Source organism: Microcebus murinus, chromosome 11 (assembly GCF_040939455.1).
Source record: "Microcebus murinus isolate Inina chromosome 11, M.murinus_Inina_mat1.0, whole genome shotgun sequence".
NCBI lineage: Eukaryota > Metazoa > Chordata > Mammalia > Primates > Cheirogaleidae > Microcebus > Microcebus murinus.
Window position 1 is genome coordinate 85,367,473 of NC_134114.1, and position 576,716 is coordinate 85,944,188.

The 576,716-nt window shown below is 38.8% G+C and overlaps 2 protein-coding genes, 4 non-coding genes and 2 pseudogenes across 9 annotated transcripts; 4 read left to right on the forward strand and 4 right to left on the reverse strand.

The window, feature by feature from the left end:
* Positions 1 to 4,546: 4,546 nt before the first annotated feature.
* On the reverse strand, positions 4,547 to 151,919 carry LOC142873754 (uncharacterized). 2 transcript variants are annotated; one of them, XM_076008275.1, is made up of 4 exons: positions 151,751 to 151,919; positions 69,561 to 69,805; positions 34,689 to 34,900; positions 4,547 to 5,453 (listed from the first exon to the last, which is right to left on the reverse strand). In XM_076008275.1, the coding sequence occupies exons 1-4, from the start codon at positions 151,906 to 151,908 to the stop codon at positions 5,445 to 5,447; spliced, it is 624 nt and encodes a 207-aa protein (XP_075864390.1). In that variant the 5' UTR covers positions 151,909 to 151,919; the 3' UTR covers positions 4,547 to 5,444. The 2 variants fall into 2 exon arrangements, with proteins under 2 accessions (XP_075864390.1, XP_075864392.1); XM_076008277.1 differs by lacking the exon at positions 4,547 to 5,453 and adding an exon at positions 33,081 to 34,577.
* Positions 151,920 to 173,630: 21,711 nt separating this feature from the next.
* YTHDC2 (YTH N6-methyladenosine RNA binding protein C2) lies at positions 173,631 to 247,342 on the forward strand. Of its 3 annotated transcripts, XM_012763738.3 has the most exons (30): positions 173,631 to 174,056; positions 175,356 to 175,446; positions 183,252 to 183,448; positions 184,859 to 185,058; positions 189,471 to 189,637; positions 190,601 to 190,703; positions 192,124 to 192,280; positions 195,953 to 196,060; positions 197,155 to 197,303; positions 198,143 to 198,278; positions 204,360 to 204,486; positions 204,698 to 204,763; positions 210,621 to 210,799; positions 211,044 to 211,140; positions 211,221 to 211,308; positions 211,396 to 211,476; positions 213,182 to 213,264; positions 218,196 to 218,301; positions 220,507 to 220,626; positions 220,921 to 221,193; positions 223,037 to 223,163; positions 224,599 to 224,804; positions 225,133 to 225,328; positions 231,250 to 231,359; positions 233,140 to 233,432; positions 238,416 to 238,593; positions 243,232 to 243,435; positions 244,206 to 244,388; positions 246,045 to 246,132; positions 246,241 to 247,342. In XM_012763738.3, exons 1-29 carry the CDS (start codon positions 173,849 to 173,851, stop codon positions 246,123 to 246,125), a joined length of 4,314 nt encoding a protein of 1,437 aa, XP_012619192.1. In that variant the 5' UTR covers positions 173,631 to 173,848; the 3' UTR covers positions 246,126 to 246,132; positions 246,241 to 247,342. The 3 variants fall into 3 exon arrangements, with proteins under 3 accessions (XP_012619192.1, XP_012619194.1, XP_012619196.1); XM_012763740.3 differs by lacking the exon at positions 243,232 to 243,435; XM_012763742.2 differs by lacking the exons at positions 173,631 to 174,056; positions 183,252 to 183,448 and having other exon boundaries at positions 175,358 to 175,446.
* A 5,211-nt stretch (positions 247,343 to 252,553) lies between these two features.
* Positions 252,554 to 252,615, reverse strand: LOC142874191 (U7 small nuclear RNA). The gene has a single exon (XR_012922009.1). It is a non-coding gene; the product is annotated as a U7 small nuclear RNA (small nuclear RNA).
* A 95,220-nt stretch (positions 252,616 to 347,835) lies between these two features.
* LOC142874151 (U5 spliceosomal RNA) lies at positions 347,836 to 347,952 on the forward strand. The gene has a single exon (XR_012921975.1). It is a non-coding gene; the product is annotated as a U5 spliceosomal RNA (small nuclear RNA).
* A 106,691-nt stretch (positions 347,953 to 454,643) lies between these two features.
* LOC142874131 (uncharacterized) lies at positions 454,644 to 454,776 on the forward strand (annotated as a pseudogene).
* Positions 454,777 to 505,422: 50,646 nt separating this feature from the next.
* LOC142873691 (histone-lysine N-methyltransferase SETMAR-like) lies at positions 505,423 to 506,491 on the reverse strand (annotated as a pseudogene).
* A 32,465-nt stretch (positions 506,492 to 538,956) lies between these two features.
* Positions 538,957 to 539,093, forward strand: LOC142874147 (U4 spliceosomal RNA). Its single transcript, XR_012921971.1, has one exon. It is a non-coding gene; the product is annotated as a U4 spliceosomal RNA (small nuclear RNA).
* Positions 539,094 to 569,068: 29,975 nt separating this feature from the next.
* LOC142874162 (U6 spliceosomal RNA) lies at positions 569,069 to 569,172 on the reverse strand. The gene has a single exon (XR_012921985.1). It is a non-coding gene; the product is annotated as a U6 spliceosomal RNA (small nuclear RNA).
* Between the last annotated feature and the right edge of the window lie 7,544 nt (positions 569,173 to 576,716).

Here is a 576,716-nt window from a genome sequence, read left to right on the forward strand (position 1 = left end):
GAAAACATTCATTCTTTCACCATTAAGAATGATGTTAGGCTGGGCCCAGTGGCTCACGCCTATAATCCTAGCACTCTGGGAGGCCGAGGCAAGTGGATCATTTGAGCTCAGGAGTTTGAGACCAGCCTGAGCAAGAGCCAGACCCTGTCTCCACTAAAAATACAAAGAAATTAGCTGAACAACTAAAAATATACATAGAAAAAAATTAGCTGGGCATGGTGGTGTGTGCCTGTAGTCCCAGCTACTTGGGAGGCTGAAGCAGGAGGATCACTTGAGCCCAGGAGTTTGAGGTTGCTGTGAGCTAGGCTGACGCCATGGCACTCTAGCCTGGACAACAGAGTGAGACTCTGCCTCAAAAAAAAAAAAAATGATATTATCTGTAGGTTTTTTGTAGATCCCCTTTTATTCTCCAATTTCATCTCTCACTACTTAAATGGAAAACCTTTCTTTACCCAAGGTGATCTTATCCTTACAATTGTCAAGCTCATTCCTACATTAATGTCTTTTCTTCTTGCTCTTTCTCTTGCCCACAGTGTTAGCCCCATTTACCTGTCTAAATTTTTAACAATCCTTTAACTCTTGTCTTGACATTGATCTTTCTGTTCTCTGAAGTCCTTCAGCACTTCTGGCCTTGGCAGCTCCATTAAAAGGTGAGATATAAGATGTTCCCCTCAATTAACTAAAGAGAAAAGCAGGGCTGAGATGGTTGTGTCAGCATGAGAAAATAAAAACAATTCTTATTCACTTGATGCATAAGTATTGCCACAAACCAGAGAGTGCCCACACCCTGACCAGATTGCTCCATCCCCATCCCTAGAAACCTCTAGACCTTTTCACAGTTTTGTGGTCATAAGACTAACATTTTGTACAACTGAGGTCTCCAGAATCTTCTTCCAACTGAGGTCTCCAGAATCCAGCAACAATGGCTAGTCCCCATTGTTAAGTATTTAGAATATCATTCCTCAAGAAAAGAGGTATATCTTAAATGAAGACAGAATCAAAGAATCCAGGAATCGAGAATAAAGAATAAAGAAATTCTTTATTCTTACTGTTCTTTTGTTACTTCTATTCTTCTGTTACTTCCTAACAGAATTTGAGTCAGCATCCCCCAACTCCTTTACCACTCTCTGAATATAAAACCCATTTACTGTTATACATATTTGACAATGCATTTCATTCTCCTTCTCTATCTCTTTCTTTCTTCCCTTTTTTCTTCCTGCTTGTGTTTCATATATCATGGATCTTGTAGAATTTCATGTTCCAGAACATGAAACAGGCTCCAAAGTATTAGGCTTATTTTCCCAGTTAGGAGCATCACTCTATTTGAAAGCACAATCAGCCTCCTCTTGGCCCTTCAGAGCCTGTTATGTGGAAGCCCGTGATGGTCCGAATGATGGCGTCCTCTTCAATATTCATGTTGAAACTGAATCCCCAATGGATCAGTATTAAGAGGCGTGGCCCTTAGGAGGGCTCTGTCCTCATGAATGGGATTCGCACCCTTACAAAAGGGCTCAAGGTTGAGGTGAATGCTCTCTTGCTCTTCTGCTTGCACAACTGAAGCAGACAACAGCCCTCACCAGATTCCAATCCTGCTAGCACCTTGATCTTGGACTTTCCAGAACAGAACTGTGAGAAATAAATTTCTATTCTTTATAAATTACCAAGCCTCTGTTCTTCTGTTATAGCAGCACAAAAGAACTAAGATAAAGCCTGTGGCACATGAGAAAGCTTACCCAGACCTTTGTCCAAACTAAGGAAAACTACCCTTATTTCTCATATCCAAAACATTAAGTTTTTTCCACCCTTCTTTACACAGCTGATGTTTAACTCTTTTCATTTGAAATTATTTTTCAAACACCTTCCACTGCTGGCACAAGTAATAGAGGAGGAAATATATCACATGGGAAATAGAAGTTAACCATGAATTGCAAATAGCTGTTATTTGGGAAAATTTGGAAATTTGAAAGACAAGAAATGGATAACAATTTTGGAATGGTTTTTTTAATCTTAAGGTAGGAACCTCCTTCAAAAGTGAACATTTCTCTAGATTCTTGAGACAACAGCATTAAATTAATGCCTTTTCATATTCAGTCCTTCCTTCACGAAATATTTATCATTCACTATGTGTCAAGCATCCTGCTAAGTACTAGAGATACAATGATGATTTAAAAGAGACACACCATCAGTGTCTTCAACCGAGCTTAGAGTCACATTGTAGCCGAGTACAGAGATGGCACCAGTCTTCACCCTGCCTGTAAACATGTCCTTTGCCTGTGCCTTTACAGTGCCCACCCACTCTGGAAGCCAGCTATGGTCACCACTATACCACCAACACAGTGCCCTCCCATTCTGACTCTGGACTTGTCCACGTGGCTTACTTTGGCCAATATAATAAGCCGGGAGTAATGGTGTGCCTACGCCTCCTCCAGGGACCTTTCATGCTTCCTCTTGTACATCTGCCACTAACAAGAGACTATGTCTAGTTTAGCCTTCAGTAGTCCCAGTCACCTAATCCAAGGCCTAACCAGATCAGCCACCTGCCACCAGCCAGCTTACTTCCAGATATATGGGTGAGTCCAGCCTTTACAGCCAAGAACAGCAGTTGCCCTGACAACCTGCAAATGACTCCAAATGCACGAGCAATAAACACTTATTGCTGGCCGGGCGCGGTGGCTCATGCCTGTAATCCTAGCACTCTGGGAGACTGAGGCGGGTGGATTGCTCGAGGTCAGGAGTTTGAAACCAGCCTGAGCAAGAGCAAGACCCCGTCTCTACTATAAATAGAAAGAAATTAATTGGCCAACTAATATATAGAGAAAAAATGAGCCGGGCATGGTGGCGCATGCCTGTAGTCCCAGCTACTCGGGAGGCTGAGGCAGGAGGATCGCTTGAGTCCAGGAGTTTGAGGTTGCTGTGAGCTAGGCTGACACCACAGCACTCACGTTAGCCTGGGCAACAAAGTGAGACTCTGTCTCAAAAAAACCCACAAAACTCTTATTGCTGAATGTCACTGAGATTTTGTGGTGTTTTATTACACAACATTATTGTGGTAACAAATAACTGACGCACTCTTTAATCATAAAAAATGAACATAACATTGCAAACTGCAATGTGTCCTCTGATGGGCAGGAATACAGAGATATGAGCACATGTAAGAGATAGAATTGATCTAGACCAGGAAGGGAGGGAGGTCAAGGAATATGTCTTTAGGGGAGGGATGTGTGAGCTAAGATCTAAAAGACATACAGAAGTTAACTAGGTGAAGAGTGAGAGAAAGAGTTGCTCAGGCCACAGGAACAGCATGTGCAAAGGCCCTGTAGGGAAGGAGTACAGATGTTGAGTGACTTCTAAGGCCAATGTGGCTAAAGCATGGAGATGAAGGGAAGAATGCAGGGAAATGAGGCTGGAATAACAAGCAGTGACTGGAACAAGTATAAGACCTTGTAAGACCCTGTGAAGGGTTTGGGACCTGATCCCAAGAACTGTGAGAACTACTGAGTGGTTAAGATGGTGATAACAGCTGTTCTTCTCACATGTTTCCCTTGCTATGAAGTATGTACAGAGTTTCTCATACACACACCTTGAAATCTGCCCATGAATTTCTTTTATTTATTTATTTTTTCTTCTTTCCTTTTTTCCTTTGATAACGGAATATAATGCCCGTGAATTTCTCAAGCTAGCTCTAAGACAAAGATATTCGTTCATTCATCCATTTACTCAATGAACATTTATTAAGAGGCTCCGATGTGGAATAAATACATGATTCAGAGATTAAATCTGACAGGCACTGGAGAGACACAAACACAAGACTCCTGCCCTTGATATGCTCATAGTCTAGTAGCGAAGACAGACACAAAAAAGAGGCCTCATTGTTAACCCAGAGAGATACGAACTGTGTGCTTTAAAAGTGTAGAGAAGGAACATCTAATTCTGTGAGGGCCAAACTGCACACACTGGAAGCAAAATGGGCTTGAGGACAGTACAGCTCCTATTCTGGCCTGAGAGTCCCTGTCATATCTGCCCCTGGAGGATGAGTGGGCAGGTGGGTTGCAGACACGCTGGAAATTCGAGGCAGACAGGGAGGAGAGACCCAGGGCACTTTCCGGCAGGGAAGTCCATCTCCTCATCCAGAAGCCATAGTCATATCAGCATTCTGCTATTTTCTTTGGGTTCCTATTTTCTTGGGGTGTTCTTTGTATGTCACTTAGTGAAAGCCACGAAGTCTGAAAAAGATACCTTTAATTCTAAATAGATATTCCAGGTTTTCTCAAAGCTCTCAGGGAGGCTTCTATAAAAACCTGCCATTTTCTAGGCAAAGTGACAGAATAACATCAAAAGATCATGGATGGGACTTCATTTGCCTTTGATTGGCCTTTTATTTTTTTATTTTATTTATTTATTTATTTATTTTTATTTTGGCATCTTATGGGGGTACAGATTTTAAGGTAAAGTCACAGGATAGGCAAATAAAAGCTCATTTTCCCAAAGACAATATGGAAAGAGTTGACAGTGAAGGTTGGATGACTACAACTTTTGGTTTTAAAGATTTCTATGGGTATTCCATTTCTCTGAGGGTCTGGAGTTGTTCAAAAGTAGAAAGGGGGCACGTGAGGGCCGTTGGTGCCAGCAATCTCACCTGAAAGAACTGTTTTGCTCCCCTCCACACGGCGTGCAACCAGACGTTCTGGGAATTGCCGAGTACTCGTGGTGACACGGACCAAGAAAGAGTTTCAGTGGGACCCTGAACTCTCCCCCTTTGGTCCCACTGGGCCCCCATGAGCACTTTGGGAAGTCAGTTTGAAGGTCCAGCAGGACTGGTCTTAGTGCTCTTCCAAGAGTTTTGCTCATTATTCTGGATTCTGGCCTTTCGTTTTCATATTTTCTTGGTTTGTAGAGTTTATCTGCCAAGGAGCTTTGTGTTCCATCAATAAATAAGAAACTGTTTTATAATGAAATGCATTTTAAACTCTATTCAGTATTCATGTTCTTTGCAAATAAAATTTGTGATCCTTATTATGGTTGAGGTGCTTTTAAGGTGAAGATTAGAAGATGTTAAATATAAATCCCAAATTCATCTCTGGTGCTCGATTCTCTTTATCCCCTCATCCCTGCTAGGAAATCCCCAGATTCCTCACAATATCCATGCCAGGGAGCTTTTCTTCAACAACAGTTCCCAAAGGTGTCACTTCTTTTATTATTAGAGCTTGAATACGCTTCATGCACTGAATGCAGTTATATACCTAGTGGGCGCTCAACAAATTATAGGTATTAGACTAAACCATATGAAATTGCTGCTTTTAATAGAACAAAAATAGAAAATACTGATAATTTTAAATAGTTCAATTTAATGCTAAGTTCTGATGCATACAACCAATTTAGAAAGTCAAGTCTGGATTATGTTGTATAAATGATTTCCAGTAGCATCCAGAAGGGTCAAGTGCACTTCAGTAACTCTTTAAGAAAAAACAAAACAAAAACGACAGCAGAAGATTAGGATAATTGGTCATTTCTTCTTGTAAAGTGCCAAGGACACCACTGGGCACAAAGTAGACCCTCAAGAGATGTTTGTTTTATTAAGTAGGAAAATCTATTTATCATTGGTCATATCCACAATTGAAAGTCTATAAACATAACTTGTTAATATTGCTCAAAATCCTTTGCATTGCTAACTGAATTAAATAACAAGAAAAGGGGGGGGGGGGAATAAGTTGCAGGCCTCTGCAAAGCCAGCAAAGCCAACTACCTACGTTTTGACGGACATGAATTCTTGTAAGGGTTGAATATTCTCCTAGAGCTCATTTATATTTCTGTCATGATCCAATAAGTTCCAAGAGCAAGAGAAACTACATTTCACATACCCCACATGAGCCCTGGCACATCTAATCTACAATCTCTACTTTTAATTTATATCTGAAAAATGAATGAATGAGCAAGTACAGGGATATAAAGGCCAGGGTCACATAAACACAATTCATAATTCGATTACACCTGATGCCCAGCTCTGAACAAATAAACTCTATTATATGTGCTGGCTTTGTATCAAAGAGGGTAAACCAAACTGTTCTCCCCCTGGCAGATGTGCAAAATCTGTCAAATAACACAGCATTCAGCCAAAACCACTGATTTGATCATATGTGTGTGTGTGTATACATTTCTAAAACCAACTTTTTATTTTAACAGCATTCCTTTTTAATTTAAGCAGAGCAAAATGGAAATAACACTGAAACAGATGCAAAAGTATAGTGAAAAATGTCTCCTTGGACAAAGCTATTTTAATGAAAGCAACACTCTATGCAGGCTCCCTGATTCCTTTTTAGTATTCAACCACCCAAATTAGATTCACTTGACTGGCTGTCTTCATCAGATTTCACAAAACTAGGAACTCTCCAAAATAAATAAAAGGTGAGGGCTTTCCTTAAGGCAGGATGCTAGGTTTTGAACACAAACATTCAGATTAAGTGAAGGAACTTGATTAAACCCACAATTCAAGATAATGATGAACTGAATGTTGGAACTCAGCTGCCTGACACACTTTAGCATATGAATTAAATTTTCTGTTAGCTAACCCACTTAAAAAAAAAAAAAACAAAAAAAAACCTATATTCAAACATCTCCCTGCAGGGAATTGGCCATATGTGGAATGAACAGACTCTTGAGTTCACATGGGACTTGGCTTATAATTTCTGAGTTTGCTGGAAAAGTGAGTTTACTGCATGATATTAAAATGGACACTGGTAGATTTATTTGTGCATATGACACTGTCATAGGCATGTCTATTTAATCAAATGTGCCATCACTCAAATAAATACAGGTGCACCAGCAGTTGTTTTCCTGAGTGATAATACCAAAAAGGGATGTTTATGGCCAGGTGCTAAATAAAGCACTTCAAACAAGGAGGTGAATCCGTGTGGTGATGATAGGGAAAGAGCTGTCATGATGTATGACATGGAGCTTCCTAAGCACTTTCACAACTCTGGAGCAAAATGTTTTCCATAAAACCTTCATGCCACAAATAGAATTTAAAAATGGGATTGTAGCATATGGCCATGTAAATTGTAAATGCAACCCACATGTCTTCAACAATGCCAGCGTGGATGGGCTAATGGAGATGCGAATAGGGAAAGGTACACTATTCAGCTGGCTACCTCAAAACACCCAGATGGCCCAGAAATTCCACAGCCATTTTGTGAATATCAAAAGGAAAAATGAGATCAGGATATAATTACAGCCTTCATACTTACACAGTCTAAGAGACTTAAGATTTCATGTAGTTTAAATATCACAAGATGCATAGGGAGACCTAAGTGCTTTATGAATCATATAAGAAGGAAAAAAAAAAAAAGGAAGCAAACCAATTAGGAAGAGGTGGAGGTCAGATGATTTCCAATTATTGATATTGCACTGTAGGGAGATGGGTTGGATTCTGTGGTGGAAATGAGATATATAACTAAGCCTTGAAGAGCTTAGTTAGCTGGGGAGGAGCTACAGCTTGATCATATTCATTTTTTTTTTTAAAGCACTGTGCTACAGACTTCACATACATGGTACAACTGTTATTGCCATTTTGAGATGAAAGCAACTAAAGCCCAGAGACATGAAATAATTTCCCCAAAGTCACAAAGCTACTAAGACCCTGAACAGAGATGCAATTCCAAAGTCTAACTGCAAAGCCCGTTCTTTTACTACACAAGAGTTTACCAGAGCAGTCTTTCATGTATCGCCCTTATAACTTTTGCCAGACTAGGTGTCATTTGGGTTCTAATCTACTTAATATTCACCTCTAAATTGATAGGTTTTATACTTAATATATTTATTTATTTAAAATGAAAATTTTATAACATTATTATGAATTTAAAATAATTGTCAGTGGCACAAGCAGAAGGCAACTGTAAAAATAAAGTCTAGCTACATATTGTCACCTACCAAAAAGCTCTGATCCTGGAGCCTGCCTTTTCCTTGAAAACAGAGCTCTGAAAGTTAAGGAGGTATTAGAGACTTTCTTGAACTAAGGTGAGGCTTTTCTTATGATGTAAACAGAAAGACTGAAAGAGAACTCAAAAGGGAATTCTCCTCCTGTTATGTAACAGCATCTTATTTGATGCCATGTGTGTGTGCCACCTGTAATCACTGTGCCTGTCACCTGTGGCATGCTGGCCACACTTCAGGAAACCGTGTGCCATTGGCTGAGCAGTTATTGTGAGCTGGAGCAAGGAAAGACAGAAGGGAACTAATTGAATCTGATCATGTTTTTCAAATTGAAATTTGACTTGAAGGAAACTAGGCCGGGCACCTAGTTACGGGGGTGGCTCACGCCCGTAATCCTAGCACTCTGGGAGGCCAAGGCGGGCGGATTGCTCGAGGTGGTCAGGAGTTCGAAACCAGCCTGACCAAGAGCGAGACTCTGTCTCTACTATAAATAGAAAGAAATTAATTGGCCAACTAATATATATATAGAAAAAATCAGCCGGGCATGGTGGCACATGCCTGTAGTCCCAGCTACTCGGGAGACTGAGGCAGCAGGATCGCTTGAGCCCAGGAGTTTGAGGTTGCTGTGAGCTAGGCTGACGTCACGGCACTCACTCTAGCCTGGGCAACAAAGCGAGACTCTGTCCCCCCCCCCCCCAAAAAAAGGAAACTACATGTCTGTTTCCCAGTATGGCTCAATTAAATTTTATATGTAGCAAATCTGAGACCAAACTTAAAATTCAGCATAGAGTTGAAATCTTACAAGACACTGACGTGTAACAGCCTTCAAGCATGTTGACTCTAGGAACTGCTGAATGTTGTTTGCCATGCTCCCTGGTCAAACTATGGCAGGATGTCACCAAGCAAGCACCACCAGGCCCCTCCCTCTTACAAAGCTTTGCCTTGGAGAAGACAGGTTGGGAGTCTCGAGTGCCTTTCCTACCCCTGGGCAAGGCAGACTCAAAGAGTGGCCACTTGAGGCCCAAAAGTTATTTCTTAGTATAATTTTATCCTGGGCTTCTCCTTGCTTCTATTAAAAAAAAAAAATACAGAATGACAGCCTGGCCATTAGAGTACCGAGATCAAGACCATAAAGTACTAAAACCCAACTACATGTGTCAAACGGAATGACCAAAAGATATTTCTACATCCTTATTTCAAAGGTATTTTATTTCCTAATCTTCTATCATTTGACTCATTAGCATGTTTAACAGTATATATATATACAAACTGCAAAAATGCAAACAATATCTTGGCTTTCTGTATTTTTATATGCATGTACTTTGCCCAGAAAAACCCACATTCATGCATTCAAACCTACTATGCAGTGTACACACACACACACACACACACACACACACACACACGTGCACAAATATACAAACACAAACATACAAACATACAATACATGCTCTAGTTGTTTGTCTTAAAAAACTGAATTTCAGTAGCAGAAAAGGCAATGGATCCCAAGTGGCAAAAACAGAGAAAATGAAAGAAATGCAAATTTAGATTCATTTCAGAAAACAGATTTTCAAAAAGTGATAAAATTGTATACAAGACAGGACTTTAAGAAAATAGACCAGAGTTGCTGCAAAAAAGGAAAAAAGAAAAAAAGCAGTTTAAATGTCATCCAGGAGGAACAGTGTATTAACTGGCATAGCGGCCTGATAACCTTCAAGCCCTCTACATGTTCCAAATATTTATATTTCTGAGGAAATATATGTTTATTTTAGAATTAGGAAAGCATACAGCTTACATCTTAAAATTTTCAAAAGCCAGCAACTAGTTTAATTTTTATTAGCATAGTTCCTTGGCCAAACTATTGCTTCAAAAAAAGATGGTACTCCCACATATTACTCCTTCTTCTTTGTAATCGCAAGGCCTGGCCCAATGACTGGCACATACACATGTTTAATGAAAACAATAATGGGCATATCAGTATAGTTGAGATCTTGATCTTAAATATAATATAATTTGGCCAGATTTTGGAAATGTGGAGAATTGACTTGAATGCCAATCATTTAACCTCTCTCTAGCAGAGTGTCTATAGAACAGTAATGATACTTTCTCAAATATTTTATTTTATTTATTTATTTATTTTGCATCTCACTCCATTGACCAGGCTAGAGTGGCATGGCATCAGTCTAGTTCACAACAACCTCAAACTCCTGGGTTCAAGCAATCCTCCTGCTTCAGCCTCCTGTAGCTGGGACTACAGGCATGTGCCACCACAACCAGCTAATTTTTTCTCTTTGTAGTAGAGACGGGGTCTTGCTCTTGCTCAGGCAGGTCTTGAACTCTGGAGCTCAAGCGATCCTCCTGCCTCAGCCTCCCAGAGTGGTAGGATTACAGGAGTGAGTCGCTGAGCCAGGCCATCTCAAATATTTTAAATATTATATCCTACGCTTTCTTAGTGGTCACAATTATATAAATGGTCTTAGAAAAATTGACTTGTCTACTTTTCTAAAGTTGAAGTTTTAAATTTTTATTTAAAAGGAAAAGCACAGAAATGAAACGATATTTTACCCTACCCTCATGACTCAGAAATCATTTTGCTCTGTTTTGGTGAAATATTTTCAGAACCGAAACTGCTAAATATAAAGGAACGAAAACAGAAACAAGAATGGTAAGCAATTTCTATTTCTACTAAAATCTGAAAATACAGAATTTCTATTTTTAATTTGAAGTCTAGAAATCAAGCTAAAATATATCTTTTTCCATAGTCAAGTTTAAAAACCAAAGTTTCTTTGCAAAATAAAACAAATGAGAAGACATTTTTTAAAAAATAGGGAAAATCATTATTCTCTGGGGCATGCCATTTTAATAAGTCTGACCTCAATTTTCAAATCTTGGTTTTTGGAACTCAAAGCAGCTGGTTCTTTACTGCATTAATTTGAGGAGGGAAAACTGTCAGGAAGGAAATAAAACCCTAAGTCAGAGCTCGGCCTTCTGGAGGTGAGAGGAACTGCACACAGCAGGCCAGCGCAGAGGCCATGTGAGGAAGCTGGAGAACGATGGTGATGTTCTGTAGTTAACACTTAAAACATATTCTCAATTCAAGAACTGAGAAATGTCTATAAAAACATCTTCTCAATTGGAAATGTTTCAGTTACAAGAAGATGCTCTTTTTCGTTCCTGAACTTGACTTCAGGAAAGCAAATGCTTCCTTTTTGACTCAAGTGCAAAAGCCTTCCTTAAATGCAAAACCCCAGGTTGAGTATCAAAGAGCAATGCTTCTCAAACTTTGAAGTGCAATACGAATCACTAGAGAACTTGTTAAAATGCAGGTTTTCGTTCAGTAGGGCTGGGTGATACCCAAGATTTGTAGTTCTAACAAGCTCTCAGGTGATGTGTATACTACTGATTTGTGGGCCACACTTAGTTCAAGGATATATAGATTACACACCTGTGGATTCCCCGACTTTACCATCTAGTGGGGAAAGCCTATAAGAAAATATGTAACCATTGTAGTTTGACTTCGAATCATTCTTACTAATTATCTATAATAATATGGTTATAATACATTTTTGTTTTGATTATTTCTGCATTAAAACTGCTTTTCATCAGTATATTAAAACACGTAATTGTATAAAATTATCCTACAGAAAAAGATAGAAAAGATAAATCTGTTATGAACTGTCTTACTTTAAAAAGAATCTAGGAAATCAATTCTGAGAAAATAGGCTGGGCATAGTGGCTCATGCCTGTAATCCTAGCACTCTGGGAGGCCTAGGCAGGTGGATCGTTCGAGGTCCGGAGTTCGAAACCAGCCTGAGCAAGAGCGAGATCCCATCTCTACTAAAAAAAATAGAAAGAAATTAATTGGCCAACTAAAAATATATAGAAAAAATTAGCCAGGCATGGTGGCGCATGCGTGTAGTCCCAACTCGGGAGGCTGAGGCAGAAGGATTGCTTGAACCCAGGAGTTTGAGGTTGCTGTGAGCTAGGCTGATGTCATGGCACTCTAGCCAGGGCAACAGAGTGAGACTCTGTCTCAAATAAATAAATAAATAAATAAATAAAGTGTATTACAGTTTCTTGACCGAAATAAATGAAAGTGTTTCACTAAATAAAGAGGAAATCAGCTCCTACCAACATCCAATTATTCAATTAAATTTTCTTGGATGAAGTCTACATTAACAAGCAATGTTCGTTCATTTCACACCTATTTCTGCCTCCTGTTTTAAGCAATCAGCTGACTTAGAAGATAAGAGTTTCTTACCTCAACCATAAATATTTATTGTGCATCAACTATGTGTTAAGCACTGGGCTTGGGTACAGAGGGTAGAGAGTAAATGAATGGGGAAGACAAACAATAAACAAGTTAATTGTAAGTAGTTTTCTTCCATTTCCAATTAATCGTTTACCTATATGTGATAGAAGATAGGGAACGAGCTTCCAATATAGCCCACGACGATCCCCACCTCCCAGCATTCATGTCCTTGCATAGATCCCTCCCAAGGTAACCAGGGCTAGCTGTGTATAAGGATAACCATAAATGACCTTCTGAGGCTAGGTCACAAAAGACACTGTAGCTCCGCCTTGCTTTCTCAGCTGTCCTGCTCTGAAGGAAGCTAGCTGCTGTGTCATGACCATACTCCTGCAGCCCCGTGGAGAGAGCCCATGCCGAGGAACTGAGCCTCCGGCCAATATCCAGCACTAGCTTGCCAGGCATGTGAGTGGGCCATGTTGAGGCAGATCCTCTAGTCCTAGTCAAGCCTTCCGATGACTGCAGCCCTGGCTGACAAGTTGACTGCCACCTCATGGGAAACCCTGAGCCAGAACCACCCAGCCAAGCCACGCCTGGATTCCTGATCCACAGACACCATGAGAGGAAGTGTTGTTTTAAGCCACTAAGGTTTGGGGGAATTTGTTGTGCAGCAATAGATAACTAGCACAGCAGAGAACTGGGTGAGAAGGCGAGAACACACCTACTTAAACAGGGTGGTCAGGAAAGGTTTTTTTGAGAAGGAGACATTTAAGCTGAGAATGGATCAAATGGAACTTCATTTTTTTCTATTCTTCCTCCTGCTGCCACTGCCAACTTCAGATGGAAGAAGAGCATTCCCGGACGAGGGAACCAAATGGCAGAGGGAGGTCCTGAGTTGTATGGGGGGCAGTGTGGCCGGAGCACGTTCCAACAGGGAAGTGGGAAAAATGAGGTCACAGAGCTGGGCTTAGCCAATTCAGGTAGGGCAGGGGGTGGGGGGGTGGGGTGGGGGTGAGCTATATACATAACCTTAACATTTGTACCCCCATAATATGCTGAAATAAAAATAAATAAATAAAAATTTTTTAAAAAGTTTAAATTATATTCTTAATGCATTGGTAATCCTTTGATGAGTCTTTAACAGAAAATTAATGTGATCCTCTCTGTTTTAAAAACCTCACTTGGGGACTGAAGCTATAACATTTAGCTGGTGCGGGCTATAGGCAGGGTTAAGGCTAGAAGGAAGCGAAGTAGGGAAGCACAGCTTAGGAGTCTCATGTTGCAGCTCTGCTACCCAGACTTGCACCTGCTCTCTTCCTGTGTGGTGCTTAGGGTTTCTGTAGATTGTGAAAGCGATCTCAGAGTGTTTCCCTCCAAACTTGATAGCTGCCTGCTCTTCTCTCTGGTTGGGGCTGTGGAGGGTGTAGTTATATTTATTGTGTTGTAATATTTTTAACATCCTGTGACTTCATGCTAGATATTTTCTATTGTTTATAGAAACTTTTTGTAGAAACATTAACTCTAAAGCACATCTGCATGTCAGTAAAAATCTCAATTTCATACACAAAAATAAAAAAATAAATAAAAAATAAAAACCTCACTTGGGCCTGGTGTGTAGTCCCAGCCTCAAGAGGCTGAGGCAGGAGGATTGCTTGAGCCCAGGAATTCAAGGCTTATAGTGTGTGCTATGGTTGTGCCTAGGAACAGCCACTGCACTCCAGCCTGGGCAGCACAGTGAGACCCTGTCTTTGAAATATAAATAAATAAATAGATAGATAGATAAAATAAACCAAAACAACTGCAGTTTGGAAGGAACACTAATGCCTGGCCTGCCATATATTCTTCAGTTATTCAGAGGCTCAGAGAAGAATGACCGGGAAAGGTCTGAAAGTATTAGGAATCACACAAATATATCATTACTGTTAGTATTACTATTGCTATTATTCCAGACTCGGGCCTGGTGTGGCCTCCGCAGTGTTGCAGGGGGAGAAACAAATGGAGAGGAGAGAGCTACAAGCATCCCTGCTAGTTTCTGCAAGATCCCAGACCCCTCTCTGAGACCGTCTCTGAACCTCACTCAACCCAATTCCAGACACAGAAGGGAGTTATCTACTTGCTAAGCCTAAAATGTTGATGTAGAACAAACACCAATTAATAGTACAACTATTTACCTTTTGGTGTGGGTGTGATTTTTTAAAACATAAACTTCATTTTTTGTTATGCAGATAATGTTCATCGTAAAAATGCTCATTTATTATGCACATGATGTGCGTTGCAGAAAAATCAAGAAATGCAAATGTTCAAAAGAGAAGCAACTACCGGTCGCCCCAATTATTGCAAGATGAACACTGTCTTCGTGTTGGTGAGTATCCTTCTACTATTTCTATGCTTGTATGTAATACACACTGGTTAAAACTAAGATTTTAAAAAGTTTTTTTCTTCTTTATTATAGAAACCCAAAATTGCTGATTTTAGGCAATTTGGAAGATATGGAAAATATAAAGAAGAAAATCAAGGCACAAATAATACCACCACTTTCTGAGACTAGAAAGGCAGCTTGCAACCCATTCACGCTTGCAGCTGTCACTCTGAGCTGCCATTTTGCAAACATTTATTTCCTTAATTCCAGGTTACCTTCTTACCTCATTAGGAAAGGAAAATAAAAGTTGAGGACTGTTCACTATGTAGAGGGTTTTGGCACCATTTTTATAATTCACCATGAGATGAGTAAGTTAGAGGGGCAGAAAGAGAGGTGTTTTATAATGACTGGGAGAGAATCCCAGTGCTTGATTCTCCCCAGGGACCCTAACCTACAACTTCCCTTTTAAAAATACTATAGGGACAGCACTTGAAGAAACAGGTAAAATTTTGTAATGCACACAATAAGAATGCTCAAACTGGCTGGGTGCAGTGATTTACCTCTGTAATCCTAGCATTTTGGGAGGCCGAGGCGGAGAAGATCACTTGAGGCCATATGTTCAAGACCAGCCTGAGCAACATAGCGAGACCCTATCTCTACAAAAAACAGAAAAATTAGCTGGGCACGGTGGCGCGTGCCTGTAGTCCCAGCTACTCGGGAGGCTGAAGCAGGAGGCTCACCTGAGCCCAGGAGGTTGAGGTTACGGTGAGCTATGCACTCTAGCCACTGCACTCTAGCCCAGGCAGCAGAGTGAGACTCTGTCTAAAAAAAAAAAAAAAAAAAAAGCTCAAACTGAATTTTCAGTCTCAAAACAAATCCTGTCTGGAGAAATGTATTAAACTCTGGTGGTTTTAATTACCTGGGTTTCTCTCAACATATTTTTACTGACCTAAATCTAACCTTCATGTAAAAATTCCTCTCCTCATGGACATTAGTCACTCCTATTTTCATATGGCTCCCTGGATTTCCCTGAAAAGTCTTCTGCTGCTCTTAGGCAATTGGCCAGAATCACAAGTGCAGTGGGCCCGGAGAAACCTACATCTCAGTGATAATCCTGAATATTTTATTGAACAACTGAAAGTCATTTACTTAGTGGAATGTATTATAGCACATGGTGCCATTCCAATCAAGGTTTAATCCATTTGAAGGCAGACTTTCAAGAATGTAAACCTGTATTTTGTTTATAAAAGGAGTCACTCTGCAGTTGAATTTCACAGGAATTTTAAACCATTGATCCACTGCCAACACTGATATGGTTTTACTCCTCTGATACTACAGTTACATTTTTGGATTCATTGGAAACATTTTTAGCCAACAAGGTCTAACAGAGACATGATCTTAATGCACCTGAATTCTGGAAAACTTAAAGCTGGGAATTTGGACCACATTGTAAAAAGGCAACTTGAGATGCTAATGGGTTTGGTGGGGCTGGATGGGGTAGGCAGTGAGCAAATACATGAATTAGGGTTTCATTTACACCTTTGGTTTAAATGAGATGTTTTGTCTAGATTAAAGCCATTAGTGGGCTCAGTAGGAATAATGTGTTTGAATATGATACAGTCTGAATTCCTCACATCTAAGTAGGAATCAAAGCAAGACAAGAATAATATGTGGCACACAGAAGAACCCAGACAAAACCAGAGCTGTCTGCTCAAAGGTTATTTCTGGTTTCATGGTAAAGGAGAAATTAGGACACATAATAGAAATCTCTATAGGCCGGGTGCGGTGGCTTACGCCTGTAATCCTAGCACTCTGGGAGGCCGAGGTGGGAGGATGGTTCAAGGTCAGGAGTTCGAGACCAGCCTGAGCAAGAGCGAGACTAAAAATAGAAAGAAATTAATTGACCAACTAAAAATATATAGGAGCTACTCGGGAGGCTAAGGCAGGAGGATCGCTTGAGCCCAGGACTTTGAGGTTGCTGTGAGCTAAGCTGATGCCACGACACTCTAGCCCGGGCAACAGAAATGAGACTCTGTCCAAAAAAAAGAAAAGAAATCACTATAGATTATTTATGTATAGTTTAGGTGCTGTCTTAGTCCATTTGTGCTGTTGTAACAAAATACCTGAGATTGAGTAATTTATGAAGAACAGAAATTTATTTCTCACAGTTCTGGAGGCTGGGAAGTCCATGATCAAGGCACCAAGATCTTCCAAGATGGTGTCATGTTGCTACATCCTTTGGAGAGGACAGAGGATATGTCCTCACATAGCAGAAGGGACAGAAGGGCAAAGGGGTCTAAGCTAGTTTCCTCCAGCCCTTTTAGAATGAACCCTCATGACTTTAGCACTTCCCAAAAGGCCCTACCTCTTAATATGCCCACAATGCAGATTAAGTTCCAATATGAATTTTGGAGAGGACACATTCAAACCATAGCAGGTGCTATATTAAGTCTATAATGAATGTTCTATAGTTCTCACTGCAGTGTATGAGTTCGGTCATTCTCAACACTCTTTGTTATCTTCGTAATGTTCCATGCTAATAAATCCCTTCAGGTATTACGTTAAACATAAAACATCTGAATCAGGACCGATTACATCAGACAATTTAGAGTTAGGATTCTGTGCACAGTCCCTCATTTCAGAATTCTGTCAATAAGGTCTATTTCTATAATGAAATGAAAATTTTATTCCTCCAGAGTACATCTTAAGAGCAACGCTGCATTTCTTTGCAAGGCATACTTTGATAAGGTGGAAGTATAGGATGCTAAGGTCCTGTTTAGTAACAAAAATGGTTCCTAAATTATAACATACAATATCATGAGAAGAATTTGCACACCTGCTAAGAAGGAGAAGGAAAGAGAAATGAATATGTGATCAAAGGCACTGCTTGGGAAAAGGTTGTAAAGATAGAGAGAAAAACCTCAGATCTGGGATGGAGGAGGATCTCTAGAGGACAGAAGTATCTAATATGGACTCCTAAGCTCTTTGCTTAAAAAGAGAGGAGGGTGTATGTGAGAGAGCGGGGATTTACATGTGATATAAATCTCCACCTCTGTGTATTCATTCCTTATTAAAATATTGCCCCCCACCAATTCCTTTGTGATGACAGATTCCTTGCTAAATTCCAAATCTGGATTGCAACGAGGCAAAAGCAGATGGGATGAATAGAAACTGAAACTGAAGGACAAAAGGCAGTTGACATTTGAGTTATTAGAATAATGGTTATTATTTCTCAGTATAAACATATTAAACTGACCCATATAAATACTGAATAAATCTAACAGCAAATAATTATTCTTCTCAATACAAGTAAAATTGACACTGTAATTCATAGATCTGCCACTCCTTTCCTGCCTTTGTACCTGTCAATGTTTACTTGTTGAACTTATAAAGCCAGTCTTACTAATAACAGTGCCTTAACCCTCCCCGTGTGACAGACACAAATGACACAATAAGTGATAGCTTGGGGAAGTGTGGAGAAGGTCAGGCTTGAAGAGGGGGAAGCCATCTGAGAGTTCAATGAGATGATGCGGGCAAGGCCATCTACCAATACTCCACACATAATAAACACTGAACAAATGTGACCAGTTATTAGTAGGAATAATAGCAGGGACACATAAGTCCTTCTGTCTCTAGGGAAAGGTTTTGCCCTGATCCATAGCACACAACTATTGCCTCAAAGACACAAGGCGGACAGGGCTGGAGAAGAAATTACTTCTTTGCCCCAGAAGAATCTATTAAGAAGTTAAGATGGGGTCCATTCCTCATTACTAACTCTTTTTCTCTCCACTTTTAAGTTCAGCTGAAGAAAGCTTCCAGCATTCCTGGCAAATCAGAGCGAGGTCTCTGGGTTCCAAATGCATCTGTGATGGATGCCTCTAACCACATCACGGTGGCAGGTGCATTTCTCTCAGCATTTAATGCTAATCCTTCCTGTCGTCTAAGGATAAATAACTGCACAATCACATCAGGAGGCCCCAACATGAATTTACCAGGGTTTTTAATTACTCTCCAGTGACAGTGTCTTTTACAAATCAGAGAAGTAAAAATGCAGTCAGTGACTGAGCATGTGTGTGTTTGCATGTACGTGTGTGTCTGTGACATGGCCCAGGCTGTATCCCCAGAACAGTCGGGGCATCGTCTCTCTCCCTATGGAGGAATGAGATAAGGAACCTGTACCCAGTTCAGGGTGTGTGAGACAGCGCTGCGTCCTGTAGGGTGCATCAGAAGGGATGATTTCCCGACGACACTGCCTGTAGCTGCCTCCTTTCCTTGGTGCAGGTAACTGAGTGGCTACAAGTTCAAGCGGTGGAATCAGACAAACCTGGGACCACCCCTCAGCCTGCTACATCCTCACTGTTTCATCCCAGGCAACCTCTATATTCCTCAAATTTCTCATCTGGAAATGGGGATTGTAACTCTATGAATGGCATAGGTTGTTGTGAGGATTAACAAGATAATCTCTACAAAGCACTTAATACAATATGTAGTATACAGTAAATGTTCGATAAATGTTAGCAAAACCAAGAGAAGTGCAGAGGGAGCACAGGTTGCTATGAGGGTCCAGGTGTCCTTCCTCCCACCCAGGCTTCTGGTTGGGTGAATCTGAAGAGCATCTAATCTCCCACCTGTGACTACAAGCAAACACAGTAAGCAAACACTTAAAGCATATATATATATATAATATATATATATATATGTTTTATATATATGTATATGAACACAACTGCTATAGATCTCACAAATTCAAAATGCAAATCCCTGCAACTTCATTCTACATACAACATTTTAAATCCAGGTACCCACATAAACCATTTTCAGAGGGTTATCCCTTCCAAAGAAACAGTCCAACAACCAAAAGTAATTAATAATAAATCACACCGTTTATTTAGGTCCTCATATTCCACCAGAGGCTGACTCATAATTAACACAACATGCTTCTTAATGTCTCTTTGCTTCCTCCTCTTGAAATCCATTAAACTCTTCCACTGCACTGGGACTCCACTACCCCATTCACTCACCCCTAGCCCACTCCTTTAGTACCTAGATCAGCTTAGCCTCTCTTCCAGCAAGCAGGACTCCTTTCTTTAGGAGAGGTAAAACTAAGCGAGCTGAAAAATGGTTCTCTTTAGCGATCTTGGAGAAGGGGGCAGCACTGCAGACTCATGTAAGTGGTTTTCACCTCTGTTAAACTAAATTTGGCCTGAGGATGCCTCGGTCCTTTGAGTCCTTATGTATTGAACTTCAGGCTTAGTAGGTTAACCAACTGAAAGCCTAATTTAGGAGTATACCTTTACAACAACTCGCTGAGTCCCAGCCAATCACAGCAGCCGAGATTCAATCACAGGTGGCCAACCGATCAGGCCATGTTCAAACAAGGCAAATGCCCAGCTGTAACCAGCCAAGTTTCTGTGCCCCACTTCTGGTTTCTGTGTGTAAATGCCTGCCCACGTTGCAGAGCGGAGTTTCTTGAAACTCTTCTGGTTCTGAGAGCTGCCCCATTTGGGAATCATTCTTTGCTCAATTAAAGTCTGTTAAATTTAATTCATCTAAAGTTTTTCTTTTAACTCCTCTGCACATACCTTTCTCCTTCTTCATTCTTAATTCATGACTTTCTTTTCAAATACAAAGATGCAAAAATAGAAAACTTAACTACCCCAAATTAGGATATATGTTTTCAATCTCTCCTTTGGCTTTTCTCTAAAAAAGAAAAAGTCATTAAGATGTTAATAATAATTCTACTATTAAAGTGCAAGTGCACTAAGTCATTGGAAAAAGGATGGAAAAGAAACTACAAGGAATGATATAGACAGGTGTTGCCAAGTAGCTGGTCAGTTTTTATAAAATACTTCAGACATAAATGGCAACTGTATTATGTGGAGGAGGAGACTCTTCCCTACACAAAAGGAAAGGCAGACAAATGCAAAGACAGTGGCAACTGTCAGTAGCTAGATATGAGACCACTGCCCTCTAGTGTACTTAGATTTTTTCAAAATCCCTTTATCAGAGATCTTTCCCCCAAGACAGTAGAAAATAGAAATAAAACAGTTCTCTGTAGAAATATCGAACAGAATCATTTTTTGAAAAAATGTCAATTATTAAAAGAGTGATATGACAGCTTCCCACCATCTCACTATCTGTTGGTACCATTTTTATCAGTCCCTACAAATGGATTCCTTGTTTCAGGCCAGCAGAGTGCCAGAGGGCAGAAGAAATATTAAAAGTATTTCACAACTGGTGTGGCACAGCCACCAGCCTACCAGAACAGATGCCTGAGAGATGCCTGCCGGCAGCGACAATTAACCCCTTAGATGCTGAAGTGTGGGTAGGTCGTGGGTTCCTGGAGAGGGCACAGGTAGCCAAGAGAGTAGGGAACCTGGGACAGAAGAATGTCAATATTTTAACAACTGGTCATGTGTAGTAGGGTGTTCTGTCTGAACATTAACTCTACAAAGGGGATTAGAGGACATAAGAAAAACAGGTCAGGCCGGGCGCGGTGGCTCACGCCTGTAATCCTAGCACTTTGGGAGGCCGAGGCGGGCGGATTGCTCAAGGTCAGGAGTTCGAAACCAGCCTGAGCGAGACCCCGTCTCTACCAAAAATAGAAATAAATTAATAGACCAACTAAAAATATATATACAAAAAATTAGCCGGGCATGGTGGCGCATGCCTGTAGTCCCAGCTACTCGGGAGGCTGAGGCAGTAGGATCGCTGAGCCCCGGAGATTGAGGTTGCTGTGAGCCAGGCTGACGCCACGGCACTCACTCTAGCCTGGGCAACAAAGTGAGACTCTGTCTCAAAAAAAAAAAAAAAAAAAAAGAAAAGAAAAACAGGTCAGTACCCCGCAAAAGAGCAGAAGAGCAACCCAAAGTCCCATAGCAAAGATCCTAAGTAGAAGACACAGGGTCCCACACTTCCTCCCTGCTGCTGTTCCTTTTCTAGCCAATGACCAGGGATATCCCTGTAGTCCAGGACAGGAGTGTGGCGGTATTAGTGGTGGGTGTCAGGAAACCGGCCCTGTAGTCTCGGTTCTCCTACTCCTTCCCATGTGTCCTGAGGTAGTAGGTATTTTGATCTGGGCCTCCATTTCCCTATTTTTAAAATGGAAGGGTTAGACAGAGGTTTTAACCACTTTGGTACCAGCGTCGTCGACTATAGTCGACAGCCACAGATAAACGTGCACAGCCAAGCCTCGACTTTAGCCAACAGCCGTGATATGACTTTTCTAATTTTTCATTTATCAAAATAAAATTGTGAACACTTAAAAATAATGTAATGAAAACATATATGTATTATGCTACCTATTCTGATTTACAAGTAAAGCTGCCTGTAAAGTCAAACAAGCTTTCAGTGCTTTAAAGCTTTCCTCATCACACAAGAGCAAAACGGATTCGTCGTCAATGCACAGCACAAACTATCATGGGGACTACAAGTGCAGGCTGTGGGCAAGGTTTCCGGCAGGTGAGCACCATACTGAAGTGGTTAAAATGGAAAGAAAGGGAAGGGAAGGGGGGGAGGGGAGGGGAGAGGATGGGAAGGGGAGGGGAACCAAAGCTGCAATATCTCTAGGGTTTGCCTATATTCTAACTCTTCATAAAGATTGAGTGATTAAAGTCTGCACAATTACTTTTTAACTTCTAAAATAAATTTGAGGTTGAGTTCTAACGTCCTATTGAAATTACGCTACTCTTTTTGGGAAGAATTCCAATTTAACAAAGGTCTTTCTTAATTTATTTGTGAAAATGAAGAAGAACTTAAAGCATTGTTGTTACTCTTATTGCTACTATTGGTATAAAATCTGCAATACAGGATCTGTGGTTTAAGTTATCAGTTTTTTTTCTGGAGAGGTTTACTGTTCTTTAGTAGCATCTGAGCATAGTCTTACTTTTTTTCCCTCTGTTCTTAACCTAGCTTCTGTTTCCTCCATGTCTTTGTCACAGTTGGAAGGACCGACTAGCTTATATAGTGTCTAGGAAATCCCCTTCTTTCTCTCCCGTGCCTACATCAGACTGTGAAGAGAGAATATGGCTTTGCTCACCCAGAAATTCTCATCAACAAGATGCACAAAAGGCAGGCATGCCGCCCTTCGCAAGCTTTTAACCTTGGGAGTGAACAGCATACCTGCATGGCAAAGGTTCATACTGTTGGAAAGCAGTGGCTCCCAGATACTGCAGTTTTATGAACCAGCAACATTTCCAAAGATTGAGACTTACCAACTTTTTAGATTATCAAAAGTCAAAAGCCAGTCTACCTGCTATCTAATATCACCATCATTTCATAAAAGAAAGGACTTTTTAGCACTAAAGGTAGGTAGATATTTCTAAATAAGTAAATAAATGATAAAACAGAATTAACTTCATGGAAGAACTCAGCTATTCCTGCTTTTCACATTTCTCCACTAATTTATGGGAAGTTCAGCATGGATGAGGTTCTCTAGCAGAGTAACTAAGGATGTGACGTTAGCAACACACACTGTGTTTTAATGTTGGACTTTTAACAAGTCATTTAGTGTCTTTTAGCTTCTGTGTTCTTATAAAATATGAACAAAAATTTCTTCCTCCCATGGTTGTCATGGTAATTAAATGAGATAATGCATATGAAGTGCTTAATACAATACCTCATAAAAGTAGGTGCTCAATAAATAGTAGTGGTTGTTATTTCTGTTTTCCTATCTAATTATCAGAAACAAATCTTAGTAGTTGCTTATAAGTGGACAAATTTGGGGTAGTATTTAGAAACAGAAACTTAAAAAATTCTGAAGAAATGAGATCTCTGAAGAAGATGTCAAGATATTTACTGATCATTTTTATGGGCTAGGGACAGTCTAAAGGTGTTGTCATTAAAAATTATAGTGAATAATATTATATGTAGAATTCATTTAGAAATACCAGATCATGAAAAAAGATAATAATTCCTACTTATTGAAAAGGCCTTGTTCTGGATTAGGTGTTGACTTAAAATTACATTGTGGCTGGTTTGATCTTCTATCAAGATCACAAAAACTTTCTCCATATCAGCAATAAGGCTGTTTTGCTTTCTTTTCTTTTTTTTTTTTTTTTTTTGAGACACAGTCTCACTTTGTTGCCCAGGCTAGAGTGAATGCCGTGGCATCAGCCTAGCTCACAGCAACCTCAAACTCCTGGGCTCAAGCAATCCTGCTGCCTCAGCCTCCCGAGTAGCTGGGACTACAGGCATGCACCACCATGCCCGGCTAATTTTTTCTATATATATTAGTTGGCCAGTTAATTTCTTTCTATTTATAGTAGAGACGGGGTCTCGCTCTTGCTCAGGGTGGTTTTGAACTCCTGACCTGGAGTAATCCGCCCGCCTCTGCCTCCCAGAGTGCTAGGATTACAGGCATGAGCCACCACGCCTGGCTGTTTTGCTTTCTTATTATTTCTGTGTTCACTGGAGAAGCACTTTTAATTTTCTCCAAGAACTTTTCCTTTGCATTCACACCTTGGCTAACTGGTGCAAAATGCCTAGCTTTCTGCCCTATCTCAGCTTCCAACATGCCTTCTTCACTAAGCTTAATCATTTCTAGCTTTTGAATTAAAGTGAGAGACACAGTACTCTTTCATTTGAATAATCAGAGGCCACTGTAAGGTTATTAATTAGCCTAATTTCAATACTATTGTGTCTCAGGGAATATGGAGGCCTAAGGAGAGGGAGAGAGATGGGGAACCAGTCTATGGAGCAGTCAGAACACATACAACATTTAAGTTAACACACATCAATTATTAATAAGTTTGTCAGCTGGGCACGGTGGCTCACGCCTGCAATCCTAGCACTCTGGGAGGCCGAGGTGGGCGGATTGCTCAAGGTCAGGAGTTCAAAACCAGCCTGAGCAGGAATGAGACCCCGTCTCTACTATAAACAGAAATTAATTGGCCAACAAATATATATAGAGAAAAAATTAGCTGGGCATAGTGGGGCATGCCTGTAGTCCCAGCTACTCGGGAGGCTGAGGCAGCAGGATTGCTTGAGTCCAGGAGTTTGAGGTTGCTGTGAGCTAGGCTGACACCACAGCACTCACTCTAGCCTGGGCAACAAAGCGAGACTCTGTCTCAAAAAAAAAAAATAAGTTTGTCGACTTATATAGGTGCAGTTTGTGGTGCTTCAAAATAATTGCAATAGTAGCATTAAATATCACTGGTCATGGATAACCATAACAGATATAATAATGATGAAAAAGTCTGAAATATTGCAATTATCAAAATGCGACTCAGAGACATGATGTGAGTACATAGAGTTGATAGACTTGCTTGACACAGTGTTGCCACAAACCTTTAATTTGTAAAAAACACAATATATGTGAAGTACAATAAAGCAAAGAGCAACAAAACAAGGTATTGCTGTACACCATAATAAACAAGTCTCTGTACAGTTATGAAAATCTCCCAATGGCAAATAAATAGCCAAAAAATATAACTCTTTATCTCTCATGCCTTTTTTTTTTTTTTGGCAACTACTGTATGTTTCATTGCCATGTGCATTACAAAAGTATGAGTTAAAATGATAGATTTGTATTTTCATTCATATTCTCCTTTATACTGACCGAGGATTGAACTAAGGTGACTTGTCTGTAAAACTTGGCAGAGTCTGACACTCCCGGTTCCAAGTTTTCCTGGAAAGGTAATGAATGTTTTTAGAAATAATGAATTATAGGACTCTAGATTTCATATTTCATTCTATTCCCTCATGCAGAACATAAGTAAGAGACACAAGGAACAGGGCTACGCGGGGGGCATTTTTCTCATAAAAGGGAGGGGGGCTCCAGGTGGAGGTAGAGATGGAAGACAAAGGATCATGAAAGGACTTAGAGTCCTATACGTGAAATAGGAGACGGATAGAGTGAGTCAGAGACTGGTTTGATCTAGCCTAATCTAAAGGCAACCACTGTGAGTAATTTACAGTGAAACTAGTAAGTGCTTCCTTTGTTAACTCCTGTTTAGTTCTCTATTTTCACTATCAGTAAACACACAAAAAAACGGGAATGTCAAAGTATAATTGTCAAAAACACACAAAAAATTACTTTCATATAATATCGAATAAACATTTTTGTAAGATTTATTCAATTCATCGAGGAACCTAGCAAGATGATGAAGCTGATTTAAAGAAGAATAGAAGAAACTAGTAAATATGCAGTCAGTAGAAAAAAGGATGCTGCAGTAAGATTGCAAAGTTAGTTACAAAATGGTTACCATCTTACCAAAGCAAATAAAACAGAACCCTTGGGTTATCTTTCCTGCTGGACAAAAGTAGTTTACACCTCAACCAGACAAAATTCATTAATAACTTATCTATCTTCTGCAAAATAACATCCAAATTTATAGTCTAGAAACCCTAAATGTAGCAAATAGTAAGCCAAAGCGATATCTCCTGAAACATCAAAGGACTCTTAGACAGTCCGATATGACTTTGAAAGGGCATCCCACAATCTTTTTGCTTTATTTCCAAATTTTTGATAATTCTTCTTAAGAGTTTCGAAACTCCTTGACTCTCAAACATCAAGGTAGCAGATCTTGACAAGGGGGAGAATAATAAGAATCACAGGAGCTGAAAAGTGTAATAAAACCCCCTCAATGGAGTTTTATTTATAGGTGGAGTGGAAAAAAAAGCAAACAAACCAAAACTAATGTGAAACAGAAGTTGATCAAGCAGTTAAACCAAAAGGAAGATCCCTATCTCGTCATTACTGAATAAACTCTTATTTATTCACACCCTTTTAAAGATGTTTCTGTATTGACTGAAATGTGTGTATTTGAAGTTTTCTCCAAAGTAATATAACCATGAATGCTGTATCAAATAAAGTTCAGTTAATAATGAACTATATTAATAATTATAATCATATAGTAGATTAGCATGATAATAGACATAGCTTTAATTCAACTTCAAATTCACATATGTTAAACTAACCTAAAGAAAAAAAGCTGCTTGGAATTTCTGACTGTTGGATACACAGAGTAGAAAAACTTGCTATGTCAGTTTTTAAATTCACATAATTGTATTTGCAAAACTCATGATTATCTTTTTTCTCCGTTAAAAATGCAAATTCCTTTTGCGAAAAACATTAAGCACAAAATTAAATCTTAAAATGGGCAAAGTTGAAGCCAAATCGTCCAAAGGAACGGAAGATAGGCTTGAGCAGCAGGGTGCAGACTTTACCATGTTCATCTGCAAAGAAATGAGTCTGACTGTGCTCATAACTGCATCATTTGAAATGTTAGGGAAAACCTCCTGAAATAGTGCACTTCTCCATACACAGCTGGTATGTTAGATAACTAACAGCACAAAGCCAAATGTATTTGTCTTTATATGACATATATATATATGTAACATGCATATTTTAAATATATACATATTTTTAAAAATCAGTCTCAATCATTTGGAAGTGACAATTCAAGGTTCTGAATTTTTTTTTATTATCAACCCTATATTCTAGGCTGTTCCTTAATCCTTTTTTCAAAAATCCAATATTTTGTTTGTACTGTCCCAATTCCCTGAACACTTAAAGGGTGACAAGCATGTCCCCTATGCTAAAGAATTTCTTATTCTTTGACTCTGAACAATGCCCAGAAGAGGGTGCTCACAGAACAATCCGCTGTGCTCTAACCTCAAAGCCAGGACATTTCTTCCAGACTGAGGCTTTCGACATGGTAACGCCAATTTGACAAGTACCCTAATGATTACAGAATCTTAAAATTACAGAAGGAGAAATGAAAAGTTCCCTATATTAAAAGCAATTCAGGAACACACACAAAAAATTGGTGAAGACCTTTTAAATGAGGGAAGACTGAGAGACAAAAGATGATAACTTTTACTTTTCATCAACTTTCTGTATTGGTTCAGATACTTTATGTCACGTGCATGGCTCCTTTATAGTACAATTCATTGTAAATATCAATTAATTAATACTTTTATTAATAAAAATAATAAAGCTAAATAAATAATAGTTTAAAATGACAAGTAACCACTGAGCTCAGTGGCTCATGCCCATAATCACAGCTAACCAGGAGGCTGAGGCAGAAGGATAGCTTGAGTCCAGGAGTTCAAGGGTGCAGTGAGCTATGATTGTGCCACCCACCACTGCATTCCAGCCTTGGCAACAGAGTGAGACCCCTAGATCCTGTCTCTTAAAAATAAGCCAACAAAAAACCCCAAAATAGTATAGCTGAAAGAATCTATCCAGAAATTGATATTTTGTTCAGGAATTTATCATTAGTGCTATATCTAGAAAATAAAACTTCAGTTATGTTCTATATTTTAGAAATATTTAAATATGTCACTATTCAGAATCTATAACTTTACAATTTATACTTGTACTGTTCCCTGGTAATACAAATCTTTGGAAAGAAAATGCATTAGTGAACAGGCAGTACCTCTTTCCCATTGCATCCCCTCTTTACCAAACTCCCAAAGTATCTCATATTGCTTTGCTGATAGCTTTTTGAATACAGGTCCGACGGTACTGGCAGTTTTGCTGCTGCTCTGTGGTGGCTGGAACTAAGTCAATTCAGCTAAGCTGGAACCATGTTCCCCAGAGTTCTCTTTCCTGTACGGTTGTGTATGGCCATGAGGAATGGTCTGTGTGAAATCCAGGAGGCAGAAGCAAAGAAGTCACACTTTTTATGCTCTGGAAGTTGGTGCAAGGTGCTGTCTCTGTTTGTGCTGCTATGACAGAATACCTGAGACTGGCTAATTTATTATGAACAGAAATGTATTGGCTCACAGTTCTGGAGGCTGGGAAGTCCAATACCAAGGCGGTGGCATCTGGTGAGGGCCTTCTTTCTGTGTTATGGCACAGTGGCAGAGTGGAAGGGTGGGAAGGCAGAGAGAGAGAGAGAGAGAGAGAGAGAGAGAGAGAGAGAGAGAGAGAGAGAGAGAAAAGAGAGATGAGAGAGAGAGCGAGCACATGCTTGCAAGAGGGTGTTGAACTTGCCCTTTATGCCCTTGCCCAATCTCACCCATGAGGGTGGAGTCCTCATGGTTTGATCACCTAAATTGCAACATGAGTGTTGGAGGGGAAGAACATTCAAACCATTGCAGGTACCTAGCACAGTGGCAGCTTGCACATGTAGTTGTTACTCTGCTGCTTAACTGTTTACCGGGTTTATAGCAACTCTAACTTCTACCAGATTTCCTGCTTCAGCTTCTCTGAGTCCTGGGCCATGTGTGTGCAGCTCTGTGATAAACGGTGCCAGCTTCTCCTGCAGGTCACCCACAGCATTGAGGCTGGATATGGTAAAAGACAAAAGTGGGCTCCAGTTTGTCCTCATGGTTTCACTGGTCCTCATGTGTCCCAGTTTGTCCTTGCTCTCCTAAACACCCGGCTTTCTTTCTTAACTGCTGATCCGACAGATCTACAGTGACTTTAGGCTCAACACTAGATGTAGAATCAGTAGCCTTCATGGCTCCATCACCAGCTCTCACATTTGGATAAGGTCTAGCTAGGCCTTATAATAAATCCCTTATTCTGTATCACGTGTGGCCTTTCTGATTCTTAGATAAAATCATGGCTGCTACAAACCTCTATGTGCAACATCATCGTGTTGTCTTTCCATTTTGAACAGTACATTAAGCCTCAAAGTGATGGTATCCACTGTCTTAGGTAGAAGAAGACAGGTGTTTGGTGGTAGGATAAAAGGAAGAGATGCTTGGAAAGGTAAAAGTCTTGTGCAAGAAGCTCCTAGAAATTTATTAATGCAAAAAATGCCTGTGCCAGTTATCAACTTGATGTCTCTCATCTCCAAATCCCCTTCTCTTTTTTTTTTTTTTTTTTTTTGAGACAGAGTCTCGCTTTGTTGCCCAGGCTAGAGTGAGTGCCGTGGTGTCAGCCTAGCTCACAGCAACCTCAAACTCCTGGGCTCAAGCAATCCTACTGCCTCAGCCTCCTGAGTAGCTGGGACCACAGGCATGCACCACCATGCTGGGGTAATTTTTTCTATATACATTAGTTGGCCAATTAATTTCTTTCTATTTATAGTAGAGACGGGGTCTCGCTCCTGACCTCAAGCAATCCGCCCGCCTCAGCCTCCCAGAGTGCTGGGATTACAGGCGTGAGCCACTGTGCCTGGCCCAAATCCACTTCTCTTTGCCCTATTAATATTTTGTGGTACTGGAACTGGACCCTGTAAACATTTCTCCCTTGTCAACAGAGGGTGCAGGAGGGACACCGGAGGAAGAAGGGAACTTGGCTTGACTGCTGTGCTCTTCCCTGCTGGCTCTTGTGGTAGGGGGAGACATCCAGTGGCTCACACCTAGGAAGTTCCAGTGCCACCCTTTGGGGACTCTGGGTGGGTTTGCCATCTCTCCAGCAGCCAGCACCTTCCCAGTGAATTCCTCTGGCACCTCTGTGGACACCTTGTCAGTGGCGCCCAGTGAGCCTTGCAGACGCCCCCAGTGGGTGGCTTCCCAGCAGGCTTGTTACCTAGGGCAAAGTGCATGCAGGAGGCAGGGCAGGTGATAAGGGGATGTGGTCAAGGGCGGAGGGCTGGGACCAATAAAACAGAGGAAAGAAACCACAACAGCAGGAACGTGAGGTTAGGGACGTTTTAGAACTGGGAGCATGCGCAAAATCTAGGCACTTAGGACTGAAAGTAAACTTTCTCTCCTTAGCACAGTAAAAATCACGCACCTCCTAGGCACCAAGACAGTTCGAGAGCCAGCCATACAAGGACAAAAGTGGGAAGGTACCGATTCCTAGAACTCTCCACCTTTTCTCAGAAAAATCATGACTATTCCACCCCCAGCTTAGCATGCAGTTGGGGAACCAACATAAAAAAGAGAAACTTCATCCTGTTCAGGGTCTCCTCCACACGCGGAGCTGACCTGTTCCTCTCTGGAACATACTTTTGCTTTGTAAAGCTTCCTTCTCTCCTATAATGAAGCTGCTTGTGTGACTTGCTTGTGTGTGGATGTGACTGACCCATCATCAACTTGGTACCAGCATCCACTCTTCGGCGCTGGGGCCCGAGGACCAGGGAACACCAAGACAGACTTGACAGGCTGAGCCGACGCTTCAGAAGTTTCTTCGCCTGCTTGTCAGCCCTGGTCTGCAGCATCTTGAGGAGAATCTGCCATCCAGGAGGCCGCGGACTCCCTTTCAAAGGGGCCTGATCAGCCCTGGGTGAGGGGAGGGCCCTCTTCCAAATTTGTTCCTTCCTTAGGCATCTGCCTCAGCTGTAGAAGTAGTGGCTGCTCTTCATGTGTGCTATTCTTGTATTCACTAGAGTTTTCCCTACCCCTTAGTAGGCAATACTCTGCTACTAGTTAATAATTTTTTTTTATATTAAAGTTTCCCCATGTGAATTACTGTGTGCTTTCTGGATCCCAGCTGGATACTGGAAATGCCTTTTGCTCTTAGTAGCTATTTTTTAAAAAACCCAGAACTTCATTGTATTAGTTCAGGACTTTGCTTCAGAAAGAACATAAATTACTTTTACTGTGATTATGTAAGTAAAGGGATTGCCCAAGTGTGCAGTTTAGAGAGGCTATTTGCTTTCTTTGGCCACCTAGTGGCCACCTATGAGGGGTATGTCTCTCATTTTGGGCTCTATGGACCCTTTTAAACAGACCCTGAGTCAACGGGGGTATGAAACAAACCACCCCAAGCACAATGGGTAAAACAACAATCATTTATTATTTCTCACATGTGTAACAGGAAGACTCCAAAGTTGCACAACAAATCGGGAAGATACGGGAAGGGATGAAGAATTGGGGTCCAAAATGCACTCTACCACAGGGACCAAGAGCATTATAAAGAGTCTATCAGTTCAAATGGTATTTTAAAATTTTTTATTTTCCATTCAGTGAGAAAAATACTGCAATCGCTATCATAGGACTTCAGTGCCTGCATTTGCATTTATGGTCCAGTTTTCATTCCTACTAAGGAATCACCTTAAGTGAGCATGTACAACTTCATTTATTTGTTCATTTGTGGTGTCAATTGTTTGTGGAATTATAGCATTTCTTAAATCTTTTTCAATGTGATTATATGTTTTTCATAATTTTATTTTTTTTTTTCTTTTTGAGACAGGGTCTCTCCCTGTCACAGCCTTGAAGTCCTGGGCTCCAGTGATGATCCTGCCTTGGCTCCTGAGTGGCTGGGACTACAGGCACACGCCACCACACCTGGCTATTTTCTTTTTTGTAAAGACAGGGTCTTGCTCTTATTATCCAGGCTTTATAGAATTTTTTTAAAAAAACTTATTCAATGTGATAATGTGTTTTTAATAGTTTTTTTGTTGTTGTTGTTTTTGTTATTTAGGGATGAGGTCTTGCTATGTTGCCCAGGCTGGCCTTCAACTCCTGGGCTCAAGTGACCCTCCTCAGTAGCTGGGACTACAGGTACCCACCACCGCACCTGGCTTTCGGAGGCTTTTATAGACATATACATCCAGAAAAGTGTGCAAACTGCAAGTGCACAGTTCATGAATGTCCATAAAGTAAACACTCCTGTGTGAGCTGAGTGCTAAACATTTAAGGAAGTGTTTCTCCAGCTGGCCTCTGCAAGAGGCAATGTCACGCAGTGTGCCCTCAGTTCTAAAGCTTAAGCAACAGTACACAAAGAGGGTACAGTAATAGGTAGGAGGTATATAAGAATTCTCTGGGCCTTTATTCTCCTGAACAGTCAACTCAGAGAACCTGGCTGTGGGCAGCCCAGGGGTAGAGCTGGCCTCTGACCAGCAGAGACAGAACAGAAATCAATTCAGGAGGTTACCGGAGAGGCTAAGAACTGAGGAGTTACACAGGGGTAGGAAACAACCAACTCCTACAGTTTCAACAGGTTTGCTGCAGAAAACTAGTGCGCTATGGAACCCTTCAGAGAGGGTACGATCACATTTTTTTTATTTTTATTTTTTGAGACAGTCTCACTCTGTTGCCCGGGCCAGAGTGCCGTGGCATCAGCCTAGCTCACAGCAACCTCAAACTCCTGGGCTCAAGCGATCCTCCTGCCTCAGCCTCCCCAGTAGCTAGCTAGGACTACAGGCATGCACCACCATACCCAGCTAATTTTTTTCTATATATTTTTAGTTGGCCAATTAATTTCTATCTTTAGTAGAGATGGGGTCTCCCTCTTGCTCAGGCTGGTCTGAAACTCCTGACCTTGAGCGATCCTCCCACTTTGGCCTTCCAGAATGGTAGGATTACAGGCGTGAGCCACCTCGCCCGGCCTGATCAAATTTTTGATCCATGTGTGACACTGATTTTTGCTATAAGTCATACTGCTATAGCAATGTCTGTCTTGAGAAAAGGCAGAGCTGATGTAGTATGCAGAAAAGTTCAACTTCCTGCATATTGTTTGTAGCAGGCAAAGCCTATGTCCAGGAGCGTGTCAGAGAGAAAGGACGTATTTACTGATAATTGCCTAGTTTCCTGACCACACAGGAGGCCAGGATTAGCACAGTCACAGTTCTACTCAAACCATACGAGAATGTCCTTGAAGAATGGCCAAGTGACAAGCAGTGCAGTAACTATGGATGCTTTTACAGAGTCTATGAAACATAATCATACTCTAGTAGTGATTGTATGTTTTTAAGCAATTTTTTATTTAATGATAGTTTTAGATTTACAGAAAAGTTGCCAAGAAAGGACAGAGAGTTCTGATTATACCTCAGTTTTCCCTATTTATTGACATTTTACCTTATGATGGTATATTTGTCACAATTCATGAACAAATATTGATATACTATTGTTAACTATTAAGTCCATACTCTATTCAAGCTTCTTTAGTTTTTATTTTATTAATTTTTAACCTAATGTCCTTTTTTTATGATCCATGATCCCATTGAGGGTACATATTATAGTTAGTTGTCATATTTTCTTAGGCTCTTCTTAGGTAAACAGTTTCTCTTTCTCAGACTTTCCTTGTTTTTTTTATAACTTTGACAGTTTCGAGGAATATTGGTTAGGTATTTTATAGAATGTCATTTAGTTGGGATTTGTCTGAAAATTGTATTTCAATTATTACTGGCACATTTAGGAATGTTAGTTCCTTGAAACCTCTCACCAAAAATGTCAGAATTAGCGAACATGTCTCAAACACAGAGTTTGAAAACCACTGGCCTGTATCAGAGCAGACTGTACATATGCAGAAGTCAAAGTTGTTGAGATACTTATTCCACTGTTTGAACTTCAGTTTCAAAAAGCCAGGTAGACTTCTGGACCTTTCCCACAGTGGCTGGACAGCAATCTCAATTTATAAACTGTCCACATGTCACCCCAAATGGCCGGGCCATCAGCCACCTGCCCTCATTATCCAGCTCCGACTTAAAATAGCTCTTCATCCAAAGGTCACCATGGTAATGACTCATCTCGAGGTAAATGGGAAGGTTAAACCAAAAATAATGAAATTCTAAGTTGTCCCATAATGTTTAACAGAAAATACCTTATTTATTTTTAATTTTTTAAATTTTTTTGAGACAGAGTCTGGCTGTGTTGCCCAGGCTGGAGTACAGTAGTGTGATCATATCTCACAGCAACCTCAAACTCCTGGGCTCAAGGGATCCTCCTGCCTCAGCCTCCTGAGTAGCTGGGACTAGAGGTGTGCACCACCAGGCCTGGCTAATTTTTTCTAATTTGGGTAGAGATGAGGATCTCCATTTGCTCAGGATGGTCTCGAACTCCTGGCCTCAAGCGATCCTCCTGCCTCAGTTTCCCAAAGTGCTAAGATTATAAGCATGAGCCACCTTGCCTGGCCCAGAAAATATTTTTAAAGTATAAACATAAATAATAATTAAACTTTCCATGGACTATGTTCCTTTTTGTTTTTCAAAAGGTTAAAGTCCAAATTAGGGAACAGGAAGAAGTATATCCTATTCATTTGTAATGTCTGGCACCATGGAAGTATTCTATTAATAGTTATGGAAAAGCTGTTGTAGTTAATCTAGTAATTAAATCTGTACAAGTTACAGACAGTCAAAACACCTTTTAGGAGTCTGGTCTTAATGATGAGGATGAAGTCCCGAAGTCCCTACGTGCGATCCACTTCGAAGCCACTTCACATCGTTGCCAATGCTGGAAATGGTACAATGTTTAGTTCTACAAAAAAAGACAATACTGGGTATGTCCCCTGGAAGCTCAAAATTAAAATATTTGTATTGGAATACAGACAAGCCTAAAGATGTGTTCTATGAACCAAAAAGTACTCACCGTGTTGGCCAGCTCTAGATAGCTTCCTCCTACGGAGCTGCCAAAATGCGAGGCCTGCGTGAGCAGTTTGTGGAGAGCAGCATGCTGGTGCAGAGAGCTTCCGCCGCACTCGAGCAGCTTCTGTAGGGCCGCCTGACTCTGCAAGTCCGGGCTCTGGAGGTCCCTGGCACCAGAGTCGTATTCCCAGCTCTCCCTGGCTGCTGATAAGGCACCTAAGTCCAGGAGAAGCAGGGTAAATAAAAAGCCATTTCCTTCATTAGCCTGTGGGTGGCCAATAGGCAATGATTTGGAACCTCCTCCGTTCCACGTGCCAGCATCTGAGGACGCATGTGGCGCCCAGGCTGCACGCTAAGCACTTTCCCTTTCAAACTGACACATGGGGAGCCTGGAGATAAAAGCAATTTAGGCAAAGCATTCAAAAATAACTACCCAGTGAATATGTGCCCCCTGAACACAAAGGCTTAGCAGAAAAACACGGGAGAGCCAAGTAAAGGGAGTGCAGATGGGAGTCACATCTGTCTGTGATTTACACAGGGTTTCTCTATTAACCTTAGTACTGTTAATTCTTTTTCCCATCTGAGGGAGAAGGAAGCATGTGAAAGGACAGAAAGGAGAGATATGGTACTTTAACCTGACTTTCTAATGTTGATTTTCTCTTACCTGGAGGAAGCTAGACTGTATTTTCCAGTTAGGAATAGCCATGCAGGGGAGTTCTGGGCAACAGAATATGAACACAGGTGATAAGCATCACTTATGGGCCTTGCTTATAAAGCCCCCCAGTGTGGCAGTTTGTGATTCTCCCAGCCCTTTGCCTTCTGGCTCATTTGGATGGGAATGATGCCTTTGGAAGCCACATGGTGCAGACACAAGGTAGGTAGAAGACACCGGGATCCCCAAATCATCTCTTGCAGGAGAGCTGTCTGCTCATCCTAAGTACCCTGTTCTGATTTTACATGATTAGGAAAGAAACTTCTATTGTATTTGATTCTTCATATATTTTTTGGCTTATTGATTAGAGCAGCTAGTATTACCTTATCTACTACAGCAGATTAGGAGCTAATGAATGGTGCTAATAATTAGAATACAATGGGAAAGTACAGTGAAAAAGTAGACCTAAAGGAAGGGTTTCTAACCCAGCTCACCTGGACAGGGCTGGGGAATGTTCAGAGGAAGATTTCCAAAGGAGAAATCCTGATGCTGCTTCTGTTGCTTCAGCAGTTACCCTTGCTAAAAAATTAGATTTTTTTCTTTTCTTCTTCTTTTTTTTTTTTGAGATGGGATCTCTCTCTGTTGCCCAGACTGGTCTGGAACTCCTGGCCCCAAGTGATCCTCCTGCCTCAGCCTCCTGAGTTACTGGGATTACAAGCATGAGCCACCACACCTGGCTCAAAAAATTAGATTTGCAGTACAGCCTGCTTCCTTGTGTTTTTCACTCCTACACAGAAGTCTCTCGTGGGTGAATCTGGTTGGTGGAGCCTGGGTCACATGCCTCTGTCTTAGCTGCAAGGGAGGCTGGGAAAATTTGTTTTCTGTTCTGCTTTCTACTTTGAGGAGGTAGGATTTGTAAGCTGAGACGTTTCCTAAACAGAGGAAGAGTATTCGAAAGGCCTGGGTGGCCAGAAAACAGGACAAGGGTCTATGCACAGGCACTGTACCAGGTACTGGGGTACCACAGTAAGCATGATAAGTTATAGTCCCTGCCTACAGAGATTTCATTCTGGTAGGTCTTTAATACATGGCTTTTAATTACAGAAAGGGACTCAACATGATTCAGTTTGTACTGTGAAACAAGAACATATACAGCAGGTTACTCTACACTTTACTTGAGTATAATTACATACAGCAGACTGCAGGCTCTGTACCGTGAGCACTGAAGTGAATGTAATCAACGTGAGTATGAGCACGGTCTTCATGTCGTTCCCCCACCCCTCGGGCTCTGCTGATCCCCTCAGTCGGTCGGACCCAACATTCTTTTCATATAGTGCTGTGTGGTTGTGGTTTTTTGTTGTTGTTGTTGTTGTTTATACATAGGGTTTTATTTTGCACTGCTATAACAATTTCATTAGAGACCAAGGGAGAAAAAGAAAAAAAAAGGATAAAACCACCACACTGAGTAAAATTACTAAAGCTTTTCTACTTTTTAACAGGATTTTCCATCTGGTAGATTTACTGTCATATCCCCTTCAAAACATACAAGATGCTTACCAAATTGTAAAGATTATAGAGGTTGCCACTGAAAGAAAAAATTTACACAATCACTGTACATCAAGGTTGAAAAACTGTCCTGCATGAAAAATATACTTGGAAATCATGAAAATCATTTTTATACTTAGAAATCTTACCATCAGCTGCTTTGTATCAAAGCAGGCCATTCTGTCACTATGTTTGCAGGTGTTCCAAGTTTATTTTAATGTTGATGCCTATTGCAAGGGAGGTTTGCTTTCCTTCAACGTAGACTGCAAAATGCCTGCCCTCCCCTGCCCGGCTCTTCTAAAGCTCTCTGTTATCTGTCTAGTTGCCTCAGGGGCTCTGTGGTGGTCCCAGCAAAGTGTGGCAAGAAGCCTGATTAAGGTCAGAGTTGAAAAATAGGGGCCCCCCACGCTGGACTGAATCATGGGCAGCCTTTAATTTTACATGCAAGACAAACAGGCACAAGGCTGGGTCTTGCCTCTGTGTCCGCCACAGCACGCCCAGCACCGCGCCCACGACCTGTGACATATCAGGCGTTTAAAACCATCTGTTGAATGGATTGCTGAATTATTCATGATTATAGTACCCCAGGGTTTTACTTTCTAACCTGGAAAAACAACATGGAAATTACTTTTTAAAATCAAAATAAATTATGCACAAATGTATGCAAACGAGGAGCCTCATTTTCAAATAATAAAACAGTTCTGAGATAAGATGGTCAAAGAAAGCTTCATTTGAAATGTATTATTCCATCTTAACAGACCCAGACCCAGTTTCTGGCAGAATGATATAATCAGGTAGGCCAAGATCCATATTAATCAGCAAGATCAAAAGGCCTTCGTGTTATTACCATAACGATTTTTGCTGAAGTGACACGGAGGAACTCGAACCCTCCGCTAAGGAGCCAAGTCAATCACAATAGTATCCACATAAACGGACCATCTACAGGGAAGCGCATTTTTTAAAATACGGTAGGCTGTTCCCGTTACCCTCTTTTAATCTGTCTTCACATCATACTTTTCTGAATAAAAACCAACATTCCTGAGACAAAAACCAGTCATTTAATTGGAAGGATCTCACTGAAAAACTTCAAAAATGTAGGTAACTGTCTGGTAACCATCTTCCTTCTGTCCTTTGAAGCCTGCTGGCCCCTGACGGTTCTAGGCTCACACTCGGCCGCCTGCCAGCCTCTGTTCACTCCCTTGCTAACCTCAAAGACAATGCTCAAAATCCTCCCTCGTTGCTCTTCCCTCGCTCCCTTACCCCGTCGTCTTCCCACCCCTTCTGCTTGCTGCCCTCCAACAGATTTTGAGAACTAAGTAACACATACTACAAGAGATACTAGAAATACTAATTCAAAGCTAAGACAAAAAGCAGTGCTTTAAAGAGCTCACCATCTGGTGGAAGGCTAGACTTGGTTCTATGACTTTTCTGGAACACTCACAGTATTTCCTTTTTTTTTTTTCTCCCTGCAACAGCACTGGGGGTGGGGGTTGTGGGGAACAGTGGGAGAAAGTGTTCATGAATTTTCTCTTTCAAATCTCACTTTTATGAAATCTCAGGTGAGAGGTGAGGAAGGGGCTCCCTGACCCTCTCCAGGATCTGTACTTGTGTATGACATGCATGCGCTTTCCCTAACGTTCAAGTTATTCTTCAGAAGAAGAAGCTGTGTAAATACACCATCACGTTACAATCCCCCCAACTTCTGCTTGATAGTTCTCTTTTAAGAACATTGTTAAGTGAAAGAAATGTTAAGGATGTGATTTCAATATGATTTGGGTTTTGGTTGCTATCTGTACATTATTAGGTCAGTGGTCTCCTGAGCCCTCTTGGAACACATCTCTCCATATGAAAGCCTGTCCAACCTCAGGGACGCCGTGCTGTTTTGCTGTCCCCCAGCTCATGAGGCTCCGGCCAGGCTGGCCTTCTCTCAGGTCCCCTAACATGACAAGCTCTTCCAAGGTTCAGAGCTTTCACGTGCAATTTTTGTGCTCAAAATGCCGTTCCCTGCGTTCTTTGCCTGGCTCAGGTCTCAGCCTCCCTGAGTTCCCAAAGAAATGGCAAAACCATTGTTATGAGCACTCCTACCTCTCCGCTCTCTCTCCTGCCAGAAACAGGAGGGCCTGCAGCTCACAGACACTAGCTGCAGCTTCCGGCGGCGTTCTGAGTTCGAGTCCCAGGGGTGCAAGAGCAATGAGAGGGGAATGAGAAGGGCGACAGTATTTTACTGCTGAGGGGAGTTGCGAGATATGAAAAAGATAAAGATTACAAAGTTGAAACATCTCTCTATGTGATCCTTCAGTACTGCTCCAATATCAAGATGCCTTTTTGTTCACAGGATTACAAAAATAAATTGCCTAATCATAAGCAAACATAAGTGGTCCCACAGATATACACGGGCATTTAAACCGACACAGAATTGATAACCTGTCCAAGGCTCCTTTAATATTCTATTTGGCCTACAGAGTCACCCCTGGGATTCTTAACACTGGTAAATCTGTACATGGTTAGGGTCCCTATACCTGTCCATACTGGTCACTTAGCAAAGTGCATGAGGAACTTCAGCTACGGTGTGACTTTTTTTTTTTAATTGACCATATAAAAGTATCACCTGACATAGCCACATACACAGGACTGTTTTCTACAATAACTAAAGTGGACAAGTGGAGAATTCTTTTTTTTTTTGAGACAGAGTCTCACTTTGTTGTCCAGGCTAGAGTGAGTGCCATGGCGTCAACCTAGCTCACAGCAACCTCAAACTCCTGGGCTCAAGCAATCCTGCTGCCTCAGCCTCCCGAGTAGCTGGGACTACAGGCATGCGCCACCATGCCTGGCTAATTGTTTCTATATATATTAGTTGGCCAATTAATTTCTTTCTATTTTAGTAGAGACGGGGTCTTGCCTCTTTCTCAGGCTGGTTTCGAACTCCTGACCTCAAGCAATCTGCCCACCTTGGCCTCCCAGAGAGCTAGGATTACAGGCGTGAGCCACCGCGCCTGCCCATAAGAGGAGAATTCTTTAATCATTTTTCTTCCCAGGAATGCTATGAAGACTGACAAAGATCACTTGTTGCTACTAATTCCTTTATAAGCTTACCACTGTTTTACTGTTGGAAGTTAATATCTGCAGTTCAACAATATAATTCTATTGGTGAGGACAAGCTGGATTATGCTGTAGTAACAAAAAGACCCCCCCCCAACACCAAATCTCAGTGGCTTAAAAATAAAAGGTTTATTTCCCCTTCATACTACCATCTGAGGGTCAGCAGAGATCTCTGCCCATGGTAGTCACTCAGGGCCATCAGTTGCTGTCCAGGGGGAAGAGAGTGTTCCGGAGGGTCTCATATTGGCAATGAAATGCTCTGGAACAGAAGTGACTCATGTGGCTCCCAATTCACTGACCAGGTACAGTCACATGGCCCTAACCAACTCCAAGAGGATCCAGGTCATGTAATCTTACTATGTATCCAGAAGGAGAAAAACTGGAAATACTTGGTGAATACAAGAATGGAGTGTCACAGTATAATACTGGTTGGATTTTTGTGTTCTCTCAAATATAATAACATCTGAAGGCTTCTTTTCCTTTTTTTAAGAAAACTTTTTATTGCACTATGACCAACCACATGCCCTGTATATTATTACTGTCCAACATCCAGAATTAACTGCCAGACATTATTTTTGGTCTATTAAAGCAAGACTATGGCAATAGCACTTTGTTCTTTCATAGAAAAATATCCCCCCCAAAAGAAGTCATCTTTTCTATTTGAATACAATATCCTTATTGAGAAATTTCTGCATGCATGTATATATATGTATATATATATTCCAGCTTTTGCATTAATGACTGAAGAAGGAAATACTATGTTAAAGAGATAGTGAAGGTCTCAAGAAAAAAAAAACAACTTATTTGCATTTTGTCTGTATTTTGATAATCAAAAGAATTATAAAAAATAAATGCTGACAAATTTCACCTTAGTAAAGCAACCAGAGAAAGATCAGGCGGGCTAGTCAAAGGAAGTACGGCAGAAGTATCAACTTCAAAAGGTACCAACAAGGACCCTTTACCAAAAGCCAGAGGATTCTCATTTGAGTTCAAGAACTTTCCTTTTTTCACCCTTATTTCTATTATCTTTTTTTTTTTTTTTTTTTTTTTTGAGACAGAGTCTCACTTTGTTGCCCAGGCTAGAGTGAGTGCCGTGGCCTCAGCCTGGCTCACAGCAACCTCAATCTCCGGGGCTCAGCGATCCTACTGCCTCAGCCTCCCGAGTAGCTGGGACTACAGGCATGCACCACCATGCCCGGCTAATTTTTTGTATATATATTTTTAGTTGGTCAATTAATTTATTTCTATTTTTGGTAGAGACGGGGTCTCGCTCAGGCTGGTTTCGAACTCTTGACCTTGAGCAATCCGCCCGCCTCGGCCTCCCAAAGTGCTAGGATTACAGGCGTGAGCCACCACGCCCGGCCTCTATTATCTTTTAAAATTATAATTTAACTTCTCTTCTATCTTGCTATCTCATATGTTATCTCCTAAAGAGCTAAAACAACTTGTCTAACAGAGGGATAATAGACAGGCAGGAGGCTCACTCTCTTCTTTTGCTAGTTTTTCTTAATGGCTCCTCAATGAGGAGATAACCACTGTATTAGTCAACTTGGGCTGCCATAACAAAATACCATAGACTTGGTGGCTTACGCAACAAAAATTTATTTTCTCACACAGTTCTGGAGGCTGGAAGTCCAAGATCGGGTGCCAGCATGCTTGGGTTCTGGTGAGGGCTCTCTCCCTGGCTTGTAGACAGCTACCTTCTTGCTGTGTCCTCACATGGCCAGGAAAGAGGGCATGAACAAGCTCTATGGTGTCTCTTCTTATAAGGGCACTAATCCCAGTATGAGGATCCCACCCTCATGACTTCACCAACTTAATTATCTCCCAAAGGCCCCATCTCCAAACACCATCACAATGGGGATTAGGGTTTCAACATATAAATTTGTCAGGGGACACAAACATTCAGGCCGTGACAATAGCTGCATAGTTGCTCTCTGGGCCAGTAAGGAAACTGACTCCACGCATTCCTGTAGAACCATAGTTCAAAGCACTCCCTGGGCCCAGAGGTCTCTGGACATACAAAATCAGAGCAGGCCATCGCATCTTCCACTACAACTCCTACAGGGCCCTCTGAAGTGAGAGGTAAGGAGTATTTTTTAAAAACAGGAATATTTAGTGTTTGAAGGGAGCAGAGCACAAATTCTAAATGTTTCACTTATCAGAAAAGCACAGGAAACAAGTGGCAATTTGACATGTTTATGAAATACAACACTGGGAAAATCCCACTCTCAGGGAGAATGCTGGAACAGAAAACCTGGCAAACGCTGAGATATTTGCCCTGTTGGGTACTTGGCAGCTACAGGCTAGTACTTTAATCCCATCTTCAAAGTGCCACCCAGGTTCAGCTCCAAGACCTACAATTACTGTGAATCTTTACCAAAGGCACTGTGCCACCTTCCCGGCAGGCCAAGACTCCTGGGAGAATAAGAGAAGCCAGAGCACCTGGAACACCTAAAATTCACCTTAAAGTTAGTAACGATCATGACAGCTGACATTTATTCAAAGCCTACTACACTAAGGACCAAGTGTGTTCTAAGCATTTTACATGTATTATCGTATTTGGTCCTATCAACAACCCATAAACAGCTATAATTATTTTTCCTATTTTTAGAAAAAGACATTTTCTCTCTTGCAGCTTAATTTTGTAGATATTGATCGCTTGCATAGAATTGTGGTTAAGAGCTGGGGTTTTGTAGTCACACTGCTTAGGGTCAAATCAAAATCACCATCACCAGCTATATGACCTTAAGCAAGTTATTTAGCCTCAATTTCTTTGTGTTTAAAGTAGGGATAAAGATGTGTACTTTATTTTTATTTTATTTTATTTTATTTTTGAGACAGAGTCTTGCTTTTTTGCCCAGGCTAGAGTGCCGTGGTGTCAGCCTAGCTCACAGCAACCTCAAACTCCTGGGCTCAAGCGATTCTCCTGCCTCAGCCTCCCCAGTAGCTGGGACTACAGGCATGTGTCACCATGTCTGCCTAATTTTTTTCTGTGTATTTTTAGTTGTCCAGCTAATTTCTTTCTATTTTTAGTAGAAACAGGGTCTTACTCTTGCTCAGGCTGGTCTCAAACTCCTGACCTTGAGCAATCCTCCAGTCTCGGCCTCCCAGAGTGCTAGCATTAGAGGCATGAGCCACCATGCCCAGCCATGATGTTACTTTATAGGGTTGTAGTGAGAAATAAATAAAGTTAAAGTATGTAGAGCACTTAAGACAATCCCTGGAACGTGGTAAATTGATCAAAATTGTCAATCTTACAATTTTATTTGGAATCCATTTTATTTTTATTTATTGATTGATTGATCAAGACAGGATCTTGCTCCGTCTTCCTGGCTAGAGTATAGTGGCATCATCACAGTTCATTGCAACCTCAAGCTCCAGGGCTCAAATAATCCTCTTGCCTCAGCCTCCTGAGCAGCTTGACTACAGGAATGCATCACTACACACAGCTAATTAAAAATTTTTTTTTTGTAGAGACAGAGTCTCTCTATTGCCCAGGCTGGTCTCGAATTCCTGGCCTCAAATGATCCTCCTGCCTTGGCATCCCAAAGTGCTAGGATTATAGGTGTGAACCACCATGCCCTGCCTAGAATCCATTTTACACACCTCTGTAATCCTAGCATGCTGGGAGGCGGGGGCAGGAGGGATGCTTGAGGTCAGGGGTTCGAGACCAGCCTGAGCAAGATCAAGACCCCTGTCTCTATCAAAAATAGAAAAAATCAGTCAGCACAGTGGCACATGCCTGTAGTCCATCTACCTGGGGCGACTGAGACAGGAGGACTGCTTGAATCCAGGAGTTTGAGGTTGCTCTGAGCGATGATGTCAACATTGCACCCTACCCAGGGTGACAGAGTGAGACTCCGTCTCGGAAAAAAAAAAAAACAACAACAAAAACGTAACACAAAGCAAATATACAGGGAAAATGTACACTCTCTCCTTGCTTCTGAAAGGTACCTGTTATGATGACCAGTTCTTACAAAAACAAGAAAATTCTTATAATAGTTTTATACTCAATATTAGCATTATTGCAAAGAAAATGAAAATAGCCAATTATGTCAGGGCCAAAGTTATGTTTCTTTGAGTATGGGATATTCCACTAATAAGTCAGTCTTTGGTTATTGAGTTTGATAAACTTTGCTTCCCTATTCTACTTGGCCAACTCTTTTCTTGAGAAGACATGAGCCTTACCAAAGCTTATAGCCAGCACCACGAGGAGATCTGCATGGCCCAGCAGCAGCGGCAGCTTAGACGTAGTTAGCATGACTTACTCATCAGACCTGTGCTCTGGCCACCACAGCCACCCCTCTGTCTTCTGCCTCTAGCTTCCTTTCCATCCTTCCTTCGAGTGCTGGGCCCTCCCATTACCACATAGGCAATGATAATGTAGAGTGTTTAGGAGATCCCGAGACCTGTATTAATAGCATCTTATGCTACTGTCTGTGTTTAGTGGCCATTTATCTTTTGGTTGTGTAAACTGTTTAGAGAACACTGCCTAATTCATTACCCTCAGTGGTAAGAGAGACGACATTGCTTTCACTACACCAGAAACAGCTACCTTTCTGAATTTAGAACAACCCCATCACCAGAAAGAATCAAGGGAGAATTTGAGCAAAGTGGCTGCCAGGTGTCAGCCTTTCCTGTCACAGCGCATTTACTATTTCTGGATAACACTGACATCAACAGAAGCAGTGGTAAATCGTCCGGTCCACAACAGAATCACCATCTGAGTCTTTAGTTGTTTATTTACGTCAATGCTTGGTGCTAAATTCCGGAGCCTGACCCCCATGAGGGCTCAGCCTCCTCACAGGTCACATTGCAAACACAGGGCAATTATCTTAAAATCTGTGCCTGTGGTCACAAAAAGAATTGGGTGGAAAAGGAAGATAGAGCTTGTCTATCCTTCTCCTGGGGGAAAAAAACAAAAACAAAAAGCAATTCAGAGCACATGTCCTACTAAAGATGGTAAATAATATTAGCTCTCAGGTGATAAAAGTCAGTTCTTTGCCCTTTGGCTATCTTCAGGAAGTGAACCTATTAAGGTCCTATTCTGAATACATATATATGTCACATGTAACCTCTCTAGGGACAATGTACTGAATTTCAATGTAACATTGGAAATAGAGTGGAAGATAAATTTTGAAATGCAACTCCCTCTCCCCTCCCCCCACCCCAGGACTGTTGATAGGTGACAAGAAAGAAAGAAAGGAGAAAATGTACTTTTCTTACTGAAGTGTGCTTATGAACATCATCAGCATTAGTGGATATTTTAAAATGTTCCACTGTGCACAAGTAAGTTCAACAATCCTTGATGTGTTTAAGCACAGGCCTGAGAACACTTAATGGGAGATTAATTTTACAGACAACTAAAGGAGGAGCTAGAATAAATAGGCTTGAAAATTCTTCTCCAGCTTGAGCCTCTGTTGTTCTGTTCTTCACCAAATTTAATATAAAATGCAAAGTGTCTGCCCTTTGGCAGTTAATAATTTAGTTATGAAAGCACAGCTGAGGCAAGCATCTTTGACCTTTTTAAAAAAACAATTAAAAACAGTATCTGGCAGCTGATTATCTCAGCTTGTCTAAACTAGGTGTAGGAAGGAGACGTGCAAGAGGATTGATTCAGGGCTAAAGAGGATTGATTCAGGGCTAAAGAATTCAAAGGAGAATTTAGGGAAAGAGTGTTAAAATGAAGACGCATTAGAGCAAAAAAGTGGTAACTGACTTTCACTTGCAGGAGACAGAGGGCTTGGTCAGTTAGGCCCAGAGGCTTGCTTGGGAGTGGGAGATGACATCCATGGTCCCCATGAGTTTAAGCTTTTTTTTTTTTCTTTTTTTTTTTTAAGACATGTCTCTCTTGGTTAGAAGGTAGAGACCGTATTTTGTATTAATTTATCTTTCTCTTACAAGACATATTAATGGGCCATGTATCCAGTAAGCTCTTGGTAGTCACTAATTTTTAACTACACAAATGGCAGACTGTGAATAGGGATAATGCTAATCTGGGTCTGCTGTGTGATGAGAAGCATCTCGCACACCCTCTGGTTGGCATGCCCATAAGGCTCGTTGAACTTCTTGGCTGAAAATCGGCCTAATGACAAATGGAAAATGCCAGGGGGGAAAAAATGTACAAATAGGAATCCAAAAAATGATTTTGATTCCAGCTTCAAAACAAAAAATAGAATCTTATTATCTTCCTGAAAAGTTGATATTTTTCATTCACGTTTTCTTATTGTGGTGGGTTACATTGATTTTCTAATGTTAAACCAAATTTACATTCCAGAGGCAAACACAACATGTTTAAACTATACGACATACTAACAATCGACAAAGTGAAGAGACAACCCACAGAATGGGAGAAAATATTTGCAAACTACCCATCTGACAAGGGATTAAAAGCAAGGATATATAAAGAGCTCCAACAAGTCAATAGGAAAAACTCAACTAATCCAATTAAAGAAGGCAAAGGGTCTGAATAGATATTTCTCAAAAGAAGACATACAAATGGCCAGCAGGTATATGAAAAAGTGCTCAACCTCATTAGTCATCAGAGAAATGCAAATCAAAACTACAATGAGATATCATGTCATGCTAGTTAAACTGGCTTTTATTAAAAAGACAGGCAATAACAAATGCTCACAAGGATGTGGAGAAAGGGGAACCTTTACGCACTGTTGGTGAGAAGGCAAATTAGTGCAACCACTATAGTAAACAGCATGGACGGTCCTGAAAAAACTAAAAATAGAACTACCATATGACCCAGCTATCCCTGTTAGATATATACCAAAAAGAAAGGAAATCAGTATATCAAAAAGATATCTATACTCCCATGTTTATTGCAACACTATTCACGATAGCCAAGATTTGGAATCAACCTAAGTGTCAATCAATAGATGAATGGATAAAGAACATGTAGCACATATACACAATGGAGTATATTATTCAGCCATAAAAAAGAATTAAATCCTGTCGTTTGCAATAACATGGATGAAACTGGACTGGAGACCATTATATTAAGTGAAATAAGCCAAGCACAGAAAAACAAATCTCACATGCTCTCACTCATATGTGGGAGCTAAACATTAAACTAATTGATCTCATGGTAACAGAGAGTAGAATGATAGTTACCAGACCCTTGGAAGGGTAGCAGGGAGTTGGGGATAAAGTGGGGATGGTTAATGGGTACAAAAATGTAGGTAGTTAGATAGAATGAACAATATTTGATAGCACAAAAAGTGACTATAGTCAACAATAAGTTACGGTATACTTTAAAACAACTAATTGGAATGTTCCTAACACAAAGCAATGATAAATGCTTGAGGTGATGGATACCCCAATTTCCCTGATTTGATTATTATACATTGTATACCTGTATCAAAACATCACAATTTGCCCTTTAAATCTATACATGTACCTATAATAATTAAAAATTTAAAAAATTTTAAAAAATGACATCTTGTTTATACAGGACTTTGATTTGCTGATATTTTATTTAGGATTTTGCATTTCTGTTCAGAAGTAAAATTGGCCTATAACCTTTCTTGTCATGTTTGAGTATTAAGGTTATGTGTGAGTCTGTATGAGACTGAAATTATTTGTTCTTTGAATGTTAGGTTAACCTCACCAATGAAGCTGTCTGCACCTGGAGTTTTCTTTGTGGAAAGATTTTTTAAATTATTGTTTTCATTTCATGTATAGTTACAGAACTACTCAATTTCAATATTCCTTAATGGATCAGTTTTAGTAAGTTATGTTTTCCTGGAAATTTGTCTTTTTCTAAAATTGAAAGTATACTGTCAGAAAGCTGTTTATAATACTTTTTGTTCATATCTGCAGCATCTGTAGCAATGCCACTCCTTTCGCTCTTGATATTAGCTATAATGAATCCTGACTTGGATACCTTGCCTGCCAACAACATTGTAGACTTGACTAGATGACATAACCTTGACTCAGTTGCTACATAGGCAAAGCAGAGGCCCCTGGATGTCCTGTCCTACTCCTGCTGCCTATGTACCATAGCTACATAGCACATGACCTTCAGCCAGCCCAGTGTGTATCCAACCAACAAGCTCAGATACTGCCAGGCAATCAACAGTGTCCAGGGATTTTGCCTTCCTAACATGGGACAGAGACAACTTACAGTATTTTATTTTCTCCCCCAAAACTCAACCTGGAGAGCCTTCCTTGGCTCCATGCCTCACTGGGATGCCTGCTTGGCAGTCAAATTTTTCCACTCAGCAGTCAGTTCTGGCTCTCTAATGGTCTTGATTTTTTTTTTTCTTTAACAGCTATGTGTACCTTCTCTTTTGTACTTTAGCACTCTTGCCAGGAAGTTATCAATGTTATAATCAATCTTTTCAATGAATCATCTTTAGCCTTTGTTGTACCACTATATTTTGTGCTTTTCTATTTTTTTAAGTTTTGTTTTTATCTTTATTATATTCTTTCTTCTATTTTACTTGTGTTTATTTTGCTGTTCTCTTTCAAAATCTTTAGAATGGATGCTCCACTCAGCCCTTTTTTCCTTTGTTTTCTAACATATGCATAAAAGCTATCAAATTTCCTCTAAGTACTGCCTGAGTTGCATTTTCAATTGGAATTTATATAATCTTTCAAATTGAATTGTTTTTTAATATTCATAATTTCTTTGAGCCATGGACTATTTAAGAGTATATTTGTGATAGTTAATTTTATGTGTTAACTTGACTGGGTTAAGGGATACCCAGATAGCTGGCAAAGCATCATTTCTGGATATGTCTGTGAGGGCATTTCTGGAAGAGACTGGAATTTGAATCAGTGGAGTGAGTAAGTAAGATCTGCCCTGGCCTAATATAAGAAGGCACTATCCAATCATCTGAAGTCTCAGAATTTCAGGTTTTCCGACCTTTGGCCTCCTGGACTTATACCAGCAGTCTCCCTGGTTCTCAGACTCACAGGCCTTCAGACTCAGACTAAGCCACACCACCAGCTTTCCTGTTTCTCCAGCTTGCAGATGGCATATCATGGGACTTCTCAGCCTCTATCATCGCATAAGCAGATTCCCATATCAAATCCCATCTTACATATCTATATTTATATCATCTATATTTATAGCTATAGCTATCTCCTATTGTCCACTAAAAATAAAATCCTAAGCTTCTCCCCCCCCCCACTGACTGAACAGAACCCTCTTGGCTAAGGGGACCCCAGGAAAACCTTAACACTGAGGTCCTAGCCATGAAGGGAAGGGAAGTTGGGCACGCCTCCTTATACCCCCTTCCTTTTGGAGTTTAGACAGAACAATTACCAGCATACTGTAATGTTAAAATAGAGTTCATAAGACTAACAAAACAGATTCTTTGTGTCAATGAGATACTAAATTACAAACAGGACCTAAGGCCATGCAAGACAAAGGTTGAGTCACACCTACAGGTCATCAATTTGCCTAACTGATTAGGTATATTGTGGCTCACTCTACGATTAGCAGACTTCCCTATTTCAACTAAAAACATTACTTTCTACTGACTCTGAGCTTTCAGTCAAGCTTTATTCCTTTAACCCATGACAAATCAAAGAATCTCTGAATATATCTGTGACCTATAAGCCTCATCCACCCTCCCTTTGAGGTGTACTATCTTTTTAGGCCAAATTAATGCATACCTTCCATGCACTGATTTATGATTTTATCTGTAATTCCTGTCTCTTTGAGATATATAAACCGAATTGTAATCTGACTGCCTTGGGGCCACTACCTCAAGGTTTCTTGGGTTTGTGTATCACTCATATTAGCTTAGAATTAACCTGTTAAAAATATTTTATAGATGGCCGGGCGCGGTGGCTCACGCCTGTAATCCTAGCACTCTGGGAGGCCGAGGCGGGTGGATTGCTCGAGGTCAGGAGTTCAAAACCAGCCTGAACAAGAGTGAGACCCCGTCTCTACTATAAATAGAAAGAAAATTAATTGGCCAACTAATACATACAGAAAAAATTAGCCGGGCATGGTGGCGCATGCCTGTAGTCCCAGCTACTCGGGAGGCTGAGGCAGTAGGATCGCTTGAGCCCAGGAGTGTGAGGTTGCTGTGAGCTAGGCTGCCGTCATGGCACTCACTCTAGCCTGGGCAACAAAGTGAGACTCTGTCTCAAAAAAAAAAAAAAAAAAAATATTTTATAGAGTTTGGTTTTTCTGTTAGCACGATTGTTTCTGTGTTTCCTGAGAGCCCCAACTAATATTATAGAATGTTCCTTAATTTATTTTTATATGGGGTAAATGTTATGGTATTGGTAATGGTTATGTTATGGTTATTGGTAATGTTGAGTCATATGTTCATTGCATTGTATTCAGAAAACAAAGTCTGTGTTATTTTAATCCTTTAAAATTTATTGAGACTTCTTTTATGGCCTGTACATAATAAAACTGTGTAAATGTTCCATGCACATTTGAAAAGCAAGCATGCCTTATAGTTTGGTAAAATGGGCTTTATATGTCCATTATGCCAAGCTAGTTAACTGGGTTGTTCAAAGCTTACAGATCCTTACTCTTTTTTATTGTTCTGCTTATTCTAGTTGTTAATGAGAAATATGCTAATATATTTTATAATGATTGTGGATTGGTATATTTCTCTATATGGGTGTCAATTTTTGCTTTATGTATTTTGAGGCTATATTATTAGGTAGAGACAAATTTTAAAGTGTTACATCTTTCTGACAAATTTAATCCTTCACCATTTTCAATTTAGCCTATTTCTAATAATGCTTTTTGTGGTATATATATATATATATATAGTATTTGTTTCCTGTTAGTAGCACAAAACTCCTAAAATCTTTGGAATTCCCTGAGACATGAGAGTCTTTTGTATGCTAATGAGATGAAGCCCTTGATCTTCATTAGTCAAAGAGATGGATTTGAGGAAGCTTCTCCCAACAAGATGTCTGTTGTATTAAAAATTCCTTTCCTCCTTGGCAATTCTCCTTATCTCAATAATTGGATCTTTGTGTGATGAGCAACTAGACCTAGGCCAAAACCCCCTTGTAGTTTCAACAACATATCCTTCAGTTTGTAGGAAAATTTCATGGATCATTTTATTGATAATTTCTGACCCTCTGTTTTCTTTGTTTGTTCTTTCTAGAATACCTATTATCTGAATGGTGGACATCCTGCATCAGCCTGCTAATTTTCTTATCTTTTCTTTCCTATATTTTATTTTTGTCTTTTCACTCCTCTTTCTGGAAGATTTTCTCATTTTTATTTCTCGTTCCTTCTCCTAAGTTTATCATTTATGATATTCTGAATATAAGAAAAAAGAAAACCCAAAGTGTTTTTTCTATTCTCTCACTCCACAACAATCAACACAGAAGACTTCTGTGACCAAATGTGTGTGGGATTTCCCCCACCAATAAGCGAGCAATTAATCTGCTGCAGACACCAGATTGGTGTCCTCTAATTCAGTTCAATTCTGACACTATCTACCTGGGATAGTGTCAGATCCCACAGGTTGAGAGCTCAGCTCCCAAGACTGCACTCCCAGATGTCAATCACACACTCCAGATTGTTTTACCTGTGCTCCTGATCGACTGGCTATAAACTGAAGGTCCCATGACCCACTCCTTGTAGGTAATTAATTTGCTAGAGCAGCTCACAGAACTCAGGGAAACATGTTTACCAGTTTATTATAAAGGATATTGCAAAGGGCTGGGCACTGTGTCTCAAGCCTGTAATCCCAGCACTTTGGGAGGCTTAGGTGGGAGTGTCACTTAAGGCCAGGAGATCAAGACCAGCCCTGAACAACACAGTGAGACTCTGTCTCTAATAATAATAATAATAAAAAAATCAGCCTGATGTGGTGGCACATGCCTGTAGTTCTAGCTACTAGGGAAGCTGAGGCAGGAGGATTGCTTGAGCCCAGGAGTTTGAGATTGCAGTGAGCTATGATGATACCACTGTAACAGAGTGAGACCCTGTATCAGAAAAAAAAAAAAAAGGATATTACAAAGCATACAGATGAAGAGACCTATAGGGTATGGGAAGGGGAACAGACCTTCCATGCCTCTTCTGGATAGCTTCCACGTTCAGCTATCCAGAAACTCCTTGAACCCAGTCCTTCTGGACATTTATGGAAGCTTCATTATGTTGGCTCCATTGATTAAATCATTGACCATTAGTGATCAACTTCACCTTGAACCTGTCCTAGTGGAACTGAAAGTCCCAATGCTCTAATCAACATAGGAAACACTGACTAGATCACAATCTGGTTTTTTTGTGTTGTTTTTTTTTTTTGAGACAGAGTCTCGCTTTGTTGCACAGGCTAGAGTGAGTGCTGTGGCATCAGCCTAGCTCACAGCAACCTCAAACTCCTGGGCTCAAGCGATCCTCCTGCCTCAGCCTCCCGAGTAGCTGGGACTACAGGCATGCGCCACCATGCCCGGCTAATTTTTTTTTCCTATGTATATTAGTTAGCTAATTAATTTCTTTCTATTTATAGTAGAGATGGGGTCTTGCTCTTGCTCAGGCTGGTTTCGAACTCCTGACCTGGAGCAATCCACCCGCCTAGGCCTCCCAGAGTGCTAGGATTATAGGTGGGAGCCACCGCGCCCGCCTGGCCTCTCAATGCTCTAATTATACCTTGATCTTTCCAGTGATTTGCTACCCTGCAGTCCCTTTCCCATTCCAGAAAATGCCTAGTGGCTTCCAGCCCTCAGTCAACTCATTAGCATACGAAAGACATTACTTTTGCAGAGTCTAAGGATGTGAGGAGTTGTATGCCAAAAACAATGGGATGAAGACCAAATATATATTTCACAATATCACAAATATATTTTTTCAGGGTTTTAAAAAAAGCCCCTTTTATCTTGTTCTTTTATTATGGATATAATATTTTCTTCTATTTTTCAGAGCATATTAATGAGAGATTACTTGAATATTCTTCCTGCAGAGTCTTTGTTCCCTTTAAATTGGCTTCTATTTGTCTTGGTCTCTATTTTTTATTTTAGAAGAAGTCTTCAGATGTCCGGTGCTCTTTGGTTCCCTCCTCCTTTGGGCCACATAACCTAACTCAGCTCTGAGATCTTAGTTCACCATTCTTGAACTATGGTAGCCTACTGGGCCCAGTGTAGGAACACTGATTTATCTCTTACTGGATGAATGGGAACTTTATCAGACCAGGCCTAGGCAAAAATGAAACAGACAAAATGTGTTTTCATAAGCCCTACCTCCCTCTGCCTTCCTCTGTTTTTTTCCACAACCACAATGCTAATTCTCCCTCATCCTACCTCTGTCCTTCAGGTCTCTCTCTCCCTTGTCTCTTTCCCTCATTAAAGCCATTCAAGTAAAAAAATATAATCATTTTATTAATACATAGTATGTAAGACTAAATATATTATTCTCTAGTATTTGCCTTTTAAAAGAAGGACAAAAGCATTTCTTGGGGATAAACCAAAAGGAATAAACTCTGAGGGTATAACTTAGTCAACATCAAAGTAAATCAACAGATAGGTATAAGAAAAAGGACAACTCCCTTAATAAAAACAAACCTCTTATCCTACAAAGTTGGTAATGAAGGGAGACTCTCCATGTGGATGATGTAGCAGAACCCTCACAATCCCAACTGCTGTACCCTGTGCTTCCCTGTCCCCTTCGGGAATCTTCCTCTAATTATTCCTGCAACCATTCCCAGGCCGGGAAGAGGCAGGATGGTTCCCGTTCTGAGGACCAAGAATGGATGCCTGTTCTCCCTTAATACCCCAAACAGAGCAAAATGACACCATTCATAAAAGCTTTTTATTAATGTCTAAAGAGAACTTAACAGAAATGTCATGAAACTAGATAATGAGGAATATCAGAAGTGACTGACTGACTGTAGGGGACTAGCTCTATCCCATCCTCATTCCCAGCATTCAGGAACGTAAGACTAGATAGTCTGATTCGTCTTATTCTAAAAGGAAGAGATGAAGGCTCAGAAAAAAGCCACCTTCTGCTCTGCTGACTTAAGGCCTTTCCTGACAGAAGCTGCAGATTGGTGGACTATGGAGCGAGAGTCACAGACAGATTTTGTTAGTTCTGCTCTGCTTCAAAGTCATTTTTAAAAGATTTAGTCATCAACATTGACATTGATCTCTCTTTTGGAGAGATCATATTTTAAAAAAGCAAAATCATTTTCTGGGCCGGGCGCGGTGGCTCACGCCTGTAATCCTAGCTCTCTGGGAGGCCGAGGCGGGCAGATTGCTCGAGGTCAGGAGTTCGAAACCAGCCTGAGCAAGAGCAAGACCCCGTCTCTACTACAAATAGAAAGAAATTAATTGGCCAACTAATGTATACAAAAAATTAGCCGGGCATGGTGGCACATGCCTGTAGTCCCAGCTACTTGGGAGGCTGAGGCAGGAGGATCCCTTGAGCCCAGTAGTTTGAGGTTGCTGTGAGCTAGGCTGACGCCACGGCACTCACTCTAGCCTGGGCAACAAAGCGAGACTCTGTCTCAAAAAAAAAAAAAAAGAAAAAGAAATTAATTGGCCAACTAAAAAAATATATATATAAAAAAAATTAGCCGGGCATGGTGGCGCATGCCTGTAGTCCCAGCTACTCGGGAGGCTGAGGCAGAAGGATCGCTCGAGCCCAGGAGTGTGAGGTTGCTGTGAGCTAGGCTGACGCCACGGCACTCACTCTAGCCTGGACAACAAAGCGAGACTCTGTCTCAAAAAAAAAAAAAAAAATCATTTTCTGGCTTTGAACACATATGTAGACACAAACATCCCCCTCCCCCACAATGCACACGACCTAGACACATGTTCCCACAGGGCACTGTTTGGCTGGAGTTGAGCAGTGGCTGCCCCTTTGCAATCTGATACGTGCCCTCCAGTTTGCTGCAGCCTCCATCTGGTCAACTTCACTCATTTATGTTGCCTACCTGCCCTCAGTAAGCATTTGCAACCTTGCTCCTGAGCTGCAGTTCTATGTCTGAGGATCTGTTCTTCCTCCGTATGACAGATTGGGAATTACTATCAGCAATTGCCTGACCCCAATATTCATGCAAGAGGTGTACACTTACAATGGAATAGTTTTGTTATAAGGAGGACTTTTGCCCAAGAGCCAGGACCACCCACCAGCATGTTTGAAGTTGGACAACATATAACTAAGTACTCTGTTGACAGAGATTCTGGGTCTACTTACTGTTATCCACATGAAATATATTATGTGAAAAATTCTTTGAAGCATGCTATTGTCTGGATCTTTGTGTCCACCCCAGCCCACCCCCCCCCATTCATATGGTGAAATCTTTTTTTTTTTTTTTTTTTTTTGAGACAGACAGAGTCTCTCTTTGTTGCCCAGGCTAGAGTGAGTGCCATGGTGTCAGCCTAGCTCACAGCAACCTCAAACTCCTGGGCTCAAGCAATCCTTCTGCCTCAGCCTCCTGAGTAGCTGGGACTACAGGAGGCATGCACCACCATGCCCGGCTAATTTTTTCTATATATATTAGTTGGCCAATTAATTTCTTTCTATTTATAGTAGAGATGGGGTCTCGCTCTTGCTCAGGCTGGTTTTGAACTCCTGACCTTGAGCAATCCGCCCGCCTTGGCCTCCCAGAGTGCTAGGATCACAGGTGTGAGCCACTGCGCCTGGCCATATGGTGAAATCTTAACCCTCAAGATTTAATTATTAGAAGTATCAGAAGGTGGGGCCTTGGGGAGGTGATTAGGTCATGAGGGTAGAGCCTGCATGATACGGATTAGTACCCTTATAAAAGAAACCACAGAGAGCTAGCTAGCCTCTTCTACCATGTATGGATGCAGCAAGAAAGCACCATTTAAGAACCAAGAAACAACATTCGTCAGACACTAAATCCGCTAGCACTTTGATCTTGGACTTCCTGGTCTCCAAAACTGTGAGAAATAAATCTATTTATAAGCTACCTAGTCTATAGTATTTTGTTATAACAACCCAAACCAGACTAAGATAAAGTACATATATTATAAGCTAAGTAAAAAGAAAAGAGCAAAGTGTAAAGGGCTAGAAAAATACAAATATTTTGACTGTATCAGGTGTTGGCATTTAAAGCAACTAAATAGGTGAGACTGGTAACTAAATTTACACTTTAGGAGTCCAGGGTGGCAATTTCACATCTAAATATCTATGTAGGAATTCCTAATAAGAAAAACTATCTCAGATACCTAAATTCTAAGGTTTTGTTAATAACAAAAGAAAAAGAACACAGCAATGTGAATTAGTAGAAAGACAGTTAATCAGGAGCCAGGAGAGTTCCATTCTAGTCCCAGCCCTGATACCAACTAGCTCTGTGACCTTAGAAGTATTATTTAATCCTCAAGGTCTCCATTTCCTCATCTATACTAGACAGAGAGTAAAACTAAAAGATATTTATTAGACCCTCTCAGCTATAATCCTGCAATTGCAAAACTTTATCAAAGTACCCTAAATCTTAAGTCAGATAAACCAAAGAAAACACTATAAATACTAACAAAGAAATCTGACATGGTTATGTTTTTTATGTTAGAATTTATCTAGAACTGAAGAATATGCATCCATAAAACGAAAGCTAAATAAATATACAAGGTACCAGATTAAATTCTGCTTCAACTAGAAGCAAAATGTTTTTCTTATAGACAGTGAATTTAAATGGATCAACTGGAAACCATTCAAAATTCTTCCAAAACAACCATATACATTTAACTGATTTAAGCAGTCATTTACTAATGCCCTTTCATTTATGTTCTCCAATGAATCTGCATTAGTCTTACGAGAGATAAAACAGGAAACAAAATAAGCCTTCCTGAGCTTTCTGTGATTATAATGTTGAGTGACAGATTCTATAGAATGAACAATGGACAATGGAATCGTCTGGCCAAAGTAAACACTTTTTGTGAGCAGACTGAGCCTTTATCTTGGCCAAGTAATCATTTTTATTACATGAAAAAATACCTAAAATCACGCCAAGTTGTATCACTGCCACTGAAATTGGAATGGCTTCAACATCCCATAAAAACAGTGACACTTACTAATGCTGGAGAGAGAAAAGAGATGAACAATTTTATTGTCTTGTGTGTGGTTCAAAAGATATGATCAACACAGGTAATTACTGATTCCCCTCATGCCAGGATTACCACCTGAGATAAGCACACCTGGATTCCTCTAAACTTTTTGGTTTTGCTGACTAAAATGAAGTGATTAATGCCACCAAGAAATAAGCTAAAGAATAAATTCAAAAGGAGCAGCACCAAATAGGTGAAACACACTAATAAAAGACAAAATCAGTAAGGAAGATAGAACCAGTTTTCACTACTTGAGATATCATAAAAAGAATTTAGATCACCATAGAATAATGTATGGTATTAGTATTACACGAGGTACTAATCTACGAAGGTATTCTAAGATATTTAATATCTCAATAAATACTTGTGAATCCAGTGATCTTACACATACTTGCTTAGAAGTTTAAAAAAGAAACTTTTTTTTTCTTATAGTGCTCTTAAGTTTTTCCTTCTGTCTGCAGTGAGTGCAAAATGGAAGCATGATATCCAATATACAATAAATAGAATTTGACATCATAAGTACAATGTAAGTTTACACTAACAAAAGCCAGTTAAAGACAAAGAACTGAAGTTGAAATATACCCAATGCAGAAACATTTCCATTCTGATAAATAACATATATCTGACTCCTGATTATGTCAGCATCATTTATTATCTTTGATTTCATTAACCATTTTGTACTTACATTTTAATATGTGGGTTCAATTATCTGAGACCCCACAACACCTCAAATAACCAATGAGGACATAGCTTGGTGGGGGAGGGGAAGGTTTCCTATTTCCTTCTCTTGTTGAGAAGATCTCTTGGTCTCTCCTCATGGCAGATGACATGACCCTCTCAAGCTAAATCTAAACAGATTCTTTCTTTTTTTAGTGTTTCATGTTTTCCCTGGGTTGGGAAAAAGAAAAATGATTTCTTTTAATGGATGCCACTGATCTGCAGGTTACTAAATCTGTGAAATATATAAAGGACATTGCCATGTTATATCCTTAATTATGTTCATAATTTGAAAGCAAGATTTGCCACACATAAGCTGCCCCTGGATAATCAAGATTTTCCTGTGTTGAGACATTGTCACTGCAGGATCACTTCTCTATATATGCTGAATTGGACTTCTTTTTTTTTTATTTTTAATATCAAAGCCATTGCTATAGCCACTCCAGAGTATGTCTTTGCTGTTGATCTTAATGGTGTTTGCCCATCTTAAATCTTCTTTACCCTTTGACCCTGATGGGCTCTGTAAGTCATTGTCTGGTACCAAAGCAACGGACAGCTCAAATGTCAGAAGCCTCAAACAACACACAAAGACAAACTAGAAGAGAAATAAGCACTGAGGTTTAAGCTTTCAAAGGGATACTTTAACAGGGTGCTTCTTGGTCTTTTCCACCAAAGTACACTGAAGGCAGAGAAGAGTCAAAGAAGTCTGGGGGATAGACTGAATTACCCCTAAGCCAGAGATTTCTCTGAAGGATCCATGTTTTATCTTCAAATACATTTGCATCTTTAATTCTACTCCATATTTGCCTTAAGACAATTTTTAAAAATTTACAAAGTTATGCAACTTTTACTCCAAATAATCTACTACTTGAGAAGCTGCACCATGTTTGTCTCGAGGCTTTTGGTACTTCCACACCCGACCACAGCTATGTACTCCCCAGACATCACATAACCCAGTAGAAGGCACAGGGACATTTAATTTAATTACAGGTTAAATACTTTCCATTGAACTCTTCTCCAACTTATCACTACCTGGGTGTGTTTCCTTATTTCTACAGTGTTCCAATTTTTTCCAGTTCCCCAAGATTGGCTTGGGCTTCATTTCCTCCAAGAGTCTTCTCTGGTTTCTCTGCCCAACAGTGATTCTACTTTTTGCATCTCCTGTATTGTAGCACATCTTGCTTGCTTCACATGTTTTTCACTTGATCATATATAATCCAGTACTAGTTCTATTTATATCATTTGTCTTGATTAATGATAATTTCATCAACTTCTTAAGGGTAATTCTCTATGCGTATCACATTTACTGCTATGTAACAAGCCACCATAAAACTTAGTGCCTTTAAACGCCAACAATTTATTGTTTCTTGTAATTCTGGGGTCTGCAACTTGGGCTGGGCTTAGCTGGGCAGTGCTTTGGTTTGGGGTAGCTTGACTGGGGCTGGAGGGACTAAGATGTCCACACTCACATGCCTGGGGCTTGGTGCTGGCTGTTGGCTGGGCCTATCTGTGTGGTCTTTCGTCACTTGTGAGTCTAGTCCAGACTTCCCTTTCATGGTGGCAGGAGTGTTCCAAGAGGTGAAGGAGGGAGCTATAAGGGACTTTGAGGCATAAGCTCCAGAACTCACCCAATTTCATTTTTGTGGCATTCTATTGGTCAAAGTAAAGCACAAGGCCATCCTAGATTCAAGGGGAGGGGGAACATACTCTCCCTCTTGATAGGAAAATATGCAAAATCTTGCGGCCACATTTTTCAGTCAACCACACCATGCTTTCTTCCTTTGTCAGTTTAGCAGCAAGTATAGCTAAGAGTTAAAGTATGGCCCTAGCCAACAAAATGGACTCCCCATGGTTAACTGAGGAGCTCAAAGTTAAAACAGAACCAGGCAGCCATGGCTGGGTGAGGGAGTGGTCACATACTCCTTGTTCTCAGAAAGTTGTTAAAGTATCAAAGGACCTCCCTTTCTATAATCAAGCCAAACCAGTTCTTGTTCTTGGTGCCAAGATAAACTGTAGCCAAAATCCCCACCCCACCCTCACCTATTTGAAACAAACACCTGACAGAGACTTCTTATTTTGGGCTCGGAAACCAACGAATCAGAGCTCACCTGCCTTGGTCAATCAGGGCTCAGCTGCATTGACCAATCAGAACTTAGCTGTGCCAAACAATCAGAACCAAGTGACTTTGAATCCTTCATTTGCATAAACAGACCTGATTGGGAACCCAGGCAGGAACTTTTGCTATAAACCCCAAACCCTCTCTTTGTTCTCTGGAACACACCTTCACCTTCATTTTACACCAAAGGCTACACCCTCTCAGTTTGTAAACTGTTCACTGGAATAAAGTTTCTTTCCTCCAAATTCCTTTTCAGAGAACTTTTGTTCACAGAAGGCAATTGCTAGATATTGGCTGAAGTGAACTCAGTATTCTGGTGCTTTTATTTCATCCAGCTTCAGACTACAACTTCCAGATAAGAATAGATTTGAAGCAAAAAATTAATCTTGATGATATTGATATATAATTCATTACTTGGACTTATTTCTCAGATCTAAACATGAATGCCTTATTTCAAAGGAATGGCTGTGTCTCAAAGGAAGAGGTCCAGGCTTTGAAGGTTGACAGTAAATCAGCAGATAGTTACTGTACCTGGTACCAGGTACTATGGGTACCAACAGTTCTAACTAGTATAGTAAAGAAAGAAAGAACTCAAGAGTAGGTTTGAGGGGTTCTGTAGGGGTAGATAAGAAGCAAAGAGGCCATGTGGGGGAAGTAATGGGAAACAAAAGGGGATAAAGTAGGATGAGCTCATTGGATGGTAAGGAGTCTTGATATCCAAGGGAGTTCAGAGGTGATACTGCAGAGTCTATTAGGTAGATAAAAGAGAGTACATGCATTGTAACATGAGTCCGCATTAAAAATATAAGAAAATCATGGCAGTCTCAACTGCAATCAGCAGCTTGCAGGCAGAAAGAACAGCTAGGAGAGAACTCTAGTAATTAAGAGGATGAGGGAGGACCCAGATCTGGACTATGGTAGTGCCAATCTGAGCAGTAAGAACAAAAGAATCTATGGGGATTAGGGACTGCTCAAGGGCAGGAGGGAGAAGGACTAATAAAAAGAGATACAAATGGGCCTGGCGCTGTGGCTCACGCCTGTAATCCTAGCTCTTGGGAGGCCGAGGCGGGCGGATTGCTCAAGGTCAGGAGTTCAAAACCAGCCTGAGCAAGAGCGAGACCCCGTCTCTACTATAAATAGAAAGAAATCAATTGGCCAACTGATATATATATAAAAAATTAGCCGGGCATGGTGGCACATGCCTGTAGTCCCAGCTACCAGGGAGGCTGAGGCAGAAGGATCGCTCGAGCCCAGGAGTTTGAGGTTGCTGTGAGCTAGGCTGACGCCACGGCACTCACTCTAGCCTGGGCAACAAAGCGAGACTCTGTCTCAAAAAAAAAAAAAAAAAAAAAAAAGAGATACAAATGGACTAAGTTAATCAAAGAACTGACCAAGTTTACCCAAAGTAAATCTAAAAGAACAATCTATAGACAGACAGTTGCTTGACAGCATTCTCAGTATGGAACTAAAGAATGTAAAACATGTCCACTACTTAGAATAAGACTTTAGAAGCTTATTCTAACTCCCAATAAAAAGGAATAGAATATATTTAATAAACATTGTCCAGCCTTTGAGATAGGGGCTTAGAGTATGTAAAACAAAACTACAACAAAATAGGCCGGGCGCGGTGGCTCACGCCTGTAATCCTAGCACTCTAGGAGGCCGAGGCGGGCGGATTGCTCAAGGTCAGGAGTTCAAAACCAGCCTGAGCGAGACCCCGTCTCTACCATAAAAATAGAAAGAAATTAATTGGCCAACTAATATATATATAAAAATCAGCCGGGCATGGTGGCTCGTGCCTGTAGTCCCAGCTACTCGGGAGGCTGAGGCAGGAGGATCGCTTGAGCCCAGGAGTTTGAGGTTGCTGTGAGCTAGGCTGACGCCACGGCACTCACTCTAGCCTAGGCAAGAAAGCGAGACTCTGTCTCAAAAAAAAAAAAAAAAAAAAAAAAAAAACTACAACAAAATAATAACAAAAAGTAAAAACCCTTAAAACATCCTGAAGCTTCAATTGGGCCTGAAAACTATTGTGACTTTAGTTTTATGCTAGCTGGGCAGTATTTTTAACAATGAATTACTCTCAAGAGTGATTTTACTTAAAAGATTCTGTGTTAATTATTAATTGTTCACCCAAAGCCCAGGGGACTTAAACCACTTTTGATTTTCTTAATTCACCAGGCAGAACCCTCCATAATGCGGCCAATCCAACTGGATTTGAAAAATGCCTTCTTGTCTCCCTTAATTTAACCTGTTTTAAGGATTTATAAAAATATTTACACATTCATTCTGGAAAATTTGATATGTCAGGACTGGATGGGTTTTGTATATATTAAGTAATTGTGGTTTTAATTTTTTTTTTTTAACAAGATACAGAACTAAAATTCCAGAGGTTGCTTATTTGTTTTTTTAAAATCTGTTAAGGAATTAGGGTATCTCCTTACATTTCTTCAGTCTTACGGAGTTTGGAGTCCTTCCTGAGTAAATCATATTCTTTGTTAACTTTTTACTTTGAGTTCCTATTAAGAAGACATTCTATGCTATTAGTTTTTCTGAGAAACTTCAGTACTTTATCTGTTTCTTAAGGACCACAGGGGCACTATCAGAACAGTAAGGAAGGCTGACACAGCGGGTGGGAATCTACCTCAAGGAAGGGCCAGTGAAGAGTCTTTAAAGACATAGGTTATTGGAAACTGTGCCTCGTGTTCTAGTCTTAGCATAAATTAGTTGTACTGTTTAGCAGGTTTTGATACCTGATGTCTTCTACGATGTTTTATAACTATGGGGATTTGATTCAAATAAGTTTCTGGGCTCTCTGAGACCTGACCAAAGGAAGAAAACCACATGCCCCAAAGCTCGCAAAAGCAATAAATGTGACAGCCTCATTAGGCAAACTTGAAAAGGGCTGTTTCAGCTGTCCACGGGCAGTCCCTTGTTTCTTTGGTGGTCGTCACCATGAACCACTCTCTCCTTCACATAATTCACACACTTGACACAAGTGTGTGGAAATCATGTGTAGCGTTTACAGCTTGGATGAAGTAAGAAACTATTTATTCGAAAGGACATGTTGACATAAAGGCTCTGTTGGAACTGCTAACATACATGAACATCTAATAGTAGGATCTTTTTTTTTAACTTGAATCTTTCCTAATCACAAAGAAAAGCACGATTTATAAAATGAAATTTACAAATAATTATAACTAATCTAGAATATTTGTTTTCCACTGGGAAATCGGGGTAGTGTCCAGAACACCTCACAACTGTTTTGACATAACGTACATGTCACTTAGCTGCCAAAGAGATGGCCTTTATCTATCAGGAACTGTCCTCAGACCTTGGGGACCATGTGTCTGTAATTTCTAGGACCGGCCTCTGAATGGCAGGGTTCTTTTCAGTTTGCATTTTGGCCATCAAGACAAAGTTTTCTTTCTAAGTTAAAGTTGCAGGGGACTCAAAACAATCATCTCTTTTCATAGGTAAGTGACTTCTTAGTGTTCACTACTCCTTGCTAACTCTGTGACTTAGAACCTCAGTTTCGCCCCTCTATAGAGGAGAATTCTCTTCTAAACTTGTAAAATAGTTGCAAGGATTAGAGATGATAATGATAATTATAACAATTATAATTTATTGAAAGCCTACTGTGATAGGCACTATGTGGAAGCTTTACATGTTAATATCTCACTAAATCCTTCCAACTACCTATCATGCACCTATTACTACTGTATCTTTAAAGATAAGAAAATTGAAGCTCAGAATAATCAGGAAGCCAGCCTAAATCCCATGGCAACTCAGTGGTAAACCTGGGATCTATCTTTCTAGCATATAATACAAGTGGCTAGCAAATTGCCTTATGCTAGTAAATATTAGTAATTTTTAACTATTTTTATTATTGTTATTGCTGTAACTATTACATTATATAGCTGATGTGTGAAAGACATGAAAATTTAAAAATATTGTTTCTAAGATGACTTAAAATGGATAATAAAAATCTATTATGGCCTAGTTGTTCAGGCACCTTAATTTTCCCTGCTGTATTTCTGCGCAGAGAATGCATGGCCTATGAGAAGCTTTGTGTGTAAAAATTTATGGTCAATTAAGTTTGGAAAATGCTATATATTTTGTTCTTCTTCTGGAGATTCCTGAGAAACATTAGCATATTAAAGGCTCTGAGATGTCTTACAGTAAAGAAAACGATTAATCTAGTTTAACCCAAAGCTTTCAAATGTACTTGACAAAGGAATTCTTCCTTCACGTAATATTTACGACCAGCTCTTGAAATCACTGTTCGGTGGAAAACGCTGGGGAAAAATGAATCTATTGAAATTCCTCTTCCAAGTTGAGCGTGTAATGTTTTGACATGTCTTCTTTTTCTGCCAACTCAACTCCTCCCTGCCGTGGATGTGCTGTGAAATGTCAGGGCTGACAACAAAGTTTTTCTGACACTTCACTGTTAAATCCAAGGTTTTCTTAGGCTTTTCTCACAACAGTTTAACATTCTTTCTTCTCCTCTCCATCTTGCAATCACACGTCTTGCAGTCACTGAAACTCTTGTTCATGGTATTTCTCACCTCTCCTTATAGACCATAGCATCTGCACCCATCGATGGCCTCTAAAGTTTTGTTAACTCTAATTTAAAGCTTAGTACTATTTAATCTGTCATATGCTTATGCATCCATAATTAAAGTCTGAGTCCCTTCATGCCTGGAACGGTGCATTGTGCTTCTGTGTATCCCTAAAAGAGCATGAACGCAGTGCATTGCTCATTCATTCATTCAACAAATATGCATTGAACATCTCCCACATGCCAGGCACTGTTCTAAGCACTGGAGAATATCAATGCCATTGGCATTCTTATGGAACTTTATTTGTACTGGGAGAGATAGATAAGTAAGTGTTCAAGTAGGTACATAAAATAATGTCAGATAAGGATAAGTGGCATGATGCAATATGAGCATGTGAAAGACTGAATGAGGGGAAGCTACGTTAGCTTGGGAAGGCCTCTCTGAAAAGGAAATAGTTAAGTTGAAATCTGAATAAAAGGAAAGAGCAATGAGAAGGTTGGAAAGAAGATGGTTCTAGGCTAGGGGCAGGAGGCAAAGGCAGGGAGGCTGGCTGAATTTACCAAATTAGAGGAACAGCAGGAAGGCCAATGTCACTGCAGCATACATAGTAAGTCAGGGGAACCAAGGTGAGATCAACTTGGAGTGGTGGGTATGGGCCAGACTGTGGTAAGGAATTTGGACTTCATTTTAAGAAGATATGTAAGCGACAGAGCATTTTAGACATGGGAATGAACTATGCATGTTTTTATAACTTCAAAACACCAGTCTGAGGGCCAGGTGCAGTAGCTCACACCTGTAATCCTAGCACTCTGGGAGGCCAAGGTGGGAGGATCACTTGAGCTCAGGAGTTTGAGACCAGGCTGAGCAAAAGCAAGACCCCTGGCTCTACTACAAATAGAAAAATTAGCCATGTATGGTGGTGTGCACCTGTAGTCCCAGCTACAGGAGAAGCTGAGGCAGGAGGATCCCTTGAGCCCAGGAATTTGAGGTTGCAGTGAGCTATGAGGATGGCACCACACTCTAGCCTGAGGGACAGAGCAAGACCCTGTCTCAAAAGCAAAACACACAAACAAGCAAACAAACAAAAAAAACCCAAAAAACAAAACCCTACCATTCTGACTACAGGTTAAAGAATAAAATGTCAGGAGTCAAGGAGGTCAGTTACAGGTTGTTTTAGTGGGCAAAGCAAGATATGATGGTGATTCGAACAAGCTGCTGGCAGGAAAACAAAGGCAGCAGGCAGATTTTGGTTATACTTTGGCACAAGAGACACTAAGACTGGCCAGCTTGAGCAAACAGGTGGACAGTGCTATTTCCTAGATGTGGATATCTGGGAGAGGAATGAGCCTGGCAGGAAGGGAATTAAAGTTCTTTTCGACTGTGTTAAGATCAGGAGCTCTATAAAATATCCAGGAATGTGTGTCAATTTTTACCTGATTCTGGAGCTTATGGGTGAGGGCTGGGCTAGAAATATATATTTGGAAGTCACTGGTACAAAAATAGTATTTAAAACCATGGGGCCACACGAAATCATATAGCAAGAGAATGGAACCCCAAGGCACCTCAAAATTTGAAAGTGGTACAGGGGACAAAGAGGCTGAGAAAGGGAAGCTCAGATGAATGGTAGACAGAAATCCAGGGGAGCATGGCGTCAAGGAGTCTGGGAGAATAAAGTGCAGCTCGTGTGAGGGCGTGGTCAGCTGGGGCAAATGCCGAAGTCACAGAAGAGGGCAGAGAAGGAACCACTGGGCTGGACAATGTGGAGGCAACAAGAGCAGGGTCAGAGAAAGAGCGAGGACTGACAAGCACGCAGTGCAGGCAAACGCTTCAAAAAGCTTTGCTGAGCAGAAGAGTGGGGAAGTAGGACAGTACTTAGGGGGACGTGGAGTCAAGAGAGGGCTTCCCCCACCCCAAGATGGGAGTTTATCTAGAGTCAGAAGGAAAGATGAGTGACATAGAAAAGAGAACTAATTGAACACATACTTCTTTGTCTAATTATTGTCAATTTTGTTTTCTAGTCATGAGATATTTTTATTAATAATCCCTTGTTTGTAACAAAACATTGAGAATTAAAGACAGAATACTTTTAAAAAACACAAAGCTGGCTGGGTGCTATAGCTCATGGCTGTAATCCTAGCACTTTGGGAGACTGAGGTGGGAGGATCGCTTGAGTTCAGGTTCGAGGTTGCAGTGAACTATGAAGACACCACTGCACCCTAGCCCAGGCAACAGATCAAGTTCCTATCTCAAAAAAACAAGCACAATCCCACAAAGCTAAAAGCCCTTATTCCATGACATGATCTAGAGTAACTCAGAAATTTTCACTGTGGGATGTAGGTTATGGACATCTTCATCTTATTTGCAGTGATTGGTTACTTACATTAGGCCAGTTAAAGAGAAACTGAATAATTGTGTGAATGTATTTATGTAACTGACCTTTGAGGCAGTAGCATATGGTCCTGGATAACAATAGAATTTGGAGGAATCAAGAAATTGAGGTGTCTTCATAGATTTCCCCTGAATTCAGAACAAGTATTTGATATTTCAATAAATTTCCTATTTTACACTATATAATCAGGCTTTGATTCTTCCCATTTTTTACTTGTACAAATATTGTCAATTTTTAAATGTAATTGAGTCACATTAGACTGAATAGCAGGGTTGTTTTCCAATATAGGAACTGTAGTTGTGACAATCTCCAGGACTTAAAACTGGGTGGTAATAATAATAACAATATTAGCTTAACACGCAATTATGTGCTGCATATATATATATATATATATATATATATATATATATCTCAGTTTCTTTGTTCCTCCAAATAACAATAATTACCCCTGTTTCCCACTTGAGGAAACTGAGACACAGAGAGGTTAAGTAACTTGTCTAGTGTCATCTGGACAGTAAATGACAGAACCAGGATTCCCACTCAAATAATCTGACTCTGAAGCGTTAATTAACTACCAGGACAAACTGGTAGAAGGTTTCATAGCCGCCGCCGGCACTTCCTCAGTTCATGGCATGTTTTATGATTCACCTCCTCTTTTCCCAAGGGTACAGGTTATGTAGAAAGATGAAAGGGAATTGTTTTTCAATGCTTTTTCTGGTCAGGGCAATCTTAGGACACAGTCAAACCAACTAGATAGATGCTGGCAGGAATTCTTTTTTTTTTTTTTGAGACAGGGTCTCACTATGTAGCCTTGGCTAGAGTGCAGTGGCGTCATCACAGCAACCTCAAACTGCGAGGATCCAGTGCTCCTCTTGCCTCAGTTTCCTGAGTGGCTGGGAGACTGCCCAGCCACGCCCGGCTAATTTTTAAATTTTTGTACAGACAAGGTCTTGTGATGTCACCCAGGGTGGTCTCAAACTGCTGGGCTCAAGCAATCCTCCCAAAGTGCTGAGATTACAGGCATAAACCATCGTGCTTGGCCAGGGGCAATTCTTTCAAACCTGTTCCTTTTAGAATATTTATAAACATCTACTACACTTTAAAAATATTTTTACATTAAACAGTATGGTTTTTCCCACAAAAATATTCCTTCTATATATACATTTTGATGTACATTTATAAGTTATTTTAATGACTACATGATATTCAATTTTAGGGATAGTCCTTAGTTTATTTAACCCTTCAAATATGTATGTATGCATGTGTGTGCTTAAATGTATTTATATAAGAAATTCATGTTCTTGGCAGAAAAATGAAAAGGTACAGTTTAGCAGAAAAAATTCCTTTATTCCTTCATTTAATAAACATTTACTGAGCATCCATTTTGTGTCATGCAAACATTATGATTCTTGCTTTCAAATACTATTTAAGAGCATGAAGAAAATGCAAAGGAAAAACTACAAGATACAAAATGATATAGAAGGTATGGGAAAAAATTAATAAAAAATGAATCTCTCTCTCACACACATATATACAAAGGACAGAGAAGATGGAGGGAGGGAGAGAATGAGACAGAGACAGAGAGATTCCAGAAGTAAATATATCAAATGTAAGCAGTAGTTATTATTTCTGGGTAGTAAGATTAAGGATGATTTTTATTTTCTTCTGCTTGCCTTTTGTTGCCTTATTGTTCTATAATGAACATATATTACTTTAATATTCAGAAAAATGTTATTTCAAAATTAAATATTTCTACATATTATGCTGACAGTACATATTCTACCAGACATCTGATTTGCCACTACAGTGGAATCCATTAAGGTAGTAATGCACATAGTATACACAGACATTTTTATTATTTCCATTACTCAATAACAATGTTCCAAATGATTCCACTGCCAGGAGCATTGTTTAGGATGTGTGTGTGTGTTGTGGGGCACTAATTATATATACTAATTATCCATGCTAATTAGTGTATATATAAAAAACGAATTATGGACAATTAACACTGTGCATTGCTTCTTCCCATTAGATCTACCTACCAGAGAAAGAAACAGAAAAAGAGAGAGAGAGAGAAAAAAAAAAAGAAACAGAAAAAGAGACCCAAGAGACATTTTCAAGGGAAAAAAAATCCCTGAAATATAGGTAGAAATTTCAGATACTTTCCTTTGTCCCTTTATTCAGTCTACCCTTTAAGATGCCTCTTTTCTTTCCTTTTTACTTTTTTATTATGTAAAATCTCAAACATACCAAAAATACATATAGTTGATTACTCAAAAATATGTACAAGAAACCCTATGTTCCCATCATCCAGTTTCAATAATGATCAACACTATTAAACACTTTCTTTTCAATAGCTTATCTTGTCTCAGAAAGAATTAATAATGCTTATGAACAGGAAAATTATCTTTACAGAAAAAAATTTTAACATTAAATAAAAAAGAAATGGCTTTTTAAAAACCTGTGTACTAAGCTTTGAAGAAGTTCCCAAATAGTTTCTAAGGCTTGCTGATTCAGTTTCCTATCCATATGCCCTTGTCACCAATAGTTATCTGAATGCATTATTATGCTTGCAAAATAAAAGAACTACACTAAAGAGAGCAGTAAGCTGGGAAGTGTGAAGCCACAGGACAGAACTGGGGGAAACAGCGAGCACTCACCCAGGGCAATGTGGCCAGGAGGGCACCCCCAGGGCAAGCTGGCCCCAGGCTGGGGAGGCCACTCTCATTTACAGAGAACTGGGCAGGGCCAGTGGAGCATCAGTCAAACTCCCACCTGGTTGTACCTACCCAGACTGTTGTCACTGCTCGTGGGCCAGGAAGCAATTCTATCCCTCAGCTTCTTTTTACAGGAGTTGTCTGACTTCACAGAACGGTCTACTTCTTCCTTCCTGATTTCTCGGACAAGCTGCATGCGGCACCTTGTAAAATCCTGAAAGGAAATCTTCCCGTTTTCATCTGCACCCAATTGGTTCATGATCTCAGCCACAGACTCTTCCATATTCAACTGGCGACAGACCATCAACAAGTCATTTCTACAGAAGGGGGTGAACAGAAGAAAATGTGTTAGGAGAGAGATTTGAGGGAGAGAAAGTGGTTAATGAATAAAAAGGATATTTCTTAAATATATTCATACATAGTAGACCTATTTTCAACTTTCTCATTGCTTTAAGAAAAGGTAGAAAGTGTAGAAAAAAATCTGTTCCATCTGGGTTATTCTAGACAAAAACTCTATTATTATTTAGAATGGGGAGGCAACTTTTAATCCTTTGTTCTCTTTCCCTTCCTGTCTCCACGCCCTCCTCTCCATTTCTTTGTTTTGAAATTGAAGAGTATAAAGTTCTTTCTTTACACCTGAAGAATGTAGCACTGTAATCTCACTGTAAGATAAAGTTTCAGAACATAGAAAAGACACTGTTTCAACTCTTGTCAGAGTTCAAAATCTAGCGAAGTTGTAAAAGAACAACAAAGAATTTAACAAGCCTGATTTTCAGCTTTCTGGACCAATCAGCTAATTTTATTAATAGTATTTGTTTAAAATGTTATTTAATCCCAACTTTCGTGACTCAGTGCTCACCTACCTATGTTTTTTCCTCATTTTCTTTGAGAATTTTCCACCTTCCCACCAGCAATTAGTAAGCCCTAAAAGAGATGTGAAGCTGGGAACAAAATCCCAATGTTTTCCAGGACTACATGTAACGTAAATGTGTGAAGTGGGTGGATCTCAGACAAGAGGGGTTGGCAGGGTCTGTGGCTGGACTAGAAAAGTTATTCAGCCTATAGGACCCCAAATTTTAAAAAGAAAAGGAATAATAATAATAAAGAATAACAAGAATAATAACACTATGCTGGCCATAAAGATTTATCTGGAGGACATAATTTTGATCCCTGACATACAAGCCTTGTTCTTTTCTCTCTACTTAAACTCCTTTGGGAATCATTCTATTTATACTGCTCCAACTATAAGTCTCAATAAAGGTCAAAGGGTTGCAGAATTTAAGAGCTGGAAGAGACAGTAGACACTTGTCTATGGTCACAAACAAAAAGCTAATTAGTGCTTCTGTCTCAACATACCACCAATGTCCAATCATCTTCACAATGCCACCAATTTGATGTTTCTGATACCTGAAACCTAACCATAAAAACTAAGACCAACTCTTCCCTTCCAGTCACCCTTCACAAATTCCCCTCCTGGTCAGCATTACTATACTCTCCCCACATTCCCTAGGCTTGCAGAGTTGCGGACATTTTAAAGATATTCTCATCCCTCCACCTCACCCCTAATTTTCCCCCGGCCATTATCCCCTTTCCCAAGTTCTTAGCATCCAATTTATCATTAAATTTTTTGTTGGTCTGGTCCCTGAAATACTTTTATACTTACTCTTTATTGTGTTTTTCAATAAATACAACAGTCTCTAAGACCTTTTCAATTTACACCAGGCCTATGACACTAGCCTTTTTAGTTGGTCACCCTGTTTCCATGTGCCATCCCATTTTCATGGTCCACAAAGATTTTTTACACATAGCTGGCATGCTTTATCTTGTGTGTTTATGTGTGTCTACATGCATTTGTATATTATATATATGCCTCTGCATACACACTCACACACACACATATATATATATTTGTATATGGTGAGTAGTTGAATAAATAAATATACACATGGAAGCGGGCATAGTAGATTAAATTATTAGTCCTAATTTTTCATGTTCCTATAGTGGTATTATACATCTATACCTTTGCCTTGGCCTCAGGGCCAAGGAAAATCATGGTAGGTGTGTCCGTCCTGGTCCCTTAACTTCAGGCTTGACACCTAACTGGCTTTGGCCCCTGAGACGTTAGGACACACGTGTTTATACAGTTGAGCTTGTCCCCTTCTGCTTCTGCCTTTGTTATGAGAAGAACATATCATGGTAGCTATTCCCCCTCTAGCCTGGGCCCCAAAATAAGCCATGCCAGCCCACACATAGACTCATAGCCTAAGGAGAGCCACTCCAGCTGACCCCAAAATGTATGATCAAGAGTACATTCTTATTATTTATGCCAATTAAAACTAACTGTTAAGGTGAGATTTTATAATTTTTATCAATAGCTCATTGATAAACTAGAATAATTTTTGTTTATTTTTTGAAATATATTCATATGCTTATCTTTTTTTGCCCTTCTCTGTGTACAACCTGCCTGACTTTATCCAAGATTTAGGGACAATCAGGACTGCTAAAGCAGGAATTCAAACAGAAAGAATGGGCCCAGATTTCACTCTGGGCCCAAAGTTCAGATTATACTTTCTAAAATAAATATTTAGTTTTCAGATATTTAGACAATAGTCTTAAAAATTAGGGTTGGTGAGAAATAGAGGTCTTCTGAATTCCAGAAGTTCACATATTAAGATGTTAACATTAATATCCTCTGAAAACTATGAATATGGTGTTTTCATTTTGCCTATCTGTATTTCATAACTTTCTGCAGTATACTATACTATTTTCTTAAATTGATATGTCACTTTAAGTCTTAAAAATAGGGACAACAAGAATACCTATCTTGTAGGGTTGTTCTGAAGATAAACGAGATAATACACATAAAGCACTTAACATAGTTCACAGCACACATTAAGTGCTTAATAAATAGTAGCATATTATGATTATTTTATGCTTATTGATCATAGATCTTTCACAATGTCCCAGTCTCATGATTAAAGCTTTTGTAATGAAGCACCAACTGCTCAGAGGGAAAAATGCATATTGAACTGAACTGACTACCTCACTAAGTGGAACAATCTGCCTGCAGAGGCCAATCCCTCCTCTGTGCTGTGCTTGTGGCCCACTTATGCACATCAGACACCCTGGTGAGAAACTCTGCTCTGCCCAAGCTTGAGAAGTCTCATTCTACAAAAAGCAAGGGGCAGGGGGCGGGGAGTAGAAAAGCCAACTCAGAGTAGAATGTATAACATGCATTTTCATTTTAAAAGTGTGGCCCGGCCAAGTACGGTGGCTCATACCTATAATCCTAGCACTCTGGAAGGCCGAGACAGGAGGATTGCTTAAGCCCAGGAGTTCAAGACCAGCTTGAGCAAGAGCGAGGCCCTTTCTCTACAAAAAATAAGAAAAATTAGCCAGATGTGGTGGCATGTGCCTGTAGTCCCAGTTACTCAGGAGGTTGAGGTAGGAGGATTGCTTAAGCCTAGGAGTTTGATATTGCAGTGAGCCGTGATGATGCCACTGTACTCTGGCCCAGGTGACAAACAAGAGACTTTGTCACCCCCCCAAAAAATAATTATGGCCTGTTGAGAGGCTGACATAAAAGATCAAAGACAAAATATATCGTACTTTAATAAAGTAAGATTGTAATCTTTAAATAAAAGTGCTAGTTTTTAGAAACTAAATTGAAGCTCAATTCTTTCAGTATAGAAATACAAAACTAACAATAATAACTAACAACCTGCAAGGGAAGTACTGTTATCCCCACTTTACGGATTAAGGCTAAAATAGTCACAGAGACAATAATATATGGCAGAGCCAGGAATCTAAATCAAATCAGTCTGATTCCAAAGCCCTTGACCTTTCTATTCTATCACCTGGCATCCCAGGTGCCTGTAACACCTAAATTTTGGCATGATGACACACTTAGGGATAGTACTAATAAGAACAGCTTGATTATCAAAGGTCATTAATTAATAATACTTTTATATTAAGCCAGAAAGATTACATTCATCTATATATGTTATCCTTCTATGTTAAATATAGATGAATATATTAGGTTACATTTTGTTACTAACAAGAGGAGAAAACAAAGTAACAGGAGAGGGAAATAATTACAAAATTCTCCTTTACATCAAGAGCTAAGTCTAGAGAACTTGAACCCGGGGGTTTTTCTATAAGCCACTGTGCTGGGTTGTTAAAAATGGCCCCAAATGAATTACAGCTCCCATGGCAATGTCCCTTTACAGTGTGTCTTTGCAATTCCTCCCATCAATAGGTTCGAGGTTACTTCCTGCCCTTGACTCTGGGCTGCCCTTGAGACTTGCCTTGACCAGTGGAATGTGCTGGATTCTGAGCACACAGGCCTTACCACCCCTTATAACTTCCACTTTCAGCTCAAACCCTTCCATGCATCCACAGTGGTGTCTCTTCCTTCTGATAATACTTAGTACCTGCACCAGTCATTCAGTGACTTTATATCAACTTTGGGATTATACTAAACTCCCATTTCTTTCTCTTTTTTTTTCATTATTCTTATATAGTCAATCCTTATCTTCCCAATCTGACCACGAGCTCCCAGGAGCCGGTGTTGGTCCTGCCTCAATCTCCTTTGAGATGTGCATGGCACCCGGCACATCACGGTCTACACGGCAGACCTCCGGCACATTGGTTTTGATGGATTGATTATTCATAAACTCTCAGAAGTTAAAAATGATCATTATTTTGAAAGAGATTCCCACTTTTTTTTTTTTTTACATTTTCTTACATATACCTCTCTTTGTGTCTTCACCCAGAACACAACAACACATGGGATGCTAAATAAGTATGAATGACCAGTGGGTCCCCTAAAAATACCAACAACCCTGCAGCCTTAGTGATAGAGCAGCAGGACATTTCTCTGCACCAGGAGGAGATATAAAACTGAGATTGTCCAAAACTTAAGTATTACAATAGAACTATTTCAGGAATAATAACATTATCATATGAACCACCTGCCTTTTGCATATTATTTCAGAAAATATTCATTGTAGAAAATGCAGGCAAGCAAAAAGAAGAAAGTATAAATTACATGCAATTCCTTTACCTAGCAATAACCACAGTGAACATTTTGGTGAATTTCATAAAATTTTGAACCTTTTTTCCTCTAAATCATTGTTACAAGTGCTCTAAAAGGTGTTTCATACGTATTCCTATTCATACATATATATCTTATCTTCAGAGGATATCATCACGATGTGAAAAAGGATTCGAATCCAGTTTATAGCAGAGTCAGGTAATATTTAGTTTTTAGAGACTACCATTCACCAGGCAACAGAACTAAAATATTACTTCAGTTGTATTTCAGAAGATCAATGCTTCTGGCTCAAAACTGCATGATTTCACAATGCACAGCTATTATTTTCTATATATAAAAGTCTTCTCTTGTCTTGGTAATTCTTCCTTTAACTTGTAAAGCAATTGAGTAGGAAGTAAAAATTCAATGAAAGTATTTATCAAGGAAATTCACAGCATAACCTCAGGGATACATAATAGGAAGATGGGCTCTGGTCTCTCAGGCATGAGGCCAGAAAAAAGCACTATTATTCCCAACAATGATAATAAATCCCAAGCCCCGCTGGAATGAGGGCTACACAGAGTAATAGGTTACATGCATTTGTTCAAATTCTTAATTAGCAGAGACCCTGGATCTAGTAGGTAGGGCAGAAATAGTTGCTCATGAAAGAACTACAAAAAACATCTAAAAGCTCATTTTGTCCCTAACTGTTCAATTTGAGTCACACAAAAATATAATTTAGAAGACTTTAATTTCAGTTACAGAAATATTCAAAGTGTGAAGAATCATAAATAGGTTATTTAAAAAAACAGGTTTCTGAGCTACAGTTAGTAATTTCCGGGTACAGCTGTTGGATTGAGCAAATGCATTTGCCTTTCATCATGGCTTCTTAGTGAAAAAGTGAAGTACAAAACAAATAAGAAAATAAGCAAACAAACCCATCGTTAAGATAAAAGGAGAAGAGGTTATTAAAGATGAGAGATTTCAACAAATTTCGGAAACATATAAACGAGATGGAAGCATGTTGACGGATGATGCAGGTGCTAGAAATCCTTGCCTAGAATGTGCAGCAAAGGAGCAGCTGGGGCGGTAGAAAACGCTGAGGGTTTGGGTTTGCAATCGGCTGGTGTGATGAACGGTGAGAATGAGACAAAGGGCTGAAAAAAGTGAGGCCGTCCTTTCCTTTCACAGCATGGGATAAAGAGATATTGTTCAAAGTTGGTAAATCAAGATACAGAGGTCTGAGCATGTTATTCAGTGTTGTGGAAAAAAAAAAAAAACGATCAAGAGAACTAGAAGCACAAATGGTAACAAGACAGTGCCTGCAGGGGAGTGGGCATGGCATGAAAAGGAAAGTGGGCAGGAGACTGGTGTTTTGTCACAAACTCTTCTGACCCCTTTTATTATTTTTTTTATTTTTTTTTTTTTACTATGTGCATGAATTGCTTTGTTTGTAAAAGTAATGTTTTCAAATTTAAAAAAATCAAATAGGTCATTAATGTAACCTGAGCTATGGCAGACAAAAGATCAGTATTTAGATATATAAAGAATTCCTACCATGCAATAAGGAAAAGATAACAACCCAATAGACAAATGGACAAAGTGAACAGTCATTAACGGAAAGGAAAACCTGAATGGTCAATAAAGACGTGAAAAGATTCTCGACCTCACTAAATGTAAGGAAAATGAAAATTAAAATAATTGGATAATATTTTAAAACTTATAGGATTGCCAGAAATCTTAGTCTTACAATACCAAGTGCTTGCAAGGAAGCAGAAACTTTCACATGGTGTTGATGGAAGAAAAGCTGGAACTACATTTTTAGAGAGGACTTTATCAACTGAAAAAAAATAGTTAAGCACACCCTTCAACCAGAAATTAAATTTTTAGTTTTCTGTGCTCAAGAAACTTATGCATAGAGAGAGGAGACATGCACCATATCTGTAACGGCAAAGAACTGAAAACAGCTTAATAATAATATTAATAATCATATCAATAATAATACCTAACATTTATTGTATGCCAGGGCCTGAGCTTGTGCTTTATGTTTGTTTGTTTGTTTGTTTATTTATTTTGAGATACAGTCTTACTTTGTTGCCCAGGGTAGAGTGAGTGCTGTGGAGTCAGCCTAGCTCACAGCAACCTCAAACTCCTGGGCTCAAGCGATCCTCCTGCCTCAGCCCCCTGAGTAGCTGGGACTACAGGCATGCGCCACCATGCCTGGCTAATTTTATATATATATATATATATATATATATATATATATATATATACACACACATACATATATTAGTTGGCCAATTAATTTCTTTCTATTTATGTCAGAGACAGGGTCTCGTTCTTGCTCAGACTGGTTTCGAACTCCTGACCTCGAGCGATCCGCCCGCCCAGCCTCCAGAGTGCTAGGATTACAAGTGTGAGCTACCACGCCCAGCCTATATATATATATCGAAATATACATATACTATGTATATTTATTAATATAATCCTTGCAACTATCCCATGGTGTTGGTATTATTATTATCTCCATTTTACAAGTAAGGAAATTAAGGAACAAAGGTGTTAAGTAACCAGTCCAGATACCTATCAACAGAGGGAAAAAAAAAAATATATATATATATATACATACGCATACATATATATTGAAGTGGCTTCAAGTAATGAAATGCCTAGAATGGAATTTTTGAAAGACATACATCTACATGTGTCATCAAAATTATATCTCAAAAACAGTAGTGAGTGAGAACAAGTTGAAAAATAATGTGAACAATATGACAGCATTTAGGCCGGGCGCAGTGGCTCACACCTGTAATCCTAGCACTCTAGGAGGCCGAGGCTGGCGGATTGCTCGAGGTCAGGAGTTCGAAACCAGCCTGAGCAAGAGCAAGACCTCGTCTCTACTATAAATAGAAATTAATTGGCCAACTAATATATATAGAAAAAATTAGCCAGGCATGGTGGCGCATGCCTGTAGTCCCAGCTACTCGGGAGGCTGAGGCAGGAGGATTGTTTGAGCCCAGGAGTTTGAGGTTGCTGTGAGCTAGTCTGACGCCATGGCACTCACTCTAGCCTGGGCAACAAAGTGAGACTCTGTCTCAAAAAAAAAAAAAGAAAAAAAATGACAGCATTTATCTGAAGTTTGCAAATATATAAAACAACACTATAAATTGTATATGGATTTACACATAGACAAGTAATAAAAACAAGGTCAGAAGCATAAATATCAACTGTAAAATGGTGAGAGAGGGGGGTAGGGTAAGATTGGGGAAAGTCACCAAGGGGGATGACATGCATTTGTAAAGTCATATTAAAAAATTATGGACAAATATGGGCTGGGCACAGAGGCTCATGCCCATAATCCCGGCACTTTGGGAAGCCAAGGCAGGAGGATTGCCTTGACACTGGAGTTCAAGACCAGCCTAGTGAGACTCTGTTCCTACAAAAAATTTAAAACATCAGCTAAGTGTAGTGGCATGTGCCTGTAGTCTCAGCTACTCGGGAGGCTGAGGAGGGGAGATCACTTGAGCCCAGGAGTTTGAGGTTGCAGTGAGCTATGATTGGGCCACTTTACCTCAGCCTGGGCAACAGAACAAGACCGTGTTTCTCTTAACATATATAAATAAATAAGGACAAATATGACATAATGTTAAATTTTCTTCCATCTGGGCAATCATACATACGTATTCATTACATACTCTGTAATTTTCAATATTTAAAATATCTCTTAATTTAAAAATCTAACACATGAAAAGTCAACTCAAAACAAATTTGTTTTGAGACCATGGTTGGAGGGGAAAACATTTAAAATGATGGGGCACTTACGGGACATGTCCCTTGGAGTTAATCAAATTAGATGATCCGAAATGTCATTTTGGAACTTTTTTGTTCATCCTTACAGACTACAGTGTATCTAATTGTTTTCCTGGTATGATTTTCTAAAAGTGGAGTTACTCATTGTTAAATAAGCCAATCTCTCGACAGAGTTTTCCTAATGTCCCTTGAGAAACATCTGCCAATTTACAGTCCCACCAGCAGTGTTTGAGCTACCCGCATTTCAGCTACGTTTCTAGAGAGAGTCATCTAATTCTCCACATACAGAGTAGTCTCTGTCTTCACTTTCTTTTCTGCAAAGGCATTTATATTACATAAGCCCAGGGACACATTTCTTCCTCTCTCTTCAGTGCTTAATGCTGGCTGCTTCTCCTTGAAAGTCCTTCCTTCAGCCTGTAAAACTCTGTCTTCTGGTTTCCCCCACCTCTATATGACTCAGAATTCTTGCCCTTAAATATACGTGTTACCTTAGGTCATATCCTTAGTTCTCTGGTTTTTTCACTTTATAGACTCTCTACAGGTAATTTAATTAAATGTATAGCTTTAACTACCACTATATATGGCTGACTGCCAAATGGCCATCTTCAGTTAAGTAGCAATCCATTTCTCCTGGGTAGCTACACTTGAGTACTATATATTTATCTTCAACTCAAAGTCCTATATTGAACTCATCATCTTGCACCTTTTTCCAAATTTACTCCTCCTATCTACATAAATTACACCATCCAGTCACCCATGCTAGAGATTTAGAAGTTATCTAGGATGTTTCTTTTCCCGTTACTCTCACACCCAATCAGTCACTAAAAACTAGAGCTTCTGTTGCATAAATAGCTCTCGTGTCTGTTCCATCCTGATCATCGTTACCATCCTCATCACTTTCTGCCTGGTTCTCCTAATGGGTCTCCTTCTTTCCAACAAGCAGCCCCCACAAGACTTTCAGCTTCATACCTCACGTTTCTCACCCCACAGCCAAAGCCCCTCAGAATATGGCTGGGCCCACCCCTCTAGCCTCATCTTCCTGCTGACTGACGTAGGCAGCCTCCATTCCAGCTCCACTGAATTTCTTGTAGTTTCCATAAGAGGCACTGCCGTTTTACACACTCATGCTTTGCACATGTTTGTCCCTCTGCTTAGAACATCCTTTTATTTCCCTTTCCCCAAACTCCAGCCCATGCTTCATAATTCACTAGAACAGCATCTCCTTCAGAAATCTTCCCTAAGTATCTCACATAGCCCCCAGTCTAATTCGATAGTCCTTCTTTATCTTACCAAAGCACTTGCGTTAGCTTCAATCACTTGCCCCACTCTACTGTAATTATTGATTTATTTTCTCTTTCTTCTATGAGACCAGAAGTTGGCAGCTGAGACCTACAGCCAAATCCAGATCATTGCCTGTTTCTGTAACTCTAGTTTATTGGAATACAGCATGTCCATTTATCTATGTAATGACCATAGCTACTTTTCTGCTACAATAACAGAGTTGAACAGTTGTGACAGAGACCGTATGACTCACAAAACCAAAAATATTTACTATATGACTCTTGGTAAAAAAAAGTTTGCCAATTTGTACTATACTGTAAATTCCTAGAGAACAGGGTTCATTCTGTGTTCATCTTTGAATCTGTAACACCTGGTATATAGTAGGTGCTAAATAAATGCATAATAAATGAATGAGTGGGTAAATAAAATGTTAAACTTGAAGTAAAAGAGGTGGAAAGAGAACTTAGTGAGAAACTTTACTCTTGTTTCTCCTTTCCTTTTTGCACACCCCAATTCGTAATCACAAATTAAAACAGAACAAGTTGATATTATTAGGTTTTTAAATATCTTCTAGAATATATACCGGGCTCCATATCCTTCAAGTCAGTAATCTAAACTTTGTATACTAATGATGCTCAATTCTGGTAGCACATCATAATTGCCTGAGGTGATGAAAACACATTGATTAAAACATATTAGTGCTCATGCCCCATGGCTGGCAAAACTAAATCAAAATGGCAGGGTTGGGGGTGGGAGGGTGGAAGGTGGAGTTGGCGGGGAGAAGTATTTGTTAAGAAGCTTCCTAAGCAATTCAGAGAAGAACTTCTGTTCTATACCCATAGTCCTAAGGAATGAGAGCTTTGAGGCAACTCAAGAATGGCAGTGATCAAAACAAACAAACAAAAACACTAAATTATAGTAATTTATATACTTACAAGATAAAAGAAAATAGATATTTTGGAAAACTCTCTTTAGAAGTAGAAACAGGCTGGGTGTGGTGGCTCACATCTGTAGTCCCACCACTTTGAGAGGCCAAAGTGGGACGATCACTTGAGGCCAGGAGTTCAAGACTAACCTGGGCAATATAGCAAGACCCCCATCTCTACAAAAAATAAGAAAAATTAGCTGGGTGTAGGAGCACACGCCTGTAGTTCTAGCTATTTGGGAGGCTAAGGCAGGAGAATCTCTTGAGTCTAGGAGTTCGAGGTTGCTGTGAGGTAGGCTGATGCCATGGCACTCTAGCCCAGGCAACAGAGCAAGACCCTGTCTCTTAAAATAAATAAATAAATAAATAACTAGAAACGAAAAAGATTCTTCCAGAATTTAAGCTTCAGAGTATGGCGAATTTTGTCTATTTTCTTCACTGTTGTATTCCCTATACCACGAATAGTACTTGGCATAAAATGGATGATCAGTAAATAAATGATAAATGTATAAATAATTTCTTTATTTGTTTTTATCAACCAGAAGCCCTTGATTCCAAATATTCCTGTTAACTGAAATTTTATACATTAAGAAGGCAAATATAGTCTTTAGTTAATCAATAGACAACTTTCTTTAAGGGCATAAACATTACATTCTACAATGTAAAATGGTGTTTTAATGTTAAAAAGAGAAAGCAAAGAGATACTACAATGGATAAATACACCTCGGTCCCTTTTAAAATTTCAGTTTTTATTTTTAAAAGGTCAGTTATAGTCTGAAACTATATACGATAAAAACATGAAAAACCATGAAGGAAAGAGAAAATTAACTCATAACATTACCTAAACAAACAAAATGCCCTACAACATGTATCCTAAGAAATTAACTAAAATCATCTTGTCTTAAGGCACTAACCAAGTCTGCCAAAGTAATTAATGTCTAAGACTGACTTAAAGTTGAGCCTAGGCATTCATTTTCTGTCTCTGTCTTCCTCTGTTTCTTATAAAACATGCTTCAGAAATAATGAACTATTGGTATAATTCTTATATCTGAAAAAATATATTTGGTTGTGGTTATCAACTTGAAAATTATAGAAAAACAAGAAAGACAAAAAAAAGTCAATATTCAAAGAAAGATGAAATACTTTTAAGTTACCTAATTTATATCATAAAGGTTTTTTTTTGAAATGTCAAACCTAATGGAATATTGAGAGATAAACTTTTTGTAAAACCAGAATTTCCAATTATCAACATCCTTAATATTGTCTACTTTGAGACCCATTTCCATTTATTTTCAAATCTACTTTAATCTTGTGAATTAATATTAATATAGTCTTAGACTGCACTGTTCAATAACCACTAGTCATAGGTGGCTATTTTACCAAATTTATATGTAAATTAATTAAAAATTCAGTTCCTCAGTTGTACTAGTTCAGCAGTCACATTTCAACTGCTCAATAGTCACATTTCAAATGCTCAATAGTCACATTTCAAATGCTCATAGGACACATTGGACAGCATAAGTATAGAATATTTTGATCATCACAGAAAGTTCCACTGGCTAGCACTGGGAAAATAGAGTATAATAACTTCAAATAGCCTCAGGCAATAGTATTGCCTGAAATTGTTTAAAATGTTAGTTACTATTCTAGGTAAAGAAGGAATTACAAAACTGGAGGCATTTTTTTCTTGGAATATAGAAAAGCCAGTATGTCATAAATCTGCTAGTTTTCTCTGCAGTTGATTTTCTAATTTTGGATTACTCCTGTTTATAGGACATTATACAAAAAGATCCACTTTTTGATTAGGAAAATCTGATCAGATTCAAAATCATGTCCTAATTATTACCCACTTACGAAAAAACTTTGACTAAAAGATTTATCAGACTGCAGGGGCAAGTGGAGGGACATGTATGTTTCCTGGAGGAAACACCAGCTTTGTCTTCTTAGATTTGAGTTACTGCAATATTAATTCCTTCCGATGTTTAGCCTGAACCTCCTAAGTGTTCACAGAAATAATGAATAGCTAACATCAGCTACTGACATGATGGTTTTTCCTGTCCAGGTGAAGAGTTGCTAAAAGCCAACATTCAAGAAGATAGCATCTGCAAACAAGTAAAGTATTATGTTTACAAATCTTTTCAGAAAATCTTTTATTCCATAATTCTGTTACACTTGGCTGTTTCCTAATACTCTTACTCTTCATTCTTTCGGTAATCTCTTAATTTGGCATTTCCTATAGACACTCCAGTGGAAGAAAATATTTTAATGTGTTTCCCCCTTGGATTATTTCATTAAATCAGTATAATTATCTTTCTATGTTAAGCAAGACTCAGCCTGTCTTTACAACGATTTGTATAATCTTAAAAGCAGTCTTTGTCATTCCTGGGGAAAAACACTCATTCAGAGCACCTGTGTTTTGGCGGCTGTGTGTTTTAGATACATTATTTCATTTAATTCTCACAATAACTTGGATATTATCTTCATTTTACAAGAGTCTATCAGTACCTTGTAAAAGGGACCATGTTCTAAGTTCCTGGCACCATACTTGGTACACAGCAGGTTGACTGATGAATGAATGGACAAAGGGTACCTCTTTGGTAATCTCAGTGACAGACATAGAACCTTTACTAATTGAATACTCTAGCGATAGTGGTCACTATGACATATGAATAAGTGGTTCTTAATATATGAATGTACTTCAAAAAAATCACAAAAAACCTAGCAACAGATCCCAGGTCCAAAAACTATGTAAGACAGTCATGTCTGAAGGATAGAAAGAGAGGATACTAATAGACATAAATTTGGGGGCAATAAACGAATTCTGGAAGTGTACTGCTTTTTAAAACTTAGTTCTAAGTGTATTTGAATAACACTTCCAGAATAATTATCCCTTTAGATCATTTTAGGTCATACATTTATGAGAAAATTACACACATGCACCATCATTACAAAAGGACAATTGCACCCCAATTTTTTCACCCGGGCAAGATTTATATTTTAATATGTATTTAATATATAAAAAATTCACAATGTGCTGTAAATATTAAGCTTACCATTACATTTATTTATCTATTTATTTTTTAAGACAGAGTTTCGCTCTGTCACTTGGGCTAGAGTGCAGTAGAGTCATCATTGCTCACAGCAACCTCAAACTCCTGGGCTCAAGTGATTCTCCTGCCTCAGCCTGCCAAGAAGGTGGGACTATAAGCATGCACAACCATGCCTGGCTAATTTTTCTATTTTTTGTAGACACAGAGTCTCACTCTTGCTCAGATTGGTCTCGAACTCCTGGGCTCAAGCAATCCTCCCACCTCGGCCTCCTGAAGTGCTAGGATTACAGGCATAAGGCACCCCTATAACATCTGTTTATTTTTTCCATTGTAGAAGAGGAATAGCTAGAGATAGTAATAGAAGATAAAGCAAAAGTTTTCATTAAGTTCTACTCAATTGAATAATCAAGGCTAAGAAATTTTTTATGCTAGACTCCAAAGGTGTACTTGACCCCTGGCTCTTTAAAATGGAAGTGGCCCACCCACAGAGCCTGCCCCAGGAGCCTGGAGGCTTTCTGCCCTGCCTACCTACCATCCTTTTCAGTCCTCTGTTCCTTGGTCTCACTGTCTTTGTCATCTAACACCTCTCTCAGTTCTTCTTGTTTCACTAAATCATCTGGATTTGTACCTCCAACCTCCTAATCTCCATCTATTCTGCTCACACCGCAGTTTGGACTGTGAGAATAGATGTTCCCAATATTTATTTTGGTTCCTTGGGTCTTACCTTGGCCTGGACAAAAACCCAAACATTTCCCCTGAGGCTGCCACGGTGATATTTGCAAACTTCCCCAGATTTTATTATTTGTATACTCTCCACAAGCATTTAAAGACTTTAACAAACATTTAGCAAGAAGAGGATTTTTCTCTGAAAAATCATTGCATTAAAAGTCATTGCATTAAAATTCTACTAAATATTTTCCAAAGTATTTTAGTTTTAGAAAATAGCATTAAAGCAAAAATAATATGGGGGAAATGTTATTTATACTTTTCTTGAAGGGTAAAAAAAATTTCAATGTTCTTTTCATGCACAATTTTCTCTCTTATTCTACACATTCTCCTAGTTTCTAATTAAAATACTGCAACATGAAAAGCAGGCAAGGCCTTGTAGTCCAGTTACAGAAATGAGCAGGGGAAAATTTAATCCCGGTAGATGCAGCAGCCGCAGGCAAGAAATTTTGTCATTGTGTCTCATTTCCTCAAGTATTACGTGAGGATATCACACTTGTCATGCTATGCAAACAAGCCAAAGTAAAGGCTTTTATAGCAATGCATCTTCCTTACAAGCTAGAGAGTCACTGAAGCTTAAGGAATTTTCCAGAATATTTTAAAAAGTCGAATCTGTGATGGGTTGATAGTTTGTAGAATAAAATAAAATGAGTTATCAGAAAAAAAGATTTTAAGAAGATATACAAAATACAACCCTAATTTTTAATATTAGGTTCAGTGCTGTCAAATTGGTATAGAGGTTTTTTTTTTTGTTGTTGTTGTTGTTGTTGTTTTTTACCCCACCCGCCCTCAGTATAGAGGTTTAATTGAACACTTATTTCCATTTCCTGTACTTTGTGGCTGATAGACAGGAAAAACACTAGTCTGTGGACCACTCTTTGAATAGTACTATTCTGGATGTCATGAATATGGCTAAAACAAGTCCTTAGTCCATAGATTAGAGACAAATGTGGGAAGGAATGGTACCAAACAGCAACCACGCCAATATCTTAGGTGGCCTGCCACTTTTGTTTTCCTTGACATTATTATTCCAAGGAAAGTAAGTATGCACTGTAGTAACAGTTAAGTCTATGTTCATTATTAGTAAATATTGTATTGGGGAAACAACCCACAGAAATGCTATCAAAGTTTTATATTTATAAATACACTTATTAAGTTAAAGCTAAATCCTTGAAAAAAATAAATCCCTCCACTAACCACAATATCATATATTTAAAGTGAGCACTATGAGCTAGGAGCTCTAGATAACTACACAAAAAGGGCCTTTTTACACTTTAGAAGTTTGGAATACAAACGATAGCACAGACTATAAAATAGCAAGCACAGAGAGGGAGATCTATAGGAACAGAAAGGAAATGGAGCTTGCTCTGGTGTGTGCCTGGACCCGTAGTGTTATGATAGTGTTTTATTACTCCAACAGGAGTTGTTTGGATAAGGAGAGAAAATGAAGGTGAGCAAAAAGAGGAGGGAAAGAAGGAGAGAAGAAGAAGAAGCCAGATAGGGATGACCATGTGAGGTCCAGCTAGTAGAGTGGCTCAGTGGTAAAGTGAGAGCTACTAGGTGCTGCCAATACTTTAGCTTTTTTTTTTTTTTTTTTTTTTGAGACAGAGTCTCACTTTGTTGTCCAGGCTAGAGTGAGTGCCATGGCGTCAGCCTAGCTCACAGCAACCTCAAACTCCTGGGCTCGAGTGATCCTTCTGCCTCAGCCTCCCGAGTAGCTGGGACTACAGGCATGCGCCACCATGCCCGGCTAATTATATATATATATATCAGTTGGCCAATTAATTTCTTTCTATTTATAGTAGAGACGGGGTCTCGCTCTTGCTCAGGCTGGTTTTGAACTCCTGACCTTGAGCAATCCGCCCGCCTCGGCCTCCCAAGAGCTAGGATTACAGGCGTGAAATACTTTAGCTTTTAAAAGGTCAAAACTTCAGTTTGTTTATTTCATTAAGCATGGGAAGATCCCTTCTATGATTTTCAAATCAAGAAAACCTCTCTAATGCCTCTCTGCATTGCCAAAATTCAGGGTTCTGAAACATCAGCACCTCCTTTAATGCCCCCATGTATGAGGAAACATAAATAGAAATAAACCTATTTCCTATAAGCAATGCCCTCAAATAGTTGTGCAAGAATATAGTGGCCAAGAGTATTAGAAAATGAGTCCTGGTCACAGAAAGTCACCAACATAACACAAGTGAGCCCATAGGCTCTAGACTGGGGCCAAGTTCAGAAAAAAAACACCTGCCCATGACAAAGGCCGGGTCTAGGGTGGAAAAGTGCACATCCCAGTCATAGATAGCTGGTGGGAGTATAACTTGCTATAACATTCACTGCAGTTTGGCAGTACTTATTGAAATAAAAAATGCACTTGATTTTCTTTTGGCCCAACAATTCTATTTCTAGAAATGTACCCTACAGATATGCCGATGCAGGCAAAATGATGAATGAACAGAGTTATTCAATGCAGCACTATTTGTATTAGTAAAAATTGGGAAATCATTTAAATATCTACCAGTGGGTGTCTGGTAAATAAATTATGGCCCATCCATACAATGCAATGAATACTAAACAGCCTTTAAAAAGAATGAGGCAGCTCTATATAATGGTGGCACAATCTCTAAAATAGATCAAGTTAAAAAGAAGGCAGGCGCAGATCAATGCATATGTCATTATAACCATATGTACAAAGAAGAAGTAGAATGCGTGTCTATAACACTTGATGTGCACAGACTATCTCTGGAAGGAGACCTAAGGAACTATTACAAGGGACCGACTCTTGGAGAGAGGACCATGTCTGGAGGACAGAGATGTGACAGACTCTTACTGCCATCTACCTTTTTGGAGGAAGTTTTGCATTTTGATTCATGTGCATGTTATAAGGCATTTTTTAGGCCGGGCGCGGTGGCTCACGCCTATAATCCTAGCACTCTGGGAGGCCGAGGCGGGTGGATTGCTCGAGGTCAGGAGTTCGAAACCAGCCTGAGTGAGACCCTGTCTCTACTATAAAGAGAAAGAAATTAATTGGCCAACTAATATATATAGAAAAAATCAGCCGGGCATGGTGGCGCATGCCTGTAGTCCCAGCTACTTGGGAGGCTGAGGCAGTAGGATCGCTTGAGCCCAGGAGTTTAAGGTTGCTGTGAGCTAGGCTGACGCCACGGCACTCACTCTAGCCTGGGCAAAAAAGCGAGACTCTGTCTCAAAAAAAAAAAAGGCATTTTTTAAAAAGCTACATAGCAATTTTATAGTGGCAGTTAGTACCCTGGTATCTAAATAGTAATGTTAGAGAAAAATGAGCCAAAAGCTTTAGCTTTGGCATCTAGTATCCTGGCAAGAGGAAAACCAGATGCCTCCTTATAGTAGATTAGTTTACAGGTTATTCTGGTTATTATCCTGTCAAGATATTTTAGTAGCTTCCAGTTTACACTTGGCCTTTACAATAGTTCAGCTCAGTTGTCCAAAAGGCATAAGTTAATCTTCTGCAGGTAACTTATGTAATAAGAGCACCAGTATATATGATATTTAAACAGTATTTAATTATTTCCTGGTAGGTGGAGAGAATTTGAATTCTTTTTCACTTTCCAAACTTTGTAAAGATTAAAAATAAATGTTTAAAATCTGTAAGGTTTTAAACCCCCCTCCCCAGAAGAAGTGTGTTATAGGCTGAGGCTTCCACAGAAAGTGGGACCTACACCTTTCCCTTTGGGGGCCTGCTGTGGATCCAGGGTGCCTGGTTCAGGAACTCCCAGCACAAAGGTATTTCATGGAGTCACATGCCAGCAGGTTAGACAAGCAGGCTGGACCCTGTGCCCTCTGGACTTGAGCAGGTTGCTGGAGACACAGAGGGGAGGTCTGTGAGTTTGACTTGGGTGGTGAGGAAGCCATTGGGAAAGATCTAAAGATCTGACAGTAGAATACTGTGGGGATCTAAGATACAGCAATCTGGGAGAGGCCCCCTACCCTGCTTCTGGGAAACCACCCTGCTTGATTAGGGCAGATTTTATGGTGAGGAAGAGGGCAACCCCAAGTGCCATAGCAACCAGGTGTGTTTCATTCAGGTGCTGGGGCTACTCTGGAATGAAATCCAATAAAAAATGGAAAACCAACTCAAAGAAACCAGAAAAAAAAATTCAGGATATGAATGAAAAATTCATTAAAAATATGGACATATTAAAGGAAAACCAGATAGAACTTCTGAAAATGAAAAATTCATTTAAGAAAATACAAAACACAGTGGAAAGTTTTAAGAATATGAGACAAGGCAAAAGAAAGAATCTCAGAGCTTGAAGACAACTCTTTTGAATTAAATCAGTTAGCTAAAACTAATGAAAAGAGAATTAAGAAGAATGAACAAAGCCTATAAGAAATAATGGGATTAGCCGGGCGCGGTGGCTCACGCCTGTAATCCTAGCACTCTGGGAGGCCGAGGCGGGCGGATTGCTCAAGGTCAGGAGTTCAAAGCCAGCCTGAGCGAGACCCTGTCTCTACCATAAAAAAAATAAAAAGAAATTAATTGGCCAACTAATATATATATATATAAAATCAGCCGGGCATGGTGGCTCGTGCCTGTAGTCCCAGCTACTCGGGAGGCTGAGGCAGGAGGATCACTTGAGCCCAGGAGTTTGAGGTTGCTGTGAGCTAGGCTGACGCCACGGCACTCACTCTAGCCTTGGCAAGAAAGTGAGACTCTGTCTCAAAAAAAAAAAAAAAAAAAGAAATAATGGGATTACATAAAATGCCCAAACAAAATAATCATAAACATCCCAGAGGGTGATGAAGAAAACACACAAGGGCTAGAAAATCTACTTGAGGGAATAATTGAGGAAAATTTCCCTGGTCTTGCTATTAATAGAAATTTAGACATCCAAGCAAAAGAAGCACAATGAACACCTGGGAACTTCATCACAAAGAGGCAATCACCAAGACACATACTCATCAAACTGGTCAAAGTCAACACTGTGAGCCATAAGGGGAAAACATCAAGTAACTTACAAAGGAAAACTCATCAGGCTAACTGCAGACTTCTCAACTGAGACCTTACAAGTCAGAAGGGATTGGGGCCCCATTTTCAGTCCTCTTAAAACAGAAAAACGGCCAACCTAGAATTTTGTATCTGGCAAAACTAAGTTTCACAAATAAAGGAAAAATAAAGACTTTTCCAGACAAGCAAAAACTGAGGGAATTGTCAAGACCAAACCTGCCCTGGAGGAAATACTCAGACCTACATTATACATGGAGCAACACAATGGTCATCCTCCACTCTAAAACCATCCAAAAGCTAAGGCTCAGAGTTCAAATAAAGCAACAATACAAGAGGTAAAACAAACCAATATGGTATTAACCAACAGGATGAACAGAACAGCATCCTACATATCAATTCTATCAATCAACATAAATGGTTTGAATTTCCCACTCAAGAGACATAGCCTGGCTGAATGGATAAAAAAAGATAAGCCAAGTATTCGTTTTCTCCAGGAAAAACATGTAACCCACTAAGACTCTTACAGACTCAAGATCAGGGGTGGAAAAAAATATTCCATGCAAATGGAAACCAAAGAAATGCAGATGTAGCCATTCTTGTGTGAAATAAAATTGAGTTTAAACCAACAATAGTAAAGAAAGACAAAGATGGTCATTATATAATGCTAAAGGGAGCAATTCAACAAGAAGACATAACAATCCTAAATATTTATACACCTAACACAGGCAGATTCATAAAGCAAATGCTAGCCGACCTAAGTATACAGATAAACAGCAACATTGTAATTGCTGGGGACTTCAACACCCCTACTGACAGAACTGGACAGATCATCCAAGCAGAAAATAAATAAAGAAACGCTGGACTTAAATGGAACTATAGAACAATTGGGCCTAACAGATTTTCATAGAACATTTTACCCCAAAACTACTGAATATACGTTCTACTCATCAGCACATGGAGCATTCTCCAAGATTGACTATATTTTAGGCCACAAAACATGGCTCAACAAACTCAAAAAAATTGAAATCATACCATGATCAGACCACAGCGAAATAAAACTATAGATCAACTTGAAGAAAAACATCAAATTTTACACAAAGACATGGAAATTAAACAACCTGCTGTTGAATGATTATTTGATCAAAGATGAAATTAAGATGGAAATTAATAGATTCCTCAAACTGAATGACAAAGAGGACACAAGCTATTAAAATCTAGGGGATATAGCAAAAGCAGTCCTAAGAGGAAAATTCATAGCCTTAAATGCCTACAACAAAAGACAGAAAGATCACAAATTACCAATTTAATGACACATCTCAAGGAACTAGTACAGAAACAGCAAACCAAGCCCAATGCCAGCAGAAGAAAAGAAATAAGGTCAGAGCAGAACTAAATGAAATAAAAAAGGAGAAAATTATACAGAAGGTTAATGAAACAAAAAGTTGGTTTTTCGAAAAGATAAACAAAATGGATAGACCTCTTGCTAGATTAACCAAGAATAGAAGAGAAAGGACCCAAATAAGCTCAATCAGAATTTTAAAAGGAGATATTACAGCTGATATCACAGAAATACAAAATTTCATTTGTGAATACTATGAAAATCATTATGCAAATAAACTGAAAAATGTAGAGGAAATGAAATGGAAAAAATTCCTGAGAACACAACCTCTCAAAACTCAATTGGGAAGAAATAGAACTCCTAAATAGACCAATAACAAACAATGAGATTGAAGCAGAAATAAAAAAATCTTTCAACAACAAAAGAAGCCACAGACCAGATGGATTCACAGCCAAATTTTACCAGACCTGCACAGAAAAGCTGGTACTCATTCTGCAGAGATTATTCCATAACATAGAGAAAGAGGGAGTCCTTCCCAACACATTCTACTAAGCCAGTATCACTTTGATACCAATGTCAGGAAAGGACACAACAAAAAAAGAAAACTACAGACCAATATCCCTTATGAATATAGATGCAAAAATCCTCATTAAAATACTAGCAAACCAAATCCGACAAATTATCAAAAAAAAACAATCCATCAGGACCAAGTGGGCTTCATCCCAGGGATGCAAGGATGGTTCAACATATGTAAATCAACAAATGTCATTCACCACATAAACAGAAGCAAAAATGAAGATCATCTGATCATCTCAATAGCTGCAGAAAAAGCATTCTATAAAATTCAGCATCCTTTCTTGATAAAAACTCTCCACAAACTAGACATAGAAGGAATATATCTCAAAATTATAAAAGCCATATATGACAAACACACAACCAGCATCATATTGAATGGGGAAAAATTGAAAGCATTCCCACTAAGAATTAGAACAAGACAAGGATGCCCACTGTTGCCATTTCTATTCAACATAGGCTGGAAGTCCTAGCTAGAGCAATCGGGCAAGAGAAGGAAATTAAGGGTATTCAAATCTGGAAAGAGGAGTTCAAACTATCACTTTTTGCAGAGAATATAATCTTATACCTGGAAAACCCCAATGATCCCACAAAGAGACTCCTGGAATTGATAAATAAATTCAGCAAAGTCGCAGGTTACAAAATCAATGTACACAAATCAGTAGCATTCCTACATACCAATAATAGTCAAGCTGGGAGTCAAATCAAAGACTTAATACCATTCACAATTACTAGAAAGAAAATAAAAAACCTAAATCTACACCTAACCAAGGGAGCAAAAGATCTCTACAAAAAGAACTACAAAACACTGAGCAAAGAAATCACAGATAATACAAATGAGTGGAAAAGCATATCATGCTCATGGATTGGTGAAATCAACATTGCTAAAATATCCATAGTACACAAAGTGATTTACAGATTCAATGCAATTCTCATCAAAATACCAATGTTATACTCCATAGATCTAGAAAAAATAATTCTATGCTTTGTGTGGAACTAGAAAAGAGCCTGAATAGCTAAAGCAATCTTAAGCAAAAGGAACAAATCAGGAGGTATCACATTACCTGATTTTAAACTATACTACAAGGATATAGTAACTAAATCAGCATGGTACTGGCACAAAAATAAAGACACAAAGAAAATGGAACAGGCCAGATGCAGGGGCTCACACCTGTAATCCTAGCACTCTGGGAGGCCGAGGCGGGAGGATCACTCAAGGTCAAGAGTTCGAAACCAGCCTGAGCAAGAGCAAGACCCCATCTCTACTATAAATAGCAAGAAATTAATTGGCCAACTAATATATATAGAAAAAATTAGCCAGGCATGGTGGTGCATGCCTGTAGTCCCAGCTACTTGAGAGGCTGAGGGAGCAGCATTGCTTGAGCCCAGGAGTTTGAGGTTGCTGTGAGCTAGGCTGACACCATGACACTCTAGCCCAGGCAACAGAGTAAGACTCTGTGTCAAAAAATAAAAAATAAAAAAAAAAAGAAAATGGAACAGAACAGAAAACTCAGATATAAAACCATTATATCCACCACCTATATAATCCACCACCTATATAACCACCTACATCCAACTGATCTTTGACAAAGCAGACAACAATAGAAAATGGGGACAAAAATAACTATTTAATAAATGGTGCTGGGAAAATTGGATGGTCACATGCAGAAGAATGAAACAGGATCCATAGCTTTCACTAATTACAGAAATTAATTCAAGGTGGACAAAGGACTTAAATGCAAGGCATGAAATCATAAGGATTCTAGAAGAAAATGTTGGAAAAACGCCTCTAGATATTGGCCTAGAGAAAGAATTTATGAAAAAGACCACAATAGCAATCACAGCAACAACAAAAATAAATGGACTTGATTAAATTTAAAAGCTTTTGCACAGCCAAGGAAATAATTAACAAAACAAACAGACAACCTACAGAATGAGAGAAAATATTTGCAAGCTATACATCCTTTAAAGGGCTAATAACCAGAATCTACAAAGAACTCAAGCAAATCAGCAAGAAAAAAATCAAACAACCCTATTAAAAAGTGGACAAAAGCATGAATAGAAGCTTTTCAAAAGAAGATAGACAAATGGCCAATAAACATACAAAAAAATGCTCAATGTCACTAATCGTCAGGGAAATTCAAATTACAACCACAATGAGATATGGCCTTACACCAGTCAGAATGACCTTTATTAAAAAGTCCAAAAACAATAGATGTTGGCGTGGAAGTAGAGAAAAAGGAATGCTTACACCATTGGTGGGACTGCAAATTAGTATAATCTCTATAGAAAACAATATGGAGATTCCTCAAAGAACTAAAAGTTGACCTACCATCTGATCCAGAAAACCCACTACTGGGTATTTACCCAAAGGAAAAGAAGTCATTTTATCAAAAAGACACCTGCATTCAAATGTTTATTGCAACATAACTCATGATTGCAAACATGTGGAAATCAACCCAAATGCCCATGAGTTCATGAGTGGATTAACAAACTGTGGTAGATGTGCACCATGGAATACTACTTGGCCATAAAGAAGGATGACTTAATGCCTTTTGCAACAATTTGGATGGAACTGGAGACCATTATCCTAAGCAAAGTGTCTAAAGCATGGAAAAACAAACACCACATGTACTCACTACTAAATTGAAACTAACCAGTGAGCACATATGTGCATAGAGGGAAGTAAGACTTAATGGAAATCAACAAGGTGGGGAGGGAAGAGGAGGGGATAGGGAAAACTTACCTAATGGGTACAATGGAAAATATTTGGGTGACAGGTGCTCTTATAACCATGATTCAAGCATTATAAAAGTGATTCATATAAACAAAATTATTTGTACCCCATTATATTTTGAAATAAAAATGTTTACTAGGCAAGGTGATTTTGAGAGGAAAAGAGTCATATAAAGTATGCTGTGGTTTCTGTAAAATAAAAATATTTATTAATATTATCTAAAGTATCTAGCATATGTTCATATGATTTTATTTCCCTTTTGAGCATTAATCTATGATTTTCAATGCAGAGCATCATTTTTCTCCTGATGATTCTGAAAATCAAGATACTCTCCAGGCTCCATCCATCATTTTCTAAATAATTAAATCTCAAAAGCTAGACAATTCAAGGGCTAACGACTTCAAACCAATGCATAAATTAAGAGTTCACAGGTTCACCTTAGAAATAACAAGCAGAAAAGAACATTTACACTTGTTAAAAGCCTTACTTCTTGTCTATACTATCTAACGTGCAATTTGTTCATCCTGAAAAATTATGGTGAAGTTAAACACAAACAGTACTTTGTAAGTTAATTACAAACAAAGCTTCCCTGCAATTTACATCTTAGAATTCAGCTCTGTACTATTTTATTTCCTTCCAGCTGAAAGAAAGGAGTTGCTAGCTTAAGATCGTCTTGCATGTGAATATCTGATTTTAATTAAAAAATTGAGGCAGTTACAAATGCTTATGCCATGGAATTACATGGAATTACAATTCCCATTGGTGAGTTATCTAAAATGACTGAAATCAAACACATTCTTCTGGGATATAATCAACTCTTGCCTGTGTGAATGTAATGCAGATTCTCCTCCAGCTGAAACTGTCCTGGTCCTCTGAACTAGCAATAAAAAGAGTTCTCGATAATTCTATTTGTAGTCTACATCTGTACCTTACTAATGAAAACATAATTAAGCCACAATTTTTTCAAATCTATCTAAATATAGCCAGCTATTAGTTAAGAATAATGTTTGAAAATGAATTTTCACTCATAGGAAACCAAATAAGAAACAAATTAAGAAGTAACGGAGATAAACATCTTACATAGAAAATTGAGAGTCACCTATTTCTCTTACCAGCAGGTTCAAGCACAAGGCCCACATGCAGAGAATCTCAGTAAGGTTTGCATGAATCCAGGGGAAGAGCTTTCAAAGTTGGGAGCAAGTGCTATCATTAGGTCCACCCTAAAGGTTTCACACCTTGAGCCTTGCCCATTTGGCTTGATTGTCGCAGAATAGATGAGTAAATAACTATTTATACACTTGGTGAAAACAGATGCAGCCCCTGAATACAAATATGGAGATCTTGGGCAACATAAGAAATGCTTATAATAAACTGTTCAAGAGAAAAAGACACAACAAAAAATTGTATTTACAATAATTGTAACTCCAGAATAAGGAGATACAATTATTATTTATTGAGTGCATACTTGGTGCTCAGCACTTGACATAATACTCTTAATAAACATGCAAAGAGGCTGTTACTATCCCCATTTTGCAGATAAGGAGACTAGGGATCTTGCAGGTTGGGTAAATTGTCAGCTATAAAGCAGCTGAGCTGAGATTTAGTTCAAAATCTACCTGATCTCAAAGGACCCATAAGAAATGCTAAAAAAAAAAAAGAAAGAAAGAAAGAAAGCAGTTTAAGGAGAAGCTGAATGGTAAGTGTATTATGGCAGTGGATAGAGCTGAAAGCATTCTTTATGCTCAGAGAGGTTGAAATCCCACCTTTGCTATTTTCTAGATGTATGACTTTGATTATTGCTGAACCTCTCTCTCAGTCTCTACTATCTCATATGCAAAAACCGAGACTATCCGGGACAATGCTTGAGCCCAGCGTCTCCCTTGCAGCAGGCTCCTTACTCCGTACATTCAGCACCGGCACTGTTCCTGTACCCACTCCACCAAGCATCAGCTGCAGGCTAAAGAATTTCAGAGTCGGGTCAGGTGCTGTGGCTCACACCTGTAATCATAGTACTCTGGGAGGCCGAGGAGGGAGGATTGCTGGAGCTCAGGAGTTTGAGACCAGCCTAAGAGAGAGTGAGACCCCATCTCTACTTAAAATAGAAAAATTAGCGTCATGGTGCACACCTGTAGTCCTGCTACTTGGAAGGCTGAGGCAAGAGGATCACTTGAGCCCCTGAGTTTGAGGCATGAGCCCAGGAAGTTGTGATTGCAGTGAGCTATGATGCCACTGCACTCTGCTCAAGAGCAACAGACCAAGACTCTGTCTCAAAAAAAAAAAAAAAAAAAAAAAAAAATTCAGAGTTGCAAGTGATCTCTGCATTCATCTGGTTATACCCCTTCATTTTCTTAGGAATCTGAGGCCTGGAGACTAAGTTAGTGGTTAGTTAGCATAGTTAGCAGCAGAGCTAGGACTAGAGCTTAGGTCTCCTCAATTCTTTCCACCTCATCAAGAGGTCTAGTGAGAAGAAAGGAACAGAGGAAAAGCAAAGAGAGATATATTGATACAATCTCCTAACATAACCTCAGCAAACAACCTTAAGTCCATCTCAAAGGTATATAACTTTCAAATCCTCGGGACAGGTTAAATTCCCCATCTAATGCTTACTCTAAACACTGTAATTTTTAGAGATCAGTTGGCTTCTCAAAGTAAAAGTTGTATCTTAGGTTTAAGACAGAGAAAGGCAAACTTTGAGAGTAATAAAAATGAATTTAACATGTATAGTTTCGCCCTGATGGTGTCTAAGTTGTTCTGAATTCTATCTCTAGCATACACACGATACTGCTTTCCATGTTTATTCTATTTCAAAAGATAAAAGAGGGAGCGGAAGGGTGTCCTAGGGTCAAATACCAGATCCTTTTCTTAGAGTTACAAAATATACTATATTGTATTAAACACTATAAACTTTAGAAGAAACATGTTTAATTCCTTTTAACCCAGCATTTTCTGATTTTTTACCTGGCAATAAAATTTTCCTCGCTGCCCCAGTGAGTGTGAAACTAAACTCTCACAGAATATAGCCAGGACTGAGGTTCTCAAAATGTGGTCCTCAGACCAGCAGCGTTGGCATCGGCCGGAAACTGGTGAGAAATGTGAATTCCCAGGCCCAAACCCAGACCTAGTGAATTAGAAACTCTTGGGGTGCTTTACCGATGAGAGCTTAGGGTTGATAACCTCTAATGTGGACAAACCATGAAGGTGGTTTTATTAGGAATATTGGTTGTTTTTGGGGCTCTCTTAGGGGCAGTGCTTTCAAATGGCTACTCAGGGCTGAGAGAAGCAACGGGGCAGGAGGGGATGGATGAACATGTGTCAGGCTCCAGGGAAGCTCACCTACCCCAACCCCACCCTGCTTGTCTGTTTCATATATAAGGCTGCAGAGCAAGGCTTTATTTGAAAGAAAAATTTCACCGCTTAAACGGAAGTCTGAAACTCACTGTTTAAAGATTTTTAAGGAGTTCAGGACCTTTTTAAATTTAGTTCTGGACTATCAGTTTTAGTGATGAGACCCAGGCCCAAACCCAGAACTGATCCAGTTTTAGTGATGACTAAAACTGGATCAGTTTTAGTGTCTGCTAATGAGTAATGCCAGCCAACTTATCAGTCAGAGGGTCCTTTGGTGGCTTCAGACTGGAATAGAAGCACTGGGAGGCACCGGAGCAGAGATCGAGATTCCCACTGCACCACTGTGGGGGTGCCTCGAAGGTGCCTCAGCAGCGTCTCAGTGGCGCAACAAGAAAGGAATTTTTCCTCCCCTTTGTGTGAAGTAGGGCGAGGCAATTAGCAGCACACATCTGTTTACAGTTCTACCTTCAGTTATCTCTTGGGTTGTGAAGAATGATGGAAGGGAGGGGGGATGCGCAGGGGTCGTACAGGATACTAAAAAAAATTAATCACTTCAAAGCTCAGCTCATGACCAGCGCGTGATCAGTTTGTGCGTTGCTAGGGCCCTTTGAGATAAAAGGCGCCCCGCAATTCAGGTGGGGGTCCTTGCCTGCGAGAGTGGCCACTGCGTTGGTGCTCTGGGGCTTGGACCCTGGCTAGCCAGAAAATAAACCTCCTCTTGTGTGATTGCATCCTCGATGTCTCTGCTTTTCTGTCCGGTGGGGCTGTGGAAGGTCAGTCCCTAACACCACACTGTATTTATCTCTCTCCTCTGCACCCGAGATTTAAAATGCTTATTTGCACTGGTCTGGAAAGTGGCTATCTAGAAAAGACACTTCTGGACATGTGCTCTGATCTCCATTTCCAAACCTTCTTAAAATAATCTGAAGTCTCATCACAAAAGCCCCATTCTCAGGAATAATGAAATGACAATTTGTATATCAGAATGTGAGGATAAGGATATTGAGTTAGTCTCCGTCCCTTCCCCAACACTTAGACTAGAGTCTCACACATGGAAGATACTTAATATATGTCACTCAAATAAATAAACAAATGACTTTTAACATATTTAATAGTTCTATTTGGTGCTACGGATTCCATATTTATTATGAAGGCCTTCTTTTTTCTCTCCTATTTGATATAGGCTTCAGGTGTGATTTTAGTTTTCAAATATAGCAGGACAAACTAGAATTGAAGAACCACACTTAAACAGACATATGTTCATCTTTCTAAGCAGCGGGAGGCCCCAGCTTAGTGGCACCTTCCTGCTGTTCTGCCAACGTCCAGCCATGTGAAATTTCTTCAATTTAAGCTTTGGTCTAGGCAAGTGAAAAGGAGATTAAAAATATCACTCTCAGAAGTGTCTTTTGAGGGCCGGGCATGGTGGCTCATGCCTGTAATCCTAGCTCTCTGGGAGGCCGGGGCGGGTAGATCGTTTGAGTTCAGGAGTTCGAAACCAACCTAAGCAAGAGCAAGACCCTGTCTCTACTATAAACAGAAAGAAATTAATTGGCCAACTAATATACATAAAAAAAATTAGCCAGGCATGGTGGTACATGCCTGTGGTCCCAGCTACTCAGGAGGCTGAGGCAGAAAGATTGCTTGAGTCCAGGAGTTTGAGGTTGCTGTGAGCTAGGCTGACGCCACGGCACTCACTCTAGCCTGGGCAACAAAGTGAGACTTTGTCTCAAAAAAAAAAAAAAAAAAGAAGAAGTGTATTTTGAGGATGAAATAATAAGTAATGTTTGTAAAGCTTTTAGTATGGAGCCTGGAACCTGGAAAGCACCAAACAAGTGGCAATATCATCACCTTCATCATCACCATCAAAAAGATGAGCACAAGAATGTAGCCATTTAGCAAGGTGAGGGTAGAATAGACATAGGAACTGCACAGGAGTCTACATGCCACAACTACAGGTATGTGGGGGTCTTTAAGTATTTCCTGAAAGGTTGCAGAAAACAAAACCAAACCAAAAGCAAGGAGTTTGCACGCTGCATCAAGTAGCACCTCACTGCAGAGGTGTTGGATTGGATGTGTTGCTTCCTCTTTATTGTCTCTTCCAGAACATTGCAATTGACACAACCGACCACAAAGGGATACATATTTATAGGAGAACTAGGGTATGATTAGGGGTATGTGACTAACAGAAATGAATTCATTGGAAAACAGTTTGGCAGTTCTTGAAAAAGTTAAACAGAATTACTACATGACCTAGTAATTACACTCCTAGGCATACGGATATCGAAGAGAATTGAAAACATACCCGCTAATAGGGATGGGGTTTCTTTTGGGGGGTGAGGAATGTTCTGAAATTAGTGGTTGATGGCTGCATAACATGGTAAATATACTGAAAATCATTGAACTGTACACTTTAAAGTGGTGGATTATGTTATGAGGATTATATCTCAATTGAAAAGAAAAGAAATTCATTCATTGTGTCAAAGATTTTTTTGGCACATTTTTCGGCACATTCATTGTGCCACATATTTAAGAATAGGCAAAGTAATTAAGAAGAATGATTTTATGTCATCCCTGTTAAAAAAAAAAGGAAAAAGAAAATGCAACAACAGCACCAAAAACAAGTTAGACACAAGATAATAGGTAAAATAAAAGGAAAAAAGAAATCTGACAGCACCACTTATGAAAACTTTTGGTATATGAAGATTATACCAAAAAACTCAGGAAAAAAAGTTTTTGCCTTACTCCTTGAGCCATTTTATGAAGTTTCCCAGTTTACTTTAAGGGATAATACTTCAAGCAGGGATCCTCCGCGTTAAGTAAATTTTAATATATAAACCCTGAGAGCAATTCTTCTTCTCTCAAAGACATCACACTAAAAATTCCCCAAACTGGAGTTTTGAACCAAAACTGAGAAGCAACGTAACAGTAGACCCAGAGGTGTGCCTTCCACTGCTCGCCAATGTGCCTATGAATAGGGGAATTACTCTATTCTTGAAATATAAGCCACATACTAGTCTATTTTTCCAAGGATCTCTTAAATCAGGCATATCATTAATCCTATTAACCCAATTTTTTCATGACCATGGTAGTAGCCAGGAGAACAGCAGCACAACTATTTTCTATTTTTACATCCTACATTGATTTTTTTCCCCCTTAATTGCCTTTTTGCTCTTCAGAATCAACTGATTCTAGGCACTAAAGTTAAATCTAATATATTTAAATCTTCTAAAATACTTACTGACTTTACACTGTAAGTCAGTATTTTGAACTTCACAAAGATTCACAACTAGTAGAAATTTTGCAAAAGAATTTTAAATATGATTTTTTCCCCCTGGATTTTCCTGGAATAATTATTTCAACAAACTTCCCCAGACCTATTGCTCAGAGAAAACACAACTCTTTGCCCTAATTTCATAACAGTATTAACTGGTCAGAGAAACAACACATTATATGGGCCAATCATCTCTTATTCACATATATTAAGAATTTCCTAGGCAGCACCATTCTAACTAGGTATCAATAATTTTTTATCCCCATCTGTTGACTATAGAAGCTTCAGCTTTTCCAAGCTCACATGCACAAGATGCTGGGCCAGACTGTCTGCAATAGCAGGAAGGACCCAGATTCCTTTACTGTGTCTCTGTTCTACCAGTCCTCACTTCATTTTCTTCATTATTTCTGCTTAATAAACATCCAAGTAGCTAATGCATATCCTTGGATCTAGCTACTGACTTTTTCCCCATTGCTTTTGTCAATTAATTTCTAATTTTACTCAATTCTGCACTCCATGAGGCTCTGGAGTCCTTGAGATAGTCAATTTCTCAGGCTACAGGGGTGGTTTGCTGTTTACTTCACGTGGCTTCCCAAAGTCCCCCGGGGTATTTCCCACTGCTAATGCCATCGACAATATAAATAAGAATGAGACTGCAGACTTGCTTCTTATGTTTTTGCCACTTTCTCAGCTTTTACTCAGGTGTGTGAAGACCAGAGAAGACAAAATATAAATTAGTGAATCCCTAATGGCAGCAGTAAAACTGTATTTAATTTCAGCCAGTGGTGTGCTGGTGAATGTTTAACAATGGGCTCTCTGGGGAGAAAAAGTCTTGATTTAGAGCATTTGCTGATTTCCATGGTATAAATACTCCTGCCATGGTTGATTTTAAGCTATTATTGTCATGTCACTGAATATGACATTTAGTGAAGACATTGGGAAGAGATATGTAGCAGCACACCATGATATAGTGTTTCTACCATACAGATACAAGAGACATAAAGAGCACAGGTAATAGAGAAATATAGTAAAATAATAAGTGGTGAGTTTGAATATTTATTATATTTATATTATTATATCTGTTATATTTATATATTTAATTATAAGCTTCTATGATTTAATTTTAAATTATTTTTCATTCTTTTAAATTGACAAATAATATGATTTAATTTTTATCAATGGTTATGTTTAACTGTGGCTCACAAAATTCCTGAAAATTTAGCAACTGACTTTTGCAAGCCAGTATGAGACAGCTTCAGCAGATCACTGATTATGGGATATATGAAAGACCTCTACATAACCACTGTATGTTGTGGCGTGATCAGGCATGGCCCGGCTGTGGCAGTGGGCCTGGGTGACTTGAGGAGCCTTGGGGTCTGGGCCTGGATGACCCTGGGGGGCAGCAAAGGACGGAAGAGGCAGAGTGAGCTGAAGGAGCCAGAAGTCTGATGTCATTATAGATAAGTAGGTAGCAGTGGGTCCTACACAAAATGACTAGAATGACAGAGACTTCTAGTTAAATGTGGTAGACTTAATATACTTTATCACCTTCCTTGTTACTTTTCAATACCTGCTGAAACCACCCTAAAAAGATAAAGGAATAAAAAAGGCATAAAACTACACCTCATTCCCATTATTCATGGATTCTGTGTTTGTAAACTTGCCTCCTCACTAAAACTTATTTGTAACCCCCAAAATCAATACAGGTGGTGCTTTCACAATCATTTATGGATATGCTAAGAATGGCAAGAAATTGGAGTTGTCCAAAACACATGTTCCTAGCAGAGTTTGAACAAGGCAACACTCTGCCTTCTTATCTTAGCTCTCCTACCGGAAACTGTGTCCTTTTCACAGTCTATTTAGTGCCATGTTTCTCATACTTTTGTAATTTTTCTTGGTGATTTCACTGTTTAAAGTGGCCCCCAAACATAGTACGGAAGTGCTAGCCAGTTTCCTAACTGCCTTACAGAGAAAACACACGCTTAGATAATGTTCATTCAGGCATTAGTTATAGTGCAATTTGGCCATGAGCTCAATGTTAATCAAGCAACAATATATATCAAATAAGGTGTCTTTGGACAAAAATATATAATACATAATACAATGTTATGTATTGATCCAAAGGTCACAGGAATTTAACCCTGTATCTCCTTTAGAAGCAATAGTTCAGTATTTACTAATTCAGTATTTGCTGTGACTTTATAGAACATAATTACTCTGAATAATGAGAATCAACTGTATAATGACAAAGAGAACAGAAGTGATGATCAAAGCAATTACATTTCAGTACTGACAAGGCAGATGGATGAGTGGACTCAGCTTACCAGAGAAAGCCAGAGTGAAGTAGGGCCTTGGACAGGCCCAGAAACTGGAGAGCCAGCGAATCCAAGTGAAGCTCGGAACAGGAGGATTAGTTGCAGGTAGGTGTAAGAAGCCATTAGATCCCTATTTCCCAACCCCAACTCACCACCCTCAAGTCTTTCCAACCCAGGCAGAAAACTGGAAGCTTATTTTCTTTAGTGGTGGATCCCAAATTGATTCCGGACTCAAGGCGACCGCTCACAGGATAAGGTTAGCGTCCTGAAATTGGAGAATTCAGTGGATTCCATATAGTGAATGGTAAGACCATTGGTCCCTTTTTCCTCACTCAGCTCTGACCACCCTGGCTAGCTTCATACCATCCAGATAGGAGATTAAAAGATGTCCATGTGGGGATGTTGCCTGGGCCAAAAGAAAATGCCTATATATACTGGGCAGGGGAGGGAGGGAGGGATATCCCTATGAAACAGCACCTTCAGATCATCCTAAGGTGAATCTCACTAGTTAAAAAGTCCTCCCCCCACCTCCTTCCCCCACAGAACTTCTAATCAGCTTTGTTGTGCCTCACTCTTAAATATGAGGAGACAACCCAGGACTATGAGTTATTTGAAGAGGGCGTCTAACATAAAAGAGACAAAAACAAACAAAAAAAGGAAAAGGAACTCAGAAGAAACAGAGAAATAATTCTGGAACATTAGATAACTTCCAAAAAACCCACCACAGAGATCAGTATGGAGTTAATGATATAATTTTCACAGAACAGGAAGCTTTAAGAAAGAAAACTCAGAGAATGGTAGTAACATAAAAAGCTTTTAAAAATTAAAAGTATGGAAGTGGAAATTAAAATTATCATATAAGAATTGAAGAGTAAAGTTGAAAAAAATCTCCCAGAAAATAGAACAGCAACACTACGAGTAAAAAAACAAAGAACTGGAAAATACAAAAGAAAGAGCAAAAGAATGAGATCAATTTAGAATATTTGACATTCAAATTACAAGAATTTCAGAAAAAATGACAAAGAAGATGGAGGGGAGGAAACTACCGGTATTATGGATATAATATAAAATATCTCCTAGAACTGAAGGATATCAGTTTCCATAAGAGAGGATCCACAAAGGACCCAGCATAATGCATAAAAAGTAAAAAAGACCTGCATCCACACTAAGGCACATCAACATGCGATTTCAGAACACTGAGCAGGGAGAAGATTCTAAAAGCTTTCAGGAGAGAAAAAGAGAAACAACAACAGGTCTCATACAAAGGACTGGGAATCATTATGGCACCTACCTAACCGGAATACTGAGCAGCAGAAGATATTGGAAACTATCACTTCAAAATTCCAAGAGAAAATAATTTCCAACTTCAAATTCTGTGTGCAAACTATCAGTCAAATAGGGTGGAATTAAGACATTTCTGAAAACATTTGGTTGTCACACACACTTCCTCAGAAAGCTACTTGGGGAGGGGCTCCACCAAAGGAAGGGTGTTCACAAGAAAGACAGAAATGCCGGACATTGGATTTGACTGCATATAATCAATGACCAAGTAAAAGTGGCAGAAACAAGAAAGGATTCTGTTTTTATCTTATGTAACAAGAAGTCTGAATATTGATCTAACCAAAAATTATGATTAGGAGAATGAGTAAAGAGGAAGCATGTGCATATCTGGGGGGAGGCATTAAACCCACACAATCCTTGGTATAAAATCAGTATGTAATATCTATAATTAAAGGAAATTTGAAGAAACAGTAATATAAGCAAGTTATAAATTAGGCAAATATGAGAAGAAACAGCTAAAAGTGTTACACAGAAAAGAGAAGTTGGGAGGGTAGACAGAAAAATGCTGTTTTTCATTACGAATTGTTTCTATCTGATTTTTAAAACCACGTATAACTGATCAAACATGCGTGTGCATGTATGTATATGTGGGGTGGGGGACGGGGGAAGATAGGAAGATGGAGGCCAGGGATCTGGCATCCTGGGAGCTGGGCATCGACTGGTGGCAACAGCAGCAGCAGCAGCAGAACCCCAGCCACCAGGCAGAAGCTCAAAGAGGAGTTCCCTCCCAGTAGGGTGTGACAAAGAGCTAGGCAGGCCAGGCCCTCAAGGGACTGGCAGCTGGTGGGTTTCTAGAGCAGGGAGTCAGACCCAGAAAACAAGGCTAGGTGGGGATTTGGGTTTCAGAACTGAGATACGCCAGGTTGGAGCCTGTCGGGCAGCCAACACGAGCAGATGCGGAGGCCCAGGGTACTTGGGACTCACTTGTCACCTCCCTCTGGCCCGAGCTACGAATCAGGCTCGTGCTGAGCCTGGCAGATGAAGGCCATAAAGGAAGCTAAACTGGAAACCTGGGCAGCTTGACAAACACTAAGTCAGCACTGGATACCAGCCCCGGGAGCAGCAGGTCATTCTCTTTCTTCAAAATGTCTGTTAGTCCCTGACTGGGCGCCATACAAAGCCCATCAACATCTATCCACAGGAAGAGTTAAATTGTGCTATATCCACACAATGTAATAATATGCAGCTAATGAAACAAACATTGAAGGTTGCTGGGAAAGCTTTTCCTTTTTGATATAGGTGCCATCATTGCCTACTGCCTCTTTCTATATTCACTACACCGGAAACATGCACGGTAACTGGAAATGTAGCAACACCTGCCTGGGTACAGCCACCGTGTGACCTTGAGGCAGTAAGCATGAGGACAAGCCCTACATTCAAAGGATGGCAGAGCATAAAGATGATAAAAAGACAAGAAAAAGGATCATTGAAGACATAATTGAGCCACCTATCCCATTCTTGATGCCTCAAATAAAATAATTAAATACATTCCTATCTGATCGGCCTTCCCAATGTGATAGGAATGGGTGTGATTGGAAACTACAACTTCTAATCTTTTTATTATTTCAGAAACTCAAAATTCACTGGTCTATAATCTAATAGGAGTGCAAGATGAGTTTAAAACTCTCCTCCAGGACTCCTGATTGGAGTAATTGCCTCTCTGTACAAACAAAATCCACAAAACTCATTCTTAAATAAAATTGCTTTTGAGGGCTCTGGAGACTCAAAGTGTCTACACTTAATCACATATTGTCTTATCACATCCTAATTGGCATTTCTTTTTCTATTCCTATGGTGCAGATGGGAAAACTGAGGGACACACCCAGGTCCAAACAATTTGTTAGAATAATGAATTACAAAACACATTTATCATCCTCAAAAGTTTGCTAAAAATGATTTTGAATATATTACATAAGGAACATTTACACTAGTTTAAAACTCCTTAGCCAATTTAAATGAATTGCTTACTTTGAAAAAGCTATAATAAGAAGTTTGTGTCATTTCACTAATATGCAATTAAAGCAATTAAAAACATTTCCCAAATGCTTATGTGGACTGCTGCTGATACAAGCTGCTGTTGTTTGGAAGTTGATTGGAAAGTTCCCACTGATTTCTCTACATGGAAGAAACATATTGTTGACATCTTGTAGGAAAATCAAGTTATTCAACTTAATGGATCAGTATGGGAAACAAAACACTGTTTGCCAAGCAGAATATTCTGCTGTGTTTGTGTTTCCTCTGATCTAAATTTGCTAGCTTTGAGTACCGCTTTTAAACTAACGTACACAAATGGCATTTGATATGGTATACTTTATTCATTAAAACAAAGTGAAGATCATTATGGAGTCACTTTGAAAGGTAGTTTTGGCTTTCTTATTTAATTAATCCATTACACTTAACCATCTAATATTTTACTCTCTGAAAGTCTTGCAACCATTATTAACACTACACAAATATGGTTTTCATTATTAAATTTAAGAATTTAATACCCAATAAAATTCTCAGAAGGAATATTGCTATTAAATGAGTTCATTAAACCTAACCACACTAATTAACAGTCAAGTGCTGAGGAACACTTATATTCCATCTTCATAACCCCTCTGCTAATTCCAGCAAATGAACATAAACATTCTCAGGGGAAAAAAAATCCAGGAAGGTGTTATAGAAACCACACATACCTCTGTGGAAATCAGCTCCTCCAAAATAAATGTCCAGGCTTGTCTGAAACTTGCTCCTCATCACATCACCTACCAGTAATTTTCAATTAAGTGCACAACGGGTTCTAGCTCCTCCCTCCCTTATGCCTGTCATGACATGACTGGAAATATAGGGCATTTTAGTTCTGCAATTAATAACTAGTCTCAGCTGGCCACAACCCAGCATTTTTCAGGGGGCCCCTGCATACAAAATCTTCAGCCTCCAGGACAAGGATGATCTCTTACCCACAAGAAAAAAAAAAGTATCCCAAGTAGAGGAATGCCCACAGATTTTAATGTGTAACTATTACCTCCTTGGCCCTCGCCCTTAGCCCCCTGCAGTGGATGCTGGGTTGCAGTACCAGACCCCTCTTTATGGACTGAAGCATGTGTCCTCTCAACTGTCAGGAGCATAGGCTGCTGAAGGTTGATGGCTGAGTCCCTTTCTGGAAATTGCTCTCTGTGAGGGAGCCACCTTGCCCAAAGTTATGCTCCTTCCCCAGGGTCAGTTCTATCCAATGACTAGTTAATAGGAGGGTACAAAGCCTGGTCCTCTTGCCTCAAGTCTTCTATGCTGAAGAACCGTCTTACTTTCAGGTCTTCTCATAAGTTCAGCTGAGACATCTCTGGTAAATGTGTCACATTTGAACTTCTCCCAGTGCCTAATCCTGCGTCTTTCTTTCACTCCCTTACAGGGAGTGTTGATCCCAAGAGTACTCCTTGGGACCCTGACTTAAGACATCACCATCTGAAGAACCCAAAATCAAGGGAAAATTCAAGGGAAATCCCATCTACACAGTTTGGCTCTCTGTAAAGAAGTAAGTTAATTCCAACCAAACGCAACTGAACTTTTTTAGTTTAAGGGTTTTCAATTCTTCATGGTCTAAAACATATTAAGTAAAATTTAGGCACCCCAATAGAAGAACTGCCTTTGAAGCCCCTAGGTTCACTTATCTTAAAATAACAAGATGGTATCAGGCTGAATTGCCTCTAGTTTAGCTAATAACCTAGACCTATTAAGGTAATTATGCTAAGTCAGAATTTATTATATCTCTAATCACACTATATTCTAAGTATCCCACTATCCCTCACCTCTCCTTCACTGAAGCAATGAGAAGGAAGAAAAAACTTTAGGAGTACTTTTTTTTTTTTAGGGGGTATTGCTGTGGACTGAATTGCATCCCCTTCCCAAATTCATATGTTGAAGCCCTACTGGCCAATGTCGCTGTATCTGGAGAGACAGGGTCTGTAGGAGATAGTTAAAGTTAAATAAGGTCATAAGGGTGGGGTTCTAATCTGATAGGACTGTAGCCTTATAAGAAGAGGAAGAGAGAGAGGGAAAGACAGATCATTTTCTCTCTGCCATGTGAAGACGCAAAGAGAAGGTGGCTGTCTGCAAGCCAGGAAGAGAGTCCTCACCAGAAACCAAAGCAACCAGTACATTAATCTTGGACTTCCCAGCCTCCAGAACTGTGAAAAAAATAAAATTTCTATTGTTTAAATCGCCCAGTCTATGCTACTTTGTTATGGCAGCCTGAGCTGACTAATATAGCAGGTGAGGACTATGTAATGCAAGTAAACTAAAGCACTGTATTATTCCCCACAAATGCATCATTTTTCCTCTTTAGCTGTGCGTCTCCCCTTTTCTGCAACTTCTTTTTATATAGCTCCTTTTTTTCTCATTTGGTGACAGTGCTCTTGACTCAAGAGTAGTGTACAGACTTATTTTCAGGCCCTGGCTGGACCAGCTGGTGTTGTTCTGTTTAGAGTTTCAGAGGCTGCTAGGTGGCGTCCTGAAGTCTATTCAGAGAAATTCTGAGGGAGCTCCATGCAGTGAGGAGCCTACAGAATTTGGAGATAAGGTGGCTGACAGCTAAATTAACAAGCATGTAAAAAAATGACTGAACAAAGAAACCATCACAGTGAATGACATTAACGACCTATAGAGGAAATATATCCTGTGAGATAATCCTGTGGGTAGGAAAACACTAAAACCCAATCAAGGTCACATCTTTGTATTTTTAGGCCTGAAATGTAATCATAACAGCCACTGATTTAAGCAACTGCCAGAGAGCTCATGTGTTCACAGATGGAGGGAACCATTAGGATTATCCCACAGATTCCCCTTCTTCTGGATCCAACCAACATTCTGATCAGAACTTGGCTGACTGTGTCTATTTCCCACTTGAGAGTGAAAAAAATATGTGTGACTCTGTTAATACATGTGTTCCATTGCACTTGGCAGTTATTTTTCCAACACTAAATTGGAAAAATGACAATCTAGAAGATATGTCAGTCTTTCCTAAATTTCGTTAACATGAATTAGCTTCACTGAGCCAGGGTCATCCCTGATGCAATGATAAAATCTACTTTCAGAACCTGAAGTCCCCATTAAGGCACAGCACTGAGGAAAGCTCTTTCTACGTGGATGGTTGGACTCCCTTTGTTATTGCAGGTGAGCTGCAGATGTGTTAAAGGGGAGCCTTGAATGCCAAATTTAAGATGAGCCTTTATTCTCTATGCAACAAGGGCCCAGCCCTGCCTAGGCAGTGGCATAAGCCTAATTCCATGTTGAGAAGATGGCTCTGGTAGTGCATGAAAGACAGGCTGGAAGCTAAAGAGAGTAGACAGGAAGGACAGTAAACGGGCTACTGCAGTTGCACAGGATAAAGATTTGAAATGTTCTAGTGGAATCAGAAAGCATTTACGTGAGAGGCACGGCAAAGAAAGAATCCACAGGGCTTGCTGACCTTGTTTGGAGGAGGGCATGGAAAAGAAATTTTTTGGAGTCTTGGTTGACTAAAAAATAGAGATGAGAGAAGCTGGCACAGAGGTCGGATGACACACTGACAGAGCGTGGTCTAGAGTAAGAGACGGCAGGTGGCATTCATCATTGAGCAGTTGCAAATGAGGGGCTTGTGTTCTGGAGAGAAGTGGGGTTACAGAAACAAGCTTCAGACTTGACAGTGCAGGTAAAACTATGGGAATTAATATGAACACTGAAAGGAACACGTGGAGAAGGGAAAGGAGGAGAGGGACCAGGCCTTGGGGAAAGCTAACATGTGTACGGGAGGAAGAGCAAGTCTCAGGAGGAAAGGAGCCAGTGGCAACAGAGAAGAAGGAGGGAGATTGAGGCCTCAGAAGAGGCAGCTGTGGTCCCAGAGGAGTGAAGGTGAGATCATCTGCTGAGGCAGGAAGGCTGGGGAGGAGCTCAAGCTGGTGAAAGGGTTGGGGGCAGGTGTCAGGGGATTAAGAGAGAGAGTTGAGAGGAGGGGAAGAGAAGGCTAACTGAACAGTGGTAAAGGGCCTAGCCAGGTCAGCGTACGGTGGGTGTAGTAGTTTGCTAGGGCTGCCATGACAAAGAACTACAAACTGAGGGGCTTGGACAACAGAAATGTATTGATTTACAGTTCTGAAAGCTTAGAAGGCCCAGGTCGAGGCGCTGGCAGGGCCATGCTCCCTCTGAAGGCCCTAGGGAGGGATCTGCTCCAGGCCTCTCCCCTGCACACCAGTCCTACTGATTAGGGGCCCAGCCCACTCCAGTACGATCTCATCTTAACTAATTACATCTGCACTGACTCTGTTTCCAAATAAGATCACATCTTATTTGAACTTCAACATATGAATGGGAGAGGGGGCACAATTCAACCCCTAACGGTGGGCAGAGACTCTGTTCAGGGACACCTGGGCCCTGACTCTGATTCCCTCCTGCCTCTGCAGCAGGCCATGGCCTTGGAGGGGTACACCTTGAGGCAATAGTTTAGTAGTTAGCAGTGCAGCTGGGAGCTGGAGTGCCCAGGCTTTAAGCTCAGCTCTGCCACTTATTTATCATGTGCCCAGAGGCAAGTGACCTAAACTGACTTTTCCTCAATTTCCTACCCATAAAATGGGAATAACAATCAGCCCTGTCCCATAGGGTTATGAGAACTAAACACATTAATAAATGGCATGCTGGCCGGGCGCGCTGGCTCACGCCTGTAATCCTAGCACTTGGGAGGCCGAGGCGGGCGGATTGCTCGAGGTCAGGAGTTCGAAACCAGCCTGAGCAAGAGTGAGACCCCCCCCATCTCTACTATAAATAGAAAGAAAATTAATTGGCAAACTAATATATAGAGAAAAAAAATTGGCCAAGCATGGTGGCACATGCCTGTAGTCCCAGCTGCTCGGGAGGCTGAGGCAGGAGGATTGCTTGAGCTCAGGAGTTTGAGGTTGCTGTGAGCTAGGCTGACGCCACGGCGCTCACTCTAGCCTGGGTAACAAAGCGAGATTCTGTCTCAAAAAACAACAACAGCAACAACAAAAAATGGCATGCCTAATGAGGTTGGTAGATTATTCTCATTTTATAAATAAAGAAACTAAGATGTATACAGGTTAGCCAACTTGTGCAAGATCATCTAGTAAAAGAGTCATAACCAGTCTATAGAAATCAAAAGTTCACGCTCTTAACCATTACGTTGTATTGCTTCCAGTATTGGCGATTCATTTGCCCATTAATTGGATATAAGCATTTAAATAAAAGTATATGAGGGAAAAAAAAATAGAACCTTTTCTTTAGCCTGTCAGGTTTTCTTCTGGGCGGTGTTGGGGAGTAAATTAGCTATTACATATAGTAGCAATTCAAAGGGAAGGATTAAGAAGATGGAAGAGTTAAAACCAGAAATAAAATTTCCAAGTGCTCTTTTTCAAATACTACCAACACAGAGTTTGGACAAAAGGGAGAGAGATAAGAAAATCAAAATTTAATAAACTAGAAGTTAAGTCTGCTTCTATTTCTTCTTGCCCTTCCTCCCATGTTCTCCAGTTGCGGAGCTACTCCTGGGGATCCACGATAATATTGGAAAAAGCGCCTATGGGGTACAAGATTTCTGGCACTTCTGTCAGCTTAATGCTTTAAAAATATATTTTGAGGCTTCTCTGAACGTTTATCTGTGTTGCTGTCTACAATGACAAATATCCAATGTTGGGTTTACTCTCAGGAATAAAACAGCTAAAAAATCTCATTTGGGGCCCAGTGCTGTTTTCTTTACCGAGTTATCGTACAGAGGAAATAAGGAAAGGGAGGCAGAGGCAAATGTAAAAGAGAGCAGGAAAGACAGCTTCTCGCACGCTGGGCTTTCTCATCCGCGTGTCCCCTGGCTGCCCTCAGGACAGAGCCTCACGCACAGTCACACGCTGAATAAACGCTGGCTGCAGTGACTGGCTGTGGCACACAAAAGGGAAAGAGAAAGAAAACGTTGGTTTCCTTTATTGCCCTTTTCCCCTTTTGTGTTCTGTGCCGTCCAAAGATAAAGACAATAAGGTATGAGGTCTTTATATCAGAATGATAAATGATTATTTATCAGAATGATAAATAATTACCTTGGGATTATGCAGGAACATCACACCTAAAATCCTAAATTGACAGCGTCACTGAATATTTGCATTTCACAAAAATCTGGGCAACAGATGATACACATCCACTCGCACATACGTACGGACACCTGGAGATAAAGCAGAACTAGTGCTGCATCTGGATGATATCTGCTTTGGCTCAAAATTCCCTGAGCCATACTTCCAAAATCTACTCTCAAGTCTCTCCCACCCGCTTTTTGTCCTTTGATTCTTCAAGGGTGCTTTAAATTCAAAAAGCTCCTTACCTACATCCAGGTATTAGACCTATAGAGCTCTTCTAGAACCCCGAGCAAGGCATTTTATTATTGCTTTGGTTGCTCTTGGTTATAGAGGGAGTGGATTTATGCTGTGAAGCAAATTTTGGCAGGAGGGATGAGGGACAGGAGGCCCTCTAGCTCTGCTTTATGCCTTGGCCGAGTGGGATTCTCTTCAGAAACCATTCCATAGATTGGGAAGGTGTCCTAAAATTGACGCTGAAGCTGTTAGTGTCACCAATCTATAGTCTGTAGTGACAGAGCAGGCAGAACTCTGAAGGTCTGGGAAGGAAAACAGTTTTCCTATGTGTAATGCAGAGGAGAACCCTTGCCTGGGCTGAGGGCTCTGACGACTCATTTTGTGACCTTAAGCAAGTGACCTCTGCCCTTTGCCCCTTAGTTTCCTTATTTGTAGAGGGGAAAAAAGGCTTTAACTAGAAATTCTTAAGGTCCTTCCCACACTTAACACTTTGTGATTCTGTATCTGAAGAGATAAGTCCTCAAGGGTTCCAGCCGCCACCCAGTGAGGTGTGGGAGCTGAGGTAGTAAAGAGCACCAGATATGGAGCAGATAAGTCTGGTTTTAAACCCAGTGGCCACCTCTTATTAGCAGTGTGACTTTTGGAAAGCAATTTAACTTCTTCTCTGAGTATCATCTATAAAATAGGTAAGCCGTACACTTGCCTATGACCCAACGCAATCATACGACGATTGTGAGGATTAACATGGTAACTCCTGGCATATTACCTCTTATTACTCTGGGACTGCGTTCCATCATAATGCTCTAAAGCAGAGTCATTCCACTACATTGGACCCAGGTTATGTACAAAATAATATTCAGTATAATGTAGATCTACCTTAGACTATTCTAGAAGGGATCCTGTAAACGAATTATTGCCACCTATCTGTTGAACACTTTTCTTAATGCTATTAAGCACTGTGAGGAAGCTAAAAAATTATGACATGTCCTCATCTTTCAAAAAAATTTTTATTTAGTTGAGGAAATCACCAAAAAATATAGGAATGCCATAATATTAAAATATTAAACTTAAGTAGATGAAAAGTACTAATTTTGTGGTAAATCTCCCAAGTCCTACAGGAGAAAAGAAAGAAATCAGAGGGTTGGGTTGCCCAGGAAGGTATCAGAGCTTCCTCAGGCAGGATTCCGAGCTGGGAGGTGGCCCATGGTAGGGTGTGGGGTGAGTGTCTTCTAAGACCACAGTTCCTGAAACCAAAGAACACACACCAGGAACAGAACCTTTAGGACTGATAAATGTCTACCAAGAACTGCTCTTGGTAGACATTCCACAACGCAGGGCCAAAGTCTGAGCTAAAGAACCAATCAAAAAACCCAGCTGAAAACCCCAAGAGATAAGAAGGAAAAATTTCCATGGATAATTCTAGAAAAGGTATAAAGAGCTGGGTTACTGATCAGTTGGGCAGGCCAAAGCTGCTGGGGGGCGGAGAGAGGGCGGAGCAAGCCTGTGGTAAACGGGCTTGGAGTGAAGTTTCAGCGAAGTCCTCCACCTGGCTGTGAAGGTGTGCTGAGCGCATTTCAAATGGCACAGGGGACAGCTGGAGGGTTTTGTGGAGGTGATGAGGTGTATGAGGCCTTGAAGCAAGGGTAGCAGTTACAAAGGTGGACACAGGCGAGTTAGATAGGAAAGGGAAATAGCATCTGGACAAAACACAAAGAAATGAATGAATATGTCAAAGAACAAACCTTTATTAGATGAAAAATGCCATGGGAGGGAGAGAGAGATGAATGTAACATGACAGGTGCCTTCAGCAGTGTCCCGTCCTGCCTCACAACTGACAGGACCAGGAAGCAAAATGCAACGGTCAGTCACAAATCTTCTGCTGGAGACTCGCGCCACTGATGATAGAGGAGGAGGCAAAGTCCTAGGCTGGGCCACAGTTATTCAACTGATGCAATCTCTTTGAGCCTTAGTTTCCACATTTGTAAAATAGGGACAATAGTAATGTCTTCCTCATAAAACTGTTGCAAGGAACCAAAGGGATAATGGATAATGCTTAGCAAAGGCCAGCACCATACAGTAGCTGCCTGACAAGTGTTAGCTGTTACTATCATAACTAACGGCCCTTTGGTTACATCTGGGCCACTGTAGCTGCTGCTGCCTTAGTGCACAGCCCTGTCTTTTCTCGCCCACTTGCTGTAATGGCACCCTTATTGGTCTCTCTACTTCCGGTCTGGCATTTTTCCTTCTTGCAGCTTCAGTGCTCTTTGTCAAAGACTAACCTGGGTATTTTATTCATCTGCTTCCAATTCCTAAATGGACTCCCACTGCCCTTAGGAAAAAGCAGAGTTCCTTCAGAATCTGAGGCCCTTAGGCACCTGGCTCTTTCTACTCTCCCCTGACTCCCCCAGACACTCTACTTCAACTTCCTTCTCCACGTCTCCCACCTCGGAGCATTTTATGTGTTGACAGTCCACCCTATGTAGCCCTGTCCCCTCTCTTCTGCCTGGTTCCGTCTTTATTTCGACCTTCCCTGACTCCCCTCATCACCCCACCCCCAGACACTTTGATCTCATTTTAACATGGACACAACACTCTATAGTGTAGTTCATTTAATTCCCTGTCTCCCCAACTAAGTGTTTCCATGGCAAATATTGCATCGTATTTGTCCCTGGATTCTCAATCCACAATGCTCTGTAGGTACTCCTACAGTAGTACTGCTCTGTAGAAGTTTGTTTAAAGAAAAGAGGGGAAAATTACAAAGTAAGGAGAAATAGAAGGAAGGAGAGGGGTGGAGAGAGGGGGAATGGAGGAGGAGGAAGGAAGAAAGGGGAAGGAGAAAAGGGGAAGGGAAAAAACCAAGGGGTGAGAAAGAAAAACAAAGAAAGAAAGATGTCTATAACCTTTAAGGGAACAGGTAAGAAACCCATTTTCAGCAGATCTGTTGGCAAATGAAGAAAGAAGAGGAGGAACAGGGAACAAAAAAGAGGGAAGGAGAAGAAATAGGAGATTATATCAGAAGTTTAACAATGCATATAATTACTATGGTTGGTAATTAAAAATACCACCTGATTTTTGATATTGCTTCTGGAATCATAGTGTGGCAGGAACAACAACTGTTAATGTGTAAGTGTTCAGAGCATTTTCTCCTCCTCTCTACCCCATTCCCACTGTGTATTTACAGCTTAGGTTATGTGGAATTAGAAAAAATGCAAATTCTATTTGCAGTAGAGAAAAGAGAATGGTGTAGAACAGGGGGTGGCGAACACTTTCTATAAAGAGGCAGGTAGTATATCTATTGGTCTTTGTGGACCACATGTGGTCTCTGTCACATATTCTTTTTAGCATATTTTTTTTTGTACAACACTTTTAAAATATGAAAGCTTTAGGACTGTACAAAAGCAGGTTGCAGGTCAAATCACTGGCAAGTCATAGTTCCTGGAAAAGGGAGGAGGAAGGAACCACAGAGCCTGAGGCCTGCAAAGAGTTTTAGTTGACAGCTGAAAGTGAGGGATGGGAAGAGAGATATATGAGAGTAGCTACAGGGTGAAAGATATAGAGAGACTGGGATTACTAAAACCATAGTTGTAGGTTCTGAATTGAATCTCCTTTGATGTACTTCAGAAGTTAATGGTTTGGATTCCTTTGAAGGACAAAAGAAGTAAACAAGACTGGGTCATGTGGACTCCAGACTTATCTGGGTGACAACTGTATAGTCCATATCCAGACTACACAACCTAGAGGACAAGCAGGGAAAGGTGGGTGGCCATCTGCATGATATTTGGCCCTCCAACCAATGCCTGCTCCCACTAGGACTCATTGTGCTTTTCTTATTGTTGCTACCGGTTCCAGGCTCTGGTATTTATGCTAATGGAAAAGGCTTCTATTGTTCATCAGTTATTATAGCTCTTTAAGGTTAATTGTTCATTTTGTATTACCGTGCTCTCTAAGGCCTTGAATCCGTTTCTAAACCAATGACCCAATGACAATAATAATAATTTAAAAGTGGGCTTTCCATTGTTTCCTGTCATTTATGCCCACAACAACCTTACAAAGGAAATACTCCTGTAGATGAGGAAACTGAGGCTCAACACATTTTAGTAACTTATCCAAAGGGCAGCGCTAGTAAAGGACAGAGCCGTACGCTAAACTATGACACAACGCAGTCTCTTAAAAACAATATCCTTTGATGATGACAAACCAGTAGCTCAGATGCAGCCCAGACAGCTTCATCTGTCTCCACCTTGGAGCACGGTCCTGGCCTCACTTTCCAACCTCAGTTTCCAGGAAGGCTGGAGTAGCCTTCTTTGTCTGAGTCCTAAATCAGGTTTTGGGCACCAGGCCCAGGGAGGCCTGGGAACATGATATAATTTCTGGTAAGTGGGCCAGACCCCCCCTCACCCTCCTTTCTCCGTCTCTAACTGCCTCTCTGTCCCTGAGCGTTTGCAGGTATCTGTGTGCACTGTGATGCCCCCATTGTAAGGCTGGTGGCGGGCCCCTTCCCTTCCCTAGATCAAAAAAGAAAAGGCTCACCACACCAGACCCGCCAAGGACAAAACTGCCAGGCCCTGCTGAGAGGAACGACACCCAGAAGTCCACCTGGATAAGAACGTTTCCTCTCCTGGATTCCACAAATACCTCCAGCCCCTCCTATTTCTCAATGACCACCCAAGGTCACAATAGAGAATCCCCAGCTCTTCTCATCACAAGTCCCTAGCCCTGCTCAAAGGGTATAAAAGGCCTCAGCTCCTTCAAACAACAGAGACTTCTGGGGTCCCCCTCTCCTGGGGCCCCAGAACCTCATCCAGGAGTGCATAATAAAGCCACGTGGTTTGGCACCCACTCTTTCTCTCTCTGTGTCTGTTTCTTTTCGCCGCTGCCGCTGAAAAACCTTACACCTATGATTTCTCTATAGTTGAATTTAGAACTGGATGAGGTCTTAGAAATGATCTAGCCCAACCACCTCCTTTGACAGATGAGGAAGGCCACATGTTCCATATAAATACATTTTGACCTTCTCTTATAGTTGGCTCATTCCCCAAGGATTTTTAAAAAAGATATATCTTTCTTTTTAAAACCTGAGATACTATTAAACTGGCTAGGATTCAAATAAACACATCCTCCCCACATTCTCTCTCTCCACGTCTGCTCTGGCTCTCAGATGGAAGGCGCTGCCTCTGAGATTGTTCAGCACATGGGGCCTCTGCGTGCATGCCAAGAGTCAAGCAGTATCCGGAACTGTCACAGGGCAGCCCACCGAGGGAGAGCGTTTTGAGACAGAGGTCCAGCTGCCTCATTCCTGGGCAGTCGCTGGAAGCGAGCCAGCAAATAGCTGCAGCTTTGCTGACCTTCAGGAGTCCTACGGCTTGAATCCGGCCATTATTTGGGGAGAGTTGGAGAGGGGCAGGAAAAAGGGAATAGGCAAAGGAGAAAGAAAATGAGAAACTACCTAGGAAACAATAGTATTGAAATGTAGATTAACCACCATAGTAAAGAAAATACAGAACACAGGGCATTACATCTCACAAAGGGATTTTTCTGTCATGTGCCTCCTTTCAGATTCCAAAAGTTTTTAATTATGGTGAGACTTGGAGCCCTTTTTGAAGAAATGAGGCGCCCACAGGGTGTGCGGGCCGCACTGTTAGTGGGGTCAGTTGGTCTCTGTCTCTCCATTCTTCTTCCTTCTGGTACATAACCTCTGAAGGAAGAACATATGTGGAAGAGCTATGAGTCTAGTAAGGATACATGAATTGTGAAAGTATCACGGTTCCAGACACAACTGGCTTCACATCAGAAGAATCTTTCCAGGGTAAACATTTTATTTAAATATTGAACGTAAGTAAAGCCAGATGTAAGAATACAGTCTAAATAGCAAAAAAGGCTGCAATGTCCTTAAGTGAAAGAGAATTAATAAATGCTTCCCCTAGCTGACAGACCTTCCCGACACAGAATGACAGCTGTAGTTACCAATGACCCCTGAAGTCTCTCATTGTTCAGATTTGATGCACTGTCTGCAGCTGTGATACACCACATCCCAGTTTTCTTAAACTTTAGCCTTTGTATTGACAGTAGGAATAAGTACTCTGTTTTCACGCATTAAGATTTTCTTCTCTGATATTTCTTTCCGGCATTACAAAATTGTCACCTTGAAAAAATCATTTCTGTAAAGGCCTTAGATTTCCATGCTAATGGGGAAGGACAAGATGCTTACAAATAAAGGAGGGTTGATCTTTCAAGAAGTCTCCAAAGCAACTCCACAAATGGAGGCATAACGTTTGATTCTGATCTTGTCAATCTTGCATTTGGTTGATTCCTCTCAGTGAAGAAGGCATGCAGTGTGGATTCAATTTTTAATTAATCCATTTTGTGTAATATATATTGCACGTCAGGTGAGTCAGCACTGTTTGTCAGGTGCTCTGATTTACTATTAACCTTCTATCTGTCTTCGGAATTTGCCCAGTTTCTACTGGTCACCAGCAAAATCCTATAGAGGGCCAACTTTCCTGTTACTGGGAATATCATAAAATAGTACAGATGGCTCATGAACTAATCAGGTAACTACTCTCAGGTCAGGGTAGACCCTTCCTGGAAGCCAATCTGATATGCTTCAGCATCAGGGGTCAAAGTGACACAAAAACAATTACTTTTAAAAGCTGGAGAATAGGACCTATGAGGAAAGCTAAAAGGAACAAATTACTTAACCTCAGAAAGATAAGGCAGAATCATGTTCTATTAAAGGTCTTCCCGTATATGTGAAAAGCAGAAAAGGTGGTTAGGGCGAGAAAGAAAGAACAAGGATAAAATAAGGCCAATGTAATGATACAAAGGATTCAACACTGTAACTAGGAGTTGAGAAAGGATCCTTTCACCCATCCATCCATCCATCCATTCACACGCCCAGCAATATACCCAGGCAGGTACTCTCAGCAAGACGCTGCTGGGAGCAGCCTTGGCAGAGGCCAAGTACCCACCTTCCTTTCATGATTTCTGTGAGGTCTTACATAAAGATCAAGGGACAAATTGAGAGTCAGCTTATCTGAAATTCCTTTCTTTCTCAGGGAAGCGAAGCAGGGTAGAGTGGAACAGGAAAAGAGCAGTATTCAAACTTGCAGTGGTCATGGAGAAGGTTCTAAGGTAAAAGTGCCCATGAGTTACAGCTGTTAAACCCCAAGACAGTCTACATGTAGGACTGGGGGGTGGAGGAAGACAAAAAAATAAATAAATAAAATAACCGTGAACTTACCTCTTTTGTCACATTTGTCTAAACTGGTTCTAGTGATATCTTTAGATCACAACATATAAATGATGATTTTAAAGGTATGTTGCCAGATTACAGAAGTTTTTTCAAATTTATAGTTCTGCACAGAACAAAGAAAAGAACACCTTTCCTTGGGTGGGGAGGACTAGCTGGTCTCACATGTAGGTAGAGCATCTGGCTGCATTTGGAGTATGATTTTTTTTCTATTTTAAAAAGTTTACTTTTTCCTTTATAAAAAGACCATGTGCTCATTGTATTTGAAAAATACACTGGAAATATTTTAGTGAGGTTTTTAAAGATGTGATTTTATGGATATTGGCAGGGTTTCTTCCCATATACACCATTCCCCAAGTCCTTTAGAATGAAATTCCTTCGTTAGACTCTTTCCTGGAGTTAGAGTATGAGTTCACAGTTAAAATCAAATACTGAAGCTGGGCATGATGGCACATGCCTATAACCCCAGCTATTTGGGAGGCTGAGGCTGGAGGATCATTTGAGCCCAGGAGTTCAAGTCCAGCCTGGGCAACATAACAAGATCTCATCTCCCCCCTACAAAAAAAAGAAAAGAAAAGAAAAGAAAAGAAAAGAAAAGAAAGAAGAGAAGAGAAGAGAAGAGAAGAGAAGAGAAGAGAAGAGAAGAGAAGAGAAGAGAAGAGAAGAGAAGAGAAGAGAAGAGAAGAGAAGAACAAAGTCAAATACTGGCTTGGGGAGAAATAGCATTAAATATTACCTTGCTATTAGCACCTTACCTTGAATTAATTCATTAATTTAAGCCTAAAGAACATCCCCTAGGAACCTAAGGGGCCCCAGAAAGGCTCAGGCTGCTGAAGAATCTTTGGGAGGAGAACAAAGGTGAACGCCACCGGCTACTATAAACTTAGCTACATGCCTGGCCCTGGTGGAGACCTGGCAGCTTGAGGCAGTTCTTTTGGCAAATATAGCTGTCTTTGACTGATATGGTACCCCAAACCTGGCAGCATCATGAATCGAAATGTGTGCAAACCCCAGGAGTAAAGCATTTTGCATAGGACCATTTGCTCATCATGACCCTTGCGGGACCCAGCATGCTTCTGAAGCTCTGTAACAGATGTTCTCACAGCAGATGCTACATTAGGAAATGCTTGGAAGGTAGTTCAGAATTTCCACTTTGCTCTCTAGAGCTGCTTTTGGATTTCTTTTCATAAGCGTTTTAAAACATGTTCCTCTCGAAACTGCCTCTTCCGTAGTACACATGCACATACGTGCTAGGAAACTGTCGACCTCACAAGGGAGCAGTTCTGTAATGCACCTTCGGCATCTTCAGTAAGGTCGACAGAGAGCAAATTCGTGAAATGTTCTAACAAAGACTGACCCTTTCTATTCTGGAAGAGGTCTCTTAGGCTTCATGTTATTATCAAAATGTATTAACAGAAGGACCTTGTAGGTTGTAATCCATCCTTTCTGAAGACAGTCCTTACACTCCTTTTCAATGTCTTTTTTTTTTCCTCCCCCATTCTGTCTCTGACCCATATCCTTTCTGCTTCCTTTATTCTCATGCATCTTTTATTTTCCATAACTGTATAATTTTTCTTTCCTACTCATGACCTAGGCCAGCACAGTTTGGCCCCTTAAGTGGGATTCAGGGAGTAAAATAAGAATCACTACCTGGTGGCACACTTCTAACTATACCTGATGAGATGCTCCACCCCAGCTTACCCTTTCACCTCTTCTTCAGACCCCTGAGATGAAGCCCACTACACCTGAGCACTTGCAGGTGGTACCTGATCCAGGCTTGGAGGGGAAATGGGGAGGGCTGTGGAGAGAGTATAGAAAGGGGATATGCCTTTATTATAATAACAATAGCTAATACTTATTAAGCACTTACTATGTTCCAGACACTGTTCTACATGTTTTACATTTATGTAGCTTTCAATCTCATTATTAAAAGCAGAGAAGAGACTCCGTGTCCAAACCCTTTTATTTATATGGCCTGCATGAAATAATTTAGAGAAGACCCTCTTCTCAACCAAACATTGAAATATTTCTATATTTATAAATAAACACACACACACACATCAAATGAAAAAGGGCTAAAAGCAGAGGAAAAAATAATGCCAAGAAAAATGTTCACAATACCCTGACTGGTTATATTTCCTTACATGTATACCCACCCTCCCTGAGGCCTTCCTTCCCTCTGTACTATAACAAAAGGCCCTAACGTAAAGCAAGATATTTTTTAGGAGAAGGTGCAGAAAGAATAACAATCCAGCAACTAGCATTTTAAATTCAATTTACAGTTTATCCAGAACATTTACTTATGTTAGCTTACTGGTCACCATGACAACCCTCACTATGACAACACTCATTTGCTTTACCCCTATTTTATAGATTAAGAAAACTGAGGCTTGGAACAGTAACATCTCTTGCCCAAGCCACACACCAACTTTTTCAGTTATCTACTACTTACTGTATAACAAACCACCCTAAAATTTAGTGGCTTAAAAGATCAATTCAATCATGGTACTGTGGGTTAGCTGGGCAGTTCTATGCCACAGAGTGTCCAACTGGGAGTGTGCCTGAGCCTGGAACTATCGAGATGGCCTTGCTCTCATGTTTAGCTGCTGGCTGGAGTCCTTCGGTTCTCCTTCACATGTCCTCTCAGCCTCCAAGAGCTCTTTCTTCATGGTCTCCCCAGTAGGACAGCCATGATTTCTTTATATGACTGGGGTTTCCAAGAGGTTACAAATGGAAACTGCCAGGCCACTTAAAGCCTAGGCCTGGAAGTCACACAGCACTATTTCCACTGTCTTCTATTGGCCAAAGCAGGCCATGAGCCAACCAGATTCCAGGGGGAAGAAATAGAGTCAAGCTCTTGACAAGGAAGCCACATGTATATATAAGAATGGGAACAACTGTGGGCGGCTATATGCTACGGTCTGAATATTTGTGTCCCCCCAAAATTCATATGTTAAAACCTAATCATGTGATGGCAAGAGGAGGTGGGGCCTTTGGGAGGTGATTAGGTCATGATAGTAGAGTCTTCATGAATGGGATTAGTGGCCTTACAAAAGAGGCCCCAGAGAGGTGCCTCGCCTCTTCTACCATGTGAGCACACAGTGAAGGACAGCTAGTCACCTATAAACCAAGAAGCGGGCTCTTACCAGACACTAAATGTCCACACCTTGATCATGGGCTTCTCAGCCTCCAAAACTGTGAGAAAAACTTTGTTTTATATAAGCTACTAAGTTTATGGTATTTTGTTATAGCAGCCCAAATGGACTAAGACACTATATTTGAATTCAATCTACCACACCAGGAGGGACATAGTTGGAACTCAGAAATATCAACGACAATACCACTATTCCACTAATTCTTTAATGTTTAAATCTAGGGTTATGGTTTCATTACAGACACGCACGCAGGTGCAGAAAATTAGTTCCTCATTTGGTCTCAGGTAACGCTGACATCACTGCAATTTTGCCTTTATGTCTCTTTTATTTGGAAGGAAAAGATGAACCTAGACTTGTACACAATTATTGTTAATTTGACTTAATAGTCTGCCTAATGCTAATGTTCTCAGCAAGGACTTTAAGAGCAGGGGATGAGGTGACAAAGTATACCCCAAGGGGTGCTGACACCCCAGCAATTAGCTGAACAATGGGTACTTGCTGATGAATATCAATGGCAAAGAGCCACTTGGTGGCAGAAATAATGCAAAGGAGAATATTTATGTGACTGACTCACAGCGTAATTGAATTTTCCAGCTTGAAGGCATGTTTAGTGGTCCGTCCAATTAAACCCTCTCTTTAGGCAGACACATCGTTTCATGGGAGAGTGTTTAGATATGAAACTCCTCCAATGCCTAACTCATCTAACACATCTACTTGTTTGGGCCTCCAGCCTGCACATACACATACATGTATACACACACACACACACACACACACACACACACAGTCCCACCACTAAAAATGTTGTAGAACAGCTATTTTAAATAATTGAAAATTAAGCCCAAGACTTTGTTTTTTAGATTTTCACAAATCTCTCTCTTTTTTTTTTTTTTTTGAGACAGAGTCTTACTTTTTTGCCCAGGCTAGAGTGAGTGCCATGGCATCAGCCTAGCTCACAGCAACCTCAAACTCCTGGGCTCAAGCGATCCTCCTGCCTCAGCCTCCCGAGTAGCTGGGACTACAGGCATGCGCCACCATGCCCAGCTAATTTTTTCTATATATATTAGTTGGCCAATTAATTTCTTTCTCTTTATAGTAGAGACAGGGTCTCACTCAGGCTGATTTCGAACTACTGACCTAGAGCAATCCTCCCACCTCGGCCTCCCAGAGTGCTAGGATTACTGGTGTGAGCCGCTTCGCGTCAACCGCCGTGCGTGAACCGCAGTGCCCGGCCTTCACAAATCTCTTGAAGTAACCAGAGCCCTCATGGAGTGTCACAGCCTAAGCTGTCATCACTGGGCCTCACAGGCAGTCACCACGGCAGCAGTGGCCGCCACTCCTCTGCCTCCCTCAGCACAGGCAGGCACCATGGCTGCCTTTCTGGCTTTGAACCATCACAAAAGGTGTTTCACTCCCCTGTGAAGACAGGCCTGCTTTATACGGGATTTTACAGCTGCCTTCCAGCTGTTTACATTTCTCCACAGTCAAGCTGGATGGGATAACAAGAAGAAAGTCCCTGGAGTAAGGGGGCAGGGATGAGGTTCAGGGAGGGGACACTGGAAATCCCATCTGGTGTTTAGTCATCCAGGCTTAGTTTAGTTTGGTTGTTTAAAAAATTATTCATCCATGGAGTACTATTCAGCTCTAAGAAACAACGGTGATACAGCACATCTTATATTTTCCTGGTTAGAGCTGGAACCCATACTACTAAGTGAAGTATCCCAAGAATGGAAAAACAAGCACCACATATACTCACCAGCAAACTGGTATTAACTGAGCAGCACCTAAGTGGTCACACAGGTACTACAGTAATAGGGTATTGGGCAGGGGGGAGGGGGGAGAGGGACGGGTATATACATACATAATGAGTGAGATGTGCACCGTCTGGGGGATGGTCATGCTGGAGACTCAGACTTGTGGGGGGAGGGGGGAAAGGGCATTTATTGAAACCTTAAAATCTGTACCCCCATAATATGCCGAAATAAAAAAAATAATAATAAAAAAAGAAAAAATAATAAGTGGTTGAGACTTGTTAGGCTTAAAAAAATTATTCATAATAACTTAACATCATTAAAGTAATAAATGCATATTAAAGAATATTTGAAAAAACCCTAAAATCATTCATATTCCTCCCTATTAAAAAGAAATTGCTTTGTTTTTATACAATTTAGTAAATTTCGGAGCAGAATTAAAGGCCCAAGGCAGATGAGTGGTTTCCTTGATAAAGTTTCACTCTTCTAGTTAAATGTCAGTCATTATAAAACCCTAAGTAAAGCTAACTGGGCTAACAGTTTTAAATATTTTAACCATGTTAGCTGACTTCAAAGGAAGAATCAATAACAAAGATTATAGGAACACATAAAGTCAAAAGCTGTTCCTACATCATCAGCTTTAACTGAAAGTACTTAATATTTGCTCTATAAGAGAGACAGATTTAAATAATTCTACTAGCTATAGAATTTATTAGTTGAAAAACCAGGTGTATATGGAAGGGGGAATCAATTAATACATAATATACATTTTTGAAGTTATTTAAATATTTTGCCTATTCTGTTAAACAGAATATAGCACCAGAAAATATCCATCTGGGAGAGGAAATAGTATGTGCATGCACACCTAGAGACATATATTGAATAATACTAAACAAATAGCAACTCACTGAAATAAATAATTATAGCTCAAGGATTCATGCATACTCAGAGATGTCACTTTCATCTTGCCAGCTGACCCTGGCCTCCAGGGTAAAATCCAAGTGCTTTCTGCAGACTCACCAAGTGCTTCATGTTGCACTCCCTTCCCACCCATTGTCTCATCCTACTGCTTGCCATGAATCCTGTCCTACATGGCCTTGCAGTCTGCAAAGGCACTGACAGCCCACTTTCTTCTTGCCGTTATCATCAACCTGACCCTTCTTCATGCCCATCGCTTGGCTCAGTTGATACTCCATCCAGGCACACTCCAGGCCCTTTCCTGGTCAGTCAAGGCCAGGAAGCCATCTGCCTGGTAGTGCAGATTGCCTCACCTGCACACCTGTCCCTCAGTAGACTAGGGCTTCTTGAGGACAGAGGTGGCACCTTTTATCCTGCCCTCCCGCCACTATCACTACCACCACCACCCCACCCACACTTGGCTCATGGTTGGAATTCAATAAATATGTATTCAATGAATAAGGTCATACCTCAGGGGTCTGTGACAACTGTCAGTTTATCTGATGGGCACTTGCAATAGATTGCCACATTGACTCCTCAAAGCCCCCCTCTGAGGTGGGAAGTACAGGTCCAGAGGCCCTTTCCCACATCTCCTGAGGTTAGATATGCTTAGGGTTTCAGAAATTTTTGTATTTTAGAAAGGCAATATGTTGGCTGGGCGTGGTGGCTCACACTTGTAATCTCAGCACTTTGGGAGGCCATGGTGGAAAGATCGCTTGAGGTCAGGACTTCAAGACCAGCCTGGGCAACATAGTGAGACCTCGACTCAACAAAAATTTTTTAAAAATTAGCCAGGTGTGGAGGCGCATGCCTGTAGTCCTAACTACTCAGGAGGCTGAAGTGAGAGGATTGCCTGAGCTCAGGAATTCGAAGTTGCAGTGAGCTATGACTATATCACTGTACTCCAGGATGGATGACAGAGTGAGACCCTGTTTCAAAAATAAACAATTAAATAAATAAAATGAATAAAGACTATAAACAGACACTGGTCAGTTCAGGTCAAGTTTGTTACCTACTGAGTTTATAGCAAACTATGAAAAAGCTATCAGTTTTACTAATAGAGTTTTTCTGTAGTTCAGAATTGCAAATAAAGATACATGGACTTGCGTGATTATCCCTATATATTTAGAAATGAAGGGACAGAGAAAGGTTAAATAACTTGACCAAGATCATGCACTTAATAAACCAGGATCTGATGCCTGACTGCAGAACTCTCCTCTTAAAAAAAGGTTAAATTATGTAATATTTGATACATACAAATATAGTAATTAAAATAATAAAATAAAAATGAAGCTGCCACCTAGATATATCAACTCTTGATCTTAACTTCCCGGGCATATCACCTCAGGGCAGGCTAAGGCTGAGTTATTTATGGCTGTGTTACATAGGCTGAGTTTTAATGGCTTTGAAATGTCAGCTTCTTAGGTGGGGCCCAGGAGACCACACAGTTAAGACACCAGTTCAGCCTCTAAAACAGGAAAATAAGTCCTTTACATAGGTTGAATATCCCTTACCCAAAATGCATGGGACCAGAAGTGTCTTGGATTTAGGATTTTTTCAGATTTTAGGATATTTGCATTATATGTGCTGGGTGAGCATACGAAATCTGAAAAATCCCAAATCCTCCAACGAATCTTTCCTTTGAGTTTCATGCCAACAACACTCAAAAAGTTTCAGATTTTGGAGCATTTTGGATTTCAGATTTGAGATGCTCAACCTGTATATCAAGGGACCTATGAAGGGGAAAAGGGAAAAATTCATATTGCTTGCAGTTTGAGGTATAAATGAACGAGGGCTCTTTTAAAGGCACCATAGGTAAAAATGTATTAGCATGTAAGACCCAAACAGACTGGTGTGTGCTGCCAGTACAGGTGAGCATAACAAGAGCACCTGAGCTGCTGGGCCAATCAGGAGGAATTAGGAAGGAAGGTTTGATTGGTTACACACAGACAGGGCGCCCAAGGCCCTGATTAGCACGTGTATGGTGTGGTTACTTGTCCATAAGGACAAAACTCAAAGTGGCCTACCTTGTTTAATAAGATCTCACTTTCAGAGCCCTCAAATTGACCAGAGGAATCTTCAATTCACCTAGATCAAAGGTTTAGAAGATGAAAGGGTTTTTATCTCAGCAAAGTGGAACTGATTTTCTAGGGGAGTTATTGATTAATGGCCCTTATCCTGAGATCAAATATTCCCAAACTTCCCAGACAGCTTGCTCAAGGAGATACAGGCAAGCTGAGAGCACCAACCAAGACCAGTGCCTCTTCTTTTCCTGTAAACACCTGGAACCTGGATCCTCTGAATAGCTGATGTGAACAATGAGGTCTGGGGAGGTGTGTGAGAATATCAATGAAAACTCTTTTTCAAATATATCTTTTGAAAAAGTCAGAATTGTGTTCACAGGATCTTGTTTGACCTATTAATATGAACACTGTAATTCTCTGACTGTTGGGTGAGGAACAATCCTGATTTGAAGGACTTATGGGACCAGAAGTAGCCAGTAATCATGTGCAACCTCAGATACCTTGTGATGCTGCTGGCCCATTCTACCTTTAGCTACTCCAAGGTGATCACTGATTTAAAAGTCAAATGGCAGACTAATGCTTCACACAAAACTAGATGACTCAGACATCATTCCCAAAATAATCCCACAATCACTATGGAAACCCCCCCCCCAAATACACATGCACACACATGTATATGTGTGCATACCTTAGTTGTATTCTGTGTAGTCTCCTTTCTTAAAGAGAGGAGGCCAGGTGCAGTGGCTCACACCTGTAATCCTAGCACTTTGGGAGGCCAAGGTGGGAGGATCACTTGAGGTCAGGAGTTTGACACCAGCAAGAGCAAGAGCAAGACCCTGTCTCTACAAAAAATAGAAAAATTAGCTGGGCCTGGTGGCAGGTGCCTGCACTCCTAGCTACTCTGGAGGCTGAAGCAGGAGGATTGTTTGAGGAGTATGAGGTTGCAGACAGCCATGATGATGCCACTACATTCTAGCCTGGGTGACAGAGTAAGATTTTGTCTTACTCTGAGAAAGAAAGAAAAGAAAGAAAGGAAAGAAAGAAAGGAAGGAAGAAAGGAAGGAAGGAAGGAAGGAAGGAAGGAAGGAAGGAAGGAAGGAAGGAAGGAAGGAAGGAAGGAAGGAAGGAAGGAAGGAAGGAAGGAAGGAAGGAAGGAAGGACAACTATACATCCTGGGGCAGGGAACTGAGCTGGAAACTTTTGCTTCCTCCACATGATACTCAGAGAAAGCTGAGAAAAAGGGAAAGTAAACGGAAGCAATATTGAGTACGTAGTTTCCCTAAGAGAGTTTTTTGTATGAAAACAGATGTTTATACCTAAACATATAAATGCTGTCTAAATCATAAAAAATGTTAAAGGAAAAAAACCAAAAACCTTCCAAGTGTTTGTAGCTGAAGTTATATCCAGCTTTTCATTACTGTCCTGGGTGGGTTTGGGGAATATCTCATATAAAGGGAATGTCTTTCCACTGGAAATCCTGACAATCAGTAGAAGCAGAAAAGAGTCATGCCTGGGGCATCTGACACATTCCCTGAGGCACCTTGTTAGTGCTGAGCCCACCACTGAGGAGGTATATGAACTCTCTAATTGGATCTGACCATTTGTTCTTTTATTCAACTAATATTTGGATTAATATCTCTTTTCCTGTGAATTTTCTCAGCGTTCATTTTTCTCAATAGCATTCCCTCTTCTTTTCCTGTAAACACACACCACACGCATACTGATGTCAGCAGCTCACCCCCAGCTGATCAGAGAACTAACTTCCAGCCATCACTTCTCCCTATTTATTAAAAGCTGTGGGGAGACTGTGTGAGCCTGCAGATTGCTCAGGGCTCCCCTAACAGCCCCTCCCGGTACACTGTGTACACTGTGCTCTCAATGCTGCAAAAGAGAGGATCATATTGAACCCTAGTTCTTATAAATGCACCTTGCTTGTCATGTCTGAGCAGAATCTCTGAGACAGCTATAACTTGCTGCCTTATATTTGGCTGCTATTAAAGTGTGGTGCATGGGCCTGTGGCATCTCCAACACCTGAGAGCTTGCTGGGAAAACAGGCTCTCAGGCCCCACAGCAGAACTGCAGAATCAGAATCTGCAATTTAACAATATCCCCAAATGACTGCTATGCACATAAAAGTTTGAGAAATATTGGTTCATCACATTTACTTTATTTAAGAAATACTTACGCCAACTACTATAAGCCAAGCACTCTTAAAAACACATTTTCCAAATAACTCAACTCTTCAAAACAGTCCCATTTTATTTATTTTTATTTGTTTAGACACAGGGTGTTGCTCTGTCCCGCAGTCTGGAATGCACTGGCACGATCATAGCTCACTGCAGCCTCAGGCTCTTGGACTCAAGCAATTCTTCGGCATCAGCCTCCCAAGTAGCTGGATAAATAGGCATGGACCACCATGTCTAGCTAGTTTTTCTATTTTTTGTAGAGACAGGCGTCTCACTACATTGCCCAGGCTGGTCTTGAACTCCTGGCCCCTAGTGATCTTCCTACCTTGGCCTTCCAAAGTGCTGGGATTACAGGCATGATCCACTGTACCCAGCCAGAACAACTTTATTTATAATCTTATGGTCAGTAGAGACTATTAATATTTTGCCTCCATTTTATGGGTGAGGAAACCAAGGCATGAAGGTGTTAAGTACTTGCCTAAGGTCAAACAGCTGCTGTGAAATGGAGTGGAGAATTCATTCTATATGTCACAAATTCATGCTGCCTGCCTCTTAGAGATACACAAGAAATAATGAAGTAGATTTTAAGGATGGATGCTTTGCACCAGAAAAAAATATCCACAGGTATTTACAACAACAACTATTCTGAGAGAGAAAGATTAGAGCCAAGATCCTCTACTCCAAAAGGACTGTTCATTCAGGAAAGGAGGCAAGGAGGGAAAGTTTTTCCCACCGGCCAATCAGGCATCCAATATAAGGGAGTGACAGTTTACTAAATAGAGGACACACTACTAAATAAACAAAAATTATTACACTTTAGTGATACAGTTGGAAATATTTTTAGGACATTCTGAAGTTCAGTCAATGGTAAAGTAGAAAGTTTTAACATGTATGCCTGAGAACCTTAGCCTGGTAATGCCCACACAATGCATTAGAAATGGAGGGGAAAAAATAAGATTTAAAAAAATGGTACTTTTCTTGCCTTCCCTGTCAAATTCAGGTGGAAATACTTTAAAACTAGTTGCAGACCACCCACAGAGCTGGGCCTCTGGCCTTCTGGAACTGTCCATGTGGTGATGTGGCTTTGGCTGACCCAAACATTCACCACTTTCTACTTCTGTTTCTGGGCCTTGCTTCCTGTTAAAACACCTCACACACAGCTCTGATCTCCAGTTTTCCCACAGACTTGGATTTTCTGAGTTGCCTGTTTCAAAGTCCCCATGGCAGAGCTCAACAGAAGCACTGGGAAATAGCACCTCTCAGGCTGTAGTATTTTCCTAAAGCCTCCAGAAAGTGGATTTCCCCCGAAGTCAAAACAACTCCTTTAACACATCGGAAATGTCATTAACAGTATTGTATAGCCTAGAATCTGCACATGTATTCAATCTGGAGTCCGAGCGGAATGCACAAAGGACAGAGGGCAGTTGTATTAAAATCCCACAAAGTAAGAAAAACCCCAACAGCAATTTCTGCTCTAGTAACTCCAGAAAAACCCAGAAACCTCTCAAAAGGGGTATTCTTTATGTCTCTAAAAATAAGTGGCTTATGCAAATTAAAAGGAATTTACTACTATGCCAATTATGAAAAAGTGCAACTTTTTGGTTTTGAAGCAAAAAGATTTCATTGATTTTTTTTCCAAAAATATTTACTGAGTTCTTACAATGTGCCAGGTTATTGTGCTAGGCCTGAAGATTCAATAGTGAACAAACTGGCACACAGAGCTCTCATGGAGAGGCGCTCACAGTTGGGTTAGAAAGGTTGACTTTCTGGTTGGGCCAAAAAGACATTAATCAAAAATTCCCGCAAATAAGCATATCATTACAGATGGAGATAAGCACTCTGAAGGCAAGGAAGATGGGAGGGGCAGAGAAGGCTGAGAAAGTGAGCTGAGTTCAGCAGTTTGAGAATCACTGGATATAAGCAGTGCACAGGACCCAGATGGGGACTGAGGGCAGAACACACAGAAGAAACTGAAATTTACAGAAGACAAGAGTGACTGGTATACAGGCAGCCTGGAGGAGAGAGAGCAAATGAGGCAGGAGAGGAAGTGGGGTGGAACCATGCAGGGCCTTTGCTGGCCAAGTTATGGATTTTGACTTACCTAAGGGGTTTTAAGCAGGGGTGAGGTGAGCAGATTGGCATTTCAAAAAGGCTCTCTCTGGCTACAGAGTGGAGGATCAGGCTGGAGGGGGGCCAAAGGAGATGCAGGAAGTTAGGAGTATTTGCAGTACTGCCAAGTGAGAGAATCAGGGTGGGAGTAATGGAGATGCAAAGAAGCAGACAGATTTGAGAGAGATTTAGAAGGTTAAATAATAGGATTTGGTGATGAAATCAATATAGGAGTTGTGGGGAAAGGGGGTGTCAAGGGTGATGCCAAGACTTGTCCTGGCCTATGTAAGCGGGTGTAGAGTGGTTGCGTTCCCTAAGATAGCAAGACTAGAAGGTTAGATCTTTGTGGGGAGAGATTGTGAATCCAGTATTGAACATGTGCAGTTCGAGATGCTTTAGTAATACCTGATGGGAGATGATTTATAGGCAACTGAGTCAATTATGTTATGCAAGTCTGACACACAGAAAAGAGGTCTGAGACAGATATTTGGTATGGGAGTCATTGGCACACCCAAAGATAACTGAAGCTGAAACACACATGAGGGAGACAAAATGTAAATGCCTAGAGGGAACCATAAGTAGGCAAAAGTTAATGCCTTGAGAAATTTTAACACTCAACAGCTAGGTAGGAAGAGGACAAGCCTGCAACTGAGGTAGACAAGAATGCGCCACCGAGGCGGGAGGACAGCAAGAAGACTGTGGGGTCAAGGGAGCCCAGAAAAGAGGGTGCTTCAAGAGGCAGGCAATGGGCAACACAATTGATGGCTGAAAGGTAATACAGGCAGGGGCTGAAAATACCCAATTTATTTGCTGATTAGCTCACTAGTGACCTGAGCATAGATTCAATGGAGTGATAACAGGGGGCCATGACTGTGATAGACGCCAGAATTGAATGAGTTGAGGAGTTTATGAGAAGTAAGAAAATGGAGAGAGTAAGTATAGAAAATCCAACAGGATCAAGCAGAAAACTCTCTCACTCAGATTAAAAGCCAAAGTCCTTACAATAATCTACAAGGCCGTACACTCTGCCTTCCTCCCTACTGCATCTTCTGCTTCTCTTCCCTTCCTTGTTCCAGCCTCCTTATTCTTTGAATGCACCAGCATCCAGCTCATGGCTTTTGCCTTTGCTGTTCCTTTAGGAACGGTCTTCCTCCACATTAAATAAATGGCTGCTTCCTAACCCTTCAGGTCTTTGCTCAAAAATTGTTTTCTCATTAAGGTTTTCCCTAACTACTTCATTTAACATTAAAATTAACCTGTCATTCCTTTCCCTGCTTTATTTTGTACTTCTTACCATCAGACAGATCACGTTTTGTTTTCTGTTTTTGTGTTTGTTATTTATCTCATCCCTCCCACCCCCGCAAGAATGTAAGTTTCTTGAGAGCAAAAATTTTGCCTGTTTTGTTCATTGCGATATTCTCAGTGCTTAAGGAGTGTCTAGTTAGTATATAGTAAGCATGCAGTAAATATGTGTTGAATAAAATATTTGGACAAATAAAATAAATAACTTTAATGTATACCATCAATTAGCAACAAGAAAAAAAAAGTTTGAAAAAAGCTCCATTCATGAGAGCAACAAAATATGGGGGGAAAGATAGAGAAACAAAACAATACAAAAAATAAAGCATAAATGCACTATATGAAGAAAACCATTGAGTGACATAACAAAGACTCGAATGAATGTAGATATATAATCCCTCTCAGGAAAAAAATTGGCTTGTAGAGATATCAATTCTTTCTAAATTAATTTAGAATGTATCACAATTCCAATTAAATTCAATGGTACTTCTAAAGTTCTTTTGGGAGGCAAAATGTCTAAAACTAGCCAAGATAGGTTTTTTTTCAGGAGAAGGAGACTGAGGAAAGGAGAGTGGAGGAAAGGAGAATGAGGAAAGCAGTCCATATGAAATAGTAAGCTACATTATAAAGCAACAGTGTCAAGAATAGATTGATCAATAAAAGGAAAATGTAGGATACATAATCAGATGCAAATATATGTTTTTTAAAGTTAGTATACTTACTAATGTACTTTAGAATCAGTAGTGATTCATCAAATGGAATTAATTGGTTACATTTGGGGAAAAATTATGTTTTCTATCATGTGCTAAAAATGAATATACACATAAATTTCCTTGGTATTAGATATTTAATTACACAATGAATCATAGGATAGTTGTAAGAAAACAATGTCAATATTTATCCACTGAGGTTGGTAGAGAGAGCCTTAACATATGGAAGGGTAAAAAGAAGACAATGAAGAAAAAGACTGACAGTGACAGGTTCGGCAACATAATAATGTAAAGCTTACATTTTGCAAAAGATATCACAAATTTTAAAAGAAGACAAATTTTTAGGGAAATATTTGCAATCTGACATAACTTTAATGTCCCTAATATATAAAGACCTGTTACAAATCAAAAAGAAAAATACAAATTACTTAATACCTAATAGAAAAAAATGAGCAAAGAGAAAATTCATGAATTAGAAATACAAATGGTCAATAAATAAATGAAAAAGATGTCCAAACTCACTAGAATTCAAAGAATTAAAAAACTAAATAATGTGATACCATATTCAGATGTTAGATTGATGAAAGTTTTAAAAGGTTATACACTTAACATTACTGAATACATGAGGAAATGGGCACTCTGGTAGACTTCCGATGGCAAAGTAAATTCTGGAAGGCAATTAGTAATATATTAACCCAGATGTTAATAGAAACAGGTATTAGTTTACTAGGGCTGCCATTACAAAGTACCACTGACTTTCCTAGCACTCTGGGAGGCCGAGGTGGGCGGATCGCTCAAGGTCAGGAGTTCGAAACCAGCCTGAGCAAGAGTGAGACCCCCCGTCTCTACTATAAATAGAAAGAAATTAATTGGCCAACTAAAAATACAGAAAAAATTAGCCGGGCATGGTGGCGCATGCCTGTAGTCCCAGCTATTCGGGAGGCTGAGGCAGTAGGATTGCTGGAGCCCAGGAGTTTGAGGTTGCTGTGAGCTAGGCTGAGGCCACGGCACTCTAGCCCGGGCAACAAAGTGAAACTCTGCCTTAAAAAAACAAAAAAAACAAAGTACCACTGACTGGGTGGCTTAAACAACATAAACTTATCTTCTCTTGCTTCTGGAGGCTAGATGTCCAAAATTAAAGTGTTGGCAGGCTTGGTTTCATGCTGAGGCCCCTCTCTCCATAGCTGGTAGATGAATATCTTCTCTGTCTCCACATGGCCTTCCCTCTTGTGTATCTGTGTCCTAATCTGCATTTTTGGTCTTTGGAAAGGAGCAGCAGCAGGGAGAAGTGTGAGCCATCACTAGAGCCAATTTGGCCGGAAGCAAAGAAAACGCTACAGACTAGAAGGGCAGGTGATGCTGAGTGATCATTCTGAACCAGGTACATATTTCTTGCAACATACTTAGGACTGATTAGAATAATATCCACCAACCAGGCCCAGCTGCTTGTTTATTCTCCTTCTCTTGAACCTTCCTAAGCACTTTGCATTTTTCCTTGTTTATGCCTGTGTGTACTTACTGCAGAAGACCAAACATTCCTTAAGGGCAGAAGTTATGATATACTCATCTTTGTATTCCTCTGTGAATACAGTTTGCATTTAATGAATGTCTAACTATAAAAATTAATATTCTTAAATTTGTTCTGGTGTGATTGATAGTCATTGGATGCTATAAATACTGAAGATTTATAGCATCAAAATACTACCTTGGAAGTGTGGAAGCAGTACCATATTTTGTCTTAAGGTAGTATGAATCCATCGATTCATTCATTCAATGTTGATTTTCATCTATGTACAAGGGATGGTGTCAGGTGGTATGAGAGATACAAAGACACTTGTTGCATTCATGAAGCTTATATTCTACTACTGGGGTGAAAGAAGCTAAATAGAAATTACTATAATACAAGTTATTATTGGGTGTGTTCCTGTTTTATTGTTATTACTTTTTTTTTTTTTTTTTTTTTGAGACAGAGTCTCACTTTTGTTGCCCTGGCTAGAGTGAGTGCCGTGGCGTCAGCGTAGCTCACAGCAACCTCAAACTCCTGGGCTCAAGCAATCCTTCTGCCTCAGCCTCCCGAGTAGCTGGGACTACAGGCATGCGCCACCATGCCCGGCTAATTTTTTTTTTTTTTGTATATATATTTTTAGTTGGTCAATTAATTTCTTTCTATTTTTAGTAGAGACGGGGTCTCGCTCAGGATGGTTTCGAACTCCCAACCTCGAGCAATCCGCCCGCCTCGGCCTCCCAGAGTGCTAGGATTACAGGCGTGAGCCACCGCGCCCGGCCTATTGTTATTACTTTTAAGTATTAGTTTATTGTGAATACCTCTATAATTACATAGAGGGATAGCCTATGAAAAGTGGACTGTAAAATATTAATTTGAGAATCTTCTCTTTCTAAACTTCTATATAACCTGAAGTAGTCAAGATAGAACTGTGTGGGCAACTATCCAACACCTTTTCAATAACAACTAGAACAAAGCACTTTTTAAGTTCACTCCATCTCATAATGTTTACTTAGGAATTGACAAAAAAACTTAACCAACAGTTTGATGCTTTTGAAATTACTAATACTGGATGGAATTGAAAGCTATTAGGTGATAACAACTACTAATGAAGAGAAACTATGGATTAATCAAGGTTAGTTCATAACCAAACACCAGACAGTAGCATATAGAGACTAATTTAAACAATATGTCTTTCCATAAGAATATGCTGGCACTAAAATCCTGGGCTGGTACCTACAATCCATAAAATTAAAGTTATTTCAGTCCAGAAAAAGCTGATAGGAAAAGTCCTAGAAGAAGAAGATAATGATTAGAAAGTTTTGTGTGACTTGTCTACAGTCACATGACTAGTTACTAGCAGGGGCACTGAATTCCTGTCGCACAGATATTTTAGATAAGGTAAAATGCACAATATGCATTTTCAAATATAAATCCCTCAGCTGCTTCTAAATTGGACAAAAACCCTAATTTTTTTCCTAAAAATTCTCAAGCATTTGAAATGTTCCTAAGAAGTGTTGGGCAACGAAGTTACAAAGACAAAAGACAAAGAAGCATAGTCTCTGCCTTGAACACGGGGAAAAGGAAATGAAAATGATGAGAACATCAAATGTGAGCAGTGCTGCTGCAGGAGTGTGAGCAAGGCCCTGGGGCATCAGGAAAGTGTCCAGAGAGCAAGAGCTGCAATGGAAACTGAGTCCAGGGGAAATGAGAAGGTGCTCAGCAGGTGGACAAGGGGGAGAGGAGCTGCGGATGCAGAGCACAGATGCTTGGAGCAGCGGGGAGAGTGTAGCAAGAAATAATGTGGGGCAGCCATGCAGTCGCCGAGTCAGATGGGCAGGGCCTTAAATTAAATGCCTCTAGAAAACGTCTGAACTTATCTATGAGGGACAGGCAAGTGTTGAAGGATTTTAGGAAGAACTCCCTGCTTCATTTTGTGTTATAGAAAAATGACTTCAGTGTCAGAGAGCATCCTGGGGGTGAGGGACAGAGGGGTGGTGGGGTGGGGGGAGCCAGCAGGTTAGAATAGTAGGATAGTAATTCTGGTTAGAAATGAAGGAGCTTAGGAAACCAAGAAGGGAGAAGAGGATGAGCAGCACCGATTTCCTGTAAGAAATACATAATAAATTTCAAACTGCCAACACATTTTTTAGAGAAGTAAATACTTTCCCAGTAAGATTCTCACAATGACTTTCATCCTGTTTCTCAGTATGAAATAAACTTGGGTTAAGACTCTACGGTACATGAGTTATAAAAATAAAACCCTTAGTTAAAAGCATTAACCTCTAATGTAGAATATTCTGTTAAGCTTGTCATTTCTTGGAATATTACTCAATTATAAGAAACGACAGTGATCTAGCACCTCTTACATTTTCCTGGATTGGGCTTGAGCCCATTATCTGGAGTGAGGTATCATAAGATCAAAAGAATAGTCTCCACTTGTACTCACCACCAAATTTTCACTGACTGATCAACACTATGGTGCTCACATGGTAGTAATATTCTCCAGGGATTGGGGGGGGGGAGGGTAAACTCACAACTAAAGGACACGGTGAGCATTGTAGAGGGGAAGGGCATGCCTCTAATCCCTCGCTTGGGTGAAGCAAAGACATAAAACGTAACCAAAATGTCTGTACCCTCATAATACCCTGAAATAATAAATAAATAAATAATGATAAAATAAAATAGAAAGGCAAATGATATTGCTGAAGTTCACTTCCCTTTCCTAAAAGTTTCCTCAATTCTGTTCAGAACTCCACTGTATCCCCACCTTCAGAAGGTCATCCTAACTAATCAATTCACTCATTTGTTCAACAAGTACATACTGTGTAATAGTTATGACCAGGCACTGTTCTATGTACTGGGGCTACAGCTATGAAAATAGAATAAAACAAACCCAAGCACAATATCACAAATAAACCAAATATACAAAAAAGACAAAAAATCTCTACTTATCATGAATGGGGTTGATAAATTAATCAAGGTGGAGCCCATCAGGCTGAGGCACCCCCCAGTGACTCTCATGGTCTAGTCTAGTGCCAGTGGCGGGCTCGTGAACCATATGGCCCCAATTAGACCAGGTAGCAGAGCTTTTATCTCTGCTTGCAGAAATATTAAACGTTTTTCTCTCTCTTCTATTACACTAGTGGCCCAACTGCCACTGGCAGCTGCTTTGTGACTATGAGGGAAACCCAGCTTAAGGTAAATTGAACCTAAAACGACTATGAGTATTTCTACTGCCTGTTCCAAAGTATCCGAATACATATAAACTGTTTTATTAAAATTTAACACTTTTGCAGTATAAAAAAATAAAAGCTTGTCATCTCTCAGAAAGAAGTTCTGAATTTTTGTAAATAGATGCAAAATTCTGACATTTAAAGGAAATGCAGCCACATTTCCTTTATAAAAAATGCTTCCCTTCACTCTATTTTCTCACTTCCTTCATCTGTACTACAAATTTGGGCATGGTGACCTTTTAAACAATAGACAACAGGTGTCCTAACTAATCCACTTGCCATACTGTTGAATAGATACCCAATTAACACCAACATCAAGTCTAAAACGCTTTTTCAAGTATCTTCTACATTGTTGATGTGAATGTTTTAAATAATTAAACACAAAGCTCGTTTATCTAGAATCTTCCAAGCAACAGTTTCACAACCGAATATTCAACTGAAAGCTACACTCAAATAACAACTGTCACATCCCACAGACACATTTCATGCTTATTGGTCAATCTAGGAATTTGTTCCATTATTTTTTTCACTTTGTTAGGTGAAAGGTATCCAAATGTTTGAGAAACAAATAGGTCCAGAGAGTCCTTCTACCTACCCCTCTTTTTTTCTTCCATCAGTTAGAGTTATCAATAATCGATGGCATGAATTTAATAATGACTCATTTACATATTTAAACTGACATTTTGAAATGACAATGAGAAGCTGACAATTAACTGTTCTCTAAAGAAATACCCTTTCTCTCCATATGGCTTCCACTCAGAGGCTAAGACTTAAAGAGATTTTCAATTTATGGAACAACAGAGTCTCTCCCGCTGAGACTCCCATGTAACTTCATTTAGAATGCAAATGCCTGCACCAAGATTTAAAATGCCATTTCTACTGATGCCAAGAAGCCAGTGATAAAAATGAAAAGTCATTCTCTCCATAGAGCTTTGGTAATTTTTTTATTTGTGTAAATTTATGGAGTACAAATACAAAATTTGTATAGGCATAGATTGCATGAGTTTTATTAAATTGAAAAATAAAGAACTTTAAGTCTTTAAGGGGAAATAAATTTCCTTGTGTTAGCTGGGCAGCATGTACAGTGGAAAAGGTCCTCAAGAAACTATGTTATCTTGGCTCCTCACCTTAAAATAGAGTTATTAATTCCTGTTGCAAGGATGACATGAAATAACATATGGACTGACCGTAAACTATAAACGTTTCTATAAACACATGCCATAATTACTGTAGACTTTCACTAATATGTTGACTGAAAACAAATACTGTAAAATAAATTTGTGGGCCAAAAAAAACCCCCCAAAATACCCTGAAAAACATAGTTACTAAAAAAGCAATGCCAACAAATTAATCTACAGATTCAACACAATCTCTAAAAAACTCTTGCAACCATGGGACCTGCCCAAACTGTGCCTATTCTGTGAACAACAAAATGTCAAGTTACCTTGTAGGTATAACAGAGCCAAAACGACAAGCCATGTAGTGCATGTATGGGCAATAGAAAAAGCTTTGACCTCTAACAACACTTGGAATCAACAAATCCTCCCCTTGGAACCAAGAAGACCATGGGGCATCACCAGAACCTGAATACCAGAACTCTTTGAGAAGCAAGGGGTCCATTGGCCCAGAAGATCCGAGGCTAAAATGTGCCTCAACATACCTTTCCACAAATGGAAATTTAAAGCCCTCTAATCAGACCCTACCAAACCAACATTCCTAAATCCTTTTCCTTGACCTCTGAGCCCATAAATTTGCCCCAAACTGGGGAGACACATTGAGCTTGTTCCTGCCTCCTTGCTGACCAGTTTTGCAATAAAGCCTTTCTTTTCTCAAAAGCCGGTGCCACGTAGTATTGGCTTCTGTGTGTATCAGGCAGTGAGCCCATTTGCTCGATAACACTCCTCAGCTGCCTTTATTGAAGAGATTGACAAGCTAATCCTCAAATTCATATGGATACTCAAGGGCCAGAAAATAGCCTAACAATCTTGAGTAAGAAGAACAGAGTTAGACAATTCACACTTCCCAATTTCAAAACTTACAACAAAAAAACAATAATGAAGAGAGTGTGGTACTATAAAGATAGGCATATAGATCAATGGAAAAGATTTGAAAGTCCAAAAATAAACCCTTACATTTATGGTTGATTGAATTTTGACAAGGGTGTCCAGAAAATGGGAAAAGAATAGTCTTTTCTATAAATGGCTGCTGACAACTGGATATTCACATTCAAAAGAATGCAGTTGGAGCCTTTCTTTACACCATATACAAAATTAATTCAAAATGGAATATAAACTTAAATATAAGAGCTAAAACTACAAAACTTTTCGAAGAAAACATTTGAGTAATTCTTTGTAACCTTTGGTAAAAAAAAGCCTTCTTTGAGACAATACCAAAACACAAGCAACAAAAAGCCACATAATGTATGATTTCATTTATATGACACTTTCATAGTAGGCAAATCTATAGAGGCAGTAAATTAGTGGTTGTTTAGAGCTGGGGAGGCTGGGGGGGAATGGGGAAAGATTGCCAATGGGTATGGGGTTTCTTTCTGAGATGCTGAAACTATTTTACAATTGACTTCAATAACTGTTGCACAACTCTGTGAATGTACTAAAGACCATTGAACCGGGTTTAAAAGGGTTAACTGTACAGTGTGCAAATTATATCTCAATAAGGCTATTTGAAAATAACTTACAGAAATATATGTGAATAGTGGCATCAAGTAGTGGTCAAGACCCTTATCTGAGAATGAGACATGAGTTTAAGTTTAGGTCTTACTGATGGTACAATCTTGAGAAAATAACAAATAACAATTCTGACCCTGTTTTTCTCATCTTTAAATTGTGTATAATAATAATTCCTTTCTCAAGTGGGCTATCATGAGTAGTAAATGAGCTCAGGCATACACAGTGTTTGCTTAAGACTGAGCCCAGCATCCAGTACGCACCCAATAATATTAGCTATTCAAAGAAAAGATATGTGGGCCTAGACCATAGGTAATAGGTAAAAAACAGTAAACTGATTGAGGTATTGCTGTCAATGTTACTTAAAAATTATACAAAAACTTAGCAAACAGGGTGCTTCTAAATAGGCAGCCTCACTTGGGAACACTCAGTAAAGAGAATACAGGATTCCACAATAGGTCATGATAGAATCACAGAGGTTAGACTTACCCTCCTACTTAAACAAGTAGAAAACCAAACAAAATACATCGAACAATGGTTTTCAAACATTACATAGCAGACAGCACAAGACTATGATCCATGACTAAAGGGAAATTAGCAAGGTGAGCCCACAATTATACCAACTTACTTCCTATAGGCTGCTTATAGGCTGCAGAAGAGAAGAGGGAATTCGAGGAATTCAAACTGCAACCTTGGTCTCAGTGAGTTGAAGACATAGAGAACAAAGTCCAAGGAAGCCAAGGCAGATATAATTTATGGTGAAGAGAGAAGAAGAAGGAGTGCCTTAGAGAAAGAGAGCTCCAGAGATCTGCAGAGGCTAAATTAGCCCTAGTCAAAAGGTTTCTGTGGTCCCGCCAAACGAAGCTTCAAGGAATCCAAACTCAAACCAGCACCCAATAAGGTAAAGTGTCTGATATCTAATAAAAATTAGCAGGCATGCAAAGAAGCATCTCCCATAATTAGGCATGTCCCATAACCACGAGAAAAATTAATCAATAGAAATGACAGAGATGATGGAATTAGCAGACAAGGATTTTGAAAATCCTACAAAGTGCCAGCCTGAGCAAGAACAAGACCAGGTCTCTACTAAAAATAGAAGAAAAAGAAATTAGCTGGGTGTGGTGGTTTGCTCCTATAGTCTCAGCTACTTGGGAGGCTGAGGCAAGAGGACAGTTTGAGCCCAGGAGTTTGAGGTTGCTATTAGCTAGGCTGACACCAGGGAGGGAGGGAAGGAGGGAGGGAGGGAGGGAAGGAAGGAAGGAAGGAAGGAAGGGAGGGAGGGAGGGAGGGAGGGAGGGAGGGAGGAAATCCTGATAAGTTATTATAAATATGCTCCATATGTTCAAATGGAACTTCTAGAGCTGAAAATACAATATGAATACAATATGAAAAATACAATTATCATACAACCTTTCAATGGGAAAACTGAGACACAGGCAGGGTCCGGTACCAAGTCACATGGTTAATTAGTTTTAGAGCCTAGAGTGAAACCAACTTTCCTGAGTCTGATCCAGTGCTCTTTGCACTATGCTGCAGGGAAAAAACACAAACTGATAGACACTTTAATAGGTTGATTACCTGGCTGCTGTGTGCATAGGACTGAGTGTGTGGAATGTAGAGGGAGCAAAGGTAGAAGTAGGAGCCTATTATAATAACCTTAGTGAGAGATGAGTGATGGTTTGGACCTTAGTGGTAGAAGGGAAGAGAAACGGTTGGATATTAGCTATATTTTAAAGAGTTGGTAGGATTGCTAATGGATTGGATGTAGTGGTTTTGTTTTGTTTTGTTTTGTCTTGTTTTGTTTTGTTTTGTTTTGTTTTGTGACAGGGTCTTACTCTGTTGCCCAAGCTAGATAGAGTTCAGTGGCATCATTATAGCTCACTGCAACCTCAAACTCCTGGGCTCAAGCGATCCTTTTGCTTCAGCCTCCCAAGTAGTTGGGACTACAGGTGCACACCACCATATCCTGCTAATTTTTTTCTATTTTTAGGAGAGACAGGGGTCTTGCTCTTGCTCAAGCTGGTCTCCAACTTGAGACCTCGAGCAATCCTCCCACCTGGGCCTCCCAGAGTGCTAGGATTACAGGCACGAGCTACTGCACCTGGCCAGGATGTAGTGTTTGAAAAGACAAGAATATAGGATGCCTTCATGGTTTTGACTTGAGCCTCTAGCAAAGGAGCAGCCATTTACTGTAGTGGGGAAACCTGAGGGAGGAGCAGCTTGAGGAGAGGAGGTGGGAATTTGGTTCTGGACACGGTAAGCGTGCAAAGCCATCAGACACACAAGTGAAGCATGCAGTTACTGCATATAGCTGTCTTAAATTCCAGGGAGAGACTGGGGTCAGAGATATGGAAAGATCATAAAGCTGGCAGAAAAATGACTGAAGTTTCGAAGCACTGGGCTTTAAGAGTCTTTAGATAAGAATTATTTGTGACCTATTAATGTGGTGTCATATTCCTCAGGCTGAGCTGTCTCTTTTTAGCCTCAAAGAGGGTCCTTCCTGGCATTATGTTTTCTCTCACACTATTTGCTTCACCAGGATTATCCACTTTCACTCCCTTTGCTTCTGCAGTATCTACCTTGCATGGCTACTGTGAGCATTAATTATATAAGCTATATAAATACACCATGAGACTTCCATAAATGTTAGCTCTACCTTATCTTAAATAGAGAATCTTGTTTCTCAAAAGTAAAGGGGTTTCATTTATAGACGAATGTTCCTAGTGCCTTCATTCATAGTAGCCTCAAGCTGGATAGAACCCAAGTGTCCACCAATAAATGAACAGATAAACAAATTGCGGTACATTCACGCAATGGAATGCTAGTAATAAAAAGAAAGGAACTACTGATATACGTTAACAGTTTGCATGAATCTCATAAGCAGGATGCTGCTTGGAAAAAGTCAGACTCAAAATAACACAAGCTGTATAGTTCCATTTCTATGAACTACTAAAAGGCAAATCCTAACCATAGTGACAGAAAGCAGATCACGTCTTGCTGGGGGACTGGTTTGGATAGATTGTCCAGAGAGGGACATAGGAAACTTTTTGGGGTTATGTAACTCAATCTTGATTGTGGTGGTCATTATAGGGGTATACAAATTTGTCAAAACTCATTGAAATATATATTTAAAATGCGTTCGTTTTCTTGCATGTCAGTAATTGAGAAATACTGCTTATCAGAGTCAGTTCTTTTGGGTCATGTGGTGGCAAATTTGTCCTCTTCAAAATTGTCTCTTCCAGGTGACTTTACAACCCTAAGTAGAGGTCTGCTTTTTATCCTGAGCTACCTCAAGGGGAGTTCCGTGGGATTTTTTTTAACCTAATTTAGAAATTAAATAGGATCATATTTTCCTTTGACTTATTTTGGCAAGCTGATTGTTTTACGGCTGGTCTTCTTAGGATTTTAATGGTTTTTCTTTTTTCTCCTGCTTAAGTTCAGATTATATTTTTCTGAGTGACACTATGGTTTGATTTAGCTTTGAGGCTCTCAGTACCATCCACTTTCTTGGAAGTCTGACTATGGTTACGCTGCTTTTTGAATCTCACCAGAAGTTCTCCTTTAAAAACTGTGTTCCAGAGTTATTGCTTCCAAGAAGAATAAATATATGCAGGTTTTATCCTTATGTCATAGGAATCAGTTTTGCCATTAGACAAGGAATCTAGAGGTCATGATCTTCTGTTCCATTTGCCTTCTGTTCAAGGGGCTCCTTCACCCCTTTAAAAGCCAGACGACTTTTCTCTCTTGCCTACCCAAGTCTGATTTCTGCTAACATTTAATAGGGGAGAATAGTAGAGTATGTTTAATAGATAAATCTGTAATTCTTTAGACACACTGCCATATTGTCCATTACACCTGAAAACCTTTTGTTGTTGTAGTCGTTACTGCTGCTGTTTAAAGAAGACTGAGCAGTGTTTGGAAGCAATTTTAGTTCATACATTTCACTGATAATTTCAGTTTTGACTAATTCTTTAATAATACAGTACATGGAACAATGAACGTGTTTATTCTAGTATTACATAAAAGATCGTATTTCAAAGTGTATAAGACACACACAGTTTAACATTGCAAAATCTGCATGTTTCTTACAATTTCTGTTGGCCTGATGCCACCGTAGTTACCGCTGCTTGCTCATTGTAGATCAGGTTGTTATCCTCGGTAACATAACTAGATAGCTGCAACTCTCAATGCAGTTTGACAATACAAGTACTGGTTATTGTCCCGAACCTTTGATTGACACCTCTGGTAAGATCAGGAGTACCAACATCGATACTTGCACAACGGGTGTCAGCATCTTAGAAGAAAAATCCTACAGAAAATAGTGGAGCCCTCTTTGAAGAAATCCTGCATCCCTGTATATTTTGATGCCACAGAGGTTGATGTCAGTAATGAAACACATCAATGCTCTGAACTAAAAAGTGATTTAGAAGACTGGATTTTAAATGTGAAGAAGTTTTAGGATTATTTTAAGCTATTCGATTTATTTTCCTATTTTATATGTGTATAAGAGTGAAATGTGATAAAAAATCTATAACTAAAGAATTGCAAAGGAATCCTTTCAATAAGAATGAAATAAAAATTCTAGGTGGCAAGAAGGATTTTACCATAATTTAATTGATACATAAAATAATGGTGTATCCTTGTCTTTGAGAAAACTTAGATTTAATGAAATTCCGAAGCAAATAATGAGAAACAACATAAATATTCAACAATAGGAGAATAATTAATTAAATAAATAATGGAATACTACATACAATTATAAATCACATTTTTGATCTTTTTGTAACAGCTTTGTTGAGGTATAATTCACATACTGTAAAATTTACTGATTTAAAGTTCAATGGTGATTTAGTATATTCACAGAGTTATTCAGCTATCACCACGATCAGTTTTAGAACATTTTTATCACTTCAAAAAAGAAACTTTGTAGTCTTTAGTTTTCACTCCACAATCCCATTCCATTATCCTCAAACCTAAGCAATCACAATCTACTTTCTGTCTCTATAAAATTGTCTATTCTGGACATTTCATATAAATGAAATATAATATGTGGTCTTTTGTCACTGGAGACTTTGACTTAGCATTAATGTTTTCAAGGTTCATCCATGTTGTAGCATGTATCAGTACTTCATTTCTTTTTATGGTTAAATAATATTCCATTATATGAATATACCACATCTTGTTTATTCATTCATCCGATGATATATACACTTGGTTTGTTTACATCTTTTGACTACTATAAATAATGCTGCTATGAACAATTATGCTTATGTTTTTGTGTGGACATATATTTTCAGTTCTCTTGGTTATATATCTACGAGTAGAATTGTTGGGTCATATGGCAATTCTATGTTTAAGTTTTTGAGGAACTGCTAGATTGTTTCCCAAAGTAGCTGCACCATTTCACATTCCTACCAGCAGTGTGTGAAGGTTCTGATTTCTCCACATTCTTGTCAACACTTGCTATTACCTGACTTTTTGATTATACCCATCCTACTTGGTGTAAAGTGGTATCTCACTGTAGTTTTGTAGTGGTATCTCACTATAGTTTTGATTTGCATTTCCCTGGTGGCTAATGATGTTGACTATCTTTTCATGTACTTATTGGCAATTTGTATATCCTCCTTGGAGAAATGTCTATTCAGATTCTTTACCCATTTTTAAATTGGATTATTTGTCCTTTTATTATTGAGTTATAAGTATTCTTTATATATTCTAAGTATAAGTCTTTTATCAGACACATGATTTGCAAATATTTTCTCCCATTCTGCAGGTTGTCTTTCACTTTTTGATAGTATTTCTTGAAGCATAAATCTTGAAATTGATGAAGCCCAGTTTATCTCTTTTTTCTTTTGTAGGTTGTGCTTTTGGTGTAACATATGAGAATACATTGCCAAATTCATGTTTACAAAGATTTAGCTCTATGTTTTCTTCTAAGAGTTTAATAGTATTAGCTCTTACATTTCAGGTTTTGATGCATTTTGAGGTAATTTTTGTATATAATGTGAGGAAAGTATCCAACTTCATTCTTTTACGTGTGACCACGTTGCTCAACCACATTGTTGTTCCAGCACCATTTGTTGAAAAGACTATTTTTTCCCCATTTCATCCTTGATCCTGGCATCTTATCTTGGCACCTTTGTTGAAAATCAACTGACCATGAATATATGGGTATATTTCTAGATTCTCAATTCTATTTCATCAATCTATTTGTCTATGCTTATGTCAGTAGCACATTACACTGTCTCTATTACCGTTGCTTTGGAGAATGTTTTGAAATTGGGAAGTACGGATTCTCTACCTTTTTTTTTTCCAAGATTGTTTTGACTACTCTGGGTCCCTTGAGTTTCCACATGAATTTTGGGATCAGCTTGTCAATTTCTACAAAAAGCAGCAGTTAGGTACTGAGAAGAATTGTGTCGATTCTGTAGATCAATTTGGGAGGGAGGAGTATTGTGATCTTAACAATATTAAGTTTTCCTATCCATGAACATGTGATATTTTTCCATATATCCAATCAGATTTAATGTACTACAGGAATGACATGATACAGATGTATCACTGGGAAAACAGAAATCATATTCCTAGGTTATGGGATTTTAGATGATTTTGATATTTTATTTTTGTACATTTCTATACTTTCCAAATTTTCAACAATAAGAATAGCTTTTATATAACCCCAAAGAAGTTATTCTTAAAGGAAAATACTCATATTCTTTAATAAAATATATATATACAAAATATTTCATAAACTTGGAATATGTTTGGAAGTGAAAATGCTTGAAAGATTTTTCAATATACATGAATATACCATTGTTCACTCTTGGTCATTTTTCATCAAAATTTATTGATTGTGTGCCACATATAAGATACTGTGCTAGGTAGTGGGTGTACTGTTTTAACAAAGCAGACATGGTTCCTGTGCTAATGAAGAACAATAAATAGACAAAAAAAAAAAAGACAGTAAATAGGCAAAGTAGCACATAGAAATGCTATCACAAGTTGTAAAGAGTGCTTTGAAAGAAAGCAATTGGTACCACCACGGAGAATAATGGCAGGATGCAGCAAACCCACTTTGATACAGTGGTCAGGGAAGCCCTCTCCGAAGTACCAATGTTTGAGGTGAGATCTGGGTACTAGATAAAAATATAAGTGTTAGTTTTAGATACTTGTCAAAGATAGGTTCAACATAAGTAGTTTCTTACACTGAAGGGTAAAAGCAAAGAGTGTTAAAATTCCAAAGGGAAATTAATTTTAACAAATAGAATAGCCTCCACCACCTCCTATAACACAATATTCAGGGTCCAAAAAATTCTATACCATAAAATACAAGGTTAAGTCATTGTAAGGTTAATGAAATGCACTGGAAGAACCTGGCATGGTCCCACTGTGCAGCCCAAATCCTGCCCTGTCCCAGCTGCAGTTTGGCACCATCTGATGGTAGTCTTCTGCTCCACCCTATTGATGGGCATGATTCTGGGTCCCTTTCACAGGCTAGAAGTTCCTTGGCAGAAGCAGCAATTCCAGAAATCTCCAGTTAGCTGACGCCTTTTTTGTCAGCATGATGAAAGAGAATACTAAAGGCACAAAGTGCTACCCTTTACCTCCCTGACATTTCCTCTCACTGCCCAGTCTCTCTTCCACTTATCCTTCCCCCAAACTTAAGATTTCTAGCCCACTCCTGTTTTAGAACAAGAGCTAGGCAAAGGACCAGAGCCAATACAGTTGAATATAGGTTATCATGCACAGTGATTGTTGCTTGCCCTCGCAATATCTATTTCCTGCTAAACAAAACCCAGATTTTGTTTAGGAGGCAATGTGCCTAGTTGAATTATATGCTTCCTCAGACTCTAGCGCACATAGGTATGGTTAGGTGATGTAGTTTGACATAATTAAGGGATTTGAGAAAGCTCTGCTTTAATGATCTAGACACCTCTCATTTCAACTTCCTTTTACATCTTCCCCAGAACTTGGGGATGAGGCTACAGATAGAACGATCATCTTTGGATTATGAGATAACCACGAGGATGAATGCTTTATGTTAAGAATGGTGATGGAGAAAGACAAAAGAAAGCTGGGGATTGACAGCATTGTGGAGCTGTTGCCCCAGCCTACAGAGCCTACCTCCAGACTTCCACTAAGTGACAAAGCCAACCCTTATTTGACTGTGGTTAGGTTTTTGTGATGAGAAATAGCCAACTGAAATCCCAATGGATACAGCTGTCTACCATGAGCATAAATTTAGCATCTTTTAAAGAATCCAAAAATTTTAAGGTTTTATTATGATATACAACAAAGTCTGAAAGAGAAAAGTTGCAACCCTCCTAACCCTATCACCCACTACAGAGTGGTAAGTACAGGTCACTAAAACACAGGTAGCACAGAGGCATGGCTTCAGAGAGGAAGTAATTCAATGGCCCGTATCTTCATTAACTCTATTTCCCAAGCCATACCAAATAAACATACATTCCAGGTAAAATTGTGCTTAGCATAACACACTTCCAGACAAGTTCCTTGGTGCCCTCTTTGAATTAGATTGCCATCCCTAAATTCCTCCTGCATGGAAATTTTGCCACAGCATAATTTCCAAGGCAACTCCACCCACTGTTAAAGGCATGCTTTAGGGTCCATTACTACACATACCCTGCAACTTTCAAGCAGATACATTAAAGTGATGTGGCTCAAGGAATGTTAACTGCCTTTTCCACTTTTTCCCTAGCCAATTTCTACTCTAATCTGAAACCCCTTCTTTATTGCCATCCTCTTATACACAATGCCTTACTTTCCAAAACAAAGTTATGACATTATGCTTACAGAATTCATTAACTTCTGGGGTAGATCACTGAAAATAGCAAGAGCATTTATCCAGAAAGTATAGATCAGGTAACGTAACATATCAATAGGCCAGATTAGAGTCAAGGAAGGACAGAATGCTGCTAGTTTTCTATATGCACTCTTGCTTGTGTAAAATTAAATTCTTTTTGCATCCAAACTTGAATGTAGATTGCTTTTATTATTGCAAATAAGATAACCTTTCAAATAGGAAAAACAATAAAAAAGTAAACTATATAATGAAATTTTTATCCCAGAACTGAGATAGTCAAAGACTTTCATATAAAAATCTATGGACTCATTCAGAATTACATATTTTTACTTCCAAACATAATTGCTCTGTAAAGTTTTCTGATATCTTTCTAATGTTTCTCAGTGAAACTTTGGAAGAATCATAAAATTCACATAGGAACGACCAAAATTGAGTCAAGAGTCCCAAATAAATCAAGTCAAATTTTCACATGTTAAAGTACCTGTTTCAGAGAGCTTCTTTAAAAATTTAAGGGGAAAATCCCCCACTCTATATTTCTTTAGGTGGGCAAGGACAATCAGCAGGAAGCAGCCCCAGATTTTCAGAAAGGATCTTAAGCATCGTTAAGACAAAAGCTGAGAAACATGTAATACACAATTTAGGCTGCCTCCTTCACTGCAGGCAGTTCAAATTTCGGCGGGCACTAAGTCTTTCAGCGCCCGGTGCTAATGTTTCATAAACGCGTTATCACAAAACTTTACGACTGCCTTCTTCGCCGTCAGTGTCTGATCAATAATACAGATTCAGGTAGCAGTCATTATTCGGCCGTGTCCAGGGGCACAAAGCCGCGACACCGCCCTGGGTAGGGTGCGGATTCCAGACCCGCCTTCCTAACGCCCAGTTTGCTCCCGAGCGCTTCGTTACCCCCAGGCTCGTGTCTTTAAATCAATACTGGGTGGCAAGCTATGCTCATTCTCCGGGCTGTGAAGTTTGGAGATTCTGGGGCTCGGCGGCGATGGGAAGTTCTGCACAGGTTCTTTCCGTGTCGGGCTCCGTCACCGCGCCGCGGGCGCATCTCCTCCCGGCGGGCCCGGGGCTGCCCGGCGAGCCGCGGGAGAGACCGCCGCCCACCGGGAGAGACCGCCGCCCACCGGGGCCGCGGCCGCTCGCCGCGCAGGAGCCCGAGCCGCAGGACCGCCAGCCCTCCTCCCGGGACGAGCGGCCGGAACCGTCTGCGCACGGGCGGGAGCGCGCCGAGACCCCCGGGCAGGGCTCGCACCCTAAAGAGACGTCTCTCCCAGCGCCTAGACAAAGACAACGCTGGGAAAAGTTGCGCCAACTGGCACCTCCCGAAGGTGCACCGAGCAGCGGCCCCTCGGCCTCGGTGGCCGAGCCGGCGACGCGCCCTGGGAGTCCCGGCCAACTTTTCCCGCGAGCTTCCGAGCAACTTGCTGGAAGTTGGGGCGAGGGGGGCAGAGCAGGGGTCAAGGGCAGCGAGCAGGGGCTGGGCTCCCCCAGCCGGCGTCTCGTACCTCCCGGCGTACCTGCTGATGTACCCGTCCCCGTCGCCGTCGCACGTCTGGAAGAGGCGCCGCATCCTCTCCTCCTCGCCGGTGCTGGACGTGTTGCTGCTGCTGCAGCCGCCGCCGCCGCCGCTGCTGCCACCGCCGCCGCCGCTGGCGCCCCCGGCCGCCGCCATCATGCGCCCGCCGCCTGCGCGCGGGGAGGAGGAGGAGGGCGCGCGGCGGGAGCGGGAGTCCGCCCCGCGCGGGCGCTGCTCGCGGCCCGGGACCCGCCTGGCGACGGAGCATGCCCAGTGGCCGCCGGGCGCTCGGGGCGAGGGATCCGCCTCCCCGGGTTTTGCCCGGGCTGGGAAGACGGGCGCTCCGGAATTGCCCGGGAGCGCACCTTAGGGGAGCGGGAGGAGGAGGAGGTGGCTCCAGGAGTCAGGGAGCCGGCGGCGGCGACGGGGACGCGAGAGGAGGCCGGGCACACAGGAGGCCCCCGGAGCGGGTGTCGGCGTCGTGCGTCCGGCCACCGCGCCGGCCCCTGACGCTTGGGAACTCGTCTGGCAGCGGGTGGGCTTTCTCCCGGCAGAACCCCTCCGACCGCCCACAGTGGTGCATTCCTTTTCCAGGAAAAAGGTAAACACTCCCGTTTTGTAAACTCAGAACTGGCACTTGTGACCCCACTCTCCAGGACTGCTGCACAGGGTTCCGTACCCGTGGCCCGAAATGAGACTCGGAATGGTTGCCTTTTTTTTAATGAATTTTTACACCTGTCAAGAAACCCGACCCTCTCAGCCCCAACCTTGGCTTCCACCCTGTACCGGGAACAATCTGCGCTCCTGTGTGACATTGTGCACGTAGGGTCCACTTCTGGAAAAGGCTTACTGTGTTAGTCAGGCGTCACTAGAATTTTCCCCAACACCTTTACAACATCAAGAGAGACATATTAATAATAGGGCGTCTCAATTGATCCACACTGCAGAGCTGGAAGATGCCTTCTATTATAAACTCTATAACTTAGAGTGTAGATAAGTACCCAGTAGGGTTATCTTGAGGACAAAAGGTCATACATAATGCAATTAGGACAATGCTTGACACCTACTAAGTGCTCAATAAATGTTAGCTTTCATTATCTCCAATGTAAGAAAGGAAAACTGAGGTACCAAGACCTGCTCGAGGTTCCAGGCTCAGTAAACGTCAGGGCAAAGGCAAGCCTAGGCAATCTCACTCCAGAGCAAGAATCCTTAAATATTACACTATCCTTCCACTTGAGCAGAAGGGGAACCACAATGAAGCAATTTGTGGTTTAGTGAATGACTCATTATTCTGTCCCAGACTTTCTGGCAGAGGCCTGTGAAGTCCTCTGGTGGTTTTAAAATATGTCCACAGATTTCTTTAGTACACCTCTCATCAAGAGGTGGAGTCTGTTGTCTCCCCCTGAATCTAGGTTGGACTTTGTGACTGCCCTGACTTCTGAGGTTAGGTTAGAAAAGGAAATGCAGATCCATCTGGCGTTCTCACCCTGAGCTACCTTAAAAGAAGTTTGGCTACCGGGAAACTGCCATGCTGGAGAAACCATGCAGAGAGACCAGGTAAAGACAAAAAGAGATGCCCAAAGGGCCCCATCTGTTCTAGCTCCCAGATGTTTGAGCCTTCCCAGACCAGGTGCCAGACAGGAGTGAGAGATAATGCTAGCCCTAGAAGCTGCAACTGCATGAGAGATTCCCAGCAAAAACTCACTATCTAGTTAAACCCAGCCAATCCCCAGGGCTATGATGATAACAATAAAAGACTTGTTGTTGTTTTAAGCCTCTGGGTTTTGAGGTGATTTGTTATGCAGTATTAAATAACTGAAACAAGTCCTTATATCTTGGGACTGTCTGCCAGGTCAGGAGAAAGGGGCCTCTCCCATCTTGCTCCCTCTCTCTACCCTATTCCTCTCTCCCCCTCTCCCCACCTCTCCCTCTCTCTCCACCTATTCCTACTTTAGTTCTTTTTAATTTTCTAATTTCCCAGTATTTCAGGGCACTTATAATAATATAATAAATAAGATATCATCCTAGAAACATTTTGTAAGTCTACCTGCTATGGTTTGAATGTTTGTCCTCTCTACAATTTATATTGAAATTTAGTCTCCAATGTGGCAGTTTTGAGAGGTGGAACCTTTAAGAGGTGGTTGGGTCAGGCGGGCTATGTCCTTGTAAATGGATTAATCCACTCATGGATTGATGGGTTAATGAATTAATGGGTTATCATGGGGGTGGGATTGGTGGCTTTATAAGAAGAAGAGAGGCCTCTGCTAGAACACTCAGCCCCCTCATCATGTGATGCCCTGCACCACCCCAGGACTTTGCATGGAGTCCCTTCCAGTAAGAAAGCTCTCACCAAATGTGACCCCTTGATCTTGGACTTACCAGCCTCTAGAACTATAAGATATAAATTTCATGTCTTTGTAAATTGCCTCAGTTTTAGGTATTCTGTAGTAAACAACAGAAAGTGGACTAAGACAGGAAATTAGTACTGGGAGTGGGGTGTTGCTGATAACAAATACTTGAAAATGTGGAAGCAGCTTTGGAACTAGGTAATGAGCAGAGGCTGAAAAATTTTGGAGAAGCAGTCTAGAAAAAGGTTAAATTCTGGTGAGGGCTTAGGAAACACAAAGACTAGAGAAAGTTTGGAACTCATTAGAAATTGGTGAGGTGGTTGTTACCAGAATGCTGGTACAGGCCTTTGTGACAAGGTCTCAGATGGAACTGAGGAACAGGATACTGGAAACCGAAGGAAAGACCATCCTTGTTTTAAACTATCAAAGAACTTTGTGAACCTGGGTCTGTGCCTGAGTGCTTTGTGGAAGACAACTTGACAGGGATAAACTAGGGTATCTGGTGGAAGAAATACCTAAGCAGCAAAGCATTCAGGCTGCTGCATGGCTACTTTTAACCACTTACATTAAGCTGCGAGAGGGAAAGAATGATTTAAAGACAGAATTTATAATTAAAAGAGAAGCAAAGTGGAAAGGATTTGGAAAACTTTCAGATTGGCCATGTAAAGAGTAAAAAGGCATGATTTTGCTAAGGAGATTAATTAACATGGAGCAAAGGGATCATCAAAAGAATGAAAGAAAGACCCTCAAGGCATTTTGGCATTCTTTGAGATTGCCCCTCCTATCACAGGCCCAGACACCTAGGAGGATAGTATGGTTCTGGGAGATAGATCCAGGGTGCCCACGATGAGCTTGCTGCCCAGAGCCACTTCAGATCTCTGTTTCCCAAATTCTGGTTCAGTGCTTTGAGGCTATGCCAGCTGTGGCTCACGCAGCCCTAGGTGTGGGTTGACCCACCATTGAAGAAAATACAAGCTGTAAGACTTAGCAGTATCCACATAGTGCTAGTTCTGCAGGCTTCCGGAAAGCAGAACTATGGAGGCTTGGCAGCTCTCCAGCCAGATTTCAAAAGATGTTGCTGAAAGCCTCGGTTTCCAGGCAAAGACAGGAACAGACCCACTGTCAAGAGCCCCCTACTAGGGAAATGTTAAGCAGAAATGTGGAGTTGCAGCTGCTACATTCCCACCAGGTCAATGCCTAATGGTCTTGGAAGCAAGACCATGGCAGAGTTCCCACCAGAGTTCCCATCATCACCAGGCCCCCAGAACTGTGGCATCACTAGCAGCATGCAATGCCTGCTGGGAAAGCTTCAGGTACCAGACTTCAATCTGGATGAGTAGCCACATGTGCTATACCCAGAAAAGCCATAGAAGCAGGACTGTGTGAGGCTTGGCAGTCCAACCCCACCCCAGTGTGTCCAGAAAGCAGCACATGGAGTCAAAGAAATTATTCTCCAGCTTTACAATTTAATGTCTGCCCTGCTGGGTTTTGGACTTTCTTGGGGCCTGTTACTACTTTCTTTTTGCATATTCCTTCCTTTTGACATGGGAATTTTTTATGCCTGTACCATCATTGTATCTTGAAAGGAGATAACTTGTTTTGATTTCATAGGTAATACTCTGGACTTTGGACGTTTGAGTTGGTGCTGGAACAAGTTGAGACTTTGGAGCTATGGGAATGGAATAAATGTATTTGGATGTGAGAAGTACATGAGTTTGAGGGGCCAGGGGTAAAATGCTGTAGTTTGAATGTTTTTTTTCCCCTCTGAAATTCATATTGAAACTTAATCCCCAATGTGGCAGTATTGAGAGATGGCTGGGTCATGAGGGCTCTGTCCTCATAAATGGATTAATCCACTCATGGATTCATGGGTTATCATGGGAGTGGAACTGGTGGCTTTATAAGAAAAGGAAGAGATTTTGGAGCATTTCAGGTTTTGGGGGGAAAAAGAAGACGAGGAAGGGAGCTCTGAGCCAGCACAGTTGCCCCCTTGCTGTGTGATACTCTGGGCTGCCTTAGGACTCTGCAGAGAATCCCCACCAGCAAGAAGGCTCTCACCAAATGTAGCCCTTTGACCTTGAACTTCTCACTGTAAGAAGTAAACTTCATTTCTTTATAAATTACCCAGTATTCTGTTATAAGCAACAGAAAACAGACAACCCCACTACTCAATAATATTTGCTTAAGGACAAAAGCCCAAGAGTCAAATTTATATATATCTTACTTTAAATCTTATTTTTTCTAATTTTCATAAAACAAAACTTATATTATTATCTGACAGTACAGCCAGATGGTAGTTTTTACCCTAAAATAATTCTAGAGAATTAGAAGTTTGGGATTAAAAAAAAGAAAGAAAAAAGCATTTTTCTAAGTACAACATGTATGAAGGGTTTGGAAACCCAAAGGATTTTCCAGGATTTGAGTAAATCTCTCTGTAACCACACTCCATGTATAAAGAGAATGCAAAGAGTGTTTTTTTACTTACAGAATATATTATACATAACAGCTCTGGAGGTTTAAGTTTAAATCATTTTGAATTATATCAAAACACACAAGAAGTGTGTTTGACACCCTTGACAAATTTCCTAAACAACATTTTCTCATCCTTGAGTAACTCAGAAATGGCTGAACAGATAGATTCAACCTTCCAGAAAAGAATTTGCTTCTGAGTTGATATGAAACATGTGAAATTTCAGCTAAAAAGGTTATGAGAGATGGGAAATTTGTAAGACATCGAAAATAGAGATGCCATATGAATATAAATATGAGAAATATAAAGTAGCAGCTTGGAGTGAGAGCAATACCCATTGCCATGAATCTAACAGTACTGGTTATGTTATAATTTCAAAGGTTTTATGTGTTTATCTGAGATGAGTATATAGCTCAATATCTTTGTCCTTTTCCAGTTTTTTTTTCTCTCAGATTCTTCTTGGTTATAACTACACTTCATATTTATGTAGTACATTTCAAAATATCTGTACACATTACAAGGTATACTATTCTACATGTCTAAAGTTACCAGTTGAAATAAATAAAATAACTGCAGTGCTTTACAAACTTGATTATCTGCTGCTTGCCCTTCCAAATTCCATTTACCAGAACTAGGATTACATGCAAGAGTTGGAGTGAGGACCCCATGGTGTCCTCTGCTCACCTTTTTCTCTAAGGCTTTTTTTTTTTTTTTTTTTTTGAGACAGAGTCTCACTTTTGTTGCCCTGGCTAGAGTGAGTGCCGTGGCGTCAGCCTAGCTCACAGCAACCTCAAACTCCTGGGCTCAAGCGATCCTCCTGCCTCAGCCTCCCGAGTAGCTGGGACTACAGGCATGTGCCACCACGCCCGGCTAATTTTTTGTATATATATATATTTTTTCAGTTGGTCAATTAATTTCTTTCTATTTTTTTAGTAGAGACGGGGTCTCGCTCAGGATGGTTTTGAACTCCCAACCTCGAGCAATCCGCCCGCCTCGGCCTCCCAGAGTGCTAGGATTACAGGCGTGAGCCACCGCGCCCGGCCTCTAAGGCGTTTTTATAAGCCCTGTTAAATTCCTATATCCCTCCAGAAGCCTTCCTTCCCCACTTCAGGTCACACTTATCTTCCAGAGCTCCCTTAATTGAAGCACATTTTGAGAGAAGAATCATACAGTTTAATGATGATTTGCCTTCCACCTCTGCACAAGGTATCAATTATTTATTATTAAACAAGATTGTAAATTACTGAGAGAAAATGAGATGAAGTTAAAGGAGCTTAATTAATTTTTATTGTGTCTTTATCACAAATCAGTAACAGTGTACAAAACTTTACCTTGCTTAATGCTATGTAGTGGGGGTAGTGTATTTGTTATCTCTTTTTAGGGGGTGGAGGGTGGTGAGGGAGGATAATTAAATCCGAAAAGGTTAAGTATTAATAATGTGCCTGTCTTAGTCTGTTTTGTGTTGCTATAACAGAATACTACAGACTAGGTAATTTTTAAAGAAAAGAAATTTGTTTTTCATAGTTCTGGAGACTGGGAAGTCCAATATCAAGGTGCCAGCATCTTGTGAGGCCCTTCTTGCTGTGTCATTCCATGGCAGAAGGTGAAAAGACAAAAGAACATGCCAGAGAGAGCAAGAGAGGGGAAGAGAGCCAAACTTATCCTTTATCAGGAATCCACTCCCATAATGATGTCATTAATTCATCTGGGAGGTCTCTGCCCTTGTGACCTAATCACCTCTTAAAGGTCCTACCTCTCAACACTGTTGCACTGGGCATTAAGTTTCCAACACATGAACTTTCAAACCATGGCAGTGCCTAAGTAAGGGACCTAGAATTGAACTCTTATCTACCTGTCAAACCCATGTTCTTCACATTGACTTCACATTGTCTTTTTTTTTTTTTAAAGATAATGTCTTGCTGTGTCACCTAGGAATACAGTGGTGCAATCATAGCTCACTGTACCTTCTAACTCCTGAGCTCAAGTGATCCTCCCACCTCAGCCTTCTGAAATACTGGGACTACAGGTAGGCACCACCATGCCTGGCTAATTTTTCTTATATTTTTGTAGAAACAGGTCTTGCTATGTTACCCAGGGTAGAGACAAGGTCTCAACATATTGCCCAGGTTGGTCTCAAACTCCTGGGCTCAAGTGTTCCTTCTACTTCAGCCTCCCAAAGTGCTGGGATTAAAGGCATGAGCCACCATGCCCAGCCCATATTGTCTTAATATCAGGGCCAGTGATACTCATATTCAAATATTCATTATATTTTTGAGTAACACTGGAAAGGAGTTTTAAACGCATTTTCATAAACAATTATAAACCTTATATTTATAATTATAAGGACTCACCATATGCTTTTATAATCTGTCCCAAATTGGGTTCTCTGGGGAGCACACTCTAAAACAGAGTTTCACGTGCAGGATGTTTCCTAAGGAGTGCCCCACCTTGTGTGGAAGGGACACGAAAGAAGCAAGATAGGACAGAGGGAGAATTGCGATGCAGGGCAGAGAGCATCCTTGTCTGAGTTCACAGAGAGCTCTAACATGGCCTGTATTTGTTTCCTAGTGCTGCTGTAACAAATTACCATAACATAAAAAAAACTATCTTAAAATGACACAAATTTATTATCTTACAGTTCTGGAAGTCATAAATCTGAAATGAGTCTCACTGAGTTAAAATCAAGCTGTCAGCAGGACCATGTTTCTTCTGGAGACTGAAGCAAAGAATTTTTTCCTTACCGTTCCCAGCTGCTACAGGATGTCTGCCTTCCTTTACTGTCATCTCCTTCCTCCAGCTTCAAAGCCAGCCTGATAGCATTTTCAAATCTCTCTATGACTTGATTCCCTTTTCTACCTCCCTCTTACACTTTAAAGGACCCTTTTGATTATACTGGGCCTGCCCAGATAATCCAGGATAATATATTTATTTTAAATCCAGATGATTAGCAACCCTAATTCTATCTGTAACCTTAATTTCCCCTTGTCATCTAACACAATACTTGCCCAGATTCCAGGGATTAGGATGTGGGTATCTTAAGAGGGAGCCATTATTCTGCCTAACATATCAGATTGTCCTTTACTGAAATGCAATGGCTGGACCTGTACACCTCTGCTTCAACCAGTCTTCGAATGTAGATCCCCATCCGACTGGATCCACAACCCAGGAAGTTTGTGACCTTGGGCAGGTGACTCTCTGTAGCAGTGTCACCTCCTGATGGGTTGACAGCTGCAGGTTGTCCTCTGACAGAGCACAGTCCTCTAGCTCAGCAATGAGTCCTTACTGAAAGGAAGAACAGGGTGGTACATTTCAATGTTCATCACAATCTACCCCTTGAGCCACTTGAATCTACATCTTCCTATATGTCTGGGGAGCAGCTCCTCCTTGATTCTGGTGGGCTTCTCTTTCTGGGGCAGTCTTAGAAGAGGAAGTTTAGTGGGGAAAATGGCAATCCCTACCACTGCTTCAGGTCTTGGGGCCCCAACTGATACTCACTGTCTCCCACCTCCACCAGTTAAGTGGGGGTTATAGTATCACTTATTTCCTAGAGAGTTTGTGAAATTCCAGGAGATAATTCACATAAAGCACATTGGATCACTGGAAAGAGCCCCATGAAACATAGCTATGATGATTTTTAGTATTATAAAACTGGATCAGACCCCATGAATTTGTATAATTATTATTTGTCTATTTAAACAATTAAGCTAAATTAAATTAAATTAATTTTTTTTTAACTGGATCAGGCTATATATCATTATATTTCCAGGACTTATTGTTGGATGTCAGATATCATTAGACTTTCTCTTTTTTTTTTTTTTTTTTTTTTTTTGAGACAGAGTCTCGCTTGTTGCCCAGGCTAGAGTGAGTGCCATGGCGTCAGCCTAGCTCACAGCAACCTCAAACTCCTGGGCTCAAGCAATCCTTCTGCCTCAGCCTCCCGAGTAGCTGGGACTACAGGCATGCACCACCATGCCCGGCTAATTTTTTTATATATATATATATATATATATTAGTTGGCCAATTAATTTCTTTCTATTTATAGTAGAGACGGGGTCTTGCTCTTGCTCAGGCTGGTTTCAAACTCCTGACCTCGAGCAATCCGCCCGCCTCGGCCTCCCAGAGTGCTAGGATTACAGGCTTGAGCCACCTCGCCCAGCCTAGACTTTCTCTTTTAAAGTGTTTTTATTTCTCTTTCTGGGTTCAGATATACGAAGATAGCTATAAAGTATTTAGATTCAAATCCGGGGCCTGTTATTTTCTTTGCACACACAGCACCTCTCTTACGTAACTTGCTTGCGTTTTTTCTTATAGCTAAAGAGTATGGCAAACACAACAGGGAATATCTGAGGCAGGCTGAGTGTGTGCATCACTCTCAGCACCTCACACGATGACTGCCTCTCTAGCCGCCTCCACCCCTGCTCTGGTGGGTTGGGCTGGTTGTCAAGAGGAGCCTGCCACCCGACAGGAGTTCAGTGTGGATTAGCTTTAAATAATCCCTAGCTAAATATTATGTCTACTAAGAGGCCTAGGTGTCTTGGATTTTAACTGAGCAACCATACTCTGTGAGGGATCAAACTGGCCTCTGCTGAAGAAAATGGCGAGACCAAGAACCCCAGGGAGAAGAGCTCCATTCCAACATCATATGCTAAACACTTAGGGGAGTGGTTTTCAAACTACAGGTTGCAACTCATCAGTGGGTTGCAAAATCATTTTAGTGGGTAGTGACAAGGCTTAAAAAAAAAGAATTACAGGCCGGGCGCTGTGGCTCACGCCTGTAATCCTAGCTCTTGGGAGGCCGAGGCGGGCGGATTGCTCAAGGTCAGGAGTTCAAAACCAGCCTGAGCAAGAGCGAGACCCCGTCTCTACTATAAACAGAAAGAAATTAATTGGCCAACTGATATATATATATATATAAAAAAAATTAGCCGGGCATAGTGGCGCATGCCTGTAGTCCCAGCTACTCGGGAGGCTGAGGCAGAAGGATCACTCGAGCCCAGGAGTTTGAGGTTGCTGTGAGCTAGGCTGACGCCACGGCACTCACTCTAGCCTGGACAACAAAGTGAGACTCTGTCTCAAAAAAAAAAAAAAAAAAGAATTACAGAAATATAAAGTATAAGATATCTGGATATAGTTAATTTAGTATAGTAGTCCCCGGTTAACCACGGTTTTGCCTTCCGCGGTCAACTGTGGTCCAAAAATAGTAAATGAAAATTTTCAGAAATGAACAATTCATAATTTTTAAATTATGCACTGTTCTGAGTAGCATTATGAAATCTCACACTGACCTGCTCCATCCTGCCTGGGACGTGAATCATCCCTTTGTCCAGCATATCTGCGCGGAACATGCTCCCCACCCGTTAGTCTCCTAGCAGCTGTCTCAGTCATCAGATTGACTGTTGGGGTAGTGCAGTGCTTGTGTTCAAGTAACCCTTACTGTACTTAATAATGGCCTCAAAGCCCAAGAGTAGTGATGCTGGCAATTCAGATATTATGCTGAAGAAAAGCATGTAAAGTGCTTGCTTTAAGGGAAAAGGTGAAAGGTCTCAACTTACGGAAAGGAAAAAGCATATGTTGACATTACTAAGGGTTTACATTGAGAAGAAATCTTCTATCCCTGAAACTGTGAACAGTATATTGTTATGACTGTTCTATTTTATTATTACTGTTGTTAATCTCTCACTGTGCCTGATTTACAAATTAAAATTTATCATAGGTATGCATATACAGGAAAAAACACAATGTATGTAGGGTTTGGTACTATCCTCGGTTTCAGGCACCCACTGGGAATCTTGGAATGTGTCCCCTGCAGATAAAGGGGTACTACTTGTAGTGTTACATATTGTTTCATAAAACTTTTTCATTTATGTATGTATTTTTTCTGGGACACAATATAAAAAGTGCATACATCTGCTTGTGTATCTGGCTGATATACACTAGTTTTATAGCAGGAACAATTACTGTGACACTCTTAGCCCAGAAGCTTTACTTTTTTCCCCTTTCTTTTGATCAAGAATGACTGGAAGCCATTTCTCTCAATTTCATTCACCTTCTATTCCTCATACTTGGAGTGGTCAGGGACTTCCTGTCCTTCTTCTTAGTTCCATGGGATACCCAGGGGTGGAAAAGGCCGACCTGCTTCATTTATTTCCTTTAGCAGGCAAGCAGTCAAGATGAGTTAGGCTGCTGGGTTCTGGGAGAGGGTTGGAGCAGCCTTTTTTATCTGAGATGAGTCAATCCAATGAAGAAATTACTGGAAATCTCATTGGGATTCTCAAATCGCAGAAGCTAGGCAGAAATCTAAAGCCAATGTACAGAGGCAAACTGTTAGAAACACATGTTGGGGAAGAAAGGCTGATCTTTCAGTGTTGAAGTGGGCTGAGGGGAGCTACAAGGAAGGAATTTCCAAAGTGAGAAACACCACAACGATGCTTCATGATTTGAAAACAAGAAAAGCTAAACACTTATAAGCTATTTCCTTATCTACAGATTTATATATTGTAAATGTGACCAAAAGGAGATGATAGAGATTGGGATATCCATTTCCAAATTGTATGGCTAGAAATTGTGTATTTCAATATATACACATTTTACTTTAAAAATGATAATAACTGAGTAAGGGTGAGAAGTGTGTGGAGGTACAGGTGGACCAAGAATGGCAGGCTAGGCTGGGCGAGATAGCTCATGCCTGTAATCCTAGCACTCTGGGAGGCCAAGGCGGGAGGATGGCTTGAGCTCAGGAGTTCGAGACCAGCCCAAGCAAGAGCAAGACCCTGTCTATACTATAAATAGAAATAAATGAGCCAAACAACTAAAAATAGAAAAAATTAGCCAAGCATACTGGCATGTAGTCCCAGCTACCCAAGAAGCTGAGGCAGGAGGATCCATCCCTTGAGCCCAGGAGTTTGAGGTTGCTGACGCCATAGCATTCTAGCCCAGGCAACAGAGTAAAACTCTGTCTCAAAAAAAAAAAAAAAAAAAAAAAGAATGGCAGGCTATTGAGGCTGGGTGATGAGTACATGGGGATTCATTGTGCTATTCTGTTTACTTTGGATTTGAAATTTTCCACCATACAAACTTGAAAAAAATGTCTCAAATTGGCTTTCATGATCCTCCTTGGAATTAATACAACCATGGGCTTATATTACCTTTTTCTCCATAACCTCAAACAAGCATGGAGGCAATGAATGAGCTACACTGTTAGCTGCTCCTAACAGCAGAGTCCAGTGGCCATACCCATGGGCTACAGGAAAGGCACAACTACATAGTCACACTGCGCGATCAGAAGGGACCCAGGAGGTAGAGACAGTGTCTCTGTGTCTGAAATATTTATTAAATCTGGTATGTCTCCATTGACCCCACAAGTCTCCCTAATGTCAGAGGCCTTCTCAGGGGTCTATGAAGGTAAAAGACATGTGCTTATTATTTCATTTGTGCATTAATAATTAAGAAGGCAATAAAACTGTACCTACCTAGAAAGATTGCCTGAATTTGTGAATTATGAATAGAGAAGGTAGGGTGGTAACAGCTGGCAATTCAACAGGTGTGGTTTGCTTTAACAGGAAGCCACAAACTAATTTTTGAGGCCCAACACAGCATGAAATGTGTAGAATTGCTTGCTCAGGGTTAATAAATTAAAGGCTCGCTGGTGAGAAAGTGGCTCCCTTGACCACCTCCTTGCTAAGAGGTCCAGACTGAAAGTGTGTTGCCAGAGGCTGATCTTGATGTCTGAGGATATGGGGCAGGACTAGAGAAATGAAGTGAAATGGGGGTAGTAGAAAGGTGTTCTAGTTTGAGGTCTTCAAATAACTATGCAGTAGTGGGCAACACGCCCAGCCACACTGTACTTTGGTTTGCTCATTTGTAAAATGATCCAGCTGAATTCCAAAAGTTTCTTCCATTTCTAAAATTCTATGATTTATTTTGTCATAGTTTTACTCTCCACTATGTTAAAGGATTACCAGTAAGGCAGAACTGTTCTCTGCTCACATGTTACCTAATTCTTTTTTTTTTTTTTTTTGAGACAGAGTCTCACTTTGTTGCCCAGGCTAGAGTGAGTGCCGTGGCATTAGCCTGGCTCACAGCAACCTCAATCTCCTGGGCTCAGCGATCCTACTGCCTCGGCCTCCCGAGTAGCTGGGACTACAGGCATGCACCACCATGCCCGGCTAATTTTTTTTTTGTATATATATTTTTAGTTGGTCAATTAATTTCTTTCTATTTTTGGTAGAGACGGGGTCTCGCTCAGGCTGGTTTTGAACTCCTGACCTTGAGCAATCCGCCCGCCTCGGCCTCCCAAAGTGCTAGGATTACAGGCGTGAGCCACCACGCCCGGCCATGTTACCTAATTCTTGACAAGGGTCAGCCTCACAAGCAGACAGTAGTGACCACTTCTGTGTGGTGATTCAGGACATAATGAGATGGAATCTCCAGTTTGCAAACTCCTCACTAGCTATAGCATTTCCTGAAATGATACTAGAGGCGGTTTATTTATTTATTTTGTTTGTTTTTTGGAGGTTCCTCTTTAAGACTCCCTTATTAAAATGGAAATGTTCCTGAAAGACTACACAGTCCTTAGCACCGAATTAAAACTTCATGGGAATCGTCCATTAGATGATTCTTGTGGGCCAGAGGAGAAGAAGGGACTGAAGAAGAGTGCAAAGGCATCGATGGGAATCCAGGGCACTTCTCAGGCTCCACTACCCTGAGTGATGAACCAGTCATTATAGGGAAGTGGAGAGGAAGGGATTAAGTTTGGGGGATAGTTTGGGAAAACTTGAGTTAGTTGGTGTCCACATGAATTTTAGCACGTAACTGTGAAGTCCTTTACTTCTCTGTTATGGAATGAATGTTGGTGTCTGCATAAATTCATATGTATGTTGAAGCCCTAGTACCCAATGTAATGGAGATGTGGGAATTTGGGAGGTAATTAGAGTTAGATGAGGTTATAAGGGTGTTACTCTCAAGATGGGATTAGTGCCCTTTTAAGAGGAGACATGAGAGAGCAAGCTGTCTGAGCACATGCACCGAGAAAAGGCCATGTGGGCACACAGCAAGCAGGCAGCCATCTATCTGCAAGCCAGGAAGATGGCCCTTTCCAGAAACTCAACTTTGCCAGACCTTGATCGTGGACTTTGCAGCCTCTAGAACTATTGGAAATAAATTTTTGTTGTTTAAGCCACCCAGATTATGGTATTTTGTTCTGGAAGACTGCCTGACCTTTTAGTCATACGGTTCCCTTCCTTTTCAGGGTCAGGCATGAGTCAATTTGCCAAATTAAGCATGAAAGAAATGTCTCCAAAACATCTGGCAAAGGGGTATTCCTAAATATCATTTGTCCTCAAGAGAGTGTCAGGCTGGTCTTTCTTTGGTGCTGTTGTTGAAGCTGACTACGTTTGGATGATCTAATCAAACAAGGTAGTTGCATTTCCTAAAGGAAATCTCTCTTAACCTAAACCACAGGTATAAGTAGGTTTACTAACTTGATATACGTTGCGGCTGAAAAGACTCTTGTTGATTTTTTAAAAATTGTCAACATTTTCAAATATGCCCCAAAGTAAAAAGAATAGTATGAAGAACACCCCATATAGCCATTCAGTGATTACCAAATTCAGTGATTACCAGCATTTTGCTTATGAAGATTTTAAAGAAAAATATCAGTGAGAGACAAAATACTATATTTACAATGTACTTAGTGTGCCAGGAGAAAAATAAAATTATTATTTTGTGGGATGTCAATACACGGCCAAGCTATGGACAAGTGTATCTAATCCCTCTTCAGCTATCTGCATGGGTAAATGTTGCCTATGCTTTAAAAACTGGATCCTTTCATAAAATGGAAACATTATGTATTTAACGATAACCCTTTTTGTTTTCAAGAGGTTTTTGATGTTTTCTTTTCTTCAGAGCATCCCAGGAGAGGGCCCCATGAATAGACTCTCTCTCTTGGTCTCTGAGTTTTTAATAACGGTCCTGAGGGAGAAAACTAGGGACATTCATGCTCCCAACTAATCCTACTGCACCCTCTGATAGATTTTCATCTGATTCTTTTTACCATCACAATTAACTCTTTTAACGTGTAATTATTTCTACACTTGACTTTGTTTTTTTTTTGTTTTTTTTTGTTTTTTGTTTTTTGTTTTTCGGAGACAGGGTCTTGCCCTATCACCCAGGCTAGAGTACAGTGGTGTGATCATAGTTCACTGCAACCTCAAACTCCTAGGCTCAAGCGGTCCTCTGGCTGAGCCTCCTGAGTAACTAGGACTACAGGAGTATGCAACCATGCCTGGATAATTTTTAAATTTTTTGTAGAGACGGGGTCTTGCGATGCTGCTCAGGCTTGTCTTGAACTCCTGGTTTCAAGTAATCCTCCCACCTTGGCCTCCCTAGTGCTGGGATTACAGGTGTGAGCCACAGTGCCCAGCCTACACTGGACTTTTAGAGACTACTCTTAACTGGCAGCCTAACGACATCATTTACTTACAATTCTATAAGGACACATGCCAGTTGACAAATTTATGTCACTCCTGTCCTCAGAGCCACACAGTGGCTCTACTTCCCAGTAAGGTAAATTTCCTTTGCTACCAGACCATAGACTAGACCTACACTGGTCACCTAGCATTACTATCTTTTTCCTCAGTCCCTTCAACATGCCTCTCCATGCTCCTAATGAAGGGCTTTCAGGGTTGACATGATACCTTCTCTGATATACTACCCCTTTGCTTAGAAAGTCCTTCCTTGTGAGAGTTTCCAAACCTCTTCTTCCCCTTTTACTATGCAACTCTTTAAAATTACATCTCCTTAAAAACAAAACAAAACAACAAAAACCCCACAAACATAGCAATACTGCCTGGAAGAGATGGTTTTCCTCCTCTCCTCGGTCACCCCCGGCAGGTGACAGCAAATGCTCAGCAAGTTACACAATGTATTTGCTGACCTGCAGTGTTCACATTTTGGAGTTGAGCTTTTAGTGTTTGGGAGATGGTTTAAGGGTGTTCCAGATGTTTTTGAGGCATATTCTGTAAAAATACTCATTTAAAATTTAAACTCTAAGACCTAAGAGGCCATGTCTATTAATTTTTTTTTATTTATGGGTGTTTGAATATATTAGCGTTTGATGACACGCATGATTGGGATTTCCTACCACATGATAATGGGTAGGAAAAAGAGGAAGAATACAAACTAGTTGATAGCCACCTTCCAGAGAGTCTATTTTTATGACTTTTAAATATGAGTATTCCCGCTCATGAACCTCATAATTGCTGCTATCACAACTTTTGCTATGATTGCTGCTGTTATTACAACAGGCTACAGAAGTTGTTTGTTAGTATCAATTACCGTCAAGACCTAGGACCGTAATAAATAATAGCTTTCTAGTACCACCTTGTGGCTAACCTATTAATATACATTTAAAGCTGCTTATGTAGATAGGTAGATATGTATTCAGAGTATAGCAAAATACTCATTTTTGATATATATCATTACATATGTATCAAATAATAGAGCTGGAAGTAATTTTACAATTACTTGAACCTCAGGTAAATTTCATTCCATAGATTTAGATATGGCAGGACTTAATTTCCCTGTAATTAACTTAATCTCAGTTCATTCAGGGCCCCCAAAGCTCTTCTCTATCTAGGTTTGCTTTTAGGTTCTCGTGTTCTTATGGGGTGTCAAGGCATCAAGAAGCGTGGGAAGGGGTTTCTAATTCTTGGTCATCAAACAATATAGATCACTCACTACTAAGTCATTCATTGCTTATTTCCAATGGCAAGACTCCTTGAAGAATGATTTATCTCTCTGCCAATTCTGAACCCCTCTTGAGCACCAGGAATGCTCTGCTGCTCCACACCACACTGAGCCCACCTGCCTAGGCACACCACTGTGCCATTCTTTCCTGCCCTGCCTCTCTGGGGCTTTACTTGGGAAGGCAGCACAGGCCATTCTGTTTTAGGATCTCCCAAACCATCCAAGGTTTTTGTTTTATTCTCCCCTACAGGAGCAGGGTTCGGGATCCTTTTTAGTGACTCACTGGTGTATTAATATGTGACATCTTCCTCTTCCCAAGGTCCAGGGAACTGAAAGCAACTTAAAACAATATTCCTTCTCCAAAACAATAGATCCCCAAAGGCCTGGCTGAACAAGAGAGAAAGGGGCGAGGAGAGAAAGAGTGGAAGGAAATATTTATAACAGCAATCATAAAAGCATACTGGTTATATTTTAACTCTACCAAGTCATTTTTAGAGACGAGAAGAGAACTAGCTAGAGCAGTTTCCAGATCATTGTGCTGTGGCATGCTGCTATGTCATAAGATGTTCACAGGCATATCAAGATGTTGATGACCCCAGTCCTTGGGCAGCTGGGTAGGAACTGGAACAGTTGAAGCCAGTTCTCTCAGCCCAGCTGCTTCTGGCCAAGATTAGCCTTATCTCTGTCTCAATACAGCAGCCAGAATAAACTAACTGGGTGTGTCAATTATATATTGCTTTGTAACGAACCCAACCTAAAACTTAGTAGCTTAAAGCAATGTCCATTTTATTTGCTCGTGTGTTCTGTGGGTAAACAACTTGGGCTGTGTTTAGCTAGGAGGTTCTTCTGCTGATCTTGCCTTGGGTCACTTATGTAGCTGCAGTAATCTGGCAGCTTGGCTGAAGCTTAGACTTTCCAATATGGCCTGTTTCACATGTCTAGCAGTTGGTGCTAGCTAATGGTTGGGCCATGTCTTTACCAGGCTAGCTTAAGCTTCTTTGCTTTGTGGAAGCAGAGTTCCCAGCAACAAGAGAGGGTCAGCCCTAATACACAAACACCTTTCAAGCCTCTGCTCATGTTATATTTGCTGATGTCCCAATGGCCCAAGCAAGTTATATGGCCAAGGACAGAGTCAGTGTAGGAGGGAAGAATATAAGGGTATGAATGCAGAAAAGCATTATTCACCAGAAGCCATTAAAGTAGCAATCTACCACATTATTATAACAAATACCTCCCCAAATCTCAGGAGCTTACAACAACCAAAGATTATTTCTTACCCATGTCGTAGTCCAGTGTAAGTTGGTGAGGAGATTCTTTATCACACCTATTCAGGGAATCAGAAGCCTTGTATTTAGTGCTTCTACCATTGTCTAAGAACTTCCAGCCAAGTTGGAAAGGCAAAGAATGGAAGATCCAAGAAAGGTTTTAGAGATCAAGCCTGGAAGTGGTGTACATCAGTTCTAGCTAGATTCCAATGGCCAGAACTCAATCATGTGGCCCTCAGCTAACTGGAAGGGAGTTGGGAAATATTATCATAGAAGAGAAACACAGTTTTCGGTGAGCAGTAGTATTCTTTGCCAAAGTACTTACATCTGGTCATCAAATATCATTTAGCCCCCTCCTTACCACTCATGGAGTACACATACACTCTCCCAAAGACGCCCAAAGTTCTATCTAGTCACTGCACCTAGAATCTGTTGTTGATCCGCAGTACTATGTACTATGTAAATATGTACCACATACCAACTCCCACTCAGCTACCCTATATGATGTGATAGAGCAAGGGTAACAGACTTGCAGTAAAGTTTCCCGTTTAGAAAAGGGAGAAATGTAAGACACACAGCAGCACTCATTGGTCTATAGTGATTATGGGATGCACCTGAACAGGCTTTTGAGTTTGTCTGATTGTCATGATTAGATTGAGGTTTTGTATTTTTGGCAAGAATACCACAGAAATGATGTTGTTGATGTATCTTATTACCAGTGATGTTGACTTTATCACCTTGTTACAGTGGTAGCTGCCAAATTTTTCCATTGTAAAGTCAGCATGTTCCCTTTGTAATTAATGAGTATCTGGTAGAGAAATATTCTTAGGCTACACATATAATTTTGGCATCCATTAATGATTCTAGTCTGCAACGATCATGACTGTTGTTTCCTAATGGTGATTTTCTGTTTTCATCATTCCTTCTACATTTATTAATTAGAATTTATGTGAGGACAAGTTGTCCTTTCTCTCATTTATTTATTCATTCAACTATGCATTAATATCACTATGGGCTCATGGATGCTTATTTTATTCCCTGGATTATAATCCAATACCATCATTATTTGTTTTATTTCTCAAACTGTGCCAGCTTTGCTCCTTAGGAGCAACTTGAAGTTAGCTCCTATGATCTTTTTTTTTTTTTTTTTTTTTTTTGAGACAGAGTCTCACTTTGTTGCCCAGGCTAGAGTGAGTGCCGTGGCGCCAGCCTAGCTCACAGCAACCTCAATATCCTGGGCTCAGCAATCCTACTGCCTCAGCCTCCCGAGTAGCTGGGACTACAGGCATGCGCCACCATGTCCGGCTAATTTTTTGTATATATATTTTTAGTTGGTCAATTAATTTCTTTCTATTTTTGGTAGAGACTGGGTCTCGCTCAGGCTGGTTTCGAACTCCTGACCTTGAGCAATCCGCCCACCTCGGCCTCCCAAAGTGCTAGGATTACAGGCGTGAGCCACCACGCTCCTATGATCTTTTGACAAGCTTTTATTCTATTTTAGGCAAGTCCTTACTTTTTGACACTTCAATATGTTCCAGGCTCATTTTGTCTTTTTCCTGATTCAGCCCTAAAAGCAACCTTTCCTCTAGGGATCCTGGTTTCTTTTATTGGAGAATGGTGTTTAGAAGCTAAGATTTGGGTGCTAGAAGTACTCATTGATATTGGGGTGTCATTGCTTCTAAGCCCTCTCAGTACTTATACTCACACATACATATACATCTATTTTTATGTTAGCTGCCCATCTGTGTGCGCATGTATATATATACATATACATATATATATGTATAGTCATGATACTGTTAGTTCCAATCCAACACTATAGAACTTATTCTAGCCTTCCTCCTTTATTTGTAATTTCTTCATCTAACATCTGGCTGCAATCCAGAGAAGAGGGAGAATTACAGTGTACATCACTTCTGTCCACATTCCATTACCAGAACTCACCATATGGCTTCACAATTCCAACCAGAAAACAGGGGCAGAATTGTGGGGGAATATGAGAGAAATGTGATCTAGTGTTGTGCTCAGGATGAAGAGGAGAAACATGGAAATTTATGAACACTAGCATTCTTTGCCATACCCAAGGTGCCATGCAAATTATCATTTTCTATGTGCACCATGAAGTAAAAAAGTTTGGGAGACACTAATCTAGAGAGACTAAATGATTTGTTCAAGTCAAGGAGCAGCTAGATTTTTCCCAATCAAATCATATTGTCCAATTGGAGCTATACACAATTTTATTATTAATATTATTATCAGAAAATATTTTCAATATGTAAATAATGAAGTCAGAGGGAAAACACCAAAATATAAATGTAGTGAATAGATTTAAGGTTTCAATTTAAAACACCTTTTTTCCACCTCAATCTCTAAGAGAAATAAAAATCTGAGTATTTATGTATGTATGTTTGTTGGGTTGGTTTTATTTTCCAAATTATCATTATTTCTCACAATGATATCCTGACAAACACTGTAAGAAAGTGACTAACATGGCAGGGATGACAATTACTCTTTAACTGATGCTGAGTTGCCCACCCAAATTGTATATAGGTGCATAGGGGTTGCATGGTCTTTTCTATGTCAGCTTCAGCGAAGGATATAATTGTTTTCTGTGGCTTACTTTCTGATTTCTTATAAAGTCTGTAATACATCTTCTGGAAATTAGGATATTCTATCCTCAGTGCTAGTTATTCTTGCTGTTTTAGCCAGGGCCAGAATATAGGACTTGTCTTGAGCTCTTTGTAATAGTCAACCAGAGATATCAGGAGCTCAAGGATTATATGAAAGTTTTCTGAGGGCAGAGATGTCCAATCCTAATTTTAGATTCTAAAATATTTATTGTGTGCCTACTGAGTTCTAGGTACTGATGAAACAGTGACAAGATAAACACGGTTTCTGCTCTTAAGGAGTTTATTTCCTAGTGGGAAGAGCAAATATTAATAATAAATAAAATAATTTGAAACATTTCAACAGTGACAACAGATTGAAATGAGAGACTCTGTCTAGGCAAGGAATGGAATCTTACTTTAGATAATAAGAAAGAAGCATCCATGTGAGGTTCTGAGAGGCAGATTGTTTTGCGCAGGAGAAAACTGCTCAAGTGGAAAATTCCCCAAATGGTAAGCAGCTTGGTGTATTCAGCAGGCAGAAAGAAATTAGTCCATTTGAGCATTGTAAGTGAGGGCCAGAGTGGTAGGAGATAAGATCATGGAGACAGGCAGGGGCCAGGTCAGGCAGGGTCTTGAAGGTCATGGTAAGGAATTCAGGGTTTGTCCTAGTTGCAATGGAGAGTAATTGGGGGATTTTATGTCCAGGTGTAATCTTCTCTAGCTTGTTTTTTTATGATCACTCTTGTTGCTCTCTGGAGCATGGTTATATTAATAGGTAGAGCAGAGTAGAAGCAGTTAGGGTGGTCGGAATTAGATTTATGTTAGTGAGATTGTATGTAAGGAAGTGGAAGTTCTCTTAACTCTTCCCGCAGGGGCCCACATTCTTATTCCATCATATCATATGGCACTAATAACTAGCATTTAATCATTTACTCGTTTATTGTCCGTCACTCCTATCTAGGGTTGCCAAATAAAATACAGATGCTCAGTTAAATTTAAATTTCAGATAAACAATGAATAATTTTTTATGATCTGTTCCCAAACATTGCATGGGAAACACATAAACTAAAAAATTAATCTTTATCTGAAACACAAATTCAGTGGGCATCCTGTATTTGCATTTGCTATATCTGGCAACCCTACTCCTACTGGAGTATGAACTCCATGAAGGCAGGAACCTTGTCTGTCTGGTTCCTTAATGTGTATCGAGGGCATAGCATAGTGCCAGACACATACTAGGAGCCCAAACATGCCTACTGAAGGAACTAGGAGGGCTTAAAAGAGCTAAAAAGTGATAGAATAAAAAGATGACGGAGAGGCCCTTGGCAGTGGGTGCAAGCGGACGTAGAGCATTAGCTCCGCTGGGGGCCTCCACTTGGCTGGCAGAGGCCGCTTCTGTCAGGAGCCGACGCGCCGGGGTCACGTGCGCCGGCGGCCCTGGTGACGTCATCACGCCCGCGCTCCCCGCCTCGCCGGGGTTTTAGTGGCGCCGGTGCCTCTCTAGCTGTTGCGGTGACTGGGGGCTTTCTGGTGACCCCGGCCCAGCGCAGGCCGCCCGCGGAGCCGTCCCGCAGTGGCCCCCGAGACCCACGGTTCCTGTTTGTTGGCTGTCAGTCGGCAGGTCTGGCCGCTCCCGCGCTGGGAGAACATCTCCTCAGGGCCATGTCCAGGCCGAGCAGCGTCTCCCCGCGGCCGCCAGCTCCCGCGAGTGGCGGCGGCGGCGGGAGCGGAGGCGGAGGGGGCGGCCCGGCGCCGTGTGGCCCTGGGGGCGGCGGCCGGGCCAAGGGGCTGAAGGACATTCGTATCGATGAGGAGGTGAAGATCGCAGTCAATATCGCCTTGGAGCGCTTCCGATACGGGGACCAGAGAGGTGAGGCTCCTGATAAGGACTCTGCCGGCCGTCCCCAGCCGCGTCCCCGACCCACGCCCACCAAACCCGGACTCACCGACGGAAGGGTCCGCCTCGGAAGAGGGAGGGAGGGAAGACCTGGGCCGCCCGCCCGGGGGCCTCGGAGGTGGGAGCCGGGCCTGGGGCGCCGTGCTTGACCCTTCCGTGGGTTGTGAAGAACCGCAGGCCGTTCCGCAGGGCGGCGGGGTTCCGGGGCGCTTGCCTGGCGTCTGAAGGCGAAAAGGTCCCGTTGCTCTCAAGCAGGAAATTTTTCTTCTCCCAGGTCTTTCAGCAGCCTTGGGCAGCTAAGCCATCATTTTTTTTTTTTTTTTTTTTTAGGTATTGGTAAGCGCCTATCCTTAAAAAGAATTTTATTTGTTTTTTTAAAAAACGGGGTGTAGTCTTAACTGAGGCACATTTAAGCTGCGCAAGTAGAGGAGCAGAAGGATATCAAACAGATAAGTAACTGCTCTGGCATTGTGTAGTGCTTTGTTTGAATCCTAGGAGTGTCACACCAAGCACTTAAATGAATTAATCCCAGTCTTGGCTTATGAAGCGTTTTCCAACACCTCTTAAGGTTAGAAAGCTTGTCTTGGGTCACATAATGCAAAACCAGCAGGTGACCTGTGGAGATCTGTACAGTATATTACAGTATATTGAGTGCTCATTCCAACTTGCTGGCTTAATAGGGGACGTGCTAACTCTGGAAGCTTACAGTCCAAAACGGAGAATGACTTGAATAGACTGATTCTGAACTTACATTAAAGGAAGGTAAATCCTTAGCTGTAATAACAACTGCTACAAAATAACAAATCCAGTTTGAAATAGTGAAATATGAATTTCACACAGGTTTGAAAGCAAAAACAGTGGAGTTTCATGTTGAGAATTCATAATGCTTGAGCATACCTTGTCATTGGAAGAGATAATTGAGAGTTAATTGAGGACGAATATGTTCAGTCTTTATATCATTTCAAGATTCCAGCATAAATAAGAGGTAGTCATCTTTAGTGAACATCAGAGTCCTTTATAACATTTACGCTTAATACCTAGATATCTTTTTAGTAATATCAGAATTCTGGTAGATACCCAGTGGTTACTGAATTAATAAAGTATATTTTATTAACTTTTACATAAAATATATGAAGCATAAAATATAAGTTATTAACTATTCACATAAAATATAATACATTTATTACATACATGTTTTTTCACACTTTATGTGACTTGAAGGGAAATTGTTTATCTACAAATGGTACTACTATGTTTTTCTTTTCCACATAGAAATGGAATTTCCTTCTTCTTTGACCAGTACTGAAAGAGCCTTTATTCATCGATTGAGTCAGTCTCTTGGTTTGGTCTCTAAAAGTAAAGGGTAAGCTGATAGTTTTTCTTACTTCAAAAAAAGATTGTTTACCAAAAAAAGAAAATTTTCTGACTACATTTAAATAACTATTACTGTTTTAGCTTCACATTCTTAATTATATTGTATGTAGGTAAGCTGATTCAGGTCTGTACCAAATTCAACTTTTCTTCTTCCTTCTGTCCTTCCACGTCACCCCTGCAAAAAACTTTCCTCTACCCAGCTTAGGTTCATTGGCTGGGACCCTGCAAATTAAACTGATGAACAACAGATTAAGAGAAAAACAAACACGTCTATTAAAATGTGCATCCACATATCCAGGGGTGACCTTAGTGATGAGTAACTCAAATTTGGAGCTTAATAAACAACAACAAGCTTCTTAATAAACAACAATAAATTTGTAAAAAAGTAACAAGAGAAAGAAGCTTTTTTTGAGCTTCTAGGTGCTGCAGAATGTGGGAAGGTAAATTATATGGGGAAACTAATGGAAGATATGGGTTTTTTTTTTTTAGCAAAGTTGGTTATGTAGTTTCCTCTGGTGCTGTCTCTTGGTTCATAAAAATCTAGAGTGGTCTCTGTGATTGAGAATAGTCCTGCCCTTCCTGGTAAAGAGGGAGAGGACAGAGAGTTTTTTGTGTCTCCTTTTTCTCAGTTGCCTTTAGCTCAAAATAATCCTTATGCCAGGATGACATAGTTTGGGGTGGCATACTCTGAACTCCTTACCTGTAAGAGGTAAGTTTTACAGTGTAAGAAAAAATAGTTTAGATTTTTTAAAGTTTAAATGATTGAGAAGAATATTTTCATTTTTGTTGGAAACTAAGTCTCTCTTTATGAAGAATGAATGTACAAAAGATAATAAGTACAATTATTTACAGTACTTATCTCTTTTACTGTTACTTTATTGTAATGGTAAGCTTTAGAACATATGTTCATTAGTTTCTTTCCTACCAAGTCAAGAGTCTGGTGATTTGAAATGATAAAGTGAAACAGGGAGAAACAGTATTTATTTATTTTTTGTGGAGGGTTGCTGATCTGTAAATGGGGAAAGGTGATTGAGGCATCTAAATTGGAAAACTCTAAAATTCTGTGGAGCTATTTCATTTTGTGAATAAGAATGGTGGGATCAGTATCAAGTAAGGTTCCTCAATATTGTTGCTATTTAAATTTTGTTTTGGATAATTCTTTATTTTGTGTATTGTAGGATGTTTAGCAGCATCCTACAATAAATACATGCCATTAACACTGCCAACCCCAGTTGCAACAGCCAAAAATGCCTCAAAACATTGCCAAATGTTCCTTGGGGAACAAAATTACCCAGGTTGAGAACCACTGATAAAGAGGAAAAAAAAGATAAAGTTTCAGCTTACCTGTTTTTAGGTTAAGAAGAGGGAAAACAAAAGTTTATTAAGTAAAAATATTAATAAATACATAGGAATGTCCTAAGATGAAAGTAATGGATGTGGAAGTATCTTGCATATGAATGCCCAGTACTGGGACAGGGATTTAGCTTAATATACATTTTGAACACCACTAAGGCCAGTCAGGAGCAGTGGTTACATGCCTGAGCATGCCCATATTATAGTCCACTAGGGAAGTAAAATGCTGCACTTGAATATCAAAGTATAATGCAGAGCCACAATACTTTGTTCAGAAACAGTTGGGCCAAATATATGAGATTCAGATTTTCAGAGTTTAGAAAGGTATAAGGGTATATTTGCAATATTTTAAGTAGTATCCCTAATAAGTTATGGGCATCACCTTTAGTCACATTAACATTTTTGCTGGAAAGTGTATGACTGCTCACCCCAAGGTAAAGACTGTTAATAAGCTGATGTCAATTTAATTAGATTTTGCTTCTAAATAAGGTTACTTCAGACTTATGAAAAAACTTCCAGTTTTCAGTGCTGTTTGGCGTTTAGAGTTGCAGGTGAGAAGTTTTGGGCCTGCACTGGAAAACATCTTTTATAAACGTACAGTTCTGTAGCTACATCATTTCTGTGGTTAAATAAGTCTTGAATTCTAAGCAGCTGACTTAGAAATGATTGTTAGAAATTACTCTTAGAAAAGCAGTCCATTAGAACAGAGTACTTCTATTTCTGTTCATTAACATAGTCATTTAAGGGATGATCCAGAATGGAGAACTACCTGGTGAAGGAGAGATCAAGAAAGAAGTTATCAGGACAAAAAAGGGTGATGAGGAAACATTGAAGAGTGAGAGAGCGCACAAGTGCAAAAGAGAGAAGGAAAAAGGAGAAATTCTAAGGGAAACCAGGTGATCCTGCCTACTTATCTAGTCCTTAATACCTATAACCTTAATGCTCCCAAACTCTCTTCTTATGAAATATCATAGCTTCTTCCCTCCCCTTTGCATCTTTTAGCAAACTTTGTTCAATGTTTATTTAGTGGTCCTTGTAATTCTCAAATGATTTTCCTTCTTTTCATATAAAGAACTAAAACACTTTGAATGTACTTCTCAAAGCCTTTCTTTTCATTTATATGAGAATTTTGACCTGACTTTCATGGGCTTTTCTGTTTACTCTTTGGCAAAGATTTTTTTCTTTTTTAAATCTCCTAGCATTAACTTCATTGATTTAGTAATCTGTGTGTGTGCACGTGCATGGTATAATGGTTCCTTAGTAAATACTTGAGAGACAACCTAGTGTGGAGTAAAGAACAGGAAAGCCTGAATTCTACTCTTAATCTCTCATTCTCCAGCTTTGGTCAAGTCTCTTCACTTTGAAGGCCTGTTTTCTTAAATGTAAAGTATAAAGGGGTCAATCTCTTTGTTTTAGTTAAGGTTCTATAGTTTATTTTGGGCTTCATGTAAGATTTTTAAAAATAGATTCCAGACTTTCTAGATGATAATTTATAATTTTTTTCTGATTAATTTTTCCTTTTTGGTATTCTTTCAAAATGAAGCCATTTGTGATGGATTTTATTTTTCATCTTCTCCTAAAGAGTTGAATTTACTTTGGTTTTGATTCTTTTTTTATAATTATTCATCTTTTAGTGAAACATTCTTCTTGGTGTAACACCCCCATTTTGTGATCTTTAGTATGTCCTAAAGTTGTCTTTGAAATTCTAGTCAGATTTCGCATAACAAAAATTTCATCTCATAATTCGTTTACTTTTTTCCCTCAACTGAGGTCACTCTGTTTGAGTCCGAAGAGCACACTTTTCTGAGTCTTTGGCTTTTTCATAACCAAAACAAAATCTCTTTTCTGTTTTTCTTATTCCAAGTTAGACAAAACACAATTTGCAGAATGAACTTTGTTAAAAATTTGTGGAATTAGAAAGTACAAAGTATATGAAAGTAGATTTTTCTAAGTACAGATTTCTTATTCTGTGACTGCTAAAGTCACTGCTTAATAGATACTGAAATACTCTACTCACCCTGACCAGAAGGCTCCAACCTACCAGGAAGCTCCCCTTATCAGATTTGGTTACTGCCTCACTTGACTCCTGCTTTGGAAAGTTGCATACTGCATTTTCCATCTCTTTCCCCAGCTAAAACAAGAAAAATGGCTTTAAGTTAATGAACTCTTAGTGAATTTTTGGACATCTATTGAAAAATAAACACTACTGTGTCCAATAATAACAGGAGCTAACTTTTTTTGTTTTTAGTGGCTAAAACAACGAAAAGTTTATTATCTTACAGTTCTGGAGGTCAGAAGTCCAACACAGGTACTGTAGGCTAAAATCAAGATGTCAGCAAGGCTGCATGCCTTCTAGAAGAAGGTGTGAACATTTATTAAGTGCTGTTGTGCAATAGGCATTGTTGCTAGAAGCTTTAAATAGATTATCATTTAATTCTAACAACAGTTTTATAAGGTAGATTTTATTGTTTAATATTTGGTACCTATATAACAGATGAGGCAACTAAAGCCTAGTTAAGTAAATTTTCCAAGATCACACAGCTAGCAAGTAGCAGACCCAAGATTTGAATACAGTTGTTTAGCTAATTAATTTCTGATCTTCACAGTAAATTCATAGCAATGTACTAGGTGCTGTGAGGAGTTAGAAATATTAGATAGGTCTCATCTCCAAGTTGCTTATGGTTCCTTAAGACCAGAAAAATAACAGATTTACCATAGTGATCATGGCATGATGAAAGCAACTATGTTCAATTTAGTGACAACATAAAGTTAACTGGTCGGTTTATTAGTTTTTAGGTAATCATAAAAAGTGCAAATTAGTATGATGCAAACTTTAATAAATTTGTAATTCTGTATTATAGTTTTGGGGGAGAAAATGGTTCAGAGCTAGATCTTTGGATCTGTCTGCCTAATGAAAGAATAAATTAAAGGGATATGGAATTATGTGTTTGGTAGGCATCAAATAAATGCCTGTTATTTTTTTTTAGAGACTTTAGCTCCTCGGTGGCTGTGAGTTTTTTAAGTAGTCATACTAGGGGAATAGGGAATGTTGAGGCAAATGGTTATATTTGAGCTAAATGTTCAGTAACATAGTTTGTAAATTGATTAATATTAGAATTGCATCAAATTTGATTATTTATATCATTTTTCTTTAAAAGGAAAAAGCCATGGACATGCCAAAACTTTATTATGGCATGCACTGAAAGTTAGAGATTATGATGTTCTTATCTATAATTTTATTACATTTACTTTTTTTTTTTTGAGACATAGTCTCACTTTGTTGCCCAGGCTAGAGCGAGTGCTGTGGCATCAGCCTAGCTCACAGCAACCTCAAACTCCTGGGCTCAAGTGATCCTACTGCCTCAGCCTCCTGAGTAGCTGGGACTACAGGCATGCCCGGCTGATTTTTTCTATATATATTAGTTGGCCAATTAATTTCTTTCTATTTATAGTAGAGACGGGGTCTTGCTCTTGCTCAGGTTGGTTTTGAACTCCTGACCTTGAGCAATCCGCCCGCCTCAGCCTCCCAGAGTGCTAGGATTACAGGCGTGAGCCACTACGCCCGGCCTACATTTACTTTTATACTTAAAAGTTGCATTTGGGGTTTGCGTTTATTTTTTTAAAATTCTCGTGAATTTCACTTAGCTGCTATCTTTTTCCACACGTGCAGCTAGTTTGTAATTTTGCTTTGTAAAGGAGATTCGGCTGTTCTCCGTCAAAGCATAGTTTTTAATTACCTTGGAATGAAAGCATGATGAGGAGATCTCAGTGTGTCAGTTACATGGTAGAACATATCTCTTCTGAATGTTTCATTCCTCACAACATGAGATAGTTTACCAAAAATGTCATTAATCTTTGATGATAGCATTGTCACTGTGGTGCTGAATGTAGTAGGAATGAGCAGGATAGCCACAATAGAATCTTTTTTTTTTTCTTTTTCTTAATAAGCATTATGAGTGTACACAATAGAATCTTTTACTGAAACATAAATGCTATTAAGTTGTTGTTATCTTTCTGCCCTACCATCTGTGTTCAAATTAAATTGAGTAAATTTTAAATAGTAATGGCTAAATACTTACACCTGCTTATTGTGAGTATATTTTTATACATAAACACTATAATAGGCAACCTCTGTTAGGAAGGTTTTGATCTGACCCATTATTTTAGTTGTGAGCTTAACTGAGGAAAGACAATATATTTTACTTAACTCTGTAATCTCAGTTTCTACTGTAGTGCCTGGTGTACAGTAGGTACTCAATTTACATATGATGAATGATTGAATGAGTGAATAAATAAAAGAAAATTAAAGGTGAAATATAGCAAAACCTTTCCAAGATGATTTTTAAGAAAATTAAAGCATTTTGGAGCTCTTAGAAATATTGAAGTCTTTTAAAATAACCAGTGTACAGTGTTAGAGAAGTAAAATGATTTATTTTTGATCATATAACTAGTTAGTTGAAAGGTTCTTACTAGCTGAACACTAGCTCTCTGACTTTTGCTCTAATGCTCGTTTCAGCATACTTTCTGCTTTCTGTAGTTAGAATTTTATGAAGTGAATGTTACAGAAGGGTAATGAATGATTGAGTCTATAATGACTGTCCTGAAGTTTCAGAAAGGTTCATGGGAAAAGAACGACTATAGGGAACATTTCTAGAATCCAATAATTCTGATTTATCATGGAAATAACTCAAATTTCTGAATCAGGTTAAATTTTTTTTTTTTTTTTTTTTTTTGAGACAGAGTCTCGCTTTGTTGCCCAGGCTAGAGTGAGTGCCATGGCATCAGCCTAGCTCACAGCAACCTCAAACTCCTGGGCTCAAGCAATCCTCCTGCCTCAGCCTCCCGAGTAGCTGGGACTACAGGCATTCGCCACCATGCCCGGCTAATTTTTTCTATATATATTAGTTGGCCAATTAATTTTTCTATTTATAGTAGAGACGGGGTCTCGCTCTTGCTCAGGTTGGTTTCGAACTCCTGAACTCAAACGATCCGCCCGGCTCGGCCTCCCAGAGAGCTAGGATTACAGGCGTGAGCCACCGCGCCCGGCCTGAATCAGGTTAAATTTTAACTATTTCATTTTTATAGCATCATTTTAAGCATCACTAAGGACTTGTTAAGGAGTAGATGATAGCGTAGAAAGCTTATAATTCATTAAATTCATTAAAGCATTCAATAAGGAGTTTCCTGAAATTAAAAATCTTGATAAATTGAAAGCCTTACTTAGAAGACTTAAATGATAAAACTATAGGTTAATCCCAGTTTAATATCATTCTTATACTGAAGATTTTGTTGACAAAATGTATATCTAATGAAAATTATGAAATTATACATGTAATTGTTATTGTATTTGTGACTATGTTACTCATTTCTATAATATGATAATGATATTAACAAATGGTAAAACATTTTATAGAATACTTTGGTAACTTTTAAATGTAAGAAATGATTTTTTTCTGACTATAATTAATTACAATAATAATTTTCATATATTTAGAGTCTACTCTGTGATAGATCATATATCATCTTACTTATATAAATAATCCTTAGAGGTAGGAATTATTACCTTAGGCTTACAGCCATTAAATAATTTGTGAATGGTCCCACAGCTAGTAAGTGTTAGAGATGGGATTCAGACCTAGGTCTCTGAGCTGTTAACCAGTACTACATTGCTGGATTATAGATGTGTGTTATTAAATCATTCAAAACACATTTGGGATTTCCTGTGTGTATACCATTATACCTAGTACTCTTGGAGCTACAAAAGTTATAACAGACATGCTCAGTCCCAAACCAGTTGAAGATACAAATGTACCTACAACAAATAACTAGAATAGTTATAAATCATCATTACCTTATAATTAAAGGGTAGAACCAGAAGCTTTGAAAAATTTCTTTGATTTAAAAAAAAAATGCATCTGAAAAGTTATCAGTTATCTGATTTATGCTTTTTTGGTCCAGCCACTAAAACTGGCTCTTTTAACAGGTTTTCATGGGAGTGTGACATTACCAACATACTGTGGAAACATTCAATGGGATGTATCAATCTGAACAGTGAACTATAACTTTTTCGTTATCATTTTTAGGTTCTATTGTTCAGATTATTTTTTTCCCCTCTGTATGCTTCCCAGCATGTGTTAGATGGTGATGTTTCATCTACCATGAATTCTGCTAAAGACAAACTTTAACACTTATGGGTAAGTAAGCCTTTTTTGCTGATTAAATTTAGATTTACAGCTCTTTGAAATTTTAATTGAAAATAGTCTTGTGGCCACTTTAGACCAAACCTCTCTTTACTGAATGTTTTGGGACTTTCAGCATCTTATCCCAAAGCATTTTGATTTTTTTCAATGTTTTACTTGAGACGTATTTTCTAATAGGCATACGTCATATGTGAACAAGTTGACTATATATAGTAAATAAATGATTTTTATTAATATTCAGAAAGGGAGCAAATAGATACCTAACTGTGAAGAAGAAAGATGGATCAGAAACAGCTCATGCAATGATGACCTGTAATTTGACTCATAATACAAAACATGCTGTTAGGAGCCTAATTCAAAGATTTCCTGTCACCAATAAAGAGCGTACTGAACTTCTGCCTAAGACAGAAAGAGGAAATGTGTTTGCAGTTGAAGCTGGTATGTATTTTCTGGGGAGCTTCCTTGTCTACCCTATTATTTGATGATTGTTCTTTTTCCATTTTAGATTTATTTTTAAAAACTAAGATGAAATAAGATTTCTCAATTTGAACAATTTGTTAAAAATGATTAAAAGTTGTGAAAATTTTGGAACAAAACACAGTGTTAGGGCATGTCATGGAGTTGAACCAAGTCTTTTTTTTAAGTGTTATAATAATAGCTACCATTTATTGAGCACTTACTGTGTGCTAGGCAGTATACTAAACCTTTTATAGGGCCTCATAGCAACCTTTGCAAGGTAAGAATTTCCCCTATTTCACAGGTGAAGAAACTTGAGGCTCAGAGGAGTTAAATAATGTGTTCAAGGCCACTCATCCATCCAGTAAACTGCAGAGCTGGGATTTGACTCCAAGTTCTGGACTTTCTTATATTACGCTGCCATGGCACACTAATGAGTGAGATTTTGAATTGGGGCTTTAGCTTCTGGTAAGAGACAGGATAGAGTCTTCAGTATATTTAAATTGCTCAAAGGTAGATAAGTAATACATTTAGATTATAAAATGAAGTTGTAATTTTATTATATGCGAAAATTGTGTCCCTAGTGAGAAAACTATTTTATTGCCTGTAATGATGGACTTTGCACAATCATAATTATCTATTGGACTAGGTTGGCAGAATGTAGAAAATATATGATCCTTTCAAAGAACTTAAACTTTATATGACCAGAACAAATACTTTGCAATAAGAAAAAACAAAATCAGAGAACTTAAAATTTAAATATAGGCACACAAAAATATTTTGAGCTATATGAAGATCATGCCTCTTCTTTATTTCTGTCTGTTTAGTTAAATATGGATATTGGCTAAAATACTCAATTAGGAAATTTGTTAAGCATTAGGACCTTATTGACACATATTGTTTTATTTGATTTTGATTTTATTTGATTATTTTATTTAATCTTGTATTACTTAAACACATATGGGGTATTTTATTTTTTTAATGTGTTTCTGTATTGTATGTATTATAACAGATCTTAGAAGTATAATGCATGTTATTTCCTACTATAAAATTTTAATTTTTTGTACATTATTGATAGAAACTTATAGCAAGCCTGAAAATCATTTTGATTATCAGAATTGTTTTTAGTAGCTATTGAATGATTAATTTTTATTCATTTTTAAACATTATGCACCAGAAATACATCTGAGAGGTTTGCTTTCTAATTGATACCGAAATATGTAACATGTTCCATAAGAACAGTAAGTGTAGGAATACAACAGTTGAGATACTGCTTGCTAACTTTATATAGACTGAGTGTTGAAAGAAACTACATTAGAAATTACTTATCTTTATTTTTAACACTTTTTCAATGTTGATCGTACATTTTTTGTTCTTTATTCATTTTCAAAGAAAACCGGGAAATGAGCAAGACAAGTGGGCGACTCAACAATGGGATACCTCAGATTCCAGTGAAAAGAGGAGAATCTGAATTTGATTCTTTTAGGCAGTCTTTACCAGTGTTTGAGAAACAAGAAGAAATTGTTAAAATAATAAAGGAAAATAAAGTAGTTTTGATTGTAGGAGAAACAGGATCTGGAAAGACCACACAGGTTTGTTTCTTTTTTGTTGTTTATAAAAGAAAAAAAATTTTATCCCATGTTGTAGTGTTATATTGAATTTATACTACATGTGTTAAGAACATAAAAAGAAACTTATGATTATTTTAATAATGGTTATTTAAAAAATTATTTATTACTGGGAGTACCTTTTGAGAATTTGCAGAAAGGAAGTGTTTTAAATTATTTATTTTTAAACTAGTATATTTGACCTTTATTTAAACATAAGAGGATGTGATTTGGTATCAAGGATGGAAGATAGGCTTTGGCCTTGGGTTCAAATTCCAATTTCTTTACTTGTTGGAGGTGAAGTTTTAGGACAGTTTTGTAATCTCTATGGGCTGTCATCTTCATTTATAAAATAGAGCTGATAATTACTATCTTTGAAGGTGAGGTTTAGAGATGAACTTTATACATGCCTAGCATAGGATTTTGCATATAGGAGCAAAGTAAAGCAATAACAACAATTGTTAATATAAAGTTGACTATGGAATGGAATTAGTATGATATGATATAATGTGGATATTTAGAATCAAAGTACCTCATTATCATGAAGTTTCACTCATAGGGCAACAGATTGGAAGTAGTATGTATGACACAATGTGACTTTTTCTTGTTTATGTTCTCTAACTTGCAGCATTTCAGCATTAGTACTAAATTTACTTTGCTTTTGATAGAGGTTCAGATTAAATAGTCAATATATGTATACATTTTCTTCTTTTATGGACACAATTTGCTTTTGACAGTTGCTTAAGATTTCCTATGGTTTTATTGGTTGGTTTAATAAACGTCAATAGGTAATGCAAGGTGGTGGTGAGATTAACTATAAACTTTACCAGTTATTTACTAGTAGGACTTAAACATTTTTATAGAAGTTTAAGTCTCTGTCCTTAAAACTTGAGTCTGTAAAACTAAATAATTAAAAGTTTTTATCTGAAGGTAATATGTAATATTTTTCTTCAGCATGAGTCCTTTTATGATTAAGTGAAATTTTGTGAAGTCACTCCAGAATAGCTGGAGTTCAGATGTCTTAGATTGTTATAATTGTTTTATTATGAGTAAATTTTGTCATTAGGTGTTAATTATAACAATTTAAATTATATTGACTAGAGATTATGAAAGTTTCAATAAGATATAATAAATATGTTTTTATTCAAATTATTTGTCTTTGCTAGTGATATTTGTATATTGGAATTATAGATGCCTATTTTCACACTTATGTGTACCATTTTACTAGATATGAAAGGATACTTGAGAATTTAATTAGCTAAATATTTTATACTCCGTTTTTCAGGAAAAAACTATTAATGTAATGGGTATCTTGTTAAGGAGTTAAAGTAAAATACTAATGTTTCTGTTCTGTGAAATATAAAATAAAACAGTTAAAGTAGTATCATTAGCCAGTTTCATCTTGCCTTTAATGGTATTATAAAGTTAAGTGCTTTTTAAATTTTTTTCTTCTTCATGTTCATTATGTAAAACTTGAACATTATGGAAAATATTACATAGAAAGTGAAAGATTTTTAATTTTCCTGCCATCCTTTCCCCCTGCATTATTGTCAGAAAGTTGGAATATATATTTGTGGTTTTTTTTTTTTTGGAGGGGGTTGTGTGTTTTGTTTTTGTCCTCTTTTATAGCATTGTTATATTTATTTTTAAAAACAAACATGGATAATAGCATACGTACATTTTGCGTTTGCTTTTTTCACTTGCCAGATATGGATATTTTTTCATGTCAGTGCCTAGATACCTCATTTTTTAAAACAACTGCATAGTATTCCTGAATGTTTTTGTAATGATATAAAAAACAATGATGAAAAATGGGTTTACTGTATGCTGAATTTTTACAAGAGTTGTCTCATTTCAGCTTTTCAATAACCCCAAGACATGTAGGTTTTATTATCTATTTTTACAAATCAGAAATAAACAGTAAAATTCAAGGATGTTAATCTACCCTATTTAATATAGTGAGGAAGTGGCAGAGCAGGAATCTTATTTATATTGTATTTACTTTCTTATATTGTATCCTAATATTTCATTGTTTGTGGGAGTGTTTCAATAAGATAAATTCCTAAAAGTGGAAATGCTGGATCAAGGATATGGCAGTTAAAATTTTAATAGTTAGATTAACTAGATATTGTGTAATAACTCTAAAAAGAGTTACTGTATTTCAGTAAAATAGTATTGAAAGTTACTGTTTCTCTAAATAGTGGGCAAAATTAGATATAATATTTTTAACCTTTATCAAGCTGATAAAAACGTTTTAATTTGCCTTTCCTTAATTCTTAGTTAAGTATCTTTTTATTTACTTACCTACTTGTTTACCTTCTGTGAGTTCCTTATTCTATTTTTTTTTTTACTTAATCATTTTGAATTTTTTTTAGAGCACTTTATATATTATGGACACATGCCTATTGACTATTAAACATCTTAAAAATAATTTCTCCTAATTTTTTATTTACTTTTTAAGTTTTTTTATGATATCTTGTTTAGTAATTTTAAATTTTTATTTAGTCAAACTTGTCAGTCTTTTTAGGGCTTTGGGCATGCTGAGAAAGGCATTTCCTACCTCAAGATTTTAAAAAAATTTCCTATATATATATATATATATTTTTTTTTTTTTTTTTGAGACAGAGTCTTGCTTTGTTGCCCAGGCTAGAGTGAGTGCCATGGCATCAGCCTAGCTCACAGCAACCTCAATCTCCTGAGCTCAAGTAATCCTCCTGCCTCAGCCTCCCAAGTAGCTGGGACTACAGGCTCAAGCCATGATGTCCAGCTAATTTTTATGTTTTTAGTAAAGATGGAGTCTTACTCTTATTCAGGCTGTTCTTGAACTCCTATGCTCAACCAATCCTCCCACCTCATCCTCCCAGGCTGCTAGATTACAAGCATGACCCGCAGGTGCTTGGCTGAAATTCCCTTAATTTTCTGAGAAAGCCCTCATTTTCCCTTCATTTTTGAAGGATAATTTTGCAAGGTACAGAATTCTAGGTTGGTGGCGTTTTTTATCTCAACACTTTCATTCTACTTTAATCTTGTGTGCATGGTTTCTGAGAAATCAGATGAAATTCTTATCTTTGCTCTTCTATAGGTGAGGTGTTTTTTTCCTTTGATGGCTTTCAGGATTTTTTCTGTATCTTTGATTGTCTGTAATTTGCTTATCTTCTCTTTTAAAATATTTCTGGGTAGTTCTTATGCATTTATGCTTCTGGATGAGCTAGTCAAGTTAATAAACCTAGGGGCTAAGACATATATGAAAAGATGTTCTCTTTTACCCACAGTTAAAGAAATGAAAATCAAAACAATTATATTTTTTAAATATCAGATTGGCAGAAATTAAAAAATTGATAATACTGAGTATATAGGTGTTGGAAAATAGCCTTTCTACTTTGTTGTTTTGTTGGTAGGAGTATACATTGTTTTGGTGGGTAACTTGATTATTTTTTAACCTAAATAAAAAATTTATATACTCTTTGACTCAGCATTTTCACTGGTAGTGATTTATAGTACATATATCTTTGCAAAATTATGTGGAGATAGATGTTTATTGCAACATTGTTTATAATAGTAAACAATAGCATCAATAACCTAAAAATACTGGAGATTACTTAAATGTGTAGTCATTGTGACATTACAGCATAGCCATAAGATAGAATATGTAGTTGTTAAAATGGGTTAGGTATATCTGATATGTTAAGTGAAAGCTGAAAATTATAAACATTAAGTACAGTAATCACTGTGTGAGTAAAACATACATAGGTATTCTGAGTTGTGTAAACTTTTTTTTCTTGAAAGATTTCAATAAGCAGCTTAACTGTAGTTAGTTTTTGGAGAAGAATAAGGGTAGTGGTCTTGGAGAATGGGTGGGCAAGACTCTTGATTGTAAATCTTTCCATTCTGTTTGAATTTTATTTATAGAAGAATACCTGCTGTCCTGGGATTATAGGCTATATTTGTTTTCTTTATGCTTTTCACTATTTAAAAAATCCCATTGGAAATTTTATTTTCATTTCTTTGACTTTATAGAATAATTTAAGGGAAAATTAATATTTTTACAATATTGATTATCACTCTCCAGGAATATAGCATATTTCTTTATATATTCAAGTCGTCTTTTATGTTTTTCAGCAGCATTTTCAGCAGTCTTCTTCATGTAAGCCTTAAATATTTTTAGAAAAATTTGATTTTAGATATTTTAGTTTTAGTTTCTTTTGTGAACAAGATCTTTTGAAATTACATTTTCTGGCTGATTATTGTTACCAGGTACATGAAAGTTATTGATTTTATGATTTTATATTTGGATAGGTTGCTGAACATTTTTAGTTTTAATAAATTTTCATTTGATTCACTTGGATTTTTCTGGGTATGTAATGTCATTTTATAGTATTTTAACATTTTTGTTTCAGATTCCTCAGTTCCTTTTAGATGATTGCTTTAAAAACGGTATCCCCTGCCGTATATTTTGTACTCAACCAAGACGATTAGCAGCTATTGCTGTGGCTGAAAGAGTTGCTGCAGAGAGAAGGGAAAGGATTGGTCAAACAATTGGTTATCAGATCCGATTAGAAAGCAGGTAAATACAATTGTAATGCATCCTATTTTTTATCATGCTTAGAAAAGACTAAATGTTTATATTTCACTAAAAATAGAGGATGTGTTAGTTGAAAAGTTAGATCATCATTTTGCCTTAAGTAAGTCTGTATCAGGATGTTGATGTCATGTCTAAACTTAGAGAGATTTTGAATAAGTGTTAATAGTTTGAAATAGTTTGGACCATAGATAAAAATTTTATTTCATAATCAAGTACCATCTTTGAGCCTCAGTTTTCTCATTTATAAAATGAGACTAATGAAAGCACCTACAAGACAGGTTTGGTGTGAAGTTTAGAGTAAGCACTCACTAAATGTTAGCGACTGAATTTATTATTAGCAGTAGTACAGGTTGAGCACCCCAAATCCAAAAATCTGAAATCCAAAATGCTCCAAAATATGGAACTTTTTGAGCACTTACATAACCCTCAAAGGAAATGTTCACTGGAGCATTGTGGATTTCAGAGTTTTGGATTTGGGATGGTCAACTGATAATATTACTAAGTCCAAAAAAAATCCCAAATCTGAAATACTTCTGGTCCCAGGCATCTTGGATAAGGGATATTCAACCTGTAGTACTAGTAATATCTTCTTGATAAGTAGTACTATTTGTTTGTTCTCAATGGTGTTTAAAAAACCTGATTTCATTTGTGATGTATTTTCCCCCAAGCAAAAAGTGCTAAAGGTCTTTCTTTCTCTCTCTCTTTTTTTTTTTTTTTAAAAAAAAGCTATTTAGGTTCTTTAACAAAATACATCACTTAGTTAATAAAAGGCTGTTCATGTAATCTTGCAAGATCACATAATTTTGGTAGTAAACTGTATATACCAGTACACTATTATATTAGTAATACTTATTAAAGTATATATAAGACCAGCATTTACTGTGATCATGTTTTAATTACATAAAAGATTTTTAATTGTGCAATTTATTTTGATTTTTTAAAAAGGGTTTCTCCAAAGACACTTCTGACATTTTGCACTAATGGGGTATTGCTTCGTACATTGATGGCAGGTGATAGTACATTGTCAACTGTGACACATGTTATTGTGGTAAGACTATTGCTGAATTTGCCATATCTAACTCAGATTGCTTAAAATTTAAATACATAATTACATTTTTTGGAATAGGATAAAAATGAGAACCAGTTTATTCTTTTGAACAGGCTGTTATGATCAAGTTATTGTTTTTATCTATAATTGTTAGAAATAAATACTTTTTATCAAATAAAGATATAATAAAATCATCAAATTTTATTAGGGGAAAATAAAATAAGTAGGTAGTTTTAAAAATACAGTTTTCATGTATGAAAATGATGCATGTACTTGGAGTTCTCCAGAAATGGTGATTTTCCTTTTATCTCTATACTTGGTCATTTGATCGTTCCTTTATTGTCATATATTTCCCAGTTATAGAGGTATACTTTATAGTCATTTAACATGATGATTAGGCTGCTAAATTAACTAGCTGATAATAAACTAAGTAGATGAATTACTCCTATATTAAAGAATTATAGGCTGGTGGCTCACACCTGTAATCCTTTGGGAGACTGAGGCAGGAGGATGGCTTGAGGCCAGGAGTTCAAGGCCAGCCTGAGCAATATAGCAAGACTCCATCTCTACAAAAAATAGAAAAATTAGCTGGGAGGCTGAGGCAGGAGGATTGCTTGAGCCCCGGAGTTTGAGATTGTAGTGAGCTATGATAACACCACCGCACTCTAGCCCAGGCAACAGAGTGAGAACCTGTCTCAAAAAATATATAAATGTTTTTATCTAATTTATTTCAGCAAAAAATTAGATTAAGGTTTACAGGCTTCTAATAAGCAGCTTTTATAAACATACCCAAACCAAAGGATGCACCCGAGCCCAGATGCAACAGAAGCATATTTAAATAGATTTTTTCTGTATTAAAAGTATATTAAATTGGACTTATTTAGAATTAGTTTCTGTGATTTTACATTCTGTGGGAAATAAGGTCAGTACAGTTGGCCCTCTGTATCTGTGTATTCCACATCTGTGGTTTCAAACAACTGAGGATTGAAAATATTTGCGAAAAAAATTGCATCTATACTGAACTTTTCTTGTCATTATTCCCTAAATACAGTTTAACAAGTATTTATATAATTTATACCTCACTAGGTATTATAGTAATCTAGAGATGATTTAAAGTATATAGAAGGATGTGTGTATAGATTATGTGCAAATACTATGCCATTTTATATCAAGGTCTTAAGCATCCATGGATTTTGATAGGGGAAGATCCTGGAACCAATTTTCCATGGGTACTGAAGGAAAACTGTACTTTCTTATCCAAAGTAGGTTTTAATGTTTGATTATTTCTGAATTGTCTGTAGTACAAAATTTTCACTAATGTTAATTGGCCTTGTCCACATTTAATTTGAATTAGTGCCATTATTTTAAAGACTTAGTCATCCATAGTTTTAACTATTCCATGATTTTCTGTTTATTGCAGGATGAAGTGCATGAAAGAGATCGATTTAGTGATTTTTTACTTACAAAGTTAAGAGATTTGTTGCAAAAGCACCCAACTTTGAAACTAATTCTTTCTAGTGCTGCCTTGGATGTAAATCTCTTTATAAGATATTTTGGAAGTTGTCCAGTGATATATAGTAAGTTAAAGTTGTGAGATTTATAATTTTTATGAACACTTTTGAGCCTGATTATATTTTTTGTGACAGAAACTGGAGAATGTTCTGAAGTAGAGGGCATGCATTTTTATTTCCCCTTAGATAGGCTTCATTCATAGTTTTCTCTTTTCAATCTTTCCTCTTCCATTTACAGTTCTTCATTATTGTGTAATGAACCCAATTCTCTAATCTTAAAAAGAAATATGCCTTATTTTGACTCTGTTCCCCCCTTAAATTCTTTCCTATAGCTTCTTCCCTTTATTGGTAGATTCCTTGAAAAAAGTAGTCTGTATTCCCATGTTTATTTCTCATTCACTTCTGAATATGCTGACAATTAACTTTTGCCCTTGTCCTTTAATAAAAGCGGATTTTACTACCAATCTTTAAAAAAATTATAAATTCCTCTTCAGAAAATATAAGAGTTGTATTTACTTCAATAGAGAAAGTTCATAGTTGCCCCATCCTTTTTTAAAAATTTTTTAATTTTAATTTTATTTTTTCAACATTTTATTTTAGATGTTTCTCGATGTTAAAAGCATTGTGTATATCCATTTTTACCTTGTTTGTATGAGTGTATGGTTTACAAAAATGAGTTTTACAAAAATGAACACCCACCTAATACATTATTAGCAGTTTGCTTTATTTATCATAAACAGTTCTAAAGTTCAGTACTCTGGATCTAGTTCATTATGTTAAGCATCTCCTTTAGTATTTTGTAATATGGATATAGTATACTTTTAACCATTTGTTTATTTTTAGATATTCAGATTGGGCCCTCATCTCTTCTCCCTTACCCTCCACTACAAACAACCCTTATAATGAACATCCTTGTTACACATATCCTTATATGCTGGTGCTCTTATTTCTAGGGATAGATTCCTGAAGATGAAATTGCTAAGTAAAAGAGTATAACTATTTTTAATTTTAACAGCTTTTGCCATTTTACTTTTCAAAAGGATGATTTATGTTTCTGAAGTGTATGGGGCTGTTCACTTGAGAGTTCTTACCAGTGTTATTATGACATTGATTTAATTGCCAAGTCTAATACTCAAATTTTAGGCAAAAATTGTATTTAACTTTTCTGTGGTATTTCTCATTGGCCTTTTTTTTGTGTGTGTGTGTACGTGTAAAATACTTGGATGTCATAATTTTATTTGGCAACACTACCTCCTGAGTCACATTCTACAATATAGCCTGCTCTTTCTCAGTCTCCTCTCTGGGCTTCTTTCCTTTTGCATGATGCTTAAGTGTTGGTATTTTTTAGAATTATTCTCTTGATCCATTTCCTTTTCTCTTTCCTGTTTACTCCTTTTTCCTTCCTTCCTTTTCCCATGCCCTTCTTTCCTGCTCCATGCTATGCTCTGCTAGGTTCTGGAGATGTATAGTTTCTTTGGAAGCTCACATTCATGCTTTTGGCTTCTATTTTCTCTTTTGTACTGATGACTCTTGTTTGTTTGTTTATTTATTTATTTATTTAGACAGTCTTGCTTTGTCACCCGGGCTAGAGTGCCGTGGTGTCAGCCTAGCTCACAGCAACCTCAGACTCCTGGGCTCAAGCAATCCTACTGCCTTAGCCTCCCGAGTAGCTTGGACTATAGGCATGTGCCACCATGCCCGAGTAGCTGGGACTATAGGCATGTGCCACCATGCCCGGCTAATTTTTTCTATATATTTTTAGTTGACCGATTAATTTCTTTCTGTTTTTTTTATTAGAGATGGGGTCTCGCTCTTGCTCAGGCTGGTTTCGAACTCCTGACCTTGAGCAATTCTCTCGCCTCAGCCTTTCAGAGTGCTAGGATTATAGGCGTGAGCCACGCACCCAGCCTGAATCTTTATTGTCAATTCAGATTATTCTCCAGAGCTTTGGATTTAGATATCTTACAAGTAGCTCATTTCTAATGTGCCCCAAACTGAATATTTAATCTTTTCTATAAAACCTATTTCTTTTGTGCCCCAAACTGAATATTTAATCTTCTCTACAAAACCTATTTCTTATATTGGTTAATCATATTGCTGTTGACCTAGTTATACCTAAGTCATAAACCTGTAAATTCTTCTTAACTTCTCATTATATTCCTAGGTGATCAAGCACATAAAATCAACTGAAAAATATAATTGACAGCTCATTTTTTTTTTTTTTTTTGAGACAGAGTCTTGCTTTGTTGCCCAGGCTAGAGTGAGTGCCATGGCATCAGTCTAGCTCACAGCAACTTCAAACTCCTGGGCTCAAGTGATCCTCCTGCCTCAGCCTCCCAAGTAGCTGGGACTACAGGCATGCGCCACCATGCCCGGCCAATTTCTTCTGTATATATTCGTTGGCCAGTTAATTTCTTTCTATTTATAGTAGAGACGGGGTCTCACTCTTGCTCAGGCTGGTTTTGAACTCCTGACCTCGAGCAATCCGCCAGCCTCGGCCTCCCAGAGAGCTAGGATTACATGTGTGAGCCACCACGCCCGACCGACAGCTCATTTTTTGATACCTCTTGTTCGACATGCCTGAAATGAAACCCCATCTCCCACCAGCCAACTTATTCTCCTCTTCAGTTTTCCTTGTTACCTCAGAGAATGAAATCATCATCCATCCAGATTTGCAAGCCAGAAATCCAAGAACTATAGTTGACACTTTCTTTTTTTTATTATTCCTTCATATCTAATGTAATTCTGAGTTCTGTGGATTTTACCTGTTGACTAGCTCTAGAATCTGCTTCTTTTTCATTTTTACTATCACCAACTGATTCAAATCATTGTTCTCTTTTGTCTGAACTGTTGCAGTAGTTCCTACCTGGTCTGATGCATTCATTTGTCTTTTAAATTCATTTCTCCATTGCAACCAGACTGGTTTTTCCTGAAGTGGAATTCTGATGATATTGAGCACTCTCCTGAGCCTAAACCTCTGAATGACCTTCCTCTCTGGTTAAAGACCTAAACCCTTAGTAGGTCTTATCTATTTCTCCTGCCTTATTTTAAACTATAATCCTCTCTCCACTCCCCAACTCCCACCATTTTCCAGGTTGGCCTTTTTGTTTCTTGAAAACATCATACTCCTTCCCAACACGGGGACTTTGCACATGTTCATTTTTTCTTCATTGTGCACTTTTTCCTTTCCATAATGCCTAGTTATGTTGTTTAGCCTCTTCTCTTGCTCCCCATTTTCTCAGTAATGATGCTTTTCTTGACACAGTTATTATATACTGTCATGATGTCTTACACTTCTCTCTCATAGAACTTTCATATAGGACTTTTCACAACTCAATTTTTCTATTTATATTTTGGATTATTTGTTTACTATCTATCTCCCCTGCTAGTTTGCCTGAGGAAGGGAGGAGGTATTATAGCTCTATTTCTGCTTACCATTTGTATTCCTGGTGCCTAGCATGATACCAAACACATGATAAGTAGTTAGTAAACACTGCAAAAATAAAAAAAATAAAAAGCAAACAAGTGAACAGTTGTCTAAAACAAAAATACAATTTATTATAGACAGTTGTCTATAAATCAAAGTTCTATTTAAAGGAACATGTCTTGAAGAATCAATTGAACTATGAAATTGCTTTTGGATATTACACTGACATTCATTGAATTGGGACTCATATTTTTTGTGAATTTTCTCTAAGATGCAAATTGATTATTTTTTAAAAATTTTTTATTTTGTAGTACAGGGAAGACCATTTGAAGTAAAAGAGATGTTTCTGGAAGATATTTTAAGAACTACTGGATATACAAACAAAGAAATGTTAAAGTACAAAAAGGAAAAACAGAGAGGTAGGTTTTTTTTTTTTTTTTTTCTTCTCTTTTTTTTTATTTCTGAGAGGTAGGTTTTTAATCAAAGAAATATAAAATGCTATTGATAATGACTTTATGGCATATTCCAGACTTGTGTTATGAACGTACAAGGATACTTGAAAGTGTTTTTCTTGTGTGTTTAATTATGTAACATTATGTTAGAATATTATCCCAAATGTACATTTACATTCTGGTTTATATTTGCAAGTTATAATCTATGGAGAGATATTGGAAATGAATACCAGAGTTGAGGAGGTTGAGTGTGTCTATTCAAGGAGGCCAAAAAGTATATGCCTGTTGCCTATAGCATATCTCATAGGATTGGAGAGGGAAGTGGATGGGAGGGAGTAAAAAAAGTAGCATTTGAGTAATAATAGGCTCATCTTTGATCAGAATATTTTGAAAATCTTGATATTGTGGGATTTCATCTGTATTTTGAACTTAGCATTATTTTACCTATCAATGCATCACTTATGACTTATACTATATCTCAGGTTTTGAATTAGGTTCAGATTCCTTTTTCTTACTTTTAATTCAATTATTCATTATTGAAGACTTGGCTTCAAACTTTGATATCTTTGGTTTGCCCTGTATGACCTTGGATAGATATCTTAACTCCTTGGGATTCTCCCCTTGAAAAAATGTAATTAGCAATGCCTATTTCACTGGGCAGTGCTGAATCACTGATAATGTAAATTGTAAAACTCCTATGTCATGAAACTTCTGAAGATGAAAATTGTATGTAATTGTTGTATCTTAAACAATTAGCACAGTGATAGAAGTTCTACAAACGGTTTTCTGCCAGGAGGTATATAATATTAGTCATTGATTCAAACAATATTTATAATATGGATAAAATACTGTTTTAATTTTGGACTTACTTAGAAGTAAACGTATTACTAATAAATGAATAGATGAAGTTTTTAAGCAATTTCATGTGGTTCAGCATAACACATTTTATTACATGTTCTTTATGTATTTTTAAAAAGTAACTGCAGAATAAGGCAAACTGATGCCAGATTCACTTCAAAAAGGAAAGAATTTATCTATTTATACTGTCTTTGTTAATTTAGAGGAGAAACAGCAAACCACACTTACAGAATGGTATTCGGCTCAAGAGAATACTTTCAAGCCAGAATCTCAGAGGCAGAGAACCGTTCCAAATGTGACTGAAGAGTATGATTTATTGGATGATGGTGGTGATGCTGTCTTCAGTCAGTTGGTAAGACCTCCTTGGTTTCCTGCTAATACTTTGAGTGAAAATTGTGTAGGTTAAATAACATTTTATGAGATTATAGTTTTTTACTGCATAATGGAAGGGTAATTCTCTTAGTGTATCTTTGGCTACAGCAGATTTTTCAGAGCAACTTTTTATGGTTTAGAAAAAAGAATTTAACTGTTTTTGAGCATGAGAAGATATGTATTAATACAGATATGCTTGCAGTTTTCTATCACTGTTTAAAGTTCTAATGCATCAGAGTGAACTATTCATGGGTTTTTAAAAATACTTTTCAAGAATGTTTAAAAATTGTTATTCAGTATAGGGAAGACCCATTTAGTATTTTGACCATGTGAATTAGTGTTACTCAGTTTGGCTGTAGATTATATCACCTAAGAGCTTTTAAAACCCTATGGACTGTGGTGCTCTACTATAGGTGCTCCACCCCCAGAGATTCTGATGTACTTGCTGTGGGGTGAGAGGAGACATCAGTGTTAAAAAGCTCCAGGTGAGGCTTCCTCTGATGTGCAGTCAGGAGAGAGAACCACTGGTATATAGATACATTTAACAACATCCTATCACAAACACAGTTGGTAACATTGTGCCTTTATTGAGTCCTTTATTGACAAGCTCATTCTCAGTTGAAAGATAAAGGCAAGAACAAGATATATATTGTGAGTCATAATGTTTGTGATGAAATGAGAAACTTTTATGTCAAAGTCTTTGTCGTAGTATTATATGGTTAGTAGTCCTTGTGGCCATTGTGGCTGTCTTACATTCTTTATAAACAAATGTTAAGTTGTTACATAATTGATACTTTTTGCTTTTCTTTTTCTTTGTAGACAGAAAAAGATGTGAATTGCCTTGAACCATGGTTAATTAAGGAAATGGATGCTTGTCTTTCTGACATATGGTTACATAAAGATGTTGATGCCTTTGCTCAGGTCTTTCACCTTATTTTAACTGAAAATGTTAGTGGTAAGTTTATTAAAAGTTTTTTTTTTATTACTGTTGCAGTTATTTATGGTGGGAGTGTAGTTTAATTCCAAATTTATGCACTACATTTTTTGCTCCCAACAAATAATTTGTTCTTTTGGAGTACTTATTATATTTAAAATGCACAAATCAAGATCTTTTTAGCATAGTAGAATAAATAAATATTGTGTTAAATCAGGAATTCTTAGTATCTTCATCATATTTTCATGAGGTCTGTGAATACATGACAATGTATGCAAAAATATTTTTTATTTTATGTGTTTGTGTTGTGCACGTACTCTGGTCTTCCCCTCCTCAGAAAGATTTAGATGTCAAGGAGTTAATAGTTAATCCCTTCACCTAAACCCCTCAGCATTATTATTGTAATTATTATTGATCACTTTTTTCTTGAAACATTTTCTTCAATCAACTCCGGATATTCCATACTTGGCTTTTTCCATTTTCCTTGGCTCTAACTTTTTCTTGGTTTCCTTCACAAGATTTTTCTCTTTTTTTCCTGATCTCTAAATATGAAATGTCTTAGGCCTCAATACCTAAGACCTTAATTGTATTTATACTTTCACCCTAAATGAATCTCATCTAGTCATGTCATTAAATACCTCTACTACGTGACCCCTGATTTTACATCTCTAGTCCTGAGCTCCCTCTCTTGACTTCAATATACCTGATCACTTGATAGCTCCAGTTCGATATCTGTTCAGTGAGTAAAATTGGATATGTCCTACACAATGTCTGATCCCCTCCCCACAACCCCCCACCTACCTTTCTCTCAACTTCTTCTTTTCTTAGTGTTTCCCTTTTCAGTAAATGGTTACTGCCATTAACCTACTTGCTAATTTGCTAATAAGGCAGCAAAGCATATAGAAAGTCATCCTTGACTTTGCTCTCATATTCCATGTAGAATCTATTGGCGAATCCTGTTGGCTTTACCTTCTAAAATGAATCTTGAATATGACCACATTTTACTTCCCCTGCTGCTGCCATCCTAGTTGAAGCCACTTTTTCTCTCCTGGATTATTGCAGTAGCCCACTAACTGCTTCTGTTCTTACATTATTATAGTGTGCTCTTTATAGAACAATCAGATTGATCCTTTCAGAAAGGAAATTGGACCATGCCACTTGCCAGTTCAACTCTCCCAGGCTTCTGATTACACTGTGATTAAAAAAAAGTCCTGAGTTGGGTGCACCTGTAGTCCCAGTTACTTGTGAGGCGTAGGCAAGAGGATCACCTGAGCCTAGCCTGGGCAACATAGGAGACTCCATCTCTGGAAAAAAAAATTAAAGTTCTTTTCATGATTGGGTCTCTGACTGCCTTTTTGATCTGATTTTCTGCCACACTCTTCCTTATTCATTGTGCAATAGGTACACTTATCTGCTTACTGCTCTTTACACATACTGACACATTCCCATCTTTGGGCCTTGTTTTGTTGTTTCCTATGCCTGGAAAACTGTCCCCCAGATAAACTCATATGGCCCAATGCTTACTTCATTTAGGTCTCTGCTTACATATTGCATTCTCAGAGAGGGCTTTTTTGATCACCTTACTAAAATTGTACTGTTTTCTCACTATTTCTCCTTACCCTGCTTTATTATTCTTTATAGTACTTTTATTAACTGACATCATATATTTTTTACTACCTATCTCATCTGCTAGAATATAAGCTACATGCAGGCAGAAACCTTGTCTGTTTTACTTTTCTTATCTCTGTATCCCCAGAGGTTCGTAGTAAGTGTTGAAAATATTTGTTGAATAATGATACTACTTTTAAGTGTCTGTACCAAGGGGTAATTTGTTTGAACATGTTTAGTAACAGGAAGATCAGTACCTTTCTTGAGGATATTCTTTTGAATTTGAATTGTTTTAATTGTTGATTTTTTAATATGTTGAAGTGAAATCTAACTATATAACTTCTGCCTTTTTTTGCTGCTGGAGTGGTAATGAAGAGATTTAGTATGTATTTATGCCTGATAGACTTTAAGGTTTTTTGTTTATTGGACTCACTATAACTATTATTTCTGTTTAACATAACATGGTATATAGTTATTCCTGCCCTAGTCCACCTTCTGTGGATATGTTTTGTTTTATCCTTTTTGAAAAGCATTGTTGTCCATTTCTGAGTATTAATCTCTAGGGGACTATCTTAAGATAGAATAGGTCTATTAACCTAAAAACCTCTATTCTTTACTTACATTAACTCAGCCTGTGTTCAGTATAGCTCTTTGCCAATGCCATTATCTTACTGATTCATTTTGTCTTTGAAACTCTTAGTTATTTTTTTAATGTGATTTTATTAAAGAAATTCCTGTATCATGTACTTGTTCTTTTGAGTTTTTTGGTCTTAAGACATTCTATTTATTCCTTTAAAATTTTATCTTATAGTTAGATTGGGCTCATTGTTTCTGATTAACAACTTTCTTTTTAAAGTTCTAATTGTTATCTGTTATATTAATAAACTTTCTCATTTTATTAATTTGAGGAGCCTGGGTCAATGACCAAGCATGTGGTATGCATCAAGACGCTTTAGGTCAATATTAGGGTGTGAGTGTTCAAGTAGTTATATATAATCTTATGCATCTTCTAGTCTAACAGACCTCTTAAGAAATAAATGAGGATCTTTTGTCATTTCTTGTTCTTTGTAATTGTATTTTGGCTTCTCTTAATCTACTTGTTTAAAGCTCATCATTCATTTTTTGAAAAATAATTGATCTGCATTTTGAAAAGTAATTTTTTGCATTTGCAAGTGTAGGTATTTGTTCATTTCCAGTTTTCTGGCATTCATTCTTTTTCTGTTATTTTAAAAAATTATTTACTCTGGACAGTTTAGCAATCTTACTTGAAAATTAATAGATTAACTCGAACTCTTAGACTTGTTGCTTTAAAATATTTATGAAGCATTTTAAGTATTTAAGCATTATCCTTGGCTCTCTTCTTGATTTTTTTTAGTGAACACTAGACTATTCCTTAATGGTCATCCTGTGGACCCAGGTCTTGACTCTCCTCTTATGTATAATACATGCATTTCCCTCAGTTCAGTATTCTGATATCTTAAGCCATGTGAAGAAAACTAAAATATTATGGTAGCTCCATGAACAGTTTTTTCACTTCCCATCTTTTTATTTCTTTTCTATAATATCAACTCTTATTTGGCACCAGAGTTGAAAATACTTCACGTATTTTCAACTCTGGTGCCAATTAAGGATAGAAGCCATGATTCAGGAAGCCATGGCCATCATAGGTTTCCTTTTAGTACCGTGTTTCCCCGAAAATAAGACCTACCCATAAAATAAGCCCTAGCAGGATTTCTAAGCATTTGCACAATATAAGCCCTACCCCCAAAATAAGACCTAGTGATGGACGTGGCTACGCAGCGTATCTGCACAACCTATGCTTTTCGTCGGGGAGTGGTAAAGAAGACGAGCAGCCCTTCTCATCTGCCCCATGAGAGCTCTATTGCTTGACATGAGAGATTGGGGCCAGTGGTTCTAAGGGAAATAGAGTCGCAAGAAATTCAGGATGCAATTCGGGGTTTGGAGAGTTATGATGATGTTCCAGAAGAAGACGACTTAACTATATTTGAATAAATGTAGATTGTTGTACTGTACTTAAAAAAAATACATCCCCTGAGAATAAGCCCTAGGGTGTCTTCTTGAGGAAAACTAAATATAAGACCCTGTCTTATTTTTGGGGAAACACGGTGCCATCATTTTCCCTGTGTGATCCTATAGAAGCAGCAGGTAATTAGTAAGACTAGACATTCTCTCTCTTATTCTTATATGATCATATTTCATATACTAGTCTTCTATTCCTGCATCACAATTCCAAAATTTAATAGTGTAAAACATTTATTATCTCACATCATTTCTGAGAGTCAAGAATCTGAGAGGGATGTAACTGGGTGATATAGCTCTAAGTTTCTCATGAGGTTGCACTTAAGCTAATGGTAGGGGCTGGAGTCATCTGAAGGTTTATTGGGGCTGGAGTATCTGCATTCAAGAAGGCTCAGGCCGGGCGAGGTGGCTCACGCCTGTAATCCCAGCACTCTGGGAGGCCGAGGCGGGCGGATTGCTCGAGGTCAGGAGTTCGTAACCACCCTGAGCAAGAGCGAAACCCCATCTCTACTGTAAATAGAAAGAAATTAATTGGCCAACTAATATATAGAAAAAATTAGCCGGGCATGGTGGTGCATGCCTGTAGTCCCAGCTACTCGGGAGGCTGAGGCAGGAGGATCGCTTGAGCCCAGGAGTTTGAGGTTGCTGTGAGCTAGGCTGACGCCACGGCACTCACTCTAGCCTGGGCAACAAAGTGAGACTCTATCTAAAAAAAAAAAAAGAGGGCTCACTTACATGGCTTTTGGTAAGAGGCCTTAGTTTGTTGCTGGCTATTGGCAGAAGGCCTCAGTTACTTGCCATCTGGTCTTCTCCATGGCATGGCAGCTGGCTTCTCCAAGAGTGAGTGATAAACAGAGAAAGAGAATGAGCAAGCAGGGAGCTGTAGTTATTTTTTATGACCTAGTCTCCAGAGTTGCATACCACCTCTTCCATTTTATCCTGTTCCTTACAGTGAGTCACTTAGTCCAGTTCATACTCAAGGAGAAGGGAATTAGGCTATGCCTCTTAAAGGAAGGAATATTAAAGACATTTTATTTATTCATTTATTTATTTACTTTTTTGAGATAGAGTCTTGCTCTGTTGCCTGGGCTAGAGTGCTGTGGCATCAGCCTAGCTCACAGCAACCTCAAACTCTTGGGTTCAAGTGATCCTCCTGCCTCAGCCTCTCGGGTAGCTGGGACTACAGGCACCACCATGACCAGCTAATTTTTTTAAATATATTTTTAGTTAGCCAGTTAATTTCTTTCTATTTTTAGTAGAGACAGAGTCTCGCCCTTGCTCAGGCTGGTTTCGAACTCCTGGCCTTGAGCAATCCACCTGCCTCGGTCTCCCAGAGTGCTAGGGATTACAGGCGTGAGCCACCGTGCCCGGCCTGTTAAAGACATTTTAAATTTCCGTATATATTCATACCCCTTTGCTCAAAATACACACAGTTAGATACTATTCTCCAAGAATAGTCACTTGAAGTAGTAATTTTCATATAGTATGTATAGATCATAATCAATTACAGACCTCTTTAAAAATGCCTGACCATCTCAGACCTAGTGAATCTGAATCTAGGAATGAAGCATGACTGTGCAAAAAACAAACAACTTCTCCAAAAAAAAAAAAGAAAAAAGAAAAGCAAAAAATAAAAATACATGTCATCATATATTTTTCTTTGGCTCTCTTCAAGAGAAGCCATTATCAATATTAAGAAGAGAGCCAGTGAACCCTAATGTAAACCGTGGTCAGTGAACCCTAATGTAAACCGTGGACTTTGGGTAATGATGCATTAATGTAGGTTCATCAGTTGTGACAAATGTTCCACTCTGGTGGGAGATGTTGATAATGGGGGAGGCTGTGCATGTGTAGGGGTAGGTGGTATATGGGATATCTATCTTCCTCTCACTTTTGTTGTAAATCTAAAACTTGTTCTAAAAAAATAAATTCTTTAAAAAAAAAGCCTGAAGTAATTCTCTTATAAGTCCCCTCTTCATTATAAAAAAACACTAATTAACATGATAATGGATACCATGTTTTAGAGTGTTATTAAATAACGAGGTAATTGAGCATACTGTATATGGAGAATTAAATTTTCCCTTTTTTAGTTATCTATTGAACAAGGCAATATCTAGATTTAGGAAGATTATTTAAGAGTTCTGCAAGTTAGTAGCTTCCTTTTTTGTTTTAATTATATAGGTGAGCTTTAAACAGTTTAACCATGATCTTTCCTCCTTCTACCTTCCAACTAATGTCTCTATTCTATCCTGTTTGTGTTAAGGGCATACCAAAACAGCTTTCCTTGGATGATCTGAGTTAAGTGTTATATAATGTTGTTATGTAGTTAAAGTGAAGGAACAGTCCCAGGTTAATTCTCCTGATACTCAGTTCTGCCATTTAAATTTTTAAAAAATTAAAATGATTTTAAGTAGTTTGGCGATTTAAGTTTTATTTATCTCTTCCTTTTTTTAGTTGATTACAGACATAGTGAAACCAGTGCAACAGCTCTGATGGTTGCTGCAGGACGAGGTTTTGCAAGTCAAGTAGAGCAGTTAATTAGTATGGGAGCTAATGTCCATAATAAAGCATCAAATGGCTGGTAATTTTAAACTGCATCCATTCTTTGTATATCTTTATATAGCTACACATATCTTTTGATTTCTTGTGTTTGTCTTTATAATTAAAAGCTATTATGTAATAATTGTTGGTGCATCTGTGCTTTAATGGATAAATAAATAATTTTGAGTGACTAGTTTTATAATTTTGAGAACATTTCTTTGTCTTAATTTGATACCTTTGAATTTTGGCAGGATGGCACTAGATTGGGCTAAACACTTTGGGCAGACTGAAATTGTGGATCTTCTAGAATCTTACAGGTAAAACTATATGATTTTTAATTAATCCTGCCTTTCTAAAAAGAGCTTAGTTATGTAAATCATGGAATGTGCAAATATATGGTATTTATCATCTCTTATCCAGAGATTTTTTTGTAATTCTGAGGAATTTTTCCACTTGATTTTTTATATTGTTAATGAAATCTACCATCTTATAATATTTACCTTATTTTTTACTTTATTTTGAAAAATCAGAAGAGAGATTTCTAGTTAACTGTGGTAAATACAACACAAATATTTATCTCTGCGCTTTTCTGAAACCTCACTAAAATGACAGTGAAGGAATATAAAAGGTATTAACTGACAAAGTCAAAGAACTGATGGAAGGTGTTAATACGTTTTTGAATGAACGGTACCTAATTGATAAGTAGCAGTTGACCTAATAGAACTAGTATAACTCACAGTGCTAGTGAGAAACAAACTCATTTTAGCTTTGGAACTCCTTAGAGTCTCATTCAACTACCTTTCAAAGAAGCAGTGAAAGGAAGGGCTAAAAAGAAATAGCAGAATTGGTTGATACTCTCTGTGATGAACTCCAGATCTCCTTTTCCCCTGCCATCAGATGATATCCCTTCTCTACCTTGGGAAGAAAGGGGACTTTATTAAAAAATTAGCTATAGAGACTTTGGACTTGGGTAACCAGGCACAGTGAGTAAGTGGGAGTGTGGTATCAAACAACAAAAAGGCTTAAGTGAAAGTTTATAGAGTGAAAGTTGAGATACCATTCACTCACTTCCTCTGCTGTCCACTGCTACCTTTTCCTCTTTGAAGTTTTTGTTCTTTGGTGGAAAACTTGAGAATTTTTTCCTGGAAAAATAGACCAGGTCTAGAGAAAAGATTTAGAATTATAAGCAGTTTGTGTTCCTTCAATGAAATGACTATCGTTAGACCAGATAACTCACAATCCCTACCCGTGCACATTGGGACTTTACTCTTAAAAATGAACAAACTGCCAAGGCTGGATCACCAGGGATTTGAGGGGGAAAAGTACCAAGAAATCAAACAAATGAAACAAACAAAAAGTAGCAAAAAAAATCCCCTAGAACTTGGATGAAACTAAGCATCAGTGATGAGAAGAAAACTTAAAAAATAAAACTGTAATGGAAGCTATTGCATTCATGAAACTAAAATAGTATGTTATAAAAACGGAATAGAATATTTAAATCTTTGTTCACACTTCATCTTCATAAGGCCTACCCAAATTAGCCTTATCTGGTATTGAAATATACCACCCTGCACCGTTCATCCTTATTAAGCCTCTCTACTTTTTCTCTTTTCTTTTGTCCATAACCTCTACTGTCCTCTGATATAGTAAAATATACATATTCACTTTTTTTGTTGGTTCATTATCTATCTCTTTTTTTCACTAGAATTTAGTAAGCATCTTGTCTCCTTTGTTCAAGAACAGTGCCTAGGTATAGATGTTTGGTGAATATTTATTGAATGAATAAATAAATAAATAAGAAAGAACTCTTATAAATTAAAAATATGATAGCAGGAAAAAATTCAAAAGGGTTGCAAGATAAAGTTGTGAAAATTGCTTATAAAATAAGAAAGATAGGAGATGAAAAATAATAGAAAAAAGATAAGAAAATTTGCTTCCTATGTACCCTTTATTAGGAAACTATTAGAGAATGTGCTCCACATAAAAGAGGAAGTAAAAAAAAATGGAGAACAACGTGGTAGATACAGCTTAGGGGATAGGTGAAAGGAATGCTCAGGATGCTGTTACAGAGGAGGATTATGATGATAGCTGTCTAGTAGGCATGATTCCTTAACAACGGAAGATAAAGGGATCCAGGAGAGAGATCTCTAAGGGGGAAAAATTACATGTTATTTTTGATTATATTAAAAAGCTTTACAAATATTTTGGAGAATTTGGGAAGGATTAGTTATCAGTTCACAGAAAACTAAGCAAATTAGACAGTAATTACTCTGGGAAAAGCAAAAAATTATAGAAGAAAGGAGCTATAATCACTGTTAACTATTTGGCTAAGCAATAAATGTTTGCATAGTCAAAGTAAAGGCTGAGTAAAGATTTAATGAACATTGTAGGAAACGGTATAGGTGGAAAGTGTAGGAAAGTGGGGGGGTGACCTCATTTTTCATTGGTTGGAGGTTCACACATAATGACTAAATTGTTAAACCAATAAATAGCAGAAGATATATGTTGCTTAGATATATGGTAGTAAATGCTAAAAGAAATGGCTAAAACAATTGGCAAAAGTTCCTAGTCAGTGTGACTAGGAATTTTTGTTATAACTTCTATAAAACCAGGTTTGTAATAACAGTGTATATGTATTGCTTTGATTTAAAAAAAAGAAGAAAAATCAGGATAATACTTTAAAAATCCTATGAAACTAATTATTAGATATTTAAGAGATTTTAGATAAATTTAGATTATATATTTAGATAACTTATATAGATTTTAGATTAGATATTTAAAGAAAACTAATGAATTTTAAAATATATGGTTTTCAACCTATAAGGGTCTCAAAAAGAAAAAAAAAATGGAGTCTGAAGTTAAAATGTATTAGAACATCTATTATTCAAGAATTTAAAAAATGTTTTATTTGACCTGGGTTTTTGTAGTTAATTCTAGATATGTAGTGTCAGACAGAAGAAGTAAATGTTTGAAGTGTGAAATTAGTTATGTCATTGAGTCTCAAAATTCTTGGTAGGTTCAAATGGTATTTCTGATATAGTGGGTTTTGTCATCATTTCAGTAATAGCACCCAGAACTTGACAATCCTTTTAGTGTTAACACTTTGAATGTTTAAGACATTCTTATGGTGTTAAGTAAATCTCATTAGACACTATCATGACATTATCAATTATGAATTTCAAACATTTAAAATTAAATGTATTGTTTTCTAGGTTATTGATAATTGATATCTAAAGTTTATAGCTTTAAATAGAGAATATATTGTCTTCTTCATTTGCCTTTATTTAAGAAACAATAAACTTAAAATGTTTTAAAGTGATCTTGTGGGCTGGGTGTGGTGGCTCATGCCTATAATTCTAACACTTTGGAAGGCTGGAGGATGATCACTTGAAGCCAGGAGCTCAAGACCAACCTAGGTGACATAGTGAGACCACCTCTACAGAAAAAAAACAAAACAAACAAAAAATTAGCTGGGTGGGGTGGCCATGCCCCTAATCCTAGTTATTTGGCAGCCTACACCAGGAGGATTGCTTGAGCTGGGCAGTTTGAGGTTGCAGTGAACTATGATGACACTCTAGCCTGGATGACAGAGCAAGACCCTGTCTCAAAAAAAAAAAAAAAAAAGTAGATCTTGAAATTCAAAATATCAAAATATAGCAGTTATGAGGTTGTATAAGGTTAATATTTTTCCTATTGAAAACAATCTTATGCTATTTTTCTGCTAAGATCTTTAAAAGAGATTGGGCTGAACTGAACTTCCTAGAAACCCTATTGATAATTACTAGTGCTGGTAGTAGTTTATCTTTTTACATACAGGATGAAGCAGCAAGGCAGTTATTTCAGTAATTTATGCTGATTCTGCCTTTTGGAAAAATAGCATAATCAACTTATTTTTAGTATAGAATTACCTAATAGTCATGTTAAGCTGGTATCCAGTGAGTTTTATTTTAAGTGGACTATCATCAGAATATTGTTTCTACAGTGCTGTAGAACACTGGGACAAAAAAAAAATATTGTTTTTAATAGTGAACAGTTAGAAACAACCTATTTTGAAAATATAAATGATGACCAGAAGTTTGTGTTTTTTATCAATTTTATGGAGATATAATTCATATATCATATAATTCACCCATTTAAGTGTGTAATTCAATGATTTTTTGAATCAGGCTAGAGTGTCATCATAGTTCACTGCAACCTCAAACTGTCCAGCTCAAGCAATCCTCCTAGTGCAGGCTTCCAATTAGCTAGGCTTAGAGGCATGTGCCACCACACCCGGCTAATTTTTTTTTTGTAGAGATGGTGTTATGCAATCATCATCACAGTCAATTTTAGAATAGTTTCATCACCACAGAAAGAAACCAGTACCCATTAACTGTCCCTCCCTGTTTCCCCCAACTTTCCCCATTCTAGGCCAACCCACTAATCTACTTCCTATTTCTATAGATTTGTCTATTCTGGACATCTTGTATAAATGTATTCATGTGGTATATGGGCTTTTGTGATTGACTTCTTTCATGTTGCATAAAAGTTTCATCCATGTTGTGGCATTTTAAAAAAAATGACAATGATATTTCATTCTGTGGCTATGTCAGGTTTTAGTCTGAAACCGTGGGTTCTTGGCGTGTTCGTGGCCAAAGAATGATCAGACACATCAAAGTTAGGCAAACATGAAAATGAGTTTTATTGAGGGAGAAAGACAGGATTATAGGGAAACAGCAAGCTACAAGTTTACAGAGCATGGTACATACACCATGGATGATGACCAGACCCATTGTCACAGCAGGGCAGGCCAAAGGCATGGCAAAGAGAGAGAACTTGGCTATGGTCTGCGTCTTATTTTATAGTATCCGGATAGGTACCTCCCTTGTGGTTCAGAGGTCTCCATGGAACCACTTTGATTAGACAGTTGGGGGAGTCACTTAACCTGAGCCTTAACTATGTATGTAGGTTCTAGGTCACTTTCTGGATGCTATGGTAACCATGTGGCTTGGGCTGTGGGCTGGAGAGTCTTCTGCATTGTTTTGCAGCTGGCATGCCAAGTTCTGAGTGGCATATTTGTAGAGTATTCCCTCCTTCCCAGGTATGGAGAATCAGGGTTGGACAGGACCAAGATGGGGGCAACAGCACCCACTTTCATCCCTAGGAGACCCGGAATCCCTCACTGTCTACCTAACAGATATACCACAGTTTGTTTATACATTGGTCAATTTATGAATGTTTGGATTGTTTCCACTTTTTGACTATTATGAGTAATACTGGTGTGAACATTTGTTACACATTTTTATGTGGATATATTTTTTCATTTCTCTTGTATATACACCTAGGAGTGGAATTGCTAGTGCATATGGTAACTATATGTTTAGCCTTTTGAGGAACTGCCACATTATTTTCCAAAGTGGTTTCACCATTTTACATTCCTACCAGCAGTGTAAGAGAGTTCCAGTTTCTCCACACCCTCTCTAGCACTTGTTATTATGTGTCTTTTTTTTTTTTTTTTTTTGAGACAGAGTCTCGCTTTGTTGCCCAGGCTAGAGTGAGTGCCGTGGCGTCAGCCTAGCTCACAGCAACCTCAAACTCCTGGGCTCAAGCAATCCTACTGCCTCAGCCTCCCAAGTAGCTGGGACTACAGGCATGTGCCACCATGCCCGGCTAATTTTTTGTATATATTAGTTGGCCAATTAATTTCTTTCTATTTATAGTAGAGACGGGGTCTCGCTCTTGCTCAGGGTGGTTTCGAACTCCTGACCTCGAGCAATCCGCCCGCCTCGGCCTCCCAGAGAGCTAGGATTACAGGCGTGAGCCACCGCGCCCGGCCATTATGTGTCTTTTTGATTGTAGTCATCCAGTGAGTGTGAAGTGGTGTTTCATTGTGGTTTTGATTTGCATTTTCCTGATGACTAATGATGTTGAACATCTTTTCATGTGCTTATAGGCCATTTGTATATTTACATTGGAGAACTGTCTTCAGATTGTGTTTTTCTAAAAGCATTCATTACCAAATTTTATTTTGTGCTCCCAATAACCAAAACATGAATTATATTATAGCTAGGACATTGTCACTTAACTCTCTTTAAATGTACATTGGAAATTTGAAGGACATAAATGGGAATCAGTGGCCTTTAAGGGTGATTATTTTTAATGGAAATTGAATTGGTCTCTTTTTTTTTTTTTCAGTGCTTCACTGGAATTTGGAAATCTGGATGAAAGTTCTCTGGTTCAAACAAATGGGAGTGACCTCAGTGCTGAAGATAGAGAGCTCCTGAAAGCTTATCATCATAGTTTTGATGATGAAAAAGTAGACTTGGATTTAATTATGCATCTTCTATACAATATCTGCCATAGTTGTGATGCTGGTAAATATTGTCTAAAAGGACTGAAACAAAATACATACTTTAATTTAAAAATTAATATTTTGAGTGTACAAGTTTTTATATAATTGCATTGATAGTATTGTATGAATGATTTTTTTTGTCATTTTGTAAATATGATAGTTTACCAGTACTTGAAAACACATAATAATAGGTTTTTTAATGATTTCTGTTGATTGCCTGTGATTTCACAATGAAATTTAGTATTAAAAAGTCATTCTTCCTCAAGGTGCAGTATTAATTTTCCTACCTGGATATGATGAAATTGTTGGACTGAGGGATCGCATCCTGTTTGATGACAAGCGGTTTGCTGATAATACTCATAGGTAAAAGCTAAAGCTTTGTATTTGTTGCTTAAAATAACTAATAGGTACTATACTGTATCTTCTCTTTTAATTATCAACAGATATCAGGTCTTTATGCTTCATTCAAATATGCAAACATCGGATCAAAAGAAGGTATTAAAAAACCCACCTGCAGGTGTTCGAAAAATAGTAAGCTTCATAAAATCTTCTTTTTAAAATTTTTATTAGTCATTGATTCTGTTTTCATATTAACTTTAAAGTGATATCCTGTTGCAGATCCTTTCCACTAATATTGCTGAAACCAGTATCACAGTCAATGATGTTGTCTTTGTTATTGATTCTGGTAAGGTGAAAGAGGTATGTATGGTTAAGTTGTATTTTTACTTAAATGAAGGTTAAGTTCCATTCCAACAAATAGTTTTATAAGCAGAATTCACTTTAATGGAAAATTTATGCTTATAGATTTACTTTAGCATAGTAAATGTTCATTTTACTGAAGTAAATATTCTACCTTAAATAATTCAGTACATAGAATCAATTTTGTTTTAACAAATGATATAAAAAATTTGGCTTATGCTCACCAAATACTGGGAAGAATGTAAAGCGTTTGGCTAGTTATAGTAAAGATTTTGTCACACAGTATGGGAATTTGGTGTGTTTTTCTCCTGCATGTGGGCATGGACCATGTCCTTCTTGTTCATTGTTATAACTTCAGTGCTTCACATATAGTAGATGTTCAAAAGATATTTAGTTCAAGAAAGCCATGCTGAAAGAAAGCAAACAAATATATAAACCAGGGGTCAACAAACTATAGCTAGCAGTCAAATTGGACTTACCACCTGCTTTTGTGGAAAAAAAAAAGTTTCATTAGAAAATGATAGAGGTTATTGATTTTTCAAGGGAAGAGATATTCATGTTGTGGAAAGCAAATTTTATCTGTTTAGTGGCTATAAATTATCATTTTTTATATGAAAAAAATGATTGCTTTATAATCTTTCAGTGTAATTTTAGGGAATATTTTACAGAAAATAAAATTTTATTATAAAATTTGGCCATTTGCATTATTTGGGTACTACAAAGGTGGGATAAATTTTAATTTTTTATAAAAGGACAGTAATGAATATTGTCACTAAAAATCTGAATGGTGAGCCAATTCAGATTTTATTGCTCTAAAATTACCTAAAGCAGCTGAAGTGAGTTTTGAATATTTTGGGAATTAATTCCCTTAGGTGTTATTTATCAGGTATACCATGATTTAAACATGGGTAGCGTCAAAAGTTATTTTACATACAAAATTGACAAATGTAACCTTTAAAAAAAAAAACTAAACAGCATATTTTCTAAAAATTCTATAATTAAACTATTAGGACATTTTATTTGTTCTATGTAGGTATTTTATGAAGGAGAAAGTGTAAGTCACTGAACGATTGAAGTATATATTCTAGTTAAGCTTATATTTCCTTAAAATATTTCTGTAACAGTAAATTTACACTTTAGGTTCCTTGAGGGAGTATGGAGGTAGTAATTTTTTTTAACTCTCTGAAACATCCAGGATAGGCTAACTTATTAGTAGTCCAGCATGAGTTCAAATGGAAGGCATTAAAAATCTTCACTTTGGGGTAAAATTAGTGATTGTTGTTATTCTTGCTCCTCCAGGTTAGTTCCCTGAAAGGTATTTCAGAAATTGTCTTTCCCTATTCCCTACAATGATGTAAATCTGATAGAAAAATGATCTCAAGAGAGTAGATCAGTTCTCTCCAATCTTGATATCTTAGGAGAACTGGCTGTCATTACCCACCTATAGCAGAGAGCAACAAATAGTTCAGCAAAGCACAGAATAGGAAAGTTTTACAGTTCTTTTGAGTTTAGTTTTTTCATTTTTTTTTTCTTAGCATATTTATAACCTGAAACTCTGGATTTTTTTAAAAAATCACTACTTTGTTGTAGTTATTCTGTCAAGAGGGGACTTTAAACTTGGTGTATTAAAATATGTTGATAACATTGTTTGCTGTTTCCTTTTAAATACCTTTTATATTTTAACATAAAGATTGAAATATTACAGAAATCCTTTGATGCACTGAATTTTGTTACAATGTTAAAAATGGTGTGGATTTCCAAAGCTAGTGCCATACAGCGAAAAGGCAGGTAATGTACATTCATTTAATTGCCTATAAAATGGAAACATTTTCATATATATTATATATTTATTGTATATCCAACTGTCTATAAAATGTTAGTTTTCACATTAGTCATAATTTTCATATTATTTTTACAAAGCAAAACATTTTACTTTTTTAAAGTTGAATTTAGGTTATGTTAAAATTAAAAACTTTTGCCTAGTATAATCCACACTCAGAAGATGTGAGAAGCTTACAAATAAAAGCAAAAATTCTAAACATTTGCAATATTGAACAAAGGGCTAATTTTCTAATTATACAAAAAGAGCTCTTTAAAATCAAATAAAGACCAGATATCCCGTTAAAAAATGGATAAAGGCCATAAATAGGTAGTTTACTAAAATAAAGAATATGCATGTCCTATTAATATAATAATCACATATAGCACCTCATACATACCAAAATAAATGCAGATTAAGGAGGTACTATTTTTGCTTATCAAACTGGCATTTGTTGAAAATATTTACAAACAACATAGTGGCAAAAACATAGGTCAATGTAAATTGATATGATTTCTTCAGAGAGTAATTTGAAACTGTATCCATATCTAACCTTTGTGGATTCCACTTATAATTAATTTATCCTGTGTGTACTTGCATGTGTGTGCTTAAGAATGTTCTTTATAGCATTGTTTGTAATAATAAAAAGTCTGGGAACAGTGTAGTGTCCATCAATATGAAATGATTAAATAAGTTATAGCCACACAGTGGTATTTTAGGTAGCTGTTAAAAGGCAAGGTATAGATCCATGTGTTCTTATGTGGGATGAGTTTTCAGGATATATATTTATATTTTTTAATATATTTTTTAAATTTTAGAATATTACAGGGTACAAACATTTTGGTTAACTAAATTGCTTTGTACCATTTGAGTCAAAGTTTTAAGTGTGCCCATCACTCAGATAGTGTGCATTGTACCTGATAGGTGTGAATTTAGCCATCCCCTCCTTCTCCCTCCCACTTACTGGATTTCTGGTGAATGTTATTTCCATGTATGCACATAAGTGTTGATTGATTAGTTCCAATTTAATGGTGAGTACATGAGGTGTTTGTTTTTCCATTCTTGGATTCCTTTGCTAAGAAGAAAGTTTTCAAGTTCCATCCAGGTTAATACAAGAGGTATTAGTTTACCCTACTTTTTATGGCTGAGTAGTACTCCATGGTATACATATACCACTGTTTCATTAATCCACTTATGTATTGATGGGCACTTGGGTTGTTTCCACATCTTTGCAATTGTGAATTGTGCTGCTATAAACATTCAAGTGCAGGTGTATTTTTTATAGAATGTCTTTTTTTCTTTTACCCAGTAGTGGGATTGCTGGATCAAATGATAGTTCTATTTTTAGTTCTTTGAGATAATTTCATACTACTTTCCATAAGAGGTTGTACTAGTTTGCAGTCTTTCTTTTTTTCTTTTAAGACAGAGTCTCCCTCTGTTGCCCAGGCTAGAGTGCCATGGCGTCAGCCTAGCTCACAGCAACCTCACAGCAACCTCAAACACCTGGGATTGAGCAATCCTTCTGCCTCAGCCTCCCGAGTAGCTGGGACTACAGGCATGTGCCACCATGTCTGGCTAATTTTTTCTATATATTTTTAGTTGGCCAATTAATTTCTTTCTATTTTTAGTAGAGACGGGGTCTTGCTCTTGCTCAGGCTGGTTTCCAATTCCTGACCTTGAGTGATCTGCCCGCCTTGGCGTCCTAGAGTGCTAGGATTACAGGCCTGAGCCACTGCACCCGGCCTAGTTTGCAGTCTTACCAACAGTGTATGAGTGTTCATATCTCTCCACATCCATGCCAGCATTTGTTAGAATATATTGTTAATTGAATAAAGTAAGGTGTAGTACATGCATCTGGTAGTCTTGTGTTAAAAAGATTTGCATATGTTAATGTATTTAGAAATACATGCATTGAGAAGTCTGGGAGAACCATTAAAAAACAATTTATGGTTGTTGACTCTCAGAAGGAGGTTTTTGTAGGTTTTTGGAGGAAGAAGACTTTTATTTGTTTTGTATGTTGGTTTTTTATTATATGCTTGGGTTTTTCATTTTTAAAAAGGTACAATTAAAAAGTATTTTTCAGTAATTAATTTCTCTTGGCTTTTAACTGGCAAGAAAACATCAAAATGCTGAGTTTAGGCCGGGCGCTGTGGCTCACGCCTGTAATCCTAGCTCTTGGGAGGCCGAGGCGGGCGGATTGCTCAAGGTCAGGAGTTCGAAACCAGCCTGAGCAAGAGCGAGACCCCGTCTCTACTATAAATAGAAAGAAATTAATTGGCCAACTGATATATATATATAAAAAATTAGCCGGGCATGGTGGCACATGCCTGTAGTCCCAGCTACCCGGGAGGCTGAGGCAGAAGGATCACTCGAGCCCAGGAGTTTGAGGTTGCTGTGAGCTAGGCTGACGCCACGGCACTCACTCTAGCCTGGGCAACAAAGCGAGACTCTGTCTCAAAAAAAAAAAAAAAAAAAAATGCTGAGTTTAAAAGAATTTTTCGCATACTGAAGACTTATAATGCATTATTTCTATACTTTGTAACTCCACAGAATGCCTCTGAGGGCTTTGTTGTTATTGTGTCATTTGTTCTCTGATGACCAAGTGTGGTTTGATATATTGAGCTGGACTTAACATGTCGTTGATAGTATGTTATTAGACATAAAGTTCAGAAATTATAGAAATTTTCATTGTCATTTTTTCAATGAATATTTATTCACTGTGCAAATGTTGTTATGGATATGGTAATGAGTAAACTGTAGTTTGATGGGTAAAGTTGGAGGTGGGACAAATATTGCAGTCCATATTGGAGTCCAGTAAATTAACCAATTTTAATACAAACATAAACATGAGCAAGAAAGAATAAACATCAAATTTATAGTGAAGCTCGGGTAGGAGAATGGTGAAATTATTGATGCTTTATGAAAAGTTTAGGAGGACAGTGTCCCAAAGAAAGCAGTTTACAAATGGATAACTCATTTTAACAAGGGATGAGAGGATGTTGAAGATGAAGCCCTCAGCAGCAGACTATGCACATCAATTTGTGAGGAAAAAATTTTATTTGTGCCCTAATTGAGGAGGACTGATGATTAACAGCAGAAATAATAGTCAACACTATAGATATCACAATTAGTTTCATTTACACAATTCTGACTGAAAAATTAAAGTTGAGCCAACTTTCTATTTGATGGGTGCTGAAACTGTTATGTTCAGATCAGCTGCAGATAAGAATAGAGCTTTCAATGGAAATTTTAAACAAGTGGGATCAAGATCCTGAAGCATTTCTTTGAAGAATTGTAATAAGAGATGAAACATGGCTTTACCAATGTGATCTTGAAGACAAAGCACAATCAAAGCAATGGCTACCAAGAGGTGGAAGCGATCTAGTCAAAGCAAAAGCTGGTCACAAGGCAACTTTTGCTTGTTGACTTTCTTCAGGGCCAAAGAACAATTATATCTGCTTATTATGAGAATGTTTTGAGAAAATTGGCCAAAGCTTTCACAGATAAACACCCAAGAAAGCTTCACAAAAGACTTTCCCCACCCGAACAATGTTCCTGCTTATTCCTTTCATCAAACAAGGGCAATTTTGTAAGAGCTTCTGTGAGAAATCATTAGACATCTGCCTTATAGTCATGACTTGGTTCCTTCTGACTTTTTTGTTTCTTAATCTTAAAAAATCTTTAAGGGGCACCCATTTTTCTTCAATTAATAATGTAAAAAAGACAGCATTGACATGGTTAAATTCCCAAGATCCTCAGTTTTTTAGGGATGGACTAAATGGCTGGTATCATTGCTTACAAAAGTGTTTTGACCTTGATGACTCTTATATTGAGAAAGTTTATATTTTTTATTTTTATTTTTTTATTTCATTTTTCTTTGAACTTCCTGACATTCCCTCATATTTGACGAAGGAAGGAGTGGTCTAACAATGTCAGCTTCTCTGACTCTTATCACATTATGTTATAGTTATGATTGCCTGTCTAGAGTGTGAGCTCCATGAAGACAGAGATATTTTGACATCTCTATTACTTAGCATATTCAGCCTTGCTATTAGCTGATACAGAAACTTGGGTGAATTTAAGAGATTGCTTTTCTTCAAGGTATTCTTCTGCTACTTCCATAAAATTATACAAGTTTCTATGATAATGGGATAAATGACACTCCCTTTGAGTTGTATAATGCACAATTTGTATAACTCTGATCACTAGGCTTGAACACAGTGCTTGAAATCAGCTCAGTAAAATTGACTGAATTTAAATTACCAAATCTTTTTTCATGCTTTGTATTTTACTGGCTTTCATATATATGTCTTTTCTTTTCTTTTTTTTTTTGAGACAGGATCTTACTGTGTCTCCTGGGTTAGAGTGCAGTGGCATTATCACAGCTCATTTTGAGGTTGCTCAGTGTAACCTCAAACTCCTGGGCTCGCCCGCTACCCCTGCCTCATCCTCCCAAGTAGTTGGAACTATAGGCACACACTGTCATGCCTGGCTAATTTTTCTATTTTTTGTAGAGATGGGGTCTCATTCTTCCTGAGGCTGGTCTTGAACTCCTGGCCTCAAGCAATCCTCCCTCCTTGGCCTCCCAGAGTGGTAGGATTACAGGTGTGAGCCACCATGACCAGCCTATTATTTCTTTTGATTTTTTACCATAACCCTAGAAGGTATATCAGGTAAGTATCATTCATGAATCTCATTCTATATATGAAATAATTGAGTCCCAGATAAGTGAAGTGCCTTCCAAAAGAATTCATAGAGGATAAGTGACAGAATAAGGATTCAAACTCAAATGTCCTGATTCTGGTTCATTTTTCTGTCTCCTAAATCACATTACTTTTATAGTTTATTTATTATAACCTTTATTCCTTGTTTAAGTCTTAATCTTGTATTTATTTTTAAGGGCAGGGCGATGTAGACCTGGAATTTGTTTCCGTCTGTTCAGTCGACTCCGATTCCAGAATATGTTGGAATTTCAGACTCCAGAACTTTTGAGAATGCCATTACAGGTAGAAACTTATTTAATTCTAAAAGGCTTTTTTGTAGGTGAGAGAGGAGAGGGGCCATTTGAACTGCTATTGATTGGACTTTAAAACAAAATTATAAAATACATATTATAGAGGGTGGCTATGTGTATAACAGAATGATATTTTCTATACAAGAAAATTTAATTCATAAACCTTCAAAATTTTTTTTTTTTTTTTTTTTTGAGACAGAGTCTCACTTTGTTGCCCAGGCTAGAGTGAGTGCCGTGGCGTCAGCCTGGCTCACAGCAACCTCAATCTCCGGGGCTCAGCGATCCTACTGCCTCAGCCTCCCAAGTAGCTGGGACTACAGGCATGCGCCACCATGCCCGGCTAATTTTTTGTATATATATTTTTAGTTGGTCAATTAATTTATTTCTATTTTTTGGTAGAGACGGGGTCTCGCTCAGGCTGGTTTCAAACTCCTGACCTTGAGCAATCCGCCCGCCTCGGCCTCCCAAAGTGCTAGGATTACAGGCGTGAGCCACCATGCCCGGCCAAAATTTTAATGAATTATTTGAATACATTTAAATTACGATGCAGTATATATTTTTTAAGCAACATTTTAGGAGTCTCAACTATATAGTGTTCACCTTTTAAATTCTCAATAAGATTAGAAAACAAATTATTTAAGTTCCAAAAGATAATATCAAAATCTCAATTTAAGATGCTGAGATTACCTTGGTAGTTTTGGAACTGAGTTCACTAAGATTTTTCTGGCCTTTATTAATTATTTTTCTTTAAGTTTTCTAACTTTGTGGAACAGCCATTGTAGCTTCTAGGGAAAACTATCACAAGTGCATTAATTTGATTCTTTGGTGTGTTGGGCTAGATGCTGTCTTCCAAACCTTTAAAGCAGGCATTCTCAAACTACAGCCGGCAGGCCACATACAGGCCGCCTAGCACATTTATCCGGCCCTCTGGGTGGTTTTGCCTCCACTGCCTGTCCTGCTTAGCATCCGACTCGTCCCGGGCCCACAGTGCACATTCTACAATGGTCTGAGGGACAGTGAACTGGCCTCCTGTTTAAAAAGTTTGAGGACCTCTGCTTTAAAGAGACACAGTATCATATTTTTGACATCCATATACCTGAGATGATTTCCCACTTCCCAGTACCTATATGCTATTTTCTATTTCTACTGGGATAAAAATCATAATTCTTAACAAGAGCCTAAATTACCTGTTCCTACCTTTGTCTCCAGTTTTATTTCTTGCCATTCATCCTCTCTGCTCACATCAATAGTTTTAGTTTCTCAAGCACATCTTGTTTTCTTCTACCTTGGGGCTTTCACATTGTGCCTTTCCCTCTCCTTAGACTCCTTCCCTTTATTTCTTTTAGAATTACTCCTACTCAGTCTTTATTTATTTATTTTTTTATTTTATTTTTATTTTATTTTATTTTATTTTTTTGGAGACAGAGTCTCGCTTTGTTGCCCTGGCTAGAGTGAGTGCCATGGCGTCAGCCTAGCTCACAGCAACCTCAATCTCCTGGGCTTAAGCAATCCTGCTGCCTCAGCCTCCCAAGTAGCTGGGACTACAGGCATGCGCCACCATGCCCGGCTAACCTACTCAGTCTTTATATCTTGAGTATCATTTCCTCAGGAAAACTATCATTAACTTCCCATGGCCTCCTTCTCCTGCCCTTTCCTGAAGTTGGCTAAATCTTGTTTTCTTTAGCTCCTTGAATCCCTCTTAGCACTTATCACAATTGTAATTAAGTAGTTAATTAGGTAATTAGTTGTTTAAAGTCTGTTTTCCATACTACAGTGTAAACTCCATGAGAGTGGATACTTGTCCTCTTCTTTTTCTGCAACTTGCTGCATTGTGCCTTGTATTTAGGAAGTGCTTAAATACTTGTTGAACAGATAAAAGATTCTATAATGTAATAAGTATAAAGGGGAAAAAAGATTTAGTTTTTGGACAGTGATATGCGTAAGAACTATGTGAGATGTTGATAATGGGGGCACTGGTAATCTTGATGAATTAAATTGATGAGTTAAGTTTCTGGCATCTAGGACAAAGTATAAGCTCATCTTTTATAAAGAGATATTATTCCTTGTACTGTTCATTCTAATCAGAGACTCTACTAGTCTGAGTCTGGGAACTGTAGTTCTGATGATTTCTTTAAATATAAAAGTCAATATTATAATATTCTTAATTTTTCAAAATTATTTACTGTTTGTTTTATAGGAACTTTGTTTACATACCAAGCTTCTAGCCCCAGTTAATTGCCCCATTGCTGATTTCCTTATGAAAGCACCTGAACCTCCACCAGCTTTAATTGTAAGAAATGCTGTACAAATGCTTAAGGTTAGTGTCTGAATAGTTTTATATTACCTGACTTTTTTACTTGAAATTTAAACCAAAGGAGACTATGTCTTAACTAATTTAGTACTTTTAACAAATTATCTTAAATGATCATGACTTTGAATAATACTCTTGTAGTAATTATGGTAAAACAGTAGGTATAGTTCCTTATAAAAATATATTTTGGCAATAGCAAAAGAAAATTTATATTCTTATTTCTTATGGGTTTTTAAAAAGTATATTTGGTGAAACATATTTTTGCTCATGTCAAATTCTGTTCTGTATCCTTTTATTTAGACAATAGATGCAATGGATGCATGGGAAGATCTGACTGAACTTGGGTATCATTTGGCTGACTTGCCAGTAGAACCACATCTTGGTAAAATGGTCCTGTGTGCTGTTGTTTTAAAGTGTCTGGACCCCATCCTTACAATTGCCTGCACGTTAGCTTATCGAGATCCTTTTGTACTACCTACTCAGGCCTCTCAAAAACGTGCAGCTATGCTTTGTAGGAAACGTTTCACTGCAGGAACTTTCAGTGACCATATGGCACTTCTCAGAGCATTCCAGGTACTATGTCGTTGTATTTCTGACAATGCTGCTGATTAAACACATTTCTGGGGCAAGTGTAACAGTTTTAAAAATAATTAATAAATAATAAATTGATAATTCCTTTAATTTTATTTTATTATGAAGTTACATTTTATTAATAGTCCCCAAAAATATCTTCTTGCTGTTAATATTGGGGTTTTTCTCTACTTTGTTTTTTCCCCCATTTTCTCTTTATGGTAGGAAAAATGTGTATATGTGTGTATATAATTGTTTATATTTATACTTGTATTTTTCTTAAATACCAAGTTTCTTTTTTTTTTTTGAGACAGAGTTTCACTCTGTTGCCCAGGCTACAGTGAGTGCCTTGGCGTCAGCCTAGCTCACAGCAACTTCAAACTCCTGGGCTCAAGCAATCCTACTGCCTCAGCCTCCTGAGTAGCTGGGACTACAGGCATGTGCCACCATGCCCGGCTAATTTTTTCTATATATATTAGTTGGCCAATTAATTTCTTTCTATTTATAGTAGAGACAGGGTCTCGCTCTTGCTCAGGCTGGTTTCAAACTCCTGACCTCGAGCAATCTGCCCGCCTCGGTCTCTCAGAGTGCTAGGATTACAGGCGTGAGCCACCAGGCCCGGCCAATACCAAGTTTCTTATTTTTAGATCATGTTTTGGATAAGAAACACTCTAAATTTTAGTTAAGAAACATCTGTAAAGAGTGTATAGTGTATAGAACAAAGAGTGTATAGAACAAAGCTTGGAAGAAAATTAATTTGAATTTAGTATCTATTTATTGATTTCTTTTCTAGAGTATATTTTTTTCTTGTGTGTTCAAGACACTGTGCTAAGAACATTATTTAATAAACTAAAATGCAAAAATCACTTAAGACCTTTTAAGATAATAGCAGTGAGAAATTGAAGAAAGAAATAAATGGGAAAGAAATGATATGGAAAGTGGGATTCTCTGAGGAAGAGAAATGAAATGTAATTTAGAAATTCAGATATATGGGGAAGAATATGTTATTTCTTATAAAGGTAGACATTTTATTATCCTTAAATCCCTTGAATGTAGGTTGTACCTATACATTTTTTAAAAATTTAACTTTATGTAGAAAGTATTCTTTCAGGCATACAGGGATTTTTTGAGGCATACATAATTTTTACAAATAATTGCAAGCCCTTTTGTGTTATTGAATAATGGATGATTCATTGTTCTTAATTGGGTATATTAAATACCATATATTATAGTAGACTAGTTGGGTGATAATTAGAGGGAGATTTGGAATAGAATTCCTATCTGTTTTTTGCTTTTTTCCTAGCTCCTTCAAAAGCAGAGAGGGTAAATTACTGCTCTGGTCTTTCAGTTATATTCCTAAAGAGAACCCATTTTCAAAGGGGAGCTTTTTTTATATTGCATATAGGTGGTTTCTAGAGATCCTACTTTCCGTTCTCAGACAGATTAAAAGGTTGATACAGAGATTATTTTTAGAGGACTAGAGTGACAGGATTCTTAAGTATAATTGTGTTATGAAGCTTAGTTGAAAACTTTCTACACTTTGGCAGAATAAAATTAGCAGGTGCATCTGAGAAGGTAAATATTTTTACATAACTGGTCATTTAGGTTACTTGACACTTAATTCTCATTGGGATTTTGTAAATTCAGTGTTTTTCATAGAATTTGAGTATAAATTAACAAATGATAAATTTTTGGATTATAAAATCTTAGATTTTATGGAATAATTAGAATAAGAAGACTTGACCTAAGTAATTAGTGTAGTGTTTTCAGTTATTTTACTGTCTCACCAAGAAGTGATTGCTATATATATTAATATCTTGTTATGTAATTATTATTTTTTTTATAGGCATGGCAGAAAGCACGAAGTGATGGGTGGGAGCGAGCCTTTTGTGAAAAGAATTTTCTTTCACAAGCTACCATGGAAATAATCATAGGCATGAGAACACAGTTGCTTGGTCAACTTAGAGCATCAGGTAAAGCTTTCCCCCTATTTAAGAAAAACCTATTTAAAGAACCTATTTAAGCCATTGAGAGTACCCTGCCCATACCTCATAGTATTTCTTGTGTTAACTGATGCCATCTCCTATTATTTTTATGGTATTACCATGTTGTGTATCTTATATTCATGAGCGATTTGAAGACTTCTTCATGACCTCAACTTTTGTTTGTTGATGAAAAAATGATACTGCAGAAGCTACAGTTAAGAAATAGATAAACGAGGCCGGGCGCGGTGGCTCACGCCTGTAGTCCTAGCTCTCTGGGAGGCCGAGGCGGGTGGATTGCTCGAGGTCAGGAGTTCGAAACCAGCCTGAGCAAGAGCGAGACCCCGTCTCTACTATAAATGGAAAGAAATTAATTGGCCAACTAAAAATATATACAAAAAATTAGCCGGGCATGGTGGCGCATGCCTGTAGTCCCAGCTACTCGGGAGGCTGAGGCAGTAGGATTGCTTGAGCCCAGGAGTTTGAGGTTGCTGTGAGCTAGGCTGACGCCACGGCACTCACTCTAGCCTGGGCAACAAAGCGAGACTCTGTCTCAAAAAAAAAAAAAAAAAAAAGAAATAGATAAACAGAATTTATAGCCTTTTAATACTGTTGGCAGTGAACAATTTATATTTTTTGGCAAAGATCAATTTAGATCTTATGGTTATTATATTTTCTTTTATCACTACTAATGAGCAATTATTTAGTTCTGTGAAATAGAAAGTTAAGTAGATTGATATGAATGTTGGTCTTTATATTTCTAGAACACTAAAACAAGTAGTAATCACTTGAAAGCACTTTGTTTTGTTTTGTTTTTGTGAAGAGGATGCCAGTGTTGCCATTTCCTTTTAGAATTGCTTTGAATTCTTTTTTTGAGGAAGCGTAGTACATTGAAGTGATAAAAGAAAAGTATGAGAGCTTGGATCCACGGATCAGCTGAAGTGCCAAAGTAATGGGGAATGAACCAGAGGATTTAAAAATTGTCTTAAATTAGGGAAATATGAAGAACTTTTGAAATTTAAGCAAGAATTACTATATATTTACTTCATTTCACCTCCAGAATCAGTGCCTATTATAACAAAAATACCAGTCAGAGGAATGGTTTGATTTTCCAACTGTGAACTTAGTATGTTTCTGGCAGCAGCTTATGAAGTACTTTACTGTAAGAATGTACGTTTTTAAGAATTCCTTGAACTCCCAATAAATATTGTACTTACTCTGGCCTGAGCAGATCTACACTTTCTTAAAACATTGGTTCTATACTTTAAACAACTTTCCAGAGGAGAGTCTATTAATTATTGTGGAATTTAAATGTCATTAAACTTACATGAGTTGTACAATTTTTTTTTTGTAAAAAATACACAAATTTAAAAGTGCCTTTTGTAAAATAGAAAAAGTTGGTGTGTTTTTTTTTCTTCCTTTCTAGGTTTTGTTAGAGCACGAGGTGGTGGTGACATTCGTGATGTTAACACAAACTCTGAGAACTGGGCTGTCGTTAAAGCTGCATTGGTGGCCGGCATGTATCCTAATTTAGTTCACGTGGACAGAGAGAATGTAGTATTGACAGGGCCAAAGGAGAAAAAAGTACGATTTCATCCCACTTCAGTTCTCAGTCAGCCTCAATATAAAAAGGTAAAAACATTTTTAATGTTTTTAGGCCTTGAGGTGAAACTGATTTAGCTAGTTGAAAATCAATAAAAAATGTTCCAAATACCTACCTGCTTTAAGCAATTAATTAGTTATATACATATAAACATTGAAACAAAACTGAATCTTAGAAGAGATGTTGAGAAATGAGGACTTTTATACAAAATACATCAGCATTGACTTGCTTTAATTTTTGCTTGGATACTAATATACAGCATCTGTTGCATTGAGGAACTTTTTAAATCTTTAAAGTATTCCTGATAAATTATGTGATAAATACAGTTAATAGTTTTTTGATTTATTCTCTTAATAGATTCCTCCAGCCAATGGTCAAGCTGCAGCAATTCAGGCACTGCCCACAGATTGGCTCATTTATGATGAAATGACCAGAGCTCATAGAATAGCTAATATTAGATGTTGTTCAGCGGTGACACCTGTCACTGTCTTGGTATTCTGTGGACCAGCTAGGTTGGCCAGTAATGCCCTTCAGGAACCTTCGTCCTTTAGAGGTAAATATGTTATGAAGGAAAAAAAATATGTTTGAAATGAATTTTTGTGCTAAACCAAACAAATTGTCAAATTACAAAAATTTATGTAATTGTGGCTGCCTTTTGACATATTAGGTTGTTAAGTATGAAATGTCCAATTCTCTTAAGTACTAAGTTTGACAATTGATATCTCTGACATTTCACTTTGACCCTTCCTGTTTTTTTATTGTGAAGGTACATCCTCAGTCTTTCAAACGCATGTTTTGGCTTGTGATTATCTTTCAAATTTTTTTTAGAGCAGTTTTTGTGAAACCATGGATAAATCAAAAATTTGTGTTATTTGTGAATATGAGGTCTGCTCTGGGACCAGTGCAGTGCAGATAGCTCCAAATATCAGCGAAGTTGTCAGGAAGGATGTGGCTAATGAACACACAGTCACCCCAGTATGTTGTTGATGGTTCAAGAAGTTCCATTCTGGTGATTTTCATCTTGAAAATGAGCCACTTGAGCAACCTAAGACCAAGGTGGATAGTGATGAGCTAAAAGCTATAGTGGAAGCAAATCCATCTCAACCTACACATGAATTAGCAGCAAGTGCTGACATTACTATTCCAACAATATTGGACCATTTGAAACAAATCAGTGAAGTAAAGAAGCTGGATAAATGGGTTCTGCGTGAGTTAAACAAATGTCAGAAGAGAAATTGTCTCAAAGCTTGCCTTTCTTTGCTGTCACGACATCAAGGCGAACCGTTTCTACATCTATTGTTTTGAGTGATGAAAAACAGATTCTTTTTGACAATCACAAGTGTTTGGCACAATTGTTGGATAAAGGTGAGGTGCTGAAGCCCAGTTCAAAATTGAATATTTATCAAAAAAAGCTAATGGTGTCTGTTTGGTGGTCCAGTGCTGGTGTTATCCACCACTACAGCTTCATGAAACTTGGTCAATTGATTACAGCGGATGTCTACTGCAACCTGTTGGAAATGATGAGGGTGCTTGCAATTAAGTAGCTGAGATTGGTCAACAGAGACAGGCCAATCCTCTTATAAGACAACGCTTGACCACATTTCTCACTAATAACACTGTTCAAACTATAGAAGCTGGACTTGGAAACTCTGTCATTCACCATATTCACTGGGCCTTGCATCAACTGACTACCACTTCTTCCAGGCCTTGGACCACTTCTTGTAAGGAAAAGTATTCAATTCTCAACAAGCTGTGAAAAATGCTTTTGGTGATTTCATCGCCACTCACTCTCCAGGCTTATTTGCTGCTGGCATAAACAAGCTCCCATTAAGATGGCAAAACTATGTCAATAGTTTGGGCACATAGTTTGATTAATTGTACTGCTGCTTGTTTGAGATATAAGAAACTACAGTTTTGATTTGAAATTGGACATTTTGTATTTAGTGACCTAAATAATATGATTGACTATAAAACAATCTATCACATTGAAGTGGCATAATGCATTTAAAATGTTCCTTTATAGTTGGACATCTTGATGGTTTTGAATTTTTTGCTCTTCAGTGATAACAGCAAGTATTTATCGGGCACCTGCTATATCTTAGGTACTATACTAGGCATTGAGGATGTAATAGAAGACAAGGTGTTTCTTTCTGTCCTCAGTAGTTGACACTTTAGAAGGGGCAGATAGATAGTAATAAATGAGTAATCTGCGTGGTGCTATCAAGGAAATACAAAGAGGACTGTTTTAGGTGTGACCTACTTTTAAATGGGAGCCTAGACAAGTTTCTCTGAGGAGAATAGACTTAAACTGAGACCTAAAGTATGAGAAGACACCAGCTATGTAAAGAAGCAGAAATGTGCCACAGGTAGAGAAAGACAGAAAGCCCCAAGATCCTGTGCTAGGAAATGATCTAGGAACTGACAGAAAAGCTGTGTGATTGGAGCACATTGATCAGTGGGTCAATAAGGTTAAAAGGAAGGCATGAACTTGTAGGCCATAGTAAATGCAAGGAAAGCCATTAAAGGATTTTAAGTATTGGAGTGACATGATATGATTTATGTTCAAAAAGATCATTTTGGCTAAGGGATGGGTTGCTGGAGGGCCAAGAATAGAAGAGTTGGGGGAGGCTGGAAGGAGGCTCTTGCAGTGGTCTCTCAACAGCTGATGATGGCTCAAAACTAGGGTGATAACAGCTGATATGAAGAGAAGTAGATTCAGAATTATTTTGGAGGTACTAGTAACTGCGGAATTGAATGTGGATGTAAGGGAAAGAGGGAGGAGTCAATTATAACTCTCAGTTTTTTGGTTGTAGTAGCTTGCTGAATATTGATGCCAATTATTCGAGATCCAGAAAACTGGAAAGAGCAGGTTGTATAGGGGAGAAGTCAAGAGTTCTGTTTTAAACATGTTAAGTTTGAGATAGTTAAGACGTCCTAAGTGAAATTTTTTCAGAAAGCAGTTAGTTGGATATACATATCTGAAGCGCAGAGAAGAGATCTGAACTACAATTACAAATTTGGAAGTCACCAGATTATAAATGATATTTAAAGACACGAGAATGGATTTCCTAAGGAGAATGTGTAAATTTGAGTAAAGGCAGTGTTGTGGTAACACTCCTGCAGTGTTGGAGGCAAATATGTTTCCAGAAGGAGTGGTCAGCTCAGTTGAATGTTACTTTGAGAGCTTGCCAAAAATGTGGACTGAAAATGTTGTATTTGGCAATATGGCAGAGTAATTTTCGGTGGAGGGATGGCCCCGGAGGGAGTTGAGTTTGTATGGAGAGAGTAGAAATAGCATGGTAGGGAATTCATGAGAGTATGGACAAGGTGGGAGGCATTGGTACTTTAACAGTTTTATCTGTGTGTCCTTTTGCTTTCATTCATTTAATATTTAACTGACTTAGGATAAAATTCTTTGAAGTAGAAATTACTCGATAAAAGTATATGAATATTATTTATGGTTCTTCTTCCATCCTCAGCCATATTAGGGCCATCAAGAGTGAGTTTCTTTGGAACTATGCCATCATTTGTCATTAGTTTTAAAATTAAAATGTTTAAAGATTCCTTTCGTTTGCACTTTTAACTTTACTCCTGTCCAAAAGAAATAACTCTCCATGCATTTGTTTATATTTTCCTTTAGTAATTTAATCTTTTGCCCATTTACTTATTTGGGTACTGATGTTTTACTTAAAAATTTTAATGACAGCTTTTTGATTTTAAATATATTAGCCTTTTTTCTATTATATTTAATGGATATTATCCATACTAGTATTACATATTTTGAGTTCTGTGTTTTGAGTACTACACATTTAAAATGAATAATCTTTTCCTAGACTATTCACTTTCAAAGCTGAGAAAGTTTCATTCCTCCATTGATGTGATAAGTATTGTTTTTGTTTTCTGTAATTTGATTTTTAAGAGTTATTTTTCCTAATGTTGAGTTGATTCTGGCTTAAAACGCAGGTCTAATTTTTTTCTAAGTGCTTTTCCCTCACCTGCACCATTTATTAAATAAATTTTTATCCTTCTAGAAAGCTTGCATGATTGCATGTTAAATTTGGCATCTTTATCTAAACTTTTTGTACACTCTATTCTTATACATTTCTGCCTTTATATTGTACCTTCTTGTTTAGTATTTTTGTTTATTAGTAAGTTCTGATATCTTATAGTGAAAGATCTATCTGTAACTCTTTGCTGCCTTTCTGTTATTAAGCTATTCTTTGATAATCTTACCTATTTTTTTGGTGACTATTCAGTAGTCCTTCTTTAAATCCTTTCTACAAACAACAGTTCTTTTGTGATTTTAATTTAGTGTATTTTCTTCTACAAAATTTAGTTTATTTAGTCATACCTTTTCTTAAATTTATCTTAAAGATATTCAGCAATATCTTTTTTTAATAACTTTTATAAAGATTGGGTATATTTCTTAAGATGATTAAGATTTTTTTGTTGCTCTTTTTCAGTTATGATTACTGAGTTCTCTTTGTGAAATTTTCCTGCTGATTTTACTTAGTAGGAATATTATTATGGACATTCATATAATTAATTACCCTGTTACTTTATCAAGCTCTTATTGATCCTTTGGATTTTCCATTTATTAAATTATATTATCTTGTCTTAATAAAGTATTTTTATTAAATTAGAGAAGAATTTTTATGTTAAAAATGTATTGAATTTATTAAGTAGCTTTTGAGCATTCACTCATAATCAGAATTTATTTAGTGTATTGATATGGTATATAGGTTTTCTTATGGAACTATTATTTTGTTCTGAGAATTAATCATCCTTGAACTAAGTAGGATTTGTAACATTGCTGAATATTTTTCTATTTCATATAAAACTGTTATATTTAGTAGTGAGGCTTACCTGTAGGGTTTGTGGTGTGTACTTGTGTGTACATCAGTTATCTAGCTTTTAGGTGTTATCAGGTTTTAGAGTTAGGTTCAGATTTGTTTTATTAAAGGAATTGGTCATTATTTGATTCCTTGAAAGTCTGAGCGACTCAGTGTTCTGTACTTCTTTGTTTGTGTTCTTTAAGGACATCTTTGATTTCTTATGTTTAGATTTTTCTATTTCTTTTCCCTTTGGTTTTAGCAATTTTTTTGTAGAAAATAATAAATTTCTTTGAAAATTTCAAATTTATTATTCTATAATTATTCATACTATATCTTTTTTGCTTATATTAGTTTTTTTTTTTCTTTATTTCTTTTTCTTAGAGATGGTGTCTTGCTCTGTCACCTAGGCTGGAGTGCAGTGGCCTGATCACAGCTCACTATAACCTTGAATTCCTGGGCTCAAACAATCTTTCTGCCTCAGTCTCCAGAGTAGTTGGGACTATAGGCATGTGCCACCACACCCAGCTAACTTTTTAATTGTTTTGTAGAGATGGGCTCTTGCTGTGTTGCCCAGGCTGGTCTCAAACTCCAGGCCTCAAGGGATTCTTGTACCTCCCAAAGTGCTGAGATTACAGGTGTGAGCCACTGTACCTGACTCTAGCTTGTATTAGTTTTGCATTAAGTTTATAATACATCCTATGTTAATTTTTATAATCTTATTCTCACTTCTGATTTCATACATAGATTTATGCTTTCTTCTTCCTTTATTAAGTATACAGAGGGGGTTGTCTATTAGTCTTTTCAAAGAACTGAATTGTAGTTTTAACTATTACCTTTTTTTCCTATTTCATCAATTTTTTTTTCTTTTCAATTTTCTCCTATTTTTCTTTGGGTTTTATTCTATTTTTCTAAGATGAATTTAGCTGTATAGTTTTTCTTTTTTTTAAATTGTAACAATTTGGCTGGGCCTAGTGGCTAATGCCTATAATCCTAGCACTCTGGGAGGGCTGAGGTGAAAGGATTGCTTGAGGCCAGGAGTTCAAGACCAGTCTGAGCAAGAGCAAGAATCCATCTCTACAAAAAAATAGAAAAATTAGCCAGGTGTGGTGGTATGATCCTGTAGTCTCAGCTACTTGGGAGACTGAGGCAGGAGAATTGCTTTAGCCCAGGAGTTTGAGGTTGCAATGAGCTATGGTTATGCCACTGCACTTTAGCACAGGCAACAGAGTGATACTCATGTCTCAAAAAAAAAAAAAAAAAAAAAAAAGTAACCAATTTATATGAGTATTGGTTTGACTACATTTCATAGTTCTTAATATATAGTATATTCATACCTTTCTTAAATTATGTAGTTTATTCTTCAGTTATTATTTAAATATTGTACCTTAGCTTTTAAGTTTTTTTATCACATTGTGATTAGAGATTGTAGTCTTCAAAATGTCTTTTTTTTTTTTTTTTTTTTTTTTGCTTTTAAATAGTGAGATTTAATTTGTCATCTTTTGGGTTTGAAGAACTTCCCACACAAATTTTTAGTCTGTCAGGAGAATTTGCATATAAAAAAGTATCTATTCTGTTTACTTTTTTTGTTATAATGTAAAGTGGTAAAAGTGATTTTTTCTTTTGTTATGTGTTTGGACAGTGGATGGCATTCCCAATGACAGTAGTGATAGTGAAATGGAAGATAGAACTACTGCTAATTTGGCAGCTTTGAAACTTGATGAGTGGCTCAATTTCAAACTAGAGCCAGAGGTAAGTTGCTTTTTGTAGTGTAATACATTTCTTTTATTTAGATACTATGAATTGATATACAGTATGAAAAAGAATTTATCTTCAATATTGAGCCCTTAGTATTAGAGAATACAGCTTGTTTTCAAGTTTTCATAGGGCCCTTGTGTATTTTCTTCAGTACTGGGGTTTATTCTAACAGAGGACTTGAAAAACTTAGGAGTGGCTCAGTATTTAAGGAAGGTAATTGTCTTAGTCTGTTTGTGGTCCTATAACAGAACACCTCAGACTGAGTAATTTATGAAGAACAGAAATGTATTCCTTATAGTTCTAGAGGCTGGCGAGTCCAAGATCAAGGTGTCAGCAAAGGGTCAGGGCTGCTCTCTGCTTCCAAGATGATGCCTTGCATCCTCTGTCCTTTGGAGGGGAGAAATGCTATATTCTCACATGGTAGAAAGTGGAAGGTCTAGAGGGGATGAACTCCCTCTATCAAGCCCTTTTATAAGGGCACCTAATCCCATTCAGGAGGGCAGAGCCCCATCATCTCTCAGAAGCCAACATCTCCCAGTACTGTTGCATTGAAATTAAGTTCAACATGAATTTTTGGAAGGGACAAAAACATTCAAACCATAGCAGTAATATTTGAGTATTTCTAGATATTTAAAAAAGTATTGAGTATAATGTATACAAGAACTCCTTTTATTTTGTGTAATTGTTTCTTAGAGAAAGATATGAGTTCATTTTGTTTTTTCTTTGCATATACCTCAGAATTGGGAGAGACGAATGTTTTTGTTCAGATTAAAAATTTTCTGGACAAAGCCTCCCTTAATTCTATCTCTGCTTTTAAATATCATTCTATATACATTTTTGGGGGTAGTCAAGCTGTCAGTTGTTGCCACAGGTAGGTTTACTTTTATACCATCCATTCATTCATCACTTCCATTCCCACCAACCCTTCACTTCACTGAAACTGTACGTACCAGGGTCAGTTGTGTTCTCCATGTTGTCATAGTGTTCTGTCCTTCAGAAATGTGACCTCTTTTTAGTATTTGGCACTACTGTGCATAACCTCATTTTTTAAAATCCTGCCCTTCTCAATTCTTCCTCCTTATTCCTCTCTGACTTCTTTGTCACTAGTTACTGTGACATTAATCTTTGCTGATTATTCTTCATCCTCTGTAGTAATTCCTTCTTAGGTTGTTTCACTGATACTTCTGTATGTGTTGTGCCTTATATTTTAGATGTGTTGTGTCTTAAATTTTAAGTTCTCTAGCGCTCTGTGCCTTACTCTGTTTTTCTCATTTTATCTGCACAATCCCTGGGGACCTTGTCTCTATGTGTAGATTTAGTAACCATTTATATGATGACTCCCATCATATAAATGTCTATGGTTTATGTGTCTACCTTAGGGCTTTCTATGAATCCAGCTGCCTTCTGGACATCATCATTTGGATGTTCTACAGGCACTAAGTAATAGTGTGAATAGAACTAAATGTAGTTTTCTTTATTTGCCCTGCTGCTACTTTCTCAGTTTTAATCATACTCTACCATAACTATTGTTTACTGTCTCTCTTATTCGACTGTTGCATTTGATTTTATGTTTCTAATGCCTAGAATATTGTAAATGATAAGTTATTTTATTCATACCTTAAAAAGAGTGAAATTAATAGTAAATTATATGAAATGTAAAACATATTCCTTGGAAACAGTTGCAGACATTAACTAATAAGCAACTAGGTGTCTTGCATATTCGATACACATTTTACGTTTATCTGTTTGAACTGAGGAAATTGTTTTATTACAGGCAGCCAGTTTATTGCTGCAACTCAGACAGAAGTGGCATAGCTTATTTTTACGCCGAATGAGGGCACCATCTAAACCTTGGTCTCAAGTTGATGAAGCCACCATAAGAGCAATTATAGCTGTTTTAAGCACTGAAGAACAGTCTGCAGGTTTACAGCAACCATCTGGGATTGGCCAAAGGCCAAGGCCTATGTCTTCAGAAGAACTTCCTTTAGCATCATCTTGGAGGTCAAATAATAGTAGGAAAACTTCAGCAGATGCTGAATTTGCTGATGAATCTACTACTGCAGAAAGGTAAATTTATAATGTTTTGTCAAAATGCGGGACATTTTCTCTAGGAAAGTGAATTATTTATTTTAGAATCAAGTGTTTTTATAATATTTTAAAACTACTTCCTTATAGGCTGGTTGTGGTGGCTCTTGCCTATAACTGTAGCACTCAGGAAGGCCAAGGTGAGAGAATCACTGGAAGTCAGGAGTTAGAGACCAGCCTGAGCAAGAGTAAGACCCCATCTCTACCAAAAATAGAAAAAATTAGCTGGGCATGGTGGCATGCACCCATAGTCCCAGGTACTCAGAAGGCTGAGGCAGGAAGATCACTGAAGCCTAGGAGTCTGAGGTTGCTGTGAGCTCTGATGATGCCACTGCACTCTACCTGGTGTGACAGAGCGAGACTCTGTCTCAAAAAAACAAAACAAATAACCAAAACACTACTTCCTTTGAATCTAAGATACACAAAAAAGTTATAATAAACTGGAAAACATTTTTTACTTATAAAACCAAATTCTTGGCCAGGTGCAATGGCTCATGCCTGTAATCCTAGCACTCTGGGAGGTCGAAGTGGGAGGATTGCTTGAGCTCAGGAGTTCAACACAAGCCTGAGCAAGAGTGAGACGCCGTCTCTACTATAAATAGAAAGAAATTAGCCAAACAACTAAAAGTAGAAAAAATTAGCTGGGTGTGGTGATGCGTGCCTGTAGTCCCAGCTACTTGGGAGGCTGAAGCAGGAGGATCCCTTGAGCCCAGGAGTTTGAGGTTGCTGTGAGCTAGGCTGATGCCACGGCACTCTAGCCCAGGCAAGAGAGTGAGAGTCTGTCTCAAAAAACAAAACAAAACAAACAAACAAAAAAACACCAAATTCTTCTAAGTATTAAGGTAATGAAGGATGATTTTTTTTATTTTTATTTTTTTGTAATGAAGGATTTTAAGCTACTGTGGTATCCGTTAGTGTCTGTGGTATCTGTCAGTTATTCAATAAGGCAATTTGTGAGGAAGAACTAAAAAATGTTTAATTTCTAGAATTCACTAATTTAGGATCTATTAGAAAGATAGAAATGTTTTAAAATTATGTATTTTAGTTGACATATGTCAAAGTAACATTCTTTCCTAGATACCCTGCAATGAGAAGTACTATGACCGTTTGAAAGAACAACTTCCCACAAGCCTTATCTGATATCAATACTTCTGATTAGCATTCCTACAGAAGAGTACTTCATTCAGACATTGAATGCCTGTTGTTCTTGAGTGAGGGATATAGCAGTGTACAAAACAGTTAAGATCTCTTCCTTCAGAGAGTTTATGTTTTATTGAGGGGAGGCATATAATAAAAATGTAAAGTGTCATGTGACAACATTGCTATTATAGTTTAGCAAAATTCTTATTCTTTTGCAATTTGATGTGGTGATTTTTGTTGATTGTTAGAGAACTCATATTGAATTATTTATGTAAAAAATGTATTTTAGTAATATAATGATTATAATAAATCATTGGTATGATTCAGAAAATTTCCGGTTATAAAAGATTTGTTAGAATCAAATTTAAGTTACTTTATATCAGTTAAAAAAATTTTTTAACCATGTTAGAATTGATAGCAAAGACAACTTTCTTGCCTGTGAGGCTACTTTTGGCGGTACTGGTAGAAAGTCTCTGTGGTAAGGATATGAGTTAAAAAAATGAAATAGAAACAATGGAAACATAAAAGATATTATATGATACTGTTTTTCAGGTATCAGGTGGGATTCTTTTGATCAGATTTTGCATATTTGAATGAAGCATAAAGGCTTGGATATCTCTTAAAACTTCATTTAAGGAGGGAATAAAACATTCTTCAGGTTTTACATTTTCAAATTAATACAGTCACTTTCCAAGAAAAGCCTGTAATGTATGTGCCTTAACCTTTATTTTCTGGTCTAGACCCTACTGAGAGAAATGAGCAGACTAAAAAGTACATTTTCTCCTTAGATACTCCCTACTTTTTGAAAATATTGTTCTAAATTTTTTTTGAGCATTAATTTAGAATGTGAGAATACATTTCCATAGAAATTGTTACATGATAGTGTAATACTTAGACCAACCTATAAAAGACCTTTTAGATCCCAAATACCACCATATGTATATCTGTATAAATGCATATGTATATGTGTGTGTGTGTGTGTGTGTGCATGCATTCATATGTATGCAAATACATCTTTGGAAATAAACTTCATTCTTCCACTCCAGAAGTTATACATACTCATTTGATAAAAATTGGGAAATACAGAAAAAAAGAATTATAAAGTATAATATTGGTTACACTTTAGAAACTATTTTATAAATTCATTTTTTAACCACTTCGGTATGAGCATCGACTATAGTCGACAGCCACAGATGAACGTGCACAGCCAAGCCTCGACTTTAGCTGACAGCCATAATATGACTTTTCTAATTTTTCATTTATCAAAATAAAATTGTGAACATTTAAAAATAATGTAATGAAAACATATATGTATATGTTACCTATTCTGATTCACTTTACAAGTAAAGCTTGCCTGTAAAGTAAAACAAGCTTTCAGTGCTTTAAAGCTTTCCTCATCACACAAGAGCAAAACAGATTTGTCGTCAATGCCCAGCACAAACTATCCTGCAGACTATGAGTGCTGGCTGTGGGCAAGGTTTTGCAGCCAGTGAGCGCCGTACCGAAGTGGTTAAACGTGACACCAGGATCAATCTTTCTAATTTCCTTACAAATTATAGCCTGGCAATCTCCATTCTCTTACATGTTGAACAGTGGAACATAGAATTTCATCCACTTTGAGACTTTTGGTGTTATTAATAGATAAGTCTGGAGTTCATGTAACTTGGTGAGGAATAGAATGTGGACTCTTAGGAAGATTTATTTTTAAAGGGAGAAGTTATGGTCTTTGTGGGGTTATTTCTTTGAAAAAAGGTATTTATAGTTAGAGTTTTCACTCTAGGATGGCAACATATAGATAACATAATTTCTTTTAGGAAAAGATCCATTTACTTGTCTGTTGAAATTATTAAATAATACCAATTACCTATGTCACATCCTAAAATTAAACCAATGCTTATTTTTATGTCTTTATCTCAATAATAACTTGATGGCGAGGACAAACATATTTTCTATAAGGAAAGTGAGATAACTTTGCCACTTTATCTATATCAGAATTCTTTGTTTCTCTTAAATGAAAATTTAGGTGGGTTTATGGAAACCCTTTGTTTTTACATGAATGAAAATTTCAGAGGAAGCCTAATATGAGGGAGAGAAAAGCTAGAAGTAGATATCACAGCAAAAGATTAATTTGAAAACCAAATTCTAGTTCTATTGACAACATCATTTTTGTTTTAATAAGGTTTTAGCCTCATTAATTTCTGTCACTGAATTTTTAGGGTACCATGGAATTTTAGCAGTTGTATCTAGGTAATTCATTGGACCTCAGTTCAATCAATGGAGAAAATACCCCTGAAAAGTTTTTTATGCATCTTACCAATTTTTTGTGATTCAGATGTGTATTTATTATATATTTTATTGTTAACATCTTTAGGCTGTAGATATTTGATTCGATTTGTGAAAGAATCCTGGATCTAAGATACTTATTGATAGAGAAGCAAATTGTGGGGCTAAGCTACTTTATTGTCTTGAACATAGTAAGACTCTATGGAAACTTATGAATTATTGAAGACCTATACTTTTTTTTTTTTTTTTTTTTTTTTTTTTTTTTGAGACAGAGTCTCACTTTGTTGCCCAGGCTAGAGTGAGTGCCATGGCGTCAGCCTGGCTCACAGCAACCTCAATCTCCGGGGCTCAGCGATCCTTCTGCCTCAGCCTCCTGAATAGCTGGGACTACAGGCATGTGCCACCATGCCCGGCTAATTTTTTTTTTTTGTATATATATTTAGTTGGTCAATTAATTTCTTTCTATTTTTAGTAGAGACGGGGTCTCGCTCAGGCTGGTTTTGAACTCCTGACCTTGAGCAATCCGCCCGCCTCGGCCTCCCAAAGTGCTAGGATTACAGGCGTGAGCCACCGCGCCCGGCCTTATACTTTTTTTGTTTTAAATTTATTATAAGTATTGTTATAATACTTACAATAAAAGTAAATGATATATAATAATGAACTCCATAGCCCAGATTCAACAGTTATCAAGATTTTCACTTACTTTTGATTTATCCATCAAAATTTTCTTTTTTTCTTTCTTCCTTTTTATTTTTATTTTTTTGCTTGCATATTTCAAAGTAAATCCCACACATCCTGTCATTTTACCCTTCCATATTTAAATATATATCTGTTAAAAAATAGGAGCATTTTTCCTACATAACCAAAGTGTGGTGACCAATCCCAATAAAATTATTTTCTCAGTTGTCTCAAATTATTTATTTGTTTGAATAAGCATATAAGACTCATGTATTATATTAGGATATCATGTTTCTCGAGTCTCTTGTGATCTAGAATAGTTCCTCTATTGACTTTTTTGAAGAAATGAGGTCAGTAGCACTGTAAGATGTATCACATTCTGGATTTGTCTCTTTATTTTTTTTTCCTGGCACCATTTATTTCTATACCTTATGTATTTCATGTAAACTGGTAGTTAGCTCTTAGGGATTGATTAGATTCAGTGTCGGTGTTGTGAACTTCATATTGCTTAATGTCTGGTTGTCCCACAAAGACACATACTCTTAAAAAAATTATTCCCAATTGCCAAATTTGTAGCATTTATTCATAGAATTTTAGAAGAGACTTAGAGTTTATCTAATGTAGTATTTTTATTTAACAGATAATGAAATTAAAGCTTAGATAAGTCAAGAGACTTACTCAGGATCACATACCTGGTTAGTTGTACATTTAGTACTGTTGTAGAAATCTATATCTTCTGACTCTAGTATTTTAAAATACTATCCCATAAATCATAATGTTATTGGGACTTTGGATTGAAATGGCATCTTCTTTGTTTAATAAACTTATATATAACTGATCTTTGCTGCTTCTTTTTTGCTTAAGAGTATTGATGAAATCTCCATCTCCGGCATTACATCCACCTCAAAAGTACAAAGATAGAGGAATTTTACATCCTAAACGAAGCACTGATGACCGATCAGATCAATCTTCTGTGAAATCTACAGACAGCAGTAGTTACCCAAGTCCTTGTGCTAGTCCTTCTCCTCCATCCTCAGGAAAGGTAGAGTATCTGAAAGTAGATGTAGTAAGGAACAGATTTGTAGCACTTCTAATGTTATTTTAAAAAAATTATAAAACAATTCTAATTTTCTAATTGTGGCCTCTGTTCTAGATATAAGTTGAGGCTGGCAAACTTTAGACACTTTGAGTAAAGTTTTAAGTTTTTCTTGCTTGCCAAATATTTCTAGTTATTAATGTCTTGGGATGTTTTAAAACTAACATCATTCACTAATGACATGTATCGAGGAAATTCATTATTTCCTTTCTTTTTCTTTAGAACCTTTTTTGTTCAAACAAATAATGAAAAGATTATCTTAATTTAAATTAATATTGGTTTATAGTTTCATAATTGAAAACAATGGTTACTTTCAATTAATTGATTTCTGCAATTCAAATTTTATATTTAAAAAATATAAGACAAGATGGGAGTACAGAGATAGCAAATGTTGATAATAGAATTGAAAACTATGTGTCTTTTTAAAAATTTGTAATATGAATGACTTCAAATGTTCAGAATGTGATGACTTTCACATTTCCTGCATTGTTAATAGCTGAGTAAGTAAGTATTTGATTACAGGTTCTTTAGCTACCTGTTGTGCTTTGGTGAACATGTCTGCTGAAGTCTTGTTAAATAAGAAAAAAGGAAGGTTTTTATAAATTTGCATTCTTAGGTTTTGGGGGTTTGGGGTTTCTATTTTAAACACTTTTTAAGGTATAATTTACACACAATAAAAATCTACCAATTTAAACTGTATAATTTAGTGAATTTTGACAAATATATACAGTTATATAACTGTACCATAGTCATATACAAAACATTTTTATCACCCCCAGCCCCTGGTAACCACTGACCTCTCTATTCCTTAGAGTTGGCTTTTCTAGATTTTCTGTTAAATAGAATCATATGTATGTAAACTCTTTATGTCTGGCTTATTTCACTTGATATAATATAATACTTTTAAAATTCACCCATATTATTGAGTGTATTAGTTTATTTTTATTGCTGAGTAGTATTCCATTGTATAAATATATGACAATTTGCCTATCCATTCACCAGTTGATGGACATTGGGATTGTTTCCATTTTTTAGCTGTTACCAATAAAGCTGCTGTAACATTCGAGTACAAATCTTTGTGTGTAAATATGTTTTCTCTTCTAGGGCAGATACCTAGGAGTAGGATTGTTGAGTTGTATGATAATCATAAGTTTAACTTTATAAGAAACTACCCAGTTGTTTGATGTACTATTTTGCCTTTCCTTCAACAATCTATAAACGTTCCATTTGCTACATATTCTTGATAATATTTGGCATTATTATTCTTGGTAATTTTAGCATTCTAATAGGTGTGTACTGACAGCCCATTGTAGTTTTAATTTGTATTTCCTTTGTGACTAATGATGTCGAGCGTCTCTTCATGTGCTTATTTGCCATCCGTGTGTCGTCTTTGATGAAATTTCTGTTCAAATTTTTGTTCATTTTTTTGTTGTTGTTGTCTTTTTTTATTGAATTGTAAAAGTTTTCTATACAGTCTGGGTATAAAGCTTAATTATATATGTTTTGCAAATTTTTTGTAACAATGTGTGGCTTGTTTTTTCATTTTCTTAACAGTGTCTTTTGAGGAGCAAATGTTTTTAATTTTGTTCTATTTTATTAATTTTTTCTATTATGATTCATATTTTTTGTGTCTCAAGAAATTTTTGCCATACTCAAGATGACAAAGACTTTCTTTTTTGTTTTCTTTTAAAAGTTTTATGGTTGAAGCTTTTACATTTAGGTATAAGGTATATGATATATTTCAAGTTAATTTTTGTTAATAGTATGGTGAGTCATGGATCATTTTTTGGCTTTTGCCTATATAATTGTTCTAGTACCATTTGTTGAAAAACATTTTTTTTCCTCATTGAATTACTTTAGCACCTCTGTCCACAATCACTTGGCCATAAATATGTGGTCTATTCATTAGAGTCAGTTTAATTGATCTGTTTTGTTTTTTTTTTAAACCAGTGACACACTGACTTGATTTTAGTAGCTTTATAGGAAGTCTTAAAATCAGTTAATATTTGTCCTCCAACTTTGTTCATCTTTTTAAAATTTTCTTTGGCTATTCTAGGTCCTTTGTGCTTTCACATAAACTTTAGAGTCAGGTTTTCAATTTCTACAGAAAAAATTTTGGTATTTTAAGTGTGATTGCACTGAGTATATGGATTAATTTGCAGAAAATCGACAATTAACAATTTTTAGTCTGCCAATCCATAAGCATGGTGTATCAGTTCATTTATTTAGATATTTTTAAATTTCCCTCAGCAATGTTTTGTGTAAATCTCACAATACAGGCGTTACATTTTTTAAAAAATTTAACCCTAAGTATTTAATATTGATACTATTGGTTTTTAAAGTTTCTATTTCCAGGTGTCCATTGCTAGTATATAGAAATAAGTTGGATTTTTGTACATTTGCTTTGTATCCATGACCTCATTTTACTTACTAATTCCATTAGCTTTTTATGTAGATTTCTCAGGATTTTCCACAAAGATAATCATGCCATCTGTTAAAGTAGTTTTCCTTTTTTCTTTTTCATTCTCATTGCTATTTGTTTATTTTTTTAACCTTATCTCTCTCTAGCCTAAGTCTCAAGTAAAATGTCAAATAAAAGTGCTGAGAGCAGACATCTTTTTCTTGATCCTAGGAGGAAGGCATTTTTTGTCTGTTAATATGGTGGATTTCATTGATTGATTTTTAAAAATGTTTATATATCACTTGGTCATGATGTTATCCTTTTTACATATTGCTGTATTTGATTTTGTTAAATCAAAAATAGTGTTAAATGAGGGATCTTTGTTCATGAGGGATATTATTCTATAGTTCTCTTGTGTTATCTTTGTATGATTTTGGTATCAGGGTAATGCTAGCCTCTTAAAATTAGTTGGGAAGTGTTCCTTTCACTTCAATATTTTAGAAGAGATGTATAGACCTGGTATTTTTTTCTTCTGTAAATCTTTGATTGAATTCACTGGTGAAGCCATTTTTAACTTATGCTAGTATATGTTGATTCAGTATTATGCCACTTCAGGTGTAGTTTTGAGAACTGCAACAGTGTTCTTTTACACTTCAGTCCTTTGTTTTCATACATTTTATTTCTATATAAATGCTACAATGTAGTATTTTTACATTACATAGTCAAATTTTACCAAGATTTATAAGTCAGAAAGATGTCTTTTATATTTATTCACATATTTGCCAGTCTTGTGCTCTTTATTCTTTTGTGTTGTTATGAACGTCCATCTTATATCATTTACTTCTGCCTGAAGACCCTCCTTTCTAGGACTCCGGGTCCACAAATTAAGACCACTGGATGTCATTTTACAGGTCACTGATGCTGTTTTCATTTTTTTCAGTTGTTTTTCTGTCTTTGCTTCATTTTGGATAATTTCTATTGTTATGTCTTTATGTTCATTGTGTTTTTATTTTGAGTGGCTGATCTGCTGTTCATGCTTTCTAATGTATTTTCAAATATTATATTTTTGTCTCTAGAAGTTCCCTTTGGGTCTTTTACAAATATTTTTCATTCGTCCCCTCATTATGCTCATGTTTTCCTCTACCTTCTTGAACATAGTGAATGTGTTTATAGTAGATGCTTTAATATTCTTGTCTACTAATTACATCATCTCTGTCATATTGGAATCTTTTTCTGTTCATTACTTCTTTTCCTGGTTATGGGTCATGTTCTGTTTATTTGCATTTCTTGTAATTTTGTTTGACAGTTTTTGCCAGGTTTTTGTTGTATTCCTTTAAGTAATGTTAGATTTTGTTCTGATACTCAAGTTCTGATAATCAGTTTAATTAATCCTTTTGAGCTTTTCATTTAAGCAGTGTTAGGGCAGGTCCAGAGCAGTCTTTATTCTGGTATTAATTTAGTTCCAGTACTAAGGTTTGATCCTTCTGTGGGCCAGTGCCCAATCTATTACAAGGTCTCTCTATTCTGTCTGAGGATAACATGAAATATTACCAGCCATGTGTGAGCTCTGAGAATTGTTTGATATACTGCTTTTTCCTTTGGATCTTTCCCTAGCCTCGGATTATTTTTTTTTTTTCTCACTAGTGTTCAGGATAGTACTTAGCCAAAACCTGATAGGGGACCACTCTGCAGTTTCTCTGGTCCTTTCTCTGCAACTTCCTTCTAGTCTAGTATATTGCAATGCAAATTCTAGCCGCCTTGGTCTCTAAATTCCAATCTCTGTCTTCACAATTCAGTGAGACTACTGGACTCTGTTTTTCTTTGTTACCTGGAAACTGCTTCCAGGCAGTAAGTTGGAGTGATACTTGTTTTGTTTTTAGATTTTGAAGATTTTATTAAAATACTTTCTGGAAGTATATTTGAAGTATAAATCAAAGTTGGTATTCCAGGATCCTTTCTTGATAAGAGGTTTGAATGCTCTGAAAATGAATACTTCTTTTTGGCTCTTTAACTTCATTTTGATTGAGCCTTACATAGATTTTCAGGCATGATAGAGCTATTTGCATTTATTGAATATTGGGTAAAATATTTTGGTTTATGTGTTTATGAAGATGTTATATAATGGAGCATATTGGTTTTGAAAGGTCAAATTACCTTTCAAGAACTTATGCATTCTTTTATAGGGCTCAAAATCTCCTTCACCAAGACCAAACATGCCTATTCGATACTTCATAATGAAGAGTAGCAATTTGAGAAACCTTGAAATTTCTCAGCAGAAGGGCATCTGGTCTACAACCCCTAGTAATGAGCGGAAGCTAAATCGAGCCTTTTGGGAAAGCAGCATGGTTTACTTGGTATTTTCTGTTCAAGGATCTGGACATTTCCAGGTGAGCCATCCTGAAACAGTAAAATGAGGTTGTTCTGGCTTTAAGTTAGACCACCTAGATTTAAAACAAACAAACAAAAAACCTGGCTTTTTACTTTTTATTACATTAGAATATGGGAATGCCTTTTGCTTGATTGAGAATGAGTTAATTGCATCTTTTCAAAGGGATGATAGAACTGGGGTACCTTTGTTTATGCCTTGTCTTACCAGAATCTTTCTTCTGAACACAACAGTTTTTCTTTCTGAAGATAACTTTAGGTTTACTAATTCTGAAGTGTATTAAAAGTAATAAGAAGCTTGACATTTCATTAAAATACTTATTTAAATAGGCCAAAGAAGTTAGTATTGACAATCAAGAAATGAACTATGTTTCTTAACTCATCTTGACTTAATGTATATCTGAATTATAAAATAATGAATTTATTATTTGGTATTTATTATAATTTTTGGAAGTAAAAACTTAACGGTTAGATTTTATTCATTTATTTTGGAATAAAAGTAGACTTAGAACTGTTGATATATTATTTAGAAATCATCTGTTAATATTTGAAATTAAAAGGCTAAAATTGGTCTTTTCTCTAAGATTTGCTAATAAATCCTTTTATAAGAAATGTAATAGGTAGCTTATTTTTTTGTTTTTGTTAGGTATCTGTTATTTTTATATTACATCTTTACCTTAAAGGTTAAAAAACTCAGCCTTATGAGATAAAGTGAAGTTAGACATTTTAATATCATCCTCACCTCTACTCCTTCCTCCTATTTTATTCACAGGGATTTTCTAGGATGTCTTCTGAGATAGGAAGGGAAAAGAGCCAAGACTGGGGCTCAGCTGGACTAGGAGGAGTATTTAAGGTGGAGTGGATACGAAAAGAAAGTCTTCCCTTTCAGTTTGCACACCATTTACTCAATCCATGGAATGACAACAAGAAAGTCCAGATAAGCAGAGATGGACAGGTATACAATGACATTTAAAATTTTTCTTTTACTTTTGTTTCTGTTTTGTTTTGCTGTTATTCAATGCTTTGAGGAGAAAAAGTAGTAATACAAATTTTTATATTTTATATGCACATGGGAAATAGTGGTTCAGATATGTAAAAAGTGCTAAAAACCTACTTGCAAAGGTGTCTGATAGCTCATTGCATTTTTAACATTTTGTGAATTTTGCTTCTCTCTGTCATTGCATATATAAAATATTTTATAAGTTACTTCATGGAGGCTCCTGTTGTCTTACTAAACATGTGCAAGACTGAGTGCAATTCTGAGGTAATTTGTCTAAATTCTCAAGATGACAACAGTATTTAAGTTCTCTGTGGCTTTATTATGTAAGGTAAATAACCTTTATATATTCTAATGGCTTGCTTTATTTCTATTATGTTTTGCTTTGCCTTCATGATACTGCCTACATGCATTTTAACCTAGTTAAGGTGATGGGAATTAATATATATTGGCCAAATACTGTGCTAACTGCATTGTAAGATATTTATTATTAATAAAATAAGTTATTAGGCTAGTTTTATGTAGGAGAAAATAGACTCAGAGATTAGTTTTGCCTAAGCTAAATTTTGCACAGATAATAACTAAGTTTTACACAGCTAATAATTTATTTGAACCAGTGTGACTCACTTCAGATTACCATATGAAAATTGTTTGAGTGCTTTTTAAGTGTTTATCAGAGGTATCCATGCTACAGGAGGACTATAAGGTGGCATTCTTTTCAATTGTATAAGAATATTTTCATTTTTATTCTATAATGATTTTGAAATAAATTTAATTTTAATAAATTCTAAGATAAGAATGTATAGTCACCTAAAGATAGTTTCTTGGGGCCGGGCGCTGTGGCTCACGCCTGTAATCCTAGCTCTTGGGAGGCCAAGGCGGGCGGATTGCTCAAGGTCAGGAGTTCAAAACCAGCCTGAGCAAGAGCGAGACCCCGTCTCTACTATAAATAGAAATTAATTGGCCAACTGATATATATATAAAAAATTAGCTGGGCATGGTGGCGCATGCCTGTAGTCCCAGCTACTCGGGAGGCTGAGGCAGGAGGATCACTCGAGCCCAGGAGTTTGAGGTTGCTGTGAGCTAGGCTGACGCCACGGCACTCACTCTAGCCTGGGCAACAAAGTGAGACTCTGTCTCAAAAAAAAAAAAAAAAAAAAGATAGTTTCTTGGAAAAAACCTTAAAACATCTAATATGCTAGGTTTCACAGTAAACCTTTGGAAGTTCCAGCTAAGTGCTTTTTGCAAAATCTCCATTAGAAACAAAATCCATCATTTCCAGATAGAAAAATTTCTAGAAGGACTCCAAGGATATCTGTTGCCATTTTGTAACAAAAGTTGACATATTTGCAGATTAACTGCAATGTTTTTTTCCTTTTGTTATTTTTTAATTTACCACTATAGAAACAAGGATAACTTCAATCTTAAGTCTGGAAGTCAACTACATAAACCTTAAAGTAAAAAATTAGAAAAGTTCATACCATATGATTTTGCATGTTCTGGTAGGAACATGAAATTTAAAGTGATTTTCTTACATTTTTATCAGTATAGATTTTGGTGATTTAAAAAATTCAATCCAGTGTTTTTATGTTTATTTTGACTTGATTTATTTAGGAACTAGAACCTCAGGTTGGTGAACAGTTGCTCCAGTTATGGGAACGCCTTCCGCTGGGAGAAAAAGCCACAACTGATTAACACTCAGGTTATACCATACTTTACTTTGAATACTGGCAGTATTTGTGATCATTATTATTACATTCAGACTATTTATCTTATCTTTTCTTCTTCTTCTTCTTTTTTAATCCTACAGAACTCTTAGCGGCCAAAAAACATCATGCCTGTTTATAACCACTGAATGCACTGATTTCCAAAAACAGAGATGGGTTGTGTGTTATGATTGGGCCTTTCTGGTTTAGAGTGTTGCTTCAGAACCACCATCTTCATATACAAGAAAAAAGGGTCATTTAAATTTGTATAGTGATCATAGGGAATGATTATGTAATGTTTGTAATGAATAAAATAGTAGTTTCATTATTTGACACAATATCAGTTATTTTAAACAAACAATTTGAAGTTAAACATTTCATTTCTTTAAAATACTGAATAGCCAAGCTGCCATGGTAGTGTGCACATATAGTCCTAGCTATGCTGGAAGCTGTGGTGGGAGGATTGCTTGACCCCAGGAATTTGAGTCCAGCCTGGGCCAGACCCTGTGTCTAAACAAAACAAACCCCACTGAATTACAACTTTTATTGATGACTTTTTAATGTAAAGTAAATTGTTTAAGAAAGGCCTGAATACCTCTGAGCACCATTTTAGAAGAGTCGATGCTTAAGATTTACCATTAAAAAACAAACATAACCAACCAAATTCTAAAAATGTCCCTTTTTAACATAGTGTATGCTTATTAAGGTCCATCGTTCTGCCATTTTTAACCTGAGATACATTAAGAAAAAAGGAGGGATGTTCTTTTTCTGTGATTATGAAATATGGTGTAAAATCTGAAGAAAGGCAAAGAATTCCTCCCTGCATTTGATCAGATCAGATTAAGTGCTTAGTTTTATTCCTACTTCTGCCTTTTAACCTGATGTGTACCATACCCCTTGCTCCCATGTAATGACCTTCACACCTCTATTGTTTGTGCATAGTAATTATGACCTCTTTGTTTTAGCTACAGAAACTTGATTTAAACAGGTTAAAGTTTAGACAAGTTTATGTAAGTTTTAAAAAATGCTCAACAGTTACTGGTAGGTTGGTTGCTGCATGTCTTCCAAACTAAAGCCCACAGGCACCACAATTCTAAATGCCTTCTTCATTTTTGGGTGGTATGTTTTCTCTGACTTATGTTTTCAGATATGATTTACCTTTTTTGAATATATGGTTTAATAAATGAGGGATGTTTTTTCTGTAAACCTGTGCTAGTGCCAAGTCTCATATTTCTTTGTCATCTCAGAAATATTTGGTTTGATCTCTTTACCATCATTGTCTATGAAGTTTCCTTAGAGCCTTTTTGAAGGGAAATAGAAGAACAGGGAAAAATGCAAGAAATGTCTTGGTTACTGAGTTCTAAATAAACAGGTTTGATAGTGTTTTTCATGATACATTTCAGTTATTGTTATTTAAAAAAACTCAAACAGTCTAAATTAAACACAAAAAAACCCCTCTAAGTCCTCAAGTTCTATGTTTGAGAACAAAGAAGTGAAAAATCATGGGTCAGCATAAAATCTTGAGAACCCTTCTACTTTCTCTGGGAAAACATTATACAGTATATTGGTGCATTAGTCTATAGAGTGTCAGGTGTGATTTTTCCCCCTGTATTTGTAGTTATTAATATTTTTTGTACTTTGAGATATACTGTAAATTGAGCCTATGTGAATTATGTTCCATTTTAGTTCTTTTCCTATTAGAGCAACTTCTGTTATCCTGATAATGTATACATTTTTTAGGTATATATATAGTAGTTCACAGTGTTCTAAATTTGGAAAGACTTTTAAAAAAACAAAACTTATTTTAATTTCCATCTGTTTTGTAATATCTAGCCCTGTATGTAAATGATGGGTTTGTCAATATTTAAAATGAATATAATTTGAATGTAATTAAAATACTGTTTTTGGAAGAGATGAACTTTAAATATACTTATTAAATGAAATTATATTAAATTATTCAGATCTTGTTATTTCTGATACTTTATAATAGGACTAAGGTAACAATAATCAACAATATCTTCTGAGATATTCATGAATTTCAAGCACCTGGAAAAATACTAAATTGATAGAGAAGGAGGTGGTTTTGTATCAGTACTCCTCCCCTGCAAATTGCCTTAGGGGGTTGGCAAAAATCTTGAGATGTGTCTAGTATAAAATCCGTTAAATATTAGTAAAATAATGTACAAATAGGAAGCAAACTATATTGAAACATTTCTATATGTTATAAAGAAATGTAATTAAATGTTCATATTTTTAACTTTATACATAAAGTTCTTGTCTGAACACCTACGAGAAAGTTATAGTAACTGACTCTACTTTTCTGAAGCATTTAGTTTTTTTCTGTCAACTAGTTGATATTTAGTTTTGTTCAGCAGTGGAGCCATCCATTCAGAAAACATGGAGTATCTGCTGTTTGCCAAATGCTGCCCAGGCGTTTCCTGGTAGAAGGAGTAGTACCTTCAACATTTGGTTTCCATCTCCCAGAGAAATATAATATTTCTTTTCACTAATTTGCTGGGAGCAGTTCATCATCCTTTATTTATAATAAATATTTATTTAATATTATTTACAGTGACATACTAAGATATAGTAGGTAACTGTTCTTGCTGTCCAGGAAGAGCTTATATTTTTATGAATAACAATTTTATTTGGTATAGTATAGTATGATCACATTGATGAAGACCAAGTGCTAGGACATTTAAGAGGGGGACTGTCATAAAGTCTTCATGATGGAGTTGCATTTGAACATGCCTATTAGAATAGATAAAATTTGTAAAAGGATTGGGACAGAAAGTTAAAACCATAGTGAAGAAGTGGAAAAGTACAAGGTATATTTGGGAATATATAGTTTTTTTTTTTTTTTTTGAGACAGAGTCTCACTTTGTTGCCCAGGCTAGAGTGAGTGCCGTGGCGTCAGCCTAGCTCACAGCAACCTCAAACTCCTGGGCTCGAGTGATCCTTCTGCCTCAGCCTCCCGGGTAGCTGGGACTACAGGCATGCGCCACTATGCCCGGCTAATTTTTTTATATATATATCAGTTGGCCAATTAATTTCTTTCTGTTTATAGTAGAGACGGGGTCTCGCTCTTGCTCAGGCTGGTTTTGAACTCCTGACCTCGAGCAATCCGCCCGCCTCGGCCTCCCAAGAGCTAGGATTACAGGCGTGAGCCACAGCGCCCGGCCAGGGAATATATAGTTTATAATAGCTACCTGGCAAGCTTTTGTGTAAGAGTTTTACAAAGATAGTGTTTGTAAGAAAAGCTAAGAAATGATCATTGAATCTAGTGGGTCACGAAATTCAGTATGGGGTGCCTATTAGAAATATTTCCTGATCATACACAGGTCTTATCATTAGGTAAGTAGTTTTGTAATAGGGCTCAAGAATTTTGTTTAGCAGGTATATCAAGTAATGTTGATACATATGGGCCATGCGTCATACTGAAATAGATTGATAAAATCAAAGAAGATATATGTTTTAAAGTTCGTATGCATGAACAACAACATATTCACATTATGTATCCTGTGCAATAAAACAACAGAGGTGATTTTAATACTGAAAGTAGAGATATTTAACGAAGCATTAATGTGTTGCAAGAGGTACCATGTTATATCAAGAAAGAACTCTGGATTTAGGTTACAATACCTGTATGTGAAGCCAACCTCCAACAGTAGACATGAGTCATTTCATCTTTCTGACCTCTAATTTCTGTTTTAAAAGTGAAAAATAATATCTTCCCTATCTATTTTACAGGATTATTAGAAGGATCAAATGAGAGTGCTTAGAAAGCTATTAACACTACACAATATATAAGTACTTAGTATTATCTGCTTAATGGTGCCCAACACATAGCAGGCAATGTAGTAGATCCCTAATGTATATTTACTTTTTTATTCAGTAGTAGATACTCAGTTCCTATTATACCCCAGGTACTGTTGCAGGCACTAGAATAATGGCAGTAAACAAATTCTCCCTTGATGGAGCTTCTATTATGGTGGAAAACAATATTTCCTGAGACTATCTTGAATACCCTCACAATATGCAGGAAAGTATGTTGTATACAACACAGGGAAGACTGCAAGTCCCCTTGGAATAAGGATCAGACTATGAAGATACCCAAGCTGGTATACATGATATTCAGAGATGATTTTTAAAAACATGATTTGGGGGGTTTAGGGGCAATATTCACACCTTTTCCTCTATAAAGCTCAAAACAATTGAGAAAGTAAGAAAAGATAAGAAGTATTAGCTTCTTTGCTGATGAAGTTGAAGATCAACATCATTCAGATTCATGGCCACACAGACTTTCTAATATATACAAACTATTCCTCCTCCATTGCACTTAATTCTACTGTCATAGACCTTACCTACAGGGACAAGCCACATATCCAGTTGTTAAGGAAGTTCTTTTGTGCATCTTGAGACCAGGTCACCCTGAAAAGAAAATACAGGAAGAAGAAAACTGCGCATATTTGCTGCCTTCAGAAATCAATAAGAGTATTCACTTCTGGAGGGAAGGAACAAAGGCAGAAGTGCTCTTCTCGTTACTTCTTCATGGGTAGGTGTTGTCACTTTATGACTCAAGCAGGAATTCTGTAGGGGAAGAGAATGTATTTCTCTTCAGGAGAGACAAGACAAAGAAAGGCAGGAAGAAATATTCATAAAGTAGAAGAAAACCAGAGTAACCAAGTCAAGAACAGGGAACAAACTGATTAATGGCGTTGATCCTGTCTGTCATGCTGCACCACTGAATTTGTGAAGATGTTCTATCTGAGAAGATATGTTTGTGGACTCAGTTATCTTGGATGTTAAGCTGAAATGTCATCTGATAATGAATCTGTGCTAAATCTGCCTAATCAGAAGCCTGGCTTAGTCTAAGGTACCTGTGTATTTAATGAGTGTTTAAAGATCATACCTGTTCCTTCAGTTTCTAAGAAAGGCAGTAAGAATGACTTAGTGGGTTGTTTATTTTGGGAGAAAGGACTGAGGGTGCTCACTTTAACTCTTCCTGGATTCTCCATCTGTGTACTTTGTCTTTAGGCAACTGACAATTTCTTTGTAAGAATTGCATATTCTAAATTAAAATGAAAGTAGGAAATAATTTATATGCTAATATCCTCATTTCACAGTCTTTCTGTATAAAATTCAAGTTATTTGAGCATAGTATGCTAATGGAGATAAGCTCTTGCGGATATTTTTCTTTATTTTTCCTCCCTCTATTTTCATATATATATGCTTATATATGTGTGTATATATAGAAGTATATATATACACACATATATACTTATATAAAATCAAGTCAAGATAACACTTTTATCTGCTCACTGAAATTCAGTGAATTAATGTTTGATGAATATTTTCAAGTCTTCTCATATCGATTTGAAAGTAAAGAATGGTTTATAAGATTATCAGTGTATTTGACACACTTAACTAAATTCAGAAACTTCTCATTTAGCCAGTTGAAAAAAATGACTAATTTATTCATCAAAATGAGAGATCAAGCCTAGAATAATGCAAATGTATTCATGCATATCTGTGCATATATTGTGTGCATGTCCATAGTAACAAAAAAGAGTACATGCCATTTATTGGAGTCTATCATGGTCAGTCAATGTTGGAAACAGGCTTCCAGCTTAGTATACTGCAAAAGTTTTCCCAAGTTACCTGTGCAGAATGTTTGGTTAGTATATAAAACAGATTCTTCATGTTTTAATTAGCTTTGAGAGACAAGAATCCCCTTTACAGTTATAAGAAAATACTGATATTTAGGAAATATAAATGTCTTCTCATAGAGACGGGATGAATAGAGAAAAACATTATTTAAATCAAGAGTGTTTTTGTGAGATAGATTATTTTACACTAAGCCTGTTTTGACCAGGGAATTTTAACACTTTACTATCTAATGGTAAGAATAAGAAGCCCACAAAATGGTATAAAAATTGCTGTTCTAAGCAATGTTTCAAGGCACTATTTCCTAACTTCTCATCATTCTGAAAGAATACTTAGTGGCAAAACAATTACTCTATAATTAGATAGTTAAGAAATTGCAGAGGCTTCAAAAAAGTATAGGGTCCCTCATGCCCCACTTTCTACTCCCTCAACTCTCAATTTTCAATGATATATGTATTATTTAAATTATCGGTGTCTACTGCACTTAGTTATGGATCTAAGATCTAATTCTTATTCTCTATTATTTTTAACATCAATTAAATAATGCACAAAAAGGAAAATTAGTCAAGTCCCATTTTTAAGAACGATAGCATCTTTGTCATGATTTTTCCAAATACTACATAATTTTTATCCTATTGAGTATACCTTCTCATACCTACTATGGATTAAATACAAAGATACTCAGAAAAATCAGATGAATGTAATATGAGGGGATGCTGGAAGCTTCCATTTCTAATTCTTTCTTGGGGGAGGAGTCTTCCAGTGAGGACCTGAAAACCTGCTAGACAAATTCTAAAAGAGCTATAATACTAAGAAGCTTCCATTTCTAGATGTTTCCTTGTTTATTTATCCTGGTGTCTAAAGATCTATTATGAAAAATCTACTTCCCTGAATCTAATATCACGCTCTTGAGAAGGGGTAATATAGGTAATTATTAGCTAACAACTTATTTGGAGGTTACTTGGGTTTGGCGTTTTAGGATGGGAGTAGGCTATGAAACATACGTTTACATATAAACTTGGAATCCAAAATAGTACTACTGATGATGATTTCCATTTGGGGGAATGGGAAGGACCAGAAGGAGGCATCATGTGATTGAAAGTATCTATATTTTTATTTCATAATATGAACATTAAAGATTTGCAGCTGGAGCTCATGTCCAATTTCATTGTTGTTTACATTGTCTCTTTCTTTGCTTTCTTAAATCAAGGACTCCCTTCATATTTTCACAGATGAGTCTATTAGTTGCCATTATTTTTCAGATTGTCTGGTACTTTGTTTAAAACTATTCTTCAGTGAGTTTGCACATCTCCCACCCACAATTTATATTTGTTCCTTCTGATTTTCTGAGCAGCTTAGAGTTCCAGTAGCCATCCACCTTCTGTTCTCAGTCAGGATGCTGCATTTTGGTAACATACCATTGAGTCCACTGAACAACTAAGTCTCACTCAGTACAGTTAAGATAGACAATGAGAAAAGAACAATTTTGAATGAGTACTACATGAAAAGACAGGTTCATTTAAGAATTTTCCCTCAGATACTCATTCTTAACCATTTAAAATCTTGTATTCTGAGACAGAGAAAGTCTTGACGAGTAAATTGAATAACCTTCACTCCTGAATCAAAACCAGAGCAAAAATACCACAGCTGAACAGGTAACTCACAAGTGACCACACCATCCAGTTTGAATGAACTTCCTAGAGCACAAATCCCCACTATGGTCCAGAACTCTCCACAGTTCCTCTCCATCCACAGGACCACACAGTGCAGTCAATATGTCTAAGGCCACTGGATGTATGTTGGTCTTTCCAGCCTAATGTGCAATCTCCGCTTGGCTGTCAAAAACTCAAGCAGCATACTCAAAATTAAACTACTATTATTTCCCCAAAACTTATTTTACCCAAAGCTGTCCTATTTTTAGTTGACGTTGGTTCATTTCTTTTGGTTGCTCAGGCAGAAAACTTGCATCTTTGGCTCCTTTATTCAATTCATTATTCAAGTCAATCCATTAGAAAATTCTCTAGAGTCTACCTTCAAAGTTATATCTAGATTCCAGCCACTTCTCACCACATCTGTCACAACCACTCTGAACTGCCTGGGTTACTGAAATAGCTTCCTAAGATGTCTTCCCTTTTCTATCTCCTGTCTTCCCCACCCCACAGTGCATCTATTTTCAGCAGAGGAGTCAGAGTGATCCTTTTAAAACATTAAACTGGCTTGTATTTTTTGCTTAAAACCCTGCAGTGGCTCCCTATTTTCTTCAAAAGCCAAAGTCCTTATAATGGCCTAAAAGCCTTACATGATCTGGTCCCCATTATATATCTGACCTTCTGTCCTCTATTCCACTTTAGCCACATTGACCTCCTCACTATTTCTTCTTTCTTTCTTTCTTTCTTTCTCTTCTTTCTCTTCTTTCTCTTCTTTCTCTTCTTTCTCTTCTTTCTCTTCTTTCTCTTCTTTCTCTTCTTTCTCTTCTTTCTCTTCTTTCTCTTCTTTCTCTCTCTTCTTCTTTCTTTTCTTTCTCTTTCTTTTTTTTTTAGGCAGAGTCTCACTTTGTTGCCCAGGCTAGAGTGAGTGCCATGGGGTCAGCCTAGCTCATAGCAACCTCAAACTCCTGGGCTCAAGCTATCCTGCTGCCTCAGCCTCCCAAGTAGCTGGGACTACAGGCATGCGCCACCATGCCCGGCTAATTTTTTTGTATATATATTAGTTGGCCAATTGATTTCTTTCTATTTATAGTAGAGACAGGGTCTCGCTCTTGCTTAGGTTGGTTTCGAACTCCTGAACTCAAACGATCCGCCCGCCTCGGCCTCCCAGAGAGCTAGGATTACAGGCGTGAGCCACCGCGCCCGGCCCCTCCTCACTATTTCTTGAATATACCAGGCACATTTCAGCCTCAGAGACTTGCTATAGCTCTTCACTTTGCCTGGAATGCTCTTCTCAGAATATCTCTTTGAACAACCAGTCACCATTTAGTGTTAGGTTTACTGTAAAGTTTTTTTTTTTAACATTTAACTTTTAAAATTAACATACAGTACAATCAACTTTTTAAAGGTATACAGTTATATGAATTTTAATGCATGTACAGATTTATGTAACCTCAATCAGGATGCAGGTCCATTATCCTAAAAAACTCTGTGGTGCTATATTTTTGTGGTTACAGCATCCTCCCCACCCTTAATCCCTGCCAGCCATTGCTTTGTTCTCTGAAATTCTAGTTTTGTCTTTTTGAGAATGTCATATAAATAGAATCATATAGTAGTATATGTAATCTTTTGACAGTGGCTTCTTTCAGCATAATGCCTTTCAGATTCATCCAAGTTACAGTGTACATCGGTAGTTCTTTTCCTTTTAGTAGTAGTAGTATTTTCTGGAGTGGCTATGCCATTTTGCATTCCTACCTGTAATGGTCTGAGGTTTCCAGTTGCTCCACATCCTTTTTAGCACTTAATATTGTCAGTATTTTTTATTTTCACCATTCTAGTAGATGTGCAATAGTATGTGATTGTGAGCTTAAGTGGTATCTCTCTAATGGCTACTGATATTGAACATCTTTCCATGTGCTTATTTGTCACCCATACATCCTCACCCATACATCCTTTGGGTAATTGTCTAAGTCTTTTGACCATTTAAAGGTTGTTTGCTTACTGTTGAGTTTTGAGAGTTCATTGTATATTCTGAATACAGGTCTTTTGTCAGATCTGTGATTTGCAAATATTTTTTCTTTATCTGTAGCTTGTCTTTTTATTCCCTTACAGTATTTTTTTATGGTTTTAAATTTTAATGAACTACAATTTTTCATTTTTTTTTCTTTTATAGACTGTGATTTTGGTGTCATGTCTAAGAGCTCTTTGCCTAACCACCAGTCATGAAGGTTTTCTCTTTCTAAAAGTTGCATAGTTTTATATGTATACTCAGGATCCATTAAAGTTATGAGATTTAGACTGAGATTCATTCTTATGCATATGTATGTCCAATTGTTCCAACACTATTGTTGAAAAGACTACCCTTTGTTGTCCGGGCGTGGTGGCTCACGCCTATAATCCTAGTACTCTGGGAGGCCAAGGTGAGAGAATCATCGGAGTTCTGGAGTTAGAGACCAGCCTGAGCAAGAGCGAGACCCTGTCTCTACTAAAAAAAAAAAAAAAAATAGAAAGAAGCTAGCTGGACAATTAAAAATATGTAGAAAAAAGTTAGCTGGGCATGGTGGTGCCTGCCTGTAGTCCCAGCTACTCGAGAGACTGAGGCAGAAGGATCGCTTGAGCCCAGGAGTTTGAGGTTGATGTGAGCTAGGGTGATGCCATGGCACTCGAGCGAGGGCGACATAGTGAGACTCTGTCTCAAAGAAAAAAAAGAAAAACAACCACAATAAGTATCACTATACATCTATTATTAATAGAATGGCTAAAATGAAAAAGACTGATCATACCAGTCGTTGACTAGAATATATGCAGGAATTGGATTTCTCACACAAAGCTGATGAAATGTAAAATGACACAACTACTTTAGAAATTAGTCTGGTATTTCCTTAAAAGGTTAAACATACATCTACATATTCCACTCCTAGGGTAGTAGTTTTTCCTGACTGCTTTTGCATATCTTCATTATAGTAATTATCATATTGTTTATAATTGTTTTCATGTCTGCCTCCTTCTTCCCTATCCTCAGAATATATAAACTCCTTGGAGATGGGGAATCTTTCAATTTTATATGTTGAGGTTCTCACACAATGCCTATTAAGCATTTAATAAATATTTGTTAAATTACTAAAAGCAATAAAGAAATCAATAAGAAAATTCATTATTAAATTTTGTCTCTAACTCATAAAAGCTATTATTTTTTCATGTTTTTATTTATCTCCATATTCGTATATGAATTTTATCCAGTCTCTCTTATAGTGTAGTGCAATATTTTATTCTATTTATTTCTCACTTAAAATTATGACACTATTTCCCCCATGTTACTACAGACTTCTGATTCATTTATGGTAATGGTTATATAATATTCAATAAATTTCATTTATTATAATAAAATTTATAATTTCAATTATTTTTCCCTATTGTGAATAATATAGACTTTTTTAGTTTTAAATGATTTCATTAGGACTGATATCTAGGAGTGGTATTAATAGATGAAAAGATATCAACAATTATACTCATTTTTAAAAGTATGCTTTGCTGTAAATGAAACATATAGTTCCTTAACCAGAATGATTTGGGCATGGAAATAGTCTTAGCTATCCGGGTACTTTTGTTTTTTTTTAATTTATTTTTTAAATCAGGGAAATAATTTTGTGAAAAATAGGGTCAATTCTGTATGGGTTCAAAAAGAGAAGCTGTTTTCAATACTGGTGGTTCTTTCTCTTTCATATTATGTTTTTTTAAAAAACAATTTTATAATTATAATTTATTTTTTCTAAAAACATGTTTTGTGGACTCTTAGTTCATCCTGGCTAATCATCAGAAGCCACTATGTGAGTATGTAAATATACAAAATACTTTCTTGTTCCAAAAAGGATTTGACATTATATTACACAAATTCTGCCATGTAAGGTAGGGAAAAATAATAAAACAAGAAGTGATATCCTTGAGGACTGTATAAAAGAAAAGTTTATGAGGTGAGAGAAGGGCGTTGCAAAGCTTGGACTGTATTGCTGTAGTGTGCTGTCAATGCTTTGGTCATCTTTAAAGAAGATGTGACTTCCAGAAATTTTAATTAGTTTTGGTCTTTTGCTGTAATATGAGATAAAATAAGTGTTAAAATATGTTACATTTAATGAGAATTTCCTTTATGGACACCCTTAATAATTTGATGTATGTATCAGTCAAAAAGTTCATGTAACTTAATTGCAAGTAATGGGTTCTGAGTTAAGCAGTAAAGAAATTTGCTGGAACAATGTAAAGTAGTTCACAGAATTGATGAGATTGAAGAACCAGATATCAAAATGGGCATGAGGGTAGGTAGGTGGAATTCTGGCCAAGGAAAGATCAGGCCAGGACCTCACCCTTGGCTTTGCTGCCACTGGACATGGCTAGTGCTAGATTCTCACTTCTTCCTTTAATAAATTTTCAGCCTCTCTATGTCTTTGCTCCACCTTCTTAAGAATCGAAGTCTGATGGGAGCAAATGCACTTCCTGCCAAGGAGAATCTGGCTTCTGCCATGGTAGGTGGGACCCTGCCTCCTACCAACCAACCCCCATACAGTGAAGTAACTCCCAAAATGGGAAGGCCACTTAGATTAAAGTTAGATTTTTTTTTTTTTTTGAGACAGAGTCTCGCTTTGTTGCCCAGGCTAGAGTGAGTGCCATGGTGTCAGCCTAGCTTACAGCAACCTCAAACTCCTGGGTTCAAGCAATCCTGTTGCCTCAGCCTCCCGAGTAGCTGGGACTACAGACATGCGCCACCATGCCCAGCTAATTTTTTCTATATATATTAGTTGGCCTATTAATTTCTTTCTATTTATAGTGGAGACGGGGGTCTCACTCTTGCTCAGGCTGGTTTTGAATTCCTGACCTCGATCAATCCTCCCGCCTCGGCCTCCCAGAGTGTTAGGATTACAGGCGTGAGCCACTGCGCCGGGCCTACAGTTAGATTTTTTAAAAAGATGATAGACGTGTTACAACATCTATTGATTCCTATTTATTATAGGATCCTTTTTTATTCACCCAATGATTGAAATGATGTATACAGTTGAGAGTCTTTAACTGTGGCCCATGCATATGATTGTGGAGGGCTGCGAAGGGTCATATATTCTCTAAAATTGTATGCAGAAATTTGGTATATGTGCCTTTTGCATTTTTGTAGGTGGGAGGGTGGATACTTTTCATTATATTCTCTAAGGGGCCCACAGTCCACAAAAAGTTGAGCGGTACCGTCTGGAAAGTTCTACATAATTACCTATCCTTTTGAAAGTTCACTCATTTGTCTGTATTGTTGCTTGTATTACTACCTTTTGTCCACTAGATGGAGATATTGCACGCATTGTCAAACACTAATGAGCTTTATTGCTATGAAATGAGAAAGCACAGTGGTTTACATAGAACGTTCTCAAAATCATTTTAGGGATGGAAGGAATTTTAGAAATAGCATAGTTCTTTCTCGTTGTTTTACAGATGAAGGACTTGGTTCTCAAAAGTTTAGGGGAGACCTTTGACTGGAAAAAGCCCTTTGTAAAATGAAAAGGATGTCCTGAGCGGAAATAACGCCTGGAGCAGGGGCTCGCCTCTGTCAACCCAGCACACTTCAAACTTGCACCTCTGGCTGCGGGTGGTACTGTCGTGGACTTTAGATTCCTTTGACTCGGAGACACATATATTTCAGTTATGACCATGACTTAAAATCCAGCCTTTCTCCCGGTCAATAGGGACCCTGGTGAGGCTGAGGAAGACGTTGGTGCAGGAGGAGCATGCACAGAAAGCCCTTCTCTGTGACATAAGCCTCCCCTCTTCCCTTTCCTGGTCGGCTTTAGACATTTCTTACAATGACACGCAATACATTATTTTCAGAGCTAATGGTAACCCTATAAATGTATGTATAAGGAGTTTTGATGACACAGAAGAGATGTGCTGTAAATATTGGGGTTTGGAGTCCCCAGACCTGAAGAGAGAGAAAGCCCCAGAAAAGTGGCCAGAAGGTTCTCACAAGCAGTGAGTCTTTCTCAAGGAAGCCAAGTTCTGTAGCATCCCTGGTGTTCAGTTCACTCAGCCAAGGCACTGCAAGGAGCCATGGCATGTGCTCAGGACCCACTTTTCTGGAGGATAAACCTTCCAAATTTCTCCCAAAAAAGAGTCGTAAAGTACCTAAGTCCTCAAAAGATATTGCTATGTCTTTTTCTCTCCACTTCCCTATTCTCTTTGTTCCTGAGTCGTCAGCCACACCGTAGCCGAGACAGGAACCAAAGTACCCATTGTCCCTACCTCTTTCCACCCAAAGTAACAATATTAAATTAATAAAGTGACCTTTATAAACCAACCATTGTGTTTGCACTGATAAACATACCTGGCCGATTCTAAAACTCATGGTTGTGTCTGTTAAATTTCTGTGAGTAATTGTGAAGGTCAGTATGATGGACAGTCACTGTTGTCTCTACAGGTCCACAGTCCTTGTGCCTCAGGATGCTGATCTTTATGTCCTCTGATTTTCTGGTAGGTTTGGCCAATGGGAGGCACCAGCAAGAGGTGGATAGGTTAGAGGAGAGAGAGCTGGAGAATTTTTTTCCCTATGTCTCTGTCTGCAGGGTCACTGGGTAGACTGGCTGTTTCTTTCATCCTCCACTGAAGGCTCCTGTCAGACCCCCTCTCCTACAGCTGCGGGACTCTGGTTGCCAGTACCTTCCTGCTCCTTTCTTTTGCCCCATCAGCCCCAGGAGTGGTAGTAGTCTCCTGCTATTGCCAGTCGTGGGGCACTTCATTCTCTCTCCTGGCTTTTCCTCAACCCTGCCTGCTCTTTGTACAGCTCCTTCATTAAAATCTCTTTGTTGTTTCCATCTATTTTCAGCCAGAACCCTGACCTGTTCAGCCAGAAACTTCATTGAAATTCTATAATATAAAATTCCTTATAAAATATGTTTATGATGTTGGATTTATGTGTGAATTTTCAAACTGGAACATTAATGGTCAAGTTTTATTTGGTTTAGTTTGAAAATGTTACTGAGTGCTAAGCATGAAAGTACATACTTCACGTCTCAAATTGTATTCAGTCCTCATCCTAACTGTCCAGGTTAAATTGAGGGTTTTATAGTCGAAGTTTTTAGGCACTTACATAATAGATGAACGTTGACATTTTTATTGAGTATTTGTATGTATGTTTCAAAACACTATCATAAAAAATTATTTTTCATTGCTAGTCATAGTTTCTTTGATAAACACTATGATTTGTCACCCAGATACCCCTTTAGGAAGGAAGAACTTATTCCCCCAATTCTGAGTGGGCTGCCAACAGAAAGCCTTCAGATGTCAGACTCCTGCAGGAATTGCCCTGGTGGAAGAGAACTGCCTTGCCCAAGTCATGCCCCATTTCCAGGGTGGCCTACATCCAATGACTGATTGGTGTCTGGGATATAAAGGCTCACCTTTCTTGTCCCAACTTGAGATAATTCCGAAGGCTCATCCCAGCTATAAGAATTTCTGTGGAGATCACTGAGACTTCCACTGAGATTGCATTTCATTTTCTCCCTCTGACCAGCTCTGCTTCTTTTGCTTCCCTTTTTAGGTATTTATTGTGAGAACACTTGTGCATGCTAAACTTTTTTCTCAGCATCAGACCCAACCTGTGACATTTGGTGCCAGGAGTGATCCAAGAATATATGTGCTGGGATAGGATTTTTTCTCCCAACTTTTTTGAGGTATAATTGACAAATACTAATTGCATATATTCAAGGTAGACAACATGATGTTTTGATATACATATACATTGTGAAATGATTGCCACATTCAGGCTGGTTAAGCTAATATCCAAGGGAATAATCAAGATAATATTCATAACCTCACATATCTACTTTTTTAAATGATAAGAATACTTAAGATATATTCTCTTAGCGAATTTCAAGTATGTAATACATTACTATGAACTATAGCCTTCATGCTGTACAATTTGGTCTCTAGACTTATTCACCTTATCACTGCAAGTTTTTACCTTTTGACCAACATCTCATTTCCTCTACTTCCTGACCCCTGAACCACTCTTATACTCTCTGTTTCTATGAATTTGACTTTTTAAGATTTCACATATAAGTGAGGTCATGCAGTATTTGCCTTTCTGTGTTTGGCTTATTTCACTTAGTATAATGTCTTCTAGGTTTATCCATGTTGTCACAAATGGCAGGATTTCCTTCTTTTTTTATTGTATATATTTGAGGTGTACCACATAATGTTTTGGTATACATATTCATAGTAAAACGGTTATTACAGTCAAGTAAATTAACATATTAATAATCATCTCACATAGTTTCCCATTTTGTGTGTGTGTGTGTGTACAACAGCATTTATAATCTCCTAGCAAAAATCCCAAATATGATATAATATTATTAACTATAATTCTCATGTTGTACATTAGATCTCTAGACTTGTTCATTGTACATATCTGCAACTTTGTATCCTTTGAGCTACATGTCCCCATTTCTTCCTTCCCGCCTCTGCTCTGGTAACCACCATTTTCTTCTTTATCTTTGTGTTATTTGAGTTTTGCTTTTTTTTAGATTCCACATATAAGTGAGATCATGTGGTATTTGTCTGTGTGCCTGGCTTATTTCACTTAACATAATATCCTTTAGGTTCATCTGTGTTGTTGCAAATGACAGGACTTTCTTCTTTTGTTCAGGCTGAATATATTCCACTGTCTATATATACTACATTTTCTTTCTTTATTCATCTGGTGATGAGCACTTAGGTTGATTCAGTATCTTGGCTCTTGTGAGTAATGATGCAATGAACATGGGAGTGCATATATCTTTTCTTCGAGATAGTGATTTTATTTCTTCTGGATATTTAGCCGGTAGTGGGATTGCTGCATTGTATGGTAGTTCTATTTTTAATTTTTTGAGGAACCTTGATACAGTTTTCCTTAATAGCTATACTAATTTACATTCCCACCAACAGTAGAGAAGTTTCCCTTTTCTCCACATCCTCACCATTTGTTATTATTCGCCTTTTTCATAAAAGCCATTTTAACAGGAGTGAGGTGATAATCCCATTTTGGTTTTAATTTGCATTTCCCTGACAGTTAATGATGTCAAGCATTTTTTCATATACCTATTGGCTCTTTATTTGTCTTCTTTTGAGAAATGTCTATTCAGATCCTTTGCCCATTTTAATTTTTTTATGTTTTTTGGAACTTCAGAAATCTTTTCTTCTTTTTTAATGTTCTGGTTTCTGCCTCCTCCTATTTGCCTACTTTTAAATTGAATTATTTCCTTACTATTGAGTTGTTTGAGCTCCTTCTATATTTTGAAGATTAACCCCTTATCAGATATATGGTTTGCAAATATATTCCCTGATTCTGTAGATTGTTTGTTTTCTTTTTGCTTGTTTCCTTTGCTGTACAGAAGGTTTTTAGTTCTATGTAATTGCATTTGTCTATTTTCGCTTTCATTGCCTGTGTTTTTGAGTCATATCCCTGGGTTGGGAAAGGTGGCAGTTCTTTTCTGAAGTGACTCAACAACAGCTGCTTCTTGGTGGGTGCAGGGGTGTGCAGCTGTGTCTCCCTCTTTGGCTGTTGGTTACTCAGTGGGAAAAGATGCTGGTGTCCTCTGCAGAACAGGCCACTGGGGACCACAGCGGTTCCCACTGTATTGGCTGATGCAGATAGTTTCTGTCTTTCTTCTTTGTTCCTAGCCCTCGCCTGGTGTCTCAGGTATGCTGATCTCACCAACCATCTTTTCTATGTGGATATCCTCCATGATTTTGCTCCACTGATGCTGAAGATTTTGAAATGTGCCCTTGAACTCTCTTAGAGCCTATTTGGGTTGTGAATAGCTGTCTATACTTGATTTTTTTTTTGTAGGGTAATGAAGGCTGGTATCTCCTACTCCATCATCGTTCAAACTACCTTTCTTTTTTCTTAATGTAGGTGTTTATTGCTATGAACTTCAATCTTAGGACTGTTTTTGTGCATTTCATAAGTTTTGATATCTTGTTTTTCCATTTATGTTTGTTGCAAGATATTCTTATTTTGACCTCTTGGTTGTGCAGGAGTGTATTGTTGAATTTCCACATATTTGTAAAATTTCCAGTTTTCTTCCTGTTATTGATGTCTAGTTTTATATCATTGTGGCTGAAAAATATACTTGATATGATTTCCATCTTAAACTTGTTAGGACTTGTTTTGTGGCCTAACATATGATCTATCCTGGAAGAATGTTCCATGTACACTTGAGAAGAATGTGTATTCTGCTGCTATTAGATGGAATGTTCTGTACATGTTTGTTAGGTCCATTTGATTTATAGTGTACTTCAATCCAGTGTTTCTTTATTGATTTTCTGCCTGGATGATATATCCATTGTTGAAAGTCAGCCTTGAAGTCCCCTACTATTATTGTATTTCTCACGTCAGATTTGTGATTTGCTTTATATATTTAGGTGCTCCAATGTTGGGTGCATATATATTTATAATTGTTGCATCCTCTTGATGAATTGACTCCTTGACATAATGACCTTTTCTGTCTTTTTTCTTTTCTTTTTTTTACAATTTTCAACTTAAAGTCCATTTTGTCTAATATAAGTATAGCTAGCTACATTGCTCTCTTGATTTTCATTTGCATGGAATATTTTTTTCCATTCCTTCACTTTCACACTATGTGTGTCCTTAAAGATGAAGTCTGTCTTTTGTATGTAGCATATAGTTAAGGATTTTTTTAAATCCATTCAACCACTCTATGTCTTTTGATTGGAAAATTTAAGCCATTTGCATTTAAGGTAATTATTTATAAATAAGGATTTACTGTTGCCATTTTGTTAATTTTTTTCTAGCCATTTTTCAGATCTTTTGTTCCTTTCCTTATCTCTTATAGTTTTCTTTTGTGATTTGATGATTTTTTTGCAGTGATTATGTTTTGATTCTTTCTCTTTCTCTTTTATGTATCTACTACAGGTTTTTGCTTTATAGTTACCATCAGGCTTACATAAAACAGTTTTATAATAGTCTATTTTAAGCTAATAACAACTTAATTTTGGTTACATACAAAACATCTGTACTTATACTCTTCTGCCTCACATTTTGTTTTTGATATAATTTATATTTTTATATTGTGTAGCTATTAAAATTATTGTAGCTATAGTTATTTTTAATATTCTTATATTTTAACCTTTATGCTAGAAGCATAAGTAATTTACATGCCACCATTATCATGTTAGAATGTTCTGAATTTGAGTCTATACTTAATTTACCCATAAGTTTTATACTTTAAAATGTTTTCATATTAACTTTTCCTGTAAGGCAGGTGTCATGGCCCGATTACAGAATGGGGGATGACATACACAGAACATATACATAAGATGCAGACAGACAGAATTGGCTGCAGTCCCGGAAGAAAAAAGGACACAGAGACAAGAGATGGTTTCAGACTGCAGCACTGGAAAAGTGCTCTTCAATTTATTATATACAGTTTAATTGGGCAAGTGTCCCACAGCTATTTTCTCATGCCAGCTACTTTCCCAGCTACTCTTTGGAACGTGACCTCCCACGGCCAACAACACCTGCTTTTCCAGTCAAAGCACAAAGCATGGACTTCTACAAGAGATCTCTTTGATGTTTTGTACCACTTTCGGATAACAAACAATCTCGGCTCAAGTGCGAGATCTTGAATCTTAGACCGTCTTGCAGGGCCTAGCACCGTGTGCTGGTTACCAGGCAACCTTGGCTTGCATGCGAGGCCACAGGTTCTTGGCCATTTGCCTGGAGAAACAGTCTCTTCAGCCGGTCAGCAAGCCACGTCCTGCTAATTGTGGGAACAAGCAATGGGCTCCGTTCTGCTGACTTGGGGTCTCAGCCAATCTGACCCTGAGACGGCTCACTTCAGCAAGTCTAGTGGTGATGAACTTCTTCAGCTTTTGTTTGTATGGGAGAGTCTTTATCTCTCCTTTATTTCTGAAGGACAGCTTTTCCAGGTAAAGTATTTGCAGTTAGCAGTTTTTTTCTTTCAGTGCACTCAGATGTATCATACCACTTTCTCCTGGCCTGCAAAGTTTCTGCTGAGAAATAAGCCAATAGCCTTATAAGTGTTCCTTTTTATGTGAAAAGCCACTTTTCTCTTGCTGTTTTCAAGATTCTCTTTGTCTTATATTTTTGACAGTTTAATTATAATGTTTTGGTGAAGTCTTCTTTGAATTCTGATCAGATTTTTAAGCTTCATGTACCTGGATGTCCATATCTCTCCCCTGATTTGGAGAGTTTTCATCCATTTTTTTCTTCATATAAATATTCTGCTCCTTTCTTTCTCTTCTCTTTCTGAAACTCCTACAATGCAAATTCAACTCTTATGATGATGTTCTATAAATCCTATAGATTTTCTTCATTCCTTTTCATTTTTATTTTTCTCCTCTGACTAGATATTTTTAAATGACCTTAGAGAGTTTACAGATCTTTCTTCTGCTTGATTAAGTCTGGTGTTGATATTCTCTATTGCATTTTTCATTTTATTATTTGTATTTATTAGTTGTATTCTTCAGTGGCAGAATTTTTATCTGGTTTTTTTTTATGATTTCTGTCTCTTTATTGGACTTTTAATTTTGTTCTTGTATTTTTTAAATTCATCAAGTTGTCTATCTGAGCTTGCTGAGCTACATTATAATAATTATTTTGAATTCTTTGTCAGGCAATTCATTAGATCCCCATTTCCTTGGGGTTGGTTACTAGAATATTATTGTGATCCCTTGGTGGTGTCATGTTTTCTTGATTTTTCCGTGTTCTTTGAAGTCTTGCATTGCTGTTTTTGCATTTGAATAATTTACCTCTTTCAACCTTAACTAACTGTCTTCAGGAGAGAAATACCTTCAAGAAACCACCTGGCTGGGAATTCTGATGTTCTCTCAGACTTTTTCTATAGTTGTGCCTGCTCCACATCTCATATTCCTTCTGGTGGGTTGGGGGTGGATTCCTAAAATTGTATGTCTTTTCTTGATCCTACAAAGCCAGGCCAAATGCTGAGAGCTTCCCATTTGTTTTCTCTAGGATGGTGCACCAAAATGCTCAAGTTTGTGTGCTTTTTCCCAATCCCACAGAGTTGGGGTGGCTGTCAGTGTGAGACAGTTGCACTTGTTGCCCATCGGGGTGCGCTTGGGGAGCTAGCTGGGGAAAAGGGAAGTGAGCAGAGAATTTGATGTGCCCCATCAGCTTGTGGGGAGGCTTCCTGATGGAGTTTATGGAGTGTTTGGTAGATTTTGCAGCCTCTCTTTCCTGCTTCCAGTCCCTCCCAACCACTTAGCCATGCTGATTACCTCAGTATTCTGCATAGGGTGAAAAATGAAGTGGGCCTCTTGGGCAGCATCCTACATGACTGACGGAGCTGGGTGCTCACTCACTATGCTCTCACTTTCCCCTGTGGAAGAAATCATGGGCCAAAGGTGCCTGTCTTGGCATTGAGCTATGCCATCTTGGGAGAAGGATTCCATGGGTAAAGTGAAATTTTTCTTTTTGCCCTCCTCAGTATATCTATTCTTGGATTTTTCATGATACAACAGTGATGTGATCATAGCTCTCTGCTGCCTTGAACTCCTGGGCCCAGGTGATCCTCTTGAGTCACTGGGATTATAGGTGTGAGCCATCACACCTGGCTCTGATGTTTGCATTTTTGATATCATGTTTTTGATATTCAATAGTGTATAGCTTTGCTTATTTATATATCTAATATTTAATCAATATTTTTATAAATATTCAATATTTAACAAATATTAAATAATTTAAATATTCACATTAGAGAATTTTCTGGAAAGATGATCTAAGGAGAGTAAATTTGCCTATTGCTCTTCCTGAAACCTTCAGACATGAACCAAAAAACCAAATATAGAGGAAAAAATATATATCTATAGTGAAACTAGCAGACAGCTAAATTCCACATCACAGACTGAAGAATATCTTGTAGAAGCAATATCATTTGAACCAAATTAGTTGAAGATGGATGTTCAGAGCTGACTCCTGTATCCTATGATATTGTAAATGTAAATTAGTGGATTAAAAAGAGCCTTATTATTAACCTTTAACTTCAGTAAGAATCAAGCCTGTGGGTGGATCAAGGAGAAATAGGGAGAACCTTGATGGGGACACATTTCTATTCCAAGGAATGCCAAAGGAGATGATGTTGAAAGGAGAGGAGACTATGTGTTCCATAGTCTTTATTGTTTATGACCTGGTCCCAGACTAGGATAACTTTCAGAATGGCCAGGATCCTAAGAGAGTATCCTCACAGAATCAATATGTTTACACAACAGGGATTAATTAGTTTTATAGGAAAATAATTTATATTAAGGATGCTTGCTAGCTATTTCTCGGCTTACTCCTATACCTGAGAGATCAACCAGAGACTAAGGGATGAATATTGATGTAAAAATCCTAAATAAAATATTAAAAACCAGAATCCCTGCAGAACATTATAAAAGAATACCTTATGTCCAAATAGAGTTTATACAGAAATACAAGAATGATTCAACCTTAGTAAATAAAGGAATAGCAGAAGTTAAATGACACCACAAGGATAAACATTCTATAAGATAATTGGCCATACTTCTTCAAAAGTCAGTGCCATGAGGCAAAAACTAAGAGACTTTTCTAGGTAAAAGAGACTGAAAGACATAACAACCAAATGCAATGCATGACACTTGATTAAATCCTGGTTTGAGAAAAGCAAATATGAAATAGATTTTTTAGATGATTGCAAAAAAGTGAATGTATATATATATATATATATATATATATATATATATACCTTGCTATATAATAACGGAAAATTATTATTTATTTTAAAGTATAGTCATGGTAATGTGGTTATATAAGAGAATGTCCTTATTAGAAGATACATGCTGAGGTTATTTAGGGGTGAAGTGTTATGGTGTCTGCATCTTATTTTCAAATAGTTCACAATACACAAAACAGAAGAAAGGTAAAACAAATATGGTAAAATGTTAATAATTTCTGAATCTAGGAAATGGGTATGGTTGTTCATTGTGCTATTCTTTCACATTGTTTATATGTTTGAATTTTATCCACAATGAAAAAACTGGGAAGAAAAGAATACATTTAAAGGTATAAAACAGGCCAGGCACTGTAGTTCACAGTGCCTGGCCTCCCAGCATTTTGGGAGGCCAAGATGGGAGGATCATTTGAGACTAAGAGTTCGAAACCAGCATGGGCAACATAGTGATACCCCCATTTCTACAAAAAATAAATATAATTAGCCAGCTGTGGTGGCTCACGCCTATAGTTCCACCTACTCAGGAGCCTGAGGCAGGAGGATGGCTTGAACCCAGGAATTCAAGGTTACAGTGAGCTATGATGATGCCACTGCACTCCAGCTTGGGTGACAGAGTGAGACTCTGTCTCCAAAAAGAAAAAAACAAAAACAGATAAAAATAATTGAAGAAGATGATGATGAAAGAAATAAAATGAGAAGTGCTCAGGCAACAATAAGAAATGGAAAGGGAGCCGAGCTAATGCAAGAAAATGAGGAACAAAGGAATGAAAACTGAATTAGCAGTAGCCCACAAAAAGCCTGACACAGCTGAAAACACGGACCATGACATGAGATAGAGTTGGAAAAAATCACAGTGGGTGAAATTAAAAAGAAATGAGAGCAATTAGAGAGAAGATGATAGATATAGCTACAAAGAAGACTGGCTACAAAGACTCAACATATACATAATTAGTATTCCTGAAGAGGATAAAATATATTCTGGGGCTTCCTACCTGAGTTCTTTCAGGGCTATCACATTTAAGTCTATGTTTAATATCCCAAGTTATTCAAATTTATGTGATAGAGGAGCCTAAGTTTCAATGGCAAATCCAAAAAATTAAACAAATTCAAAAACTTGAGGAGGGGAAAATGGAGATTGCGGACAAAGTCTTCTGAAGTGAGTAGTTTTGACAATAAAATGATCAAAAAAGAAAGCAATTATGAAAATGTGGTACTATCCAATGCTGTTATGTTTTGAAGAACTGTGTGATCCCTGGTATGTACATAGAGAAAGAGTAGGAAGGGAAAATTCTGGAGTCATTTGCTCATATTTGCTGTTTACTCCAACTCTGATTACTGTTTTCCTATAGTTAATGTTAGATTTTTGTGGCTTTAGTTCTCTGCAACCTAAGCAACTCTTTATACTAAGTAAGAAAAGGAATTGATGAAACAAATTTAGAGCATTTCCCCAAATTTCCATGGTTTCAGTAATTTCTGTTTTGTGTATCCTGAGAGGATCAAAAGTTCACTGGAGGTCAAAATCTCATTGCAAATCTTTGCCTGTGGGCAATTTCTCTTTCCACTTCTAGGATTTCTAATGTACACAGGTTACCAGCTGTTCCTTATCATTATTCCTATAGAGGTTCTGAAGTCTAAATATAAAGTATTAACTTATGGTGCTGCTATTTATTTATCTGTGTGACTTGGGGAAAGTTTTCAAATATGTTCTAGTTTTGCCTTTGGAAAATGCAGATAATTATACCTCATAAGGTTGTTGTGTGGATTAAACAAGATATTCTGGAAAATATTTGGTTCAGACTCTGGGGAAGAGAAGACACTCCAATAATATCCTACTGTTTCTTCTTCAATGATAAAAGCTCATTAAGTAACGAAATGTGATAATGCCAAAAGTCTGAAAAGAATACTTCTTCATTGAAGGATTTTGTCCCTCCTCTGTAGTAGCCCACCCATGATATCTGTTACATTACATTATAATCTTAAAATTAGCATAGCATAGCATTCTGCTGGACATTTTATGGATGTAAATAATTAGAAATTTTATTTTTGGTTCAAATAATGGCCTCTGAGCATATGGAGGCCCATTAATTCATTGGCAATGAGTTCCTAAACTCCACTGGATCTGCAGCTGTGAACCTGCAGTACATATCCTCTGGGCATTTTTAACAGGTTTTAGCTTGGTGATAATTAATAAATTAATAATTGGTGTTAAGAAAAATTTAATGTGTCACGGAATGAGAAACAGAAACAGCAAGTAAGAAATGTATGTTTCTATAAGGGACATGCTATTAGAACAAAAGGAAAGCTTGACTTAGCCTTGGCTAGCATACTAGCCCAGTTAGACTGATCACCCTCCACCCCCTCAGGAATGGTCTTCATTTAAACACTGATCACCGATGCTATGGAAGTTATCATGCTTTATTAGTATGATGATATGATGGAAACTCTGAGAGTATTAATAATTAGTGTTTAAGTGTTAACTGCACACAGAATCACATCTGCAGCCTTTAAAGGAAACATGATCCACATATTGTCTTTGGAACACTGTTGCTGTAAAAAGTCGTATTTGTCTACTAATAACTCTTTAGCAAGAAAGATCTCTGTGTGTAGCGTCTTCATCGCTCTCAGCAAGTTACCGAATGTTCAATACAATTTTAGGCACCCAATATTAGGAGTTAAGAATTCATACATGCTTTTTAAAGGGCTTCTGCAAGTTGTTTCACATTAAATATTTTATTATTATTATTTATTTAATGTACAGAGATTGGGGATTTTTGTAGGAGACTGTAGGTTTTTGTTCCCTTCAGGCTAGAGGCATGGCCTGAGAATGAGGCTGTCCTAGTAAGAATAGTGGCTTTGGCACCATTACTTTCCTTGGAAAATGGAGAAAGGAGTAAGAAAGGCGTATATGAAGAGAATATTATTTTTGTGCCTTTCTTTCCTTTTTTCCTATAATAAACTTCTAAGTGTGATCAGAGGCCATATGAAGGCTTGAGGTGCATGATGCCTACTCAAGATCTCAAATGCGATGTGTCAAAGGAAACTTAAGTGACCATGTCTAAAACAGAACCAAGCTCATTATTTGGGTCCCCAGCCCCCATGTGTTCTTCTGGGTTTCCCAACATAGCAAATGGCTCCACTGTTCACTCAGGTGCATAAGCCAGGAACTGGAGGGCTATTCTTGATCTGGATGCATCCTTCTACTTCAACTCTCACCACTCTCTCTCTGTTTTACTTTTTAATATCTTTGCAATTGATCTGTTTCTCTGCCTCTTAACTGCCACTGCTGTAGACAAGCCATCAGCGTATCTCACCTGGACTACTGCGGTAGCCATCTAATTGGTCTCTCCATTTCCACATTCCCCTTCTAATACATTCCCCTTCTAATACATTCTGCTGCTCAAGGGATCATTTAGAACAAACAGGATCACATCAACAGACCTACTTAAAATCATTGCTGTCGGGATAAAGACTGTGTGATTGGCCCCTGCATATCTCTCCATACTTACCTGTCACCTGCTCTTCCCATGCTACAAACTGCCTTCTGAGAATTTCTCAGCTGTGATGTGCTGTCTCACAGCAGGGCTCACTTCAGGCAACTCTTCTTCATCTTTCAGACCTCAGAGCAAAAGTTAGCACTGGGAAGAAGCCTTCTCAGATACTTCAGGCTTGGTCAAATCCCCGTTATGTGCTTTTATTGCACCTGGTACTTTTCCCTTCAACATTTATTACACATATGCATTGTGTGATCGTTTGTTCAAGAGCTGTGCAGGAACACTGTCTATGAGGTGCACCATTGTAGTTTGGTGTCTGTCACATTGTAGCTTTTTTTCACCTTCTTTTTATGTTAATTCTCTAGTTCCATTTATGGCTTTTTTCTGTGTTTGATCTTCGAGATTGGGTTGAGGGAGGAAGCCAGAGCCTATGATAATTAGCCATCTTGTCAGGAGTAGAGAATTCCCTACATCTATTCCTTATAATTTTCATAATTAAAATTTTAATGACTTCAATATACTCCACCTTACTGATGTGCCACAATGTGAGACATTCCCTAAGGCAGAGAAAATGAAACTGTAGTGTATGGGATTATACATAGGTCTTAAAATTGTAATAAAAGTAATGAAGTGGTTAGCATAAAGGTCAGGATAGATAATATCTTTTGGGGGAGGAAGAGATTGTAATTGGTAAGGGACATGTCAGGGGCATCTGAGGCATAGCAAATTTTCTGCCTCTTGAAAAGGGTGCTGATCAGGATGGGCTACACAATTTGTGGAGCCAGTCAAATGAAAATGTGGGTCCTCTGGCTTAAAAATTATTTTAACATATGAAGATAGGGACAGCAGAAAATTAAAACAAGCATGAGGCGCTTGTAAGTGTGGGTTCCTGTGTGACTGCATAGGTTGCTTGCCCATGAATATTCAGTTAGATGAGTATTCACTTTATAATAATTTGATCAGCTATATATCTAAATTTTATGCATTTTCCTCTATGTTTGTTATGTTTCATAAAAATACTAGAAATAATTGAATAAAAACAGAACTCAAAAAATGACAAAGAATAAACTAGAAAGCTCCTACTCTCTTTTAGGGAGAGACAAAAGGATAGAGAATAAAAGTAAAAAGTCAAGAGATGGAATACAGAAGGAATAGTCTTAACATCTGTACAATAAATAGTAGGCTCCAAAGGAGAGTAAAAAATAAGCAAAGAGTGAATATTTTAAGAAATAATGATGGAGAATGTTCTAGAATAAGAATTTATAGATTACAAAATAGGATAGAGAAGGAGAAACTTACACCTGGGTATATGATAATAAAATTTAAGAGCAACAAAGAACCAGAGAAAATTCTATAAGCTTCTGGAGAGAAAGAAGAGATCATCCTTAAAGAAACAAGAATAATATTAATGACAAACTTCTCTTTAATGACAAGAGATACAAGAACACAATGAGTAGCATTTTCAAAGCTTTAAAGGAAAGATTCTTTGAACTTAGAATTTTATATTCAGCTAAACCAGTAGTTCTCAAACTTTTTGATCTCAGAACTCCTTTGCAGCCTTAAGGATCCTTGAGGACCCTAAAGAGGTTTTGTTTATGTGCATTATGTCTATCAATATTGCATGTATTAGGCATTCAAACTGTGAAAACATAATAATTTTATTACTTTATTTAAAAATTACTAATTATATTTTAACATAAATAAATATACTTTTAACATAAATAAATTTAAACATAAATAAAAATAAGTATATATTTAGAAACAACACAATTAGTGAGAGAAATGGCATGGTCATTACCTAACTAGACTCAGCTTGATCTCTGTGAAAAAAATCTATCCCCAAGGCATTTGTCAAGAATAATCAGTGTGAATTGTTTACTATTTCAGCTATCTGAAGCGAGGCTACCAGTTGGGGTAAACAAGCCTGGCCAGAAATGTAAAAGGAAAATGTGGGAAATGAGTTGTCCATAGGCAGCTTTGGAAAGCTCTGACATATTCTTTAGAATTTGGAAGGCCATGTGCATGTGCAGGGCTTTACGAATATCTAAGAGATGTCAGGGAGGGCCTCAGTTTCTCACCCCTGGCTGAGGCTCTGTACAAGCAGGAAGTGAAGGCTAAGGCAGAGTCATTGAAGTGTTGAAGGGACACCCCAACACAGGCTTAGATCCCCTGGCCAAATCTTCTAATACTTCCTTAAAATGGTTCTAAGAAGGGGAGAATTTAATTGTAGGATAAAGAAAGATGCCTTACACTTAGAAAATGAGTGTTCTTGTGGTGAGCAAGAGAGAAGGTCAGAACATATTCAGATGTCTCTATCTTCTCTATAGATCCTGCACAAGTGGTGACTTCATTGCAGTTTATCTCTTCTCTGCCTGCACGTTCTCTAGGGTAGTTATAGGGCTTCTGAAATAAGAATATAGATAATGAGAGGACACCAGGTTATCTCATAAGGTATACCCTAATGTTAGACTTTATTTTCACTCAACTTAAAATCAGAGAACAAAAGCAAGCAAATGAAATAAACTACCTAATCAATCGTAAAGTATAAAAATGTGCTCCAAGATGGAGTGAAATCTAGGACAGTAGTGTTTTAGAAAAGAAGATTAAGAAAAATAAATAATGCTGAAAGCAGATTGTAAATAAAGCCTGCTTTAATGCAAAAGGGCTGAATCATAAATGAAAACTTTCAAACAGTTCAGGAGATACAAGAAGTATGCAGGCTGGGTGCTGTGGCTCACGCCTGTAATCCTAGCACTCTGGGAGGCTGAGAGGGGCGGATCATTTGAGCTCAGGAGTTCAAGACGAGCCTGAGCAAGAGTGAGACCCCATCTCTACTAAAAATAGAAAGAAAATTAACTGGAAACTAAAAATATATATAGAAAGAATTAGCCAGGCATGGTGGCACATGCCTGTAGTCCCAGCTACTTGGGAGGCTGAGGCAGGAGGATTGCTTGAGCCCAGGAGTTTGAGGTTGCTATGAGCTAGGCTGATGCCACAGTACTCTAGCCCAAGCAACAGAGTGACACTCTGCCTCAAAAAAAAAAAAAAAAAAAAAAAAAAAGAAGTATGCCAGTAAGCTGAATGAGTTGTGCATAAGTTGGAATGCAGCATCTGCTTGGGAAGCTTTTTCCATTTAGGACTCATAAAACTAAGCTTGCCATTTAAGGATTAGTCCTTTGAAAAAACAAACCTTTATCAATATAGATGTCTTGCTCTGTCAATTTTCTTTCATAGGGTAGCACTGAGTGTGCCAATGATGTGAAAAGAGGCCATAGTTATTTCCTTAAATTAGTAATGTAAGTTTATGGGGCTTACTGAGCTTTTTAGCATTGTTAATACTATTATGGCTAGGACTGGGGATGTGGATCGAAGAGTGGATTCATATTTTTTTTCATCCTGTTGCCCAATCTTCGACTTGTTCAATTTCGGAAGCATTACAGTTTTAGAGTTTAAGGGAGAGTTGAGCTGAATCTCCTAAGTTTGGTTCCTGCTGATTAGATATAGGAGCCCCATTCTTTCTCCAAGTAGGAGTTAAGTATATTTGGGACTGATTGATTCTTATGGGTTGGGTACCTAGAAGCAGATGAAACAACAAACAGACAAACAAATTAATATCCTAGGCAACACCACTATCAAGTACATAAAAATGCTTTATAACTGGTTTAATAAAAGAAGTTATTACTATTTTTCAGATTCAACCAAGCACCAACACTGTACCAGGCACTGAGCTAGTTGCTTGCACATATATTCATTTCATTTCATTGTTGGTATTGCTATCTCCCCAAAGTTCCAATGGCAAATTAAGTGGTACTATAAACCCTTTTGGATGATATTGCTCTCAAGTTCTTAGAGAAAATGCAGAGCTTTAATGAATGGTTTATTTCAAGATTGAACTGAATGTAATGTAGGGTAGTGTAGCTCAGTCCAAGTTCAAAGGCCAGAGCACCTGGGAGGCGATCTGTGTAAGTCCTGAAGTGCAAAGGCCAGAGATCCTGGAGTTCTGATGTCCAAGAACAGGAGAAGAAGAGTGTATTCCAGCTCCAGAAGAGAGAAAGACCAATTTGCCTTTCCTCTATTTTTGTTCTATCTGAGCCCCAGGTGACTGGATGATGCCTGCCCGCATTAAGGGCATATCTTCCAAACTTAGTCCCATCAGATTTCTACACCGATCTCTGATCTCTGGAAATGCCCTCACAGACAACATACTCAAAAATAATGCTTTACAAATTCTCTAGGTATTCCTTACTAATCCAGTCAAGTTGACACCTAGAATTAACCATTACAATCATATCACCTCTAAGCTCAAATGACTTTTCATATAATGCCTCAGAGTATGGGCTAAAAACTGAGGCAGGGCCGGGCGTGGTGGCTCACGCCTGTAACCCTAGCACTCTGGGAGGCGAGGCGGGCAGGCGGATCGCTCAAGGTCAGGAGTTTGAAACCAGCCTCAGCAAGAGTGAGACCCCACCTCCACTAAAAATAGAAAGAAATTAATCGGCCAACTAAAAAAAAAAAATATATATATATATAAAAAATTAGCCAAGCGTGGTGGCACATGCCTGTAGTCCCAGCTACTCGGGAGGCTGAGGCAGGTGGATCACTTGAGCCCAGGAGTTTGAGGTTGCTGTGAGCTAGGCTGACGCCACGGCACTCTAGCCCGGGCAACAGAGTGAGACTCTGTCTCAAAAAAAAAAACCAAAAAAAAAACAAAAAACAAAACAAAACAAAAAACTGAGGCAGTAAGTTATCTCACTTGCAGCCTTTAGAAATGCTTTCTATCTGGAATTGGAATGGGGCTAGCAACACATGGTGAAGGCCAGTCATCTGGATCCCACATGCCTGATCTTGGCTCTGGCATGTGGATCTGTTGACATCTTATCTGGATGACAGACTCAGAATTCGGCTTCAGGGATGTCATAAAAATCTCATTATATTCATCCACACATTCAGCTGTTTTTTTCTTAGGGGTTTTAAAGCAGCTTGTAAGTTTCAAAAAGGAGTTATCAGATGCAAACTTTTTAGCTGAATCAATGTACTAAAAGAATTTTTTTTTACAAAGGTAGGTCAGTCCTGCTGTCTTTGTAGAGTTTGGACATACCAAATGTGTCTGCATTTTCCCAGTGCTCAAGGTGACAAGTTCTTAGACATGAGACCTTTTGTGGGATATCCAAGGAAACAGACAAAACAACACAATCTAAATCGGAATGGAAAACCATTTGGGATTGGTTCAGTATATGATGTCATAGGATCATTGACCTCCTTTGAAAGCATTTCAAAACATCTCTCTTGAAATATAAGAAATATGAATTTTTCTTTTCCATACCCGTTATCAAGATTCCTTCAAAACTCTGTCACTTTCTTTTCTTCTCTGGGGTTAATATTTCATAAACCTTAAAGCTTTAAATGTTTAATCATTCCTTTTAAAGTAATTCTTTGAAAATGACATGCAATCCAATGGTTACAAAGTTGTACTCAAAGGAATTAAATTCAAGACAGCTTGCCTTTGCCTTCGGCGGAGATGTGTATGCTGGGGGAGGACTGGCAAGTCTGCGGGTCCCTGGGGTGAGAGCAATTCCTAAGTCCTCATAAGTGTGATCAAAGGGAAACCATAAGCAAATATTTAATAAGGTATTCTTTTGTTTTCTTTTTATAAACGTCTTCATTTTAATAAAGAAACCATAAGGGAAAGCTTTTAAGAGTTTTCATAAATAAACAAAAAGTAAATCAAAGGGTTTTGAACTTGAAGATAGTGAAAAGATACAGAAACAACTGCTATGAAAGCTGTGGTTCCCAAACATTGTTGGAATCACCTGGTCCAACCTTTAGAAACTGCTGCTGCCTGTTTCTCCCTCCCAGACACTGCCATTTAGTTGGCGTCAGTTGCCACCTGGTATTGGGTGTTTCCCAGGTGTTTCTAGTGTAAGCAGCTTGGGAGCCACCATGTCGAAAAGTATTTCCTCAAGAAGATGCTTCATGCTCTGATGATTTTTGAGGACATTAATTACCTAGAGTTGGCTGAATGGTGGCTCCCAGAAAGATGTGTCCATGTTCTATGTTACTTTATTTGGAACAAGAGTCTTTGCATATGGAATTAAGTTAAGGATCTTGAGATGAGGAGATTATCCTGGATCGTCTGGGTAAGTCCTAAATCCAATGACAGGTGCCCCTATAAGAGGGAGGAGATTTGACAGAGAGAAGGGGAGCAGGCCGTATCAGCCCTGTAGCTGAAACTGCCTATGATAAAATAATGTAAGACCACAACGCAGGAAAAGTGAAAAGTCTGATTTCTATAAAAATATAGATATACCTAAATGTTACCCAGCCATTGTTCCCTAACTTCTCTATTGCTGTAACTGCTCACTCCGTAAGTGTCACATCTTGACAGATGCAAGACTGGTGACTTCCCTAACTGCTTCTATAGATAATATCACTGTTGTGAAACCTAAGACTAGTCTTTGAGATACCTTCCAGACTCTGCATTAGGGGAGACTAGCATCAACCAGACCAGTGGCCATGCAGGGGAGCTGCCAATCCAACAAGTCTTTCGACCTCCTACCCAGGATCCGTCCCAGCCAAGAAGATGATTTCTGCTTCCCACCAAGTTCATCCCCAGCCAATCAGCAGACCCAATTCCCTAGCCCTTTGTTCACCAAACCACCTTTAAAAATCTCAGCCCCCAAACTCTCAGAGAAATGGATTTGAGAAATTACGTCCATCTCCTCACCTGGTGCCTTGCAACGTTAACCTCTTTCTCTGCTGCACCTCCTGCTGCCTCAGCATATTGGCCTTTATCTGGGCAGTGGGCATGGGACCCGGTTGGACGGCAACACAGTCACAAGGCAGATTGGAGCGAGGTACCCACAAGCCCAAGAATGCCCATAGCCCCTGGAAGCTGGAAGAGGCATGGAACGAAATCTCTCCTAAAGGCTCTGGAGGCACCTTGATTTTGAACTTCTGTCCTCCAGAACTGTGAGAGAATAACTTTCCATTGTTTTAAGCCACCCAGTTTGTGCTGATCTGTTACAGCAGCCCCAGTGAACCACATATTACTTAATGCTGCTGTAGCACTTTTGCAGATGCTAATATGAAGGATAAAGTTGATAAATGTTAGCTTCTGGCCACAAACGTATCACAGCCACAGGGGTAAATTGTGATTCAGGTTTCAATGTCTCCGCTATGGGTAGCTGGGCTGGGGTGACAGCTTGGCAGGCCACTGTTTGCTAAAGTGAGACCTCCTCTGCCTGATATATCCTTTATGTCATTGAGGACTTTTTCAGTTGTGACAAACAAATTCCACTGGCCTCCCATATAATGGTGAATAGATGATTGACTGAGATGTCCTGATAGAATGCTCAGTGACTTAATTAGAGGATCAAACAATGGAAATGGGATAGAGTTTCTATCCATCTGTCAGCTCTGCTCCTCTTTACTTGGGCTCCATTCTCAGGCAAGCTTGGTTTTTGGGGGGCAAGATAGCAGTAGTCCTATCTTGTGGCTGTAAAACTTCAACTGCTGTGTTCCAGAAGTATCAGCAAACATCTTCTGGTGCTTCCCTGGCTGTGACAGTATTAAATGCTAATCCCTGAACCCATGGCTATGGTCAGGGGAAATACCACGTATGAACTGATTTAGGCTAGTGTAAAGGGTGTAGATAGATATAGATATAGATATAGATAGATAGATAGATAGATATAGGCTGATGTCACTGAATATTTGATTCTGTTTCAAAGCTAAATTTTAATGATTAGGGGTTCTGATTTATTGTAATTTATTCTTATAGATAGAATACTTGTCTTTTAGTCTTGCTGGTCATAATCAATTAGTATTCAGAAACTATCTTTTGGGCATTTTGCCTTTTTGTTGTGGAATTTTCTCTTGGCCACGGGCCCTGCATGGAATGAAATCTGTCCCTGTGTGATAATTAGTTAGATGACAGGCACTGCACAGTGCCTCAACAAGGCAGAATGGATGCATCTGAACGACCATATTGGGGACCACATGGTTTGGCTTCTAGGTATACATATGTGGGCATTTCCCGCAGAAGTTGCTCCTCCTGAATAATGAACTGTCTGAAACCGAAATATGCTAACCTCTTGTCATCACTGAGATGTTGACATAAGGGTATCTTTGGTTCCAAGTAGTTATACTGAAATAAACCTTCCCTTTTTTGAGTATTTGGCTTGGGAGCCCATTCCTAGAGATTGGAGATATATAAGATATTTCTTAACTTGCTTTTCTCCTCCTCTAGCTCTCCCATCCCCCCTTTTCCAGTTAAAGAAACTGAATTTCTTGCTCTGCAGAGTTTTCCACAGTCTCGTTTTGTTCATATATTCTCGTGGTGTTACTTAGCATCCTCTGTATTTCCTGGAAATTGGCAATGGGATCTAGGGTCTCGATCAGATTCAGATTCAGATTTGATTTGGGGCAGGTCTACTTCAGAGGTGGTATTGTGCTCTTCCATCAGGAAACACCCATGGTCTTGTTGTCTCTCTTTTTTTCACCTTAGCAGTCTTTGATAGTCAATGCCTGCATCTATTAATACATTAGTGGTTGCAAAATGGTGATGTTTTAGTTTTACCATAACCTTAGATTTTTATGCATGTACATAGTCTAAAAAGTCAAATATACTCAATGATCTTGGGAGATAAAAAATAAAAAAGTCAAATAGTACAATAATATATAATGAAAAACAGCATTCTTCTGGTCCACTCCAAATGTTTTCCAAGACAAACAAACAATTTAGTGAAAAGAATAGGATTGTTACACATTTTTGCAAATCTTTTTAATGTCTAGCTTAATAGGAGGCAGCTGGATTCTCATATCTTCTCTGCATGTATTCTCTGGAAAACTCTCCTATACACTAATGAGTATAAAAAAGGCAAATAGTATTCTGATATTATTATGGAGATAGTTTTGACCTTGTAACCCCTGAAAGTATCTTGGGGACTCTACATTTTAAGAACTGCTGCTCCAGGGCACAAACTCTCCTCCTCTTGCTGGGATGAGAATGGGTTGGTCATCTGACTATACAAATTGCGGAAAGGATCTGGAGGTCTAAGTGCTCCTTAAACAGAGGTTCATCCGTTCTCCTGTTCTAAGCTTCACCTCTCATCCCTGCACTCTGTTCTTTCCTTGGTATATGATATATTTATTTCCCAAGAGTACTAGAGTTCTACAGCATGGATTGCTTTGTTTTCATTTGCATTCTCCTTTGTAAACTCTAAACTTTCAGCTTTTCCCATTCTGCTAAATTGATGTAAGGGTTTTAAAACATGTCTGCAAATACTCTGATACTTCTCCTGATGAAAGGTGGGGATCTGTGTTCTCTCTTCTTGAATATGGGCTGGCCTCAGTGACCAGTAGAATTCGTGAAACAATAAGTGTCTTCCACGGCTAGGTCAGAAAAAAATGATACATGTTTTAATTCTCTTGGGACACTTATCTTCAGATCCCTGAGGTGCTATGTAAGAGGTCCTAGGCCACCATGCCCTGAGGAAGCCCAGACCACATAGAAAGATCACATGCAGGTGTTTCAGGTGACAGCCCAAGCTGAAGTTCCAACAAATAGCCAGCACCAATTGCCAGATGTTTGAGTGACAAAGCTTCCAGATGGTTTTAGTCCCCAGTTGTTGAATCACCCAGTTTTTGACTCTTCCCAGTGGAAGCTCTCAACATTGTGAAGTGACAACAAGCGGTCCCAGCCATGTCCTTTCTAAATTCCTGACATCCAAAATTTGTGAGCATAAGAAAACAGTTGTTTTAAATTGCTAGATTTTGGGGTAGCTTGTTACACAACCACAGATAATCAGAATGGTCAATGATCACTCATTTCTCTGTTCCTCATTCAGAATGCTCTTGTCATTGTTTGTCCATTGTCTTCTGGTTTCTTTGTCTTTTTGTCTTTTTTATTTGTTTAACCTCTTTATTTCTTTACTCTTTTAGGGATTTTGGCAGGTAGTAGAAAGAAATACATGTTCACTTTACAATGCTTCAAAAGATAACTTTTCCAAGTTTCTTATAGCCCATTGAAGTGTATTTCAAGATTGTCTTCATTTTCAGTGTAGTGTGGCTTTAAATTGGCATCTCTGTGAGTGGATGTACCTGTGTACACATGAAACTATTTCTTTGACCCCTTTAAGGAAAAGTTAGGAGAAGAATGACTACTCCCTGAAAACAACAGTGTACTTATTGTCAACCATGCCATGGTATTCCACTAAAGCTGAGGTGCTCTAGATGAAAATACATGTTCCCACACCTGTGGTAACTTCGGGGTGGTATATTCTTGAGTTGTTATATAAATAGTTACAGTGCTCTAAACCTCCAACGGGAAGTAACCACTCAATAATGTTAAGTATTTCTGTTTTCTCCACAGATCTTCACACCTGTCAGATGACAAAAGGTCAGATCAAATCAAATCAAAGTGCCCGAAGGAAATTAGTCTGGAACTGTCTGCTGCCCCTCCAGGTAAGATCAGGCTGATGGGGCTAATGCATTCTCTTTGACCATGTTTCTTTTTCCAAGTTTAGGGAGACATAATGCCCAAATGGACTCTATAAACAGAAGTATTTAACTTGTTCTAGCCAGTATCCAAAGCACTTCCTTTTGTTTATTCCACCAAGATTTTGCTTTTTCTCTAGAACCATTGGGTATACTACTAAGGATCACAATATAACACAAACCTATCGGAAGTGTGAACAGAGCAAACCCATGGAAGGAGAAGGGTGGGAATTATCCAAGCAGACCAGACCCTTTCTCTGAGGGCTCCTGCATTCACCTTCGAGATGCCACCACTCTATGTACAAGGGCCTTCTGCCAAGAATGTCTTCCGGTGACCTCACCTTGTCAACAGAGTAAATTGTTAGTTCTCCTAGCTCAGATCCAGTACCACCTTGTGAAGCGTTCTCAGCTCAGCACACCATTATGCTATCCTCCCCTTTCTTGGAATAACTGGTCGGTTACTTTCATCACTAATGATACGGGTATGGTTTTTAAAGGCACTGTATATGCAAAATTGTAACTTAATTTTTTTTTAAACTGAATTAAACATTTAACTTGAGCTCTGTTTGGTTAATTCTGAGATGTCCTGCTTCTTTTTATAGGGAGGTTGCATCTAAATTCTGGGGTCGCTCCCAAATCCCAGGAGGAAGGGGGATCCACGCTTGGTTGTTGTTGGTCCCTATTGGTGTCTGCTGGCTCCTCCCTTCCTGTTTCAGTTATTGGCTTTTATCCTTGCTGGCATGCATGAAACATGGGCTTTCCCAAATGGATTTGAATGCAAGTTCTAGAAGAATACTCTGTTTCTGATTTGACTAACATCAAGCCTTCTTCAGGTCCTTGGACCCTCTTTGCTATACTAAGCCTCCATACGATCAGGTCAAGAAAAGCTGTTTTTTTTTAAAAAATTTTTGTTTTTATTTCAGCATATTATGGGAGTACAAATGTTTAGATTCCGTATATTGCCCTTACCCCACCTGAGTCAGAACTTGTGTCCATTCCCCAGATGGTGCACGCTGCACCCATCAGGCATGTATATACCCATCCCCCCCATCTGCCCAACACCCGATGAATGTTACCACTATATGTGCACTGAAGTGTTGATCAGTTAATACCAATTTGCTGGTGAGTACATGTGGTGCTTGTTTTTCCATTCTTGTGATACTTCACTTAGCAGAAAGGGCTCCAGCTCTATCTCCAGGGTAACACAAGAGGTGCTATATTACTGTTGTCTTTTTGTGGCTGAATAGAACTCCGTGGCATCCATCTAACACATTTTATTAATCCACTCATGTACTGATGGGCACTTGGGTTGTTTTGTCATCTTTGCAATTGTGAATTGTGCAGCTAAAGCTTTTTATGTTCTTCCAAGCAACCCTGGGGTCATGAGAACTCAGTGTGTCTGTCTTCAGCTCCTGTTGCCTGGTCACCCCGTGTGCTCTGCCACTGCAGGATGTAGGAAGGGAGGTTCACATTTCCTCTGTTCTTGAATCCCAGACCTGTGGTGGGTTCTTTCAGCTGAGAGGACAGAGGCTGTCATCAGGGCACTCACCAGCCTCCGGGTCCCTCGCTTCCGCCTGGCTGCTCCTGCAGCTGAGAGAGCCTCCTTTGCGGGTGGAAAATTCTTGCCGCTAGCATAGAGGGAGCGACATTGACAAAAAAAATTCTTGCTGCAAGTAGTCTTCTAGTCTTCTATTTGTTTCATGTCTGAACTTAGAAGTATCAAAGCCAATAATTTGAATCCTTTGTTCTTATGGCTCCTGTGACAGTTCCCCTCATGTCCCTTCACTCCTGAAAAATGGGCACAATTCATTTGATTTCTCTTTCTGTTAGGTAGGTTGCGAATGTGTGTGTGTGGGGGGGAGCTTGTTTTCTTTTTCTTTTGCGAGATTTTATTTTTGGAGATATAGTATGCTTTTTTTTTTTTTATTCTTTCTCCTATTTTCTCCTTCTTGCTGCCTATAATTCATACGTGACAGCTGGAGCAGCCTCAAGGTATCCTTGAGGATGTGAATCAGATTCACGTCAGGCTGGCAGGGCAGGAAACTAAGCGGAGCCTGAGTCTCTGATAACTTCATGAAGCAAAAATCCTTGCCCTGGGCTGCCTGACCAGGGCAGACAAATGACTCTATAGCTGGACTTCTCTTTTGTCAGAGAATACATTCTTTGTATTTAAGCTACTATTTTTTCTTTTATGTAGTAATATATTTTTTCTTTATATGTGGGTAAACCTACTTCTAATTGACATTGCTATCCTCATCATTCCAGACTTGAGTGTGTGAGGGCTGAGTATACACAAAGGTAAGCAGGGTATCATACCTATTCTGAAGCATGTCATGAGCCAGCGAGAGGGGTAGGACCCTGAACACCCGCTCTGGCACAAGGTAAAGCAGACGTAGGGAAGAGATGAGCAAATGCTGCAAGAGTGCTGAGGGGAAGGAGACACATCAGGTTTGGTAAATATGGTGAGTGACTCAGCAGAAGATGGATTTTGAAGGAAATGAGTAGTTTTTTTAAGTGGATGGAGACAGGAAGGGAAGGGCTTTCCAGGCAGAATGAATAGCACGAGCAAAGAGGGTATCCGTTCAAGGAATGCTGTGCTGTTGTCTAGGTTGGCAAAATTCCTGTGTGGAGAAGAATAGGGAGAGATGAGGTTGGAAAGTTAGGTTGAGGCTGCCTGAGAGAGGGCACTGAATGCCGTGTACCAAGGTCAATGTAATAAAAGATATTATAGTAATGAGCACATTTCCCTTTTTTATTTCCATGTTCTTGGTCTTCTTCATACTCAGTCAAGGCATACAATGTCCTTGAAAACAGAGATATTGTAATTCTTAAAGTTAGAATGCAAACAAAAAGCAACTGTTAATATTTAGCTTGTGACATTCAAAATAGGATTTAAGCCGGGCGCGGTGGCTCACGCCTGTAATCCTAGCTCTTGGGAGGCTGAGGCGGGCGGATTGCTCAAGGTCAGGAGTTCAAAACCAGCCTGAGCAAGAGCGAGACCCCGTCTCTACTATAAATACAAAGAAATTAATTGGCCAACTGATATATATATATATAAAAAATTAGCCGGGCATGGTGGCGCATGCCTGTAGTCCCAGCTACTTGGGAGGCTGAGGCAGAAGGATCGCTCGAGCCCAGGAGTTTGAGGTTGCTGTGAGCTAGGCTGACGCCACGGCACTCACTCTAGCCTGGGCAACAAAGCGAGACTCTGTCTCAAAAAAAAAAAAAAAAAAAAATAGGATTTAGCAGCAAGACAATAGACTTAGAAGCCCAATTTTGTCTTAAAAGGAGAACTTTCTGAATTCCTTTAAGCAGCTGAGAACAGAGCCCAGAGGGCTCAGATCATAGGATTCTATTACAAGTGTTTGAAAGATTCCCCTCTCCCTTTTGCTGTCTAGGCCTGGAGGCTTGATGTTCAAGTGGGAATCAAGAACAAGATAGTTCGGCTGGCCCGGTGGCTCACACCTGCAATCCTAGCACTCTGAGAGGCCGAGGCGGGAGGATTGCTTGAGCTTGGGAGTTTGAGACCAGCCTGAGCAAGAAAGAGCAAGACCCCATCTCTACTAAAAACAAACAAAAAAACAAGATAGTCCAGAGCTTCCCAAGCTTTGTGCAACCAGTGAGTCACAGGCATCTCCTGACCCATGGTCTTCACAAAAGCCCAGCATGTCCCAAGGTAGCCATGCCTTTTGGCTGGTAACTGTGGCTCCTGGCTGGGAGCCTCTGGACATGAACAGTTTGGCAGGGGCTTGAGCAGAATGGAATCAGGCACTCTTCCTGTGCGTGGCCTAGGAGATGCTCCACTCCCTCGGTTGACTTCAGGAACCAGCTGGCAGGTGAGGTGTCTTGTTACTCATCGTGGACACATGGCTTCTGATGCAGCTGGGAAAGGGCTAGGGGTTTATCTGCCAGGTGCTCAGGAGCATGGAATGCAGCCTGAGGGCCTATGGTCAGGGATCAGGGGTGAAAGGCTTGGTGGGGGCTCCTGATGGACCTAGTTGGGGCTGTTTTTCCATATATCAGATGCTTTTGTCCATGTGCAGCAGATGTGCGCTTTTGTGGTCTCAAAACTAGTGGCAGAATAACTGCTCTAACAATGCATTTGGTTCTGTAAATTAATGCTGTCATTGCTTTGAATACTTGATGGGGGAAAAGTTTGATTGCACTTGAAGTGTCTGCATTATCATCAAAATTTTCAACATTCTATTTGTTAATGAAAAAAAGCTGGTATATTCTTTAAATGTAATTTCAACTATTGTGAATTTTTGAATTTTTGCAAACTTCCAAAATTCTGAATGGTTGTAAAATATTCAGCGTAAAAAATGGTTTTATTTATTTATTTATTTCATGAGACAGGGTCTTGCGCTGTCGCCTAGGCTACAGTGTAGTGGTGTGACCATAGCTCATTGCAGCCTCAAACTCCTGGGCTGAAGCAATCATCCTGTCTCAGCCTACCAAGTAGCTAGGACTACAGGTGTGCACCACCATGCCTGACTAATTTAAAAAAAAATTTTTTGTTTGTTATGAAAAGAATAAGAAGGATCGACAAAAAGAAAGAAGGGAGGTTAAGGGAAGAAGGTAGACTGAGTAAATCAAGCATCAAGCATTACAGAACTATTCAATAGGTACATGGGAGCCTGAGATGACTAGTAAACTTTCTTGGTTATGCTGTGGGGCACTGCAAGATTTAAGAAGCAGCCTTGCATGTGGCCACTACTAACATAACACAGCAGCATTGGTGGGAAGAGCTGGGCAGGCAGGTCTGCAGTAATCCCTCTGGTTTCCCATGGGCTTGGAGTAGTGAGCAAGAGATGCAGGAATTTCCATTGGCCCCAGGGAAGGGGCATGGAGTTGTCAACTGTGATGGGGCCTGACAAACATGGAGGAAGAACATAGAGATTACTACAGGTGGGGCCTTCTAGGCTGGGGACAAACGACTGGACCAGAGGTGGATGTTCTCACATCACCCCAAACAGTCAAATATGGCCGGTTGCATCTCAGGGTCAGTCAATCCATCCTCTCCGTAGCAACAGTCAGTGGCCTGAGGGTGCCATGATGGTCCAAGGACCCCTTCCTGCTGTTGTCAGGAGGGCTCAGTAAATCCCTTTTACAGACACAGTGGCCATCTTGGGAAAGTTGAATTGAGGGAACAAAATCTGAAAGACAGAATATTTGGCAAAGGGTCTGTTTCATCTAAAAAAGATCGTGAAAACTAGCCATGCTATGAACCGGGCCTCACACCACGGCCTGAGCTCCTTCCCCGCACAATCCGTGGAAAAATAATCTTCCATGAAACTGGTCCCTGGTGCCAAAAAAATTGTGGAGCACTGATCTACGCTACTTAGCTAGGAGGGGCTTTGTTCAGGAAGATCAGGTCAGTCTTACAGAAAGAAGAAACTAAGCTTTCTGGCCACATCTGAATGCAACGTGAGCCAGTGAGTATCTGCCCTGTACCAGCCAAGGGTTCGGGCTTCATTTCTTAGGCAAGGGGGTGGCTTTACACCCTTATTGGTATTAGTGGCTCTGTCTGCATCACAGACCATAAATAGACTGTCCTTTCCCTCCTTGCTTACCCGAACTTCCCAGCTCTTCCAAAATGGACACACACTGCTTTTGGAACAAGAACCCCTGCCTCTACTTTCCCAAACAATCTAAAATAAAATCTATTTTTAATGAAAATGATGAGGTTTTATGTTAGGGAATAGTTGGGAGATTTCTTTTAAGCCCTAAAATAATCTGGCCTAATGAATATGCTCATTAGAGTTATTCCATTTCACACTATCTTCTTTTCCTAAGTCCTAAAATATACGAAAATACATTAGGTAACAGAATGGTGATGAATCCCCTTACATAAAGTGGTTATAACTAGAGATTGTTTTTTAAAAGCTGGCATTGAGACATCACCAAATACATCCTCTTAGGTCTACAGAAAGGATTTTGGAAGTGGCATGTGATACATTAATTCTAACTTACTGCTTCCCACGTATCATGAAATAATCATTTTTTAAGCTGAAAATATTGGATGATTATTTCTAATGTGAAATCTTTTTTTCCCTTTAGTTATAAAGTGTGCATTGTGAAATGCCTGTCATATGTGTTTCTTGGGCTGGTGATCTCCCGGATGAAGACAAATATGAAACAGAAAAAAGGACGTTTGTGCGGGGGCCAGCCCCTCACTGACCATGTCGCTGTGTGCTGGCCTTTCCCACCACGGACGTTACGCTTTGCTCAGGATCCTGCCTCTTAACTCTTCTGCCCTACCCTGCTCTCTTTCTCCTGGGCATGCATCTGAATGTGGGTCCTGTTTCTCAAAACACTCATATTTATCCCATAGTGTATATGGGAGACAATGTAGCAAATATGCTTTGTGTCTTCAAAAATATGGTATTTTTTTTTGCCATTTTCTTTTATAAAAGGGAAGAGCGCCATTAAGATGTTCAAACTTGAATTATACATAGAAAATGTGAATATTACTCATTAAAGTGACAACCTCTGTACCATTTTTTTTGTCCTAAATTACACCACTAATCCAAATATTGTAAGGAAGAGCTGGTTTATGAAAGGTGATTAAGTTAGCAGTGATGGATGCTTATGTTTTAAATAAAAAATGTCAGCTCCTTAATATATCACAGACTCCTAATTTATAAAGCTGTGCCCCTTTAGCAGTCTGCCCATCTCATTTGTCTCCTGGGTTTTCTTTATTTTGAGGACACAACGCTGCTATTATTTTAGGGGCACATCCTTGGGTGTGGCGGCATTGGTGACAGAACAGGGTAGAGTCTCAGTCTGACGGTACAGTGCTTTCCTTTGTTACGGCATTTTTATCTTTGAACAGGAAAGGGGTAATATGTTCACTATGTAAATTAATTATAAGCTTTTTTTCTCTGTAAGACATTAAGGTTTTAGATGGTAATTGTTCTTTGACTCTGGACACGAGTCTTTGGAGAAATTCCCTTTGGTAAACACAGTTCACTCACATGCAGTGGGAACAGCCATCAAAAGCTTTCATGAAGGAGCTAATAGTAGAGAGCGATAACGACTTTGCAAGGGCGTTGGGGGAATTAGTCAGAGAGGTTCTATAAAGGTTCTGCAAAGTGGCTTGGAGATGAAAAGTGCAATATAAATGCTAAGTAGCCCCATATTTTTCTGGGAAGAGGTGCAGTAAATGTAATCAGGGCTCTGCTCAAGCCGAGCGGCCTCCACACTCATATTTAATGTTGATGAAATCACTGGCAAAACTTCCCACAGAGCGTCTCTGTCTTCCTCTCACTGCAATGTAAATAATTTCCACAAAAGTCGGAGAAAGTCCTGCTTATGAAGCCTTTATGCAATTCCAAGAATCGTGAAGAAAAAACTGGGCATATGGTATTTATATAGTAGGCAATCAATAAATATTTGTTGATTTTATTTTATTTTACCATTGCTTTTTAGGTCCCCTTTACTCATGGGCTTCTGAAGTACCTTATGAGAGCATCAGCACTAGGTGGCGCTATGTTACCATGAAGACTGCCGGGGGGGGGTGAGTGATGGTGGTGGGGTGCGAGTCTCTAATTTTGTAATTAGCCAGCAATGTAGATAAGCAGAGGTTTAATTTAAGCCATTTCCCCCTCATTATATTTTATAAGAACCATGACCTTTTTATTTTGGAGGGGGACAGGGGCCTACTGCATTATTTTATCTCTGCATAAAGCAAATTCAATTTGATTTAATTCTCACTTTGAAGGAGAGAATGCCAGGCTGCCACCAGCTCTGTTTCACAGCGTGTGGCGTTGGTAATGAGCTATGGCAGCGCTCCTCCTGCCGCCAGCTCTGCGTCACATGAGCAGTCGGAAGGTGACTTGAGATTTGGAGAAATGGAGGTGCGTGATTGATTCTTACGAGGAGAACATGCTGTCTAGTCTTTCCTTCTCTGAAAGCTAATGACTAATTTTTGTTAGACTACAAGTATTGGTTTTCTCATAGTCCTTGGAAATTACCATAATGGACTAACATGTTCCTTTTCCCTTTAAAAACAGTTTGTAATGATTCAAGCTGTTAACGATTTTGAAAATGGTGGAACAGTTAGGCCTTGGAGTGACATATAAAAGCACATTCTAGCACAAGAGATCATTGGCTTCCATTGTGAGCAGAATTATCTTTTGTGAGAGAATGTTCCTTCCAGCCTTCCATCTTTCATAGGTGTGAGGTTATGTGTCTTTTTGATTTGTTAATCTGTGTTTCAATCTGTTTGGTGTTTAAAACATTCAGAAAGAGTTAGTTCCTTTAAAGAACCCAAGAGGGAAGGAAATGAGTCCTTCACCAGGATATAGGCCTCCGAATGATTGCATTACTATAATGAGATGTGTGGCTATATATATCTCTATATCTATATCTCTGTATACTCATGCTTTATTAAGACAGTCTGTGGCTACTCAAAAAGGAAATTGGGAAGGAGAAATTTTAGAAAGGAAGCCAGAGAAGTTACTCAAGAGAATAGAAGTATCTTGGTCCAAGAAAACAAAAGAGGCTAAGGTATTTGCTAACTCTACAGTTCCCAAATTATGTGCTGGGACACCCCAGCCAGGGTGATGCAGCAAACTCACAGGGATGCCTGGGGATATTTTATGTTTTTGAGGGAAACAGAGCAATATCTATCAGAGACCAAACAAACTACTTTAGAGTTTCAATATTAGATTTTACTGCATTCCTTTAGATGACATCGCATTTTTTCAAAACTGAGTTTTTGGAGATTGATGGGATAAAAAGCAGGAACTGTGTAAAAATCACTATGGGACATTTAATGATAATGGCAGTGTCCAATCTGATTCTAGTGTTTGAGGGGCTGTGCATGACCCACGAGGCACAAGCACCTCATTTGTAAGTAATTGTGTTTATTTAAGAATTAAATGACACTTCTTCCTTCAATTTATGTGTATTATTTTTTTTAAATGGCTACTCGATTGTGAGGCCATAGATCTTAGAATTTTTAGACCTACCTACCTAATAAAATGAATGGTTATGTATCTATTTGGCTGAGACACTAAGGGTGCCATGAGCTTAGGAAGTTTGGGAACTTATGGGCTAACACCAAGTGGCTTCTTGATGTTGCTTGAGCAGTGCTTGACATGCTTCTGCCTCAGAGCCTTCGCTTGCTGTTCCCTCCACCTGGAAGGTGCTTCCCTCAGATGACAGGTTGACCACACTCCTCACTTTGCTCAAATCTCACCTGCTCACGGAGGCCCTCACTCACTGCCCGCTTTCATCCTGCCCCTGTCTCCCCTCCCCAGTGCTCAGCTGCCTCTTCCTCTCTCTGCTTTCCCTTTTGTCCTTCATCCTTCGTACTTTTAATACACTATACTGCTTGGTTGTTTATGATTTTTGTTGTTTATTGTTTGTTCCTCTTGCTGAACATGGCAATGTTCTTTGCTAGTTTTTTTTTCTGTTTTTCACTGACTAAGAAATAAAAAGAAGTGTTTAGAAAAGTGCCTGGTATACCTTTCTTAGTAAATATTTGTTGAATGAGTGAAAATTTGTCAGTGGTATCTCAAGCCTGGTAAATAGATGTTTTTGTATATATTTAGTATAAGAAAAAGTATACAAAAATTATATAGAAAAATACCTTTGGAACTCTTTCTTGCTCTGAGATGTTTTGTGATTCATATATTGGAAGAATATTTAACTGAGTTATTTTTGTTTTGTTGTTTTTGTTGTTGCTTAAATAAATCCTTATGGTTTTGCTTTATACAATGAGAGAGTCTGGCCGGGCGTGGTGGCTCATGCCTGTAATCCTAGCACTCTGGGAGGATGAGGCGGGAGGATCACTTGAGGTCAGGAGATAGAATGAGAGAGTGAGTACATCAAAGATTGTGTTCTTGTTTTTCCTAGTTCTCCATTCTTTAAGATAAGCCTCATAGGCACCCAGAGCTACATAGTTATGTGCCCCATGATGACGTTTTGGTCAATGTCAGACCTCATATGTAATGGTGGTCTCATACGATTATAATGGAGCTGAAAAATTCCTATTGCCTATTGACAACTTGATGATCCTGACAACCTAGCCCTGTGCAGGCCAACGTGTGTGCTTAGTTGTTAAAAAAAAAAGTTTTAAAATTTTTAAAAAATTAAAAATAGAAAAAAGCATATAGAATGAGAATATAAAGAAAATATTTTTATACAGCTGTGTAATGTATTTGTCTTTTAAGCTGTTATTACAAAAGAGTCAAGTTAAAAAAAGTTTACAAAGTAAAAAATTTAATTTACAGTAAGCTAAGCCTAATTTATTATTAAAGAAAGAAATTGTTAAAAATAAATAAATTTAGTGTAGCCTAAGTTTATAAAGTCTATAGCAGTGTACAGTAATGTCCTAGGCCTTCACATTTACTCACCACTCACTCACTGACTCACCCAGAACAACTTCTAGTCCTGCAAGCTCCATGCATAATAAGTGCCCTATACAAGCGTACCTTTTTAAAAAATCTTTATACTGTACCTTTTTTATGTTTAGATATGTTTAGATATACAAATACTTAACCATTGTGTTACAATTGCCTACAGTATTCAGTACAATAACATGCTGTATAGTTTTGTAACGTAGGAGCAATAGGCTATACCACAGTCTACATGTGCAGTAGGCTACACTGTCTAAGTTTGTATAAGTACGATGCTCACACAATGACAAAATCACCTACTTCTGTCACAGTTCTCAGAATGCATCCCTGTTGTTAAAGGACACATGACTATACTCACTAAATTCCTTTCATTGCTTTCCGATAGAGGCCAGCCTTAGTTCTGTGAAAGAGTTAAGAAGTATCTCTAGGGCATTAAATTAAAACATTAGTCTTCTCTGAAGTGAAGAAAACCTCACACAGATAACTACCATGCATCTTATCTCACAGTGATGGTTGCAGTTATTACAAATAAATGAGAGAGGAAGGTTACTAAGCCTTGGTTGATTCAAAGTAGAAAAGGATTCCATGTTGACTCGATGTATTAGTTTTCTATGCTGCATAACAAATTACCACAATTTAGTGGCTTAAAAATAACACACATTTATCACCTCACAATGATCACGGCTGAGGATACAGGACACGGGTTAGGCCCTCACAAGGCTGCCATCGAGGTGCTGGGCAGGTTGCGTTCTCAGCTGGAGGCTCGACTGTGGAAGAATCTGTGTCCAGGCTCATTCAGGTCATTGGCAGAATTCATTTCCTTATGGCTGAGTGACTGAGGACCCCACTTCTTCCCGGCTGTCAGCTGGAGCCTGCTCTTGGGTCCTAGAGTCCAGCCACAGTTCCTGCCATGTGGCCCCCAATATGGCCAGTCCCCAAGCATGACCGTTTGCTTCTTGGAGGCTAGCAAGGGAATCTCTCTCTCCTGCCTGCAAGGATGGAGTCTTTGTAGTGTAACATAATCATGAGGCTGACACCCTCTTACAGGTCTCACCAACGCTCAAACGGAGGAGATTTCACAAAGGCATTAACATCAAGAGGTGGGAATTATCAGGGGTCACCCTAGGGTCTGTCTGCTACACTCAGGCAGCAGAAAATGGAGTATCCTTTATATTTTTTTTATAAGACTCCTACTCTCCTATTTGCCACCCAAGCTATATTTTAAAGTAACCCTCTTTTCCCAGACTATACTTTCCATCAAGAGCTATGGAGTTTACCAAAGGGCCAATCACCTGTGCTCCTGGCATGGCCTCAGAGGGGTGAAGTTCTCAGCCTGAGCTGACCTCTAGCTTGCTGAGACTTCCTGCTCCCGACACAGAGGGGCACAGTGCTGCAGGCACAAGCACCCTTATCTGACAGGGCGGTTCTGCTTTGTGTTCTTTGCTGCTGAAGCTCTGGGTTTGTTAAAAATAAAGGGTTGAGACTGTATTATCCATCGTCTCTATGAGTGTTAGGCTAAATTATTTTAAGTTTACCTTTTGGAAGTTTAGTTGTTACATTTTTGATCTAATGAATTATCACTTTTGTGCCGATAATAACATGTATGTCTGCAACAGTGACAGTCACTCCATCTTAAGCTAACTAATAACTCTTTTACAATGGCTAATTATGTGCTTGCTTAGGAATTCCAAAAACTGGACCTGAGCAGTTAACTGTAGAACAAAGGTTGCCGAACCCCTCCTGGAGGAAAATACTGAGATGGTAACCTTCGATTTCCTTGCAATCTGGAATGCCAGCCACACAGCCAGACCCCCAGAGGGTCCACTGTTCAAGATAACCATCAGAAACTTGGCCACCTGACCCTATGCATAGCCCCTCCCAAACCCCTCCTCTGCCTCCTGCTCCTTATAAAACCCTTGTCAGACTGAGGAACCGATGGCCCTTGCGACATGGACATCAGTCTGCCATCTCCTCAGGATTCCAGCTCTTGAATAAATCCGCTTTTCCTTCCATCAACCCCTCTTCTATCAAGTTTGATTTTTGAGTGGCAGGTAGCCAAGCCTGCTTCTCGTTACATGTCTAGCAAAACATGTGTATATACATCAAGATTATGGAACTATGGCAGCATAATTCACTATTGCAAGGATGTGGAAACATCCCAAGTGCCCGTCAATTCATGAGTGGATTATTAAAGTTTGGTATATGTATACAAGGGAATATTACTCAGAAATGAAGTAGATCATGTAAGTAAGAAATGACAGTGATCTAGCACCTCTTCTATTTTCCTGGGTAGAGCTTGAGTCCATCCTCCGAAATGAAGTATCACAAGATAGGAAGAATAGGCTCCACATATACTCACCATCACATTGGCACTGACTGATCAACACTATAGTGCTCACATGGTTGTAATATTCTTCAGGAATTGGGGGATTGGGGGTGGGTAAACTCACAACTAATGGACGAGGTGAGCATGCTAGGGGTGAAAAGGCACACCTCAAATCATGGTTTGGGTGTGGCAAAGTCATAACATGTAACCAAAATCTTTGTACCCCCATAATATCTTGAAATAAAAAAAAAAACAAACGATTATGGAACTTAACACAATACGTACATTTTCTTGTCCCAAATATATATAAAAAAATACCTATAAGACATGCTATACCTTAACTCTGTTCTTATCTAGTTAGAATTGCTAGTCTATTTATTGTTAACATAGGGAGTGGGATCATGGCAAGTAAATTGCAATAACAGAAGTGGTGGAGAGCAAGGTAAAGTTACCATGTAGCTCGACAGGATCATCAATGAGTAAATACTGGATCTCCTTCTCCCTCTTTCCTTCCCTGCTTTCGGGTTTTTCCCGTGGGGAACATCCATGAAACAAGCTTACTTCTATTCAGTCCTTGAAAAAGTGGGAGGGAGTTTTTTACCTGCTGACTTAAGTTTGGACAAAACTGTGACCTCATTTATTATGTAGTGAGATATTAAATACATATTAAATAACTATATTTTATCTAACTTGACCATAAACTTTCAGTGACATACAGTGTGCATGGTATTAAATATTGGCAACCAATATCTTTTAAAAACAAGGATAGAGACTGCCACTGCCATTTTTGCATTAGAGAAAAAGAGGGTCCAAAATTGCTTTCTTGCATATATCTCTACAAACTAGTCCATTCTCTTGATAAATACTACCAATTATAAAATTGAATTATAAAAATTAGAAAAAAATGCAAAATACTGATTTGAGGAAATTAATCTATTAATATTTATTTTAACAGTGAATATATAGTTTCTATAATACAAAAAATTAAATGTTATAAAGAAGCTAATAAAGAAATTAACTTATCAAAAGGCATGTGGGAGCTATTTAGAGAGAAGAGGTTGAAAAAAGTTGTATTATGAAGAATTATGAAGTAAAATTTCATTGGGGAAGAATACTTGAATGTTTTTCTCAACACCTATGAGAATTATAAATCCATGGAAACTGAGGAGTCTCATTTTGCTTTGGTAAAAAAAAAAACCTGTGTGAAGCTGAACCCAGGGGTATGAATTTGCATTTATAAAAAGCTATAAAAATTTCAGTAAAACCCCGTTTTTAATCATCTCACCATTTCATGGATTTCACCTTATTGTGTGTCAACTTCTGTACCCACAGAAGTAGTTTACCCAACAGTATACTCAGGATTCAACTACTTATTCAACTAATAAGTAGATAAGTATTTAAAGGATATTTATTAAGCACTGCCTATGTCTTGGGTGACATAGAGAAAAATGCATGGTTCTTCTTCATGGCCTCATAATTCAAGGCATCATGATATCTATCTTACCTTTGGTTGTCCAAATATAATACTTTGCTTTTGTAAGAATGTTTATTTTAATCTCTTGAGGTTTTGTAGGTTTGATGTAGACTTTAGAGGTAAGGGCTTTATAAGGCAGAGATTTCCTGTTCCTAGGCTTGGCGAGCTCCATGAAGGAGGTCAGCCGGTGGCTGTCCCTGAGTGATGAGTGGGGTGTGAGAAGAGGCAGGGAGACGGCTCATTCAGGTGTCTGGAAGCACGCCGAGAAGGCACAGCACCCGGAACAGCTGTATGACCTATGGCAGTGTTTCCCAAACCGCAGGTCTCCACCAGAGTCACCTGGGAGTCTTGTTAAAACAAAGATTTCTGCCTCTCCCCCAGTTTCTGATTCAGTGGGTCTGGCTGTGGGGTCTGAGGTTTTGCATTTCTAACAAGTTCCCGAATGATGCCTATACAGCTGTCTGAAGACCACGTTTTGAGAAAGGCTGACCTAGAGAGCCAAACCTCCCCCTGGCTGTTTGCAGAGAGGACAGGAGGTGAGGAAAGCTGAAAGAACACCTAAACTGAGAGTGAAGATTGTGAGCCTGGATGCGAAGTGCTTTTAAGGGAGCTTATGGTGACACTGACCTTGGGGACAACCGTTCTCCCCCTCTACCCACCCTGCCCCATATACGCTGGCAATGAAACAAAAGACAAGGGCCATAATTGCTCACTAGGGGACACAGTGGTTCTTTGTGATCAGGGTCACAGGCTTTCGAGTCAGCTGAGACTTAAATCTGAGTTCCTGCTCCACGTGGCATTGCGAGAGCAAGCCATTCAACCTCATAGAGTCACGATTGCGTCTCAAGTGGGCTAATGCCACAGAGTAGGTTCTCAAAAACAACAGTGTGGTAGCCATGTACTCCTTTCAATTTGAGGGGAACCCCAATGAGTGTAACCGCAACCCATCAGCCCTCTGCCCCTCTCCAACAAGGGCAAGGGGACACATACTCCTGGCTTGGCCACAGAGCTGTTCTCCATGGAGCAAGGGGGTGGAATCTGCGAGGGAGACAAAGATGAAAGGATAGCTAGAATTTCTTGGTGGTCACAGCCTACCAGTGTCCATCTACAGTGGCAGCAGCAGCCAGTGGTGGTGACATTACCTTCTCCAGGACTTTGCCCAGATGTCAACTTCATGTGATGTCTTTTCTGATCTTTCATTCTCATGTTAAAGAGCAACAGCCACCTCCCTCCACACAGAACTCCCTCTCCCCATGCCTGCTTTAGTTTTCATTTTAGCATCAGCTACTATGCTTGGTAGTTTTCTTATTTGATTTTATTTGACTCTTTCATTAAAAGCTGAGCTTCATGAAGGAAGAGATTTTGTCTCTTGTTCACTGTTGTACCCCCAATGCCTAGAACAATACCTGGCATATAGCAGTACTCGATAAATATTTATTGAATGAATCAACACTATGAGCTACTGTGATAGTCTCTAGTAAATTCACCATTTGCCTTAAAGAGCTAAAATCTATTTGTTGCTTGCATTTATTGTCCCTGGAGATAGCTACTATTATGAAATGTCTTTAGTAGTTTTAGTTATTTTTAAAGTATTTCCATTCATATATTAGGATTACGTTTATAATTTCATATAGAAAAGTTATCATGTGAGAATGTTCCTTGTTAACCAAGATTTGGTGACATACAACTATGAAACAGCTTTATGTCTCTTCTCCATTTTTTTCTTTTTTTTTGCCATCAACAATGTGCTGCGAAATATTTTCCACATCAACAACATTTGGGATGGATCCCACTGCTTTGTCGACACTTCGGGCATGAAATTCCAATCTCCCTTAATTTAATAGGTTTAAAATGTCAGCCTTACGTCCAATAGAGAAATAACTCTTTTTTATTTATTTTTTACTTTATTTAGTCACAAAATCCTCATGTCTAAGAGAGGAACTCTTCCCATCAGGCTTGGCCTTGGACCCACTGTGGGAGCCTGGCTTGCTCCTTTTCTTCTTTTGCACCTTCTTCCTTTTCCTGTCTTGGGAATCCTCTTTCCTCCAGTGTGTTAGAGTTTGGGGGGAGGAATGGGAAGGGGCAAATGTGCCCTGCATAAGAAGAATCCTGTGTTTCTTCCTTGGCTGGCCACATCCTCTGTATGGCAGGCATCTAATGACAGTTCCCTCACTGCCCAGTGGGCAGCCCTCTGGTCAAACAGCCCAAGCCTGGGTAAAGTGTCCACTTGGCCCAGAGGAGATGCACATAAAGGTGGGAGGACACACTGCTACATTGCTGCCCTTTCTTTAGCCAGCCACCTCCCCACAATTAATTCCCTTTTATCCTCTGCTCAAAGGGGCACAGAGATAGGTCAACAAATTCACTCATAGACAGAGTCCACTTGGAGAATGGATGTCAGTTTTCTTGCAGTTATTACTATTTTCTTTGAGCACATGTCACTTGGCTTTGATATAGGAGAATAGCCTTGTCCCTGGAGGTAAGCAGAAAAGCCACAGCACTGTGTCGCCTTATGCCAGTGTTTCTTTACGGGAGAGCTATTGGCGATTTGGGCGAGACAATGCTGTGCTGAGCAGGGCTCTCCCTGTGCATCGCAGGATACTTAGCATTGCTGGATCCTGCCCATTAAATGCCAATAGCACCCCCAGAAAACGCCTCCCCACATTTCCAGCCTCCACTCAGTTTGAGAACCATTGCTAGGCCAACAACTCAGTAACACATGGGAATTCTATAATTTCTAATCCATTACTTATGCAGGCTGGTGGGAGTAGTGGGTGATAGCTGCATAACTGATAAGCTCTGCAGAGATATGTCTGGCAGTTCTCTTTAGAATGTGGGGGTTCTTAGCACCTATTATCCTTCACTTTGATGAAGTTCTGAGATAAGAGCAAAAGAGTCTTTCAATATCCTATTACAGGCTGAAAGCAAGCAAAATGTCTCCAAATCACAGTGCAAGATGTATTACGTGTGAGAATTCCTTTATGTGGCTAGTGCTCTCCTGGTGTGGAGGTTCCAGTCAGCCTCTGTCACTAAAACTGCCCTGCTCCTATCTGCTTCCAAGTTCTTACGGAGGACCGCATTCTTTGGAACAGCATAACTCTTAGTCATCTTCCATAAATGCAAATCCTATCAGAATCATAATAGCTATTTTTATAGTGTCTGTAATTTTGCAGGATCATAAAAGAAAAGCTAATGCTTTGGTTGAACCATGAAATGACCATTTTTGTAGGTTAAAATGGTCAAATATTGACTATTTTGTGTAATTCAATCTAATTATGTTAGTGGACTTCATACCTAACTTAAATGCAGGCATAAAGCTTTGGCATAAAGCAGTATTAGCAACTGTGAGGGTGATTGAGACGCTGTATTATTTATTAGAGACATAGACTCAGACTCCATCCTTATTCACTGAGTCAGTCTCACCTGAAGAATGTGGGAGACAGAAAGGGAGCCAGCATCTTAGGTTTGTGTCGTGTTCTTCCATTTACAGTCCTTCACGTGTATGATCTCATTTACTTTTCATGCCGCCCTAAAGCCCATTTCACAAAAGAATATTGTGTTCCTTCAGGGGTACAATTCAAAATGGACAAAGTTTCTACACATGTATTTATATAATCTTTTAATGGAATCTTCAGTTTTAGAGACGCCATTTTGCTATAATTCAGGACATTTCCTCAAACTTAGTCTCTAGTTAGGCTAAATATTTAAAATGTTCAAATAATTAAGAAATACCAGGCCTGGTCAGTGGCTCACGCCTGTAATGCTAGCACTCTGGGAGGTCGAGGTGGGAGGATTGCTTGAGCTTAGGAGTTCGAGACCAGCCTGAGCAAGAGTGAGACCCTGTCTCTACTAAAAATAAAAAAATTAGCGGGGCATTGTGGTGTGCGCCTTGTAGTCCCAGCTACTCGGGAGGCTAAGGCAAGAGAATCACTTGGGTCCAGGAGGCTGAGGTTGCAATGAGCTATGATGACACCAATGCACTTTACCCAGTGTGACAGAGTGAACTTGTCTAAATTAAAAAAAAAAAGAAATACTTTGCGATGATAGTAGCATTATGTGAATCATATCATGGGTTTTGATTGATGATTTCTACATGTCCTAGAATATATGCTTTAAATGAAATGCCTTTCCCAACTATCCCCAACTTACAGACCCAGCTGAGATTTAATGTGTTTATGAAAGCATGCTTGAACCAGTAAGGGGAGGAGGATATCGATTTTGGAGAAGGGAGTATGGTTCAGAGGTATCGTACCTTTCCTGGGCTTTGTGACTTTTGGGGGAGGTTGTCATAGTGGAGTTAGGATTTCAGCATTGGTTTGAAGATGAAAGCGAAAGTCTTCTGTGGGTAAGAATAAAAAAGAGAAGCAGTTAATGAAAAAAATATCCTCAGACTGCCTATTTGTCATTATCTGCAAATAAGAAGGTCTACCTCCTTATCTAGTATGAGCCAACCCATAGAATTCCATTGAGTGGATTTTTCAAGAAAGGAAACTCTTTCATAAAGGGAATTTGACCTTTGTATCCATCCATGTGGATTTGGAGAATGTGTCCTAGTAGCCCTTTTCATTCGCATGCTATTTAATACATCCACTGTAATTGTTTTAGCCACTTCCTTCTTCTCCCCAAGAACACAGCATTGAATCTTAACGCTGTGTCCTCTATTCTCCTCCTGGAGAAAGTCACGTTGTCATGTTGATCAGTTTGCTATGAATGCCTTCTATTTGCCCTCAGTAATAATGTTTGCTGACTCTCCTTACTGACTGCCCCAGAAGAGCAGTTCTATGTCTTTGCAACTCTGCCTCATCCTTAATTCTGTCCTAGTCTCTCAACTAGATGACTCCTAAAAGTCCTGGAAAATGCAAGGGGAAAAGAGGTCAGGGACATCGGGCTAGTCCCAGCCAGACATTTATGTTTACAACAACTTACAAGATACAAAAACATTACATTCAATCATATATCCCTTGGGGTACATCTGTCTTTTAGATGTGACATGAGATAATTAATGTGTAAATAATAATTAGAGTGCTTGGCATAAAGCAAGCAGTTAATAACTGTTGGTTTCTGTCTTTCTTTAATAACCTTTTCACTAGCAAAGATAGTCTAGAAAATATTAGGTAACTCATTTTCAGCAATTATGATGATCTAATGAGTTATGAGGACCTGTTGTCCTTGCTTCATTTGGTAGCCCAGGTAGCACAGCCAAAATTTGAGTTCGAGATGGCTCTACACCAAAGATCATACCTCAAATGACTCTTTCTTGTCAAGCCATTTGGATGGAAGCACCTTTTGCTGAGATGCCCCAACTTGGATTAATTTTTTATAATATAGGCCACATGATCTCAATTTCAGCAGCAGGGACACATCTTGCTGAAGCTCCCTAGCAAACTAGCAAATGCTTGCAGCTTCTCAAAGCTATTGTCTCACTTTTGCTGCTCCTGCAGTTGCCACTTGCTCACTTGGACTGACTGTGACCAACACGGGCCCCAACCCTCTTCTGAATTCCAGGAAGTAATTCATGATAGCCTTCCAACTTGGTTTAACATCAGCGTGTGTCCTGTTGTGCATGCTGGGACCATTTTAGTGAGAGTGTTACAATGGCACTGGCTCAGCAAAGGCTAACTTTTGTGGCAAAATGAGCTAATATTTGTTTAGTGCTCTGCAGGTAACAGATTATCTCTCCTATATTGTCTCATGACATCCTTATATTAACCCCATAAAGTAGATCCAGCAAATATTTTTATCCATAAAGTTGAAGAATATTGTTTGAGAATATTTTTACACTTTTTAACTTTTTTTCCTCTTCAGGTAAAATGCCCAACTTTTAAGTGAATTGTTATGGTGGCTGGTCCCGAATGAAACGGCTATGTTTCACCCCTTTACACACTCAGCTCCTCAGGTGTTACTACGGAAGTACAGTTGCGTGTAGTTGGGACGTTGTAATGTTATCAATGTCTTAAGTATTGATGTTGCGCTTTGGACCAATGTCTTCCGACAAGCTGTTGTGTTGCCTCCTCGAAAAGATGAAACTTCTTCATTTATGAGTCACATTAAACATGCACAGCATTTTTTTTAGCAACATCAACTGCGATGTTATGAAAACTGTTGATCAGTATTAAAAAAAAAAACCAAAAACCTGTGATGTTATTGTAATCTTAAAGCAGGCACTGTGATTTCTGATTAACAATTCTGGCAAAGTAATGTAGGGATAAGGCAGAAAAGGAAGGTGGAGAGAGCCTGAATGCAGCTATTTTAACCAATATCAGACTCTAACCACCCTGAGCAAGGAAGTTGCCAGATAGTCGCAGGCCCAGGACCACCTGAGGATGGATGAATTTCTAAGCCAGGTGCCTTACAAACTGTGCTCACCTTTCTGTGACAGCAGTTTATGATTAACCTTATGGCCTGACCTTAGACAATGCTGCTCACATAAGGCTGTTTCCTAACAGGGTTTCTGAATATTTAAAAACCTTACCATTGCCCCATGAACTGTCCCCATCCTGCTTGGGAGAGGAGCCCTGCTTTGTCTGTGGAGCAGGATCTGTTGTCTATCTCTCTCTACAAACCTTCTTTGTGGCTAGTTGGGCCCACTCTTGAATTCTTTTCCTGCACAAAGGCAAGAACCCACTTGGTGAGTTTAGGGGGATTTCCTCCCTTTATTGGGGTACCCCTGCATCAAAAATACCTTGTGAAAATTTATTGCGGAATCACTTGTCCACTATTGTTCTTTTAAATCTTCTTAAGTCCCTGCCAAAACGAGTGAATACCCAGTAAATATTTGTTGAATGAATGATTGCAAGAATTGGGGAATGCCTCATTATAGGTGGATGGACACACCACATTTGAAATTGACAACTGTGAATCCCGTGCGTTGACCAATTCCTGGATGTTTCCAGCACTTTCCTACTCCATGCTTCTGGACATTTCATTTTCTCCATCTCGAAGGCCCTTTTGATCTCTATTATCAAAATTCTACCCATTCACTGGACTGGATCAAATGCCATTTTCTCCCTAAAGCCTTTGTGGCTTCTTCCATCATCAGCACTGGAAATAACTGTGTCTCAAAAGGTTCATAACACATTGCTCATGTCTGTTTTGGTACTTAGTATATTTTCCTTGTATTATAGTAAAGCATATACATAACATCTTTCTCTTTAACATTTAAGAACAGTGTGCTGTGTTCACCTTTGTATCTCTCACACACGTGTGTACATATATGTTAGAAGAATATCACATATGCTAGTTTCTCAATCTATTTTGTCATAGGGAATTAGCTATCTTTCTATATTGTAATACCTGTAGTTAAAATTCCTATACTTAATAAAACTTTTCAACAAAGATGCTTACAAATAGGAAAAACATTTGGATTTGATTTTCACTGAACATGTATAGCCTCTGATAGAAATATAAAAACAGTAGGACAGACAAGGCCCTGAGAGAACTAAATTTTTCAAAGACACCGAGCAGATAAACCAGTTTCGATTAGTTGTAAGAATTATTGGTATTTAGTCTAAAAATCTAGGGAGATAATACAGCATGTTTCTTCCAAGGAGAGCAAAAAATGTTAATTTTTTAAAGTCTTCTGCTTTGGAATTCAGCATGTGGCTCTGGAGTAGTCTCCAAAATATTTCTTAAAGTCGCAAAGTCAACACAGCAACAACAAAAACAATCCTCGAATGTTATTTCTGAGTCCAGTAATGGAACCTACGGTAACTGACAGGGGCTTGGCCTGGGCTGGGACAGGCCAGAGCCTCCAGAAGTCGCAGTGAGGTGTGGAATGCGTTATTTCTCCGTTACTGTTATTCCAGGCAGTTGCCAATTTGGGCCCGTTATTTATAGATGAATCTGAAGTCTGACAGGCAGTTCTCCAGCGAAGCCCGAAGCCCGAGGCAGTGAGTTTCTGATGAAACAGGCATGACACTGCACATTTCCCAGAGCAAGGGGAAGGAACTGCAGGGCATCCCTTAGCAATGCCCCACCCCTCCGCTTGTTTTTTCCTTTTAACACAAATTTTCCCAGGGGGTTTGCAAAACATTGATTCATTTTAAAAGGTGTTATAGAAAATTTTCTAGCAGGAGCTTCCTTCCCTGCGGAGACAAGCATTAGAGCCCAGGAAATCTGGGTTACTGACTTGGAAACCAAATAATTGGGGATGAATGAATGGACAGAGTAACGAGGCTCCCGCATAAGTGGAATCCCTTCTGACTGCGGCTCTCATGCTAGGGGAACGTTAGGATGCGAACAGACGGAGCCCTTGGGTTTGGGTTGCCAGGTAACCAGGGTACCCGCAGATTTCCATTTTTACTTTATTTGCGATTCAGGAAAGCCGTTGTTTTATACAGAGAAAGAAAAGAACACTCCCCCTCACCCCTTCTTATTTCGGTCTAGCTAAGCACATTCGCCTGTTGGTGGCTAAAATGTTGCAAAGGGCACAGTTGTTTTTAAACATTTAAGCTGTTCGAGAAACATCAGGATGCAAATCGGAGGGTGGTAACTTAAAGGGCAGCAGAGTTCCTGCTTGGTCCTCAGGAAGCCGGTGGAAAAACCCAACGCATCCCAGTCCTCTGGGGCTTCTCGGTTGGCCTGAGTGCATTAATCCTGCTTCAACCATTCAGCTTCTTCTGCCTCCTGGCTGTGAATCTCCCTGCCCCTAGAAAACACTCTCAACTTACTAGGGAGATTCCTTCCAATCGCTTGATTTTATTTCTTTAAAGCTTATTGGTAACCCATTCTATTCTAATAGAAAATTCAGCCTTTTGTGGCTAATTTAACAATACAATAAAAAGCAAACAGGTCTCTCCCTCTGTCTCTCTCTTGTTTCTCTCTCTCTCATATATGGGGATTTAAAGCTTAAAGTCTTAGGTCAAGCACTTTTCTTCCCATTTGATGGACAGGCAGCTGAAAAGCGTTTGAAATTCTATGGAGCAAAGCCTAAATAAATCTGCAGCCCAACATGTGGTTAGAAATGAGCTCTTTGGGTAGTGTGCATGCCTCTGGAATGCACTGGGCTGTGTGTGTACAGTTGGGGCTTCGCTGTGCGTGTGTGGTACAATCACCCATCTATAGGACCCCTACAGGGGGCTTGCTGTGACGATGTGCCCTTTAGTGTGCCCATCAGGGTGAGGCTGAGCTGTTTAAGGCTTATCAACTATGACACTAATATTTTTCTACTAATGCAGACTGCACCGAGAGACATTTCCACGGTTCTGGTTGTTGAATATGAGTGGAGCTGGAAAGAGGGATCCTCGATCTACAGTCTTTTCACACTTACTGCCTAGGAAGTTTGTGTCTTTAAAATCTGTCATTTTTCAAAGCTTTGATGGGATGAAGACCAAACCAGAATGAGCCTTGGTCTGTCTGACAAGTGCTGTTAGCACTTTGGATAATTAACCCTTAACAGATGAATGAGATGATTTTCTATCAGAAAAACCTGGACACTTATTTAAAAATTCAGCTAAAAAGATCAGAATACAATAATTTAGTGGAATTCTTATCATCACGTATTTTTATTATTATTATTTTTTGAGACTGAGTCTTCCTCTGTTGCCTGGGCTAGAGTACCGTGGTGTCAGCCTAGCTCACAGCAACCTCAAACTCTTGGGCTCAAGCGATCCTCCTGCCTCAGCCTCTGGAGTAGCTAGGACTACAGGCACACGCCACCATGCCCGGCTAATTTTTCTATTTTTAGTAGAGATGGGGGGGCGTCTTGGTCTTGCTCAGGCTGGTCTCTAACTCCTTACCTCAACCGATCCTCCCACCTTGGCCTCCCTGAGTGCTAGGATTACAGGCATGAGCCACTGCGCCTGGCCCAGACTTCTTAAAGTTGCTTATAACCTATTAAAGTCATCTTGGTTGAATTAGCAAAGCCTGTTAGCAGAGGAATAACACTAATGGCTGGGTGTTTTCAGATGTCTTTAGTCCTTTGTCTTCTAATGTTAGAGATGCTTCTTGGGTTAGTTATAAATTACTCAGGGGAAACAGTGCATATTCATGGTCCCAATGTGGGACAAATTATAGTGCAAGATGTTATTTCTTTCTCAACGTTTCTGTACGGATGAAATCTGGGTAAGATGAGCACCAAAGATAATGCAGAAGGGAAGAAGATGCCACAAAAAAGCAAACAATGTCCTGAAATGGTACTTGGATAGGGCTGGCTGTGTTTCAGAGTGTTTTAGGAGAAGGAGATAAATAATTGTGGTTATTTCTATATATTTATGTGTATTTGCCTACATATACATATTTGTTTGCAGGCACAAATATGAATATGCAAGCACATGTACAAACCTCATTTTTAGCAAGAAGGAATACCACTACATTCTCTTCTAATTCTCTTTCACAGTTTGGATTCCACTGAATCTAGGGAACTGGAGTCACCTCAGTTGGTCCTCGTGTAGGCAGGAATGCCTGTCCGTGGAACAGTTGGGATGGCTAGGGTAGGTACTTTTCAGCAGACAGTGTATCTTCAATAAAAGTGTGACTTACTGAACTGTGAGGCAGGGGTGGGGAGAAGAGTATCAGGAGAGTCAAAGGATGAGCCATGTTTCTGATAAAAAGAAGGAATGTTGGCCCACAGGGAGTTAAAACACCAGAACCAGGATGTGCAGATCCAGAGACTAAAATGTGGCTTCCAAAAACACAAACTGCACCCTCCCACCCTGATGGTGAGGACCGCAGGAGAAAGGCTTTTTCCATAAATGCAGAGACATTACCCTCACATTTCTCCAACGTGCCACAGTCATCCTGACAGCCACACCCCGCTTTTCTCTGATGCCTGCCTCTTTTTCCTCTCTAAAGAGCAAAAGAGAGGGGGAAAGACTTTCACTCCAAGGTGAGTACATTGTTAGCTCCATCCAAAGCTGCTCCCCTCTTTTTGGGGCTGAAATCGGCAGAGAAATGGTTTTATTTAGAATGTATTCATAATTCCTCAGAAAGCCGAATGTACAATTTCACAGTATGTAAATATTGAGTGCAGGCTGTCAGATCCAGTTACGCTGCGGCACCCAAGGATGCTTCCAAGGTTGTGTCCAGTAATAGGATTTACATCACAGAATGTTTTTGTCTTATTTATATGTATTACACTGTGCTGCTCAGTTGCAAAAATGGTATTTACTCTGTAGTGATTTATAATCTCTCGTCCCCCTTTAATGCAATCTCTGGTTTGGATGTAACGTGAAACTTTTGTTTAGGGATAAAATCACGTGGCTAGGAAGAAGTAAAGATATTTACAGTATTTCCGTCGGGTTTGGCAATCTCGTTCTGCGTTTTCAGTTCTTGGTGTGTTCTCGGTGGAAGAATGACCAGACTCACCAAAGTAAGGCAAGCACGAGGTGAAATTTGTTAAGGGAGAGCAAGATGGGATTATAGAGCAAGAGCAAGACATAGTTTTACAGAGCAAGATGTATGTGCCACAGATGACAACCGGACCCTTTGTCATAGCAAAAGAGACCTTGGTTATGGTCTGGGTCTTGCTTTACAATGTCCAGATAGGGACCTCCCTGTGGTTCAGACGCCATCATGGAACCACTTTGATGGACAGTTGGGAGTTATATGACCTGAGTGTTACTGCGCATGCGGATCTCCCCTGAGCCTCTCTGAAAGCCCATGGTGGGGGTGAACTGCAACCTAGATTTAAGCTAATGACATGATAATTAGGCTTAGGTTGTCCTAAGTTCCAGACTCTATTGTACCTATGCCGCTTGGCCCATGGGCTAGAGAGTTCTCTGCATTCTTTCGCAGTTGGCGTGCTAAGTTCTGATTGGTAGATGGGTAGGGTGTTCCCTCCTCCCCCAGGTATGGCAGTCACTCAGGACAAGATTAAGGTGGGCAGCACCAAGACTGGGGGCAGCACCAAGACTGGGGGCCTGCCCTTGTCCTTCTTCCCAGGTGGGGCAATTGCTCGAGGCAACGCCAAGGCAAGGCACCCACTTTTGTCCCTAGGAGACCCAGAATGCCTCACTGTCTACCTAACATTTCTATTTAGTTTGCCTTCATGTCTGGTTTCCTCGGCAGGCTCTTGGTCTAAGTATGCATGGGATAGAGGACAGAAGCTGACGAAAATGATCATGGAATACAACTTGTTTTTGTTCCCCAACGACTTGGATAAATGTCAGAGAGCTCTTTCCTAATGGCAAAATGATGGCTGAACCATTAAGCTTTCAGGAGCACTTTTATCCATGATCTATCCTTTCTAAGAAATCATGTCCCACAGGGTGCCTAGAAATGGGGAGGAGACAGTGGGGCAAATTAACATTTCTCTCCTCTATTCCCATGCACACATTCTGTGCACTTTGAGAATCAGTTCTATACGTACTTTCGAAGACAGGATTGGATTATATTCCTCAGGAATATTCAGGAGGGGATTGGAGAAGATTTTAAGAACTGTTGCTCTTGAATGTTTCTTGAGGCAAAAAAAGAAGGGAACTACTATCCTAGGGAGCCTAACATTTTTTTAAAAATCACAAAATTCTTGCTTCAGAAATTACCACCTTGAAAACTCTCTGTGAGGTAGGCAGAAGAGTATTTTGAGCTTCCCTGTTTATAGGTCACATGAAACTGTGAAAGCAAACATAGGTGGCTTCTCGACCGGGCGTGGTGGCTCACGCCTGAAGCACTCTGGGAGGCTGAGGCAGGAGGATCGCTCAAGGTCAGGAGTTCAAAACCAGCCTGAGCGAGACCCCGTCTCTACTAAAAATAGAAAGAAATTAATTGACCAACTAAAAATATATATACAAAAAATTAGCTGGGCATGGTGGCGCATGCCTATAGTCCCAGCTACTTGGGAGGCTGAAGTAGGAGGATTGCTTGAGCCCAGGAGATTGAGGTTGCTGTGAGCTAGACTGACACCATGGCACTCAGTCTAGCCTGGGCAACAAAGTGATACTGTCTCAAAAACAAACAAACAAACAAACAAACAAACAAACACATAGATGGCTTCTGAGCTACAAAAGAAAATAGCTATCACTAAGTGTCATATGCTTTAGTTATAATATCATAAAATTTTTGAATGTGGAAGGGACTTTGGAATCATTTGACCTAGTGCTTTCATTCTACTATTGAGGAAACTTAAATCTCATGCTATTTGGGGTGCAAAATTTTCCCACTTCTTATAAATCTGATTTAATTACAGGAGGTGAGAGCACATACTTCAGTGACTTCAGCATTTGTGTGTGGCTTCTCAGGCTATTGAAAGTAGAAGGAATATGGTGTATCTCTTTCTAGAGACTGAGTGCACAAAATATTTCTTTGCAAGAACAATGGCCAATGGTAAACTCATTAATTAGCTTTTCCCATGGATCCTTAATATTTCTTCCTCCACTTCACTTCCTGCAAAAGAAATGAAATTAGGTGATGAGGAAGGAATTGAGGAAGGGGGGAGGTCTTTATTATTATTTTTATGGTTAGGGTATCAATTTTTAATAAACATGATATTATATTTAACTGAAATTTTTTGTGGTCTCATGACAGCTATCTAGAGAGATATCAAAGTCTTGACTTGAGTACACATAGTAATTAGGAGGTATTAACAGGTTAATTAGAAGCTGTGCCTCTTAATGATTCAAAATTGTTCAAGGGAGAAAATTGCCAGTGAAGAGAGTTCAGGGAGAGGATTCGTCTCTAAGAGCTTCTCTCCCGTGAAGGTCATATCATTGCTACAGTGAGATTTGCTTGTGTTCTTGTTAGAAATGTTCATTGTGGCTCCTTTGTATCAGCTGTGTTAAGTAAACAGTGACGTATTTATCAAAATAATTTCTGTCCATTGACTAAATTAAAGCTTGTCACACCTGGGTAGTCTCTGCATGATGTAACACCACCTGTGCCCTAAAGAAACCACTTTCCCTAGACCTTTCTAGGGAAAATGTCCAAGACCTTCCTTCTTGTGAGCTGCTGTTCCACGTGTCTGTCTGATGCCTCAACAACCTCCCAGACTCAGTATATCCAAGTCGAATGCATATTCCTCACCCTGCCTGCCCCAATCTGTCACTCATTTCCATAAATGGCCATTGAGTCCTTCAAGCTAGAAGCTCCCGGGAGCCTCAACTTTGACTTTTCCCTCTCCCTCGTACTGCAAATCCATTCAGTCATCAAATCCTGTAGATCCTGTCTCCATAGCTCTTTCAAATCCTTCTCTTCCTTTTCAGTTCTGCCAGTGCTGCTTGTTGGTCCCTGGTTCTGTTTCTGACCCAGGCTGCTTAGACTCCTTTGGTCTCTGGGCAACCCACTCTGGGCATTAGGAGCAGGAACGTTCCTCTTTCCCTGTGTTTGGTTTCTTTCATGCAGTGAGACCAACTGGGAAACTAAGCCTGGTATCGTGGAGATGGTTTTCATGGACATTGACTGGATTAGAATCCTTTAGGGCATCAAAAGAGCTGCAGGGCCCCAGAACCTCTCAAACACCTGGTGGTTCCCATCTGGGGTTCCCTCTGGGTAGTCTCACAGATTTACTTCCTTGTATATGAGATTCGATTCCCAATTTCTTGTGTTTTCATATTTAACAAAGGCCGTGGCTTGGGGCTCCAGACATCTCTATCTGGCACCTACTGACCTGCTGTTCCTTGGTCATTTCTTCTACTAACCCAAAGGCCAGTTTATTTCCTTCCAAATGATTTGTTTTTGTGACCAAATCTTTTAAGAAATAGATGCTGCCCTTCTTTTTATATCATTTTATGGTTGGCTGTAACTGTTGACTCTTCTCTTTTCTTTTTTTCTTTTTTTGAGACAGAGTCTCGCTTTGTTGCCCAGGCTAGAGTGAGTGCCGTGGCGTCAGCCTAGCTCACAGCAACCTCAAACTCCTGGGCTCGAGTGATCCTTCTGCCTCAGCCTCCCGAGTGGCTGGGACTACAGGCATGCGCCACCATGCCCAGCTAATTTTTTATATATATATCAGTTGGCCAATTAATTTCTTTCTATTTATAGTAGAGACGGGGTCTCGCTCTTGCTCAGGCTGGTTTTGAACTCCTGACCTTGAGCAATCCGCCCGCCTCGGCCTCCCAAGAGCTAGGATTACAGGCGTGAGCCACTTCTCTTTTCTTTTTCTTCCTCTTCTCCTCCTCTTCCTCATCTTCTATTCCTCTTCTGCTTCCTTCTTCCTCTTTTTTTAAAACTCTACATACCCTTTTTTTTTTTATTGGTAGAGGCCCTTTTTTGGGGGGGCTTATATCTACTTGTTTCTAGGTCCTTTTTCTTTTATATTTTATTGTGCTGCTCACCCTTCTCTCACTATCTCACCCTGTTTAATATTGCATACTTCATATTTTTCTGTTTAGCATGTCTCCACTTTTATCTTCTATTACAGCCACTTCATACATTTAGATCCTCTTTCTATCGTGTTAATAATTGGCCTTCCTACCTCCAGTTTTGCACCCTCCACTTTAGAGCCAAGTAATCTTTTTGAAATGCAAATCCGATTACGGGGCTTTTTTTGCAAAGTACACAAGGCCCTTCATCCCTGGACCTGCCTACCTGTCTCTCTAGTCCTCTCTCTGGCATTGTCTCTCCTTTTGAACTTACATTTCAGCCTTTATTTATAGATCTTTCATTTTAACAGCTGCTTTGATTCTTCTGAGCTTTTTTATTTATTTATTTATTTATTTATTTTTTGAGACAGAGTCTCGCTTTCTTGCCCAGGCTAGAGTGAGTGCCGTGGCGTCATCCTAGCTCACAGCAACCTCAAACTCCTGGGCTCAAGTGATCCTCCTGCCTCAGCCTCCCGAGTAGCTGGGACTACAGGCACGAGCCACCATGCCCGGCTGATTTTTATATTATATATATTAGTTGGCCAATTAATTTCTTTCTATTTTTATGGTAGAGACGGGGTCTCGCTCAGGCTGGTTTTGAACTCCTGACCTTGAGCAATCCGCCCGCCTCGGCCTCCCAGAGTGCTAGGATTACAGGCGTGAGCCACCGCGCTCGGCCTTCTTCTGAGCTTTTAATGCTCATGTTTTCCTGCTCTCTGTAACGCTCTCTGCCATCCTCCACCCCACCCAGTTGACTTAACTCCACCTATTCATCGTACAAAGAGCATCCCAGTGAACTCAAGAGTTGGCCCGGTGCAGTGGCTCATACCTGTAATCCTAGCACTCTAGGGGGCCAAGGCGGGAGGATAGCTTGAGCAGAGGAGTTTGAGACCAGCCTGAGCAAGAGCGAGACCCCGTCTCTACTAAAAATAGAAACAATTAGCCCTGTGTCTTGGCACACGCCTATAGTCTCAGCTACTTGGGAGGCTGAGGCAGGAGGATCACTTGAGTCAGGAGTTTGAGGTTGCTGTGAGCTAGGCTGATGCCACGGTTACTCTAGTCCGGGCAGTAGAGGGAGACTCTGTCTCAAAAAATAAACAAACAAAAACAAACTTCAAGAGTCCTTTGTCTTGGGGGAGCCTTTGAGACCTCCTTGCACCTGCTTCTCCTCCAGTAGAATTGACTGCTCTAAGTCCCCACTGTGCTCTGTACGTGGAGCGCTAGGTAACACCATAGTATTGAGCTCAATAGAAGCTCGCCTTCAAAGTCCCTGTGTTCCGGGCTCCATTCTGAGCCCTTTACATAACAGATCTGTCTCCTTTATGGGACTGCAAGCCCTTTCAAGGGCAGGGAAGTTTTAATAATGTCTTAAAGTTATTTATTTTTAATTATATAGGTAGTAGATATGATTAGAGGAGAAACATCGGTTCCCACAACAAATTCTAACTACTTGTGTCTGCATCCATGTATTCTGCATTATGTTTTTGTATGTGAGACTAATACCTCTGCCTGTGTCCTGGTACCTAGTTTCTTTCACTGTTTGTACAATTGTTTGCTATCTTTCTTGTATCGCCTGGTGCGAGGAAAGAGAGCTCATATTGCCAGTTTTCAAATCATGGCTCTGTAACTTGTGTTAAGTGTGACTTTGGGCACATTTATTGACTTCTCTATGCCTCAGTAGCTTCAATGCTGAAACGGTGATATTTTCGTAATTAAACAAGCAACACAAGAAAGTACGTGGGCTGGTGCCTGGCACAGTAAATGCTGAATCAGTGTAAATAAGCACATTATTAAAAATCATTTGCAAAAGCATATAACATGCCTTATTATCATGCATTGACAAATATCCCTTGGGCTGAAGTTTCCCTCTAGCTATTGCCCTATTTTCATCCCTGCTTCATAGCAAAATTACTTGAAAAAGTTGCCCATACTTGCTGCCTCAGTCTCATTTTCTTTCTCTGCTTAACTCTTTGGAATGGGGCTTTTATCCAAAGCCCTCTCCTGAATCAGCCTTATCACACTTAAACCAAGGTCACCGATGATTTATGTCATGTCTGAGTCCATTGTCGATTCTCTCTCTTTGTCCCAGTTGCCCTTGTGACAACACTTGACATGGTTGATGAAATGCTTTCTTCTTTAGGCTCTGGTGACGCTGTAAGTCTGTTTTCCCCCACCTTTTGGGGCCCTGCTTCTCAGTCTTTCTGATGGCTTCTGTCCTCTCCTGTACTAGACCTCTAAACGCAGGAGTCCTCCAGGGCTCAGTCTTTGGTCCTGCTCTTTTAAAAATCTATATTCTTGACCTATCTGATCTTGTAACCGGCTCTGTGAACCTCTATACGTTTTTTTATAATACTCTCCCATAATAAACTACTTGACCATTTGAATTATTTCCCAGAAATGATGAACTTGAACTCCTGGCCTCAAGTGATCCTCCCACATGGGCCTCCCAAAGTGTTGGGATTATAGGTATGAGCTACCACACCGGGCCTCAAATGATGGATTTTCTACAAGACACAAGGGTTGAGATTCTGAAGGTCCCAGAGCAGACTTCCTGCCACCAAGAGTCACCATCCCCCACAACCTGCCCCCAATGCATGTAGTCCCTTGTGAGATACACCATGACCTGCCACAAGGGCCCTCCTTTACAAGCCCACGATATCCCCTAGTTGGAGAGATGGATTTGAGGCATTTTCTCCTGTTTTCCTAGCATCTGTCATATTAAAAATTCCTTTCTTCCTTGGCAATCATCATTATCTTAATAATTGGATTTTTGTGCAATGAGCAACTGGACCTAGACTGAAACCCCCTTGTGGTTTCGACAACAATCTGGGCTAAGTTTAGATAACATCTATATGTTTGTGAATCCTCAGATTTATATTTCCAGTGCAAATCTTTTCCCCGGGCTCCTCAACTCAGACATAGAGCTGATTATTGGGCATTACACAGGGATGTCTAATAGGCATCTTGGATGTAACATGCCCAAAATAGAGCTATTAACTCCTCTCCTCCACAATTGCCTTCCCCCCAAGTAAATGGCACCACCATCCCTACCAGGCTCAAGCTTAGGAATCATCCTGGATTGCTTTCCTACCTTTGTCAGGTTTCAGTCTGAAATGTTGGTTCTTGGTGCACTCATGGCTGAAGAATGACCAGACACATGAAAGTAAGGCAGGCATGAAAATGAGGTTTATTGAGGAGAGAAAGATAGGATTATAGAGCAAGAGCAAGATATAGGTTTGCAGAGCAAGATACATATGCCATGGATGATGACTGGACCCACTGTCAAAGCAAAGGGAGAGCAAAAGGAAGAGGCCATAAAAAGGGCCTGGTTATGGTCTACATCTTGTTTTATGGTGCCCGGATTGGGATCTTCCTGTGGTTCAGAAGTCACCATGGAACCACTGGGATTGGAGTTGCATGACCTGAGTCTTAACTATGCATATGGGTTGTTTTAGGTCAATTTCTGGACTCTGTGGTACCTACGTACGTTGCTTGGCCCGGGGACTAGAGAGTCCTCTGCATTCTTTTGCAGCTGGTAAACTGATTGGCAGATTCGTAGGGTATTTCCTCCTCCCCCAGGTATGGCAGTCACTTGGGAGATTAGGGTGGGGCAGGACCAAGTTGGGGGCTTTCTTCCCAGGTGGAGCAATTGCACCAAAACAACGGCACCCGCTTAGTCCCTAGGAGACCTGGAATCCCTTGCTATCTACCTAACACCTTCATGTCCTATTAAACTCTTCATCATCTTTCTCTGCATTACAGTTCCCAATTCTACTTTTGTAATTCTCCTATTAATCTCTCTGAGGGATCTTTCTAAAACATAAATCAAATCATGTCTCCTTTGATTAAAACCATTCTGAAACTTCCATTATACATAGAAAAAAGTCAATCTCCTTGCCTCACCTGGTCTTGTTCTTTCCTAGCCCTGGGACCTTATCTTCTCTCTTGCTTGCTCTCTTTGCTAGAACCACATTGGATTTCTTTGGTCTTTAACATGCCAAACTCATCCCAGTGTTAGTGCCTTTGTGCTAATTATTCCTTCTGTAGGGATGCTTCCTTCTCATGATACAGCTATCAAGTGAAATATAGTAATCAGTATCAACAGAATCGCCTATATTTATCTAGAATTCTTAATTTAAAACATGTAGCTTTTTTATTGATCTGTATTTTATTTTTATAATTTTAATGATGTAGAGGTCTAACTTATTTTTATCCCCCAATTTAGCCTTTTGTTCCAACACCGTTTATTTAGTAGACAAATATTTTCTCCACTGATTTGAAATAGCCAAGAGCAGACACCTAGATTGCTTATACTAGATAGCATTTCTTGTGAAAGAATTGGTCAATGTACTTAAGAATCTAGATCCAGATTTCACAGGATAGCCAGCAATTCCTGTGCATTGTGGTTAAGGTTTATATTTGGTTGAAAAGTATTCTGCCCCCAAGAAATTTTTAATTTACCCTGGCATCTACTATGCAAAGAAATTTATTAAAGAACAACTATGATTGTCTTCTGAACATCACCTTTTATAAGAAATATTCACATTAAATCTCTGTGGGTTTGAAGTTGTTACCCTACTCAAATTCCCTTGATCCCAATTTTGAATCTCCTCATCTGTAAAACAGCTTTTCTAGCTCCTTTTAGCTCTAAATCCTATGATTCTAGACCTGGGCTTCTTAAAAGCTTTTCCCTTTTATTTTCAAATGAACTGTACTCATGTACACTGATATCAAAGATATTCTATAGTTTATATACCATAGTCTTTTGTTTAAAGATTAGAGTATAGTCATTCAAATATTTCTAGGGGTTTTTTTTTTGTTTGCTTATTTTGTTTTCTTTACTAGAAAAACATCTGTCAACTACAAAGACTTAGGTGTTTGCTATTAGGTCTTTGAAGTTTTAAACTTTCCCTTATATTCATTTTTGTACTTTTTGTTCTTTTTTTTTTTAACCTTAGTTGCTATGTTTCTTTTTTAATATATGACAAGACAAAATTGATAATAGTTGGTATCCTGGGAGTATGCCAGAATCGTGCAAATTTTACTCTCTCTATAAATGCTGGGAATTTCTGATCTTTACAGCTGAAATACAGAAATAGCAATGTTTGCTCAAGGTCATTTTTTAAAAAATAGCTGTGTGAATTTGTACCTTCTTTGGCCAATTTCCATATTGAACAGCTCAAAATGCTCCACTATGTGACTCCTCTTTTGCCCTCTAAGAAAAAGGTCTAAATATTTTAAATGGAAATAGCAAGGCTATTGTGTAGAAGTGTGGTTATAAAGCAGAATGTCATTTCGATAACAGAATGCAAGAAAACTCCTGAACAGAGCCTGGCTTCCCTATTCTCAGTGCTAAATAAATAATGCATTCTCCAAGCCTGTATCTTTGGATGAAAACCTACTTTTTGGTAAGGAAGGAAGGCATTTCAACTCTATTATTGGCCTTTGGACTGTTTCTGTTTTTCCACCAATTCTGAAATTGCAGTCAATTAGATACTTCTTCTTATGACAGATTGGAAACCAGAAGGGAGCTTTATGAATTCAAACAGAAAAATTTGAGCTAAAAATGTCTTTAAAAATACTTCTTTGCACATTTTCTCTTTAGAATTTACAGAGTACATTAATTTTCTGATATAATTAATTATGAGATGTTTTAGGCTTAGCCTTATGCAAATTAATAGTAGACATACTTTAATTTGAATATCTACCTACTTTTAAATTTATATATTTATGTTAATCATTTGCATTCTGTTACACAATTGGTAGACTGGCTTGGGAAGAAACTTATAACTGGTTTCTCACATTTTCTCCTTGACTATTAATTCCTAGTTTCTTAGACTTGATTCCTTGTTGAAAATCTATGATAGCTAAACTTTTTGAGTTTGTAGCACCATTTGGATTCATCTAAGTCCATACTGTAAAAATGATACATTTCTTTTTATGGTTGGGCATAATTTTTTTGGTTTCTGGTGGGCAAAGCTCCCATTTCAATATCTTTATTTTGAAATAGATATTTTAAATCCAATAAGTATCAATCTGGGAAAGCAACGCTCATGTTTGAAACATTGAGTGGATGGGGAATTTGGTGGACGCTGTTTTGGTGCCCTGCCCAGATCTAAAAATGTCTTTAAAATACTTCTTTGCACATTTTATCCTTAGAATTTACAGAATATATTAATTTTCTGATAGGATTAATTATGATATGTTTTAGGCTTAGCCTTGTGTAAAGTTATTAGTAGGCATGAATTTCTACCAATTTTAAAATTTGTTTATTTTAATCATGAATTTTATTTATTTTAATCATGAATTTAAATCCCTGGTTCAGACTCTGCTTCTAGAGAACCTGAGCTATGATGGTCAGGGCCTGAAGAGGGGGCCTGGGAAGTAGACTCTAAAGGATTCTGCAGTTCGATCCCTTCCCAGGCAGCTAACAATGAGGCTCTATCACTGGTCGTGGGTGAAGTACTGAAGTCCCTGGTTTGTAGCAACCGTGCAGTTGTTAAGCCTTTTACTTGTAGTGAACTGGGGTGGGATACAGATGGAAGATGCAGTGGTTTGTGCATTTGAGAGGTTGAAAGCGATAGTATTATAAGGACTTAATTGGGTGCCTGTTGCTAAATGCCCTTCATGTTCATGGCGATCAATCACCGGCTCATGTTACAGTGTGAGAGTCAAGGGGCTTCCTTGGCAGCAGTCAAAGAGACCCTCATGTCCCGCTGTTTGGGGGATGACAGAGTTAAAAGCTATCCCAGGACCCAATTTTAAGAGTGACGGAACTTCGAAAAGGCTGAATTCTCGGCCTAGCCAAGTCTTCTGTGACCAAGGCAGATCCCTGTTAGGGAGGGAATGAAACTCTGAGATTTGGGGTGGGGATAACTGGGAAAAGGGACTTGAGTACCTAAAATCCTCAGCTTCCTCTGAACTCTCGAGACTGCAGTAGTCCCCTTTGCTGGAAGAGGGAGTCCTCCCACTTGCTGGAATACTATGGAGAAGCTGACGTGATAGAAGTGGCTTCAGAACAATAATGGCCACCTCGGATCTGTCTCCATCTCTCTTCCTAGCCACCAGACCAACAGCTAAGGTCGCATCTCAGAATGACTTACCTGGGGAGAGGCTAAGCTTGCTGTTGGAAGGAAGAAATTATATGCAAAAGGAGCTACAGGGCCTGCAAAATCTAGGAGAGTGTGCCTGGGAATGAATCCTGAGGGTGCTAGATTAAGGAGGATGGAATTTAAAGCTGAATAAAGAATATTTTAAAAAAATATGGGATACTTTTCTTTTCATACAGGATTTAACACCCTGACAAGGACTTTGGAAAGATGGTTTTTTTTTTGTTTTCAAATTTTTTAGACAGACTCTTGCTCTGTTGCCCAGGCTAGAGTGAGTGCCATGGCATCAGCCTAGCTCACAGCAACCTCAAACTCCTGGGCTCAAGCCATCCTCCTGCCTCAGCCTCCCGAGTAGCTGGGACTACACGTGTACACCACCATGCCTGGGAATTTTTTCTATTTTTAGTAGAGACAGGGTCTCGCTCTTGCTCAGGCTGGTTTAAAACTCCTGAGATCAAGCGATCCTCCCCTCTCGACCTCCCAGAGTTGCTAGGATTACTGGTGTGAGCCACCACACCGACCAAAGACAGTTTCTTATATTCTGCTGCGATGGATCTTAGAAGCTTGGAAAAAAATGATGGCCCCCATTAAATTGGGCTGCCAGAACTGCCATGCCCAGAGTTGTGGGAACAGGAGGCACAAAATACTCCAGTGGGACATTGCGAATCAGGGTAAGTGGGGCTGTTTCTGTTCCTACGCCTTGATCCTTGGATCCATATATTCTTATGGGGCCCGGAAGTCTCTGACTCAGTGTCCATACTACACCCTAAAGGATGGACACCCATCCTCACAGAGTTTTGCCTCTGAGATGGCACTGCAGCTTAAGGGGTATTTCACAGTGGAGGGCAGGGGAGAAGCTCATGGTTGAATACAGTAGGTTTAAAGAAAAACAGCATAGAGAACGCACCTTCCAGTTTCTCCTCTCAGGACAGGCTGGTTCTCAAGACACCTATAGCCAGGGAGGAGACAAGAAGTTTCTTGCTTGGGTAAAAGGTCCATACATCAATATTTGGGAATGTCTCAATGAATGTACCACTCTCTGCTGGTGGAGAGATATCTTTGAAAACCAGATTATCTGATAGATTTGGACACTTAAAAAAATAATATTGGTAAGCATTTGGCAGATACGATGGAGCATATGGGGAAAGTTAAGCACAGTAGATAGAAAACTAAGGAAATTGATTTTTTTTTACCACTTACTATCTTCTAAATTTAATTATTTATTGTGTTTATTATCTCCTACTGGAAAGTCAGAGCCAAGGGACCAGGGATCTTTGCCTGTTTGTTCACAACTGTATCCCCAGTGCTTAGAATAGAGCCTGGAACATAGCAAAGTTCAAGAAATACCAGTTGAATAGACAAACATAAAGCAAACATAAACAAAGATATAAGCAATTCTTAGCACTGGGAGAATTTATATATAACTGAAATCAAACCATACTATGATATAATAGTCATAAAATATAATATTATAAATCATAATGTGATTTTAACATTTATATTATGACAATATAACATGTAGCTTAATATAAATATATAATACTAATATTAAATGTAAACATTTAAAGCTAAAATTAAGTAATAATATAATTTTAATGTTTATATTATAGTTATAAGTTATTCATTAGATTTTATAATATAATTCTAGTATGAGTATATAATTAGCATGATATTATAATATAAATTTTTATATTATATAACATATTACAATTGTAATTATAAAATAATTATACAAAATTTATATAATGAAGGGAATGAAATATTTAACTCTGCAATAAAATATTTTTATAGAGTACTTTGAAAAAAATTTATTATTTTTTAAATTGAGATAAAATTGTATGTTTTTACTGTGTACAACATGATGTTTTGAAGTATATATATACGTTGTGAAATGTTTAACTCTATCTACTTAACATATGCATTGCCTTACACAGTTATTTTTGCAGAGAGAACACCTAACATCTAGTCTCTTAGCATTTTTCAATAATACAATATGTCATCATTAACTATAGTTACCACACTGTGCAATAGATCTCTGGAACTTATTTCTCCTATCTAACTCCTATCTAGTCTCCTATCCTTTGATCAACATCTCCCCAACTCCCCTGCCCTCTCCCCAATTTGTCCCAGCCTCTGGTAACCACCATTCTTGTCTCTATTTCCATGAGATCCATGTTTTTTAGAGTCCACATATGAGTGAGATCATGCAGTACTTGTCTTTCTGTGCCTGCCTTATTTCAATTAGCATAATGTCCTCCAGGTTCATCCACATTGTTGCAAATGACAAGATTCCTTTTTTACGGCTGAATAGTATTCCATTGTGTATATACACACCACATTTCCTCAATCTATTCATCTGTTAATGGATGACACTTAAGGTTGATTCCATGTCTTGGTTATTGTGAATAGTGCTGCAATGAGCATGGGAGTGCAGATATCTGTTCAACATACTGGTTTCATTTGCTTTGGATATACACCAGGTAGTGGGATTGCTGTATCTACATAATTCTAATAATGTAAATATACACTTTAGATTTAAGCATAAGTTGTTATATTACTATATTTGGAGGTTTATGAAAAGGTGTTAGGAATTTAAGACATCTAAATCATCATTTACCATATTTGGAAGTCAAAAGGTAATATCTGAAATTTTTAAGTCAGTAAATGACAGAATAAATATATTATATAGATATATGAAGGTAAAAACCAGAAGAAAAACTTTAAGTAATTAGAAGTGCTTGATCCTGGATAGCTCAGTGGGCATTTTGAGGGAGTGAGAGAAATGATTCCTGTTTCTCGTTATGAGCCTTATAGTACATCTGGTTCTTCAACTGTATGTTCGTATTACTTTGATAAAAATACCAATTCACTTAATCAATTCGCCAATATATGAGGAAGGCACTGTGTAGTTTTTGTGCTCGTCTCGGACTTAATCCAAGCATTGTATTAATCACAGTGGAATCCAGTCCTTGGCTTGGTTTAGGTCCTAGGTGCTTTGCAGAACTAGGATATTGGGGTGTCTGACTGTGTAAGACGGTGGGGACAGAAGTGGAGGTTCTGGAAGGTGTCAGGGGAAGGCTGAACATTTAATGGTGACCTGGGAGCTGAGAAGAATATTCTAGCAATCTTCCCAGAAATGCTGGTGATATACGTTTGTAGGATGTATACCAACCGTGATGTCTGAGGCTGTTTTCATCTTTAAAACTCCCATAATGTCTTGAAATATAGTTACCATTGACAGATATTTGTTGAACGGGGTTGAATTATTTGATAAATCCTGAGGAATAAAATCTACCTTGGGCTCCTGTTTTGTCTTTTCCGTGTCACGTTGACCTCATTAAAAAATTAATTTCATAACTATAATACAAGAAGACATATTTAGTTAATATTAATATAATGCAATCCAATTCTATGACAGTAATGAAAAAGGAAGGAAATTTTTTCAACCAAGAATACAATAGATACCTGACTCACTATAAACACTTATTTTAAAAGCATCTGTGAATGGGTTGCTCTTGCAGGCAATTATGATTATGTTCCTTTGAAATTACATTTTCCTTAACAAGCTCAAAGCACTTTCCACACTAAAATTCTCACAGCAGAGTGACAAAGGTACTAAGTCCCAAGAATTCTTATGTATATTTTATAGATGGAAAAATAGAGGCCGGGTGCAGAGGCTCATGCCTGTATTCTTAGTATTCTGACAGGCTTAGGCGGGCGGATTGCTTAACGTCAGGAGTTCGAAACCAGCCTGAGCAAGAGCGAGACCCCATCTCTACTAAAAATAGAAAGAAATTAATTGGCCAACTAAAAATATATATAGAAAACATTAGCTAGGCATGGTGGCGCATGCCTGTAGTCCCAGCTACTCTGGAACCTGATGCAGAAGGATCGCTTAAGCCCAGGAGTTGGAGGTTGCTGTGAGCTAGGCTGATGCCACGGCACTCTAGCCCACCCCAAAAAATAAAAAATAAAAATAAAGAAAGAAAAATAGAAATGTAAAACAAGGCGGCCACTCAAGCGGTGGGTGATATAATGAAATGCTAGTGGACTTTAGAGCCAAAGGTTGATCTTCATTCTCCAAATCCTTGCTCTACCCTCTGCAGAGTTTTACCTGACCTCTATCTGGTATCTTCTATCAGTTCCTGAGCAAGGGCTATTTCATATTACTACTTTCTATAGTAATATGTTACTATATTTTCAGTTGCCCATTTGTTTTATGTCCTCTGAAATCCTTTTCCTTTGCATTTTTTTCCCATGGCCTATTTTCTTTTTCCACTTTCTTCTCTTGCGTTTATTCTCCAGCCCCCTGGAACATTTAGTTCTTGCCCTGTCCCTTTCCATAATCTAAATGATATCCTTCATTCTGGATCTCTGGTGAACTAAGAATCTTCATTTGGAGTAGGGTTAAAGTATTGAGACTGTAATTGCATTATGAATATAGTGCTCTAATGTTATTATTTGGAGAAAGGACAAAGGACAATAGCTGGGGAAGTGACTCCCAAATGAGAGCTGGGGTACTGAGTTGTGAAAAAAGTGTGGGATTTAAGAGGCCCTCTGAAGACAGAAAAGAAATGATAAAGCTTCAGGAGTATTCTTGGGGCAAAATATATCTGAAACCTAGCAGGAGACCTGTGTAAAAAATACAGCATCCTCTGGATCCAAGGGACAGAGAAAAACAGTTCTTGCATGAAAGTGAAGTATGAGTGAACCATCAAGGAAGGACAGATCTGCCCACTTGTAGTTTATGTCTGAGAGTCCCCTGAATTGTAACAATGTAGACTGCATAATTTAAATAGCTGATCCTCTGTGCATCACCACTAGAGGACATAGGTAAAAATGGAAGAGGGACAATACTACAGATTGCAGAGAAGCCACTATTGGATGGGAAGTCTCTCTTCACTTTCTGTGCTGTAGGAGTCAAAAGACACCAAAGTTGCAAATTCCTTGGAGAATTAAAGACATAGGTAAATAGTCTGAACTTTCCCATGAATCTGTTGATTCTGTGCTACAATTGGCAGTGAATGATTGCAAGTAAAGCCTAATATGATTATCTTTTCTTTGCTTCTGCAGACCACAGTTTTCAAGTTGGCTGGTAGAAACAGGAGTCAGGTGGTGGATAGGAGACATATGGACAACTGTATACTGGTAATGACCACTGTTTGTGGAGCTCCTTCTATTTCAGTGTTATGCTGCATCATGTGTTCAATGCATATTTATAAGAGAGGTCTGATATCACAATAGCTTAATAAATCTTCCTTCTCAAGGGATGGATATTCTTGAATATAATAAGAGCAGTTCCAGAACAACATCTGAATGGGATCTCTTTTAAAGATTTGCAAATGTGACTGTAAGAGAGAAGAATGTAGAATTTCTTATAACACCCAGAGTTAAGATTAGCTTTCATTTTCATGTTCTATTTCTTTTCAAATGAATTAGCAAGATAGGTCCTGGGGACAGACTTCCAGGACAAGTGTAAGGGTAGAGATCAATAAACGTACAAACACTTGCATATGTACGGTCAGCGTTCTGCCTAGATCCCGAACTCGATTCCAGTTTCCTGTGCATGGTCTCCTTAGTGCCTTCTCTCTCTGTGTCTCTCTCAGGGCTGCCTGAGGCTGCTGGAAATGGCTTTGCCTTTGTGCAAAGGGGGCAGGACACGCCTGGGGAGTTGACTTCCCAAGGACAGCCCTTCACCAATGACTGACAGGTGCGAGGTAATAAATACTCAAACTCCCTTTGCCCTCATGGGATTGAACTAAAGCTACATCCTCCAAGACTTGGCTTGAAACTCGGCCTGCATGGCTTCCTTCCCTATCATGTCTCCTTTCCCCACTTCCCTACTGTGCACTCTTTGGAATACTTCCTAATAAATCAGTTTTACAAGGACCCGCATCTCAGCGTCTGCCTCTGGGGTTCCCACCTCAGACACTTACCATATGGAATTGAAATTATTGTACTGTAGTTCTAAATATGCTTCCATTCTCCGACTTTTCTCTTGTCAACATTATTGCTTCTTTTTCCTTCAAAAAATGCTCAAGGGTCTTTTATAGAGTTTTAAGATAGGCATGCATTTAAAAGAATGTATAGCATATTTAAGTAAACCTCCAATTTTTCCTATTATTAGGTTATTTGCTAATAAATAAGAGACTCAATTTATTTTTATACTTGGAAAGGGAATTCCTCTTTCTCCTTAGCATTCAAATTCATGAATCTGCTTTGTAAACAAGTTACTTCCTATAGCACAATTTATTTTAAGTGGGTTGGACACAGCACTAAAAATATGTCTGGTATTTGCACAAACCTATAAATATAAGAAGGAAAGGGAAAAACGAGAGGTGGAGGAAGGATGGTATTATTTATTGAAAATCTACCACGGACCAGACACTGTATATTAATCTGAAGAATGAGAGGTTAAGGAACTTGCCCAAGGTCACACAATTAGTGAAGAGCTAGCCAGGAATTTAAGCCAGAACAGAAGTGGGTGAAATTAAACTCTTACACTTGTACTGTACTCTTACATGTTACAATAATACTACTTTTATCATCTTCATGCAAGCACATCAGTCTTTTTGGTTTAATTGCTACAGGCCCATTTTCTAGAGTATTTCTGTAGGATTTCTTTGGCCTGTCTAGTTTTCTCCATTCTCACAGCCAAAGAGCGACGTCAGATTTCGGTGGATTGCTGCTGGCCCCTCTGCTCACTCTCTTTTTGCATGAGAGGACCCAGCACTGGCTCTTTAGTGACCTGGTATGTCTTTATCACCAGAACACAGCTGTGGTTTCCCAATTGCTTTTTCCATAACATTAAATATTTTTTATTATGGTCTTACAGGCTCTCCCTCAGGGAATGAAAAGTCCCCCTTTGCCAGTTGCTGTCATCACCCATTTGCTTTGACACATGTCGGCCTAGGAGGGTAGACCAGTTTGCCTCTGATCCATGCACAAGCCAGACTTGGGCCGTGGACACCCTCTCAATTCTTCTGTTCCTCCTGACTGGATTGGTTGGTTCACATGCCTTTTCCATGTGACGTCCATTAGGCTCCAGAATTTTAATCCTTAACAACAGACAGAAGGCTTTGTTCCTCATGTATCCAGTCCCCGCATACTTAGCTGAGTGTCTCTGAATATCTGCAGATGGCCCTAGTCTATATATTTTCCTATTGTGACTACTCATATGTGTTATTTATTCTCCTCGAACTCACTGTCACTTGGGAAAACTTCCATTTCCTTGTAGCTTTCTGCTATTTTGATAATTTTGTGTTTAAGTGAAATATCAGAATTCAGAGTTTAGAACTGTAAGGGGTGAGGGGAAACTTGCCCTTTTCCCCAAAAGTTTGCTGAAAAATCAACTCGCAATTAAGGCAGGTTAATAAGGGTAAGGTTTATTTGCTATGCTCATGGGGAGAACCCCAGAGTGATTACTCAGTATCCCAACGGAATCCAGATATGTTTATACCTGCCTTTTAGAGGGGAGGAGAAAAGATGAGGAGTATAGGTCATTCTGTCTAGGGGCCACAAACCTTTGGTTGCTAGGGAGGGTGAATAGATACTTGGGAGAATGAATAGATGGGGGAAACAGATTGACTTGTAAATTAATCAGAAAGACAGGTATTATGTTTTAAATGACTTGGGCCAGGTCTGGTTACATTTTTGATCATCTTTCTTGAAATATAGTGAGATAGTAGGGAGAGGAGGGGAAGTCCATTGTTCTTTGGGTTTATGCAGATAGAGGGTAAGTCCCTTCCTAGGGCCTGTTAATCTCTAAGAGCTTTTAATTCAAAATATCCTTTATACCAAGGAGTCATATTTTGGGGTGAAATGTCCTGAGCTGCTTCACAGCTTTTAGAGTTTATCTAATCCAACTCTCTAATTTGTTCAATTGACAATAATGAATAATGTCATAATTACAAAAGTCATATATTTTCAATTCAGGAAACTTTGAGCACAGAAAGGAGGAAACAAAAATGAGGGTCATATGTGAATATATTTTGCATGTGAAGAGGATATGGATTTTGCAGAGCCAGGGGCAGAATGCTATGGTTTGAAAATTGAGGTGTTGAAATTTAATGGCCAATGTGATGGCGTTAAGAGGTGAGGCCTTTAAAAAGTGATTAGGCCAAGAGGGCTTCTTCCTTACGAATAGGATTAAGTACCTTATAAAAGAGGCTTCATGTAACATTCTGCTCACTCTCTTGCTCTTCTGTCTTCTGCCATGTGAGGACACCCAAGAAGGCCCACACCAGACACCAAATACAATCACCTTGGTCTTGGACTTCCCATCCTCCAGAGCTGTGAGAAAATAAATTTCTGTTCATTATGAATTATGCAGTCTCAGGTACTATATTAATAGCAGTATAACAGAGGGAACATCCAGAGAAAGGGTAAAAATGTTTTCTTTCTTTTTAAAACTTCCCCCACTCTTTTTGGGAATTAAAACCAGCATCCCTGCCTCAGGCCAGTGATCGGGAGGGGCAGGGGAGTGTCCCTTGTTCTTTGTACCACAGGAGATAGCTCAACACAAGTGTCCAGTGGAGGTCAGGAGAGATTGATGATCAAAATCATCAACTATAGTTAAACAACAGTAGCCTAAAGCTGGAAACCCTCCCTTTAAAAGTTCTGTATTTCTCCTCATGAGGAGGATGGTGACATTTTAAGAAAGAAGTCTCCATCTTCCTCATTTGCTGGCAAATTAATAAACTCCTCTTTCCTTTTCCTTAACTACTTGTCCTCGTTCTTCTGATGTGGCCTTGGGGACAAGTGCCAAGCTTTTTTGGTAACAGCAGCACAAAACAGACTGAGGCAACATATAATATTATTGTCTGGTGATAACTGCTGTTAATATTTTGATGTATACGTAAAAAAGAAATATTGCTTTAGGGCTGTAGTTTTAAAAATATAGTATGAACATTAGGTTTTTTCATCTTTTTAAAGATATTTTAATTAAGCTTGTTATACATAAATGCACACTCACTGCTCAAAATTCTAACAGTATAGATACATTGAAATTTTCCCTCAGCCCCTCTTCCCTGCCCACCTCCCCAATCTGTTTTCTCCTAAACATAATCACTGTGATCAGTGTAGTGTGCATCCCTTCATATCTCATTCTCTGTATTTATACACACATATGTACATATAGAAATATTTAGTTTTGTTTTATGTATATCTTACATTATGTCATTATCTGTGCAGTTGTCTGAAACTTATATTCTTTACTTAATTAAATGCTTTAGACATCTTTCCATATCAATCTATCACACCATCCAGGCTCCTGAGAGAAAACAAATGGCTCCACTCCAATTAAGTAATTTGAGGGGATTTTGATAAACTAAATTTTATGGCCAGGGTACAGGGACACCATAGGGACAATGAAGTTACTCCAAGATTGGTAATAATGAAGGCACTGTTACTACTTCTAGACCAGACACAGGGAAGGGTGGGGAGGAGTCACTGGGGGGAGGGAGAAGGTGAGAGAGAGAGAGAGAGGCAGAAAGAGAGAGAGAGACGGGGGTAGAGACAGTTGTGTGGAATGGGCTGCTTGCCAGGGCCTAGGCCAGAGCTTCAAGGGAGGGGGGCAGTCAGTCTGAACCAATCTGACATAGAGGGAGCCAAGGAAATAAAAAGCTCTTCCTCCCTTTCTCTCTATTGTAAACTGAATATTTGTGTCTTCCCTAAATTTGTATGTTGAACCCCAACCCCCGATGTGATGGTATTCAGTGATGGGGCCTTTGGGAGGTAATTAGAGTTAGATGAGATCATGGGGGGGGGGGCTCATGATGGGATTAGTGCCCTAATAAGAAAAGAGACATAAGCTGGGCAAAGATCGTTCATTCCTGTAATCCTAGCACTTTGGGAGGCTGAGGCTGGAGGATTGCTTGAGGTCAGGAGTATGAAGCCAGTCTGAGCAAGAGTAAGACCCCATCTCTAATAAAAATGGAAAAATTTTGTTGAGTTTGGTGGTGTGTGTCTATAATCCCAGCTACTTGGGAGGCTGAGGCAGGAGGATTGTTTGGGCCCAGGAGTTTGAGGTTGCTGTGAGATATGATGATGCCACTGCACTCTACCCGGGGTAACAGAGGTGAGACTCAGTCTCCAAAAAATCTTTCTCTGCATCTGCACAGACTGAAAAGGCCATGTGAGCCCACAGCAAGAAGGTGCCACATGCAAGCCAGCAAGAAAGGGCTTGGCAGAAACCAAACCCTGTCAGATCTTGATCTTGGACTATGAGGACTATGAGAAAATAAATTTCTGTTGTTTAAGCCACCCAGTCTATAGTATTTTATTATGGCAGCCTGAGCAGACCAAGACACTCCCTGATCTTGGAAGGAGCTTATTGGCTAAACCCAAAAGGAAGCTGGAGAGAGCTGATGCCATTCACATATGGCAGCACTGGCATGTTCACGTAGATTTGTTAATTCTTTCAGTACATTCTCAGTGCTTCTATGGGATAGGGATTGTTCTAGGGGCAAAGAAATAAGGTAAAAAAAAGTTACCATCCTTCAGAAGTTCACATTCTGTTGGAATGAGTATCCTGTAGAATGCAAAGTATTTCTACGTAGCCTATACCAGAGTTTGTTAAGTTGTTACTGATAGGAATTTATGTTGTTTTAATTTTTCCTTATTTAAACAGTGTTGCATGGCCGGGCGCCGTGGCTCACGCCTGTAATCCTAGCACTCTGGGAGACCAAGGTGGGTGGATTTCTCAAGGTCAGGAGTTCGAAACCAGCCTGAGCAACAGAGAGACCCTGTCTCTACTATAAACAGAAAGAAATTAATTGGCCAACTAATATATATAGAAAAAAATTAGCTGGGTATGGTGGCGCATGCCTGTAGTCCCAGCTACTCGGGAGGCTGAGGCAGGAGGATTGCTGGAGCCCAGGAGTTTGAAGTTGCTGTGAGCTAGACTGACGCCAGGGCACTCACTCTAGCCTGGGCAATAAAGTGACACTCTGTCTCAAACCCCCCCCTCCCCCCAAAACAAAAAAAAAAAACAGTATTGCATGAATATTCTTGTGTGCGCATCTTTCTGCACATGAAAAAATATTTCTTTTGGGTATATACAAAGGGGTAGAATTACTGGATTCCAGGAAATATGCATATTTAATGATTGATAGGCTGATTTAAATCACATTTCTACTAATGGCGTATAAAAACACTTATCTCCCCTCCCTCAACAGCATTTACTATTAATATCATTCTCTCAAAATTTTACCAATCTGTGGGGGAGGTAGGGAGCAGGGACAGTGGGTAACTATTGTTTGAGTTCCAATCCTCATGATTACGGGTGAGAATTAGAACTGTTTAATGCATTTATGGCTATTTGAATTTCCTCTTTTGTGAATTGCCTTGCCTTTAAATAGCCTTTGGCTGTTTTTCTTTTTTATGAGACTCATTATCTTTTTTATTTCTTTCTAAGAGTTCTTTATATATTTTATGTTACTCTTATAAGTCTTGTTCTGTTTGCTTTAGTGACACTGTTTCCTCAGGCATTAGGTTATGCTTGTACTTGGGGCTACCCAGAAAATCATGGTGCTAGGATTCCTCAAATGTTAGGCAATGTTTCATTGAGCTCGTCTTTTAATTACCCCTGTGAATGCTTCATCTCTTTGGGACACTCTATCTCCAGTGACTGGGGGCTATGCCGGTGGGTGGAATATGCGGGTAGCTCTTCTCCTAGGAATGCAATCCCTCTGTTTTCCCTGCATGTTGCCAGTCACCTGGGGCTCATCCCTGCTCTAATACCTGGGCTCTTGGGCCTGCCCTCATTGCTCCAGTCTGGTGGCGGATGCTTTTGCTGCTGAGGCTAGGCGTGGAGAGGTTGGTGAGGGGCAGACTGTCAGGTTTCTGGGCCTAACCAACCACATTACCAGCTGCCCAGGGACGCTTCGACTCTCTCTACTTGGTTTTCTGAGCTAGAAGTTCCCTGGAGTCATCCCACCTTCTATGGCTGTCATTTGTCTGGGTGTATTATGACTTGTAGTTTCCCATTTCCCTTTAATCCCACTTGCCTTGTGTCTCTCAGGGATTGCTTGTAAATTTATGGGCCTGAGAACATCCCTTTTTGTTTTTCAGGGCTATTACAGAATTCAAACATATTTTTATATTCTGTCATTACCAGAGATTTTCAGCCAGAGGGAGAGGCTGGAACATGATCTAGCCCAGGGGTTGCCAGACTTTTTCTGGAAAGGGCCAAATAGTAAATAGTTCAAGCTTTGCAGGCCAGATGGTTTCTGTCAGGACTACTCACTTCGGCCCTTTTGGTGCAAAAGCAGCCAGAGAAGATACTGATGAATGAACTGGCAGCGCTCCCACCAGCCTGATTTACAAAGCAGGACAGGATTTGACTCGAAGGCCCTAGTTTGCAGATACCTGACCTACATCCCTTCCTTTTATGTAATAGATGAAGAGTCTGAGCCTAGAGGAGGTTGAGAGATTTGCCCAAAGCTACTCAGCTAGTGAGTGGAAGAACTAGATCGATCACCACATCTGCTTATTCATCTGTTTTTGCAGGGTTAACAAGACTCCTAAACATATCTCAGTTTTCTCAGAGCCTTGGATACAGGGAAGTTACTTTCAACTTCTAGTATTGTTTTTGTTCTGTGACTTGGAGTCACAAATAAAGTCCAGGCTAAGTCAACTGACTATGGAGCTCATGGGGGAATTACAGAGCTGATGGAGCGTGGTTGGACTCTTGGCATTAGGATTGAGGGGTGCTCATATTTCAGCTCTCCTTTTGTGAGCTGTAGAGAAATTTGGTGAGATTAATGGAGCTTAAAGTATTTGAGCTCTTCAGAGACAAGGTTCTACTTAGACACAAATATTATTACTCAATTTTAGTCAATATGGCCCACAAGGGATAGAATTTGATAGCATAGTGAAAGCCATTTCTCTTTTCATCTAGTTTTGGGACAAAAGAAAAGGATTAAGTTTAGTATTTGGATTGAGATTTGAGTCTATATTCTGCCACTTTTAGACTGTGACCTTGAAAATATTACTCAAAATGTTTTGTCATCTGAATCATTCTAAAATTAGAATAATAATATCTATTTCTTAGAGTTGTTTTGAAGATCAAGATAATTATAATGTATAAAAAGCAATTTATACATTGAAAGACACTGTAGTTCATCTGTATAAAAAAACATCTCAGGGTTACTTCATCTGGATAAAAAAAGAAAAAAGAAAAACATTGTACAAATAGAAGTTATTAGTATGTGGATTGGTAATAGAAGCCCTGACACAAATAGCAAATGAGTGCCAATTGCTGTGATTTGTTATTTGAAATGCAAAGAGTAAGGGACTGTGACCGAAACAGTCCACACAGAACATGTTGCCTAGCGAGCCTGTGTTGCATTTAGTAGGAAACTAAATGTTAATTTATTTCTGTTTAAATTTTATTGTTCCCAGGGGCTTTATTTCAAGTTAGTACATCTACTTTTAATCTTCGTACAATTATCTAGGAGAATAAATTAAACATTCTTTCCACTGGAGGTATTTAAATGAAGTATCTCATTTAAAAATGCACCTGTATAAAACAAAACATTACTTGCTTTCGATCTGAGGAATGAGAGAGTGAAGTGAATTTCACATGTTTGTTTAATAAAGTCATTCTTCATGCTATTTCTTGCATTCAAAAAGAGGCAGTGAAAAGCACTGTGGTCAGAGTATGGTCTCTGTTATGGAGATCACCTGGGCTTGAAGTCCAGCTCTGCCAGGTGCCAGCTGTGTTACTTGGGCAAGTTACTTAACCTCTCTGTATCTCACTTTCCTCATGCGTAGAATTGGGACAGTAGCAATCCATACCCTATAGCTTGTTTTAAGAGTTAAAGGTGCCAGTGCATGTAAATCATTTACAGTAGCACTTAGCACACAGTAGGGGCTCACTAAATATTAAATATTATTATTTACTGACAACATTATGCCAAGCATGGCACTAAGGATCTAAGAGACCTGATCTATGTGTCAGGAGAGCAAAACTAGCAGATCTGAGATTTTAAAACGTTGCGTTCTGAGTAATGTGAGCAGAAAGAATTAGAGGCAGGTAGAGCCACAGTGGGTCTGAGGATATAGGAAAAAACAAACTCAGTTTCTTGTAAAGTTGGTGGCCATGGAAAGAAGGTGAGAGACAGAGAAATATGGGAAGCAATGTGGCTTTATTGAGTGCTCCCGGGCGAGGTTCATGGTTCCCAAAGGAATGGGGGCCAGAGAAGTCATGCCTGATTGAAAGGAGTGAGGGTTTTTATACTGTCTGAGGTGGGCTAGGGACTTTTGGCGGGAAGAGCTGGGGATTTTCCACTGTGACCTTTGGTGATTATTGAGAAATAGGAGGGGCTGGAGATATTTGTGGAATCCAGGAACTGAAACTTGGGTACGGACTCCAGGGACCGAAACCTTCCTTATCTGGGTGAACATCCAGGTGTAGTTATATCTTAATTTAGCTGGGTCTAGCAGTTATTTTTGTGGGTCTTGTGGGTTTCTCTTTTTTTCTTTAGGGAGTGGAGGGGGTGCCTGACACCAGCCTTACATTTCTTCTATTGTACTCCTACAACAGGAACACTTCTGTGAGCAGATGTGTGTGAGGTTGTCCCCACATACCAAGCAAGCAATCAGTTCTCCAGCAGACACCAGCTGGGTGTCCTCTAATTCAATTCACTTCTGAGACTATCTACCTGAAGATAGTGTCAGATCCCACAGGTTGAGGGTGCAGCCCCAAAAGACTGCTCCCCACTTCAGATGCAAGCCATAAGTCTGGGCCTCTGGAACTTCCGACCAACTGGCTATATTTATATAGCCAGTTCCCATAACCCCCTCCTAGGGTTCAATTAATTTGCTAGAGCAGCTTACAAAACTCGGGGAAACACTTAACTTGCATTTACCTGTTTATTATGAAGGATATTACAGGGATACAGATGCACAGCAAGACGGAGGAGATTACAGGGCACACAGCATGTGAGAAGTGGTGTGGAGCTCCTATGCCCTCTCAGGGGGCCACCCTCCACAAACCTCTGTGTGTTCCATGACGTTCTCTAGAACTCTATGACAAAGGATGTTACTAGTGACAATGAGAAATATTTGCTACTAATAAAGGCCTCATACATCAGGAAGATATAACATTTATAAATTATTATACATATAATGACAGAGTATCAAAATACATGAACCAACAAGATAGAATTGAAGGAAGAAATTGATGATTCAGCGATTATTGTTGGCGATTTCAGTAGTCCTGTAAAAGTAATTAATAGAACTACTAGAGAGAAAATCAGTAAGAATTTAGAATACATGAAAATCATTGTCAAATGATGATTTTCTGATGTATACAGAATACTCCGCCCAACAGTAAAATATACTTAAAATATTCTTGTGTGTAATAGTTTTTGCTTAAATACTGTATGTTTTATAGACAAGAACAGTAGAGCCTGAGGTCAATAGGATTTATGCCTGGAAATGGGCATGACATGTCTCTTCTTAGTTTTTTAATGTGGGGGCATTGAGCCCATCTAGTTTTTATTTAAGCTGAGTTTTTAGGTCTTTTTGTTGCTGTAACTACCATTTATGTTATCACAGTCTTCAAATCCCTTCAGCGGTGGATTGCTGCTACCTTGTACTTAGTGTGAACCGTAGGGTACTGGTAGATTTTTCTCCACGTTCCAATTTACCCTCGGCTTTAAGTAGCCCTAAATGCTTGTGCCACAAAAAGGTCTCTCTCTGTGCTCTTACCCTTACCACACTGCATACGGCTGTTTGGTTTTCTGGTGGGAGGCTAACGGTGCGAATGGGGTGAGGGCTCAAATCTCTTGGTCTAGACTCATGTACCCCGGCACTGGGTACCTGCATCTCAGAAGTGGGGCTTTCTCAACATTCCTGTCCTCCATATGGCAGCCAAATCCTGTCTAGTATCCACGGGGCATTTAGGGCAGGAGAGAGTTTCATCCTCTTCCCCGAGGGGTAGCTGGCCTCTGTGTCAGTATGGAAGCCTGGATGCTGGGGCGTTTCGGGTCCCTTCCCCAGCATCCTTCAGCTTGGTGTACCTCAGCCTCAGATCAGGGACATGTGGGTTGCCCTGTTTCTTCCCACCCCAACTCCAGTGGTGGGGTGCTAGCACCCGTTACTCAGTGCAAGGTTCATGATGGGGATAATGGCATTTCCTGACTCTGCCTCAGAGTTTACCTTTGCCTGGGACTGGGGGAGGAAGGGAGGGTTTTCCCACCTCCCCAGGGATACTGGGTTCCACCTCTGACCAGAGGCAATGACTCTGCCTGGGCTGTAGAGGCAGGAGCGATTCTTGCCCTTCCCCCATGGGCCCACAGCCTGTGGCTCCCACTTCCAGAAGGGTCTCTCTTCAAGAAAGGGAAGCGGGCAGGCTTTGTGTGCCTGTGGACTCCTGGGGGCTGGAGAAAGTGCTTGTGAGGGAGCGCAGACTTCCGTGTGTTGGGGGCCACCAGGGGTCCCTAAACCACCACTCTAGCCCACACTTGGCCTTTAAGAATTTGTTAATGTTTTGTTTTCTTCTTACCCTCTTTTAAGGTGGTTGCCTCTTCATGGGGTGCTTTGCCGGAGGTGAAGCAGTTCGTGCATCCGGTCTCGTTTAGCTCACCTGTTTGCTTTGCTGCCTTAGCTCTCTGATGGTCCAGGGCAAATCATGATTTTATTGATTATTTAGCTTTTTTTTTGTTGCTAATGTGGAAGCCACATTGTTTTGTGGCTTTATACGTCTTAATGGAAGTGAAACAGGACCCTTCTTTCGTGTCTTTCACTTCCAACTTTCTCCTCGAATCTCCTGTTCCAACAATAGGTACCAACTCTTCACCCTCTTTGGGAGAAGATATCATTTGATCTCTATGCACCTAAAAAGAAACTGAAGCCATTAAGATATCTTATCTCTCCTTCTTAAGAGTTGAGTGAAGAATTAAATCTTCTAAAAGTTATATTCTCAGTCTAAAGTTTTAGTATTTCAATACTACTTGCCTAAGTAATTACTTTTTAAAAAAGGGTCATGAAAAAGGGGAAAATGGCTATAGATTTTGATGGGCTTTTTCTTTGAGTTATTTTAGACTCTTAACAGTTGTTTAATTAGACCACCTTGTATTATATAGAATACATGCTTTTAAAATATTATAACTTTTTGTATGACTTAGATATATGTACTATAAACATTAGGAAGAGAGTAGATGAAAAAGCATTTGGAACAAACTGGCTTTGGCTCACAGATGAAATTTTATTTGATCTTAATATCTGATGACTTTAAAAATGAAATAAAAAGCTTTGTTTTCCAGTTTTTAATTATTTGGGCATGAAACAACGAAGAGTAATCCAAGAAGAGTGCATTGAGTGGGATAATGTAATGTGAAATGCCAACAAAACTAATGACTTCAGAATGGAAAAAATAGGAGACTGTTTTATAATTCAAAGATTGAGAAGATAGCTTATTCAATTTGATTAAAGAGAAATTTTGGTGATTTTATTTCTCTTACTAACAAATGGGTTAGCTTTAGAATTTATATTTCAGCTAGTGTATGGGCCTGCTTAGTAGATAAAGCAAGCAGTTCACATGAACTTCGGACTCATTTCTGAAGCTTGAAATGTCTAGAAAAGTAATGATAAACCAAGAAACCAACAGAAAACTTGCAAAACTGAATCTTAGGAAGAAAACATTTAATTTAAATGCTTATAGCAGTTTGTGGATGTTAAGGCACCAAAGCACAGAAAGGTAACTTACTGTGCAAATAGGAGAATTTATTCATTCATTTATTCTATATTTCTTTATGTAGTCTTACACAGACAACCTGAATTCACAGGCATAGTAATGCTGTTTCAGACAGAAATGTAGCGCCTCATACTTTCAGAACACGGAGTTTGATAACTGAAACACAAAAGTAATTGTTCAATGCCCACTATGTGACTGACAAGCTCTGTGCGACATGCTGTGAATACAATGACAGGGCACAATATCTGCCTGTAAGTCCACTATTTTTATTTAAAACCATCCCTTAAAGCTCTCACTCTTCAGTTTTTATGCTGAAGCCAAATTACAGCTGCATAGAACTTAATCTGAGTGATGACTGACTACTTAAAGTTGAACTTTGAGGCTTTATTTAGACACATAATAAACACAATCTTCACACAGGACCTTATTTTCAAAATTAGATATCTCCTCTTTACTCCCTAGGTTTTATGGAATCGTCTAATACTTCTACCTACAATTTCTGGGATCCTTCCAGAAGAGAATTCTTCTTGTGCTCTGCTTCAGTGGCACGGACGGGCATGGTGAGCACCGCAGGCTCTCTCCTGATTGTGGATCCCTTTGCTTTTATTGATCAACCAGCTTCTCCATCTTCTGTGCTTGGTCCTTTTCTGCTATCCGTTGAAGGTTCGGTCTTGTCCCTCTTCTCTTACTCTATCTTCTCTTCCCAGGCAATGCCAACTGTCTGCACAGGTTCAAAGGCTGTTTTTATATCGACAACTTCCAACATATTTCTCATCCACGGCTTTCTTCTGAGCATCAGTTTGCCTACTTGAGATTTCCACCTGGGCGTATCATACTCAATTCAAATTTAATATATTCCTCAGACGAGCTCTTGATCATTAGCTCAAGACGGCTTCTCCTCCCATGTTCTCCCTAACGGTAAATGACAGAACCACCCACTGGCAATTCACGCCGGAGACCTAGCAGTCATCTTTGCTTCTTTCTCTTCCTTAACCTCCATGACCTATTTTTATTACCACCTCCTAAATGTCCCTGGAATCCATCTACTTCTTTCCTTTCACAGTCACCATTCTAATCTAAGTCCACATCATCTGTCACCTGCTTTCCTGCAACAGCTTTCTGTTGACTCCCCTATTTCTAATTTTGCTGCTGGAAATCAGTTGTCCTCACTGTGGCCAGAGTAATCAGTTTGGAATGAAAACATGATCATATCTCATTTCCTTAGGATAAGATTCAAAGTCCTTTCATGGTCTGCAGGTCCTCCACATCTGGCCCCCTGCCCAAGTCTCCGGCCTCTCTCCTTACTTATTCCCTTGCTTTCTATGTTCCAGTCATATTGGAATTTTCCAGGTCCCTGAGTTTTTGTGTTCTTTTCCAGCCAAGTGCTTTTTGAACATGCTGCTGCTTATGGTTCCCCTTCTACCCATCATAAAATGCCTTTTATTTCTAGCCTGCAAATTCACTTCCCTTGGGAATCCTTTTCTGAGCCACCTGGGGGTGTGCCCCCATAGCACCTTGTGTCCCCCTTAGGCTGAAGCTCTGTGAGGTCAGGACTGTTTCTTTCCCATCGCTGTATCCTAAGCACCTAGCAGAGTGCCTGTCATCAATAAGTATCTGTGAATGAATTAAAAAACACAGGCAACCAGTTTGCTTTGCATACAAATAATGTGAATGCTTAGGATTCATAGAATAATTTCCAACTTTACTGCCCTGTAGATAATCTATTTAAGCACTCATATTCCCATGGACCTCAGTAAGGGCTTAAATGCTTCCCATGTCTGCACTGTGTAAACCAAGTTTGTGTTAAGAATGTTTGAGCAGGACACAAGCTTCTTGCTTATTAGACACATGACATGTTGTAGGTTCAGAGGGAAGAGCAGCATGGTGAGAAAACTTCCAGACCCAGGTGCCCCTCACATTTTCGAGTGTATGAGTCCCCAGCTCTAGCGGCCCTTATAAATGGGGCTCTGTGATGACATTCACTCTCAGACACAAGATCATGATGTAGACTTTCCCTTGCAGGATTTTTAGAATTCATTTGTTCTTCTCAGGGAGTTGAGACTTTGTCTCAATGTGTCCCAGCTTCAAGAATGCTTGTGATTCATTCTAAGGGAATACAGTGAGTACAATGAGGCAATTTTCTGAGAAGTTATTATAGCATAATAACAACAACAAAATAATAAATATAGGATTTATTGAATGATTATTGTGTTCCAGGAACTGTCTAATCACTTTACCCGTATTAACTCATGTAATGCTTATCTGATCATATAAGATAGGTACCATAATTAACTTCATTTTCACATGAGGAAACTGAGGTTAAATAACCTGGCTGAGGGTCATATGGCAGTTATTTGGAGTAGCCTGGATTTAAATAATCTGTTGGGAAATAATCTTAAGAGGAGTCTTACACCATAAAACAGTGAAAGATCTACCAGCCTTCTTCCTACATGTTGCCCCTGGCCTACCTCCCAACGCCAGGCTGGGCCAGTCTCTCCTTGTGCTCTGAGCTCTTCATCTCCATCCCACCCCTCCTCTCAACACTTGCATCTTGCAGTTTATAATCTGCGCATTTCAGGAGGAAAGTAGAAAGCTCTGGCCCTGGGGTAGGCCAGGCAATCTAAGTATGAATTTGCTTTTGAAGGCTTTTATCCCTTTAGAAGATTAAGATGGGTTTGTTGGAGCAGAAGGGGATTGGAGGCTTAGCACTTTGAGGACTGAAGGGAGAAATGTCTATCCAGGAGAGGTGTGAGGATCCCCCCAGCTAGGAATGGGGAGGGGATGGGGGTCATTGAGTGCTTAGTACCTCTGAAGCGGGGAGGAATGGTGCTTACATGGTGGGCTTATGGAGTGGAGGCAAAGGTCCCCAAGGTCAAACTTGGCCAGGAGGCAGTAGAGCTGTTGGGAGAGCCTCCCGCATTTAAACAAATCCTTGGTTTGGCCAGAAGCAGAGCACTGGTGACCATACAGGCTGAGGAACAGGCCCTTCCTTGTGACCCAGGATCCCATATAAACGCTGGGTTGTCCATTGGTGCACAGTGTGTGGAAAAAGACCTGAAAATTGGCTGTTATGTTTTCCCTCCAGCCCATCTTGGTGGCTTGGACAATTGAGTTGTATCTACACATTTGCAATAAACAAATGTGACATTATTTGTATCTTGAGTGCCTTGGATCAATCAGCATGCCCTTGTTCCAGCAGGCCTTGGCTACTTCCCAGCTTGCAGATTAGCCCAGATGAAAGAAGGAAAAGGTGGCTAGCTGGCAACTGCTGCATAATCTTACATAATCAGAGAAGGGACCTTGTCAAATCATCCTGGGAATGGATTCTCTGAAGAATAAGACTTTTGGTAGCAGGTATATGTCTAGACTCTAGAGTTATTGCTCAAGGTAACACTATTTTTTCAAAGTCAGTGGTTACTAAATTTAGTTCAAAATACTTCATGTCAATTAGGAATAAAGTGAGAAAATACAACCTGTGAATTTACCTTTATTACAGCAGAATGTGATATGAACAGCTGCAAAATCTTATTTTTATTTAGCTTTATCTAGCCCACATGTAATTTCTATCAGTCTGAGAAGGTTCTCAATGTAATTTTCTTGGTTTGAATTATCTTAGATCAATGACAACTGTACCTTTTAAAAGATGTCTAAGGACAGTTAAGAATCATTCAGCTGAGCACGTTACAAAAAGATACGGTTTTATTTCACAAGGGATATTTAAGTAATAAATGGATTTTTAGAAGATTACCTGAGCTTTTGTGTTTTATCAGTTAAATCTCTTATGTAAATATAAAGTCTCTACCATTTTTTTTTTTTTTTTTTGAGACAGAGTCTCACTCTCTTGCCTAGGCTAGAGTGCTGTGATGTCTGCCTAGCTCACAGCAACCTCAAACTCCTGGGCTCCAGCGGTCCTCCTGCCTCAGCCTCTCAAGTAGCTGGGACTACAGGCACACGCCACCATGCCCAGCTAATTATTTTTCTATTTTTAGTTGTTTGGCTAATTTCTTTCTATTTATACGTAGAGACGGGGGTCTCGCTCTTGCTCAGGCTGGTCTGGAACTCCTGAGCTCAAGCAATTCTCTCACCTCGGCCTCCCAAAGTGCTAGGATTACAGGCGTGAGCCACCGCACCCGGCCCTCTCTAACATATTTTTAAAGTGTTATTTTCAAAGAGATAAAAGCATGATTTCCAGGCAAAAATAAAGTGAACATATATCATTGATTTTATCTATCTTATTAATTAATGAAGGAGCCAGTTGGATGTTAATACTAGTTCAAAGAACACATAAGAAGCTAGGGCATTTATAACCAATTTAATAAAGAGATATTAGGATAAGATTGCTGAGTTAGTTGTAAAACTGTTTAATGTATGCCATAAATCTTTGGGGTTATCTGTTCTATTGAATGGATATCTACACATTAAGTAAATTCCCTAGGTCTAGGACCTTTAATCAGCAGGAAACAGTACATTCCCCTAAACAATTCTTTTTTTTTTTTTTTTTTTTTTTTTAATTATTTTTTTTTATTTTGGCATATTATGGGGGTACAGATTTTAAGGTTTCAATAAATGCCCATTTCCCCCCCTCCCCCCAAAAGTCTGAGTCTCCATCATGACCATCCCCCAGATGGTGCACATCTCACTCACTATGTATGTATATACCCGCCCCCCTCCCCCCTCCCACCTGCCCAATACCCTATTACTGTAGCACCTATGTGTCCACTTAGGTGCTACTCAGTTAATACCAGTTTGCTGGAGAATATATCTGGTGCTTGTTTTTCCATTCTTGGGATACTTCACTTAGTAGTATGGGTTCCAGCTCTAACCAGGAAAATATAAGGTGTGCTATATCACCATTGTTTCTTAGAGCTGAATAGTACTCCATGGTGTACATATACCACATTTTATTAATCCATTCTTTGATTGATGGGCACTTGGGCTGTTTCCACAGCCTTGCAATTATGAATTGTGCTGCTATAAACATTCGAGTGCAGGTGTCTTTTTTGTAGAGTGTCACTGGATCATTTGGGTAGATGCCCAGCAATGGGATTGCTGGATCAAATGGTAGATTCACTTGTATTGCTTTAAGGTATCTCCATATTGCTTTCCACAGAGGTTGAACTAGTTTGCAGTCCCACCAGCAGTGTAGGAGTGTTCCTCTCTCTCCGCAACCACGCCAGCATTTATTGTTTGGAGATTTTTGGATAAAGGCCATTCTCACTGGGGTTAAGTGATATCTCATTGTGGTTTTGATTTGCATTTCCCTGATGATTAGAGATGTTGAGCATTTCTTCATATGTTTGTTGGCCATTCTTCTGTCTTCTTTAGAAAAATTTCTGTTCAAGTCCTTTGCCCACTTTTTAATGGGGTTATTTGATTTTTTCTTCCTAATTTTCGTGAGTTCTAAGTATATTCTAGTTATCAGTCCCTTATCGGATGCATAGGATGCAAAAATTTTCTCCCATTCTGTAGGTTGTCTGTTTACTTTCATGACTATTTCTTTGGCTGTGCAGAAGCTTTGTAGTTTGATCATGTCCCATTTATTTATTTTTGTTGCTGCTGTGATTGCCTTTGGGGACTTCTTCATAAACTCTTTGCCCAGGCCGATGTCTAGGAGAGTGTTTCCAACTTTTTCCTCTAGAGTTCTAATAGTTTCATATCTTAGGTTTAAGTCTGTTATCCAGCGTGAGTTGGTTTTTGTGAGAGGTGAAAGGTGTGGGTCCTGTTTTAGCCTTCTACAGGTGGCTATCCAGTTTTCCCAGCACCATTTATTGAAGAGGGATTCTTTTCCCCAGCGTATGTTTTTGTCTGCTTTGTCAAAGATGAGACGGCTATATGAGATTGGTTTTATATCAGGATTCTCACATCTGTTCCACTGGTCAATATTCCTGTTTTTGTGCCAATACCATATTGTTTTAATTACTACAGCTTTGTAGTATAGTTTAATATCTGGCATATTAATGCCTCCCATTTTGTTTTTGTTGCCTAGAATTGCTCTTGATATTCGGGGTCTTCTTTGGTTCCATACGAAGCGTAAAATTATTTTTTCTATATCTGTGAAGAATGCTGATGGGATTTTAATAGGTATTGCATTGAATCTGTAGATCAGTTTGGGTAGTATAGACATTTTGACGATATTGAGTCTGCCGATCCACGAGCATGGTATGGATTTCCATCTGTTTACATCCTCTGCTATTTCCTTCCTCAGTGTTTCATAGTTCTCCCTGTAGAGGTCTTTTACCTCTTTGGTTAAATATATTCCTAGGTACTTTAATTTCTTTGTTGCTATTGTGAAGGGAATTGAGTCTTTGATTTGGTTCTCAATTAGATTGTTGTTGGCGTATATGAATGCCTCTGATTTCTGTGTATTAATTTTGTATCCTGAGACTTTACTAAATTCATTGATCAGTTCCAGGAGTTTCTTGGTTGAATCCTTGGGGTTTTCTAGATACAATATCATATCATCAGCAAACAGTGAAAGTTTGATCTCTTCTGCCCCTATTTGGATACCTTTGATTCCATTTTCCTGTCTGATTGCTGTAGCCAAGACTTCCAGCACTATGTTGAATAGAAGTGGAGATAGTGGGCAGCCTTGTCTGGTTCCAGTTCTAAGTGGGAATGATTTCAGTCTTTCCCCATTCAGTATGATGTTGGCTATGGGTCTGTCATATATGGCTTGTATCATTTTTAGGTATGTCCCTTCTATGCCTATTTTCTTAAGTGTTCGTATCATGAAAGGGTGTTGAATTTTGTCAAAAGATTTTTCTGCATCTATTGAAAGAATCATGTGGTCTTTGTTTTTGCTTCTGTTGATGTGGTGAATTGCATTTATAGATTTACGTATGTTGAACCATCCCTGCATCCCTGGGATGAAGCCCACTTGGTCGTGGTGGATTATTTTTTTGATAAGTGTCTGGATTCGGTTAGCTAAGATTTTGTTGAAAATTTTTGCATCTATATTCATTAGGGATATTGGTCTGTAGTTTTCTTTTTTTGTTGCATCCTTTCCTGGTTTTGGTATCAGAGTAATATTCGCTTCATAAAAGGTGTCGGGGAGGTTTCCGTTCTTCTCGATGTTGTGGCATAGTTTCTGCAAGATAGGTACTAGTTCTTCTTTGTAAGTATGGTAAAATTCAGGTGTGAAGCCATCTGGACCGGGACTTTTCTTTTTAGGGAGATTTTTAATTGCTGTTTCTATTTCAGCTGTTGAGATTGGTCTGTTCAGGGAATCTATTTCTTCCTGGTTGAGCCTAGGGAGGCTGTGTGTTTCTAGAAATTTGTCCATTTCCTCCACATTTTCCAGTTTGTGTGCATAAAGATTTTTGTAGTATTCATAAATTGTATCTTGTATCTCTTTGGGATCAGTTGTGATATCTCCTTTTTCATTCCTGATGGAGCTTATTAGAGATTTCTCTTTTCTGCTTTTCGTTAGCTTAGCCAATGGCGTGTCAATTTTGTTTATTTTTTCAAAGAACCAACTTTTTGTTTTATTAATCTCCTGAATAGCTTTCCTGTTTTCAATTTCGTTTAGTTCTGATTTGATCTTGTTGATTTCACTTCTCTGCTGGGTTTGGGGTTGGTCTGTTCTTCTTTTTCCAGCTCTTTGAGTCGTTTCATTAGATTGTCTATTTGTGATCTTCTTGCCTTTTGGTTATAGGCATTTATGGAGATAAACTTTCCTCTCAGAACTGCTTTAGCTGTGTCCCAGAGGAGTTGATAACTTGTCTCTCCATTGTCGTTTTCTTCATAGAAGTTTTTTATTTCCGTCTTGATTTCTTCATTTACGAAGTAATCATTTAGTAGGAGGTTGTTTAATTTCCACGTTTTTGTGTAGAAATGTGAGTTTCTGTTAGGGTTGATTTCTAGTTTTATTCCACTGTGATCTGAGAAAGTACATGGTATGATTTCTATTTTTTTAAATTTCTTGAGATTTTCTTTGTGTCCTAGGATATGGTCAATCTTAGAGAATGTCCCGTGAGCTGATGAGAAGAACGTATATTCAGTGGATTTTGGGTAGAATGTTCTGTAGATGTCTGTCAGACCCAATTGTTCTAGAGTTTTGTTTAAGTCCATTATTTCTTTATTAATTTTCTGTTTGGAGGATCTGTCTCGTGCCGTCAGTGGGGTGTTGAAATCTCCGGCGATTATGGAGTTGCTATTAATCCATTTGCTTAGCTCCAGTAAGGTTTGCTTTATGAAACTGGGTGCACCTAAGTTGGGTGCATATATATTTAAAATTGTTATCTCCTCTTGTTGGACTGTGCCCTTCACCATTATATAATGACCCTCTTTGTCTTTTACTACTTTTGTTGGTTTAAAAACTAAATCGTCTGAAATTAGAACTGCCACACCAGCCTTCTTTTGGTTTCTATTTGCTTGGAATATTGATCTCCACCCTTTTATTTTTAGTCTATGTGCATCCTTGCAGGTTAAATGTGTTTCCTGAAGACAGCATATACTTGGCCTGTATTTTCTTATCCATTCAGCCAGCCTATGTCTCTTGAGTGGAGAGTTTAAGCCATTCACATTTATTGAGAGAACTGATAGGTAAGGTAGATTACTGATCATTCTGTTGGGTTGGATGTTGTTGCTATGATTTCTGTCTTGAGCCATTGTAATATCTGGCCTTTAATATCTTTGGGTTTTGGTTGTTTTTATATCCGTGGATTATTATTATGATGTTCCGTGCGTAACGCTGTTTTAAGTACTTCTTGTAGGGCTGGTCTTGTCTTGGTGAATTCTCTGAGCCTTTGCTTGTCTGAGAATGTTTTTATTTCTCCTTCATATATGAAGCTTAGTTTTGCAGGGAATAATATTCTAGGCTGGGCATTGTTTTGTTTCAAAAGAGTGAGAATGGGGCCCCAGTCTCTCCTTGCTTGTAAAGTCTCATTAGAGAAGTCTGATGTTATTCGAATTGGCTTTCCCTTGTATGTCACTTGCTTCTTTTGTCTTACAGCTCTTAGAAGGGCCTCTTTAGTTGATACTTTGGTCAGTCTGATGACTGCATGACGTGACGTCTTCCTGTTTGCATTGAATCTCCTCCCCTAAACAATTCTTGGATGGCCCCATGTGATTCTGAAAGTATATACTGTGCACCTTTTTCTTTTTTGCCAACTTTCAGATAAATTTTCTGACATATTTTTTTCAGAAGGACAATTGACTCAGTTCATTTCTGTGAGTCCGCATCCTTTCTGTGACCTGTGGAAGTGATCTACTTATGTATACTTTCCTTACATGTTCCTGGTCTCCCAGCTGGGTCACCGGGTATATAGTTGTAGAGGACAACGATGCTTCCTTGGTCACAGAATGGGGCAGAATTCAAGGTAAACAGATAATTAGCAGAACATCTTCACAAATATTGCAGTTTCCCAAGGAGTTCTGGGTTCTCACTTTAATACACAGATGGATGACATAAGCATAAAGCCTTCGTCTTCTTTTTGAGTGAGTTTCCAACATTTTAGAGTGAGGAGTTAATGGATTCTTTACCAGAAGGGTTATTGAAGAAACATTTTTATAGCTTAGGGACGAGGAGCCCAGGCACTGAATTCAGAGAAATCAGAGTCCCAACCCCGGTACAGCACTTATTAACTGTGTTCTCTTGGCCAGCTACTTAGCCTCACAGCTACTTGGCCAGTCTTTTCATGTGGGCTATTGTGAAGGTCATATAAAAGAACAAACATACATGCTCACTACAGTGAGCGTTGGACATGAGTATTGCTCAGTAATAAAAAATAAAGAAGAAATTATTTTTACTGATTCTAGGTCAGACACTTTACCAGGTAACCTAGGTCCTGGGCATTGAAGACGGGACATGGTCTTACATCTGAAGACAAGTGCTCTCCCTCAGGGAGGGGGAGAGGAGGAGGGAGAGGGGGAGAAGGGGAGAGGGGGAGGGAAGGAGGGAGGGAGAGAGAGAGAGAGACAGAGAGAGAGAGAGAGAGAAGAGAGAGAGATATCTGTATTGAATAATTATAATACAAAGTGTTTTCCACCATCATAGATGGTCTGGAAAGAGCTCTGGCTATACTAGTAGCAAAACCATTAACTCTGCTTAGTAGGTGCTGGTGTGTTGGAAAATGTACCAGGAGATGACATTCAAGAAGGGCCTTGAAGGAGTAGAAAAAAGGTCCTAAATAGGGGCTCAGCAAACTTTTTCTATAAAGGGTCAGATAGTAAATATTTTAGGCTTTGCACACCGTGTGGTCCCTGTCACAGCCACTTAGCTCTTTTCTTTGAAGTGTAGAAACAGCCTTAGTCGACATGTAAATGAATGGGCGGGGCTGTGTTCCAGTACAGCTTTATTTACAAAACCAGGTGTTGGCTGGGTTTGGTATATATATATATATATATATATTACATATATATGGTATATATATATTTGGTATATATATATATATATATTACAAAACCAGGTGTTGGCTGGGTTTGGTATATATATATATATATATATATTACATATATATGGTATATATATATTTGGTATATATATATATATATATTACAAAACCAGGTGTTGGCTGGGTTTGGTATATATATATATATATATTACATATATATGGTATATATATATTTGGTATATATATATATATATATTACAAAACCAGGTGTTGGCTGGGTTTGGTATATATATATATATATATATATTACATATATATGGTATATATATATTTGGTATATATATATATATATATTACAAAACCAGGTGTTGGCTGGGTTTGGTATGTGTGTGTATATATATATATATATATATATATATATATATATATGCTGTAGTTTGCCAACTCTGGGCCTAGAGGATGAACTAAAAGATGAAGTCCATTCTAGAGGTTGGCAGGGCGTAGGAATGGGGGGAAGTTGTTTTGGGATTCGATGGTGAAGCTGTCACAAAGGAAATTGATAGAAGGTAAGAGTACTGATTTTCCTTATCTTGAATTTCAAGCAAGGCAGTTTCTGGCAACATTTTCAAATATTCTTGGGTTGTCAAGAGTGGAGCACCACTGGGGCCATGCCAAGCGTGTCCCCTGGCATTAAAGGGCAGCACTCAAGAAGAAGCACACTGGGGCTTGCTGGAGGAAAGGCTGTTACCTATTGGTCTTATTCAAGAGTTGAGACGTGAATGAAAGGCCAGGAACTGGGAGCGAATAAGCAAGCATGAGCGTTAGGGTGGCCAAGAGGAGGCAAAGAAGTGCATTGGAAGCAGCAACCAGGGGGATGGCAGGGGCAGAGGGGGCCACAGCCTGGGGAGGCAGGTGCAGACGTAAGGTGGGGAACGCTGGGCTGATGAGGCTGTTCTCTAGGTGGAGGTGGTACAACTAGCCTGGGGGTAGGGGTGGGTGAGAGGTGGCAATTGCTATGGCTCTGCAGTTTGCCAATTTGGGACCCGCAGTTTATGTCCCAGAGAGACAGGATCAACAATTTGTTTTACAGCACCATATGAGCAACTCTGGTTTCTCTTCAAAACCAATAAATCTTTTGCCTTTTACTAAAGATTTCCATGGAGAAGAAGAGTTATGAGTTGGTAACCAAATTTTTTGAGGTCTTGTTCAGACAACGCTAAGTAAAAAGAAAAAAAAAAACCCCAAACAAACCATATGAGCATTATTTGCTAAGCGTGGATAATGCATGTTAGAAGTCTGGTGAGTTTCAGTATTAAGATATAATAGAACAAGGGCATAAAAAAAACAAAAGAGAAGAACAAGTTATGTGTCAGGCAGAGTAAATTCAACATTTGAAAAATATCACATTTACAAAAGGAGCAGACTAGATAAAGGAGATTTTGAGGATTTCAGTTGCTTAACATAAACCAACAATCTGATGTGGCAGACAGATACCAAAACAAGATAGTTTTTTTTTTTTCTTGAAAGCAGGTCATTCTAGTCTACCGGAGTCAGCGTAGTAAGTCTGTTTTAACCTTCACAGAAAAGTATCCTAAAGTAACCTGATGGTAACTAGTCACTTTTTTTTTCTATTCTGTTTCCTTGTTCCCACCTTACAAAGCCCACTGTTCTACTATCGCCCACTGTTCTACTATCGCCCACTGGGAACTCTCATCCATGTTGTAGAATGGAGGCCACCCAGATTCATGAATGGGAAACCAAAGCTAATTCAATCTTCAACTAAATTAGTTTAATTTTGTCTTTTGACAATACTATATTATATATTGCTTTTTATCCTCACCAAATTTTGTAAATATATTTGTAAGCATTGATGGAGTCTATATAGTTTTTATTCCTAATGACTAAATTTAATTAATCATGCTGAGGCATCCTAATGCATATAGCTATTATAAATAAGGAACATTTTTTTAGCTTTGTTTAAAAAGTTGCTTATAAGAATGTAGAATATTATTATTACTATGATATCAGAATATCTGAGAATATAGGCAGATATTCACATATTTTTATATTTATGTGTGCCTATATATGTGTAGGTACGTATAGATATATTTAATTGTAGAACCTTTAGAACTATAAAGCACAGATCTTAAATGAATGAGAGACTGGAAAGAGTATTTTAGCTGCAGGTATGGTGTATTGGTCTAAACCACTTAAATGTACCCAGGGAGATATATCATTCCTTCTTGTAACAGTCTTCAGTTTGACTTTAAGAGAAAACAATTAAAAATGGCTCAGTAAACTCTGAAAGGACTCCATTTTATGGCTGATTGCACCACTAAAATAAGAAACTATTGCCTGTGAAATAGTCTGATTGAATTCCTGATGACATGGGTCAGTTTTATTGTTTTTTAAAAGAAAGCCACATTTAAGATAGGTGGTTCAAAATTAAGCTCCCAAATATTTTTGCTTTTCTATACAGTGGATGAGAAACATGTGGAAAGCCAATAAAATGTTTGTGAACTCAGACTAATAACAAAATACATTAAAATCTTTGAAATAATAGATTAGTCTATTTTTAATTCGCTTGCTGTATGATCAGCCAGAAATTGCATCCTTCAACCCTTTTTGATATGTTCTTTTTAAATTGTTATTTAAAAAATTCACTTCAATTGCCTTAGTGCTTCAGGTTTGAGAAATACAAATGAAATTCTAAGCGCTACAACAGATGGAGCAGACCCCCCCCCCCTTGGCCAATAGAACCCCAGAGGAACCCTGAAACTGAATTCCCAGCCATGACAGGATGGGTGGTCAGACTGCCTCATTATACCTGCTCCTTTGTTAACCGCCATTAGGTTTTCTTCCCTAAGGGTTAAACAGAAACCAGCCTTTTGAAAAAATTGTTCCATAGCTGATTTCAACCGCCTAGCGCTGTGCTTCCCTTTTGCACTTTTGGCACGACCGGCCAGCATTCCTTCCTGGTAAGAGACCACTGGCCATGGAGTGGTGCTGACCAGCCTACAGAGAATGTACAGTGAGGGTTTTCGGGTCCTCTGCTTCATCTTTTGGCATTAGAGGGCCAAGACCTCCACCCTCAGATCATGCTAATGCTGCCATTTTCTGAACATAGATCTCATGAAATAGCATGAAGCTCAACTATGCACTGCCATGTCTCTCCTTTCATAGATGTTAATGACTCCTCCTATAATGCATTAAGGATGCATATTTGGCCAATCTGCTCAGCACAATTCCTGCTCCCACGGCCTTTCCCTGTTAGTTAGTGTGTGCTCTCAGCTTCTGCCCAAGGCTATTGCTTCCCAGCCTGTCAGAATGGCCACCCTGCAGGCTGCAGCCCTCTACGAGAGAAATAAATCTCTCCTTTCCGAATTTATAAATTCCTCATTCCTCAGTTGACAGGTTATATCCTTGCTTACTATGAGACACGAAAGACATAAATTGCTTAAAGTATCAATTCGCAAACTTTTTAAAAACGCATCCCACTGTTACTAGCTTTCAGTGGAAAATGAACTCATTGATAATAGAGAATTGGTGAGAAACGAAATAATGAAAGTGGTACAAAAATTCAGGCACAATGAATTTTTTAAAGTGTTCTTTGATGGAACTCATGGTGTACAACTGAAAGTATCTGGAATGGTAGATGGATCTTCCGTAATGATAAAGAAAGTGTTAGGTAGGTAGTTAGGATCCCCAACTCTCCTCAGGACAAAGCAAGATTCCCTGCTTTGTTGCTGTCTTGAGCAATTGCTCCACCTGGGAAGAAGAATAAGAGCGAACACTCATTGTGGTGTTGCCCCACTTCTAATCCTATCCCAAGAAACTGCTGCACCTGGGGAAGAGGGGATGCTCAGGCATGATAGGATTTAGAAAGTGACCTAGAGTAGCTAAGGGTAATTATTATGCCATTAGCTTGAATCTGCATTGTGGTTCACTGCTCCCCCATGCCTCCAGGTAGGCTATTGGAGAGGGAGCCCATATATGCAGATGGCATTTTGTGGACACCTATTGATCATTGGATAACATCCCACATCTGCCAAGAGCCCACACCTGGATGGGCTAATGAAAGGAAACCACCCGAGAATTCAGAGAGAGTGGATCAGTCAGTGAGTCAGTGAGTTGATCTGTCTCTCTCCACTCGTGGAAAAAGACTCATTTTATTCTACAATAAAGAGCTGCCATTCTGATGCAATTATAGGGCAAAAAAAAAAAAAGGAATAAAATTAAATAAAAAATTAGAAAAAAGTTTTAAAAATTTATTAAAAAAATAAAAAGAGCTGCTTGTGTGAAACTGGTTCCTGCCTGGGGTAACTTTGTGGTATTGGCTCTGCTAGTGATTTGTTCCAACATATTGGCCCTGCTGGTGACTTTTTTCAAGATAATAGTCTAGACTTGACATTTTGGTCATTTTTTTGGCCAAGAGCACACCAAGAACCGAGGGCAGACTGTGCCCTGACAAAAGGACTTGCACTTTTGGATCTGTTTGCAGTCCATCAGGAAGACTTTCACCTACTATTGGTGGGTAGAATACTTTGCTTTTTGCTTTACTAGTTTAAAACAATAGGTGCGGCATGGTGGCTCATGCCTGAAATTCTAGCACTCTGGGAAGCTGAGGCGGGAGGATCACTCAAGGTCAGGAGTTCGAAACCAGCCTGAGCAAAAGCGATACCCCATATCTACTAAAAACAAAAAGAAATTAGCTGGACAACTAAAAATATATAGAAAAAATTAGCCGGGCATGGTGGCACATGCCTGTAGTCTTAGCTACTCGGGAGGCTGAGGCAGGAGGATTGCTTGAGCCCAGGAATTTAAAGTTGCTGTGAGCTGAGCTGACGCCTTGACACTCTAGCCCGGACAACAGAGTGAGACAGGGAAAAAAAAAAAAAATTGATAGAAATGATCTGAGAGTCAGATTGTTCAGTACAGAAGAGAAATGACTGAAGTGAGATAGGAAGGTAGTTTGTTGTCTCAGAGGCACAGTGGCAATTTTGGGGACACTGATGGGAAGCAAAGGATAAGAGACTACAAATGGAGACAGTGTTAAAGATTTGGCTTTTAAATACTGATGGGCTTGAATGGTTTTCTTTCTATCCTGTGATGGTTTTTCTGTGTGTGGGTATTTGGTGTTGGTGATGGTGGGGGATTGGGCACTGAAAAAGAGGAAGATAGAAATCTCTAGGGAGACAATCAGATCATTTGCCAATAATAGTCATTTTGTCCTCTTTTTAAATAGATACTTATGCCTTTAATTATTTTTGTTGTTGTTGTTATCTTATTTGAGAGGTAAATATTAATAACTATAGAATAAGCAATTTTCTTCTAATCTCTTATAAGAAAATGCATCTGAGGTTAGAGTATTAAGTGAAAAAAAATGCTTTGGGTTTAAGGTAAATATTCCTTATCAAATGAAAGAATTACTGTTTATGCAATCATTTGATAATTATTTATTGAATTCTTACAACATTGTGGCATTCTGCTGGGTGCTTGAAATATCCTTCTGGATCTAATTTACTAAGAGATTTAAAAATTTTTTTTTTTTTTTTTTTTTTTTTGAGACAGAGTCTCGCTTTGTTGCCCAGGCTAGAGTGAGTGCCGTGGCGTCCTAGCTCACAGCAACCTCAAACTCCTGGGCTCGAGTGATCCTTCTGCCTCAGCCTCCTGGGTAGCTGGGACTACAGGCATGCGCCACCATGCCTGGCTAATTTTTTATATATATATCAGTTGGCCAATTAATTTCTTTCTATTTATAGTAGAGACGGGGTCTCGCTCTTGCTCAGGCTGGTTTTGAACTCCTGACCTTGAGCAATCCGCCCGCCTCGGCCTCCCAAGAGCTAGGATTACAGGCGTGAGCCACAGCGCCCGGCCTGATTTAAAAATTTTTTTTAAAATAAGGACTGACAGCTGAGTTTTATCAAATATCTTTTCTGTACTTGTTTAGAAAGACAAAGTTTTTCTTTTTTAATTTCTAGTATGTGTCGAATTACATTAATGTATCTTCTCATGTTAAATCACTCTTACATTCTTGCAATAAAACTGATTTGGCCATTTTTTGAAAAAAAAAGTCTTGATTTTGATGTGGTATATTCTTATTTGGACTTAGTGAATTTTTTGAATTATTAAACTATAATTATGCCAACTTTATTTAAAATTATTGAATACATATTCATAAGAGAGACTGATGTAATTTTATTTTCCATACTAGTTTGTCAAATTTTGTATCAGGAATATGCTACTTTTGCATAATTCATTGGGGAGTTTTTCACTTTTTCTATTATCTAGAATAATTTATATAGCAAAAGCATTAACTGCTCTTTGGTGTAGAGCTTACCCTATAAAGTTGAGTAGTGTCTCTTGTGGACAAAATTTTAGAACATCTTTTTAACATTTCTCTATTGTTATTGATATATCTTCTTGAAGCAATTTTTATAATTACTTTTTTTTCTAGAAAATTATTCAGTTCAGGGAAAAATTTTAAATTTATCCCCTGCATCTGGCCAGGAGGCACGAGATAGATAGATAGATAGAGAGAGAGAGAGAGAGAGAGAGAGATGTCAGAGTCATAATGTAGGGCAGGCCTAGACATGGAGTATATTACTTTTATGAGTTGGGTTAAACATTCTATTAGATTTTCTTTTGAGCTTAATACTCAGCACATTAATTATTATTACTACCAATAATGTAGAATGTTTACAAATATTGCAATCATAGTATACTTTATGATCTACAATTTGGCCTATTCTCCCTGCTTTGTGTATCATGGACATCTTTCTTAGCTCATGGAGAGCAGGTTTTCTTTTTCTTTTTTTATTATTTATTTATTTATTTATTTATTTTTATTTTATTTTATTTTTTTTATTGAGACAGAGTCTCGCTTTGTTGCCCAGGCTAGAGTGAGTGCCGTGGTGTCAGCCTAGCTCACAGCAACCTCAAACTCCTGGGCTCGAGTGATCCTTCTGCCTCAGCCTCCCGGGTAGCTGGGACTACAGGCATGCGCCACCATGCCCAGCTAATTTTTTTTTTTTTATATATATATCAGTTGGCCAATTAATTTCTTTCTATTTATAGTAGAGACGGGGTCTCGCTCTTGCTCAGGCTGGTTTCGAACTCCTGACCTTGAGCAATCCGCCCGCCTCGGCCTCCCAAGAGCTAGGATTACAGGCGTGAGCCACAGCGCCCGGCCTAGAGAGCAGGTTTTCTTAAGCTCAGTACTATTGACGTTGGGCCAGACAATGTTTGTCGTGGAGACTGTGCTGTATTGTAGGATGTTTATCAGCACCCCCAACCTCTACCCACTAGGTATCAGTAGCACATCCTTTCCCAAATTGTGACAATCAAAAGTGTCTCCAGATATTGCCCAGTGGCTCCTGGAGGTGGGGGCAAAATCGCCCCCTGATGAGAACCACTGTCATGGAACTACTCTACTCTTTTTAAAGCAGCTGCACAGAACTTTATAAATGTACTATAATTATTCAGTAACCTACTCATGACTCTTTAGTTTTGTCTAATTTTCCACTATTATAAAATGCTGAAATCAATATTCTTTCACTCTTTTGTGTTTCTTTGGGATAAATTCTAGTATTGGAATTGCCATATAAAATGCACACACAATTTTCACGTTAATATTGCCAAAAGCCAGCAAGAGAGGCAGAGACAGAGTCTCACTTTGTTGCCTAGACTAGAGTGAGTGCCATGGTGTCAGCCTAGCTCACAGCAACCTCAGTCTCCTGGGCTCAAGCGATCCTACTGCCTCAGCCTCCCAAGTAGCTGGGACTACAGACATGCACCCCCATGCCCAGCTAATTTTTTCTATATATATTTTTAGTTGGTCAATTAATTTCTTTCTATTTTTAGTAGAGATGGGGTCTCTCTCAGGCTGGTTTCGAACTCCCGATCTTCAGCAATTCGCCCGCCTCAGCCTCCCAGAGTGCTAGGATTACAGATGTTAGCCAGTAGGCCCGGCATTATTAATCTTTTCGATTTTAGTTAATGTTATTGTTTTAATTTGCTTAATAGATGATAGTCAAATTTTTGTATCTTTTCCTGTGTTATATCTGTTATATCCATTGCCCCTTTTAATATTGGGTTATTAATCATTTCATTCATTATTTGTAGAAATTCTTTATATGTTCACACTCTATTTTGTGTATTGAATTTTTTTCTCAACTTGTCTTTTATCCTGATTTTTAAATTTGTTTTAGCATAATTTTTATTTTTATGAGGTCAAATTGATATCATTCTTTAATTATTTAATACTCCTCTGCCATTCTGAGAAAGACTACTCATACCCTGAGATGATTAAAATATTCATTTTATTCTATAGTTTTATGTTTTTATTATTGACATTTAAATCTTTGATCCCTGTGGAATTTATGCTATGAATTATTATGTAAAAATCAGCTTAATTTTTTTCCTCAAATGGTTGTCCCCCTGTCCTGTAACTTTTATGTAATAGTTTGTCCTTTTCTTTCCATTCAAATAATAAGTGAGATGTGCACCATCTGGGGGATGGTCACGCTGGAAACTCAGACTTGTGGGGGGAGGGGGGGAAAGGGCACTTTTTGAAACCTTGGGGTTTGTGTCCCCATAATATGCCGAAATAAAAAAAAAAGCCTGTATGAACAACAACAACAAAAATGTCACCTCGTCATGTACTAAATTCCCAACTACCTCTTCTCTTCTATTTATTTATTTGCTCATTTCTGACAAGTACCATAGTGTTTTATCAAGTCTTTATAGTAAATTTTGATATTTGGTAGGAAAGTTCTCTTTTGTTCTTTTTCAAAATTGACAAAAGTATTCTGGCATATTACTCTCCTGTGAATTTTTAAATCTATTTATTGTGTCCCATGACAAATCTTGTTGGGTTTTTATTGTGATTGCCCTGGTTTTATACATTATTTGAGGGAGAATTAAAAGGTTAAACTATTGAATCTTCCCTTCCATTAACTTGGTTTATCTCTCCATTTATTCAGTTCTTTTAAGGCCTCTAGTAAAATTTTTCTTCAGTAGTTTTACTTGGTTGGTCATATCTCTCTCAGGCTACTGATTTTCTTCAAATGACTATTTATCCTCAGTTGTACATTTATTTTTATGAAGGAAAGATTTACTGATTACAACAGGAAACCAATGCTAGTATGTTAACCCAGATACCTATCCCTTGCACGGGCTGGTAGGCTCTAGGCTTGGCAGTAGTGGGCAGGTCCTGTTTCGTAGGTGGACTTCCCACTGGTGTATGTGGAAGACCTTCCCACCCCAATTGCTAAGTGAGGATGACTTTCTAGTTGGGGAGTGGGGGAGGTGTATACTTTGGCGTGTTTCACTCCTGGGAAGAGCTGGGTCAGGCTCTCATGCCCATAACAGACACCTAATCAAGTGCATCTTTCCCTTTGTTTAGATTTAGGATGGAGTTCTCAGAGTTCTGGCTGAGAGCAGGTGCTGCAGCCAGCTGTTCTAGCTGAGGATGGACTGCCTGGCCTAGCTGTCAAAGGTAATCCTTTAGTTAATTACCCTAAATGCTGCCCCACAGCTCCTCGGGCTTCTGTTCTTGCCAATTTTAACCCTGGAGCTTTCCTGGTAGGAGTGAGCCCCATCTCTGCTAAAGCCTCATTCTGTCCTTAGTTTGAGTTTTGTTTTTCTCTTCTCTGGCTTATCTGTCATTATGATCTATTCTGCTTCTCATCTTCCAGAAAGCCATCAACATTTCTGGTCAAAACATTTTTTACTTTTACTACTGCTATGATTTATCTTCATTAGTATGGATTTACTGTCATTTTAATTAAATTTTAAATGTATGCTATGTGTAATTGTAAGGGAGCATTTAAATCAGAAATTTAAAAAAAATCATCTATTTTCTAACATGCTATCTTTCCTCTATAAGAAAGTAATTGTGTTTTATATATGCAACTGATTACCTTTCTGAACTTTAAAAAATTTCTAATGACTTTATCAGTTCACTTCTTTGTGGTTGAGGAATTGCTTTCCATTATTGAATCATCTTAATCTCCAGACTCAAGACTTTCTTTTTGGGAACATTTTCTTCTGTGATTGCTTCTGCTTTATCTATTCTGTTGCCCTTTTCTGAAAAAAAAAAGTACATATAAATACATGCCTATGCTTTGTATTATTTTCTGTCTTCTTATTGTTTTTTTTTATCTCTTATTGTAGTCTGAGTTCCGGGTATACAGCAAACATTTATGGAAAACCATGTATGTGCTGTAGTTACCACTGCAACTCGTCTAAAAGCAGCAATTCCTGTGAAGTCTTGACTATTTTTCGTAATGAATAAATCCTAAACATGTAGGTAAGTGATTGCTAGGTAATTTGAAAATGCCAAAGTAGTACTGTTTTAATCATTGTTTTATTTCTCCTCTGATATAGTCATTTACATGTAATTGATTATTTCAATTAGTCACTCTTCTCAGTTTTCTTAAAAGGGAGCCGAGAGGATATTTCCTATTTAATGGTCACTCATAAGGTTTTTCAGAAGAGGGAAATGGGGCAGAGTAGACCCATCTCCCCTCCAGTCCTACCAGCGTATGAGAATCTGCCAGACCAAAGTCTATGTGCATGAAAAACTTTGAAGGGTTAGGCATCCGTGAAAGGGTAGTGCACAGTAGGAGGGACAATGGTTGAAGTGTTACGTAGTGTAGATGTTTCTTCTTATTGCACAAGGGAGAATGTCCTTAGGCTTTTGGCTTTCACGTGCTCAGCATCCTTTTGCAAACTTCCTCCACGACCACCGACCAGCTTCTCTTGCATGTGATCTCCCCTCCCGGCAACACACGCGCATCTCAGTTTAGCAACTTCAGCATCCCTCGGGAGACTCCATCCTTTTCCAGAGGAGTGTTTATGTCTTGATGTTTCCTGGTGTTGCACCAAAAGGGCTGGGCTTAGGACGAGCATGGGTGTTCATCTCTGGGTAGTTGCACAGAATCCAGGGGGTCTGGGGCACCAGGTCCAGGAGGGAGGGTGAGTGCGTTCTCTTGTTCTCCTCAATTGTTAGAGAGTGAATAAGTCACGGTAGGGTTAGGCAAATGGCATGACACCAAGTATTTTAATAGACAAAAGAAAAAACGGGGGTTTGGGGACTGAAAGACAATCAGGGATCACCGAGGGGACACGGCCATAGGAATTGCGGGAAACAGCTGCCACCCCAGGGCCAGAAATGAAGAGGAAGAGGGTGGCTAATAGAACCCCAAAGATTGGCATTTGGGGCCCTGCAGAGCGGGGCCCAGACCTTGACAAAGGGGGAGCCGCCTGGTTGGTGGTGGTATCTCTGAGGGAGTGCGCTGAGGCTGACTCAGAGTGTGGAAACAGACTCAAAACTGGAACCCACTGCTGCTAAAGCCAACTGCCACCGCTGCTGCTTTAAAGAACCATTGCAGGGGCAACCGGAGAGGGGCAATAAACAAACAGGGAGGAGAAAGTCCTTTGTCTCTGCTCAAGCTTCACAGTCTCCCTCCAGGGACCCTTGCTGGCAGAACCTAACAGGGAGCTGCTGGCGAAGGAGAAATGTTTGCAGAGTCACAAAGCTGAGTAAAGGGAGGGTTTAGAGGTGAGAGACAACAGTGAATATTTTGCACAGTGAAAGTCAGTGAGGGTCAGACGTGCAGTGGGCATTTGTGCAAAGGTAAATATTTACATTCATCAGAGAAACACAAGCTAATGCCACCTCATGGAAATAATATTTTGATGCAAAGGTAAACAAATAGATCAGGAGAACAGTTAAGGTCCAACCATAGATGTGCGTGTATATTTGATTACTTGATTGGTTACTTGATTTGCAATAAAGATGCCATTGTAATTCAGTGGAGAGAAAAATCACTTTTCAGTAAATGGTGCTAGAGAAATTGGTATCTTTGGGGAAAAAAACATGAATCGTGAACTTGACCTTATACCACACATAAATATTAAAAGTGGATGATAGATTTGAATGTGAAAGACAGAACAATAAAGCTTCTAGAATATAACAAATTAAAATGATCATGGAATAGGCAAGATTTCTTAAACAAGACACAAAAAGCATTAAGAGAAAAGAGATAAATTGGGCTTCATTAAAATTAAGAACCTCTAGCTGGGCGCGGTGGCTCACGCCTGTAATCCTAGCTCTCTGGGAGGCTGAGGCGGGCGGATTGCTCAAGGTCAGGAGTTCAAAACCAGCCTGAGCAAGAGTGAGACCCCGTCTCTACTATAAATAGAAAGAAATTAATTGGCCAACTGATATGTATATAAAAAAAAAAAATTAGCCGGGCATGGTGGCACATGCCTGTAGTCCCAGCTACTCGGGAGGCTGAGGCAGGAGGATCGCTCGAGCCCAGGAGTTTGAGGTTGCTGTGAGCTAGGCTGATGCCACGGCACTCACTCTAGCCTGGACAACAAAGTGAGACTCTGTCTCAAAAAAAAAAAAAAAAATTAAGAACCTCTGTTCACCAAAAGACATAATTAATAAAGTGAGTGGGAAAGCCACAGATGGCGGAAGATATTTATAATACATATACCTGACAAAGGACTCATATCCAGTGCGTATAGATATGTGGATATTAAGCACCTATGAATCAATAAGGATAAGACATATAACCCAAATTAAAACCACAATGAGGGCACAATACAAATCCAGTAGAATGGCTAGGATTAAAATATCCAACATAAAGTATTGGTGAGATGGTAGAGTACCTGGAGCCCTCATACATTGTTCATGGGGCATAAATTGGTGCAACCACATTGGAAAAGTATTTGTTGGTATCTATTAAAGCTAAACATACTTCTATCTTCTCCTATTTTATGACTTGGCAATTCTACTTCTAGGTAAGAGAAGTGTATACATGTATCTACCAAAAGGCATATAAAAGAGTGTCTTTAGTCTTAATAGCCCCCAATTGGAAACACCGTAAATGTCCAACAACAGAAGAATGTAAAAGCAAATTGTAGTATAATCATAAAATGGAGGCCGGGCGCTGTGGCTCACGCCTGTAATCCTAGCTCTTGGGAGGCCGAGGCGGGCGGATTGCTCAAGGTCAGGAGTTCAAAACCAGCCTGAGCAAGAGCGAGACCCCGTCTCTACTATAAATAGAAAGAAATTAATTGGCCAACTGATATATATAGAAAAAATTAGCCGGGCATGGTGGCGCATGCCTGTAGTCCCAGCTACTCGGGAGGCTGAGGCAGGAGGATCGCTTGAGCCCAGGAGTTTGAGGTTGCTGTGAGCTAGGCTGACGCCACGGCACTCACTCTAGCCTGGACAACAAAGTGAGACTCTGTCTCAAAAAAAAAAAAAAAAAAAAAAAAAAAAAAAAAAATCATAAAATGGAATACTACTAAGCAATAGAAAAGAAAGGACTGAAATACACAATAACGTGGATAAATATCAAAAACATTTTTTTTGAACAGGGGAAACCAGACACGAAAGTGTGTATACTGTGAGTCCATGTACATGAAGTTAAATATAATCAGTCAGGCAAATATAATCAATGATGATAAAACTCAGAGTAGTGGTTATCATTGGGGTAGGTATTGAACTGGGAAGAGACACAGGGGAATTTTCTGGAGTGACAGAAATGTTCTATATCTTGGTCTGGGTGGTAGTTACAAAGGTTGAATACATAAGTAAAAAATGTATCTAGATGTATAGTTAAGAACGTACACTTTACAGCATACGAATCATACCTCAAAAAAGAAAAAAATAAATCTGAAAGAGGAAAGAATATACTTTTAGTTAGCATGTTCCTGTCCTAGCCCTTTAGGAACCATAGATAACCAAAATTGTACTGAGAAGTATTTGGCTATTTTCTGTACTGATGAAGGCCTGGCATCACCCAAAACAAAACAAAATGGAAGTAGTGGCTCTTAGGTTGACCTTCTTGTGTCCTGTGAGAAGTGGCATAAGTCTCAGATTCTTTTAATTTTAGGGCTTTTTCCAAGAGAGGGCAGGGGGCAGGAAGTTCGTTCATCACACCTTGTCATATAAAGAAAGAGGAAAAAGACCTATCCATAAAGATCTCATAGCACATGGAGGATGCAGTGCCCAGAGCACTTCGGAAGCACAGAGGGGAGTCATTGAGGCACTGCACAGAACAGCGCTGGGGCACAGCCGTGCAGTCAGACAACCCCCACGTGGGAGGCACTTGGCAAGTGTCAGCTACTCTAACTCAAACCCTAGGTTTTGGATAAAGTCGAAGTGTGCGTGTGCGTGTGCGTGTGTGTGTGCGTGTGTGTGTGCGTGTGTGTGTGCGTGTGTGTGTGCGTGTGTGCGTGTGTGTGTGTGTGCGTGTGTGTGTGCGTGTGTGTGTGTGTGCGTGTGTGTGTGTGTGTGCGTGTGTGTGTGCGTGTGCGTGTGTGCGTGTGTGTGTGTGTGTGTGCGTGTGTGTGTGTGTGTGTGCGTGTGCGTGTGTGTGTGTGTGCGTGTGCGTGTGCGTGTGTGTGTGTGTGCGTGTGTGTGTGCGTGTGCGTGTGTGCGTGTGTGTGTGCGTGTGTGTGTGTGTGCGTGTGTGTGTGTGCGTGTGTGTGTGTGTGTGTGCGTGTGTGTGTGTGCGTGTGCGTGTGTGCGTGTGCGTGTGCGCGTGTGCGTGTGCGCGTGTGCGTGTGCGTGTGTGCGTGTGCGTGTGTGCGTGTGTGTGTGCGTGTGTGTGTGCGTGTGTGTGTGCGCGTGTGTGCGTGTGTGTGTGCGTGTGTGCGTGTGCGTGTATGTGTGCGTGTGCGTGTGCGTGTGCGTGTGTGTGTGTGTGTGTGCGTGTGCGTGTGCGTGTGTGTGTGTGCGTGTGCGTGTATGTGTGCGTGTGCGTGTGCGTGTGTGTGTGTGTGTGCGTGTGTGTGTGTGCGTGTGCGTGTGTGTGTGCGTGTGTGTGTGCGTGTGTGTGTGTGCGTGTGTGTGTGTGTGTGCGTGTGTGCGTGTGTGCATCACAAGGAGAAGAGGACTATATATTAACCTGGTGATCCTTTTTCACTCTTTCTGCTGGATTTTGGGGGGGGGTCATAAATAATAGCCTGTTTTTGTCCCTGGTCTTTGTCAGCAAGGGCCCCAGAAGGGGATCAAACCCTTTCGTTGGAGAAGTCATGGCTGTTTTGCCGGAGAAGGTCTGGTGCTCTAGGAAAGAGGTGATTGTAACTAAGTGTAATTAAAGAGGCAAGGAGGCTGGAAGGGCCATTATTTGGAAGTCAGAGGGAAAACCCAAGGAGAGCGAATGAAGACTAATGGTATCGTGCTATCCCAAAGCGGAGTTTCTAGCATTGCCTGAATAATACATAAACCTGTAATTAAGATTTAAGACGATGCTGTGGGAAATGTTCTTTTGGGCCAGAAGAATTCAATATTTCTTGTGGTCATTAAAGGCAAGATGATCAATCATCTTTTCACTCTCTATTGGAAGCAGGAGGGTGGTAACTTAAACCACAAAGAAAGTGCTGAGGCATTTAGAAGGAAGAACTGAGCCTGTGGGGAGAGGGGGTGCTAGGGGGAAAGAAGTTCCAGACTCACAGGAGTCTTGGTTAGTCTCCTCAGCTGAAATCTGTGACAAGACCCAAAAGGGTTGTGACTCAGTGTGTGTGGAGAAAATTGACCTGGCGTTTTGAACTTTTAAGAGTTTTTCTTATGAAAAGATGGTCTGCACATTTCCTGGCCTACCAACCTGCATTTTTGAGCATAGATTTTAGGTTTGAGACCTTTGCCCTGAAAGCTGAGACTGTTCAAGGTGCCGGGATGGAGTTCTGTGAAATAACTGAGTGTGGACCCCGAATAGATCCCGATTTTGTCAGGAAGCTGCAGGGCGAGCAGCTTGTGGAGTTGTAAAAACTAACCAGCTCAAGGAGCAAGAGTAAATAGTCCTGGGTTACATAGCTAGTCTTTGGTTGAGTTTGAACTTGAATTCAGGTTTCCTGACTCCGCACACCGAAGATCCTGCCCATTTTGCACAATGTGGCACAAACGTATGGTTTGTACCAGAGATGATCTTTAGCATAGGAGTCATCATCTCTGTCATCAAAAGGCATTCACAGGTACCATCAGTTTAGGAGGCAGAGGTGGGGGGATCACTTGAGGCCAGGAGTTCAAGACCAGACTGTGCAACACAGTGAGGCCCCGTCTCTACAAAAAATAAAAATAAAATAAAATAAAAAATTAGCTGGCCATGGCGGTGAAAGCCTGTAGTCCCGGCTACTTGGGAGGCTAAGGTGGGAGGATCGCTACGAGGATGCCACCACACTCCAGCCTGGGTGAAAGAGTGGGACCCTGTCTCAAAAAAAAAAAAAGGCATTCGCCAGTGCCTTATTAGCTTCTAATAAATGGTGACACTGTGCAGAAATGGAGAGAATCATAGACACCTTTTTTTTAGGTTACAAGTTTAGGAATAGAATTTTATTGATTTCAATAAGCTATAAGATATAGTTTATATGTTGTCAATAAGGAAGAACATGGAAAACTTTCTTCCTTCAGTTTTGTTTTTCTCAAAATGTTTTTATTGTACCCTCATTCTTTAATGATAGCGTGGCCCCATTTAAAATATTGGAATGGCAGCTCCTTCCCCTTAGCACTTCAAAGATGTTATTGAATTGTTTTCTTCTGCCCTTACTATTATTGTCTGTTATCAGTTTAATTAGTGTCATTTTATATATAATTGACTTTCTCCTCTGTATTTTTCACCTTCTGTCTTTGGTTTCTTGTAGTTTCACCATGAGGGTTTATGTATGGTTTTGGCTGGGTTAATTCTGCTTGGAATTTCTTGTGATTCCTGGAACCAAGGCTTCATCTTTCACCAATTGTGAAAAATTCGCTGCAACTCTCTCTTTCAATATCGCCTCTCTCACATTTCCTTCCTTCTCTCCTTCCCCGTCTCTTATCAGACACATGTTGGGCTGTCTCGGTCTCGCCTCCATTCTGCTTAATCTCACTTCTGTGGTTTGTGTCTCTATCTATTCCCCTTCCACCCTGGATCATTTCTTCCCGTCTATCTTCCGCTTAACCTGTTTTCTCTTCAGATTTCCAATCTGCTGCTCTCCCTGTGCAATTGTGGTTGTTCATTTCCCAAAGTTCTGTGTGTTACTTCAACAAACAGCTTTGTCCTTTGTTTTGATGGCTGGGAGGACTTTTTCCTCACCCACTCATCCCTGAGGGTGGACCCCTTCGAGGCTCCCAGCTTTGGTTGGTGTCTCTCCCAGCTGTGCGTTGCTCAGGCACAAGGCTCAAGCTTGTCTCTTCATAGCTGCTGATGCTATGAAGCCCCACCTCTTAATGCTATCACATTGGCCATAAAATTTCCACTCCTGGCTTTTAGAGGAGATGCATTCAAACGATAGCACAGTCCTGAGAGGGAACCAACCTTGCTAACACTGTGATTTCAGACTTCTGGTCCCCAAAATTGTGAGACAATAAATTTCTGTTGTTCTAAGCCACCTCATTTGTTTTGTGGTATTTTGTAATGGCAGCCCTAGCAAACTAATAAGTAGGTAGATAGGTAAACAGGAAGAAAGGTAATAGGAAGATAGGTAGATAGGTAGGTAGGTAGATAAGTGGAGATAGATAAAACTTGGGTTAAATAAAGAAGGAAACAGGAGGCATGAAGTTGAGGCTGTGTTCTTATTGATAAGAATGAACGCTAAGGCTGTATGATTTGCTATGATCTATGGAATTGCTGCTTGCAAAGTCTGAAACAAGTTACCTGCTTTGACTTGCATTAACTAGAGGAAACCCACAGTAGCCCTTGGTACCAAAAGACATATGATGCAACCTTGTTTTCCCTGGGTAACACCTGTCTGGTAGTTCAGATTTCAGTGAGGCCCGCTGGGCATGCAGCAGGCTGTTATGAATTGGGTGTGGGAGCAGCAGACAATTTCCATTTCCCAACAGCATTAGAAAATTGTTACCAAAACACAGTGGACTGAGCTTTCATTGGTTCAAGTTTTTGGTGGAACTGAGCATTCAAGTACTGTCCTTTGGTGTGTGCTGAGGAGCAGAAACAGCCGATATTGACGTAGCAATGGGGGGGGGTGGTTATGCGGGGGGGGGGGTGGTTATGCGGGGGTGGTTATGCAGATGTAAGCTCACACCCTCATGAAGCTTGACCTCCTAAGGCCAGCAGCTTCTTGGCTTCTGGGTTTGGGATTGCTGTTCTCTTGTTGTGGGCAGTGGGCAGTGTTGGGAGTCTATCCTTTATATCTTGTCTATTTTATAGAATTCTCTGGGGACTTCTTGCAGTTTCCAGATAATTTGGTTGTATCTACCTTAACCAGACAACTAATTTGTTGTAGGAAATTAAATAAGGAAAAAGAGCCTAGCATCTGTTTTACATCTCATTAAGCACTGGAATTCTTGACAATGTGGACTGAAATTGTCCCAAATCTTATTCATTACCGACTTGTTCTTATTCCAATCTAATTTTGGTCCAGATTCTGATTTTTTGTTATGTTCTCATGTTTGTGATGCCATTCCTGCCTTAGGACCTGGTGTGGTGTCTGTGTTTTCTGACTTTTTGGCCTGGGCCCTTTCCAAGCATTTGCATCTTTGGCTTATTCTGCTTCGGCCTTCCTTGTGTAGGACCCCTCACCCTCTGGGCACCAAGTCCTGGTGACCCAGCTGGCCTTTCCCTGTCTTTTGAGTAACAGTGATAAAACAGAAGCTCCTACTAAGCACCAAGGTGGGATCAATGTGAAATTCCAAAGTGTGGTGCCAAGTCACCTTAGAGCAGATTTTCAAAGGAAATGTCAAGAAACAGTTCCATGACCCTTGACCCTCTTACCCCCTTCAAGGGTTGAAACAATAGGAGGATTTGCATAGAGGTTTCTTTGGAGAGAGCTGTGGCTGTGAATGCTCCTTTTCACATTAAGGGCCGTGAGGGCGGCTTCCACACATGCTCTAAGGGCAGTGGTGATGTGCTGGCCATCGTCATTTGGGAGTCACGGTAGACCCGGTGTGACTCCAACTTGGGAAATCCAGCTGGGGACAGAAGTGCCAGCACACTGCTACCTTGGGATCAGCCTGCCCTCCAGAGTTGTCAGGGCAAAGGGTGTGTAAGTGTGTTCTGAGGACCAGATGTGGGCCCGGTAGGAGGGAGAACTGGCGTGGGGCTTTCAAAAGGCCTGCACAGAAGGGCAGAGGGACTGAAGCCACAGGGCCAGGGAGGGCGATTCTGAATACTGGGGGCTAAGGAAGACGTCACAAGGGTGTGGAAAGGCTAGAAAAGTGAGACTTGCAGGAGTGAGATCCTCACCTTGTGAGTTCTCATGATGCAATTTTCATGGAGTTGATTGAGGTTGAAGGACCAAAACATTCCTCCCTAAAATACTGGGGATTTTGGTTAAAGTTAAAAGGTTAAACCACAGGGCACACTCTGCCCCTCCTCTCTGCCTTAATCAGCTCAGAGGCAGAGCTCAGAGACAGCAGTGCCAGAGGATTCAGGAGCAGACTTTACTTATCCCATAAATTTACCTTAACACATTTCCCACCATTTGGAAGCCCAAAGATACTCTCTTGTTTGACTTGTCACTGTATAGGATTTATGGCTCTTCTTTAAAATGCTATTTAAGCAAGGCCCCCAAGCCACTGCCTTGAGAGAGAAATGCGTTTGAATTGAGGCCTGTCTCGTGATGGGTGCAACGCATTAATAATCTTCTGCCTGGTTTTCTTTTGTTAATCTGACTTTTGTTTTCAGGAGAGTGTCTCAGCTAAGAACCTATAAAGGAAAAGAAAAGAAATTATGTTTTCTGCCCTACAAGGTGTTCCATGAATGTGAGAAAGATTTGGTTTAAATATCTGCCAGGTTGAGAGACCACAATGCTCACTTAGAACCAGTTCAAGTGAGAACTTCCCTGAGACCTTTCACCCGGGTGTGGGGAAGGTTGGAGGGTTTCCTGGTCTCACTGCTGGGGCTCCACAGCTTCCTCCTGGGGCTGTTATCCTAGAGCCAGCCCCAGTGAGGCAAGGGAGAAATGGCGTGTTAAATGGAGTTTATAGTATTGATTAAATGGTGGGCTGAATAGCCTGATTCCTCAAGTGTGATTGTGTGTGTGAGAGAGAGACAGAGAGAGAGAAGGAGAGAGGGAGAAGGAGAGAGAGAGAGAGAGAGACTTAAAGTGGCCTTTGTATTGTCTGTTAGCTAGAGGAGAAGAAAAGTCATGGCTTTGCCAAAATCTTTATTCAGGGACTAGAGAAAAACTTTCCCTACTGAATAAGATTTCAAGGGACAGTGAGAGACTAAATAAAGTTGTAGTTTGATTACTCCCAAGTGGCATGTGTTCCCATTACCAGTTACCTCTGTGGAACGGTGCCTCTTTCAAGGCCAATGCTAGAGAGAAGTTTCCCAGAGACTTTGGAGTCAGAGGAGGAAGCAGGAAAAGGCATTCATGGCCTTAAAAGATTAGGGCATTTCAAGTACTGCTGATGGGGTTACGGATATCCATTACTATACCTCTCGCTTCGTAACAATGTTTTCAACGTCAGTACACGGTAACTGGCCACTGATTTCTCCGGTGGTTTGTGATGGGTGCTGGCACATAGCTGTCACTTACACGTGTCTGGCACTGAGCCTGACAGCACTACAGCAGACAGCCACGGTTCTCAAACTAGTCCCTGGAATGTGTGAAAATGTGAATTGTTGAGTCCTACCCCAGACCAACTGACTCAGAACCTCAGAAGCTGGGCCCAGGCTCTCTTCTGATGATTTCGATACGTGCTAAAGTTTAAGAACCACCGCACAGAGGTTAAGCTTCTGGGCTTTGGTGCTAAACAACTCCCTTTCCAATCTTGGCTCTGCCGTTACAACTGTGTAACTTTGGACAAATTCCTGAATTTTGGCATGATTTTCCCTAATCTGGAAAATGAAGATAATAATTTTTATTCTCCACTGGAGTAGTGTCAATAATAAATGAGATTTAAAATAATTGCAAAGACCTTTAGTATGGTCTCTAGAAAACAGACTTATTAAATCCTCACCTAAATGTTATGAGTAAGGATTATTATTCCTTCTTAAGGTTGCCAGATACAACAAATAAAAATACGGGATGCCAAGTCAAATTTGAATTTCAGATAACAAATTGTGTACTGTTGCATTTTTTTTGTGCTTAGCGAGTAGTGCATGAGACATACTTAATACTAGAAAATTACTCATTGTTTTAGTGAAATTCAAATTTAACTGGATAGCCTATATTTAACTGGCAACGTTACTCCTAGGTTTCAGATTAAGAAATGAAGCTTAGACAGGTTGAGTAATTTGTCCAAAGTCACAGGGTTGGTGATGTAATTGGGATTACAGCCCAGATATGTCCCAGTTCAGCACCAGATTCTTCTTGCTCTTGTCCAATCCCTCATCCTTGGCAACTTGTGGGACCAATGAAGTCTTTGGAAAGACTAATTTTCTTCTTCTTTTTTTTTAAACTTATATTGGAGTTGTGGGCACATAGGTAGACAGGACTGTGTGGCATTGCATTTTCCTATATACTTTCGTATGTCTAAAATTCTAACACAATTCTTTGACCTTCCTTAGGTGAACATGGGGCAAATCCATAGATTTGTCATTTAGAGCTGTGCTATTATAACACACACACGTTCGTGGTCTTCCTCCATTTCCTGACAAACAGCTCCTCACACCCTTGGAATCTTGGGAGTGTTAAGAGTGGTTTTTTTATGCTAATGAGATGACTGGTGGTTGGGGGCCCCTAGGTAGCTTTGGAATAAGGGCTGGTCACAGGAAGAAAAAGGCATGGGAAGAGGGTTGTGACTTTCAGGCCCAGTCCCCAGCCTCTGGGGAGGGGAGAAGGGCAAAGGGTTGAAGGTTGAGTTGATCACCAATGGCCAGTGATATAACCAATCGTGCTTACATAATGAAGCCTCCATAAAATCCCAAAGGCAGCGTTTGGGGGGCTGATATCTGAACACATGGAGGTTCGTTCCTAGAGGGCAGAGTGCCTGGAGCGGGCAGGGAAGCTGCGTGCCCCTTCCCACATACCTTGCCCTGTGCATCTCTTCTGTCTGGCTGCTCATCTGTATCCTTTGTGATATCCTTTATACTAAATGGGTAAATGTAAGTAAAGTGTTTCCCTGAGTTCTGTGAGCCTCTCTCACAAATTAACTGACCTGGAGGCAGGGGTCATGAGAAACCCGGTTTATAGAGAGTCAGTCAGAAACACGGGTCACCACCTGGGGTTTTTGATTGGCATCTGGAGAGAAGAGAAGTCTTGTGGGATTGAGCCGTTAACCTGTGGGATCCGACCTTACCTCCGCGGGGAGACAGTGTCAGAATTGAATGATGGGACACCCGGTTGGTGTCCACTGGGGAATTATTCGGTGTGTGGGGAAATAACCCCTCACGTTTGGTGTCAAAGTGTTGAGTGCTGGGTGAGTGGGAGGAGGAAAGAACACCTTTGGATTTTTTTCTCCCATATATTTTATTTTATTTATTTATTTATTTATTTAAAATAAATTTACAGGTCGGCAGCTGTTGACCCCCATATATATTTTTTTTTATTTTTTTTTTTATTTCGGCATATTGTGGGGGTACAGATTTTAAGGTTTCAATAAATGCCCATTTCCCCCCCGCCCCCCAAAAGTCTGAGTCTCCATCATGACCATCCCCAGATGGTGCACATCTCACTCATTATGTATGTATATACCCGCCCCCTCCCCCCTCCCACCTGCCCAATACCCTATTACTGTAGCACCTATGTGTCCACTTAGGTGCTACTCAGTTAATACCAGTTTGTTGGAGAATATATCTGGTGCTTGTTTCTCATTCTTGGGATACTTCACTTAGTAGTATGGGTTCCAGCTCTAACCAGGAAAATATAAGATGTGCTATATCACCATTGTTTCTTAGAGCTGAATAGTACTCCGTGGTATACATATACCACTACCCCCATATATTTTAAAAGCAGAATTAGTATCAGGCTCTGAAAAAGAATGGTCTTTATATTGCTGGCATTGGGATCCATAATTTTCTCAGGAGGTCTCTGTGAACGTTTTTCCAGATTCACATAGGCTCAGAATTTGGTGGTCCAATGCCAGAATCACGGTTGAACTAGCCCAGGAAGTAGTTCTATTTGTACCAAAGACATTGTGGTACCAGGTAATCGCCCCGTCGACTTGTAGCAGAGCCTTATCTCCCGTGCATGTGGCTCTGTGTGTCCCCATAGCCGAGTGCCATTTGCGGAGCTGCGCCTCGTCTGCTCTGCTCTTCTGCTCTTGAGCGAGCACTTTCTGGCCCCCAATGCTGCTAGCAGAAGGCAACTCTGTCGCCTGGAAGACAGCTCTGTCTGTCCTTGGGGATTGTCTCCAGAGTCTCCAAAATCAATGCTGGATTTTTCTGAGGCACAGAAAGCTTCCCAGCTCTGAGGCACGCTGTGTTATTTGGGCCTTGAAGCAACTCGCTCGTCCTGAAAGCTGCACAGAAAATCTCTAAACAATATTCTATAGGATAATCTTCAACCTCCTAATACCCTGTTTCCCCGAAAATAAGACCTACCCGTGAAATAAACCCTAGCAGGATTTCTAAGCATTTGCGCAATAGAAGCCCTACGCCGAGCATAAGAGCTAGTGCTGGGCGTGGCTGCGCAGCGTGTCTGCACAACCCGTGCATTTCCTCAGGGAGTGGTAAAGGAGATGAGCACCCCTTCTCATCTGCCCCATCGTGACAGCGACTATCCCAGAGGCGACCAGAAAGGTGCGGGCAGCCCCACCAACAAGGCTGGCTCCCCCTGTCAGGTCCCGGCCATCCTGTGCGTGCTGCAAGCTGAGGCTTTGAGGGGAAAATAACACATGCCCTGAAAATAAGCCCTAGGTGTCTTCTTGAGGAAAAATACATATAAGACCCTGTTTTATTTTCGGGGAAACACGGCACTAGGGGGTCAAACTCAGGAAGCACAAAGAGAAACCAAAAGCATAGCATCCTCTTCATCCTCCTCTGCAATTTGTCTGGTGCAAAATCCCTATGGGAAAACTGTCCTTCTTCAATGACAAAACGAAGTGTGACTTGCCTTTCAGTGGGCATCAGCACACAGTGTACGTGTGCGTGTGCTCGAGTGTGTTTGGAAGATGGAGGTGTCAGCACCAGTTGTGCCTTTTAAAACTGAATCCTACCCTGCCCACGGTTTCACTCCTCCATAATCTTGCTTTTCATTCTGCAAAGCATTGTGATCATATCAGAGAGATTGATCTGTGTCTCCAAGGACACTTGAAAAAGACTGATCTGTGTCTTTCAAACCAAACCAAATATAGAGGTTGTAGACGTCTGAATAAGAAACTGTTACGTAATTTTTAAAAATCTTCTGTCAAAAGGTGGAAGCAGCCCAAGTGTCCATCAACCGACGAATGGATAAATAAACAAAATGTGGTGTGCACATACGATGGAATATTATTCGACCTTAGTATGGAAGGAATGCTGATGCATGCTACAATATGGAGAAAACTTAAAAACATACTGAATGAAGAAAGCCAGACACAAAAGGACAAATATTGTATAATTCCACTTAGATGAAGCACCTAAAATAGGCAAATTCATAGAGACAAAAAATAGAAAGAAGTTACTGGGAACTGAAGGGGGCAGGTGAGAACAAGAAGTTATTGTTTAATGGTACAGAGTTTCTATTTGGAATGATGAAAATGTTGTGGAAATGGACAGTGGTGGTGGTTGTATAGCCTTGCAAATGTACTTAATGTTACTAATTATGCACTTAAAAATGATTAAAATACTAAATTTTATGTTGTGTAAATTTGATCACTACAAAAACAAAAAAAAAGAAAAAGAATCTGTAAAGATTCTAAGAGTAAATACATCCTAGTAGAGGCTAACCCAAGGCATTGAAGGAGGCTTATTTGGTTTTGCTAGATTGGAAACTACTTGAGGACAGGAACTCTGTCATTGTAAGTGCCACACTCTTTATGATAGTGTCTTGGACATGGTAAGACTCAATGAATCGTAGCTGAATTGAATTAGATGCTGACCCACAGGATTTTTCAGTTTAATTCATTCTTGCAGGAGAGAAATAAATGGATTTTCTGGTCAAATTCAGGGGAATGCTTTTAAAGGCTTGTTTTGTGGGAACAGTTTGTACAGCTTGCCAGTGTTTGACTGCAGTCTGGCTGCTTGAAAAGCTTGGGAAAGTGCCAGGCAGAGCAATAAGAGATAGCTGGGAGGTTGAGGGGTGAGTGATCAGGATTCAATCTTGTGTGTGGCTTTGGCAAAGGGATGTTCAAAGGTTAATAGCACAAAGATATTGGCTTTGAAAAAGAACATTCTTTGAAAGAATCCAAAAGGACACAGGAACAAACTTGATTGGAATTGATTGTACAGAATCTCTACTGTGTGAGAAGAGGAGAGAAGTGGAAAGCACTTAGGATGGATAATACTCCTCTTTCACTGCAGGAAAATACACCAGGCAAAAGCAGCCAATGGTTATAGCGGCTGAACTTTTCCAAAAATTTATTCAAAAAGATTCTTTTCTTGGAGTCTTCCCTTTGTCACAAATGATATCTCCACTTGCAAAAAGAAAAAATAAAAGTGTTTTTCTGAGTGGTTACACTCTTAGGGGGGGTACAATGTAGCATTTAGATTTTGTAGACTGAAATATTATTTTATAACTAGAATTTAGCCAAGTAATAAGTTATATTTTAGCTCACTTCTTACAAGTAATACATCAACATTCTTACTCCTAAAAATTCAAACATTGGCTGAAGTACGTGGAGTTAAAATGAAAGCATCCTTCCTCTAATTATCCCATTTCTTTTAACAGAGAGGTCTGTTGGTAAGGTTTGAAATGTACTCTTCTAGAAGATTCTCTTACATTTGCATACATATGTGTAAATATAGAAATAGCTTTTATTTTTCCTAACTTTTTACATAAACTGTAGCAAACTCTTTTTTCTGAAATCTACGTTTTGTTGGAGTTTTTGAAAGCAGTGAAGTGACAGAGAGGAGCAGAGACATTGGAATAGAGACCTTGTGTAATCTGCACATTCAACATCCAATGTTTGCATAGTGAGGAATTGCCTATATTACTTGGATATTTAAGAGCCCTAAACTCTACAAGATGATTTACAACTTTATCATGTGAAAGGTGTGGACGTTTGTGTGACCACAAAGTAAAAGGAAAAATTCTACACACAGCACATAAGAAAGTCTCACCACTTCACAGTCCCATTCTTTATGCTTACATACAAAAAACACAGGCAACTTACTTGCTTTTCTTTGTCTGGCTGATACCTTGAGAAATTAATACCTTTTGCATAAGTGTAAAATTTTGCATTTTTCTTCATCCTCTGTTCATTGAAGTGTGGAATCACAGTTAGTTGAATTAATTATCCAAACTAGAACATGCATACTATTAAAGCCAGATATTTTGAAGATCTAAAACCTGGAGAAAATTAAATTAGCTACAGAATTCTCATTTAAGTCATAACCCTCAAATTAGAACTTGGCTGTACGTATTGTGCAGTGGGTAAGGAAGAGAAGAGGCATTTCCTTTTGAATTATTTCCTAATTACTATGTTACAGATTGAAAAATATTTTGTTAGTTTTATAGGTGTTTGCATTTTACCTGCAAAAGACCTTGCTTTAGGTTGCAGCTTGTTGTTTTGTTTATACAAAGCACTCTCTCTTTGAATGTTTGATCTATAGACATGCAGACTGCTGCTGCCGTGCCACCTCTGCTGTTGTGTCCCCACCTCAAACCATGGAGACTGTCCCCAGTTTCTGCACCTTTCTGGATCTCAATCTTCCTGAGTTCTAAAGGGCCGACCGGCGATGGAGAAAGAAGGCTCAAATGTATTTGGGGACTTGACGCCTACTTGTGCCACATCAGTTTAATTTTCCATTAAAGAATCTTCTGCATCAGGTAAAATATAAATGCCAATAGTCCATGGATGTCAATTCTCTTGCCTTCCTTTTTCCTACTTCCTATGATTCCAATGCAGGGAATTGTGTGTGTATATACATATATATGGGACAACTTACTGTGCCCCATTTTTTCTAAACAAGTTTTAGTTGCTAATGATGAGTACGGTTATTTTTTTTTTTTATTTTTTATTTTTTTGAGACAGAGTCTCACTTTGTTGCCCAGGCTAGAGTGAGTGCCGTGGCGTCAGCCTGGCTCACAGCAACCTCAATCTCCGGGGCTCAGCGATCCTACTGCCTCAGCCTCCCGAGTAGCTGGGACTACAAGCATGCGCCACCATGCCCGGCTAATTTTTTGTATATATATTTTTAGTTGGTCAATTAATTTATTTCTATTTTTGGTAGAGACGGGGTCTCGCTCAGGCTGGTTTCGAACTCCTGACCTTGAGCAATCCGCCCGCCTCGGCCTCCCAAAGTGCTAGCAGTTATTTTTTAATAGCTTTAAAGATAGACCTTATCCACCAGCATTTACTAAATGCCTAATTTGTATAAACAACTCAACATTTATTTCCAATTCTTTTTGACCAGGAAAAAATGCATACCTTATACCCTTAGCTTTGAACTTGAGCAGAACCAGATAAGCAAAGAGGTTTGGAGGTAGCAGGAGACGGGGTGTTTTATGGCTTTCTTTTTTGTCCTTTAGCCAAACTACCTGTCATCAAGGGAGCTGATTCTTGATGAGCTGATCTAAAGCCAAGGTTTAGGAGGCTAGACTGAAAGGCAGATGAAGCAAAACAAGTAAACCTGTTAATGATCTGTGCATATGGAGTTTTACAGCTTCCAAAATGTATCTAATGGCTTTTTTTTTTTTGTGAGCCATAGTCTAAAGGATGATGGCAAAACCAACTTGGATGGCAAGAAGTGAAGACTATATTAAACCAAGTAGGTTCAGAAATATCTGAAAATGCAAATAACTACTGCATTTGTTAATGAGGTTGCTATTTTTAAAGATACACTAATATAACCAATCTATTTCATAGCACAAGGTGACTTTTTTGTTCCTGCTCCTTCTCTTCTTTATTTTTTTTCTTTTAAGTGCTTTCTTCCACTCACACATTTTTCCCCCTCCTTTTTCTCTGATAGGCTCTTCTCAGGTACCATAATTGGGCTGTGAAGGACAGATTAGGAAATGTGCTTGGTTGTGCTAAGCTAGTTATTTATAAAGAGGATCTTCCAGTTGGATTCCCAGGGGCTTGGGTAAATACTGCTACAATGATAACATGAAAGATCCCTGATCACAGATCACCATAACAGATATCAAAATAATAAAAAGTTTGAAATATTGTGAGAATTACCAAAATGTGACACAAAAACATGAAGTGACCACATACTGTTGGAAATATGGCACCAGTAGTCTTGCTGGACTCAAGGTTGCCACAAACCTTTAATTTGTAAAAAATGCAACATCTGCAAAGCGCAATAAAGGGAAACACAAGAAAATGAGGTATGCTTGTACATAAAAAGATATTCACTGCTACATTGTTTATATCATTAAAAGGTTGGAAGCAGCCCGATAGGGCATTGGTTAAATAGATTTTGGTACATCTACACTACTGAGTGTCATATAGCTATAGGAAGGAAAGAGGAAACTCCCAAATACTAATATGAAAAGATGTCTAAGACATATTGTTAAATGAGAATAAGAAGGTTCATAAGACTATGTATAATGTGCAGTCTTATTTAAAAGAAGGATACAAAGAAGAACAAGGATATAAATTTGCATTTGTTCTTACTAATGCACTGAAAAACTTTGGAAGGAGATACAAAAGCTAATTGAGAACTAAAGCCATCTAACTGACTCTCAGCCTGGACACTGGACACTAAGTACAGAAACCACACCTTACTATCTGCACTAACATGACATTGCTTTTCCACCATCCCCATTACCATTTCTTCACTCTTCTGGGACTGTCCTGCCCAAGCAAATGGTTTGATTGTTCATTTTAGGAACTTCCTGAAGGACCCACCAACTCTTCATTGGAAAGGATCAACAGTTTGTCTTTTAAGATTCTTGGAATCCCATGCTCTCAAAATCCTCACCTTGATGATTCCACTGATCCTGGACTATTGTATTGTGATTCTTACTTGGTCCTAGTCAAGTCCCTACATCGAAAGACCCACCTTAAACTACCCTTGCGATTTTTGATAAATTTTTACTTCACCTTATACCATCTGAGACACTACAAAGCTGATGTGATGTTCTCTCCTACTATACTAAGTAATTAACTAAACTTGTCTTATCAACAAGCTGTGTTGGTGATATTTGGGTAACCAGCTTTTGATATAATGAGAAGTGGTTACCTGTTTTGTAGGTGGGTATATGTATGTAAGGGTACTGGACAGATGATAGAAGAGGGGTGGAGAAAAGGTATAGTTTGTTTTACCTTTTTATTTTTCTTCACTGAAAATTTTTTATACTGCTGAATCATGTGACTTCATTATCTATTAAAGATTAAATGAAATTAAATATTATTTTGCATGAATACAAGTATTAAAATTGTGGGTTAAATGATAAATCACTAAATTTCTTTCCAATACTGTGATTCTATTACAATTTTATATTGTCCACTAATAAAATGATTTCCAAAATTGGTGCAACATTGGAGATGGCTACATAGTTTATATATCTATTGTAATGGGATAATTTTCAAATGCCCAGTTCATTAATTCACAGGTGTTTCTAATGCTGATTTCGATTAACATTTGTCAGAGCTAAAAATACAAATTTTATCTAGAGCCCAGCACTGTTTTGACAATATCATTTTCAACGTTATGACTTTTTAGCATAGACTTGTGGTTTTAATTGGAAAACCAATTACTTTAAAAACTATTCTACTCCTGCCCTTTAGCATGATTTCTATCAGAAGTCCCATATTTTTGGAAGATTTTAATGATAGTTATGACTGTCAGAAGAATCCAGGGTGTCTCAGAGAGGATTGTGGGTAACTTGAGAGAACTCTGAGGCTATTCTGGAGTTTAAAGGTCTGTTGTTGTAGTTGAAAAGTTGGAGTAACATTCTAAGAAAATTGGATTTAACAAAAAAGAAACAGAAATTTGCAAAAGCAGTGAGAATGAATAGCACAACTGACTTTTGTAGGTTTTTAAAAACAGGATTATATAGTTTGTTTTATGGTTTTATTTTCCTTTAAATAATATTTTGAGGGAAGGGACTAGATGAAAAAAGAAAGAAGTGATGTCCTGTGAGGGTATGCTATGGGTAAGCAGGGTAGAAAAGTGAACCTGAGTTTCCTTCTTTTTGTAATCTAAGGGCTAAAAGAAGGAGAGATTAGGCACAGATAATTGAAAACAAACCCCCCAGATCATTTATATTTTATTCTTAAGTATCCACATTCTTTAGGAGCATCCTTTTTACTTTATTAAATTTGACTGTACAAAGAAATTATTAATTTTCAAGGTATTGTAGCACAAATTTACATTTGCATAATAATACCATTTGAATGACATTTACAATTCATCAGGAGCTCTCAAATACATTCTTATTCCTGATAATCATTGCTCTCTATGTATGGCATATTGAACAAAGAATATACTCTTTCTTTCCCTTAATGACGTTTTTTTCCTTTCATTTAATTAATATTATTTGACATTTACTTACATCTTTCAGATACAAAGTAATCATATTTCTTATCACTCAACATCAAACTCAATTACATATTCAAGAGAGTTTTTTGAAACTAGTGTCCATCTGTTAAACATACCCTCAGTTGGCTGCATTGATTTAATTCTTTGCTTATGAAGCTTTCTTTTCACTCATAATAGTTTTGGTTTTTCTCTGTAAATTGACAAAGGCTGACATTTTTATATCGGCATATGGGGATTGAAATTTCTAAAATGTAGGTATCTCTAAGCACCTTTGTGGTTAGAAAAGTGCTTAGATTGAAATTCTCTTTATCCTGCCATTGATTCTGTTAAAAACTTGGAGCCCTGGGGCCCCCCACTTTAGACAAAAGAACACCCACTGCTAGTTGGGTCTGAGCACGCCTACAAGCCAGGGAGAGCATTTGCATGGAAGACTGGGGTGACTTCTGGAAGAGAACTCATCCTAAGTGGGGGAAGAATCTGAATGCTACCCAGAGGCTGTCCATCAGCTGTTTCCTCCCCAGCCATCTGGATATAGCTCTGCTTCTTTGATCATAGGAGAGAGGTTGGTAAAAGCAGACAAAGACAGGGACACAGGTTATCACTGCAGCTCTGGACCTTGATGTACCTGGTAGGAAATGGTGGAAATGTCTTGCAGACACCACTGGTTTTGCATAATTGAGGTGGCACTGCCTGGTAGTCACTGTGGAATTGAATAAAAGCTGAAGGAGTATTTATTTAATATGTAGTGGCTAACAGTACCTAATACTGAGCTTTGTGACGCAACTCTCTGGTGTTTCCCAGAAATAAACGTGGGAGACTTTGTAGGAAGCAGAGGTCCTGCCTTGGCAGGTGAGGACTCAGAGTAAAACACCAGTTAAGATGGATTTATTGTGGTGCAAAGAAAATTCTTTAGATGGCATCCATTTCTTAGTACGGGAGGTAGGTTGGGCTGATTGATATTGGTCTTTCTACATTCAAAATTAGATTTCAGAACAGGAATCTTGTGGTAACTGGATTTGGTGAATGAGATACCCTGATTAACACTGGCTTTGGTGCTAGGCTAACAAACTCTGGACTACTGTTTATCGGTCATTTTGAACGAAGACTTGTAGCTCCTTCTCAGAGTGACGTCAGTGGAAGGGGTAGTCAACTCCCAGGTAGCTACAGAAGAGCAATGTGGTTTCTTGAGGGAATATTTAGTGGGAAATTCAATTCACGGAGGGGGGGGAAGGGGGGTTTTGTCTATTTTTCCAGTATCTTTTCTTGTTTTCATTAGCATGAAAGGACAAGTAAAATGCAAATGCAGAGATGGTACACTAACTTCCGGGGGTAGATTATTATCCACTAACTTAGAGCAGAGTTTAGATGGAAAGCTCCATATAATCATACCTCACCCTAACCAAAAAACACAAAGATTGTGTTGTTTGTTCTAACAGAAAAATCAAAGGAGGAAGAAGAGAGACATTTATATTTGTGAAACATGTGAATGTAAACCAGGTCTTCATGTGGGTGAATGTTTCAAAAAATATCACACCATGAAAAATTATAGAGATTAAAATTACTCTTTGAATGTAGCAATAATTTGAAATATAAAAAAATCCAAATAAATACATTTGTATGAAAAGAAACTCCAGTTTTTTATTCTACTGCCGTGCTTTGTGAAATCTGGTGTTATATTCGAGATTCACAGGGCCGCAGGACAGAGAGACAGACTCACCGAGGCTGTAATTATCAAAAGGAGTTTTATTGTCTAGCTCGAGCTAGGGTCCGAGCCCCCAGAGTGCCAGCGCAGTGGCCTCTTCTCCGGGCAGGGACCCTCCTTTGTGTGTTAGTCCCCTTTTTATAACTTAGTTGTTTACACACTGGTCATGCATCCACCTCCACAGTGATTCTTACTTCATCCTGCCCCTGATGGGCTCTAACCTGTTCCGGGTCCTAGCTGAGAGACTGCGGTTTCCGAGTTCTTTGTCTTTTTCCTCTGCATCCCATAATGTACTCATAATGCCTTGCGGTTAGCAAACAAGCAGTAAACAGAAGCTGGAAGGTGTCCATTGTCCTTATAGCCCAGTATCTTACAATGAGGTATTTAAAAAATACCTGAGTAGAATAAAGGAATCGAGAACAAAGCAAGCGAGTGCAAAGGGTTAAAATAGCTTCTGAATTTTTACAGATTAAAAGAACATAGGGACTTTAAGTGCAGACCTTTCTCACTTCACAGCTTGAAGTTCTCAGCTATTAAAAAAAGGCACCTAACTTTTACATCCATGAGAAAAAGTATTCAGATCTCCAAATATCTGATGAATGAATGAGTAGCTGTTGATCCCTGAGGGTTTATTCCAACTTTGTGCTATGTAAAATCATAACAAAAGGCTTGTCTTGGCTGTGTTTGTTTTAGAAAATTTCTGTTCCTCAGAAGCAATTGAGGCTGATTTAGGTTCTGTTGTGCTTGGGCTTGAAGGGAGGAGGTAGACTAGAAATCAGTGATATTTATCCCAGTGTTATAACTAGTATTTTCCTAATAAAACTGAACTTCTCTGCACTTCTAACCCCCAGCGCCCAGAGGCTCTGTCTACCCCAGTAGGGAGGGAGTTGGAATTTGGGTCAATTTTTGTTTTTTTTTTTTCTTCATGTGTTAGTATGGCTGGGAAAAAACCCAGATCAACTCTAACTTCATGTATTTATTTATTGAAATGTAGTAGAAGTAGAGAAACTAAGAAAGTATTGTCAAAATGCAGAATAAAAGGTTGGCCAAAGATGGATTTACTCATGTAGTCTTAGTCTTTCTATGCTTAAGACAACCTTTTACTCATTTATTCATTTCTTCAACAAATATTAATTGAGCACATACTATGGGCCAGGAACTATGCTGTGTGTGTGTGTGTGTGTACTGTAGGAGTATTTACAGCTAAACACAATGGAGACATGGTCCCTGCTCTTATGCAACTTTCAGCCTAGCAAGTGAGGAAGACAATTAAAGACTTTACAAGAGGCAACATGCTTTGGGAGCACAATGCTACATCAACTTAGCTCAACAAATCTGAAACTAAACATCTCATCTAGTTCCCTATATTTGCACCCTCTGCTCTATTCTGTTATACTTTTATTTCTCCTGGGGCAATATGTTAAAGCCATCCTTGATTCCTCCTTCTTTCTCACCCCAATATTTTATCAGTCACTGTATATATCCATTTTTTAAATTGAGATATGGAAACTTAGTCAACAGATATTTTGGTATCTTCTGCATATAAAATATTCTTCATAAGAAATATTGCTGTATTCCTTCCTTTCTATTACTACTACCTAGTTTGATTGAGGGTTACTATGTGCCAGGCACTGTGGTAAGGGCTTAATCCTCACGATATATTATTTAATCCTCATGACAACACTTTGAGATAGGTGCTGTTACTATCCTTGTTTTATAGATGAAGGAATTTAAGAAGAGACAGGTTATTTTTGGTATTTCATATATATATATATATTTATCCAAGTTCACCAACTAGTAAATGGAAGAACTGGGCTTTGAAACCAAATGGTCTGACTCTAGAATCCATGATTTTAACTACTATGCAATACTACCTTTCCTATGCCTTGGTTATATCTTGCTAAGGCCTTTTTTAAAGAGACTGATGGCCTTCTGCCATGTCTCTCTGTCTCCGAATTCTCCCATCCGAATCTGTTATTTTCTTCATATAAAATCAGTTTTCTTGAAACCATACTTTAAGTCCCTCTATAGCTCTAAAATTCTCACAAGCATTTCAGTGCTTATAGAATAACATGTAAATCATTTAATGAAAAGCTAAAATTTATAGAATACTTACTATATGCATAGATAACCACCTATAGGGATAATCTCACTTATTCCATACAGCAACTCTGTTGCGGTGGGAGGCAGACTGAGAGATACACCCCGGTGACCCTGTCTTCCTGGTATTTATGCCCTTGTGTAATTCCTTCCCCTTGAGTGTGGGTTGCACTTACCGACTTGCATGTAATGAATAGACTCCAGCAGAAGTGGTGAGATGACACTTTCAAGAATAGGTTGTAAATTTTGAAGTTTTGAATAATTTGTTACATAGCAATAGATAACTGATATACCTATGAAGTAGGAGTGTTCTCATCCTCATTTTACAGATAGAAAAGTGAAGTTTAATTGAGTACTGTGTTGAAGATTACTTGGTGGCAGACCTTAGCTTTGAATTCAGGACTGTCTGAGCCGTGTATGTATCCCACACTAGTGTTGGATTCCGTCTGAAGCACTTTACAGCATTAATTCATTCAATACCTACCACAATCCTATGATATATTCTTTCTGGCTCATTGGCCAGCTGAGATTCAGCCCCAATCTTCCTTTCCAGGTAAATCTCCAAACCCAGTTTGTTCAAAACATCATTTTCAAAATATGCCTGGTGTATTTCAACCATTAAGCCTTTGCTCAGATTCACATTCCTTAATGCCTTCCCTAGTCTCTGTCTTCCCATTTTTCAAAATCCAGCTCAATTTTCAACTTTAAGGAAAAGCCTAACCCCAAATGATTTCTTCTTGATCTCAATTTCTTCAGTAATTATTTTCTGTACAATTTATTAGCAGCAAACCCTGCCTTATGCCAAAGTTTTGCTATTGTTTGGAGAGTGTCTTTAGTCTTTTATTTGAATATCTCTGTTTATGGCTTATCTCCCCAATGAGCTCTTACATCCTTTAGGGTTATATCTATCTTAACATTTTTTGTCCATAATATATAATCAATAAATATTTTTTGATTTAGTTCAATATCATGGTGATTGGTGATTTGGTACTGATTTTGGGTTCCAAATATAAGATGCTACCTAAATACAATGTAATTCAATTTTAATTTAAAAAGTAATTTTGAATATTTTTAGTACTAAAAGGCTTTGTCTTATGGTAGTAACGTGCTGTTTGTAAGGAAGTTAAAGAAATGACTTTTATACTACTGTTTTGAATACTTCCCCCCCCCAATCGTGTATGTAAGAATTTCCACATTCCACAATGAAATATATTTTACCTTCCTATTTGCCTTTCATAATATTGGCTTTTAAAAGTATTGTTTTCTTGTTTACTCTGAAGCTTTTGTTCTTAAAATTTTACTCTCAGACATTTATTTTAAGCAGAATTGCAAAGGATATAGTTTAGTAGAGCTTGGGTTTTTTTTGAAGTCAGAAAGTTGAAATTCTTACTTTACCATTTACTTGCTGTGCGGTCTCAGAAAAGTTATCTAATGTCTTTGCACCTCAATTGCCTCTAGTGTACAAGAGAGAAAATAATGCCCAAGTCATAGAGCTGGTGGGTTTGTTGAATGAGATAAAATTGGTAAAGTACTTAGTAAAGTGTCTACCAATAGAAAGCTCAACAAATGATGGCATATACATGTATTGTCCCTTTTCTGACTCTTTTGAACCAAAATTGTCTAAAGGACAATAAGATTATGGGTAAGTTTGAAGACACATTACTCTTTATTATTATTTTGAGTTGACAAGTCATAATTGTATATATTTATGGAGTACAATGTGCTGTGTTGATACATGTATACAATGTGGAATGATTAAATCAAGCTAATTAACATATCCATCATCTCCCTTACCTAACATTTTTTTGTGGTGAGATATTTGAAATTTACTCTCTTAGCAATTTTAAAATATACATTATTATTAACTATAGTCTCCATATTGTATAATAGATCACAAGGACTTATTTCTTCTCTCTAACTGAAACCTTATACCCTTTGAACAGCATCTCCCTGTTCTCCCGCACCCCCAACCCCCAGTCTCTGGTAACCACCATTCATCCCACTCTCTATTTCTGAGTTTGACTCATTTAGATTCCACAAAGAAGTGAGATCATGTGGTATTTGAAGACAAATTACACTTGGAATACCACTAAACATACTCATTCTCCAACTTTCCTCCTGCAGAAGGTTGCTCGGCGTTTGCTGAAGAGTCGCTATAGCTGGGATGAGGGAGTGATGCTATGTCTGAGACTTCCATTCTGCTTCCCTTCTTTGGTTACCCTGGAGTAGCAGGGTAGCCTGTAGCCTGGGCTGGCCCATCGGGTCTGTAGCAGCCTGTGGTTCCTCTCCAGAGCCACCTGGTGGGCAAAGCCCGTCTACACACCGTGGCATCAGGTAGAGAGTACAGTACTTGCCCTAACTGTGCCTTGGGGGTAGAATGTGGCAGAATTCAAACAGAGCCAGCGGGGACCTTCAGACTCTTGAATTTGAGGTATTAAAATATGCACCTGACAGTTTCCCCTGACTTTTCACTCCATCTCCCCCTTACATAACCTAAAAAATGTGGGACATAAAAGGAAACAAATACTCTACACTCAGAAATCTGCTTGGGGGTTGGCAGAGATAATGCATATAGCCACGAACAGTGGAATAGCTGAACAAGCATTAGATAACAGTACTCTGTTTATTTGACACGTGTTGCTGGTTGGGCACTGTGTTAGGTATAAGGATATAGAGACAAAAATATCTCTGAGCAAGCAGTATGGGAGACTATGCAATATCCTCTTAATTTTATGGTTTTAGGTATTTCTTTGCACTAGGAAATTTGTTTTTAATGTCTTGCAAATGTTTCACCGGCATTTCCTCCTACTCATTATGTATTTCCAAAGGGACATTTCTCCCTCACAAATCGCTTGCTCTTTTGTGCTGTTTTTGCATCCTAGGGAGCCGGTCATCAATTACGCTTCTCCACAGATGTGGGGAAATGCCTCTGACTTGTGGCTCTGAGAATCTGTCACTTGGGCGGAACGTTCTCAATCTAGTCTACACTGTGACGGAAACACTGTGTTTTAGACTTCTTGGCCCAGAGATTTTGTTTCAGTTTTGAAAGGGCTGTATGTCATATAGCAAAAACTGCTAAGGGCTGGGGATTGACTTGGCTACCGATACAAAAATATACCATGCTTGCAGTGGTGGAATTGAAATTAGAATTTTTGTGAAAGAATGAACACAGGAAGAAATTCTTTTAGTTTATCAGAGCACTGTTCTTTGGTAGCATAACAGGCTATGTCTACACAGAATCAAACAAAGTGAAGATCTGTCCATTACACAACTATTCTAATCTTTGTAGCTAAGCAGAATTCTGGAGACCAAAAAGTTGAAAATCTTTCTTGTAGTCTTATTCCTGGAATACCTGGATCGGTTGCTTGCATTGATTAAATTTAATGGATAATGAATAAAACTCTACTTATTGTTTTGTGTGGTAGTTATAAAGGAAGTTAGGTGACTTTTTTCCCCCTGCAGTTTAGACAGAAGTGGGAAATGGTTTCATTTAAGTGTTGGTAAAAAGACCATCTTTGGCTCACCCAGTTTTTTCACTTTCTCTCCTGCAGTTCTGCAGGCTTGCGAATGGTGGCGCTGCCGCCCCATTCTTGTGTCTTACAAAGAGCGCGCTCAGGGATCTCGCCTCTCTGGAGCATTGATAACGCTTGCTGCGAGGTAAAGGAAGGAGCAAGTGCCAAGTTCGATACCGCGACTCAGGACACAAGCGGATGACTTCTACAGGCCAGGGAAGGACCCGCGACTGTCTCCCCAGCTCTTGTGCGGGCGTCCCACAAGATTACCAGGCGCGCTGGCGGGGTCGGTGCCACTCTTGCAGGGAAGTGTCAGATATTAGCCTCAGCTGAGGAGGCACAAGCTGATTGTAACAGATTGATCTGAGGAGCCAGACCTGGGGCTTATCGAATTCATTTCAGAAAGCTCTGCAACATCCCCCCAAAGCGCAAACCAGGTCAGGGAAAGCACGAATTAACTCTTGCAGAAAAGCACAAAGATAGTAGAGCCTTTACAAGTGGGAGGAGTGATAAGGTTTCTGTGTCCCCAAAGCTTCGGAGTAAAGAAGCTTATGGGTGTTCTACACGTGTGACTGTAGAAGTATTCCAAAGAAAGACCAGGGGCCTGCCCCTCTGCCTCCAGGTAAAGGCTAAATGTGCCTTAGGTGGCCCCAAGCAGAGAAAAAAACTACTGTTTCTCCCCCCTTAGGGCTTGTCATTGCATCATCAGCTGGGCCAGCTCTCCTTCCTCCTCCCTTCTGGGGCCTGAGAGAGAGGAAATTCCTTCCTGCCTGGGGTGCCCAGAGCTGTCACTTTGGCTCCAGTTCAGGGAAACCTGGCCATCAGCAGAACAGATGGCCGGGGCAGCAGCCTGTCCTGTCATCAGCCCTCTCTCTGTTCAGATCACGTTTCTCGGCCATCTCTGGAGGGTCTCTGCTTAGGCATGGAAACAGACAGCCTTGGCTAGCTTCTGCCTCCCGTTAGCTTGTCCTCCAGACGCCGTCCTTATTTGTGTGTGTCTCTGAGTTGAGGCAGTCCGTGCTGTTCTAGGACTAAAATAATAATCATGATAATGATAATAAATAAAAAAATTCTGACAGCTTGCAAGGCAGACCCTCCTGCTAGTTTTAAATCACAGGCGCTGTTCTCTGCTGAGCTGGAAGGAGCAATGAGAAGGAAAAATACAAAAAGGCAGGCTGGGAAGAAGCAAGTTGCTCCCGCGTGTGGGCGGAACGTCTGGGGAGTGTTTCCAGGGAACTCTGGCAGGAGGGCTCTTGCTCATGAAGGATTTCCCCGGCACTGCGCCGTGGCAGGATAACAGATGGGCTTCTCTGTGTTGCAGAAGGGAAAATACCTTTTGTCTTCGCCAGTGCCCTTGACTGCAGGCAGGCCAATCGCAGGGCCTTGCAGGCGGCCCTTCTGCTCCTGGATGCCGCCTCTGCCCGGAGCCATCAGATTTTTCTCCCTAAGAATAGAAATAGTCTTTTCACAATATCCTGCTCCTGAAAGCTGTCAGCCATGAAGAGTGCAGTGTCCTTGTTTAGAGGCGCAGCTTCTGGAAGGCTCGTGAGAAAAGCCAAAGGCATTTCAATTTTGAGATTTGTCAGAAATATTCACAGTCTTCCTGTTGATCTCTCTCCCGGGTTGCTGACCTCATTCTAGCTCCAGGCTCGTGCTATATGTGGAGACCAGCGACCGCAGGACCTAGGATTACAATTTGCAAAGTTCCTCCTCCGTTAGAACTAGGTTAGGAAAAACTCGGCCACCCCTGAAATTTTACAAAGTAGTCTGCTGCACCTTTGCTTGCAGTTTTATAATCATCATGATTTGTTTTATTCGTAAACGTATACAACATTTACAAGAAAGATTCAAAAATACCCAGAACAAAACCAGAATTCTTCATTGAATTCTCACTGTAATAACTTGGTTGGTAGGTATTTTTAGTTTCCCAGTGTTAGAGAGGAGAAACTGAGACTCGGAAAGGCTAAAGTCCTCCGAAAAGGCCAAACCAAAGAGCAGTTGATTAGTCTCTTTCGGGAAATGCAGGCACTGTTTTGTCTTCCACCACGTTATGCTCTTGTGCTTGGTGGTGGTTCAGCCTTTGCCTTCATCTCCTCATCTTTGGCTTAGCATCAGGGTGGTGCATTTCTTTCCAGTGTTGGTGTCTCTTGATCCTCTGATGCTCCTGGCTAGACACTAGGCCTGTGGTCCCCACCCCCTGGGCTGGTGTGCTGGTACTGGGCCATGGCCTGTTAGGAGCAGGGCTGCACAGCAGGAGGGAGCAGTGGGCAGGTGCAAGTGAAGCTTCCTCTGTATTTACAGCCGCTCCCCATCACTCGCATCCCCGCATAAGCTCCGCCTCTTGTCAGATCAGCAGCAGCATTGGATTCTCATAGGAGTGAAAACCCCACTGCAAACTGCGCGTGGGAGGGGTCTAGGTTGCAGGCTCCTTATGAGAATCTAATGCCTGATGATCTGACGTGGAGCTGAGGCGGTGATGCTAGCGCTGGGAAGTGGCTGCAAATACAGATTATCGTTAGCAGAGAGGTTTGACTGCACACTAGATACAATGCATTTGAATATTGAACAGTTCTATCATATGCAAAAAAATAAAAAATAAAAAATAAAAAAAATAAAAAAAAAATGCATTTGAATGATCCCGAAACCATCCTTCCCACTTCCTGTCTGTGGGAAAATTGTTTTCCGTGAAAACAGTCCCTGGTGCCGAAAAGGTTGGGGACTGCTGCTCTCGGGAGGAATTCAAGCTGAACCTGGTTATTTTTTAGTGCAGAATTTAGACTTATAAATGTGTTACCTATGCACAACATTTGTAACCACTGTCTTTTTTGTATGAGTTAATAATTCTTTTATACTGATCAGCTTTTCTTTCTCCTTTTCTTCCTCCTCTTCCTGTTCTTTCTCTACCTGTTGCTCCTTTTCTTTTTGTCCTTCTGTGAGAGCAGGGAACTATTTACTATCCACCGATGGATTTAAAAACCAACAAATGACCTACATTTGTTGTTATTTCTGAGACAGGTGTTTTGGAGAATCTGACCAAAAAAAAAAAAAAAAATGCTAGGCTGGATTTTCAAGCTGCCTGACCATAAGATTCTTGTAACCTATGTGGGAAACAGTGTGGACCTGAAGCGGGTGGTAAAAACAGTAATCATTATTTGTTACCCATGATTTTATGTGCATGTGCTTTTGTCAAGATTGGGTAAACTGCTAAATTGTCTGTACTCTCCCATCCTGAATACTTTTTTTTTTGAGACAGAGTCTCACTCTGTTGCGCAGGCTGGAGTGCCGTGGCATCAGCCTAGCTCACAGCAACCTCAAACTCCTGGGCTCAAGCAATCCTCCTGCCTCAGCCTCCCGAGTAGCTGGGACTACAGGGATGTGTCACCATGCCTGGCTAATTCTCTCTCTCTCTCTCTCTCTCTCTCTCTCTCTCTCTATATATATATATATATATATATATATATATTTTAGTTGGCCAGTTAATTTCTTTCTATTTTTAGTAGAGATGGGGTCTCACTCTTGCTCAGGCTGGTCTCAAACTCCTGAGCTCAAACGATCCGCCCACCTTGGCCTCCCAGAGTGCTAGGATTACAGGCTTGAGCCACCGCGCCCGGCCCTGAATACTTCCTGGTGGCAAGAATGGTCTCACTCAAGGTTTGAATTTTCTATGATGTCTGCTAGACATATCGGCATTTCAGCTAATTTAATTGAATTCTTATGAAAAGTGTATATGTGAGGGAAATGACTCATGTACAACCAAGAAGGGCAAAACCTTTTAATGTATGGATTTTTAGCTACTAAAGTGTTGATTTGATATATTCGTCTTTCCAGATACTTATAAATTAGATGTGGAATTGATTCCAGGGAATAATTCCAAGATTCTGTTATTTTTACAAAGCTGCCAGGAATATTTGGAGAACTTTTGAAAACTCTTGGAAACCTATTACCTCATGAAAGAAAACGTCTAGAAAAAAATGTTTTAAATATTTTTGTTTAAATTTTCTTAATTCTTATAAAGCCTAAATAGGAAAAAAAAAAGTGTTTACCACACAAATGTTTACTAGGGACTGTGATCACAACAGCAGCAACAAAAACAAAGGTAGTTTTTTGAGAGGGACAGAAATAAGAATTTTTTTGTATGTGAGATTTTGACATTCATATGGAGTGTTTTGAGGAAGTGGAGAGTTCTTTCTTTTTCTCAGTGTCTCCAGCAGGCAAGACATTGAGGACTATGCAGAGAGGGACAAACAATGAGTCATTAACTGTCATGATTTTATTATTAAAATTTTCATTTTACTTGGCAGTAGATTCCTTTGCAGGGAGAGCTGTGTTGGTTGAGTGAATAAGCTGATAAACTACTGGGTCGAGAGTGTGAGACATCAGGGAACATGCCCAAGGACCAGCAGCTTTTTTTTTTTTTTTTTTTTTTTTTTAATATTCAGTCTTGCTCTCTCACCCCGGGTAGAGTACAGTGTCGTCATTATAACTTGCTGCAACCTCAAACTCCTGGGCTCAAGTCATCCTCCCTTCTCAGCCTCCCAAGTAGCTGGGACTACAGGCACACACCATCACGGCTAGCTAATTTTTTCTAATTTTAGTAGAGATGGGGTTTTCCTCTTGCTCAGTGTGGTCTTGAACTCCTGAGCTCAAGCAATCCTCCCTCCTGGAATGGTAGGATTACAGGCGTGAGCCACCGTGCCCTGCTGAGGACCAGCAGCTTTTTGTCAAATTAATGTTGAGATGATGGTAGGTTTAAGGCAACTGCGAGGATTTGGTTTTGCTGACTGGAATTCGCAAGCTTGGTGCCAGAATTCAGTCGCTTATCACAATAGAGAGGATTTCAGAATAAAGGAGTGAGGGGCGATGAAGTATTTGGTGGCTAATATGGAAGGAGGAAAGCTTTGTCTCAGGAGGAATTTTTAAAAATGAAATTGTGATGCTTGTTGTAAATTCCCTTTCTCTCCACCCCTCCTCCTCCTGGTACCCCCTGAGTCTTCAGTAAAGTTTGCATCCCCCATTAAAGAAACTCGTTCTGCCTGGTTGGGGTGTGGCAAAAGCCTTGGTGGGGCCTCCCGGTGGGCACAAGAGCCAAGACTGCTCTGGGAAGATGACATGTGTCTGCATATGTATTCATGGGAACGGATCTCTTCCATCTCATGGCAGGAGTTGGAAATAGGAGAAAAAAAAAGCAACTTTGACGAACATAACGGACATACCATTGGCTACTCTTGGATTCTAGCAAACATCCATTACTTGAACCCTCTGGAATATTCTTAATTTTTCTAAACTTTTGCAGAAAAGATGTGATGGGCTGAATAATGTCCCACAAAGATATCAGGTCATAACCACAGATGGAACAAATGAAACAAACATGAAAACAATATCTTTGCAGAGGTAATTAAGGATCTTGAGGCGTCGAGATTATCCAGATGGGTTGTCAGTGCCATCACATGTATCCTTGTAAATGGGAGTTGGAGTGAGATTGCACAGACCCGGGGGACAAAGTGATACAAAGACAAGGCAGAGGGAGATGTGACTGATCCTGGCCTTGAAGACTGGAGTGATGTGGCCACAAGACAAGGAATGCCAGTAGCCACCATAGGGAAGAAGGGGAAAGAGGTGGCTTTTCTCCTAGAGCCTCTTGAAGGAGCACGATCTGCTGGTGCTTTCATTTTGGCCTAATGGTACTGATTTCACACTCAGGGTCCCAGAATTGTGAAAAAATAAATTTCTGTTATGTTAAGCCACTGAATTTGTGGTAATTTGTGACCTTGGTGTTTTGATGGCTGGCCTGAGTTTAGTAAATTTTTAACAATTTTTTTTTTATAACTAACTGCTACACAACTCAGAATGGTGTCAGTAATATTAGTTACAAAGCTTTAAGCATAGGCCATCCCACAAATTTGGGATCTAAACTGATTGCACGTGGCTCTGCCAGTTCAAATATTTATTAAAGATAGATGTTAGTTGGAAGTGGCTATGTTGGAGAAACGAAAATGTATAAAGGGAGTGGCAAGAGAGAAAGAATAAAGACTACTCGAAGGAGAACTTGAGCTACACTTCCTAGCTGTCTGATACCAAAAAAGGCTCATAGTAGCCTACTAACTCTATTGAGAATTAATTGATACATGTCTCATTTTGGTCAAGGTTTCTAAGAATTCTTGGTGGAAAGAGGCATAATTACCAACCACAACCTGCACCAGAGTGAATGCTTACCCTGTAGTTATAATAGATTCGGTTCAGCTCAGCATCACACTTATTCACTGAACACCTGTAAGGTTTCAGACATTCTGCCAGGCATGGAGGATAGAAGGTGGGTAACGCTCATGGTGTCATTTTTCAGAAAATTAAGAGAGAGTCATCTTATGTCAATGTTAGGTTCTAAGATCAGTGATTAAGGTGAAATAACACATGAGGTCAAAATTACCCTTGAGAATTCCTTAGGGAGGCCCCATGTTCAAAGTCAATACATCTCTCAGTCATTGAATCAGGCAACTATTTATTCAGGTAAGCATCTGAAGAAATATTGGGCTTACATTTAGGGACCATGTCATAAAATGATACTTTTTAACTTTGAGGTCCTCCCTGGTGAGATTTGTAGGAATGTAGATAGACTGGAAAAATACCACAGCCATGTGTCTTATGTCATACTCGCTTCTAGGAATATGCTGTTTGCATGAATGATGGATGGAATCTCTCTGCCATATGTTAATTATGGTCTGTCTCTCAACTTTTTGTCAAGTATGTCTAGCTGAATTTGAGTTAAATGCTCTGTGATGAGACTCCGTTTTTTTGCCATTTTATTTGTTCAATTGTTTAACATTTGTTAACAGCCAGTAAGGTCAAGCAGTAGGTATCGTTGAGGAAGAGAAAAATGGATAGGGTATGAGTTATGCTTTTTAGGAGATTACTGTCTAGTGGGGAGGTAAAACATGTATGTACTTTAGTTTAAGACACATTAGAAAGTAAACATTGTCAACAGAATTTAGGAAAAAGGGATTATTTCTGGCAGGGGGTGTGGGAAAGACTTTATGAGGGAAGTGGTATTTTAGCTAGATCTTATATGAAGGGCAGGAGTTCAAGCTGTAAGTAATGGTGGGAAGTAATTTTCCAGACAGAGGTAAAGAGTGAGTAAGGCACAGAACACAGGTAATCTTTAGGCTTGCTTGGGAAATACTAATTTTAATACTAATGAGAAATGTCTGTTTCCAGTCAAGGTAGATATCTTAGTATGTTTGGGCTGCTCTAACAAAATACCATAGACTTAGTGGATTATAAACAACAGAATTTTTTTTTTTCCTCACAGTTCTGGGGGCTGGGAAGTCCAAGATCAAGACACCAGCAGATCACAGTGCCAGCGTATTCGGTGTCTGGTGAGGGCCCATTTCCTGTTCACAGATGGTGCCTTCTCACCGTGTCCTCACAAGGTAGAGGGACGAGAGATCTCTCTGGGGTCTCTTTTATATGAGTATGGATCCCATTTATGAGGGATTCTATCCTCATGACCTAGTCACCTCCAAAAGGCCCCACTTCCTAGTACCAAAACCTTGGGAATTATGATTTCCACATGAATTTGGGGGGAGTCACAGCTATTCAGCCTATAGCAGTAAAGGGCAAGGTTTACATTTCCACCTGAAACAACTAATAAATAGGAAACGATATATAACATAGTGGTTCTCAAGACATCGATCATCAGACACAGAAGGAGAGTGATCCTTGAAAGATAGGAAACCAGTGAGGTGGTTTGTGCAATTGTCTCAGCTTACTGCCTGGAGAGAGTTTCCTGACTACAGTAAAAGAGAGGTACCCACACTGGGCCTAGCAGTCTCCATAAGTTTAGGAGATGAAGTTCAGGGAGGTTAAGAGAGGTAAAGTTCCCAGGAAAGAATACCGGAAAGGAGAGAGCTACACAAAGAAAACACTCTGGAGCTCTGTAGAAGTTACCCTTGAGTATACAGCTGAGTACTGATCGGCACATTGATGTGTGTGAACTGTGATGGTTGGGGTAAGAACCACCCTACAGGATCAGAGAGAATAGTAGTAAGAGCTCACATGGGGCAGGGAATAGTACCTGTTTCCAACAGCCATACTGGGAACCTCATAATTCATGGGGCTTTGGGTCAAATATCCAGAAGGATCTTACCCCCGTAAGAGGGCAAGATTACCTTTAGACCACATATTGCCCTTGTCTTGGCAAACAAAGCTTAAATGTAAGATTCGAAAGGATCAGAATGCTGCCAAGAAACTTAACTGCATGCCAGAATAAAGCTCAAGAATATTGACAGAGATACCAAAATATTCAGCAGTCAACAGGGGAAAGTTGACTTCTTGTCCTCTGTCCTATCAGGTGTCTCTGCTTCTTTCCTCTCCTCTGTCCAGTTCTGAATGCTTCTAGGTTCAAGGACTGTGGGCACCTGCCCCCAAAAAGCCCCAGACTGATGTAAATGACTTAATTTTAGAAATGGTGGCACAGACTATCTCACATTTCCTGCTTAATAAAATGAACTAACATTCTCTTCATTTGTTCTTGGCTTCTGCTGCCCTGCAGAATTTTATAAGACTTTAGCTCGTGGAGGTGGCGTACCCTGATAATAATCCAGAAAAGGAACATTTAATTTTGTAATTTATTGGTGCTGGGGATGGAAGATGCTCTGGTATAGCATTCTCATTTCCTTTTATTATTCCAATTTTACAAGTATGCAGACCATCTGTCTTCACAAGAAAAACTTAATGTAGAAGGCTGAACAATTATAAAGTAATGAAGATCTTGTAAAGCAGCTATCAGTAAAACACAGGAGAGGCAGCACTTGTAAAACTGGAATGAATATGAATCAGCAAAGCCTGCAGATGTGTGCTCTTCAATCCTACGAATGCTACTTAGCTAATTTACAGACTTCTTGGCAACGTGTTTTGAAAATATTATGGAAGAGAGAGTGGTTTGAGATATTTTAAAGTAGAATGGTTCTTGGGCAGGTAGGCTTTAGTAAATCCAACTCTGTTGACAATGAGGACACTGTTGACTATGAAGATGCTGAGATAAGAAAGAGGGAAGGAAGTACAGAGCAGTGGTTAGAGCACAGATAGCAGGTGAATCTAAGCCAGTTTGAGTCCTTGTACTGTCATGTATTAGCTGTGTGATCAAGGCCAATGTATTTAAGCTTGTTGAGCCTCAGTTTCCTCAGCTGTAAATTGGAGTCAATAATACCTACCTCAGAATATTGTTGTGAAGATTCAATGACATACTACAAATTAAAGCACTTGACCCAAGCCCTTTAGTAAATATTATCTAAGAATAATTACGAAGGGAGAAATTATACAAATCCACATTAATTGATATTTTTGAAAGGAATTACAATAATAAGAAATAAAGGGCTTCAATAGTGTCAAATGTAATTTTGCTAACATTGCACAATTCACATTTTCGTGGAGTCTGACTCTGTTACATGCACCATTCTGAACAAACCAGAAGAGTTTGGAAGCCTTGTGGAAATGCTTTTCTTAACTCTCTGTTGCTTTGCTTTAAACTTTTCATCTTAAAATACATCCTATTGTTGAGTAGAGCAGATTAATGGCCCATGCTGGTAGCCTTGTAGAAGTTCAGCACCTCTCAGATGCTTCTTAGTGCTTGTTATTGAAGAGAAATGCTAGCACACAGTTAGGACAGTGGTTCCTCGTGGCTGCTGGATTCATTTTACAACAGTGATTCTAACCCACATTAAAACTTTGAGGAAGTGATAACATCAGCTTTCAACTGACTGAATGAACCTGGAACACTGGCCCTACAAAAATTCAGAATCTACACTTTCATCAGAGATAACTGAAAAAAACAAATAGGCCATGGACTGGAAATCAGGGGTGGCAGAAAGAACATCGATTTTAAATGTTATGTGGCATGAAAACAGGTGTGTTTGGTTTGTTCAGATCTCAATATGATTTTTGAAAGCTGGTGTAAAAACTCCTAAAAATTCGACCCATTAAATACTCGATGTGCTGGGTTATACCTTCTTTCCATTTAATATGAAATGACAAATCTAGAAGTTGAAGGAAGGTGATCTTTCTACCTTTCTATATTTGTGATTAGAAAAGGTTCCAATGTGCTCGCCTGGGAATTGAGTCAAAGGTGACTACTTGGCACCTTGCTTCTAAAACTGGCTGGAAAATACTTCTAAGAAAAGCCATGAGACTATCTGGGGAATTAGAAAGGTCGGCTTGAGAGAACCAAAGGAAAAGGATGATATATTCATAAGTTGCTAACAAAAGATTTATACCTTCTCCAAGTGAGGAAGGGACAGAATTTATTGTGCCCCAAACAGTAGACTATAAATATAATATCCAAGAAGGAATGTGGATTAGTAGAACTCAGGCTGAGAGCAAGCACCACAGGAGTATGTGAATTAGAGTGAGATGTGGACTTTTAGGAAACAGCTTAGGGGGTAAGAGGAGAGGTTTGGCCAAATGGGGTCTGTGAGCAATTTAGTGATCCAGAGAAATTAGTTATGTCAGAGAGAAGCAGACAAAATAGTAACTTTAGGGGTTAAGGTTCAGAGGCTGGGGTCAGAGAGGTCTTGGGGGAGCAGGGCTGGACAACAGGGGACACTGAGATAAAGTGGTGCTCTGAGAGAACAGCCTATTAATTCTCTGGGCCCTGTTTTCAATACTTCCTTCATGGAGGCACTGGGCCCACAGATGTTAACTGTTTTATTTTCCCTTGTTCCTCATAAGCAATCTGCAGTGAGACACTTTAAGATCATGAAGATATCCTGCTCTTTGTCAAAGTTTACTCCCAAATGCAAATTAAAACTACCATGAGATGTACTACTACACACCCCTTGGAACAGCTAAAATTAAAAAGACTGTCAGTACTAAGGATGTGGAACAACTGTAATTCTCATACATTACTTTAGGATGTAAAATGGCACATCTTTGGAAATCCAGGCAGTCTTTGAGTTTGAAAAGACAGTAAATCAGTTATATATATAAAAAAATAAAACCAAAAGCACTAAAGACAAATAAAAAAAAAAAAAAACCAATAAAAAATTTGTGGAAAATACCTGGTAGTTTCTTATAAAGTTTAGCATGTATTTCCCATTTGACCTAGGAATTTTTTTTTTCTTTTTTTTTTTTCTTTTGGCATATTATGGGGGTACAGATTTTAAGGTTTCAATAAATGCCCATTTCCCCTCCTCCCCCTACAAGTCTGAGTCTCCAGCATGACCATCTCCCAGATGGTGCACATCTCACTCATTATATATGTATGTACCCGCCCCCCTCCCCCCTGCCCAATACCCTATTACTGCAGTACCTATGTGACCACTTAGGTGCTACTCAGTTAATACCAATTTGCTGGTGAGTATATGTGGTGCTTGTTTTTCCATTCTTGGGAAACTTCACTTAATAGTATGGGTTCCAGCTCTAACCAGGAAAATATAAGATGTGCTATATCACCATTGTTTCTAAGAGCTGAATAGTACTCCATGGTGTACATATACCACATTTTATTAATCCATTCTTGGATTGATGGTCACTTGGGCTGTTTCCACAGCCTTGCAATTATGAATTGTGCTGCTATAAACATTCGAGTGCAGGTGTCTTTTTTGTAGAGTGTCATTGGATCATTTGGGTAGATGCCCAGCAATGGGATTGCTGGATCAAATGGTAGATTCACTTGTATCGCTTTAAGGTATCTCTATATTGCTTTCCACAGAGGTTGAACTAATTTGCAGTCCCACTAGCAGTGTAGGAGTATAGAATTTTTTTATTTCCATCTTGATTTCTTCATTTATGAAGTAATCATTTAGTAGGAAGTTGTTTAATTTCCACGTTTTTGTGTAGAAATGTGAGTTTCTGTTAGGGTTGATTTCTACTTTTATTCCACTGTGATCTGAGAAGGTACATGGTATGATTTCTATTTTTTTAAATTTCTTGAGATTTACTTTGTGTCCTAGGATATGGTCAATCTTAGAGAATGTCCCGTGAGCTGATGAGAAGAAAGTATATTAAGTGGATTTGGGGTAGAATGTCCTGTAGATGTCAGTCAGACCCAGTTGTTCCAAGGTTTTGTTTAAGTCCATTATTTCTTTATTAATTTTCTGTTTGGAGGATCTGTCTTGTGCCGTCAGTGGGGTGTTGAATTCTCCGGTGATTATGGAGTTGCTATTAATCCATTTGCTTAGATCCAGTAAGGTTTGCTTTATGAAACTGGGTGCACCTAAGTTGGGTGCATATATATTTAAAATTGTTATCTCTTCTTGTTGAAGTGTGCTCTTCACCATTATATAATGACCCTCTTTGTCTTTCGCTACTTTTGTTGGTTTAAAAACTAAATCGTCTGAAATTAGAACTGCCACGCCAGCCTTCTTTTGGCTTCCACTTGCCTGGAATACTGATCTCCACCCTTTTACTTTTAGTCTATATGCATCCTTGCAGGTTAGATGTGTTTCCTGAAGACAGCACAGAGTTGGCCTGTATTTTCTTATCCATTCAGCCAGCCTATGTCTCTTGAGTGGAGAGTTTATGCCATTCACATTTATTGAGAGAACTGACAGGTAAGGTAGATTACTGTTTATTCTGTTGGTTTGGATGTTGTTGCTTTGATTTCTTTCTTGAGCCATTGTATTATCTGGCTTTTAGTCTTTGGGTTTTGGTTGTTTTTATATTCGTGAGTTTTTATTATGGTGTTCTGTGCGTAACACTGTTTTGAGTAGTTCTTGTAGGGCTGGTCTTGGTGAATTCTCTGAGATTTTGCTTGTCTGAGAATGTCTTTATTTCTCCTTCATATATGAAGCTTAGTTTTGCAGGGAATAAGATTCTAGGCTGGGCATTGTTTTGTTTCAGAAGAGTGAGAATGGGGCCCCAGTCTCTCCTTGCTTGTAAAGTCTCATTAGAGAAGTCTAGTGTTATTTGTATTGGCTTTCCCTTGTAGGTTGCTTCCTTCTTTCTTCTTACAGCTCTTAGAAGGGCCTCTTTAGTTGATATTTTGGTCAGTCTGATGACTGCATGAAGTGACGTCTTCCTGTTTGCATTGAATCTCCCAGGGGTCCTCTGGGCTTCTTGAACTTGTATATCGAGATTTTGAGCAAGGCCTGGGAAATTTTCCTCTATTATGTCTTCAAAAAGCTTGTCCAGCCCTTGAGTGTTGTCTTCTTTCCCTTCTGCTAACCCTATGACCCTCACATTAGGTTTTTTCACATAATCCCACAGCTCTTGTAGGCTTTGCTCTTTTCTCTTGTTTCTCTGCTCTATCTCTGTGACTGATTTATTTAATTGGAAGGTGTTATCTTCAAGCTCTGAGATTCTTTCTTCTGTTTGATCTACCCTGTTCTTGAGACTTTCCACAGTATTTTGTAATTCCCTGAGTTGATTCTTCATCTCGAGGACTTCGGTTAAAGTTTTCTTCACTGTGTCGATCTCTTTAGTGAACCTTTGTTCCATATCCTGGAGGCTTTTTGTGGTTTCTTTGTGTTGGTTATTGAGTTGTTGTTGCAGATTGGTGAGTGTTCATATGATCCACATACGAAATTCCTCTTCTGTCATATTGGTTGCCTGATTTGGGTTGGTGTCCGTTTCTAGGGGGCTGGTGCTCCTCTTTGGGGGTGTGTTTTCCGTTTGGTTCTGCATATTTCCTGAGTTCTTTCGCTGATTTCTTCCCATGTCGATCCGTTGTTGTTTCTTTCCGTTAGGTTTTTGTTTGGGTATTCACACGCCTTGTTTAGTATCTGAGCCATTAGGTGGTGTCTGTGGGTGAGATTCGACCACTCCCTGTATATTGAGTCAGTGGGTGCCGTGAAAAGGCTGTGCAGGATGCCGTCCCTGTCAGTAGGTGGCGCTTGCTTGGAGGAACAGAGTATGCTGTTGTTTTTGTGTCCTGTTATCAGCTCTTGTTCTGGGCGGAGTTGGGTTGGGTAAGCCTGCCCTCAGGCACCACCAATGCCTTTAGCAGGGGTCAAAGTTCTGTTCTCTGCTTCCAGGAAAAGCTGTCAGGGCGGGGCTGGAATGGTCCCGCTCAGCCAGAAAGTCTGCTTGTGGGGGTGGGGCTGTCTGAGACCCACAGTCTGGAGCAGGCCTCGCTTTTTTCCACCCTCCCCAACTCTGCAGCTACTCCTCGGCCTCCTCCAGCAGGTCAGACCACACGCCACCAGGCCTCCCCGGATTGTGATGCCAGTGGGGAGGTTCCCTGTGCAGAAACACTGCCTGGGCTGGGCGCAGGGCCTCCCTTTGGTGGGAGGGTTGCCTTCTAGGACGCTGATCTGCCCCTGGAGGCACACACACCTCAGCAGGCTGTTCACAAATATCCCTTTTGTGCCCCGGGCAATGCTAGACCTTGGTGCACGGGATCTGGTCTGCTGGTCCGACCTCTGGGTCCCAGAGTTCAAACTGTATCCCCACCAGGGAGAGGAGTTCCGGTCCCAATTCACCCACAGGGAGCCCAAGCTGTGTCTGTGTCTCTCAGCCTCTGAGTCGGCACCGTTCTCCTGGGAACACCATGCCAGCAGCACCTGGGAGGGTGGGTGGGTAGGGAGCTCACAGTCTGAGTTCCCCTTAGTCTGCTGTAGGGTCCCAAAAGGAAAGGTCCCATTCCTTGGAGGTGCCTTCGGCTGGTGGCTGTATTGTCTCTCTGGGCAGCCGCAGGTAGGGTTGGTGGAGGAGAGAAGGAGGCAATATGGCGCCTGCCGTGCGGCTCGGGTCTGTGCACATGGAGGTGCCCTGAAGGATTTGGGAGTCTGGTGCTGCGTCTGCTACAGGCTCACCGCTAGCTGGCGGCAGCCGTCTCTGGGCTGGTGCCGTCCGCAGGTCTCTCCACCCACAGGGGAGCCCACCAGCAGTCCCAAATGCAGGGGAGGGGAAAGGTGATTTATCCACCTACCCTTCCCACTGGTCTCCGGGCTGCTCCGGCGGTCTCAGCTTCCAGTTCTCCTCTGCAGCCTCCTCCCGTGGAGTCTCCCGGGCTCTCAGGTACCCCTCCTTCCGGCCCTCGTCCGCTGTATGCTCATCTTCTTGCTTCTTTTTTCTAATTTCTGCTAGAATCTGTCTTTTCTGCAGAGACACTCTTTCTGGCGGTGTTTCTCGTCCGCCATCTTGATCCTCCCTCCCTTGACCTAGGAATTTTGCTCTTAGTTATTAACCCAGGAGAAATGAGAGCATATGTCCACACAAAAACTTGTGCACAAATGTACTTGACAACTTTATTTATAATCATCTCAAACTGGCAACAACCCAAATGTCCATCAACAAGTGACAAATTATGGCATATCCATGCCATGGAATATTATTCAGTAATAGAAAGGAGCAGCATTTTGATACATGCAATGAAAATGCATACATCTCAAAAACATTCTGCTCTGTGACAGAAGCCAGAAACAAAAGAATATATACCGAAAATGGTATATCTACTGAGCATATAAAGAATATATTCTATTTATGCAAAATTCTAGGAAAAGTAAAGCTAATATCTAGTGAAAGAAAAGAGATCAGTGGTTTCCTGAGGCCCAGGATGGGGCTGGGAGTGGGGGAATTATTTACTGCAAGAGGACATATGGGAATTAAGGTAATGGAAAAAAGTTTTAAACTTGATTTTAATGGTGGCTGCACAGGTGTATAAATTTGTCAAAACTCATTCAATTGTACAAATAATAGGCACATTTTATTATGTACAAATTTTGCCTCTGTAAAGTTGGTAAATTTTTCCTTAGATTTGGCATCCATTTATGATTCTTGCCTGAATGAGTATCCTTCCAAAAGCTTCTACGTAAAGGTTAGCAAGGCAGCTTGGCCAAGGGCATTTGAATACTATTAATACAATGTGGTCCTCAGAGCTTTTCTTCTTGTTATTAAAAATAAACATCATTGAGTCCAACTTGTGATACCACTGATGTTACTCAAAAGCCAGTGGACTATGGGTTGGCTGCAAGATCTTCATGCAAGACCCTATTAGAACTGAATAATGAAACGTAGGTGGTATTGCCTCACATTTCAGTGCTTTTGTCATCCTAGAGATGCAAGAGAATGGCTGGCTTCTGTCACAGGAAATAGATGAAACCCCAACACTCGGGGAGTTATTTAATACTGAAGTAAGAGAACCCAGGAGAATACAGCACAGGAAACATTGCCGGGAGATGGGGAGGCCTTCCCCAGCTCTAATTTCTATTATTGAATAAGAGGAAGACAGGGATGCCCATTAAGTGATTAGAATGGCTCTCTCAGCTTGTGTTTCCTGTTGTGAAATCAAATTTAGAAAATGGAAACTTTATTATGGTATTTTCTTTGACTCATCCAACAGGCACACTGAGCACATTATAATGGAAACTGATGGTAATATTCATTTTTTTCTATTTTTCTTTGCATTTCCCCCTTCTTATTTTTAAACTTGCAAGGCAATGGAATTGTAAAAATGATAAAAACTTCATAAGAATTTCAAGTAATAAAGAAAGGGAAAAGAAATAGAATCATTCAAAGACCATTCAGTTATAAATAATGTTCTTGGCTGGGTGCAGTGGCTCACACACACCTGTAATCCCAGCACTTTGGGAGGCTGAGATGGGAGGATCACTTGAGGCCAGGAGTTCAAGACCTTACTGGGCAACATGCTGAGACCCTGTCTCTATAAATAATGAAAAAAATTAACTGGGTATAAGTGGCACGCGCCTGTAGTCCTAGCTACTTGGGAGGCTGAAGGGAAATGGTCACTGGAGCCCAGGAATTTAAGGCTGCAGTAAGCTATGATCATGCTAAAGGTGTGTTAACACACACACACATATTAATATATCAATATAGTCAGACAGGAAGGCTAGAAGTAATTTAGAAAAGTGTGATTATACACCTGCTAGTTTAAATAAAATATCTCAAATGTTTTCCTTGATTTTTGCTTGATTTTACAAAAGAGACACTAAAATTACACTGTGAAGTGATTGTTGAAATCCAATAAATATTTTTTAAAGTGTAAGAGATTTCCTTTCCTAAGAGATCCCCCTACAGTTAAGAAAAAGGATTTGGAAAAATTAATTTTAAAATGTGTCCATCCCCTACATGGTGCTCACTGCACCTGTTAGATGCGAATATACCCCTCCCCTCCTCCCCTTCCACCTGCCTGACACCCGATGGACATTACTACTATCTGTGCACTTAAGCATTGATCGGTTAATACCAATTTGATGGTGGAGAGGTAGGAACATTCATACACTGCTGGTGAGACTGCAAACTAGTACAACCTCTGTGGGAACTAATATGGAGACATCTCAAAGAGCTGAAAGTAGAACTACCATTGGATCCAGCAATCCCATTACTGGGCATCTACCCAAAGGAAAAAAAGACATTCTATAAAAAAGACATCTGCACTCGAATGTGTATAGCTGCACAATTCACAGTTGCAAAGATGTGGAAACAACCCAAGTGCCCATCAATACATGAGTAGATTAATAAAATGTGGTATATGTATACCATGGAGTTCCACTCAGCCTCAAAAATAACTGTGGCCATATAGCACCTCTTGTATTATCCTGGATAGAACTGGAGCCCATTCTACTAAGTGAAGTATCCCAAGAGTGGAAAAACAAGCAGCACATGTACTCTTTCTTTAATTTTACATACCACAAAGCTAGCTGTTAACAATTTGTTTATCCTTTCATTATTTGTGTTTTCCCTTTTATTAAATTTAGCTTTTACCTTAATTTCCTCCTCCCTATTTACTTTCCTTTTGTTTATTTTATTGTTCTAATTCCAATTTATTTGCATATTTATTCCAATTTATTTGCATTCTAATTTATTTGCATATCTCCAATTTATTTGCATATTTAAATTGTATCTATTAGTTTTTTTGGATATATATATATTTTAGCATATTATGGGGGTACAAGTGTTCATATTGCCCATGCCCCCCTCCCTCCTCGAGTAAGAGCTTCAAGCATGTCCATCCCCCAAACGCTGCATATCTTACTTGTTGTGGTTGTATATACCCATCCCCCCTCCCACCCTCCCACCCTCCGAACACCTGATAAATGTTACTCCTATATGTCCACTTAGGTGTTGATCCGTTAATACCAATTTGCTGGTGAGTACATGTGGTGCTGGTTTTTCCATTCTTGAGATACTTCACTTAGTAGAATGGGTTCCAGCTGTATCCAGGAATATAAAAGAGGTGCTATATCACCATTGTTTCTTAAAGCTGAGTAGTATTCCATGGTATACATATACCACATTTTATTAATCCACTCATGAATTGATGGGCATTTGGGTTGTTTCCATAGCTTTGCAATTGTGAATTGTGCTGCTATAAACATTTGAGTGCAGGTATCTTTTTCATAAAGTGACTTTTGATCTTTTGGGTAGATGCCCAGTAGTGGAATTGCTGGATCAAATGGTAGATCTACTCGTATCGCTTTGAGGTATCTCCATATTGCTTTCTACAGAGGTTGAACTAGTTTGCAGTCCCACCAGCAGTGTAGGAGTGTTCCTCTCTCTCTGCATCCACACCAGCATTTGTTGTTTGGGGAATTTTTGATAAAGGCCATTCTCACTGGAGTTAAGTGATATCTCATTGTAGTTTTGATTTGCATTTCCCTGATGATTAGACATGTTGAGCATTTTTTCATATGTTTGTTGGCCATTCTTCTGTCTTCTTTTGAGAAGTTTCTCTATTATTTCTTTTAGTTTTAAAAAAATCTATTCTGGTCTCTGTCCTAAGTAATGAGCACAAAGTATGCTTCTGTTGGATATGGTTTATGTGTGACTTGTCTTTGTAATGTTTTTACTTTTATCTTTTATCTCATTTCAGATTCTGCAGTCTTGATTTTCATCCACTCATGATAACTAATTTCTTCTTTGAACAATCGAATCTCTTTTATGGAATTTTAAAAAAGAATTAGTTAGCTCTCTGCATTTTTTGAGGCCAAACATGCCATTCCCTCCAAACTCCTCTAGAGTTTCTTTTTGGAAATGTTCTTTGTAAATTCCTCTCCTTCACCCAGCTGTACCTGCGGAAGGAAGCACCCTTGGGTAGGAGGCGACGTGGTAGGCAGGGCAGCAGAAATGGCCTGGCAACGGGGTTCCTCTTTCAGTGCCACCTCGCCTGCTTTTCTGTGGCATCAGCATGGGTCTCCACAGGAACACGGCTAGTGTCTCCAGAATGTGGTTCCCGGACTTAGATCTCAGCTCTCCATCATACCATGGGTACATCACTGGCAGTGTGTATTTGATGCCTGTAAACTTGTGAGGGAATCTGTGTCCTGCTCCAGGCACGGGTCAGAGGCTCTGTACACTCCCTTGTCTGACTCCAGACCGCACAGGACTTCGCTGGTGGACCGGAGTTTATAGTTAGCGGGTGTGAGCTCTTCCCCACCGAACTTTCAGAGAGCAGCGGACAAGGCAGCCGAAGGGCTTTCACTGTCTGCTGGGTTTCCTCTCTAGTGGAAGTGCTGAAGAGCAAGACAGCAGCGGGGAGAAGGGAAAGAAGCTTGACAAACCTACCAACCAGTTCGTCAGTCCTTGTATTACTGAGAAATCTGGATTAACTTTAGCACAGAGAGGAGAGGCAGAGGATTTGTACTGGAAGAACATAACTTACTGGGGATTGATTTTGTTATTCTTTGAAGTCTCAGCAAGCTATAGCCCAATTTATATTTATGTTTTGTCAGTTAAAATGCTTCTTTATATGATCAAGGTTGTGTTTATTCATCTCTGGCATCTGGCTCATTGCTTCTGTTAGTGGAGATTTAGTGGGTGACTTGTGTGATCTGTTTCAACGTTAATAACTAAAAGTCCATATTTGTTTCCAGGGATAAACAAGTTGAATCCTCCAATTCAACAGCCGCAAGTAGCTACAAGCTGCAGGCAAAATTACACATAGCTGATCCCTGAGACCAAGTAGGTAGGGGAGAGGTGTACTATTGTCACGTAGCTCTAAATCCACTTGTCTATACTCTGCTTCCTAATGCTGGGGCTGGAATTCTGCAAAACATATTCTCTTTTGCCTGCCAGTCTTCTGTTAGGTCAGCAGATGGAGGGAGCTAGAGAGAAAACTAGAAGGCAGGAGGAGGCAGAAGGGGCACACCGTCCAGTTTGCTTCCTGTTCCTACCAGCATGATCCTAGTAGTGCCCCTTCATCCTGGCAGTGCACTTGGTTCAAGTCACCAGCCTTTATTTTCATACTGCAAGAACTAGCCTCATTGTATTCCCTTGGATGTAGTAGCACCAGCCAAACAGCACTCAGAGGTCTGAGTTCTAAGAGGTAAACTTGGTCTTTTGCATACACACCTGACATACATATTTTTGAAGTAATGTCTATCATTGTTTGAGGTTGATAATTTATCTCAAGTGGAAGCAAGTAGGAAACTCTAACATAGAATTAAATTGATAAATATTAAGAGAAAAGGGGGAAACATGTTGTGGAATTCTGATATTAAAATTCCTCTCTTTGGATCGTTATGATACAAACACAAACACAGCTGGTTAGGATACAAACACAATTAACAAAAGCTTCTTAATATATTTGTCTGCTGGTAGCTGTTAACAACTGTATTGTTAGATATCTTGAGTGACATTTGATTTTACTGTTAAGAAAATGCAACATTACAGCTAACAGTGAGTGCAAACTGTAGGGTGAGAGGAAGGATCTAGATTCAAAAACAAAATCCTCATACAACTAAAAGCATAGACAAAATCAGTAATTTCACAGGCCAGCTCCTGTGTGGCAAACACTCCTAGATCAAGGGTTGCAGACCCTTTCCAGGAAGCCTCTGGGAAGCAGGGCTTGCCATTTGGTGGTAGAGAACTGGCAGTCCTGGAACCCCCATCCATGATGCCAGGGGACACCTCAGTGGAGGCACGTAAGCCCTAGGGCCTTATATGCTGGGGAGTTTGACATTATTATTATTATTATTATTATTATTTGAGATGGAGTCTTGTTCTGTCACCCTAGCTGAAGGGCAGTGGCATCATTATAGCTCATTGCAATCTCAAATTTCTGGGCTCAAGCAATAAGAAATGGGACATGTATAGCTTTTTTTTTGTTTTTTTTTGAGACAGAGTCTCACTCTGTTGCCTGAGCTAGAGTGCTGTGGCGTCAGCCTAGCTCACAGCAACCTCAAACTCCCGGCTCAAGCAATTCTTTTGCCTCAGCCTCCAAGTACCTGAGACTACAGGCACACGCCACCATGCCTGGCTAATTTTTTCTATATATGTTTTTATTTGGCCAATTAATTTCTTTCTATTTTTAGTAGAGACAGGGTCTTGCTCTTGTTCAGGCTGGTTTTGAACTCCTGACCTTGAGCGATCCGCTGGCCTTGGCCTCCCAGAGTGCTAGGATTACAGGCATGAGCCACTGCGCCCGGCTGACATGTATAGCTTTTAACCACAGTGAAATTTGTCAGATGGCAGCTTAAGGATTTCACACAATTGATGCATCTTGTCCTTCAAAATCTGGACTGCTGCTGTACTGAAGTGTTGCAACTTGGAAATTCTTCAGTCTTGTACATAAACAGGCACAAATATACACATATGCCTATTTAACGATCATTTATGATTTTCCCAATTACCTTCCCTTCTTAATTTATGCCTATAATTTACCTTTCCTACAGGATATGGTATGTTTGCAGGATTCTTTAGAATAATTTCAATTTTAATCTTTGTAAATTCAACTTGGTGGAAGGGATTTTTAAAATATTCACTTTTACAACAAACATGCAAATTCAATCTATGCTGGTAGAGAAAGAGGATCACTCCGTGTTCGTTTCTTGGATCAACTTGAAGAGTAGAGACTGCCTTCATCTGACTAACCAGGTTATTTGCGTGGCTCATATAGTCATGTCAACTTATTGGCTAATTCCTATGTCTTTCTCCATTTCAGAGCCTGGGGGAGGTGTTACCTCTGTTTTTGCACAATGACTCAGCTCAGGCCATGTGACTACACCTGAAATTTTTGGGAGATGTATTTTGAATAGTCCCTGCTTGTGGAGAATGTCTCGCTTATATGAATTTATTCCTTAATTAACGCAACAAATATGGTCAGTTGCTGCCATATGCCAGGCACCATGTTAGGCTCTGAGCAGCAGCCAACACTATAGATAAGATCCCTGTCCTCATGGAGCTAACATTCTAGTGGAGAGGGACGAACAGCAAAGTGGTAAAAAACATACCAAAAAGATTAATGATAATTATAATAGTTGCTTGGAAGGAAAGTAAATAGGGTCATATGATAATAACTGGTGTGAGGGCAAGAAGTGGCCCGGGGCGATTTCTCTGAAGAGGCGGCCCTTGAGCCGAGGCCTGAGGATAAGAAGGAATCAGTCATGCTGAAAAACCTGGAGGAAGAATGTTCTACTGTAGGCTGAAGAAAAAGCAAGTGCTAAGGTACTGAGGCAGGGAAGAGCTTGGGATGCTTGAATAACAGAAGGATTAGGGAGACAGGATAGGGAGCAAGTGGGAGCATGGTAAATAATAACCATCATGCAGGGACTTTTAGAAGTTTTTTTTTTTTTTTTCTTTTTTTTAAGACAGAATCTAGCTCTGTTGCCTGGGCTACAGTGCTGTAGCGTCAGCCTAGCTCACAGCAACCTCAAACTCTTGGGCTCCAGTGATCCTCCTGCCCCAGCCTCCCAAGTAGCTGGGACTTCAGGTGCTCGCCATTATGCCCGACTAATTTTTTGTTTCTATTTTTAGTTGTTTGGCTATTTTTTTCTGTTTTTAGTAGAGGTGGGATCTCACTCTTGCTCAGGCTGGTCTGGAACTCCTGAGCTCAAGCAATCCTCCTGCCTCATCCTCCCAGAGTGCTAGGATTGCAGGAGTGAGTCACCGCGCCCGGCCTAGAAGGTTTTTTCTTTTTTTTTTTTTAATCAACCTCTTCTCTTATGCTCAGTAAACTTGGCGATTATGAAATATGTCTGCAGAAGTACTGTAATTGTTCCAATTTCCCCCATTCAGTTTATTTTAAATTGTCAAGGACCTGAATTTGCTCTGATAATCAGTTAGATGAACTTAGGAAAGATTGCTTAGAAAGCTACTGAGTGTTATCTGTGGTAAACTGGAGGTGAGAACAAAGGTACCATCAAGAGAATGAAGTAGGGAAGAATACTTTTTATCTTTTCATATAGGGCTAACGTTTGGCTATAGGATTCCTGAGGGTGAATAGAAACAAAATTTTATTTTATTTTATTTTATTTATTTTATTTTATTTTTTAATTTTTTTTTTATTTTGGCATATTATGGGGGTACAGATTTTAAGGTTTCAATAAATGCCCATTTCCCCCCCACCCCCAAAAGTCTGAGTCTCCATCATGACCATGAAACAAAATTTTATTTTTGTAGACTTCAGTTCTATCAAAGGAGGGAAGGAGAAAATACCTTGAAATGTGGTATTATAAAGTTCCAAGATTGTGTTGGTAAAACTGACCATAACTTCTTAATTTTATCACAATAATAAGAATTCTTCTATGAATATGTTTAGAAATTATTGGCATTCAACTGATGACATTAAGTGTGTGTTTTGAGAATATTATGGAATGGCAAAATGGGCAAAACTTGATCCTGGCACTTAGTAGCCTGGGTGACCTTGGACTTTCATTCTTCAATTTAGGAAGATAAAGTCATTTATTAGGTATAAATATGCATAATATTTTCTATTTGGATAACTATTCTTTAAAGGCCCTTAGTGGAGGTCACATATGTGATCTCATTTATAACTCATGAATATATAATAAGATGAAGAGAAATAGCTTCTCTCTGTATTTTAGGAGGAAGAATTCAAGGATTTAGTTTCTCATTGATTTAACCAAAGTCAAAGGCCCTTTTTGTAGACACAAGTCTTATTGCATCAACTCAATCAGATCAAACTTCAGTTATGTAACTAAATTTTAACTTATCTTTTAGTAAGTGTATAGAATTAACAAATAAACAATCCAGAGAAATAAAAAAATTTTGCTAGTTTTAACCTTGATGACAAAGCTTAAATAATGACACTAGATGGTTGCTATTCATGAGGTAGTTTATTCAAAAATTTAATCTTTCCTTATCTAATAGGATAATTAGATTTGTAGATATGGAAAATGATATATCCTTTAATCTATTCAAGTTCAAGTCTTTGCATTCAAGTCTTGGTTGTTGTCTTATTGGGAAACTTGGTTTTCCAGTATGGGGACACTTCTTTCTAAAGTCAGTGAAATCAAATGGGCGCTTGATCTCTTGGTGGCTTGTCAATTCTGGTGTTGGCCTTTGAGAAATATCCCCAGCTGGCACTGCATGGCTGCTGAGTGCCTGAACATTGTGTTATCCTGAGTAAATCCCACTCTATCTATGCTATTCCCTCTCCACTTCTTTGGATTCCCAGCCATGGCTTGTTTAATGAATACATTCATAGTCATCTCAGTGTCCCATGACCTTGAAACATGTTCTAGTTTGTCATGCACCTATGACCTGGATCTCCTTCTACCATACTCTTACCACCTTCTCTAATTCCCCTCCCTCTCTTTCCTTAGTGCTGATGATAACTTTCATTCCTTGGCCTGTTCCAGTGATTGGGTACAGGGAGCAGGAATTCTCAGCACAGTAACCAAGCTGGTCATTCACTTAGTAAATACTTATGAGTTCTTAACCATATTTCAAGCACTGTGGGTTATTTAGTGGTACCCTAAATAGAGATAATCTCTGCCCTCTTGGAACCTGTAGACAGTGGGGAAAGCATAAGAAAACAAACAAATAATATAGATCACTACAAGGTGTGTGGGTGGAGGAGATTACTTCGGAGAACATAGCACAGATAATGGCCTACGGTGGGGCAGAGGAGGACCTGGGCCAGGATAAAAACAGAGGCCAACATGGGTGTGTTGTAGTGAGCAGGGGAGAGAAGCTACGTTCTCCTGGAGCCTGTCCCCACTCCCATTTCATCTGTCAGTCAAGCAAACCTAGAGTCAATGAGCAACAACTAAGGGAGAACCCCGAGGCCCCTGCCCAAGCCACTTGTAAAGGTCACAGCCCAGGGGCACAGGCTTACTAAGACTGGGACTTAATTCTGCCCTCGGGAGACTTGCTCTTCTTCTAGACTGTTTCCAGTGGCATTTTGATATTGTCAGGAGAACCTGATGGTAACTTGACTCCAACTTTCCTGGGATGTTACAGAGACTATCTATCTGTCATCTATCTTTTTGCTAGCGAGAACTTGGGCAGGTTACTTAACCTGTCTGAACCTCAGTTCTGCCATCTATAAAACAGGGGTAATTATAGAACCTCATAAAGTTTTTGAGAAGATAACATCAGAAAAAAACTTGCTGTGTATTTAGTATATTGCCTGGTACATAAACACTCATTGAATATTAATTTATTTCTGTTATTGAAAAATTGAAAATAAATCTAAGAAAAAATAAATATAATCTATTTTTTATCAGAGATAGTAACTGTTCATTTTTATATGTATATATTTTTCTAGGCAAATAGGTATATTTTTAAAAGATTGGCCATTTTATAGGTTATGTTTTGATTTCTGCTTTCTTTACTCAACCAGGTTTTTTTCTTTTCTTTTCTTTTCTTTTCTTTTTTTGATATAGGATCTGGCTTTGTTGCCAGAGCTAGAGTTCAGTGGCATCATCATAGCTCACTGCAACCTCAAACTACTGAGCTCAAAAGTTCCTCCTGGATCAGCCTCCCAAGTAGCTGGGATTACAGGTGTGTGCCATGATTCCCAGCTAATTTTTAAAATTTTTTGTGAGACAGCTCCTTACTATGTTGCTCAGGCTGGTCTTGAACTCCTGGCTTCATGGGATCCTCCTGCCTCCCAAAGTGCTAGGATTACTATGCCTGGCCTCAACCAGGTATTTTTAAGAACATATTTTCTTACCGTAATTTATATGATTGCCTTATACATTCTTTAGTTTAATCTGCTTATATACAGAAAATAATTTGTATTATCATCTCATTCTTTTAAAAGACTCATTTATATGCTATTGACATAGACCTCTCCCAGAAAGTATTTTGTGATTGTCAGCAACATGTAATTCACTAAGCATTCCAGCATGAATATTGAACTGTTGTTCTTTACAGTACAATCTGGAAGAATTAAAGGATGTGGTTTAAAATAGTTTAAACAAAAATATGACTTGCATTGTATTTAGATATAATTAGGGACTTCAAAATTTCTCCTCGGACATGAAAATAAACTTGCAAGTCATCACTCCTGCACTCACAACAAGGAAAAAGCTAACGGACTGAAAAATAAAGATGCCCTCAGAGAACTGAGGTCCCAGGACAAGCTGCCACTGTATACATTGGAGAGCCAGGTGAGTGGGAACTGCAGATTAGTTCACCTTAATCAGAGGCTGCTGGAACCAGTAACTGGTGGGAACACTTAAAGAGTGGCTTCAAGGAACTGCTAGAAGCTGAGTGTAGAAGAACTTGAGTTGAAAACTCCAACTTTTATGGGTTTTATGCCCAGTGGCCCCACCAGCTTCCCGTGGTGAAGATTGGAGAAAAATCCCCTTGTGTTTGGGGAGGGGGTGGAAAAAGTACTCATTTGGAAATAAGCCCAGAGTGTTCTTTACAAAAAAAGGCTTAAGACAATAGAAAAACCTTTAGCAGAGTCTTATCTGACTTGAGGGAAGGGAAATCACCCCACTAGCCTTCTTGTTCCAACTAAGGGAGAACCCAGACACCCCTGCCCAAGCCACTTGTAAAGGTCACAGCCCAGGGGCACAGGCTTACTAAGACTGAGAGTTAATCGTAGGACTATAGTACAGTTCCTCTACCCCACTGCCACATCAACAGGACTCCTTGATGTGGATGGAAAAATCCAAACTCTGAAATAATTAAAGAGGTTTATTCTCAGTCGAATTGGAGGACCATGACCTGGAACCATGCCCAAGAGTCTTGGGCAAGTGGACTTGCTGTGGTTGGGTTACAGTTTGGCCTTCATACATTTCAGGGAGACAGGAATTACAGGTAAAATCATAAATCAATACATGGAAGGCATACATTGGTTTGGCTTGAAAAGACAGGACATCTTGGAGCAGGGGCTTGTTTACAAGTCATAGGTGGATTTAGGGATTCTTTAGTTGACAATTGGCTGGAAGAGTTAGGCTATGTCGGAAAGACCAAAAATCAGCATAAAGTACTGCTTAAGATAAGGGTCTCCTATCTTTCATGTGATGCTATACCAGAATCAGGTTGGGAAGTAAACCACATCATAAAAACCTGTTTACTGAGATTTTATCATTTTTAGGCGTGACTCACCAGGCCCCCTTAGAAAGGAATATTTTGGGCAAAGAAAAGATCAGAGTTCAGTCTTCATACATAATAATGGGATTACAGCTGAATGAACTGCAAGGTCAGACTCTGTTTAAGAAATGTTTAGGGAGTTGTGAACTAAAATAAAATTTTAAGGCTCACCCCACTGGCTGACTGAATGGAACCCCACCTCCCCTCCCTACCTCCCCACCCCCCTACCCCGTGGCCAAAGGAATATCCTAAAAGTAAGTTGTCTGCCAGGAGAAGGGAGGTCAAAAATGCCTCATCATGCCCCCCTCCTTTCTTGGGGACATCCCTTGTAACCCATTAACAGGCCTAAGGGTATGGAAGACAAACCTGCAGGTCCTCAATTTACACAAAAAATCTATGTGGCTTATCTCTGATAACAGCTTCTGATGTTGAAACATTCCAAGCCTTAAGAAAAAGCTTCATGTCTTTAACCAATTACAAGCCAAAGAATCTTTAAACCCACCTATAACCTGTAAGCCTCCCCCCCTTTGAGATGTCCCACCGTTTTGGGCCAAGCCAATGTATGCCTCCCCTGTATTGATTTATGTCTTTACCTGTAACCCCTGTCTCCCCGGAATGTATAAAATCAAACTGTAACCCAGCCACAACAAGTCCACTTGCTCAAGGCTTCTTGAGAGTGGCTCTGGGTCGTAGTCCTCAAATTTGGTTCAGAATAAACTTCTTTCAAATATTTCAGAGTTTGGATTTTTCCGTCCACAGGGTCAAGGGGTCAAAAGCAAGGACACTAGAGGAAATTTTAGCTTCTGACACCAATAGCTATTGCAGCCTGACATGAAGCAGCCTGACTCCTAGACAGATAAATATAACACCTCACACTAAAAGCCTACCTACCCTAACTCCTATTACCTAATGTTAGATTTTAGTCTGAAATGTCTGTTTTTTGCACACTCATGGTCGAAGAATAACCAGATGCACCAAAGGAAGGCAAGCATGAAAATGTGACATTTATTGAGGAGAGAAAGATAGAATTACAGAGCAAGAGCAAGATATAGGTTTACAGAGCATGATACATACGCCACAAATGATGACAACCAGACCCATTGTTACAGCAAGTGGAGAGCAAAAGGAAGGGGCCAAAAGGATTTGGTTATGGCCTCAGTCTTATTTTATAGTGCCTGGATTGAGATCTCTCTTATGGTTCAGAGGTCACCATGGAGCCACTTTGATTGGACAGTTGGGAGTTGCATGACCTGAATCTTACTATACATGCAGGGTGTTCTAAGTCACTTCCAGACTCTAGGGTACTTATGCTGTTTGGCCCATGGGCTAGAGAGTCCTCTGCATTCTTTTGCAGCTGGCATGCTAAGTTATGATTGGCAGATTCATAGGATATTCCCTCCTCTCTGAGGTATGGCAGTAGCTCAGGGCAGGATCAAGGTGGGGCAGGACCAAGATGGGGACCTGGGGCCCACCCTTGTCCTTCTTCCCAGGTGGGGCAATTACACCAAGGCAAAGCACCCACTTTCATGCCTAGCAGATTCAGAATCTCTTGCTATCTACCTGCCACTAATATATTAAGTACAGCTTTCAATAAAAAATGACAAGCCTTGCTAAAAGGCAAAAAACAAACAGACAAACAAATAACAACAAAAAACCCAATTAAAAACCACCATACAATCTGAAAAGAAAAGGCAAGCATCAGTACTAGACGCAAAGATGGCAGAACTTTTGGAATTGAAGGAGCTCAGGAAATTTCACCCCAAAACATGACTCATTAGTAGAACAATCTATACCTAGACATACCACATTCAAACTGTAGAAATCCAAAGACAAAGAGAAAATCTTGAACAAACCCTGGGCTGAGGGTAGGGGTGTTAGGGACAGAAAAAACAAGAGATAATGGAATGATAGAGGCAGAAAAACAAGGAGGAAACAGTTAAAGAAAAACAGTAAGAAGGAAATAGTTACAGAAAAATAACCAGGGAAAAACAGTTATTTTTCAGTCTTAAAGAATGGGTTAATTAGAATGTAGAACAGTGACCACTAATCAGAAGATAGAAAAACACCATAAATGGTGACTTTCCCTATCACACGTATAGGAGAAAGGAAATGTCTGGAATGTAACATTTAAGTTATGTCCATACCTGGAAAAATCCAGACCCCAAAACCTGTGACATATAGTCATAAGTAGTTATAACTGACCTTTACATCAGCATATACTACTAGCATATAAAAGGAGAAACATAGAAGTAGACAGTGTCTCTGTTGGGGACTGACATTATACTTTCCTGGTTTAAGAATTAAATTTAGCGAGTAATGTACATGCTTTGCCCAGAGCGTTTGAGAGTAATGTGTTCTGGACAGGGTCCTTGTGACAAACAAGGTTGCTGCCTAGAGGCATAACAAAGGACCTGAGTTTTTGCAAGCAAGTAAGAGCTGCCCAGCCCCACGGCAGTGGGGGGTCTGGAGGCCACACCATAAACACATTGTTCCTAGGATTGCTGCTTAGCCCCATAAGATGGCTGGTTAGTCAATGACGGATAAGATTCCTCAGGGGGGAACAACCTAAGACAGACACAGCCACCAGGGGCCAGTCTAGAGGAACCGTGGCTGCCTTGCCCAACCTTGCTAATCTCGGTCTGTGATCTATGCCTGGCGCCTAGAGCAACCACCTGGAAACCTTGAGTCAGGGGACATCTGTGTCCATAGGCTATGTGTTCCGGAATTTATGGCCATTGCTGTAATGCCTGGGTGGTCACGTATAAGGAACTAACTTTGATTTTTTTGGAGTATAAAAATAAACTGACCAGTGCATTGGGCACCCCAGTCATGTAACTGTCTTTGTATGTGTCCGTGTCTTTCTTTTATGTTTTGTGTTCATCCCTCATCCTGCAAATGGGCCACGGCAGTCTTCTCTACTCCCAGGGACAAACCCATTTCCCCTTAGGAAATGTACTTTCGCTTTGTACCCTTAAACTTTCCTTACAATAGATTCTTCACGCATACTTGGTGAGTGTCTGTCATCTTGCTCTGTCGCCTGGGCCAAGGCTTGTGATTCCTCCAAGAACTGGGGAAACAGTTTAAAGTCCAGCTGTGGACAGGACCATGACAGGGAACATCCTTGATAGAGGAGCAAGGATAAGATTTACATCAGACTTCTCACTGGAAATGATGCAAAGAAGAGTGTGGTGGGAAATATTTAAAGTGTTGAAAGAAAGAAACACCAACCTGGAGTTTTGTATCCAGTGAAATTTTTCTACAAAAGTGAAGGAGAAATGGAAGCTTTATCAAAAAAATAAAAACTGAAGACATTTTTGTCACCAGTAGACCTACCTTGCAAGAAATGTCAACAAGTTCTGAGAGAAAGAAAATAACATATGTCATAAACCTGGATCTCCATTAAGAAAGGAAGAGCTTTGGAGAAGGAATAAATGAAGGTACAATAAAATCTTTCTCTTCTTAATCTTATCTGCTCTAACAGATAACTGTCCAAGTGATTATAGCAATAATTTATTCAGTAAATATAGCTTATGGATAAGTGAAAGAATGGCAGCAATGTTATAGAGGATTGGAAGGTGAAATTGTGAATACTCTGTTATATGGTACCATGAGTGTAGTGTTACTTGGAAGTGGACTTAGATTAGTTGTAAATGTGTAATGCAAACTCTTGGACAACCATTAAAGAAACAAAAAGCAACAATGATGACCAAAAAAAGAAAGAAAAAGAAGTAGATATAATGCAGATGATTTAATTTTATCTGATGTGCATATATGAACAATACCCTTATTTTTGAGTGTACGCTCTTGTAAGAGTGAGCTCATGCTGGGGAGGTGGTGCACCTGGCTTCTGCAAATCTCTCTGTGATCTCTGCTGGTGGCACTTCACCCAGCTGGGCTCTGTTTCCTCATTCGCCATTATGGACATGACATTACCGGCTTCACAATGCTGTTTTCTGCCTTAAATGAAATAACAGATATTTAAGGCTTCTGGAACCCTAGGACGCGTTTCAATTCTCTTTTTCATTTTATAACCATTTGTTTTTCAAAGAAGAGTATTTTTTTTCAGGCAGAGGAAAACCCTTAATAAATAAGCACTAAACTTTATATCTTTAAGGGTGCTAAACAAATCTTAGTTCTTACCCATAGAATGTTAAACATGGAAGCAATTTTAGTGGAAGAAATGGATTATTTTGTCTGGGTATTTTTGCTCCCTATTACTTTCTGAGCTTTAGGTTTTAAATATTATGGGTCCTGGAGTCTAATATTCTAGTTGTTGACTTTTCCTTAAAAGTGTTGTCATTTCCTTATGAAATATGCGACGAGAATTCAAATGGGATCTGTAATATCTTATGTACCCAGTGAGATTTCACGGATAAATTCTTCACTTTTCAGTGTGAATCAGTAATAATTACCCTGGTTGTTTGGTTTGGTTTGGCTTCAAGTGTTAATGGAAATAAAGTCTTTTAGGGAATATATATTTATCATCAATACACAGCCACCCACCTCATTAGAAATACACTACTTCGTGTCTTGATTATTGTGGCAATATTGCAGAGATATTTAGGTCCTTTTAGAGAATTCAAATTTGCATTTCCAAGTGTTGGCTATAAGCAGATGGGACCATTCACTGAGAAGTTCATATTCTGCACCTACAAGGTAGTGCACTGACAGGGTGAAGGAGGACATGGTATGGTGGGCAGATCAAACTTTTGCTTATCTAGGCAGTTCTAAAATCAGAGCTCACACTACCTGCAGCCATTAAATTGGTCTCATCTCTATATTCCCAGTAAAGAAATTTAGGTAGGGAATGACATGAAAATATAAAACAGAGCAGGGCAGAGTGGATCTGCAGATGTGAACACACACAGAATTGCCAAAGGAGGGAAGTCTAGAGATACCTAGAGATACTAGGTACTTCAGGAAATGTGAATATAAAACTGGTCTCATTCAAGAGATGGGGAGGGGAGGAGGGATTAAGGTACCCTGATGGAAGGATTGTGAAGTATTGGGTATATGAAGTATATGAGTACTGAAGTATATATCCAAGGCCAATCTCATGAAACAGAGCTTGGGGAGAGCATAGATAAGGAACCTGAGAGAGTACAGAGAAAACAGAGGGAAGATCTTAAGCACTTCTTATTTTGTAATATTAAAGTTCACATGTTACAAAGAAGTTGTTTATGTTTTATTGACTACATAGATACTTCATTTTATAAAATGCTGAAGTAACTGAATTAAATCTATAGTTTTTAGTATTTAATGGCTTAAGTTATAGACATTGAATTTTTTCACATTTAAAAAGTTTTATTAAATGGTTAATACACTATTCTTTTATGGGAACAGAACTAGGAGATATGAGTAACAACTCTATAGAAAGAATAAATTTTAGCCTTCAAACTCAGTTAAGTAAGAACTATCATTACATCATTATCTTTAAATTAACTCAAATCTTTTCTTTTTTTTTAATTTCTTTTTTAAAAACTTTTATTTCAGGATGTTATGAGGGTACAAACATTTTGGTTACATTTTATGTCTTTGCCTCACCCAAGCAAGGATTAGAGGCACACCCTTCCCCTCTACAATGTTCACCACATATATTAGTTGTGAGTTTACCCCCCGACCCCCAATCCCTGGAGAATATTACTACCGTGTGAGCACCATAGTGTTGATCAGTCACTGCCAATTTGATGGTGGGTACATGTGGAGCCTATTCTTCCAATCTTGTGATACCTCACTTCAGATAATGGACTCAAGCTCTGTCCAGGAAAATATAAGAGGTGCTAGATCAATGTTGTTTCTTATAATTTAGTGATACTCCATTGTATACATATACCAAATTTTAATAATCCACTCCTGAATTGACGAGCACTTGGGTTATTTCCACATCCTTGAGATAGTGAATTGTGCTGCCACAAACATTTGGGTGCAGATGTCTTTATTATAGAATGTCTTTTGCTCTTTTGGGTAGATATCTAATAATGCTATTGCTGGATCAAATGATATTTCGATTTTTAATTTTTTGAGGTATCTCCAAATTCTTTTCCACAGAGGTTGCATAATTTTCAGTCCCACCAGCAGTGTAAGAGTGTTCCTGTCTCTCCACATCCTTGCCAGCATTTGTTGTTTTGAGATTTTTTTATATGGGCCAATCTCACTGGGGTTAGGTGATATCTCATTGTGGTTTTGATTTACATTTCTCTAATGATTAGAGATGTTGAGCATTTTTTTATGTGTTTGCTGGTCATTATTTTGTCTTCTTTTGAAAAGTTTCTGTTCATTTCCTTTGCCCCTTTATTTATGGGGTTGTTTGATTTTTTTCTTGTTGATTTTTTAAAGTTCTAGATAGATTCTTGTTATCAGCCTTTTATCGGATGTATAGAGAGCAAATATTTTCTCCCATGCTGTAGGTTGTCTATTCGCTCCAATGATAGTTTCTCTGGCTGTGCAAAAGATTTTTATTTTGATCAGATCCCATTTATTTATTGTTGCTGCTGTGATTGTTTGGGAGTCTTGTTCAAAAATTCTTTGCCTATGCCAATGTCTCAAAGGGTCTTTCAACATCGTCTTCTAGAATTCTTAAGGTTTCATGCCTTAGATTTAAGTCTGTTAGATATCCTGAATTGATTTTGTGAGAGGTGAGAGGTGAGTCTCCAATTTTAATCTTCCACATGTAGCTATCCAGTTTTCCCAGCACCATTTATTGAAAAGAGAGTCTTTTCCCCTGTGTATATTTTTGTCTGTTTTGTCAAAATTAGATTACCATATGCAGATGGTTTTATCTCTGGATTCTCAGTCCTGTTCCAAAGGTCTATGTCTCTGTTCTTGTACTAATGCTATGCTGTTTTAATTAGTATAGCCTTGCATTACAGCTTGAACTCTGGTAGACTGATATCTCCCAGTTTGTTCTTTTTACTTAAGATTGCTTTGGCTATACAAGGTCGTCTCTGGCTCCACACAAAGCAGAGAATTATTTATTCTAGATATGTAAAGAATGATGATGGTACTTTTATAGGGATTGCATTAATTCTGTAGATCACTTTAGGTAGTATGGACATTTTAATGATATTGATTCTACCAATCCATGAGCAAGGTAGATAGGTAGATTTTTCCATCTGTTTACATCTTCTACAATTTCTTTTCTTAGTGTTTCGTAGTTCTCCCTGTATATGTCTCTCACATCTTTCATTAAATATATTCCTAGATATTTAATTTTCTTTGAGGCTATTATAAAAGATATTGTGTTTTTTATTTGAATTTCAGCTTGACTGTTATTGGCGTGTATGAATGTCTCTGATATGTGTGTTTTGATTTGGTATTCTGAGACTTTACTGAATTCATTTATCAATCTTAGGAGTCTCTTGGTTGAATCCTTGGGGTTTTCTAAATATAATATCATATCATAAGCAAAGAATGAGAGTTTGATCTCTTCTGCCCCCATTTGGATGCCCTTAATTCCCCTCTCTTGTCTAATTGTTCTAGCAGGGACTTCCAGCACTATGTTGAATAGAAGTGGAGATAGTGGGCAACCTTTTCTGGTTCTGGTTCTAAGTGGGAATGGTTTCAATTTTTCCCCATTCAGTATGATATTGGCCATGGGCTTATCATAAATGGACTTGATAATTTTAAGGTATGACCCATCTATGCCTACTTTGTTAAGAGTTTTTATCATAAAGGTGTGCTGGACTTTGTCAAATGCTTTTTCTGCATCTATTGAGAGAATCATATGGTCTTTGTTCCTGCTTTTATTTATGAAGTGAATTGCATTTATAGATTTGTGTATGTTGAACCAGTCTTGCATCCCTGGAATAAAGCCCACCTGGTCATGGTGAATTATTTTTTTGATATGTTACTGAATTAGATTTGCTAAAATTTTGTTGATGATTTTTGCATCTATATTCATGAGGGATATTGGTATATAGTTTTCTTTTTTTGTTGTGTCCTTTCCTAGCTTTGGTATCAAGGTGATATTGGCTTCGTAAAATGAGTTAGGTACAAATGTTTTTGTTATATGCATAGCTTTTAAAATGATTTAGTCAGGGCTATAATTGTGCTCATCACCTGAATAGTGTTCATTATACCTGTTAGGTTTTTCTCTCTCCCCTGCCATCCTCTCCCTCCTTCTTGATTTCCAATAATTTTTACTTTTTTTATGTTTCCATGTGTGCCCATCAATTAGTTCCAAATTATTAGAGAGTACCATGGTGTTTGTTTTTCCATTCTTGAGACACTTCAATTGCTGCAAAAGACACTAATTCATTTCTTTTTATGGCTGAATAGTACTCCATGGTATATACATACCACATTTTGTTAATCCACTCATGAATCGATGGGCACTTGGGTTGATTCCACATCTTTGCAATTTGGAATTGTGCTGCAATAAACATTCAAGTGCTGGTGTCTTTTTGATAAAATGATTTCTTTTCCTTTGGCTAGAAACCCAGTAGTGGGATTTCTGGATGGAATGGTAGGCCTACTTTTAGTTCTTTGAGGAATCTCCATACTGCTTTTCATAGAGGTTGTACTAATTTGTAGCTCCATCAACAGTGTATAAGTGTTCCTTTCTTTCTGCATCCATGCCAGGATCTTTTGTTTTTGGACTTTTTAATAACAGCCATTCTAACAAGGGTAAGGTGCTACCTCATTATGGTTTTAATTTGCATTTCCCTGATGATTACTGACATTGAACATTTTTTCATATGTTTGTTGGCCATTCTTCTATCTTTTCTGAAAAGCTTCTATTCATGTCTTTTAGTCACTTTATAATGGGGTTGTTTGTTTTTTTCTTGCTGATTTGTTTGAGATCTTTGTAGATTCTGGATATTAGCACTGTATTGGATATTTAGCTTATGAATATTTTTTCCCATTCTGTAGGTGGTCTGTTTACTCTGTTGATTATTTCCTTTGCTGTGCAGAAGCCTTTTAATTTAATCAAGTCCTATTTATTTGTTTTTGTTGTTGCTGTAATTGCCTTCAGGGTCTTAGTCATAAATATCTTGACTAGGCTGTTATCTAGAAGAGTTTTTTCTACATTTGCTTCTAGAAGTTTTATGGTTTCAGTGCTTACATTTAAATATTTTATCCATCTTGAACTAATTTTTGTAAGTGGCGAGAGGTAGGAGTTCTCTTTCATTCTTCTTCATAAGGCTATCCAATTTTCCCAGAACTATTTATTGAGTAGGGATTCTTTTCCCCAGTTTATGTTGTTGTCTTCTTTGTTGAATATCAGTTGGTTGTATAAAACAAGCAAAAGAACCCAGGCAAAATGAAAAAACAGTTTGACACCCTCAAGGGATCACACTGGAGCTATAGTAGTGGACTCCAACCACGAGGACATTGCCAAAATGACAGAAATGGAATTCAGAATATTGATGGCAAGTAAGATGAATGCAATTGAAGAGAAAGTTGAAAACCAAAAAAAGAAGCCCCCAAAATTTCATAAATCAACAATAAAGTCACTAAAGAGCTAAACAACAATAAAGTATGTAATAGAATTTTAAGAAGTGGAATTTCAGGGAATTTCAAAACACAGCAGAAAGCTTCAACAACAGACTAAACTAAGGAGAAGAAAGAATCTTAGAGCTTGAAGACAAGGCTCTTGAGCTAACCCAGTCATTCAAAGAGGCAGAAAAGAGAATAAAAAAGACTGAGCAATCACTTAAAGAGACATGGGACTATGTGAAGTAAACTAATGTATGAATTATAGGTATCCCTGAGGGGGAAGAAGAAAGAGCAAAAAGCATGGAACATCTATCTAATGGAATTATTGAGGAAAAGTTCCCTGGCATTGCCAGAGATTTAGATATCTAGATACAAGATGGTTATTAAACACCAGGATGATTTGTAGCAAATAGGACATCTCAAAGACACACAGTAATCAACCTGGGCAAAGGAAAAATGAAGGAGAAAATTCTACAAGCAGGAAGATGAAAGCAACAAATAACCTACAAAGAAAAACTCGTCAGGCTAGTTGTAGACTTCTGAGCAGAGACCTTACAAGCTAGAAGGGATCTGGGCACCATCTTCCGTCTTCTTAAACAGAAAAACTGCCAGCCTAGAATTTTGTATCCTACAAAACTAAGTTTCATAACTGATAGAGAAATATAGTCTTTTCCAGACAAGCAAACACTGAGGGTATTTGTCATGACCAGACCTGCCCTGAAGGAAATACTCAGAACTGCATTATAGATGAATCAGCACAATAGATAGCCACCAGTTTAAAATCACCCAAAGCTATGAACATTATCAGAGAAATTAATAGCCAGAGTCAGGACCTAAGAAGTAATTAAAAGCCTTGTCTAGGATATTTTCTAAAATCAATGAATGGAAACATAGTATTTATGGGATGCATTCAACTTTGTTAACAGGAAAACCATTCCTTTTCATAAATGCAGACTTAATCCTGGATCATGATATAGCTACAGATTTGTCTAAGTGCTGCAGCAACTGCAAGGGTCAAACAATTCCCAGAATCTACACCACGATCTTAAATGTTAGGTTCCTGATAAGATAATCTTCACATTTTTAAAAGCAAAAGTAGTTCATAATAAATCTCCTAATGCCAATATACATCTCAGTGTCTGCCGGGGCATGGGTGGGGAACTCAATTTATAATAGCAGGGAAAGACTCTGAGGCCTTTGGTTTTTTCTTCCAAGAATAGGATCTTCTTCCTACACATTTCCATAGCCAATGAGCACTTTCTACCAAATCAGAATTTTCTTTCCCGCAGTTGCAAATAAAATAGTCTCAGTGGGATGTGATTTCGTAAAGATCACACAATCCCTAGGATGCACACCGTGATCCTAGATGTTAGGTTCTGATAAGATAATCTCCACAGTTTTAAAAGCAGCCTCCCACGCAAATGGAGAACTATTTGGACACAGACATAACTAGACTCATGGTATAATTCTCTTTATTGACAATACTTCAAATTCCAAGAGGTGTCCTCTAGGCCTCAATGACAAGATTCTTTTTGGGAGGCAAAGAGGAATTCAGGCTCAGCTGATGTGATTAGACTCCTGTTGCCTTTGTACATCTGAATACTTGAAATATAAAACAGATACAAAGCAGCTAGTGGTGGGCAGATGGTGCTCACCCTCCACCATGTGGTTTCCTCCTGGCCATGCCCTGATTCCGTGGGAAGAAGGGCAGGGCAAGGGGATCACACTACTCCTGGAAATTCAAAGTGGTTTAAAAACCTTTCTTAAACATATTCTGATTTTTTCTCTTTTTTTACATCAAGACCCAAACAACCTTGAGTTGTCAAGCTGGCCAATGCATTGTCATCCTCCCTTCATAATGTCTTCTTGCTTTCCTGTTTCTTCTCTTATTTTAATCCCCTGTCAAAACTCCTGTCTGCCAATCAATTCCTCTCTAACTTACTCTGTCAGTCAGCTTCTCTTGTCTTTCGTCTGGATGAAATCTAATTTGTGTCTGAATGCAGATCTTGTAGAACATGTATTTTCAGACCCTACTCCCCGTTTTATAAACACCAGATCTTGGAAAAGTCAATTATCTATATATACTCAGTTCTCTATTTACAGCCTGAACCAATATGCTGTATCATAATTGTTTTTAAGAAAATGATGTATCAGTAGCTTGCTGGAATATTTTTTTCCATCCTGTCAGTTCAATCTTCAGATGAAGGTTTGGATTTATTTTTCCTGAACTGTTATCTACAGATTTAATTACAAGTGAATCCTGTATCTGTTTTTTTTTTTTTCTTTTTTTTTTTTTGCCTTGCTTGTGTTGGAGTGATGTTTGCTGTCTGCAGTGATAAAACTACAGGGGAATTTTTCTCTGATTTGAACAGAAGTGAGATTAGGAAATATGCTTCCCATATATCAAGAAAAAGGAAGAAGGATATTTTATCAGATCAAGCTTTTATATCAACATTAGTACAGTATTCACTAGAAAGAGAATTTTTTAGTAATAGTTAAAAGTTATTTTCTTCCTCATGTAATGTTAGGGAATACACTCAGGAAACTTCTCTCTGTCTTCTCAGGCTTTGTGAGCTGTGCTAGCTGCTTTTGATGATGCCCTTAACATTTCCTAGTGTATAAAGTCTTAGGTGATGTGAGAACTTAGCAATAGAGACTTTATTGGCTTAACCTTTCTGGTCATATGGTAGAAGGAGCAAAAGACTGAGAAGATAGGAAATGGAGTTTCTTTTTGCATTTGTCACCTAAAAACTGTGTTACCTTGGGGTAGACATTAAACCTTTGTGAGCCACAGGTTTCGTATCTGTAAGAGATTCAAGATCCTCTAGAATTCCAGAATTATGACATTTATTTGAAAGAGTTAAATTTGTTCTTCAGGCTCTTTTGTTCAGTAGACTTCAAAATGGCCTCGTTGACTTTGAAATAAGTATCTTTGAATATATATACTGCCCAAATTTGAGAGAACTTTTTTCTCTGTGTCAAACTGCTCCATTCTTTAAATCTCACTGGAAATGAAATCTATTTATTTTTTAGTAGGCACAATTTCTAAACAATACTTAAACATTTCCAGCTTGCTTTTAGCCTCGGTCTGAGAGGAAAGTTTCAGTGCTCTTCTCAGCCTACAGCTGAGCCTGCACAGGGGACTTCCTGATCCTGAGTCCTGACAATCTCTTTTTATGATCTTTTCTGGGCATGAGAAGGCAGGGTTGGTAGTTTAAAGCTGAAGTCTATGTCCCTCCCTTTGTGCTTAAACCCATTAGTCAAACACCATTCAAGGCAGTCTTATTTAATAACAAGCGAAAAAACTCACCTCTCTCAGAGTAAAGGAAAAACATTCAATATCGTGATAGTTTCAAACTTTTTTTCTCACATACCCACTAAAAGAATTTTGAAAACTTGCATAATTGGCCCCCTGACAATTTTAAGTTGGTAAGTCTATTTTTTCATATAAATTTAAATAGTTAAAAAGAATTATGATTTTTGGTGTACTGTGAATGTTAAATGTTCTCTTAAATGTTTCCAGTGGAATCTAAATGCATTGGAGATTTGATACCCCCTTCTTCTATTTACAAAATATATAAGTATTTTTCTTTTACAGAAATTTTATATCATTCCATTTTTCCCCTGGATTTGCATTTCCATTTTATTGCCTTCAGAAAATTTTATCCCAATGTAATATATTTTATGCTTTTATTGATCACTCGACCATATGTCTCTGCTCCAAATATTTATATAAATTAAAATTAAATTGTATTTTATTATTTTCTCTTACCATGATATTCTTTCTAAAGAATTAAAGAAAAAACTTTCTTCTGGATCAGGTTACTGTAATAATGTTTATTTCTACACAATTAATAAAAATAGAATGAATAATTAAAAATTTTGATGAGTAACCTTGAAACATAAATGGTAAAACATTTTTAAGAAAATTTATCTTGTAATAAAATGAATGAGAATTTTTCTGTCCAGTTAGTTTATGAATCTATAGATAAATATTCCTCACTGCTATAATAAAGTAAGGCTGAGCATCATTTTTATTTATATTTTCATTTTCCAGATATATGCACCCAAAGCCACATTTCAATAAACAAGTACATAGTAGGGGAAAGAGTTTTATTATATTAATAGTAATGACATTGAAGTTTTGAACTCCTTCCAAATTATGAATCACATATTTTGTGTCATCAAGAATTATTTTTAATAATATATCAGCTGATAACTTTGTTAGGTCCTCATTCAATTTTGTTGAAACTGAGAAATGGAAAAACACCTGATTTCCAAGTGGATTTGTTTTTTAGCCATTAGAACTATTTGCATTTACCCAAGAGCTTCTGTTTAAGTGTTGTGGGGTCTCTAGGCCTAAATGATTGTAATGTGGTTTTTGTAAAATGTATGTTTGATTACACAACACTCATACTTAACATCCTTAAACTTCTCAGTGTTCTCAAAGTGTGGTGTCCAAACCAGCAGCCCTAGTATCATCTGAGAACTTGTTAAACATGCAAATTATCATGAACAGTGCTACAATGATCTTGGGAGTGCAGCTATCTCTTTAATATACTGATTTCAATTCCTTTGGGTATTCTCAGAAGTGAGATTGCTGAATCATAGAGTTCTATTTTTAACTTTTTGAAAAACTCTATACTGTTTTCTATAATGACTGTAGCAATTTGCATTCCTATCAACAGTGTAGAGGATTTCTTTTTCTCCACATCTTTACCAACATTTTTTATTTTTTGTTTGATAAAAGCCATACTTATAGATGTGAGAAGATATCTCATTGTGGTTTCAATTTGCATTTCTCTGATGATTATAGATGTTGAACACCTTTTCGTATACCTGTTGGCCATTTGGATGTCTTCTTTTGAGAAATGTCTATTTCAGTCCTTTACCCATTTTTAAATTAGGTTGTTTTCTTGCTACTGAGTTGTTATAGGATCTCACTCTGTTGCCCAGGCTAGAATGCAGTGGTTTTATCAGATCTCACTATAACCTCAAACTCCTGGGCTCAAGTGAGCCTCCAGTCTCAGTATTCCAGGGAGCTGGGATTACAGGTACATGCCACCGCACTTGGCTAATTTTTAAAGTTTTTGTAGAGATGGGGTCTTGCTGTGATGGGGTCTTGCTGATGGTCTCTTGCTGGTCTTGAACTCCTGGCTTTAAGTGATCCTCCCACCTTGGGCTCCCAAAATGCTGGGATTACAAGTGTGAGCAACCATGCTCAGCAGCCATTACAATGCTGTTTTGATTGCTATAGCTTTGTAGTATATTTTGAAGTCAGGTTGTGTGATGCATCTAGCTTTGTTCTTTTTGCTCAACATTGGTGGGGCTGTTTGGTGTCTTTTTTGTGGTTCCATATGAAATTTAGAAATTTAGAATTTTTTTCTATTTCTCTAAAAAATGTCATTGGAATTTTGGTAACAGTTGCATTGAATCTGTAGATCACTTTTGATAGTGTTCACAATAGCCAAGATATCAAATCAACCTAAGTATCTATCAACCAATGAACAAATAAAGAAAATGTCATATATATACACAAGGAAATAGTATTCAGCCTTAGAAAAGAAGGAAATACTGTCATTTGTAACAACATGAATGAACCTGGAAGACATTATGCTTAGTGAAATAATACAGACATAGAAAGACCAATACTGCATGATCTCACTTATATGTGGAATCTTAAAAAAATTAAATTTGTAGAAGCACAGAATAGAATAGTGGTTACCAGGAACTGGGGTGGTAAATGGGAAGATGTTGGTTAAAGGACAAAGTTTCAGTTAGACAGGGAGAATACCTTCTGGAAATCAGTACAGCATGGTGATTATAATTAATAACAATATATAGTATACTTAAAATTGTTAAGAAAGTAGATTTTAAATATTCTCATCACAAAAATGATAAGACTATGAGGAGGTATATGAATTAGCTTGATTTAATCATTCCATAATGTATATGTATATGCACTATAAATATATAAAATTATTATTTGTCAATTAAAAAATACTTTTTAAAAAAATATGCAAATTATCTAGCCCAATGCTTAGACTTATTAAATCAGAATTTCTGGGAAAGGGATCCAGCAATTTTTGTTTTAACAAGTCATCCAGGGGATTCTGATGCATACTTATTCCTGAGAACCACTGACTTTCAAGAAAACTCTGATCTTGGGAGCCTGGTATACAACAATCTTCCCTGTCTGAATGTTGCCACTCTCCCATATGAATGAATCCTTTACTGTAATCATACCAATAGAGTATCTACTCTCTACTATCTCTTTTATGGTGGATATGATTTTTTTGCTATAAAAATATACAAAGTGAGATTTTTGGATGTTATCACAGTTTAATATATTGACCCTTCTAGTGGTTTTCAAATTTTACTGGGTAAAAGCATCTCTTGGAAAAATCTATTTTAAATGCAAATTCTTGAAGCTAGGTCCAGAGATTCTAATTCAGTAAGACTGGATGAGGCTCAGAAGTGTATTTTAAAAACGCCATAGCTGTATTCTGATTGTAGGCAAAACCACCACTCTGAGGTTCACTGCTGAACACCAAAGAAAGGTAGAGCAAATTTAGCTCCTCTTTGCTGATGATCACATGAGCAAGTCTGTGAATTAGTTTAAGAGATGGCATCTGTGGATCTGTTTCACCTGCTCCCTCCATGGGTGAAAAACTAAGCCTAAGAAGACATGTCCTTCTGTATTATGATGATTTGTGAAAATACAAGCATATTGTCTAGACTTTATTTTATTTGCATTCTTTTAAAGCAACAGAGGAGAACATATGTGAAAAACATGTTAAATTTGAAGTAAGGAAGGCCTAGTTGAAAAATTTTAAGAAAAGAAAAAGCAAGGTCTTTTTGTTTAAACTGTGTGACAGTAAGTGTAGGTGATTGGAGTTGGTTCTTAAAGTAAAAATTGGTGTGTTTTGAAAACAGATCAATGAGTATGAGGTAAGAATTAAAGTTCTTTATTTTTATTTTTTGGGGCATATCTTCTTGTTCCAGTAACTCTTGTCACTGAATTACGTTGGTATCTTGGTCAAAATAAATTGCTTATATGTATGTAAGTCTATTTCTGAACTCTGTTCTATTGATCTATATGTGAGATCTTACCCCATGCCAAACTGTCTTGATTAATGTAGCTTTTTCACAATTCAGATAGCATAAGTCCTCCAACTGTGTTCTTTTTTTTTTTCAAAATTGATTTAGCTATTATAAGTTCTTTACATTTTCATATACATTTTATTTTATTTTATTTTATTTATTTTTTTTTTGAGACAGAGTCTCGCTTTGTTGTCCAGGCTAGAGTGAGTGCCGTGGCGTCAGCCTAGCTCACAGCAACCTCAAACTCCTGGGCTCAAGCAATCCTCCTGCCTCAGCCTCCCGAGTAGCTGGGACTACAGGCATGCGCCACCATGCCCGGCTAATTTTTTATATATATATATATCAGTTGGCCAATTAATTTCTTTCTATTTATAGTAGAGATGGGGTCTTGCTCTTGCTCAGGCTGGTTTTGAACTCCTGACCTTGAGCAATCTGCCCGCCTCAGCCTCCCAAGAGCTAGGATTACAGGCGTGAGCCACCGCGCCCGGCCATATACATTTTAGAATCAACTTATCAATATTTACAAAAACTTTGGGACTTTGCTTGGGATGTTGAATCTGCAGATTAATTTGTGGAGAATTGACCTTTTTTTTAAACAGAGTCTCACTCTGCTGCCCGGGCTAGAGTGCCATGGCGTCAGCCTAGCTCACAGCAACCTCAAACTCCTGGGCTCAAGGGATCCTTCTGCCCCAGACTCCTGAGTAGCTGGGACTATAGGCATGCACCACCATGCCTGGCTAATTTTTTCTATATATTTTTTTACTTGTCTGGCTTAATTTCTTTCTATTTTTAGTAAAGATGGTGTCTTGCTCTTGCTCAGGCTAGTCTTGAACTCCTGAACTTGAGGGATCCTCCCACCTTGGCCTCCCAATGTGCTAGGATTACAGGCATGAGCCACCATGCCTGGCCTGAGAATTGACATCTTAAATGCATTGAATCTTTCATGACCATAACATATCTTTTCATTTACTTAGAGCTTTTAAATTTTTTTGCCGAAGTCTTTGCTTTTCAAGTATATATCTTGCACATATTTTGTTAAGTTTATTCCCAAGTATTTCTTGTTTTTTGATGTTGAATGTATTATTGATAGTATTTTAAAATTTTCCATTTTTAATCAACTTTTGCTAATATTGATTATAGAAATACAATTAATTTTCATGTCTTGATCTAGTATCTTGTGACCTTGCTAAACTCACATAATATATGTAGAGTTTTTGTTGACTTGTTGGGATTTCCTATGTAGACAATACATTGTCTGTGAATAAAGACAGTTTTATTTCTTTCTTTCCAATCTATATGTTTTTATTTTTTCTTGCCTTATTGCATTGACTAGAACCTCTAACATAATGTTAAATAGAAGTGGTAAGAGCAGGTATCATCATCATCTTCCTGCTCTTAGGGGAAGCATATTTCATCTTTCACCATTAATTATGTTATTAACTGTTGTTTTTCAAAGTCAGTCATTATGAAATTGAGATAGTGTCCTTTAACTCCTAGTTTGAAGAGAGATATTTTACCCCTAATTGGTATTGAATTTTGTCAAATACTTTTTCTGCTTCTACTGAGAGGATCACATTGATTTTTCATTGTATATATTTTTATGTTGATATTGATGATCTAGTGGCTTTGTTTTGATAGGAGGGATCACCTTCTGATATGAGGAGAGATTTATAAAAATAAACTATCATTTATGAACTAAAAAAGACCATGTGTCATGGAGTATTTCCCTCTGATGTACATCATAGTTTTGAACTATTGTGATTAATAGGGCGATCCTTGATTTTTTGTTTTATCTATGCTAATTTTTTCCATTAAGATTCAATGAGATTGAATCATTTAAGTTTAGTACTGGCATTCTAGGCAAAATAATGAATTGTAGTCTTTCTTAGAAGGAAAGGAAAGAGGAATTAATATTGATTAAAAATTCACTGTTCTTTGGCTCTTTGCATGCAGTTTATCATTTAAATTTCTCTTTACAACATATCTGGTGGCTAAGAGACATCATCTTTCAAATGAAGAGGTAGAATCAGAAATTTAGTCGCTCATATAATGAATCAGAGTCATGCATTTTTACTTTTAAAAAGCAATATTAAAACATAGATTAATTGGGAAAATGAAGAAGTGCATCCCTCACCATCTTAGCACTCTTATGCTATAACTATTTTTGGAACTAGATGTTGATTTTTATGTGTAAACATCTATAGCATCAATATGCAGAACCATCTTATTAAGTGCTTTTATGTAATCTTCTAATACTTATCATTTACCTAAGTGTGCATAGGGAAGAAATGTAGATAAAGCAGCTGGTACAATACGCACCAATAAATGATGACTATCATTAAAATTATAATTGCCATTTTATGTCTTGACCATAATATGGTCTCCCCAAGGATGTAGACAATGTTCTGTGTATCTTCTATAATCCCCAACAGTAGTCATCATAGTGCTGAACATGAGGTAAGGGTTTTAAGAAATACCATTGGATCAATGGCTGCTTGATGAACTTTCCCAGGAGCTCAGTTTGACAGAGCGGACACACAGTCTATCCTAGGTGAACATGGAGAAGGAGGAGGAGGGAGAAAGATTGAAATAGTCTGTTGATGGCAAAAAACACAATTTTGGATCATATGACATTGCCTCTTATTCAGAATATTTAAATCAGTTATTTTTTTCTCTTTTATTGATACACAATATTTTACATATTTATGGGGTACATGTGAGTGTTATATGCACAGACTGTGTAATGATCAAGTCAGGATATTTGGGGTATCCATCACCTTCAGTGTTTATCATTTTTATGTGTTGTTATCATTTCAAGTCCTCTCTTCTGGTTACTTTGAAATATACATAATATTTATTGCTAATTATAGTTACCCTAGTCTGCTATCAGACTTTAGAAGTTACTTTTTCTATCTAACTGTATGTTTGTATCCATAACCCACCTCTTTTCCTTCCCATCCTTCCCCACCAACCCCAGCCCAATCCACCATTCCCAGTCTCTGGTATCTATTGTTCTATTCTCTATGTCCCTGAGACTCAGGAGAAAGGAAATGCTTAGTTGTAGGAGCAGAGCATTATAGTATGTGGCTTAGTGCAGAATACTGGGCACATAATGTGTTCTAAATGTTTAATTAACCATTTAAAAAGCATATTCTCCATTTGAAAAATGATTTATAGGTTTAAAAAGTCGTTGTTAAAAATCATTGATTCTAGGGTGTTATAATCTTCTTTCCTTACTTTTTGCAACATATTGATTCATTTATTAGCACTTTTGCAAATAAGTTTAAAATACATTCAGTTCCTCCATGATTTTAATGGTTCTGTAAAATTTCCATTAGGATCAGTAATAAAGTACTTGATGAGAATGAGGATCAATAGCTTGAAAAGTGATTAGGTTCAGGGTCTAAGTATATCACATTATATGTTATGCAACATTCTTCTGTAACATTTTTAATCGTGGTATAATAATGGTTAATGATAAACATGATGCATTGCACTGGAGGGAAAATGAGCTCATATGGGGGACCCAGCAGGCTTTGGAATATTTGCAGATAAGAGAATGGTGGAAGTCACTTTATTCTGTTTCTTGTTATCAGATAATATATGGCTTATCTCTTAAGCTTTTGATATCAGCTGAAAGAGACATCTCTCTTCCTTATCCCCCAAATTACTATCCTAGTCCAGGGTCACTACCCTATTTCACAGTTTCTCTAGCATTTTCTTGCTCTGGATCCTTTAAAAATATCTAAATTATTTTTAGCCTAATGTTATACTTAATTTTATGGCTACTTTACAGTACTTCCTAAGCTCCTAAGCACATATAACAATAATTGCTAGCATAATTAATTGAGAGCCTATGCCAGGTTCGATGATTAATGTATGGATTCATCTTAAAGTGGCTTACAAGTTAACTTCATCCTATTTTATAGACAAGGAAATGGAGGCCAAGAGATCTTAAATAACTTGCTTGGTCAAGATAAGTGGTAGATGAAGGATTTGAACACAGGATTTAAAGATTCTACTCTTATTTGAGTATATTTATCTTGCTAGGTCTCCATGTTCTTGTATATTAAAGTTGGAAAATATGATTACTAAGATTTTTCCATGCTTTGACGATTTATAAATTTTATGAATTCTAATATTAATCAAAATCTTGTAAGAAAATACGATTCTTGGCATACATACCCCTGATTAAAATACATTGGATCCAGGTGGATAATCTTTTTTTTTTTTTTTTTTCGGCATATTATGGGGGTACAGATTTTAAAGTTTCAATAAATGCCCTTCCTCCCCTTCCCCCCACAAGTCTGAGTCTCCAGCGTGACCATCCCTCAGATGGTGCGCCTATCACTCGTTAGGTATGTATATACCCGCCCCCCCACCCCCCCTCCCCAATACCCTATTACTGTAGTACCTATGTGTCCACTTAGGTGCTACTCAGTTAATACCAGTTTGCTGGAGAATATATCTGGTGCTTGTTTTTCCATTCTTGGGATACTTCACTTAGTAATATGGGTTCCAGCTCTAACCAGGAAAATATAAGATGTGCTATATCAGGTGGATAATCTTTAAAAGGAAAAGGGCTTTACTCACATGTGGATATGTACACATATACACATATGAATGTAGATATATGTGATATCTTCTTTAGTGTTGAATATTTAGAAGCTTAAACAAGATTTTAGAAGTTGTGAAGTCTATAAAACCCTAAAAATTTTCCACTGAAAATATAGAAAATGTTTTGATTATGATTTGGCAACCGACATTACAAATATTAGGTACCTTTCCCAAGTGACAGGACAGATAGATGTGCTATCTTTAATGACTGTTTCTATTACTTGGCCTGATGATCTTTTCTAAGGGGCAAAATTTAAATGCCCTACTTTAAAAAAAAAACTAATTTATTTCAACAAATCACTATTAAGTGAAAACCTAAATTTTTCTAGAATTTGTGTTAAATATAATCATAAGCTGTTGAGTTTACTTTGGTGGAGGAAGGCAATGTATCCTGCTAGCCAAACACCTTATCTTTCATTTTGAGAAGTTGGTGAGCAAAGCCAAATTTAATCTGCAGTAACTTCTGTAGTCAATGAAAAAGAAAATACAAATCCTGTTTCTGAGGAAAGTATATTCAGTGATGACTTAGACGAATGCTGGGGCCTGATAAGAGGGTTTTTAATTGAAATGTGACTACAACAAGGGGTTGACAGAAATCACCTCTGATTTCCAGATAATGCACAAATCCAATGTCATTGAAAGCCGATAAGACAGATTTCCATAAAAAGGATTTTAAAAGTTCCTCCTACCCTGCTTATTCTGAAATAGCACAACTCTAATGCAACTTCGTTTATCTGACAACTGAATTTTTAATGGGTATCTGGGTGTCTTTGGCAGTAACTAGGATTATTTCTACTTCTTGAGACTTTTTAAAGCCCCTTTGCTCCCTATAGTTATATAAATGCAAAGTAATAAGATAGTAATATCAGTAGCTAGCATAAGGGCTTTCATCTTAGCTATTAGAGCAGAACACTTGCCTCGAAGGTTGTTTGGTTTCCCAGTGTGCCAGGAAATATACCATTCTAGGCAAGATCTTAATATTTGCAATCATCTCACCCTTAACCCGTGCACCTCAGGGCAAGTCTTGCACAGCCTGATGTGTGCATTGGGAAGGAAGTAGAATGGGTGTCCCTATTACTTCATTCCCCAGGAATGAAGCTTCTTGTACTTGATGCAAATCAGAACTAAATGTTTGCATAGTATTCTGTCACCTCCTCTCTTCACTGTGGCTTGAACATTTGCCGCTGAGACTAATCCATTTGCAACTGCAGGAAGGAAAATTCTGATGCGTTGGAAGGTGATCATTGACTTCAGAATGTAGGAAGAGTATCCTATTTGGGGAAGAAAGGACTACAGGCCTCAGAGTCTTTCCCTGCTATTACAAATGGGGTTCCCCACCCATGCCCCAGCAGACTCTGAGATGGATATTGGCATGTAGGAAATTTATTAGGGGATATCCCTGGGATCAACACCTAGGGAGAGGTAGGGAGAGACAGAAAAGGGATTCCTGTCTGTGGATTGGTCACAGAAAGTTGGGCTGCAGTACAATCTCAAGGATATCCTCAGCTGACCTCATGGCACGTTCTGAAACTGGGATGTTATTCCACATGGCAGCAAGGGAGCTTAACCTTTGTGTTCCTCTTTTGGCCAGTCACTGGATGCAGGCTGCCCCAGGAGGTGTGATCTGAGACGAGGAGCTGTCTGCAGCTAAAGCAATTTCTGGAGAGAGTTGACAGTACGAAGTTGTTGGTCCTGTAGCTTTGAAAATCCAGGGCACACACTATAGTGTTCCTTCAGTTCTCCACATTATAGTGTGTCTACAGAGCTAGATAGAGGCAGTGGATGAGAAGTATGTATTTTTTTCATGACATTTTATAAGAAAAATCTAGAGGTGCTCATATATGAATTATGTTTCGTCGTTGTTGTTTTTATTTGTTTGTTTTGTTTTTTTGAGACAGGGTCTGCCTCAGTCACCTGGGCTAGAGTGCACTGGCATCATCATAGCTCACTGCAACCTCAAATTCCTGGGTTCTAGCAATCCTCCTGAATAGCTGGGACTACAGGCATGAGCCAGCATGTCCAGCTAATTTTTCCATTTTTTTGTAGAGATAGGGTCTTGCTCTTGCTCAGGCTGGTCTCAAACTCTTGGTCTCAAGCAGTCCTCCTGTCTCAGCCTACCAAAGTGCTAGGATTACAGGCAGGAGCCACTATGCCTGGCCTATGAATTACTTTTAAGTCCTTCTATCATGAGATAAAATGGTAGAACTGCTTTTTCATATTTCCTCCATGTCTGTTTTTTTTTATTTTTTCCAAGTTAACCTTAATGTTTGTTTTAACCTAGCTTTACCTGTTTGAAAATATTGAGAAAATACAGAGGCTTGTCCTGGATATCCCTCTATCCCAAGAGATGGTCTGAGGCCTTATGAAGACACTTGGAACATCTTGAAATTATTTCTCAGAGATTCATTATTAAACCACTTATGGCAGAGACACCTGGGGAGTTCTGATTCTTGGAGCTTACCAAAACATAGTAAGGGTAGCTGACACCAATAGACACTTACACAGTTTCTAGGCCTGGGAATCTACATTTAACATATTTTTCCAGGTAAATCTTATATGTGATAAAGTTTCTTTAGATATTCCTGAAATAATGTACCATTGACATTTTGATGAAAGTATTTTAGTCTGTTCTTTCTAAAGGCCTAGACAATTTTATATAGACATGCAAAGATGGCTTTGTATCATTGATTCCTTTGTAAGGCCTCAGTAAATATTGTTTAAATAAGGGAAAATATTAATTAAATGGTTTTATTTAAAGCTCCTTTGAAACTTTACTATTTTGAGCAACTTTGTAGTATTAATAGTAAAATCTCCTGCTTTAACTATTCAAATATCTGTGGAGAGAAACTGGGAAAAATCAAAGAAAACAAATAGCAAAAATAATTCCACACTTTTCCATTAAAATTTTCCTGTTTACAGGGTTTCTTTCAAATTTTATAACTATAGAATAGTGACATGTGTCTCATGAAGAATATAATGGTTTTGTATTACCTATTTCTATTGTAAATGTGGCAGATTGTAGAATTGCATTTTGACAGCTGATTCCATAAATTATAGTCTCTACAGGATGAATATTGGAGACTAGTTCTCTTAGCCTTGTTGAAGTCAAAATAAAAATGTACAGATGAATCTCTAAATTTAATGTTTTACTTGGGAGGAAAGAATTGCACTTGGGGCATAAACGTAGACTGGGTGGTCTTAAGTATAGTTGAAGAACAACGAGGAGGTTCAAGAGTCTATAAAAAGGAGACATTGTACATGTTGTTTTCTCAAAAGGTTCACTGGCACTGGTAAAGTTTTGGAGAGCTGGCAAGCTCTTACTGGTGAGTGACAGGGACAGGTAAAACTAGTCTTAGATTGTTTCAGAAGCCAGTGGATAAAACTGGTTTCAGGTTACAGCAGGCAGTTTCAGCAGCCGGGCTCCCAGAGAATTATATTCTTCCAGCAATGTTCTGTGTCCTGATTACTTTTCTCCCCTGGCTTCTTGACTCTTGTCTCAAGAATAACCCAGTTTGTATAATAAACTTTTCACAGCCTCCTTCTACCTGATCTACAAGATTTTGTCACTGTTGATGAGCCATTTTACTTATTCTACCAATATGCAAAGTTCATAGGAAAAAAACCTTTTCTAACAATGCTGAAAAATGTATCAGAGAGTTGGGTTTGAGCACCAGGATGGAAAAATGGGTTTATATTAGCCCTTCTATCTAAAATGTGTCCAGTTGGCAGATAAAGAGGTGATTTTAACTCAGTGTAAGTTTCAAAAATGGAGACTTTTCTATAGTTGTCACCATGATTTACACTTATAAAATTATTAATATTATTTATTGTGAGCAGGACTTTAGACATGATGCATATGTCTTTATTAACCATTAAAGAACACATTTAAGGTAAGAATTTGTCAAAGTTGGACCAGAAAGTCTTTCTTTTTCAGAAGTTAAAATAATTCTTCTGAACTTTGTGTTACTATGAATTAGATAAATCATTCACATCCACAATTAAGTACCTTTCATGCATTGCCATTACTCATTTGCCAATCTCTTATCTTTTGTCTCTATTTGCCAACATTGTATCTACTCTTGGAATCAATTAAGTTTTAACTGTCCAGCTAGATGATTGCATTTTCACTGTATCACCTGGAAGGAGTGTGGGATTACATAGCACATTTTCTTCTTGTAGGGTCTTGGAAACCCACTCTACTTTTATATTTTGGGCTGCTCTGAAGGTGGTATGAGAAAAACTAAAAATACTTTTCAGAACTTATTAATAAAGTTATCAAGATTTTATAAGTTTTATGGTTCTTATTGCTGTACTTTTTGCCATTTTATTGCTTGGTATTACCTAGTCATAAAGGAAGATAAAAATGTTGAAATGTGAACAGATTATGAGCCCTGATAGAAAAATTGTGGAAAGCAGTTGCAAGGGAGGATTTGGCATCCTTACAAATTTTCTGCATATTTAAACTTTTATGTCATCTCTGCCATTGATTATTGTGGGTAGAGTGCTGGCTAACGTAACCACCCCAAATCTTTTATATATTATAGGCTCTATAGGGGACAACTTCACGAGTTCCACAGTTTTTACTTAGACTTTGTGCTTTCTCACCTCACAATCAATTATGGGTGGGCCTTTAGAAATACATTTTACTTTAATTATTTAACTATTAATTGACAAATAAAAATTATATATATTTATGGAGTATGTATACATTGTAGAATAGCTAAATAAAACTAATTAACATATCCATATCTCCTGCATATACATCTCCTTAAACCATACTTAATCTCCAAATAAAGATAGTATTAATAACAAGGTCATAATTCCAGCTAACATGATGCAACTATCCTGCATACAACCCAAAACACACTAATTTCTTCCCCAGAAGAGGAGGTAAACTCCTTGAGTGATGTTTACTCTTTTCCTTGATATGCTGTAACTCAAGTACTATGGAGTAATGTTAACAATACTTAAATATTATGATAGAAAGTCAATACATCTTATGTCACATAATAAATGGATAAGAGAAGAAAGAAAATAAAGATATTTAATTAATATATAAATATAAATATGTATACATACAAGCATATTCATAACAAATAATACTCATGACAATTACATTTGTCATTTTTGCAACTGGTCATGTGGTTGTAATTACCTTCTTCCACTACCCAACCTGTATTCTTTTTGCAAGTAGCAACCAGCAAGCACATCAACTGGTTATTTACCTGGTGGGGTGACCCAAACCTTCATTTCTGAAGAATCTTGGCCATTAGTAGTCCAGCCTGGATTGAGTTGTAGTTTTTCATTGAGCTTAATCACAGGCCATGGTAATACTAAAAGACAACATAAGGGATCCCCTTTATTCCAGATGCTCTTCCTTACCTCCATTATAGAGTAGTAGTACAATTTCTTCTTGGTAACTCAGCATCAGCACAGTAATTCTCTTCTTTGCCTGTTGATTCAAAGGCATGTGGAGCCTTAAGTGGTTGGTTGGCAGTCTTGACTTCCCATTCAATAGAATCATTGTTGTGTCTCCTAGCAGAAGCATTTGTCCCTTTGGAATTAAGACCTCTATGCCAGCAGAGCATAAGATCATTGGAACAGAAGTTAAAATTTTGCTAATAGGTCACTAGGGATGAATGAATGACTGAATGGTGCCACTCCCATTTCCACCCTTTGACTCCTGGACCCACGAATTCTGGCTATACAGAATGGAAAAAACAGCATCATATATTGGATGCTTTCTAAGAGCATATACAGACTTCTGGAGATCCTTGCCCCAGCTCTGTAAGGTGTTGCCATATAGCTGGTGCTGTCAGAGCCTTCAAAAGGCCATTCCACCATTCTGTCAAGCCAGGTGCTTTAGGATGGTGGAGACATGGTAAGACTAATGAATTCCAAGAGCATGGTTCCATTGCCACACTTCCTTTGCTATCATGTGAGTTCTTTGAGCAGAAACAATGCTATGCAGAATACCATGGCAGTAGATAAGGCATTCTGTAAGTCTATGCATATTAGTTTTGGTGGAAGCATTGCATTCAGGGAAAGCAAATTTATATCCAGAGTGTCTATTCCAGTAAGAAAAAAATTCTGACCTTTCCATGATGAAAACAGTCCCAATAGAATCAACTTGCCACCAGGTAGCTGGCTGATCATGCTAGGTAATGATGCCACGATCAAGAACTTGAAAGATGCAGGGATGGTGATTCCCACCACACCCCAAACTCACATATTTGGTCTGTGCAGAGGACAGATGGATCTTAGGGAATGAAAGTGGGTTATCATAAGCTTAACCAAGTGGTGACTCCAATTGCAGGTAGGTGTGGTTTCATTGCTTGAACAAATTAACACATCTCCTGGTACCTGGTATGCAGTTATTGGCCTGGCAAATAGATTTTTCTCTATCCAGGTCAATAAAGATCCAAGAGAAGCAGTTTGCTTTTAGCTCCCAGGGCCAGCAATACATCTTTACTGTCTTATCTCAGGGGCATGTCAACTCCTCTGCTCCCTGTCATAGTTTAGTCCACAGGAATCTTGATTCCCTTTGCCTCCCGCAAGATGTCACACTGCTCTATCACATTGATGCCTTTATGCTGATTACAGCAGGAAGTAGCAACTACTCTAGACTCATTGGTAAGACATTTGCATTCCAGGGGGTTGGAAATAAATCCAACAAAAGTTAAGGGGCTTTCTACCTCAGTGAGATCCATAGGGGTCCAGTGGTGTGGGGCATGGAGAGATGTCTCTTTGAAGGTGAAGTATAAATTATTACATATATTTCTTCCTACAACCCCCAAAAGAGTCATGATGCCTTGTGGGCTTCTTTAGATTTTGGAAGCAACATATTCCTCCTTTGTTACTCTGTGTGTTCTTCTGGCCCATCTATCAAGTGGCCTGAAAAGCTGCTAGTTTTGAATGGGGCCCAGAATAAGAGAAGGCTCTGGAGCAGGTCCATGCTTCTGTGTAGGCTGGTCTGCCACCTGGGCCATATGTTCTAACAGGGCCAATGGTGCCTGATAGATCAGTGGCTGATAGGGATGCTATTTGGAGCATTCACCTATAGACGAATTGCAGCACAGGCCCTTGGAATTTTGGAACAACGCCCTGTCATCCTCTGCAGATAATTATCCCTTTTTTGAGAAACAGTTGTTGACCTGCTCCTGGAAGGTAGAGACTGAATGCTTAGCCATTGTAACCCACCCCCCATTAAACACATTTCAATGATCCATAAGCAACACTCTCCCTTAACCAACTACTTGACCTTTTTAGTTGTTTCCCAGAAATGGTGGATTTTCTACAAGACAAAGGAACAGAGATTCTGAAGGCCCCTGGGCCAATTTCCGGATGCCAAGATTCACCATCCCCTACAACCTGCCCTCAATGCAAGTAGCCCATTGTGAGATACCACTACCTGCCCCAAGGTATATGTTTCCTCTTTTAAAAGCCCATGATCTCCCTTAGAGAGACATATTTGAGGCAGTTTATCCATTCTCCTGTCAAGACATCTGTCATATTAAAAATTCCTTTCTTCCTTGGCAATCCTCATTGTATCAATAACTGGATCTTTGTGTGATGAGCAACTGGACCTAGACTGAAGCCCCCTTGCAGTTTAGACAACATCATAGGCCATAAAGTTACCGTGCTTTTGTTACTGAAAGTTCAGTAATTGTCCCCAAGGCCAAATCAGTGAGAATGAAGAATGAGGACAAGTGGTTTGAGAAAAAGGAAAGAGAAGTTTATTAATTTGCTGGTAAATGAGGAGGGTGGCTGACTAGTGTCTGGAGAAAACACCATACCACCTTTAAGCAGAAGTACAGGGCCTTTTAAAGAGGGTTTTCAGAGGTTGGGCTTGGGTCTATGTGACCAGTGTCACATGTTGTGGCCATATAATATGAAAAGTAGAGGCATTACTGAAGAAGAGAAAAGATATAAGAAACATTGTACATAGGACAATGACACCTCATTCCCCCTCCAAAGTAGGCACCTTGGGATGTCACATAGTTCTCCCAGCATCTCTTAACCTAACCAGTACATATTCAACATTCTTAAGTGTTTTGCTTGTTGCAGGCCTTCCAGAAGGTGGATCACTTTCAACAGATTCTTGACCATTTTTGAAGCATTCATGCCACACTTTCATTTGCACTGCACCTCCTCGAAAACCTTCTGACTCATCTGAATAGTCCACGGAGGTATGTTCAAGGTTAATACAAAAAGTTCTTCTTGTTATTGATTTCTGGTTTTATTCCATTGTAGTCAAAAAAAGATACTTGATATGATTTGTACTTTTTCAAATTTGTTGAGACTTGTTTTGTGAGATAAAATGTAGTCTATTAGGGAGAATGTTCCAAGTGCTTATAAAAAGAATACATACGCTGTAGCAGTTGAGTAAAATGTCTTGGCCTGTGTGGTTTCTATTGAAACATCTGTGGCCACGCAAATTAGAACTCCAGTAGGTTATTTTCTTATTTTTTTGTTGCCTCTTTTAGGATCCTATCTTGATCCTTGACCTTTGAGAGTTGGATTATTATATGCCTTGGGATAGTCTTATTGGTGTCAATTCTATTTAGCATTCTTTGACCTTCCTGAACCGGGATATTTACATCTTATTTAAGTTTAGGAAAGTTTTCCGTTATTATTTATTTGAATAAGCTTTCTACCTTTGCTCTTGCTCAATTCCCTCTTGAACACAAATAATTCTTGACTCAGTCTTTTAAAATAATTTTCTATATCTTACAGGTGATCTTTGTTCCTTTTCATTCTTTGTTATTCTTTGACTATATATTTTCAAATAGCCTTTCTTTGGGCTCACTAATTATTTCCTCTACTTCTGTGGTTCTTAGCCCCTGGGTTGCAGGCTGGTATTGGTCCATGTCCTGTTAGGGACTGCGCTACAGAGCTCCATGACTCCTCCCATCTGTGGAAAAATTGTCTTCCATGAAACTTAGGAACCAGGGGCCACACATCAGGAGGTGAGTGGCAGATGAACCAGCAAAGCTTCATCTGTATTTATAGCCATTCCCCTTCACTCACATCATTGTGTGAGCTCTACCTCCTCCTAGCCCCAGTTCATGGAAAAATTGTCTTCCATGAAACTGATCCCTGGTGCCAAAAATGGGGACTGCTGCTCTGTTTGATCTATTCTGCTGTTGAAAGCCTCTAATGAATTTCTCTGTTCAGCAAATATATTTCTTAGTTTTAAGATTTCTGTTTTACTTCTTAAATTATTTCAATCTTTTTATTAAATTTCTCTGGTAAATTTCTGAATTGCTGTTTTGTGTTATCTTGGAGATCACAGTTTCCTTAAAACTGCTATTTACAATTCTTGGGAAGAGAGTTCACATATTACCATCTCATTAGGGTTAGTCACTTATTTATTCCTTGATTTGTTGGTTTGGGGAGGTCATGATTCCCTGTTTGCTATTGTTTCTTATGGATATACATGTGTGTCTTTATGTTGAAGCATTAGTTATTAATCCAGTCTTCTCTGTCTGGCTTGTTTTGGTTTTCATTAGTTATGCTCACTTAGAAATTCTTTGTAATTTACCTGTTGAGTTTCTTTTTTTTTTTTTTTTCTGGACATGTTGCTGCCTCCTTTTTGGCACTAGATGGCACCTTAAACCCTGGTTTGCCTCAGCTCTAGTAAAAGATCAGCAGCTGTCTCAAATGGGGAAGGTCCCAAAGGAGATATCTTGGTAGTCTGGGAAGGCTGGCTAGGGCTTTACACTCAGGGGACCTATAGAACGTACCTCCTACAGCATGGTGCTGCTGAACAGCTACTCTGGTTTGGTGTCATCTTTGGCTGAGTGACAGAGGAGAGTTTCTGGGGCTGGAGATGTTAGTCCTGCCTCCTCCCTTTGTCTCTTGCTGTCCTCAGGGATATTTCTCTCACCCACTTTTGATGTTTTGTGTACGTCGGGGTGGGGACAAGTTTCCTGCCAGGAAACCCAAGATGGTGGAGAAGCTGGTTGTTCACCTTGATCTCACTTCTTCCAGTATAGGAAATATGAGTTGAGGGAAGATTTTCTGTGTGCTTGTTGCCAGGCAGTGAGGGAAGGCTTACTATCTGCTCAGAGCCTTTTCACTTCTCAGTGGCCTCAGGAACTATCTCAGCCTCATACTTGAGTTCTGGGATACTGCTGGTGGTAATCTCAGCACTGCGTATTTGTTTTGGTTTTCTGTGGAGGGGAGAGAAGCTAGCTTGCTCCTATGCCACCATTTTGGAAACAGAAACTGGCTGGGACAATTCTGAAAAACAAGGTGGAGAATGTGCTCCACCATTTGTCAAGCCTGAAGATAAAACATAGCGATCAAGACGGTGTAATAAGATAAATAGGGGGCAGAAAAGAATATATATAGAGCCCAGAAACAGATGTAAGCAAATATGATAATTTGGTGTGGTGCATGGCAAAGGTGGTATTGCTGAACTATTTAAGAAGTAACTTTGGACAATTGTTTGCCTATGGGGAAAGAAGCTATATCTGTATCTTATACGCTATCAATATATAGATACATTTTGGAATGGACTGAGTTCTATGGAATAAAATATATGAGGATATTTTTTATGATATCAGGTCAATGAATGAACTTTTTTAACAAGATGCAAATATCATCATAAAGAAGAGGATTAATGTTTTTGGTTACACTAACAGTCAAATTTCTTACAACAACACAAAAGATCACAAAGTGAAAATTTAAGTTATTTGCAAAGAGTTATAACTACAATATGTAAAGAACTATTCAAGCTATTTCAAATCAAGAAAAAGACAACTCAATAGAAAAATGGCACAGTAAGAAATAGCAATTCTCAGAAAAGCTGACTCAATGACTAATAAACATATAAAATGTTCAACCTCACTACTACTCTAGGAATAGAAATTAAAACAACTAAAATATAATTTCATACATATTGACTTGGCAAAAAATTGAAAAGCATGATAAAACCTAATATGAGTGATGTTGTGAAGAAATAATTTCTTACATTGCTGGTGGGAATTTAAATTGCTATTCTTTTGATGAGCAATTTGACAAAACCTAGTGAAGTTTAAGATCTGTATATTCTGTGACACTAATTCTATGTTTTATTAATACTTTGAGAAGAATGGGTACATATACATACCTGGATATCTATCAGAATGTTTATCGCTGCATTATTTGTAGCAGCAAAAGAATTAGAAATGGTTTAAATATCTGTCGGTAAGATAGATAAGTAGTCATATATTACTATAATGGAGCACTGAAATAAATGACCAGAGCTACTTGTATCAACATAGATAAAACTCAAAAAATATAGTGGAGTGTAAAAAGCAAGTTATAGGAGGGTATTCATATTATGATACTATTTATTTAAAGTTTAAAAATCCATATATAAAGTATGTATAAATAATACTGCATGTTTATGGATATGTACCTATAAAGCAAAAATATAAAAACAAGAACTGGAGAGATACTCACTGATTCAGGATAGTGATTAATTTTAGAAAGAGAAAAAATGGAATAGGATAAGGGGGGCAGTTAATAGGCATCAGCTATGTATGACTTTCTGCTCCCCTCCACCCCCAGCTATTTGAAAAAATAGCTTAAAAAATCCATAGCACTTTTGGCTAACTCTTAAGGTTTAAGCTGGGTGGCAGGCATATGTATGCTTATTCTGTTTTTCTTTATGCTGAAAGATTTTTCTTCAAGGTTATTGAAACAGATTTTAAAAAGGAAAATGGTCTTCTAAACGCTAATATTACACAATAATTACATAGTGAAGCAAGGATCAAAGGCATTTTTTTCCTTCGAAATGAATATCAAATTGCCTCAACATTATATATTTAATACTTAATGCTCTTACTACTGATTTGAAATGCCACCTATTTTGCATATTTAGTTCTTATATATATTCTCTATTTGGCTTTATTTGGGTTTTTTTGTTATCTTTGTTGCTATGCCAGTATCACAGTTTCAATTTCTGCAGGTTAGTAATATATTTTGATATTTGGTAGAACAAGTCATGTCCTATTTCCATCATTTTTCTTTTCAAAAATCCCTTAATTATTCTTGTATACTTTATTTGCCAGTTGACATTTTTAAACAACTTAATCTGTTTTCTCACCAAAATACATGTACCAGAGGGGAGATTTTGATTGGAAACTTCACTACATTTTTAGATTATAATTTTGGGAGTTTTAAAATTTTTACAATAATGAATTTTATCGCTTAGCAATCTGGTTCAGGCATACACAGACACATGCCTATTTGGGATATAAGAGTTCGACTTGATGAGGTATTTTAACATAATAACCCAATTTTGGCTTCTGAGATGTTTCCTCGTGTTTTTGAAGAATAATTTGGCTTTAGTGCGTATCTAGAGTGCTGAGCTTCCCTGTGAGACAGCTCCCTCCGGTTCTCTTCACAGATGTATTTTTGGCACCTGTTCTGTTAAGTTTTCCTCTCAAAGTGCCAGAGGCTTACTTTACCATTTGCATTCTTTTCATTGATCTATTTTGTTTTTATTTTTCTGCTTGAAGGTTTTTGTCAGTAAAGTACAATTATGTAAAACATTGACTATCTTATGTATCTTTGGTAACTACTGAAATAATTTTGTGCAATTAACTTCAGTGATAATTATTAATATATCCATTGGCTTATGAGAATTTACCTATGAGAGATTTTTCAGAAATGAGTGATTCTCCTAAGGTAAAGGACGACTGGTATATCACCGCATTTTTTCATTTTGCATTGTATATTGTTCATTAATTTTTAATAAGTCTTCCTATAAAGATTTTGTGATGTATTTAGTATTAATTTATTCTTATCCCTTTTCATTGAAAATGTTTTTAGAGGCACTGTGGTATAGCAGTTATGACTTTGGACTTGAGTAGGATGGATCTGGGTCCTAATCTTAGCCTTGTTACTTTCTAACCACTAAGTAACAAGCAAATTGTTTAATCTTTCAAACCTTCTTTGCCTAACATATAACAATGGAATTAATAATACCAACTTCATAGTTGTGAGATTCACTGATAAGAAGTGAATATAAAACAGCCTGAAAAATAGTAACTATGTTATACTCTTGGCTGCTATAATAACATTGTTTTGTTGATACTATTCCAGAGTTAATGAAGATTGGAATTACAACTAAGGAGTAGACATATATTTGATAAACTACAATGTTTTAGGCTCTTTCAGGGAACAGGGGGTGAAAGATTTATCCTTGAAAATAAAGAGGCATATATTTTCCTTTGAGGATGAAAAGAGGAGAACATCATTGAAGGTGATATTCAAGAGGTACAAAGGTACAAAAGGTACAAAAAATAGGAAAAGGAAGAAGTCTAAATTTAAACATAATCATATCAGATGTGTTGACTTTCTTCATAATGACAGAAACAAAGTCTTCCATTAACAAAGAAGGTACAAATGTGGAATTCAGGGAGCAAGTATATTCCTCTATTCATCCATCCACCCACCTATCCATCTATTTACCTATTTATTTAATTTCTTATTCTTTGTATCAACATGTTTTATTTGTTTGTTTGTTTTTATCAACATGTTTTAAATGTTTATTATGTGGTAGGTAAAGTATGAAGTGCTTTATATAATTCGTATTTTTAAAAACTTATGGTCTCCTTATGAAGTGATATTTTAAGGCTGGCCCACATGAGGGGCAGCCCCTGTCTGTCCTTTAGTTGCAAATGTTCTGAATGCACAGGATGCTTCTTCCATAATACATTCACTTCTTATGCTGCTGAGGCGGGAGAGCTGCCCGTGCTGTTTGCTCAGAGACGTCAAGGGTGCGTGGATCCTGTTTCCCGGAAGCTGTGGCACTGCATGTGGGGGGGTAATATGGCATGGTAGCCTTTGACGTGGAGTCCTTTCAGTCTCACGTGGCTTACAATTGCCACATTTCTCCTCATAGTAATTCTCTTAATTTCGTATTCCAGGTCCTGACAGACTATGACATTAGCTGTCATTTTGTCATCTTACTTTTTCAGATTTTGCCCTTCAGGAAGCTGTTCCTGCAATTTCCTGATGCTGCTCCGGGGGGTGGGAGGAGGTCCGGTAATGTAGGGGCACAGCGAGGCATCTAAGATTTAGCTGGTGGCCTTCTACATGTCATGAAGGCTGCTCCTCTGCATCCTCACACTCAGAAATAATTCTTTTGAAAAATAAAACAGCTAAACTTTAAGCAAACCCCACTTTAAACAGACTGAGATAGTATTTTCAGAGTAACACTTTTGTGGTAAATTGTTATGATTTTATGTTGCATCAACATCCACTTTGAATCCTAAGCTGGACTTGATCATGCCAGCAGCAGGGCTCAGTCACCCACGACACAGTGTCCAGTTCTCTACCTTCGCCCGGTTCCTCAGTGTGGTTGTCCTGATATCCGCCTTAGGTAACTGCCTCCTGGTTGCCACCTCCCTGTGGGACAGCCGTGATTAATACAACCTACTGGACTCACCCCTTGGACCCCCACACCTCACACTCGACCCACCAGATGTGCCACGTGGCCCTCTCTGAGCCACAGCGTGACCCCACAGAACTTGTATTTGCTCGCGTTAAACCACCACCAATTATCCCTGTGGGAAGTCTGCTGGGGTAACACCCTGATCCCCAATATGGGATTCAGTCCACAGGCTTCTCTCCCTGACCCACTGGTCGAGTGTGTGTGTCCCAGATAAGGCCCCCAATTCCTGTTGGCTCTGTGCCCCAGGGCTCACCTCTTCTCTCTGGGATCTGCAGATAATGAGCTGCTGCTAAGATTTCACTCACGTGTTTTGCTGAACGGCCTCCCCTGTGTTTCACCCGACTGCCACGCCAGACCTAACTCCTTTTCTGGCCAGGCCTCTCCAGGAAAGTGCCCATCCTGGTAGAAATAAACTAGACATAGATCAGACAGAGCCTCAGGGCATCTGTCGGTGTAAATAAGTCTCCAGTAAGGGAAACCTCAAGACCAAATCAAAGAAAAAAAACAATACAACAACTTCATAGAAACTACATTCTTTGATACAGTTATTTATAATTTATGCCATGTCCCAGCCTCAAAAAGGCTTTTATTATTTATTTTTATTTTAAAACTCTTATTAAAATAACAGATATAATATTTTATTAAGATGGCTTAATGAGCGAAAGAATTTTACAAAGATAATTTCTTTGATACAACGTTTTGTATATTTCTGTCTATAGTTGAAAGGGAAAGCTAATACTTTGTCTTTTTTTTTTTTTTCTTTACTCGTGAACCTCTCAGCGTTATGTTAATCCACAGGTCTCTGTGCAAGGCAGGCATAAAAAATCATGCCTGTGATGCTCGCTTTCTCTGTCTTCTCAAAAGGGAATCCCCCAGGGAGTTCCAACTTCTTGTGTTTTCATATTTCATCCCAGGAAGAGAAGTAAAGTGCCCAGGGTCATGTTTGAAGGTGAGGATAAATCTCCAGAGGGTTTTTTTTTTTAAACCAGACATATATTTATTTAGTTATTTCTAACCTGCTGCAGTTCTGATGGCTCTTTGAAGAGAAAGATCAGGGTGTAGATGAACAGGAGCTCTGTTGAAGACTGTGACAGGACAGGCGCAGAGGCACAAGGAACATTCCAGGCACCGGGAGCATGAGTGTGAGGACACTTGGCATAAATGATCATGAAAACACAGCCACACATTCTGCCCGAATTGCAGACTCTTCCACGCACTTCCTTCCTGATTGTTGACTGACATTTTTCCTCTGGCCTCTCCTTTCTAGCTTTCTTTCATTCCTCTCCCTCTTCCTGCTTCCCTTCCTTTTGTGGGTTTCCTTGCTTCTGCCTATTTCTCAGTGGTTGCCGATCCTCAGGGCTCTGTCCTTGGACCTGTTGTTTCTCCCTTTAGTTCTTAGATTGTATCATCCACTCCATGGATTTAATTACATTATATTTGTTAACTGGATAGAGGTTTTTTTTGCTTTTTTTGTTTTTTGTAGTATGTCGACAGTAATTAAATTCAGAATCTTCTATGAATCCTAGCAAACAATTTTACTTTGTTGTCTTAAATCTTTTTATCTCCTTGGAAGGATATTGTTGTCAATCTTTACACTCTGGTATTTTACCCTTTTATTTTCTTATTCTATAAATATTTTTTGAGTGCTTATTAGATGTCAAACAGGTGGTAGGTTCCTGGGATGTAGCAGTGGAAGGTGATATGAAATTGAATAGCATGGGAAATTTGACAGACTATTAGTCAAGATGGGCTACACTCTGTTCTAGTGAAAAAATATAAATCCCAAAGTTTCAGTGACTTAATGCAACAAGTGTTTATTTCTCACTCATCTTGTAGTCTTACACCACCCTCATGAAGTTCTTTGCTTTCAGCTACATGGACGAGCAAGAGAACATGGAGAATTCCTACCTTATTGTAACTACTTCAGGCAAGAGTGATGCCATCTCTCCCAGCCAGTGGAGCAAAGCCAGTCACAAAGCCCTACCCTACAGCAAGAAAGGTTGGGAAAATCTGAGGGAGACTTGGAACAGGGGGCGGGCACCACTGGCTCTGCCACACCCAGTGCAGGGATCAAGAGCTACTTCTCTGAGGAAGAGACATTTATTTAAGCTAAGACATTAAGAGTGAGGGTAGCCAGACATGGAGCACATGGAAAAGCATTTTAAGCAGAGGGAGCTGCGTAGATGGAAGTTGTGAGGTGGGAAAGAGCCTGACTCATTGGAGGGATGGCAAGATGGCCAGTGCGGCTGTGACGTCTCTGAGAACCCAGTGGAATATGGGCAGAGGCCAGCTTATGCAGGACCAGGTCACTCAGGTAATGCTAAAGGTGTTTGATTATCTATGCTATATATATAATAGAAATCCATTTAAGAATTTTAAGCAAGTGGGTGACATTGGGCCCTTTGTGTTTTTTTTTTAATTTTTTTTTTTTTTACATTAAAATAAATTTTACGTTTGGCCCCTTTGTGTTTTAAATGATAACTCTGACTGCAAGGTGAAGAATTCATTGGACAGGATGGTACAAATAGGTCTGGGAGTCCAGTTAGGAAATTTTTCGGAAGTCCAGGAGAGAGGTTGGGATACAGGAAGGAGCAATGAAAGTGGAGAGAAATAGATGTATCTGACAAATCTGGGGAGTATAGTAAACAGACGGGAGAGGGATTAGATGTGGAGGGTAAAAGAGGGAGAAGGTATCCCACAGCCCTAGGTTTCTCCCAAGAGCAACTCCAGAGCTAGGAACTAGGAAGTGCAACCAACAGGTGTGATTGATGTAGGGGTGAGTGGTGGAGAAGTGAAAAATCACATACTCAGTCTCAGACATGTAGGGTTGGGGTTGCTGCTTATGGGTCTAAGTGGAGATGTTGATGAGAATGTTAGATATACTCTACAGAGCTTCAAGTAAAAGCTTGGACTGGAAAATTATACCCTGGAACTCCATGGTTTATAGGAAATAATTAAAACCATAGACGGGGCTGGGAGTGCCTCAAGTAGGAGAAGAGAAGATGGCTCGAGATGGACTCTGAGAGTCCACGGTTAGGAAGAGTTGGAGGAAGGGTCAGCAAAAGAGTGAGAGAAATAGACAGAGAGGGAAAAGAAAAACCCAGGGAGTGTAAGGTTGTGCAAGAGAAGGGAAGAGCATGTTTCAGAGAAGGATTTCTTTGGGGAAGGCTGATGAGGGGTCAAGTAAGATAGAGTCAGCAAATGTCATTAGATCAGGCACATGGAGATTCTCAATGACCCGAACAGAACAAGAATAGCTTTGGCAGGTAACAACTCTGTCATCAATTTTGAAGTTATGGCTGAATTCTCTGAGCAACTCCTCTAACAACTATATTTAAAAAAAAAACACCAAAAACTGAATGTTTCAGAAAGTTTCCTACAGAACAAAATACTGTTTAATGGAATTGAAATTTTAACCGTTTTAGCACACAACAGATTTATACAACTGACACAGGTTTCCAATGTTGAAAACTGGTGAAAAGCAACATTTTTTAAAGAAAGTTTAAAAATCAGTATGCCCTTAGAACAACTGTGATATTAAAGTAAAACTATTTATCTTCTTACTATGCTTTCTATTGGTCCTAAACTTGGTGTTCCCAGTTTGCTTTTTATTTAAAATTACCAAGTGCAGGAAACCAGAGAGGCTATAGCACAGTAGGAATTATCGAAGGGATGAATCAGAGAATGAGTCTATGAGGCAAAATTAATGATGCTGTCCAGCCTGTGAGACAAAATTGAGACGGGGCACCTGATCATCCCTCAGTTGTGACCATAAAGAAGTACAGAGAGAATGCTGACTAGCTGCTCCTCATCTCTGCGGAGGGCCAAAGGGAAGAGCAGTGGGCTAGACTTTCTGTAAGAGGTCATTGGTTTGATAATAAGAGCTTTCTGAATATGATTAACAACTGTAGAAGGTTACGAAGGGAAGTGGGAGATTTCCCATTCTACGACACATATAGCAAAAAAGTTGGCAGTCATGCATGGTTCTGTCATTCTTTAACAGGGTTCTCTGGGAAGGGGAGCTCATCATACACCTCTGAGGGACCTCACTGATAAGGGAAATAAGCCAGTGAAGCCCCCAAAAGGGTCTGCTGAGCTCTACCCACTTTCTTCTCATACCATTCTTTAGCCATGCCCTTGTGACGTTTAAAGACCCAGAAGCACTCTCTGGGACTTACTTTAACATGTGTGGGAGGCCTGGGATGTAGGTCTTCCTCTGCCCTGTTTAGTGAAGTTGGTTTAATATGCAGTGAATTGCATTCTGACCTTCTCTTACAAACCTACATCCTTCCATAAGAACCTTCCTGGTATACCTATTTCCCCAGGTTCTCTGGCGCTTCTGACTTACTGCTTTCCTTTAATATTCAAATAACAATAATCTGAGTCGGCAGCTCCTGTGAGCCTAGGACATCTACTCCCCCCTGCAATGATTTCCAAAGATCTCAGGGAATGTGCACATCTTGGGTCTTTGTTGGCCACTCCACCCTTTGAACTACTGTGCCAGACAGGCTTCTCTTGCAATTTCTTTGGCTGCCTCCATTTGTCACATTTTATAGTAAGAGAATAGCATAGAGCTCATGTAACTCAATTCCTTCATTTGGTTCTTGAGCAAATGGTCTCTCAGAGAAGCGAATTGACATGGTAGTGATCAGGGAGGTGGTTAATCAGAAAGCTGTGCTTTTGGCCTAGGTTTCCTGGGTTTCATAGTCTTCTTTTTGCCACCAGAATAAATTGTCTTTTTAAATTTCAGGGGCATTATCTGACCAAGGCTATGTCCATATCTGTATACCAACACAGAACGAGGGTGAGGCTTCTGCTTCCTTGGGGCCGCTCTCTCTTTCAGGGAAAGCACATGACGGAGGACCCTGCCTTGGGCTACGGTCCATTTTCTTTGGTGGTGCCAGAGATGTGGAATTAGATATTATTACTTGCAGACTTTCCATTAGAGCTTTTGGAAAAGATCCGCCTGTCACCTGCTTGAAAAGGAAGTCTAATTATTCTCCACTCTGTGGCTACTGACATCCCAATGATGGTGTATTTGCATTCAAATACTGCAAATATTTGACTTGCGCTACACACTAAATATTTGAATTCACCCAAGCAAAGTGTATGTCTCTGGGATACCTAATATCTGCTGAATTGTAAAATTCAGAAGTTTTATGAAGCAAAGCGAACACGGATGGAATCAAACTAACTCAGGAAAGACGGTCAGGCTGCCTTTCAAGGATAAGCCTCTGTGTCTAAATTATATACGTATTATTGTTCCTCATTTGCAAGGCCAATTATAGGGAAGTTCCTTATTGCGAGATGCAATAATTTTATATAATTGCAGCAGCTTCAGCAGTTTTGAGGGAGGTTTCCCTTGCAGAACATAGTCTCAGGGAAAAACAAATTATGTTGATTTACTAGCAATTCTGCAAATGGGTTGTCTGGGGAATCAGGAGGAGTCTTTTAATGGAGCACAAAGAAACTGCTCACTATTTGACATTTTAAATTGCTTGCTTGGAATATGCGAAACCGTAGACATCTAATTGCATGCTGTCGCCTCTGAGGAGCCACCCTTTTGCACTGGATTTGGAGACTTTCTGCGTGATGATTAAGGGACAGAAATTATACTCATTTACCTAAGTTGTAGAGGGCAGGGCAGATGCTGTGAACAGCCAGGAAAAAGCCATGAAGAGCAAGTCTGGAGTAAATTCCTTTGTAAAACCACTCTAAAACCTCCACGGTTTTACTGGAATCAGATTATTTGAATGTTGTCACCATGTGAGCAGCAGGAGAAGGGAAGGCACTTGGCGACCTAAAAATGACAGTGGCGTCTCTCAGATGGCCAGTGTGACTAGCCCCTGAAGCAGACCAGAGAGCTGCTTTCTTGGCAAGGCACCTGCCACTGTAGATGCCCACAGGGAGATGCCGGCTGGGGAAGTCTCGTGGCTTCCAAGTATAAGAGTGCACTTCCTTTGTGTGTGCTGAAAATTAAATGGGGATATAAGGATGTGGGGTTGCTTTCCCTCTGACCAAATGTTTAAGCAAACTTGACTTTCTTAAGGGAATTTTTGGCCTGGGCTGGGAGAGTGCTTGCAATAAACTTGTGCTTGCTTTATTTCTTTAAACATAACCATGTCCAGATTCTCTCTCTCTCTCCCTCTCTCTTTCTCCCTTTCTCAATGCTAAATATTTTTCTAACTCGTTTTTTTTTTTATTTTGGCATATTATGGGGGTACAAATTTTAAGGTTTCAAAAAATGCCCTTTCTCCCCACCCCCCACAAGTCTGAGTTTCCAGCGTGACCATCCCCCAGATGGTGCACATCTCACTCATTATACTTACCATTTCATCATATTTTTGTTTACAACAGGTTAGAAAATTACAGAAAGTAGAGTCTCAAGCTCAAATACCTCCTCCCTTCCGTAGCATGGCAGTGCGTTACCTATAGAAAGTTCTCGATAAACACTGCTAAGTGAATGCATAGACACACCCCCGATAACCTCTGGCCCTCTTCCTCCCTGCATGTTTCCCAGTACCCGTGGCAGCGTGTGCAGGTGGGTGCTCACAATTCACTTCCTCCTAGATGAGCTTGGTGACAGGCATGGGGTCCTCTGCTTTGTTGCTGCCATCCCCTTTCTCACTGGTTTCTTCTCCTAGGACTTGAAAAACAGAGAGAAATGTCAAAGTTGTCCTCCAGACCTGGAGCTTTGTGCATGTCATTTTCTAATCTTTAAGTTCAGGAACTTAGTACAAAAAAAAAAATTCACTTCTCAGACAGTACAAACTATGTGTATTTTATCTTTGGTCAGTTTCATTAATGGGAAATATAACTGCCATCAGTTTTAAGATATGGGGCCCCTTTTACATGACCCCTTGATTTTTTTTTCAAGAGTCTTGCTGGGACTATAAAGTGTCTTTAGTTTTTCTGGAGCTAATATTATTTCTTTTATTATTTATTACTTACCTTTTATTTATTTATTTATTTTTGAGACAGGGTCTCACTCTGTTGTCTGGGCTAGAGTGCAGTGGCATCACTCCAGCCTCACACTCCTGGGCTCAAGTGATCCTCCTGCCTCAGCCTCCCAAGTAGCTGGGATTACAGGCACACACCACCACGCCTGGCTAATTTTTGTATTTTTTGTAGACAGGGGTGTCTTGCTCAGGCTGGTCTCCAGCTCCTGGCCTCAGGTGATCCTTCTGCCTTGGCCTCCCAGAGTGCTAGGATTATAGGTATGAGCCACCGTGCCTGGCCTCCTTTACCCTTAAACTGAAAAATACTACACTTCCATCATTGTTTTTGGTAATCTGTGAGACTGATTTAAGGCTAATATTCTAATCGCTTCTTGGCCTTTTGGCTAAGATCAAGTGTAAGGCTAATATTCTGGAGGCCAATTTTTATTAATTTTATTATTAAGAAAACATAGTCTAATGTTTATATACAAATTTTGTAAGGAACTTACAACCATCCCAAATTCTACATGTAATCTGTGTGTACTCCCATTTGAGATCAGAATGATTTGATCATACTCTTAGTGTATAGTTCTAAAATAGAATTTGAGTAAATCATGGCAATGTAGATGGAGTAGGAAGAATTTGAACAATAGGCTATAGTGGTAGAGTTGAAGACTGGGTTGGGTTAACTTGCCACCAAAAAGAGGAAAATGGGCCAGGCACGGTGGCTCACACCTGTAATTCTAGCACTCTGGGAGGCCAAGGTGGGTGGATCACTCAAGGTCAAGAGTTCAGAACCAGCCTGAGTAAGAGGGAGACCCCATCTCTACTATAAATAGAAAGAAATTAATTGGCCAAGTAAAATATATATATAGAAAAAGTTAGCTGGGCATGGTGGCGCATGCCTGTAGTCCCAGCTACTCGGGACGCTGAGGCAGGAGGATCGCTTGAGCCCAGGAATTTGAGGTTGCTGTGAGCTAAGCTGACACCATGGCACTCTAGCCTTGGCAACAGAGTGAGACTCTGTCCCCCCAAAAAATAAAAAAATAAAAAATAAATAAAAAAGAGAGAAATGAAGGGAAAATCTTGAGATGGAGGGGAAGGGAGGACAGACTTGAGGACAGGAGACAGGATAATTATTTGTGGAAACTGATTTAGGTTGTGTGCTTAGGAAAGGGAATTTATAGCAAACATAAGGTATGTGATGTGGGAACGGGGAGGAATAAGTTTGCCTACGCTAGATAACTACTGAGAATGCAGTTTGAATGGAACCTGGCATCCTATCAGGTACTTAGGTATTAAAAATGGTCCAGAATCATTGAAACCCCTTATTCCCCAAACATAAGCAAAGGCTGAAATCACTCTGTTCTAATAATTTTATAAACCAGAGTGCACACAACTCCAGAAGAATAAATATTCAATCTTGAAGATGAGCTCATGTTTAAAAATTACAGATTATGTAAGTGAGATCCAGCAGATACCAACAGAATTAGTTATTATAAGACCTGAACATTTTCCCACTCTTTTATTGTGTTAAAATACACACAATGTAAAATTTGCATCTTAACCATTTTTAAGTGTATGGTTCAATGGTATTAATTACATTAATAGTTTTTGTTGTTCAACCATCACCACCATTCATCTCCCCTAACTCCTCAGCTTGTAAAACGAAACTCTACCCATTAAACAATAACTCATTTATCTCTCCCCCCAACTTCTGGCAACCAGCATTCTACTGTTTGTTGCTATCATTTTGACTATTCTAAGTACCTCACGTAAGTGGAATCATACAGCATTTGTCTCTTTGTGACTCACTTATTTCAGCTAGCATTATGACCTCAAGGTTCATTCATGTCGTAGCATATGTAAGAATTTCCTTTGTTTTTAAGACTGAATAATATTCCATTGTCATGGACACTTAGATTTCTTCCATACTTTAGCTATTGTGAATAATGCTGCTTAAATGTGGTTGTAAAAATACCTCTTTGAGAGCCTATTTTAAATTGTGCAGGGTAAATACCCAGAAGTACAGTGCTGGGTTAGATGGTAACACTATTTTTAATGTTTTGAGGAACTACCATACTGTTTTCCACAGCAGGTATACCATTTCACTTTCCCAGCATGGGTTTGTCTACCATTTGCACATCTTCTTTGAAGAAATGTATATTCAAGTCTTTTGCCCATTTTTGAACTGGGTTATTTTGTTGTTGTTGAGTTGTAGGAGTATATTCTGGATATGAGTCCCTTATCAGATATATGATTTGCAAATATTTCCTCCCATTCTTTGGATTGCCTTTTTACTCTGTTGATATTGTCTTTTCATGTGCAAACTTTTCAATTTTCATAAAGTCTGATTTGTCTGTTTTTTCTTTGTTGCCTGTGTGTTTGGTGTCATATCCAAGAAAACATTGCCAAATGTAACCTTGTAAAGCTTTTGAGCCATGTTTCTCTCTAAGAGAAAGTGGATAGTGCAAGTTTGTGAAATACCTGATTTTTTTCCAGGAAGGCTTATGTGTGGCACCCACTGGGCCAGGACAGGAGAGGAGGGGTTTCTCTTCTTCTTTCTCTTCTTCTCCATGGGAGGACAGACCCCTTTATTCCTGCAAAGTCTCGACTGCTTGCCCGTCTATCCACCCTTGCCCCACCGTCCAGCTTCCTTGGGAAGGCCCCTACTGTTGCGGCGTCAGGATTTCTCATCACCCCCCCAGTCCTTCCCGAGTTGCCTCTTGCCACAAGTTGCCATCACCACTGCTACCCCCACCAGCATCACCTCTTCGAGTTCCTCAACGGAACCTGAAGCTGGAGGGCCGGGCTTTCACACCCGCTCCAATCTCTGGCCCACAGCCCACCTTCCTCATCTTTCCATTTCCCCTTCTGTCCTGCAGCACAGTCCCCTGCGAAGATGTGCAGACGCTCCAGCCTGAAGAGCCGAGCTTCACCCGCACGTTGCCGCACGGCTGCCTTCGCCCTTCCTTGTGCTGAGGGGCATACAGAGCGGTGGTCTCTCAGAAAGCCGGATCAAGGGAGAGGCCCATGCAGGACCTGGAATTGGAGTTAGAACCATTAAAGTAGGAGTTTCAGGGTCTCTGTACCCCAAGCATCAAACAGAACGGGAGGCACAGGCTGCAGGTGAGTGGTGCATCCCCTGGCCTGTGTCTCCATGATATGGCACGTGGAGACAGGAGGATGACAGCAAGGTCCTCTAAAGCATAGAGCCAAGCACAGGGAGCTTCTTCCCCAGGTCTTAGTGGAATGCCAGTTTCAAGGTACAATTGGGTGCAATGTCCTTTCCCCTGTTACTCCAGTTCCCCTTTTAGTGCCTCTAATTTTCTTTTTCCACTTTGGTTTATCTTAGTAGTGTTATTTATTTTTTTTTTCTTTCTCCATGTCCCCTTGTCATTATTCTCTCTTCTCCAATTCTTTGCATACCCTAGATGGCTACGTATTCTATTACTCCTGGGCTTGCCAATGTGGAATTTCTAAAACAATTCATTGTGGTTTCTTAGTATGAGCATAATAATCATTAAAACATCACTTCTCTTCACTCCCCTTGTGCACCTACAGTTGAGATGCATGCTATTTTACCCTAGGACCCAGGAATTCCACTCTAAGTTATCATGCAGTGGAGGACACACAGCAGGTTCTGATTGCTGCCCTGTATGCCATGGTGGGAAGTAGAATGCAGTTCAGGAGTCTTTGCTGGTGGAGTGGAGGCAAACTGTGGTGCGCCCACACCAGGGGGCGCTATGCATCACTGAAAAGTCATAGAATAGGGATACATATAGCAGCATGGATGCAATATAAAAACATGCCAGTGCATGGCAAAATAACAAATAAAGTAATACCATTTATGTAAATAAAACCTCACATATAAAAACAACATATATTTTGGAAGAGCCACAACAATAAAGGAACCTCACGTGGACGTATATGGACGACAGGTGTGATTAACTCAACTCTCGGCACTTGAAATTCAAAAAGAACATATTTTGTGGCTGACAGTCTTCATGAGGCCATCGACTTCTTATGGCCTCAGCCAGGGATGCTAAGTAGTGCTTCTTACTATTACAACCTTCAATCTTCACTGTGCTCTGGATCCTTCTCTACCCCCTAGGTAAGGTCATGGGGGACATGGGCCAGATTATGCTCTGCTGGGCAATCCACTAGCTCTCCCCTGGGGTCTCCCCCTGCTAACGCAGAAGGTCAATTTGTAGATCTCGGTTCTGCAAAGCGCGGGCGGCCTCAGGTTCTTGGCCCACAGTGCTCCTTTTCTCCCTTACTGGTTCTAAAAGGAAAATAAAAGTTGCTTTGGCTTCCCTTCTCCCCCTCTCTCTTTCACTTTAGCACTTTCCCCACTAAAATGAAATAAAAATGAAATGACAAATGGAACCAAAGTGAGAGACAACTGATACAGACTAGGGCTGGCTTATGGTTTGGGGCAGTGATCTCCAAGGTTGGGTGGCTAAGAGAATCCATTCAGGTGTCAAGAGAAAGAAATTTCTATTTACTTCTTATCATATCCTTAGTTTTTAAATTTTCTGCATTTTTAATAACAGCTATAAATATATTAATTAAAGGTACAAACTAAAGGATAGTTGTAGAGCACTGCTTTGAGGGTATACTTGTTTGCTTAAACCCTTAGGATCCTTTAATTTAGCACTGGTCTACCACAGAGAAAAATCTCACATTTTTGCACAAGCTTTTTGAGGTGATCTGTACTTTTTTAGGAGGTGGGTGGGAAAGAGTTACTTGCTTTCCGCAAAACATTTAATGGCTGTCTTGTTATTGTCTAAAATGTACACTCTTAGTCCCAGAACATTTCGTTTTGGTCCTGTAATGTTTCTCAACTGAGAGGTGCTGATGGAGTTTTGGGAGGGATAATTCTCCCTAATGTGGGACTTTCTGGGTATTGTAGGAGCTTTAGCATCCCGGGGGGGGGGGGGGCTCCACCCACAGAATGTCAGGGGTGCTTACCCATTTATAGCAATAACCCAGAATTCTCCCAGGCATTTTCTTAGGTCCCTGCAGAGGTCTTGCTCTCTCCTTTAAAACATATTTTTCCTGATGTTTTGCCTGCCTCTTCACAACCACCCATTCTTCCCACACCTCTACCATGACACCTTCCCTGACTGTACCAACCCACAAAGAATTCCCCCTCCTAGGAAAGTATAGTATCATTTATTTGGTCCTAACATATTACCTTAAGCTATTATTTAATATATATATATGCTTTTTAAACTTTTGTGTTTCTATATATTAGGAACACTTTCTCAATTAATTTATAAGCTATGAGACTTGAGAGTTGGGGATGGGGGAAAACAGAAGACTTCCACAGTGTTTCCTGATCAATGCTTCCCTCTTAATAGGCTTCTGGGTTAAAAGTTTAGATTCTAGGAAAGGCTGGAATAATTGGCCCCAAGTGATTTAGGAAGGATGTTAGAAATTTTATTGTGGATTGAGAACTTTACATTTCTATTGGGGACTTGAACTTAGCTTTGGACCATTTTGGTAGAGTAAGCTTCAATAAGCACATGGATAAATAAAAGTTGTACCAAAAAACCACTTTGGAGAATTTGGTCAAAACAGCTTCCTTCCCCCACTATGGTAATGGGAAAATTTTCATTTTCCCATTGGAAAATGAAAAGAGTATTGTCTGCCATAAGCGGAAAAGAGTATTGTCTGCCATAATATCAATGTCTTAACAATGAAAACCACCCAGGACTTTGGTAGCATTTTTGCTAATACCAAAAACTCTTTTTCCTAATTTGAAAAGTGAGGAGAAAAGCAGTGATAATTTAAGTGTGTGGTTTCCATTCCCCCCTCTGCCCCCCCACCACCAGAGCACCCTGGAGGAACCTGGCCTAGCTTTGAATGACCTTTCTACCACTTCATGCTTGTTACTTTGAGTCTCACAGCCAATTAAGTTTGCATGGGGAAAAAGTCTATGGAGAGCTTCTGGTTGAACGAACAGAAATGCTAGGGAACATTTAATAAGTTGTCAGTGTATAAATCATCATAGATCAGGCCTTTTGAGCTTGTTAAGCTTAGAGAAGAAACAGACAAGATTTACTGAGTTAAAGGGCCGTGGCACCTGTGTCAGAGTTGATAGAGTTACAGCAACAGAACAGTAGCGATCTAGTTCAACTTCTGCCAGCCTTTGGGGTCGGGCTGAAGGGCACGGGAAGGAGAAAGTGCCAGGTTGCAAAGAGGACCTAGTGATTTTTCTGGGTTCACTCCACACAGTGAAGATGTATCAAAACTCTTGTAGTTTAAAATATGGGGCCTCGACACAGGTAAAGTCTTTTTGTAGTGAACTCCACAGTGCATTCAATTTGCTCAGTTAAAATGCATGCATTACTGCTAGAAATCATGCTGCCAGGCTGGGCCAGTGGAGCTGCAACTGGACTGGCAGCAAACTTCTCTGCAGTATGTGTAGGGGTGCCCAAGCCTTTTGAATTCAGGGAAGCAAGGGAGTGTCAGGCATTTCCCAAGCCCAGTTCTCTCCTTTTCTACTCTGCCTCAGCCACAGTGACTCCTTTGCTGTTTCTCAGTGTGCCAGCCATGGCTTTGCACTTTATATTTTCCCTGCCTTGATGTAATTTTCCCATATAATCACATGGCCAACCCACTCGCTTTCTTCTGGTCTTTTCTCAACCGTTTTTCAGTGAGGGCATCCCTGGCCATCTCATCTAAAATTGCCATTCTCTCTCGCATTATTTCCTATCCTTTCCTGTTCTCCTAAGCTCTTGTGATTATTTAACAGATTATATAATGGACTCATTAATCTTTTTCCTCCACTCTTGGAAGCATCCTCCTCTATCCTCCAAAACACAGAATATTAGCTCTGTAAAAGGGAGGTTTTGTCTGCAGCGTTCACTGCTGTGTCCTCAACACCTAGACTAGTGTCGGTCATGTAATACATTCTTAATAAATATTGGTTGAGGGGTGTGAGCGACTGGCCTCCTTGACCCCGGGCGGCTCACCCCTGGCCCAGGGTTTGTTCCGCAGGTTGGAGCTCAGCCCCACTCCGCTCACATCTCCTTGCCTTGTCTGTCTCCTGGGCTCCCGGCACACCCGCCTTCCCTCTTTGTAGTAAGATGCATGCTCCTGGACTCTCCTACCTCTCCCACCTCTGTCTCTCAAATTCACACACAACCTTGCAAAGCATTTTTGTTGCTGGTAACTACATGGAAGCAGACAGGGTTAGCTAAAATAACAAAGAGTGAGGAAGTTATGTTAGGATGAATCTCACAAAGTACAAATATTACCTTTGGTTTCCAGCAAAATATAAAGGATCTAGGCTTGCATCTGTTTTGCTGTCTTCCTCTATTTCCTAATTAGAAGAATCTATGAAAGATCTCTGTCCTTTTAACCTGTATTGTCTTTCCTCTTTCTTTTTAACTGAAAGCCTCCAAAATCAGCTTCCCATTCTTCTCCCTCTACACAGTCCCCGGAAAAGCCCTGATTATCTTGCTAGTGAGAATACTAGGTGAAAACATCTGTGGCAAACACCAGCTGGTGGCCTCTAATGTGAACTCCACCTCCCCACCCCCACCCTGCTACCCACCCACCCTATCTTTCCTGACCCAGCAATTTGACTTCCAGGAATTTGATTTACAAATGAACTGGACCTTAGGGACGTGGCTGGTCTCACAAGGATATTTATGGCAAGGAAAAATCTGGAAATAATCTATATGTTCATCAAGAGAAACTGATAAATTGTGGTACATTATAGAATTCTATATACCTGTTTAAAATGATGAGGCACATTTTCAAGAAATATTTAAATATCTGGTCTGTACTCTTGTGCATGTAGAGAATAGCTCTGGAAAGAGAAGGGCATTGGTCGCCTCTCAGGAAGGGAGCTGAGGGGCTGTTCACTGTGTACTTCTTTTATTTGGGTCTTTTGTATCCTTCGAGACACTTTTGTAAATTTCTCAATGAAGGTTTGCTTTGTTGGGGTTGCAATTAAGTTCCTAAGATTTTTTGCTTCTATTGTGAATAAATTTTTTTCCTTTTGTCTTTTCTTATTGACATGCTAGTGTAAGAATGATATTGTATAAATGGTTGATCTTGAATTCAGCACGTTTGCTGAACTCTGTTCTTAGTTCTAATAGAGTAATTCTAATGGGACACATGGTTTTCTTATATTCAGGTTCTCTTGAATTTTCTACGTAACCAGTCATATTGTTTGTAAATAACAATTCAGTCTCTTCTTTTTCTTTGCCACATACTTGTTTTCTTTTCCATTTGGGGGTTGAATTTATCAAGTGTTCTGTATCTCCATGCTCACCCCCCGCCTTTATTCCCTTTGCTGGCTTAGAAGTAGTTATCTCTAAGTTTTTAACATACATACTTCATTATATAATTTCTAATGTAATTGAAAGTCATTCTGCCCCCAACAATCAGGATTCAGAGGCAGTAGCAGAAGGAAGGGAAACTCCTTCAAAGAGATGGGATTTATAGGGTAAAAAGAATTTGCAGGTTCTTATACTCTGTTTAGAAGAGTCAATGCCTCTGTTCTTTGGAGAAGATGTTGCTAAAAAGGGCACCAATCAGTGAGCAAGCTCACCTGGACATATGGAAGGACGCCAGAAAACCAATTAAAGCAATCAAGGTAAGAGCTCACCTTCCATTTTCTCCAACTCTTCAAGCCACAACGGAATCCCCTTCTTCCAATTCCTAGTTTACTCAGGAGCCCACAGGTAAGCCCTTAACTGACTTCTCATTTGTTTTAAATATATGTAGAGAACAGCTCTGGAAAGAGAAGGGCATTGGTTTCTCAGGAGCTTCTTGAGATTAGGAAACATGTGCTGAACTTCTGTGTTGTTCAGGATACAGAATCAGAATCTGTGGAATCAGAAAGTGTGTATCTTTCCTTTGAGAAGAGAATTGTGAAATGAAATTGTATGTAAGTCTTTTCTTATTTAGCCCTGAGCAGAAGCAAGTTGTGGGTATTGAGGTTTACAAAGCAAGCAATCACCTTGAGCTAAAATCGCTTTGTGTATTCAGGTACTGTGCTTGCTTTAAATTACTTTTATGTGCTCTGATAAGAATGGTGAAGGTGAAAGCGTGTTTTTGACTTAACGGCTACACTCAGAATCATATTAATTTGACTAATTAGGCTGAGGAAGTCTAAGATAAGATGAAATTTGTCCCTTATCATAAGTTGGAGACTTTTTCTATGGTGTTTTCCTGACATTTGGTGCCAAGAAGTAAAGACTCTTAAGGTCAAATTGTTTTATTACAGCAATAGGGTCTGTCTTAATTGGAGACTTGTAGCCCCTTAGCCCCTTCCCCTTGTCTTAAACCCCAAAGTTTGTAGAACATATTACTTGAAATAATGAAATATGTTTATTAGAAGGAATGGTATAATTTCATGAAACATAGATGCCATATGACACTTTAGCTGCAAATGAGCCACCTCACTAGTTTTTTTCCTCTTTCCTTTCTTTGTTCCTTTAGTATACAAATACGGTCCATGAAAATCTGGAAGGAAAGAAATCCGTTGTTTGCTCTTCTCTCTTACAGCTGCTGGCGTTGGAATAGAGATGCCCTTGGCTGTTTCTGATTCAAATCCAACTCAAAGCTTTGTTTCTTCCAAATCCTCATGTTGGGCCCATGGCAGGTGTTCAATTCATACCTGTTGATTGACTGAATTGAAACTGATTAACTCTCTTTAATAAGGAACCTGGTTACCAGTGGGCATTTTCCTCTGGTGTTTTACATAAGAATAGGTCTGGCCCCTGCATTTGGAGTAATCATCTCTGCTGGACACAAACTCTGAGGCATGTGGTGAAGATATCATTTCTTGCCCCTAAAAGTATACTAGTAAGGTTCCATGGTTCTAATTAAACTCTTTTCTGAGTTTAAATTAAAGTGAATTAAATGCAAGGTAGTGACAAGCATTGAAGAGTTACTACCTTATGAGCCTTTTTTTTTTTTTTTTTTAATCTGGAGCTTTAACCAATAATCTTATGAAGAAGAATGTCACTGAAGTAGACGTCGCTGCCACCTCAGCTCTCCAGATTCCTGTTTGTTTCCTTCGGGGTGACATTTGGGGTGGCTCAGAGTCACTGCTGTCAGCAGGATCCTCCAGGGCAGCAGGGTACTGTCTGACTTGTTTTGTCCACAAGCTATTCTATCCCCCTGCAGACTGACAGCAAATATACTTCTAGCTGAATAACAAGTGGGGGGCAGGTGACAGGCTGACATTCTTCAAAATGTCTCCAGTAACCAGGCAAGCCGCTGTGCCTGGGGCCCTGCTCAACCTGCAGGAAAACATTTAGGAAGACCACACAAGCCCTGATTCCTGTCCAAATGGATCAGAAAAGCTTGATTTCAGGACTGGCAGGCAGTTTAGAAATTCTCCCCCAAGAATCGCTTTTGTGAATTAAGTGTGTATACAATAGCAGCCAATGTCCATTACTGAAATGGAAATGTGAAGAAATCAATCTGTTTCTGTTTGGAAAACACCTTCTCTTTAGATTTTTAAAATTAAGCTGGGAAACAAAAAGTACTTTTTTTTCTTTTTTTCAGGGCTAGGTTGAGTTAGAGGTTGGGTTGTAAACCCAAGGAGAGAGAGTTCATTGAATTTATTTGAAATTAATGAGATTCAAACTACTTAAAACCATCTATCTGTGAAATAGTCATCTATGTGAATCCTACAGATATGAATGATCATATATATCATTTTGTTGGAGGAGGGATAGGGAAGGAAGGACCAGGTGAAGAGAGTTTGCCCCTGGTTAGGGGACAGGGAGCAGCTGGTAATGAATGTCACCTGCTTTGCATTGTGGACTGGGAATACTAGTGTCAGAGGGAGCTGACTAGCCTGTGTCTCTTTTCCATGTTCTGATGTTCTTTGTGAATGCTGGGTGGAGGGATTCCGTGCAGCAAGGAGGTTCTTGGCCAGCTGCTGAATGGACGGAGGAGCCCCAGGAAATACCTGGTATGGGAAAGAAAGGGGAAACCACTGATAATATCATGTGTCCAGCAGAATCTCTTTAGACATGTGAACTGAAATAAAATCTTAAGCCCCCCAGCCAACTGAATGGACCCCTTCTTGGCCAAGGCGACTCCCCCCCAATACAAACAGAAGAAACTTCCAAAAGCTGGGTTGCTGGCCCCGTGGGGAAGGGAGGTCAGACATGCCTAGTTTTGCCCTGTCCCTTTTGAAGTTATTCTTTGTAAGAGGAAGACACAAAACCATTAACAAGCCTAAGGCCATGTAAGGCAAAGGTTAAACCACACCTATAGGTTATCAATTTACTTAACAGATCACTTGAGTCTCTGTATTGGTATATGTCCAGTATATGTGTGGTGGCTTGTCTCTAACAGACTTCCTTATCTTAAAATGTTCCAAGCCTTCAGACAAAACTTCATTTCATTAACCAATTATAAATCAAAGAATCTTTAAATTCACCTATAACCTGTACTCCCTGCTTTGAGATGTCCTGCCTTTTTGGACCAGACCAATGTATGCCTTCCATGTATTGATTGATGAGTTTATGTGTAATTCCTGCCTTCCTAACATGTGTGAAACCAGATCTGTGAAGTATGATTTAGGTGACTTGATGGGGATTGTGTTGAATCTGTAGATCACTTTGGGTAGTAGGGACATTTGAACAATGTTGATTCTACCTATGCGCGAGCATGATTTGTTTTTCCATTTGTTTGCATCCTCTCCAATTTCTTTCCTCAGGGTTTTGTAGTTTTCCTTACAGAGATCTTTCACCTCCTTGCTTAAGTATACTCCTAGGTATTTTTTTTTCTTTGTAGCTATTATAAATAGTATTGAGTGTTTGACTCTACTCTCAGTTTGACTATTATTGGTATAATGCTACATTTATGTACATTGATTTTGTGTCCTGAGACTTTGATGAATTTATTTATCAATTCTAGGAGATCCTTGGTGGAATCTTTGGGTTTTTTTTTTTTTTTTTTTTTTAGATACAGGATCATATTGTCAGTAAAGAGCAATAGTTTGACCTCTTCTTTCCCAGTTTGGGTACCCTTAATATTCTTTTCTTGCCTGATTGCTCTGGCTAGGACTTCCAGAATTATGTTGAATAGGACTGGTGACAGTAGGCATCCTTGTCTTGTTCCAACTGTTGATCTTATGACTTGGGATATCAGATGATGAATCTTTTGAACTATGTTAATAGTCATAGAAAACACATTAATTTAGTAATTTTTTACATTAAAAATAACTCAGACTTGTGGGGGGAGGGGGAAGGGCATTTATTGAAACCTTAAAATTTGTACCCCCATAATATGCCAAAATAAAAATAAATAAATAAATAAAAACAAAGAATCTCTGCCACACAGTAAAAAAAAAGATTCTAAAAATATAAGACCATAGAGGTGTCAATCCCTGCACTCAAATTGTGTAGTTAGTGGTGTCCAGAGCTCAGGGACATAGTTTCTATTGGGTTCTACTAACTGTTCAGGTTCTTATTTTTCCAATGGTGAGTAGATCTCTGCTAAAAGGGCATGTCCTTGCTCTAGAATCCCAAGGATTTGTACTGCAGCTCTCCTACTGGGACTTACCAGAGATTGAATAGCAGCTTCATCAACCACAGGTATCTCTAAGACATTCATATCTGTTGGATCATACAACCCAAGAGAATGAAGCTGCTTATACCCCAGCTTGGATCTGTTGCAGACCTTTCTTTTTGAATCGGACTCAGTAAGAAACTGGTAGTCTTTGGATATCTGATTAATAAGTTTTCCAAAGTTCAGCATAATTGCCTCTCAAATCCAAAGTGTCGCGCCCGCCTCGCCAGCAAGGAAGACGCGGCAACCGGAGTTCTTCTGACAACGCTTTAATGGGGATTGCTTAACTGGTTACATGCGGAAGACGCCGAGGCGTTCTTGGCGGCTGCTTATAAAGGCAGTAAGTACACTGGGCATTGTCTGATTGGATAAGGCACTTGGAAGGGAGGAGACAAACTCTGCACATGCGCTGAGCACTTGTTTGTCAGACTAACAGCAGGGTTTGACCAGGAAGCGGGCGCCATCTTGGAATGGCGTTGCCACCGCGCCCCACATCTCCCCCTATTTTATTAATTAAATGAGAACTGAGCAACCGTTTCAAGGATGCAGAGCCTCACTTACCCAACAACAACCACCTTACCTCGTGCAATGAGCAAAACTCTGAGATGTGCAAAGGCTGGTTGTGGGATTGAGGACATGCCTTCTCTGGTGCAATGGGAGAGATCTCTCAGAGTGCAAAGGCCATGTCTGCCAAATGCCTGGGGGTAGGAGCGGGTGCAACCCAAACCTAGGCTAACCCTTAAGCATGGTCAACCACACCTGTGTAGACTGTCCCAATTCAAGCGCAGCAAATGCCTGTGCCAATACCACATGGTCCCTCCGTCTCTGGGCCTGCAGCCTACAGATGCACCACAGTCCGCCAACAGCCGCAACGATCAGCAAAACGGCCACGGCTGCAAGACCGGACCATTCCTTCAGATGATGGGTGGCTTGTTGAATCCATGCTGTCAGTCCTGTGGCAAGGCTCAGATCCACACGAGTGGAGTTCACGTGCACGATGGCCAGTCTCAGGTCTCTGAGTGAGGAATCAAACTGTGCAGACCAGTTGCCTGTTAGATGCCTAGACAACTGTCTAGAAAGATTAGCGGCAAAGGTAAAGTTCTCATAGAGCACAGAAATGACACAGAGGCCGGTCAGTCTCCACTCACAACCCAGCTGCGCAAGCTGCCAAAGAGTGTCCACCTGGTCCTGTACTAAATCCACTCGCTGATTCAGAAGCATAATCCCACCCTTCACATGGGCATTCAGAGTGGCTTGAGTGTCGAGGGCTGCAGCCACTCCAGCAGATAGATTGTTGAGAGCCTGAGCAGTATGAATCACAGCTGTGATCCCAAAATCTCTGCGAGATCTAAACAGAGTCATAGAGCTAGGAGCTTCAACAGGAACAGGAATGTATCAGTAGTCAAGCAGGCATCTCCTCTGTCTTCTGTCCTGTCCTTTCCTTTCTCCCTTTTCTTCTTCTTTCTCTCCCTTTTTCTCCTTCTTTCTCTCCCTTTTTCTCCTTCTTTCTCTCCCTTTTTCTCCTTCTTTCTCTCCCTTTTTCTCCTTCTTTCTCTCCCTTTTTCTCCTTCTTTCTCTCCCTTTTTCTCCTTCTTTCTCTCCCTTTTTCTCCTTCTTTCTCTCCCTTTTTCTCCTTCTTTCTCTCCCTTTTTCTCCTTCTTTCTCTCTGGCTCTCGCTCTGGCTCTCGCTCTGGCTCTCGCTCTGGCTCTCGCTCTGGCTCTCGCTCTGCGCTCTCACGCCTGCCTTGGTCAGCAAAGGTCCGAATTCGGTTCCGTCCCACGCGTCAGTTCTGAACTCTCCTCTATCGAGGTCGTCTTCCGCTGGTGCCTCAAAGTTGTTTCAAGTTCCCGGGTTTCGGCACCACTTGTCGCGCCCGCCTCGCCAGCAAGGAAGACGCGGCAACCGGAGTTCTTCTGACAGCGCTTTAATGGGGATTGCTTAACTGGTTACATGCGGAGACGCCAAGGCGTTCTCGGCGGCTGCTTATAAAGGCAGTAAGTACACTGGGCATTGTCTGATTGGATAAGGCACTTGGAAGGGAGGAGACAAACTCTGCACATGCGCTGAGCACTTGTTTGTCAGACTAACAGCAGGGTTTGACCAGGAAGCGGGCGCCATCTTGGAATGGCGTTGCCACCGCGCCCCACACCAAAGAGCACCACAAAGTCTGTGCCTCTTCCTTAATGCTAGAAGGTATAAAGTACCATAATTTGTGTTTTACTTTAGAGGTAATTCCTCAGATCACTGAACCCCTGAAAACTTCACTGATGCAAGGTTTGTTGCCACTCCTCAGGCAGGCATATGTCTTAGAAGAGCATCTTCTATATTTGTCACTTTCTACTCTGGTCCAATTAGCCTAATGTTGTCAATATAGTAAACCAACATGATGTACTGTTGTGGATGGCTGCCAGGATGATTAAGTTCTTTAAGGACTATATTTTGGAGGAGAATGGGAGAGTGAAGATAGCCTTGAGCTAAGAAAGGGATTGTGGAATGCTTTCCTGGCAATGTAAAGTTGATCTTTACATGTATGGACATTTTTGGGGAAACATTGGTCTGCCTTTCACAATTCTAATCCAGAGACCTCCTGCTAGGAGCACTCCGTAGACAGGATTCCTCTACTCCTAGAAAATATTATTAGTCTGTCTACAAGGATGACAGTCATTAGCAAGATTATAATCATATTAGTCTGGGCCACTTGTCTTCTTTCTCTTCAGTAACTGGGAGAGAAATAGAGAGTGGACCAAGCGCTTGAATTCCTTCCTTCCTAGATTGCTTGGCATTACCTCATAGGAACCAGAAACTATGGGACTTAGTTGTCCATTGTGGCATCTAACATCTTTTTTTGACTTTTGTTACTTCTATTCTCTATGTATCTATTAACCTAACTGTAAGCTCTCCATTTACCCATCCATCCATCCATCCATCCATCCATCCATCCATCCATCCATCCATCCCTACATCTACATAAATCCATGCCTGTAAATTATGTATGATAATGTTCAAAAACTTTAGCCTAAACACTGAGCATAAATTATCCATAAAACTAAGCAATAACTGTCTGTTAAGACAGGGAGGATAGTGAACAGACTAGATGAATAGGGAGAAGGGAGAGGCCATGAATTCCTCCAGGGGACGAACTGTGGAAGCTGGGATTGGCAGGTTCCTGGACATTACTTTGTAAGTCAAAGTGCACTTCATGGAGGGATGAAAGCAAGCCACCCAAGAAGGAGTGGTGCTCACCTGAGAATTCTGTGAGGAGCACATCCCTCCTCTACCATGTTCCTATGGGCATGGAAAATTCTTACTATTTGTGAGTCTCCGTCTTTCCATCTAAGAACCAACCAAACTGGGTTTTGCATCCTCTTTTTCTTTCCTCACCTCTATTCTACTGTTGCTGTTGTTTCTCAGGTAAATATACATATGAGTAAGATGAAATAACCTTGCTAGAAGCTTTTTCTCTATATTTCATTTTTGTTCATTTGCCAATTTTTTTTGGGGAAAATTGTTTATTAAAAGGAAATAATTTAAAAATTCCAATGAGGAATTTTGAAATGAAAAAAATCACATATTGGTCTGAGGCTCCTTTAAAAGTTAATTTTAATTATGGAATATTTCAAACACGGTAGAATAAAAATAATAATGTACATACCATATACCCATCACTAAGATTAAACAGATGTCAAACTGTTGCTGCATTTACTTTAAGTTTATCTCTTTTAATTTTTTGGAAATAAAGCATTACAGATGGATCACAAACATAACCCCACTTCCCTTCCTCTTCCTACTCCAAAAGTTTGTTTTATCTATCCCGAGCATTTTATTATATATATGTATGTATGCGTGAATACTATCCTTTTGTTACTTGCTTTGTGCATCTCACATATGTTTTTGAGGTCTTTTTATGTTAACTCATGCAGCTGTCTTTTTAATTTTAATAGCTATATAGAGTTTGAGTGTATGCCTGAATTAGTTTATCTGTTCTCTGGTTGATAGATGTTTAGATTTTTCCAATTTTTTCTATTATAAACAGTAGGGTAATGAATAGAAAGAGCCTATTTCCTTATAAATATTTGTGAACATTTGACTAGAAGAGAAAATAGAAGTAGAATTTCTGGTTATTGTGGATAATTTTTTATATATAAAATATATTTTTATATGTAAGATTTTATATATGTACGTAAAATGATATATATAGCTCTTTAACATTGCTCGATATTATCCACTTCCTCTCCAAAGGGGTTCAACCAATTTATACTCCCACTCACAACATAAAAGAGCTCTTGTTATGTATCTGGGAAGTAGTTTGTCCTAAACCAGGTACAATGGTGAAACTGGCCAGATTTGTTTACCAGCAGCCACTTTTTGGGGAATTCTTATTTTCTAGTCATCTCCACTTCTGAAGTGCCCAAAATATTCTGGGCACAATCTTAAAAAATTTCCTATTTTCCCACATATCAATCACTGGATTAATCAGCCATTTTAATATTTTTGCTACTCTGAATGTAAATTATATTTCATTTTGCCACTTTCATTCATTTTAATAGTTGTATAGAACTTTCAATGAGTAGAATTTCTCTGATTATTAGTAAGGTTAGTCATTTTTTTTAAACATTTGTTGTCCTTCTGGGTTTTGTCTTTTGTGATTTCCCTGTTCTTATTAATTATACATTTTTATCTTGGATTGTTTGTATTTTTTCATACATTTTTATTGGCTGTATGTATTATTAATGTATTCTCATAGTCCGTGACTTGCCTTTTTACTTTATTGTAATAAAGTTTTTTATTTTAATGTTGTCAAATTAATATTTTGCCCTTACAGTTTTGACTTGTGATTTATTTAAGAAACTAATTTTTATCTTAAAGTCATAAATATATTCTCCAAAATCTTAAAGATTAGCTTTTTATGTTTAGAACATTATGTGGAATTAATATTTATGTATGAGTTGGAGATCTACTTTTGTCTTTTGCTATATGGATTGCCAAAATATTCAGCACCATTTTTTTGAATAGTGTATTTTTTCACCATTTGATTTATAAATATCTACTCTGTCATGTTCCAGCTCCCATATGTAAGTGGGCTCCCAGAGCCAATAGCACATTGCTTAAATTAGTATATAGTCTCATAGTAAGTTGATATCTATAAAAGAAACCCTCTTTTATCCTTTTTCTTAAAAACAGCCTTGACCATTCTTGGCCTACTGAGTGAGTTTGAAGATCTGCTTGTTAATTTCCTGAAAAACTGTATTGGGACTTTCACTGAAATTATACTGAATATATATTAATAGATTTCCTAATGTTAGACCCTTAAATTTCTGGGACAATTCTTGTTTCATCATTTAATATTATTATTTTTCTGTATTTCTGTATTCAGTTTGCTAATGTGCTGTATAGGATTTTTACTTCTGTATTCGCAAATAACATAGCCTTTTCTTTCTTCTTGCCTGATTTTGGTATTAGGGTAATGGTATTCTCACTAAATGAGCTATAGAGATATTTTTCTTTTTCTATTGTCTAGGCTAGAGGTGGGCAAACTATGACCAGTTCACCTAATTTGGTGTATTGACTATTTTTGTAAATAAAATTTTGTTGGAGCACAGTTTTGCCCAATTGTCTATATATTTTCTGTGGCTGCTTTTGCGTTATAACACAGTTGCATCAGAGATTATATAGCTTGTATACAAAAATAGAAAAAAAGAGTAAACTCAAAATAAGTAGAAGAAACTAAATAATAAAATTGAAAGCAAAACTGATAAAATCCCACATTAAAATAGAGAACACTAATAGAGGCAAAAGCTAATTCTTGGAAAATATTAATGAAGAAAAAAATGAACTGCTAGCAAGATTAATCACAAAAATGAGGGAAAAATAAGATTAAGAATGGAAAAGAAGGACATAATTAATCCCACAATTCAGGGATATAAAAATTACAATAGAACATAAACAATGGTATTCCAATCAAATTTTAAACCTTAGATAAAATGGACATATTACCAAGGAAATATAGCTTACTGAAAGTATTAGTTTTGACTTAAGAATAAATAGATTATCTAATAGGTATATAGCCATTAACAAAATTGAAACTGTAGTTAAAAATCTGCTGAACACACACACATAAACATCCACCAGGACCAGATAATTTTATAATCAAGATCTACCAGATTTCAGAAACAGTCTTAAACAAAGTGTTATGGTCTAGAGGTTGGCCAATCAAAGGCATCATTGTTGAAATTATCTTTTCTTTTTTTTTTGAGACTGGGGTTTGCTTTGTCACTGAGGCTGGAGCGCAGTGACCTCATCATAGCTCACTGCAACCTTAAACTCCTGGGCCCAAGCAATCTTCCTGCTCAGCTTCCCAAGTAGCTGGGACTACAGGTGCATGCCACCACAGCTGGCTAATTTAGGATTACAGGCATGAACCACCATGTTCAGCCAAATTATCCTTTTTAAAATGATTAATTTCTAAGATTAAAGCATCTTGGACCACACTTACAGTAGCAAATTAACCCAAAGCTTATATGAGGCATAGGATCATGACTTTGGGTTCTCATGGAGTTTTCCCCTTCCCTACCCACCAAAATTCAAGTTGAGATAGACTTTGTCATTGCCCTGTGATGGCAAGTAGATTAGTCCAGCCTACCTTTTCACTGAGATTACAGGCCTTTGAACACCTTAATCCTAACATTATGCCTGCCTTAGGCTCAGCACTTTGGGTCTTGTTTCCCATGAGGGCCAATGCCCTTTGCTGCTGAGACATTTACCCCTCCACCCCACTCTGGGCATCAGCCATGTCAGCTCAAACACACTAACAATCCTGGTTTCATTCTCTTTTTAGTTTTGTAAACTAGAAAATCACTATTATGGGACAAATTGTATACCCCTACCCCACAATTCATACATTGAAGTCCTAATCCTGAGTATCTCATAATGGGATTATATTTGGAGATAGTATCTTGAAAGAGATAACTAAAATAAAACCAGATCATTAGGGTGAGCCCTACTCCAATGAGACTGGGGTCCTTATAAGAAGAGGAAATTTGGACACAGACATGTACAGAGGGAAGACAATGTGAAAACAGGAAGAACATGGCCATCCACAAGCTAAGTAGAGCCATTTCAGAAAAAACTACCCTTGCCATACCTTGATGTTGAATTTCTAGACTCCAGAACTGTGAGAGAATAAATTTCTGTTGTTTAAACCACTCAGTCATTGGTACTTTGTTATGGAATCTCTAGCAAACTAATGCAATCACTTTTTTTCTTGTGAGCTCCACTTTTGCATTTAAAACAACATGTGTTATATTCTACCCAGCATTTCTAATTGAAGCTAGAGGGTTTTCTGGCTAGCTGGAAAACATATTGGGGAAACCCAAGACCCAGGCTCATATCAAAGAGCCAGATTGTGCCTTCTGGGATTCTGACAATCTTCATTAATAGTCTCATCTGGTGTCTAACAGTGACCACTAGACCAGAGGCCAAGAGCCCTAGGTTTTTGTAACAGCTTTCCATTAAATAGCTGCAAGCCAATTAATTATTCTTCTTCAGCCTTAGGGCTCTCATCTGTAAAAGAGTGGTTCTCAAACAGTTCTAAATCTCCCCCTCCTCAAGCCCCCTCAGAAGTGGCTGAGCAAGGGAAAGCCGAGTGGGTGGGTGGGTTCTTCACCCTCAGCCCCTCCGACCAGAGCAGCTCCCCTTGAGTCTTTGCATTCTGAAAGATCTCCCATGTGAACAAGGCCTTGTGGGACTAAAACAAACACACTTCTTAAAGATAAAATCTCAAGTTCCTGTAGCACTGTAATTATTTTCCATCAGTGGCCTAAGGCCCCACCTTGTTGAGCTACCATACTTAATGTAGATAAAACAGGGAACCCACACACCTCTACGGTCAAGTGATTCTTCTGGAGTCTTTCCAGGGACAGTGGCAAAGCCTGGCACAGGTCAGGAGCCTTCTGATTCCCACCTTCTCTTTTCTATGACAGCAGGACATATCCAGGCAAGCAGGGGTATTGTCTGCATGACATTTATGAGCGCAACCCCCCCCCCAGACCTGGTCAGAGCTTTCTTGAAAACTGTGGAGAGAATTATATTGATTCATTTAAAGATACTGCCTTTTTATCCTTCTACTCTCCTTCCATTTTTCTGCACTTGCATCAGCTGACAGGGCACCTGTCAAGCGTTTAATGAGTTGCTGTAAAGAAAATGGGGTCTGATCACACTCCGGGAAAGGAGGCTGCATGATCACATTCTGTGGACGGTCATTGTCTGTCAGTGAAATCACAGTCCATGTATTTCTGATCACACCTACAGCCATGACTTCTGAAAAGGACACTTGCCATACCCCAAGGCCCAATCTGTAGCCCTGTGGTGTCCCTGAGCCCTAGAAGTCCCCTGCAGGTCTGGTTCTGACGGAGGCTGCAGACAGCAAATGCTTATACTTCACTGGATTCCCTGAGAGCCAAGCCGTTTGGTATTTCTACAGTATGTGTACTTAAAACACCCCACGGACCCTTCTTGAGTTTTGAGCATTTTTTTTTTTTTTTTGAGACAGAGTCTCACACTGTTGCCCGAGCTAGAGTGTCGTGGCATCAGCCTAGCTCACAGCAACCTCAAACTCCAGGGCTCAAGCAATCCTTCTGCCTCAGCTTTCTGAGTAGCTACGACTACAGGTATGTGCCACCATGTCCAGCTAATTTTTTCCATATATTTTTAGTTGTCCAGGTAATTTCTTTCTATTTTTAGTAGAGATGGGGTCTCACTCTTACTCAGGCTGGTCTCGAACTCCTGAGTTCAAACGATCCTCCACCTTGGCCTCCCAGAGTCATTTTTTTTTAAATCAGTCTCTCTCCTTTAATATCAGTGTCAATCTCCTTTTAATTACCCCACTTTCCTCTTCCATAAATAGTCAGCTCCTAATAGCATGTGGTGATTTTGTGACATTAGGTTGTCAATTTGTGATCTTTCTGTCTCTTTAACGTAGGCATAAAGCTGTGAATTTTCCCATTAGGATTACTTTTGCTGTATCCCACAGATTTTGATAGCTTAGGTCCCCTTTGTCATTATGTTTGAAGGATCTTTTGATTTCCATCTTAATTTCATCATTGACCAAAGGATCATTCAGCAGCAGGTTGTTTATTTTTCATGACTTTATGTAGATTTTAGTGTTTCTCTTGGAATCAATTTCTAATTTTACTCCATTGTGGTCTGAGAAGATACGATTTCAGTTTTCTTGAATTTGCTGACACATGTTTTGTGGCTAAGATATAATCCATCTTGGAAAATGTCTCATGTGCTGATGAGAATAATACATATTCAGAAGTTTTGGGGTAGAATGTTCTGTAAATGGTGTTAGCTCCATTTGTTCTAGAGTCTCATTTAGGTCTGGTGTTTCTTTATTTTCTGCTTGGATGATCTATCCAGCTCTGTCAGTAGAGTTTTGAAGTCCCAGGTAATTAAGATGCTACTGTTTATTTCTTTGCTTAGATCTATAAGAATTTGTTTTATGAAACTGGGAGCTACTGTGTTAGGTGCATATGTAGTTAGGACTGTTATGTCTTCTTGTTGAGACAGAATCTCCCTCTGTCACCCTGGGTAGAGTGCAGTGGTGTCATCATAGCTCACTGTAATCTCAAACTCCTAGACTCAAGTGATTCTCCTGCTTCAGCTTCCCAAATAGCTGGGACTATAGGTATGCACCATGATGCCAGGATAATCTTTTCATTTTTAGTAGAGAAGAGGTCTTGCTCTTGCTCAGGCTGGTCTTGAACTACTGAGCTTAAGGGATCCTCCCACCTCAGCCTCCCAGAGTGCTAGGATTACAGGCATGAGCCACTGCACCCAGCCAAAAGCATATTTTATCTGATATGAAAATGGCTACCCTGTTCTCTTTTGCTTTCCATTTACATAGAATATATATGTATTCAACAAGAAGACATAACAGTCCTAACTATATATGCACCTAACACAGTAGATCCCAGTTTCATAAAATAAATTCTTCTAGATCTAAGCAAAGGAAATATAGGATATATATATATTTATTTTTTTTTATTTTTTTTTTTTCTTTTTCATTCCTTTACCTTGAGTTTGTGTTAGTCCTTGTGGTTCAAATGTGTTTCTTGGAGACAGCAAATACTTGTGTTTTTTCAGCCATCAAGCCAGTCTGTCTTTTAAGTGGGACATTCAGATCATTTACGTGAGCATTAGTTTTGATATGTGGGATGCTGTTCTGTTCAACATGTTGGATGGAAACTTATTGCTTTGTTTTTCCTCTTGTGCTATTGCTTTATAAGAGCTGTGAGCTATAATTTTTGGGTATTTTCACACTGGTTGGTGTCTACTATGCTACTGCATGTATAATTCACTTTTGAGTACTTCCTGTAAGGTGGGTCTAGTACTGACAAATTCCCTTAGTGTTTGCTTTTCTGGACATAATTTATTTCTCCTCCTTACTTTAGTAGGGTACAAAATTCTTGGCTGGCAGTTATTCTGTTTATGGAGAGTAAAGGTAGGATCCCATTCCTTTCTGACTTGTAAGGTTTCTCTGGAGAATTCTGCTATTGGTCTGATGGATTTTCCTTTGTAAATTACTTGATGTTTTTGCCTTATGGCTCATAGGAGTTCCTCCTTCATGTTGATTTTGGCCAGTCTACTGACTGTATGCCTTGGCGATTCCCTTTTTTGCAATTAACCTTCCAGGTGTTTGTTGAGTTCTTGTACATGGATATCTAAATCTCTAGCAAGACCAGGGTAGTGATTGAGTCACTAAGTGCTGTAATAGGCTATACAAGTTGTCATCCCTGCCAGCAGGTGGCACTTGCAGGAAAAAACCAGCTGCAGTGTTGTTTTTGTGACCTATGATGAGCTCTGATGGATGAGGGGAAGCACTCACATTCCCTACAGTGGTGGGCAGGGCTCTGAAGCTCCCAGGGGACTCCTTATTCTCTACCAGAGCAGATGTGGGTGGAGAGGTGGGCCTGGGATGGGTGAGCCTGCCTTCAGGCTCCTCAAAGCTGTCTTGGCAGGATTTGAGGGTCAGTACCCAGGCCACTAGGGAAAGCCACCAGGGTGGGGCTGAAGTGGCCCCACCAAGCCAGTCTTCTCATGGGGGAGGGATAGTCTGAGATTCACAGACTGGCTGTCAAGAATGGGTTTCTCGCTTCTCCTCCTTCCTCTGACCCACAGGTCTCCTTCTGGCATCTGGCCGCAAGTAGCAGCCCAAACTAGCTGAGCTTACTGGCGATGCTGCTGTGGGCTGGCAGCTTCCCCACCTAGGATCCTGCCCCAGACTGAAAACCCTGTGGGTGGAGATGTGCTCCACAAGTGTGCTGCTACTCAAACCCACACTGTACTCTCCTTTCAGTTCTGCCCATGTGGGCTCCCTCATCTCCCAATATTAGTTCGCAAATCTTACCTCTGTGCCCTGGAGCAACATGACTGAGTCCTGGCTGCATGGGACTGGCCTGCGGGCCTGTCCTCTGATCCCCCAAGTTCAATCCCTGACTGTGCCAGAGAGGAGCATGCTGGTCCTGAGTTGCCCATGGAGTGCTCCAGCGAATTTCCTTTCACTTCAGGGCATGCCATGCTCTGCTGGAGCAGCCAGGCAAGCAGCACCGGGGAGGGCTGGCAGGCAGGAAGCTCAGAGTCTGAGCACCCCTTGGTCTGCTGCACAGCTTGAAGAGGAAAGATGTGAGCCCTTCTTTGTATGGAAGGCTCAATGTGGTTCGTGCTCCAACAGAGGAGAAGCAGCCACTGGCTGCTGACAGCCCTGGCTCAATCATCCCTTGGGGAACATTAGCCACAGCAGTGGGGAGGGAGAGGTGAGGGGAGGAAGAGAAAAAGAGTCTGAATGGAGGAGATTTGGCACTCTGGTCACCGTTGTCTTTCTCCCCAGAAGGCAGCCCACCCAGAATGCCCAAGCTCTGGGATCACAGTGTGCCCTCAGATACCCGCTGGCACTGGTGGCCACCATAGTCTGGGCAGGAGTTGCAAAATGTTTGTGTGGGGACCAGTGACACAAAAACTGAAGGGCTGAAGCTCCCTGGGGAGGACAAAGGTACACAATGGGTAGAGAAGCAGTATGGCGCCGCCATCTCTGCCCAGGTCTGTGATGAGGGGGAATAACCCCAAGGGGGCTGGCAGCCTGGCGCTTTGTTTTCAAGAAGCTCCTAGTTCACTGGCAGCAGCAGTTTTTGAATTTGTGAGGATAAGGAAGTTCTCCAGCAACTCAGGAGCCTGCTGACTGCCAGAGCTGTGAGGGAGGAGAAACAAAACTCCCATCTACCCTTTCCACAGTACTTCACGTTTCTCAGGGGTTGATCTCTGCTGAAATCTATCTCCTTGTTCTGGTCCACAACTTCTTCCTGTGGCATCTCTGGTAGATTCTGACACTTTTGCCTCAGAATTACACCTGAGCTATGTTTTTGTTGTTGTTTTTCATCTAAAACTTTTCTTTCTGAGATGATCTGGCAACCAATGTCTCTAGTCAGCCACCTTGCCCCACCATCTCTATTGAGTTTTTTTGAACCAATTTCATTTGGGTTTTCCTCCACCTGCAACTGAAAGAATTTAAGATCTTCATTTAATAAACAAGAAAACTCAGTGAAAGTGACTTAGTCAAGGTCACTCAGTGAGTAGATTGGTGACTGAACCAAGCCTAGGACCCAGGTCCTGACTCTGACCATAATTTTTATCATGGTCTTTGGTGAATGTATATATAAGTGGTTTTGGATGCCAAAAAAGATGGAAAAATATGGTAAAGGAGTGGTTATAATTGAGTATATCATTGGGGGACATTATGAATGAGTGGTAAAATTAACTATCAAATATATTAGGATGTTGAAGTTAAAATAGTATTTTAGAAATAAGTAAAAATCATATAGATAAATCAGACTTTCAGTAAAACAGAACCATAAGTACACAGGTGGTGGAAAAATACATAGATTAGTTAACTACAGGAGTAGATATAACAGGGTAAACATCTTGTTCTTTGCAAAATATAGAACACAGGAAACATAATGTTTGCACATTTGGAAGTAGACTAACTAGCATTATGGGTGTCACCAAAGAAGTACTGCTGAGATGCCAAATTTGATCTTAGAATTAGAATAGTGTGGAAGCATCCCTCTGTGACTGCTCCCCACTCCCCAGCCCAACACACACATACATACACACAGACACACACACACAGACACACACACACACACACACACACACACAAAGAGAGAAAGAAGAGATTATTCTTAAAGGGAACTCACTGGAAACCTGAATAGATTTAAAGGAGAGAACAAAGAAAGGAGAGTGAAATTGATTATATTTAAACACATATAAGAACAAACTATTTAGAGATTATAAACTAGCTACTGTAAACATGTAAAATATGTTCTATTGCTCTACCTTGGTATGCTGGCTTTGCCTCCTCTACTCCTCCACCATCTAGTTTTGTGAGAACTGGTTCTTAGGGAAATGGGGCACACTTAGCGCTTGTCAATTGAATTGGAATTTTGGCAAAACCAACAGCCTGCTGTTATAATTAAACTGCTTTCTGATTTTTAAGGACCACTAAAGGGGATGGAGGGGGTGAGAAGGCAGATTGATGCCTCTGCTGCTTTTTGTTTGCTACAATCTCTTCCCTTTCTAAAATAGATACTGTGGTTAGACCAATGCACTGTACCATCTTTCCAGGGGCTCCTTACTCTACTTCTACCTCACCTAACTACCCTGGCCATTGACTTGTTTGTTTGCCTCATCCTCCCCTTTGAACTCTTCCCTCACCCTTACCTCCCAGGTCTGCATTTTCTGTGGTCTTTGACTTCCTCTTGGCTACATTTGGGATCACCTTTAGATCACAGCAATAGCTATGCTCTTCTTTGGATTGTGTGCTCTTCTACACTGGTGGACCACATTATCATGCTCAGAGAAGTCCCTGGACATCATTCTGTAGCCCTCCCATTCCTTACCCACCCCAGTCCCGGATATCCCTACCCAGGTCCACCAACTGTAACCTGCTTTTAGCTTGGTTCAGTCTCCTTAATGGACCGTAAGATAGGGATTTACAGATATACACATGTGCACATAGCAAAGGACATTAGGAGTCATTTCTAGCATTATTTAAGCATTGCTTGGCCCAAATCTCATGTTTCATGGGACAGGATGTGAGCCTCATTGAAACTGTAGTCACTCAGTCCGTCCGTGACATGGCTGAGACTGGTCCCTTCTGACCCTCACTCCATGGCCCTTCCCATTCTGCCATATAACTCCCATTGTCGTATAGCAGATGTTCCCTCTTTGCTGCCAACCTATCATTACTGGAACTAACAAGGTGTAAGAAAATGCCTTTCTAACATTTTCTCTTTTTATTTTCTCTATAGCTCAGGTTTCTTCTCTTCTGTGTTTATTCTCATTATATCTTCTGGTCTATGCATACTAAAACAGATCTGTCACTTGGTTCTTGGTTCATATTTGATTCTCTTTCTTTTCAATTTCAAGCTTCTGAGAAAAGAAAAAGATAACTTAAAAAAACTTTTACATTTCAGCAGTCAGTCTTTGAGTTTAGGATAGGGACCCTAGAGTAAACCCTCTGGGGTTTTCAAGCTCTTCACTTCTCACTGGCCTCAGAAAGTGAAAACATGGTGAAAAAAGTGAATAGATGTTTATTCTTCTAGTTCATTCACTGACACGTTTAATTAATGCTAAGATCATCTAAGCACAATGATGTTGTTTATGAATCTTTATCCAACATTGCAACATACATGAGCATATATGTGCACATATATGAGCTGGACAGAAATAATAATCCTTTTCTGAACAATGAGATATTGTCTTCAAAGAATCACATGTTCTAGGACTAATTCATAGCACATAGATAATAGCTTCTAACGAAATTTAGTTTCTCTGTGTGTGGGTCTATGTGCATTATTAGATAGGGTACTCAAAAAAAATCTTCAGTATTTAATGACTTTAATTAAATGTAATTTATTCAAGTCAACTAATTAGAAATTGTTTTTTTGCCTTCTATGTGATTCATAGTAGTTGTCCATGTTCCATGAACTTTATGAGATTTATTTCTGTCCTCATGGGACTTGTAGTCTGGTTCCTTCATATCTCAGTGTCCTTTTCAGATACATAATAGGTGTTGAAAATATAAAATCAGTAAACAAATACATGAAAAAATCAAGTAATAAACCTAGTAAATGAATAAGGTGAAATACTTATAGCCAATATAGCATATCAGTTGCTACACTCATTAGTGAAACAGTCAATGCAAAGAGGATTAAATGTAATTTCCAAATTGAGATAGAGTGACAATGGAAGAATTAAGACAGGCTAATTTTTTTCTTTTACTATCTGTATAATTCTGAGACAATTGCTTGGATAAACTGATCGTCCATATCTCATTTCAAAGCTTCTTGGTTACATTTGTTAATATTTTGTATCTTTGTAGAATTTGATTAAATATTAGAAACAGGAATAGGTATGAAATATTTTCATGATATAGCATGATTAATAGTAAATCTTTATATTTTGCTGCTCTTACCAAAGGAAATCCTGAAATTTACTGAGCACCTGTTTTTTACATACATTACTGAATCTAATCATCACAATGGCACTATGGGGGTGTAATTATTATCATCATTTTAGAGATGTGGAAATTTTAATGTGAGTGGTTCAATTAGGTAGTGTTGGGTCACAGAACTAAAGGGTGCTAGAAGTTGAACTTGGACCTTTGGGAAAAGCTCTCTGCTTGCAAAGGCCTTTGGAAGATATAGTCAGACACAGTGACCTTATTTTAAGGAGCACCCTGCATGGTAAAGCTTGGACAAGCACACAAGAGCCATTTTACAGTATAGACAGGACCCTGTGGGAAGTGGCTACACAACACACTCCAAATCCAAAGAAAAGTCTTCCTCAACTCTGTATCTCTCACCAGTATCTAGCAAAAGAAGAATTTTTAATTTTTTTAATGAGTAAAACAAGTAACAAAAACTAAAAAAAAAGCTAGTATAAGATTCTTATTGTTTTTCTGGATAAATTAAAAAAAATGCCAAAAGCTGTATAAACCAATTTTCTTAAAACTGGAAAAATATGAGAGATTCTAAAAAAGATGAAGAAGAAAAAAAAAGAAAATAGAAAAAGGAAGAAGAAAAGGAGGAATAATGGTGGGGAACAGTGCTGGAGATAACAGCTCTATCTGTTTTAGAAGCAACAAAGATAATAGATGCTCATTTGCCTTCTGAAAGAAATCCCCCAGTTGCTCTCCAAACGGCCTGATTTCCTGTGAATACTGGGAGAAGCCTCACTGTTTCCTGAAGAAGCTCTAGAGCTTTACTGTAGCCTTGGAGACAAGGCCATGCTCTTTGGGAACTGGAAACTAGATGTTAACAATTGCCCTATAGTAGCCGTTGCTACTTTTTTTTTTTCATTCAGTTTACAAGTATCAACTTAATTATACCTAATTTTATTCTCAAGCTATGTTTCAAAGTAAGGCTGTTAGGGATGGTGACAAAGAATGAATGTTTCAGTCTTTAGCTCTGTACCATGCGTTCTGTTGAGAGGTGGGAAGAGAGGCTGTTGTGACAGGCAAGGTCATCTGTACACTCAGTTTGGGCTGACATAATTAAACCCACATGCACATGCATAAACATGTACAAAATATATATAAATTCCCTCTTTATATTTAGCTATCTATCTGCACACCTTACATAACTAGGAGTTCTCAAGGTTTATTGATTCCTAATTTCATAACACCAAAGTCACTACTATTAATATAAATAGCTTTGCCTCATTTTTCATAAAAAAAATTTCCACTCCAAAAAGCTAGCAGTACAAAAACTGCTTACTAGTGATGCTTAGAGCCTTTGGAAGATGACCAATCCTTATTAATAGCTTCAATGATGGACGATTGCACTTTGACTATTTATTTCTTTGAATTCTGCTTTGATTTCACATAGAGAATAATTCTTTTGTTGTTGAAGTCTTTGCTGGTAGTAGCAGCATCTTAAGGGTGTGGCAGCATTGGAGCAGATCTACAATAGTTTGGGCCCTGGAGTTTATAACGTTCAGGTGTCATTTTGAGCACAAGTGTATACAGATATCTTAATTTTGTAGTTTACAAGAGCATATGAACATATGTCCAGTGGAAGCGACAGCTTCACAGGAATTTTGCCTGTGGTTAGCACCACACTATCTTCAAAATCCTTTCTTATATTTCCGTTACTCTCACTTAAAGTCCTCAGGGGCAGAGGTCATGTCTTTTTCATCTGTGTATATTTAAGATGCTTAAAAAAAATGCTCCTTAAACCAAACTGAACTGGAAAGTGCACCAGGAACAGGCAGTCTTGATATGCTCACACCTTTGCCTGCAGAAGCTTGGTCAAAGATCTTTAGTAACGTGAAGGAATCCTCACTCACTAACCTTACGGCCTTTCTTTCCTTGACACATTAGGTCACGATCTCTCGTTGTGAGACATCAGGGGTAAACAAGTAACAGTGATTATCGTCATAGCAGTAGTTAATATTATAACGTAGGAGTCACATTGCAAGCATGCATACAGAGCAATTGTTTTGCATATAAGGAATAGCCATGTATTTGGACTTTTAGTTGACCTATGCTGGTGACACAGGCGGAGTGGAAAAGAAAGAAGGAAGCTGTGCAGCAGGTGCACCGTGTACTGGTCACCAGCTTGGCTGAGTCCAGTGAGACAGAACATCCACGCCCATAACAAGTTACGTGAAGTGGGTTTATTGCTTACAGATGGGCAGCAAGGGACAACAGAAGCCTAGGATTTATGGCAAGCTGGTTTCCCAAGGCTCGGGAAAGCTGCAAGGGTTGGATGGAGTGTCATGACACTTGTACCACAGCTGAGGGACCCGGAAAGTAGCTTGCCTAGTGTTTTACACTCCAGGGCTATATGACATACTGAGTTAAAGTTTGAAGGACATCTTGTCCTGGGGCAGGTTGGGGCTGGAACAGAGTCTGGATGCTTCATCTCAGGATGGCGCATTCCTGTCACATTCTACAGTTAATTTTGAGAATTACAGATGAGAATGCGGGGAGAACTGGGTTGGTCCAAGGCCACTTGGAGAACTGTCCTGCAGACGTGAATTACAGTGAGCTGAGGTGTGCTCATGTACGGCCACCTCCAGCTAAAGCCGAAAACCCAATGGGTTGCTGAAGACTAGAGCAGCACAGCCAGCTCAAAGTGGCTATGCAGATACAGCTGCATGTAAAGGACCTCATTTCCTGACATCTTTGACAAGCTGATCTCATTTTCTGGGGCTTCCGTATTTTCATCTACCACCTAGGTCAAAAATCTTAAAAGTACAAGGAATTTTTTATGGCAGAAAAATCATAGCAGCCAAATCCTAAGATTGAAAGTGTCCTAACCTCATTGGATACACACCATCTCTGCTCATTACCTGATGAAGAAGTTATTGAGGGAGAAGATGTGAGGGAAACCAAGAGAACTAATCAAAATTACTGGGCTATTCAGAAGGACCCTGAGGATGGAACTTCCTAAGAACCTTCCAGCAATACCACAGAAGGAGAAGGGTCCAGGGAGCTTCTAGGCTGGTGAGCAAAAACCCATCCACGTGCTGGGAGGATGGCCCACCCCGACTCCATGGGGACAGAAGCTCCTGCACTCGGGACCCTTCCAAATCTTGCACTGAGCATCTCTCCATCTGGCCGTTAATTTGTATCCTTTATTAAAAATTGGAAATAGTACTTGAACTGTTTTCCTGGGTTCTGTGAGCCACTCTAGCAAATTATTGAATATGAAAAGGGGCTCGTGGGAGCCTCCAATTTGTAGCTCAGGCAGGTTGTGGGTAACAGGGAATCTACTGCCTATGATTGGCATCTAAAGTGGGGGTCAGTCTTGTGGGACCATGCCCTTAATCTGTGGGGTCTGTGCTAACGCTGGTTAGTGTCAGAAATGAACTGAATTATAGGATACTCAACTGATATTGAAGAATTGCTTGATGAGAGAAAACACCCTCACATCTGGTGTCAGAAGTAAAGTACTGAGGTTGTGTTAGAGTAGAGAAGGGGAAAAATTGGTTTTCCTATATTGTTTTTTTTTTTTTATGTTACAGTAAGGATTTTTTTTTTTTTTTTGAGACAGAGTCTCACTCTGTTGCCCAGGCTAGAGTGCCGTGGTGTCAGCCCCCCTCACAGCAACCTCAACTTCCTGGGCTCAAGTGATACTTCTGCCTCAGCCTCCCAAGTAGCTGGGACTACAGGCATGCACCACCACGTCTGACTAATTTTTTCTATATATTTTTTAGTTGTCCAGCTAATTTTTCTTTCTATTTTTTGTAGAGATGGGGTCTCGCTCTTGTTCAGGCTGGTCTCGAACTCCTGAGCTCAAAGGATCCACCAGCCTCGGCCTCCCAGAGTGCTAGGATTACAGGCGTGAGCCACCATGCCTGGCCTAACAGTGAGGACAACTTCACAACCAATTAAGTTTTTAAAACATACCAAAATATACTTTGTTTTAAAGTGTTACTAAAACCTGCTGAGGAGCTTCTACAACATTTCAATATACATAACTGAAGGATAAAGAGAATCTCTTTGTCTTTTATTCCAGAGTTAGGAATCCTTCCTTAAAACAAAGTCTTTCTTCCTAAGATCCTCATGGGTCTTTAGCATACACTGTAAACTTTCAGTGTTGCCCATAGAGTACTAGAAAGCCATCATGTCCTCTTCAAAAAGAATGGATTGAATAAGCTGAATGGACACAGATTGACTGGTTTGTAGTAACTCTACTGATTCTATTTTAAACTGTTATTGACTAGCCCCCACAAATGCACATCTAGCTTTTAAAACTCTGCTTGGTTTTCCCAAATAGCATTTACAAGGGAAATGAAAAATATACTAGCCGAAGTGATCTTAAATAATAAATATTCCTAAAGGTTCTGGGTTAATGACTCTGTTTACTCAGGGTATTTCTAATAAAGAAACATGCTCTCCTCCCAAACATAGTTGTTACATGATTGTGCGGGGTGAGGTGCTGGGAAGTGCTTTGTGCAGAAAAGGGCTAACTCAGCAGTGTGTGTTGCTCAAACCCCCCACAATCCAAAGAAATGCTTGTCGTCAGGATTGGCCAGTATCTGGGAGATGCCCTTTGAGCCCTTGGACTATGCTGCCAGGTAAGACTGTTTCTGTGTGCTGAGTCCTGGGCCATGTGACACCAGCTTGACCAGGTAATTTATGCTAACAATGTAATTAATGGTGAACACTTGATTTTGCTCTGAGGGGCTGGAGTCTGAATAGCTGAGGTCAACCACACAGGTGCGCTATGCCTATGTGACTGACCCCTAATAAACATCCTGGTCACCAAGACTTAGGTACCAGTTCTTGGTTGACAGCACTTCACAAGTGTTGTCATAGGTAGGGGAGGAGAGATTTTTCCTGTACCCTATTAGATTCTGTGTCTGGGCCTAAGAGTTAAACTGATGAAAGACAGTTAAACTGATTAACAGAAGTGTACAAGTTTCATTTGATGTTAATTTTTTATTTTTTTAAATTTCAAAGTATTACAGGGGTACAAATGTTTAGGTTACATATATTGCTTTTGCACCACCTGAGTCAGAGCTTCAAGCCTGTCAATCTCCAGACAGTGTGCACTGCACCCATTCGGTGTGAATACACTCATTCCCACCCCCCCACCTGCCGACGCCCAATGAATGTTACTTCTATATGTGCACATAAATGTTGCTCAATTAGTATCAGTTTGATGGTGAGTCTATGTGGTACTTATTTTTCCATTCTTGTGATACTTCACTTAGGAGAATGGGCTCCAGCTCCATCCAGGATAACACGAGAGATGTTAGTTCACCATTGATTTTTGTGGCTAAGTAGTGCTCCATGGTATACATATACCACATTTTATTAATCCACTCATGTCTTGATGGGCACTTGGGTTGTTTCCACATCTTTGCAACTGTGAATTGTGCTACTATAAACATTTGAGTACAGATGTCTTTATTATAGAATGTCTTTTTTTCCTTTGGGTAGATATCTGGTGGTGGGATTGCTGGATCAAATGGTCGTTCTATTTTTAGTTCTTTGAGGTATCTCCATATTACTTTCCATAAAGGTTGAACTAGTTTGCAGTCCCACCAGCAGTGTAGGAGTGTTCCTGTCTCTCTGCATCCACACCAACATTTATTGTTTCGGGATTTTTTGATAAAAGCCATTCTCACTGGAGTTAAGTGAGATCTCATTGTGGTTTTGATTTGCATTTCCCTGAAGATTAGAGATATTGAGCATTTTTTTCATATATTTGTTGGTCATTAATCTATCTTCTTTTGAAAAGTTTCCGTTTGTGTCCTTTGCCTACTTTTTAATGGGGTTGTTTGATTTTTTTCTTGTTGATTTTCCTGAGTTCTATATAGATTCTAGTTATCAACCTTTTATCAGATGTATAGTATGGAAATATTTTCTCCCATTCTGTAGGTTGTCTGTTTGCTCTAGTGATAGTTTCTTTGGATGTGCAGAAGCTTTTAAATTTGATGTTAATATTTTTATGTGTACATGAAGGCCTTCATATTGAAAGAAATGAAGATCCAAAGAAATGGATAGGTCTGGGACCTTATGTGCCATTTTAACAAAGAGCAATAAATTGTGGAGACATGTAGAGGAAAAGGAAGAAAAGGAGCTAGAGGTGGTGAATTATGGGAAAGTGACTAGGAACTATATGGAGGAAAGTAATGGAAGTTAAGGGTTATTTTAGTAGGTTTGTTTGTACAGATTCGTCTTGGTATTGATTCTCCATCTCTGATGATGAAAAAGATATAGAGAGGGCCTATTTCTCATGGGAAATTTATGCTCTGCTATTAGGTTGAAAGCAGGCGGTCAGAAAGTCCTTCCTGAAGGAAATTAATTATTCCTTCAAAATAATCAGCATTACAAAGTGGCATATTTTGGGGTGGCATGTTCTGATCCCCTTCATACACATGGTTGGTGATAGAATTAAATGTGTCCATGTGACACCCTGGGAGTATGGGAGAATGTGTCACATATTGTGGGGAAAAATTAAGTGTGTCATTTGGGAGAGGACACATGGAAAATTGTGCCTGGATTTATTTTAGACATTGCTCCATTTGCCTTTCCCTTTGCTGATTTGTATCTGTTTGCTGAAATAATCTACAACCATGAATACAACAGCTTTTTTGAGTCCTTTTATCCTTACAGTGAATGAGTGAGTCTGAGGGTAGTCTTGGGGGACCCTGACACATGCTCTAAAACTTACAACAGCTGAAGAGTTTGGGTCAGATATTGGTTGTGATTTAAAAAAAAAAAAAAAGCTTCAAAAATTTACCAGGGCTTTTGAAATGCTTAGATTTCCCATTTCTCAATGAACCTTGTTTGATCATGACTATTATGGAGCAGTGTGATGTAGGGGAAAGAGCCCTGCCTGGGAGCCAAGGGACATGGAAATCCCTTCACTGAGGGTGTGTGAGGCCTTAGACTAGATCATCGTTTTCCAAAGTGTGTTCCACGGAACACTAGTCCTGGGAAGAGCTACTTCCAAAGTATGGTTTCTTAAACAATTAGGAAATGGCATTCCTTTCTTGGAGATTCACAAAGCACATTCTCATTGAGAATTGCTGTCGTAAAGAAATCTGACTAATAGTGTTTTCTCCAGCATTGCCAAAAAGTATTTGACTACTGAAAAGCTCTGTATTTTTCTTTTCTTTTTTAAAAAAATAGCAACTTCTGACTACTCCTGGAAATAGTGTTCTGTAAAAAAAACTTTGGAAAATCCTGAATTTGATGATTTCTCAAATACCTTTCTGGTCCTTTATAATTTTAAAATTAATCCTTTACAATTTTAAAATTAAATTCACTATAGGAAATAATCCACTGTACATAACTAATGTGCTGAGCACTATACAGAAGAAGTCAAATAAAAGAGCATTTTTTTTAAAGACTTAAAGGTACTAATACAGAAAAAGAGATAATATATAGTACAGCATACAAGAAAGAGTTGGTAATGACAAGCAGAGAAATCAATTCAGCTAATACACAAGATATTTGCAATATATGTACAATTAGAATGCAATAGGTAATTCGAGGTAAGAAAGAATGAGAGGGTTCTAGGGTATGTGGGATATTAATGGAAATATTAAAAATCATGTGGGAGAAGCTAGTATAAGTGTGGAAAATGTGAGGGGGGGTCATTGGGAAGAACCTTAAAGCAAAAATTCAACAATGAGATTTTGACATTTGAAAAGATGTAAGATTGCCTTTGAAGTGGGACGTCACTACCCCATGCTGGGAAAGAAGCCTTTGAATCTGACTGCAAATGTGTAGTGTCTAAAGAGGTAGCTCAAAGAGGGAGATGTAATATTTCAGTTAGGACTCCCGTGTCCTGAGCTGGGAATTTAATTGTGGTTATAGAGGAAGAGGTGGATGCACAGAGCATAGTGGGACAGAGTGTGAGTGGGAAATAGTGAACAAGGAAGATCAGAGATGATCAGGAATAATCCACAGGGAATGGTCTCAAAGCCATGGTTCCTGATGCCAGCCAAGGGCCAACCTCGCAGGCAGGCCCTTCGAAAGGAGTGTTCCCGGTCCTGCTAGGTGAACTTTTTCCCGCAGATGGGGTGTATGAGGCTATTTTCAATACAGGCGTCTGAGAGGAGAAAGTATTACAGAGTAAAACTAGAATGGTTCAAAGGGATGAGAGAGAGAAAGAGAAAACAGTTTTCAATCAGAATTTAATGGAATGGCTCATGCTATTTGGCTGATTTTTATTTAAAATTAGCAGCCCTTGGTAGTTATGGAAGTTTTTCCTTATACCTCTTATGGCAAAGGCCATGCACAAAGAGACTAAGAACATAATTAAGCATAGTGAACATGGCAAGCTTTGATTCCCTAGAAGTTTTCTGTTTTTAGAAGTATTTTTTAAGGTGATAGTTTGTATAGTACTGAGACACTTAGGACTGTGTATCCACCAAAATCAATTTTCTAGCTTCTCTACTTTTCCAGTTGCCTTTCCCAGGCAGAAATAATTACCAGTTGCTTTATATTTCCCAGCTTTTTACCTCTCTCCTCAACACACATACCCTGTTATTCTTTCTGCTCCTTGCTAGATTTAAGTTCTCTTAGGACAAGGATTGTGTCTATCATTTTCATATTCTAGACAGTACTTTGAAGCAACACAGTGCCCAACAATCAAATATTTTAAAAATGAATTAAATGAAATTAACAGTTATATTTTGTATATTTTATAAAAATTAAAAATTCAATTGTTTATTACTATAACAGTTACTCGGTTTTTAATTTTTCCATATAAGTGATTATTATATTTAACATCCAACAGAATTTTTTTTTTTTTTTTGAGACAGAGTCTCACTCTGTTGCCCAGGCTAAAGTGCCGTGGCATCAGCCTAGCTCACAGCACCCTTAAACTCCTGAGCTCAAACAATCCTCCTGCCTCAGCCTCCTGAGTAGCTGGGGCTACAGGCACCTGTCACTGTGCCCAGCTAACTTTTTTCTATTTTTAATAGAGATGGGGTTTCACTCTTGCTCAGACTGGTCTTGAACTCCTGAGCTCAAGCAATCTTCCCACCTCAGCCTCCCAGAGTGCTAGGATTACAGGTGTGAGCCACCACGCCCAGCTGATCCAACAGAATTTTATGCATAAATAGCAATAATAGTTGGTATCACTAGATCAATTAAAGACTTTTAAATTTAAACATTATTTAAATCTTATTCATTTAAAATCAATAACTTTATAAATCACATTGCTTTAAACCTTGCATACTGATTACAAAATTAGTCAAAAATTTGTAAATGCTTCAATAAAATTACAAGTCCCAGGGATCAATTTCTCTCAAATGTGTTATTCACTTTATAGCACATATAATTATGAAAATAATGATAGAGGGTACAGTTAAATCTACTCATAACTGTTTTAAAATGCTGACACTATGGCATTCTGGGTGAGCTGAATTCTTTATTATTTATGTATTTATTTCCATGGCTAACATTACCTAGAATTACTTAGTTAACATAACTATCTTATATTAATACCTGCCCTTAAGGAAAGCAATCCACTCTACAAGAGCTGAAGTTGCACTTTCTGGGTTGATCCTTGGTGGGATACAGGACCTGGCTGTGCCCTTCATGATGACTTAAACTTGCTCTGGCATTTTGGGGAGAAGGTTCTTGTGTATGGTTAAAGTCTATCTGCTGTGTATGGGAGTCTTGTAAAGCTATATTTTTCCTTGCAAGCTGGTGCTGCCCCCTTTCACTCCCATGCTTATCTTGCCCATGTCTAGCACCTTTCTCCTTGGCTCACTGCTTACTTCATCATGCCTTATTAACGTTAGACTTTTCACTTCTCTCCGTTTATGGTTGCTGCTGGCAATTGCCTGTTTCTGCATGTCATTGCCCTCACTCTAAAAGGCCTCCCTTAACACGGAGAGATGTACGTGGTCACAGGTTATGCCGGTCATCAGTGGTAACTCTGATCTTGGGGCCAGACCTTATTTTATTCTTAGAACTGCAAGGAGACAGTCATGGCAGGGCATTAAGGGATTAGAAAGTGCAACAGAATTTCCTGAGCTGTTTCACCCCTAGGAAGCACAGTGTGTAATGCTACCTACACTCCATGCAGCCCACCATCTGAATGTGAGGCCACCTCTCATTCATATGGCCCTGCATCGGTGCAGGCAGAGGGACAATAAGGAAACATGAGGTCCTATTGTTTCTTCTAAACAACTGGAAGGGCTGTCTAGTTACTTTTTATAAATTTTCTTGGTGTTGAGAGGCCAAGGGTTATAGCTAAACCATGACATCTACTCACAGCCTCCTTAGGCTTAGCACCACTAGACCATGCCAGGGAAGTCCCTTACATTTTACATAAAGAGATAAGGCAGTGTGGCCAGGATCCTTAAAGACTTGGCATGTGCATATGGTTTTCATTCCTTAATACAAACATACAGAAATATTTTCTCAAAGGAGTTTTATTACTTTTACTATGTCTCTGTTAGAAATAATAGTAAAACTTATTAATTTTCTCTATTACAATGAAAAGAGGATGTGTTACATGGCTGGCGTAGGGGATTCTGAAATCCACTGGGATGGGGGAGTGGGAATCTACTAAGATTTCCCCATAACTTCCTACATTGTGTGTGATTGTGTCTTGCATTTTAAAAAGGATTTCTGTTAGAGTCCTCAAGAGGCTTCTTCTGAGCCTTCCATCTCACTCATTATTCCTTTGTTCATCCATTTATTCATTGATTTAATCAGCCATTATGTAACCAAAATTCATAAAGTGGGCCCCCATGTGCTAAATGTAGTACTAACAAAGGAACAAAATGTAATTGGATTTAAAACAAACTTGTCTTACAAAGGTTTCTCCTGCCAGCGGAGAGAGGGGATTACAAAACTTGGCCACTGTATTACTGAGCTTGAGACATAGAAGGGATCCTATTATACTGGCTGCAGAATTAGGAGGCAGAATAGAGCCTGGGGTGAAACAGAGCAGCTGTTTATCATCAGCAATGCGGCCAGGCAGACGCCATTCAGCTGTGATTGTTTTAGCCAGACTCTTAATTATCAGAAACATTGAATAGTGTTGGATTGGCCTTAGAATAATAAAGAATATAAAGATTCTTTGGATTGTAAACCCACCTATAACCTGTAAGCTCCCCCCCTTTGAAATGCCCCACCTTTTTGGGCCAAATCAATGTATGCCTCCCACGTATTGATTAATGGCTTTACCTGTAACCCCTGTCTCTCCGAAATGTATAAAAACCAAACTGTAACCCAGTCACATTGAGTCCACTTACCCAAGGCCTCTTGGCAGTGGCTCCGGGTCATGGTCCTCAAATTTGGTTCAGAATAAATTTCTTTAAAATTAACAAAAAAGTAAAGAAAAGAAAAGAATATAAGTAATTAAAGTTAGAAAGAATTTATAAATTTGTATATTGTCAGCTTGGCAAACTTGTTTTCTTCCAGGGATATACTTTTCACAATTAATATATTAATATATTATTATTAATAGAAACAAATAGTTATGGAAACTCAGGGATGAATCACCATAGAAAGATTGAAATGTTTCACTTTCTTTTCTAAGAGATGTCTTGATATACACTCTCTTAAATCTTTAACAATTCAAGTAAGCCACAGGAAGAATTATCTTGTATTGATGGTTCATGACATCAACAGTAGTTATGGCTATGTGGGAGTATGTGGGAACACAGGGTAATACACGATTATCACTGTCTCTATCAGGGTGTGAGCCATAATCAGTTTAATTATGTTATAATCTGCCTCTGAGAATGTTTTTGAGATTTAGTCAAGAGCTGTCTTGAATCCATGGCTAGCTATATCATTTGTGGGGCACCAATGCAAAATGAAAAACATAGAGACTCTTTTTTAAAAAACAGGGGAAAAGTGCAATTAAATGTGCTAAAACATAATAAATATATATATAAAAATAAAAATTCTGGCTGGACACAGTGGCTCACACCTATAATCCTTGAACTCTAGCAGGCCAAGACAGGAGGATTGCTTGAGCTCAAGAGTTTGAGACCAGCCTGAGCAAGAGCAAGACCCAGTTTCTACTAAAAATACAAAAATTAGCTGGGCATTTTGGGGCACCTATAGTCTTAGTTACTCGGGAGGCTGAGGCAAGAGGATCATTTGAGTCTAGGTGTTTGAGGTTGCAGTAAGCTATGATTATGCCACTGCACCACTGCACCCAGAGCAACAAAGTGAAATTCTGTCTAAATAAATAAATACAATTCTAAGTAAACAAAAATTAAGTTTTAAATTATTAGCATGAATTTTATAACATGTTTATATTATACAGTGTAATTTTAAATATAGGAGCCTTTAACTTGTATGTGAAATCAACATAATTACGCAATTTGTATTTTGTAGCCCAAACATACATACGGATAAAAGCAATTACTTCTGAGATTTGGATGGGGTCTTATAGTTCTGTGGTCCCTAATCTCCTGGGCCATGGATCAGTACTGGTCCATGGCCTGTTAGGGACCGGGCCACACAGTAGGAGGTGAGCAGTGGTGGGCAACCAAAACTTCATCTGTATTTACATCTGCTCCCCGCCAATTGCATCCACCTCCACCTCCTGTCAGATCAGTGTAGGCATTAGAGTCTCATAGAAGTGCAAACCCTACTGTAATCCACACATGCAAGAATCTAGGTGCATGCTCCTTATGAGAATCTAACGCCTGATGATCTTGGGTGGAGCTGAGGCAGTGATGGGAGTGGCTGCAAATACAGATTATCATTAGCAGAGAGGTTTGGCTGGACAATAAATGTAATGTGCTCGAATCATCCTGAAAGCATCCCTTCTCCCCAAGTCCCTGGGAAAAAAATGTCCTCCATGAAACAGGTCCCTGGTGCCAAAAAGGTTAGACACTGCTGTTTTAGTTTATGGAAAACTTTCATGTATATTCCTTTGTATACAAGTTAAGAGGCTAACTACTATCATCACTTTATAGATGATCCAACAGGTATTCAACTAATATATCACATGCTTGCTGAGTCTATCAAGATAGACAATCTAGCCGGGCGCGGTGGCTCACGCCTGTAACCCTAGCTCTTGGGAGGCCGAGGCGGGCGGATTGCTCAAGGTCAGGAGTTCAAAACCAGCCTGAGCAAGAGCGAGACCCCGTCTCTACTATAAATAGAAAGAAATTAATTGGCCAACTGATATATATATATAAAAAATTAGCCGGGCATGGTGGCGCATGCCTGTAGTCCCAACTACTCGGGAGGCTGAGGCAGAAGGATCGCTGGAGCCCAGGAGTTTGAGGTTGCTGTGAGCTAGGCTGACGCCATGGCACTCACTCTAGCCTGGGCAACAAAACGAGACTCTGTCTCAAAAAAAAAAAAAAAAAAAAAAAAAAAAGATAGACAATCTTATTTAAGATAATCTATTTCATTTATGCTATGTTTCTACCTGTTAAATTATATGGCAAGTATAAATACTTTGAAATCTATAAAACTGCAGTTAGTTTTCATATTATTCTGCACTTAAGCAGATTATTTTTTCCATATGGTACCAGAAGGCTTTGGGCTTTTGCTGATAAGGAGCAGTAGCATAGCCAGTCAGGGTGCTGGGCATGCCAATTTCAGTTCTGCTCTTCACCAGCTATAAAACTGTAGACAAGTTACTTGGGGGTACTAGCATGTAACTCATGTAACTCACAGGGTTTTCATGAAGATGAGATGATGCACTACATGCCAGCCACCTAAAACAGCACTTGTCTGTAGTAGACAGTCAGTGGAGACAAGTTATTATTACTCTTTTGTGGCTTTTGGATGTCATTTTGTTGCTCATTAGCACTTCTATGGCAAAAGAACAACTAGGAAAAGGGAACAGATCCAGTATTTGTTAGTTTTTATACTTTTTAGAAATCTAGTGAAAGATTTAATTTGAGGACTGATTGAAAAAATAGGAGACTTTTAATATTTAAAAACTTCATCTTATTGGTTGAAAATCCATGGGCTGCTCAGTTTCATATATTCTAGGGTCCCCAGTTGTACCCCAAGTTCATCTAGTAGCTTGTGTATGTCTCAGAAGTAGATGCATTAACTCCCTCTGGACCTTGAGTGGTAGAAAGATAAAAAAGAATATCTTAGTGAAAATCTCTCATTCCTGGGAAAGAATCAGGTCTCTGGGTCCCAGCATTAGAGAGGATAGTTAAATTGACTCTGTATAATTTGGGGGATTCAGAAAAAGACATAGGCAAAAAAAAAAAAATTCCTTAACCTGGAGCCATAAATTCTAAAATCCACCCTCAGTGATAGAGTATTGCCTCAATGCCTCCACTTTTATAATGCAGATGCACCAGGGAGCTGTGCCACTTTTAAGTTGTTAATTTACCCTACAATGCAATTAGTTTCTGAGCTTTCTTTTCTTTCAGGCTGAAGGGGCTTTGGAGTGGGGAATGGGTGGGAGCAGCAGGTAAAGACCCAAAATAGGAAATGAGTAATAGAGGAGGAGCAGAAGACAGATCTTACCCAAAGGGAGGAGAGTTGATGTGGGGAAACCTCAGTGGGCCTGGTCTCAGTAGATTTAGGTTCTGCTCTTACATTGCCACCAAGTAGCTAAGTAGTCTTGGGGGAGGTCTAAGGGCCGAGTCTTCAAGGACCTGCTGTTTTTGATCTTCTGTGATTCTTGGTCATCTTTGTGTCATTATGTTTAGGATGGTAGCTGGTAACCCTTAGGCCTAAAATGAAAAACAAGAGATAGAGTTCGAAAGATTGAGAACAGCCTCAAATATTTAGCCTCTTCCCAAATATTTAGGAAAGTTAACTTTTTATATGCCTAATTTCTACTGATCCTGAAGAATGATCCTGAAGTATGGCCTTGTATTTATAGAACAAACTGCTACTCCCCATTTCTGAGCTGACGTTGGCTAACCCACAATCTCTAGTTTTACAGTGCTTCAAGGGATCTCCAGGTTTCTCAGACCATGTCACTCATTTTTCAAATTCTGGAAATAAATATGATAATATTCAATTTGATGTTCTAAAATTAGTGTTAGTGATAACAGGCTCCAGCTCCAGTTCTGGGTCTTGAACTTGATTTCTTCAGTCCCTCAAGAGCAGATATGGGACTGTTCTCATGTGCCCATGACATTTAATAGATGCAGGGCAGACCTAGGACTTATGGGTGAGTGGGGCATTATTCCCTCCGAGTGGTGATTGCTGATTCACTAGGACAGATGGGTAGAAGTGTAGAGTGAACAATGAATAGTCCTCAGGCCTGTGGGTAGTCATAAGAATGTTCTTATATGAAGGTTTTATGGTTGGCTGTTCAGGGCTGGCTTCAACCTGGCTTTTGGTGCTTACCAGCCCTTCCTGGGCAGTGACCTACCCTTATGTTCAGTGCCAGGCAGGGCAGGGTTAGTACAGGTATAAGACCTTGTGTTAGGGCCAGGCACGGTGGCTCATGCCTGTAATCCTAGCACTCTGGGAGGCTGAGGTGAGTGGATTGTTTGAGCTCAGGAGTTCAAGACCACCCTGAGCAAGAGCGAGACCTCGTCTCTACTAAAAATAGAAAGAAATTAGCTGGAAAACTAAAATATATATATAAAAAATTAGCCGGGCATGGTGACACATGCCTGTAGTCCCAGCTACTCAAGAGGCTGAGGCAGTAGGATCACTTTAGCCCAGGAGTTTGAGGTTGCTGTGAGCTAGGCTGACGCCACAGCACTCTAGCCTAGGCAACAGAGTGAGACTCCGTCTCAAAATAAAATAAAATACCTTGTATTAGGGTTCTTCAGAGAGAAAGAACCAATAGGATTGATAGATGAGAGACGATTTATTAGAGGAATTGGCTCACACGCTTATGGAGGCTGAGGAGTCTCACGACAGATTGTCTGAAAGCTGAAGAACCGGCAAAGTCAGGAGCATGGCTCAGTCCAAGCTAGATGGTAAGAGAACCAGGAACTCCAAGGTGTAACTCTCAGTCTGAGGCTGGAGGCCAGAGAGCCCTGGGAGGCCACTGTTGCCCAAAGGCTGAAGAACCTGGAGTTCTGACGTCCAAGGGCAAGAGGGGAAGGGCGTCTCATTCTGGGAGAGAGAGAAAGAGGGAAAGAAGGGAGGGGGGTGGAGAGAGAGAGAGAGAATGAGAATGTGCCCGTTGCACCCTTCCTCTTCCTCCTCCTTCCATTTGGGCCCCGGCTGATTGCTTGGTCCCCACCCACACCGGGGACAAATCACCCTCATTCATTTCACTGACTCAGGTGCCAACCTGCTCTGGAAACACTGTCACAGGCACATAAAGAAACACTAGCCATCACCAGCCATCTAGGCATGCTCTATGCCGGGCGTCCTCAAACTACGGCCCGCGGGCCACATGCGGGTGTTTTTGCCCTTTTGGTTTTTTTACTTCAAAATAAGATATGTGCAATGTGCGTGGGAATTTGTTCATAGTTTTTTTTAAACTGTAGTCCAGCCCTCCAACGGTCTGAGGGACAGTGAACTGGCCGCCTGTTTAAAAATTCTGAGGACCCCTGCTATGCAGTCAGGTTGACACCTAAAATTAGCCACCACGTACAGGCTGACCTAATTCAAATGAAAAACATCAGGCGTTTCTTTAGCTGAGAGCACAAAATTCCATACACAAGGGACACGGTAGACCAGCAGGAGGCTTGCAGAATGCAGCGGCACTTTTCAGCCCTTGCAACCACAGGTCCAAACGAGCAGGTGGCAGTGGTTCTGTCTGCACCAGCGGGTAACAGAGCAGGCAGTGCTTGTGCCCCCGCGTTCACACCGAGGACGGCCTGCCGGGACAGATGGGGAGCAGGCTGAGAAAGCGAGCGACTTTCTCCACCAGACAGTCCCGGGAGGAAGGACAGGTGTTGAGTGTCAAAGGAGGGTGCTCTTCACAAAGGAGGCAAGTTGGAAACTCAGAGGGTCCTACTCATGGGTTAACATGAGAACTTTCTTGCCCTGACCTCTTTGAGAACCTTCTTAAACACAGCTATAAAGACAAGCAGAATAAAATTTTTTGAGGACTGGATTAGAGATGCTAAACATCTGGTGTTTAAAAAAGAAAACAGCAAAAATGATCTGAATGTAAACATTTTGACGCAGCTGATATAATGCAAGGCAAGGAGTTTGCATGGGCTTATTCCCCCTGGTCTTAAGGACCCTGGGCTCCTTCCCTCCTCTTGCCCACACAACTACCCTCCCCTCAAATCCTCTGTTTTTTGCTCTCAAAAGCTTTTGTCTTGTCTTTGCTTTTAGAGTAGATCTTTAGGGTCCATAAAACTAGAGCTGAGATCATTAATAACCAAAAACCAATCCCTCTTCCCCTTTTCTTGAAGGCAGGAAGAATATAGTCTTTAGTCATTCCAAAGGTGGAAGGTGTGTGATTTATTTACATTTTAGGCCCTCTCTCCATCAGTTCAGTGATTCCAATAAAGAAGGAAAAATTAAGTGTCCATATGAAAGTGGTTGCCAAAATCTTGTCTCTCATTACCTTAAGGAGTCATAAGAGCCAAGGAGAACTAACAGGCTATTAAAATATTTTAAATATTGAGAAGTATTGTTCGAGATCTACTTTATTCTTTTTGTACTTCTGGTTTTCCGCTATATAAGCTACAGGTGATTTCTGCCAAAAAAAAAAAAAAAAAAAAAAAAAAGAGGTCGCATTCCTCAGCTGTCTAGAATATGTTACCTAATTTAGTTAAATAAATATTTATTAAGCAATGCTAGAGCTAGACTGTGCTGGAAAAAAAGAAAATTCTGAGATAAGTAGGACATAGTTTTTGTCCTATAGAAGCTTACTCTAGAAGGTAAAATATATTCTAAAAATACATTGCAGCATGAAGAATATGGAACAAAGGTATGAACATTACACTTTACATGGCTCCATAAAGGAGGTGGCATCCAAAGGTCCAACCAGTTCCCTTTTTATTTTAATTAATTCAGGTAACACAAACTTAAATCATTTTGTTGGGTCCCAGACATCAGTTGAATTTGCATATATCTCAGGCATTTTATTTTTAATTTCAGGGTATGTATGCTGCAGGGCTCCCTTGGCTTTCTCTTTGCCTGCTTCTCTCTATTAAACTGGCCACATTGCTCTTTTGTTTGCATCCTAGAGCTACCATAATTGCTCTTCATCAATATCACTATTGCTTTTGACAATGCCCTTAGGCATTGAGTTCTCTATAAGAGAACTTCTGTTCTAAATAAGTCTGCCATGTCAGGCAGAGATGCAGAGATTTTTAGTCTTATGGCCTTCCTTTCCCCCTGGGAAAAGTCCTCTGGGAACCCAACATAAGATGGGAGCAAGGGCCGGCTGTCCTAGAGTGACACTCGCCCTGAGTGGAAATAGGGAAGAGGAGGGAAGCCCTTGGTCTTCTCAGTTTGCCTCTCTCTACATGGAAGCTCTATTTTATAGGTGAGCAGACATGCATGTGGTCAGAGGTCCAGCATCCTGGGTCTGCTGTCCTGAGGTGGAGCATCTGGCCTGCAGGTAGGAGGGTCTGGATGGGGGCAGAGAGACCCCATTGTTTTTTAATCTGAAATAGAACTTTTGCAATATGGATCTGGGGGTGAAGAAAAAAATAGCAGCCTACTCCTTCCAGGGTAAAACTATAGTCATAGACAGAAGGAACTCCCCCTCTCTTTTCCCGTATCTTCTTGGCTACACACCCAGGGGTGGATCTTTTATAATGTGGAACTGGCAGGGGGTGGAATGAAGTGGGTCTCGGCTCAAATGTCACAGACTTACTGTTCTTACTGAGGTATAGTAGAGTTTCTTAAATAAATTTTTTTCCATTTACTGTATGCCCTTAGGATCTAGAACCTCTAAAAAATGAATTATATATCTTTTCAACAGTTTAACTGCTTTGCTGGGAGTGGCCCCTCTGATCCCCTTACTCTCCTTAATTCTGGATGTCCCACTCTTCATTTTTTAACATCTCAGAGTCCTCAGAAGTGAAAGTAACCCAGGGCTCTCTCAATTCCGGAGAAGCCCTGGTTGGTACCCTATCTAGGCCTCCTCAAACTACAGTCCACTGGCCACATGCGAGTGTTTTTGCCCATTTGTTTTTTTTACTTCAAAATAAAATATGTGCAGTGTGCATAGGAATTTGTTCATAGTTTTTTTAGGCACTCAAGTCTTTATCCAATTAATGAACAATTCAATGGATTGGAATTGATGGTGTTATGTAAGAAGGGTTGAAGGATAGAGAAGAAAAAATGTAGGAGGCTGTTGCAACAGTTGTAAATATTGTGGTCTCTCTTTCTCCCTCTCCTCTTAGCTAGAGAATTTAGGAATTTAGGCAATTGGGGAATACTGAGTTTTCATAACCTTAAATTTCTGGTTATTAGCAGCAGAAGCTCTTCTCCTCAGGGGCTAGGATTAGAAGGATGGGAAGTGTAACTCCACCTCTGCTTCCTCCCAACTTTTACCTCAGTTCAATGTTCAAATGTCTGTCTCCCCAACCTTTTTTTTCCCTGTGTGTAGCAACAGAGTTATTATCACTGTGTATTTACAGCATCATAACCTGTGTCTTTCAGAAAGCAACAGAGTTGGAAATGGATGTAATGAAAGTGAGCAAACATGCACTCCTAAATCTAAAAATTACAATTCTTTGGGGGTACTTAGTGTCTCTGTGGGAAGACAATTAATCTCTGTCATTGCAGAGATTGAGGGAAGAATGGATGTCAAAAGGGGTCCATTGAAGTTTACAAAAACTCCCTTTCAAAAAAATATACAATTGGTGTGTACCTGCATTTAATATGGTTTATTCCTATCCCATGAATATCCTTAAGTGATACAGCAGGGAAAACGTGTGACTTATGAATCATTTTCACTAATAAGAAACACCAAATAAATTATCATATGGCAGTTTATCATAATACAAAGCATAGTAAATCATTCATTTCCATTTTATACTAGGTCTAGATATCTTGAGAGACATCTATATAGGATAATAATAGACTAAAGTTACTCTTGAAAAATATTCAATGTTCTTACCACCCCCAGCTAATTTCCTCCCTTTCATTATTACTTATGAATATTAGAGATAAAGAGTAAGTGTACAAGAGCCACATGTAGAAGTTATCTTTATTTTCAGCATTAAAATGCTCATGTGCTTAGGACTGAGACATTTAACAGTCTAGTTTTTCAGTTATTGACCTGGAAACCTGAGCCTGCTAGTAGCCCCTTAATATCTATTCTCCCTCTCTTTTTTAGCAATGGCATTTTGGATTTTTAGTTGGCTGTATGGTCATCTAGAGTAAAGACTACATTTCTCAGCCTCTCTGGAGTGGGTGTGGCCATATGATTCAGTTTGGGCTAATCCAGTAGGTAAAAGTACCATGTGTGACTTCTGGGAAATGCCCTCAAAGAGAGAGAAGCATGTTCATCTGTGTCCCTTTCTCTTTCCTGCTGTTGGAACGACTTTCTGATGGCTAACTCTTAACACGCTATCTTAGCATGTGAACAAAATTTATAGAGTCCTGGATCCCTGAAACTTTGTGGAATGGCTATACAGCCCTGTGCTTCCTACCTCTGGGAATTTAAAATGAGAGAATAAAATGATATATTTAAGCCAATATTGATTTGCCTTTACTTTCATGCAGCAATTTATCTAATACTAATCTAATGTAATCTATGCATCAATAAATCAGGTTTTAGTTAAAAAGTGATAATTTAGTAAGGTTGTATTTGAAATGTACTATGCCTTTCTTTGATGAGTGTGGATAATCAAAACTCACTGTGACATACTGCTTTAAAAAAACATTTGGGGTATAATTGAGATACAACTTACAACTGCACTATGTATATCTGTACGTAGGTATGAATGAATGAAATGGAATCTTGCTCTGTTGCCCAGGCTGGAGTACAGTGACATGATCACATCTCACTGTAACCCTGAACTCTTGGGCTCAAGTTATCTTCCCATCTCAGCCTCCCAAGTAGTGGGGACAACAGGTGCACACCATCACACCTGAATAATTTTTTAAATTTTTAAAAATTTTTGTGGAATGACTGGGCCATATGGTAGGTATATGTTTAACATTTTAAGAAACTTCCAAACAGGGAGAGTGACATTAGAAATATGGTTGAATAAGAATTTTTAGCCCTCATCCTTTCACAGAAACTTTGTGAAAACCACCCACAGATGAGAGTACCTTTGTGGAGACTAGGAGTCCAGTGGGGAAGATCTAGCAACCCCTTGGAGCAAAAAATCTGAGAATAAACATACTGAAGGGGATAAGAAGAACAGTTCCACTCTTCCTGTGTTACCTCTTCTCCAAAGTGGCACAGCTCAATGACAAGAGAGATTCCTCAGCCCACAGTTTCTCCAATGGGGGAAAGTGAGAGCACAGTGAATGCCCAGCTTTCACTTCTATGAGAGACCCTGCACAAGAGGCCCATCTCTTTCCCACTCCATCTAGAACACTGAGGGGATTGGCATGACTAAATAATCTGGGGGCAACTAGGAATAGGGAAAAAGGGAGGGGGCTGCTCACAGCAACTGGAGTGAAGAACTCAACAAAGAGCTGTGGTTTCTTCTAACCACCTCACAAACTCCACCAAGAGGCAAGACCTCAATCCTTATAGGATACAGCACCTGCAGACACCCCCAACTGACCTACATGTTCCCTCAGTACTCCATATGTACCTATCCCACTATACCTGGTGCCCTGCACAAATCCTCACAGACAATTTGCGCAAATCTCTGCAGATCATGCACAACAACATGCTGATGGCTGGGTCAACTCTGCTGAATCGAGAGAAGGCCCTTAGCCTTGAACACTTCAGGACACTGCTCTAGGGAAAATAAATGAGAGGCTCCAAAGATCCACCCTGGTTTTGAAGGAGCAAGGGAAGGTGTACAATACTAAGCCTACCTAGCCCCCACCAAAAAGGAACAAGAGAAGTGGAGTGGGTGAATCGATAGAAAAGGTCTGAGATAGCTCCAGAATTTCTAGTCAGGCAGACTGGTGAAAGTCTTTCTCAACCAAAGCTTGTCAATAAAGAATGGAGGTGGCTACTTTTTCATATGTGAAGACAGGAATGCAAGAATTCAAGGAACATTAAAAATAAAAGAGACATAAAATCATAAAGAAACACAATAATTTTCAGTAACCAATTCCAAAGAAATGGAGATCCAAAAATTGCCTCATAAAACACTGAAAGTAATTGTTTTAAGGAAATTTACTAAGCTACACCAAAATACAGACAGACAAAATCAGGAAAACAATACATAGCAAAACGAGAATTCAACAATGAAAAAGAAATCTTAAAAAAGAACCAAACAAAAATTTTGGAGCTGAAGAATACAATGAATAAAATGAATAATGCAGTAGAGTTTCCTGACCAAGCAGAAGAATCTCTGAACTCAAAGACCAGTCATTTGAAATTGTCCAGTCAGAGTACAAAAAGAATGAAAAAGAATTATGAAGCCTTTGTGGCTCATGCTTTTTGGAGGATACAGTCCTCAATGCAATAGTGTTGGAAGATAAAACTTAATGGGAGATGTTTGGGTAATAAGGTCATTAGATCTTACAATCGTATGAATGAATCTCATAATTTATGAGATTGATGAATGAATGATATCATAATTTATGAGATTGATGAATGAATGACCTCATAATTTATGAATAAATTAATGCTGATTATAAAAGGGCTGGAGGCTGGAAATTCAATTTCTTATTCTCTCTCGCCCATATGATGCCTTTCATCATGTTATGATGTAGCAAAAGACCCTGACAAGACATGAGCCCTAGATCTTGGACTTCCCAGCCTCCAGAATAGGGGTTCAAGTAAATTTCTGCTCATTGTAAATTACCCTGTCTCAGTCTGTTATGACAACACAAAATGAACTAAGACAAAGGCCCATGGTCTTTAGAGGAGATCATCAAGCAAATTGATATATGCATCATGGGAATTCTACAAGGAGAAGAAAGAAAGGGATAAAAATCTTATTTTAAGAAATAGTGATAGAAAACTTCCCAAATCCTGGGAGGGATATGGATATCCAGGTTCCTGAAATTGTTTTTCACTTTTTATACACTACTTTATTGAATTCTAATGATAACTCTGCTGGGGATCATTATAACTAGGCTCAAACACATCTTTATTATTCAAAATAGGAACCATTAAAGTCAACACATTTTTGCCAATGAAAAATAAGTTTGTTTATTCCTGTAGCATAAGAATCCATGCTTCATCACTTCTCAGCCTTTTGGCTAAGATTAAGTGTGGAATCCATGCTTCAGGATTCTATGAACCCTTGAAAAGCATTTTCTGCATCCTGCTGGTTGTGGAAGCATTTTTCCCTGTAAAAAGTTGTCAAGATGATTGAAGAAGTGGTAGTGGCTGGTGAGAGATCAGGTGAATATGGCAGATGAAGCAAAACTTTGTAGCACAATTTGTCCAACTTTTGAAGTGTTGGTTGTGCGACCTGCGGTCAGGCATTTTTGTGGAGAAGAATTGAACTCTTTCTGCTGACTGATGCTGGCTGCAGGCGTTGAAGTTTTCAGTGCATCTCATTGATTTGCTGAACATACTACTCACATGTAATTGTATCACTGGGATTTAGAAAGCGGCAGTGGATCAGACTGGCAGCAGACCACCAAACAGTGACCATGACCATTTTTTTGGTGGATGTTTGGCTTTGGGAAGTGCTTTGGAGCTGCTTCTTGGTCCAACCACATTGCTGGTTGTCATATAAAATCCACTTTTTATTGCACATCACAATCTGATCAAGAAATGGTTTATTTTTGTTGCATACAAGAAGAGACGACACTTCAAAATGATAATTTTTTAAAATTTTCAGTCAACTCATGAGGCACCCACTTATTGAGCTTTTTCACCTTTCCAATTTGCTTCAAATGCCAAACGACCATAGAATGGTCAACTTTGAGTTCTACAGCAACTTCTCATGTAGTTGTAAGAGGATCAGCTTTGATGATGGCTCTCAATTTGTCATTGTCAACTTCCAATGGCTGGCCACTGAGCTCCTCATCTTTAAGGCTCTCGTCTTCTTTGCACAACTTCTTGAACCACCACTGCACTGTACGTTCATTAGCAGTTCCTGGGCCAAATGCATTGTTAATGTTGTGAGTTGTCTGTGCTGTTTTACAACCCATTTTGGACTAGAATAAGAAAATCTCTCAAATTTTCTTTATGTCTAACATCATTTCCATAGTTTAAAATACACATATCAAGCAAACAGCAAGTAATAAGTCATTAGCAAAAAATCATAGTGAGAAATGCACATTAAAATGATGTATAACATAACCACATTTATTTAAGAATGTGTTCCAACATCAAATGACAAATTTCAACAATGCTAAAACTGCAATCACTTGTGCACCAAGCTAATACATGCTGTTTTCTAAAAACCTCATGGTGACCACAAAGGACAAATAATAAGTAAATGCAGAAAAGAGAAAAAGAAAGATGTCAAAACATACCACTACAAAAAAAATCATCAAGTTCTAAAGGAAGACAGCAAGCGAGGAAGACAGGAACAATGGAAGTATAAAACAGTCAAAATAAAGCAATGAGCAAAATAGCAACAGTAAGTAAATCCTTACCCAACAATAATTATTCTAAGTGTAAGTGAATTGAATTATCCCATCAGAAGACAGAGTGGCTGAATGTGTAAAAAGCAAGCTCCAACTACATGCTGCCTACAAGAGACTCACTTTTCCTTTGAGAACACACATAGGCTGAAAGTATAGGATGGAAAAAGATATTCTGTGCAGTTTGTAACCAAAAGAGAGCAGGGGTAGCTATACTTACATAAGAGGAAATAGCCCTTAAGGCAAAAACTGTCACAGAAACATAGATCATAAGAGAGAAACGTTGACAAACCTTTAGCTAGACTAATCAAGAAAAAAATAGAGGAGACTCAAATAAACAAAATTGTAAATAAAAGAGGTGCTTAACTGATACCACAGAAACACACAGGATCATGAGAGACTACTATGAGTAACTTATGCCAATATTAGAAAATCTAGATGAAATGGTTAAATTCCTCTCAACATACAACCTACCAAAACTAAATCACGAAGAAAAAGGAACTGCTTTTGCCGCATCTCATAAGTTTTGTTTGTTGTGCTTCCATGTTTGTTTGTCTCTACAGACCAACAACAAGTAAAATGATCGAATTAGTAATCAAAAATCTCTCAACAAAGAAAAGTTCAGAACCAGATAGCTTCACTGGCAAATTCTACCAAATAATTTTTCTCAAGCTTTTTAAAAAAAATTGAAGAGGAGAGGACACTACTAAACTCATTTTCTAAGGCAAGCATTACCCTGATACCAAAGCCAGACAAGAAGACTACAAAAAAATAAAATTACAAACCAATATCCATGATGAACATAGATGCAAAAATTCTCAACAAAATCTAGCAAACCATTCTGTGCAGCAGCCCCACTACTGGGTATCCACCCAAGGAAAAGAAGTCATTTAATAAAAAAAAAAACCCTATCCTCAAATGTTTATCACAGCACAATTCACAATTGCAAAGATTTGGAATCAATCCAAGTGCCCATCAATTCATGAGTAGATTAACAAAGTGTGGCATGTGTATACCATGGAATACTATGCAGCCACCAAGAAGGATGAATTAAGGCCTTTTCCAACAATTTGGATGGAACTGGAGACCATTATCTTAAGTGATGTATCTAAAGTATGGAAAAATAAATACCATATGTAGTCGCTATTAAATTGGAACTAACTGATGAGCATACATGTGCACTGAGGGAAGTAAAACTCAGTGGAAATCAAGCAGGAGGAAATGGGGAGAGGAGATGGGCAAAAACCTACCTATTGGGTACAATGAAAACTCTCTGTGTGATGGGCACACTTATAACTCTGACTCAAGCATAACAAAATCGATGCATGTAACCAAAAACATTTGTACCCCCATAATATTTGGAAAATTTAAAAAAAACCCTATTTTGCTTAATATAATAATATAGAAACCCTTGCCTACTTCTAATTGGTGTCAGCATCGTATATCTTTTATTCTTGCTTTTATTTTTAACAAATTTGTTTCTTGTTTGGTTTCTTCCAGCTTTACGAACATATGGAATAGAGTTAATGTTTAGTTCTTGTCTGTAAATGCTATCATCTATATAGTTTCTGGATCAGCTGTATTTGTTTATTTCTCTCCTAATTATAAGTTATACCCTTCTGCTTCTTTGCATGCATGGTAAGTTTTAAATGGATGCCAGACATCATGAACCTTTTCTTGTTAGATATTTGGTACTTTTTGTATTCTTATCAATATTATTGAACTTTGTTGTGTGTTGCAGTTTAGTTACTTAGAAACAGTTTGATCATTTCAGGTCTTCCTTTAAAAATTTGTTAGGTAGGCTCAGCCATACACACACAAAATCTATGGCTCAACAAAACTGTTCCATTTGTTTAAAAAAGCAATACTGAGACACTCCCCAGGAATTGTAGGCCATAAAAACTTGTTAAAATGTGCAGCATAAAAAGGGGCTTTGTGATCTAATATTATTATTAATTGTCCAATTCACTTACAGTAAAATGCAAGCAGAAAGGGCAACATTTTATTTATGGCAAATTTTGTCCCACTACTAAGGCAAAACACTTCTGGTTATTCTACCTGATGACTCATGTGTTAGGAGATTTTTCGCTCTGGCTGATGGGAAGAAGAATGATTTCTATTCCTGTTTAAGATGTAGGGATTCTTCCTTCTCATCCAAGTGGTTCCGATTCTAAACTTGGGCTGTTTCCTTACATAGTGCTTAGCTGAATATTCAAGAAGGAGTCTGCAGATTTCCTCTGGCTACACCACTCTCCTTGTTGGTACTCTGCCCTGTATTGCTTGAACAAGATTGCCTTCCTGAATTCCCAAATTCATCTCAACTCAGGGAGACTGCTAGTCTCTGCTTGGGCTCTCCCTCTTTGTTAGTTGGGTCCTTTAGGAAGAAGATGTCAAGACAAAGCTGAGATTACAAGAGGTTTTAAAAGAGAGATCAACTGTGAAAGATAAAAATAGAGAAGCAGCAGGATTGAATTGTTAGGGCTTCAGACTGCATGAAGTTATGTCATCTAAAAAAGAAAGTGGAGTGGAGGCAGGATTGGACAGTGGGAGCTTTCAAGCACAACGCATATCTGGCAGAGTCTCAGCCAGTTCAGCCAGGAGCTCTAAAGCAAAGACTGCTTGATAGTGGAGTGTTGCACTTGCAAGACTTGGCCTGACCTGCTCTTTCATTGTCTGAGGGCTGCTTGGGAAGAGTATGGCCTGGCTCAAATGTGAGGCAGAACCTGAAAGTACTGAGAACTATAGACCTTGGAGATAAACAAGTTCTTTTTCTAAGAGAGGTCAAAACAGCACACCTTCACAGCTGCCACGGTTGTATTTTATTAAAGTACTTATAGTCTTTCTTAGTGAAAAATGACCACTAAAATTAAATCTGTACTTTGTTATAACATAGCATATGTTCTGTGTTGATTAAACCAAATAACACTTACCCAATAAGGATTCATTAGGTGCTCGCAACATGCTCAATGCTCTTCTAGGCACTGGGAATACAGTTGAACAGACATCGTACAGCTTACATTCCGGTGGGGATGCCTTCTGATGAGCCACGAAGTTACTGACCTTAGGTATTATACACGTAGCAAAGTACACATACCACGCTGAGTTTTCTGGGTACTTGAGATTTCTGGGTACTTGAAGTCATTAAGCCTACTGAGCAGAGGAGGACTCTAGGCTGACTCCTAGGGACTGCTGAGTAACATACTACTACTTCCTCCCTCATGCTATGGCTCCCAGCCTCAGAACTGAAGAGTTGCCTCTGAAAAATATTCAAGTTCACCAGCAACCCAGGGTCTACCTTTGTGGATAGTGCAGGCAGGCATTCTGGCATTTACTAACGTAAGCGTGGCTTCCTAGAGACTCTGTACTTCTGGTCTTGGAGCAAAGCCTCGGTCCTATTCCACAGGCTATGCCCTGGCTTCATAACAGTGTTCACAGGCCAATATGTTCAGAGCTCAACTTGGGCCCAGGCTCCTCACATTCTCTGTTATATACTCATTTTATTATGTCAAGCTGTCAGTACTTCTATTTCCATTCCAAAAGGTAAAAATTTATCACTTCTTATCCGCTGGCTCAGTCACACACACACACAGAATCTATGGCTCAACAAAACTGTTCCATTTGTTTAAAAAAGGAATACTGAGACACTCCCTAGGAATTATAGGCCGTAAAAACTTGTTAAAATGTGCAGCATAAAAAGGGGCTTTGTGATCTAATATTGTTATTAATTGTCCAGTTCACTTACAGTAGAATGCAAGCGGAACTGGCCGTTTGAGGGGACATAGTTCTTTAAGAACTGAAGCTATCTTCAGAGCCTAAACATGTAAATCAAGATGATGAAAATCAGCTTTTGGGTGTTAGGATACTTTGGGACTAAATTCCACTGGTATTAACTAATCAAATCTGACAGGTGTGTTCCTCTCCCCACACCTTAAGACTTCTCTCACCCAACCACTAACCTACCTGGAAAGAGATGTTAGTGAATGATAAAAGCTCTAATAATGCATTTTCTACCAACACTTATTAATAGCTTCGTACCATGTAGGGGCAGATGGGATTTAGTTTAGCAACATTTGGAGGTTGGAGTTAGTCTGGGCTCTGTGGCGAGGCAGGTGTTCTTCTGATTTGCAGCAGAATCAGGAAGAGATGAGGGACTGGGATATTCAGGTGGGAAGACCTCCACCCTGATCAAGCCATGTGCCTCCCACTCCTCCATGAACCCTAATCAACAATGCGAACGTTGATTTTCCCCTTTTTACACAGGTTTGGGGCAGGGCTACTGAGCTGCAGTTTAGTACACAAAAGAAGCCTAAGTTCTCCTGAATCAAAACCTGTGAAGAAATTTCAGTCACCATACAAATTGCTGAGACCGGGGAATATATTCTCTGTCATTGAGATCTCTCCTTGTAGTTTGGCATGATTTGTATTATTTTAGTGTGTTCATTTATGAGGATCACAGATTTTAGGGTTTTTTTAAAGGTCTTCAGCAGGAGGACAACCTTTTATTGCATTAATATAATAAAATACAGCAAATTTTGGCAGCTTTATGAATTCCATTAGCCAGAGAACATAAAAGAGAAAGCCAACGTCCTGTGGATGGTGCAGGGTAAGTGTAGAAGTTCTCACTGATGAAGAGATATTTTAAATAGGAGTTAGGGCACTGTGGTTGGTGGTGGGAGAAGTTCAAGGAGAAGGAACACTTTGTGGAAAGCTGCCAAGTGCTAGAAAGCATGACATACTTGAGGACCTAAGTGAGGGGCGATACAGATGTGCATGCAGAGGAGAATAACACAAGCTGAAGGTGCAGGGTGTGAAGCCAGGGAGGCAGGAAGCAGATCATGCAGGGTTTTTGAGCCAGATTAAGACGTAGACTCAAATCTCCTCTCCCACCCTTTCTGCAAAGTCTTTTCTTTTCTTTTTTTTTTTTTTTTAACCAGTCATTACTCTTCTTGATATATGTTGTTTCCCACAACATTCTAATGAGATAGATGCTATTATTTTTTCTATTTTACAGGGAAGAAAACTTAGATCAGAAAGGTTGAATAACTTGTTCTATCAATAAATCCCATGGCTACTACTCAGTGGTAGAGGTGGGTTCCCAATCTAGGTACATCTTTCCTCCCAAGAACAGTGGGATGCAATAAAGGATTTTAAGTAGAGGAGAGATGCCATCAGTTCTATTTTTAAGAGATTAGCCAAAATGTGGAGAAGGGAACTGGTAAGAGGAGTCTATTGTAATATCGTAAATAAGAGATGATGGTGCCTTAAGTGTAGAAGTGGCAGAGGATATGGAGAGAGAAGATCAGTATTAATGATTAAGAGATAGTTAAAACTTCTAGTTGGCAGGACCTGGTGATTGGATGGTACTCATAATACTGGCAAAAGCAAGTAAGTGGGGACAGTGGTGCCATTTAATAAGTACCATGAAAAAGGAGACCATTTGAAGGGGAAAATGGTCCGTTCAGTTTTTCAAGTGTTGACTTTTTTACTTATTGACATTCGGAGGAGGAAATGTGTAACAGGAGTCTTAATGAATGGGCATGGAGAAGATGGGTAAGGTCGGGGCTGGATATATGAACTTAGAATTCATCCTCATGTAGATAGTATCGATACTAACTAAAGCCATGGGAAGTGATGGCATTGCTTAGAGTATGGACTGAGAAGAGAAAAAGGCCAAGGACTCAAGAATTAAATGAAAAACAAAACCAAGATCTATTTATACCTTGGGTGAAGTCACAAGGTTGCCTTATGGTGTCACAATCTATTTTCCAAATTATGAAACACTGACTGTAGTTTATAAGCACCAGATTTATAATTAGAATATTAACTTACCTCTTGGACACATGGCACCTTAAAAAGCAAATAGGTACTAGTGGTCCTTGCTGAGCTTATACACTGACCAGCCTTAGAAGCTGGTCTATCTGTGGTGTTTCCCATCCTTGTAAAATAAGGATTACTGTGCACACTACTCTGGAGTAGCCATGGATGATAAAGACAGATCACCACAGATTAACACCCCATATCACAAAGAAAAGACTTTTTGTTTCTCTTATTTGTTTTTCTTTTTCTTATAGCAAAGGCTGCTATATTCTGGAAATTATTCTGCTATTCTCTGGAAAACATGTTCCCATTCAAAATGTGAAATTTTGTATTTCAGGAAACAATGTATTTACTACATTTTTAAAAGTTTACTCTGAAGAGTACACACATTTCAATGCATAGGAGGTTTGGAGAACAGATGACAACAGACGGGGATATAATTTAGCACATTACTGAGTATCATCCTGTTTAGGCACTCAGCAGAGGCTCGATAAATACTTTAAGATTTAGTTAATTGATCAGAAGATATAAGTTTTGTGTGTTCGCAAATTATATTCACCATCCATTCATTAATCCAAGCATCATCATTCATTAATCTATTTAGTGAAAATCAGCCATGTTATAGGCATTTGTATTTTGAGCTTGACCAATGCTCAAATAGGATGTATATACTCACATAACACACCTAAATAGAAATAAATCTTGAATGTGCTTAAACATACACTCCCTTGTATTGCTAAAATGGTAAAGATAAACAATTGGCAAAGATATAGTACAAACACTTTAAAAATTGTCAGTATCTACTAAAGTTATACATATGCATTCCTCATGATATATCTTTTCTGTTATCAACAGAAATGTATACATATGTTCATCAAAAGATATGTACTATAAAATTCATAGTAGCACTATTCATCATAGCCATTAAAATGGAAAACTACCTAAAAGGCCATCAATACTTGAAAGGACAGTGGAATATTAGAATGAGAATGAACAAACTATAACCATATATGTATGGACAATTATTTTTTGACAAAGGCACAGCAGATATTTCAATGAGTAATAAATAGTTCTCAACAAAGAGACTATTTTTTCTTTTTACTTCAACAAATGGAGACATAGCAACTAGATATTAGATGTTGGACATTGGAAAAAATAATTTGAGATTACTCATAGACCTAAACATAAAAACCAAAACTATAAAACTCTAGAAGAAAAAAATAGAAGAGTATCTTTATGCCCCTAGTCTAAGAAAAATTTTCTTACAAAGGACACAAAAAACACTAACCACAAAATAAATGATAAATTCAACTTAATCAAAATTATAAGCATATAGAAATTATTAATAACTAAAAAAGTAAGACCTCTATGCAGAAATTTTAAAAACTCTAATAAAGAAACTAAAGGATGAAGAGTATTCTGATAAGATAAATTAATATAAATGTCAATTTTCTCCCAATTGTATAAATTCGAAACAGTAAATCACAATTCCAATTGGAGCTATTAAGTTTGTTAAACTTTAAAATTCATATGCAAATTGCTAAGTTAATTATTAAAAAAAAAAGAAAAACTAAGGAGTAACTAGGCCTACAGGATATTCATGCTACAAAGCCTTAGCAATAAAATATGATGTTGGTACAAAAACACACAAATAGACGAATAGAAGAGAACACAGAACTCAAATTCAGAAGTCAGTTGCCAGGGCTGAGATCCTCTGGCCTGAGTATATTGTGGTTATTCCTCTAGGAGCTGCTGTTTTTTTGTGTACGCCCTACTGTTCTCATGTGGTTTCCTATACTAGACTTCAGTAGCATCTTTGGGTCTGTTTCTAACTTTCTCTGCCTATGAGCTCTTGTTTAGCATAATCTATTAGGCTTTGCTTCCTTCCAATGGGCTTTAGAACATGTCTGCCACACTTGTTAAACTGAGGCTGCACCTCTTCCTAAGCTGAGTGCTTACATATCTAAGGATCTGTGAGAGTTGGTAGGGCACACCTCAGAATTGTTCTGCCCTGGAGACAGGGAAGGTGGGGTATTTTACCTACCAGCTCAGTCCATGGTTGTACGAAGGATGCTCCCCACCTCCTCTCTACACTTTGGTTTTCCCTTTCTGTAGTCTGAGCAAACTCCCTCTGCCAGAGAAAGCCCTTAAACAGAGAGTCAGAGGTATTTGCTGTAAAATTCTGTTGGCTAACAGGGGAAGCCTGGGCACAAAAAACATCTGCTATGGTACATTACTGCCACCTTTTTGTGCACATATTCTAGAGAGCCTGGTGGAATCCCAGGGCATTGAAGAAGCTGGTTAGAAAAACAACAGCTATACTTGGGTGGTGGTGTTCTACTCTTATTACTCAGAGCTCTCTAGAAATAAATGGCATTGGGCTCATTGCCTCTAAGCTGCAACAATTTGTGTTAAAAGTAGAATCCTTTTTTTTCATTTTCTTATGGAAATACCTTATAACTGAGGACCACATGCTCTAGAGAAATGATCTTTTCCCTACGCTAAGGCTGAGTTATTTATAATATTCAGCTGTTCAGAAGACTCTCACTTATATTCCCCTTTTAGAGAGAAAGCTCCTACTCAGTTGCCAATATCTTTGTCTTACATGAAAAAAGAAGCAGCAAACCATTCTGCCTCCTGCAAGGACCACCAGTGACTCCCTTTGATAGGAAGAGTCCTTGTAGCCAGAGCTGCTCACCAAATGTAGAAGAACACTGATGGCTGTAAGAAGTAAACTGAGTTTCTTCTTGGGAGCTAGTACTGAACATACTAGCCCCATTTTGCAAGCAAACAGCTTGGCGATAAAACCCCTGCAGTCATACTCAGTTTAGGGCAGTATAAATACAATATATTTACATATTTTTGTTTGTGTGTTTTTTTTAAAAAAAAAGGTGATAGAATGTATGTATTACATGGTTCTTCCACTTTCATTAAAATTACATTTATTGGTATAGTTACTTTTTAGTGAACAAAACTTGCATTTCTCACTTAATATTCTTGAATATCTGTCAATAATAGTACCCACATCATTCTTTTGAAAACTACTGCATGGTATTCCATGGTATGGTTGGTTTCTTAGGCATAGCTGATTTAAGCATACCAATTTCATACACATTTTGTTTGTTTCTGGTGTTTTAATACTACAAACCATACTGCAATGAACATCCTTGTATATGTATATAGGAGAATAATCTGAGCTACAAACAAATCTAGAGATTAAGAATTCATTTAAATAAATGTATTTATTTCAACAAAGGATCTTAATTCCACTTTTTTCCTCAAATGGATAACTAAATGCCTCAATATCAATTATTAGAATATATCCTTTCCCCAGTGACTTGAAATGGTAACTTTTTCAAAAATTATATTTTCTTTTTTTTTGAGACAGAGTCTCACTGTTGCCCAGGTTAAAGTGAGTGCCGTGGCATCAGGCTAGCTCACAGCAACCTCAAACTCCTGGGCTCAAGCAATCCTTTTGCCTCAGCCTCCCGAGTAGCTGGGACTACAGGCATGCGCCACCATGCCCGGCTAATTTTGTGTATATATATCTTAGTTGGGCAATTAATTTCTTTCTATTTATAGTAGAGACGGGGTCTCGCTCTTGCTCAGGCTGGTTTCAAACTCCTAACCTCGAGCAATCCGCCCGCCTTGGCCTCCCAGAGTGCTAGGATTACAGGCATGAGCCGCTGCGCCCGGCCAAAGGTTATATTTTCATATAAAATTGTGGCTATTTCTGGATTGTCAAAAGCATTAATCTATTTGTTTAATTTAGCATTAGTATCACTGTATTTTTACCCTCTCCACATTTGAATGTATTTTATATGTGATATAAGGCACAGATATATTTGTGTATAAAGCATATAATCTGTTATTATGTCTTCAGAATTGCTTTACATCTCTAGCTCATTTATTATTCCTTTTGAATTTTAGAATCACCTTGTCAAATTTAATGTATAGTTCTTTGAGATAATATTGATTTTAAGATTAATTTGGAGAAAATTGTCATTTGTTCAAGTCTTTTTTTATGTCCTTCAATAAAACTTTATCCTTTCACTATAAACACCTTGCGAGTTTCTTATGATGTCTAATTTTAACTACATTATGGTTGTTATTTCTATTTTGAACAGGAAGGTTTTTTAAAATTAGGTTTTATAATTAGTTTTCTAATGGATATTGATTTTAATACACTGACCTTCTAACCAGCAAATTTGCTGAACTCTCTTCTGAGATAAAACATCATGTGGTTCCTCTGCCTCGTCCTTAAGATACGGTATTCCCCAGTCTTCCTGGGTGTTTCTTTTTTTTTTTTTACTATCTGTTGGAGGTCTGGAGCAGATGTTACCTTTTATTTTGAAGAGGAAACAAACACACAAAAACATGCAAACTCCTAAGGATGCAAAAAATTAAGGAGAATTTATAGATATATATTATAAAAGTATAAAAATCATGATTTTTAAAAATATGTATTTCTAAGTAAACCATACAAATTACAAAAGATCATAGCTTACACAGGGACAATTAATTGCTAAATGGTTTTCTTTTTTTTTTTTAATTTCAGCATATTATAGGGGTACAAATTTTAAGGTTTCAAAAAATGCCCTTTCCCTCCCTCCCCCCACAAGTCTGAGTTTCCAGCATGACCATCCCCCAGATGGTGCACATCTCACTCATTATGTATGTATATACCCGCCCCCCACCCTCCTCCCACCTGCCCAATACCCTATTACTGTAGTACCTATGTGTCCACTTAGGTGCTACTCAGTTAATACCAGTTTGCTGGTGAGTATATGTGGTGCTTGTTTTTCCATTCTTGGGATACTTCACTTAGTAGTATGGGTTCCAGCTCTAACCAGGAAAATATAAGATGTGCTATATCACCATTGTTTCTTAGAGCTGAATAGTACTCCATGGTATACATATACCACATTTTATTAATCCATTCTTGGATTGATGGCCACTTGGGCTGTTTCCACAGCCTTGCAATTATGAATTGTGCTGCTATAAACATTCGAGTGCAGGTGTCTTTTTTGTAGAGTGTCATTGGATCTTTTGGGTAGTTGCCCAGTAATGGGATTGCTGGATCAAATGGTAGATTCACTTGTATCACTTTAAGGTATCTCCATATTGCTTTCCACAGAGGTTGAACTAGTTTGCAGTCCCACCAGCAGTGTAGGAGTGTTCCTCTCTCTCTGCAACCACGCCAGCATTTATTGTTTGGAGATTTTTTGATAAAGGCCATTCTCACTGGGGTTAAGTGATATCTCATTGTGGTTTTGATTTGCATTTCCCTGATGCTTAGAGATGTTGAGCATTTTTTCATATGTTTCTTCCTGGGTGTTTCTTATCCTATAAAGACAGAGACTTCCAAAATAAGCTGTCATAGTCACTTGTCCCACTTGATGGCAAACACTTTCTTTGTTGCCTAGTCCAACTGGGGATGAGAGAGACATGTGTGGCTGGCTTCTTGCCGGGATCATCCTGCTACAGCATGCCAACCAAGCATTCTGTCCATTGCCCGTGGATCCTTCTTGCTGCTTTTATTTATTATCCCTGGAGGTGGAGCACTCTTGGTAACTCTTTCTACTTTTTCGACATTATTCTCACTGGGCATGTTTTGGACTATGAGTAAAATGTTCTAACTGATTTCATCAATTTTCTTTCATTATTTTTTTTCTTCCCAATTTCTTGTCCATTGAGGGCTCTACTTCTTATTTGTGAACACAATAATGTATATGGAGATACATATATTTCTCTATATTACATATATGCATATATTATATAGAGAGAAATATAGAGGAAATTTATATGTAGAATTCATATATAGAAATATAAATATAGAGGAGTGAGACTGTAGCAAATGTTGAAATAGAAGCTTATTTTTTCCCAAATGAATATTTAATTAGCCCGTTACCATTTTTTAAAATCCTCTCTTTTCCCAGTGTTTTAAAAGGCTGTTTCTTCATAAAGTAAATTTTCAAGTCTTATTGAAATTTTTTTGTGTATGCAGATTAATTTAGGTAAAACTTACATATTTTAATGTCTTCCTAGCTATGGACATGATATATTTATCTCATCATTTATTCATATCTTTTTTATACTCTTTAGTAAATTCTTACATCTTTCTTCATAAAGTTCTTGCACATTTATTCTGTGACTTATTCCTAGGTGTTTTATTATTTATGTCTTAATGTAAATGAGGAGTTTTTAAAAAAATCACATTTTCTAATTGATTATCAGTATTATATAGAAAGGCCATTTTTTTTTCCATTCTCTTTTCTTTCTGTGGTTGAGTTTGGATATTATTATGAAATTATTTTCTATTTCACTAATCCTTCTTATGCAAGATTCAATCTGCTATTAAACCTATGTATTGAATCTTTAGTTTGAATATTATATTTTTCAGTTCTAGAATGTCCATTTGATTCAGCTAACTCCAGTATTTAGATCATCTATGAATTTGCTTTTATAGGCTATTTTTTTCTTGGTATTTGTCATATGGGTCCTGTGTCTTGGCATACCTAGTAATTTGTTATCGAATGAAGGACTTTGTTTATTTAAGAAAAAATGGCCAAAGGTACCAGGTGATGCCATTTTCAGAGTCAGAGAGGGTTTTTCCTTTCCTCCGCTAGAAAAATAGAGATGGAGATGATTCTCTTGATTTGACTATGGACTAAAGCTTGGTCAAGCCTGTGCTTAAACAGAAGAAAACTAAAGTGGAAGCTTAAGTAGAACCCAGTCTGTCTGGGTTTCCCTTGTTACAAAGCTGTGGCTTTTCTTGGCTTTCATTTAAGAGTATGGCAGTTATCTGTCTCAGGACAGAGAGACTAATGGAATCTCTATTCTGGTCTTTAGAGGTTTTAGGCTTATCTCTTTTTTCTCCTTTCCCACGAAGCTACAGAATTTGACAAATATTCTAAGGAGGAGACTAGTAATGTGCTTGAGGTCTCTGAAATCTCCAATTTTGTCACTCCAGCCCCCTATTACTCTAAGAGTCAGACATGGATTTGAAGCTTTTATGTTAGCCTAGATTGGCATGTTCTCCTTGCCAAAAAGAGTTTCAGCTCATCAGTGTCAATTACTTTCTCCCTCTAGGGATTTTAACTCTTTAGGGCTCCTCTACTTGGTAGGTATTTTTTTTTTCTTAAGCACCAAGAGAATGCAGAAAATTCTACTCTGCCCTTCAGAAACTTTCTTCTTAGCTTTTTAGCCTCCTCACCACTATAGCTCTGGAATTCAACACATATTGAGAGGAAATTGCCCATGTGTTTGAAGCCCCTCAAGTTTACAATTTTATCTCTACTTCTCTGCATGACTGCCAAAAGCTCTGTTGGTTTCTCTGTCCCTCACCACTGGCCCTATGCTTGGAACAAGCCCAGATTCTCACCTCTAGCCACATTTAGTCAGTAACTACCCACATTTGATCTTCAGTTCATCTCTGAAAGATTTTTTTCCCTGTAGAATTTTTGTCCCTTTAGTTCCAATTGCTTCAGATTTTCTATTTATTCTTAGGATAGGTGTTAAACTACTTACTGTATCTAACCCAGTAGTAGAAATGTCAGCCCATTTGTTTTATAAATTGACCTTGATTTTAGCATAGACCACTGTGCTAAAATGCCACCACCTTTCCCTCACATAGCCAGGGTTTCCCAGAATTGCTCAAATCTTAGCTCTGATAGGGAAACCAGTTCCCAAAGAAGTCCACATGGGGTATGTAGCTGGTCAGTGTCCCTGAATGTATTTCCATAGTTGGGCCTTAGCCCATTAGAATTTACTTTCAGCAGCAGAGAAACTATTCATCTTCTTACACTGTCACATTTCAATTTGCGAACTCTCAGTGCTAATTCATTTAGTGATTTCTGATGTATGTTTTGAAGTTTTGAGGCCAGTTGGATAGTATATTTTTCAGTACTTGTGCATCTGAATTTTTTCCTGTTGCTTTTATACATGAATGAAAACATGGTTTGATATCAAACTCCTAAATAGTAAAGTATTTTTCTCCACCCCCAGAATCTAGAGATAACTGCTTCAATGTTTTTAGGCATATAGTATTTCAGAGGCCACACTTAAGTTTGCTTCTTTCTTGGTAGGAAGTCTGTCTGTTCTTCCTGGACATTTTCTATATGTTCCAACTGATTATATCTTTCAGGTTCAGAAATTTTTTTTTCAATTTTGTCTGTTTGGGTTTAGATCTTTTTAGATTAAAAATGACACGTTTACCACAAAAGGTTTTCAGTATAAAGAATGTAGAAATTCACAAAAATAACCCCAAATTTTATCACCCCAAAGTAACAGATGTTAATATCCTCTGATCACCATTTCAGATAGACTCAATAATATATACAATTATGCAAATGGATGGATAAGTAGATATAAATAATTTCATGGGAATTGTATCATACTAAATATGTTAATAAAGTTTTCAAATTTTATTCTACTTGAATGTAACAGAAGAAAACTAAAGCAAAACCAAGTGGATTGCTGAACTTCATATTAATGTTTATTCAAGAGATACTTATTTCTAAAACATTCCTCTAATGTTAAGAAAAAACATAATTAACATGTTTCTATTTTAGAAAATATTTATGGACTCCCAGCTATGAACAATGAATTGATTAGCACTCTTATACTTCCTTCTTTTTTCCTGCCACCTCAGCATTTTCTGTTACTTAATTTTATTTATTTAGCATTGTAACATTTACAGTCGTTTGTTTGTTTGTTGTTTTTTTTACAACCATAATTTTCTTAGTCTTGGTTGCATGTTAAATGTATTCAGTGCTTTCCACCAGGCCATTTGACATACTTCTTTCCTGCTCCATATTTCTATCCTTTTTTGGCAGGGTGTGGGGGCTGGATTTCCTATGAGTTTTTTTTTTTTTTTTTTAAGTTTTTAAGAGTGTTATGCTTCTTGGAGGTTTTCACATTTGAGGGTGTCTTCCTGTTGTCTTTATACTTGAATTATAACTTGTTTGAGTATGATATTGTTGGCTCCCATTTGTTTCCCCTTAGTGATGTAGACGTGTCTCCTAAACTTCTGCTATTGATTATTGCTGAGGGGCTGAGGTGGGGAAACTGAGGCTGGTGTGATTTATCATCTTTATGGATAATTTGATCTCTATGTCTAGATAACTGAAGAATTCTTTTTTATCATTAATGTTTACATCCCAGAAATCTTGATATTGATCCATTTTAATTCAAAATGCCATTTTTATCTGCAGATTCAGTTATGCCATTTCAAGGAAATTTTCCTAAATATTTCAGAATATTTTTGGCATCTCTTTTGAGGTTCTTAACTTCAGACCTTGAATATATTTACGCTGTATCATATTTGTCTTCCATAGCCCTCATTTTTTCTCTAATTGTGTTAATTTCTTTTTCTTCTGCATTCGTTGTGACTCTCTCAATGCCATCAGTTTACTTCTCATCTCTATTCATTTTACTTTTTCCTATTAAAAATTAATTATTACATAGGTAATAAATGTCAATGGTTCCCAATTTGTTGCTTATTTCTGCAGTGCTCTTTTGTTTTTCCTTATTTTTTATTTCAATAGATTTTGGGGGGGGCACAAATGCTTTTTGTTACATGAATGAATTGTATAATGCTGAAGTGTAAGGGCTCTTAGGGTACCCATCACCTGAATAGTGTACATTGTACTCAGTAGGTATTTTTTAACTCTCACCCCCACCCAATCTTCCTGTTTTTAGTTTCTAATGTCCATTATAGCACTTTATAACCATATATATTAATCGTTTAGCTCCCACTTATAATTGAGAACTTGTGGCATTTGATATTCCATTCCTGAGATACCTCACTTAGGATAATCGTCTCCAGTTCCATCTAAGGTGCTGCAAAAGACACCAATTCATTCCATTCCTTTTTATGACTGAATAGTAATCCATGGTTTGTGTGTGTGTGTGTGTGTGTGTGTGTGTGTGTGTGCTCATTAATACATATGCCACATTTTATCCACTTATCAGTTGCTGGGCAATTAGGTTGACTTTATATCTTTGCAATTGTGAATTGTGCTGTGATAAACATTCAGGGGGCAAGTGTCCTTTGGATATAATGACTGCTTTTCCTTTGGGTAGATACCCAGTTGTGTGATTGCTGGATTGAATGATAGGTCTACTTTTAGTTCTTTGAGGAACCTCTATATTGTTTTCCAGAGAGGTTATACTAATACAGTGTATAAGCATTCCATTTTCACAGCATCTACACCAACATGTATTGTTTTCTGACGTATTAATAATGGCCATTATGACAGGGGTAAGGTGGTATATCATTGTGGTTTTAATTTGATGATTAGTGATGTTAAGCAATTTTTCATATTTATTGGCCATTAGTATATCTTCTTTTAAAAAAACTATTCATGTCTTTTGCCCACTTTTTGATGGGATTCTTATTATTTTTTTCTTGATTTGAGTTCTTTGTAGATTCTGGATATTAGTCCTTTGGATGTATAGATTGTGGATATTTTGTCCCATTCTATAGATTGTCTATTTACTCTGCTGATTACTTAAAGTACAGGAACGTTTTCATTTTATTAGGCACCATTTATTTATTTTTGTTTTGCCGCAGGTGCAATCCCCAAGCTCTGTGGTATCCTGCGTGTGACAGGCACTCTGTCAGAGGTGGGGCAGCTGCTTGCAACTGCCTTTGCTTAATCATCCTCTGTGGAGCCTTCACCTGTCCCTAGCGGAAACAACCACAGCTGCCTCACAGCAGTGGGCAGGGGAGGGGAGGAGGAAGAGAAGGCCCCAAATGGAAGGGAGCTGGTGTCCTTTGTCCTAAGGGGCCCTCTGGTGTGCTAGCTACACTCTCCTCTCAGGTAGGAGTGGCCTGCCCTGAATGCATATGCTCAGGGAGACCCACAGTTCCTCTGGGACCCACCAGTCCCCCAAGGCTGTCTCAGTCCAAGTGCATGGTGCGTTGTGCTGGCTGTGGATCCAGTGGTGTAGAGACCCAGGGGCTGAGACTCTAGGGTTGGGACAGTTGCAGAAACACTGCCTGTCCATGAAAGGAGGGAAATGAGCCGCATTCTCCATGCAGAACCCAGGTGCAGTGAGCAGAGCATTATTGGGGGTAAGCCCCACTGCAAACCTAGAACTAGCTGCCTCACAGCTCGCTCACACCAAAAACTCATGCTTGGGAGCAGAGGCAGCTGTGTCCACAGAATTGGGTGGTTGGAGGGTGACAGTCCCTGTCACTATATCCTTTCCCTGGCTATACAGCTTTAAATTCCCCAAATGGCCCCTTGGGCCTGTGACTCAAGGGGGTAGGGCCTCTTCCAGGCAAACAGTGAGTGCAAGATGCTGGGTAGCGTGCTGTCTGCTCCCACCTCGGTCTCACTGCAGCTTATGGCAGGGTGGCGGGAATTGTCCTAGAGTAGGTAGGGGAGCTTGGGCTCCTGCGTCCCTCCTCAGCTGTGTGGGGCTACCGCAGCCTGAATTCAGCCTGAGTCTGGGACAATGCCCAGCTTCAAACCCCTAAAGTGGCACCCTGGGCCTATGACCAGAGAGGGCAGGGTCCTTCCTAGGCAAGCTACTCTAGCAGGAAACTTCGGGGAGTGCAGTGGGCTCGAGGCTCAGTCCTATAGCAGCCGGCTGCAGGATGGTGGCCATGTCCCCAATGCGTGCTGTGAAGCCTGGTTTCTCTGCCCCTCCCCAGTCAGGCAGGGGCTACAAAGCATATGAAGCCCAAACCCTGGCCAAAGGATGGGCACAGCCTTCTGTCAAGCCCAAAAAATCATGCCTTGGACCTGAGACTGGAAAGGCTGGGACCCCAACGAGGCAGTCACCGCAAGAGAGGCACTGTGGGAAATGCTGTCCACCCATGTCTCAGTCTCAAAAGCAGCCCGCAGCAGGGCAGTGGAGACCTAACCAGGGGTGCGGGGGAGCCCCCGGGCTCTGCTACCCCTCCCCAGAGCTGCGCAGTGGCGGCTGGCTTGCCCGCGCTTCCCTGGTGTCTAGGCTGTCAGAATGGAGCCACATCCAGGGGCTTCTCCCAGCTGTTAGCCACCCCCGGCCAAGCAAGGTGCCCTGAATCCTCTCCTTACCCACTTTTGGTGCTTCCTGTCCCTTCCTTGGTGAATTCTAGCATTCTCTCCTAGATGATCTGTTCAAAATGTGAAAATCTGCTTACTGTTCTGATTCCTCTCCGTGGAGGAGACACACACTGTCTGTATCTAGTCAGCCATCTTGATCCTACCTGTTGCCATCCTCTTTTAAATTGCATTCCATTACTTAATCGTCTTGTCTTTGAGTGCCTAATTATTGAATTAAAGGCTTTCACAATACATTGCAGAAATATGCAAGGAATCTGCTTCTGTTGCTTGGGGTATATTTTCTTCATTGCTGGGCAATTTCTTTCTCTTTTGCAAGCTGTTTCTCTAACTTTATTTGCTCTAGTGTATGTTTCAGTCAAGGTCCTAGCAGGAAACAGACAGTAAATTCAAACTGAGATAACTGAGGAGAGTTTAATAAAGGAACTGTTTACAAAGGTATCAGCAGGATTTAGGAACTCCTACACCAACAAAAGCTATTGCACTATCCCTGGGCCAGCAAGAGCAGGGAGCCACTACCATCTCATTCTCTGCAGAGGAAAAGAGACAGCATGGATGCTGGAACCCAGAGAAGGCAGCCACAGAGAAGGCCACTCAATAGAAGCTGTGGCCTTCTACAGAGAGACAAGCTTATCCATCGTGATACGGCAGGGAGAGAGCTGGGGAATAAATACCCAATCTTACTCTTCACCTTCTGTCTAATCAGTTTTGGGTGTCTTCCAGGGGAAGCCAAAAGAGAAATGTGCACAGAAATCAAACTTCAGGGCATGGAGAATGCTGGAGAAGGGTGGGAGGGAATGGAGAAGGAACAAACGGGAGATGCCCTGCAGGGTGTACCTGCAGAAGTGCCTTGGCTTTGCCTCTTGTTGATGTCTGAGTGATTCTGTCCAAATCTTCCTTATACTCCAACATAACATGGGTTAATTCTTAGTACCCATCACACCTAATGAGAGTCTGTTTCTCTTTCCCTCCATGTTATGCTTTGAAAGTGAGATGCTGCTTCCATCTTACTTTTCTGGTGCCTGAGGCTATGGGTGTAAAATATGGAAATATGGCAGGGGTACAGCTTAGATATGTGATCTGGATTTTTCTGTCTTCTTTGATTTCCATTAAATTTCCTATTTCAGTGCTTTCTCTACCAACAAATGAATATTTCTATTCCTAGGCTTTGACTCATTCCCTCAAGATTTTTTTCCTACATCTATGATAGCAATATTTTTCCTTTTCTTTCCTTCAGTCAGGATATAATCTAGTGAAACTTCATTTCTTTAAATTCTTTGTAATACATTGAGCTTTTTTTTAACCTCAATTTAGTATCTTTGCAACTTATCATTTGCATTTTTGCCTTGCTTCTTTATTTCTTATGATTAATTTTATATGAACAATAGCTTCTTGGCTCCTTTAGTGACACATGTCTTCCAAATTAGTTGTCTATGTCTTGTGACAAGCAGTTTTACTCATCCACTACTACTCTAAACCCTTAGGAGAATGTTCCTTTACCCTTATTTCTGCACATATTTTCATATATCCAAAGTTTTCTCTCTCTTTTATTCAAACAAGGCAGGAAACATTTAGATTCTCTGTCAGAAGACAAGGTATGTGGAATTTTGGTGACTTCATTCATTGTGGAATGTAGAGTTTAGAGGAGATATTGATGGGGACAGCATCCAGCCGAGTTCCGAATGCTGAGCAGGCATCCGTCTAATGCATCTTGGCTGTGCTGAGGTGGGAGCTTCCCTTGCTCCCAGTTCTTGGCTCTCTGGCACTCAGAACAGATGCAATCCATGAATGCTATAATTACAGGGACAAACCACTGCCAGAGACCGCCCTGCCAGGGAATTTCCATACCCAAATAGAGCACCTCACGGTAGGGTCTACTCAGATTACACTGTGCCACCGGAAGTCCATGACACCCACTCCCTCCCTGCTTCATTTTTGCTCTGATTATTTCTTGCTTCTGAATGGATATAGAAAAACAGCAAAGAAGGACAATGATCTGCTCACTTGAGGACAGACAGACCATATTTAAAAATTGTTTTCTGAGCTTGAGTTCCTGCACTAGGAGTCAGTTGGTAGAGGAGGAACACAACAACTTTTTATCTTTTTTAAGACAAGTGGCAACTCAGAATGGCATTGTCAGTCTGGCTCTATCAGTTTTCTTCTTTAAAAAATAAATTTTATTGTGTATATTTGAGGTTTACAAAATGATGTTACGGGGTACACAGAGACAGTAAAATGGTTACTATAGTGAAGCAAATGAACACATCTATCATCTCACGTAGTTATTTTTTCTTTGTGATAAGAGCAGCTAAAATTTAGTTATTTAACAAAGATCCCAGATACCATACAATTTTATTAATTATAGTCCTCATGTTGTATGTTAGCTATCTAGACTTTTTCATCCTACATGCCTGCTACTTTGTATCCATCAGTTTTATAGTTAATGGCAATTCCTCTCAGCTTCTGCAGTAGTTTTGGTGACTGAGCTTTCATCTTTTGGGACCATCATAGGAAGTTGTGAGTGCACATCCGTGTAGCCAGAATGATACCATTTTCAACCGGGAGCCACACTCCACTGGCCCTGGAAAATAAAGATCATGAAAGAATGTGGACATTCTTGGTCAGATGACATCTAAGAATTTTCCTACCCATCTATACACACTTTTCCTTGACAGAGTTGCTGTCTTTAATTGAAATAAAAATTCCACAGGTGGTATGTCATTTTATTTGAATTTGCTTCATATGTGAGTCTAGAGGCCTTATTTACTATATTCATGAAGATCTTGAGTAAAATAAGTTTAATAATGAACTGTTGCTGGCTGGCCGGATGAGTCACGAAAGAGAGGTTGTATACTAACTGAAATTTCTTGCTTTTTTATTTTGTAGTAATGAGATTGAACCTCAGGTTTAGCCTCTGGGGTGACTAATGAAAGTGGATCTGATCAATTAATTGTGGGGCTTCTGTGACTTTTCAGCGACCCACTGCTAATATATGTAAAATATATCGAGACTAGAGATACTTGCATGGCTCCTTTAACAACATGGGAAAAGAAATTAATTCTTTTTATTTGATAAACTGATAAACACAGAGCTAAATTGCACCAATATTTTTTCCTATGGTACTTAATTTATCCTTCTAAACTTGCACTAAAAATGCAAGTTTTCACTCTCTTCTTCCACACATATCCATGTCTGTGCTCATCATTTCTTCTTGCCTGTATATATATATATACATGGCTAATCCCTTCACTCCTTCAAGTCTTACCTTCTCAATAACCTTTGACAATCCTATCACAAATCCTATTAAAGCCCTCTCCTTGACCCTCCCAATCTCCCTTATAATGCACTATTTTTGTTCTATGGAAATTGTCACCTTCTAATAAACCATAATTTACATATTTATTATATTCTTTTTTGTTGCATGTTCTTCCCCTCCTTCCTCAACCTTGCTAGGATATAGACGTCATAAGGGCAGGCTTCATTGTTTTCCTCTTGGATATATCCCAAGCATTTAGAAGAGTGCCTGGTATAAAACAGATTTGAATAAATGAGTGAAGGAATGATATGTCCCTTCTCCTTTCTGAGATATTTTCTCAGCCTATAATTTGGAGCTTTGTTTACTTTGCAATTTTGTTTATTGGTTATTTTTCCCTGTCTTGAATTACAAACATTGTGTTTTTCTCTTCTTTGGACCTTAAGTTTCTCTCATTCATTGAGTCTCTCTCATTCCACAAACATGTTTATGGAGCCTTCCTCCATCTTTAACGTTCTCTCTCTCTCTCCTTTTAGACACCACAAAACTTCTGGAAGGAAGGCCTCTGTTTTAACCTCTCTCCCCAATTCAGTGGTTGCCGTCTGGGTTCTCCTTTGGCTACAGAACTGAATTGCTAAGGCAAATTCTCAATGGTCTCCTCTTATTCCTCATCCTAGTCCATCTCTTTGTGGGCTTTTGTGGTGATAACTAACCCCTCCGTCTTGCAAGTTTGTTCCCATCAGTTCCTAATGTTGTTTTGGTTTTCTTCCTGCTTCACTGGGCATGCTTGTTCCATCTCAGCTGTATCAGCGTCTCCCACTGCCCCATCAGTTTTGTTCTCCAGAACATAGGCCTGGACCACCCTTTCTCATCACATTCTGCACTCTCTAGCAGTTTCATCCACCCCCAATGTTAGTTACCATTGATCTCACCAGTCACCACATTCCTCCCCCTGCCCTGCGTCTCACCTGTTCTGCCAATTTACTATTGAGTATTTTCAACCTGATGCTCAAAAGCACTTCAGTGAGGCATACCTAAAATGGATTTGATTCATTTTATAATCCTTCCAATCCCCAAAGCTCATTCTACTTCTTCCACTAACTTAGACAATGGCAATTCCATTTATGTATTTTCCTAAGCTAGAAACATCAGGGTCCTTAGTGACATTTCCTTTGCAGCTAAATTACTAACCAATTCTTGTCACTTCTAACATAAATTTATCTACACAAGTAGTTCCTTTATCTACACTCCAATTTCCAAATAGATTGGTTCCCTATTGTTTTTCATATGGATTATTGCAATATTACTGTAACTTATCTTCTTAGTTTTAGCTCCTTATTATCTAGTCCCAATTCAGTAGGCTTCCCACCCAATCCAACGAAAACCTTCAAAAACAACTTATATTTCAATGCAGACTTATGAAGCACCGACTGTAGTTCCATCAGAAAAAATAACTGTCCTGCCCTTGGGATATCATGTGTTCAGAAGAGACTTATGTATAAATAGGTAGAATGCAATGCAGTAAGTGAATTAGAGCAATGCTAGAGATATGAGCGAAGTGAAATGAAGTTGGTTGCCTAAGAATCACGTGCACTAGCCTTCTGGATTTCTAGTGTGGTGCCTCCTCCACCATGGCAGTATCATCAACGTTTCTTATATATCAACTACTTTGGTGCTAGACAGTATTTATTGAAACTCTTGCTATGTTGCCCTGGTGTTTGTGGATAATGAAGTTCCAACTAGGTTGATGGTGAGGAGTGGTCATATTTGGGATGTATTTTGAAGGTAGAGCCAACATGTTTTGCTGATTAATTGTTAACTGATATTGGAGTATGAGAGAAAAATGGAACTAAAACTGATGCCAAGATGTGGAATTTAAGCTGATGCCCAAAAAGGAGTGAGGCAGGGAAGAAAGGGGACAAGCTGAGGAGCCATGCTTTTGAGCTGGCAAGTGGAGATGTGATCAGTGCCCACGAGGAGGACTTAGCCTTGTATAGGAGCCAAGAGTCTTTGAAGAATGGGTGAATCAAAGGATATAAAGTTGTAAAGTCAGGCCTTGACATGAAGGACCTTGAATAACATTTTAAAAGTTTTGAGTTTAGGCTGGGCACGATGGCTCATGCCTATAATCCTAGTACTCTGGGAGGCCGAGGTGGGATGATTGCTTGAGCTCAGTTCAAGACCAGCCTGAGTAAGAGCGAGGCCCCATCTCTACTAAAAGAAGAAAAAATTAGCTACTTAGGAGGCTAAGGGGGGAGGATGGCATGAATGCAGGAGTTTGAGGTTGCAGTGAGCTATGATGATGCCACTGCATTCTACCCAGAATGATAGAGTGAGACTTTGTCTCAAAAAATAAATAAATAAATAAAAGTTTTGAGTTTATCATATAAGACATAGGGACCACTGCATATTTTGGACATGAGAATGACATGATTGGAGAAAGACATGGTTCTGACTCTGGACTGCCCTTAGGCTAAAAACTTTAAAAATGTGTAACTAACACTCTGCTCTTCCTTTCTTCTGCCTTTTTTTTTTTTTTTTGTATTCTTTCTACCGTAGCTAGTTCATGTTAGCTTGCTTTGTGTTGTTTTGCATTTTGTCCAGAATTTACCATGATCTGCAGAAAGATCAGGTCCAATATGTGTTCTCTGGCCATATTAAAAGCAGAAGTTGAGTCTTTTATATTCTTGTTGAGACATGCCAGTTGCATGAACCATTCTACCTCAGACACAGTTTCTAGATTCTTTGGCACCCCCTGTGGCCTTCCTCAAGATGCCAGGTGTGGGTGACCTGTTGGGGTGCTTTAATTAGACCATGTTACCATAGTGGTATATCATACTTTCCAGCCAGATGACTTTATCAGAAAATTTACTGTGCTCTTACAAGCAGACTAGTTACTGAAAGGAAGGCTAGGTACAGAAAATAAATTTTTTTTCTGTCATCTTGTTTAAGGTAGACCTTGGCTCTGATGCTTGATTGTGTCATTTTCCTGTTCCACAGCACTTGATGCATCTTTTGCTAATTTAATTAGGTCAATTTGTGCATACACATTACAAGACCAGTGATTCTCCAGTAAGTATAATATTGCTTACATTCTGTTTCTTGGTTTCTCTCCATAATGACTAATAGGAATAAGCCATATATAGACATAAATAATCAAAGCATCATTCCCCCAAAATCAATTTATATTTACTCAGCTTGCTGAATCAATGTTAAATTAACCAAGTCATGACATAGAAAATGAAAGCTGGATAATACCAAGCTACTGATTTATTCAAAACTAGTTGAATCCCTATTTAAATAGGCGCAGTCATTTTTGATGTTAGATATTCAAGCAATGGCTTGAAAATCATCTTAGTCAGTACAAAAATCCTCCCAGCCTCCTACTTGTTTAGCATGTGCAGCATCAAATCTGTGTGGCGTTTGACAATAATAGATGAGGCTTCTTAGAATGTAATGAGTGGAGAATTGAGTGACTATTAACTGAGAATTCAAGGGAAAGATAAAAATGATAGGTTCCTTATTAGATAAGACATAACTGGACAAAATCGGGAGCTCAAGAGCATTATCTTTTTTTTTTTTTTTTTTTTTTTTTGAGACAGAGTCTCACTTTGTTGACCGGGCTAGAGTGAGTGCCGTGGCGTCAGCCTAGCTCACAGCAACCTCAAACTCCAGGGCTCAAGCAATCCTCCTGCCTCAGCCTCCTGAGTAGCTGGGACTACAGGCATGCGTCACCATGCCCAGATAAGTTTTTGTATATATATTAGTTGGCCAATTAATTTCTTTCTATTTATAGTAGAGACAGGGTCTTGCTCTTGCTCAGGCTGGTTTCGAACTCCTGACCTTGAGCAATCTGCCCACCTCAGCCTCCCAGAGTGTTAGGATTACAGGCGTGAGCCACCGCGCCCAGCCAAGAGCATTATCTTAATCTATTAGGTCAGTAATGTGGCTGCAACACCAATCATACCTCAGATCCACAGTTCAGGTTGAACAGAACCATTATTAACATTATCAGCTAAGCTCGTTATGATTCATAACAGGGAACAGAATTGGAAGTGTGTTTCTAGGGATATTGTTAACTCATTAATTTAGTAATTCATTCAAAAACATGTATGTGCTTTACTAAGGTGAGTAATCTATGGCATTAAAGAACTTGAGATTTGGTAGAAAGTGACAAAGCTATCATAAGGAACTCCATCCTTTGCTCCAGGATGCACAGGCTATAGAGGGCTATAAGGAAAGAGGTCCATGTACCTGGAGGAGCCTCCAAATAGGTGGAGGTTCAGGGAGGGAGGGAGTCAGGAAGTCCTATGGCAGCTTAAGTGAGTGACTGTTAGCTGGCATAAATGACAAAGGGAGCATCACAGGCGTGAGGACCTATTAGAGCAATTCCAGGATGGCACAATGGAGATTGGCTTCTTTGAGAACATGGCAGTCTTTTGGGATGGATTGAATATCAGGGGCAAGACATGAGACTGGAGGCCACAGTCAGGGTAATATCAGGCCGAATCATTCAAACAATGGAGGGGCACAATCTCATTCAAGCTTTCAAAAATCACACTGACAGCTGAGTGAAGAATGTTGGAAGGGAAAAAGACCACAGATAATGAGATCAGCTAAGAATCTTTTCCAATGGCCCAGGGTGTCAATGTCAGTTCAGTACCCACAGAATAAAATTTTCTAAGGAGAGGTGAAAAATTTTGTTATTAATTATTTTCTTGTGTTCTGATGGGTTTATTCCTAAACCTTCCTAAAGAATCAATCATCTATGTCTTCCATAATGATGCTACAGAAAAGTGTGTGAGAAAATTTCTTTGACCCTTCAGCAGACAATGTGGGGAGTAGGGATGCTACCTTGCTTATTTCTCAGATACAGCTCCTAGCAATATACTTGAAACTGAATAGGTTTACAAAACGTAAATCTCTGTTTTGTGAGCCTGATATAGTGGGAACATACCCTCACTACTAAGAAATTTTTCCTGTGAGCCAATATGGATTTTTTTTTTAAGTACAACACAATTTCAATGTATTTTTTGCTTTTAGGGCAGATAGTAGACAATTATTTCTGACTCTGTATAATTACCCTTGACAAATCGAAAGATCAGTACCAGATAAACTGTCAGGAGAATTAATAGCACATCACCACCTTTTTAATCAAAAGTTTTGTTTTCTCTCCTGCTAAGCATTTTCTTTCATGTTGTCAGCTCCTTCAGGGTAGAGACTAAATCTTACCCCATGAAGATGTTAAGAATTGTTGCCTTTGTCTGACATTTAAAAGTTTCACAAAGTGCTTTGCATTTAAAATGATTTATTTAATCACAGCAGCCATAATAAGTGGAAGGGTATCATTTTTTAAAAAAAAAAATTTTTGCACATGAGGAAATTGAGGAATTAACAGTGTGCTCAAGGTCACTCTGTGGATAACCAGCAGGGCCAGAACTTGAATCAAGTCTTTTAATTCTCTATGTGTTTCCGAAGCTAAGATTTATTGAGCATGTACTATCCACCAGATGTTGCACAAAACCTTTTATGTGGATAAATCCCATGAGGGGGCTTCTGCTGGTATTAAAGATGAGAGGCAGAAAGATTAAACCCACAGGCACACTGTGAATTTGGTGTCCTCTCTATTATACCTGGGCGTCACCTCTTTGTATATACCGCAGAATTCATCTGATACCTTGTACATACACAGCTCTGAATAAATATTTTTGGTTGAATAAATGAATCTGAATAGCTTAACATTTTCGTATTCTTTATTATTAATGTGCTGTAGAATTGGACAGGGAACTCACTAGGGTCTTACTGAGCTAACAACATGTCCTGTGGAATCAGAAGGACACCAGGGGACAGGCACTGTAGTGTTTGAGAGCAGGGACTTCAGAGTAGCTGGTTGACGTCCTGACCCTGCCCCTTGCAAGTGCGTGTGAACTTGGCCTGCTTGCTTAGCTTGTTTGAGCTGCGGTCTCACGATCTGTAAGAAATGCAACGTCACCCCTGAGTTCTCTAACCTTATTTCTCCCTCCTGTGCTGGGCTGCACCCACATCAGAGATCTTTTCTGCCCTCCAATAAGTGACACTTAACTCCTGCCTCCAAGTCTTCACTCTCATTGAAATGCTCTTTACCCAGCTGTTCCCAGTGCTGGCTTCTACTTACCGTTAAGCTGTCAGCTCAAATGTCCTCTCCCCCAATGTCTTCCATCCTCCATCCCCACCGTCAATTTCTGTCTCATAACTCTGTCTCATGTCCTTCTTGACCCTTATCACCACCAGAAATTATTTTGCTTTATTATTTACTTGTGTATGGTTTATGTAATGCCACCAGAATGTAAGGTTCAAAATTCTACCTGTATTTCCATATGGTCATTTTTCTGGAGGTAGATTTTATAATTTTCATTTGAATCCCAAGGTGGTCTATATTCCAAATATAACATAAAGAACACTGGTTTGAATCCTTGTACCCAAATACATTACTAAAGACTCAAACATTTAGATATTTTAAAAAATGAAGCCATGAAGATTTTAGAATTGCACTATCCACTAATGGTAGTCACTAGCCATAAGAGGCCATTTATTTCAATTTAATCAAAATTAAATGAAATTGGAAATTTAGTTTCTCAGTTTTATTGGCTACATTTTAAGTATTCAATAACCCCTCATGGCTAGTTGGATAGTGCAGATATAGAACATTTCCATCGCTGCAGAAAAGTTCTGTTGAGCAGCTTAGTTGTATAAGATAGCTGGGTGGATTTATTTATAGTCATATAGGGAAAGCCTTTAAAATCAAGTTACAAAAGCAAGAAAAAAAATACTTTGACAAATTCAGTTCTATGAAGTTTAGAAACTCCTGCAAAGCCAGTGTGATCACACTAACTTTAATAACCATCTTGGGCCATGACACAAGCCAGCTCAAGGGCCAAGTTTATGTGCCAATGATGAGAGAAAGACGGAACCATCCTGGGCACTTGGCGATGCTGATAAGCACGTAATTGATTAGCTTTGTTTTGGGAGCTGTCTTATCTTCAGATTTCTTATTATGTGAGATAGCACATTATTTCTATTTTTAAGATAATTGAATCTACTACTACTTATAGCCAAAAGCATTCTAATTTTTATAGCTGGCATATATGTAACATTTTTTAAACTTTTTTACAGCTGGCATATACATAACATTTAAAAAAATTTTTATTTTAAAATAACTATAGAGTCCAGGAAGTCACAAAATTTGCATTGTGTGTACCCTTCATGCAGCCATGGTTAACATCTTGTATAACTATAGTACAACATCAAAACCACGAAATTGACTTTGATGCAATACTGATAGCTAGACTACAGATCTTTATTCAGTGTGTGTGTGTGTCTCTGTGTGTGTAATTCTGTATGATTTTGTCCCATCTATAGATTTGTGTAGCCACTGCCACAATCAAGATGCAGAATTGTTCCTTTATCACAAAGGAACTTTTCCTTGCTATTTTTTATATCCCACCCATCCACCCTGACTACCACTAAAATGTTCTTAGTCTCTATAATTTTATCATTTTGAGGATGTTATATGGATGGAATCATATAGTATGCAACTTTTTGAGACTGATTTTTTTTTCATTAAGCATAATGCCCTTGAGAACCATTCAGTTTATTGTACATACAGGTTTTCTTTTTATTGCTGAGTAATGTTTCATTATATGGATGTAACAGAATTTGTTTAACCACTCGCCCAAGGACATTTGGGTTGTTTCTGGTTTTTGCTAGTATAAATAAAGCTGCTATAAACCTTCACATACAGGTTTTTTAATGTTACTGTAAGTTTTCATTTCTCTGGGATAGATGTCTAAGAGTATGATTGCGGGTCATACAGTAAGTACATATTTAATTTTATAAGATATGGTCAAGCAGTTTTCCAGAGTGGCTGCACCATTTTACATTCCAATCAAAATATGTGAGAATTCCATTTTCTCTGCATTGTTACCAGCATTTGGAGTTACGCTACTTTTTTTTTTTTTTTTAGCTGTTCTAGTAAGTGTATAGTGATATCTCATTGAAACATTTTTAATTTCTCCAAAGGATATGTAAGAAATTAACAATAGTGACATTGACAAGAACAGTTTGGAAACAAGGGAAAAGTAGACATTTTATTCGTTACCTTTCTGTTTTGTTTCGATATCCTTATGTGTATGTAGTAGTTACATTTGTCAATAGGATTTATAAGCCTTTGTTTTTGGTTTTATCTTTATATTTCTGTTTTTAAACCTATAATAAATGCTTAACACTTTTGTAATTTAAAATTGGAAGTAAATGTCTACATAGCTCTTTCTGTGTTGACACCAGAATTAATGTCAAGAAAAATTAATAATGCAGGCATCTAATAATGCTCACTGCCCTAGCTTTCCATTTTACTCTTTTAAAATTCATCTACCCAAACTGAATATAACTATTCCCTTGTGTCTACAACTTTGCCAGATTACATCCTGTTTTAGACATGACTACATTTGCTGTCTTCTGAAGACACACAAAGAAAAACATATTTTCCTGTTAAATATTTTCTGTGCTTAATAGCAGTTTGGAATTTAATTGCTTGTCTTTTATGCAACCGAAGGAAAGTGCAGAAACATCACATCAAATGTCGCTTTCCCTGAAGTGTGTTTGTTTCCCCCACAATACTATTTTTACTCTCAATATGATCTTTTAAGAGGAATGTTTGTACTTCATTGGTTTTTTGAGTAAGGTCACACAAGAGTAAATGTGTAAACACCGGTTATCTGCTGTCTGAATAATGAATCTCAGAAAGGCTTGCAAACCCTCTGCCATTCATCAGGGACAGAAACATCACCTAATCAGGCAACACGAAAGGAGCAGAAATAGAATGAAGAAAGACTCAAGTGTACCTGGCGGGGAAAGTGCATTAAGGCTGGGCGTAATCATTTCAGCCACCTTCAAAGTCATTACCATTCGCCCTAGATGGATTGATTGTGTGGTAAACTGTGCTGGTTGTTCGCATGTGCCAATGACCTTCAGCAGGAACCAGCAGGAACACACCTGTAGTAAAATAAGTTGGATTTATTACTCACTGTAACAAGAGAGAACATGCACCATGGGGAATTATGAGGTGTCTTAGTAAAAGGATATTATTAGAAGGAACCTATTATAGGATTTGGTTTTTGTTTAGGTGACTTGGAGTAGGATCTAAGGAAGCTGGGCCTTTCTCCAAATTTGCTGTCAGAAAGCAGGGACAATTCTATAATTGATTATCTCAATAAATCTTATCTATAAAGAGAGGAGATTGGAATGAGGACAAAGCTCTGATAAAGAAGTAGCAATTGCTTATTTTAACCAAGAGAGGGAGTGTTTGCATTTTGCGGGTGGCACAGTGACCTTGGTTTTTTTTAATCTGTGCTTAGAAAAAATTATGCAGTGGCTTAATAGTGTCTCATTTTACCCATGGTATCCAAGGCACCTTGTCTGAGGTTGGTATTCTGTGAGGTTGTCAGTGATCAGTAAAAGAATAACATGGTCTAGCTGTGGGTGCCAGACCAACTGCTGAATGTCAGCAGCTCCTTTTGTTTTTTCTCCCATGAGTGGAAAAAGTTGAAGCAACCACATCGCAGTTTGCCATATATGGACCACAGCTTGGCACTTAAGCATGTAGCTTTTAAACGTATTTCATTTATGTGCCATAGCTCTTGACCTGGTTTTCAAATATGTTGTCATTATTCCAAGGTTAAATGCTACCATAAAAATGCACAATTTTCCCATTATTCTAGAAGTCAGTCTCCAGAGCCCATCTGATCTAGCCTTCTGCCTCCAGGCTAAGCTGCCCATAATGATTGTGAAAAATTCATGTCTTTTCTGCTTTTAATGATCTAACTGAAAGGAAGAAAATTCCACTGTTGTCCTCAGGAGTCCATAGCCTTCACTCTGACCCTTTGAAAATGTTTTTCTACTCTGTCGTCCGTGGAGATGGTCTCTCTCCTACATAACCAAACTAATCTCCTGGAGCAGGCTTTAGAACCAAGAACTCAAAACCAGTAGGTTTTAGGCTGAATCTGGCCAGCCGATGTGTTTTATTTTTTATGTATAGTGTTTTAAAAAGGGGGATATTTCATATATAATTCACCTTTTCGCTCCCTTAAAGAATGAGAATATTTGGCCAGAGCAACAGTCTATTTAGAGCTGAATAATGATTGTTCCTTTAGGCCATCCCAAGACTGCTACAGTCCCCTCTACAGCACACTTTATTTCTATCCTATGCCACTCATTTGTATTTTTGCCCAGGCCTCATAACAACTGAGGTTTTAGCCCTGGCGTGGACTCCTTTTCTCTACTGCTTGCATGTATTTCTCAAATTGGGCTTTGGATCACTGGCGGATCTATAGGGTTACACTCAATATCACTCAATAAACATAATAAATATTTCCAGAGTATTGTGCATGGAGGTTTCGAAAACACATTATTTTTATATTAAATCCAATACAGATATATTATGGAATGCAATGGAAAATGGATTTAAAAATAAATCTAGAAATAAAAAAAAAAAATTCTTGCTTCAGGCTATGCTATAGACCAGCCCGTGGAGTGGTGATTGAGGAGTAATATATACTCTCATCTTTGCCACGGGAGTTACTTTGGTGGAAATGTTATTGAACAATGCTACTGATATAGTAATCTCAAGTTTATCTTTTCCTATTTTTGTAAACTTTCGGAGTGTCACAGAATTTATGAAAAAGAAGGAAACCTAGAAGTTAACTAACCTGTTCTTTTCATTTTTATTGAGAGCATAAAAGACTTGTCAATGAATAAAGCCAGGCAGAGACAGAGCGCAGATATCAAGATTTCGAATCTTCTCCTATTAAATGCATGTTGCCTAACATAATGGCAAAAAGTTGCAGAAATTATTATGTAATTATTAACTTTTTGTTTTGTTAATTTTATTAATTCTAGAATGTTAGAGAACTTACATCTCTCACTTTGTGCAGTGGCAATATTGTAGCCAATGAGGTTTATCCAAGGTGTGATTATTGCTAATTCAGAACTTATATCTCAAAGAAATTTAAATATCCCCTGATGTAGTGTGATAAATATAATAAATCAAATTCTGTTGATTTTTTATATAAATTATCTTAAATAAAGCTCAAATAGGAGTTTCTGGTTATACCAGGAACAATATGTTTGATTTTATATGTTGGCACTTTTGGGTAGTTTGACCATGAAAATTCAGTAAGGGTTTAATTAATGGATTATTAATACTATAATCTGAATCATTATAGTTGCAGTAGAGAGAGAGCATATATTACAATTTCAAATGAATCTGATTTTCCAAATGTGACTTGCAAGGTTTTCCCCATCCTCTATAATATCATAAAAATGGCATATTTACAGACCAAACTCCATGCTTCTTTAATAGAGTTGTACATTTGTTTTTCCCATTCATGATATGTGAAACCTATTTTTGGTCTGTGATTGATGGTTAGATAAGAATATTTTGAATTTTCATACCTACATCTAAATGGTAATTGGTAAAATTTTGAACAAAATTATAACAAAGAATTTCATAGGTTATCTGAGTTTATGGAGGCTGAGGATCAACTTGTAGAAGCAGTTAACTTGATCTCAGAGGAGAAATAATGAGTCATACTTGAAGAGTTTATATTATTGGCAAATCTCCAAAAGTGAATTGCTTCTTTTCCAAATTCCTTTAGTTATTTATATCAACTACTATGATGGATCGTAATTACTTTAATTTGTTTTGAATGAAAATGATTAATAACTGCTGCCAAAAACACATGATGCATAAAGAGGATTTCACATCATTCATAACCTTGAAACTTACATACAATGGCTCCATATATGCAGTGTGGTTACAAGCATAATTTTTCTTGAAGAATAGTCAGTATTTGCTTTTTTAATGTAAGGGCAATATTATCATTTTTGGGTGGACAGTATCTCTAGATACTTATTCAATCCAACCATACAAATTAAGTGGTTGAATATTAGTAACATCATTTGGCTTAACTTCAACTCTCCAGTTGTCTTGTATTTATAGCACCTCAGGGAATCTTATATTTAACATGTCCAAAAACAAACTCATGATCTTCTCTCCCAATCCTGGGATCCCTGCCTTAGTGGATATTACCACTGTCCCTTCAGCTTGGTGAGCTATAAACCTATACCCCATTTTTATACCTCCCTTTCCATTACCTATCAATATCAAAACATCACTGAAATCTTTTGAGTGTATTGCCATAATATTCTTTTGATTACATATACCTCATTTCACCCTCATCACCAGAATCCTTAGTCATCTTTCACTGGGACTATTGAAAGGGCACCTCTACTGATCTCCCTATACCAAACACATCCCTTTTCAAGGTATTCTCTATAGTGCCTCCAGAGTAATATGTTTAAATTACAAATTTGATCATGTTTCATCATGTTCCATAAGCCCTGCTTAGAACCTTTCAATAGATGTCCAGTGCTTTTATGGTGAACCAAAATTCTTTACTTGGCTTATATGGCTGAGGGCAAGACTACTAGCTATCCAGTTAATATCCATAGTGTCCTGGGGCTAAGAGAGACATACTTTTGCCTTTCCTCTTCTCTCATTTCTGTTGGCTGGAATGGGGAGAGTGGGGAATCATTATTAGAGCTTCAGTAGCATTATTTTGACTATGAGGAGGCCTTCAGAATAGAAGCCATACAATAAGATGTTAGAGAAAGAAAAATAGACCAAGTTTGGGTCCCTTGTGACCATGAAGTCTCCATATAATGCCTTTCTTCAGACTTCTTTTATGTAAGTGAACATTAGACTATGTATTTTAAACCCCCATTATTTAGTTTTTCAATGTTTCTGTGAAGCTAAACTTACTCCTAATTGCTAAATGACCCTGTGAAACTGATCCCCATCTATGTCGCTAGCATTGCTTTCTATGCCTTGCTGTCATAGCTTACTTTTATTTTTCTAGGTTAGGGCACACCATATTTCTTGATACTATCAATCCTTTTTGCATGCTGCGCCCATTGTTTAGAATAGTCTATGTGTATACCATCATGCCTCTCCTTTAGCACATACATTTCTATTAACTTTTCAGAGGTTGTATTAATTTACATTCCTACCAACAGTATATAAGAGTTCCCTTTTCACCACATCCATGGCAAAATCTATTGTTTTTTGATAGTAGACATTCTAATTGAAGTAAGATGGTATCTCATTGTGTTTTTGATTTACATTTTTCTAATGGTTGGTGATGTTGAGCATTTTTTTGTTTGTTTCTTGGACATTTGTATATCTTTTTTTGAAAAATACCTATTAATGTCATTTGTCTATTCTGGATATCCTTGTAGTCCTTTGTCAGATATATGGTTTTTGTAGGTTGTCTATTTACTCTTTTGATTACTTCTTTGCTGTGCAGAGAAGCTTTTTAGTTTAATTAAGTCCCATTTGTCTATTTTTGTTTTGGTTCCTTTTGCCTCTGATGTCTTAGTCATAAATTTTTGCTTAGGCCAATATCCAGAAGAGATTTTCCTAGTTTTTTTTTTTTTTCTAGGATTGTTATGGTTTCAGGTCTCATATGTAAGTCTTTCATCCATCTAGAGTCAATTTTTGTATATGGTGAGAGATAGGGATGCAGTTTCATTCTTCTGCATGGGACTATCCAATTTTCCCAGCACCATTTATGGAATAGCGTGTCCTTTCCTCAGCTTTTATATTTGTCTACTTTGTCAAAGATCAGTGGGTTATAGATACATAGATTTATTTCTGGGTTTGCTATTCCATTCCATTTTTCTATGTGTTTACAAAATTGATAAACTACTATTTAACCAAAAAAAAAAAAAAAAGAGAGAGAGAGAGAGAGAGAAGAGCCACATAAACACAATCAGAAATGAGAAAAGAGATATTTCAACTGATACCACAGAAATACAAAAGATCATCAGAAACTATTATGAATAACTATAGGCTCAAAAACTAGTATATCTAGAGGAAAGGATGAATTCCTGAAAACATACAACCTCCTGAGACAAAACAGGAAGAAATACAACCGAATAGACCAATAGCAAGTAGTGAGAGTGAATCAGTAATAAAAAAAAACACCCAACAAGAAAAAAGAAAGCCCAGAACAATATGGATTCACAGTCAAATTCTGCCAGACCTACAAAAAAGAAGCGGTACCAATCCTACTGAAATTGTTGCAAAATGTAGAGAAGGAGGAAGTCCTCCCTAACTCATTCTACAAAGCCAGTATTACCCTGATATAAAAGCCAGGAAATGATGCAACAAAAAAAAGAAGAAAACAACAGATCAATATCTTTGATGAACATAGATACAAAAATCCTCAGCTAGCAAACCAAGTACTAGCAAACTGAACCAAATAATATATCAAAAAGATAATTCACCATGATCAAATGGGTTCCATCCCAGGGGTACAAGATGGTTCAACATACACAGTCAGTAAATGTGATTCACCACATAAACAGAATTAAAAACAAAAACCGTGATCATCTCAGTAGATGTTTGATAAAATCCAGCATCTCTTGATGATAAAAACCCTCAACAAACTAGACATAGAAGGAATATACCTCAAAATAATAAAAGCCATATCTTGAAAACCCACAGCCAATATCATCCTGTATGGGAAAAAGTTGAAAGTGTTCCCCCTGAAAACTAGAATAAGATAAGCATGTTCACTGTTACCACTTATATTAAACATAGTACTGGGAGTCTTAGCCAAAGCAATTGGGCAAAAGAAAGAAATAAAGGGCATCCAAATTGGAAAAGAGGAAGTCAAATTATCTCTATTTGCTGATGATATGATCTTATTCCTAGGAAAAGCTGAGGATTTCTCCAAAAGACTACTTGACTTGATAAATGAGTTCAGTAAATCTCAGGTTATAAAAGCAATGTACAAATATCAATATCATTTCTATACACCAATAATGACCATGCTGAGAACCAAATCAATAACTCAATTTCATTTACAATAGCTGAAAAAAACCCCTAGGAATATATTTGACTAAGGAGGTGAAAGATCTCAACAAGAAGAACTACAGATCACTCATGAAAGAAATCATAGATGGCACAAGCAAATGGAAAAACATCCTATCCTCGTGGATCAGAAGAAACAATATTGCTAAAATGACCATACTGTCCAAAGTAATCTACAGATTCAGTGCAATTTCTATCAAAATACCAACATCATTTTTCATTGAATTTGAAAAAGATATTCTAAAATTCATATGGAACCAAAAGCAATCCTAAGTAAAAATAACAAAACTGGAGGAGTCACATTACTTGACTTCAAATTATACTACTAGACCAGGTGTCCTCAAACTACGGCCTGCAGGCCACATGTGGGTGTTTTTGCCCATTTGTTTTTTTTACTTCAAAATAAGATATGTGCAGTGTGCATAGGAATTTTTAAAAAACTATAGTCTGGTCCTCCAATGGTCTGAGGAACAATGAACTGGGTCCCTGTTTAAAAAGTTTGAGGACCCCTGTACTAGACTATAGTATCCTTCAGCTTAAATACCTTAGCAAAGCCTTTACCTTTTCACTAACATATGTCAAATTCCTTTTATTAACCTTCCTGGAACATTTTTGTAATGTTTGCCTCTAATTTTTAAAAAGTATTTAGAGGTATTCTTTACATAGACTAAATTTTTTTATGGAGAGTTGGTGAATTATTTCACATGTGCAATCAAATCACCACTACAATCAAGGTACCTAATATTTTCATTACCACTAAAAGTGACTCATGCCCGTTTTCAGTAAATGCCCTCTCCTCAGCCTTCAGTTTCTGATAACCATTGTTTTTGTGTGTGCGTGTGTTTTTACATTTCTACATTGGTTTATTATAAAAGTGGGATTTTCTTATTTCTTTTTCCCAGCTTTACTAATGTATGATTGACAAATAAAAATGTATGTAGTTAAATAATATAGAATATAATATTTTGTTTTAATTTTTTTAAAAGTTTTATTTATTGGGGTACATAATAGTTGTATATATTTATGGGGTACATATAATGTTTTGATGCAGGCATACAACGTGTAATTATCAAATCAGGGCAACTGTGGTATCTATCACCTCAAGCATTTATCATTTCTTTGTGTTAGGAACATTTCAATTTCACCATTTTAGTTATTTTAACACATACAATAACTCGTTGACCATAGCCATCTTGTTGTGCTATCAAATATTGTATCTTGTTCATTCTAACCATACTTTTGTAATATTAACCATCCCCACTTTATCCCACAACACACACACACACTACACTTCCCAGTCTCTGGTAACCATTCTGCATTCTATCTCCATAAGACCAATTGTTTTAAATGTTAGTTTCCACATATGAGTGAGAACATACAAAATTTGCTCTTCTGTACTTGGCTTATTTCACTTAGCTTAGTTCACTCCAGTTCCATTCATGTCGTTGCAAATGACAGGATTTCATTCTTTTTAATGGCTGAATAATATTCCATTGTATATTTGTATAATGTTTTCTTTATCCATTCATCCATTGATGAATACTTAGGTTGATTCCAAATCATGGCTATTGTGAATAGTGCTGCAATAAACATGAGAATAGAGATATCATTTTTAATATTGACTTTTTTTCTTTTGGGTATATACCCAGCAGGAGGATTGTTAGATCATATGGTTGTTCTATTTTTAGTTTTTGAGGAATTTTAATACTGTTCTCTGTAGTGTCTGTGTTAATTTATATTCATATCAACAGTATACAAGTGTTCCCCTTTCTCCACATCCTCACCAGCATTTGTTATTGCCTGTCTTTCAAATAAAAATCATTTTAACTGATGTGAGATGATATCTCATTATAGTTTTGATTTGCATTTCCCTGATGACTAAGGATGTTGAGAATTTTTCATGTACTTCTAGGCCATTTGTATGTCTTCTTTTGAGAACTGTCTATTCAGATACCCATTTTTTAAACTGGATTATTTGATTTTTTTTCTATTGGTTGTTTGAGCTCTCTCTATATTTTGATTATTAGTCCTTTTTCAAAGGGTAGTTTGCAAATATTGTCTCCCATTCTGTGAGTTGTTTCTTCACTTGTTTATTGTTTCCTTTGCTGTGTAGAAGCTTTTATCTTAATGTGATCCCATTTGTCCATTTTTGCTTTAGTTGCAGGTGGTTTTGAGGTATTACACAAGAAATATTTTCTCATACTAATGGCCTAGCATTTCCCCTGAGTTTTCTTTTAGTAGTTTCATAGTTTCACATCTTAGATTTAAGTCTTTAATCCATTTTGATTTGATTTGTATATGGCAAGAGATAGGGTCTAATTTCATCCTTCCGTATATAGATATCCACTTTTCCCAGGACCATTTATTGAAGGGACTCTCATTTCCTCAATTTAGGTTCTTGGCACCTTTGTCAAAAATGAGATCACTGTTGATGTGTGGGTTTATTTCTGAGTTTTCTAGTCTGTTCCATTAGGCTACGTATCTGTTTTTATGCCAGTACCATGCTGTTGATAGTATAATTTGAAATCAGGTGGTGTGATGCCTCCAGATTTATTCTTTTTACTCAGAATTGCTTTTGCTTTTCAGGGTCTTTTGTGATTCCATACGAATTTTGATTGTTTTTCCTGTTTCCGTGAAAAATTTTATTGGTATTTTGGTAGGGTTTGCATTCAATCTGTAGATTGCTTTGGCTACAATGAATGCTTTGGCTACATTTTAACAATATTGATTCTTCCAATTGATGAGCATCTCTGGATTGTCAGTCCTGTTCCAAAGGTCTATGTCTCTATTTTTGTGCCAATCACATGCTGTTTTAGTTACTATAGCCTTGTAATACAGCATTTTTGCTGAAGATTGCTTTGGCTATACGAGGCCTTCTCTGGTTCCATAGAAAGTATAGACATTATGTTTTATAGAGCTGTAAAGAATGATGATGATACTTTGATGGGGATTGCATTAATTCTGTAGATCACTTTAGGTAGTATGGACATTTTAACAATGTTGATTCTACCAATTCATGACCAAAGTAAATTATTCCATTTGTTTACATGTTCTACAATTTCTTTTCTTAGTGTTTCATTATTCTCCCCGTATATGTCTATTATCTATTTTGTTAAATATATTCCTAGATCTTTAATTTTCTTTGAATCTATTATAAAAGGTACTGCATTTTTTATTTGGCTTGACTGTTATTGGCGTATAAGAATGCCTCTGATTTGTGTGTATTGATTTTGTATCCTGAGACTTTACTGAATTCGTATATAAATTCTAGGAGTCTCTTGGTTGAATCATTGGGGTTTTCTAAATATAATATCATATCATCAGCAAACAGTGAGAGTTTGATCTCTTCTTCCCCCATTGGATTTTATTGATCTGTATAGTTCTTTTGTTCTCAATTTGATATAATTCTGCTTTGATCTTAGTTATTTCTTTTCTTCTGCTAGGTTTGGAGTTGATTTGCTCTTCCTTTTCCAAATCCTTGAGACTGTTTATTAGATTGTTGATGTTTGAGCTTTCTGTTTTTTGGATGTGAACATTTAATGCTATTAGTTTTCCTCTTAGGAATGCTTTTGCTGAATCCCACAGGTTTTGATAACTTGTGTCCCCATTATCATTAAGTTCAAAGAATGCTTTGATTTCCCTCTGTATTTCCTCCTTGACTCGATAGTTATTCAACAATAGATTGTTTAATTTCCGTGATTTTGTGAAGTGGTGTGTATTTCTGTTGGAATTGAACTCTAATTTTATATTACTATGATCTGAGGAGATACATGGTATTATTTAAATTTTTTTTGGATTTTTTTAGGTCTGATTTGTGGCCTAGTATGTGATCAATTTTGGAGAAAGTTCCATGAGCTAATGAGGAGAATGTATATTCAGCTTTATTTGGGTGGAAAGTCCTGTAGAGGTAGGTCTGTCAGACCCTTTTGTTCTAGAGCTCTGTTTAAGTCCATTATTTCTTTGCTTATTTTCTGTTTGGAAGATCTGTCCAGTTCATTCAGTGGGGTGTTGAAATCCCTGGATATTATCACATTATTGTTTATCTTGTTATTTAGATCAGACAAGGTTTGCTTTATGTATCTGGGTGCTCCTGAGTTGGGTGCAAAATATTAAGAATTGTTAAGTCATCTTGTTGGATCTTCCCTTTTGCCATTATATAGTGGCCCTCTTTGTCCTTTCTTACATTTGCTATTTTAATGCGTATGTTATCTGAAATAAGTATATCTACCCCTGCTTTCTTTTGCCTTCCATTTGTCTGGAGGATTGTTTTCCATCCCTTGACCTTGAGCCTGAAAGCATCTTTGTGGGTTAGACATGTTTCCTATAGACAGCAGAAATTAGGCTTGTGGATTTTTATCCACTCTGTCAGTCTGTGTCTCTTCAGAGGACAATTCAAGCTATTCACATTTATTTAGAGAATTGATATTTGAGGTAGATTTCCATTCATATTGTTGGGTAAGTTCCTATTGTTTTCTTTTACTCCCTGAGCCATCGTGGAGACCAGGTTCTAGACTTTAACTCTTCAGTGATTATACTTTGGAGCATGTCTAATGTGGTGTTCATTGTGTAGTACAGGTCTGAGTACTTCCTGTAGGGCTGGTCTGGTCTTCACAAATTTCATCACTATTTGCTTGCGTGGGAAGGTCCTTATTTCTACCTCATAGATGAAGCTTAATTTTGCCAGCTAGAGAATTGTAGTTTCGTCTATTTTAGAAGTTTAAGGATAGGCACCCAGTACTTCTGGCTTGTAACGTTTCAGTTGAGAAGTCTGCAGTTAGTCTGATAGGTTTTCCTTTGTAGGTTATCTGCTGCTTTTGCCTCACTGCTCTAAGGATTGCTGCTTTCATGTTTACTTTGGTCAGCCTAATAACTACGTGAGGTGGACTCTTTTCACATGGAGTCTCCCAGGAGTTCTGTGTGCTTCTTGCATCTGGATGTCTAGGTTTCTGGCCAGGCCAGGCATATTTTCCTCCAGTATTCCATGAAATAAGTTTTCTAGCCTTTGTGTATTTTCTTCTCTCTGCGGGATGCCAATGATTATTATATTTGGCTTCTTTACATAATCTCATATTTCTTGTATGTGTTGGATTTGTCTCTTGTTTCTGTGTTCTTTTTCTTCATCTGATTTGTTTAGCACATTGGCTTTATCTTCAAGTTCTGAGATTCTTTCCTCTGTGTGATCTGTTCTGTTCTCAAGGCTTTCCACTGTGTTTTGAAATTCCCTAAAAGCTTCCTTTATTTCAAAGATTTCCATTTGGTTTTTCCGCAGTATTTAAATTTCTTTAGAGAATTTTTCATTAATTTCCTGTATTATTCTTGTGGTTTCTTTATGTTGGGTTTCTATTTATCTTTAATTCCGTTGAGTTTTCTTACAATCCATACTCGGAATTTTTCCCCTGTCAATTTAATCATGTCATGTAAGTTGTTATCTCTTGATGGAGATAGACTATTTTCTATTGGGGGTGATTTTTCTCTCTGACTATCCATGTTTCCTGTGTTCTTTCAATGATTCTTTCTCACCCAGCTACTTTGTCAAGAACTGGAGGTGCTGGGGCTGGTTCATGGCTTTAACTCCAAATACCCGAAGGACGTTCCTTGATAGTGCTTGGGAGATGTGCTCTGGTGCTATATTGCCTTAGAGTTGTTTTAGCCTGTTGTTGTCTCTGACCTGTTGTCTTCAACTCTTGCCAAAGAAGATTAGTGAGTTTGGACTCCTTGCTTAGTCTCCCAGATGGTGAATCACTCTTGTGTGAGTGACTCCACTGCCCTCCACTAATTTGATATGGAAGGCACTGTGTTGTTGGGCTATGGGGTTACCCTCTCTTTTGTTGCTTGTAGTTTGCATGCAGGAGTCAATTATCAAGATATTCTAATACTTTAGGTTCCTTCCTAATTGAACCTATAGCAGTTTTAGTATAAATGTTCAACTGACCTCATGGGGTTTTTTAGATGAAATAAAATTCTATCACTTAATTATTAGACTCTCTTAATTTGGTCCCTTTTTAGAAATAACAATTTTTAATTTAAGGAAATAGTTCTCATTGAACTCCATGAATGAATTTTCTAATTATGCTCTCCTATGAAAGCTCTTCACCTGGGGCATAGAAGTATTTTTCTAAGCAGCTTAATGGATTGCTGGCTGAATGAGTATTTTGCCTTGTTGAGAGTTGAGGTTTACTTTGTCAATAAAACCCACTGGCTTTCTTAATCTCCTTTGTTTTGTGCTCTTGTACCTATTAATCACACAGAGCCTGCTTGTTCTTCATCATCTTGGCTTGATGGATACTTCATGTAATAAGTCCCAACCTTCAGTATTGAGTAATCACTTGGGGACTCCTGCTTATGAAAGTTCGATAACTATACAACAGCAATACTGTTGATATATGAGCTCTTTTTCTTTTGTGTTTTCCCCACTACATGTACCAAAGTGACAGAATATCTTTATTCTGTCTCTGTAATTTGCAATTGCTTATTTTAAGTTTGACATCTAATGCATTAGAGCTAAATCTAAACAAGGACTTCTTATTTGTAAGTCATATTCTAGGTGTTTGAGGGCATGCATGATTTTAAAGACAAAATTTAATTTATTGATGTGAGTAAATTCTCTTTTGTTATGCCTCTGATATGGTTAAGTACATATGGTAATCTCTCTTAACAATCTATGGCTTTGCTGTCAGAAAACATACAAGTGTAAAACTAAAGCAATAAAATTAAAAAACTGATCAATCGACTGCTTAGAAAAAAAGAAGAGAATACAAAAGACAATCACTTGAGTGCATTGGAACTCAACTCAAAAAGGAAATGAATTTGGGTATAGTGATATGAAGGTGATATGAATCTCATTGAGTAGAATTTCCTAGTGGTTTAGTATCAAATTGAAATTTCTACAATTTCTTCACTAAATGTATTTTTAAAAATCACAGCATGGAGAAAATGCTGAGAGTTGCATATTCATATATTTTCTAAACATACTTAGTAAAATAGATTTCTTGTTCACCTAAATTTCTTCTCAGTCTATGAAGAGGTTTTTTATTAAACATTCTCCAGAGTCCTAATTTTTTGCTCATGCATTTGATAGAGCAATTTAAGTCTATTTTTTTAATGTTAACACTGAACTTTAATAAACATTCTGTCTCTAACTCTTGTAAGTTTAGTTTATGTTTTATTTTTATTATATTGATTTATCTGGACACATATTTTATGTAGGACTAAAAAGAAGGGAAACAAGAGCCTTATTCCTCACCCTTTTAAAGGTGTGATATTTCATGTTCTCCAAAATGATCTTATACTCCAGGTTTCCCTCCTAAGATTTCTGTGGCCTAATAGAATTTTTTCTTGAAGTTTCCTCTCTCTCACCACATGCCTCACCTACCAAACCTTATGACTACCATGAGTTCCATTCACTCAAAGTTTCACTAAATACCTAGTTAAACATTTATTCTCAACTTTATCCATTTCTGTCTTTCTCCACAGACATCTCCTTGTCTACCTGACCTCATCTCTTGCTCAGACTACTGAAGCAGGCTTTTAAAAGTCTCTCTGTTGCCACCATTCCTCCTTTCCATCCATTCTCCAAAGGTGGCCCAGGTGATCTTTCCAAGGCCTGCAGGCCCTGCGTGAGCAGCTCCTGTCTGCCTCTTCAACTGCAAAAGTATAATTTCTAAAGTATTAACAAACATTTTTATAGTGAGCATGTTTCAAGCATTTATTTATTTCATTAATAGAGGAACCAGTGGGATAGCAAAATTGGTTTGAAGAATGACCTAAGACACAAATATGTTTCAGATCAATAGAAAAATAAAAGTGAAGAAAGTTAGAATCAAAATGCTAAGTTAGATACAACATTGGTTAAATACTACAGAGAAATAAAAACATGGCTTTCAGGATTACCTGTTCTACTATCCAAAAACTGATGTATTGGTTTTATGAAAAGTAATATTGAACTCTACAAAGATATAAAATGCCTGGACTTTAATCAATAATAAACAGTATGAGTAGTGGTCCCTGAGAATCTGATGATTCTTGAGCAGCTTGTTAGATAATGTCCTAGATAACCATGAACATCACAATTCTCTTTATACCTTATATCATTAATGATCAAAACTTTACTCAGAGACTCTACCCTTTGGTCACCAGGGTTTTCACTATACTGACCCCCTTTCTTTCATACTTACCATTCCCTGTGCTTGAAACATTTGACTTAACTCATACTTAGATCACACATCTCAGATGGCCCTTTTGATATTCTGTCCAAATCCCTTTCCCTCATTCATGCTGTAGCTCGTCATCCTGTTTCTTTATTCCTCAGCGGTGGTCAAAATCTGTATGTATGTATGTATGTATGTATGTATGTATGTATGTATGTATGTGTATTCTATGAAGCCAGGGCATCCTCTGCCTTGTTCCCTATTGTATTTCCCTTGCCAAGAACGATTACTCTTGGTAAGTGCTTGATAATTACATGTTCTATGAATGAATGTCTAAAGACTTGTCATAATGTACTTTTCAAGAATTTTATATGTTTTTTAAATTTCATTTGAACAAGGGCACCAATGTATTATTTCAAAGAAGGTATATCAGTATTAGATTTACTGGAAATAGAGAAGTTTTAATACTTGACACATTATACTTTGAAGGTTGGGGTTTCCCTTCAGGTCAGCATGATCTATGCCTGAAATCTTTCCTGAAAATATATTTCTAAAAACTCAGTCCCACAACTAAAGTTCCCTGTTATTGATTATATATAAGACCTCATGTGATACTCTTAGTTAACACAATGATGTGTATCCCTTTTTTTTTTTTTTAATTATTTTTTTTATTTTGGCATATTATGGGGGTACAGATTTTAAGGTTTCAATAAATGCCCATTTCCCCCCTCCCCCCAAAAGTCTGAGTCTCCATCATGACCATCCCCCAGATGGTGTACATCTCACTCACTATGTATGTATGTGTATCCCTTTTTAAAGACACAAATTTCTGCCCTCTACCACCCTAAGGAGAGATCTCTATGCTATAGTGCACCTGGAGCCCATTAATCTTCATTTTCAATAACATTTAGGCATTCTGACACCAGCAGTCTGTGAACTACATGTTGAGAAACACTGGTCTTTAAAAAATACAGATTTCTAGTTGTCTGTTTGGATATTTGTATACTATTTCAAGTTTGGCAAAACAAAATCCTGGGAAAAACTGCTTTGGGAGTCTTGTTCCCCCCCCTTTTTTTTTTTTTTTTCTTTTCATTTTATTATTTATTTGTTTTTTACTTGTTCGATTTTTTTTATTAACCATTCTAGTGGATACAGAGGGGTATCCCATTGTGATTTTAATCTACATTTCCCTAATGATGAATGATGTTCAGCATCTTTTCATATGTTATAGATCTTCTTTGGAGAAATGTCTATTCAAGACCTTTGCCCATTTTTGAATTGGATTGTTTATTTTGTTGTTGAGTTGTAGGACCTTTATTTATTTATTTATTTTCAGAGTATTATGGGGGTACAAATGCTTTGGTTACATGAATTGCTTTTGTGCCATTTGAGTCAAAGTTATGAGTGTGCTCATCACCAAGATAGTGTACATTGTACCCATTAGGTGTGAATTTACCCGTCCCCTCCTCCCCCCTCCCACCTACTTGGTTTTCACTGAGTTTTATTACCATATGTACACATCAGTGTTGATTGATTAATTTCAGTTTAATATTGAGTACATGTGATGTTTGTTTTTCCATTCCTGTGACACTTTGCTTAGAAGAATGGTCTCCAGTTCCATCCAAGTTGTTCCAAAGGGTATTAGTTCACCATTTTTTATGGCTGAGTAGTAATCCATAGTATACATATACCACATTTTATCAATCCACTATTGTATTGATGGGCATTCAGTTGTATCCACATTTTTGTGATCATGAATTATGCTGTTATAAACATTTGAGTACCAGTGTCTTTTTTGTAGAATGTCTTTTTTTCCCCTCTGGTAAATACCCAGTAGTGTGATTGCTGGATCAAATGATAGGTCTAGTTTTAGTTTCTTTGAGGTATCTCCATACCACTTTCCATAGAAATTGTACAAGTGCTGGTGGGACTTCAAACTTGTACAATTTTTTTCTTTTCAGAGACAGGATCTGGCTCTTTCACCCAGGCTGGAGTGCAGTGGCATGATCATAGCTCACTGCAGCCTTGAACTCCTGGGCTCAAGTGATCTACCATTTCAGCCTCCCAAGTCACTGGGACTACAGAGGTGTGTCACCATGCCTGGCTCCTAAGTAGAAGGTCCTATAGTGATCCGTCACACATTCTGAGCAGGATCAATAAAGAATGTAGAATTACTTCCACTACCATGAAAGATTTAGATAGTTTGTGAAACTTAGCTAAGAATTACACTAGCAATAAGCTGGTAACTAAGAATGAGTTTTAAAGTTTAAAACTGCTTAAGAGGATTTGATCATGTTCTATAGATTTTTTTGCATATATTTCAGTATTTCATTTGAAGATATATCAAGGCACTTCTATAATAAATTTTGGTAAAACATAATTATACCTCTGAAGAGTCTCTTGTAAAAAGTTTCTCCTGTTTGCCATTTATAATCTTGCTTTGCCCAAGTTCAGATGAACAGATGACCCCAGAATAACTCACCAGCTTTAGTGGGAATCTGGATGGTCCCAGAGACTGTCTTGCTGGGAGAGCACACAGAAGAAAAGGCATCCCGTATTCATATTCCTGTTTCCACATAACGTTGTGGTGTCTGGCTGGTGTAAGAGTTGAAAAAGTAATGCATTAACTTCACTCAAGAAGACTTTATTTTCAATCAGTAGCCTCTAATACAAAATAAGAGGAGGCAACATAAAAAAAAATTAGTTTTACCTTTGTTATAAATATTGGATTAGACCAACCTGGAGTTAGAAGAGAGGGCATGGGACAGTCAGAGGGAGGTGAAGAGTTCAAATGGAGCGCCTACGAGCATCTCCTACCCCTGATGTGCTACACTTTTCTTTCAGCCAGTGAAAGACCCAACTCGCAGTCTGGTTCCCTAACTGGTTCTCCAGTTGCTGTTAATGGAGCAACTATTTGGGTCAGCCAATTAGTTCACTCACGAAAACAATTAGTCTGGCTAATTTAGATTACTGAATTGACTCCATGTTTCACAAATGTAGTGGATATCTTGGTGCCTGAGGATGAATTTTGAATCTGGAGAAAGTTGAATGGTTTAGTTGAAATGAGGCTAGACTGGGATTTGGGGTATCTTGATTCTTGTCCTAGTTTTGATACTGACTAGATCTATGATTTCAACAGGGCCAAATGTTCTCATCTGTGCAAATTGTGTGAACTCTTCAGTTCACAAACAATTTTTATATGTATTAATTTATTTGATATATATAAAAATCTCACAAGGAACAATGACTATATATAAAAAATTATTATTCCCATGTTATAGATAAAAAATGAGGGTGCTGTTCCTGGTCATGACTGAGTAGTTGCTATTAAATCAACTCTCTGCAAATAAAAATTACACATTGTAAGAAAATTCTTAAGAATAACTGTTCAAATGTATTAGACCATATCCCAAAACAGGATAATCCTGGGAGAGAATCAATCCTTGGAAAATAGAAACGGCATAAGAGAAGAATGATATTATATACATTGAACTATATAATATATACTAATATATGGGCTATGGAGAGCTTCTGGATAGTTGAACACATGGAAGTTCCTACAGGGTGATCCTGGGAGGGTGATTCCAGGGAGATCATGGAAGCTTCATGCACCTTCCCATACCTGACCCTATGCATCTCTTCATCAGTATACTTTGTAATATCCTTTATGATAAACTGGTAAACATGTTTTTCTGAGTTCTGTGAGCAGCTCTAGCAATTTAATTGAACGTAAGGATGGAGTTATGGGATCCCCAGTGTATAGCTGGTCAGTTAGAAGCACAGGTAAAACAACATAGGATTTGCAATTGGCATTGGAAATGGGGGCCAGTCTTGGGGACTGAATCCTCAACTTGTGGGATCTGATGCTATCTCCAGGTAGATAGTGTTATAATAGAATTAGTGGACACTTAGTTAGTGTCTGCTGTAGAATTGATTGCTTTCTTAGTGGTGGGAAGAAATGCCCACATGTATGATCACAAAGGCCTTCTGTGTTGATTGTTGTGGTATTGTGGTATGACAGCAGAAGAAAAACTGTTTTTTTGTTTGTTTGTTTGTTTGTTTGGGGTTTTTTTGTACACAAGGAGTTTCCCACATTTTATAACTTTTAGCCTGAGATAAGACTCCAGACTGAATCAGGGGCAGCAGCTAAGACTCAAAAGTCTATAGTTTAATGGCTTAAAGACAGTACAGACTCCAGTCCAACCATAAAAGCTGGAAAGTGAAGAAGTAAATCCTAGAAAAAGAAAGTCAGAAAGGGGAAGCTCCAAACTCTGTGTGTTTTAAGTTCTGCCTAAATATCTGTCTGGTCCCCCTGAATTATGCATGCATGAGATAGACTCTAAGCACCAAAGCTTAATCCCAAAGAACTGAACTGAAATTTCAGTTGGTGACCACCTCAGGAGAGACAGAATTTTCCGATTGAGATTAGCCTAATTAACTGCCTGATTAAACAAATAAACAAAAATTGATAATCTACAGAGGAATATAACAGAACTCGGAGTCTTTTCAGGGAGTCATTTATAATGTCTGAGACATAATCCTAAATTGCTTGATACATGAAGAAACAGAAAATGTTATCCACAGTAGACAAGGATTTTATCAAATCAATAGAGTAATACCAAAATAATATAATTTAGGTAAGATTTCATAGCTAGTGAAAGCCAGCGCCAAATATTGAAATCTGATCTTCTAACTCTAAATTCCCTTTTCTTTCCACCTGTATAAGTATATTCCATCTCTAAAATTTTATGCCAGTGTGGTATTTCTTCTGGTTTAATAAAAATATCTTGTTCTGATTAAAGCTGGTCAAAAAGAGTAATGATCAAGACTGTTATTATAAAAGAATATTTCAAAACTCATTTCATCTCTTCAATCCTCTCAAAATTCTATTTGTTGCCTAACCATCTATGCTCTCTGACCTTGCTAATTTAAGTCTAGTTTTGCTCAGGCTGGGTTATCATCCAGCTAAACACTAGCCTCCTATGCAGCTATCGGGGGTCGGGGAGGGCATGTGGCCCAGTTCTAGCAATGAGGACGTAAGTTGCAGTCAGCTATTTCTGAAACTTTATTGACATTGTCCCTACCTACTTCTTGCATTGAAAACAGACATTGTATCTGGTCTGCAAGAAAAACAGTCTTTCAATCATGAGGCGAATGAAACACTTGACTAGAGCCAGAATATAAAAGATCGTGAGTCTCTAGCATCATTTCTAAATGTTTGAATTAATGCCAGCAACTGCCTTCCTCTACACTGTTTGTTATGTGAGGTAAACAAAACTCTATTTGCTTCATTGACAGTAATCAAAAATTCTGTTACTTGCATCCAAATATATTTCAAATTGACAACTTCATAGGAAAGAGAAAACACGTGTAGTCTCTCCTCCTTTAATCTCTGAAAGTCACATTCCCTTTTTACTATATTGTTCTAAGATATCATTTGCTTTAAAATGATCTGCAGCATTTTGTGGACAAAACTGGAAACAGTACATTAAATGTACACAGATAAGACCTATGTCTATTTCATCAGTGTTAAAGGGGGAGGGTGGGCAGTATTGCTTAAAAGAATAATAAGCTACCACCACATAATTATTAGAATATCTAAAATTAAAAAACAAAAAAACCTGAGAATACCAATTGCTGGCAAGAATGAAGAGAACAGGAACTCTCATACATTCCTGGCGGGAATGCAAAATGGTGCCACAACTTTGGATCACAGTTTTGCATTTTTTAATAAAGCTAAACACAGACTTACTACACAATCTTGCAGTTGCACTTTAGGTATGTATTAATACCCAACCGATTTGAAAGCCATGCCTACTCAAAAACCTGCATGTGAATGTCTATAGCAGCTTTATTCATAATCATCAGAAAATGGAAGATGCCAAGATGCTCTTCAATACGTAGATAGATAAACTCTGGTATATCCATACAAAAGAATACTATTCAAGAATTAAAAAGAAGAATGCACTATTAGGCCACATAAAAGCATAAATGAATAGTAAATACATACCAATAAGTAAAAGAAGCCAATCTAAAAAGGCTACATACTCCATTTATAGAATTTTGTATCACAAATAGTGAATTATAATTTATACAAATTAAAAAATAAACTAGGAGATTGATGGGTTCCAGGATGCAGAATATGACAAAATAATATACCTATATTAGAAATATATGAAATAATATACATGGGGGAAAGGTGTTGACTTAAGTACCCTTGGAAATGAGTGGAGACTCTAAGACTGAGGGCAAAAGGAATGGCACATGAAGACTGTATTCTACTTGGCAAGGTTGTTTAGTGGAAGTACAGGCTCACAATTCTGAAACCATTGCACATGTATATTGGGATTGAACAAACAAGTAAATGAGTAGCAGAGAGTAGGAGCCAAATAAACAAAGGGCAAGCTGTAGTGATCCATACAGTAATAGATTCAGATTGGAGACATCAGTACGAACTCATGTTTAGCTTAATGTAAATATATACAAATACATACAGAAATTCTTGTAGATATAGGTGTATAGGTATACACACACACACACACACACACACACACGTTTTTCTTTCCCTGTCAGCTGAGAGAGTCTAGAAGCAGCAACACGCTGGTGGCAATGAGCAAATTCAGCCCTCAGATTTTGGGTTTTAATATCATCATTTCATAAAGAGAGAAACGGGGCTCCAGAGAGAAATGGTTGATTCCAGGGCTGGAGCAGGGAATATACATGATGAGTCTGGAGCATATTGTGGTGCCATAACAGTCCTCAAAATAACTAATTATTGGTGGTATATAAAAGGGACATAGGAGCCAACTGAAGGAGCTCCCAATGGCCAAAGCTGGAATAATTTAAGAAAAAAAATTAAATCGCTTAATATTAGATTATAAGCTTAAAATACAAAACAAATACCTATGAGTTTATACTGATGTAAAGAAATGATTGGAGGAATACATAGTGGACTGTAGACACAACTTCTATGTAGAAATTTCCCTCTTAGGGAGGTAAAGGAAACTTTCTAACCCATAACTGTGGGCTGCACATAGGGGCTTCCTCCTAAATAGTACAGAGTGGAAAAGAGGCAAAGGACAAACTCTACAGTGGAGGAATCTGGCAAACACTGCATCAGTGGGGTGATCATGGTTAACACCATCTATGAGAAGTAATGTTGGTGGCACCCTTGGAATGATGTCGTGAGACTGGTACATCACCTCTGTGCTTTTCCTTCCAAGAGCCCATAACTCCATTTTAATCCTGAGAAAAACAAACCCGAGTTGAAGAACATTTTACATAATTCCTAGCTAATACCACTCAAAATTATCAAGATGATCAAAAAAACTCTGGGGAAAAAAGAAAAAAGAAAATCTTAGACTTGAGACTACAAAGACTTGTTAACTAAATGTAACATTGTATTCTGGGCAGGATCCTGGAAAAGAAAAAAAAATTACATTAGGTAAAAACTAAGGAAAGCCAAAGAATGTGTGGCCTTTAGTTAAAAATAGTATGTCAATATTGGCTCATTAGTTGTGGCAATTGTACCTACAATAGGAGAAATTAGATGTGGGTATAGAGGAACTGTTTGTACAATCTTTATAATTATGCCGGAAACCTAAAAATATTCTAAAAAATGTTTATTTTAAAATGCATGTGTGGCCGGGCACCGTGGCTTGTGCCTGTAATCCTAGCACTCTGGGAGGCCGAGGCGGGCGGATTGCTCAAGGTCAAGAGTTCAAAACCAGCCTGATCAACAGCAAGACCCCATCCCCTCTATAAATAGAAAGAAATTAATTGGCCAACTAATATATATATAAAAAATTAGCCAGGCATGGTGGCACATGCCTGTAGTCCCAGCTCCTTGGAAGGCTGAGGCAGGAGGATCACTTGAGCCCAGGAGTTTGAGGTTGCTGTGAGCTAGGCTAATGCCACAGTACTCACTCTAGCCTGGGCAACAAAGTGAGACTCTGCCTCAAAAAATAAAATAAAATAAAATAAAATAAAATAAAATAAAATAAAATAAAATAAAATAAAAAAATGCATGTGTGTGGAGAGGGAAAGCATTTCTCTAAAATCTAGGTAACTCAGTGTTCATGTTTCTGTTGGTTCTGTTGGTTTGCCAAAGAGAAGTAGATGGTTCTGAACTGATTAGATGCCCACCAGTCAGCACTTTAATAAGTTATATCTTCTCAGGGGCCTGTTTTTTGTATTTTCTTCCAATCTGTCAAGTCAGTAATCCCAAGAGCAGGATTAATTTGCTTTGTGCTCACGTAGACAGAATTAGAAACATGATCAATGTGGTGGTTCCCGAAATAAAACTTGACCTTTCCTCACAATAACAGACTTTTTTTCTTGACTTGTGAGATTTCCCCCAAGAAATGAAAGAGCTTTTTATACTCTATAAAATGTAGAGAATTGAAAAGTAGAAATAGAACTTTTTAATCATTTTAATGAAAAAAAAAAGTTGTTAGAAGAAATTCAACTTATTAAAATGTTTAAAATTAAAATATTCTTTATAGCAAAATTGACAAAAGCAAAAATAAGAACTGAAAAGAATATTTTTAAAAATGGGGACCTATAAATACCGTAGCACCAAACGGCATCTGCTTAGTAAGACAACGTATGGGCAGCAAGCCTGTACTGCTCCTACTTCTTTTCCCTCCCTTGTATTTTCTTTCCTTCACACCTCATAGCTTTCACTCCTAAGTACTCAAACTTTAAGTCTCTAATACTTTAGCTTCTCATAGCTGCTTGCAAAGCTTGGAGAGGAAGGAATAGTATACAAAAATGAACCGTTTTACTTTATGTTCATGCTTTTGGTAGGAACACTACTATGGAACCAGAAAGACATTACAGAAATTCTCAGCTATTTGCTGTCAAAAAAGTGTTGTGTGCACACACATGTGCACACATGCACATACCCCCATGCCAGCCTGCAGGCACACACACCACTCACATGCGCCACTGGGCTAGCTGCAAGGGCTCAGCCTGTTGAGGGCCCAGGAGGAAATGGACAGTGGTATTTCCTCCAGAGTCAGCTAAGAGGAAATAGGTTAAGAAAGCCTCTGGTGTATACATAGGATAAACTTATTAGATTTTTGTGCCAATTGTTTGCTGAGACTTTGAAAGACTAAAGCCCAGGACAGGTAAGTTTTAGTATAGGAGAGTGTGATTATGAGCCAGGCTTATGGACCATAGGGTATTGCCCTCGAGGGCATGGACATGAAGTTAGCATGAGAATCCTGCACAATCAGGGGGCAGCAGTATAAGACTTTGTAACAAACCTCTGTAAGGAAAAAGGGAAAACTTAGGAGAATTAAATGTCACAAAGGCAAACACCCATTTCCCAATTTTGTCCTAGGGAACTGTCTTTAGAGAAACTCCAGGCTAACCCTGTAGACAGAATAACTGATTTTGAGACTTAAGAAGAGAATATTTCACTGTCCCTTGTCTCATACAGAGCACAGATAAAAAATGTCATTGCAGAAGTCAAGGACCTGTTTCTTGTCTCAATTCTGCCTCTAATTTAACTTGTAACCTTGGAGTAAGCATCTTAATGTTCTGACCTTAGTTTTTCATTTTAAAAATGAAGATTTTAGACTAGAAAGCTCGATAAGTTCCTTCCAAACTTACTTTTCTAAGAGGCTAGGAGGTTGATGTAACTATCTGATTAAATTTCTCAGATGGCGTCCCCAGAATACTGGGACATTAAGATTTAGATAAAGTATTCAGAATCTACAACTAAATAGATGCATTTTAGATTATTGTTAATCTCATGCCCATTTTCCTCTCTTTTCATGTTGTGAATACAAAGATTATTTTATATCCAACCAAATCTGTTTCTCCATTATTTGCCCATATCTTCCTCTTCCTTTCATACTTTGCTCTTAGTGCCAGGAAATGGAGTTGAAGCAAGTTCAGATATTTGTGAGTCCAGGCTCTAGAGCTGAGCGCCTCCCAGCAGTGGGGGACATTCCTATTTCTAGTGGCTTGGACTTTTTCTTCTCCCTATTCATTCATTACACGCATGTTACCCTCAGAAGATCCTTGGAAGATCTCCTTGATCTCTGGACTAATTTGACCTGTTGGAGGCATTCAAGATTACACATCTTAGAAGTGTTTTTATGGCTAAATTGTACTTTTGCCTTTGTGGCACTTTGAGTTCAGCAAGACTATTCAAGTAAATCAGTTATTTTACTGGACATGTTTTCCATTTACACGTTCATGTGCAGACGCACAACCGTGGCGACAGTAACGTCCTCCCTGACTGTGTTAGGGGTTTCTGAGGACACTAAGCAGTCTGGCCAGCGGTCGGTCTTTCTCTGCCTGTTGTCTGTCAGCCTTGTCACTGGAGCATGGATAAGCATTGACAGGAATATTTTTCACAAGAAGCAGCTATTCAAAAGGAAAAGGAGAGGATTTCTACATATCAGCCACTTTGGGGATTTTTAGGTGACAGTTTGTCGAGTAGGATGCTGGCAGTGTATCATATGAAGCTCATAACCACTAAGTTTTCAACTGACAAATTAGCTAGAGGATTTTCTCAGTCATTAACTGCTTGACTGGCTGTCTGGGAGTGCAAACTGCTTTGGACTGATTCTTGGTGACAATCTCATTAAGCTGTGATACATCATATCTCTAATGTCTTCATCCTTGTAGAAAATGTTAATATAAAGTCCATATAAAGGAAATGGCTTTATATGAAGAAATAGTAATATTTCAGCAGTTCACTTAAAAACTACCTCCATATATTACACACAGAATTACTTTAAAAACAAGGAAAAGGAAATATACTGATTAAACAAAATATATCCCTCATTTCCCATAAGGGCAAACATGAAACTTCAAATAACAAAATCCTGAAGAGATAAAAACCTGGTGATTCATCTCTTTTATTTATACTGCACAGCTAATGATTAGTGATAATGACAAGCAGAAAAACTTTTAGTTTTATTATTGTTTTTAAATTCTCTACAGACAATGTAACCCTTAGCGCCTTTACCTGATTGGTCTCCAACTGTCCTCCCCTTGGTAACATTGGTTATGGTAGAGGCATAATTTTGAGAAATAGCATAATTACAGTATACCCTTCTACTATAGGTATGGATGGTTCACAATAGGTTATTTAAAAAAAAAAAACCTCAATTCCTCACAAAGAAATAATTGAGGTACTTTCCCCATTTTGGAGAATATTCTAGAAAAATCCATCAGTGTCAATGAAGCAGGTTGGCTCCTCATCTCTGAGCTGTTTCCCTACTTTCACTGGCAAACACCTTAATGTCCATTATTTTTTATTTTTTTCCTCTTTTATCTGCTGTCATTTTCTCTAAGCATCAGCATTTCTTCGTCTAATATTCCTGCTGGTTCCCTTCTTTTGCTGTGTTTTCTCCGAGGGAATAAGAATATAAGCTGCTTCCGGGCTGGAGGCAGTCATCATTATTTTGCACCCTTACTGCCATAATTAGTAATAGATCGTTATTGGGTTCCTACCATGTGGCTGTTGTAATGTTAGGCCCTTGATATTTATTGTCTGTTCATCCTTTAATCATCAGAAACAGTAGATTTAGTTGTCCTAATGTAAGAATTGAAAACTGAGATTCAGAGAGATTAAAAACATTCTCAAAGTCAAACAACCAGTAAGTTGTAGAGGTTGGAGTAGAATGAAGATGTATGTGATTCCAATGACCAGTCTTTTAAGTTCAAAGATTTATATATTAGTTCTCTATGTAGTCTAATAATATATTAATATTATATATTATTAAGCAATTACTGAGCTCCAGTCATGGTGTTAATTATTTCATATATATTATTCTATTTAATTCTAGTAGTAACTGCCTATGGAAGGTGTGAATACTTCCTTAAAGGAGGTTAAGTGACATTCCTATGGTCACCCAGGCAGGAAGTGGCAAAGGTTCAGAGCATTGTTCTGTAGTCATGTGCCACAGATGCTAAATCTTAGGCCAATTTCTAGGGTGAATTTCGTGCACAGAACTAGATGTGCCCGTGTACAACCCTGACTGCTGTCATCGGGAATAAGAGACAAGTAACAACTGTGAACTCATAAATTGCACGGTTTTAAAGAAAATTTATTCTTTCTGTTTTAGATTGTTTCAAAAAGGTCCTAGCTAGATCCAAAATATGGTTAGGTTTAGCTCACTAAAAGGTGGAAAAACAAGACTTTAGCCAAGTACATTTGGATATCAAATGAGCGTTCTTCCAAGTCAGTCATTTGTCAATTGGTTTTTCCTACCTGAGAATTTGGTCTAGTGTTTTCATCTACACTTAAATAAAACTTGCTGACCTGATGCCTTCACTGGATGCTTTATTCTATGATTATAAGAAGGCATTGACATATTTTTAAATAATTTTTTTTTAATTATTTTTTTTATTTTGGTATATTATGGGGGTACAGATTTTAAGGTTTCAATAAATGCCCATTTCCCCCCCTCCCACCAAAAGTCTGAGTCTCCATCATGACCATCCCCCAGATGGTGCACATCTCACTCACTATGTATGTATATACCCGCCCCCCTGCCCCCTCCCACCTGCCCAATACCCTATTACTGTAGCACCTATGTGTCCACTTAGGTGCTACTCAGTTAATACCAGTTTGCTGGAGAATATATCTGGTGCTTGTTTTTCCATTCTTGGGATACTTCACTTAGTAGTATGGGTTCCAGCTCTAACCAGGAAAATATAAGGTGTGCTATATCACCATTGTTTCTTAGCAGCAACAAAAATAAATAAATGGGACATGATCAAACTACAAAGCTTCTGCACAGCCAAAGAAATAGTCATGAAAGTAAACAGACAACCTACAGAATGGGAGAAAATTTTTGCATCCTATGCATCCGATAAGGGACTGATAACTAGAATATACTTAGAACTCACGAAAATTAGGAAGAAAAAATCAAATAACCCCATTAAAAAGTGGGCAAAGGACTTGAACAGAAATTTTTCTAAAGAAGACAGAAGAATGGCCAACAAACATATGAAGAAATGCTCAACATCTCTAATCATCAGGGAAATGCAAATCAAAACCACAATGAGATATCACTTAACCCCAGTGAGAATGGCCTTTATCCAAAAATCTCCAAACAATAAATGTTGGTGTGGTTGCGGAGAGAGAGGAACACTCCTACACTGCTGGTGGGACTGCAAACTAGTTCAACCTCTGTGGAAAGCAATATGGAGATACCTTAAAGCGATACAAGTGAATCTACCATTTGATCCAGCAATCCCATTGCTGGGCATCTACCCAAATGATCCAGTGACACTTTTTAAATAAATTATACATTTATAAAATTTTGAGTTGTAGGGTATAACTGAGCATTGTAGCAGTAACAAATGCTTTTGGAGAGCTCAGTTTCATTGATTTTTTTAATGTAAAAAAGTGCTAGACAAAGGCATATAAACATACAACATTATATTCTAAAACACTCAGAAATCAAACACATGTTGATTTATATTAGATACCAATGGATATCTATGTTATCTATGTATTTCTTTGAAAAATAATTTACAAACAGATTTAAAATCCCACATGCACTTATTCATATAGAAAACACTTGGTACTACTCTAGATTTTGCCCAAAATATTATTTTTTAAACTTGGCATCTGAATAGTTCAAAATCTTTCAGGTCAAATTGGGCTGGTATTAAATTACGGATGGACTTAACCAAACATGGTTCATGTAAATGATACTTGCTTTTAGTGGAGAGCTACATAGCAGGAAGCCTGCCAAAATGCTTAATCAGAGAGTAGTCACCCACACCAAAAGATGCTGGAGTTTCCCACCGTGGTAAAGTCTCACACAAAACTGCCCAGGGCTGAGCTGCATGTGTTGCTGCCCACAAAGCTAATTCCAGCTCTCTTCATCACTGCCCCACCCATTTCTGGGCAAGCCCTTCTCACAGCTTCTGGGGAATAGGCACAAACCACTCACTCTCACTGCGGAGGATTCCCCTGGACTCCATGTAGACACATCTTGGTTTGAATCCTGGCTCTATTAGTTACCAGTTCTCTGACCTTGGGCAAGTCACTTAGCCCCTTTAATCTGGGGTCTTCCCCAATTAAAGGAGGATGCTTATATGATTGTCATAAAGATTAAATATTTAGCACAGTGCTGGACAAGCAGAAAATGTTCGATCATTGATAGCTATTATCACTATCCAGAGGCGGAATTCCTATTTAATCTAACCCAAGGAGTTGCAATATTGTTCTATTAAATGTTATTTGAGAAGAAGATTCCATTCATTTTACATAGGTCATCTTTACTGTTAACTTAGGTTTAAATTTGTTTTCTCCTACTATATTAAAGATCTAATACAAATTATCATCTAGCCATGTGGAAACCTCAAAGGCTAATTCCTTATTATAAGTAAAATATTAAGTCATGTCCTGAAAAACAATCTTGAGGCAGCCTTTAAGTGCCCACAAGCAATTCAGTTAAGAGTTGGACCAACAAAATTCTGAGGATATGGAGGGTATGCTTTGCCTATGGCATGTAAAGCTGAGATGTGTGGTATGTTAGAAATAAGCACAGTTGCCTAAGCACTGACCCTGTGCCATGTGTACACTCAGTGCACTGGGCCCAAAAATATAATAGGCACAGTTCCTGACTGCTGCTTGGCTGGCTGGGAGACATGTAGCCAATCTTACATTAGTTAGCTTGTCACAAATTTATCATTTTAACTAATACTCACATTTAGTGTCTCTGCTCCCTTCATTTTTGGTAGCCCCCCTCTATTTCCACCCAGAGATCCAATCAGCCTCCTACTCCCAAGTTACCCAGGGCCTTGGAGAAACTTCCTTTTGGTCCATTGTCTTGTGCCTGCCTTCCCCAGCCATTCCTGCCTCCCAGAGAGCTTGAAGGCAGGGCTGGAACACATCCATGAAACTGGCTGATCAATTCTTATGGGTCTAAGACCCTAGATTTAATTTCTAATGGTGAATTTATAACTCCTTAGGAAACCAGGTGAACATTTTATACTCTTATCCTAAAAAATACCCCAGAGACTACCTTCCCTCAGATTCTAACATAGGTCAGGATAAAGCTGAGTACACTGGACAAAGTATTTAAGATCTCTTCTTGTTAGAAGCCAATCATTGCTTATCCTTTTCTGAGAATATTGTGATACTAAGCACTAACATTTTAGTAAAAATGCCTTAAAATTGGATTATTCTGGTTATTTCTAGCTATACCCTTTCCGTAGAGAAGACAAAGAAGAGATACAAAAGACTAAAGAAGAATGCGATTTCTCATTCTTGCACTGGAATTAGAATTGAAGGACTAGGAGTCCTATGCTTAGAGCCTAGAATAGTCTTCTTAAAAAATTTATTATTCTTTTTTATGTATGATCTTGTAATTTTTTGTCCAATCCTTAAGTGGTATACTTGAGTGGAGATCTGCTTCAAGTAATGGACTCAAAGTTCTTTCACTGGGCCACGGGGAACTTTCCAGTTGTCAGAGTTCTTTAAGGAGAGCACTGCACTTCCTAGATCCCCTTTAGAAATCATGTGGTTTGCCCACAATGGTCATCAAAACAAAACAAAACATAATCATGCAACATTTGCTCTATTTTACAAAGCTATAAAGCTAACAGCTAGGGAAATGTAAAGGCAAGTTTCAGTAATACAGTAATTCAGTGGCTGTCAAACTTTTATGCTTATAACCCCCTAAAAGACTTTTGAAAAATATTCATATTTTTTTAGACATTTGAATATTTTGGGGATAAATTTTGTCATAAATTTAAAATAAAAGTAGAGCACAATTTCCGACATGTTGCAAATATTGACATTTAAAAATAAAACATTATTTTTATGTATCCAATAAAAAATAAATGCTATAGACATTTAATACCTAATAACAACCTTCAAAATACATATGAACAAACTCTTTAACAATTAGATATTTGTTAATATTCATATTCTCCTTGAAATTGCTTTTCCATTCCATTTCCAACATAGAATTTTATCCTAATATAGTATAACCTTTTCTTCAAAAATTTTTTTTTTTTTTTTTGAGACAGAGTCTCACTTGTTGCCCAGGCTAGAGTGAGTGCCGTGGCGTCAGCCTAGCTCACAGCAACCTCAAACTCCTAGGCTCAAGCAATCCTCCTGCCTCAGCCTCCCGAGTAGCTGGGACTACAGGCATGTGCCACCATGCCCGGCTAATTTTTTCTATATATATTAGTTGGCCAATTAATTTCTTTCTATTTATAGTAGAGACGAGGTCTCGCTCTTGCTCAGGCTGGTTTCGAACTCCTGACCTTGAGCAATCCGCCCGTCTCAGCCTCCCAGAGAGCTAGGATTACAGGCGTGAGCCACCACGCCCGGCCCTCTTCAAAATTTTTTATCTATCACCTTCTCATTTATTTCTGCAACTATATATATATATATATATATATATATATATACACACAGACACACACATACATTTAATATTTCAAAAAATTTGTTGTCATCATAAGGTTATAAGGATTAAAAACTTGCACGAATTGTCATTATTAATATGCATTTATTCAAAACAACATTATAATTACTAAACACAAAAAGTAAAATTTTATTGAAAGCATATCTCTTAATGAAATAGATTGAGTAGCCTGTTCGAAAGAGTTGTTGATTTATCCCTTGATTGGGTGTCTTGGAGATTTGTACCCCTCAAATGAGGCACTGTAGGAGATTCCTGACCAGTAAGGATAGGCCTGTTTCTAACAAAGTCGAAGAAGAGCTCTTGCGAAATGTGGTGGGAAGGGTGTGGTGGGGCCGAGGGTGGGGGTGGGGGGTGGGGGAGAAAGGCGAGGCGTTTTCTCTAAGCCTGATGAGTTTTAGGAAAGAAAACATGAAATTGAAGATCATGACATTTATCTTCCTAAAACTGTCTATGCCCATTTACCAGTTGTTGGAAGGTCTTTGATAACCCACAGAGGTATTTATATGACAGCTTGAAAACTAGTGCCCTGGTTCACAAACAACTCTTCATCTTATACTAGGGAAATTGAGGCCCAGAGAGATGAAATCGTTTGTTCTAATATCAAACAGTGAATGAGAGGCATGTCTGGGCCTCAAATCAATGTCCCTGGTCACGTATCTGAGCATTCTGAGCTGCAAGCTATTCTGAAACTCCAGCCAGGAAAATCTCAGAGTTGCATGCATGGTCGCTCTGCCAGTCAGAGACCACTTTTACTCTTTGTGCGCACACACAGGTCTCCAAATATTCTAAAACTAATAGTTTTCCCATAGGAGCTGGAATTTCCTACCATTATCACCTGTCTTGTTGTTATTGTTTGTTTGTTTTAAGAGGAGCATTTTCATGGTAAAAAACTCAACTAGTACACACTAAATGAAACTGTCAACCGGCCTGGACAATGTGTCCATCTGACAAATTGCTTTACTATGGCATCTTCAGGAAGCCTGAGATTTTCCTGGCTGGAGTTTCAGAATAGCTTGTAGCTTCAAGCATACAGAATTTCTTCCAATTTTTATCAATTAATCATTTCAACACCCTTTTAACATGGACTTGTTTGAGGAAATTGGAAGGGTAGCTGGGTGCTCCTTTGGCTCTTCCACATTTCCCTCTAGTGCAGAAGTTCTCAAAGCCCCTAGGACTTTAATAGGGGGTCAAAACTACTTTTATAATAATACTAAGATATTATTTGCCTTTTCACCATGCTGACATTTGCACCGATGATACAAAAGAACTGTAGTAGCACCCACAGCTTTCTTCATGTCATTCACTCATAGGAAACATGCCAGCTTCATCTGAGAATGTTTTTGATAAAGCAGTATAGTTCTTTATTATATTGCAAGAAGTACACAGTTTTTAACTTTTTTTCCTCCAAGATTAAATGATTGTTTTAAAAGCACAGCACACTGTATAGAAATCAACAATCTTTTCCATAATTCTGTGCATCTGGGACTGCATAAATGTCATTGTCTCTGCCCCACATCTTCAAATTAATAAAAATATGGGATACTTTGAGAATTTGCATGTCATCCTTGCTCAGGGGCCATGCTAATCTCTGTATTGCTCCAATTTTAGTATATGTGCTGCTGAAGTGAGCACATACTTTTTAACTACTTCTGTGTTACGAAACAAGAAATCTCACAGAGCACTTGTGGTTCCTATCGAAGCAGGATGATTATCTCAAGGAAAAGCCCTTGTGTGACTGCATTGTAAGCTGAACTAGCTGCTTATTCCACGGAACACCCTTTTTACTTGAAAGAACACTAATATATACCAATTGTGGCTGTTCAGACTTAAATATTTAACAGATATTTTCAAAAACAACTGAAGTGAACTCATCATATTAAGGAAAACCAGTGACAGCATTTATTGACAATTGGAAAACTGGAAATTTCAAGCGAAATTTAGAATTTCGGAAAACTGTGGTGCCACTGTGAGTTTGACAGCTTTCTAATTTTTAAAGCCTTTCTGATGACATCAGAGGTGATAGTAATGAATGTGACTTTTTTGATAATGCATAATGAAATGTGTCAGTATTGAAAAGGTCTGTGTAATTAATGAACCAATATTGTTTTTAAATGACCAAAGCATAATTTTATAAATTCCGTGGGTAAAAGACCCTTTCAAATTGCAAGATTCACAAAAGATTTTTAATGTAACAAAGTACAAAAGTCTCAGTGATATGGATCCAGATTCCACATTGCAGCTATTCTTTGAACTTGTTGAACTTTAATGTAGTATCGAAAAAGAATATTCATAGTTGTTTGAAAAGGTAATTAAAATACTACTTCCTTTTCCTACTATGTATGTGTGGGAGGCCAGTTTTTCTTTGCCTACTTTAATCAAAGTAGCATATTAAAATGGACTGGTTGCAGAAGCACACATGAGCAAAATTGTAAAAAATGCCACTCTTCTCACTACATTTGTGGTTTGGAAAATACAGTTATTTTTCATAAAACACATTTATGTTATCATGTAATGAGTTGATTGTTATTTTTTACCGAGTTAAATGTTCAAAAAATTCTCAACTTAAATGTCTAATATGGAAAACATCAATAAGTAGAAGCTACTTAAACAAAAGCTCTTTGGAGTCCTCAATAATTTTTAAGACAGTGAGGAGATTTTGAGACCAAAATATTTGAGAACTGTGTTCCTGCTCAGAGGTTCAAGCCATTGTTATAAAGTATTCCCAGCTGTATGTTAGAGTTGGCTGGAACCTTTAAACTATTCTCACGTTTGGGGCCCGCCCTCAGAAATTCTGAGTAATTGGTCTGGGTATAGCTTGGATAAAAGGATTTTTAAAACCTGTTCTAGTGAATCTACTATGTAGCCAAGGTTAGAAGTCACTGACAGGCCTTGCAATCCAAATTCACCTTAGGCAGAAATACCTGCACACTCACTAGAACCCATTCCCAGCATCTCTATGTGCCTAGTATATTGATGGATGATAGCCATTTTGCTTTGCCTTGAAAACTCTTGTTTTCTGTTCTGCCAGAAAGGTATATTTTTAAAGTTGTTTACCTCTGTTTTTCCTTACTTGGGGTGGTGTTTATATAAACCATTTTGGTTTCTATTTGTTTGTACCTTTTTCATTCATTTATGTGTACATTTATTCAATAAATAAAATGGGCTCTTTGGTCTGAGATTTAACTGATGAAAGATACCCAAGAAGGTAGTTACAACGACTGGAAATTAACTTGGTTGTGCTGAGAGATCTTAATAGGAAGGGCGTTGATTTGAACAGGGTTATAGGCATTTATCCTAGAAGAGTGGTAAATTAAGGGTACAGAAAAAAGTGACCAAATTCTGTGCAGTGATTGATAATGGTTTCATTCGAAGTTGTTATTCATAGCAGAGGGTTTTGCCTGGGCTCTTAATGGCTATCTGAACTAATGAACTGTGCTGCTTTTTCTCTGAAATGCCCTTTGGACACACTAACTTCTGTTCATTTAAAACATCTGCTATACGGCATTACTTCTGATATTTAGCTACCAAGCAGAGCAAGAGTAATACTCCTGCAAACACAGGTCTTGTTTCTCTATGAACAGCATAGTTCTCTGATCTTCAAAACTCCCAGAGTCAGGCTGGGTAGGAGAGTATTCCCTATGGCTCAGTCCTTTGTGATGCCTTGTACTGGCCACCAAGTGTCACTCTTGCTCTTTTTGCTACTGAAAAAATGTTCTTAGAGACAAAGGGACACCAGGTCTCTGTCAGGGTCCCAAGGTACAGCTTCTAGTTCCAACTGAGGATTGTTGTATCTTAACCAGCTTTCTTGCTTGACATCACTTCTGCAGCTTAGGGCTGGTAGTTTGGATCCTGCCAGATGAATAACATGACGAGGAAGTAGCAATAGTTCACTGATGAGAGGGATTGGGGTCTTTGTGCCCCACTACCTGGGCGAGCTGGGTTGCTCCAAGAGGAGAAATCTCTCCGACAACCCTCTATGCAGGTGACCATTCTGAGTCAATCACTTGTAGATTCCTGTTGATAGAAACAAAATGCTGGTTATTTATAGCAGCAGAGTCATATAATTTCAAAGAGGTAAAAAATGATCATGAACTCAGTTTTCTTATCTGTGTAAGGCCAACTACAGAAGCAAAATATAGAACACACTATTGAGAAACGAATGTATTTTAATAAGGAAACACACTTTCCCAGAATCTCAATAACAAGACCTTGTAGTATGCAGCATTTCATTTCATTCTTTTAAGTTTTAACCTATAGATTTTGGTTAGGAGCTGGGGTTAGGGGAGAAGTCGATGTAATTGGATGTTAATAAAACAGAGTTGATGTCAATATAAATACCAACTTGATGTTCATCTGAGCTTATATGTGGGAATATGCTTTTGATAAAAACTTAAGCCAATTTTTCTAGAATGTCCATTCCTAGTTTACATGGTCAATAGATAGAAAGTGATATTTTGGGCTCCCAGTCATGGGTTATTCACATTGCAATTTCTCACATCTATTCTCTGACCTTCCAAAACTCATAAAACATGGTTAGAAGCCCTAGTATTAGATCCAACCTGATTTAATATGATCCAGGGCTGAGCCTGAGAGATTAAATTTTGTGCTTACTATAACTTCTTGTTCCTTAAAAATTTTATTTAGTGGGACAGCCTGGGATGAGTAAATTAGAAACTAAGGTTCTGGATAAGAATGGGGACCAACACTCATTGACAGTCTTCCTCCCAAATCCTACTCTGCTTGTATTAATTATTAATATTATATGAACCGGTTCCTCTGGATGCCACATTGTGTCATGAAATGAGCATGGACTTCTGATTCTGATGATTCTGGGATTTAATTTTCGTGCATATTAACTATTATGGTGGTGCAAAAGTAATTGTGGTTTTGGACTGTGAATTTTAAATCAGAGGTTCAGATATATCTTTATTAATCAAAATAGGAACCATTACAGTCAACACATTTTTTCCAACAACAAATAAGTTTGTTTATTCCTGTAGTGTAAAGATCCATGCTTTGGGATTCAATGAACTCTTGGAAAGCATTTTGTGCATCTTGCTGGTTGTGGGAGCATTTTCCCTGCAAAAAGTTGTGGAGATTCTTGAGGAAGTGGTAGTCAGCTGGCAAGAGGTCAGGTGAATATGGTGGATGAGGCAAAAACTTTGTAGCCCAGTTCAACTTTTGAAGTTGGTTGTGCAACATGCAGTTGGGCATTGTCGTGGAGAATTGGGACCTTTCTGTTGACCAATGCCAGCTGCAGGTGTTTTGGGTTCATCTCATTGAGTTGCTAAGCCTACTTCTCACATGTAATGGTTTCACTGGGATTCAGAAAGCTGTGGTGGATCAGACTGTCAGCAGACCACCAAACAGTAACCATGACCTTTTTTTTGGTGAATGTTTGGCTTTGGGAAGTGCCTTGGAGCTTCTTCTTGGTGCAACCACTGAGCTGGTCATCGCCAGTTGTCATATGAAATCCACTTTTCATTGCATCACTATCCAATCAAGAAATAGTTTATTGTTGCATACATGAAGAGAAGACAACACTTCAAAACAACAATATTTTTGATTTTCAGTCAGCTCACGAGGCACCCATGTATCATGCTTTTTCACCTTTCCAGTTTGTTTCAAATGCCAAACAACTATAGAATGGTTGACGTTGAGTTCTTCAGCAACTTCTCATGTAGTTGTAAGAGGATCAGCCTCAATGATGGCTCTTAATTGGTCATTGTCAACTTCCAATGGCCAGCCACTGCATTCCTCATCTTCAAGGCTCTCATCTCCTTTGCAAAACTTCTTGAACCACCACTGCACCATATATTCATTAGCAGTTCCTGGGCCAAATGTATTGTCGACATTGCCAGTTGCCTCCACTGCTTTATGATCCATTTTTAACTCAGATAAGAAAATCGCTTGAATTTGCTTTTTGTCTAACATCATTTCCATAGTCTAAAATAAATATCAAATACACAGCAAGTAATAAGTCAGTAGGAAAAAAACATAAAGCGAGAAATGCACATTCAAACGGTATATAACTTAACCACATTTATTTAAGAATGTATTCCAATATCAAAGGGCAAATTTCAATAACACTAAAACCACAATTACTTTTGCATCAACCTGAATGTATGACTTCAATCAAGTAACTTAACTACTCTTAGTTTCTGTAGTTTAAAAATGAAGAAGAATAGCACTAATTTTCCAGGATTATAGTTTAAAAATAATATATGCAGAGTGTTGGATGCATAATATACTCAATAAAAAGTGTAAACAACTGGACGTTGAAAAATGTTCCTTAGTTCCTCTTTAGAATTTGCCAAGTGCCATATCCCCACCAAATAAAAGCAAAAGCAAAAGAATTTAAACTGCCTTGTTACATAATTATTCTGTAGCCATTCAGCGAAATAAAGGAAGGTGACTATTCCAAAACAACAGTTGTTAACTGATACATTAGTTTTCCATATTGCTGCTGTAACACATTACCACGAACTTAGTGGCTTAAAACACAAATTTATGGAAATTACAGGAGGATTTAAGTTAAGTAGTTCTAAGAAACAGGTCCTCAAACTGGCATTGCTGGGTGAAATATCTCAGGCATTCAAAGAGTATGGTGTAATCTCCTCTTGGGGTATAGGGGGAAGAACATGGTACCCCCATGGCATGCAGCAGAATCAGGGTTACTCAGGTTCTCAGGGGGGATAGAATTAAGTGGGAAGTGAAAATTAATCACTATAGCAACAGAGCAATTATAAAGATGGTGTAGTCGTCAGGCTTTTTACTATGGTCCTGGAGAGCATACATAGGACAAAAGAGAAGTTAAAGGCCATAGACACCCAATAAAGAACAATGGAGAACCCAAGGTCTCCGTGTAAGCTTTGAAGGCATGCTTTGGGTAGATAAGACTACGGATGGACCCAGGGCTGACAGAGTTTCAGAGAGGAAGACCTCACTAAGTCGCTTACACTGAGATAAAGGTGGGTGGAGAAGAAGTGGGATACCAAGAAATAAGACTGAGATGTTTAGGTTGACCTAGACAAGACCAAGATGTCCTGAATGTCTCCTAAATTCTCTTTACCTATAGAAAGTGTCCCATTTTCCCTATCTGCTGAAAAAGTCCTTGCCTTAAAGGTTTTCAAATGGGACCCATCATTAACCCCTCTTATTGCCTCCAGGGCAGTTACGAGATTTAGCTTATAAGATTTACTTAAACCTAGAAGGGTTAAATGGAAGAACTGAAATAGCCCATAGGACAAAAATGTATAAAATCTCAGCACAAGAGCCTGGACAGTGTGTCAGGGTAAATTCTAAGGGTATTTGAACAAAAGAGATGAAATATAAGGCTCAATTGGGCCAAATTCATTGCTGTGATATATGACCAAGGAATGAGTATTTGAAGCATGGGTTCAAGCACTTGGAAGTGATATTTATCATATGTAGGGTGGGCAAATCTAAGCATAAACTGGCCCAGATTTTTAAAAGTAGGAAAACAGAAATTTCCCTGACATACTGTAGAGGTGGGAGTCCAAAGATTTGGGGAAATGGGAATGTTGTTTACAAGCTGCTGTGCCACTCTCTAACTTGGCTCACTGGGAGATATGAGGGAATGTTCATTTCACCAAGAGATTAATAAAAGCATTGCTCTTTGGCAATAAAAGAAAATCTGTCCTTTTTGAATATAGTATTTTATAACTGTAAAACTGCTTTCCTGAGTCCTCTTCTAAATTTTTCAAATAGTCTTTGTTACAATATTTATAAAACAAACTGTGAAAATAGTAATATAATACATGCAAATTATTTAGAATACCAGACAGAACAAGATTTAGGTTTGATAGTCATAAGTTATAATGTCAGAAAACTGCCTTTTATTAAAATGTCATTACTATACTGCTAACCCCAGAAACAGGTCCTCAGTAATGTTTTTTGATGGATTGAACTTAAGAAAACAACTCACATTGCAAAAGCTACCTTTATTTAGATTTGGCCACTACAAATCAAAAGCACATTGTGAAAGCTTTATTTTATATAATAATACTTAAAAATCATATAGCAGCTTTACTTCCCCAAAGTATTTTAATATATTGTTCATATATTATGTCACATCTGTGTTTTTAAATGCATAAACACATGGGCATCATTTAATGAATCAGTAAAAAAAATTGCATGCAACTGTTACCCAGGCTGAGAAATAGTACACTGCCAGCATCCCAAGGCTCCTGTTTGCACCTAACTGATTACAATCATATCACTCTTCCTCAGATTAACCCCTGTCTGAATTTACTTGCTTTTCTTTTGAAGTTTTGCTATCTAGGTATGCAATTTAAACAGTATAATTTTGTTTGACTTTGCACTTTTTTCCCCAAAATTTCTATTTAAAAAATAGCAAGCCAAGGGAAAAGTTGCAAGTGTAGTAAGCTTAGTGAAAGGACATTTCTGGAGCAACAAAATAAATTTAAATATGGACTGAGTGCTAAGTAATATAATAGAATTTTAGTTTTGTTAAGTGTAATAATATTTTGGCTATGTAGGAAAATATTTTAAATCATTAGAGATACATACCAAGGTATTTAGAGATGTAGGTATAATATCAAGTTATTTAATATCAAGTTATTTAATATCAAGTTATTTAATTCACTTTAAAATATTTCAGCATAAACAAATAAAGTTAAGTTAACAAGTACATACTATAGAAACCACAGTAGAAAAATAGAAGGTTTTAGGGTAAGACCTTTTTATCCTTTGCCAATGACTATTCCCTATTTATAAAAACAGCTCCCAGCTTGCTACTGGACCATGGCAGGGACTGTATGAATGACTGGGGGTGACCAAGTGAGTATGTGTCCTCAACTGCCAATCATAAACTTGTGTTATCTAATCCATTGAACCATAAAATTGGACTTGTATAGCAACATTCCATTATGAAATGGAAATTGAATATGGAGACTAGGTCTGAGCAGATCCAGAAGGCAAAAGTAAAGTGCATGATCAGGTGGCTCAGACTCCCATGCACCTGTCCCTGCTGCCTCATTGCCTCTCCCTCAGCCCACATTTGTGCCACTGTGACTGGCACCCTCTGGCCAGTTAATGGAATAGGGAAAAGCATGGGCCCGATTACAGGTGTGTCTGCCACATATGCTAGGAAGAGACAGGCACTATAAGCTCACTAGGTATGCTGGGAAGGG

Bases quoted from the DNA above. Each gene is read 5' to 3' on its own strand.
- LOC142873754 (XM_076008275.1), bottom strand. From the start codon at position 151,908: ATGATGGCGGCGGCCGGGGGCGCCAGCGGCGGCGGCGGTGGCAGCAGC. The intron at 69,806-151,750 runs GTACGCCGGGAG...CCCCTTCTGTAG, and splicing joins GGGGACGGGTACATCAGCAG to AAATGACTTGTTGATGGTCT. The intron at 34,901-69,560 runs GTAGGTACAACC...TCCTGGACTTAG, and splicing joins GAGCAGTGACAACAGTCTGG to GTGCCTTATCAGCAGCCAGG.
- YTHDC2 (XM_012763738.3), top strand. From the start codon at position 173,849: ATGTCCAGGCCGAGCAGCGTCTCCCCGCGGCCGCCAGCTCCCGCGAGT. The intron at 211,309-211,395 runs GTAAGCTTCATA...ATCCTGTTGCAG, and splicing joins CTGCAGGTGTTCGAAAAATA to ATCCTTTCCACTAATATTGC. The intron at 225,329-231,249 runs GTAAATATGTTA...GTGTTTGGACAG, and splicing joins GGAACCTTCGTCCTTTAGAG to TGGATGGCATTCCCAATGAC.